Raw genomic sequence first — 576,716 nt, 5'->3', positions numbered from 1 at the left:
TATTCTTCCAGATATGCTGTGATTTCCTTCTCTGGAAGAAAGAAGAAGAGCCAGGAGTGTGCTCAAAGAGTAGGAATTGTCAGGCAGGGTAGATCATTCTTCCTTTTTACTTTGGTGTGTATCATTGATATTAATGCTACTTTTTTGCATTTAACCTTAAATTACAATGAATAAGAAAGAGAGGGACTTTCAATTCTTATTATAAATCAGACCACATAATTTAGATTTAGGAGTCTATCTTTGAATGTTTATTTTTCCTGCAAATATTTTCTATAAAAATAGGAGCTGGAATAAAATCTTGACTGACCAGATATGATTCCTGTTCTCTGGAATGAAGCAGAACACTCCACCTCTCACCTGTGTACTCATGGTAGCTTTGCTCTGCATCCTCCCATTTCTTGTTTCACTTGGGATCTGAAGTGCTGAAGAGGCCTGAGCACATACATGCAACCAGTTAAGAAACAAAACAAAGGAAAGAAAAAAAACAGGCTTGGTGCATAACCCGAGGTGCATCTACGCAATAAGCAGGCACCTGAATCTTCTGGTTCGGGTGACAACAGAAAAAAGAAAACAACTTGTTAAAACATTACCTGAAGCAGAAGTTTTTAACTCTGTGCCAGGCCTGGTACATGCTTGAGCAACTCTTTTCAATTAAGTCATCATCCCAGCGATGCCTCGTGGGTGGTGAGGCTCCGTGCTGTCCCCCACACGCCTTGGTGCTAATTGTGATCTCTGCTGTCCTGGGTGCTCATCCAGAGCCCTGCTCTCCCCAGCCCAGCTCAGCTCCCTCCCGAGAGGCAGCTCCTGAGGAACTGGATGCCCCAGTGACACCAACAGCCAAAGAGTGCTGCTTGCTCAGCTCCCAGATTTCCCAAAGCATCTTTGCAGGTCCCCTCGTGAGGCAGTGCCACCAGAGGTTGTACAAACCAGCAGCTCCCAAGTCAAGAATGGATTTTCCATGCCTTAGATTTCTAAAGTCTAAGACAGAATTTCTCAGCAGCTCCTTGGCTACTAATTCCCCATCTGCTGAAGGCAATGACAATGTAACAGAAAAACAGACAAATTTGTCCTGGAAAACAGGAAGAATTTCTGGCTGAATTAGCTTTTTCCTGCTGCCTCTAGAAACAAATCTCCCTAAAATATCAGCAACAAATCAATTTTACTGCTTTTCAGTAAAGAGCAAGGAAATTACCTTTTCTGATTTCAACCTTCTTCCAGTGTCACAAACCCATCAGGCCAAATAATTTCCTAAGAATTTACCATATGTTCAAATTGGAACCTGAAAATAGGCTTATTTTCTGTTTAGTCTAAATCCAAAGCCTCAGAATGAAGTTTATATTCAAGGTACACGAATCTGGAACTTCTCAAAATGTGAAGGGTTTAAGTCTGTACTTGTAGCTTTGTTTTTTGTTCCATTCCTAATGAAAGATAACTTAAAAAGTAAGGATTACCAATTTATGGGGTAGTAATCTATAAAAAGCTCTGCATCCAAGGTATTAGAAAGCAATATAAATTCTTTTGTAGAAATGTAAACGGTATTTAAATATAAGTAGGTATTATACCCAGTTGGTTAGATGGGGACAGTGAGAGTCTCTGACCAGCTTTCCTGGGAATCAGATAGGTCCCTAAATCATTAACTTAGTGTTAAATCATCTTAGAGATATAAATAAATTGAGAGACTTATTCAAGGATGTCTTGCAGAATGTAAGTAGTTTCTAGATGAATGACTCATAAGATCAAAGTCAAGGAAGACACCCATTTAATTAGGGAGGAAAGTCTTGAGCAAATCTCAAAGACACCTTTGCCAGGCACAGAACCCTTCTCCAGTTTCACCTGACTCTTCTGGAACACAGTCGCCCCAAACTACCCTACCAGAAACAGAATGAGGTTGAAAAGCAGCTAATTTAGGAATCCTCCTACAGATTCCAGAACATTGCAATCACCAATAAATATTCACAGGATTTTCTACAGTGCAAATTACCCAACAGAACAGGTTTGCAATCAGAATCCAGCCTTATGCAAGTCAATTTTTAAAAATTCCAGAATTTTACCAGTTCTGCCCTTCAGCTGGACAGGTGGCCCAGGCTGGCAGAGCAGACCTGAGGTAATTGCATGGTCCCTTTGTCTCACACATGATCTCTGTCCTGCGCAGGGTATTTGCTCCTGACATAATCTGTCATGTTATTAAGGAAAAACTCATCCTTGATGGCTTGTTCAGAGCTCACCAGAAACCACAACATTCTTTTGCTATTCAAAAATAAGCAGCACTTTCTTTTTTCTCCTGACAGTCAATATATTTCAGCTGATACCTGCGGCTGGACAGTTAGACCCACTTTCCAGTGGATTTTCTGAAATTTAAAAAAAAATAAATGTATTCTTAAGTTCAACACTCAAAAATCTTCCCTTTGTATTATTGTGTTTTGCATGAATTAGGAAACCTAAAGTAAGTCAGTAAGGAAAAACTATAATTTGTTATATGAACTAATGTTTCCTCTGTCATAGTTACAAATTTGGTAGGCGTGTCTCCATAAAGGAGTGGAAAAATCACAGTCCATATACTTTACAGCACATCTGATTTTTATCCTAGCTGACTTTATTTCAGATATTTATAATTGCATTTCACAGTCAATGTTACTGTTTGGTTTATTATCGTGGCAATTAAAAACTGAATGTACTCAGTGCTGAATTCTCCATTTATACTTACCCTGCTCATTTCTCTCACTCCCCATTGCAACCCAAGACTTTCTTTTCCTGACCATTCACCCTGCATCCATGCTGGACTGTCCCTAGGGCTCTTCTGGGGCAGAACAACCACACTATGCTAAGTCTTTGCACTGGTTTAGTTCTTTGTATTCTTCCCCAGAATACAGAAGAGACAAGAACACAGCCACTATAATGTGCTGCTCATAATTTTCAGTGGATATCACAAAATTCTTCTGAAAATCTGTTGCAAAAAGTGAAGTTCAAAAATTAACTTCAACTTGTCGAAATCTAGTGCATGAGTGCTTATAAAGTGACTCTCTTCCTTGGATCTGGGCACTTGCAGCACTTTGGAATCTATTAATTTGACAGGAAGATAACATTAATGTAAACTCAACTGTTACTTTCCTGAAATCCAATTAATCTTGTCAAGCAATATACAAAGTTTCATTCCCCTAAAGCTGCAGAAACTAAATAAGGCAAGATGGCTAATATGGCCAAACTTCCAAAACCTTTTCCATGCAGCAGTTAGCTCAAAAACTCTCTCTCAGTAATAAAGGCATGGATGGGAAACAAGATCAGCACTGAGAACTAACCTGAGAAATGTGGTCCAGCAGCAGGGGAGATTTGTTTCTGCTCACTTGGGTGGCATCACAGGACTGCTGTACGTCTCTCCTGCACCCTCACACGTTGGCTCCCGTTTTCTTTCACAAAGGAAATGCATAAGTTACCCTCATCTAAAAATGGATAGCCAGGAAAATCTGTTGCACTGGCTTAAAAATCACATTTACGGTCAGCTCCTCACACTCTTTACTAGAAAAGCAGCTCTGGATTTTTTAGAAAAATCATGCTCTGTATGAGGGAACCTTCAACAGAATTATGGTGTACTCTCAGCTGTCTGGACTGAGCACGTTTTGCTGAGAAACCATCATCACCAGCACCACCAGGAACCAGGAGAATCCCAGCAGTGTGTAAGACAGTGTAACGAAGACAACTGAGACAGGATTTGTAAATAGCCTGTGCCAAGACTGGACACAGATTGCTGTGATCTCTTCCAAACACATTTTCAGTTCTCAACTCTCTTCAACTGTAAAATATGAAGAAATAAAGATGAGTAAGAGCAGCAGAACAAGAGCCAGGCATTTCAGGGAACACAGGAAACAACAAAGGAGTGCAAGTAAAACAGCATCTCAGAAAAAGACACATCAATAAGAGTAATTACATCTTTTCCTTTATTTTTCTGTACTTATCTGATATGATCCCGGGCTTTTCTATGCTTTGTTCAAAACAAAGGTATGACTACCTTGATCATCCACCTTTCAGTTACAGCTTTGTCCCAATTTTGTAACTAAAATCAAGAAGATAGATATAGCATATCTAAAATCAGACATACAAAAGAGATTGCTGCATTGTACTCAGAAGCCCAGCACTGCATGCACACAAAAGACAAAGGAAAAGTAGTTATCTGTTACCCTAATTTAAGGTGTGCAATTAGCAAAGCTGGAATGCAAACACTGTCTCTTCTCAAGTCACTGTGGGTGGATAGATGGATGACATATCTAATAAGAAGCTGAGCATCCAGCCACTAAGATGCTCCTATAAGCTGTATCACAATCCTCTTAAGGATTTAGGGAAATCAGAGGCTCAGCTTTGCCATCTGTGGCTTAATAAATATTTTCTTCGGAGGCTTTGTGCCTTGTTTTAGCAACCAAGAAAATAGTCATACAGTAATTTCTGAGACACGGCATTACCATGAGCTCATTTTGTCTTTTCTCAACAGCCCTTTTTTGCAAATGTATGACCTGTGGTAGCTGTGCTGAATGAAGGAGGTGAAACCCAGCTTTTGGGTTTCATTGCACAATCCAGCAAGGCCATGGGTGTCCAGGCACTCTGAATCCCAATCTGTGGGAGAGAAGAGTTAAAAGATTGTCATAAAAGCAATATTGCCATTTGAGTGTCCAATGGACTTGCAAATCAGCAGAGTCTCACAGAAAGCAAGGAGGTCTCTGAAAAGCAATTCCCATGCTGACCTCTCACGTCCTCAGTTCTGAGGAAGGTGATATATTAGAGATGATTGTATGAAAAATTTGAGGTATCACAGAATCAACAAGGTTGGATTGTCAATTCATCACCACAGTAATCATCCCTAAATCACACCCCCAAGTGCCATATCCATACACTTCTTGAACATTTCCGTAAATGGTGACTCCAACACCTCCATGAGCAACTTATTCCAATGCCTAGCTGCTCTTTCAGATTTGGGGTTTTTTCTAATATCTAAACTGGACTTCCTCTGGTGCAATTTAAGGCCATTTCTTTCCATGGTTTCATCTGAGACACAGCAAAAGAGAATGAGCCCCATCTCACTACAACCTCCTTTCAAGTAGCAATAACAGCAGTGAGGTCTTCCCTAATGGGCAATGACTCAAAGGATCCAAAAAAATCCCTTCCAGATACACTATTTCAACAGATACACTATTTTTCCAGTGCTGCTTAAGCAGCATCAGCAGAAATAGGATAATTCTGCAGTTTTCTAGCTAAGTCAGTGATGGACCCTTATTTGAGGCTACCTCCACACAAAGGAATTCAAATTCTGTCCCCTCTGACTTCACTGCCCATATTCCCAAGATCTGGAGCTTCAGAAGGATCCAAAGCCATTCTGGCTTAGAATAAAGGAAATCTGAACAATTTGGTCAGCTTTTCTAAGAGAAATAAAATCAAGGAAATAAAGATGAATAGCATTTCCCCCTGGAGCTTTAGATGAAGATAAAGAGGGCTTGCATAGGCCAAAGGATGTGAGCATGAAAGGTGCTGGTATTTAAATGGATGTGAGAAGGTTTCCTAGGGAACTCAAAAATCAATAGTTTCCAAAGTTTTTGGAAAAACTTGGAAAAGAGAGAGAGGAATATAAAAGTAAATATATATTAGCAAATGGAAAAAATAGATCATTTTATTCACCCAGTCTTAAAAGCAAAAGACTGAGAGCCAGAAAACCTAATCTCCAGTGTTGACTTTGTACAATGTCCTTGGTGCATGATGTTGGTGAAGTTGCTGCCTCTCTCTGAGCCACAGATCCCCTCACACATGTGTTTCAGATGTCATTGAGGTGAAAGCTCCCTCTTCTTACTCATATTTCATATTTTGAGGGGTTCCAATTTCTGCTGCAGCCTGAAGCTGTTAAGTTATAATATAAAGGCAAAACCAAATAGAAACCATAAAATATTGTTGGTTGGTTTGGTTTGATTCTTCAACAGATTCAAAAGTGATAGTCTTCATAATTGCTGTGTTCAGAGACAGATCTTGGGTTTGTGCACATCATAAATTTTTGCATTTTCATATAATATACTTTTATCAGAACACTATTTTAACTTGAAAACACATTGAGGAGGGAGTTTCAATGTACTGCTCTTAGGACATGCAAATCTTAAAATCCTTATGTGCAATATTTCCAGAAGTGTTTTGTGGATAGAACTACACAGGAATAAAGTGCTGCCCATAGGATATTTCAGAAATCTTTCTTTCCTGAAAAAGCATGTAGTTGATTCCTTTGTACTACCATACACCAAAGAAGGGGGGAAAAGAAACAAATGAAATTCTTCTGAACAATTTGTTTTAGGAGAAGATCTGTCTTTGTCAAATGAATGCACCCCAGTCTATAATTGTCAATTTTAAGGAATGACTGAGAGATGCCACTTATTTAAATTGAAACAAGTACTTTGCTCTGGAAAGCAGACCACAAGTAGGGACAGATTTGCAAATCAGCTGCCAAACCAATGCAGGCAAAAGACAACAGCCTTTCCACTTCACATATCCGAACAGACAACTCTGACAGTTTCTATGTGCAGTTATGTGAACTGCACACGTAATCATGGCAATTGCATGCAGAAATTGGATGCAAACTACACAGTTAATTTGGTTTTTAAAAGAGGCAGTAACCTTGCAACACTACACAGAGGAGTCACGCAGTAATTACAACGTGCTCTTCAAACCTCTTAGAGTAAAAACCAGTGTTTCCATGCAGTTGTGCTAAAATATTTTCCAGCTGTCCATGCGCCTGCACATTGATACAGAGATACTTTATTTTTTTTTTTAATATCACCAGGAGAGATGGATGATTTCAATTGCTTGACAGAATGCTTGTATGATATTTCTTAACGAAGGGTATCAACAGCATCTTGTATTGCTGGTCTAAGGGGTGCAGAGCTCTCACCAGATCCATAAATGCATTAGAGGACACAGCAAAGAGTCAATGGAGTCAGAGCATTTTGCTAGGAAGGCCTCAGCTGAGACTGGGCATTTTGCCTGGGATGGCAAACTGAGGATTAAGGGCTCTACAGGACATGTGAACTCCACTCAAAGGCAAACACAAGCATGATTAAAATTTAGCAAACCATGATGTTTGAGCCCTTGGGCAAAATCCAGTAGACACAGCTGTATTTATAGGCTGATACAAAGGAGAACTGTTAGACCTAACAGCAATTCAGCAACTCAAAGAACAGAGAGGAGCTTGAGACGTCTCTGAGCTCCGAGTCTCGATCTAAGGTGCCACATCATTCTCCCAAGTACTCCCTCCAACAGCTTTGACCTTACAGTTACTCTGTGGGACCCTTTTTCCTATAGATCAATGCATTAGCAATTATAATTAAAGCTACAGGAAGAAACAACATCATTCTTTCAAAGACCAGGTGCCTACATCTCTATTTATGTCATTTTGAGATGCTGGCTGAGAGCTGCACTTCAAGGCCTATGCTGATAATGAGAACAAAAGAAATTTGGAAACAATAATATTAATGGAAAGGAAGGCATTCTCTGGAATGGCTGCAGAGAATCACATACAATGAAACACTCCACCAGTAGCAGAGGCACTGAAATAAGTGGAAATTTGAAGTGTCTCCCAAGCAAATCAGAACTGCTGCTGCCAGTTTTCTGCAGCAGGAAGCCTGTAACTTCTGGGGAAAAGTCTCTGGGGGAAACAAAAACAATGGAGACACGCTAGTTATGAAACCTTCCCCTTAGTTTCTCCAATTGAATCAACTTTATTGCTCTAAGCAAAAGCAAGAAACACACTTGGGAATAGTCATGGACAGTACCTCTGTGACAGCAGATTATGAGCTACCTCTACCCTAAAGAAAAACCATTTTCAAAATAGTCACCTTGTTCTTATTTGATGGGAATAGAGCAACCTCAGTGCTGCTTGTACAAAGAACCAAAGATCTCTTAGTTCCACCCTTCAGATACACTTGCACATCATCTTGCTGCTCAGGTGGTGCAGAGCCATGCTCTTCTTGGGTCATGTGGCTTCACTTCTAAATAGGAAAAGTGCTTTTGGGCTGGTCAAAAAGGATACCAACATCCCCTTTCTGAAAACTTGAAATCCCACTGAAATTTGGTGTTTGAAATTCCATTGAGTAGCATGGGCTGGATAGGAACCCGTCTGATCTCTGTTTCACCTCTACACAGCATCCCTTGATAAACTCAACACTTAAACAGTCAACTGTCGTGAGAAATTAGGTATTTAAGGAAGAAGTATATGAAGCAGTAATTCATTACTTCCAATTAAACAAGAAAGTCTCTGCATTAAACCCTGGTCCATTCTTTTGACTCTCTTTTACACCTGTTCCTCCTACATGTGGGATTTTTCACAACTGAGAACAAGTGCTTGGCAAGCTTGTGCTCTGCCCTGAAGAGTAAATGACCACAAGATAACTGGGAAAAACCACATTCCCAGCAGCCTAAGCAACACATCTGCCTTGCATGTTCTCTCCACAAAGCAATCCTGGCACTTCTCTGACTGAGGAATACTGTTAGGAAAAGGACTGTAATTCTGAAGTGATACTAACACTCTGCAGCATATCAGTGCACTGCAGGGCCTGAGCACAGCTCCAGGTAAAGAGCAGAGTGAAGGAGTCATCCTGGCAGTATCTCTGCCTCCTGCTGAGCCTCAGACAGGAGTAGACATTCACCTGTGCTGGAGTGGCACTGGAAGGCAGCTTTTTCCCTGAGATAGAGAGCTGAGAAACACTGGATTACATGGTTGTCATCACTGCTTATTGGCTTTTGTTCTTTTCACATCGCCAGGCAGCAGCGAGTGGGTGCCACAGTGCCGTGCTTGGATGGCTGAGGAGAAGCTCACTGTTTGTTATTGCAGAAAGGCATTAAAAATAGCAAAAACAAACCAAAAAAAAAAGGGGGTAAAAGAAAAAGAGGTAGAGCAGCTTTCCCGTTGGAGCACCAGAAGCCAGGTGCATACCTACTGCCAATTATGACAAACAAATACTGGAAATATTTTTCACTTAATCAAAGTAATAATATTTAGGAACAGATTCAAATTACCTTTCTGGTACCACCCACAATTCCCTTGGAACTGGTGCTGTGTTCACAGAATAAAACCTTTTTCTACACCAGTAAAAATATGCAAAAGTATCAGTAGCAAAGGTCATGTTCTTGCATTCCTGTTTACATAGATTAGCACATGTGCCAGTAGAAGCTTTAATTCTTGTAATAAGGTTTTTCACAGGGTAAAAAAAATCCAGACAAAAATATGATTGGCAAAATCTACCCTTAATATACTAGGAAAATACCTGTGATATTTGATTATGTGGCATTAACTAACTAGGGCTTATCTTGGTATTATTCTCTACTTGTGGCAGGTGAAAATCTCAGGCTAAAGACTTCACACAAAACCAGAAAAAATTTTTAAGAATACACAACATTCTGCATACTGCAAATACTTTGGGTATTCTAGAGCAGAACTCATATGCTGGCAGAAACAGATTCAGAGGAAACAACAGTATTCATGAAACTACACCAAGTAATAAGAACTAAACTTAACAGTCAGAACCCAAATGGGAAAAAAAAAGGCAAGGTAAGGTTTATGCCTTTATCAAACAGTAACTGTGGGAACTCATGCCTCTTCCACCTGAAACTTTCACCAAAGCTCCTTCCTGTGCCAGGGGAAGAATGGGGATTTTATGTGTATTTGACAGCAGCCTTGGGCAGTGAGAGGTTGATCCAATCATCCAGAGAGATCTGGGGGCCACTAAGTGTGGAGACTTTGCTTTTATCCCTGGTGGAAGCCCTCCTGGATGTGAGGACTCTGTTCCACACTGTGGTCAGTGTAAAATCTGGCTCACAAGTGAGATGTTTTCTTATCTGCACCAGGGCTGCCACACCACCAGCTCAATTCTCCAAGCTCCTGCACTGCCCTAAAGCCCCACTGAGGATTCAAGGATGGCTCTCAGCAGTCCTCACCACTCTAAAAAGATGACACATTGCTCTAACACACATAATTCTAACTGCATCTTGTGCACAAGCACTTTTTCATGCAACATTTACAGGGTCTCATTCTGCATTTGCTTCTTATTTTATTGTATTCATCTGTGTGCTGTTTTTAAAATACTTTTTAAAAGATTCAGAGGCTGACTTCTGTGTAAGGCAAACAGAGCCAAAGAAACTCCCTGTCCAGTTTCAGTGAGAGACAGAAAGCCACAAAAACAAAAACAAACAAACAAACAAACAAAAAAACCCCACAACAAAATCAAACCAATTGCAAGTCCAAACATATCATGACAGACAAGTCAGCTGGTGCACAGTCCTAGCTCTGCCCACTTCAGGAGAGCAGCAGCATTGAGACCAGGTAAGCCACCGTCCCCATTCTGTTGCAACCTATTTTATGGAACCCTGCAACAGCTGATGTTTTTTAAAGTATTGCTTAAATCAAGAGACTGCCTAAGAACCCAAGCTTAGGTGATTTTTGTGTTGACTTTTGCTTAAGCTGGAATTTTTAGTCCACATGGCTGTAAAGAAAAACTAGAAACTGTTAGGGGAATGCTATTATGTAAAAAGAGCCAACTTTTTTTTTTTTTTTTTTTTTGAAATCTCAATATCATTATTCATTATATTCCTGGTCCGTGATTTTTTATTTGTTAGAGGTAAGCAAATACAAATAGAATAATTAACAAAGAAATCTTTTAAAACATGCTCCTAAAGCTCTCTGAAACTTTAATATAACACAGTGTGCTGAAGCTGGCAAAGAATGGCCTCAGTGAAATTGCAATTTCAATACAATTAGGAAGGCTAGAAAGGAGGCAAGGGTGGAACAATAGGATCTCTCCTTCTTCTCAGAATTATTCCATCTTCAGAGTGCTCTGCCTGTGAGCTCTCCTGCAAAGACAATGCTTGTAATAAGCCAAAGCTCCCTGGACAGTAATTGCCTTTTTTTTTTCTTTTTTTGTTTTGTTTTTACCTGCCCCTCATTGACTGCACAGAAACCTGTGCAGTGGAGTACTCCTCAAGGCTTGGGGATCAAAGTGTTAAATACAATTAAAATAGAATATGCAATTCACTACAAGGGGCACACTTAAAACACATTGTAAGAGATTGAAAGATAAACTTGCTCTTTCCCCTGGCTGGTATCTTTTTCACTCACAACACCAAGTTAAATTGGTTGAAAACAGTGCTCCTTTCTCCTCTAAAAATACACAGAGCATAATAAAAAATGTAACTTGCAATCAGCCCCTTGATGTTTTTAAGGTAGTGGCAGGACCTGATACTGCCCAGAGCAGCAATGAGTTTCTGAGTCCCACACATGGGAAGAGAAACTGGAACAAGGGATGCATGGAAAAATCCATCAGCAGAAACCTATGTGGAGACAAAACCTTTTGGTTTTTGACAGATCTCCAGAGGTCCAAACACAGCATGTTAATGTTTATGGTAGAAGTCAGTCAGTCTCCAAGCTTATGTTATTTTGTTTTGCTAAAAGAATATGAGATGTTACAATAATTACTGGTATTTTTACTGAGCAGCTCTTCTTAGGAGCTTCTCTCAAGTGTAGCTGGTTTTAATTTGTGGAATGAGGGTGGGCATAGCTTCACATTTATAAAGCTCTAATTGAGAGCATTTCCCTCACAGAGAACAATAACATGACATTTATTTCTTAGAAGTTTTTAAAGTGGATATTTTTATTTTCATTGGCAAATTTCTGGAGTGGTTGGGGTTTTTTTTTCTTTTTTTCCCCTCCTTTCTAAGTCCTCTGCTTTTCCAGTGTGACTAAATCCAAAATATTTGTACCATTAAGATGACAGATGACACGGCCCAAAGGCAAACACACAGGATCGTCTGTCAGGTGCTTGGCTCTGCTGTGGTTTACTGAGTGCTTTGCCAGCAAGTCTTAGCACCTTTGTGTGCTTCTATTTCCTTACCTGTAAAATTGAGATAATGACACATACCCTCTTTGTTATAAGCTTTGGCATCTCTTCTTATAAAAATGCTACGCAGCACTAAAATACAAATATAAATGCTGAGATAAACCTATCCCACTACATGTGAAGGAGAGTTGGTCGGGGGAGGAATAGCAACCTTTGTCTCAAGGGATCTGGGGTTGGTTTTGGTTTCTAGTCTCTATTCATTTCTTTTTACCTTCCAGAATTGCCTGAAACATCTGCTGAATTGGCACAATGCGAATGGAGAGATTCCACCTCATCCTAATTTTGTCCTGATGCAAAACTGTCAATGCCTGGTGTTTTCAAAGGCAACAATTTTTTTCAGAGTGCCAGGAATAATCTCCTGCTCTTTGACTCAATCTGTAAGCCCACAGGGTTATGTATTTATTTACTTATTTATTTTGATGTCTCCAAACTAGCAATGCATGTTGCTCTACCAGACTGCATGCTGTAAAACAGTGGAAGCAAATAAACTGCAATTGTTAATGTTAATTGGTCTTACTTTACCATGTCATTTCCAATTTTTTTCAAAATGGAGATTAAAAAGAGTTGGAGAAAAAGCTGTGATTTTGTCATAAGCAATCCAGTTAGCGGAGTGAACTGAAGGGATTTGATTGTTCAAGCTCTGCACAACCAACGAACCGCACAAATTCACATTAATCTGTCTGTCCACACCCCCTCAGCCTTGTCTGCACACACTGAGGCTCCTACACTGGAGGCCTCTGGGTGTGCAGACTCACGTGCAGAAGGGCCACACTGCCCTGCACACTTTGTACCTCTCAGCCATGGCACAAACCTCTGAAGGTGTAGAAGCTCAGGGGTCCATCAGCACATAACCCAGCCAGGCCTCAGGTGACCTGCTCAAATGGTGAGCACAATTTTGACTTTTCACTTGTGGTTGATGTGAGGTTTGCTTGTGGAAAACTTCCAATAATAAAACCTAGGAAATACAGTATCTTGCAGATTTGAGAAGCTCCTATGACCTAAAAACCAGCTAAGCTCACCTGCCCTCCAGGACCAAGGCAGAGCTGCATCCCCACAGCACTCACTGAGTGTGGTCCCCAAACTGAATTTAAAAGACCCAAAGGAGAATGTTCCAGCCTAAATAACCTCATTCATTCAAGATGTTTTCATTAATATCCTGCTTCAATTTTCCAGTTGATAGTTTCATTGGTATTATTCTTAACAATCCCTCAATAAAACCTTGTATTGTTTTTTTCTAACACCATGGTGTTTATGCCTCTCACATTCCTACTCACAGTCGTATCCTCGTGCCCTCAGTTTCAGCAGTTCTCAGAAACTGAGCCACTGTCACTTGGGTGCACATAAACACATCCACACATGGACACATCAACTTGGTGATTTTCTCTGAATTCTCACTCAGCCTCATCTGAGGCTCCCAGTCTTGAGGGAGGTTTTCATTCTGATCAAAAATTCCTGTCTCCTGCCCATCCTATTTGAGAGATTGTCGTTGCCAAGTCATTGCACCAGAAATTTTTATTTCATTTTCTGTCATTTAGCACCTCAGATCAGCAAAATGTTCTTCTCAATTTCTCCCTCACAATGATGTTTCCCTCATGTATTGGCTTCTCATTTTCCAAACTGCACAGCACTGGACTGTCTCCTGTCCATATGTCCATCCTCTGTAGCTCTGTTTGGACACACCTGGCCAGCTCCAGGTCCTCTCCATCTCCCAAGAGACTGACACCCAAAGATATTGTTAGCATAGCCTGCTTTTGGGTCATTACCAGTAGCTAAGAATCAATGTAAATCCCCTCTTGGTGCCAACCTCTGCTAAACACCTCTCAAAAACACCACACATTGCTGTTAATAATTATCCTTCAACCAGTTTGCAGTCCTTGCAACACAATGTTTATACCCCCAACCAATGTGTAAACTTGTTTTGCAAGCAAGAATGTCATGAGAAACCACATCAAATGCATTACTAAAACCATCAGTAAATCCAGCAAATTGCCTTTTATCCACTGATTTTGCAATTCTGTTTTCCAAAAGAACTTTGGAAAATCTATTTTCTATTCTTATTTTTGCTACTAAGGCTCATTTTTTCCTTCTTCTGTAGGAAAATTTCCATAGTGTTCCCTTTTTCCATTCCTACATTCCTGCTGAGATATTCCCAAGACCTTTCATTAATTGCTTAGGAAGACAATATTTGCCATAGTTTACCCTGTTTCATGAAAGCTGGTGATGAAGTTGGTGTTTGTTGCAGCTGTGGAGCAGATGTGGGCCCTGATCTCTCAGATTTTTTTTGTTCCCTCTGTGTAACAAAAGTACAAATTTTTAGGGAAATATATATGCCAACAGTTAGTAAATTGTGTCACCTGAAAAGCCTAAATATTTGTCTTTTTAGGAGTATGGGATTTACCTATAGTACCTCAGTGAGCCCAGAACAGGACACCAGCTTCCCTAGATTTGTATAAGGCTTCTGTCACAGATGAAAGTCAGATATCACAAGGGCACCCTGAGTTTTCTAAGTAGCAGGCACCTCAATAATACTGACAGGAGACTGAATTATTCACAGCTGGAACACATTTGGCCCCATATGCAGATCAGGAGGCTGCAAAATCCCCAAATGACAATGTGAGGGCAGAAGCAGAACAATCACAGACTGCCCGCTCATAGCATTCAAGGCCACACATTTTGTCCTATTTGATGGAAAAACAAAACTTGTCAGTACAAGAGAAGAAATGAGGTCTGGAAATAAACAAAAAAAAAATTATATACTTTGTTAGAGAAGATTCAAGCTCCCAAACCCACTAACAGCAAAATTTACTGCACCTTCGAAATATACATAATTCCGTCTAGAAATCAAGTGCAGGGAAATGGAAAAAGAATATGCACAGACGGCACGATCATATGGCCAACATATGGAAATAAAACAGAATAGCTACTGCTTTTTAAGCTCCACAAGAGCGATGAATTGAAGATGAGTGAGAGACCCCTTTCTCACCCTGTTTATTTCACCAAATACCCAAGGCTTCCCCAACCCTCATGGCACAAGTAGCACCTTCCCTGTCCTTCAGATATCTGCCACTTTTAACTCATAAGAAGCCTAAGACTGTTCCATAAGTATTCTATTTTCCTAAGCAAAATCACACAAAGAAGTACCAGATGAAAGGCAACAGAAGTATTGGCATGCAGTTTCCTAAAAAAAACCCCCACAACAAGCTCTCCATCAGCACTGGGCCCATCCTTAGAGCTAGATGGAGAGAGCAGCATGTGAGCATCACTGTGCTCACACACACCCCACGTGTTTATTAATCACACACAAGTAAAAGCCTGCTAAAATCGCAACATATCTGAAGCCCAGGCGAAATGTTTTAATTAAAGGAAACATATTTTCCTCATTAATACAGTGCAAGATATATCAACAACCATGACATACTCCCGTGGCATGTTATTTTCTTCTCTGTGTGCGAACATCTGTACATTTCCCCAGAAGCTGAATTTGACACATGTGATGCAGGAACAGAAATGTCTTTTCAGTGGAAGTCTAAAGCAAACAGATGTGTCAAGCATCTGCCAACAAGTTATGAGGAAGTTACTCCCGCCCTGGGACACAACCACCTATGCTGCTCTCCTTAGAGGAAAGCCCAGGTTTTGTGGAAAATTCAATTCCATACTGTGAGCTGGGGATGGAAGGGAACTTTGGAGATAGCCCAGTCCAACCCCTCTGTTCAAGCAGGGTCAGTTACAGCAGGTTGCTCTGGAGTGTCCAATGCTGTTCTGAGACCCTCCAATGGTGGAGACTCCATGCACACCCTGGGGTAACTCATTACAGTTTTTGAACACCCTCATGTTGGAAAAACTACTCTGTATTTAAACTGCATTTCCTGTATTTCAGCCTTCCCAGCACGGAGAAGAGTGGCTCTGCCTCCTTTACTCTCCACCATCTGATATTGATACAAGCTGGCAAAATATCCCTTCAGCCTTCTTTTCTGCAGTTTGGACAGTCTCAGCTCTCTTTGCCTCTCCCCAAATGTCAGATTCTTCTGCCTCTTAATCCTCTCTGACCCTTCCCTGGACTGGCTGCAGTACCACCAACCCTTTCCTGTACTGGGAGCCAGCCTGGACACAGATCCTGGATGTGTCTCACCAGCACTGAGCAGAGGGTAAGAATCCCTTCTCAGCCTGATGGCCATGCTCCTCATGCAGCCCAGGATGCTGTTGGCCTTTGCTGCAGAGACACAGAGCTGGCTCAGGGTCAGCATGTCACCTGCCCACAGCCCCGTGTCCTTCTGTGAGAATCCATCTTTTAGGTAGCTCTGGTTTATAGGGACATTGTTTCCAAATCTGCATACCTAAGCTCAGGCACATAAATCCATATTGGGCATCAAAATAAAAGCAGGTTTCTATTCCGAGGCACTGCACACCTACAGCTCCCAATGGAGAAAAGTGGAAGTGTTATGATTAAAGCCTTATTTCATGTTTCCAGGTTGCCTGCAGCAAAGCCTTCATCATCAAATTGTGTATAAATGGAGTCTCTGTAAGATGCTACATTTCAACTAAGCTCTAACAAGAACCACTCAAGAGAAAAGTGCATTTCCTTCCAGTTTATTCCTTTGGTTTCAATTGTGATAAGTTACAAACCTATTGTAAGATAGATACCACACAACACAGGGGCACGCAGCTCTAAACTAATTCATCCTAAACCAGTGATCTATATGGAAGGTTAGATAATGCTGCATTATGCATGAGAATATCAGTTTCTTTATGAACAGCCCCCCACTGCCATGTGCTGAGAGGGCTGAATTAGACAGGATGAACATGATAAAGCAAAGGCATTGTATTTAGGATATCTTTTAAAGAGCACTTGCCTGTCCCTGCACTTTCAGTAGGTACCTGCATCCATTCCCTTATTAACCAGCACAGACCTCCATAAGTCCTAAAATCTCATGTTAAAGTGAATAGCAAAGGAGAGGAAAAATAAGATCTTACTGCTAAAGCCAAATTTCTGGCCCCTGGGGTGCCTACTTGCACAAGATAGTTGCAGAATGTAAATGTAGAAAGGAGCACTACAGAAATGCTTATGGATGAGGAAATAATATCATGAATTTTGTTATGTCAAGAGGGACCCTATTTATAAACAGACAAAAAGCTTCTTGGTATGTAAGTGATGGGAGGCAAGACATTGTTCATTGTACAAATGAGTGCAAAATATGATAAAAAGGAACTGTAGGGCTCTCAGGAAGAATAATGCATGTGCCATTATCATTTTGACACTGAGGACAGTAGTGCATCCATCACTACTGACTTGCAGAGAACCTGTTCCTAGCCTTTGTGAATCCTGTGAGAGGTTAAGTACCTGCTATGTTTTTGGGGTAGGTCTTTGCAAGATCCTGGAGCTCCTCAGCAGCAGCATGATCAAAGCCAGGACTTGAGTATAATAAGGCAGATTTGGTGGAGAGGCACAGGAGTCATGATTTGAATGTGCCAGATCTTGGCCTGTGTGTGCCAGAGACAATGGGAGACAATTTCACATTGCCTTGAAAGTAGCAGCAGCTTAAGGAGGGTACAGGCAGCTGTTTGCACTGCTGACACACCGGGCAGAGACTCTGCAGGTGAGATGCCTGTCTTGTGATTTGCAGCATTTTCCCCTTTCTCTCCTTAAATAAATGCAATAGCCAATCTATTCTATATTAATTTTCTTAACATTTCCTTCTGTAGTTAACCCCCATTGGACAGCACCCTGGAAAGGTGAGCATTCAAGCAAAGCTGCCAGCCTGGGGGTTGGATCCCAGGGTGAACAGCTGCACTGATTGCCAGCTTTCAAGACATGACAGAAAGCTGCTAGGCTTGATAGACAATGTCCAATGTGAGTTTAGGCTCCAGAGGCTTAAAAATCCCAACCAGCTGGGAGTAGAATGGTGAGCTGGCTCAGTGCTGCCACAGCATTCACTCAGAACTGGGGCAGTGGTGCTTTTCTGTACCAGCCTGTGCAGCCACACAAAGCTCCAGGAGGTTTAAGGAAAGCTAAGGCCAGTTGTGTTCCATTGATACCAGGTTCAAGATAGATTTTGGTGCCTATTCCTTCCCTCTACCAAGGAGTAGATGCTTTTGGAGGATAAAAACACTTTCAGATGGAGAAAATCTCCAAGAAAATATCAAAGTATCTGCAGGATTATGGTCCCTTCACATCTGCTGTACAATACATACACACATCAGGTTTAACTTTCCCAAGGACATTGATGGGACTTGGAAACCAAATCCCATTCAGAAGGCACACTCCACACATAGTGCTACAGCAGCCACTGCAGACATCTGTAAACAAGGGACAGTGCCTGAGACGCTGACTGTGCAATGCTAAATATATTTGTTGTTCTCTGTCATTGCTTTAATAGGAGCCACTATAAAGACATCCAGTCACTGGCTTTTTCCTGTTGCACTTTCCTAACCTTGTCAATCTTTGAGTTTGGGATTATAGCAGTGAGTAGTTTATCTCCTCTGAAGGAGTGACAAAATGCCGAGGCTCTCAGACCTCTTATCTCATAGACCCTTATCTTTGTTACTTCCAATTGTGCCTGGGGAAAGGATGAGGAGCAGATGAACACCCAGGAATTTAGCACATTATTAGTATTTTGCTTAACCTAGGGGCAAGGAACAAAACAAGTGAGCTGAGTGCTGTGAAGTAGCGCTTAACTTTGTCTCCCGATCTCTGAATCTCGCACATTAAAGGATGGTGCTGCCGTTTGATACCTGCTGCTGCTAAGAGAATGCATAATGATAAAACCACCAGCTAAGCTCTTACATCATTTTACAATCAGGCATCTCAAAAACTGTTTATCTGATCAGCACCAAATTCTGTCAGAGCGTTGACATGTGCATTTCTAAATAATTTCAGTATGTCAACCAGAATAGACACACAGAATCAGAGAGTTAATTATCTTTGACAACTTTGCCAGCTAATTTCCTATTTATATGTACCAAACTAGGGGCCTCTTTTATCCTTCCTTGTCACAAAGAGTTTATCAATCAAATCAAGGCCTAAAATTGGCTGCCAAGGCAGTCTGCCATACCAAAGGGGAGTTTATCTGTTTGAAATCTTTCCGACTACCTAATGACAGCAACATTGACATGAAACATAATAGGCATTGTTTTTATTGTTCCTCCTCTCTCCCTGCCCCCTCCCTTTTCCCACTCACCACTGCCTGTTTGGGCGAAGGTGCAGCTCTGACTGGTCCCTGCCCTGCCCTCCTGCTGTTCCCGATTCCCAAACGTGCCCGTGTGTGGATGCAGCTGTCAGGACCAGGTCTGGGCTGCACACAGCTCACCTCCGGATTGGAGCTGACAGAACCTGCCCGTGTCAACTCCATCCTTGTCTCTGCCAATTCCAGCGCGTTTGGTGGGGAATATGAGCAATGTTAAAAGCCACCCACTCCTGCTGACAGGCATTAGATGGCACAGCTTTGGGTGCATGTTGTCACTACTTTTCCCTGACAGGCAGTTATGTTTTACTTTAATAGCCATATATCTCCTCTCCAGTTCCCTTTAACGGGGTGGAATTTTACAAGGGTACCAAGAGGTTGGCACTTGGTGCATGCTGGTGTTATCCCTCTTCAGGGAACTCCTCCTCACACACACCATATAGAAACATGCTGCATCCCACAGCAAAGGCAACAGGAAAAAAATCCATGGTTCTTGCTGGTACTTTGCTAGGATTTTCTTTCTCATCCTGGCTGGGGAAAGGCCAGGCAGTTGGTAGTTGAGTCCTAATGGTCAGCTGAACCCACACAGGCAAGTTGTGCTGGAGGTGGAAAGATTCTTCACACATGATGCTCCTGATCCATCATGCCACTCTTACTAAATTAAAATATAGAACTCTTCAGAAATGTTAAATTGTTGCTTAGACAGTCACCCCTCCTAGACCAGGCTACACAGGAAAAATGATGAATTATGTGAGAAAAAGATAAAAAATGGTGCTGTTTGTATTCTTGGAAATGGGGCCTCTTTTTCTCACCAATATAGCCATGCCAACCTGAGGTGGAAGATACCTTCATGATGTGTAAAAGTAGACAAAATATCTTCTCCAATGATCTCCATGGCCTCTGAGTATCTCAAGGCTGTTCTCCCCAAAATGAGCCCCAGTGCTAGAATCACATGCTTTTAAAAATCCACTAAACTCTTAAATCTGGAGATATTTTCTGTCTTTAGAAACTGGCTGCCTTACTAATTCCAAACTTTTTATCCCAAAAGCAACTTATTCCATCAGTTTCACAACATGGTGGCACTGTCCAAGCCAGTACCCCTGGCTGGAAGAGGAGCAGCTGAGCTTGTATTCTTTCTTTCTGTAGTTAAAAGTAGGCATCCAAGATATGCACCCTGCCCCTTACAGGATGGGGTCTCACAGAAGGTACAAAGCATCTGCAATGAAATGACTCATTGCAATGAGGTCTTGAAATCAGATTTTATGTTATTTTATTACTTACTATCTAAAAGAAGAGGTGAGAGGGGGGGAAAATGACTGGCAGATTCTTTAATGTCACCCAAAAGCCTCAAGGGCCCAATTAATCAGGAAATATGTTTGGCTTTTGGACTTCAGTTGCCCATTCCCTGGGGCTCCTGCAGTGCAGGGGCTGGACATATGTTCCTTGCTCACGCTCTAAGAAATTATATTTGCATGGGGAGTGATACCTGCTAGTCCAGAATTAAGATGTCAAGACCTTCTCTCATTCAAATGCCAGCACTCTCAGCTGGAATGTGTCTGGAGAGGGCCCACAGCCCAGTGAACAGCTTGGTTCATAACCTTCACCTTCCCACGAGAGTCTGAGGGAAGATCCAGCTGTTTGGGTAACACAGTGGAATAGGAAATTAGAGAGCATGTGTTCTTACACTCTCCTCGGTTCTCACTAAAGTGATTCACCACAAATAACCCAGGTAACCACAAAAAAAGATTTCATGAACCCATGAAACTGGTACCGATTCCTCTCCAGGCCTGCTGAGTCAGTGGAGAAACCTTAACCACATTTAAAATCAAAGGCAAAACTATATCAGGAAGGGTATTTCTTTCTCCCTGGGTATACAAGCCTGGGTTGGCTTTATGCTGCTAAAGCTGTGCTGGTTTCTTTAGAAACAATCAACATCAACTCTAAACTTTATGAATTTTTCTCATCTGCATTGCTTGTCCAGAAGATTTGGAACCTTTCAATGGTGCCAACAAAATCAAGTTATTTTAAGACTATTAAAAGGCTGTCTTTTATTCATAGAAAGTATTCAGGCAGCCTAGAGGAACTTTTTACAACTTATTCTGGGACACACAAATAAACTTTTCATCTGGCAGCTGTTCCAGGGATCCTACACTTCAGAAGGTAAAATAGCAACTGCTGGACTGCTTTGATCTACTGAGCCACCACAGAAAATCCCTGTTCCAAGATCCCAGGGCCTGCAGTATGGCATGGTTTTGGGAAGAGCAGCTCTGGAACAGATCTACACAGAGACAGGTGTACTCAAAAACATTCAGTGTGTTCCAGGAAACTTCCAGCAATGGATCTCACACTCCAGCAGCAGAAAAAATGGCTCATGACACAGCTGGGGAGTGACAGGGTGGGTTAATGTTAATAATGGCTATTATCTTTATTTCCTTGTCCCTGAAAGATGAAAACTCAAGAACATTCCTAAATATGGGGTGAAATGATTGTGTCCAGACCCCAGAGAACAATCCTTGGTGATCAATCCTGCTGTCCTGGTTGCCTGGAGTGCTGTGAAGGACTCCTTAGAATTAGTGAAGGATTGCTAAGGTTTCACCAAACACACAAAAAAAGTCACAGGCAGGAAACACTGAACAGCAAAGTCCTCATCTTTTCACTGCATTAATAAAATCACAGTTGCAATAGTGAAAGGTCTCACATACCCAAGAACCAGCTCCCACCAGGGAACTCTCATAAAAAGGAGGAGAAGCTCTGGCTGCTGCCTCTGCCAGGGCTCCCAGCACACACTGTTGGTGATGCAGATCCTTATCCAGTGGAAGACGGGCAGAGATCAGCAATTCATTTCACATTAGCTGGTATTGAACATCAGTCATTACAACCAGCACAGCCCAGATTTGAGCCAGTGACCTGAGGGTGAAAGGCTGCAGCTTCCCAGGCCAGTGATCATTAGGTTTTGACACAACCAATTATTCAAAAACAGTCACTCAGAGCTCAATTAAAATTTCAGTAACTTAACCTTTTCTTTGCTTCTCCCTTTGTCTCCTGCACATCCTGTCCCCCAGTTTAAATAAACTGAACACTTTGTCACTGCACTATATAATTCTGTATTCAAACTGTCAGGACCTACCGTGGTCACCTCTGTCACTGTCTCTGCCAATCCCAGCGTGCTTGCTCAGGCCTCTGAAGAGTATTAAATGTTCCCCCTGACAGACACTTTGATAACATCACCAAGCACACACATTGAGGCAAATTCCTTCTGACAGCATTCACTCAACAAGCTGAAAACTAAGGAGGGACACGGATTTGTTTTAGTTACTTTGTCTGTGATAGATGTTATAATTAACTCTCTGTCTAATACCAAAAAGCTATTGTTAAGTTTCACTGCCTTTGAAGATTCACATTTGTAGCGGCAAACCTCTCAAATGAACACATTTAGCAATGACTGCATTTTTCAGTGATTTCTTAATGTTGCCAAACAGCAGCACTGAATATTTATAGAGTTCCTGTTAAAAAATTACACATAACATTGCTTGTTTTTGCTTTGATCTAGAATTTATTGCCTATGAAGTAAAAAAAAAAAACCAAAACAACAGACACCCCCCTTTCTCTTGTACACCTCCACTGCCTGTTGGCTGCTTAAGACTCTGTAGAGGCAGACTCCAAATCCAATTAAATTAATGCAACCTCTTGGACAACATGGAATCATTATTGCTGCAACCATTCTAACATTTATCACATCCACACCGTCATCCATCAGAAAGTAAACGCTTAAGTCTCCTACTCTGCGTTCACCATAATGGAGGCAGTATTTCTTTTTTCTCCAGCAAGAGCAAATTATTACAAACAGACTCTACAGCACTGCCCACCAGCAGGGTCTTCACTGCAGTTTAACTTGTGTGCTCATGCCCAAGTAAACATGTCTCAAGCCCTTGGGGAGTGGTGAAGAACCGGGACTGACACCAGTTCCTGGGGATGCCACCAAAGGTGAGGTGCACGGCTGGGTAAATCACCAGCTGCAGGGACTGCTGAAGCCACAAGGACTCACCACAGCAGTAGGAACCTGGCAGGAAGGAAGTGCAAAAAAGCTGCTAATAACAGGGTAGAAGTTTATGTCAAAATAGGTCTCTGTTCAACTTCCATCGATTTCGAGTCCCTTAAACACAACTACCAACGTGTAATTTGCAGTACCACAGATGCCACCTTTGGATTTGGCCCAGGAGGTAAATTTCTGACACCATCATGGGTTTCCCAGTTATGAGAACACACTCTTTTCACTCTCTTTCTGAGACGGTGCTCTGAGGAGAATATCTCTGATGGAAAAAGCTAAAATATCCACTCTTCAAACACTGATACTGCACTTTCTGAATTACTGTTTCTCCCATTTCTCCTTGAAATGTGGATGAAGTAATTAATTTTGGATTTCTACCTGCCAGGAAAATTATAATGAACTAAGAGTGCCCTATGGTTGCCTGCTGCCCCAAGAAGCACACGTGGCTCCAGAGGATGTGCCTGATTCCTCTTTCAATATTCTACACAACCCAGCACAAACAAAGCACCCACCAACCTCAGCACTCCTGGCTCCAGGCTGCTGAATTCACTGGTCCTGGGATGTGACAAAAGCACCTATGCAGCTTCAGTTCTGTGATTTTGAAAACCAAGATAAAAAACAAATTGCAATTGGCATTTTTACTTCCCGCTCCCCGATTTGTCCCTTTCACTACCATTGTGGATCATTCCCACAATGAACTTCACAATACCCTCATCTTCATTAGCTCTGCAGGCTGAGCTGTTTAATGGCTACAGACACAAACAAAGGCACCACCAGTGTGCCTCGGGGCTGTCTGGCATTTTAAACAATCTGACCACAAGCTGGACATGTTTCCTATAGAGCTACTGGAGAGTGGGAGCAGAAAGGATAATTTTTCTGTACCACCGCCACATAATAAGTTATTTAAATTACCTTTCTTCTTTTATCATAATGTTTTTTTTTTAATCTTGAGATTGATTTTACATGAAAATCTGCCACTACCCTATAAGGAGTAAGCAATATAATGGTTTGGTTTAATAATTATTGTAGTTCTCTACACTACCTCAAGCACAGACAACAGCCCTGCTCTGACGAAATATAGCCAAAGATTGATTACAGAGTTGGTATCCTCATGTCCTATGCTCCAGGTAGGTGAGGTATTCTCTTTTTGATTCTAAATGTGGCATTGGAGTTGTGTGTACCTCATTGCCATAGTAAATACTGTGTCCACGTTTCCACTGATAAACATTTCTTTTGGGGTTTATTCTGTAACTTGCTCATAAGAATACACTTGAAGTTTGGTGGAGAAGTTGAAGAGAGCATGATTTTAAAGAATAATAATAATAATAAAATATTTCAGCTCCTTTAAACTACAAGAGTATTAAGAAAACAGAAGTTAAGCAGTTTATGAAGCTTAAATGTTCTGGGGTATTGGTATAATACTTCAAGAAAGTTCTTCTCTCAAAGTACACTTCTGCAAAATGTATAACAAAACCTGCTTAAATTCAAGTTTACCCAGGAGACCAGAATGTCTCCGAATTGCTTGTCTGCTTTATCATGCAAATGTTTTCTTTATCCTATAAACATTCTTATGGATAAATAAAACACTTTAAAATTATATATTATACTTTAAATATATGTGCAATGTTAGAGAGAATAAAGCCTGTGGATTAGAATTTCTGGGCCAGTGTAAAGTGAGGAACTTCATTCAGTCCTATAACATTTGTTCAGATGTACAGTAGCATCTCTAAGATAGGACTTGGAAATTTTTTAAAGATTATGGCTATGATAGACATGTTCACTATATCCTTTCTAGGATGAAAATTATGGGTATGCATTGCATTTAGTCTGACTTTGCTGCATTAAAACTTGGTGTTCTCAACAGGCCTCAGAAACAGCTGGAGCTGTGACCAACAGCTGGCTCTGCTGCCCTGCAGTTTTACTCACAGGGATGTCTCCTGGGCCAGGGAGATTCCTTGCTTGGAGCCCAGGGATCTACAGCCCAGAGATCCAGGAGGGTCAGAATTCAAGGAAATGCTACCCAAAGGTCTGGTTGTGGCATGGAAACCTCCCTTGGCACTTGTTCACTCAGTATTTGGTCATTCCCTGAGGCTCTCACTGCTGGAGGTGCCTGGAAGGAGCTGTTCTGCTGCTGGACCTCCTGCTTTCACCTTTGCACATAAAGAGAGAATTTTATTTTATTTTATTTTTGCTGAAGAGCTATCACTTGCTTTTAAAGTTATCATTGAGTATATTTTTTTATTACCAGATCTCATTTAAACTAGTGAATACAACGGCCAATTTGTGACTTTATTTCTTCCTGCACATCCTTGCCCCCCTGAACCAAACTGCATCAGACTGGGGCGAGTGGGGAGAAGTGTTCCAACATTTGTAACATTATTCATCTTATTGTTTCTTTCCTTTCTAATAGATATCTCAGCTGGGAGATGCTGTGATTCTTGCTAGCTCTGGGACTGTTTTTAATTCTCTCCCTTTTTCAAAGAGATATTAATGCCTGTAATGCTGGCCAGTGTTGCACCCTTCCTCTGGACGTTGGCAGAGCTGCCTCTCAATTCCTAAAGATTATCATTACCTGCTAGATAAGGGGAGGTTTCTTTGTTTCTTATCACTGGCTGGTATAGCGAAAGATTACAAAGGATTTACTGAACAAGCTGGCCATGGGCTGAGAAATTACCTGACATGATGCTCAGGATGCTCAGGATGAATTCAAGAGGAGCCCTCTTAAAGTCTATGATTATTTTGGGTTACATGGTACTATTTGCTCTTACAGTGACAATGTGACCAGCCCAAGATCTGCAGATATTTTGTTCTGCCTTTGACTCGACCTTTCTTGAGAGGAATTAAAAGTCTTGCTGCAGCATTTGTGGGTGATACCACCCAAATGTAAGAAAACCCACTTTGTTCCCTGAGTTTCAAATGGGTGGTAAAGAAGATGCTGCTGCACAGGTTAATGATTGAACTTCCTCAGTCCTGAGCAGCTTTTTAGCACACTCAATTTCAAATTAAAACCATTTGCCACCAATTTCTCTCACTGAATGAAAAGATCAAAGACATCTGCTTGAACTCTTTATATAGATGACATGTGCATTAATTTGTTGTCTTGTCTATTAGCTCTACATTAAAAAAAAAAAAAGACCATGAATCCATAATGAGATTAAATGGTATTTTCCTACTTGGGAAATAGAGCATGTATTACAGAAAAAAAGACAGAACACATTCTATATTTGACCCTTATGTCAAAGGACACCAACCAAACGGAGTGGATCTGTATAATTAATCCCCACTATCATAAGTAGGTTTAAACAAAAGTAAGAGATTTCATAAACGATTGAAAGCATAGCTCTACATTTCCTTTTCCTTGTGATAACACCATTAATTTAAAACAACCTAGATCTCATCAGCTACTCTATAACAATTATTTGTGGAAAATTATATCTTAATTTTGACCACGGAAAGAACTTATTTTAAAAACGGATTTTATTTTAAATGCCAGCACCAACTTCAAGACAATGCACACATACTGATAAACAGGATGAAAATAAGGTGAGGGTTCTCCTTGGGTTCTGTAGCTCTTGAGGAACCAAGAATAAGCTTTATATCGTCGGAATTTGGACAGAGCTTTAGGGAAACAACAGACCAGAGCAAGACTGATGAACCCAAAAGATTGCACTCTCAGCCCCAAGGTACATAACTGCAAAGGCAATTCCTACCCATGGAATAAGGGGCAAAATTGCATCTTTTCTAAGTAATTCTGTTTTATGCCAGTGAGACAAATAGCATCTTGCTTTCTGCCTGCCAAGAAGGATCACTTTACTCACTCCCATTTCTCTATTCTGTTTTGTAGAGTCTGTCCTCATTGAATGTGCTCATTGCTACACAGGTATAATAATTATATAATTATATATCCAGTTAATACTTATGCATCTATAACTATTAGCTGAGTTCATTTTTAGAAGATCTTCATAATACTCAGCTGCTTCCTTTCTGTCCACTCTTCCCATGTGGATCCCTCTGCTCTCTCCTCCAGGTGTCCCAGGAGAGAAACTTCACAACTTAAACATACTCTCTATGCAAAAAATAGAGTAAATTCATACACTACAAACACCTGGCAGTTAACAGCTTAAGTACAGTTCTGGAGATGCAGGATTTTTCACCTCCAAATACAGACTTTTTTCCCTGTCTGCTAACTGCAGCTCTAAAGGCAAAGGGCATGGAAAATAGATTCCAAACTAGCTGGAAAGTCACATACAGCAGATAAGCACCTTGGAGACTGTAAAGCAGCTCAGATACTTATTTATTTGCTTGAAATAGTCCAAGCAGCTTCTCACTAAGGAATTCTTTTAGCTCACTGCAACCCTTGGAACCAAAGTTGTTTATTTTTAATGCTAATAACCAACAGCAATCAACAACACAGCTCACCATCCCAAGTCCAGTATGATCCAAATACAACAATGAAACTGGAGTTTGGGAACATCTCAAATCTCATCCTCAGCTGCTACAAGTCAGAATTGTTCTATTTATTGCAAGAGTGTTGGTTTTTATCACCTGAGAATCTGACTATGTAACCCCATATTCACCAAAGAAATCTAACATTATATCAGGCAACCAGTTAAGCAGCTCTTTGTTTTTCTCTCTGATACCCTGTCTCTTCAATTGCTGGAAGCAATTAAGTGCCCACCACTTGTTTGAACAACCAAACCAAAATAATTACAAATGCATGTTACACTACAACAATTGCATATTAATAAAGGCTTGGGGCCAATTAATCATTACACCATCAATATCTAATTTGCATAAAACTATTCTCTTTAAAGACTCCATGTTTGGGGTGACAGGGTTACCTCATTGATTATGCAAATTCCTCATCAAGCTTTGCAGAAACAGTCAAAAGACATAAAAAGGCTTGTCTATTCCAGCCAGCATCCTACTGCTATCAGGCAAGACAACATTGGGGGGGGAAAGGAGAGGAAGAAGGAGAGAAGCAGCAATGTAGACAAGTTTTAAAAAGCTAGGCTACAGTTCAGGTTTAGGAATATAAAACTGAAAAAAAAAATGAATCCAGAGTGCACCAGCTAAGAAGGCACTGGGGGACTTAATTCTTGTCATCTCACAAACTCCAATTAAACAGCTTAAAACCAATGTTACACTTTTTCATTTTACCTAGAGCTTCCTTACAGGTACATCCTAAAAGGAGATATATGCCTCTTAACCAAAGTCCTAAAGATGAACCCACCAATAATATGATGTATTCCCCTTGAGACTTGGAATATTCATTTGCTCAAAGATTTTCCTGAAAAATACTGGCGTCTTAAGTTAGCAAATTTCTCCTTGAATCTTAGGAAGAATTCTCACAGTAACTGTGGGCGACAATTATAATAGCAATATTTTTCCACTTGCACAACTGGGCTGTGAATTAAACAGGCCACAAGCTCAAACCATTCCTGCCTGGCTCTGCAGCCAAAGGCTGTTGTCCTGTCACCCCAAAGTCCTGGCCATGGCACAGCTCAGTGTCACCAGTCAGCTGCTGGTACAAAGCAAAAGGAGCAAAGGACAGCCTGCATCTGCATCCTGAGCAGAAATAACAGTGTTTCTTGACACCACTTTTGGGGTGATGCAAGGAAATTAAGACTGTTTTTTTTCCCCCAGGCCTGTGCAAAGTGGGAGCACTGTATTTTATCCTTTCAGGAATGTTTTTTCCTTCAGTGACCAGGAACTAATAGTAACTATAAAAGCAGGTCTCCTGAAGGATAATTAAACCCCCTTTTATGGTAAAAGAAAGGCACAGCTTCATCTTTCCTCTGAGTGAGAAAACAACATGAAAACAAAAAAAGAAAAAAAAAGCCTTCAGAAAGCTGAGATTCTCTATGGCTACAGGCTTTTAGGGCTGCAGTGGGGTGGGCAGCAAGATGGAGAACAGCTAGACCAGGTTTTACACTATCCAAAGTACACATACGCACAGAAGAGGCCAAATATTTGGAAATTCAAAATAGAGTAAAAGCAACAAGGCCACCGTGTAGGGAAAGCAGAAGACTTCCCATGGCAAGTACTGCAAAAAAAAAAAACCCAGTGCAGCATATATTATACCTGCAACATACTTCATGCCCTATTCTCCATGGAGGGCTTTTCAACACCAAAATGGGGGACAAGGTGAAGAGAAGGGAGTTTAAAGTGCAAGCTGCACTCTCTGCTCCAAAAAGCACACTATGCTGATTCAAAAAAAACATTTTCAAAAATGCCTGTGGGTAAATTTGAGCTGCCCACAGCTCCCCAGGGGCAGTCAAACTTGCTGTCGAGCCATTTATGTGGATTTCAGTCAAATTCTAATTTTAGTGTTCATTAAACATGGGTAATTCCCAAGCCAATCCCTGCATCACCTACTACACATAATACCTCTACAATATAGGTCATCCTAGCTTAGAAAACATATACAGACATCAAAGTGCAACCATTTCATTATAAGTATTAACTTTATAAATAATTATGAACTTCTTAATTCCTTACAAGATGCTGTATAATCACAAATGGTTTGGGTTTTAAAAAAAACCCTTACAATAGGAAGAGGGTGGGAGGTTATGGTACATAGGAGTGTGTGTATATATATATATATGTATGTATATTTACAAACCACCCACTCACAGGTATTAGAGAAAGAAGAGAGGTCTAAATATGAATCTACTTCAGGCAGAAGGGGAGATGTTTCCTTGAGACATCTCGAAGACAAAGCCTGGATTCTACTGCAATGTAAAGAAAGCCTCTAGCCTGCTGCACTAATGTGAGGTGCCCTCAGCTCCCTCACTCCTCCAAGGCGTTCTCCTGTGCAGAAAGGTCCCAGTCAGCCATGGTGCTGCTGGTTTCAGGTACTTTTGAGCCACTGGGGTCAAAGCAGGGACATGGTAGCAAAGCTGTGAGTACCCTGCACCAAAGCTGACAGCTGATGGAAGCTCTCCAGAGAGGTGTATGAGGTACAGCCACATCCTTCCTTCCCCTTTTCCTTCACCCTCTCCAGCCCTGGGACACTGAGGGTGCAGGGCAAACCTTCCACTCTGTGTCTACACCAGAATGTGGCGTTTCTTTTGTGTGTCACACAGGAAGAACATGGTTTTGCTCACTTTTTTGGATGCTGCAACAGGGGTATAGATACATCTGTGCTCTCAGCAGCTCTCTGGAACTCGCGTGACCAGGCTGAGCCTTGTTACGGCAGAGGGAATTGTTTCACGTCTCCACAGAAATGAAATAGGAAGGAGATACTTCAGCACTGTACTAGATTACACCAGAACTCATAAAATAATTAAAACTAGACAATTATATCAGACCAAAGACATAACACAAAGCAGGGAAGATGTTGTAACAGTGGATGGAGGGACTCTACTGAAATGAACCCTACAAGAGGATACACTTCCCAAAGCACATTGATATATAATCCAATATCAAACACTGTAATTTTATCAAAAGCATGGAAATCCCTGGTGAACTTCAGAGAACTACAAAGATACTGTCTTGGAGCCAGACCAGGGCTGAGCTGGGAAGAGATGGATCTCAGAGCAATCATGAAATTCAGTCCACTTTTTGACAGCTTGCAAGGGGGCCTGACTGGGTCTCACCAAAGGAGGGCTCTTGGTCACAGGAGCCAGGCTGGCCCTGACATAGCCCAGAGTCACTCTGCACTGGGCAGCTGGTCACACACCACTGACTGCTTCAGATGGCCCCAAGAAGCCTCCTCCAAAACAACTCTCCATGAGAATCATTGATTATTTCCTCTGAGCAACATCTGCTATTAATCCAATAGCAGCATTTTAAAAATGCGCCCTTGCCCAACATTAATGTGAGAGAGTGGATTAAATATAGTTTGACTGCTTGCATTTTAACAGCTCCATAGCTAATGTTGTTTATGGGCTGTTGGGTTTCTTTTTATTAATTTATATTGATTTTAAGTGCTCAGAAAAGCAAATCCTGATGGAATGAGCTGGAGCCAGGCACAGCACTGATCAGCAGTAGGCACACATCCCTGCACTGCTGCCAGGGGAGCTCATTTGCAGCAAGCACACACCTGCTCCTCCACTGCCAGGGCCCCTCAATGTGAGCTTGTTTCTCCAGCCAAAGCAGACCTTAGTTTTCCACAAGGTGAGCCAACAGCATCCTAGAGACCAGGCTGGGGTTACCCTGCTTCTCCTGGTCTCAGTCTAACTTAAGAGTGCTTTTAATGCTGCTTGCAAAACTCAACATAGAAACACTCTGGTCTCTATTTCAGGAAAAAAAAAAAAAAAAAAAAAAAAAAAAAACAAAAAACCACCCAACCAATGGCAATCACAAGAATATGGCAGAAATTGAACAAAAATACTAAAGTCCTAAGCAATTCACAAAATCTCTGCACTGAACTGGCCACAAAGTAATAGCAATTTGCACAGGAACTCCAGAGCTGCACAGTTCATGGCCAACTGCTTTCTGTCACCTAGAAACAAACCCAGACCCTCGTTCCATCCTTTCCCTCAACACTTTTGCTCAGCTGGTGACTTATACAATCACACAACTTCGCCATTCCTAAGCAATTCAGGGTAAATGAGGCTAATCACTGCTGCTCAGTACAGCTGACTCTTATCCCTTCTCCAATCTTACTTAGGAAATTGCAGTGGGATTGATTATTTGGGATGGGATTTCAACCCCTCACACTCCTTGCTAGGTCACATGTCGTGGTTTATTTATATCTACCTCAGTCATCCTAAGGACAAGTGGAAATTTGTCAGGGCATTTGGACAGAGTAAGAGTCGAGGCAAATGTAAAGGGCATTTTTAGATTTCTTGCTGCCCTGGACCTTCACTTGCCCTGGATCTGGCTGCTTTTGTGAAGTTATTGGCTAAACCAACCTTGCCACTTATAGTAGCACAAAGAATGTAAACAGAAAGTTGTGATTGATACTAAGAGCATTGCTAATTAGCTCAGAAGGACACAATTAGTAAAGAAGGAGCCAGTGGGTAAAATGGAGGGAGAAGGAAATGCAGCTATTTATAAATCCTAAGTATGCATAAATAAAACAGATAACAAATAAGAGTGGAAAGAGGAAGAGAATTGAAAGCCACAGATAAAAATGAGAAACTAAGAACCATGTAAGAGTGATAAAAGAGGTAAAAGGTTTTAAGGGCACCAGAATTAACAGCAATAAGAATTTATTTTTAGTGTGTTAAAAACATATGGAATCTTAAGAATGAAATGAAAATATGCCAAAAGGCAGATATGTTCACTAACAGTAACAAGCTTTGTTTAAGGCTGCAAGAGGCACAAACATTGGCAAATTGACAAATATTTACAAAATATCACTTGCAAAGTGAAACAAACATCTAAGTTGGGCAAAGTCAAATGTGCTGAAATGTCTCTTCCACACAAGAGGAGGCAGGAAGATTTTAGGCAGCTCTCCTCACACGGGGAATGCCGTGATCTTTTCAGGCTATAAAGCCTGCACAGAAACTCTGCTTCTTTATTAATCTGTGTGGAAGCTCCCACCATCCAAGCCATGTGCTAATGGGAATGCCATCACTGTTGCAAGGTGCACTTGAGCCAATGCTAACAGAACAGGAAAAATAAACACACAGGGAAATCCAGAATATGTTTCTGATCAAGTTGTGTGATTGCACAGAGCTTCTTCTGTCTCCTGGTTTCCCAGTTTGTAAAATGAGGAAATAAGCATCTCTCTCTGGCAAGTTTTTTAAATTAAGGAACACATGAGATGCCCTAGGACTGGCACTTTAAGAGTGTTATGCACAATGCTACACAATATCTAAATCACTTTTCTCAGGGAAGAAGGATTTACCCATCACATAAAAGCACCACACATGTTTCACAGCACTTCAAGGACAAAAAAAAAAAAAAACAGGCAGAAGAAAAAATCCACCAAATCCATTTAGATTTTCCATAAAAATCAGAAGGGTGTATGCCTGGCAGCTCCTGACAGCCAGTGGGCACTGAGAACCTACAGCCCTTTCAAAAGCTCAGCTTAAATATTCCTTGGTTTTGACCCAATAAATTCTGCAAAGAAATGAGTAAATACCTCACTTCAGTTCCTATCATCTCAGCTTCCCTCTCTTCCTGGCAGCCCAATAGTGAATTCATTACATTTCATTAAAATATACATCTGGTTCCTGCTTTTACAAGGCTATGAAAGCTGCAGGTCTTTGCAGACCAAAATCAGCTGTTCTCTGTTTAACAGAGCCCTTCTGGCATAGGGACTCTAGATTTGAGTCAAAGATCCCCCTTACTCAGCTGACAGTCAGCAGGTTCCTGGGGTATGAGCACTAGTTCAGCTAAAGATTGTGGAAGATTAAGCTTGGCTTGATGATGATGGAGTTTGGAGCACTGGTACTAGAAAACTACAACTCCCATAAGACATCCTGGCAGTCAGGGTAGAAGCAGATTACATGTCAAAGGGACCCAAAACTTAATTTGGTTCTAAAACCACAAACTCATGAAGTCCAAGTAGAAACAAGATCCTTCATATGCTTTCCCCAATGGAGAATGAATGCTTTTGTGATGATAATGAATTTTCCTCTTAGAAAATTCCATAAATCATGTTTTCTATTAAAAAAATAAATTTCAGAAAAATCTGTGGCAGAAAGTTCCAACAGTAATTGGATCCCTAGCAGGATGCTCCATGCCCTTGCCTGGTCTGTATTCACTCTCAAACACACATTGCTGGATTGAGTTGCATTGACACTGACAAATATTCCTTTTGGCAGATCCAAAATACATAATTTTGACTTGGGAGAGTCTCTGCTAAGATAGGTTCACAGGCACTTGACATTTCATCCCAAGGCTACAAGGAAGCGTGTGCTTCTTCCTTTCTTCCTCTGAAACCAAACAGCCAGGGCTCTTATCTTGGATGTGGAAATCGAGATTTAATTCCCACCCCCACATGAGCGTCAGTAAAAAACTCTTCTAAGTGACTGCTCACTGCTGGACACTCCCAGGCTATGGTCTGTCAGAATCCCCTTTTTAATATTGATAAAACAACAATACATAGTAGAAAGAGCAAGTGTGCAGTGCCTCAAAAACTGCAGTGCAGTTTGTAACACATGTACAGACCACGCTGAGAAGTGAGGGTGAAACACGACAACACTGGAATCTCACTGTCCTTCACTCCTGTAATGCAAAGTTGAGAAGCTTAGGAAATTATTCTTACCCTGAAAATGTAAAGATTATTATCACCCTTTTAAAAAATAAGCCCTTAACCTTGTTTGTAAAGGCTAAAAAAATCACTACAACCCCACTGTACAGACAGACACACTGCCACCACCAGCAAATTCCAAATCCCAGCTTCTCCTTGGAGTTAGATAAAGGTCGTGCCTTTGCCGCCCTGATTCAAAAGTTTCTGTACCTCAACAGTGGCTATTTTCCACCTCCTGTGACCTTGAGAAACGCTGTTCCCTCCAGACATGCCAATAGTTGTAAAACAGGGAGTGCAGTAGGAAATGGATATGGATAGAGTGAAAGTGATTCTGTTGTCCTTTCACACACCCTCCGTGAGATGTTGAATGTGTTTGAATGTGATCCATCAAGACATTGATCCCTTGGGGAAGTGGAGATGTGTAAGGAAACTTCAAGTGCTTTCTAACCAGATCTACCTCCAGCAGAATGTACTGAGCAGTACAGTAAGAAGATACATACATTATCGATAGTCCCATGTCATGGGACAAGTCACAGCAGAGGTGAGGGGAAATCAGATGTGTTCTGGGGCTCTGGAGGTTATACAGTCACTCAAAACAATTTCTCCTTGAAAAGTCACGAGCAAACTGCTCTGTTGTGGTCTCTTTAGCTACCCTGTGCTAAACTCAGCCGGAAGAAAAGGATAGAACAATGCATTTTAATAAAACATTTTACAGGAAACACTGCAAAGAGGGTATTCTATTTTGAAGCTGCCAAATTCCATAATTAAAACAAAAATGTATGATTAGTTATAAAAATGTTCTGCTTATGTTTAAGACCCAAAGAATTAAATCAAAATCCTTAAAAGCCATCACTAAATGAAGGAAATGCAGGAGCTGGCCCTAGCAGTGAAGTCTGTCACCAACACAGGCTTTATCCAGCTTAAGCCACTTCATTCTTTGATCAGAGAAGAGTGGCTTGTGTGGGTTTATTTTAGAAGGCTGGCAAGTGTCTCAGCAAGGACAGCTGTGTGCTCGGGGCTCATCTCAGGAGTAATCCCACTTCCCCCTTCCCCCTCTTGCCAAAGCCCAGGGCTTGGGGTCACAGAGGTCCTGCCAAGTGCCAGGTCACGTTCTGGCCAGCAGGAGATGTCACAGGTTTTGGGTTTGCTCGCAAGTCCACTGCAAGAGGCAGCATCCAGGCCAAGGAGAGAGTGCTACAATTTCCTCATTTCCTCCAGTCCCAGCTCCCAAGACCAAGAGATGCCTCCTTCAGGCTGTGTGGCCTGTCAAACTGGGAAGAAGCTCGAGAAAGCACCTTCCAAAGGCACTGCCTCTGCCTTGTTCTCACCCTAGAACCCAGGTGCACACGGCTCCTGTGAGCCCAGAGCTGCCAGAGGCACTGCTGCCACACTCCCAGCAAAACCAGCTTGAAAGAGGGAGTTTCTCCCTGGACACCAGGTCAGGCTAAAGCCTCAGCAATCCATTCCACTGGCACAGAACATCTCAGAGCATGGCCTGCATTGGATTAGCCCAAACACTGAGTAGTAAGGTGCAGAATCAGACTTAATTGTCATTAATTGTATTACAGGACCAAGGAGTGAAGCCTTCTAAACCTTGCTTATCCACAGTGATCTGTTCTGTGGACTGAGAGGAATAAAGAGCCCTCAGATCTAACCACAAGAATCAATAGCAAACCCTTTCAGATCCTAATGGTGACAGCTTAGGACATCTCCACCCAGGCAGAAGTGCTTGCAGGATCATGCCTCTGTTTAGCTTTTGTTTTCTAAGGAGGGATTTATTGAACATGAAGCTGAACATCTTACATAGATGCTTTTCATGTTTACTTTCACAAGGTCTGACTTTTTGCAGGGGTTATTGTTGGTGATACAGGTCTTCAGTGATGGCATTTTGGATTTAAGTCAGATCTAAATTTGATTGGCTAATTTATCAGCTCTCTTTCTAAAGAACCTGGGACAAAGGAGCCTCTAACCATAAAAAATGTGACACTGCTCTTTGATTACCAGCTGGGATCTCCAAGCTCTTTTGGCCTACAAAGCGACAGTTTTTCAAAATATACAGCAACTAATATTTCATCTCAGCTGGCAAGGCTCCATAAAATGGTTTGGACCCTACAGTGCACTTAAACCCTTTGATAAACAGACTCTATAGATGGAGCAGATGGTGGTTCAGGAGTTCAAAATGCTCAAGTTTCCAGCTGAACATAAAATAACCTGTAGGCAGAAGCAGAATAACATCTGAACAGGTTGGAACTATGTCTGTGATAGTCTGTTCTACTTGTTAAATGCTGAGGGAGAGCTGGTCTGAAACAGGGATATGGGATTGGTTGGGATCATCTATTTCTATGGGAGAAAACATCCATTCCTCTACAGTCACAGAGCAGCTGCATCATTGAGTAGCCCCTTTTACAAGCCAGCCTGGTTCCATCATGACAGCATTTGGCTGTCATGCTCCCATCACTTCATTTGGAAGGCTGTAGGTAAATCTAATTGCTCCAAGGGACAGACATTTAATCTACCTTTTAAGAGTATTTACAACGACACTGAAGATTTAACCTCTCCTCATTACCTTTCAAAAGGAGATGTCTGCAGGAAGACAGGTCACAGCCATGTGTAAGAAAGCCAAGAGCTGACTGGCTTTTGAGCTGAGATGCAAAGATAGAAAAGAAGCCAAATTCTGCAGGCTGCCAGCGCTGAGTGTGCACGATGTGAGCCACAGCTCCCCACGGAGCCCACAGATCCAAAGCTTCCACGAGGACAAAGTTCAAACACATTTCACGTTGGGGAGAGGTCTGCAAGATTCACCTCAGCCACACTCCTCCAGTGTTTTCCTTTTCCAGGATATAAATGATCCCTTGGAAAACATGACTAGCTGGGCAAAACGGGAGGTGCTGAGCTGGCCATGCCTCTGTGCGAGCCAAATTCCCCTCCTGGGATTCTGCTGCCCCAGAACAAGCTTCTCCTGCAGGAAACTGCCAAGTGTAGCTCCAGGACTGCCAATTTCCAACCAGAAGAGCTGAAAACCTTGCACAGGTCTGGACAATTTGATCCTAAAATCCCTCACTCTTTTGAGTTGTCTCTGTTAAGTCGATGGATCTGCTTACCTGGGAGCATATCAGTTACAGGAAGAAAGAACACCAAAGCTGAATGTAACTTAGTGACAGCGGTTGCAAAGGGGAAGGAAAACAAAGAACTTCTCATATGCCAAATATTAAACCTTCCATTTGCATGCTTTTCTTCCTTACAGAGCTGGATTTTGACTAGCAGTGACAGCAGTTATAGTGCCCAACAGAAAAGCAGGCGTTCTGGCACCACATCACCCTAATATAAAAAATATTAACTCAGGCTTAGTAACTGTACAATTTCCTGGTGTTCTTTTAAAAATTGGGAGAAATAAAAGGATCTGTGTCAAACATGCACATCTAATGAGTCCCATGACCTAATCTGGAAAAGACTCATCAGGATACTGAAAAAAGCCAGACATCAGGCACTACACAGAGATCTGCTCCTTATTGTTGAATTCCAAGGCATACAGTAAGGTACCCCAAAATAATTACCAAACCATTTGTTACTTTTGAAAACAGAAGCTGCCCAGGATATTCTGGTGTCTCTCATACATCTGATATCCTCAATTAATTCAATGAAACCCAGAACGTCAGCATCCAAGTACCAGATCCTCCCTCTGCTGCAGCTCAGGCCATCAGCCTGAGGAATACAGGAGTGAACCTTTGAAAAATTAAAAAAAACAAACCTCTTGTTTCTGTTAGTCCTTCTTTCTCTCCTTGAATTAGCAAATATGAAAGTAAGCTTTTTGTTTTCCTTATTAAAAAAAAAAGGCAGGAAAAATGAATATTTCCAGAAATTAAATAGCAAGTTGTGTTATTTTTAGGGGGTTAGATGACAGGAGGCATCACATTTGAAAGTACTCACTTGATCAAAGAGCCCTAAAAGGATTCAGCAGTACTGAGAACTATATATCAAATAGGATTATGACAGAATTAAGGGACTGAGCCATTTATAACTTAGGGCAGTCTCCCTCTTTGAAGCCTGCCTTGGTAATTGATCCATTTTTCTATAAACCAGAACCATAGCATTGCATTAAAAATCTGTATCTATTCCAGAACTATTAGCTTTCCACAAGATAATCAGGGGAAAAGGTAACATTTGTATGTGACACTAGAATTTTCACTTGAAAAAGGAAATAGTCATGACATCTAAACAGAGAGAACATTTTTCTATCAGCATTACCGTGTCCAACAAATTCTCTTCTGCAGCATGTCAAAGCACCAGTTGTGCATTAAGGAAACATAAATCACAAAAGAAGTGGAAATTATTGTTTTGTGTTAGACAAATTGAAAAGGATATGAGTGCATCAGTGGCACTTATTTTACTTCTTGGGATGCACAAAAAGTGCTGAGAGGAAATCTAAGGCACACACAAATCAGTTCAGATGCTCTTACTCTTGCCTTTGTTTGTGGGAACACTCAGCTCAGGAGAAATCCTGGCCCTGTTGAGGTCAAGAGCAAAACTCCCAAAAACACCAAAAACTAAAAATGGACTACAAGAAGCAACAATTCCTTGTTTGGCATTAAGGTATCCCTATATTCATTAATTTATTAGATGCATTAGTGTAACTGAAGAGGAGGAAAAATTCCAGCTACAGACTCCAAAACCTATCACATTTATTTAAAGCTCTTTGTTCAGTCAAGCCAGGGTTTTATGGACTTAGTGCTGCCATGTGTCTCTATCATCCCACAGCAGGCAGGCCCCACCTTTTCAGATGATGCAGATATAAATAGGACCAACAAGTTGGCATGTCTGAAATTCAGAGAATATTTTCACCACTTAATATAACTGCTGGAAAAAAGTTAATGGGCTGACTTGTGCAGGCACTTTGCCTCATAGTTTGGTGGCTCTGACCTCCCATCATGGCCTGTGACAGGAACCTCATAAACCAAAATTCAGAGTGAGTAACAAAAATCTGCTCCTTTCCCTCTGCATGTGGCTTCATCTTAAGGAGCACCACTGCAACTAAATCCTGCCCAGATGCATGTCTGCTTACATGCACACATAAACAGGGCAGACAGGACTACACAGCTCTTTTACTGATTAATTAATTCACAGCCACCTAAATTTCCACTTTTATCAACACACACCTTGGTATGATTTAGCTCATTTAATAGGGAGTGTCTCACAGCTCTGTTATCCAAAGAGAGCAGAGGCTGTGTTGGAGCAGGAGATTCTCCCCTGCTATTAATAGAAGGTGCACCTGGCAAAATCTTAGCTGCTTCTGCACATGTATTGCATGTGTGCACACAACAAATGGAAAAACCTTTACTGTAAGTGTCCTTGTGAGGTGGCAAGGATGTACATAGATTAATTCATAGGTGAATGGCAACTGCAGATCATCTACAGCTTTAGATCCCACCTTTTCCACACTTAACTGTTGTATGTATACTATTTACTGAGTCAAACTGCTCACCTGCCATCAAAAATTTTAAGGGTTTTATCTGCTGATTTAAGCAGGTGTAGAAACAAGATGTTAGGGGCTGCCCAGTGTGCAGCCAGATTGAGATGGGGAACTTCACAACAGGCAAAAACATGCCTCACTCTCCAGGTTTTCTTCCATAATTAAAAAATTCTGCCTTTGAGGTGAGCAAAAAAATACACATACACATTTTAAATCTATTTAAATACAAGGAATTCTGTGGCTCCTCTGATGGATTACATACACCCATTTAGAAAAACAAACAGGAAATTTTGAATCTGAATAATCCTTCTTTCTAATGTTGGAAAAAATAGCTTTTGCTCAAAAACCATAAAAATTGTAAGCATTCTTAATCTATGTCCAGTTATTATTCACTTAGCTTCCCAGCCAAGTTCATCCTGAAAGTCAGCAAAACCCACTCAACTTCATATTCTTACACTTCAAACTAATGTTTCCCTCCTGCCTACTGCAGAGGTAAACAAACACCATTTGGCCTTGTACTGATTTCTCTGATGAATTTCCCATTTAAGCCCCACTCTGAGGGGTTTAAGGGGGATATATGAGATCCATGGCATTCATGCAGGCCCTTTACACAGGGTTGGATTTCTCCCTTAGCACACACTACCACGCAAAATTATGAAAACAATCCTTTCCTAACCATTCACTTCAGCCCCAATTACCATAGACCCCATCACAGCCAGCTGAGTTACCCCAGCAGATCTAATCTCCACCATGATCAACCCAAACTCTGCATTACATGTTGTCTGTGTTCCTCCCATTTAAAAATATTTACATAAGCTTGGATTTCAGCAACATTTACAGTTACAAAACAGCAATTTCTGTCAGGACAGTTCATCCCAAATCATGGACTGCTGTTCAAAATGTCACTGAAATTGCACAGCCATGGTTAGCTTGTTAATTCTGTGTTCTGCTTGTTTCTCTTAAAATCAAATGAAACTTGACTTGCTTATTTATTTATTTTTGCTAGAAGCCTTTTATAACAACACTGCTTTTATGGGGAATAAACAAGAGTTGGTCTCACTTTTTGTGAACTTCTTACCGCATAGCTTTAGATTGCAAACCCACCATGTAAGCTGAAGTCCCCAAACCCTACACCTGAAAAACTGTGTGGGACAGTTGACAACTCATTCCCACACTAGAGCACATCCAGGGATGCAGGGACACTGCACATGGACATGGTGGCAGGCCTTTCACTCCATTTCTCCAGTGAAAGAAAGGATTTAGGGGGAAATCCCAGCCCCAGAACACAATAAATGAGAGGACTGCCTTCAGCTTCAGTGCACTCAGCTCTAAGTCTCCTGAGTGAGATTAGCCCACATTTAATGGGCCAGCGTTAAGTTTCGAGCACTGGTGTTCAACAGGAGCAGTGTAAAACTGTGAGCTTTCCAGAGAGAGCTGATTCCATGGCAAAACTGATGCAAACTGCAGGGAAATGTTGTTATTACACTACACACAATTACACTATCACCCAGAGACTCCAATTAACAGTATAGTCTCATTGTAGAGTCCTGGCTTCAAAGGGAGTTTGATTTAAATAGACAAGGCAGGTAACTGAAGCCTTAGGATATACACTGTACAACTGAGAAATGAGGCAAAAGTAATTAAGTGACTTGACCAGGATCATACAGGAAATCTTTGGCTGAGCCAGACCCTGACTCCCATTATGCTCAGCCCTTGCCTGCAGCCATAATTACAGCAGCATTCTTCTGCTCTGACCTCAGCCGAGCTGCAAATGCACGCACACGTCAAAGGCATGGCCCCATCCCTTCATCCCTGCTCCACGGCGCTGCCAAGCAAGACAGAGTCCCAAGAAAAGAGAAAAATGGCTTTCAAGTGCATTTCCACACCTGCTGGTGTGTAATCCACCAGGATCTTTGCCTCTCCACCCCAGCAGAGGCACAGCATCCCTCCAGTAACCTCACACAGCTCTGGGTCCCTTCCCCAGCCCGGCCAGGCTTTCAGCAGCCACCAGCTAATCCAGCAGTTTGAGTGTGTTAAAAGCACTGTGTTTCATGTGCTATAGATCCCAGAATACATGATTATTTTTATTTCTTCAAAAATTACATTTCCACAGGAAGTCTACTAAAAATTATTAGTGGTGGTTTGGGCAAATGCAGCCTTGAAAACATTAATTGACACTTGAAGCTGCCAACATTGTAAATTATCAGGATCTGCTGTAATTCCAAGGAAAAAAAAGAAAAGGAATAAAATGGTGAATTTCAATAACTTTACTTCCTTTTTTTCTTTTAAAAATTACTTTAGGATATACCTAATATATTTCTTGCCCCAGTTTCAACTTCTGGTGCTGTCTGTAAGGATGCCAAAAAAGCTTAATTGAAGGATATAAATACTTTTCTCCCTTTTCTCTCTTCCTTTCTGTAACTGCTACCAAAGGAAAAGCTCTCCAATACAGTCTATTGTTAAAATTAAAATGAAACAGTTCATCCTAAACTCTGGGAATACCAGACCATCAGCTACTAGAAACTGCCACAGTTCCACTAGCACTTACTGCAGCTGAGCTCTTCCCCAAAACCTCTGAAAGATACAACAAAACCAGACCTGCCAGCAGAAGGTCAATTGTCATGTGGAGAGCTTGTCTGTACAAACAGCACAGGCACAGTGCCTCTCCTATGAGCTCTTTCCTTTTTCTTACTGATTTTTGTAGTAACAGATAGGGTACAAGTGCCTGGATCAGCAGGTTGACAGAGATCCACCAGCAGATAAGTGGGTTTAGCTTATCTCCTGTTAATCCAGCATTACTTAACTCACAAATTAATTCTGATATAGTTGATTGAAACAGAAGCACATTGTCTTGTGTGGGGATCTCTATGCCTTTTAATGCAGTATTTCCTCCTCTGGTGAGCACCCACTGAAAAATGAAGTCCTGTTACATCACAGGACAGTGTTACAGTCCAGGTAGTGAGGAAAAAAGCTTTGAACACTGTAAAAAAGCAGTGCTGGGTTAACCATGATCATCAATATACCTTTTCTCCACATCTCCACTGACAGAAAACTATGATTAAAACTGTAGATGACATCATCTCCTCCAGGCTGGGGCTGAGCACACACTAATTTGCCCACTTCGGTGGGGAGTAGGGAAACAAAAAGTTTTTGCCAAAGCTTTTCCCACTGAGCTACAACTTCCCATATATCCTTGGTCTCTGGGCTGTGTGAACTTCAGCACCTCACCCATAAACTACCTATGATCCCAGGTGGAAATTCTGTGCACACACTGTCCTGCTCTGGCCTTCTTCCAGGCCCATGGGCATAGTGCACTTACCTGTAACCATAGGAAAACATATACATCAAAAATACACTTATCAAGGACTTACATTAAGAAGACAAGCCACCTAGGAGAAGCATTACATTTTTAAGCAAGTTATTCATTATGAATGAAAGGCAAAGACTGCAGATTAATTATCCCACTGGCTCCTGCACCGCTGCTTAGCGAGATGTGACTCCTGCAGAAAGGCGACACTGCAGCATAATTGTCTTAAAAGCTCTCTGTAGCTTAGTGAGATTTAGCCTGTTAGTGTGATAAATCTGCATCAAGCAGAAGCACACAGGGCACCAGCAGAGCTCAGGTGGTGTGTGCTGCCTCACCACCACCTTTTCTGAGGTGCTGTCACCGTGGCACAGACACAGAGAGATCCGACGGTGATGTTAATTTTGCAAGGTGAAGGCCCTTTGTATGATTGATTATGTTGCTGATTTAACCTTAGCATTCAGACTTAGCATATTTCAGGGCTATCCTTTACTTAAGCTTCTGAAAGCAGGAACTGTATAAAAATGTTCACATTTTCTAAGCAGGCAATTTTTCTAAGATTTATAGTGACATTCCCGTTTGTTTATTGATCTGTTCACAACGAAACGGAAATGAACGCATTGCTTCCCTACACCCGTGGCCAGTGCCAGGTTAACACTTTGACATGCCATCAGGTGAGCTCAAAGCATAAATTCCGTCAAAACTAAAACCAAGATTGCCTCCAAACCTCTTAGATTAACATCACTAGTGGTTCTTTTGCAAGTTATCCTTTTTTTTGAGGCAGATATTTACTACTTTCTGATTCTACTGAGTGTCAGAGGAGAGGCTACGATCTCCTCCCTGAAAACCCAGCCACTTCACTGCTGGGCTGCTGGGTTTGGCTTGAGAAAAGAGTATGACTTTTATTTTGTTTTAGTACACTGCTGCCATTATGAGCGTTTCATAATTGCCACAAACTCCCTGAAATCAGTTGTTTCTACAATTAGTGACTGATTACACACAGCACTAAACATTGCAGGCAACAGTTCATTAACTCCTGGTACCAGACAGCATGAAAGGACTCAGGTTTAATTCAATCAGCTTTGTCCAGAGAACTGCACACACAGCGTGTTGGGGATGGGGGGAGGGGTGTGTATGTGTGTGAGCAGAAATATTCCTGAACTTCAAGAAAGCTCCCAATCCTGACCTGAATTAAATGCACCTGGATTTTGAGGTGGCCTAACCAAACCTTCAGATCTAGACAGCATAAAACACTTCAGATGAATTCTCCAAAATCAGAGAGATTCCCCAGCCTTGGCTGACCTGTGGGTTTCCCTGTAGACCAACTGTGACACCGCTTCACATTCACCTGTAAAAAGACAACTGAGGACTAAGGGTCAAATGATCTCCTACAAGGAATTATTTCACAGCCTGTCTTTTTGAAGAGCATCTATAAATGCACCATAATTAATCCAGGTATTATTTGTCTCCTTTAGGTTATGATCTGGATTCATCACATAATGGCACGTGATTTATAGCACATAACCTCTCTACCAACCTGGGAAGCAGAGGAAAGCTCTGCATCCACACAGCCTTTCAGTTATCGACCTGGGTGTTAGTAGGGCCAAAAAGATAGCGACAGCCGCCAGTAAAAAAAGCAATCAAACAACATCCATTGACAGAACTCACCAGTCCCCATGGACTGGCTGCAACTTCTCAGTTTCAATGTCCAAATATAGTAGGGTAATCACAGGGCTGATGTATCCGCTGTCCAGTCTCCACTTATCAGCACTTTTTTTTTTCCTCTTTTCTTTTTTGCCATGGAGATTAAAGGACTAATTCCAGAGAGGAGTTCAGTGATGGAAATGAAAGCAGGAGTAATAATACAAACAATAGTCAGGAAGGTTTTGTTTTTAAAGAACAGAAAAGAAATGCCTTCTTTAAGCATCCTGAAGTCAGATGAAAAATTCCCATTGACCTCTCAGGAGGTTAAAATCAGGTTCTTAAAGACATTACTCAATGCCCCAGGAAATACTTCAATTCATTTATGATATAATCTCTTCCAAAAGAGAGCTTTAGCAGTAAAAACAGCTTATGTGTTGTCTAGGCAGAACTCAGTTATTCTGGCTGAAAATCAAATGTCATCTTCAAAAGTCCTAAGGAGCCTCTCTCAGGCTGCATTGAGTTACTACAGATGACTCTTTATCCAGAATAAAATCACAGTAACAAGCTTGTTCACCATAAAAGTCAATACAGTCTTCCAAGAGCAAGAATTAGTGTTGATCAGGCTTTAAGACCTTAACATTGTGCACTGTCCAAAAGCGAGCCCTTCCAGGGCCCAAGGCAAATCTTAGACCCACTCATAAGGAAAAAATCAACCCCTTAAGCATGTGGTGTGGATGAAAAGTGTGATGGAAATGTCTTTCCTACAAGGATCTGCATTATGGATCCACGACCTGCGGCTGTTATCTTTCTCCTGGCATGAGCAGCCAGTCCCATTTCATGCCTTACATACCATGGACAGACCTAACAGACCTCAAACTAAATGCTGTAAGCAAAGTAATAAATAGATTTGTCAACTTTTCAGTGAAAGACATTCAAATGAATGAATCCCAAAACATCAAGTAGAGACAAACAAAGGTAGCACTGATAAGGCTGTCCCTTTTGTCTGTGGTACTTCTTCAGTGTGTATGCAGACAGGTTCTTAGACTGCTTTAAACCAGTGCTGTGGGGTACACATAACTAAAGGTCTCATTGTCTCTAAAGTGACTGTAGAGAAAATAAGGAGATGTCATGGACTTCAACGCCTGAGCAAAATCCTTGTGCACAAAATAACTTCTCAGAAAAGAGCTAATGTGATATAGAAGCAGAAGGAGAGGCATTTGGTTCCAAAATAGAGGGGAAGTAAATTAGTTCAGGAACATTAGTTAGAAACTCCAATTAAAAAAACTGCATTTGTTAAGAACTTGGCCTTAGACTTTAATTCTGTGCCTCTGTAGTACTACCTATTTTTCTTTTATTTTTGCAAGCTATCCCTCATGAGTAATAGGCATCCAAAAGAGAGATAAAAGTATGTTGCAGATCGAGAAATTGTATGAGTATTTACTGTATGGAAGCTGCAGAAACACAGACTTATTTTCCAGGCTTTTCACTAATTACAACCTCTTACATAACCACGATTGCCTGCTAGGCCTGGACATATGTTATTATAAAGCTTTCCCCAACTCATCCAAGGCTATAAACCATGGTTAGCAAATAAAACTCTCACTGAAGTTTCATGTTGCCTCCCATGTAAGCAGAGGGTAGACGACCTCATTAAGAATGCACATGACCTCTGGCTGATGTGCTGGAGCTTCCACAGGCTGCAAAGGAAGGTGCAGACACGGCTGAATTTCTGCTTCCGTCCCAATCTTTAAACGTTGGCTACTGCTGCTTTAAATATTTATAGCAGATGCAGGAAGTGTGGCTTGAATATAATGGAAAGAGAGAGATGGTAAGAAACTCATTCTCTCCAACTTTTGTTTCACTTTAATCCCTGGTTGCTGGAAGTCAGGAATTTTGATACGATATGTTAGTGCTAACAGTGGCGGCTGTAGATTTAGTAGGCTCTGGGCCCCTTAGCATAGGGTTAAATGTCAAAAGCAGAGGAGGAAGCTGTCTGCAGTGAATGTGAATTAAGTTTTCCCTTTCTCAGCAAATCAGAAAAAAAAAAATTGCCACCAAAAAAAGCAGAAACTTCTGTAGCACAGCATTGTAATACCTAATGTCTACTTCAGGACATCACAGGAACAGTCATCAGTGCTGAGCTGCTGCATTACCTGTGAAAGAAACCCCTGGTACCATGGGCGCTGCCTTTGTTTCAAGGTGTTCACTCTAAATCTCATCTTGCCTTTCTAAGAGTCCATCATTTATCCCCCTCCCATTCTGGCCTCGTCACATACGACATAAATAAAACATTATTAATTATATTAATCAATGATGATGTATCCTGTTCTTATAATCAATCCCATTCATTACAGCGGAATCTCACGTAATTATGAACGAGTCAAGCTGGTAGTTTAGAGCCAATAACAGTTATTAGCCAATAATGATACTCCCCCCTCCTTACAGAGGGAGCATCTTTATCCAGTGAGCTCAAGGTTCAATGGAAGAGGACCCAGCTGATCTCAGAGATGGAAGTGCAATGCCTGAGCATGAGAAAGGTCCCTCTGACAGTGTAACACTGCTCAGATGGGCAGATGTCACTGCCTGCACTGTCTGGTGTGGGAAACTGAGGCAGGAGAAGTTACCCGACAGAAACATGCTGACATGCGGGCTGGCAATAAAACCAGATCTTTCTTATCCAAAAAGCTTTTTCTAAGAGCAAACATACCCTGACTAGGCTCGACTCCAACAAGGCTGTGTTACATTATGATGACGATGGAGCTGAGGGAACAGTAAAAAGGGGGATTTTTATGACTTTTAAAAAAGAGGGAAGATGTCTTTACCCTAATTTGTCAGTGGATTTGACAGACTCAAGAACAAGTGGGTATTAGTGACACATCCTCAAGACAAGAACTCATAGTGCCAAGCTAATTTATCCCTGACTTTCTGGATCCAGGAGAAAGGGTATTTATCTCTGTGAGTTTTGGCAGACTGAAGCCCTGAGAGATGCCCATTATGAAAGGCCAGGAGGACCTCAGGGAAAACACTCCCTCTCCGTGGGCGCTGGAGAAGGCCCCATGACAGTATCTGCTGCTGAATTCTCCCAGATGTTGAAGATGGAGCTCAGACTTGATTGCACAGCTCACTCGTGCCTTCTGTTTTACAAGGATAAAAGGGGACTCACAGGAAGATCTGCAATTACAAGACCAAACTGTGCTTTGGGTTATGACAGAGTGAAGGTGGTTATTGGGCAGAAAAGATTCAAAATTCACCTGTCTGGTTTTCCATTTGATTTCTTTTTCTAGGCCAGAAAGAATTTTCTCACAAAACAAGCATTGGAAAATTACAGAATCAAAAGAAATATTTCTAATCAAGCCATCCTGCAAGCACTGGAGTTTACAGTGATTACCTTCTACCCTCTCCTGGGTCTCAAATGTGAGCTCCTGAAGGGATTCTCCTCTGTCTGGTGAGAGCCGAATGTACCCACACATCATTTTCCACAAAAGTTGAAAGCAATGAACCTTGAAACCCCTGTTATCTGTCACATTTTGTCAAATAGGCCCCAACACAGAAGTCACTGGGGAAGGGATACAACAGACATATGCAGACTAAAAGGAGTGATAAACAAGCCTTTAGGAAAACAAGATAAAAAGGAAACCAGAAAAATTATGAAAGTGTATAGCTGATAAAAGAAAAAGTCTGCATTCTGAAAATTCAAAGTTTCACAGTGCCTAGAATTATTAGACTGAAAAATTCCAGTCTTATTTTATAGCACCAAGTTTTCTAAGTTTGAATAAAGGAAAATTTTCTGAAACCCTAGTTTTGCTCAGACCCTCTCCAGTTGGTGATTTTTCTGTCAAAAAAAAAAAAAAAAGCTGTGTCATTATGCAATGACAAGAAAATAAGCACATGAGGTTATAACTTCTCTTTGTTCTGCAAGAGAAATTTCCAGAGAAGATGGAGCTGCTGGTTATTTCCATCCTCTAATTAAGACACGTAGCAATCCTGTTTGGCCTGACATACTCTCAAAAGGAGTACAGGCATGTAGTATGTTAGAGATAGCAACTGGAACAGCTTCTCTAAAAGCCTCCAAAATTATACCAAAAAGAACACTTTGATCCCTTCTGACCTACCAGTGAGTTCCCACATTAGCAAGAAAAGCCTGACTCTAAAACCACCTGGAGATCTTGGGTCACCTGGAGCCCTTGGCTCCTCTCAGTCTGGCTCTGGCTACAAGACACAGAAATCATCCAGCATAAGATGAGTTCACTTGTTTTCACCTTTTGGCCATTTTGCTGCATGCAACTGCTTGTACCAAGCCCAGGGAAGCTGGAACTTCACACAACTGGGTCACAAAGCTTCCACCTGAACTCAAAGCAGAGCTCCAGGGGTCAGGACTAAGATTGAAAAGGCTGATAATGTAAAAGTACAGAGAACATTCCTGCAACTGCTTAATGGTGTGAATAACCTCAGTAACACAGGGAAATCCTCTGTGTAGCATAAGAAGCTGCAGTTGAGTCCCTGCCTGGCATTTGCAACTCTTGGGCAGCATCTTGCATTGTTAATTTTAACTATACTTCTGCAAAGTGATACACATTGCTGTTCTAGGCCATTTACCATTTCATGGTCAATCTGAGCTATTTGGGACTCCTGCTCCGAGAGGTTTCTCATGGATTTCAAGGAGAGAACAGATCATACACAGGGTGCAGTGATGAGGCCTTGAAATGGCAAAACCAGCCAAGAGCTCCAGTGCAACAGCTGAAATTGCCTCTATCTGCACTTGTCAGGGGCTGAGGGAGACCTACATGAGACCCACATCCCCCCAGGCTGCTTCTGGGTTGATGGTGAAGGTAAGACACAACCAAAACCTGCTGGGAATGGGCACAGATGGGACAAGGCATTGCACATGTGTGTGCTCCTGTAACACACGATCCTGCCCAAAGAAGTGCTGCTGGAAAGGAATTTGTCTCCCTTCTCTTCTCACATTAAATAATCTATATTAATTACCAGGGAGACACCATGCACAGCTCCAGCCATAGGAAGGTGCTCCACACACTGCAGAGTCTGACTTTCTGAAAATACTTGTGACAGATGTGCCCTGCCAAAGAGCAAGGCCCTTAGACCCTGACCAGGTACCAAAACAAAAACAATGAGCTTAGTTACAAACAGAACCACAGAGGAAAACAGCAGTAATAGAGTTAAGCTGGAGATTCTTAAACTTCCATTTTTATTTTCCTTGGGGTTTGGATAAAGGAAAGCAGTAAGCCCAAGTTTACTGCAGTTCAAAAACCTGCAGTCCTGTGAGCAGGTGAGCACTGACATTTTCTTCCAGGTGACAATGTATCCAAGTACTTATGTGGTCAATAAAAAATTTCTATATTTTAGGACCTGGCCCAAATTCTCATCCTTACATCAGTCAGCATAATTAATATAACTTGTGTTCTTGTCTGTACAGCAGAGTTTTCTCTAAGTCTTTGTGTATAACCCCAGCACAACAGATGCAAGGTCCTTTGTAGAACCTTTGCCAACAGGGAACAGTTTTGTTTATCTCCTCACCTCAGTGATTGTCCCACATTTTTTATTCTCTCCCTAAATTTCCCTCTGCACTAGTTTCTGCTTTAACCTTTGGCACTGCATTAGTTCTTGGCAGATTCACTTTTCAGAATGAAACAAACAAAGAGAAAATAATTTACTTGGGGGACAACAGAAAATAGTTGGTCCTTTTATAAAACTTCTTCTGGTGCAGGAGTTTCGGGGTGAGGCTTTTGTTCAGTTTGGTTTTAATACTAACCAAAGCTACTTCAGGAAGTTAGTTTCACCTTGAAAATGTAAAAAACCCCTATGTTTCTACACAATAACTATTTCATTTAAAAAAAAATCTCTAAGCAGAGAGATTGCTACACCAACCCTCCACCCCCCATATAAAAGTATATAATAAAGTTTTCTCTTTGGGAGAAACACAGTTTTGGAATAAAATTTTATAAAGGTCTTCACTGTGCCCCTAACCCAAAGGACTCAAATGTTATAAGACCCTTATACAACCAGAGTAAACCACCACGACTGGCAAGAGCAGCACTAAAAGCTGGAAAAACAAGTTTGGACAGTACTAAGCCTAAAACCCCCATTACACAAGGTACAGACAGCAACTCAGAAGCTACAGGAGCAGCACTCTACTGCTCTGGGAGCTGCAGCAAGAAAAGGGTTCTGACGAGGAAGATTCTGGTTAATCATCTTACCTGAGCACACATCCAGAGGAAAATAACAACTTTAAGGAGAGTTTGATAGGTGCCCTTCCACAGGGCATTTTACAGAGATTAGCAGAGATAACTCTTCCTGCCCTTCCCTGTGAGCAGGGCAGGAAAAGGCCCTGGAGATTAGGGCACAGTGTTTTTTAACTGATAAGCTTTGCTTTGGTGGACTATAAAACAAACCTCTTGGAAAATACCTAGAAATCTTAACTTCTAGGTCACTTGGGTACACAGACTCAGAGGTGGAAAAAATAATTAAGGAAGGAAATGTGGGAATGAAAGAACTCTACACTTACTACCATGATCATTCAATCTTCTGTTCTTTGAGCATTTGAGGTTGGCAATATTGCTTCCCTGATGGGCAGATCTGCTCATTAATATATGTGATACATCTGCTTCTCCATGTTGTACAGAGCAAGCAAAATCAATTCTGATTGTAAGTTTGAGCTTGCAGTGTAATAGAGACTATATCTGACAGTAGACTGAGCCCTATTTCCCCATTTCATAAAAAACATATGCTGTGAGATGATTAAGATGTGCTCCCCTCTTTCATTCCTACCTGCTGAAGTTTCATGTGGGAACAGGGAGTTTTTCAACTCAAAATTCCGCACCTGATATCCTGGCTTTGCTCTGCAACTGGCACTTATAAATTATCACTGATCTGAGCAGTGTGCAGGTACCTCTGCCTCACTCAGGACACTGACCTGGTGCTGTGGTGTGTCACCCTGCACTGACCCCTGCTCCATGGAGTGCTGATGCTGGGTCACAGCCACCAGCATCTCACAGGGCAAACACTTCACAACACAGCAGCTCTCTTCCTAGCTGGTAAATTAATGTTCCAGTTACTCCAGTGTCCAGCAAAGTATGAGATGACACTTGTGCAGATGCCTTGGCTGCTCAGACACCTCAAGTCTGCTGCTGTAACCATTGAACTGGATGGCATTCACAGGGACAAAAAAAGAGAAGAACATCTTTAGTAATACTGCTGCATCAGTTATCTGGTGCTTGTAAACCTGCCTCCCCGACCTCTTGACAACAAGGGAAATCAGACATTTCCACAGCAGTGGAAGAACTTCTGCAATTCTGTTTTATGCAGAACTCCACTTCAGGCCCTAAGGACCTGCTTTTTCATTTTATGGCTGGCCTTTTCTCTTCACCCTGACCTGCCTCTGTATTCCCAAGTTGCTCAGCCTTTATCTCCATGTAAAGAGGGCAAAAGCCTGCTATTCCATGTGCTATTCTGACAGGGAATTCCTGTCACAGGAACACTCCAGCACCGCTACAACCTGACAATGAGATCTCCCTGAAAAGTTATTTCTGAGCACTCACTCCATATTTAAATGCACTAAGTGGTGTGTTAGCTGCAGGAGAGAGAGAAAAGGAATAAAGGTTAATAATTACATTTTTAAGATCCTGCAGCCTACAGGTTATCATCTGTGTATTAGAGGTTGCAAAATCTTTTAGGAGTCAGTTGCTGTTACTCAGATAAAAGCCTGAACACATGTATGTAAAGCCACAAGATCAAACACATCACACACTGCTCCTGGCATGTCAAAACCAAAATAAAGCCCCTAGAACTTACAGACCACACATATACAAGGATTTGAGTGAACCTCTTCATGCCTAACATTTTAAAAGCAAAAGCACCTTAAAAAGATCCCTGCAATTTTTGCATGGAAATTTAGTTTACCTGTTTATTTACCTACACAACCATCTTTCTGCTGTTTGGAATGTTGTTCTACACTACCAGTGTTCATAGATTTAAAGCTTTTTAAAATTTCACAAATTAAATACTTATCTGGGAAGGAAACTTAATTTAAATAATACTTTACAAAAGGATGTGGAGTAACAGTCAGGCACTGATTTTCTCTTCCACTTCAACAGGGTGTTGTGTGCTGTGCTTTTTTGCCTCTGGTTCTTACTGTTGCTGCAGTGCCACAATTGCTTCCAGAGCTGCTCTACATTTGCAACACAGCCCAAACCTAAGGCAAAACCAGCACCAACCCTTCTGCTCACTCCAGCAGGCTCTGGATCATGGAGGCTTATGCAGAATCCATCTCCTGACTATGGGATCAAGCTGGGACACCATAAATCTTCACAAGCCTGCACTGGATTCACACCTGTGCTCATTTAATGCTGCAGCTTCTGATGGTGAATCCCAAACAAAGCACCAGGCTCCACAGTCAGCACCTCAGGATCTGGTAAAATCGTCAAGACCTGGTGTCATAAGTCATTCTTTTTACACAAACAGAATCCTAAACACCAGCTGATTGTTAAAAGGCCACTTACCAAGGTTTATTAAGTACATACAACATAAATCCATTTGGCATGTAATTAATTCAAAATTACATGAGCACTAAATGTGCAATTAACTCTACGAGGAATGTTTAGGCCTTTAACTGGCATTTACAAAGGAAGCTACAAGTTTATTAGCTAGCAATTTATTGCTAAAATACTGGCAATTCCTGAGTATGTTGATTGAAATCTAACTTACTATCACTATATCATTATAGGGCAATTAAGGGTCTAAACAACACTTCCAAGTAAATTAAGAAACAATACAAGTTTCATGCATTAATAAGAATGCTGTTAACCACACAACCAACAGGTCTTTTATCAAAGCCCATCAAGTGTGCTTTTCCTCAGCTGTGGAACCTGTCAGCCATACCCCAGCACTTTACCAACTTGTTTCCAACCTCCAAGGGGATATTAGGAATCTGCTGGCAAAATCCCACCACTGTTGCCAGACAAGTATTCCACAGGACACTGCACAGCAGATTTTAGCCAAACAGCCACTATTTAAGGCCTCTTTTGTCAGAACTACAGCACGAATAAAGCTCAGCTCAGATGCTGAAAAATAGCAGAGCAAACCAGAGGAAGGGTGTCACCAATCCCTTTGTCTGGGAAGTTTTCCTCTTGGGCCCAGACTAGCAAAGCTTGTTTGCAGCAGGGCAGAGGACAGGGACACATGCACTGCCCAGTCTGATTTTCAGGCCTTGAGCCTGGTGGTGAGACACATCTTATGTATCAGACACATTTTAGGTATCAGCACTTCACTATGACATGGCACAGAAGTGCCCTCGGAGCCTGAACAACAGAGAAGTCTTTGGGGTTTTGTTTAAGAATCATCAACAACAAAACTCCAGCTCAAAAGGCAAACACTAGTTTACAAATCAGCTAAATCTGGCAAAAATTTGGACTCAGGCCCAAGCTTTGTGGCCTGGAGTTCTTTTTATGATGAACTAAATACTGAATCTGAGAATCCACAAATTTCTTGAAAATATGTACTTAATATGAACTTGGAGTCTAACCCCATAGTCCAAGTCTATTACTCAAGTCTATATACTCTCCTGGCTGGACATCCAGTTTATGATTACTCTTTTATCTCTGGAAAGCATAATCTGTCCATAGCAATGTCAACAGACAGCCATCTGCAGCACATATTTTTCTTCCACTTATAACCTCCACCCTGTGATTCTCCTCATGCAAACTCATAAGCAGCTCCCACGTGCCAGGACCTGGAGCCCTGCACCCATTCCCTGCTGCAGTCACTGCACATCCTGGGTCTCACACTGAGAAGGAAATTCCAGCCAAATGTACAGATGACAACAGAGAAAGCTGCTCCATTGTCTGGGCTGAGCAATGTTTTGCCATCTAAGATTTCAGCAGCACTGGGCTTCTCACTCTTTGGTTTGTTCTTTCCCCATCATGAAATTCCGTGTTATCAGTGAAAATTAATGCCTCTGCATTTTGTGGTGGAGCAAAAGGTTAGGAGGTGCCACAGAAAAAGGGAAGAGACAAACTGTTCAAGATTATCTTTTAGAGCTGGGGGTCAGGATCTTTTGGAGGATTGAGACATTAAAAAAAATCAAATAAAGAGGAAAAAAACCTACTCCAACTGATAAATAAGACAAGTCATATGTCCCTAAAATACAGCCAAATTCCTTGGCACTCTCCTTTCCCTCACCGAGATCCCTCCAGCCAGAAGAGGCAACATCTCTCTCCCTGCCCTGCAGTGAACCAAACAGCTTCAGGTGCCAGGGCTGAAACAGCCAGACTTAGTAATTTCACATCCAATCTCCCCTCCCACAGAAAACCATTATTAAATCCAACACTTAGGAAAATCTAGGCAAAAGAAGGAAACATGTTTATTGATTTTTATTAATCTCTTCTTAATTTCAGTATTCTGGGGAAGGTTTATTTGTTTTTTAAGGAGCTTCATTTTTTGCCATGCTCAGGGAATGTAGAGTTAAATGTAACTTATAGAATTCCAGGGCTCCAGCAACTGTTAGTGTTTCTCTTTAGAAAAATCTGAATGCAAATGTTACAGGTGACATTACTTTGAAGTTCTATTCTTAGCTTTCCAGTAGATGTTTAATGACATCAGAAAACATTATCCAAGGCAATACAATTAAGCCTTCTCTAAAATCCCTGAACAAAAGATGTCCAGTCCCAGCACACATCCCAGGATACTGGAGCTGTCAGGTCCCTGTGCTCACCCTCACATTGGTGGGGGCAGCTCAGAGCAGGCTCAGATTTTCACTTGTTTAAAGCTGACACCATCAGCTGTCACACTTCTGGTTGCTGGGTTCACACACAGATTCGTCCCTCTGCATTTTTACAGTAACAAACTCACAGTTACCAGGTTAATTTAATAACCAGACACTTCAGGTAATGGGAGCTAGCAGAGAGAAGCTGTGCTGGTACTCTCAGAATAGCAGGATTGTAGCCCTTCTGATGGCTCAAACCACAGACTGCTGTTCCTGGGACTCTGGTATGAAGATTATGAAGCAGACCAATGGAAGACACAAACTGTGGTACTCTCCTAGAAATTTCTAGTCCCAGCTTAAACCATCTTGCTTATGTTGAATTTTCATCATAAAATTACATTAAAGAACATTGGATTAATCTTGGGGTGCTGCAGTTCTTTACTCAGGGTCTGTATCAGGCTTTGATACAGAAAATACACCAGGACAAATAGCCTCTGCTGAGCTTTTGCTTTACATATTATTACTGCTAATTTACATGCAATCTTCATTCAGTCCTGGCCAGGCCCTATTTTCTCAATCTCCACCTGTTCCTGTGTCACAGGGCATTTGTCTCTGGGCTGGATTGATGGAACAGTGGGGGGAAAGTTGACGGGGTGCTTCCATGGAGATTCCTAAACCCCAGTAGATGCTGAAGAGGGGTTTATATGCACAAATATATTCACAAACAACAGCAAGAGAGCAGGATTTACTGGTGCCTGCCACCAAGTCCTGAGTTATGATGAGGACTGTGTCAGTTGAGCTATTTTCAATGTTCTTTTGTTTAGGGTTGATTAGAAGTGCAGTCTGAGCTCTGCAGCTCCCACTGGCAGCCTGATAAATACAGGCACAGCAGCTTTGTTGATTGTTCTCCTCTCCATTCCCTTTTACTCCCTCTCCTTAAAAATGCATTTCCAAAACTGCTCCATTCATTCTATAGTCAGGCCACCAAAGGAAATCAGAATTTACTGGAAGGCCTTTAGATTTCAGAAGGCTATTTAGGGGAAGTAAGAGGAAAATGAAAAATCCCTTGGGAAAATCTCATCTGAAAAAAACACCATAGTGCATTCAGAGAAAAAAAAATCAAATACAAACATTAGGCATGAATATACCAACATGCCACTAAATAAAAATAATCCTTAGAGCTTACACAGAGCTTTCTGACTCCACAAAGCAAACATTAACCAATTAGTTAAAGCTAAAACATAAGGCTAAGGTCAGTTATGCACTAAGCTGCTGCACTGTAAATCTGAACTAAGGCCAGAGCCTTAAATCATCATGCTTTGGATTTCCAGCAGCATGGCTGACAGCACACCCTGGCCTCTGACTGAACACAAAAGATGTTCTAAACTTTCAAAATCCACTTTCTGTGCACATGGACATGCTGTGTCCCACTAGAACCTGACTACTTGGCTACTACACACATTCCTTCACCAGACATTTCTATATCCAGGACATGTTTCCCACTGCCCCTTTTCTACTAAATTTTATAGTGATTAATACTTCTGGAAGTTGATCACACTCACACAAATTCTGAAGTAAATGCTGATGCTTTCAGAGCATCTACTGCATCACCCTTGTGCCCCCCTCAGCAGCTCTTTAGAGGAAGCAATTTCTTTGAAGCTCAAAGCTTAGCAGAGCCAGTAAAAGAAAAAATCTCCAAAGCAGCTTCCAAGTTCTCCAGCTCTAAAACAAACACGCTTCTATCTCTTTAAATCTGCTTCCTCATAACCACAAACATGTATGTTTTTCATAAAGCTCTGGAAATTGTACTGGGCCCAAGGGAAGGTACCAAGTGGAAACCCTGATATCTTGAGATTAGAACTCTACTAGTCCTGAGGTACAATGTGCTGTTTGTAACAATTATAATAATACACCTGTACTACCATTGTCAGTGTGGAGTAGCCACATGGGGTCTCATTAGTATTGTATTAGGACTGCATGGGGAAACGGATAATGGCCCATAATGAAAAATGCCAAATTTTCTATATAATAAAAATGAACTTGATTAATGAAAATCACTTTCAGGGAAAGAGTTACAGCGTTGTTAGAAATAAAAAATGATGTATTAATCCGACACTCTTACAGATGGTCCCAACCTCCTGACAACTGCTATTCATTTGAGATGCTATTAGCATGCATAATTATGCTAATTAAGTTGTAATTAAGCACCAATTCTTCAGAGGGCTTTTTTTGTCTATCATTTAATACAACTCAGCTTCAAAGAGTGCTTAAAGCTTTACACTGTGTTTCATGAGAAAGGGGTTCCCAAGTTTCTTAGCAAAGATTCAGCAGCTGAGCTATGGAACAGGGCCTGTAATCTTTGTTTTGGTTAAAGGGAAAACAGCAAATTGAAGCAGGGTCTGCCAATTGTTGATAAAATAATTAACATTTTCTGCTAAAATAGCACAGTTCAGACTAGGACAATTATGAAAAGGAGAAAAATGGTATAATTATCAATGGAGCCAACGCCAGTGGACTATTATGGCTGCTACCCCCTAATTTGAAAAAAATAATTCATTGAAAAGTAGATTCCCGTAAATAATAATAATGGTCCTGATTCAGATACTCTTACACATAGTGTGTACAGTCCCTCATTCCAAGACTACTCCTGCAGGCCTAATTTAAATAACAGGGCAAATTGCATCAGCTCAATTTAAATTGATCTGAAAATCAATTTAATTAAACCAGGGCCGATCTCAGTGTGAACACTCCGGCTTCATTTTAACTTACACCTGTTTCCAATTGATCAAGGATTTGATCCAGTAGAGGAGTTTGGATAAAGCCACTCTTATTCCAGGATTTCCACTATTTTAATGTACCTTTCCCGTTTGAATAAGGTTAAATCAGATGTAAAAATAACAATCTTTTTTGACAGCTCATTACTAATACTATTATTCACACATTTGTGAAAATGAGAGAGTTGTCTTAAAAGCCAGCAGAAACCCAAGCCCCTGTTTGCCAGTGCTGGCAAATCCCTCCCTCCTTTCTGGAACAGGATTGGGTAGTACTGTGAAAGCCATATTCTCATAATTCCACATCTCCCTCTTTCTAGCACAGTAGATCTATACTCCTATTTGGGCAAAACTCTACTGTCACATTAAGCCAAAGAAATATTTTTATTTTTAACTGATTCAGCCATTTTCTTGTCTTAGGAGCAGAGCTGAAATGGCAAATAGCTACTTTATATTTTTTTAGGGAAAAAAAAAGTCTCATGATAAAAATATTAAACTATGTACTGTACGTGCAAATTGACATTGTGAGTATCCAGGCTTGGCCAGTTTCCTGGGACCCAAACATTTGGCTCTAATTCTCATTTAAACAGCCTACAGGACCAAATAATTTTTCTTTCCTTTTACTTCAGACCCCATCCCAAACATTAAATGCCTTCCCAATAAAACCTAAAGCAATGTAGTATTATTTGTCTCACATGGAATACTAAGCAACAAATATAAAAGCATATAAATATTTTTTAAAAAGTAAATGGGAAACATGCACTGTAAAATCAAAAGTCTCTGCACTAATCTTTGGATAAACACAAATGGTTGCTGTTAAGAAAATGGCCCAGAGGGGATTATCTAAAATACTGTTACACTGCTGACAACTTGGCTGTCTCTTTTTTATTATTTTATTGTATTCTTATTTAGAGCTCTATTCTATCATCTGCTGCAATTTCAGATTGGTCTTTACTTCTCAGTTAATTCAAGTTTTCAAACCCTGGCAGGGTCAACTGGCTCAGATTTCAAATAAAGGTGTAAAAATTTAAAAGGGTGCTTTTTAAACTGGGATGTTTTTAACATTTGGGGTCTTCAGGAATAAAGAAGCAAGTTGGAGGCTGAGGGTTTGACTCTTTGAAAACAAACAATGACATTTTAAAAGCAAGCTGCACTGCTTTGAGCACAACTGATAAACTCCACTCAGCCAGATGCCAACCAGAAATCCTTTGAACAATGTCTGGAGCCAGATGATCAGATTCCTGCATCAACCAGTTCAGAATTAAAATGTGCATGATTTCCACATGCATTTTGCCCTTCCCACACATGCAGTTTTTGTTGGGTCATGCATAGGCTGAATTTCATTTCATTTCACAGCCTCGTGTGTGAATGTCCAACATCAGACCTGGGCACTTAAAAGCATTTATGGCTACAGGGAAAGCCATGGAAACATCAGAATATGGGCACGTTGGGCAGTTCAGCCCAATTATTCCCTATTTTGCTAAAGAAAACACAACTTCAAAAATTCCCACTGATTCATGCTATACTAAATGCAAGGATGAGCTGAGTGAAGCAATTAAGTCTGCAACCCTGTTCTCAGTATCTTCCAAATATTTCTCACTGTAAGGCCCAATTAAAATTTACAGCATGCTTACAAATGCCATCCCTCCAGTGGGAAATCCAGCACCAGAATCCTTCAAAGTCTTTATCCTGCTGGGAAAAAAAGTCTCAGACTCTGTCCCAAAATGTTTTGTTCATTTGTTCCCCATATAGAGCTTTTCATGGATTTGCACTGCTGGCAGCTTGTCTGCACCTCAAGAAACGTGTGTTATTTACAGCAATGGCTTCAGTAAATAACTGACATCACCTACAAAAAAAGACATCCAATACAAGATTTATGCCCAAACGGAATAGAATATATAATATAGCACAGAATGCTTGAAAGCTTTTAATTCAAAATACTTTCTGCATTTGTTTTCAGTCTGCTGTGTGTCAGCTATATTGAAAACTCCCCAAACTACAAGAAGCTAGTTCAAAGACAACAAATGCAGATTTTTCTTTCAATACAGATTGTATTAAAGGACTTGTGTGTTCTCTGAATGTCAACCAACCATTGAGTATTGGCAAAAAGCAATTTCTTTAATAGCAAGGTTAATTGAAATACCATTGAAAGCTGATTTCTATTGTACAATCGAAATTAGTGGCTTTACCTGAAAAATCCAATTGGCATTGAAAAAGGTTGCTAGATGATCATAAAATGATGAGAAGAATGGTAACTGAATGAATAAAGTCATGGACAGGGACACAGAACATATAAGCAGTTCCATCATTACATGACTTTCCTTCTCAAAAGCTCTTTTCAACTCATTAAACATTTTGGAATTTTAAAAATGCTAGAAGACCAGAAAAAATTTTGATTCCCAAGCACTGGGAAAGAAGATCTCTGAAATTCAGCAATTTAAGTGAAGAAAATGCAGTGGACTCATGGCTGCACGTAAAGGCTGCCTTGTCTTTTCCTTCATGGTAAGTAGTGTTTTTCTTGTTGTTGGAATGAATCAAATATTATCTATACACCCCTTTACACTATAATAATAGTTTCCAAAAGCAAGATCTAAAACAAAAGTACAAATTTGGAGCTTGTAATGAAGCCTGAAACAGATAGTTTTCCTCCAAAAGTTTGCTTATATATATAAAAACACAGACTCTAACAAGCACCTGATCCAAATCCCAAAGTCAATGGCAGCCTTTCCATTGCCCTCACTGGGATTTAGAGCAGATCCATAGAATCCATTTGCTCCTGGTTTAGGCAAGAACAGAAAAGACTCTTGATCCACTGTAGAACTCTTATCCTCGGACTCGATCAAAAAATTAAGTAGCATACAAAAAAACCCTCTACACCAAAATTCATGTCCAAGTCTAATTCATATCTCAAAAAGAAGGAAAAATGGGATTCTATGTAATCCATTTACCCATCTTCAATACAAGAATCTTCTATTGACTGCACTGATAAAAACCAAAACCACAATTCAATTGGCTTCCTTTGAAAAACGAACAGAAAACAACCCAGAGGCTGCTTCCTTCCTTCCCCACAGTGCAAGAAAAACAGTGAGAAATGATCTTTTGTTCTGTAGCAAACTCTAAAAGCATCACAGCCCATATTGTGACACTTCCACATCAGACCCCAGGAACAGCAAACTCCTGGGAAGGATGAGAGTTGAGAGTGAAATTCTGTAACTACTCCTTCCACTGAAATTTGCCCCATGTCAAAAACATGGTGAGATTAAAAGTGATTCAATGTTAGAAACAAAGGAGTGGGATGCTTTTCAGTGATTTATTTGGGGGTACCCTGACTCCTGCAGAAGACACATGGCCTGTTTTTCAGGAATAAATGCTGCTGTCCCTAATGTCAAATCTATCTCGGGAGTGGCATTTGGCTCTTTCTTATGGGAGAGAATTTTTTCCAGTAATGCACTGAGTTTATCATGAAACACAGAACAGGGACATTAATATTCACTTTGAGAAAAACACCAGCTCTGATGATGTTTTTCTTTTTATTCCTACCACTGTTCAATAAGATTAACTCTCATCCACTGAAAAGTTTGTTCACAGTTAAACCAGAACAAATTTTACTCAGCAGAGCAATATGCCCTGAATACAAATAAAGCCCTTACACTTTTTTGATTAATGTTATTTCATTCTCCCAGGATACTGGGGAGTATCACATACTCAACTGGGAAAGTCCCATACAGAATGGAACACATGGTTACTGTAAAATTAAGAAATGTACATACTGGGGAAAAAGTCTGATACTGATACAACTTCAGTCATCAGGATCCCTGAGAACCATAGGAAATTATCACCATTTCTTTCATCAAATTTTAATGGTTTTAACCTATAAAAAGATAAATATTGATTTTTGCAAAATAAAATAACATCTTGGTGGTTCTTTTCTCTTAAAGGATGTTCACTTACACAAGTGCTTTATTTTGTAATTAAATCCTGGTGGTAAAGCACATTGTGATCCTCAGAGAAGGATTCCCACATAAATTCAACAAACTAAGTATTTGGTTTCCTTTTTTTTAGATCACCCAAAACATTATAATCCTTAGCAATACAAAGCCATAGCAGCTCTGCTAAGTTTCCAAGCAGACAGACATCTAGATTCTTATTTATTCAGTTATATTTGCACACCACACAGGAAAAAGAAACCACATTAAACACTACTAAGGGATCTTGACAAAGAAAAGGAGTCAATTGAGTGAGCCACACAGAAAGCTCCTAACCATGCCTTCCACTTGACCTAGAATTAAGAGAACTGCCTAGTTTAAGAGTAAAGTTTCCTTGCTGCAAAAATAGAAAAAGGGGGGGAAAAAAGGAAAAAAAGTTTATGCTTCTTTTCTTAGTCACTCCTTCAAGGAAAATCCTGAAGCCAGAATAAAGTTTGCACTGGGTTTTAGTTACAGTTAATGTATAAGCCAACAATGTTTACTCAATATTATATAGGCTTTGCAACACACCACGGCAGTAAATTAGCTTGATATATTAGCTCTGTGCTGAGAAAATGAGACTGTCCCTGAGATCTGTAAAGCACTGCAAGTATTTCCCCCATGGTACAAAGATGAGTTCAGGTCACAGCAATAAAATCTAGGCCAACGTGCTGTGCAGCACACAGAAGAAAAACAAGCTCCAGGATCCTTGCTGCCCTCACGTACACATGTGGAAAACATCCACCGACCACCACGCTGGCAACACTTGCCAACTCCAAGGACAGGATTTTTTCCTTCTGTTCACCCCCATGCCCATCTCAAAACAGTTCTCCATGGAGAAAAACAGCTGTACCCTTTCTGTTCTTTCCTCTTCCTCCTGATCTCCCCAAAAGATAGTTTTCTACTGAAAGGAAAAAAAAATAAATCAGTCTTTGATGGGAAAGAAGGATTAAGTACATTAAGTTCATTTCAAGCATATTTTCTTTTGTTGGCTGTGTCTTTTCACCTGAAGTTGCTTAGAACAGTCTTGTTCTACTCATCATCAATTACTCCAGACACATCTTGCTTAAAGGTAAACAACAAAAGGAGGCTGAGGGATCAGGATCTTCACATCATGGCACGTGCCCTATGAACCCAACTGTAACACGGGGATACCCTCTGGAAGTGATAAAGACACTCAGCTTTTTCCAGGTCCTGTTCTTCTGCAGACCCATTTGCAAAATCAGAAAGTGACATTTCCTCCATGCACAAGAACACCAAGAAGCTCAAAAGAGAGGTAAAGTGGTCTGAATTACTGAGTAGACAATATTCTGTAACAGCCAAGTTCTCTTAGAAAAGCTACAATTTGAAGGATGTCCCTATTTGCCAACAAAGACCCTTGTGCTACCTTCCTTTTCCATGCTCATAGTTTGCCATTTAGGTGTGAAGTGATGAACGAAGAAACAGCTCCCAGTTCATTTAAAATCTAAGACCTTGAACAGCCACTTCTCCCTAAAGTTTAACCAGAAGAAAGAAAACATTATAACCAACTCAAACACCAGTCATGCGATGTCCACAATTGTACAGCAATAACAGAACAAACAAAAAGAGATACCTGGAAGGACATACAAGCACTACCAAGAGGTAAACTACATATTTTGCCAGACTGACATCTTTTCCATAGGTAGAATATCTCAGACTCTACGCCAACTAAGTACAGAATAAAACTATTTGACTGCTGGCTTGAGAATTTTTAATTGCTCCTCCAAATCAGATGGCATAAATCTGCAGTAGAACACGGGGTAGGTGAATCCTACACTTGACAGCTGATGAGTGTTTTATTGCATTCTGAAGTGCTGTATTTATTATCTCACAAGCCTGGTGTCCTGAGGGGGAAAAGTGTGAGCTATACTGGTATTTAAGAGTACCACTGAAGCACACAGCCTTTGCAGTGACGCTGCTCCCTTCAGCAGGGGCACACAACATTTTGATTGCATCAACGTTAGCAGGGTTGTAATAGCTCCCATTTGACTACAGAACTCAAAACCTTTGTCTGTTTAACAAACAAATGTTCCTGGATTCTTCAAATTTCATGTAGCATGAACCTAGTAAATGCCAGCAGAGTATTATCCAGGTACAGAAATGTCACTGAAGCTTGGTAAGTGATTTAAACAGGTGATGAACCACTTAGGTCAAAAGGACCTACCCATTTGGTCATACTTTAAATCATGGGGTTTTTTACATCTCGTTTAAAGTTACTCAGTTTGCACTTCCTGCTCCACATTCTTTATTCATTTATTCAAAAATAAATAGTGTGATTTGTTGGAAAGCAGATGCTGAAGTGTGAATATTGGAGCCGGTTTAGTGCAGATATTTTTTAAACTGTGAAAACAAACCCTGACTTTTTCTAGTAAGAAAACTCAAGTGTGGAGCTGAAAATAGAAATAATGTAAAACAAAACTTGTTTATGTTTTTTAAAATTTTCTAGCAAGAAAGTATTTATGAAAAATGTCTTCACTGTGGAAAAAAAATATTGCGACCAAATAACAGTAAGACATAGTTAGCACAAGTTGGTTATGCTGTCCTGTACTGAAGTCAGGATTCATTAATTGTTTTTCCACTATCCACATCTGGTACAGCCACAATAGGAATTCCAGGAGTCACATGGAGGTTTTGGAAATAGCAGAGGGTTGTAACAAACAGTACAAGACCAGGATTTTCCTGGGTGCAGCTTTGGTTCCCACTGGAGTCCATGGGTGGTAGGGACACTCCCGCTCCCTTTGGATGAATAGCTCTGAAACAGAAGCCAAGACGACTCTGACTCAGATATATCTGAGTATTGGATACATGTGCATCTTGTTAATGATAGCAAATAAGTCTTGGTGGCTCAAGCTAAAACCATGTGTCGTCAGGATTTACCAGCATATGAAACAGTTTCATCTTGCACTATAACTTGGAACACCATTCTTTTCATAGACTGACCCTGAGCACCACTCTCGTTTGGGTACTATTTGTACACCTGTCCCAGTAAAAATTTATTGCCTAGTCATTATTTTAAACCATCAGCACAGCTCAGTAAGAGGGTTAAAATCCATTAGCACAATATAAATATACCAGTGCTAACAGCCTCCTATCTTTTCCATCAGTAGAGAAGATATCAGATCTACTGTTAAAGGCAAATTGGGGTTATTGAGGGAAATTAAGCTCCTGCCCTGAAACAGGACTTAAATACCAAAGGAAATAAATTTAGAGCTCAAGGAGGAGACAGAAAGGGGCGACTAGAACATGAGCTAAACATCCCAGAAATGGTCACCTGAAACGGCACTGGTGTTGTATTTTTTTTTCTGGCAAGGCTTACCATGACAGCACTAAGTCAGTAGGTGCCAAATGCTCTCCCTTAAAACTCATGCATGGAAAGCTGCTATTTCCTTGGGTGTTACAAGCTGATCCCAACCAAGTCTGTCTCACAAATCAAAGGGTCAAGCAGAGGTAAGTAGTTACCTTTTTATTGCAGTTCTAGGATATTTAGTATTTTAGTTGATCACCATGTTGTAGGGTCCACAGAACTTACTTCTGCAAATAAATTAATCTGTTTTCTCAGTTTACTAAACTTCATTTCTTCAAAAATATATGGAAAAAAGATAGTTTTGTACAGAGTTGGTATGAGAGAGGAGCAAGTCTTCTCAAATACTGCAGTTGCCATTCACTTTTGAAATTAATACACATGGAGTGAGAACAGGAAATTGCCAGTTGTATTTTCACATGTATTATTTTTGTATGAAAATGAGCCACAAACTGACTCTGCTTTAAAGGGCACCGTGTACCCACACAGGACATTGGTATGACACATTCTGCCTTCACACTTAAATTATTCCAGTAACCTTTTTGCATAGGCAAATGCACAGACTGACCTCCTCAGTGATATGTATAGAGAAAACCAGGTCAAATTCTGCACTTCTTGCAATTAATGACAAAATTGCAGAAGACATCAATGACTGTCCAACAGCCCTTGTTTTGCTTATTACAGGATTCATCGCTATAGAATCAACAACAACAAAAAAAAGTCCTGCTGCCATTGAAATTGATGCAATTGGAAAACATTCAATATTCAATATACTCCAGACATGCTGGCCCTTCCCACAGTACCACTCTCCTCCCACTCTTTTTTTTTTTCTTCACATAGAGAAATCCACACAACTCCAACAGCATCATTAGAGATGTCTCAACATCTACTTAGGAACAAAGGGATCTCTATTCATTAAATATCAGGATACATAAGTACATTTATTGTTTGGTTTTCCCTGAGCTGTGAGCATCCATAGGAAAATCTTTTCTTTAACTTGTCTGCCAGTGGGTGAGTTGGACACTCCCAGGTTATACTCCAGATCTTGTGCTCTGCTCTCTACAATCACGGTGAAACCTCACCAAGAGCCCAGCTCCAGAAGAGAAAACCTGATCACCCCTTTCACATCTTTCATTTGCAGCAGCCATGGCGAGTGTGAAGTCAAGGGATGCAGACTCCAACTCCCAGCCCAGGGCAGGTCTGGAGGACAGAAGAAAGATGATGTGCATCTCCATTAATTGCAGCATAGCTCTATGTACTTATATCACATTTATATTGCACTGGTATCCACCTGAAGTATTTTAGAGATGTGTAATTGGAAATAGGTTTCCCATTTGCTTAATAGTCTTTTCTGTTCTATAGTTACTTTGAAGTGTTCATAAAAGCTGAGATTTACAGAATATTAATATTATTACATAATCACATAATCAGTCCCTGATTCTACATTTTTCCTTTCCTATATAAAGAACAGTGATAATTTATCAAATTACTGTTTCTTCCATGTTTACAACTAATTTTAAATATAACATCCAGGGCAAGATTCACTTTTTTTAACCTATTTTTGTCTGCTTTATGTACTTTTTTCAATATGTATTTTAAGTCATGCTACCAAAGAGTATATTTGAGAAGGCAGACACTGCAAGGGCAGAGGCCACTTAAAAAAATGACATTAAGTTTAACATCTTTTTGAGGAGACCTGCTTAATTAAAAATGGCCTTAGTTCCATGAGGTTGCATAAAATAACATTTCAATGGAGTACTTGTGGAAACTTTCCCTGACTGTGACAGTGCTGCCAAAATCTAATTAGAGACTCATCTAGTCATATATATCAATGTTATTGTCTGTCAGGCAGCCACAATGTATCATGGTTAAGTGGATTTTTAACTGTCTAAATCAGTCTGTCTAAACAACATAAAATGGGAAACAAATCAAAAGACCAGTTAAAATCATGGAAATGACAGGTATTTATTATAAAATGCCATTTGTTGTATTAATGGGTTTAATGGCAGGGAGATGGAGCCAGGTGTGTCAGAGCAGTGATTTTCTGCACAAGGAGATGATGTTGCTGCTCATGTGAGAGACAACACTCTCAGCCTTTACAGCTAAGGGCACTCAATAGGCTTTGCTGTGTCTCACCAACACCCCAGAGTGGTTTGAAGGGGCAGGATTTGTCACAGAACTGGGCCTTCAAAGTGATACAACACATGGCCTTAGAAATCACCATGGATGCACAGTGCCAGCCAGCCTGCTCCTCAGCCACAGAAAAAGCCAATTTTTTCCCTGCAAAAATCCATGTCCCAGGCCTCTTCAAGCACCACAAATCACACCCTGTGAATGGCACAGCTAGGCCAGGAAGGGGCAAGAACAGTGCTTTTATTTTAAACTTAGTCTTGATTTTCCAATCTTTAATTTTTAACTCATATTTCCTTTTTAAAGTTAAGCTTTAATCACCCCCTGAGCTGTTCAAAATGTAATCATGTTGTTCTGTGGCCTTGAAGTCACCTCTAAGGGCGACTCTCCAGCACTTCCACCACAGCAGCAGAGATGAAGCTGCTGAGGAGCTGACAGAATGAACTCCTAAGCTGCTCCTTGGCTCCACAGATACAAGAGTGACCAGCATCACCTCCCAGAAGAGGCTGCTGCCTTTGGAGAGTGAGCAGAGGAGCCCAGGCCAGCACAGGTTCTTTCCAGAAGGCACTGCCTGGCACTGCTCTTCTCCCCCACCCCTCCAAAATGCTGGGCTTTGTTGTTTGTTTTGTTGGGTCTTTTTCTCCCTCTCAATTCAGCATTTATTTCTCCACTATCTTTGTGCTTTTTTATTTGTTCATTTTGTTCATCCTTGAGGTTGAGGACCACTTCTACTGCTTGAAGAGTGCTAAGGACAAAGCAGATTTACAAAATCACAGAAAATGCTGAGTTGGAAGGGACACACAAGGTCATTGAGTCCTGGTCCTGCACAGACACCCCAATCCCACCCTGTCCCTGGGAGTGCTGTCCACACTCCTGGAGCTCAGGCACCCTTGGGACCCTGACCATTTCCTGGGGAGCCTGTTCAGTGCCCCAGCACTCACTGGGGGAAGAATCTTTATCTAACATCCAACCAAAACCTCCTCTGACACAACTTCAGACCATTCCCTCAGCCCTGTCCTACAGAGCAGAGATCAGGGCCTGCCCTTCCTTTTCCCTTCAGCAAGGAAGGTGTAACTGTGATGAGTCTCCCCTCAGTCTTAATTCAGTCTTTAATTTATGCCTGTAACACCCTGCAGCAGCACATTATGATTTTATGGTAATTTTCCACCACATGTATGTTGTTGGCAGAACTATTTTTTTTTCCTCTCTTTATAAATAAGAATTAGAAATTAAGAGTTTCGGTATTGAAAGCTTTTTAATAATGGGATTCTTATATATCCACAAGTGAGACAGGCATTCACTGACCATTGCTACTCTAAGGGATGATTTATCTTCAATATAGATCAACAAATGCCATTGACTTAGAAGTAAAAAAGAACCATCTGCAGGAGAAAACCATGCTCAACCTGCCACCAGACTCTGAAGCTGCCACTCACTGACACTGTGTTTCACTCAAACAGTCACAGCAAGGAAGGATTTTGGTTCCTGAAACTGAAAACTAAGTGGTTCTCATGGCTGGAAAGCTTGTATTTTAAAGGAACATTCATTCTTATTCAATGACATGTCATGAATTTTGCATGAGGCACAGCACTTGGTGTCAGAAATTATATCAGCTCCAGTGAGGGGGACAATGATACATATGTTTGTACAAAACACATAATATGTTTTATTTAAAGTATGCCATAAATATTTTTGCCCTGAAGCAGGGTTTAAAATGAGCTCCGTAAGGTGCCATAAGAAAATGTATGTTCAGAAAGTAGAAAGAGGTGCATCTATTCCTAAATGTCTAACTTCATCTGAAAAAAAATGCTGGATATTCCCTGATAAAGCTGCCACTCCATTCCGAGATGGCTGATGCCAACAGTAAAACACGCAAGGCCGCACTCCCTGTCATGGCTCACAATTTATGCACCAAACCTTTCCTCTCTCAAGAACCTGAAAACAGCAGAACACCGCGAGAAGCAGCAAATCACAGCACTGATTGCAGCTGCTTGGCATTCTCTACTATCCAGCACGAGATAAATAAAATCATGAGCCTGGTCTCCAAGCAAAGAGGATCTTGAAAGCAGCAGGGGTGACCACGTTGGCAGTGCCACCCCCTGCCCACACAGGTAAGCCCTCGGTAGGCTGATGATGCTCTCCAGTGTCTCCACAGGATGGCTCCTGGCAGGAATGCACCTCCCGTGTCACACTGCCTTGGAGCACCTACTGCAGCTGGATTTATGTCCCGAGTCAGGCAGATAATGCAGAATGTGGATCCTGAAACTGCTCTCAGTCACAGGGCACAGAATGTGGGGACAGCTTGTGTCTGTACTGCAGGTTTGTTCAGCAGAAATTATTGAAAAGAGTAGCTCAGCCACTGAGGCATCACATCTACTGAGGGCACTCAGCTGTCTCTGGGTGGCTCAGTGTTTGAGCAAGGAGACTGAGCTGCTTTCCTCAGCTCCAGGGTGGGATCTGGATTTGTAGGGATGTACACACTCAGATACACACATACAATGAGCAAAGCAGGAAACAAAGCCAAAATAGCTCAAGGCTGGAGTTGCACTCCATTTAGCACTAAGTCACTCTCAATAAATCAGAATTGTCTGTCTCCTTTCTCAAAAAACAGTTTTACATTACTCCACCATCCTGTTCCAGCAACCAATCCTGCTGCAGCAAACTGCAAAAGGCAGACCAGAAAGAGCCCAGGCTAAAAAATTAATGTTAACACTGAAAGTGCAAAAGCAAAACACCTCCACAATAGGATGTGGCAGGGATAATATTTGGGAAATATTGTTGTGTTCACAGTTGTAAATGAGGCCAGACTTAGCACTGTGGCCACCCAGCTCTTTTTAGGTGTCCATTTGCCAACACATTGATCCAAGCTTCACAAACTGAGTAAAATCAACCAGAGCCACAGGCCTCATGCTGCTGATCTCTCCCACATCTGTCACTGAGGGAGGTCCACGTGTCACTTAAGATTTCAAGCTACCAAAACAGGACCAGAAATCAGTGATGGATTCTGAAAGGCTGTGTATGGGCTTCCATTTTCCATTAACAAAAATGTTTAGAAATGCTCTCACATCCTACCTGTTTCCAGCCAATATGTGTTTGGCTGAGCAATAATTATCTGGTTAGGCATTAGAAATAGCAGCATTTTGTTCATGGTGATTTAGGATTGACAAATGCTATCACCAGGAATGAAAATTATTGCTGGTAGATGGAAGGTGAACCTGAGGCTGTCCTGACACAAGATCACAAGAAGTCACTGATGTCAGAAGAAGCTGCAACTTGCATAAAGGAAAATTACAAATTTACAAATTAAAGAAAAAAAAAACTTTTAAAAATGCAGCAAATGGCTGACAAGTTCCAGAGTTCCTTATCAATCAAAATAGAACTATATACAAAAAAAAGAGGGAAAGAATTCAGAGTCCCATGCTCAACCTTGCCTACAGAGAAAATCATATGACAGGTATGACAGGTCTGCCCAATTTGATAGAAGGAGAATTCCATTTTTAAAACACAGGAGATGGTAGAAGGAAGGAACACACCCCATTGTGACACGCAGCATTCCCATTGATTCTGAACCATCCTCCCTTGAATCAATGGCAGTTGTCCCACTGACCTCCATGGAGGTTGGACTGGACCCACGGGGGAATCAATCCCACAGGTAGTAAAACAAATGAAGGCCATGGATTTCCTCATGAGCTAGTCACCAATAGAATTAAGCCAGTCAAATAGAATCAGATAATGATTTAAAATTCAAAATAAAGTTGTCTTTCTCTCTTGCCTGCACTTGTCCACCTCAGATATATAGACATTCAGGATCTGAGCCAGCCTCATTCCGTGCAAGAAATCTAAATACTCCAATCCCTGAATTTTGTGTTAGCTAACCTAACAACATTTGGTCTAGGTGGAGACTAACTGAATAAAATAAATATTCACAACGTTGGGAATTGGAGCTCAGACAGGTCTTTAAAAAATCCAACTTGTATTTGTATTTTTGATGTGCAACCTAATTAGACCAGAGCATCTTTAATTAAGTGTGTCAGCCCCAGTGGAAGCCACAGAGTTCAACACTAATAAACCTGATAAGGTTTTTATTTTTCCGACTTAGTTTATTTAATGCCTCATCCATGTTAAGCCAATCTGTAACATATGGGCAGTTCTCCCACTATGGATTTATCGTTTGGGTGTTTCTTTTTGTGAATTAATGCAATCAAACTCCTGCCAGTGTTAATTATTTTTCTTCGAGAGCAAATCCCAGAATTGAAAAAACACACACACACACACCTGTTATTATATTGCAGTGTTATAGCACTGCAACTGAAAAATAATTTCAAAAATGCTGGGAAAACCCAGAATGTTTCTGGGATTGTATAAAAGAGATTTGGAAAACATTCAGGAGTGTTTATATTTCTGGCCTTGTAAGACAAGTGGTAGAGGTGTTACAAAACCCAACTCAGTATCCACACAGAAAGGAACAATTATTTCACTCTTTAAACATCTCTCCCTTCGCTTCACTTTACTTCAAAGAAGAGAGTGGGAGGAAGCTAGCTAGTTGTTTCGAGTTTTAAAGAAATGTGGCAAATCACTTATGTTCTAGAACACTAAACCCAAAACCTTCTTTCTTTTCAAAAGATGTGCTTTAGCTCAACCACAAGAAAAGAACTTTAAAAGGAATATCACAAGTGAAATTGTACAGTTTATGTTACACTTCAGACTAGGCAGTCCTTGCTGCCTTTAAATCTCTGAAAGGATCTTCCAGCCAGACACCCCTGGGCAACATCATGGTGGGTTTGGATACTCACCTGGAGCCAGCAGCTCTTGGAAATCTCAGACTCTCCCTCTCCTGTCTCAGCCGTATGATTGGGAACATTAAGTGCTAAATCTGAAACATGATTTCACTGTTTGGATTTCAACAAAGCAACTGATCATTTTCATGGCTCATTTGTGAAGATTAATTGGTTAATATCTACACAATGTTTTGGAGGTGGAAAGTACTAAACCATAGTTCTCAGTCCTGATAATCCTCAATTGCAGTTTCATCCTCTCAGCTCTGGCCTCTCCATCACTATTTTAAATCTCTGCTGTTTCATACCTCCTCCCCTTGCAGGCCAGTTAATTCCATCATACATAACAAAGGAAACATCCCTTTATAAGGGCAGATGAACTAATAGGACTTTTAATTTCTAATTTTTGGCATTCCTTGATTACTAGAGCCACAGAACACTGACTGCAGAATTGCTGCTTTTGTTCTCCAGGCACATTACTGCTGCTGCTTGGGAGACACAGAGGTGTTCATTGCAATCCTTGCAAAATTTTACTGACTCCTACATCTCATTTGGCTCCAGTATTTTGTGTCCAAATAATGCCAACTCAATATTTCCATATTGCCAGCACTAGGCAGGTGCTGCTCTGCATGGAAAGCCACTCCTGAACTTGCTTTGAGACTTTTATAGTCTTACTCAAATTTCTTCTGAATGCTCTGTTCTCCTGTGAGAGCTGCAGAAAGTCAAAAATCAGATCACCTTATTTTTTCATCATCACTGCAGGTTTTGCTGAGGAAATTCTATACCTTCCTTGCTTGCCACTTGTGTATCCATGACTTCCACCATTTTCATCCCAGATGGCCCTCATATGTGGTTAAATTCATCTGTACATCCTGTTTAGTCATAGAAGTCTGGAATAAAATTTTAATTCCTTGTAGCAATAACCTTGTTCTCACAGGGGTTGGTACAGCATCCCCTACACCCTTCTAGGGCTGTAAAACAATCTTTATCTTATAAATGTCTGTGGCAAAGCCTACAAGTCCATGATCTGCCTGGACATAAAGTTTAACCAAATCACATAGGATTTTATTTCCATTCTCGACCTTCTCAAGAATCTACCAAACAGGTAGTATTGACCCATAGCATGGCAGCAATTTATTTAGGTTTGCTGCTGGTAATGACCATTCTCTATTTCCCCTTTTACACTTTGACAGCCTGTAAATAAAGCAAAAAATAAAAAAAGTCTACATAAACCCAGGTCTGTCCACTGATATTTATAAACCCCAGAGCAACCTCCAAAACTGACTTCCATCATTGCTGAGAGAAGCACAGCATCCTGGTACTTAATTTATTACTTTTTTACTATTTCAATTGCTGTTTATCAGAACACTTTACTTTCTTTACTTAAACTGAAGAGATTCCCAAGGGGAAAAAAAGTCTTGTTTTCAGGCACAGGACTTTTCTAGGTGCACACACTGCTGCCGTGAGCAAGAGCTGTAGAAACTTCCCATCTCCTCTGAAATTTGGATTCTCAACAAGGAGAGGCTTCGGCTCACAAGGGTTATTTGCTGATACTGTTTTAACAGCAGGGATATTACCACACCTCTTATTATTTATCTCAGGGATTCTAAAGCAAAGCAGCTGAAAAAATAACTACAAATACAAGGTTAGAAAAACAGAACAAGGAGAGCAAAACCACTGTCTTAAACTGTGGTTTAACTGTTTCCATGACCTTTGCAATCTCCTGCTTCGTACACGTCAAAGATACTGGGAAAACAGAAGTTATTTTATTTTGCTCTGCCACTTTTACCCATAAAATGAGAAGGTTATTTTACAAATAGAAGAGGTGTTGATTAGCTACACAATGGCAGTAAAAGCTGGTACATATTCCTTTATGCATTTATAAAGTCTGGGTCAATTTCAGATTTAGGTATTATAAACACTTTTATAAACTTTTTCTTAAAACCAGTATGATACAGGATACAAAGTTCACTGAAGGACAGCAAGGGCTACAGAACCTGACTTCACACATTTGAAGTGTTCCTTTAGAGCTCCTGAAAAGCAGTGAATCAAACACACTTTAGAATCTGCCCCTCTTGAACCATGTAAGAGATCTTTCAGGAATCCAACTACAAATCACCCAGACAATCATCTGGGCAAGTGTTTTTTTAAAACTTTCTTGTATGTCTGACCTGCCCCCTCTCTCAGCCTTCCCCAGACACAAAGGTAAGTCTGAAACCCACTAAAACACAAGGTAGTAGAGTCTTCTCTGTAGGTGAGTTTAACGAACACTGGGAGCCAGAAATCTCTGAAAAATCAAGTAATCAAAGTTACCACATTTCAGAAAATAACTTGTGATTGAAGCAGAGATACAGGGGGAACAAAATAAGAAAAAAAGAGGGAAAAGCCCTGCAAACCCTCATGTAGTAGCTCGCTAACACAAAGCCAATATAACAACAAACAAAAGAAGAATCCATTTGGAAAAACTGGTCCAGTGGGGAAATACCCCACAGGGAGAGGGCTTATAAAACTGCCTGATAAAGGCACAGGCTTCTCTCCTCAGGACTTGAGAACAATTTATTCTGCATGAAGTTGTTCCTTTTAGACATTCTATTTATTAAAATACTCCATCAAATTAAGACTTTTCTAACAACAAAGCACAGAAAGTCAATACTGATGTTACTAAAAAAAACAGGAAGTGAGATGGAACACAGCAAGCACATTCACTTCCCCAATGACTCCCATAACTGCTGGGCGAATTTTGCCAGGATGATTCTTAAAGCTTTAGCTCCAAGACTCCCACTACAATTGAGAATTCCAGCTTTTCTCTGCCAGTGAAATATGCTCCTGCCTTGAGTGGTTCAAGATGAAACCTCATAAATATTGAAGTATAGCAAAATTCTCCAAACAACAAAAATATTGGTTTAAATCCAGGTTTATAATGTTATTGGTGAATCAACTAAAGCTTTTATAGTTTAAGCCACCACTTGCTCTTCTGATATTCCTCCCTCCACTTGAAATCCTTGCAGTAACAGAAAGGAAGGAGGGCACACGAGCTTTTGCAAGTATTATAGAGTCCCTAGATGTGCTATTTCAGCTTGCTGAGAAGAAACACAACTGGCCTCATGCAGGGACCTCACAAAGTCATGTGTGCAAGGAAAAAAAGCTGAAATAAACACAGCCCCAAACTGTTCACAACTGCAGAGAGCAAAGCAGGGAAGCCTGTCAAACCCCACAGCACATCTTGATCTATCTGAGGAAACAGCACAAGTCCAGGTGAAAATACAAAACCACTCAATCTCATAATTTTCCTGTCAACAGGGGTCCAGACAGCTCTTGAACAGCATGTTGGGCTTCCTCCTAAGGCCTTGCTGCCCAATATGCTTCTGAGCACTGGAATATTTTTGTGGTGTTCTCAAATCAAAGGTTGCCATTCACCATATGGGCTGAGCCAGCAGAGTCCCTCGAAGGCTGAAAAAAGGCCTGGTTTATGTGGCATGGAAATAAGTGTCTCTGAGAACTGAGGTCTCCTGGGCTCCATCAGACCCTGTCTCCTGCTGGATCTCAGGGTAGGAGAGTCTGAGATTTCATTTCTTGACACCCCACCACAGTTTGAGGCAGAAAAAGCTTCCCTCTACCTACATTACACTTTGATAGCTTTACATCCATTAATCAGAGCAGGATATGGCTACCCAGACTATTTATTTGTCTAAGAGTTATTTGTTTGCCAGCACACACACATCCACAGCACCACCCTTTTTCACCACGTGGCCATGTGTTTAGGCTTCCTGCATTTTCACCCTGACAGCCCATAGCTCACCAGTTAAGGACCACATTAGTTTGAAGACACCATTCATCTAACATTAGTGCTTCCATTAGTGTGGACAGTTCAAACTGGGCAAAATGCACATCTCATGCATAATTTAATGGACTTCATAGAGTGAGTCAAAAATTCTGGTACAACAGCAAAAAAACTCAGGCTATTTCTTCAGAGACTCATCACTGGGAGATACCAAAACCAAGGCAATTGCTCCATGAGATTCACGTTTGTGTCTGCACACAGCAGCACCAAGTGCGTTGGTCTAAGATGCTCCACCAATATCCTGTTTCTGAATCAAAAAGCCACCCCCTCCTCTCTCATCAAAATTTCCTACTTTTCCTTCAGAAAGTCCTCATTATCCAAGTTTCTCCAGAGCTGCTTTTTTTGGATTCCAATGGTTTGTGTCTAGTCAATATAGAATAAAAAATTCTTCAGGGAAGAGTATTTTACTTTATGATACATTTTTGCTTGTTTATTAAAAAAAAACAACAAACAATCTAAACTCCCACACACTATCATAAACCACAAAAATAAATACATCAAGAACTGAATCCCATGCAGACTTTTCCTCCCACATGAGAAGCATGACAGGCAACCGACAAACCTGAGCAGGGACAGCATTTATTATTTAACCAGAATCAGCATCTCTGTTGATTTTACCCCTAAAATGATTACATTTAACAGCCTGGCAGAGCAGGACTGCACTAAGACAAACAGAGCACTCCTTAGTGGGGACAGGCTGAGCCATATCCCTCAGACCTGCAGTGTCACAGGCTCTGCCTTGACACACAGGGCAGGCTGGGAGCCACCATGGGAAGAGCTGCTGGGATCAGGATCCTCACCTGTTCTGCCCTGCAGTGTGATCTTACAAAACTCTCAAGTTCCCATTGTGTTCCTCCCTGCAAAGCTTTGCCTGCACCTCTCTGGAGGTGGCACCCAAAGTGACAAGCTCCAGGCACTGCTGGGACATCAGTGTCACCAGAACTACAGCTGCCTCCAGTCCCTCCTTGGACTGGCCTGATTGCTTCTTCTGCTTCCTTGCCTTTCACAATTCTATCAGGGCTCCTCATGCACTAAGGAAGTTATTAGGAAATTGTTTCTAAAAAGCTCGAGTATCCTTAGCTATAACAGGACAGTAATTTCTGACCTTTATCTGAGATGATTCACACACTGCGGCCCAATTCTTGCGTTACTTTCCTAAATTAGCCATTTGGAAAGGTGGGCTGGTCACCATTCGATCCCTCTCACTGCTACCGGAAAATCAGCCAAATATAGCAGGAGGAAGTCACTGATAGACTGTGACACAAAGGTGTAATTTCACAAATTGACATTGACTTACCCCATTTATCATACCCACTTTTCCCCTTCAAAAACAGTCCTATAAATCTCCTTGTGCTGCTTGTCTGAAGCTGCACTGAATTAATATGACCACATCCTTTTCACCTCATCCCTTTCCACTCTGCTCTGGTCTCTGGCCTGATCGTCAACCAAAATCTCACCTATGGGACTGAATTCTCCTTTTAAACCTCATAATGGAAGAGTTTTCAAGCTGTAATGATCAGTTTACAGTCCAAGTCTCAATGTGATTTTAGTATAGAAACCTCCCCCTGCATGGTCCCCATAGGTGCCTGAATAATATCACACTTTCCCCTTCTGCTTTTGTGCTCTCTGATATCCCTCCTCTCTCTAAGCAGAGCACTCACCTCAGTATCACAATTTTCTCTGGGTTAACAAGAGACAACTGGATTTTCCTTTTTTGAAAGGTACTTTTAGACCCTTAGGAAAAAGCTTTAGGTGAGATCTGAGTGTTAGAGAAAGACCTGCTGCATAAATTTTAAAATCAAATAAACATGAGTTGTCATCTCTTAAAAAAAAAAAAAAAAATCAAGACAGTTCAATTTCCGAGTCTAAGCTCCAAGACAGGACAAAGAAATGACTGAATACCTGACAGCATGAAAAAGAAAAGTATAGTGTTTTCAATAGTGAAAGTATTAGGAGAATGAGAGATGATAGCAGAGCATGTCACAGGCTAAAGGAGGTCAAGAGAGAAAAGAAACAGCTGTGATCTATAATCAAATTATAGAAGCTGGGATGCTGGATGGATAATGTATAAGTACATGTAATATACTGTGCACATTCAGAGCCCATAGATTTTTTTTCCTTATTTAAATCACTTTACAATAAAGCAATATTCTTCTCACCCATCCATGGAGAAGGTTCATAAGGCTAATGTGAGTGATCAGTTATGAGACCACTGGCCTTAAGTTTAAATGAGTGTGACTTAGATAATGATTTCTTTCCAGCTTCAAAGTCAAGACTCTTCAAAACAGCCAGCAGAAACAGGACAATAGATCTGTTTTGAAGACTGAAAACAAGAATCACTGTTCATGCACTTTTTTTGCAGTCTCCCAGCTGCCAGACCCATTCATATGAACAACGTTTGAAGTAAACTACCAGCCCCAGATCAAGTGCACTGAATGTCAAAAGTGACTGGCTGAGGCAGACAAGTAACGCTTGGTGCCTGAACCCCAGAGTCACAGCAGGGTTTAAAAGAGATGAACTGGGATGGTGGTGGATGAAAAAAACATGAGCTTTCCTTCCTGAAGCCATCAAATGTCTCTGGAACCCTTGGAATCAATATTTCTTCATGTGTGTGTGCAGATGGACAAGTGAAACCCATCCTCAGCAAATGAAAGTCCTTGTAGGAAAGATGTATGATGTCCTCTTCTGGGCTAGCCAGGTCTTGGTACCCCTGCAGTTAATTTACAAGAACTCCAAGAGCTCTACAGGATATTTTTGTGGATTAAGTAAGTCAAAATTAATACAGGACCATAGAAATTGATCCAAAAGAAGTGCAGTTTGGGAGGAAAGTACCCTGAATTTATTAGCCAATGGTCAAGGAAGCTTTTTTACACGTTTACAATCACTTCCTGGGACACTGAAGAGCAAGGCCAAGAATTTCCTGATATAGGGCAAAACTTAAATTTCAACCTGTGTACTTCCAAGAGAAATGAGGCTACTCTGAAGTGTCAGGTCCTGTGCCCTGGATAGGAATCCTGCCCAAGTATGTCAGACATTAGAACAAGAAATTACAAGCACTTTGTCTTCTAGTGACTTATTATGCTCCATGAAAGCAGTGAAACACTCATGTTCTCTGTCCCAGACACTCTAGTTCAGCATGTTTTATTGAAATGCTACAGTGTTTTCTTTCTGTGATTTATGACCTTACATATTCCCACATGCACTGAAAGACACTCAAAGCACACAGGCAGTCTCCTGGTTAATAAAAACCAGAACCCATTTCAGTCAATGTGTTACCTGAGCCATCTCCAGCTGAGGAATAACAGCAAGATCAAGGGAAGAGCCAAAAGGTGACCCCTGTAACCTGAAGGTTAGGTGACCATCTCACCATCTCATCTTCTCAGAGCTCACCAAAACCTTGCAACAGGCTGCCACTGCTGAGACTCAATTAGAATTAAAAATTTTAGAAGTATCACTGAAGCTTTGATTTAAGCTCATCTTACAATCCAAGGTTAGACCATTAAACATTAAATCAATGAATAACATTTCCGTGTGTAGCTCACAAGTGCAAAACCAAATATCAACGAAAAAAATAAATAGCATGAACTAGTGGGAGATTGTCTATATTTAAAAAAAAAAATATGAGTTACAAGAGCAAAATAATAATACCTTAATTTCTATTATCTCTAAGGATTACTAAAGGCTCAGAATACTTTTTTAACCAAAATAAAAATCTACCCAAAAAATGCATTCTATGAATAGTACTCTTATTTTTACAATTGCAAATAAAAAAAAGAACATGAGGGATAAAGAAATAAGAGAAGTCATTAAAACAGAAGTGTAAGGCCTCTTTTTCTTTCAGAATTGTGTTATTTCAGATTATTTACAGTGTCTTCCCTGATAGAGAACATTGTTGTAGAGGACCACAACATGGTACAACTCTGAGCTTAAGGTTAACAAGTGTCTTCTAGTGAAAAGATCCTTAAAAAACAAAGAGAGACTTAGCTACTTACTCACTTTGCTAATAAGTAAAATGAGTTGCCATGAGATTATTATTGAGGATATTGTAGAAGGGTTTTTCTAAGTTTGTGTCATGGAATATTTAAAGAAAATGAGATGTTTCCAAGGAAATGCTCCTGGGCCTGTTCTGAACAAAGCCCACACCAAAATGAGCTCATACTCAACACTGCCCTGCCCTGGGCACAACCTCCTGAGTTAATCATCTCCACCAGAGAAAGGGGCCCTGCAAATGCACCACTGTGGGCTGAGAGAAGAGCACAGAGGGACACAGGCCATGCCCAAGGCCCAAAACACACCCCACCAGATCCTACCAGGGAATTACAGTAAAGGAATTCCTGCCAGAGGCTCTTGCTGTTGCCTTTGTTTGTGGTTGAAGTTTTTTGGTTATTTTTTTATCCTTGCCCCCCTCCCTCCTTTCTGATAAACATCCAGACACAGCAACCACCTCATCTAATTGCCCAGGCATTTCTATTGCTTCATCCCTGCATGATCTCAGCACCTTCAACTCAAACTTCATTCTCACAGCTCCCAAATTGCAAAGGAGTATCATGATGCTACCCCACAGCTGAGAAACACAGACTAAAGAGTTGAATTATTTGCCTGTGGCCAAAGATCACAGCTGTGAAAGAGCTGATAATTCAACACTGGACCACAGGGACATGCCTCACTATCACCGTCAGTTTCTCCTGGGTAAGTCAGCAAGGTGCTGAGCATCTTCTGAGACTCAGTGAGAGGGAAGGCTTTCAAGATGGACTCCAAATGCATGAAACTCAGAAAACAAACATTTCTTTAGTTCATTTTTAGATAAGAAAAAGGTATTTCCACTTTTCCATGAGACTATAATTAGCTGAAACTTTGTATGTAACACAGAAGACTCTTACCTATGATTTCCTTCAGTCATACACATGCCATTTCATACACATTCAATGAAAGAAACTTCAATGAGCCTGGGTTGCTTTTCTGACTTTAAATTAAAAAAACAGACATGGACATATACAAATTTCATCTTACTGCATACAGGTTTATGTTCCGAAATCAAGGCATCCAGAGGACTGATGGTGAAAGCCAAAAATGAAGATTGTTTAGGATTTAAAACTCTTCTAGCAGCTCAGGACCATGGGGCACTTTTCAAAGCTAATGTTACACAAATTTTCTATTTAAGTTCAGCTCACAGCCCTTCTACTGAAGTCAAACAAGGAGGAGATGTGACAGGGATGTGACTTGAGAGCACCTATCTGAGGAGGGGTGCACAGACTGGATCACATCCCCACTGGCTGCTCACTGCTCCCGACTTAGGAACAACACCCAGAATGAAACAAAAACCAAGAGCTAGGAAATATCTTGTTTGAGGACCATCCTGCTCATCTCCCAGTGGCTTCACTGAAGATTTAAAATACCTTCCCTAGGATGTTCAGAGGGCAGAACTCCCAAAGATTTCTCTGGCTGTGTTGCTACTCCCACATGGAGCACAAGCACACGACATGGACACACTTCAGCACTGTCCTACACACTGAGGATCACCCATATTTTATTCTCCCTGCACAAACCTGACCAAACCATTTTGATTCAGTGGTAGACACAGACGCTCTCCATTACACCAGTTTCAGAAGGTAGCGAATTCAGGGGTGTCAGCACAATTGCAGCTGTTTAACACTGGTGTACAGAATAACACAAGAAGCCTTATAAAGTCCACATTGCATTGCAGGGTCACTTCTCCACAAACATTATCACATATTATATTATAGTTAACTTTCAGTTTGTTGGGTTTTTTTGTTTTTTGGGTTTGTTTTTTTTTTGTTTTTTGTTTTTTGTTTTTTTTTTTACAGTAAGTCACACAGAGAAAATAATATTTCATTTATGGATACCCTAAAAGGGTGAATTTCTTCCCTGGTTCCCAGAATTTGTACCAGTCACACAGCAGATCTACACGATAGATAAATTTGGCCTCTCTTGCTTGACAGTGAGGTAAATTGCACCAACTATAGTAAGTTGCACAGTTTGTCCTAATCTATGTTTTATTCCTTCACATACACCTCAATTTGAGGGGAAGAGAAATAGATATCAGATGTGACAAGTGTATGTTTTTTTCCCCTGATATCTGACTGTTCATTTTGCCTTGGAAGGGCTGGAGCACCTTTCAAAAGTTTTAGCCCTCTGTTTCTGAGGAACTTATCCTTGTGGCATGTCTGTCAGTTTTCACAGTGCTCAAGCAAGTCTTTGCAATTTTCACATAATGGCAGTTGTTGACAGGTTGTTAGGGCTGACAGTGAATATGTTTGAAAAACTGTCAAGCTGGTGAAAAAAAAATTAGAGGAGAGAGAAGGAGCCTCCTTACATTTGTAACAGCATGTTAAACTGTAAATGCAGTCTCAAAATGCATAGGCCTACTTCCAGTCATGTTACTTGCTCTACAATGACAGCATATGTGAATATATGATCCTTAAAAATTAATGTCAGATTGTCATTTTATAGGTCATGGTCACATTACTACAAAACTGTTTACCTTTAGACAATTGATTTTACCTTTAATGCTCAATAATGGCTGTTTCAAGCAAAGAAATTGCTAGAAATAAGGTGCCAATGCTAGTGGCTTTTAATTAGCTTTATAGTGCTTTTGCCAGAGGTATTGCTGGCCTGAGAGCCCCCGGCAATGTGCAGAACCTGGCTCCTGTCCAAGGCCTTTTGCAGCACTGTACAGAGGGCTATGGAAGGTCTCCCAAAGCCCCCCAGAGAGGTGAGTGACCAGCAGCACCTGTGGCTGAGGCTCAGCCTTGAACCCTCTTCCACAGCCACCAGTGTCAGCTCCGTGGAGTCTCTGTGCCTAAAATTGTGAGAGCCCTCAGAAATGAACCTCTGTGGGTGGATCTTTATTTACACTGCCCACCAGTGAACTCCAAAATGGTCCCTTGAGAAAAGCAGGCTAAGTAGAGAAGCACCATGAATCTGACATCATAGAAATGACTTTGCCTCATTATTTTAAGACAGATTGAGCTCATTTTGGTGATGCTGAAATACATGGTTAGTAACTGATATTAATGAGGAATCTCTTCTTAGATGTCAGACAGCCTGATTCTTCTTTGATAAAGAAGTTATATAATTCAACTTATTTCTGGGAAGAATGAACTTACCTATCTCTCCTTTACATAAGGGATATCTTAAAATAATTTTAGTTCAGATTTTAAATACTTTTTCTTACAGACTTTTTATAGCTCTGCTTTGCTTATCATGTCAAGGGTAACAATATGAGTCCTGAGCACCTACAGTGTGAGACAGGCCTGCTTTGTCTAATATTGGAAGAGACTAAAATAACTGAGAAGAATAAAGGGCAAGGTAGCATAATCACAGCCATGAAATTATTATAATTATGATAGAGTACTATGGACTGTTTTCACAGCAACAAAACTGGTCTAAAAAAAGAGTTTGATACGGTTAACTATCAAGAGTTGCATAGAGGCAGCATTGCAGTAGACAGCAGCTGAGTTACATGACCAGCAGAAAAATAAAGTTGTTAAAAATAGGCAAAAGAGCTGTACTGGATAAACCCATGAAGAAAGATGGCAAAGGTGATACAGAAGGATTCATGGATGATCTCTCTCCCAGGGCTACCTGCAGCATCAAGGATATGTTGGGCCTTGAAAATATACTAAAAAACAAAAGGATAATATAATATTGAAGATAACCAAAACAGAATGGTAAGGAGGAAGACTAAAAATGAATCAGGCAAGAAAGTCTAGATAACATGATTAGAAAACACCAGACTCTGTAGTACAGTGAGGAAGGAGACTCCATGAGGTTCAGTTAGATTGATATCTAGACTGAACACAAACCTTGATGTGTCACAGAAGCTTCTTCCAGCTCCTGCTGAAGTCAAGAGAAGAACTCCCATTTATTTGAAGAGAAGCAGGATTAGGTCCTAATCCTTCTGCCTCACTATCCAGTAAAGTGAGGATAATAATTGTATTGACAGGTAATTCTGTCTCACAGGAGTATTCTGAGGATTACGTAGCGTCTGCACTGTGCTGTGAAATGCTAAGTGCTAAATATGATTATACAGGGATTTCCATCCAAAGATCTCAAAGCACTTTCCAAACATTAATAATTGAAGCTTTATAATACCCTTAGGACTGCACATGTAAAGAAGGCAAACAAGATTCAGGGCTCAGCAAAGCGGACAAGGATTATTAGACTTATTTTATAGTGGATAAACTACACCACAGTGAGATTAAGTGACTTGCCCAAAGTAACAGAACAAATCAGTGACACTTCAGAAAACAAGCACAGAAGGTCAGACTCCTTCACACTTTGCTCAGAAAAGATGAACATGGGGTGAGAGGGTCAATCAGCTTTTGGAAGGACTTGGAAGGATCAGACCATTGAAGAGATGTGGAACACCTGGAGAAGACTAAGGAGAGCACAAGAAAAACAAACAAGGTTTGTTTATTTTTAGGTAAGTGAGCAAGAACCAGTAGAAGAAAATACAATGCCTTAAAGCAGCAAAAAGTAGAGCCTACTGGCAGGAGGCACAGCCTCTGCTAAGAACATCAATTCTTTGGCTTACAGATTTAACAAAGACGACAGAGAACATGTGTCAGAACTCAGATTAATTTCCCAGGGGAAGAACAAATACAGAAGGAAATTGAAATCATGTTAGAACAAGAAATCAAGAAATCAGAATGACTGAAGACTGGTTGGATGAATGGTACACACTCCTCTCAAGTTCTAGAACAAAAGGCAAAGTATTGACAAAATTCTTCAAAATAATTTTGGTATCAGAGTATTACACAACCTCATCTAACACAGAAATGGACTTGAATCTCAGGGTGGTAAGCAGAGGTAGAAGAAATCACAGCAGTCTTGGCAGATAAGAACAAACATAAATGTAAACAAAGACGGTTTCTGAGAACATTCAAGAACTCAGTTTTGGTGCATGATGACAAAAGAAAGATCTTGTCTAGCAATCACGACTGAATATTAAAAAAAAAATCCTACTCTGGAAGAGTACTTGGGCTTTGAACAAGGCCAACAAACCATCTTAAAAAGTAGTGATATTCCATGACATTAAAAGTGATCTTCATCTGCCAGCCAGCAAGACTTTGGAGCAGGGGATAGTGCTGCAATATTCAGATAAGGAATTGCAGCCGGTGCTCAAAGTGAAATTTGGTTGTCAGAATCAGTATTTGGAGATGAAATAATTTCCCTCACCATGCATGGTTTTACAAATTTCTCAAGAGCTTCTGAGCAAGAGGGAGCATTGGACACTTTTGGAGGGAGCAGTAAGTGGAGCCCACTGTCAGTGGTTACTTAACAGTATTAATCTCATTTCAGTGCAACATTGAAAAGGATGTTTTCATTGCCTTGGTGCAACACAGAAAATGTGTTTTGCACACTGGGAATTAATACAAATCCAAGATCTCTCTCTTTAGTTACTAGAAAGGTTGAAAGGAAATACCACAGATCTATACAAGCACAGATTGTGTATATAAATAAAATGAAAATTAAGAAAAATACATTACAGTAAACTCAGGGGGAGAACAGAAGTGTTACACAGTTATGTGTCTACACAGTGGCCTATAAAATCACAGAAAAAAGTTTTAAGTACTTGCTGAAAAAGCAATACTGAACTAAAATTGATATACATAAAAGTGAGACTCCAGAAGTATTCTTGCCATCACTTTGGTTTTAGATTCTGGTAAAAGAAAAAGGCATTTCCTTGCTTATTTTATTGCAGGAAAGAAGCCTTTAAATAAATACAGGAGACCAGCCCCTGTAAAAATGTAAAGCATTGTCTTTAAATCCAGTTTCTCTTCTGTACCAGCTTCTCAGCTTTACTTTTGTTAAATCAATTTCTTCTGTGACATGCCATGCAATGCTGGGCACTTAGCTTGAAAAGATAACATCTAATAATTACTTATAGTGTGCTATGAATATGCATGGTTCATACTGACCAAAAGGATAAACTTCAGAGAAGTATTTTCACCTCTTTACTGGAATTAAATTAAATCTCAGCAATAGGATTTGATACAGACCTGAACCTCATGACCAGCTTTGTTACAAATACACTATAAATATTTTTAGTTAAAAGTGAACTGAAATAAAGAATTTAGTTTAAAAACCTTGCAGTGGTATTGGGAAAGTCCTAGAGATCTGTAGCAAACACTTGAAACTGCTCTAAAAACAGTCTCAAGACGTCTGAAGAGCTCAATCAATTTGCCTTTAGGTCAGTGTGAGTGTTTTTGTTTATTTTCAAGGAATCATTGTGAAAAACACAGATAGAAAGGAAGTTTATAAACAAAAAGATGAAATCTCCTTTTAATGCTGATTTCCCAAGTTTCTACACTTCCAACTGAGTTAATTAAGGTTTTGCCACTGACTTCATTAGCAAGAGGATCAATATTTTCAAATATAAAATGATAAACTATAACTCAAGGGTTTTTTTCCTAAATAATACTTAACATCTCCAGCATTCAAAAATTTTTCTGGACACAGTCTGTTGATGAGGGCTGTGACCTCTTTGAGGTACAAAGACTGTTCAGACTCTAAACAGGCTGCTCTAAAGTAGGTTTTGATAAAACCCAACTCCCTGTATGTGAAGAAATGTACCAAATATTACATCTTCAGTCTTTTATTTTATTAACATATTAGATTTGCCAGATTAAAAAATTTTGCTAGCATCACAAGCAGGGAATTTTACCCATTATTATCCCTTCTTACAACCAATGCAAACAGCATAGAGTATTCTTTTTGTATAAGCACAGTGAACAGAACAACCAAAGGAGAATAAATAACAACAGTCCCTGATTTGTACTGGATTTCTGTCCTTGGGACTGGATTACAAAGGATTTGGCTTCAGAATTTTAAAGCTACAGGCTTTCTGTATTTTCCACAATAATTTGGAAAACAAGTCTGTTCACATTGAACAAAGTTTAATTGCTACCAGCAAAAAACTAGAATGTCTGACCTGGGATAACTCCTGCTATTTAGAGAAAATGAAACAAAATGATTCAGTTAAATGCAAATATTTGTACTACTAAATGAGTAACAACAACAGGGTGTTCACCTTCCTAATATATTTTTTCCTTGATATTTCTGCTGTACATGTAATGTTTGACTTCACTAACTTGTTTATGTCTCAAGAAGATGCACAAACATTGTGTTTCACACACAGATTCCTAGTTCTGATAACCTAAGACAGTAACATTAAGACAGTTTCTAAAAATTATATAAAATAAGCAGCTTTTTGCCTTTCTAAAATAAGCAAATTTTTTTGCTTTTCATTGCCATTAACAAGGAACCTGCGATCTAATAAATGTCACAATCAGTTTCATTTAATTAAAATAATAAATATTGTACAGTAATGCAGATTGACATTTATATCTTCATTTACGTGAGGTTGGATTTATGGTCAATGCTTTATTTGATGGAGGCCACAAATAATGGCCATTAAAGTGCCACACGATGGACACAAGATCACATTAATGAAATTAGACAAGGCAAGGCATTGATATATGGAGCCCTCCTGCTAGAAAATAAAGTCATGTCCAAAGCAGATGTTTTCCTTGGCTGCAGTTTAGGTTTGCTGAATTTTTAGTGGGCAGTTTAACTTCATCTACACAAAGGTGGAAAGAAAGAGAACTCCTGTGAAAATTGTATAACAACTAACACAGCACGTGAGCTCTGCTTCCCTTGTCTAACACATTCATGCAAGAATGATTGTTAAGTGTAAAGAATTGTTTAATAGAATACTGATTATTACATTTCAGCTAAGCAGCCTGGTACAAAGTTTTTTGCACTTATTGGTGCAATAAACACCTCATCTCTCCCTTTTGCGAACTAAAAACACATCCAGGGAGATAAGTACAGAAACATTCAGGTTCTTGACCCTTTTTCTTTATTAAAATACTATCAAGAGTTTTGAAATATTGGTGTAAGCTTACTATAGAGCAAGCAGAAGGGATAAGAGGGAAAAACATTTCCACAAAGGAGGATTCTCCTCTTACCTCTCCAGCTGCACCATCACCAATTTTTCTAGCCCATCCTGGATGCACTGGGAGCATTCCTTTGCTTCTCACTCCAGAGTTTTCCATGAAAGATAGTACTGCAGTATCTATCCTCACAGTGCTTGCTTAAAAAAATCAGGCTAGTCCATAGCTCTGCTGCAGTGAATAAATAATCTCAACTAGCAGAACATTGTGAAAAATGAAACAAACTTGCCTCGTGGGCAAATTATCTAACTGGATGCTGTGTGTGAAGTTCAGATAAACATTCAGTTACATGGAACAGCATCTCAAAGTTTGATATTTATCTTTGTGGATTTATTTTCACCTCAGGATCTTCATGTGCCATGCTAATATGATGCCAAACAGGTTCAAGAGAAAAAAAAAAAAAAAAACAACAAAACAACAAGTAAATAATTTTGGGAGGCAACACAGACAATAAAACGTGCCAAAACAATGAAAGTCATTATAATTTTTTTGCTTCTGAACTAGACAAATAGCTTTTTAAAGCTCTGCCTTCCAAAGAATGGCTCAGCTTGGTCATTTATGCTAAACTAGGCATTACAAGCCTAAGGGTCTGGTCTAAATAACAATACCTTCATTAATCAATTTATAACAGCTGAGATCCTATTTCTGGCTCTAGAGAGGAATGCAATATAGCCGGCTGAAATTTGGCCTCACATTCCTCAGGCTCAGGTGAAATGACACTGCAAATAATTTAGACATCTCTGGACAATTTATTCAATAAATTGTCCAGCTTCTTGATCTATTTATCGCAAGGGATGGCGCTGATTTAACTAACAACTTTACCTGCCTTATTCCAGAATAATTTCTGCATTCTGCTTCAAATTCTCCCTTGAACAAAATTAATTTCCTTATACAGATAAATCCATGCTTATGTTTCTTGAGAAACCAGGCACAGATAAATCTGAGGCCTTAGGCACTTTCACTTGCACACCACAAGAATCATGCAGTGATGAAATACTGTTGGCTCAACCTGTGACTTTGAGCCATTGTCAGATGCCATCCCAGGGCTGAAGAGGATGCAATCTCATTCCAAAATCCTGCTGGGTGGGTTAAACATACAGACAAAGGTGTGCTCCTTGTCCAGCACAATTTGCTGTACCTTTCAGAGCCACAGGACTCACAGAGGGGTGCACACCTGGGCAACACAGGCTTTATTCAGATCAAACCCCTGTGCAGTACCCACTTCTCTGACAGCAAATTCAGCAGCTTTTCCCTGTTACCAGAACTTTCTAAGGCTGTTCTCAGCCTCCACACAGTGAGGCTGAATTGAACAATTCCTGTTCACATGCATTTCTGCATTATGCAAAGGCACTAAAATCCCAGAATTGCAGAAAATGCACAAAAGCTGCATAGGCATGAGACACACAATTTAAAGCAAAGGTGAAACTGGAAAACCAAAATCACACAGATCTTAATGACTGAAGGAATGAATGGTTTTGGTCAGCTCCCTAGGTAAGCTCAGGTGGGCTCTCTCCTGCTTCTGTCACTTCACAGGTAACCTTCACTAAACAAGTTTCATTTGGCACACAAAACCCATATCTCGTTTCAACAGTGAGCAATGTGTAATCACCATGTACAGTAGTCATCTCAATATACTCATTTTCTGCATACATATAATTCTGATTAAATTAAGAAACCAGCATATCAGCTTCAGTAAGAAGTGCCCCAGACACCTGCAATTGCTGCTCTTTTGTTTGTACACATTTCTCACATGACATCCTGCTAAGCCAACCCTTCAAGAAAGGGCTTCACAACACTTTATCAGCTCTTGCAGATGAGTCATTAAAAATCGAAGGTTTGTTGTCAGAAAGACAGGCATCACTCATTCCTTTATAGACAGTAACTTCTGGGGGTGGGGGGGAAATCAACACCCTGTCTGCCTTAGGTTTCTGTACGTGTGACCTCAGTCAAATATGGATACACAAAACCAAATTACAGTCTTGCTGAAATCAAAAGAAGTTTTGCCATTGTAGTGCCGAGTTTACCAAATTTCAACTCAGTCATGTTACAACTCAGGCTACCAAAAACACAAGATGCCGTTAAACAAACCCAATTGCCTTTACAAGCTACACTGCTGCTCATTTCCTCTTTTACCATGTGAAAGTTAGGGCAGCATTCCTCCTGTCTGGCTGCTCAGCATGAATAATAGATACGTCATTTTTTAACTGTCAACAAAGTATCTCTAAGAGGTGCACTCCATCCTTTTAAATATCTACAGCAAACTGTTTATTTGGCGTTACACACAGCTCACATTTTCCAACCAGCAAAGAAATTACTAAAAAAGACCTACATGTTAAACCACAGAAACAATTTTAATCACACCTTATTATCCTTATGTAATATTTAATTATCTCCTCTCCTACTCCCTTGCTTCAGTGACAATTTGCTCAATGATGTGTCAAGGAGATGGAAAAAAAGCCAAAACAAATGAGGTCAAATCTTTGCAATAATACACTGGTGTTTATTTACTGAGGGCCAAAGCCTCCGTGGCTGCAAATGGTGCAACTCCTGTGCAGGCAGCTGAGCTCTGCTGATTTACACCAGCTGGGGACTGAAACACAACTGCTGAGAAAGAGATTACACTGCTGCAATCTTCAATGTAAACCAGGCAATATTTCAGACACAAAAAGCAAAGACCTTAAAGGAGAGCTGAGACTGTACTGATAGGGTGACAAACACTCCCCTAGACAGCAGAGGACAACTTCTCCAGTGGTGTAAATGGCCACACTTCCCCTGGAGCTCAGCTCAGGACCACCCACTGCTTGTGTGGCTGTGGTCTCCAATACCTCCTTTGGAACAATTAGTCCCATCTTCCCTCTAATAATCCCTTTTGGCAGTGCCTCTTCCCTGCTCTTGTCCTCGGCAGGTCAGACGCTCTGGCAGCCTCACCCCTCACTGCCATTCCCTCTCCAGTGCCACACGCTCCAGTGACCAACCCTCTCAGCTCTGCCAAGGACCATTCATTCCTGTGGCCCTGCTCTAAATCAGGCCTGTGAAAGGACACCCTTCAGAAATACAGCATTATCACTGTTGCAGACTTAGAGCCCAACTGCATGAAAAGCTGAGGAGGAAAGGCCAAGTGGGCAGTGGGAACAGGAGTCACACATGGTGGTGGGAAAGGAGCCTCTGAAATCAGATCAGCCAGAACAACATTATTTAAGTGTCAACAGTAATTCACCTTATTTCTTTGGGTTACGGCTGGCTATCAGGGCCTCAAACTTTTGAGATTACAATCCAAGAGCTACCTGATATTTAGAGGGTAATACTTCCTTCACAGATCAGGATTAGGCATAGCAGCCACTTTCAACATTGAAAGCTTTACTGCCTATACACAGATATGTAAGCAATCAGTAGGTACTTAGAGCACAACGATTTGACATTGGCCCCAAAGTGGTTGGTGGCAGAGCTGGGCTAAAAACACCCCAGTTCCTACCTAGATGACAGCAAACATACCAAAAAAAGTATCCCAGCTCCCTGTGCAATGGGCAGCACTTACCCCTCATGCACTGCAAAGAATTCACCTCTGTGTGTGCTCAGGATGCCACATCACACTCCTGGTTTGGAAGGATCTTTTGATTTCCCTCCAGTATTACTGCCAACAGTAACAATGGTGGCAGGGAACATGGGGATTTGGGAGAGGAGTTGCATGCATTTGTTCTGAGCAAGGGAAGAAGTCCCTATGGGGAAAAAAAAAAAAAAAAGCCACCCACTTCCCACACATTAGAGTTTTCATTATTGATAGCACCTCAAGGGCTGAAAAACTGATGGGAGACATTGGGGAAAATTAGGACAGGTTGAAAAAAAATGAAGGAATAGACAGCCCCAAGAGTGAGGATACCATTACCGTAAGTTGACAGACCATTAAAAAAAGGTCAGTACCTACTTTAAATATATGAACAAATTAACAGAATACACCATGTTCAGCTACATGTTCAGAAGCACTAATGAGAATAGCTTGCAGTTCAGTTTACTTAGCTCTTTAAATAAACATGGGCTATTGGAAATGTTATACAACAACGCCAGCACCATAAGTGTAGCTCCAACTCCTGTCATTCCTGCAGATGAGTTACAAATCTACAAGAACTTGTCTGCTCCATGCTTGCAGCCACCACTACACTTAAATTAGTAACTACATAGGCCTCTTCCAAGGCATATCAGAGACCAGCTGTGCAAGGACCTGTCACCTTCTTGTCAGTGAAAGTTTTCTGTCCAAAGAACTTTCGTCATCCCCCATTCCTCAAGTAGCTGGATGTCACTTGAAGAGACAGCTGAAGTCACTTGCAATGAATGGTCTCAAATCAGAGCTCACTGCCCTTGTCACAGAAAGTCTCACCCCGCAGCTAAAACTGTCACTGATCATGTTTAGATATGTACACTGAGGTATCAGATTAGAAAAGAGTATGCACGAGATGGGAGTTTAAAAGAGGCCAAGTTGCAAGGAAAATCTTAATAGGGAGAATCGAAGGCTTGAAGAGTTAGCCCTTTTCCAAACCAAATTTATATTTCCCATCAAATCCAATAAAAAATATCTTGCTTCTAAAAACGGCATGTGTCCAACCAACATATTCAAGAAGGAGCTAAAACTTTAAGTGGTACTTTGGCCAGAGAGCATGCAGATTGCTGAGATATTATGGCATCTCTGCAGCAAGTTACTTCATTAATAGGAAAATACCCAAAAGGCATATCTTGGCTTCAAGATTAATGCTCAAAATGGTAGACACATGTGCTATACTTAATAAAAATATATAAAAAAATGTATTAAATTTGTATATTCTTAAAAATAAAAAAAAAAATTCCACAACTTAAATATTATCATATTTGCTGTTTGTTTCTGACCCTCTTGCTTATATCAGCAATAGGAGCTTTGCCTCCTGGTTATGGCAAGAGATGCAGCAATCCAGGCTCCACAGTTGTTCTCCCAGCTCAGGTACTGACTTTTGGGTGACTTCCTTAGATTCTCACTAACTTCTAGGAAATCCAGTTTATCCACTGGCAAACCCAGTTGCCTGGCCTTGCCAAGGAGCACTTGAGGACACATTTCTAAGGCTGACCTCTACACTAAAAATAGCCAAGTACAAGTTGGGTTGCAGCTGTTAGTAGAAAGACAAAGGACATGGAAACATCCAGAAGATGGTCATGATGTTCTACATAATTTCATTTCACACTTATAAGATCTTGTCACACCGGTACATCACAGGAGCTGGATCCTGGGGAATGCTCTTAGAATTTCCCAGGTTACCCTGCAACCTCTGGTGCAATCTAGGCCAGCCCAGAGGCTCCAGAAAATGGGTTTCTCTGCTGTGCTTCTCCTCAGAAGGCAAATTTTAGTGGGAGAGTTGGATAAGGGCATGGGGATTGAAGACATTCACAGCAGAATGCATGAGTGCTTTTTCCTCTCTACGAAGACACCTCCAAAAAAGCTGGAGATGGAGCAGAGACCCTTGACAAATCTCAAAGTCTGCTGCTGCCTGGAATTGAGAAGATGTACCTGATCTTTCACTTCTGCCTGTCCAGTTCTCTTCCAAGGCTTTAAAGTTCCTAAATAAAGTATTTAGGCTCATCTCTGTCCTAGAAGTTGATTTAGCCAGTATCTTGTTCTCCTTATATAACGGAAAATAATCTTCAGTCAGAAGCATCATAAGCTTCTTTCCTTTTACCCACTCATTGTTGGCATGAAAGCAAGATCATTTGTTCCAACTATGTATTTACAACAAGCATTTGCTTTGGTTTTGCTTGAAAACACAGCAAGAGAAATTTTACTCCAAATTTCATATGTCAAAATTCCCTCCCATAAATAAAGCTTGACAGAGTGAAGGGTATCTATTCCAACCTTTTTTTTTTTTTAAAGTATATTTATTTTATTCTTGCCTGAAAACACAGCAGAGAAAATTTATTTAAAAGTGAATATGAAGGAGTCTCTAAACCAGAACAGACACACCATTTCAGCCCAGGTAATTTTATTCCTCACCCTCCATACTCCCAGGAATCACAAGCAGGTAGAAAAGTATAGCCCAAACTGACACTGCAACCAAATTTTACAGATTTTGCTACAGAGAAGTCCCTGAAATATCCCTGCACACTAATGACCACCAGGAGCTACCACAGTCCACTTTGCTCTGAAGAAGTCCTGGGGAGATATTGCGACATAAATGGCATTTGTGTTGTGATCCAGCAGTAGGGTGCAATCACTGCATTGTGTTTGTGTTGTGAGTTCAGACTATTATTGTATCACTCCACTCAATCAAATCCCATGCAAGACAAAATACCTAAAATAAGTCAATTTTATATTAAATATTAAATCTTCCTCATCCAGAATATCTAAAAACCCGTCCAGAGTATTGAGCCAAACAGGAGCTTCTGGATCCTCAGCCCTTTTAAAAATTAGGCCACTGCTTTAGAAATCTAAACATAGGCTAAAGGATCTAACTGTAGGCTCCTATTTTTGAAAGTTCTTGGTCTTTAATTTTCATAGCATGGTAAACAAAGCATCTTTTTTCTTCCCTGCTAGAAAATACTCAGGGTTCAGAAGTTTATTGGAAACATAGCTGACATCCAAATCAACACAGATTGCAAAAACAACAGGGCTGACAAGACAGAACACTTTCAAAACATCACACTGATCATTAGAACAGCAGAGCAAAACATTAATATCATAAGCTTTTGCAGTCAAGGACTCTGCTCTAGCTGAGTATAGCTCTTTAAGCAAGGGAAACCTGGGAAAATAGACTTTGAAGATAAATAGATGGATTTGCTTTCCAGCAAACAAATACAGGATCAACAAAATTGAACATGATGACTATTCCATAGGCAACAGTGATGCTGCCATGCAGATTTTCAAAAATGTCACTATAGCAAATAAGCCTCTGTTTTGCTCTTGGGAGCAACAGAAAGTGAGAATGTAGAGTAGATATTAAAGGACATTTTGGCAAAAAATAATAGACAAAAAATAAAGAAACTCTCCCCATCATTAAGTCCAACTTTCAGTTGACAGTCAGACCGGGGGGCAGGGGATGAAGGGGGGGGGTGTAGCTTCAACAATATATTTTTTAAAACATCTTCCAACAGAGAAAATATTTTAGCACTGTGGAAGAGAGAAACAAAGCCTCAAAAATAGTAATTCACTTCTAATAGAGGAAAGTCCTATTTACAAAAGATGTTTAAGGAGTAAATCCAGTGTTGTTGCCCCTAAACTCAAACCTTTACTGGATGAAAGCCTCATTTGTCTGATCCAGAATGAAATAAATCATAGCCTTTTACTGATGAGACTGGAGATACGTGGTGAGGGTTTTCTGGACACTGGAGGATTTTTCTTTGGTAGTTCCACACGTGAAATAACTCCCTACAAATATGAACTCCATACATTTTAGTGACACAAACCTTACACAAACATACTTACTAATGATCTCGACAGGAGCTACGTGCACAGAGAATCAATAGTGTTGACACTGAATTACTGGTGTGCAGATGTACCACTTTGATACATGAATACAAGAAAATGTGTCAGCTTGATCTTCCAACTTGATAACTCCTACTGGAGGTGCTGGGCCCTCTACTATTTATATTATTTCCTTATTGCATTCTGTTTTGGAGCAATGACTTTGACCTGGCAAACACCTTTTTCTTGCCAAAGTATGTGTATTTACAACAGGAAAACTAAAGAGCATCATTCCCCTATTGTCTATACAAGAAAGCTTATAAAGCAGTAAAACATATCTTTATTATCATGTCACAGATTGAGTTCTTATAGTTAAATATCTATGTTTGTTGGTATTTCCATTATAACCCCAACCATAAAAGTGTGTTTTGAGTGAGATTTACAAGTTAAAGGCTCTGATTTTCCTCACTTGAAGTGATATAAATTAGGAGTTAGTGCTCACATGACATGCACAGGGAGAGATTCAAGGATCTGGGGAAAGCAAAAAAAAAAACCACAACAAAAAAGGAACAAAGACTGCTTTGCACACATGATGCTCAATTTGCAGGCATCCACATTTGTAAGAGCAAGCCCATTTCAGCCCCATTCAGCTCACTTCTGTTGCAAACACCTCTGCATGGTCTGTGCATCATCTTTTGCATAAAAATGAATACACTGTGCTAACACAGTCTTACCTGTATCTAAAAAAAAGTGTAATAATATTGGTATGAGTGAGACTGTCATTTTGTTGAACAGCTCAGCTTAGAACATTGTGTTTTCAATGAAAGGCAAATCTGATCCAGTGAAACAAACCTGGGACTATAAAGACAGGAATTTCCAGATCTTCATCCCACTGCTGCCAGTGATTTGATGAGTCACTTTATGAGAGTTCACTTACCATTTAGATTATCACACACTCACCAATTTTTACCTGGGGATCTTGCTTTTCATATTGGGGGTGTTGTGAAGATTCAATAACATTTCCACGTGTTTAGCATTAGAGAAGTGCTAAGCGGTCATAGCGTCTGATTTAATGCTCCCTTTTCGGGGAGCTGGGATAGAGTTACAATTTTCATGCTAAGCTTACCTCATATTGCTTGACTTGGTAGAGGAAAGGTCTCTCTCTAGATACATATCACACAACACATATTCCAAAACCAGAACCAGGGACTTTCAGGCCAAAAAACCCAAAAACTTGAGCCACGACACACATTCGGATGAACTTAAAAACAAAACCCACCCCACGCACAAGTGTTCCACTCCTGCCTTATTAAAATTCATTCATTTTTCCTGCTTTTTTTTTCATTTTTGCTGCCTTAGTTTTTCTGTCCATCTCCATCCTTCAGCAGACTCACTGGCTCACCGAGGTCACTCTGCTGTGTGTGACATCACACGTCACAATCCCCATGGTAACCCCCATGTTGTCACAAACAGTGTCAGAGGAGGAGGGGGAATAGTTAGAAAAGAGCATTTACACACAAATATCTTGGCATTCAAATAGGCTGGGAAAGAAAATGCACAGAAAAAGCCCATGACAGCTTAATGAGGTTTTGGTAACACGCTGTAGTTTTCCAACTGTGTTCAAGTGTGATCTTGGTTCTTAAGATCTGATTTTCCTTACTTTTATGGACTTAAAAGAACTACATCCATTTTGCTCAGCACAGCAATCTGAAAGTTCCCATGTCTGATTTTATTATTTAATGTGTAGGAAGAATTGCATTTCAACGCCTGCCGAAGAAACTGCCTTTTATAAAGACAGTCTACAGAGATATGTTTGGAATTTTAAATCCTGGTGTTTTGCTTTTTCTTTAATCTTTTATTAATGGTTTGTGTTCCCTTTACTCCAAACTGAGCATTAGGTTCCTGGGGAAAAGCACCAATCAAATGTGTAGAGTAACTGGAATGTATTTGAAAATAAAGGAGGGTTAGCTGATCAAAATCAGTATTTCTGAGATTTAGGCCTGTGATGGACATCATGTATTGAACAAAAATAAAGTCAGAAAAAGGAGAATCATTTTGACAGCAGCAAGTCTGGAGGTAAAGAGAAACTGGCACCCATTTTCCTTTAATTCTGATTGATCAGTCTCAAGAGGTTACACCAGAACCAAATTCAAATACCATTTACTTTTTTTTTTGTGACAAAGCTGGGGAGAAATTAATTCTGCTGCCTGATCTGACCACAGCCCCAACTGAGATCCCCGTGCAGCTCACTCCTGCAAAGGGCTTGTGTGATTTGAGTTGTGAGAGATGATGGCCATGATTTGCTTATTTCAACTCAGCCTATGTGAAAAAGAAAACCAAAACTTTTTCTGGCAACACCAACAGCTAAACCTTGACTTTTTATCCTTACTCTGGAAACCTAAACAATTCTCACTGGGTTATAACTGCATGTCCAATGATTCTAGGAAAAAGGATGTTAAAGCAGAACTGTGTGGCAGAAAAAGGCCACTGTGACACAGGCACCTCCCCTCCCTCAAGGACAAACACAGCCCTGGCTGATCACACCTCACAGCACCAGGGTCCTCACCACACAAATTGGTAGCAACTAAATCTACCCTACAGGGATGTTTAGTAGGGTTTCCTAGAACTGTATATATTCACCTACTATTACCAGTATCCTTCCTTCTCCACAGATATTATTATTATTCTTCAACTACTTTATAGCACTTAATAGCAGGTTTTATCACTGTTAAGGAATCCTGGATTAAAAATTATCTACAAGGGTCCTTCTAACCTGGCCAGTGACAGGGCTCATTGTGTCCTGATTATAGAGTCACTTGTTTTAAATAACGTTTGCCAAATATTAACTTGTTTCTTTTGCTCAGGAGGTGTGTGAATACCACAATGTACTGCACGTGCAAGCCTTAATTGTCCAGGAGAAAGAAAATAAAAACTATGGCCTTTCTGTGATAGTCAATATTTGAATATTTGGTTTTTAATCAAAACATGGATTGCAAGTTCAGTATTCACTGCCTACCACATCTTATTTATGGATCTTCTCTTAAAATCCATGTATGTTTTAAAGTAACATATTCTACAGCCAAGTATCAGCTTGATCCACACAGAATTGAGAGCTCCTAAACAGCAATATATAAAATGGTTTTAAAACATTTTAAATGAAGCAATGGAAGTGTTTCACACACAATTTAAAACCAGAGTTTAAAAACAAGAGTGTGCTGCTCAGATAATTGAACTTCTCCCAGTCACCACACATATAACACTGCCAGCTTCTCAGACACAAGGGACCAGCTGAAAAAAACTATGATCATCAGATAAAATCTAAAATAGAACGTAAAGTTAAAACTATGGGGATAAAATTATGTCTCCTATTATCCTAGCTGACCTCTTGTTTTAACTCTTTCACTCAAAATACCAAGTGTCAAAAGCAGCACTGAAGCAGTAATTCAATATTAATATTCAAATGAAATATTCTCTGTTACATGCAACCAAAAAATGAGTGATTAAACATGACAATGCAAATACTAACAAAACTCTAAAACTCTGACAAACATACAACAGGCAAAAATGGAGCATGTTGCTACAGAAATGGCCTCTAGTCATCTCAGTAAAATTCTACAGGAACCATTTGCAGCTTGAAAATAGACTCCTCAAACAATCAAAGTGCATTTCTAAAAAAATATTATTAAAAGCAGATATGCTCATAATTTTTTTTCATTTGGTAGCAGGATCAGCTCTGCAAGTCTTCTGCCACAGAAATCAGCTCATTTTTCAGTGGTTTAAAAACGATGCACACCAAGTGCTGCAATCCCACCCAGAACATGAAACACGATACAGGACGCACCAGAAGCACAGTGAGCTCCAGCTATTCTATTTCATTTCCATATTTCTATTTCATTTCCACTGGTGAGTCACCTGCTCCCTCCTGAGCCTCCCTTCACTGCACAGGTGCTGCTGGTTTGCCTTTGAATCTCCACTGAACTCAAACTTCTCACTAGGGTTTGGTCCCAAGGTCTGGACTTTGTCTACTTGTGTCCATCTCAGAGTGCCACACAACCTTTTTCTGCTGAATGTGTAAAAAGCCTCCAAACATTTCCTTTCAGATCCCCAATCAGAGAACAGACATCAGTTTAATGTGATATTAAACATCCCAAAAGCAGATTTTAAAGCAAAGTCTGCACCAAGTATTGTATTGACTACCAGGGTGCTTCCAAGGCCCTGATGAACCCTTCAGTGGGGTACATCACATTTAAGGCAAATTATTTTGCTGCTGGGATACCGATTTTATTCTGTGTTTGCCTGCATTGCACTGCACAGGAAAACCCAAACACTGCAGACCCAGAGCTCTGAAATTACAGTTTCTATCCTCACAGGTGCAGAAAGCACTTCCAGGGGAAATGCATCTGTCCCTTGGGCAAAAAAAGAGGATTCTCAGGAACCAAGACACAAGACAACACAAGTCAGCTGGTCAGGGGGAGCAGGTTAGAGGGTCAAGGGAGGAACTCTGACCCCCACAGAGTTTTCTATCAAAATAATGATTTTTTTTTTTTAAACTTTCAGTACAATTTTTAGTGACACAGCTGAACAGACAATGAGAGTAGTTTATGCAAGAATAGGTGCTCTTATTTCACCTGTTTTCTTTTTATCCTTCATTTTCGGTCAACCACCTGGAACTCTCCCCTCTTTATCCCAGATGAAAACCCATAATATAATTCTGCGATTTGAAGATCACTGATTGAGCAATTCATTTTAAAATTTGACTGAAATTTTTCACACCCAGATGTTGGGACAGGTTGGAATGAGTGCCATTCCCCTTGTCCTCAGAGGATGATCATGTCACATGCAGGCTCAGACTTGTATTATTTAAGAACATTAACTGGAAATATCATCTACTAATAGGTGAACCTCTCCTCTTAAAAACCCATTGCATGCATGAACTTTCCAAAACTGATAGCATTTGTATGAACATTCCAGCAAAACAAAAACAAAGCAATCTCACACAGTTTTATACTACTTCATTTGAAAACAAACCTGAATACTCACTGTAACTTTCTGCAGTATTTCTCCATTGTTTTATTTCCAGAAATTAACTGAGAACTCCTTGTATGAAGCTCTCCCTTAGGACTGCTTTTAAAAACACCTTCTCCTGTGAAGTGTCACATTGTGTGGTACAATTTCTTTTTCCAGCTGAGAGGGTGAATAAAATGAGGCCTTCCAAAACATGTAGGCAAACTGACCCCAATATGTGATTGGAAACAGTCAAAGAAAGCCACATGCAGGGGAAACAATATATGGTATTCTGGAGTAGTATTTTAGTTCACTCTAAGAACCTGACAGGGGTTATCAGTAATCTCATCCTCACCTGAAAAAAAGGAACCTTTGGTGAAAAGAGTTGCCCAAGAGCACATGTCACCAGCTAATTTTACCTCCTCAATCCATCACCTGTGCTCTATCCACCTGCCAACAAAACTTTGTGCAATAAGAGATACTCCTCATCCCACTTAAACAACAAAATCACGTCATGCCTGACATTTCTGAAAAGCACTGCAGTTGAACAGTAACTTCTGCTATTGCAAAAGACAGAACATTTTCAGATTGCCCCCTGACTTATTGCTTTAATCACCTGTGATATTTCTGCAATTCCAGGCAGCTTATCTGCAGTACATGGGACACAAACCTCTGCCCCTTTATTGTCCCACTTGGCTGAAGATTAGGGATGGGCTTCCCCCTTCCTCTTTGCTTGCTTAAACCAATACTGCTCCTTACAATTCTCTAATTCTGCTGCGTATTGAGCAGTCCTTGAGTGACCTATGCCAAACAAGAGCAGTCCTTTCTATGAATTCACAGTTGTAATTACAAAGCAAACACTACCATCTGCTGGCCTGTTTAAAAAGCCTGTTCCATTAAAAAAGAAAAGCCAATATAGTGTTTCTTCTGGCCTAAAACCTTACAGAACTCCAGCTTATTTTCCTAGAACTGAAGAAACCTCAAATACCTGAACTGAAAAAGCATGATCTTCTGTGTTTTCCTCTTTCCCTTCTGCCCCCATCGACAAGAACTCAATTAAATCCTGTCCTGAAATACTGGGATAGCCCTCACCTTGCACAAGTTCACTCTGTAGAGTTTTACTCACACAATGGAATGAGTTACAAAGGTGGGAGAAGGTGCCTGATGTGACAAGTTCTCATCCCTCTAGATCACTATTAAAGCAGGGCTCTGAGGCACAGGGGCTGTTTCTCTTCGACAGCTGGGGCTGAGCTGGAACACTATTCCCAAATCCTCCCAAATCACTCAGGATTTCAGGCTGCACACTCCACTCTGAACTTTGCTGGTGGTCTCTACTGTGGTTAGAAAATAAACCCCAAAATAAACATATTTAATACAAGTGTCATTTCCTACAAGGGTATATGATCCAGTTTGTCCGGGTTCAGTCCTGTTGCCTCATTCACACTATGTATCTCCAGTTGGGGGCTGAGAAATCTGACAAACTTCTTCCACCTCAAAAAGCAACCTTTGCTGCACAGAGTTTTGCAATTTACTTCCAACTAAAGACTTTATTCTTTCAAGTATACAATGTATGTAAAAGTCAACACCACCTGTCAGTACCCAGGGAACAGCTTTACAAAGAAAATCTCCTTATATAATATAAAACCCAATTGTTTCTCTTCTTTAAGCCATTAACTATTTTCATACCCTTTACATCAGCTGGGAACTATATATCACAGACAAAGACAATCTCATTTGTTTTAATGGCTAAGTAAATTCAAAATGGAAATGACTAAGTAATTTGTTCTTGTGCTTTTTAAATTTTGTTTTCTTCTCTCCCCATCCCCCTCACCATCATCCCCCAGTCCCTCCAGAAAAAAAAAAGAAAAATAATTTTAGTCAAGGGCTAGAATTCTGGCAAACTATCTTATCTCCACTGAATTAAACATAAATCAGGCTTAAGCAAATCAAAGATTTGGCTTCAAAATTCCTTTAACTTCCTAGTACTAGGTTAAGATACTTTTTTTATTGGCATTATTCATTATAAGCCTTTCAAGTTGATCTTTCAAACAGTAATATCTTCCATAATGGGCAACAGATAAAAGAACATGTAATGGACAAATAATTGTAGTGGTTGCTGTTAAAGCAATAGTTGTTTCAGGTGCTGTGCAAGCAGATACTGGTCAGTCCCTGATGGATGTTCCACTTTGCCATTTAACTGGGGCACACGAATTGGCAGGTCATTATCAGTCATCTGCCATTCCCACACTTGAGTTAATCCTAATCTGCATTCAGCAGTGGGTGACTCCAATTGGATTATCATTTGTTTTCAGCACTTCTACATCCCCAAGTGCTTTAGAAGACAATCCAAGCTGTAATAAAACAGATGCATTTTATATTTCATTATCTAAAGTTTCAAAAATTTTGGACACTGATTCAGTTTTGTTAGGCTGTGTTTCCTTTTGCTTCTCAAGGTCTCAGGCATGATTGCCAATACATGCAAGCATGTGGAACAGCAGATACTTCATGCTTTCATTATTTTCAGGCTGCTTGGCACACCTTTAATTTAGGTGCACAGCATTTCAATCCTGCAGAAAAGTGCATGCAGAACATGCCAACAGTAGATTTTAATTCAACAATGACACAAGAGGTATAGGGTATCTGAGAAAACTGCTCTGCTATGATATGAAACACATGTAAGCAGTGGTCCAGGACTCCTCCTGGAAGTCAGACAACTTGAACAGAATATGATGCACTTACAACTTCGCCTGCTCTGAGCCTGTTACCATGAGCTGCACCATTCCATGCCACTGGGAATATGGTGCTGCAGGGAATACAGTGTTTCATACAACATGGACCTAAGCACACCAGTTCATCTGATTCATAGCCTAACAACAATTATGTACAGCTTGGTACAATCTAAAAAAACAAAACAAAACCAAACCTGAATTAGGCTTTAATCCAGTCAGTATAAATTCATGCAGAACTAAGCAGCATTCATTGGAGCCTAACACAACTTGCAGTTCTTAACATATTGCTGTGCAGCCACAAACACCGTTCACTCTGCAAACAGGAAGGTACAACAAACATTTGTATTGCTTTCTAATAAAAATCAGACTATTTCACTGGTGTTCATATACTTTAACAGAGAGAAATCCAGGCCCAAAAGCCAAAGCTAGGAAAACAAAGTGTTAAATGACAGACAGAATGACCAGGATACAACTGTATCACCCCGAAATACAAGATGGACATTACTTAGACTTGTCGAGGAAATCTATCAAAGATGAGTTTTTGAACAGATGTACAACAGAGAGAACAGATAACTGCTGGCATGTTTAACCAGAGCCATGTGGTAAAAACCTAACAGCACGGACACACTGCGAAAAAGAGGGGTCATTTCTGAGCTGCAAAATGGATTTATTTTGATTAAGAAATACAAGAAGGTAATACAGAGAGCACTGACCAGAGTTGCAGATCATACAGCAATAGAAAAGGAACTCATAAGCCCCCTAGGGACATAAGGCAACCCACCCACACACAGCTTATATTTCAAGTCTTCGTTTTAAGGCCATGACTTGACCTCTGTTCAGAGACATATTAAGGTCTTGGCACAGTATCAGATGCCTAGAATAGTGAAGTATCGTAAACAGATTTAGTGTATGGAATTTTACACTGGCCAAAATTAATTGGCTAAGAGGTCAAATTACAGCCGTTAATATTTTGCAGTAGGAGCCAAAGCCCTTCGATTGCCCTGCAGTCTATTAACTGTTTCCTTTGGTGATTTTTATGTCTCTAGTTACTTTGGGAAAAAGTCACAATTTTGAAGTTTTCCAAAAGTGACAGCAAGTATTAAAATGTAGTTCAGCTTTGTGCAAATCCTGCCTTCAGCCAGCTGCAGAAGTCACTGATAAAGTCAGGGCCTGAAAGAAAGTGCAAGGAAGGGAGGTCTGGGGCTTACAACAACCTGAAATCCCAGAGACTCTAAGTTAAAGCTGTTCTTGCAGCACCAACAGATTCTAACATGAATTTAGGTAAATCATTCAGGTACTACCAGCACACTCTGCTGATACTAAGGGCCAGCATCAAAGCTCTTACAAGACCAACTATAAAATCAAAAATCAGTGTCTGTGGCCATCCAGTGTGGACCTGAATGGTGTGATCTGTTTCCAGACAGGTCAGTCTCTGCTGTGGTCCACTCCCAGTTCAAACCTACCCACCCTTGGTACCCCTTCTCTCCTGCCTGCAAATACATACCAAGGTGGATGGAACAGCTGCCTGCTGACCAATTCCTCTGGCAGCTGAACCCCTCCCTACACATCTGGGACACAGCTCAGCACCACTCTGGAGTAACCAGAGCCACATCTACATGGTTGGCTTTAGTGGTCCCAAGGCTGAAGAGGGATGGAGGACTGACTTCATGGCTAACCTCAATTTCCATGTAAAAGGATGAGGAAATGCTTTCTGGCTCCACTGAAGCCAATGGCAGCAGTCCCATCCTCAGGATTTTTGCTTACAGTAATACAGCTGTATCACCAGCTCACTTCCCTCAGAATTTATGTACTATTGCTAGAGGTGGGGTATATTTGAGCCAAATTCCAAAATTTAGGCTTGAATGTACTGTCAATTGCGGATTTTTATTATCAGTGACCCCCTACCTAAACTTTGTGCCCGTATTTCATACCTGAGTAATGAATTGTTGGAGCCACTTCAGCAATTGCATCTGTGCTTGGATTAAGCCCATAAAGTCAGAGTACTCAGGCTTATAGATTTGAAAGTCTGTGTATTCAATCAAATCTTAATTATTTCTAAATTCTGATTTGACTAATATGCTGCTTTAGAGCCATCAAGTTTCATGAAATTTACCCAGGAAACTGACCTCAAAGCCAGGATGACTCAGCTGAGCAGCACACCTTCTGATGTGGCCAAAGAGCTCCTCCAGGATGAGATATCAAAATGACTGGGACATGAACAAATACAAGTCTTTACATCAGCACCTCAGAGTTCTGTTGTGGTCTCTTAGAGGGGAGTGGGCATCTATCTATTCTTGCCCACATCTTTCCTCTCTAAGGATTTTTGAGGGAAAAAAAAAAAATCAAAAAATAGTCCAATTCCCAAAAGCCATTCAATAAAACTCCTTCCCTACCAGCTTAGCTGACATGAAGATGTTGTACCATAGCCATACCCACAGTCTTTTCTGATGGCGCTTATTACAGAAGTCCTATTTCACAGGACAGACAACTACCAATTTTTACTCAAAATACATCAAAAGATTTTGAGCCACATGCAGGATTCCAAAGAAGCTGGAAATACATCTAAATATTAACCTAGTCCTGAAGTTTAGCTGTCTTCACTCCTTTTCCTGGGTGCTGAGGAAAGCACAGAGTATTTGCAATGCCAGACCCTTGACCTCTCTTCCATAATGGCATCACTATCTACAGCTAAGCAGGGCTATACTAAAAAATAAACGAAGAAAATCCCATCCCAAACCTAATTCTTGCTCTCTTTATTAGTGGGAAGGACAACAGCAGCATTTTTGCTGTGGAAGGGAGGCTGCCTGGCTCCACCAGCTCCCAGGCAATGAGCAGATTGCGTCAGTGCACCCCTCCCCTCCAGTTCAGCATTGCCTAACCTCCTTTCTGCCTCCCAGTTGGCATCACACAATCATCACCTCACAATTATAGAACCACCATGTGGTAGCCATAGCATCACTTGCGTGGAAAGTGTAATTGGGAAAGTGTCACTCTATTGCTGCTTGACTTGGAAGTGAGAACAGACACATCCTTTGTGAAAGAAAAGACAAGACAGTCTTCTTCTACTTCTCAATTCATCTTTTCCTCCTACATATTCAGGTTTTTTTCTACCATAAGCCAGGCAGAAAGACTGCAAGATGACCAAGGATATAACCAAAACTTAATGAATAAATAAAGCCCTAAAAAGGGTGCCTGAAATGAGGTGTTTCTTGAGCAGATCTTTCCAGTCTGAAGGGTACTGGTATCATCTTACCTATCTATTCCAAATTCAAGGGCCCAGTTCCCTTATGCAGGTTCATACTTTGCTTAGTCAATTCTTGACTAAGTTAAAGCAACTATCACAATGAACATAACCTTGAATTGCTTATAGGGCCTACCCTTGCTTTGCCAGTCATTAGTGATTTTGACTTCTTTAAAAACATGACTCCATCGATTTGATAGTGCTCTGCAGAAAGACTTAGGTGGAGATGCTTCAAGGTTTTTTGTTTCAGTTCTCAATATTGAAGAGATTGAGTGCTAGGAATGTTAGATCCTAAATCAAGAACTGAAGTCAAATCCTTTTGTTTTAAACCTTTTACAAATCTTAATACCTCATCATGGAAAATACTGTATTGACAGACTAGTCCAGGTCGCTGCCACACTCAGATCAAAGATGAATGCAAACTCACAACAAGAAAAACAACTTCTCAGTACTAGAGAATTTGACTTCTCTTTTGCCCTTCCCATTAATACACATAAAAAAATTCTTCTCCCATAGGCAATGATGCACCCAGCCCTTACTTCCCAAGGCCAGAAGGTGGAGTTGTAATGTCAAGGGCCATTACAGAACATCGAGAAGTCACACATTGCACTGAGCCCTAGCTGCTCTCTACTAGAAAAATATATAACAATTTGGTAATTATCAAAAGAGAAGCCACTGCCCTGTATTGATGCTTTGTGCATGCTCATCTACAGGCACCACTGTACAACTGCATAAGAGCCAAAACCAGAGGGAGCATTTAAAGCCAGAAAGGAACCTAAAAAAGGGCAAGCAAAACCCACAAATAACTACAAGTACATTCAGTTTTTCCCCTATCTTTTATTTTTTTTCTAACCCAGAGCACTTTCATAACATCTGCAAGGGACTGTTTAAGTTAGTCATTCACTTCTAAATTCATATTAACAACGTGCAAAGGGAATGTTGCTATATTTCACGTAGACCACTGGATAACCATGTATATACATATATCTGTTGAAACACACAGCCAAGTAAGTCAGCCAGAAAACTATGCACTCAATGGAAAATCTGAAACAAAATCATCCTGTGATTACATCTCAACAGTGCCCCTTTAAGCCAAAACAAACATTTAGCACCAGTCCATCAGTAGTTAGCAGGATATATTTAAGCTGACTCCCATATATTGGCAGCAGTGGGATTGGGGGTGGGATGTTAAATATGCCAACCCTTCCCAAGCTGATTTCCTATCCTGGACAAATGAAAATGAAAGCACATAACGTTCCTGAGAAGCCCAGAGCCCTGAGCTCACAAATGAAAGCTGAGTGCTCAGGTCAGGCTTGGCAGGGAAGGAAGTCCCTGACATTCAGGGAGCTGCTGCTGCAGCACCAGGTCAGTGGCGTTAACACAGGCACTGCTCTGCTGCACATCCTTGCCTCTGGAATAAAAAATACTTCAAAAAACACCACACAAACACAGCACCACGACCCCAAAATCCAAACTACCTAGAAGTTCTTAAGGAGTGCTCCAAGTCCTTAGATTTAGCTCTTACAAGGCTGAGGTAAGGACTGAGAGTTAAAGACCCCAAGTCACTCAACTGTCAGATCATTTATCCAGATGGATGAAGACACACAGTAAAAACTCACCAGTGTTATTACAATGGTCATTTTAAACCAAATCAGTTCTGGAAATCTCTTTTCTAATTTTTGAAAACCCAAATGAACAGAATTGAAGGAACAGTATTTTTTGAAGAAGAAACAGGTTTTTTGGGCTGGCTCAGATAACACCTTCAAAGCTCACTGTAACTGCAGTTTTGAGCACAGCCTGACCTTCCAGTAACACAGCAAAGCTTCAGCATTCCACGAGTTGACAATCTGAGAAAAATCTTACAGGAAGTCAATGAAAACTTTTTCAGAAATACTTATTTTGACACAGAAAATTTATATCTCTGCACCAAGTGTTCTGTACTGTGTACCTGGCCTAAAGCTTGTGGAGCACTTTGGAAATGCTAGAGTCAGAATTTTTACAGCAGGGTGATACATTTACTGCCCTGCTGGGAAAAATCAAAGCATACTGCCAGTCAATTTGAAATTTTAGTCACAGTTCCAGTAAGGAGTGCCACCGCGAGAGTTTTGGGATTGGGAAGCTGAAGTGAGAAGAGCTGGAATTGGAGACTTAAGGAAAGTGTGGCATTTGCTTTTGAAAACCTGAACTGAAAAAGAATGGATGAGAAGATGAGCCTGAGCACTCTAAAGATCAAATAGCACAACCAGAGCCAACATATACAAATAGAAATTATAATAGATAATAAAATCATCAGGAAAAACATGGTAACATGGCTGGCAAAGAAAAAACTTACTAATGAAAGGCATCTAAAAAGTAAAACATAATTCCTTTTAAGATAACTCATACTCATGAATCCCAGAAATCTGAACATGGGTAGCTTTATTCAGAATTACACTGGATTCTTTGAGAGTTCTGCTGAACTGGAGCTTGTGAAAAAAAGTATAATAAAATGAATCCTTCAAGAAAATATAAGTTCAAGGAAGAAAGGTAATGCACCAAATGAAGTTACTTGAGAAATCAGACAAGTCTAACAAGGTCATGAATACAGGAATGTAGAGGCGGAAGAGAGATATAAGAACCTCAAGCACTACAAAGGACAGAATTATATGTGCTGAATGAGCAGGGGGGAAGAAGAAGCCACTGCAGCTACAGGAACAAGAAAGTGGGGAGGAAACAATAACACAAAACAGTGTTTCAACTTGGGGGAGAGCAGGGGGAAGACCTTACAGAGGGGAAGGCAGGAGGAGTATGAAAAAGAAATTAAAAGTTTACTGGTTTGTAATGACTTCAATACATAACTTGGAGAAGATGTAGCTCTACAACCAGTTAAATGTTCCTTATAAATACAGTCTTCATTCACCAAATTCTTCTTTCATTAAAAGACATTTAACATATTCTGGGTTGTAATTATATTCAAAGCACTGCAATTCACCGATTACTATATTTAATAAATGTCACAAAATATTTTAAAATAGAGGGTAGCATAAAAATAAATGTCAGAAATGGAGAGGGGTTGATTTTTTTTTTTAAAGTTCTTTTTGAAGTGATCTATCTTTGCCCAAGTTTTATCAAATGTTTAAGTGTTTAATCAAAATATCTATTGTCATATCTTCCAATTATTATTTTACAGAGAAAACTATGATAAAAATCAACTAGATCAGCACACTAGCAAACTGTTTCTTATTAGGGTATTTCCTACACTTAAAATAGCTATTATAATAGACATCACAGAACATTAATTACCTCAGGCATTAAATCTCTATTATTCTCTGATGGAAATAATTGTAAATTATAAAAATACATTTGAGATTCATTTTGAAATGTGTGGGAGGCAGACTGTCTTTGTCTTTAAAAGAAAAATACCTAAGATACGTCTGTTGTATTGGCTTAGCCACCCACATTGCTTCCAATATTTAGCCTGTCTACATGACTTAATTTCTCTTTTTTCTTTGGGTTTTTTCCTCTCTTCCTGATGATCTAAAGAACTGGCATGCTGAAAAAGACGCTGAAAGTAATTTTGAGGCCCTGTACAGGGCATCACATTGAATTAATCTGTTTGCAACAAATCCACCACTCAAGTTTATCAGCACAGTTGGAAGCGCTTCCCAATCCCAGATTTTTACTGGGACAGAATTATGTTTGCAAGATAACAGAATTGTTTCAGTCCAAGGCTTCTTCAAACTGACCTCATGCAAAGCACATACAGAGAACAAAACACAGAGCACTTGAAAAGAAAACAACATTTGCTTCTAAGAAACCCTACAGCAAATGAAGCAGGTGCAGAGACTACTGTCTGAGAGAAAGACAAAAGAATCTGTTAATATTTAACTCCTAAACAAATGCCAAGATTACTGTGGAAAGGCTCACAATTCATACTGCATTGAATCAAGCAGCTGGGGAAATATTTAAAAGCCTGTAAGGTAATATAGTCATTAGGGTTATTTAAATTCCCTTGAAGGAATTTAGCAAAATACTCAAACTGCTTCAAACAAAACACACAAACACCCTCACTGACAGAGCATAATGGGATGGACAGGAATGTTACATGGTGGGTAAAGGACCTTTAAAGCTGAAGCCTGCTAAGGACAAGTTTGACAACCTGGATGACAGCTCTGAAGGGAGAGTATATCCAAAGAAGGCTGAGTATATCCACATGAGGTTTAGATTCCTATCACCCTTCTGAAGAGCAGCAAGCACTCAGGTTGTGAACAAATCTGTCCAAGGATGCTCTGAGCTATAACCCAGTTTCACATGAACAGCAACTGATCTTTATAAGGTGTGAGGGGCAGCAGACACTGTCTGCCAGGGGCAGAGCTACTGAGTCACAAGGATGTGAGACCTGTCTTACTATTCTGCTGAGATATCTATCAACACCAGCCCATGCTACCTCTCTTTTAATCAGTGACAGATCTGGACATAATCTGCATAACCTGAACAGAACTTTCCATCTGTTGTGCTGTTTAACAGGTTTCAAATAGGAAATCACTAATGTTTTGACTTCATCTGATATTCAGTGCCCCACACAACAACAGAAAGAATTGATCATTCTAGAAGCTGCAGATTTTCACCACTAAAAACCTAAATAAATTGGTAGTGCATCTCATTAATAGTCTAGAAGAAAGTATAATTGTTTTATTAAAACTGTTGGGGCAGTATAAAACTAATGAGGATTTTTATCCCCTAAATTAGAAAAGAGATCAAAGTAGCAGTCTAACATAGCCCAGTTTCCATGCTTCTGTGTGCTCTGGTTTGAATGCAGCCTCCTCTGTTCCTGCTCACACTGCCTTCCTCCCCTACCCCAGCACCTCAGGCTCCAGCACGTCCTGGATCTTTCTCCACTGCAACACCCTCAGCTCCCATTCCCAGCTTGTCTCCACCACAATATCTGCTCCACAAGTTTAGTCTAGTTTTGGTGGATCTTCCAGATGGAGTGGAACTGGCTGGGACTAGACCAGACCTATTTGTGCAGACTGGCCAAACAGCACTTCTTCTTGGCTGCCAGGCAAACCAAACACCAGAGCATCCTTTCAGCTACTGCAGCCCTGCCAGATGCATCAGGGGACTACAGCTCCCAACCTGCTGCCAGCAGCAGCCCAGGCTTGATGGAAAAACTCAACATGCTCAAAACCTGTTGCACTTTTCATCAGGGAGCCCTGTTGATAAACAGAAAGAGAAATTCATAGGAATGCTTGCTGTAATCATTGCTACCTCAAGAAACCAACATGAATTCAACAAAAGTCATTTAGCACCTATTCTGACAGTCTGAAATTCCTTTGTCTAATGATGATAAAACTTCATCAAGAGTTACAGCACTTATTCTCCATGTACATGTAACAAACATTTAAAATCTGAGTATTTATTGGTCAGAGATACTCTAAATGCCACAAATCACAGGAGGAACTTCCTAAAAGTGAGTTCAACTGGAAATATTTGCCACTAATTTTTTTGAACACTTAATGTTATATTTAAAAGAGTAAGGAAAGAATCATGATTAAGAGCTTCACACCAGTAGCATGAAGCTGCTGCCTTTTTGGTCAACTAAAACCAGGTGGTCAGAAGAAGTGGGACACAGGAGGCAGAGCAGTGGATTTAGTAGTGCCAACTAGAAGCAACACAGTTGTATGTAATATTAGGAAAGTGGAATTTACACCAACCCCTTTGTAGGAATCATTAGCCACTGATGTATTGGCTCCAGCAAGAGGCAGCTCCCAGGGCTTAACAGCTCCCAGGTAACACTGGCCACAAGAGCTCTCAAACAGAATGAGATGCCCTGTGCCTTTCTCTTGTGTCCTTACTTTACCATTCCTATACCAATAGACAACCCTTGAGTTAAAGATCATGTACTGTGCTGTTGTATAAAGTGTTAAATGAACAGAAACGTACTAATCTCTTGAGTAAGAACGTTTATGGTCTTGAGACACTTTTGTACAAGTTTTCACCTGGATGGGAGATCCTTGCCAGTGACATGGAGGTTACACAACATCTGCTCTGACAAGTTTTACTTTCACTAACAAGACTTGTCCCCAGGACTCAACAAGGACAGCAAATCAGTCAAGCTGCCTATATATTTTTGTAGAGAGCCTATACAAAAAGTTAATCATAAATCGTGGTGAAATACTTATATATGTAAAGATGGAAGCTCCAAAAAAGGCTCTACAAAATTAGATGTTAGTACTTTAATGATCTGTCTTTAAATAATACATCATCTTTTGAACAAGCTAATACTTTATAGATGAGAATCTTTAAACCAAGTGTAATTGAGCTACAGTGTTTCCATAGTGGTGGCCCCTCATCCTGAATCTCTTTTAACACTCATTGATTTCTGTCAGACACTCATTGGAAGAATTAATTTATTTATGAACTTGTCATTACAAGTCATTGATTAAGATGTCCTGCCTTAAAGATTTAATTATGCCCTCAGATAAAAGATTTGCTAATTATTGTCTTTTATCTAATTGAAGTTTTGTATTACAAATAAAGTTCAAAGGTTTAAGACAGTTGCCCTTTCAAACATTTGGGCAAAGATGAGAATTTAATCATAGGGCAGACCATGTTCTCACCAACAACATCAGGCATACTCCAGGAGCCATTCTGGTAACAGAATTGATGACTATTCAATGTGCAGACATCCAAGAAAATCTTTTAACCTCTTTTTGTCTTTCACATGTTTTCACAGCATGGCTCTTTGTTTTGGATCCATCAGGTAATTTGACAGTCTGGTCCAGAGTGAAATAACTTAAAGACTGGGAACTTCCACACTTCTTTTTCTTCCAATTTTACTTACTCTTTCATACTGACAATGGGAACAGTTCCTAAGAATTGGGGTTTTCAGGTCCTCAAAAAAGACAGCAATAATCTCACTTAAATGTTTTTCTTATAGGAGGACTACTGCAGGAAAACATCAAGGTTTAGATATCAATATAATTAAAATTCAGACAAAAAAATTACATCTCGAGTTTCCTCTGTGTCATTAAACAAACTCACGAGCTTGGTAAATTTCAAAGTAGCACAAATCAAGAAGCAGAAACATCCACAGAAGAGGAAAAGCTAATTCAGAAACAACTTCACTTTCAAGCCCCTAGAAAGCACAGAAATTCATGGGAAGCACAAACCTGAAGAACAAATCTGTCCTCCCTGTGTTCATAATTGTCCAGGTTTGCACACAGCTGCAAGCACATGGTTCTAGAGGGCTGGCCCACGGGAAGACCTTGTCCCCAGCAGCATTTACAGGGGCAGGGAGCCTCAGGCTCAGCAGACACTGGCACCACACAGACAGGAAGGTTTTGTGGCACTCTGACACTGACCCCAACAGATACATGAGTGCTCTGAAGCCATAAGCTGCTTCAAGTAGGTACTTGGTCACAGTAAATGTACATGAGGCTACTACCTAATCAAGCTGCTTGACATTTCTACATATAATTAAAACAAATATAATCAATTACTCAATCCATCTATATACAAATGAGCTATAAGATTTGAAAGTCTCCTTGATTTATGATATAATTAATAATAATAGAATATTTAATATTTCAGTGAGATGGACCAGCTCTGCAGGACTGCAAGTTTACTGTGTTCTACTTAGTGAATTACCTCCTAAATATCTGAGCTACAAGATCAAGACAGAGATTTTTTTTCTTTTTAAAGTACTTGGCCCACAGACTATTGGATGCTGGATTATCCAGATACAGCAACTTACTGGGTGAGACCACTATTAGTGAGTGGAGAATTTGTCCTATGTGTTACAAACCATTTCATGTCTGCAGCAGCGGAACCAAAGAGCTTACAAGAGCCCCAAGCCTAAACACTCTCACAGAGTTCATTTTCCTCTTTCTGCAAGGTTTTCTGTTTATCAGTAACCTCACACTGCTCCTGGCATTCAGTGCCATGCACAGGGATGTTTCTGGTGCACTGCTCACACTAGAATTGCCAATTCCTGTTAATACTACTCAGTAAATGTTTCTAAAGTACAGTTTGTTTGGTTTTTTTCCCTTACACTTGTAGAATTATAGAAGTGTACCTGCCTACAATTTTTCAAAATCATTTCCAGAGGAAATGCATTCCTGCAAAAGCCATGAACTGCTGCTTTGCACCTAAGCTTTCCCAGATTGAAAGCACAGTTTAATATCATCAGTGTGATGGGACTAAATGGAATTCCAAAAGTGAGGATGGTCACAGTCCAAATCTTAGCTTTGATCTCCTGCCCTTGGACACATTTCCAGGCCCATCAACTCACATCATCTTCAGCAGGAATTCAGTGAACTTTGCACTTCACTGACACCTTAACCAAACAAAGTTTTTATAAAAAAGGCAGAAGAAGCAGCATGGGTAGGCACACATTTCTTCAATTTTCACAGCTACAACTTACGCAAGTCTCAAGAGCATTTAATCAAACACCTTTCCAAAGTCATTTTATCACTCTAGGAAAAAAAAAAAAAAAAGTGGTACAAATAAACCTGTTCTAACTATTTAACAAGCTCAGATTTTTCCATCTCAGCTCAATTTTCACCCAAGGGAAGGAAATGGCAAGACTACACCAGAGGACCAAGCAGTTCAGGCACCCAGCTCCTTTCACTGCCTGGCGTGTGCAATTCCTTTGTGCAGAACTTGGCCAGGGCTCAGCACTGCATCCTAAAGAGGAAACCTGCAGGAATTTTGCCACAGAGAAACACCACCTCATACAATCTTTAAACTTGTGCCTAGATAATTTCCAACAGACAGAAAAATTTCATTTTCTCAGCAATGTCTTCCTCAAAAGCTGACTGAGGGACTCACTGCCTTTGAAGCTGGAAGTGTAAAACCAAAACTCTGAGTTTTAAATAAAATTCTTATACCTATATGGAACACACATGTTCTCAGTATGCTCCAGAGCATTATCCAAGAGGAATTTCACACCACAAGATGCTCCAGAGCACTGTGCATAATCAAGAACACCAGTAAAATTGGATTTATGCATTGGCCATTCCCTTAGTTCTTCATTTATGAGCAACCACATAAAAAAAATTGAGGATATAAAAGCAAGTTTTCATCCCCTACATTAAATTATGATTCACCATTATTTTTTAAAAAATTAAACAGTGGTTTATCAGAAGAGATATGTAAAAGGATTTGCTAAGACCTGAAAAGAATCCATGGCAATTTACTGTAAGACATTTGTCTTTGCACAAAGAGACATTCGTGATTTGTATATGTTCCTCTAGAAACACACCAAACTGAGTGAGGCCAACACAGTAATTTCTGTTCAAATAATATTTCAAATTTAAAAATTATTCAGTTCACTGCAGTACTTTTTTTTGGTCTCCAAAACCCACATTACAACAAAGTTTCCCCACTGGCAGCACTCACTAATATTGCTGATCCCAGAGCAGGGTAATTCAGAGACCTTACCAACACAAACTTCAGAGTTTCTGAACAGCTAAACATATAAACAATATCAAAAATTACCTGTAGCTTATCAGAGAACAGTACTAATAAAAAAACATTTTATGAGAAAGCAAAACTAACCAGAATTTGAACAGCTCAAAACTGCCTAGGAAAAAAAAAATCATACAAAAAGAAGCAATTCCAACCAATGCAATTTTTTCTTTAGATATTGACCTTGCTGAGTGACTGGTGCAGCTCACCAGAAGCAAATGCATTATTGCTCAGGCACCTTTGTGAAATGTCTCACTCCCACTGAAGTGAGCACAAAATCTGCTTCTATTGTATCAGAATCCACATTCAAATATTCTCACATTTCATATTCTAAAAGTTTCTGCCCAGCTACACTTTTCTCTGTTGAAACTCAAAAATTGGAAAGGACGCACAGCTAAGTATGCCTTTAAAAGTTTTCTGACCTCAATGCTTTTATGTTACTTTACAGAGTCATTTTATAATTTCTGAAGAGAATGCAAGTTAAGGATGAGGACCCTGCATGACAGATCCTGCTCTCAGAATAGAAAGTGGAAAAGGAAAGTGAAGTGTCCTCATATGGGAGAGAAGCTTGCATCTTGTCAGATTTTTATGTGCTTTATTTATTTTCATAAGTAAGCTGTAGTATCTGGTATTATTTATAGGCATTTCTATAGAGCTCATAATCACAGTATCTGAGTGCCTCTCGCTATTTACGATATGCCATTTATCTCTAGAGGGTAGAACTCTCCTCCTTTCTGCTTTCAAGATGTCTTTTCATAGAGATAAGATGCAGGTGATTAATGCCTTCTGCACTTGGCATCTTGTGACATGGCTGTTTGGGGAAATGCAAGTCTTTAATCACACTCTAAAGCACAGGATTTGGGCTCAGCTCAATCTTTTTTGGACTGTACCTTTTCTCCAAATATAGAGTCAATTTCAAAAAAAAAAGTAGGAAGAGAACAGGAAATTCCACTGGAAAATCAGCAAGTGCACTTTTTCTCTCCTGAGAAACTACACATGACAAAGTATCTTCCTTAAAGAAATACAAGCCTCAACGATGTCTCTTGTGTTTGGTAGATTCTTCTCCAGTGGGACTTCATTTTAAACATGACAGAGTTTTCCAGTATCCCAGGGAACTTTTTTGTTCAGCCTGAGAAGGTCAGAATGTTTCCTGAGAGGCTGAGAGGTGAAAAAAATGAGGGATCTTTCATGTGACTGATACTAAGCAGTATTTTTCCTAACTGCCATGAGCTCACACATCCAGTGAGAGATACCTTGACAATGAACTCAGCATCTTCAGCCCCTCTGAAGAAAGGGCTGAGATTTGTCTTTTTACACAAAACATCCAGAAAAATCAAATCAGCTGATAAACAGCAACTCTTTGATGATAACAACACTTCAAAAGTACATTTAGGAGAAAGAATAAGCAAACACCAATAAACCAGAGTGGTTATTAAGAGGACAAGATTACTCATAGCTCAGGACTGCTCTGTCAAAGAGCATGGGTTTCAACTTCTGAAAAAATGAAAGATTTTTAGCAGAATAAATAAAAGTATAAACATTATTTTGGTCATTAAGTAAAAGTTTTCTAATCCTAATTCACACCCTTAAGGATATAAAAGGTCTTTAGTAGACCCCATTACCAAAGACAAGAGAAAAATCAAAGAAAACCATCAATAAGGGTAACTTAGATTTTAAGCTCTTCAGCTTTCCTTGATTATGTATCATCAGTGTCTGACACACTGACCCTAAAGAGAACTGAAATACAAAACCAGCCATTTCCTCAACTGAAAATCTTCTATGAACTTTCCCTTCAGCATTTAAGTGAATTTGTATGAACTTTGCTGGCACACAAATATTTCCATGATTGAGATTTCTGAAGGAAGGGCAACTGCCAAAGGACAAAATTCATGAGTACATAAATTAATTCTAAAGATATCTCTAAAGAGCTCCAAAAGACACACTATGAACAGGCAGTTTCAGAAGCTTAGCACATCTTCAGGAAGCATCATCAGAACTATATTCTGAGTGAGGTGGTGTCAGCTGAGACAGATATCTTATAGAAATAACGTGTGACTCATTTACTAGATGCCAGATACTTCCACATTTTCTAGTCTGCTAAAAACAGGAGCATGATTCTGTTACATGATAGATACAGAAATGCTGGTTATAAAAGAGCTCAAATCTCAGATATCTGTTAGCACAAGGCAGTTATATTAACAAGGCAGTTAATCCTTCCCATGTCAAAACAGCCCTTTTTACAAATTATTTCCATAATGAAGATTGTGGGGTCCTTTGGCAATCAGTTCAAGGGTTAGGGTTATTTATGCTTCTGGCTCTAGAAAATCCTCAGGAATACCACTAAATTTGAACATATCATTAATGCAAAATACTGAAATCACACTAGTATGGAGTTGGGAAAATTGACAGTAGAATCAGCTCAGTATTCCTCATTTGGAATTTGTTTCCTCAGCAGAGAAAACCATCTGGGTAAAGAACAAGGCAAAGACAAAAGACACTGAAAGATGCAGGATAATTTCTAAATAACCATAACTGATTTAAGTAGTGAATACAGCCTAATTTCAGAAGAATACACATGACTCCATCCCCATTTAGTTCAGAGAAAATGTGTGAAACAAGAAAAGTACAGCAGGCAGCAAAACTAACTCAGGTTTTAGACAAGATGAAGGTGAGTATTTGGTGAATTGGCCTTTGTAGCTCATAAAAGGATGAGTGAAAGAAAGGAGAAGCAGGATTCAGTCTCCAATAAAGACTGGAAAGGGAAGTGCTGGACTCATGTCGGGAACTTTTTCTCAGTTGCTGTTTTGCCACCGGCTGAAGCCAGGGAGAGCATTTCCTAAACTGCGCTGGCTCACAATGAGAGGCTGAAGTCAGCAATAATGTAAGCAGCATAAATCAGATCACAAAGCAAAAGAACACACACAGGGCCTGATCTCCCTGTTTATCCCAGCACACAGCAGGAGGGAATGCAGGGAAACCAAAGCAGAGCTGAGCACAGAAGTTCTGAGAGAAGAATTAGACATCCAAGCTTGGGCTACTTGGCTTTGGAGGATGCTTTGTGGGGGGGTGGGGGTATGCCTTAAAAGAACAAAATTACAGGCATCCAGTTTAAGTATCCCAGCAAAGAGTGAGGTGCTGTGGGCTCATCTGATGTAAATCAGACACAGATGCCAGCTGGGCACTGCTTCCTTCCCATGGCACAGATCCCCAGAAGAATTCTGCCAGATCCAGCACTGGAGCCTGCATTTTTGTGATGCTGAGCCCAGAGGAAGCAGCAGCAGTGGTGTTTTCATGCAAGACAACACAAGCTAAGCCATCAAGTGAAAGCTTTCTAGACAATGCATTGTAACCCAAGAAGCCTTGCTGGAGTGTTTATGGAAAGCACCAGAAATAAGACAATGACAGCAATTTTTGTTGCCCTCTTGCAGATATGCTGCTAAAATAAGATGGACTTGGCCTGAGCTAATGCCTTTTCCTGTGAAAGCTCCTTGTCACAGACAGAATGGCAGTTCTTGGTGGAATTCCTGCTATGCAACACCAGTCACAACTCAGGAATACTTTTACATGATGCTTGCAAGCACTAATTTTTTTTTTTTATATCTTGATAGTGAGGTGGAACAAAGAGGGGGTAGGTGGCCAGTACAGAGGATGGTACATTTTATTACTGTATATTACAATGTTTTGAGATGCTTTATGGTTATCTTACTAAGATTCTCATTATCATCACATTCACATGCTCTATAGGCCAAAAAAACCACTTCAATTTGATAATAAAAGACATATTAATTGGATAAAAATTCTCAAAAACTCATGTAACGTTGCTATAGAGCATCCAAGGACTGGAAAAAAATAATAGTGGGAAAAGTGCAAATGCTTTGTTTAGTCATGTTCTCCACTTCAAATAATCCCCTGACAACAATACACTCTACCACACATTTAAAGCATGCTAAGAACACCAACTGGTGCTCTTGAACAATCCTGTAGACTGGAGAATGAATTCTCTGCTGAGAACACATGAAACATCCTTCAATTAGTGCATCATCATGGACAGTTTAAGTACCACTTGAGCAGTGAAAGATATGTACACTGAATAATGCCAGACTGACTCAACAACAGGTTGAGTGTACTCATGGTGTACTTCTCAAATACCTAAAAAAAAATTTAAAAAATAAATAAATTTTTAAAAAATTTAAAAAAAAAACAAACCAACCATGGCATCTGAAGCTGAGATACCTGAGACACTCAGTAGCATAGATGCAGTTCCAAGAATACTATAGAAACAAATGATAAAACATCACCCTGACAGCAATATTTGAGTTTCTTTCATAAACTTATTTCCAGACATTTCACCAAAGCTTGGCTCAAATGCACGTACACAATTATCTGTTTTAGCACAGGCACAATTATAAAGTGTCAAACACCTCAGTCTTGGTAAACACTTTAAGTAAGAAAAAAAGCAAAAGATAGATATGTTTATTTACTCAGTCCTAGAAACAAGTTAAATTCAGGAAATTCTTTGCTAACTGACAGGATAAAATATGGTTTATCCTTGAATGATGTCAACATTTTTATCATTCCATCTTTTGGCTATCCAGTATTATATTCTGATCTCAAGGGACCCATATCTGAGATTAAGTCTTTTTATGTGTTTTCTCTCAGTGTCTAACCAGTCTTCCCAAGGTAATATAGATTAAACCTGAGAAGCATTAACTACACAGTAAAACTTTATTTTATGTACAACCATGTAAATGAGCCATGTCTACTCTCTTCCAGAACTGGTATCTCTGAATATATTTTAAAATTATATCTGAATTAAGGAAAGTTCTCATAACCAGGTGAGAGGAAAATATACTACCTTCTTATTATAAAATTTTAAATTATTATTATTATGTATCTGATATACCAGATTATCAAAAAACAACACAGCTGCACATTACAGCTGCTGAACACTCAGATACTGTGGATTCACATATGCACATTTATGGGGCACCATCCTACACCAGCTGCAGGTAGCTCCATGCTAGGTATAAAAAAGAACTCTGATGGACAGGAGGAATCCTGTCTCTTTTAATGAATTTTCTAAGCCTAAATTCATGCTCATTTTGGAGAGGAACTCATGGCAGCATGGGCCAGTTTCCAAATCCACATCAGGAAATACACACCATTACTAAGATCTGTTGCTGTATGGGTTACTGGAGGTCACAGATTAACCTTTATCCTTTATCAATGAACAAGATACCATTAACTTCAGCAGGATTCCAGCATTGCTAAATGTTACTTTAAAGATCATAAAATTTATCATGGCCAGAAATACTTTTTTTGACATGTGTCATGGTTTTAAAGTCTTCTGATAGAGCAAACACAGCTCACTACTAAAAACTGACGTTCATTAACAGAAGCTTTCTCTTCCATAGCCTCTCACCATCTTTTATCCATTGCATGTTAACCTGATAATCCTAAGTATCTGTCAAAGTCTGGCCCAGAGGAAAGAGTCTGGCAGTTAAAAGAATTAAGGTTCTTAGAATTGTCTAGAAATAGACTTTTCATTAAAGGAAAAAAAAAATCCATATTTTAAAAGTTAATTTTCATCTTTTTTAACTGGTGCAATTTGCAGCTAATCCATTGGAAATTATAACTAGCTCTACAAGTTGAAACACCAAAAAGCTGTATTCTGCCAAGCTACTGGCCTATTAATCCAGTATAATCCACAGACTTAAAATAACATCTTCAGAAGGATTGTGGCTATATCCATCTGTTCAAACACTGAATATTTTATTATGTCTTACAGAAACACCAACGCATTATAGAAATGTCATCTAGAGATGCTTTAAATCTTTTTATATCTGACTAGCTAAAGACGTCTTGTTCCAGAATAATGGAGTTAACAGGTAAATGAACACCCTACTTCCATTCCATAGGCCACTGGAAGTCAGTATTTCAGAGAGGATAAAAGAAACACTGGCAAGTTCCAAAAGAGCACAAAACCTACAATCCACCCTTCTCACCAGGAACATCAGCAGTATGTGGCTGCAAACCATGAGTTAAATAACACAGGTGTGACCCAGCCTGTCACAGGGGCAGTGCTTGCAGGGAGGTTTCCTTAAACCACCCCCTGAACAGCCCTAGGAGTTAATGAGATCCCTAACAATGAGATCCTGATAACACTATTGCAACATGAAAAGCAGATACTGCACACTCTGTTGGGTAAACCTCTGGTTCCTTATGCACATTTGCAAATTAAAGATTTGTAACAGTCTACCAAACATATCAGAGGATTAATTCCTTCTCCATGGACTTCTACCCTTCCTTGTTACACCAGACAAAGCCAACAGGGAACATGCTTAAAACCAAGATAAATATAGCAAATCAAAGCCAAAACAACCTATCAGAAAAGAATTTTATATCTTCAATTAATTTAAGAAAATGGCCAAAGCTACTTATCCCAAGGAAACAACTCTCAGTCTCTAGCAGAGTCATACATCATCACTTTCAAAGGTGCACGTCTGGACCCAAGGAAACACTTTTTAAGGTGAGAGACTTTTTGGAATCTGAGTAGAGCCTGATACTAATGAAACCTCATTCCTAGAGGAGCTATCACAAACATGGGCATTAAATTCCATCCAAAGAACAGAGAAATCTAATGTACTTGCATATTAGATAGTTCTTTTTATTATACCTCAGCTTTCATTGTAAGATCAATGAAAGGCAGAACCAAATCATTTATACCCCAATAGCAAAAAAGAGTGTACTAAAACAGGCATCAGTATAACTGCAATGTAGCCAAACAAACTCAAGGGTAAAAGAGGTCAGTTCCCAAAGATTTACACCCATGTTATCAACCATTTGCTGTCAGAAACTAGAAAAATTTGAGCGTAACGGCAATGCAAAATGCTTTTTTTTTAAATAAATGCTACTAAAACCACAGAAATCAGTAGAAAATTATAACTAGTTTAAACCAAGCTGTAGAGTTTTATGGTAAGGATATAATTTTCTGCTAAATTTTATAGATGTACCCAGAAATAAAACACCAGGCCTCTATTGAGTTTTATAGGGCTTTTCTGTAAGAATTACAAACAGTGGTATTCAAACAATACTTGTGGATCAGCCTGCCAGCAGCCCCATAAGCTAAAACTGCATTGCATAAACCAGGCACTGAATAATCTGGGATAATGAACAAATTCATAAAGAATCAGTGGCTGTTTGTCAGTAATCTGTGAACAGACAGAGTGGTAAATTCACTGAATAAATAAATAAAGAAAAACAACCCTCTTGGCTGGGAATAGTTCACCCAGCTTTACTGCTTTGCCTTTAAGGGGCTGCCTAAAGGGCTTATAACTCCACAGCATTCCTGCCAGGTAATTTGTGCAGCATTTTTTAGCAACGGTTAAATTAAAAAGCCCTTATGGGAAAACTCAATGAACTTAATAGAGATGAAATCAATATGGTTCTGTAGAAATTACTCCAAAACCTTTAGCTAGATCCTCTCCCCCCATCCCAGCCCCTTTACAGAGCACACTGTGGTCAGGACAGCAGAGAATCCTAAAGGGGTTGATTCCAACCACAGGGAATATCATGAGGGAAAGCACATCTGAGCCCCTGTCACAGCTTGGTGTGCACCTGGAAGGAGAGGACAGCATCAGACTGAGGGGTCAGGATGTGGATGCAGCTTGGCTGGGAACCAAATCATGCCAAGAGCCTCTCCAGTAGCTTAGTACATGGGAAGCCTAAATGCTTGAAGCTTAAATGCTTTTCAACTTCCCATTTGGGACAGTGTCCTTTCTCTGCAAGTAGAATTAATATGGGAATTCAATTTCAGCTCAGGGAGCACAGCCCATCTCATATTCTCACAGAAAACCTGGCCTTCCTGGCTAAATTTGGTAAAATACTGCCTTTTGCCACTTCCTTATGCTAATACCTCCTTCATTTAATAGGTAGCTAAATATGGAAAAGTCAAAGGTATGGAAAATAGGACAAAGCCTGCTTTTCATTCACAGGTGAATAAACATATCCTGAAAATCCCAAGTGAGGCTTAAACAATGAAAGTAACCACAGGGTTACATCATTGATGGAGCTTCATGAACACAGAGAGAGATCCTAATAAAACTCCCTTTGGGGATAAAAACCTCGCAATAAAGATGTCTGTGGTGGCAAGAATAACATTTTAGTTATATTTCACCTTATTTTGATCTTAGCTCAAATTAAAGAATACAGAACAAACCCACCATCACCCCCTACGTTCAGTTTCCACAGGCCTAAAAGAAGTCACACAGTAAATCCAACAGATGGAACAATGAACTACATCCAAGAACTCAAAATTTGAACTATAATTATGCTTTTCTCTCTTCCTGGGATACCATATGAAAACACACATTAAAGTCTGCAAGGTACACTGGTTAGCAGGGGAAGTACAGCAGAACCATAGACACAGGAGTGGCAGATAAGATCAGAAGTCTCCACCTGTAAATTTGTATTCAACAGGTAAATGAACACCCTACTTCAAGGGAAAGTATGTGATTTTTGTGCAATAACTTTTACACTTTCTCCCTATTAGCTTCTAAAGCTTCATTTTAGTATCCAAGTTCACCTAAATGGGTGACCAATGGAATAAAATGTAACTGAAATCAACATGCTCTTAGCTGTTTGGATTTTGTAGCTTTGTTTAGTACTGAACACGGTCGTTAAAGTGCAGTTACCACAATAATAAATGTAGATACCATTAATTACAATACTAGATTTAAAATGCAACTTGAATCTCTCCAGTGGTTTTTAAGGGGGTGTAATACCACAGTCAATTGAAATTTAATCAAAACTAGCAGTTTAATTTAGTCTACATTTACAGCTAAAAAACCTCCAAACTTTACAGCCATTCTATAACTCTATTCTATACTCATTTTAGGTACAGGTGAAATAGGACTATTTCCTCTGATAAATAACTTTATTTGTATTTTTGCCAATCCATGCTTAAATGTCAGCTTAGCTTAGAGTGGAAAAATGCACACATTTCCCTTTTCTTAAGGGATGTACGTGCATTTTTCCACTTAGGGGTGAAAGAACTGAACAAATAAATCCCACTGATAATTACAGCATGTAATCTTATCTGAGGTTCAATCTCTTGCACTTAAAAAATCTCCCTCGTGACATATAAAAGGGTAGACAGATACAATGGAAGATTTCTGGAGTCTATTCTGCTGTCCTACATCGCTGAAGCCAACAGCAACAGGACTGGTCTCAGAAAATTGCCTTAAGCCCCTGAGCATAAAGCTTTGACTTTTAAAGGACTCCATGAAGACTGACTCGTCCTTCTGCCCTTTTGAAATTCCCAGCCTGCATATCCCTGTTTGTGAGAAGGATTATTTTTACTTTTGTACAGCACTCACACTTGGAGGCCCCAGCAGAGATCAGGGCCCTGTTGCAGCAGACACTGAGCAAGCACATGGAAGGTCTGAGCTCTGGAAAAGAGACAGGAGAGAGTGGGAGGGGAGGCAGAGGCACAAGGAAGTGATTTGCTCGAGATCACAGAACACATCATTAGGGGCCAAGACCTTCTGGTTCTTCATGAGGTTAAGGAACCAAAGATCCCAACACACGGTGAACTCCTAGCCCAGAAAAATCATACTTTCCTTTTCAAGTTTATATGGCAAAGAGCCCCTCACCTGTCTGTAAAAACACAATGTACTGAGTATTTTCAGACACCAGACACTGGTCTAGAATAATCACAATTCTGAACCACCATGCAAGTGCTCATATTCCATCCAGCCCTCAAACTGAAGGCAGATTTCAGGATTACGTACTGACCAAAGTATTTCTGCATGCATACCCACTAATTAGCAAATTAGCCCACCTTTGCCTCACCTTCACCACATAATACCCAGTTCTCTTCAGGCACTATGAATATTTACACTAATTTGCTATTTTCCTGGAAGGGACACTTGCACCAGCTCTCAAAACGCAGATGTTCCCAATAAAATTATAGTTTTGCTATTGATTTGAATTGGAAGAGAATTGAGACAATGCAAAGAAAGGAGCCTGGGATTTCAGCCTCACAGGTACTGTACAATTTGACTGCCCCAAATGACTTTTCTCAGTACCTCTTTTGCCAAAGAAAGCACAAAACGTGTTTCAAGGGAGAAGTATCCATTGGGTAGCGCCAAATAAATGCTTTGCTCTGAAATTTGACCATGAAAACACCCAAACCAGTGACAGCAGATGTACTTAATAATCTGCTGTGTAAATTATTATAGCTTCTCCTAAGAGATTTTGAAGTTCCAAAGGTTGGAGAAGCGGAAAAATCTCTATCAGACTGGCTTCAATCTGTGGCCTTGGTTGGCTTTCTGTAAAGGACCATTCAGGCTCAGTTGGGATTTCAAAAGCTGCACAAGCAAGTCCAGACTTCCTTCAAAGTTATTTTCTTTACCAGAATGGTCAACTAACTGATATTTCTGAATAATTTAGAACTTTAACTCTTATGCACACTTCCCAGAAAATCTGGCATGTGGTTAAAATTAAGATATTTGTGCCTTGCTACGGTGCTCATTTTAGCAGACGACTAGACCAGAAATAGATCTACATCTCTGTGGCACAATTGGCTGATTAAATGCAAAGTAAAAGGTGCTCGTAGCCAATGAGGAAGATTAATCAAGTGTGTCAGTCATTCATTAACAGGCACCCAAAGGGCTTCTGTTCTACTGCTACATTAAAGCACTTTCCCAAATGCAAGAACCACATCATGACTCAGTTCTCTCCCAGAAATTCTAAGATTTCCGTAAAAACGTCCAGGGCGTGTTTTTTCTCAGAACCATGTATCCACCTTCATCATGTTATCAGTCAGGGAGTCAAGTGCACAGAAGACATGAGAGGTGTGGTGCAGCTGTGTCACAGAAAATTTACCAGGGCTGTGTGTAATTCAGGGTGAAAGACATAAAGAAATTCACTTTAAAATTACACATGAGGAGAAAAACTTTGAGCAGTAGGGCAGAGTGTGTATATGTGCACATGGAGGGATCATGACTGGGAACTGACCTGGGGGCCCAACTACAACTTCTCCTGCTTCCTTACATTTCTCAGGCATGGAATTTAGACCCACCTTCTCATGGCTCCACATGATGTCAATATGGCTTCACCAGTACGTGCTATTTAAACATCACCTCTAATGCATCAATGCCACCAACTATCCCCCTGCTCAGGAAAATCCTGTCATGACAGGGATTGCTGCATCACCAGAAGCACAGGGAGAAAACCCCTCACAGGATGACTCACTCAAGGTGCAGCACCAAACATTTTAAATAATCTGAGCTGCACAGATTTCAGCTGGCACTGAGGGCAGCCAGCTCAGCATGGCCAGGATCACTGCCTGAGATGGTGTTTGGGTATCACCTGGCAGCCTTTGAAGCCAATTCCCATCACTCTCTCACTCAGAACTACAACCAGTGAAGTCAGCACAGCCAAAGCATTGTAGGACTGACAGCTGAAAAGAAAACAAAGTTCCCTAGATTAAGACCTAGGAGAAGATCAGAATAAACATTAGAAAAGGAGCTCACCAACAGAGAGTGAAAAGCTGACTTCCTAAATAAAGTCACATCCCTCTGACAAAACTAAAGACCAAACCTATACCTGATTTTTAAAAATTTCTATTTTTAAAAAACTAGACTGGTCTTGACTAACAGCTACATTCTACTTGCCTGAATTGCATCCCACTTGCACGAAAACTCCCCTTATGTCCAGTGAGCTTAGTCTGGCATCAACAGTAAAATTTTATTGAAATTTAGATATGAAAGAAAGATCCTCTCAGGTTTCCTTCCAAAATTTGTTTGGTAATCATCACTAGCATTATTTTTAAAAGGATTTTCAGTCTGGAGCCTAAGCTGTTATTATATTGATATGAGAATCTCCAAGCAGAGTTTATTCAGTATAAACCCTTGGGCCACACAAGCTGAAGGGGCTCACAATCACTTGTCAGAGAGGAGGAAGAAGACACTATGACAAATGCTGTCAAACACCACACTCATAACACAGCAGAGATCACTTCTTTGATCAAGAGAATCACAGCCTGAAAACCTGTAAATACCAGCACTCTGCACTATCACTTAGAAATTGTGATAACAGTTTAACACTGAATTGCTACTGAACTGCTTTCTTATAATAGCTGCTGCACGTAAGGAAGCTGGCAACAGTTTTGAATTTTCATTCATGTGCAATTTCAGGAGATGAGATGAGAAAACTTCTCTTAAAAATACTTAAATATTTATTAGGTCAAAGTAAACAGCAGCAAAAAGAGAGATTTGAAAAAGCCACACAAAATACAAGTGCAACATAAGTTTAAAACAACCACTGGGAAGATGAGAAACCTGCCTCAAATAAAGAGAGTTGGATGTTGTCTTAAATCCAGGAAAGATATTATGATGTTACAATAAAGGGAAGGACATCACCTTCTGATGCTTCAGTTTCCTATTTCACTTCTTCCCCTGAGCTCAAGGGGTATCAGGATATACAAACTTGCCTGTGATCTACTCAGCCACTCCATAACCAGCACGTTGGGAAACACCAAATTATAAAGGTCATGAGATCTGCCCAAAAGAACAAAATTCTGCCTACTCAGTAAGCCCTTGTGAAAACTTAATTCAAGAAATTGAGAAATTAACATAAAATGCCCTAGGAAAAGGAGAGGGAAAGGATTAGATGAAAAGTGCCTTCAACATTTGGCAGCAGCTCCTACCCTCACCTCATGGATCAGTGCTATTGATGATGCACTTGAATGAGAAGACAGAATCCCACCAAACATGACTGATGAGCAATGCACTCTGTGTTTGGAGAGCATGCACCCGTGTTTATGTGTTGGTTACCTGGAAACCATGTGCCAGTGGCTGTATTTCAATACCCACCTTGAACCTCACAGAGACATTTCCACCACATGAAAGATCATGTACAGTATTTCACTCTGGCTTCTGGTTCCACTCTTATGATGTCAAAGTCACATATTGACCTTGGCTGGAGAGCTTGCCTGTTCCAAGAGCACTACAGAAATTCATCACAGGAAGCTGCTTTGATGCCACTGGAGTGTCCCTTAGAACCACCACTCTGCTAAGAGTTTGCTAAGCTTTCAGTTGTAGAAAGAGTCAACTGAAAATAGCATTTTGCTGGTCACTGAGAGGGAGTTAAACAAGGTGACTGAAGTATTTCAAGGTTCATTAAGTTACAGGGACACGCACTGGAAGATCATAACTGGTGAGGCTGTAACACTGGATTATAGAACAATTCCCTCAAGTGCAAATCCTGCCTCTTTCCAAAGAGTTTTACAATGGCCACAAACCACCTCTCAATATTTCCTGGTTTCTTACTGCATTTATTTCTGGTTTTGGACACAGATAGACAAACTTGAGATGCAGACAAAGTTAAAAACAGTATAATACTAACAACAGCAAAAGAACAAGCCTCTGCTTGCACTAACTCCAATTATTATAATAACCACAAACCCCTCACAATTTTCACACTGGACTGAAAGTTTACAGCAACTCAAGTTCTGGCAGACAAGCAGTGGATGTGAATCTCAAAACAAGTGTCTCTACGCAGAGCTCCTCTTCCCTTGGCTTTCAGAAAACCTGATCTGGGAGTTATTGATTACAGAATTTCCCTGCCACACTCAAGGTACATCATTTATGGAGTGTCATGTGTAAGGAGAGAGGTTGTCCAAAGAGATTACTGATGCAAAATAAATTCTACAACTGCATTCACTTTTTTTTTTTTTTTTTTTAATACAGGGAATGTTATTTGCTTGGAAAAACTGTGAATGCAAACTAAAAGTTATTCTACCTGATACTCTCTTTTAACTACTTTCCTCATCATTGTTCTGTGAGCGATGGTCCCAGAAACTCTCACAATTAACTTTGCAAACTTTCTTTTTACTCCAAAAACTCCAAATAACAAAATTGCTCCAAGCAGTCTTACCCTAGAGGTGGTATTGGTAGTGATGAAGAAATCTCATGATATCTAATTATGCATGTACATTTGCTGTGGCATTTTCAGACTTATTTTTGACTGACTCTTTGTGATATTTTGGAACTCGTGCTTCTGGCCAAACTAAGGTAAAGAAATAAAAAAAGATAATATTTTGCATCATCAAAGTACCTTTACATTTTTCGGACAGTAGATTAATTCCTTTCTCAAAGATGACAGAGAACATTAAAGTAACGAGAAATACAGTTCTCATCCAAAAAATGCCAGTAATAAGTATCCATATCCCTTGTAGTGCAGGCTTTTAATGACTACATATAAAGACACAAATTGCCAAGAGTCCAGCTGCATCAGTCCTTGTTCCCAAGGTGACAACTACAGCCAGCCAGGACAGTCTAATACTGTTCTTCACATTTGGACACCACAGAAAGGGAAAAAAGGCCATTCTTAAGCTCCTCAACCCCACCTTCTGTGATAATCTATAGCATCCCAAAGTTAGTCACTACACTACAGATACACAAGGTATTAAAGCAAGCATTTTTACTTTATTTGGTGGTTGGCAGGGAACTGTCTGAGTTCTGGTTATCTATGTTGAACTTTTGAAAGTGCTTATGCACACTTATCCCCAGAAGAGGTCACAGAAACCTGTGGTTTTGTCTTTGGTCCTTACAAGCTGAAATGACTCAGCAGTGTAAAAAGTACATTGGCAAACTTTACAGATCCTATGGTAGAGCACACTTATTTCAGATTTTTTTCCACTGGCCCACTTTGCAGCCATTCTGTCTCCAGCACTGCAGGAGATTGTTGTGACCTAAGGGCAGGACCCACCACTTCATTTTTCTGAATCTCCTGTCCCTCAGTCCAGCCTGCCCAGATCCCTCTGCAGAGCCTTCCTGCCCCCCAGCAGATCAGCACTCCCACCCAGCTTGGTGTCCTTCTGCAAACTGCCTGAGGGTGTTGATTCTTCTGTCCACGTGACTGACACAGACATTAAACCGAACTGGCCCCAATTCACCATCCCTCTCGGGGCCTGACCATGCAGCCAGCAAAGAGTGCACCTGTCCAAGCCATGGACGTCCAGTTTCTCATGAGAATGCTGAGGAATTATATCAAAGGCTTTCCTAAAGTCCAGACAGACACATCCACAGCCTTTCCCTCACCTCCTAAACAGGTGACCCTGTCACAGAAGGGGGTCAGCTGGCAAGCAGGACATGGCCTCAGCATGTGCTGGCTGGGCCTGATCCCCTGGGTGTCCTGTACCTGCTGTGTGATGGTTCTTGGCATGAGCTGCTCCATGAGCTTCCCCAGCACTGCAGGCAGCTCAACAGGCCAGTAGTTTCCTGAATCCTCCTTCCTGCTCATCCTTGTAGGTGGGTATCACATTTGCCATCCTCCAGTCACTTGGGAGCTCCCAGGATTGCTCATAAATGATTGAGAGTGACTCAGTGAGTTCTTCCATCATCTTCCTCAGTATCCCCAGGGAGAATCCCATCCAGCCCCACAGACCTGTGTGTACCTACATGCTGCAGGAGGTCAGTGACCGTTTCACTTTGAATTATGGGGCTTACATTCTGCTCCCCAAGACTGGGGTCCTGGAGAACAACTGGTGTTACCAGTAAAGACTGAGGCAAAGAAGGCAATAAGTACTTCAGCCTTTTCCTTATCCTTTATCACTGTGTTTTCCCCCTCATCCAATACAGGAAAGCGATTCTCCTTTTGTTGCTGACGTATTTAAACTTTTTTTACTGCCTTTGCAGCAGTTGCCAGGTTAATTTCTAGCTGGTCTGTGGCCACTTCTTTTGGAGAGAAAGACAGGTGTACTTTAAAGAGGGCAAATATCACCAAATAGATCTAAGACAGGAAGTACAAAACTGAACTTTAGCTGCTGTCACTTCAGTATCACTACTGCAGCATCTAAAAGAAACTATAGCTGACCTTTGTACAGGCTGCTGCTACCCAAAATCAATCTGGCCAGTAAGTAAATTCTCTATGAAGAATATTACAGATATTTTAATAGTGTCAAATGAAGAGAACACCAGTGTTTCATCTCATAAAACAGAAGTACAAATAGCACCTTAAATATTTAATTTGGAATTTTCTGACTGGTTTTTTCCAGACTTGCGAAGAATCTAAAATGCAGGGTGCCAAGGAGGCAAGATGCAGTTATCCAAGTTAAATTAAATTTTAAAATACAGTCCTGTGGTTCAGTTTATTCCTTTATTATTGCCTGATAACACCTTTTACAGACAGATGTCTTACAAAGATGGTCAAGTCCTCTCTTGTCCTTACAAAGGACACAGTCTATACCCATGAGCTAAATAAAAGGCTCAGTGTAACTGAGGCTGGAGAGTTGGTGCCTTTACCAGATTATGCTCTGTTCCCACACTTTGGTGCCCACTGTTTCCATACAAGTTGATCACAAACACAGCCCTTGCTGTCAGCAGCAAGTCCTAATCTCAATATGATTCAGGCATCAGCAGAGTCACTCTAAACTCTCCCTGCTTCACTGGGTGTTTCCTGTCAAAGCAGGACAGCAGAACTTCAGCACACATGACCCAGCAGCCTCCCCTGGATGCACAGCTCTTGGTGCCCTACACTCACAGCAGACCACACAAAGCTACATATTAGGCCATCAAAAGCTCAGGAATACAATTGCTGACATGTCTGCTCTCACTAAACTTCACCCACCAGAACAACCAGAGCAGCAGGGGAGTGGCTGCTTCAGAGGTGATAAGGCAGAAGGGTTGGAGCAGATTCACACACCAGTTTAAAGCCTCTGAGTGGATGGTATAAAAACCCAGGCAATAATGTGCTCACAATTCAGATTTTGCAAGAATAGCCAGCAGAACATAAAAAAATAAGTTTTGATGAAGCTCTGCATAAGATTTGTGCAATTACCAAACAGAGTGAGTGCCTCCACAGCTTCTGCCTAACAAATGAACCAACATCGTTATCAATTTGCACTTGATACAAGAAAGTGATTTTCATGTACTTACATCTGCTCTCAGAAGGAAAAGAATATGGTTTGTGAAGTTGCCATTAGCATGGAAAAGCAGAAACATCTGCTGGGAGCTTTAAGAGGCTCATTGGGGTCACTCACTCAGCACCACAGGGCACAGCTGGTCACCCCTGCCTTTGGCAGCACTCAAGGGGTGGCTTCAAGAAAGGAGGGGGCAACTTGACCACACAACAGCAACAGTCCTTGCAAGTTTCTGTATTTGTAAAAAAACCCCAAAACCTATATTTATCTAGCTGAGGATAAGTAACCTACCTATGCTGATTCCTCCCTTTATTAACCTACAAACTGTACCACTGCTCAAATCATTAATCCTTTGGTACAGCACCTGACTGAAGTGGGATTTTTACAAGCAAGAGACAAAACTAATATTGAGTCACCTCCGTGTGCTGGGGCTGTGGCACCATCTAGAGGATTCGAGCTGGAAATTCCTTGCACCATGGGCAAAAGAATTGGAAACTGCACTCAAAACTCGTGGGGGAAAAAAGCCACCAAAAAAAATATTTATGATATTTGGATGCCTGGAGATAACAGAAGAGAATAACAAAACCTCATCAACAGTCAGAGATATTTCCCAATCTCCTCCACTCCATGTCATATGCTTGCTACAAGATGTTTTTCAGGTGAAGAAAGGCAAGTGCTTCCCTAGAGTTTTGTTTATAACCTAACAAGAATAATTTTATTCTGTTTTCCTTTATTTTCACTTTCTTTATCTTAGTACAACTAAAGTCGAATTTCAAACAGGGAAAGGAAAGGGGTTTTTTAAAAAATAACGGTGATAATGGTTTTTATTATATTTCATAAAAGGATGTGCTGATAGCTGATTGCTCACTGCAGAACTATCAAAAGAGAAGAAAATGGACAGGCACAGCCCTGGAGTCCCTGGACACCCCAAACATCACTTGGAGTACTTTCAGCTTGTCACAATCTCCCCACATAACTTAATTTTGCTACAGAAACGAACACTTTTGCTCCTATAGCAAAAGGGATAGCAAAGTTCAATCCCTGTTGCTTCTATAAAACTCTGAATTAGTTTCTCAGATGCTGAAAGACTGGGAATTGAGAATATTCACAGTGTGACTACTCCACAGAGTTTGTGGACAAAAAATCCAAACTGTATTTTCCGTTCATTGCTGAATACGTGACTGACCAGCAGCTTGATTTACAGTGACAGCTCTGCATTAAAAATTCAAACTTTTGTACACCTGAATACAATTTGTATCTGTCAGTATTGTGTCAAAACAATCATGTAATACCAAATAATCATTTTTATTAGATATTTATAAGGACTGTGGGCTAAGAATGGATTCTAAGCTTTCAGCTACTATGCCACGCTATCTGCTTCTACCCAATTTCCTTAGAGACTGTTGGGATAGAAATAAAGACATAGAGGAAAAAAACTGAAAGACCAGCTGTCTGGTCATCAGCAGCATTACAGCAGGTCATGGGTGAGTTCATTCCACTTCACAGGCCAACAAAACTGAAAACTTCTGGAGATGCCCTGCAGCATTGGCATAGGAGCTCATGTAATAGCTGGCAGACTTTTACAGTTAGTTGTAATCAAGATTATTCCTTACCAAAAGCAAAGTTCTTCCTGAATTAAATTGATCTGTGATATTTCATAATGGCTGGCAGCAAATAAAGATTGTTTACAGCACTTCAGTGTAACTCAAGTCCTTCAGTGCACCCCTCAGTGTGCTTCACTCCCTGCCCCTTCCTCATTACACAGGTTCAAGCAGCAAGGAACAAAAGCAAGTTTCATGCACTTACCAGCAAAATCCTCTTCCTAGTTTCCATGTAGAGAATTGCATCTTCTAGCAAAGCTTGAGGGGGGAAAAAAAAAAAGAAAACAAGATAATAGTTTTGAGTATTTTCGGTCTTTCAGTTGACTGGTTTTTCCTCAGTCTTAACTATAAATGCAGAAATTAGTCTAAACAACACTCAAATGCAGGCACCTGAAGTTTAAGCTTCTCACTTTTTACTTTTCCAGCAAATGCATGAACTTAATTGCACATCTAAGCCTTTGCAAGATTCCAGACCAAGACTAAGAGGGATGTCTCTTTCTCAAGCATTATCACTTTTTTCCTAATACTGGCTTCAGTACTTTATATTGAAAGAGTAACTACATTGCCTGGAATCTGAATCCTCAGCTCATTTTGAAGTAACCAAGAAAGTATTTTAATTTCTTAAGTGTCTAGCTGTGATACAAAGCCTATCTGCACGTCCGTAAAAGTCTGTGTGTTTCAGTCTTTCATACTGAGCATAAATAATGCTTCCAAGAATAATCCTGCATCATGCTAGCTGTCATTTTGGCTCCAGTTCAGTATTTTCTGCAAAGCTGAGCTGATATTTTTATTGGTTTTAAAAAGACATATAGGCATCTTGCATCTATGAGGGAAAGCAGTGATCTTGAAAGAAGCCTTGAAAATTAAGAAATAGCAACAGTGCAGCAAAGTAAATAGAAAAATTTGTCCTTTTCTTTTTTCTAAATCCCTGGCACTGTCGGTCCAATCACTGAGGACAGGATCACCACTATCCCTTACAGTATGTGCTGACTTTAATTGGACTGTAATAGCAAGTCACTAACACCAACAGTAAGATCAGGTTTATATTGTATAATCTATAAGTTTTCATTTAAGAGCATCTACAGGCTGTATTAAAACAAAATTGCCCAGCAGATGTTCCAGGCAGATTCAATAATCACACACCAGTGCTTCCAATTGCTCAAAAAAAAAAATGGAAAACTGTAAGTAAAGTTACCCCATCTCCAAAAATTCACACCTTCAGACTTCTCCCTGTAACTGAGCTGCACAGGTGAAGCAATGCGCTGGCTAAGCTGGGCACATGTGCAACAACTCACACATGCCAGTGTCAGCTCTAAGGATGGGCTCTTGATTGCCTTCCACAGCATGGCATGGGATGCTGGATTAACTCCAAAAATAGTAGCTTTTGAAATAAAGATACTGTTTTTCCTGATCATTTCTCCCTTTCCTCATAAACCAGATTTTCAATTTTAATTTTTCAATTTTCAACTGCACAGTTATCTGAACACAGCAACTTCAACACATGATTTATGCTGGCCCCTGCCAGTCTGAAGCTTAATAAATGCCTGAAATAATATTGTTGCAATAGATAAGGCAATCCCACACACTGAAGTTATTTTCTCTCCAACATAGGGCCAGCAACTGCATTAAATTATGTGCTGATACACAGCTGTGGTTTCAAATACAATTGTGTCCTGAAAGAGATGCAGATACGCAACTAGCTTGCTAACGTATTCTTAAAATGTCTACCTAAAAAAAAAAAAAAAAAAAAAGGCACTGGTGGCTTCCCAAATTTGCCAACTCAAAAGCAGAGCAATTAAAAGCCACCTCAAGGATAAAAACCCAAGAAGCTTCATATACAACTTCAATAAAACTAATCACCTTCTCTTAAAAAGACAAATAATGGTCTTTTGAACACATCAGTGCTATTTATTGAGAATGGCAAAAGAGTTCTTCATGTTTTGCACACAAAATTTGTTCCCTTACTGTTTTGGTGAAAGGAAACAGAAACACGTGGGTAACTTATTTACACCATCGCATTATAAATGTGATCTACACCAACAGAAAAAGTCTAGATTTCTTCTGAAGATGATTTACACGATGATCACAGTCCAGCAAGACTGGAAAGCTGCTGCTGCTGCTGCTGCAAGCTGTGCTCTGCACACCCACACAGCACGTAACACCTGGGGCAAACACAGAGAGCAGGAGACACTTGTGTGCTGGGAAAAGACAAAGGCTTATTTCTAACAACAGTATCTCAACTGGTATCTTTGGGATTTAGTCAATATCAGCCTCAGCTTTACATAAACTACCTGGAAAACCCCTCTGCTAGGACAGCTAAGGCAGCTGGGGTTGGTCTTACCTCACCTCAGAGGTCCTCAGCAGAGCCCAGCCACAGACTGTCCCCAGCCAAAACCACACCAAGGGCCCTGGGTGCCTCAAGGGCACTAATTAATAACCTAATCCAACCCAACCCAACCCAGCCCACTCAGTCCAGCCCAGCCCACCCCACTCAGCTCAGCCCAGCCCACCCCACTCAGTCCAGCCCACCCAGTCCAGCCCCACCTGGGCTGCCCCTGTCTCCGGGCTCTGTTGGGCCCCACTAACCCTCAGGATCTGTCCTGACTGCTCCTGGCCATAAGTTGTTGGTCCCAGGGTGTCACTTGTGCTGCTCCACAGCAAGGACAAAGCAGCAGCAGCCAGGACATGGCAGTGGAGATGGGTCCACCCAAGAATGGGACAGGGAATGGGGTTATGGGGGCAGAAGGCAGAGCCCTGGGGCTGGTCTTGAGCATGACAACCCTGAAGCCTCCTCACAGGGCCACGGGGCATCCTCACAGGACACTGTGGTGTCCTCTTGTGATGTCCTTGCCTCACAAAACCCCATGGAGGGATTGTTACACCGGTTGTTATGAGCACCAGGGGTAAAACATCCTGTGCCCTCTCCAAGGATCCCCCATAGTAACTCGAGCACAACGCTACACAGTGTGATCTCCTGACACATCCACCCACTACCATCCATGAAGGTGCTGTGAATTTCAACACCTGTGTCATCTGAAGACACAAACATTTGGTTTGTGGCCATTTCTTGGAGCTCTCCATATGATGAAATTTTTCATTCAAAGTTAATGGAAAGCAGGAACACAGGAAAGCAGAGCCTTGACTGAAGTATTCACTGAAGAAATAAGTAAAAGTATCATAATATTCATGTAGTTTAAGGAGTTCCATACTGTTACCTATCCCCTTGGCTTAACTAATCTGTTTACCTCAGAACCAGATCTTGAATATCTCATTATAGAGAGGGAAAATGTGTGGCACTGAGCCATGCTTTTACAGGCACTCTTTGTCCAAAATTCTTCGTATACACAAAAACAATCACTAGCAATTCACTCCCACCTCTTCCTCTGAAAACTTATGATAGAACAAAAACACCAGACAATAATATCTACTAAATAGTGTTGATCTTCTACTGTGGGAGCTATTCCCTGGCCCTGCTAAATATTCACAACTTATTTAAATTGTGCCATGGTATGTTGTTGCTGTAGGAGAAAGACCATGTTTCCATCAGCCCAGCTTTTGCATTGATCCCATTGATTGTCAGCCAAAAGTGAAACTGGTCACAGAATCAGATTTTAGAAGTCAGGTTTCACAGGTTAATCTCTTTAAATCTTTCATTTACAAAAGAGGCAGCTTTGTACAATTCACATTGCCCATAATTTAGTTCACCTCCTTCACTTTTACAAACCCCAAAAAATCTGTTGCACCACCAGCAGTTTAGCAATGGGAGGCAAAAACACCAAGAAGGAAACCTAAATGTTATTTAGTCTTGGTAAATTGTGAACAAATTTCGTGTGCAAAATTTGCCTGGACACTTTAAGTAAAATGTCCCTTTGTTCACAGAATAGATGATGCAGATCAAGAGGGAAGTGTGTACCCTGGCAAATGGAAACTGAAAAGCTGCTTTGTGCCTGCACTTGCTCATGTCAAGATATGGCTGTTCAGTAAGCTGAAATGCAGTCTGGTTTCAGAATGAGAACAGTTTCAGCCATTTCTGTATTCTGTTGCAGTAAATAGAATGTCTTGATCCAATGAACACTTGGAATAAGCTGCAGATGAGAAGTGAACAAAATCCACTTAGATAATACAAATGATCTTTTTTGAGTTTGCAGACTGATGCATTTCTCAAGGTAAAATCAACACTGTAATTTAACAGACAAAATAACCCTATTTTCCTATGTTCTGTTACTTGGAACTGTTTCCATCTTGGCACAATATTGGTCATGTGTGCCTTCCCACTCAGGTGTAGAGCTGCAGTCCATCTTTACCTGGGGTTGTGCTATTTTACTGAGGCAAAACTCAGGTGCAGCTCTGCAGAGATAAGACAATAATGTGCTGCTTACAAAGGATGAATTCTCTCTGTCTCAATTTTCATTCACAAAGTAGGAAATACATTCCATTTTTTTCACATTAGACTGTTCACAGCAAGGTATCAGGTGACCCCATGTCCTGTCTAAACTTCATTATTCCCAAAACTGTAGAACATGTGGCCCAAGTGAAGCCAATGGACAAAACTAGTGCAGGAATTTTGGGTTTAGTTGATCATTTAGAAATGTTTCAACACCAGATGCCAGACGTGAATACAAGACAGTCTGTAGTTGTGAGGTTGCATTCAAGGTACCAAGGAGTTGTATTCCACAAACAAAACCTCAAAGTGTGTAGTCAAAAGTTTTTTTTAGATCTCAAAATATACATAAGTAGAACCAGTCAAGCTAATTACTTCAAGCCTTTCTGTAGAAAATTTCATTTCATTTCTGTGTGAAACCTTTCAAAGAAGTGTACAGTTTTAGTCACAGTAAAAATAGTCCAACCAGTGGTGCAGAAGTGAAGTTTCTTACGCTGGGTAGGTTCCCTGAATAGATGAGACCCTCTGTTCTACACTAACAATAACAGCTGCCTTTTACTAAGATTTTTTTGTAATAGTGTAGGTGTAATACTGTGCAGGTGAACAAGCAAATGAAAGATTCCTAATACAAACATTGCCTGTTATTTGATTTAATGCTCAAAGTAGATTTGTTCATTGAAACACTCTGCTCAGTGTAACTTGTTTATTCAGAAAATTCCATAAATTGCTGCTGCCCCTCACAGTTGAGAAAGATCACAACACAGCATTTCTAATGAAGGATTTATTTGCCTTTCTCTAATTTGGGTGGCAAATGCAAAGAGAATTTGTCCTAAAGTAAGCATAACTCAGCTTTAATCTAAGGATGTCACTAGTGTCAACTCATTTTCATGTAATTATTAGACCTTGGAGGATCATTTAACATTCACCATTTTTATTGAAAGTGCTATATTTGTTGAAGCAATCATTTAGACACAAGGTCATATAAACTTGACACTAATTCACCGCTGTTTTTAAGTGACTCACTGTTTAATGCTGTGATTATATAGATATTCTTATGCTAATGCAGTGCTTGGGAACACCTGTTTGTTTCCATAAAACATCAGTTTCAATCTCAGTGTAATAAACATAAGACACAAAGGATCTAGTGGGTCATTCTGTGCACTTCCCTACACTACACAATGCAGAATTATTTTTCAAGTGATGACATAGATTTTACATAATTCAAATAATTAGGGAAGTTATTGAATAGTCTAATATCTCAGGTGGTCTTTTATTTCTTTTACTCCTTTGCCTCTAATTCTTTACCTGGCACTCCCTATTTTTACATGGTTCTCTTTTCATAATCAGACTCTTCAATTTAAGTAGTATTATTCTGGTTTTGTATTCCTGTCCTGTCCATGTGGAAGACACAATACAAATGTATGCAAAGAGAAAATTGCCTTGCCAGCTTGTAATCTATTGTCTTTGTTACTAGGTCAAATAAATTTTTTATTAGTGAAACAAGCTTATTAATGCTAAACAGTTTTACACTTATAGGATCACTGTGAAGCCTGGTTTTAGTTTCACCCAGTAGCCTATTAATATAAAAAGATGATTAGACAAATCATTGATAAACAATGATTCATTAAATCATCATTAATTAATCTTGACTTATGTGGTCATATTTTAATAGCTAGGATCAATACACTGTGTACCACCAATTGTCAATATTTGGCCACTGATTGGAAGGGATTGTTCCAAGAGTGGTTTTCCTTGCCAAGTGCAAACACACCACGTCTGCCCTTTGATTGCTCTTGGTATTTCCCTGGGAATGTGTAATTTCTATCCCTGCATGTGCCAAATCCTACAGTGAGAGTGTGGGTTAGATTCTTGCAGCCAGGCTACAAACCCACCATTTTTCAAATGGTGAAGCTGAACTGGTTAAGTACTGCAGAATGGAATTTCACAGGATTTAAGAGCCTGATTAGGATCTTAGGGTTAGCGATTAGGATCTTTCAGAAGTTTCATTAAGTCATTCAATGTTTAATTTCCACTGATTCATATAAATTATACTTTAAAACACACAGATACCTGAAATCAACACAACTCCTTTCTGCTACAAAACAGGAAAAAACATAGCATTGATTTCCCACTTAGGATCTGCTGTATATGAAGAATATTGAGCTTAACTGAATGAGTATTAGAAAATTATTTGTTTGCAAGTATTTCAATAAGTACAACCCTTGATAAGTCTACAACAGCTTAGTATTCAGATGTTCTTCATCAGCTCCCCATGAAAGCAAGGAGCACAGCAAAAGGCATTGATCCTCAAAATTATCTAACCTGTTTTAGATCAAAGAAACACAAAATTATGGTTACTCCAGTCAATATTTCTGTTAGAACAACAGCAGAATTGTATGTCCTTTAGAATTACTTTTATTCTTCAGAAACACAACTACCACAGAAAATGCATTTTGAAAATAAGTATATGAAAATATAACCATATATTCACCACATGTCTGGATTTTAACAATAGAGAGTTTAGAGTATTCAAGCTTGGAGACAAACAAACAAGTCTAGATCTGAATAATGCTCTGGTTTCCATGGGTTCTCACAAAGGAAAACTGGACAAATATACATCTCAAGTAGCGAAATGAGCAAATCCATTTTAGCTCTAAAGAGATGTAAAAAACCTTTTTTTTTTTTTTTACTATCATTATTTTTCTTTGGTGTGCTCTCATGGTTTCCTCATCCTGGGTGGGATCTGGGTCACAGATGTGCACTATTATCACTGCATGGTAACTGTAATTACTTTCCTTAAAACAACCTGGTTCTCATTCCTGTAAAATACAAACAAATGTTAAATTTTCAGTTGTGTCTCTAAAACAGACAACAAGGGTGGGGGATGAACCATGGTGAAGCTGTGACCATTACAAGGTGAATCAAGCAAAGTGGAAGTCACTGGCTTGGGCTGAGAGCCCAAAGTCTGCACCAGCAGACTGGGATACCAGTGGTATGCACAGAAGGCAAACAGAAGAGAAAGGAAGCTCTGGGGATCTCATCACCTCCCAAAGTCCTGATCCCAGAGCTGAGGTGCTGCAGTAGGTGTGTGGCACCTCCCCTCCCTGGAATTATCTGTCATGTTGCTATGAAACCAGTGTGTGTGACAGAAGTCTGGTATTGTCCTTAAATATTAACATTAGTCATCAGCTGAAATGAAGGTTAATTTTTTGGTTTAGTTTTTTATTTTGGAGTATAAACCTAATGCATTTTTTAAATCATGTTTTTTGCTCATTCATTTCAACAGATGCACTTGAATCTCATTTTGCATTTGCCCTTCACTTATTTTTAGAGGTGACTTTTTGACTAGCAACGATTAAAGCACACTGACCTGAATATAAGTGGTGTAAAATGTGAAGCCTTTTTGCTAAAGGGAGATCAGTTGTTCAAAGGCTCAATTGTATTTTACTTACTAGAAGGTGGCAAATGAACCACCTGTGATTTATATTAAGTGGCTTTTGGATAAAAATGACAATACAGGAGTGCAGCTTCTTAACTCTCCAAAGCAGATATGACCCTTCTAAATTCATTGGATACTTTCATAAAATGTTTCATTTAAAATAGATAATGTGAAATAGCTTCCAACTGAATTGTTTCCAAAACTTCCCCAGGCTTTTAGAATTAGTAGGCGAAATCTGGCATGCTTAGAATTTATTCATAGTAGAAGTCTATTCAAATCTTTCCTGCTTTTTTAGTGTCTAAATGGGGTTCTCCATTTTGAATAAACTAGTTAGTGAACTGAAAGAAGTTCTCTGCACCTGCAGAAGTGGCTGCAGATGTCAAAAGTTTTTTATTGTATCAAGTGCTGGCTTCCAGGTGCTTCTCTTGTGATTTTTTTTTCATCTGCTTTGAATATCATTATAGATTCTTAAAAGCAAATCAGCTACTTACTAAAAGAGTTTAAATATAGTATAGTTAGGCTTTATACAGATTTTTTATCTGTAATCTCAGGTTTTATACAAAGTGCTTACATTTTCTAACTGTTTGAGATATACATATTTATATATACTTGTAGATATATGGATTGATACAAATGCCATTGTTTTTGTTTTATAAACAAATAAAAAGTTTGAGAGGATTAGATGAGTAAAGATTATTGATCAGGAAGTAAGATAAAATATTTTAAGTAAACATTTCAATACATTTTTCCAGCTAAGACATAGTTCCTGTTTGTCAGAACATGTGATTAGTCCTCCTAGATAATTTCTTTAGAGACAATGATGATTCTACTTGTTGAGCCAATATTTCCTGTTGATATCTAACATCAAAACAACACTAAGTAATTTTACATAAAGTGTAACTGTCATGACTGAAATGTTTCTAATGTAGAGCTCCCAGCTGTGGTAGCATCAGTTTGTGTTAGAGAAAATCCTAATGCATATATCCAAATATTTTTTTATCTTGATATTCAGAAAAGCAGTAGAAAAGCACAATGCTTATATTTCTCTTTAATGGATATTCAAGCTATTCTTGAATTAAATAATCCCCTTTAAAATTCTTACATTTGTTTGAGGAAAAATCAAAGCTCCTGGGAAGCTGTAGACCATGTGTATACACACATCTCTAAATGTGTCCCAATGAACCACAGCAACCACGATTACACAAAACAAAGGACACAAATGACATTCATGGCAGTAATGATGGACTGGATACTGAGCTTTGCATCTGAGGATGGGGAGAAACAGTGTCAAAGAGCAGAGCTGGAGCTGACCCTGTGCTTGAAAAAAACATCCAGTCATATCTGTCCTACAAATCACCTCAGGTTATGTAGATTATATATAAATTTTATCAATTACTTTAAAGCTTCAGATTGCCTTCAGTTCTTTGCAAGAAGGGTTTTTTTATCATGTATAGGAAGGAAGAACACCAAATATGTGAGGTGGCTATGAGGATGAAAGGAAAAATGAATCTGTTGAATACTGCTCAGGGAACTTTGCTGCACATCATATGAATTGTGGCTGGGGTTATGAAACTGATAAATCACTGAAAGTCTCGGTGGAGACGGAGTCAGCAATTTCCTATTAGGACCATGTTATGTATCACTCAAAACTTACACAATGGGGAGTATCAAAGCCTGGTGGTATTTTTTTTTTAAATCTGAGTGTTTGCTCTGGTTTAGGAGAGCAGTTTGGAAAAGCTGCATTTCACTGGACAGTCTGGGAGAGTTGGTCCTGCTCCTGGGAGCTGCAAGTTCCTGAGCATTGAGATCTCAAAGGTTGGCAGACAAATCCCAGTGCGGGCAGTGGGGACCACAGAGGATTCAGCACCACTGCAGAGTGAGAGGAACCCAAGGCCACAGAGGCCCAGTGTGATGGAAACTCAGCCCAGCAATCCAGTTGGGCTGGACTAGCCAGAATTTTAAGGATATGTAAATCAACAGGACACTACGAGTGGCACTTACTGCAGGCACAGCTCTACTAGAAGAATTTCCTTACCACTGGAGGGAGTTTTAATTGTGCACTGGAAAATAACCATTTTGAGTTGCTTCCAATGAAGAAATATACTGGCATGAGGCAACATTTTTAAAAAATAAGATTTATTTGTTATCTTCTATGCTTCTATTATGATAATTTAAAAAATTCAACCTGCATTATGATGCATTCATTTATTCTACTAATATCCTGGCACATCAAACGCCTACCAATTCAAAGCCCAGATTTTTCATTCCAGCACATATCCAAAACTGCTGCTGAATTCCAGCTATTATTAATGTGTATTTGAACCAAATGGTTTTGTTTCTGTGGTTTATTTCTAGCAGCATTCAATTCAGTGGAGGTTTCACTGTGTAGGTTCAGAAAACTGGCAGAATTACAGTCCCTGTTACACTTTTCTGTTGTCAAAAATAATATTGCTGTTGCAATTTCCAGAATCACTGAAAAATGTCCTTCAGCCCCAAGAACACAGTAGTGCCTTGCAAAGAGAAAAGCTTGGTATCTGGCAATGTCCTTTCATTTTTGTCTGTCTGATACATGTGTTTGTTCCCTTCACAGACTTTAATCCAATATTTATTAAGCATCTGATGATTGCTGTAGCTTGATAAAGCCCTCAAAAAGACTCTTTTAGCCAGATCATTAAAATTAAACACATGTTAAATCAATCTTACTGAAAAGTAGTCTTTATGTAGAAAAATGGCCTTAAGCAGATGCGTGTAGCTCTCCAAGGGTCAAACACTGCTCACAAATGAGTTTCTTTCCCCGTTCCTATGAGAGGTGTAGATGCAGATAAGAGGGCAAAGTTTGACCCCTTTATAATGATGTGTGTGGCAACAAAGGCTCTGCAAACACATGGGCTCAGCTGTGCTGCTGCCAGCTCCTCTTGCAGGGCCAGCTCTGGTTTCCTTGAAAGCACTGCAGCATTATACAATTTTGGCAACATCTTCACTAGGGAGCAGAAATTGAAATACTCCATTTCATTCCCTGGTAATTTGTTCCTATTCTCTGTTAGCAAAATCAAGCTGAACACGTGTAAACTTCTCATTTAGGTCTTTCAGTGGGAAATGGAAGTAACAATAGTCGAGTCTCCAATAGTCCCAGTGGAAACCCTTACTCAGCACATTGATCTGAACAAAGGTGACCCCCTGAAAAGGAATGGGATTGTCCAGACAAAATACAGGGAAATAAATGTGTAAGTTATTTGAACCCCATTAAAGTGTTACACCAAGTCATTTAAACTGTCATTCCTGTGAAGCAGCAGAGACTTTAATAGCTCACAATTAACTGGGGGACGTTGAGGAAAAAGTAGCATGAAAGAGATTATTTTTATAGATGAACATTTTATCAAGGGAATGTTGAGAATGTCAGGAATGGCTGTTGTTCATTGAACAGCAGTACCTGGGTTGAGCTGGAACATGTCAGTAAGGCAACCTGCCAAAGAATAAATAATGTCACTGTCATGCATTTAGGGTTCTCAAAAAAAAAACAAAAAACAAAAAACAAAAAACAAAAAAACAAAAAACAAACAAAAAAAAAAAAAAAACAAACAAAAAAAAACCCCAGAAAGTTCATGGAGAGCTTTAGAAATAAAGCATCTTGGATTTTCCTTAACATATTTTCATATTTTCAAAATGCACAGTCCCTCATGGGACAACAGCTAATTCAGTCAAGGCAGTTGTTCTTCCTTGTTGTATTTTCCTCATCTGTCAGTTAAGTATTTTTAAATATTTCAATTAATGCACACATTCACTGCACTTGGTCTTCTATGAAGTTGTTTGGGTTTTTAGACATACAGTCATCATTTAATCCACTTTACACAATGCATATGGAAGTATTAAATGGTGTCTTTTCCAGATATACTTTCAAGATTTATGTAGATCTGTAGTCTTAAGTTTGTACATCATTTGACTGAAGTAACAATGGAATACAATAAGAGTGATTCACAAACTCTGCAAGTGATAAAGCATTGGTCAGATAATGAACTGCTAATTATTTTTCACTTGAGCAGATGTGTAGGAATTTATATTTTGTCTCTACATTTGTATTTTTTCAGGTCTGGCAAGGGCATTCTTGTGACAGAATCCTTAGAAGAGAATGTAATGGTGAGAAAGGTGGTATTAAAATATTAAGTCAAAATGGACTCGGGTGGACTGTAGTCATTAAGGATGTTCACAGTTCATCTAGGAAGAATTTAGATGTTAAATGTGAAATTCTCCCACTGCCAATGAATGAATCATCCATCAGTCTATGTACTTTGTCATATATTAATTGTACTTGCCAACACAATTTCAGTGAGAAGTTCCTCAGGTTTACTAATGACACAAGGTTTTGTAGACAGCAGACCTGTATGATGGGCATATATTGCTGTGTATCTGTATATAAAGCAGATTACTGTTAACTTCCTGAGAGATTTGTTGGATATCACTGGTTTCTCTGAAGAAAATTCCTGATGGTAAGTCTTAATAATAATGAACTCAAAAAGGGCAGATTGATAAAATATCAAAAACTACTGAAAATGCAGTTAGGAATTAATCTTATTTTTAAGAGACATTCAGTTAATAAACAGTGGCAGCAGCATTTTCAAAACTAGAGGGTTTCTCTAGGTAGAACAATCAACCCCACCTCCACTATCTCAACTCAGCAGGACTCAAGTTCTAGGGTGGACCCACTGAAAAAGCCACAATTTTCCTGAATAGACTCATGTCATCCTTTTAATTATGTTTTTGTTTTTAAGTTACAATCTAGAGATTATCTAAGAAGATAATTCCCCTATTGATTTTTTTTTTTTCAGTTCTCTGGCAGCTAAATTAGAACAGCCAGGAGAATTCCAAGTTTGTGTTCTTTTTGCCTGGCACCTGAACAAATTAAATCTCTCAGTTTGGAGAAAAATTAGATCATAACAACAAGCTTCGCTGCAGGACTTCACAGTATCCATGGGAGAAAGGAAGACTGATGCTTGGAGAGAAAGCCTAGCATGTCCTAAGTTAATTAAGCATAACAGCAGAGATACATCATGTATTTGTTCAGATCACAGCACTGATTTGAAACTCTCTAAATTTCAGGACATGCATCTTTGGGGAAACAGTGGGACTAGAAACAGACCCCTATAAAATTGCAGCAATTTTATAGCAGGGAAGTAAAGACCACAGGGAGATCAGATGGTTCCTTGAGCTTTGCAGACAATTTGAGAGAAAAAAAGGTTAATTCTCCTTCAGGGTGCAACCGAGCAGAAAATCGGCCAGTCCAAACACACTCAATTTTGCCATCTCTGCAAATTATCCTTAAATAATAAAGAAAGCAGTCCAAATTTATTTCTGAAGAGTTTTCGCAGTTACATTGACCAGGATACACTATTTTTAAGAGCAACACTGATTAAAGTCAAAATTCTCCAAAGTGGATGAATAACAAGAGGGGGTGTGTTGATTGTACTTGCCCACGTCCTGCTTCAGACAGCTGCAACTCTCAGCTCTGCAGCTTGCTTTGGGTGCAGCTGTTATAAGGAATATTCTCCTTCTTCTCTAAAATTGTATGCCTGCCTTTGACCTGAGCACCCTTCTCATTGCCCTGCAATCATCTGCACCATTGATTTCAGTGAAATTGTTTCCATCTAAAGCAATTAAAATAATGCAGGAAAGATATATCACCTTGAGTCTAAGCCAACTGGTTCAGGAAGAACATCCTGACATCCCTCCCCTGTCTTGTTTTAAAAGATACTGTGCAAAACAACAATTGCACTGGGCCACTTGGGGAAGATGGGCCCTCAGCATGAGTTACCAGCTGGCAATAAGTTTACAAAGGATTGTTCAAAGGCTGTGACTGCAAGCAGCAAAGTAGGTAAGCAGAGGTCCAGGCTAAGACACTTTACTGTAATATAATTCATATTTTTTTAATGGCACTTTGCATTTTCAAAGCACTGTAGGAATAAGGGGAAGAATGTTGTACTGAAGCATCTCAGATACCACAGAAAGAGAAGCAAAGGTTCAGCTTTCTTTGGTATATATATATATATATATATACACAAATGTCACAACTCAATCAATGAAGATGAGTGCAAAGAAGGGCAAGGGATGTATCCATTAGCATCACTGAAACTATGGAAAGTGATTTTTCAAACACAGAAGGAAAACTCTAGAGTGCAGTAAATTATTCCTTCCTGCCCTTGGCCCTTGTCCCAGGGGGAGCATGTATTTGTTGGACAAACCCATCTGTTTGTCAAACCTGTTGCTAATTTTGTCCAAGGCTACCTCAGATTCTTGTCCCAAGCACTGTGTCTGCTTCTTCCACATTAAACCACAGTTCCTACCGTGCAACTCTTCCTGCTGAACTAAGTACTTAAACATATTCTTCTGCTAAAATAGGCTGGAAACCTCATGGCCACCCCCTAATGAGGATTTCTGAGCTTTAAGTGGCTTGATGTATCTCACTGCCTGGTTCAGGCTAAACCCCAGAGTAGTAAAGTCAAATAGAGATAATAAATAATAATAAAAATACATTTAAATTAGTAATAAAGCTGTACCAGTTCTGTAAGGAAGTTTTACTTTCAGGTGAGAAAAGCTGTGAGTTTCCTTCTAATATGCCAAAGAGTGACTTATAAGTGAGAATGCCCATCAGTAGAATTATTTTTCTCCATAAAAAATCCCACGGCTGTAAGTCCACAGCTCAGTATTGGCCAACTTCATGGTTGCCAGCACATGTGTCATAACTTGGAGAAGAAACTGGAAAAGCTTTTATCTCCAAGCAAGTGAAAGAATGGAGATAGATGGAAAAAGGGATATTGCTGCTGGTTAAGCAAAGATCTTGTTTTATTTTAGTTTGTTAAAGTGAGTTTAAGCTAAACAATAATCCAGATTTTAAAAAAAGAGTCCAACTTTTTTTCCGATTTCCACTATCTTTACAATTTCAAATTTTTGTTAAATTGTAGACTATTCTAAGGGGCTTTTCCCAGTGTGGCATTCCAGGAGCATTCCCAATATCTTGCCATAGTCCATCTCACAAGACAAACTCATCCTTGGCCTTAGGGGCTGACAGTCTGCAAGGCCAGTTTTCTTCCTTCTACTAAATGAAATTTTTCTGCATTCATACAAGATTTACTTTCCCCCTGTGTGTTCCATTTTGGAAGAATTTCAGAAATAAAAGAAAGTCTCATGGTTCAGCAAACCACAAAACAGGAGAAGTTATAGTCAGGAAAATTTACTACCTACAAAATATGAGTGCATTTTTTTCAATCAGTTTTAGTCCTGTCCTTGAGGAAACAGAGCAACTACAGAAAATTTCTACTTATTTACCTGACTGCAATCCATTAATGAGAGCTTTGTAACTCTCCCTTGCCTACCTGCAATATGAGTTTCCCTGATTTGCTGCAGAGGTGTCCATGCTGATGCACTAATACAAGAAATTCCTGCTTAGCTGTAGGTTCATTTCACAGATAGGATATGAAAAAGGCTGTGGGTTTTAGAAAGGGCAGCTGTGAAGCCACTGGACTGCTGAAAACACTAAGCACTGCTGATATAACAATTATTTGTGAAATTTCATACATTGCATCCTCAGTGAAGTCAGCTCTAGGTAGCTAATGGATAGATTTCTCTTTGCAAAATGGGGATGTTTTACCAGGTTTTTGCGTACTTCCCACCCACAGTGTCAGCACATTTTACCTTCTGCTTTGGGTTAGAACATCAGAAAGCACATTTTAAAGACACCAGATCTTGTTTTCAGCAACTTCTAGTCAAGCTTTTCACCCATTTTTCCTCCCCTGCTGATGTTCTGTAAGATAAGGCATGAATTTTTTCCTATTGTCACAGTTTTATTACTCAGAAATTTATTTTTAAATGTTCCACTGATCACCATTTCCTGCTGAAGGAGGTAATGTTTACTTGCACCATTTGCATTCAAAACACGCAGAGCTACAAGGGGAGAGGAATTTATTCACACACCTCATTACTTCCACCAGATTCCATGTTAGAAATTGCTCTGATTTGTGGTTCTTAGATTGAAAGTATCAAACCCCCCCAAAAAAATTCATAAGACCCTTGTGTGTGGAAGTAGCTTCCAGGAATTTCCAGAGAAAGCAGAGGAAAAAAGACATCCATACTTAGGACCTCCATTTTACAGTGTCTTTTTTGACTTCTGTAGATCTACTAAAGACAATATTTACTCAGTGCCTGTCGATCAGATAAGCACAGGGAATAATGGACATACAAATATTAAATGTGCATACTGCAAAAAATATCCTTACGTGAAAATTTGGCAACTGTTTGAATAAACATTAGCATATTCAAATCAGGGCATTTGTGAGTAAGCTTGCAATCTTCAGCTTCTGTTTCACAAATAACAACAAAAGTGGATGTTTTCTTACAGCAGAGGAAGGCATTTCAAATAATATTAAGAAATTAAAAGTCGTATTTCCTAAACAAACACATCAGCTCAGACAAATTCTGGTCTTTCCTTCACCCAGCATCCTTTAATACTTATAAGTATTAATGTTTCTCCAGGAGATAAAGGAATCTAGAAGGTGCTTCATAATTTCATCTCTACTCAGACACCCTTATTGACAGACGTTTCTAATATAGATAAGAAAGATGGAGCGGATATTAAAGTGAAACATCTCCCATCTCTTCTTTGTTATTCCAGCAGAGATTTACCTCGAGCACTTTCTCTGTGCTGGGGAGCTGGTGTCAGTTATTGCAGGTGCCACCGTGGTCTGCCCAGGAGGAAGAGGCATCAGTGAGTTAACCCTCCCAATCTTATATATTGCTTGTTATAATAAAAGAATGAGGGTTGAGAGTGTCAGTGGAAGGGAGAATATGAGAAAAGCAAAAAAAAAAAATCAGAATTATTGCTTAATAAGTAAATGAAGGAAAATTAAAAATGTCTAAATTATGCATTTTCATTCATATATTGAGTGATATTTGCTGTCAGATATACAATGCTTATAAACAATATATTGCAGGCAAAGGTGGAATTTCTTAGTTTTCAGCAGTTTTCTACTGTGGCACCATACCATTTTTTGATGGAAACAGAAACCCCAGTGTAACACATGTAAACGTGTGAGCAAAAGCTTGCATTTCCTTTGAATTTTCCATGTACTTAGCTCAAGAATCCCCAGCTGAAGCCAGGCTGGTTTGCTCTCTGCTCTGGCCATTAGATGGCAGGCAGCTGAACAGCCTTCGCTGTGCTCCGTGTCCTTCAGATCAGGAAATCAGCAGGAAAATGCTGCTGCTCTCTAAATGAGCAGCATTGCCATCCACTGTGACATACACAGCATCCCAAAAGCCTTCAAAGTTCCTTTCCTTCTGACTCCTAAACACCACATTGCAGCAACCCAAACCCTGCAATAAAACCATAAATCTGCCATTCCTTCCTCTATCCCTGACAGACAGTTGCACTCAAATTTAAGCAAAAAGCATCATCTCACCCTGCATTCCCCACCATTTGTGCACTCAGGATTAATCTCTGCAATGAAGTAATTGGTCTCATCTGAGCTATGGCTGATTTCCCCATGGCAAGATTTCTTAACAGCACAGAAAATGCCTGACGTTGCTCTCCTGGTAAAGAGCTGTTTAAGCAAGGGAGTACAGCTGCATGCTCAGAGCCTTCTCTGTGGATCAGCACTGTGATATTTGCAAGGGCATTTATCTACCTGTGCCAAACAGAGCTTGTTTTTCATAAAACACTGATATCATCTATGCACAACTGCTGACATCAGGAGCACATTTGTAATGCACAGAAACAGATCTGTGCACGGAAACATGTCTTACAAATGCAATCCATTCCTGTTCTTCAGACATCCCCATATGAAAATCCATTTCGTGGTGTAATTGCATTGTTAATCTTCAAAGAATGCCAAACCATTAATGGAAAAATGCTCCCCTCTGCCGCATTAAAACCAGGAAATTTCCAACTGGTGTAATTTGAATGAGGTGTGACTGGTGGTGACTTTCTCAGTGGTGACAGAGCTGTGAACATGTGCATCAACTGCACAGAAGACTTTCTCCAAAATGAGCTGTGGAAATAGTTTCATATAGATTTTGATTACTTATACCTTCTCTCCTATATAAATGTCCCAATCAAAAAAAAAAAACCTCATCTTGCAGAGTCTTTCACCAACTTTTGGAAATCCTGCATCCATGGAAGCTGCTGTAAAACAATCAGGTGAAGTTTTCATGGCTTCTTCTGCAGCCCAGCTTCATGATGTGTTTGAATAATGTCAGCATGAGGCACGGAGAAGTGTAAGTTAAGAGGAATCTTTATCTGTGGGACATTTGAGAGTTCAGATAATACAAACACACATGCACCCGCACACACTGCATGGATTATATTCCTTCAGGACAGCACTGAAAGCAAAGCCAGCTTTTGAAAATCCAGACAGAGTAAAACATCTACAGAAACAAATTTACAATAGAGGTAGGAGGCATTATAAATGTCATAGTGATTTACAGATCTACAAAAGTTATTATCAACAGACATCAACATAATCTGTTAGTCATTCATAAGCTGTATCCTATCCAACAATAAACTTCCAAAAGATTTTCTTAAAAAGTCCAGGACCCTTTGCGATCATCCTAAATTCAGAGAAAGAAATGAATGTTTATGTGCTGTTACCTGAAGCATGGAGGGGCGTACTTCAAGTAACATAAAAGGCATAAAAACTGACTCTAAAATTGTATGAGGAAAAGCCACATATAATACTTTGCAAAATACTCTTTCTCCAGTTACGCTTTTGAATTGTGACTTCTCAGAATTCTCTTATTCAAAAAGGTGTGGGTTGGTTCCCTGTGCCCAGTGCTCTGCAAAGGCAGCCCTTCCCCACAAAGTCCCTGTATGGGTGATAAATTGGAGAGGGCCTGAGTGTTAAGAAGTGAGAAGTGGATAGATCCTGTATTGCCCTCTCAAGAACTGGAAAACTCATTTCATATTCCAGCACCCACAGCACCAGCTGACTGTCAGCTGGTTTGCAAGGGTCATTCACCCGTGTGCCTTGCTTGGACACCACACCAGCTCCATCCTCGAGCACAGCTCAAGAGACACTGTCCCTGATTCAACACCTCAAGAGTCTGGATTTGAAATTGACCCAGACCTCATCCCTCCCTCAGCACAGAACCACATGTCAGATGCACCTTACCCCCTCACACACCCACTCAGTCAGTGAGCTGGGGATTCTGCTGTCTGCTGCAGAAACAATTACTTCTGCATATTAAACTCAAGGGCTGTGCACTACATTATCTTGATCAGAAATTAATACTTGGCAAGCTGGGATTTGAACACGTGCCCAAGAAGCAGAGACTGCAGCTGCTAGTGCCTAGTCCTGTCTACAGGATATATTGGGGCCTGTCTGCAGTTCAAAGCTTCTTGCACCACGCTCTACAAACAGAGCACAAGGAACACCATGGCCAGCCTTGGCACACACCCCTGTCAGCCTCTGGGTGCAGACTTCCATGTGCTGCCATTATGGAATTAAATGTGGAGTTTGCTTATAAATTCTCCTGGTGGGTAATGAATAACACTACTTTATTTCATTAATGTTAGGAGATTAGGAGGGTTTTTTTATGGCTTGTATTCCACATGCTCTGGAAATAATTTTAACAAATACTACATAAGACTATGTGTGTTTGCTGCACAATAGATATCATCTACTTATGCTATCCTTCAATATACAGAGGGATAAATATGAATCCCACATGTGGGAAATTGTTAATATTGCAGCACACAAGAAATCTTTGTGAATATTCTCGTAATATATTATTCATTACACAAAGTGCTTGAAGACTGAGAGTTCCCATGACTACGGTATAAATCCAGTTTACTCATAGCATAAACTATGAGTTCAAAAACATGTCCCACATAAGTTACCACAGAAAATTGCAACAATACAGGTTATTGTTCAGTGCAGAATGACTAAACATGAGCAGTACATATTGTAGATGTGATCATCTACAAATATCACACTGTGCTTGGGTCTTATCTCCTTGGCACTCCCGTATCCCAGATTTCCAGTCCTCCCTCTTGCACCAAGTTACCTCTACCTCACTAGACTCTTAGTCCTACCCTTGGTTCCTTGAACTGTACACCAAGACTATCTTTTAATACCTCATTATTTAGCAGCTCTAGACATTTTAACTTAGTTAAACACACACTGCACATGTTGCTGAATTGCCCTTACTAATGCCAGATCAGTGCTCTACTGTTCAGAAGACACCTGTAATATGAGCCATTAAAGCCCAAGTTTTTGAATCTGTTCTAGCATTTTTCTCTGAGATTTTGAAAACCTGACCAGATTTTAAACTTGAAATTTTATAGGCAAAACCATTCCTGGTTTAATTGTGCATCTTCAGTTTAGCCCTGTTGGATGTGTTAAAACTCTTCTACATCATCATTACACGTGTGTTTGGGTTCCCACTCCTGTTACAAAACTTTGTACATACTGCCCTTTACAGTGGCACAAATGATCTCAGCAGGATATTAATGTATAATTATCTTCACATAGTCACTCTCTGCCTAGGAGAACACACATTGGCCTGTCACTGTAAGTAATTGCTCTAAATTATTTTTCCATGATGTTTTACACATTCAGTGAAATAATGCAAAGACCTCATGATGGATAAATTCAGTTAAAACCTTTTAAAAGCCATTATTCTTAGTTCTAGACTACAAATTACTGATTTAACAATGATTTGATAATGGAGTGGAGGAGTTCTTATAACTCCACAAAGAAAAATACGCACTTCAGTGCTGGCCATGTTTTTCTGAATTATTACATCTGCAATCACTGTTCTAAAGTAAATGTTCACAACTTCTCTTTCTACATCATCCAGTCTGGATGTATTTCCCTTCCTATGTTTATGGTTTCCTCAATTATTTGCTGGGTTGTCCATTTCTACCATTTTAGCTTGACTGATCACTCTCATTATTACATTTTTTTTTTCTTGCTGCAGTACTTTGGTGCATTTCGTTCAGATATCCCTTTCTGGCTTTGAGTATCTACTTTGCCTATTTCCAGCTCTAGCCATATAGCAGAGTATGAGAAAAGGGAAAATGAAGGTAAAAAAATCTCCACACAGGAGACACACTGTAAGTATAGAACAGGTAATTGTCAGCACATCAACTAAATCCTTTTCAACAAATTTGTTTATCAGAAAACTCAAAAATAAAGCCATTAATATCCACTAAGAATATAATTCTAGCACACAGTTCATCCCATGAGGAAAAGTCACTGCCTTTGACCAGGGTTATCTTCAGAAACAATGTCCAGCCTTCTGCTTCTGCAGAAGGTTCCCCTGAAGGTGGAGCCATCCATGTGGTCACAGAGGTTGCACAGAGGACGTCACTAAGCAAAGCCAGGTGTGAGGAGGGTGGTTGACCACACTTCAAAAACTGTGGGCAGACACTGTGCTTCAAATAGAACTGCTGTGACTCCCTCCTTGCCCACAAATGTCCAAGCCACCAAGGGCAAGTTGTGGCTTGCTGATATCTACTCATTAAACTCAGACAATATTTGGTCTCTGACTTCATTGGGAGTTTCCTCAAGACTTAATGGCTTGAAAACAAGGCTTTTAAGCATCTGCTTTTTCCTTAAATTAAAATTTAAAAAGCATCTGAGACATCCAAGAAATTTTATTTTGAACTGCTTTTAAAAATGAAAAGGAAGTTAGAGGAATATTAATTAGCATTAGAGATGAGGACTTGCAAGGCAATAGCAGCTTTGTATGGCTTGAAACTGCTTTGTAAACCCATTACAAATGAGGTTTCTGACACAAATAGCAGAAAGCTTAAACTTACTGCTCCTTTGCAGCAAACAAAGGAGGACATAAGCAATGCATTTTGCTTGGTTAATTGATATTATTCAGATAACTGTTTCCATGACCACCAGCTGTACACTTCTGCCTGACTTCTGTTTCTGCCAGCCTTCTAAGTACTAAAATAATCTCACTTCTGAGCAGGTAGAACCCACCCAAAATTCCCTTCATAAATTGTTACAGCTTTAAAAAAGACTGTGCAGGTTTGTTGTCATACCAATCTGTATGCCTTTGGATCATCTCAATTACTAATAGCACCCATTATGACTTTTAAACTCGACAGATGTCAGCTTAGCATCATATTTAGAAGATAATCATGTGTAACTTATGCTGTAACTAAGTAAATTGCAGTAAACAAGCAGCAAAAGTCACTGCCAGTAAACAGAGCAGACAACTCTGAAACAAGGTCTGTGGTTTCCAAACTAACTGCCTTTCATTTTAATCTTTCATAAGTAGCACAGAATAGACCTTTGTTAGTGTGTCTCATACTTACTGTTATGGATCATTAATTATAGTTCTGAGAAAAATATATAATTTTTAATAGAATTGGCTGAATAATTCATAGTAGTTACATTTGTCTGCAAGTGTCATTGGCAAGTAGATCATGATCATCTTAGCAGTGTTCATTATTTAAAACGATTTCCCAAATACCTCCTATAGATAGTTCTTGATCTGTAGTTACTTGGAAGCTGTTAGTGGCAAATATTTAAAATTTATAAGCTGGGCATTAACAGTTTGATATCTGGTCAGGAATACACATCTAATTCTTTGCTTGTGTATGCAATTACCACGCTTGCAAAATCACTCAGACATTGTCGTGTGAGCATGGATCTGAACAAATCAGAGTTAGGGCCATGAGCCTGCAGCTCTGACCAGGAAATTTGTCCATCAGGCACAAGCCATGCGGTTCCCTCCTGTGTCAGGATTCTTCTGCTCCATGGATATACAAAAAAAAAGCATCTTCCTGCCTGGAAAAGTGTCACAGAGGAGAGACAGATGGCCAGAATAATATGGAAGCAGCATCACGATCCTCTGCATCCAGAGACAATTGATTTGGGAAACTCAATTTCAGAGATCAGAAAAGAAGGTGAACTGAGATGACGGAATTTTGTCTCCTCAAGCATAAGGCAGAAAATGAAGTGACTGAATTGGAGACAAACTGTCAGCAGAAATGCCAGTACAAAATCCCTGAGAAAGAGATTTAGCCAGCTTGGCAAAAACAGGTGTGTTCCAGATGTGGATCTTTCAAAAACTCTTTGCTTATGCAGACAACATCCAAATATTGCAAGAGTTTTAAGCATTTGATGAGCCAGAATCTCGTCACAGATGCTCCTCTATAAACCCATCTTCCACCACTGCTCTGAATTTACTACAGCACAACAAAGAAGATTAGAATATTTCTGAATAGAGAGAGCTCCATGAGGATCTGTAGGAAACCAGAATTTTTCAGAGGTGCTTCTCAGAATTACTACAATTAAAACATAGGTCAGGCTTTAACGTGTATTTGAATGCAAACCATACATTCTGCTCCAGTTCAGTACAAGGACTGTTGCCACTGCAGCATTAGGAAGAAAGGTCCCTGTTACTTTAATTCCCTGAAGCCAAGGTCTCAGAGGTCTCATTTGAGCCATAAGTGCAGCACTGAACAAGTAACACATAGAAACAATTTCTTAATGTCCACTATTTCTCTTGACTAGATAGAAGACAGAACAGAAAGTGGCAACAGGAGCAAAAGGACTGTGGAAAGGAAACAATGAAAGAAATAGAATCCCAAGGCAAAAAACAGGTCAAATTATCTTGGCACAGCTCTGACTGCAAACTATTGTATCACACATAGGCCATGGACTTCAGTGGGATGGGCCAAAAACTGCTGTCACTGATGTCTTCTACTAGATGGAGCAGCAAGCATCTTGATGTGAGCCACGAACAATTCTGGTGTTGTTAAGGTTGAAAGAAGCATCCACAGTACATTAAGTCAGGAATTGACACCTTTTGTAACACAAGATCCAAACCAGCATTTTACATCTATTAACAAGACCTTAGATTAAATTTAGGATGAGACCCACAAGGAAAAATACTGAAAATACAGATATTTTCTTGATGTTTTATTAGGTACAGAATACTAAATGGGCTGTCATCCATGTAACTGCTCGGGCACCATTTGCCAGATGTTGTTTGCGTGTCCACAGCAATGTAGTCATATTACAATGAATGAAACTGTTTATTTTTGGTGGCTGTCAGCTACAGCACAGCCTCCACTGAGCATCCTGGCCTGGTGCAGGCTTCCAGCAAGACACAGTTCAGAGATATGAACTGCAAATTTCACTTCTTCATTGACCTACAGTACAAGTCATTACTGGCTTAATATTGCTCAGACATTCATTAAAGCTTGAAGAAGGCAGAATTTCATCTGTTTGATTCCTGCTGCTTAAGAGAGTTCAGGGAGAATATTTACAGTTGGTGGGTCGTGACCACTTACTTTTGGAGGAAAACCACAGATCTTTTCTGCAGTAAACAGTGTGTTGTCCTGATAAGAATTTGCACTGGGTCAAAATAGAGATATTCTGCTTGAGTCAGTCAGTGGCTAGGTTTTACTGTGGTCTTTGGGAGGGGCTACTTCTTTTACCCGCCGCCTCATTTTATGTATTACATTTTGACAACTACTGGCTCTGTAGCATCCCTTTTTGTTGTCCACCCCATTAACTGATGGTCTATTAAAACCAATTAGGTAAGAAAACTCTGTTTGGTGGCAAGATAATACCAGTCATTAATTATGTTTTCTTTTAGTAAGTAAAATAGGAAACATCTCATTCTTTGATATTAATAAATGGATGCATGTTTAAATGGATTCTGTTTTGTCCATCCATGGTTTCTGGGGCATGTTAGAGAGATGCCTCAACACTTCCTGATGTGATACATGGCTGCAGATTCAAATTTGTCAGAAGCTTAAGGGAGTTCTCATCAGGGATTAGCCCAGACACCATCTGCAACAATTATAAATCATCTCAATAGAAAAAGGCTGGAAAGTGCATTTAGGAGAATGCAAAGCAAATCAGACTGGGCAAATGCATCCAGAACCAACTCTCATCTCCATATCCACTGTGGCTGCTCAGTGCCTTCAGCTCTGCCAACCTGGACCTGCTGCTGCTCTCTCTTTGCCAGACAGGCATTAAGTATTGATTTTTAGAGTACATCTTAAGAAATGTATGTGCTGTTCCGTGTCCAGCCGCTGTGACTGCACACAAGTAATTAGCTGCATAACAGAGCTAATGTGTATCTGCTGTGGTTTGTATGCACCAATGGCATCATCCAGGGGTTCTGCATGCTGACCCCCCTTCAGCTCACAGCTCTGGCACAGAACGGACCTCCTGTTTTTGGTCTCTTGCAGGGAAAGAACAGAAACAGAAGGAAAAGGGTGCAAACTCTCCTATGAACATATGGGAAAGAAACAGAAAGGTCTTCTATTGAACTCAGTAGAGTTATGATGATTTATATCCCCTGCAGATGAGGTCCTTAATCTACAAAAGCAGATTGCCAAAGGGAGTCTGGGGCAGCTGGAGCAAATACAGCAGTGTGACACCCACTCTGCACCAGTCTGGCCTCGTGCATCATTTGCAAAAGCAGCAGCAACAGCTCCATTGTCACCCCAGTGCTGATCATGGCAGTTGCTGATGTATGAAGCAGAACACAAGTTCATTATCAGATTCCAGTCTAAGTTTGCCTGACTGGCAGTTAGAGGAAACCTTATCTTGGTGTGTAAACTCAAATAATATGGTAAGGAAGAGAGATGAGGAAAGGCAAACATGGAGCACAAAGATCTCAGCTGTGGGTTTGTCTCCTTACACACAGAGCCCCTGCAACCTGCTCCTTGCACACAGCTTCAACTCCATGGTTAAAGCCAGTATATGGAAAGGATACTACAAAAAGCAACTGTTCTGATGATGTATAGGTCTCTGGCTAACTGATCTTGAGCATGGAGGGTCTTATCTTCAAGTGATTTGTTCATGGCATTATCTTTGCAGAGCAGTGAGAAGTATGAAATACCTGTCATGATAGCACACAAATATCCCAGACTGTCCCCCTATAAGGAATGACTGAAAATAAGTAACTGTGGGTAAAGAAAATTCATGGCTCAAGAAAAAAAAATTAATAAGGCACTTATATAGCTGAGGAATGATTGTGGATCCTTTCAGGTATGCAAACCCCACCTAAAGGCCAGAGGCTCCCATGTGTTTAGCTATAGATTGAGGTTATTGCTCCATGAGCACTAATGACTTCACAGATGAGAATACAAAGGATCCCTTGTACCAGAAGAAAGACCTGGCAGCCCAGCCCAGCAGGCAAATAATGCTTTCTAACCATTCTTATGCCTTTCCCTGGTAAGACCATTTGTCCCTAAAATTTAGCATTTTTTTTTCCTTTCTCGATTAAATTCCAATACTGTCCCTCCAACATGGTATGGTTTAAGAACTTTAACACTTAGGGAAAGTGAGACACAAATCTCAACTTCCACAGGCAAAGGAGGTACCCAAACACAAGCTCCAGCAGCCTGACTATGGCTCAGTCATTAGGCTGCCATGAGAGAAGAAGGGTTTGTGTTGGGTTGCCTGGTCACCCTTGCCAAGTTTTAAACAAAACAGCATTTTTCAGTGTATTTTGGGACAAAGCTGATCAAATCAGAGGGATACATTGTCACTGAGAAAGTCATCCAGATCAGGCCCATACAAGACAAGGATGAAGAACACCTCATGGCAGGTGAGGACCAGATGCTCAGTCTCAACCACACACTTCAATATCTTGGATGACCCAAGACTTTGGCTGGCATGTAGGAAGCATTTCTGTATCTTGCAGAGAACTGTGACCAGAAAAAGAAGCTAGCTTGAGAGCTAAGAGAGGTAATTTCAGACTTACAGAGTTAATTCCAGCAGAGCAGGTGACTACCCAGGATGACAATTTTAGCCTGAACCACACCTGGCTGGAAGAGCTAACAGTGGGATCAGCTCATTAATTCATCCTTTCCTTCAGCATTTCAAAGGAGGTAGGGTGTATTTGCACACACCTGCCATCCCAAGCCAAACTCTGCACCTTCTTCTGTTACCCCAGGAGCAGTGAAACCCTCCAGGGCCATTCGGCACCCACCAGGGAGCAATCCTATCCGAGCTGCTGGAAGGGGAATGTAACAAAAACCTGTCCCCTGCCAGCCTGCAGCACAAAGGGCTCCTCCAACGCTGCCTGAGCCCACAGCCCTGCTCCCACCAATAATCCCCTCCTCCATCATTTAATAAGCCTCAAAGCAGCGAGGTCTGCCCTCCCCCATGCCACGACTCCCCGTTCCCCAGACAGGCGGTGACAGCCGCAAAGAAGAAATACTCCCTGGTGCATTGTTAAAGGCCTGACTCCCCAAGCCAAAGACAGGCTCAGTTAACATTAAAGCCTCTTCCCTTGTGAGCAACCTGAGCTGAGATTAAGGAATGAGCCCACACTGTCAACCTTAACCCTGATATGAGACTGGTAACTAGGGCAACAGCATCTCACAAGTAAACCCTGCCATGCTATTTTGTCTTCTGACACTGCAACACAAAATATGATAGGTAAGTGGATGGATAAATAAAAACTGAACATCACCCACTCTTCTGGCTCATATTTTAGTCTTGGAGTTTACTAAGAGCTAGGAATGGTTATTTATTAATGCTGATATTAATGCCAAAACATAATCTTGTTCACTCTCTGTGCGTGGTGCACACCAGATGATGGTGTGTTCTCCCTTCTCGCTTGGACTCCAGCATAATTATTTACAGAAGGTAGCACAAAATGATCTTCCCAATATTAGACTCAAGCTGCTTGTCTGGTTTAGCTTGATCTTTATTTATAGACAGTGAGTCTGGGAGCTTTTTGTATGCAGAGCAGGACATAGTGACCTACTCTGCCTCACTTATATAATAGTTTCAAAGCAGACTTAGTGTAAATTGACCCTAATCTGATCTTGAATTGTAACACATGATAATTCCAAAAATAAATCAGCATTTATCTCACACTTTGCAACTCATTTATTTCAGAATTGGAAATAACCAAAGGCAGATAAATCTAAGTGTTATTTATTAATACCTTCAACCTTTTTTTAAAGTCCCTCATTAACTCTGACCATTACAACAACCAAGATGTTATTATACCACACAGCTGGGGAGAACTCTGTAATACACTTGGCTCAGCTTTAGAATGTGTTTCCAAATGCAAATACTATATTCACAGAAAGCAAACTTAAAATCAAAATTTTCATGTGGTTTTGGAAAGCATACCCTTAAAATCCACCCAGACAAATTTGCAAGAAGACAGAAACCTTGGCATACCTTCAAGCACACAAGTACAATTCTTTCCCCATCGTTATTTGTGCAAATTTACAACCCCATCTCCATAAGCACTTGAGTGTGCAAGAGCTTTCCATGGGCATCTTGATTTTACATTTCAATTGTACTCATGGAAGACAACACAAAACGCGGACCTGAACCTAAATCAGTATTTGCAGATATTTTTACAGCATTTGCTTAACATGCTGAAGAATGGTACCCTGTATGAAAACACAACTTTGAGCAATAATTTCTTGCCAAAAAACTGATCTAAAATGGTCTTAGTATCACTGGAAAGCAGGTCCATCACATTCTTCCTTTATATCAGTATTAACTAATTAATCAGCCAAACTGATTATGCATGCCATTCAAATCTGGCCTTTGTAAAATGCCATAGCTTGGGTTCAAAGTGATTTCTCACATGGTAATAGTTCTATTAATTTACAGTAATTATTTGCATGGCAAAAAAGGCTCCAGTGCTGCAGACTGGTGTGAGCAGCTCGCTCTTGGCTGGCAGTGCTGGCTGCAGCCCTGCCCAGATCAGATTGTGCAGAGGGTAAATCATTGACATTCATCCTTCCTATCAGGGAGCAGCACACAGATGGGTTTGGCAGTGAGTGTGCACACTTCCCAGTGCAGCTATTAAGGTCCATACTGCTAGTCCTTGCATTATGCAGGTTATAAAGCTTTTATGGGTGATCAGAAGCCACCTTCTGAGATACCTGTCCATTCCTCTATATATTAAGGTATCCATTCTCTATTTGTAGAGCAGAATAGAGCCTCCTGCTCACTTACAGAATTTAGAATATTTCACATTACTGTGCATGGAAAGGGCAACAACTTTTCATATTGCTGCTATTGTTCCTGAAAAACTAATTGTTTATTGTAAACTATGTTTGTCCAACATATTTTGCAAATGAGGATTTGCCTATTTTTCATTTATGCATCAGCTGCTTGATTCTTATAAAAATTCCCAATCCAGGCCCTCAGAACAGGGACACAATGTTCATTTTTTGTGCAGATCTGTATGAACTAATAACAAAATCCTGCACCATTTGGAAGGGTATTCTCCTTCAGACTTCCTGGCAGCTTAGTTCTGGGCAAAAATACCTCTCTGGACCCTGGCAGTATGTAATCACATGGAGATACAGCATCTGATCCCGCTGAGTTACTCAGAGACCTCTGAAGCAAAATTCCTGATAGGCCTTCCAAAGCATTACCTAACTTGCATTTTTTCTGATACAGACTCAGAACAGAGTTTGTCTGCTTAAATAAGGTTTCAATGACATTTGGGGGAACACAAGATTTTACTTTCACCATGCTGGTTGTCACCATTCCCTTTGAGTGCCCCATAGCTGTCTCTCTTTCCCAGTGTAGGAGGAGGAGGAGATCTCAGCGAGGGCAGCTGTAGGTAAGAGGATGATGCCTTCTCCCAAGGGAGGTCTCAGCCATGCTGCACCAGCTTTGTCTCTGCAGCTGCTCCCCGTCCTCTCATACAACCCTAAAGCCATGCACCAAATCCTACTTGATGCTCCAGGCAGCAGATATGGGATATTTAACACCCTTTATCTCCTGTTTGGCCTCCCCACACCACACAAAAGCTCTGTCATTGTGATGATGGTCTTACCTTGACATCTGAAACAGGAGGAAGAAACTCAGGGTGAGGATAAATCCTTGCTGCATTCCTGTTTGTACATGTACAATCCAAGAGAGCAATTATAGAAGAGAGGCTCCAGGCCAAAACTTGAAAACAAAATTAAGTCTTATTCCATCGCTTGCAGTTTCCATTAATGTGTTTTAATAGGCACCAGTATTTCATTTTTCCTTCAGAAATAATCCTTCTGAAGACACTTGTGTTTGCAAGTAGGCAATATTTTTGGCACACTAAATGTGCTGTGGAGGAAAGACTTGATTGTCTGCTGCTTTATCTAGAAGTGAATAAGGAGCAGTAGGAATGGCTTGTACTAACTCCAGAAGAGATTGGATTACTTACATTTGGCATAATGGAAATAAAAGTGGAAATGGTGCATATTTCTTTCGAGATATTAAAAATTAAATCTTCCTTTCACTGAAGTGCCTTTACTCTGAATAAATATTTTTGTTCTTCACCCATAATACAGAATACCTAATTGAATATGTACTAATGAGCTTAAAATAGTTCAACTTGATATTGATTTTTCTTGTTATTTATTATCATCATCTAGCATTTTTAATTAAGAATTGAAGAAACTGAAAGAAAAAATATAATTAATCCTAAAATATACAGCAAAGAGATTTTTCAAATTACCCAAGAAGACAAAGATAAAACAAATGCCAAAGGCAAAGAAACTCAAAAAAAATCCTCCATTTTACTTGTATCTTGACAACATCTTTGTTTTCAGAATGGTTATGGAGCAATTGTTACTCAAAGGCAGGTGGTGAGAACACGTCAACACTCACAGAAGTAAGCAAGAGCAAATTAGTGTTGAGGAATTTACCAAGAAAACACAGAAATGAGAAACCCACACAAACAAATGGTAGTAGACTTCAAATTCCACCAAAATAAATTTAGTGATCACAAGCTGCAGAACTGTACAGATGCAGGAATAAAGTTTTCCAGAGACACAATTACTGAAGGTGTCTGGAATGGCACCTTTTAAAGGTCAGGCTTTAAGGCTATCTAAAACTGGACCCCTACTGAGTACTTACAAGTCTATCTGAAATAAATTTTCTGGTACAGATTACTGAGAAGTTCCTACTGACTCCTCAGCTCCACGATAAAGTTAAGGCTCTGAGATTAGTAACACGCCAAGAACATCTGCACCCAACTCAAATTGCCTGATATTATGACTCTCACATATTGTGGTCTCCCAAAGAAGAGTTCTTGACTTAAAATACACTTTTCAAAACCAAAATTCAGGAGGGAAAAGTTCTCTCTTCTCTCTTTTCAGACTATAAGGTTCAAAGGCATGCCTTAGCCACTATCCATCTGAAGTCAAGGAATCAGCACTTCTGAGGACACCAGATGGGCCTTAAAACACCAGGCATTCCAAAACTTTTCTCTAATGACACCATCTGGGTGGTTTCTTTATAGATGCCCACATATCACTGGCAACTCAGTGACATAAATGCTTTGCATATAATATTTTCTCTAGCCTTGCTAACAATGTCTGGATTATAAATATATGCGGGACACAGTCTACAGCCCTTCTCATGGTTTTTCATGCCACCTTGCTAAGAATACACACCTTCATTAGGAGTTTCTCTCTTAATCACCCAGAATTTTCTAACCATGGCACACTGGCTTTCAAAGCACACCCATGTCTCAGTGACAAGAAACCTCTCCCCACTATCCAGATGAGAAATACCAAATGGATGCCCTGAAGATCCAACAAGAAGGACCCTGGGCAGCCTCCCGTCCACACAGCTCCAGTGATTGCTGAAAGCCCAGCTGAGGAGCAGCAACATATTTGCAAACAACTATGCTTCCCTCCAGTCTGCCTTTGGCATGTGTTTTTCCCCTGCAGGGCTTCATGTGGGAAGCAATTCAGCTCCTCTGAGTAGATTTCAAATGTCATTTTCAAGAGAGAAAAATAATTTGTGTTGTACATTTTCTCAAGCTTCATAAGCATTATTAGCTCAGTATAACATCAGTCATCCCCTTACAGTCCAGCAGTGCCATAATCTCTGCTTTACTATGCAAACACTATCACTCATGCTTAGACTTTAACTAACTCTTTTCTCAATGCACTCAACCTGTTAGAAATCTTGCTTGACAGCTCTTTGATATCTACACAGTATATTTTCAAGCCCTCAGCAACAAAACAGAAGCATATACAATCTCTCATGATGTTGAACCTTATCCAATTGAAGGGTTGAGTTTAGACTTCAATTATTTATGAACTATTAGTTTCCTGAACTAATCAAATAATTCCACCTAAACAGTAAAATAGCTTTTATCATGGAAGACAGTGCAATACTTTATAATTCTGCTTGACAATCTGCTGCCATAGGCAGGGAGAAATTGTTGTGCATGTGCCATTCTGATTTAAAATTGATAATGGACATTCAGGAGATAAACATTAATCTTCCAGACATGTTACACCACACAGAAAACAAGCAGTGACAAAAATATTTAGACAAAAGAAATTTCTGGCTGTCTCCAAACCAGTCTAAGGCAAATGCAATAAAGGGCCATTGTTCTAAGAGAATAGTTTCTGTATGGGGAGCTGTTCTAGCTGTTGTTGAAATAAACTATTGTGTAGTGCTTAGTGTAATCCCCTAAGAAAATTTAGACATATATTTACTTGGAGGACAATGTAACTTTTCTCATAAGTACAGCACTGCCATGTACACAAATCACAAATCACCCACAATGAATCACAAACCAAACCCCTCAGAATCATGAGACAAACTCAGAAATGTTGTGGGTACCTCTCTTTGGCCTTGCCCTCATTCTCCTCTTGCCATTCACACTGCTTGGGTATCTCACAGGAATTTCTGTTTCCTCATCTTCAGATGGACTTTGATCTCATGCTCACCTGCTTGGGCTGCTGTGTGCTGTAACATCTCCACCTTCCTCTCCTTCACCTTGACTACAAAGCACAGGCTACATTTAGATTCCCAATTCACACTCAGCTTCTCCAGATATTAAACATGATCTGGTTACAGCACCTGGACATAACCCTTGGGAATAATTGATGGTATCTTGGTCTTGTTCATTTAATAGTAAGTTTTTGATATGAATTAGTGCATTACCAAAAAGATAAGTCTAGTTTTATTATGTTTTTTGTACTAACACTGGTCATATTTAAAAGCTTTTTTATCCAGCTATAGATCTGTTTTCTGAAATAAAAGCTATGATTTTTAAGTAAAGGATGGGCTTCCACAAATATTCATCACTCATGATAAAAGTGTGAAGGCTAGCAGTACTGTAAAGCCAAACACAGAAAAATCTGGTCTAACTCTAACAACACACAAAAATGGTTTTCAGATTAAGCCATCGATTTTTTTATTTATTCTCAACTCCGAGTTTTTCAAGGTTCCTTATCTGTTAGTTCACAGAAGTGTTACCCTGAACACTTACAATTCAGAGTGTCACCAGTCTCTGGCAAGAATTTTTTCATAGTAAGATATTTATGCAACCCATTTATCCTGATAAAAAAACTATTTTCATAGACAGATAATCTCAAATATTTGCCTTGATGAAGCATTAACTACTTCTTATGGTATGAATAAGTATGGGTAATTATGCCCTCACTTTCAAATATATGCAGGTGGCTTTGCACAAAACCCTATATTTTCTTTCTGGAGCATTTTATAGTGAATAAAAAATATATTCACAAGATTAGATTTAAAAACCACTACAATCTGTTGAAAAGAGTCCATCAGGATCATAGGATTCTGGAAGCTACTGCACATTTCATCCAGGAAACTTGTCTTTTGACATATTTTATCATATCTCAACCTCAGTCTGACCTGCACAGGCCTAAGCATCCATATGCTCAGTTCCTCATCCCACCTGTGCTTAGATGCCTTCCTAAGGCAGAGGAAGATAAAAGATCTCTGTGAGTCAAGCCCTGGTGGATTTAGGAATGGCAGTTTAAATGAACAGTGTTTCTAGTCTGTGCCTCATCCTTCTGCCAGAGGTTAATGTCAGCCTAATGGGATGTAGTTATGCTTGAGCTGGCACAGTTTATTGCTCAGGGGGTACTTGAACCACAGTGGGTGACACACAGGTACCTGCAGAGGCAGGAGGGGGACAATGGGAGTGACAGCTTTTGAAACCACTGCACTTAATCCAGCAGAGCTTTAAATTGCTGCTCTACCCACCTCTGAAGTTGGTCATGCAATTCCAGTCCATGCTGGTAAATCCACCAAACTTAATTTGGTAATGTAACGTAGCACTAGCTTTTTACTTGTATGTAATCTAATTACATTTCAAAGTACTGCATTTTTCTTTACTTGCAGGATTTTTTAGCTCTGAGTTATTCTTTTGTATTATTAAACTTTAACCAAATCCAAATGTCATTCCGAAGAACCACTGTACTCAGCATACACGAGAAGTTCTTTAGATTTATTTAATGTCAGAATTATTGGGCAGGACTATGAAGTTATTCCATTAAGAAAAAATACATCTTGGAAAAGTGAACATCTAGAAATGAATGTAAAGCCTAAATGCAAGGATTTGGGTTACATGTTGGCATTCTGCTTCATAGTAAGAATCTATTTATACACACTCTGCTTCGTTCACCAGGGGAATTGGAAACACATTTGCAAATTAAAGTCTGATTCAGAACAGTCTCTTGCTCGAGTAAAAAAACAAAAACAACAACAATGACACAGAGCCAGAGTAAAATATCTTAATTTGTATCTACAGGGAACATGTTTTTCCTTTCGCTTATACCTTTAGAATTTACCACATCAAACCTCTGCTCAGGGGTGACTCATTTTAGATGCAGTCATTGGTTATTCTCATCTATCTGGTGTCACACATGGCAGGTCACCTCCTCCAACTGCTGCTGCCCTCCTGCTCCATGAGTATGGAACACAGCCCTGCTGCAGTCCCCGGTCAGTGCCAGAGATTATGGAGTCATGGAATAGCTCAAATTGGAAGGGACTCATAAGGATCAAGACTGAGACCTTCAGCACCAAACCCGTACATTTTCATCAGCATAATCTTAAGGTCTGTAGGAAATGCAGCTCCTCAAAGCATAAAATCAATGAGAGGTTTGCTACCAAAGGGATGCAGCCAAGCTGGATTCACATTAAGCAAATCTACCCTGTCCTAATTGTGTGTAGAGACCAGAACACCGTCCTGAGAGGTTTCTGTCATCTGGTGGCAGCCAGAGACAACCTGCACTGCCATCACACCAAAGGACCTTCCCAGCTCCATCTGCTCTTCCAGTCGAGCTCAGGTAGATGGACACAAACAGCCACCTGTGGGCAACACCAGCTCAACTCCCACAAATCACTTGTATGCCACTTGAAATAGTGACCAAGTTCTATCATTGCTGTAGGAGACATTCACTCTGGTGGGTGACAAACCCTCCTCACAGCAGGATGTGGGAGTGATGCTGCTTGAGATCACCTCATTCCCTGCATCTTCGTGTGCTTTCCTTGCCCATGTTACCATATAGAATCATTAAGGCTGGGACAGACCTCCAAGATCATCCAGTCCAACCTTTAAATGAAGGTTGTCCTACTGAAAATATGGGCCTATGCATGCAACAGGGAAGGAAACCTAGATATTTTTTTGTTACATGGTGTTATATTAAATCTCAGAATAAAAATCAATGTGAAAAATAATTTCTCACTTTAAAGGAACATGGAAATATTTCCCCTAAAGTGCTGCTGACTGACTTTAAACCATAGCTGATCCTGATCAACAAGAGATGTGTATTTGTGAGTGCAGCAGGATTGGCAATGTTAGGAACACATAAACCAGGTTTTATCCATGAGGACCATGCAAGACAGCAGCATTGGCATAACCATGGATGGACCATTTTGTGTGTCCAGCTAAACAAACTCAAAATGAGCTTCAGGCAGACACATCCCTTTTTTATGTCCCCACACATAAACCCACTGACCTTACTGAGTATGTAGGACTGACAGACAGCTCGTGGCAGTCAGGGCCTGCAGGTCAGAGCCAGGCTCAGGCTGGGTTTGGAATCATGTGCAGACACACAGGGAGGCCTGCCTCTGCCCAAACCCAAAGACCAAAAGAAAAGTGTTTGCCTCAGACAAGGTTTTAAACAGGAATGATCACATTTTGGACCAAGAAACCCACAATACATAGCCAAAGGGCAAGTAGAAATGCTGGGAATCCAAGGGAAGGGTTCAGAATCCTGGGTGCAACAAGCTGGATTTGCAGGAGGGATCAAATACAGGCAGCAAAGCCCGGGCAGGCTGGTCAGAGGAGGAATCAGAAGCAAAACAGGGACTCACAGCTGCAGCCAAGGGACACATTGAACTGCCAAGAACACCTGGAGGTATTTCCAGTCTGACTGAGGAGTGGGGAAATCACCAAGAGCCCCACAAGCTGCTGCTCAGCTGGGCAAGCTGGCTGGGCTCTGTGCCCCCAGAACCCTGCTGATGCCCACAGCAGAGCCTGGCTGCTCTGGGATTGCACAGATGGGCTGCAGAGGGGTTCCAGCCATTTTGGGGAACACCAGCCCCAGAATAAATATGTCTCTGTAAGATCATGAAGGAAACACTTCACTGAATCAACAACACGAGGCATTTTTGTCCTCATGGTGGTTCCTGCTCCTTTTTTCATTTGCTGTTATTTTCTTTCTGAATTACACAAGAGCCACTCTTTCTAGTAATTTTTCTATTGCTTGGAGTCTTCAAGGGAAGATCTGCTACTGCCCTGAAAAATTTATCCTTAGGAAAAGAAATAACAAATATGTCAAGTGAACCTGCCTGTCTTTCTAATGCTTTTATCATTATCCTCCTTCAGATATGGACCTACCTTTTATAAAGGTGATATCATATACACTAGAACTAATAGTAAATAATCTGAGTTTAATTTGGAGATGTGCTTATCAGCCAAGAAGATTGACTATTGCCCACACTATTGATTAGAGAAAACACATCAATGCACATCGACCCTACATTGCTACTGGAACCCCTTAAAATTAATGGCTTTTAATTACTCAATGCAGCAGTGACAGAACTGACAATTGCTTATTGTAATATTGATTCCAAAGATCACTTGAGTGACACTTTTTGAATTTATGGAGCACTAAACTTTGCCTTTCAAAGAGCAGATGCACCTTTTGATCACTAATAGAGTTTGTTTGGTTTTAAATCTCCATCAATAATGGGGTGAATTTCCCTGTTTCGAGTACTGATTTGTACTCATCTCCAAAAAAAATCTCTCTAGGAGCTACACCTAATGGCTGACAACATATTTGTCTACAAAATGGGTCAACTGTCAAAGTCTAAAGTGTTGAGCAACTTCCTTAACAGGCTGATAATTGCTTATTAATTGTAAAAGATTTGCACAGCATTAAGAGGGTCTATAAAATCCAGTACAAAATATGTGTTCCTAACACTGCCAATTCTGCTGCACTCACAAACACACATATCTCTTGTTGATGACAAAAATCATAGTAGCCTATAACATTTTACTAGGCACTGAAATGAGAGGATTTCATGGGTATTAACTACAATTGAAGCCTCCAAGAATTTACATTTCTGTTCTCACTATCTTTTGCATATTTTCTTCAAAGTGTGAAAAAAGGTGTAAGTAAATGGACCAAAGCATATGTCTTCTTCTTCGTCTGTTAATTTATACAGATCTTTGCATTTTTATGCTCTCAGATTGTTTTTACATGTTATTTTTGTACCATGTCATATAAAAAACATGAACATGTCAGTGAAAGGCAGAGCTGATCTAATGAAATTATGTTGTTGAGTAACTCTTGCAGATATTGTAGAGAGATGACTACATAACCATGGCTATAGGTGCATGTACACATAAAAACTCACAGTCCCATACACATTCCTATTGCACAGACATGGAAACACTAACATGTTTCTGACTTTACTGACTCATTTGTTTAGTCCATTCCAGCTTTACAGAATAACATGAACAGCTGCCTTATTCTTTAATGCTCCAAAGGTTGCTAAACTGGAATTAAACTTCATCTAAAGCTCCACACTCACAACCAATATACACAGGGGTTTGGATTCATGTGATTCTGAGCTTGATATGTCATCAAGATAACTGACCCATGCCTGCATGTGTCTCATTAAGGCTGCCCAGATATGTCATTTCCAATTTTTCATGTTGACCCTCCCATCTTCCTTTCTTAGCTAAAGTGTTCAGTCATCTCCCTCCTGCCAAAAAAATTCTAAGCATACAGCTGATCCTGAGCTCTTCTCTTGACCCTTTGTAATGCTTAAAGTAGTAGATGCTAAGAAATGCTTCAGCACCACAAGAACATTAACGATTCTTTCATAACCTCCTTTAGTGTTTTGCACTAAATGTTCAATACTTTTAGATTCAATTAATGCATAATGTATTTTTTTTAAGTTTTAGCTTTAATGTTTTTCAGATTTTGTACTGCCTTAGTGTGCAACTCTGAACTTCATATAAAGTGTTAGTAAGTTCTCTTCGCAGCTTAGTCAGACAAAACAATCATTTTCCAGCCTGAGAACCAAAGACACTGTTGCAACTTTGGGCCCAAAAAGTATAAAAAAGAGAGAATTGATGAGAACAAACTGGGAGGATGGGACTTCATAACCTGAAGGTGTAATTGGACAATTGACCCCAATATGGAAATGGACCAAAACTTATAAAAGTGTGAAAACTCGTGACCTGTCATCCATCTTGGGCGGAGTCATTGCCAGGCTCTTGTCCTGCCCAAGGTGTATCCTTTGAAGGCCTTTTAATAAATCCCTATTTTATTCCTTTAACTCTGGCTAGCCTCTGTTCCACGTAGCCTCTTTAGGCTTAATGTGTGCATTTGTAAATATATCTTTGAAAAATGTTCAACAACTGTTGTGTATTCTCTAATGAGTTGCAGGATTAACACTAAATGAACATTAAATCAGCAGCTCCTGTGTGTGACCTTGAGCTCGGCACAGCCAGGTCCATAAACTCCCTCTGTGTTCTTGCCCAGCTTGGAGGAGACTGAGGGGATGCAAAGGACTCAAATATTCCTTATGGACCCACTGCTGCTTGCTGTGTTTTGCAGAGAAAGGGACATTTCCAGCGTGTGTCTGCAAGGGGGAATGTGCAGCTTAACCAACCACACCAGTCAGTCCTGAGCATGGGGCAGGAGGAGCAACCTCTCACTGCTGTGTGGGGACAAGGATAGAGGGGGAGTGTCAATACTTAAATGTGGATTTGCAGTGGGACTCTACTCAGTATGGCAGGAAGAGATGAGAAGGGTGATGAGCATGTGAGCCCTGCACCTCCATACACAGAGTGCAGCACACGCCTGTGCCTGACTGGCTGCTGCTGCTCCTGCAAATGTTGTGATTTGGAAGCTCCTTCTGAGGTCTTCTCTGATAAATGACATTTCACTTTAACACTATATTACCAGTAAACTACAGTTCTCATGTCAAACTGTTGTCGTTTGTCCTTGCAATGTCTGCAGCCTAAGAACAGTATTGCAGATTACGATAATCATCTTTTAAATTAATCAGGTGTAGCCTACTAGGGCTGGTTCTTAAGAAGCCTTATGGAAAGGGGATGTCTTTCCATGTGATCGTAACCCCGTATAATGTCCAGCACAGGAAGACTCTGCAGGAAAGGATTAAGGGTGTGAGTGGCTCAGTGAATCACCTCTGGAAAGACCCTGAGCTGGTGCCACCACTCACACTGTTCAGTGTCACAGGTCCTCACTGCAGAGAACAGCTCATTCCTGCATTCCTGACATGAAGCAGCTGAGGTGCATTTTCCTACCTCTATTTCTGCAGTAGCAGAGCAGTCCCATACCAAACACCTGATCCAGTTTGGTTGAAGAGCACTGGCTAAGATGCTGCAAGGAGTGGATGTGCAAGTGCCACTGCTCTCAAAGGGACTGCACACAAATTTGCCTCCTAAGCAGAGGGTCAAGAGCCCTACAAGGCTAACACAAGACTGCTCAGCATCTTTCACTGCTGTGACTCCAGCTGAAGTTCAGATAAAAGGCAAAACATTTCCTTTCACTCTAGTCCTCATGTGTTGCCAGAGAAGTGTGCTTGGGAAATAAAAACCTTCTGGCCGCCTGAGAGAGAATTCCCCCAGTTCAGTCAGTGCATACCACACTTTTGCTGTAATATGCATGGGATCTCCTACAAACTTCAGAGTAGGAGGCAAAGGGTAGGAGGAAAAGCTACTGCTCCAAATCATGCTGCTGAGGCAGTTCATTGTGCTGCTTTATTCAGGAACAGTCATCGCCCCAGTATCTGAGCGCCTAATTATTGTTCTTGAAAATTAAAGCAAGTGCTAACAACATGAGATTTTTCTGCCAGTTCAAACTTGAGCTGCAGGGCACTCAATGCCTTTATCAGAAACAACTGTAAGTATAGTTTCACATCACATATGGGCCCAGAAGGGCTACTTTATAGATATCTAAAGAAAACTGAAGGCTTTGGTGGAGATACTTTTAACTCAGAGAGCACGAAGAGCTCCTTCCCTGCCAGAAAATGCCTCTTCTACAGATAATCAACAGTTTCCTCTATCCATATTCAGGAGAGGGGTTTGTTTTAGAAGATACATGGCTGTCAAAAGATGCAGCCTACAACCCCCACTGCTCCTGCAAGGATGCAGTTTTGTGAATCAACATTCAGGGATGTGGGTAATGCCTCCACAGTGCCTCCACAGTGCTCTGCCTGCAGCAGCTTGGAGCTCAGTGCCAGCTCATTAGGTACTTGGTGAAAAGTGGCTCCATACCTGGAGTGCTGGGATAGGAGTAACTAGTTAGCATTAATTTAGGTATTTTCCATTACACTCCAGTACAGGCTTATCCACAATGTGATTTAAGCAGAGCAGGTCTGAGCTATGATACTCAGCAGATGTAAACTTTTACCTGCCAAAACTGACACCTGTGCCTTTTTCCACTCTTCAGCTACAGCCTTTAATGCTACTTCCCAACTAGAATTCTTTGGATGGCACAGAAATTTATGGTATAGGAAAATTTCTAGCCTGGGAGGAGAGAGGTAAAGGAATATGTATCATTGAGAAGTACTATATTATTATTTTACTTACAACTTCCATGATTCCTGTTGAGTTTCCTTCTTTTGTATGCACTCAGATGTATTTCTGGTTAAAAGAGTAGTATGAAAAAAGGCCATTTTTAGCCTTGCAGCTGTAATTCCTGACATACCACTTACATTTTTAGGAACACAGCTTCATAACTCTTTCTATATGCCTTGATATTTATCATCTGACATATAGACCTCTGCCTTAATAGTTGGTCCTGTAGGAAATGGCAGACACTATTTTCCCCTTAATGTTTTCTTATGCTAATTGCAAGTGATATGGAGCTACAGGATGAAATCTCTCAGCAAAAGCCTGTGTGATAAAGCCAAGTATTCCTTCTGGTAAATACAAAGCCAGGTACTAATCTGTAACAAAGTCAGCTGTATGTAGCACAGAGCTGCATACTGCATTCCCAGAAATTCCTTAGAGGAGAAGATGCTGAAGAAAATCATCAACAAAAAATTCTCAGACGTGATTCTCATTGACAACAAAAACACCTTTAAACTTACAATACTGTAAGAGAATACTGAGTAGGATATAAACATAATATAGTATTCTATTCTTCCAAGGCCCCATCGCTGTCTGCACTGGTATAAAGGTACTTGGGCAGTCAAATCTGTTTCCTTATAACATTATGTCATGTTATATTTCATTTCAAAATGATGTTTAAACATAACATAACTGATTTGCCCTGAACTTTTAATTTGCTGCCTATTGTCCTTGTCCTCCAACAGCGACAATGAAAAAATGCTGTCAGCATCCCACTCCTGGGTTCAATATAATCCTGTTAGGAAAGTCGAGAAGTCAATTACAGTCTGACCCACAATATGCATTTGCCTGAGAGTTGACTTCTCTTGCCTTCGTGTATGAATAGGGATCAGCCTCATGGGTGCTGGAGGAGGAATGTGAACTCATCGGCATCTCCTGCCCGCATGGGTTTATTTCAATGATAAAAATAAATTTCTTTTTGAGCTATGACCAAGTCAATCCACAGTTAGGATTACATTCTCAGCTGGTGTGTATCCCTGTAGTGGCAGGGATCATCCCAGCCCAGTCTCCCACTGTGTCAGCTCTCAAAGACTCTCCAGCCATTGCTCTGTTTGTGGTGTCTGGAGGACCTTCACAGAGTGCCAGAAAGAAAATGAAAAAGCTTGGGAAAGCACCTATCCTTCTAATAAATGATCCCTTTTCACGGCAAATTCCACAAAGGCTTGTTTATCTTTATAGTCTGTCATCCCAGAATGACACTTCTCCTGGCTGCTTGTGTCAGTCTGCCAAATGCTCTACATTTCATGAATGAAACCCCCATTTGTACACAGGCCACCATCCCACTGATGGCTTTTAGAAGGAACAAAGCATCTTTCTGAAAACAATTTTTAACACCCCACGCTTTTCTACAGTAAATCAGATTAACAGGACCAAGTACCTTTGTTTTTTGATAAGCAGTATTTCATCAAGATGCTATACATAAATACAAGTAGTTGTAAATGGAAATTCCAGTATTTACATATATTTTAAAATTACTTTGGGGAGGGGGTGTCAGCATGTTCTTTTTCAAGCTAGCACTATTTCCCAGTCTCACCTTCTGCCCTGATAATCTCACAGCCAAGTCTCATGCATAGAGATGATGTGAGGAGTTTCTTCAGCAGTAGCAGGGAGAACCCCAGTGCTACCTACACATACTCACCAACTGAAGAATCAAGTGCCTGACAAAACTAGTGGGGAGTCCAGTGCCTCATCCTACAGGAATATGAGAATTTGTAATTCCTCACAAATTATCCCACCTCTCCCCTTCTCCAGAGGTCACTCCGCTGCATCCGCACCAGCCGAAGCAAGTAGTGACTTTCTAGGTACTAAGTGCCAAAATTAGTAACTTGCTATACTGGTTTTAACCAAAGTGAGAATAAATAAGTTATGTTTTAGGCACTCTCACTAGCACAACTGGAGAGAGCTTCTCAGGAACATTTTTGGGCTATCAAAACTAATTAATCTCCATTAAAATTGGTGCAGGGCACTGAAATCGGTACTTCCAACCTTACAAACAGAACAACTAAATCTTCAACAGCACTGAACAAGTAATTCTCTCTTTTGTGTTTCAGTGAAAACACAGCCCACAGTGACAGCCTGACAATGGGGATTTTGTCCTGACCCTTTCAGAGGCCATTTCCCCTAATCCAGGCTGGGCTGTTGAATAAAACCCCCCTGAACATCAGCAGCACCTCCGGTGAGACACGAGCCTTCCTGGCAGGTCTTGTTCAACTCTCCCTGACACAAAGGTACTTTTACTACACACAGAAACTCTCCATCACACTCATTCTGGTTTCTTACTGCTTCAGATGCCACAGCAATGTTAAGCAATATTAATGGTGTTTATGCAACCTCTACTGCAATTCAGTTCCACGGGACATCACGTGTCATTTGATCCTGTAATTTTGCAGCCTCTCCAGACTTAATCTGACCTTAAATGGTTTAACACAACTGACTCAAAACCAAACCAAAATATTGAACTTGAGGTTGAATGTGTGGTTGAAGGATCTTTTTTTTTTCCCCTAAATTGAGGCTAGAATTAAACCAGAGATATTCAGTTATAAGGTCACCCTGAATGAAAGAACCAAGATGGAGATTTTCTTCTTTCAGTCTGATCTATCAAATGGAGATGGAAACATTCTTGAAATGCTTTGGCTTTGGCACTGCATATGATCTGTCCTCAGATGAGCCTGCATGCATAATTGAAATGATAGCAGCAATTCTGCTACTGAGGCTCTTATGATACTTACCTTCATGATGGTCTGCAGTAACAGGAGTGACAGCATGAATTTGGTATACAGAACTATGCAGACTGAGTTACATACCTGTAAACTACCATCATATGGGAATGTTTACTCACTGATATTTGCTATTGAAAACATTGGTATTTTTGGAGTAATTTAATCAACCCCCTACACTCCTGGATGTTAAATGAAGAAGTGTGTCATGGACTTTCTCCTTGCATCTCTATCTGGACAACACTGTACAGACACAGCAAAAGTTCCATCAGCTTTGGTAATATCAATACATCACCTTTGACTCACATACAGAGTGTGATGTTCATTAAAGTTCATTCCAATTTATTAAAAGGGTATCTAAATAGAAGAATGTGGAGTTGACTTCAACCAGGCCTGAACCAGACACTACAATTTCTGAATTACTTTATTACCCACAGTCAACTAAATCAATAATATCTGGATCAAAACCATCTCTCTTTCAGCCTCATAATTACAGAATGAGATTCTTCATTGTATTGTTGTTGTGGATTAAATTGATTCCACATACTTTTAAAGAATGGTATTTTCAAGGGCCCCATCTGTTCCGTTTTCCTTGTCACGTTCTCCTGTCAGCTAAATTGTCAACCTTTAACTCCTTACTTGAGCATCTTCTGAAAATGTGGAATCATCAATTCCAGTGCAAAACCAAGGTGGATGTTGCCCATTGTAACTTAAATGGCCACGACTCATCAGTAGCACAACAATATCACGAGGAGATTTTGGTAAAAGAAGAGGTCAGATGAAAAAGTAACACAACTCTTGTGACTCATAATCTAATATATTTGTTTTTATTAAAAAAAAATTTAAAACCCTCTGAAAGAAAAGAAAAAAAAAACAAGAAAGAAGAGAAAAATGATAACTGCACATGTTGATGATGCCCCAGGATATTTTAACTTGCTTGCCAAGATATGCTTGGGTTTGTGAAGCTATTGTGCTTATTCTTGTTGTTCAATAAAAAATAATTAGTTGCCATGGTAACTGCCACATCATGTCATGCTTATGTTGTTTCTGGGATAAAGGGCACCTTCTTCAAAAAAGTCATCACTTTGTGGTAAAACGTCTTTGCTTTTTGTCATATCCATGAGAAACAGTTTCTCTCTATTTTAAACTCTCTGTGTGGAGATGACACCATATGGTCAGATAATTTTATTTTCCCTTTCAGTAGTGGAATAAGCCATTTTTATCTTCATTAAGGAATTAAGCAACGGTTGTGAGAATAGTGGATGTAAAAAATAATTCTATATTTTTTGGATATTACAGGTCCAGCTTTTTAATGCAAGCAAAACAATAAAATAATTGCCCTGATGCATACTTGGCAAGCCATGTCATAGAATAAGGTGGATAATGATTGAATTTGCATTGGATGATATGTAAGAGGAAGTATCAGGTTCTGAAGGAAGCAGACACAGGTTGTGCACAGATTTATGGCTGCTCCAGAACGTGCAAAACCTTCATCAGCAGTGCAGGTGAAAATGAGCAAGAAGAGCTGTGAGACCTGACCCTGGCTGGTCCATGCCAGGACAGACTGATGCCTTCCAAGCTCATCTAATATTTTGTAAATCCACCCTGAGGGTCAGTGGCTTGGAGTAAAGCAGATCATATCTCAGCTTTCCCAGGAGTCACCACATTCCTTAACACTTTTTCTTCCTATGAAGTCAATGGCATTCATTTAAGAATAGCAGAGCCAAAAAAGTCCATTTCTAGAAGCCTACCACTTTGCATGACTACCCCACCAACCCACTTTTCCTGTACTTGTTATCTTAAGCAGATTGTTAGTAAGGTTTTGACTTTACTTTTCATAATGACTTGTAAAAAGCCTTCCTAATAAATAATTAAAAAATTAGTTACTTCAAAGACATTAAGATCTAATCCAAATTTGGACACTATTATCAAAAAATAGGGTAATACTTGTGGATTATTTTAGCATTCAAAGCCCAGAATTCAGAATGAGGGATCTGTGTGTACCACCTCAGCACAAGGATGGTTTGTGCATCCAAGTTTAGGGTGTTCAGTAACCCCGATATTGACAGACAAATAGAGGAGTTGGATGCCATCATGTCTAAGTGGTTCTGGTCACCTTTCAAATTGCTCATATAATGTGAGCTCACACAGAATGAGCTTAACAAACTCTATTTTTGCCATTTTACTTGTAAAAGCCTATAAAAAGAAAGGTTTTCTTATTCTCTAAAAGAAAATCTGGTATTCTTTGAATAACTCACCAAATTTTACAAACAGGTGAACTTACATCAGTTCTGCCTAAAAATGATCCTCCGGCCATTACAGATAAGGACAGGAGAGAGAAAACTGGGAAAATTCTTACTCAGGTAGAACACAATCAATAGCACATGTCTTTCTGAGCTTGTAATGAATTAATGTGTCTGACACATCAACAGTTATTTGACTTGAGGTACAGTGAAACACACCTTACCTCAGTGCAACCTTCATTCCACCATTGTGCTCCACATCCCCATTTCTAGAAGTGACAAGTACAGAGCCACTAAATACAACGAATATCAAAGTCTTCAGCACCTGGGAGATGAACATAAGCCACAAGCTTATTTGCATGCATACAAAAAGCTACATTAAAATAATGCTAGTTCTGTTCTATTTCAGACTTTCCAAATGTCACATTTACAGCTGCACATGCAATCTTGATTTGTCTCCCTTGTGCATCCAGCCTGTGTGTTGTGGCAGGCAGACTGTCAGGGAAAAAATGTGACCATGTAGTCCAAGATCATAATACCTACATGCATGGAAATGCATAATCACCATAATTCTGAAATTCTCCAAACTTCTGTGTGGATTCTCTACCATCTCACATGTATTAATTATGATACTGAATTTTTAAACACTCAGACTAAAGAAAAACATTGTGGTGCATACAACTTCTACCATGCTCTCTCTGTTGTGACTCAATACCAGAAGAAGAATTGATTTCTTGCTGCTCAAAGCAGGTTCCCATCAGGGAACAAAGCAAAATAGGCAGCATTTCACAAGAGGAGAAACCTATAACCTCCAAAGGATTGCACTGCACTCTTAGCTCCATGTGCTGGGCTCATACAGTGCCCCAAAAGTGGCGTTACAAAGCCACAAGACCAGCTCTAAGAGGAGGGTGGGATGCAAGGTGGGGAGATGGTGCCACCTTGGTGTCCCCAAAGATCCTCAGGACACTGCTCTGAGCCTGCTCCTGCTCTGCTGGCAGCGTGTGCTGGGCTCTGCAGAGTTCAGGGAGGGCAGCAGACTGGATTTCCCCAAGGATCTCCTGGGAGGGAAGGGAAATGATGATTTTTAACATCTCACAGCTGGTTAAGCGGAAAAGGAATGGCACTGACCATTAATGGCCAGTTTGTACCCTTGGAGCCTTGGTTTTGTTTTGTTCTTGGGTTGGATTTCCTTGCTAAGTGTATAAAAGATTGCTGTAATCTGTGAGGATGATAATGCTTCCCAAAGAAACAATCAGGCTTTTTATACTGGATAATATCTGGCAACCTGAGTGTAAGAGCTTAGTTTCACTTCTTTGAAATTGCAGATGGTTTAATATTGATACACAAAGTAAGACCTGCATATTTCTGGGATCTTTTTCTTGCAGCAAGAGACTTGATAAAAATTCTATCAAAGAAAAGAAACAATATCTAAAAAGGAAAAAAATGTTGCTGTTACTATAATTTGAGGGGAGTATTTTCACAAATGTTACTTTTTTTCTATTAAAATGTATTAACAGAATTTGCACCTTTTTTTTGCTCAGATGGTTAAATATTTAATTAAATTTAAGTATATTAAGATTTTGTTCATGCTTTTGAGAAAGCTTGGAAATTATTAATAAGCAATGACTCCAAAAAACAAAACAAAAAAATCTAAAATAAAAAAACAGAGCTGTTCCAAACACCTTGGAATGAAAATAATCTGGAAGCTATAAGAATATTTCCATGTGTCTGCACTTTTTCAGTCATCAGACTTAAGTGGTTTTTTTAATAGCCCTACATTGAATTTCTTTTAAAACTCCATCTTAAGTCTTCTTTATAAACAGATGAGATTCAGTTATACCATGACTTTGTAATCCATATTTTGAAGCCATTTGCCATTAATTGCATTCCATAAAGTTAAGCAAACAAAGCCTGTATTTTCCTTTCCATGCTGCATGCTCACTGCGTCACACGGAGCTGCACAGGGTTTGCAGCCTTGCAGGATGCCACTCCCTTTTCCCAACCAGAAAACATGAGTCAGACTATTTAGCAAGAAGCAAGAGTTTGCAGGAGAAGCATTTTTTTGGTAGCATGTTGTAAACTGGCAGGCAGGAGGGGGCAGAGTTCCAGTCTGGATTGTATTTATAGATTCATTTAAAGGGTATGACTAATGGTCAGCATAAATTTCAGATGAAGTCCAAAGTAAAAGTGAAACCTTATTGTTTCATAGAAGAAAAAAAAAAAAAAGTATATATAAATTATCCAGAGCAGCAGAGCAGAGTTTAGAGCTTGTCACAAAGCTATGATCCAAGCCCAGAGCTCAGAATTATAGACAGAAGCCAGTGGCTGCCTCTGCAGTGTCCTCAGAAGCAGAGTAAGGACACACATGCCCCATGGCAAGCTCTGTTTATGTCTACATTTTAAAGGCTCATATCTGCTTTGAAACTTATCCTTAACCTAATTAAATTCTTTATGGGTTTGCCTGCTCATGCTGCCCCTATACAGAGGTAACCATGCAGTTTCTCCTGAAGGGGGGCAGGGGACCTGCCCCAGCCTCCTGGACACAGAGTGATGGGGCAGAAGTGTAGGGGCAACTACAGAATAAACCAAGAGATGTGATGGAATATTAAATTTTTTTCTTGACAGGGGAATAATAAAAAAAACCTAGTATATATGATCTTATATAAAGCATCAATAATAACACTGGCAGAGAGGGGGGACATCTGTGCAAAGCAAACCCAGCACAGCACAGACACGCCCTGTGCTGCACTGAGAGTTAGGTTTTTGATTGGCTTTTTTTAGGGTTTTTTCCAGGTTTCTTTCCATTAAATAGATCTCAATAGCAAGAAGTGCTGCAGCACAGGATGCTGGGCTGTTAGGACAGCCCTTACCCAGCACTCAGAGAGATTCTGCAGCCCACACTGAGACCTTTGCTGTTCCAGCTCCAGCCTAGGCAGACCCACCTGGCTGAACAACAGCTCAGCTCTGGGGACCTGTCAGTGTGGCAGTGTTGGCATAGTCCCATCAAAACTGAGACAAAACTTACATCCCTCTTAGTTAACTGATTTATTAGTGGGAAAAGACAGCCTTGCAGCAATAGCTTGCAAACTAGAATTCCTAATTTCTGATTTCTGATGGTGTTCTAGATTCCCCCATCAGGTAAAATGGCCAGGCCACCCATAAGGTACCTTATCATTCCTGTCAGCACTGGGGCTACCCCTTACCCCTCAGTGAGGGGCTGAGCAGGCTGCACCACAAAACCCCTGATTTCCAATGCAATCCCCTGCCAGCACAGCCCCAGGGATGATGTGCAGTAAGCAGCACTCCTGAGCAATGGGCTCGTGCAGGGCTCATCTGGTGGGGTTGTTCTGACACTGCCCATGGCTGAGTCACCACCATTATGTCTTTACTGGGGTACCACAAGAGCCACGGGGAAGGCAAAGAAGGTGGCAGTCAAAAATATGCTTCTTTCCCTTTTGGCTGGAAAGCAAACAATTTTTTACTTCTCCTTTCATTTTTCAAATTACATTCATCTAGTCCTTGTGCTGTCTTATTAAATCATATATGAATAAATGTTGCCTAAGAATTAAACAGTTCTCTGAGAGACCCAATTGAGCCGTTAGCCATGGTACAATGTTTTGAGATAATTTAGTGGTGGGCACAAACAATGAAAATCATATGGAAACTGTCAAAAATTAAAATAATTTCTAGCCCAAAGCTGTATTTATAGAACAATGCTTAAGTCTCAAAAAGTGAGATCAGATTACTGGTTCAGTGCAGTAAAAGAAAGCAATAACAAAAGCCTTACTTACAAAAGAGTGATGAAAAAGATTAATACAAACCTGAAATCAGTAATCTGAAAGACTACTCTATCATACTGTGTCTGAAAAACATTGGGGAAATATTGACTCATTCAGTATTTGAAAACATCACGCCTTTCATTACACACATACCCAAAGAAAGGTCTTTTGGTTTCAGCTCAGCAATGACAGCGTTATCACTGTAAATTACCTCAGCACTGTCTGAAAAACAAGAGAATGCAACAAGTTCTATTCTCCACTGATGCTTTGAAAAGGAAAGGAACAGATTTCCACAGGCACTGTAGGTCAGCATGGCTTAAACACAAAAATGCTTGAGTAAATGCTGAATTAAGTTCCTGATTCTGCCTAGTTGCTTCAAAAATCTGAAAATAAGTTTACTGTCCAAAATACTAACTGTCATTACACTATTTTAACTCCACAATCCAGTTGTTATTTATGAAGTAGAGGCTACATTACACTTAACATGTTAGCATCCAATTAGGATTCAGGTTCTGTTTATTCACATTAGCAATATCCTTATCAAAAACAGACAGATGGGAGAAGATTTAGTAGCTATTCTTTTCATATAAATTCACAGAAAAAGTCAGACAAGTATTTCCTTACAAAAAAATAATGAAGGTTTGCTAAACTGTTCAATGGTTGAAACTAATTGAGTTTAATCACCAAGCAAATTAAATACTAAGAAGATACATTTTCCATTTACTTCATCAATTTCTGTGCAAGGAGGAATAAATATTTCCCACATGGTCAAAATCTGAAGAGAGAATGAACTGAAAGCCAGATTTTCAGACTTAGCTGAACCTTGTGGTCTCCACTGGAGAGAGACGTTTGCTTTCCAGCCACCTTCCTCTCACATTTGCTGCTGCTGCAGAGCAGAGCTGTAGGTGAGAGCTGGAGCAGGGCTTGGCCACAAGCACACCCTGGCACAGAACAGCCTGGGTGAGCATGGATTCACAGCATCCTGGAGGAGAAGGGCTTGGGGTGTTGGTTGATGAGAAGCTGAAGGTGACCCAGCCCTGTGCACGGGCAGCCCAGAAATCCAACTGTGCCCTGGGCTCCTTCAAAACCATGTGGGCAGTAGGGGAGGGAGGGGGTTCTGCCCCTCTGCTCTGCTCTGGTGAGACCCAGCTGCAGTGATCACCCAGCTCTGGAGCAGGAGGACATGGACCTGTTGGAGTGAGGCCAGGGAAGGCCATGAAGGCAATCAGAGGGTTTGACCACTTCTCCTGTGAAGATATGCTGAGTGTTGGGTTTGTTCAGCCTGGAGAAGGGAAGGTTCTGGGGAGACCTTACAGCCCCTTCCAGCGCCTAAAGAGGATCCAACAATTGTTCTCAATTAAACACTGCTCACAACTGCTGCACTCCATCCTCCACCCAGAGATTACAATTCAGAGGTTAACAGTTTTATGGGTTCAAGAACCAAGAAGGGTTTGCATGGGAATCACTTCCCCTCTCCTAAAATCAATTCCAAATAAGAAGGCAGGGAGTAACACTCTGCTGACATGGTGGAGTGTGTGAGAGAGCTGCAGCCACAGACACCGAGCAGCTCAGCAGGCTGTGGTTAGACACAAGGCACACTCAGCTGCTGCTGTGCCAGCCTGCAGCTGGTGCTGTGCCAGGTAACATGCTCTGACCTCCTTTGTGCTGCTTCTGAGGTCACCAGATCCTGCGAGGGAGCTGAAAGTGATGATGCATCACTTCACAGCAGAAGTCCTCAGGTGACTCCACTCTCTAAACCACGGTGCCACCGAGGCACGAGAGGAAGATTCCAGGCAGTGTCAAAAGCTTGGAGAGGCTCAGCCTCAGGAGTGGAAGTACAGAGTTAGGGAAGGTTAAAACTTAAGTAGCATGGAAAGCTTTTAACTCACAGCAAAAATGACATAATTTTCCCTCTGTCTCTTCATGGGTTGGCCACACAGGCGTGTCCCATGCAGAACTGCAGAGTGAACTGCATGGCCCCAGTGGTGCTGCAGAACTCCTGGGTATGCACAGCCTTTGGTCTGCTCTCCCCCTTCCTTATCCACCATGTGGGACTAACACAAGGCTGGCTCACCACCACCAGCCATTCACTGCTGATAAGTGTCTTACAGGCAGTGTTCATTGCTTTGGTTCCCTGGCAGAGCCCTCAGGACACCACTGTCATCTTTAAAACCCATTTAGATTGCAGCCAAAGTGCTTGGGCACAAGGAGGTTTCCTTGGGCATTCTGAGCTGGTCCTCTGTAAGGCGGGACTTCCCTGGGAGGGCATGGCTGGTGCAGGAAAACACATTGTTCCTATACTCTGGAAAATGGCTGGGGCCATTTTTTCTTAGCAAGTTTTTTTTTTTTTTTGTTTTGTTTTTTTTTTTTTTTCAAAGCCATTTATATCCCAAAAATTTAAAAGGAAAAAAAAAATGGTGCACATCTCTTCTCCCTAGCCAAGTGTTTGCAGAGTGCCTCCCCAGCTTGTTCTGTACACTCAGCTTCTGTCTGCCTGTTTTGTTTTGGCTGCCCTAATTTACATAGTACTTCCTCTCCCTGTGTAGACTTCAAGGTTACACTGGGGTCAAGCTGTATCTTTTGCAAATCAGGATGTAAACAAGTCTGGATAACTCATGTGATATGGCTCTGCCCACCCCTTTCTGTTTGGGGTTTTTTTTAGATTTATATTAGCATCAGAAATTATCCTTTTGAAGATCCAATTTCATACTTTCCAGCATCCAGTAAATTGGCTACATAGCAGGGAAATGCCAAGTGCTCTGAAATAGCCAGAGCAAAGGACACTATAAGAAGCCCAGCACACCAAAAACTCACCCAAAGAGCAATATCCTGTCAACTGGAATTTGCTCCTGTAGTAAAAAGAGCTTGAATTTTATGTTCCAACAGAAAAAGCTCCATAAAGCACCTTTGCACACCAAAATAAAAACGATAAAAGCAAAACAGTTTGATTAGGGATGGAATAGGCTTAGAATAATTCAGGCTGGTGAATCCTTGCCAGCTCCACTCCTCCACACATTCCTGCCTGCATTCTGATCTCATTATGCGCCGGGCGAGAGCGAGCTGCACTGGAACAGTTCTCACCCATCTGCATCCTCGTCTTCCTTCTCCAACTGAAGGAGGAGGTGTATTTATAACCCCTCTGAGACAGTGGGGTTCAGAGAGTGAAGGTGGTGCTGGGCAGGACAGAGGCACGGGACAGTTGGTACAGATGATGCTCATGTGTATTTTCATGCCCATCCCGTTTTATAAAGCCAAGGCTTTGCTTCAGATGGTGACATGAGCTGCCCTAATGCCTCGCTGTTCCCAAATTAAGGCCAAAGCTTGTGCTCAAACATCAGGTTTTTCTCCCACAAGTATTGAGAGTAGCGGGATGTATCAAGCAAGGTCCCCTAAGGATCTGTCCTGAATCCAGGTTGATTCAGTGTTCTCACAAATGACTCAGCTCATAGAAAGGACCGTTCAGAAGGTGCAGATGCTGGGGAAGTTTGTGACTGTTTTGAAAGACTATCCTAGAATTCAGAATAGTCTTGATGTATTGAATAAAGACCCTTATATCAAGTCAAGACATTCAACAAAAGCAAGTGTGAAGTAGTAGGAAAAGAAAAAGTCAAAAGAACAAATGCAAAATAAGAAATAACTGGTTAAATAAGAGTACTGCAAAATGAGTGCTGGGAGTCATGGAGGACCCCAGGTGGAACATGACTCAACACTGACACACTGCAACAAAAAGAGCAAAGCTCATCCAATGATGTATTAATACCACCGATCTGTGTCAGACCTCAAAAGCAATTATTCCCTTTCATTAAGCATTAGTGAAACTTCTCTTGTGGTAAAATTTGGAACATCGTATTTTAACCAAAATGCAGACAAATTTTAGAGGAAAATATCCTCCTATAGGGCAAGGCTGAATTCTTCACTATTTGCTCAGTCTGGAAAAGAGGAGACTCAGGAGAATATGATACCATCTTCCAGCATAGTAAACAAGAATATGAGACCAATAACACAGGAATTCATTTAATTCAGAGGGAGCAATATACAAGCTATATATTAGGAAAACTTTTCTAAGAATAGTTAAGAGCTGCAGAAGGATATCTGCAGGGTATCTTTGTGTGTGCTTAATTACCCCTGCCTCTCAGCATGGCTGATGATCCCGGGCTGGCTGCACTGTGCCTGGCTGATCGTCCAATGTCAAACCCGGCTGTTCTGAGCTCATTGTGTTCTCTCTGCTCCCTGCAAGGTTTTTGCAGCCTACTCTGCATTCTGATGGCATCGAGCTCCCTGCAGGACTGCATCTCTGTGAGTCAGGGCTCCACTACAACAAGTGTGGTTGCTCTGAGATTTCCTGTCTCAGCTGCTCGCGCCAGAACGGCCCCGGCAAGCTCTGCTCAGCACAGACTCCTGCCAAGGACACAGAGACACAAAGGGGAGCTGAGCAGCACATCAGCTCAGCCTGCAAGGAAAACGTGTGGGGCCTGCTTCCAAATCCCAGGTGGGAAGCTCACCCTGCTTCAGGAAGAGCCAAGGGCACCAGGCAGGTGCCCACCAGCGTCTTCTCAGGGAAGTGTATCTCCCAAATCCCTCTCAGCACTAAGGCTTACTGGCAACCCTTGTCTCAGAGACATCCCAGGTTATTACCAAAAAGAACAGCAATTCTTAAGCTGCTTATGACGGTAAAAGCATTTTTCCTTGTCTGTGGACAGCATTCATCCCCTTTCTGTTCCTGCACTCAGGCTCTGCCCATAACCTCTACCCACTTTAGCTGGTCCAGAAACTCTCTGGGTCTGTTCTTCCCAAGTTCTCCCACAGCCAGCATCAGGCAGCCTTGCTGGAATATCCAACATGTAGCATCGTTTTTGGAATAAAGCACCATGGGCAAGCTGAAGATCACACCCAAAATGAAAAGCTTCACAGCAGAGGTATCACCATACCTTCTGACTGGGAGCCTGACAGTCATTCCCTTACAGGTTACTGCCAAGTTTTCAGGTCATTTTGGGATGTGACAGGTCTTGAGAGAAGCCCAAAGGACCTCAGTAGTTCTGTAGAGGAATAAAAATAAACCCCTCTTTGTCTCAGAGCTGGAATGCAACCCAATGTGTACATATGGAAAAAAATAATTGGAATAGACAAAGCCATGGGCAATTGGGCAGATGATGTGCCTGAGAACTTTGAACATCTGTTGTGTGGTAAATATACAGCCATCAGCTCTTTTTCATAATCTATGAACAAATTTTTTAAAAAAAAGAACAGAATGGTAGCTTTTATCTGTATGAAACTGTCTACCATGGAAGTCCAGGAATTAACACAGCACTGTAAAATGCCATCTTGACAGATCAGCTCATTTGAAGACCACTGTTAACACAGTGCATTTCCCCCAAAACAACTTGGAAAAATGGTGTTAATGGGATCAAATCCCCTCTTTCCCTTTGTCACCTCCCCCATGTCTAACACACCACTTCTCCACCCCGTGGGCCCCCTTTCTGATGGATCTGTTTCTTGCACTGATCAGATTCAGCCTCAGATGTGCAGGTGTTGCCAGGTCACTCCACTCACTGGAGCTTTGAACAAGTGAATTCAGGTTTTCTCTTCTCATGCCTTTACTTTCCCTGGTGCCTATAAAGACAAGTGCTCAGCTGCTTTGTGTGTTGAAGATTGTTTTGGGGTTTCCTTGCACCCTCCACCAGCATCCTCTGTCATCCCCCTCTCCACTACGTAGAGGACAGGCTTACTGAAAGGACAACCTTTTTATTCCGTGTATTTATAATGCCTAGCACAGCCCAGCCTCCTTCAAAACCAAGGTTTGTGGGTCTTGCAGTAATAAAAATAAATAAAGGCATCACCATTAATTCACCTTCTCTTTCTATGCATGAAATTGTGACAGGCAGGAAGAACCCGGGTTAGGCATACATTTTGTGCTATTTCACTGAAAGGAACAGAGCAGCAGCAGATGTAATTGGGCATGTTCAAAGCTAGAAAAGACCCAGAAAACAGTTTCACCAAAACTCCAAACACACCCTGCTACAAAGACAGCAAATTACCATCGCTGAAACAACACTTTTATATTGTTAAAACAAGGTAAGCACACTTCATTAAATCCAGTTTAGTGGCATTCTGTCGACCACAGAGATATTTATTACCATTAAATTGCTGCTTTTCATGAATAGATTCTTGGCCAATGGCTAAAGCAAAGCACTGTAGAAGATGAGGAGCCGGCAGAGAGCTCAGCTGATAAGAGAATGGGTTAAAGAGAAACTCCTCTTATTTGTTTGGCAATCACCTTGTGAGAATATTTTCTGTCTGTGCTATTTTTGGTTCCCAGTGAGATCTTCTTACAAGAATATGGAATTAGAATTTGAATACAGGCATAGTAAGAGCACTTTGCATGTGTGTCCACACACCCCTCCTCCCCCCACACCTCCATCAGGGAGCTCCAATGCTGAGCAAGGTCAAATTATATCAACAAGGCATTACAGGAAAATCTTTTACATTCCCAGATTGGCTGGAGAAATTAAAACTCGTCTCCCAGGATTTTAAAATCACAAATGTTGTTTATTTTAAGGATCACTTTAGCATTATATTTATGACTTACTAATCACCTTGGCTTGAAAATCTGTGTCAAATGAGGAATCTATTACATCTACAAGATTTGCACAGGATGGCCAGATTCTGTTGCCACATGGTCTGACAGAAAGAAAAGCCTTCCTTTTCTGCACAGAGAATTTGAAATTATAGACATGTCCCTGCAATTATGGACTGAGTTACTTAACCTTTCTGACACTGATGTTCTCCCACAGGTCTCTTTTGGGCAAGAGCAACTCCCAGTGCATGCTTGTTGTGGGAAGAGATTTACAGGAGTGACTGAAGGAATTAGTGACTTTTGGGGCAGCACACACTTTCCAGGTGTGGTTTTAGTTTTGCGTGCATGTTTGGCCCCAGTTTTCATAGCACCCAGGAGAACTTCAGCACAGCAGAGGGGCAGCCCAGGATGGATAGCGTGCAGCACCCCCAAACCAGACCTCCATGGGGAACCCTTGTGGTGCTGAGCTCTGAGCAGAAGGGACCAGAGCCAAGGTGTGACAGTACAAGCAGGGCATGGGCAATCTGAGGCAGTGCAGCCCAGTTTTCTAACTGGACTGGTCACCAGTATGGTGCTGGTGTCACACAGAATCCATGTGCAGCAGCTGACCTGGGCAGGATGGGAGCCTGTAATTCATTCAATACTTTAAAAAGGCACTTCACTGACTCAGTTTTGTCTTCCAATGATGTAAGTTTTAAAAATTAACCTCCCAGGGGAACCAGAGGATACACTTGAAAGTCTACTCATGTAAAGAGCTAAAAAGGGTTGTTTGTTCTATTCCTGTTGGAAGTGATACCACAGCTGAAAAATGTAATGTGCTTCTTCATCTTCATGGTATTGAAAATACAAGGTATTGATTGTACTTTTAGCAGAAGTAAACCCACCACAATCAAATAAAACCTTGAAATTTGGGAAATAACTGGGCTGTGAGCTTTGTTGCTTGAGAAGTCACTAAATCATCATGTCTGTCCAGTCCACATCCATATAAGACGATGTAGAACATTGCTGGTACAGGATCATAAACCAAATACTGATGAACAAAGACGTTATATTTACTGACTTATCTAATGGAGTTTTAAAATGTGCCCTTAATTTGTCAATGAACATTCATATAATAACATAAACATTAAATGCACTGTGTTGATTAAGCATAATTGTAAAATTATTGCTTTAGGTTTTCAAATCTCTTTCCAGATGTTAAGGAATTAATCCTGGTGTCAGTCAGGGAGGGTTATGAATGCTGGCACAGCACAGTAAACAGAAGCAGGAGGACTAAGCACCTTACCTAAGCTTTTTGCAGGCTGCATCTGCACTTTGTAGAGCAGGAGAGTCCTGACAGTCAGACCACTCAGATCAGAGACCTGGTTGATTTAGCTGGATTAGCCTGAAACTCTTTTTCAGCTGTGGGTTTCCACAGATGTCAAGGTAAGGAAGGGAGAGATGCTCATGCCCTGGTGTTGTCCCACCATGGTGAGCCTGGTCATTGTCCTGGCTCCTCAAGCTCAGACATCACCAAATGAGGATGAAAGAAAGGTAGGACTAGAATTCATGACTCTCAGTTCCCGCCGTTATTTGCACTTTACAAGAATTCCTCAAATAACATAAGCTTAAAAATTCATGGAAATTAATGAGAAATATTAAATATCACAGACAAAAGAAATGGTAGGTATAGGGAACCAATCTATTTTTCTGTGATTCTCTCTGATGTCTAAAACTCACTGATCCATCTATAATTTCATCATGACTTTCCTTCCAGTGTCTTACACCTGACTTTACCTAATTCCTAGCATATATCAATGGAAAGTTGTTGTTGCCTAATTGAAATCAAAGGACAAAGGCATTATGCCAAACAATTAGCAAACACATTGAGACAGTTCAACAAAACATACCTGAGTTTTTGAGGGCTACAATAATAGCAGTTCTTACCACCTAAGAGCTCTCAATTGCATTTCATAGCTCGGAGGTGTAAGAACTTTTGGATCGTGAGGTGTTCTCATGGCAGTGAGGTTCAGCATTGCACGAAAACTCATACAAACCCAAATCCTCAAACCCCAGCCTTTCAAAACCAGGGAGCAACCAGTAAAAACAGCCCCTGAAGCTTCCTGTCCCAGTGGCCTACATGGCTTTTCAGCTGGCAAATGTGGGTAGCCAAGAAACATTTAGCAATAGGCAATGTCAGCAGAGAAATCTTAGTGGGGAGGATAGGAGGACCTCTACCCCAGAAACACAAATTGAGAAGAATGACAGATATAAAATTTTCACCCACTTGGGTGCTCCTGGGAGAAGTGGAACCTGTTGCATTAAGTGAATTTTAAAATCCCCAAATCCCTGTAGGGAAGAAGTTCAGTGTAATAACCGCACTTGGCGCTCTGGGCTGGCTTTACCCAAGGACTCTTAGTCCATCCTATGGTGCCTGTTTTACTCCATTCTCAAAGCAGATCACAAGAGCTCATAAAAGGCAGGACGCTGTGGGATGAGAGTGCCACAGAGCGAGGCAGGTTAGTGAACTTCATGTTCATGTGCCACTGTACTGTGCTGTAATTCCCCCCAAGGGTTCCAGGAAAAAGTACAAGAAAGTCCCAGTAACACTTCACCCAGCAGTACAGTAGTTTCTACAAGAACTCATTTAGGTATTTTTAAAGGCTCTGATTTGTCTCACTATTTTACTTGCTCTATTAAACTGAGGTCAACTTAATTTCCTTAGGACCTAAATAAATAAATGGATTTCTAGACATCTTTCCAGTATCCTTTCACAAATACCCTTCTCGAAGGAGATGAAGAAAAAAAGAAATAAAGTGATTGCAAAAAGAAATCTTCAGAATGGTGTAAAACAATTGTCACAGTTTTGAAACAAAAGTTTTAGCATCTTTCTCCTCAGAATTAACAAGGTGCTTGCTTTAAGTTACAACTAGTCATAAAAAAGACATTTTGGAGAAAAGTCACATTACTGGAGGTTTCTGCAAGAAGCTGCTAAGAATAAAACTGTATTCATTTCCATTAAAGGACATGAGGCTCTCGGGGGCACAGGAATAATATTTGCTTTGTATAGCACAGATCAGCTTTTGTGAAAACACTGGCTGAAATGATAAAACTGATGCAGATCGACACAACATATTTTTTTACTCCCATTTCTCAAGAGGTAGCAGCACCTCCTCCCACTGTAGGCAGCAGGAGTTGTAGATGTGAAGTGCATCAAAAATGATGTTCTCTCAAAAATTAATGATAGCTAGTAAAAAACAAAACCCAAAGATCATGAATTGAATCTCCAGATCCAATCATTTCCAAACAGCATAAGGTTAACCCTTGCACAGATATGTAGATATGCAGATTTCTCTGGTCTGCAGGCTGAGTACAAAATTACTCCCCTTTGAATGAAATTAGGGGAGCTCTGTGGTTAGCCTAATTTGCACCCTCTGCAAATAATCTCTAGGGGCTAAAAGGAAGTGAAAGGGATGAAAAATGGGTATCCCTGCATTTCTCATAGGCAAAGCCCTTTTCCTTTATTTTCTTATTTCCCTGACAGAAGAGAAAATGCTGATAAGACTAGCAAAATTACTTCTGTGGCCACATCTCCCATGCAGATAAGGAGACCCTCCCTGGACCAACACCACCTGCTTTAGACATTAATGTACCTCAGAGAGTAGACACAGAGTGGCCTCGATAGATGAGCAAAATCTACTTCAGATCTCACAGGAGAGGGGAGGCACAGGAGTCAGTTTTGAAAATCAGCTCTCTTTATCCCAGTCCTGCCGTGCCTGCACATCCAAAAGCCATATCAAACCCAGAAGGCTTTTTGTCTTCTCTAGAGCCAATCTCTAAGGCCACGGATTCTGCTGGTTTTGCTTCAGCTTGGATATGTAGTGTCAACACAACAGCAGCTCGGGCTGCACGCAGATTGGTGCAGAAAGTAGGTCAACATGAGACAAGCTGTTCTCAGAGTAGCATTTCTCTCTCCTCTCCCTTCCCTCTTTGTAAATGAAGAGTGCTAAACTAGATGCTTTGAAAAGCACATAGGCGTTCACCCTGCCAAACGGGAGTAGAGGCATTTTGCTGAATGTGTCACCCTTCTAGACGATTATTTATTATGCAATTTAGAACAATGTGCCATGTTTGTAATAGGCTTCATAGGAGACGCCACTTGCTAGTACCAAAATTCAAATTAATTACTAAAAAGTCAGTATGGGTATCAGAAAACAAGGGGAGTATGTAAGCAAGACTAAAATAGTTATAAATATTAAATGAATATTCATGAAAAATGTAAATTTTACACCATTCATGTTTTTGTATTGCAGAAAGTGAGTTTCACAGTTGTATGTCAAAGGAACAGTCAGGACCTGTGTTTTAACTCAGAACACACTGTATTCAGTGGAAAGGTCTTAGATGTTCATCAAACAAAAACCCTGTAACAATCCCGTGGAATTCTGTGGCCCTGCCCCAGCTGCAGCACTGCTCAGGACACAGAGCTGCAATATGCAGAGACACATTCCCATTTCTCTGATTTACCCTTTACAAATACCTATACAATTATGCTCAAGTGATAAATACAAAGCAAGGAGGAGTGCCCATGGATGGATTAGTCACTAAACAGTCAAAATGAGCAAACTAATCCAATGTATGATTTATCTCCTGTTCACACTCTGAAATATAGTGGGAACATTTAGAGAGTAGATTGGTGACTCCTTAAATTTCTCCAGATAGTTCAGCTATCTCCTTGTATTTGTCCTAAGACTCCCATCCTTGGAAAACAGACCAAATCACTGTAGATTTATTCATGTCAATACCAGGCATTACCTTGAAAGGGCACTCTCTCAAATCATATCTATGATAAAGCGCCAAGGGCAAGACTTGTACTACCAAAAATCTGCCTTACTTTCCCAGTTCAAGCAATATCATTAATTTGAAGAGGAGTATTCATGAGCTAAGAAAGCCAGATTTGGAACTGGATCTCATTCAAGTTCCCTGGAAATCAATGGAGACTCTCTGAATGATTGTAAAATAAGGGTTGGGCTTGTGCCTATGTTAAGTATTGGATATGCATTTTCCATGGTACATATTTTTCCTATATATAATGCAATTTTTTTCTCTTAATTTTATTTTTCCTCCACTTGGAGTAATACTTGTTGTTAATGAGCATTAAATCCATTTTGGTTTTATCCTACCTTTTTAGTCTCTGCAGAAGTACTTTGGAGATTTTCCCCTTAACTGCTACCCAGTGCTCAAGGGAAACGCAGCCATACTTTGTTGCACCTTTGGACACAAGCTCCATGTCAGGCAAACATTTATTCAGGAGAACAAAGCCTTTTACTCATTTGTGCTAAATCATCACAGCTATTGGACCCCTCATTCCTGTTAGGGCCAATGACAAATCCTCCACTGTCAGTCAGGTCAGTGGAGCCAGCCATGGATGCAGAAGATGTGGGAATAGCAGAGAAAGTACTTTTTCATTTAAGACTTCTGGTGCAAAGACCTGTGGGGAAAAGTGCAAGTAAATATGATTTTATCTTCAGGGTAGCAATTTATTTATTTGCAGTGCCATTGTGCTTGTAGGGTTCAATCATAGACTAGGACCCAGTAATGCCAGGTCTTGTACAAATAGATCAAAAAGTGAAGGCCAGCCCTAAAGAACAGTCATTTCTTTTATATATTTAGTTTACACACACAAGCAGAAAGAAACACATAATAATTTATCATCGTGCTATCTGTGTAGACAAGAGTTCAAGCAAACAAGGAGAGTTGACTAATGCAGCAATAATATTTCCAAAGAAATTTCAGAGTAGCAATTAAAAAGAGGAGTTTTTACAACAATGAGGAATATGCTTTAGCCAGATGTAGTTTCTAAGTGTCTCATTTAATTGCCGTTACATTACTGAAATTACTGCCTTGAAGTTCCAGCCAAGATCAAGCCCAGCTTCTGGTAAATAGGCATGGTGCCTTACGTGCATCACCAAGTAGGACACAGGCTCCACCCTGAGGGGCTGGAGCAGGTCCAGAGAAGGCCAACAGAGCTGGGGAAGGGTCTGGAACACCAGGAGTAGCTGAGGGAGCTGGGAAAGGGGCTCAGCCTGGAGAAAAGGAGGCTCAGGGGAATCTTCCTGCTCCCCATAACTCCCTGACAGGAGGAGGGAGCCAGGCTGGGGTCGGGCTCTGCTCCCAGGGACAGGATGAGAGGAGATGGCCTCAAATTTCAACAGGGAAGGCTTAGACTGGATATTGGAGAAAATTGCTTCCCCAAAAGAGTTGTGAAGCACTGGATCAGGCTGCCCAGGGAAGTGGTTGAGTCACCATCCCTGGAGGTATTTAAGAGATGGGGATGTGGCACTGGGGGACATGGTTTAGTGGTGGGCTTGACAGTGCTGGGTTACAGGTGGGCCTTGATGATCTTGAAGGTCATTTTCAAACTAAACAATTCTATGAGTCTATGAAATGGTTACATGAGTACAAAATTACTCCCCCACTTCAGCAGTGACTTTCCTGAGTAATTCCCCCATCTGATGAGATTTAGGCAACTCCTGCAGGAAGGAAACAGAGAAAAGTCATACAAAGTGAGCTGGCTGTACCTAGGTCCCTGGAGCTCAGAAATGTTGGAAGTTTGAGTATCAGTTATATTCTTTGTTTTACTGCAGTCAGTGTCAATTGAACTTTACAGTCAACTTACACATATTTTTTCTTTGCTCTGTCTCTGCCTTATTTTTGGCAATTGTGTTTGTGTCTTCTATGATTTGTTTAATATCAGAGGAGGGGAAAGAGAGGAAGAGAGATACTCGATCTGATGTGGGAACACATTCTCCTTTGTATCAAAGAGCCATCTGCTAATTTACAAAATACAAACAAAGTTACTGGATGTGCAAGAACCCCTGTTGGGAAGCCAGGCACAAACAGTGCCTGTACCATGTCAAGGAGTGCTGTGTTTATTCTGGAATGCACAGCACACTGAGTTTCTTTTATCTTGAGGTATTTTCCCTCCTTCTCCTCATTTTATTGATCTAAGTTCAGCATACTGAATAAACTCTAGCAAAATAATAAATACAGAATATTTATAGGATGCTCTTCCTACTGTAAAAAAGACTTTTCTAGACAGAAACAGAAATCATATGGAGCAGCAAGTATTCCACAGGCTGGTGCAGGAAAAGCTGACAGCCCTGCCTCCTCCAACCTGAGTGTTTTGAAGCCCCAATCTCCATGGACTCTCTGTTTTCTGAGCAGTTTCATGGCACAAGAGCCAAGTTTGTCCCACAGCTCTTTTCATCCTCTCTCCCCGCCTCCTCTGTGCTCCATGCAGGGCAAAGCACAATGCAACATTCAGGAAATATCTCAACCTTGTCCTTTTTCAGTCATTCTGCAAGTAAGACATAGAGGGTAAAAAAAAAGACAAAAAGAGAAACCAGAGATGCCTCCCATGCTCCTAATCTGCAGTGAGCAGAGAGAGGTGCAGCCCTTCCTGTGGTCAGCCAGCTCACTGTGGTCTCACCACAGGCTGGGAGAACAAATGTCACCCTCCAGAAGAGGGACAAAAGAGATCATCCAAAGGGAATTTATATAAAGTGATTAAGTTAGCAGTAGTGTAGGCTTAGTGTTCAGACCTTCTTCTTAATTCCAGCTGGTACTGAGGTTTTGAAACAGCCAGAAATATTTAGGTACCTGCAGACTGACCTGCAAACCAGTTTCCTAAAAACTGGAAGTCTGTGTGGGAAAGATAAGGCTGTGGACAAAACACAAGCAACACAATACTCAGCAAGCAAGCTACTGAATGACCCATTTCTTATAAGCTGGACTAAAATGCACTTTAAAATGGAAGTTTTTGGAGTCTGTGTTTTCATACAAATTTAGCATTTGAGTATCTTCCCACACTGACAGGCCTGAAAGGTAGAGCAAAGACAGCAGGAAGAATAAACTAAACACATCTTTCTCTTCCTCCTGCCTCAGCTCAGGTGAGAAGAGAAAAAAGACATTCAAAGAAGTTAGAATGCTCAGGGGAGTGTGTGTAGTCAGAGGAGTGTGGCACACAGGGCCAGCCTGCCCTGCTGTGCAGCACAGCACAGCTGTCAGACACCACCCCACATCAAAGCTGCTTCCCCGTTCCTGAACCCAAACCCACTCCCCGAGGGACAGGAGGGGTTCCTGAGCCTGACAGATCTGGGAGAAGGATTCAAGGTGCTGGCTGCCTGTCTCTGGTGCTGGTGTGGAGGTGTGCTGTACCTCAAAACTCAGGCTCTCCGTGCAGTTGTTGATAAGGGTCATTTGCACAGGGACATGTCCCCATCAAGAGGCAGCCTGAGGTCACCAGGCTTGCTGTCCAGTGCCTACATGGACAGTCCTTGTCCATAACAACCTCCAGGCATCAACCCCAAGGCTATGAAATGTGACACAAAGCCCTGGAAAACAGAATATCAACTCCAATATGATCAATCCTGTGGTTTTGAAATATAAATTTTAATTTAATTTTGCAGCTAAAGTCTGGTGTACTGCTGGACCAGGAAGCCAATCCAACGTGCTGTAAAATAACAAAAAACAGGAGACTGCCCAATGTCTCAGAAAGGCAGGTCTTAAATTAAGAAACCTTTTAAATATTGCACTAGTCCCTGATACCAGTAGTCAGTCCAACTGTGTAGGTATGTGTATACTTATATACAACAGCTCAAAGAATGCAGGTAGTGTAGTTTCCAAGAAGGGTTAAAAAAATAATTTTAGATAAAGCCCTGCTACCAAGTTTATTTTCTGTTTTTCATGAGGAACACTCCATATTCAAGAAATCCTCCAGTATTCCAGGGTGTCCTGTACCCTGCAGTAATTCCTCTCTTTCCAGGAGAGTTACCACAAGCTTGATGTAAAGCTCATCTGGCACAGAGCCCTTGCAGGTGCCATTATTGAAAGTGTGAGCTTGGAACTGGAGAACACTGGAGAACACTCTTACAGACCTGAATGGGAAAGTATTAAATATTAATTAATTTTAACCAACGTCACTTCTTTACTTTTTTCCATCATTCCTGCACATAGATTGTGTCATTGGTCACTCAGAAGCATTCAATATTTTCTATTTTATATTACAATGCAGAACCTAATCCCTCAGATATCCAGACTATCATGTAACATCTTTCTCCTTGTGAAGGGACTACACAGAATATTTGAGGCTGGAGCTGCTTTAAATAGTTTCCATTGCTCTGTGTACACAGCGTATGGTTTTTCCTTCTTGTCCTCCAGCACTTTTCCATTGCAGCCTTCAAACATCACACGGTGCCTTATGCACCTATCAGCTCTCCTATAGTGCGGGGTAAATTTTAGTTTCACTCATGTTGGCATAATCTCACTAAAGCCAGAAGGATTGCCTGGGTTTATCTGAGATCAGAAGACAGCCTCAAGTTGGGCTGAGCTACTTAAATGTTTGGAAGGAGCAATTATGTTCTGCAGGGAAAGACAAGGGTTTCAGAATTTAGACTGACATGGGAGTTAATATTCCCTGCACAATGACATGCTGGCTACTGTTGCTACTTGGCCTTGGGAGATATTTTTGCTGAGAATGTAATTTTTTTTTTTGCATTGGAGAATGCCAAATTACTGATCATTTAGAGTTTTCAATAAATAAAGTCAACAGTGCATCTGATATCATTAGCAGTAAAGAGAGTGTTCTTTATGGATAGTAGCAATGTATTACAGCAGAATATCCAGATGCTACCAGTGATGATAGATTAAATAGATTAGAAAGAGGAAAGAAATAAAATTCAACTCAAGCTTTTAGTGCAGCAGCAATGAACTAAAATTCTTATTCTCTTCTTGTCCCAAACGACTTGGCATTGCTTGGGCTCTCAAACAACTGTCATATTTCACACCAGAAATGTTGCATTCCTGTTTAAGTTTGTGTTTTAAATTCAGTTTTGTAAAGCATTGTGGGATTTTCCAGACTGAAAGGCATCATATATAAATTTAAAATATTATTATTATTTCAGCATTATTTATGGCTACCATCTGTTTCTAACTCTGTTACTGTCTCTTCTTTTTAATGTTCTCATCGTCTTGCTTATTACTTGCTAAATTGGTCAGAATTCAGCTCAAGCTATCTATGAGTTATATGTTCACCTCAATGAGTGCCTGCCAAGAATGATGTTTATGGCATATCTTGCATTGATTTTAGAATTTCTGAAAGTAATAAAGCAGTGAATGAGGTTCCTTTCTTATCACAAATTAAAATCTGTCATATTAATAGAGTAATATAATCCTGTCATCGCTTCCATTTGTTTCTTTCATCAGACTGAGAGGAAAGAGAGGTTAACTTCACATTCATTTAGGCTGTTTGTTTAGAAGACCTAGAGGAAGCTGCTGGTTTATTTTTAAAATCTCCAGGAATAATCATTCCAAACCTGATTCTCCTACTTTGTGTAAAACAACCTCACTCTGCTGCCAGTAGCCACACTGCTGGCACCCATGAGGCTCCTGGGGCTGGGCACTGCTCTTTGCAGCACAAGGACATGAGCCAGCTCTTCGTCACCCACAGGGACAATGCAAAGATGGGCATGGGAAGAGCCTGTGCCCACTGCCTTCTGTGGCAGGGTGGGATACACTCCACATCTGCCTGGATACAGCATCTGGGGTGTGGTCAGATCCCGCCATGTGCACATCCCACCTCTGCTCTCCCACAGCACTCCCCACAGCTGAGCTTGGTGGGGTTGGAATTACAGCTGAGCCTGGTTAATGTGTGCAAAGCACAGAGTATTTCCTTCATTCCTGGGAGGGTAACACTGGCACACCACCACAGTTCTGCCTACAGCTACTATTTACTCCATATTTACTCTTTTAGAAGCTGTCCAAAGCATAAACCTTCACATGAGCTGTTGCCATGTCAGCTTTCACAAGCTTCATGCAAACAATAATGAACAATTCAGGGGAAAAGTCTTGGAACAGGATATGTGAGGTTTTATGAGAAATGATGTAGCAGAATCACTGAATAAACTATTACCCTCACCAGCAACCATTGCCACACTGCAGCTGCCTGCAATTTTTATTTTCTTGGGTTTAACTTCATAACTCTACTTTCCTTTTTCTTCTTGCTTCCTCTTGGCTGACATATAGCTGCTGAAATGATCCTCTAGCCAGGAATGCTGGATGAGCAGCTGCCTTTGGATTGGTGCCAGCACTACACTGGAAACTGGAAAGGAGCACAGGCTGGCTTTGCCCCTGTGTCTCCTTCCAGACAGATAAAAACCACCGAGTTCCTCACTGGAGATGCTGATCTGGGAGCCCAAGCTTTGTTTGCATCACCCCTGGGGACACCTCAGCATTTTCAGAGGCTGAGGATGCCAAACTGAGCTTTCTATTTCTCTGGCTGGGTTTGGAGAACGCCAGGCAGAGATCTGTGAGGCATCAATTATAATCCTGACTGCATCTCTCAAAATAAATGTTTTGTGCATTTTTTGTAGCAGATCATCCAATAATAGCACATAGCTCCAGCAACTAATGGAGCACAAGTCTGCTTCCAATGTGTCAGATAATAATTGTGCTGTAACACCACAGTGCATACATGAATAAATACAATTCCAAATTCAATGAGATATTTTCCTTCTGCTGCTCCTCCTGCTGCAAATGAATACACCAGCAATTAATTACTGTGCTCAGCAACTCCCTGCAGCAATTGTGTAATAGAATCATTTTCAGTCCCTTGTCTCGTAACCTTTGAGATAAGTTTCATGGGTCTGGAATGGCAAGCATAAAAATATATGGGTTTGTTCATTTAGTGTTTGTAAATGTTACAGCTCTCAGATACCAGCCATAACTTTCTCCAAGTCCTACTCCACCGGTTATAAATCCTGTAGTACATTTGAATATTAGGATCATTTGAGCTCACAACTGAAAGTAAGGAATCTTCCTCAATCAGAGATATTTGCATGTTACTTTTTATGGTAAAACTTATATTTATATATATTACTAATATTTGAGAAATTGATATTGCATCTTACTAGCTGCCAACAATTTAAGTGGTTAAGACTACACCAGTGTATTCCAGCCTCATAAAGTCACTGCAAATGCTGCCACTGATTTCAGTGTCGCCAGGACAGTCACTATTGTCTATCACTGAAAAAAATAAAGAATTTAAACTAATATCCTGTCATCACACCTCTGCTCTTTTAAACAATTATTTTTAGGATGCACAACTGAAAGTTGCTGAGTCCTTCAGACATTGTGAAAGGACTTCCACATTGAGAAACCCACAAAGCTATTTCCTGATCCTATTTTGCAAGCGTTTAAAGTCCAGTGAGGTCACGTGCCTGGAGCTGACAGCACAGCACAGGATGAACACTGAGCAGACACTCTCTAGGTGATGAAATGCAATGCAACCCTGCAAGTGTCTTGATGACAGTATTATCTATGTTGCACAGATGGCTCAGAAAAAGCCAACTTTCTCTGGTTCTCCTGGGCAAATATGAGTCCAAGAGGGGAAAGCATAAGAATTGGGAAAAATAGGTAGGGGGAGCAATTTTTGGAGAAATCTAAGCTTTCTGAATGTGAAATTAGTCCACAGATCCTTGGGGAAATGACTTTCCAGGCTGAATGAGCAGCAAGAGCAGAACTGACAAAGCTGAAAAATAAACCTGAATCTTGCAGGCCAGGTTTCAGCCAGGAATAGTACCACATAGGCAACATACCAAGAAAAATTAATAAGAAAAAAAGAAACCTGAGCTTTCCACCTGGAAACACAGCATGGCCCTGTGCTTAGAGAAATGGACTGGGACTCAATTCTGTTTCTGCTACTCCTGGGCTGTACAACCAGAGCTGTCTTCAATGTCATCCTTCAAGAAAGCAACTCTCTCCTAGATGTGTAGTGCCCAGAATATGAAGGCTTTGCAAACAAACTATCAAAAAATAATTAATTCTAAAAGTCCCTAAGGTGCCCCTTAAGCCAAGACATCAAGAGTAGCATTACTAGGAGTTAAAACTAGTAATAAAGCATTTCTAAGACTCAAATGCTAACAAAAAATATAGTAAAATATAAAATTATAATAATTTATGAAAATAAAATTAGTAAATATGTTTCCTAAGTTCTGCCTAGCTTTGCACCTCACATCTCTGCTCAATGAATATACATGCAGCACTGATTAATTTATTAAAGATGAGCTCAAGACTATACAGGACACATACTGAACTCTGGTGTTCCTTCACCAAGGAAGTCTTTTATTGGGTTATTTCAATGTGCTAGGTATCCCAAAAAAAACGAGAGAAAAACTGAATTTGTCTCCTACTGAAGAGTCTTTGGCTTAATAATTTCTAACATAAACACTGACAATGAATTGGGGTTAGATCCAACCATATCCTTAAACTGCGTGCACAGTGACTGGAGATACTTCTGGACCTGGGATTTGCTTCTGCTGGCTGAGGGACGGACACAGTCCCTCCACACCACTGGGCAGATTTCCTGACCCACTGCAATGCACCTCTAGCTGGCATCTCACAATTTCACAGGGGGATTTCTCCTATGGTCTTCATCTCTGTAGGTGCCTGCAGTGGCTGATATCTCCCTTTGAGGCAGGTGGGATTATCAGTCTTGACTCCACATTCTGAAGGGTTTAGCCATATTTGGCATATTCTGCTGAGAACAAGAGCCATCCCACACACACCAGTGACTGGGCAGAGCAGGGCTGACCAGCAGCACATGCTACTGAGTGACTTTACTGCTGGTGTCTGGAGAACACCCACCATGGAAGGTGCAGTCCTTTATCTCTGCAGTTATTCACTAATCTTGATTTATAACCTTTCCAGAGAGGCCTTATCACCCACTCTCCATGCACAGGGCTCCCCAGGGCAGCCACTCCCCAGAGCAACTCTGATAAAGTCCTGGTTATTGTTTATCTCCAGCCTTTCTCCAAACCACCAGACTGCAGCAGACTGGAGCTATGCTGCCAATCCAAAATACAGAGAGGTTCAAAACTTGTTTCCAGCTGTCATCTGTCTAATCAAATCATCTCTCCACTTTAAAAAACCTGGCATATAACTGCTGCTCTCCTCTTTGTACCTAAATCCTCAAACTCACATTTTTATTGTAGAGATTCAGTCAATGGAGTCAGGCAGATTAAAAAAAATGAAAGAAAGAAAAAAGAAAGAAGTTTTTTGCACATCACATCAAAAAGCAACTGTTCGGTGACACTTGGTTTGTGAAAGATTTCCTTCAATGTTAGTGCATTACTAACCACTTTTCCATGCTGCCTGAGCCTCTGGAAACAATTGAAACCTGAGAAAACACATGGGATATGTCCTCATTTTCTATTATATTTTCTTAATAGGATGGCAGGTGAGTCAGAGTTGAGACTTCATGTGTGCAGGAAGTCTGTGGATCCAACTTTACTCATCTACAAATAACAGTAAGGCAGAGTATCAGGAAGGAAATAAATGTAGGGCTGATTATCAAGAAATCTCATATTTCTGTACATCTCCATGCAACCTTAATTGCTTCATTTCAGTCTGCTCGTCCATATAGATGGTAACAGATCACAGAAACATTGTAGGGATTAATTATTTAATGTCCTTACTTTGCCTTTGAAAATGTAAAGCTCTCCATGCCCACCAGTCAGGAGGGTGTCCAAAGGAATTTACAGAAGTACTTAAGCAGGTTAAATGCCTACATCCCACTGACTCTCAAAGACTTCCCATAAACCTGACACTATAAATCGAGTAGCAATAAAGGAAAATGCTGTCCCCCCATCTCTGTACTGGCCAGGAGCTGGAAGAGCTATGTTGTAATGACTACAGCTTAGTCACAGGCAGCCTCTTTGCTCCTGGCTGACACACTGATCTGAACTTGGGTACCTGTCTGGTTCAATGTCTTCCAGGCCTCAAACCAACCCCTAAAATCAACAGGAAGCTCAAACCCTTCAGGTGCTGCTGTGCAGGCAGGGTTTGTTACCTGAGTGAGAAAACTGCTGAAGCCAGTGCTGGACACCACAAAATGGACACACAGAATGACAATGACATGGTGCAGAGGGACAACCTGCCAGGTGTTCTGCTGGAGCTGCCACAAGTTTAAATCTTGGATTACTCTGTTCCTCTGAAATAACTGGCATGTACAGATGCCAACATGCAGGACTCCTCCCAAACCAGAGCCAGCAATTAACTGGCCACAGAGCTCTCCCGACTGCATAAAGCTGCTGTTGCAACAGGTTCAATTCTTCTATTAGATTCTAATTAAAACATTGTTTCTGAGCTGCTTTCACCAGCAGTTCAGAGACCCTGTAAGGAGCGTTCAGAGATAACAAAACTAGGCAAGTTCTTCCAGTCAGTACTGCTGATTTGCTCTGGCCTAAAATGACCAAAGGTGTGTGTGAAGACTGAACAGACCCAGCTACAACCAAATGCCCCGAGTACAAATCCAGGTGAAGGTCAGCTGCCCATAGGTATCCACTCTTTCTTGGGTAGGTTTTGTAGTTCTGCCTTGAACTGTCCATAATGTGGCAATTTTGGGCCACCTGCACACAAGTGACCTGGTGACACATGTCTAACATAAGCCTTACCCCTGGATGGAACAGAGGATGGACCCTACCAGCAGCTAGGAGTTGAAAACCTGGTTTTGTCATCAGAGATGCAAAGTGAAGGATAAAAAGAGAAGGCTTAAATTACTTTGAAATGAACAAGAGAAATTGTCTAGTGCAGAATGCAGAAACTGCTTTGCTCTCTGGTAGGCTCTGCATCTTACCAGGAGCAGAAAATGGTAGAGCTCAGGGTTTTTTCCCTTGATAATTACATGTATCCATGTGGAACTTGAATTTTGCAAGTCTTCAAGCCCAAATTGTCTTAGGAGCTGTCTGTTTAAAAGAACACATTTCTCTTTGCACATTTCGGTCAGCACTGCAATCAAGGGAGCCACATATGCTGGATCTTATTCAACTTAATAGATAGAAATTTGGCAGTCGAGTGTTCTCCATATGGGGATTTCAGCTGTACAAAAGCTTCTGCCTTTGCTATAAAATAGACTGGGGAGTGTTCCTTTCCAGAGGAAGCTGCCTCTTCATCTAGATGGTTGAGGAGAACTGGATTCAAAAGAGATCTGGCTCTGAACGTGGAATTAAGCACAAGTTAAAAAAAACAAACACCCAACATGCTGGTTTTCAAAGGGTGTTTGGGATGTTCCCCTGAAATTCTGAGGAGTTATGACCCATTTTTTCTTGACTGTGTTTTTAGTTTAAGTTTTATCATGAGCACCCAGGGAAATAGATTGCCACATCCATCAACTATACCTGGTAATGAATAAATGTGTCTTTCCAGTCAATGAAGGAACTGTGAAGGTTCAGTGTATTGTTGGAAGACTCAACAACCTAACAAAAACCCAACAAGTTACTTCATCAAACAAAATTATACTGGGACAAATGTACAAAAATATTTTCTCAATATGGTGCAGGTATAATGCCTCCATTGTACACCCTTCTTTCCCATCAAAACCAAGAAGTTTAGCCTGAAATAATTAATTTCTGTAGGCAAAGCCTAACATTTCCATATTTGCCAAAGGGAAATCAAAGAACAATTGTAAGGACAGGGAAAAAACCTCACAATGAGATTGCTGGGAATAATTCCAATAGCATGAAATTAATGTAAATCACAAATAGCTCCTGTGAAGCTAAAGTAAGAATCTGTGAGAAACCAGAATCAAGTCCAATAAGTTAAGTATGAATCAGTGAGAAAAGAAAAACAAAAGCATTACCACAACAGAGAGATTTAATAACGTAGTAAATTAATATTAACACTGAATGATCACTAAAGGAATAAATACTTCCCTAGTAATATTCAAGTCATATGGTAGTAGTTTCTTACAGGAATGGTATAAATCATAATGATTATCTTGTCTCAGCAAATCCTGTGGAAGCTACACAATCCAAATGGATCCTGCTATAGCTTTCAGAAGATGCCTCTTTCTGAGCTGGGTTATCTAAAATAATGGATGGCATCCTGATGGTTATCAGCCAAAGCAGACACATAGAAACCTACCCAGACTCTTTTAACCCTCCTGCTCCATCACTCTAAATGTGTGCAAGTCTCTTTTATTAAATGGTTGTTTTGTGGCAGCTTCTCAAGGAAGAATAGCCAGGGGCACAGCGTGGCTTGCACAAAGCAAGCAATTACAATTATTTCTCTGCTGCTTTTACATAATTGATATTATTAATGTTTTTAGGCTCAAAATTAATAAAAGCCACATGCAACTCATTGGAGGATTTGTTCTTCACAATTTGGGCTCATTAAAAGAATGAAAAATTACACTTAACTAGTGTAGTTAATATTACACTATTATTAACTACACTTAACTAGTGTAGTTAATAATAAGAAAATATTACACTTAACTAGTTTATTTCAGACACTGGTTCACTCTTTGAAGGTGTTTGTGTCTTTCCAGCATGGGTTGGGATGAATTAAAATGTATAGGATATTCTGAGGTGGTTCCTGTGTTTTCTCAGGAGCCCTGCTTTGGTGAGGCATTGGCTTTTGTTGTCTAAATGGGCTCAGATATGTCATTCTTATTACCAAGGCTTATTTAATTCATTTACTAGGTCATTGCTTGGGATAATATATGCAAATTGTACATATTAAGAGTGATATGAATTACATCAAGCATTGCCATTTATGTTGAAAATTCATCAAATGTTAATGTAAAATCTATAAATAGAAAGAATAAAATAATAATAAAACATGAGTGTGCTGGAAGCATAAAAATGAAGACCCTTAACTGCCCATTTATTAAGCAAATAAGGATGGTACATCCTCAGCCAGGGAAAAAACAGGCACCAGAAAATGACTGTGTGCCGCACTGACACTGATAACCATTTAAATCAGGCCCCCAGGATTCTGACAGGCTATGTGCTGGTGAATGAGGAAATGAAAATTCCTGTCATAAAGGAATTCCAACAACTGTGCTGGTTAGAAAGTGGTAGGAGAGATTCAAAAAATAAGCCCACGGATTTAGTCTTTATGACAAAGCTAATCGCAGATTGCTTGGGCACTCCACCAAACAGTTGGGGAAAACTATAAACCCAAGAGCAGTGTTTTATATCATTTTGAGCCTGTATTTCATAATTCTGTGATTCAAATGTTCGTGTTTGCAGGTACAGCCAGGGATGTTACTGGCTAGTCATAAAGTGCTCTGAATCTATAACAAATCATTTTTCTCATTTTGTAAGAACAAATAGTGACTTATCATTCTAGTATCTGGTGAAGAAACATTCACAGAATCTCATATATCCCACATAATTTGGCATAACTGGTAGACTTTTCTAAAACAGAATAACTGAATAATAATGAAGGCCATTAATGATTAGGAACATTACAGAGTGAAAAATTAGCAATATATTTTCCTGTACTCATTGTCTGCTTATAAGAACAGAATTTCTGTATTTATTAGTCAGGGAGAGGATATCAGGGTAAGTTATTTGAATTTTCACTTTTACAAAAAAGTTCTCATTGTGTAGCCTGAATTGTTACACTTCAAAAATACAGCCAACACCTCCCTTTTTTCCTAGTGATTCATATACTGTTCCCCATCTCAATAGTTTTAAATCAAGTTCTCCTTTTCCCATACATTGATAACCATTAACATCATCCATACACTCTTTCAGCAATCAGCCATTGGTTCTGCATGTTAATTTTGTTGTTATGGCTGCTGTTTTAAATGAAGCCATTTTTAGTTTTCTTTAAAATTCCAGATGCCATTCATTTATTTTATCAGCCTCTAACAGAAAACATACCTAGAGCCTTCTCAATCCATATTGCTGGCCTTTATAAATCTCAATAATAAAACAGGGAAGCGATGCTTAACATCTGCTCATCCTTGTAACAGAGAGGGGGAAAAGGCCCCACTCCTCCAATGGAAATTGTGCAGATTTCCCAGACAGCCTCGTGTAGTTCTGTGCTCTGTGTTGCCCAAGTAGAATAATAAATCACTGACACTTAATTCCCCCAACAAGTTTATATGAGCACAGTCTTCTCAAATATGATCTGCTCTTCCTGGTTTGCATTTGCCCACTTTGAAATGTACATTTGTGTCACCAAAGAAGGCCAAATCCTGCAGTGCTGGTTTATTCCTAATAAATAGCACTTCTAAAAAGTCTAACTTGGATCCAGGTTAGTGATATTACCTGGATAAGATAATTAAACAGAAAGCAGGTAGCATCCTCCTTTTCAGACTTATAGGGTACGTGCCCAAGTCACAACTGCAACGTGTTATACAAAATATATTTTGTATATTTATAGGTCAAGAAAGACCACATTCCTTTGGTTAGGTTGATTACATTTGGCAGGTACAATAGGAAAGAGAACCAATTTTACTGATGCTTGGACAAACCCTAAAGCACAGAACAAAAATTCTATTCCTGAACTTAAATGTGACAGGATATATGATTGTGCTTTATATGGAAATTCCATTTTTAAATACTTCATAAAGAGGAAAAATTATTAATATGCCCATTAAAACATTAATAAAGTGTTACAAACTGATATTTCTTAATAGACTGCTAATAAGGGTGGTTTCTACTGCCTCTTCCCATAGACTTTGCTTTCTTCCCTACAATTCCTATTGCTGCTGCTCAGTTTATTAACCCCATGTAAACAAAACATTAAAGCAAAATGTTACCAGATGTTTCAAAGAATCTATGAAAACCGTCCCTTAGGTTCTTTAGGCTTGAGTCATTAATCTATAAATTCTTTGGTTTCTTTTCTATTTAAACATTATAGGATTTTTCCAAAAGGATTTGGTACTCTCAAAGGTAAAATCTTGCTCGCCTATTAATGCATGAAATCTCACTAAACTCACTGAAACTACTCGTGTGAAAAGACATCCTCAAGTTCATTATGGAAAGATTAGCCATTTGGGCTTAAGGAAACTGTACACAAAGTGCCACGGTGGAGAGAAGTCGTTTCAGTCTTTCTCATCTACATGCAAAGCAAATTCTTCCACCATTTGCTTCCAATTTGATAACTGAGCAAAAGCATAATAATAAATAACTCAAAAGAGGGAAAAAAAAAAGTAATTTACTTTAATAAACCACAGCTTAGCCTACGGGCACCCAAGGATCTATTTCTTGTGTCAGCCTGCAGGGAAGGGAGGAGCTGCTGTGGGGACCTCCATCCCCTCCTCTCACTCCAGGCACTGCCTGGCCACTTTCTCCAGCTGTGGATGCCTGGATGGTGCACAGCAGCTCAAGAACTGGAGGAGAATTTAATCAAAGGCAAAAGAAAAGCCCAAAATAAAACAGAAGCCTACACATCCCAATATAGATATTCTTAAAGAGGCCCAACACAGTTCTGTTTCCCAAGGAGGAAAACCCAGACCAAGACCCCAGAGCCTCTCCTCCAGGCTGCCTAGAGGAAGAACTGTGCTTCCCAGAAAGGTGGCTGGAATGGTTGGGAACTGCCGAGCCTTCCACAAAGAAACTAAAAAAATGAAAAAGCTGCTTCCTGTTGGCAGCCTCCCAGCAGAAGATACTGGCAGTCATGTTCCCTTCCTGTCCCCTCCTCTCCCTTCCCTGCAGGCTCAGGAAACTGCGGCTCCAGGCTGCACCAGGAGACTCTCCCTGTTCCCATGGCCAGGAATCTGCAAGGATTTTGGCATGGCTGTGTTAACCCTTAGAGCAGAGCTCTGCATCTTATAGTCCAAGCAAAAAACCTTTTCTAAAACCCTGACCACAAATTAAAATGATGACTAACTCCTTGGGGGTGTGAAACAACACCCCACCTGATTTATTTAATCTCTAGGTGCCACATCACACCAGGATCACCTCAGGCTCAGCAGAGCAGCCCTTGGTGTCACATCCAGCTGCTGGGTGGGTGTGCTATTAAATGCCAAAAACATTTAGTATGTGGCACAGGGTGAACCTGGGGAACCTGGCTGTGGGTGCCATTTCTGAGCTGACCTGCACAGGAAAGCTGCTGTGGTGCCACAGCAAGGAGACAGCAGGGACTGGGGGCTGTAAAGGACACAGAGCAGGAGGCAAGGTTCACACATCCCTCTGGAGTCCTCAACTGGAGACAACTGCCCAAGAAACGAGCACTGCAAAAGAGAAGGTGCACAGGATGAAAAAGCAAATCGCTCAGAAAAAAACCCCAAAAAAGCAGTTACCATATGGAGAAAGTGTCATCACAATTACCAGGCAAGACAGCAAGAGGCTGGCACAGGCAGCTCTAGGGAAAGCACTCTAAAAACTGGTAATTTAATAAAAAATTGTTTCCTCTTTATACGTTAGTGGGGACTTTAGCATTTTATGGTAAAAGTAGGGTGGAGAAATTTTGGCAAAATTGGAGAAAAAAAGGGTTAAAAAGATATATTAACTTATCTTTAAAATTAATGAATTTTTTCCTTAAAATATCTCTCCAATAACCTCATATCTTTTCTGAAATCCAAATATTTACTGTATTTATTAGTATCTAGTCACAGTCCCACCAAAACTGATGGAAATTTTGTCAGGCTTTGTCTTCATTGATGGAGAGCTTCTCGCAGAATATTCTTACTTTTTTCCTAAGAAAGGTTTGAGCCCCAGTCTAGGACACACCTGAACACCCACATATAAATATTTATGATCTACCTAATTATGGGGAGGTTTAAATTTTGATTTGGAGGACAAGTACAACAAAAACCCTGAAAAAAGAGGAAATAGCTTGTTATTGCCTATTAAATTAATTCACTATTACTCATCTCATACTAGGTAATTAAGTAAACTTTGAAAAGTTTATAAGACAGATCATTTGCTGCTCCATCCATCTGAGCAGGGGAGAGGTTTTATGAACATGAAATATTTTTTTTTTCCTTAAAACCAGAATTGTACCACTGTCCATATTCCCACTAAGAAAAGGAAAATTCATTGTAAGGTTAAGAAATCAGTGACTTGCTTTGTGGAACAGAATCTGGCCATCTAAAGTGTCTCTGACCCTGTGGCAGAGTTTCAGCTCACACTTTAAAATCAGAAGCCCTCCTGAGCTGGTGGCAGCAGTGCTATTATCCATTACAAGGCTGCAGCAATGAAACCACGTGAATCTGGCACAGGGCCCGGAGCTGAGCGAGGCTGTTGCAGACTGGGCTGACACTGATATATTCTCTGCTTTCCTCACAAGTGTTCTAAGTTTTCGTGGCTGCAGCAGAGCCCCCACAATGCTGTGCTCTGCTCTGGAAAAAGCTGATTCTCAGCAATGTGGGGTGGTGCACCAGGAGCTGAGCATGTCCTCCAAGGAGCAGAAAGAACCTAGGATCACTTTTTATCACTGATTTGATGATTATTGGCCAATTGATTATTGGCTACACAGATCAAGAGGAGCCTCAGGACACACCAGTTTTCTATGCACTTATAATAACGTAAGTTCAGGGGATGGACAGCAATTTGCATTTAGAATATACAAAAGCACAGTTGAATAATGCATCATGATGCTTTTTATCATAGTTTTTCTTTAAAAAAAGAGAGACGTAGGAAAGCAATTATAAGCTATTTTGATGGGCTCATAATCATCGTTTTCCATAGAAACTTCAGAGCCTGTCAATGGAATATACAGAAATATCTGAAATGCTAATTGTCACTACATAATTGCTACAAGGCAGAAACGTGTTAACTAGGAACTATCTGGGCACTCAAGCAACCACATCTTCGAAAATAAGGCAGAGAAGGCACTTCATTCCCCTTCTGCAAACCTAATCAAGTACTGTGCAAAGAAAAACATGACACCAGAGTCAGATGAACACAGCAGCTCTGTAGGCACACACTGCAGAACAGAATTTATCTAGACAATGGTACAATGTTTTAGGGAAGAAATAATTTCACATTCATTAAAAAACAGCCCTGCTCAAATGGATGGGGTGACAAATGATCTGTCTTAAAAAATTTTTAAAGTAGTTTTAAGGACTGGGATTTTTTTCTTCCAAGCAAAATCAAAGGCTGAGAAGATGCAGCTACTGTTTCCAGATCTACATAGGGACATAATAAGAAGAAATTCTTAAGCAAAAAGACACTGTTAGCATTAATCATGAAAACGTTGCAGAAATCTGAAGAACTTTTCCAATCTTCAGAGAAATTCTGAAACAAATTTCTAATAGGAGTAATGGAAAAAGAAAAAATCTAGCTGGATTTTGAATAGATATTCTATGTTTCTATGGAGCTTTAGCAGTGAAGAGAAGCACAAATAAAGCATTGTTCTTGTAAACAAAAATACTTGCTAATTTGTCAAAATGAACATCAATTTGGTATTGGTAACTTTTACACAGGAAAAAAAATACTTCTAAAATTTACAGCAATTTGAAAAACTAAAAAATAAAACTACTAGGAGACACAACTTCCCTTGAGCTTCACAGTTATTTCTCTACATTGGACAAAAGTTACTCCCACAGCAAATGTTTCCAGTTTCATTTCTTTCAAATACAAAAGCTCTCAGTTTAAATATGACCATCACATAGATTTGAAAATAAATGGTAATAAAAAAATACCATCCTTTCTTTTATTCAACTATCTAAGAATATAAATTACTACTAAAAAGGAAAATTTGCAGCTAACCTGAGCTGGTGCGTCCAGGTCAGCTAATCACATCACACTTACATGACTGACACATGTTCAAAGCAATAGATTACCCAGGAAAATGCAATACTTGTTATTTATGGTTCTAAATGTTGTTTAAAGAGAACACTTCTCAAGAAAAATGAAATTTTGTTATGATATCACCCTACACTTCTATCCACAGAAAACTGTAGAGTCTTAATTTAATTAGAAATTATCAACTTCCTGCACAATTGTGAGTCTGTCTTGCAATGTCATTGCAAAAAATCTTTGCTATTTTGCATGTTATTTGTAGTCATTCTTGAAATTTCTGTAATTAGTTATAGAGTGTCCAAATGTCAGTGTGTTCCATCTGATATTTGTCTCCTGGGGCTGGATTTCCCAGCTGCGTTGCTCATCCAGTTGGCAGCCAGGCTGAGTAAATTGAGGGATTCCATTAGTGTGGCAGCAAAATATAAAGAACAAAGAATGGTTCAGTCATTGATTTTCCATTACATTTCCATCAGATTGAAATAGTACACTTGGCTACTACCACCAAAGAAACCTTGTTTTATTCTGGGTAACTCCTATTTAGATTGATTTGCCCTAAAATAGAATTTTTATAATTGCCCTTTCCTGTTCTAAGTGTGCCTTTAGGGAAGAATTCCCAACATGGGAGGAGGAACACCCACCATACCTTTATGAAAAGTTGCAATTGAAGAGTTCAAAATCCCCACCGGAAAGGGACATAGGAACCAAACTCCCACAAATGTGCTGAATTCCCAAGGAATGGGCACCTGCCTTGTTTTGAAATCGATGCTCAATTAAAATACTAACAATGAACCAAAATCAACTACTATATTTCAAATATAGCCATTGGTAGGAGACCATTCCACAACTCAGAATAAGTAGAAATATCTTTATTATTTTGTTTTGTTCCATTTATTTTTGGTAGTTTCTGTGCTCTTATCTGGCAATACTGGCCAGGAGTATCAGACATTCATACTCCCTAATTTTGGTAGCACTGGATAACTAGAAAACTGAACACACTGCCACTGACAAGGAATCCAGTTTCATCACCAAAACCGAGTGAAACACATGAAACAGACAAACTGCAGGAAGAGAGAAAATGAAATTCAGTTCTTTCAGTTTTAGTATCCTAAGGCACAGATTCCAAAATACAATATGTCACCAGCTGCATGCAACAGCCACAGCAGAAACTAACCTCTGCTTGCTCCCTGCTCCCTGGAGGGCAGTGACCAGTAACAGATGCACAAAAAAGACTCTAAGAGCATTCCCCCAGCAATTTGCACAGCTCCTGGCAGTCTGCAGTCTGGGGACTTCCTGAGCTGGAGGTTACATCAGCATCTTCCTGTTTAGTAGCCCTCAATGGACCTTTCTTTCATGAATTGTCTAATCATTTTTTAAGCCTATATATATTTTGGCATACGAAACATCCTGTAGCAATGGATCCCATGACTTAATTGTGTGTTGTGTAAAATGAGTACTTCCTTTAGTTTGCTCTCAATCTGCAGCACAACCAGATTTTCTGGCGTCTTGGGGGTGCTGTGCTCAGAGAAATGAACATTTCCACCACTGCCTGGCCACTTAAAACGTGAGTCCCAAGATTTCTGAACACCCTCTTTCCATGCTGAAGAGCCTTAAGACTGTTAGTGTCTCTTCCATGGCCATTCATAGTTGACCATTCCAAACATCCTCTCTGCCTTTCCTAATTCTATATTGATTTTTTGGAGATAGGACTGCATATCTGGACAGGATGGATCGATGGGCTGGGTCCAAACAGATGAGGTTCAACCAGGTGAAGTGCCAGGTACTACCCTTGGGTCACAAAACCCCTGAGCAGCTCTCAAGGCTTGGGGAAGAGTGGCTGGAAAGTGCCCACTGGGAAAGGACCTGGGGGTGCTGGTTGGCAGTGGCTGAACATGAGACAGCTGTGCCCAGGTGGGCCAGAGGGGCAATGGCACCTGGCTTGGACCAAAAATAGTATGGCCAGCAGGACCAGGGCAGTGATTGTCCCTCTGTGCTGGCACTGGTGAGGCCTCAAGTGCTGTGTCTGTTCTGGGCCCCTCCATTCAGGAGGGACATTGGGGGACTGCAGTGGGTCCAGAGAAAGGAACAGAGATGGGGAGAGGGCTGCAGCATGAGCCTGATCAGGAGTGGATGAGGGATGAGGGGGGCTCAACTTGGAGAAAAGAAGGCTCAGGAAGGACCTTCTGGCACTCCACAAATCACTGAGAGGAGAGTGGAGCCAGGTGGGGGTCGGGCTCTGCTCCCAGGGAACAAGGAACAGGATAAGAAGAAAAAACTTCAAGCTGTGCAAGGAGAGATTCAGACTGGACATCAGGAAGAATTTCTTCACTGAAAGGGTTGTCAAGCTTTGGGATGGGTACTGGTGGAGTCACCAATCTCAGAAGTATCCAAGGAATGACTGGACATGGCACTCAGTGCTATGGTTTAGCTGACAAACTGGTGTTGGTCAAAGATTGGACTCAATGATCTCGGAGGTCTTCTCCAACCTCAATGACTCTGTTCTACAACCATAGTCAGTATGTAAATGTGCCATGGAGTACCCTGGCATACAGCAATTTTTATAGCATTTCCCATTTCCTTGCTAACTATTCCAAATAATGTCTTAGCCCTTTTCACTGCACCAAACTGTTGAGGTGCATTTTCAGAGAACTACTCATGTCCAAATGCATCTCTCAGCTTTAATTTTGGCTAAAATCTTCAAAACTAATTTAACACCAGAAAACCTGATCAACTCTCTGTTCCTGATCAATTATTTTGTTCAGCTATGAATGTATTAAATAGAGAAGATTCCTCACCCAGATGTCTGGAAGAAAGCACTAGCTCTCCTTCTAATGAAAAATGAGAAAATTTATTTCATCTCTGTTCTATCTGCTTCTCATTTTGATTTATTGTAGTATCTCCCCTACCAGCAGCTGAACACAAGGCAGGTCTTCAGCCTTGGCACCACAAAAGAAAAGCAAACTTTCCTCCAGAGTAAAGACCAGTGCAAATAACTCTTTCAGCTTTTTGCTATGTCATTCTTCATGCATGTGTATTTTACACACAGCTTCTCTGGCAGAATCTCTTCTCTGGAGAAAAGGGGTTTTTTCTTCAACAATTTTATGCCTTTAGCAAGTTGTTCCTCAAAATCTTCTTAGGTCTGCCCATGGTTTTATATTTATATATGGTCTGGTTTTATATTTAACCAGTCAAGGTTATGCTCTTTTTCCACCTCCCATTTTCAGCCAGATGCTTTTTCATTTATAAAAGCCTCCTTTTGCTCTACTATTTAACTTTGCTGCTCCTTCTTGATAGTGGTATATATTTACTCAAAGCCTCTAAAATAGCATAACAGCCCTAAGAAATATTTACAAGCACTACCACTAACTCAGTTTATAATACAGTTATATATATATATATACATTACTTTGAAACATGCTTTTTAATGCAATGAAAGTATAAACAAGACATTCTGTTGCTTGTACTAGAAAAATAGCATTGTTATTAATTTGGGAGGGGTTTTAACATTGACATTGAAACACTTGCAACTACCTAACACGAGGATTAGAGACCTGAGGCATATATCACACGGAATGGAAACTCACATCCAGCATATTTATTCCCTGAGACTCCGCAAATGAAAAAAAGGTGCCTTCCCTCATCTTCTTTGGTGAATTATTGATTAGCTCTGCCTTAGAAGTGCCCATTTCTCTCCACTGATTGCAGGGAGAGTTTGGATAATGAGCTCTAACATTGACACCTATGTTGTAGGTATTTAAAACTGGCCAACATAAATCCTGCCAAGAGGAAGCTCAGTTTGACTCTTTACTACCCACTCTGTGCTGGCCAGGAAGATGACACGGTGTGGGAGAGGTGGCATTCTGTCACTACTGTTAGAAGATACTTCTGTGCCTGGAGTGATGGTGTGTATCTTTCCACAGATTTAAAAAACACAGCACCCAGATTTAAGTCAGTTGGCTGCTGGACAGCCACCTGAAAAAAAGGCCTGGTGTTGCAGCAAGCCCAGAACAATGTTTCAACAATAGATGGATTTTCAGACTGTAAGGAAGAAACACAGTGGAGATTATTTATTTTAGAATTGTAGAGCCTTGACTCCTTGATCCTCATGATTTTCAGATATACAGCCAGGGCAGAAGACTTAATTTACTCCAACTGATGTGGAATTTATATTTCCACCTGTGCCCACAGCATTTATTCTCACCATTATGTTGGGAAGTGGCCCTTGGTCATTTGCAGCTTCTTAGCTAAGCAATGTAAAGCTACAGTCAGCAGGTTCTCTTCCAGTTTCTTCCAGCTGTAACTCTAACTGGAGCTGCTTTTGGCACTGACCTTTTCCATTACCTGCAAACAAGGTCAGCATTTTTTGTGGGTTTTTTACATTACTCTCCTACAGATCAATGTGCCTGTGGTTTTGCCCCCTAATGTCTGTCATGTTGGCAACAACTGTGCTCTTGGAGCCCAAGAATGGAAGTCTTGCAACTGGTGAAATTGAGGAATATATCCTTTTTTTAATGGCCACTTTCCAAATACATTTCAAAGACAGAAAGACAGGTCTCCTCAGGCTTCTACCATCAGGGACTTTGAGCACCTATGGAGAGTAATAGAAGCTGAAGGTTGCTATAGAAATTGCTGTATTAACTACTGCCCCATGGATTGCATCCTCTGTTGGATCCCAATTCTCCTCAAATTGAAAGCAGTGGCTGAATTGTAGCATTATTTATTTGTGGGGAAGGGTAAGATTCACAGAAAACCCTGGACAAGCTTGTAAATAATTTCTCTGAGATAAATGAAATATGTAATTTGTCCTTAATGATCTCTCTCTGTCAGCACAGAATGACAGCAAAATAAAGCACTTTGCAGTGTATCAGTGGAAGTGAAGAAATTTTCTTGTCACCCTCAAAAGAATACAACAGAACAAAATACACAAAATACAACAGAACTGCTACTGGTGCTAGCAGGTTCCAGCTGTCTTTGAAAGTTTCTCATGATCTGGAAGGCTTAGGAGACACATGTATCTGCAGGATTGGAGACATTTAACTTCTGTAAGTATCTGAATCCTTTTACCTCTGCAGTTCAACTCTCATTTTTCGTCTAAATGATTCCATGGAAACATCATCATTTGTGTCTTGTGCATTTGCTTATTGTTCTGCTTTTCCAGCAGACCCAGTCCAGAGTCTTTCAATCATACATGTTTTCTCTCAAATATGATGTTCTCTCTTCTGCATATGCCCACTACAACATTAAAGCCCAGCATCCAGTGCCTGCAGTTCCTGCTCTTCTCTCACAGCATCACTCACATCAAACACAGGCAGCAACGCAGGAGGCACAGGCACACAAAACAGGGCAAGAGAGGGAAGAAGAAGACCTTAGAAGTCTATAAAATGCCTGATAGTAGTGCCATTAAATAATACTGTGATATTAATTGCAACAGTTTAATGCGTTTGAAAAATAATTTGAGCACAAAGCTTAGTGCAAATTCTGCTTCAGACTGGGTTTTGTGTATGCATGACTTTGAAATATTTAATATTTAGCAAGCTTTTATTGCAATTACAATGGAGACAGTAAGTCAGTATTTGCATCTTGAACAGATCAAATCCAAATTCCTGATATGAACATTTTCCACACAATTTCAGATAATTTCAGGATCTCTGTCCCATTCCTTAGACACACTGGTATCACACAGCCTTCCCTAAAGTGGTCCATGAATTTCCTGTCATTATCATTTGCTAATATCATCTGGACAAGGTCAACCCACCCCAATATTTTACCACGTGGGGCCTATTATTGGTGATCTTCTCTCCAAGCAAGCAGGCTAAACTCAGAAGTTGGATGAAGTCCAAATCTTTCCAGTTTTAAAATAAACTTTTCTGTTTTGCCATGTCATTCAATAAAGTGTTCCCAAAACAATGGTTTTGTAAGTTATAAACAAATTAGGCATTTAAATAATTAAGTTTGAATGGAGGAATAGAGAATATGTGAACGGGTCATGTCTTAAATCAATCAAACTAAGATTAGTCCTTAATTTTAGTGCTCAGAGAAACTCCCAGCTTCTAAACAAGATCAAAGTCCAGTTATGCTAAATGATCTGAAGGGTCTCTGCCCTTTACAATTTACAGTTCTGTAGCTGGCAGAAGTATAAGGATAAACCAACTAAAATCTTACACATTGCCTGCCCTTGTAGCGTAATTTATTAGCAAGTTTTTCTCTTCTTATTTTCCCATCCTCCTTTTTGATCCAATTGAGAAAGCTGGGCATTGACGGGGTGGCCATGGGGTTGAAGAATATCCCTGGATGCTCTTTTTATCCCTACAGAGCAGCCAGGCACTTCCACGGGACTTTGTCCAGTGTCAAAGAAGCCGCAGGGCTATTTAGACATTTTCTGTGTAATAAGCCATTAGTTTGGAGTTTTTATTGCAGAAAGAAGCCTCCCCCAAAAACCTCATCTGCCCATCCCATCAAACTGCCTGCTCTTAAAACCTGGGAGACTGGCACTGCCAAGCCACAGCCAAAACATTCCAGGCAGAAATAATGGCAGCAAAGATTAGATGACATTAGTATTTTATGAACTACAACAGGAGTTTGTGATGTAGCATTTCTTAACCACGGCCTGTGATTGTATCATCAATGGAATCAGAACCTTTTCTGTTTGCAAATAAAGAAAATTTGCCCCAGTGGAACAATCTACATAAATTTTTATGTATAACAGAAGAACCACATAAAGGACCTAAATTGGCCTTACACAACCTAAGGTGCTGTGCTGGCAGTTTGCACAGAGCATCACTGCAGGGCAAATTTCAGCTGTGGTATGTATTTGCCTATCTTGCATCTAAGGATCTGGGCAAAGCATCCTGCACACAAATATGTACCTCAGGAAAGAGAAGAGGGAGAAAAGCACTAGTTCCTCTTAATGAGTGTAGCAGTCATTTGGGAAAACCCCCAAGGACTCTGCTCTGAAAATTATTGGGCAAACGTGTCTGAGAATGTGCATTTCAAGAGTGACATTAGAACTGCATCCATCAAAAGGAACTGGTTTCCTGTTTCTATTTTTCTTGCCTTTCATTTCTCAGATGTGTAAGCTAGATAATGAAAAGCCATTCCAGACCATTTTAGGCATTGCTATGATGAGGTAAGGCTGTTATCTATTTGAAAGATAATCATTTTTCATTGTCTCCTGGTATAAACTTTTTTCTTTCCCCTCGCATCCACCTGACATAAAAATCTTAACATTCTACAAAGAGCATTCCCATTCTCCAAATGGAATTCAGCTGGGATTGGTGACTATAGCTATGCTTTTCCTTGAAAAGTTAGAGTGTGCAGATTTTAAGTTATTTTCCTGTGGTTTCATATTTTTGTTCTTTTTTGCACCTGCGGAGTCCAAACTAAAAACAACAACCTCATCTCATCATAAATTTCTTAATTCTCTAGGCCACCCTCTAACCAGTCTTTTTAACCAACACATCTTTCAGAATGCTGACTAAAACTCAGCAAACCAGCCCACTGATACTGGGTCTTGCAAATAAATCTCAGTAACAGTCAACAGGCAACTGAACCAATTTCATTTTGTGAGATGTAAAAACTCCTCATTCTGGAATATCAAGAACCATTATGTAAGCTAAATTCACACTCATTTCACAGCACCAACATTCCTGATGAAGTTTCTTATATACAAAACAACTTGACTGCTAATTTTAATGAAAAATCCAACCACCACTGTAATGTATTAGTAAAGAAACACCCTCTTCTCTGAGGAATGACAACTCACCTCATCCCTCAAACTACTCCCATGTGAATTTCTCAAACTGTTTTCAGAGCTGAATTGTATTTTCGAGCTCTAAAATTTACATAGACTCATTTTTCAGGGAAAATGTATTTGTGGATTAATGAGACTAAGGCTGGCTGCATCAGGCTTTGAGTGAAATAGATATGCCATGTGCAATCTAATATTTCTCATACCAGAATGAGGCCACTGGATTTAACATCATGCAGCATTATGGAGAAAACAGCTTTTGTCAAATCAGCAGTTTTTAACTGATCTCAAAAGATTGGGGTTTTTGCAGTTAATATAATCGTTGATAGAAGAACAAAGATGAAACTTATTAAAAATAGAAACCTGTGTAAATATTTCTAAAACCCAAATTTAAATTGGGCAGATCGCCAGTTCTCATTGACTGCAATGGGAAAGATAAATTATTTTCTTGGGAATATGCCATTTATTAAGTGGCCCAGTTCTGGGATTCTCTTTGGACTTCTGAAGTGTCTTACATCCTTTCACAGTCTAAGGTCAGAGTTCTGATCAGCTCCTAACACAGTTAATAAAATCTCACCCAGTGAGTCTTACATCAAACCTAAAATCCCCATCAGTGTTCCAGGGAATCGCTCGAGCACAGCCCAGCAAACAGATGTGGATCTGCAACATGAACAGCCATGAAGGTTTTCAAGCCCTCACTTCAAGGCATGGTCCTCATGAGCTGTTGTGTGGCTACACAGCAGCTCTGCCCTTCCCTTTCCATATTCAACATTACAAAACGCTCCTCAGCCCAAGTCTGAGGCTTTCAGCTGACCATCATGCAGTGTAGATTGCCTGGAAACAGTGTGACACAGCAATGAGCTACAGAGCTGTCCCTTAGCAAGTGCAAAATTAATAAATATTATACTTGGCAGGATTTTTAGTTAATTCTCACTGGCCTCAGCTCTGCCTCAGGACTGGCACAGATCTTTGCACCTGCATCCAGTCAACTTACAGCAGTGCAGATCTGGCACAACACGGTTTTGCTAAGTATTGCTAAATTACACAACATGCATTTATTTGAATCCATTTGTCATTACACAAACAGCCGCCTTTTGGAACAGCCCTTGCAGCATGACTCCGCCATCTCACAGATTTTCTCAGGACAAAAAAGTAAAAATAATACATCTTCTGTAGCTTTTGCACAGGGATCTGCTTTGGCATGGCACTTCCTTCCCCTGTCCCTGCCAAATGTCAGACAAGTTTGGAGAGAGAACATTTCATTCTTTGCCATAAAAACAAAGCAACACAGAAATAAAGGAGCAGTAAAGGGAGAAGCCTGGTATCTTCCCACCTGGAGCACACTGTGATGTGGAGCAGTTGGCTGCAGCACAGCCTCCTAAATGTGGGACAGCTTTCCCAGCACAAATGTGTAACCCTAAAGAGACTTGTACAAGGAGTAAGCCATGGTGGTTTTATTATTATTTATTTTCTATTTTACTAAGATGCTTTGCTCTTTTTGAGTTCACATGGTGACACCTGAAAAAAAAAAAAAAAAAAACAAAAAAACAACCTTAGAAACAACCACTGAGTTTATATTTCCTGTTCTTTTCAAAGACACTGATGTAAAGAACAGCATCCCTCTGGCCTGCAGGCACCTCTCCAGCCAGCAATTACAATTGAAAAGAATTACAGCTGCAATCTAGCTGAAGAAATTGTCTTATCTGCTCCATGAATGCACCCTTGGGAGAATTCTTAAATGCTATTTTATATCCCAGGAGAAGAGTAACATAGAGACAATGATGAAGAAGGCATCTGTTTCAGATGTGTGTACTTCTAACCACCAACATGGGCCGTGTGATCCATGCCAGTGGATAGTATGACTGTGTTGCTCATTAAAATTTTATCATAGGTTGCTCCATATCTTATTCACTGTGTGGAAGCTCAAATGAGACCCAAACACAGCCAGTCCTGAACCTCCGAATAGGTGTTTAAAAATGGTGGAAGGATAGGCCATAAAATTTCTCCCATTTATGAAAAAAGAAGAAAGTTTTTAAATTTATTTGAGTGCTGCCAGCTATGTCTTCCTGTATGGAAGTAGCACAGGTAGTATTTCACCAATATGGACTCTCCCAATGACAAGTAAGACAGGAGATACATTCTGAAAATAAGTTTCAAAGAAATCGATCTTGAAAATCTTCAAGAGAATTTTTCACTAACAACTCTCTTTGCAAAATACATCTCTATTTTTGTAAAGCAAGGTACAACAGAGCCAGTCTGGAAGGAATGAAAATTTTCAGGCTTCTCTCTGGAGTGGCACAGGTTCAACAAAGTCTTCTGATAGAGTTATCTTCCAGCATCTCTTCCCTGCTGCTTGGTTCTTGCTCCTTGTGCTTGTACATAAGCATAAGGCACCCAAGAGCTCCTCATCCTTAAAGAAATTACCCCAATCATAATTCAGCCACACCTGAGTTATCAACTTGAAATAATTTCAAAATTAGCATTCTTGAGTTAGTCCAACCAACTTTAATAAATCTTAAGGCAGTTTTAGCTGGCTTAACCTCAAAGTCAGAAAGAAAACTGAGAGAAACAGTTTCAATACATGTTTTCTCTGAGAGGCTCTAAAAAACCAGAGTGAGGTCCCAAGGTATTTGCTCATATCCAGTGAGTCAGTGGTTAGTCAGCCAAAACACAATAAAGCAAGGTGGCACTTTCTGTTTCATTTGTCATAGACTTGGGCATAAAGATGGAAGTAATTTGTTCTTCAAACAACCCCACCGATGTAAGCAGAGAGACCGGTTTTACACACATCATCTTCCAAAACACAAGGTTCTAAATCATGTCTCATCCCAGCCCCCAAAAGGCTTGGAGAAACAAGAGCACTCTCATTACATACCCACCTCCAATCCCACACGTCTACTCAGTGGTGCTAATGATCTTCAAAGGCGTGGATTGTGAATAAGTCTAGACATGCCAGAAAAGCAGTCCTGGGAAGCTGAGTGCTAAGAGTTGGCAAGAACTGATTAAATGAATAAACTGTTCTGAGGCGCAGAGCACCTGCATCATTCATGCCTTCAGTTGATGATATTAGTGTTCACACTTCTTCAAAATCAGTTGTGTACACACACAAAAAAAATCTATTATTATTATTATTATTATTATTATTATTTTATTATATCTCAACTGAAAATAGTCCATTTTCACTGGTTTTGAGAGACAGTCAAAGTACACATTTCTACAAACAATACAATAAGTCAAAACTGAGAAGATTTATTGCAAACCAGGCCTGGCCTAGGGCCTCTCAGAAGGTACTGGCCCCTCTGTCACCCACCTAAGGCACAGGCTGAGAAGAAAACAGACCTGTGTCTGTTCTGTGCCACAAAAAACATAGCAGAGATGCCCTCTCTGACATCAGCTCCTGCTGAGCCCTGTTGCAGAGACTGAACCCCAAAAGTTCTATGAGTTTGATGTTGTGCCCAAGCTAATTAATGAGCCTGTGTGCAGAGCTTATTTGTTAGTCTACTTTCAGTCCTGTGCTCACTCAGCTTTTCAGTTCACTTTCATACACAGCATCCACATGAACTCTGCTGTTGTGGGCACCTCTTCCAGTACATCCCACTTCTCACACATGTCTGTGTCTGTCCCACATGACACCCCACAGGAACCGGTGCAAAAGCAATGGAATGCTCTTTTTGATCATATATAATACAGGGCTTTTACATTCACTATTTACTAAACAAATGTTATGTATACAAGGAGCAGAGCTCTGTATCTCTGACGAATGAGAAGTATTTTCTAAAAATTATGCCTCTGTGTTTTAAAACAGAAAGTATAATTCCCTGTTGCTTTCTGCTACTGTTCTTGTTTTAATGTACATCCCCTGCCTGAATTTTCATTTAAATATTTCTGGGAAAATGATGACATAAATTCAACTTGATATTAACATTGCCATTTTTGTTACAAATAACCAAAGACTATTGGTTTGAGCCACTGGGCTACAATTCAGAATATATCAGACTATTTTCAAACTCCACAACATATTTCTTGTATGACCAAGAAGAATCCACAATCTCTTTGTGCCTGTCTTTCCATCCATAAAATAATGAAATAATGTTCCCTTGTCCTCTCTGTGTTGCCTTTTTTTTTTTTTGAGGGATGATACAGCACCTATTTTAACAGGTCTCAGGTACTGTAAGTAGAGTTTCTCTAGTGAGTAAGAACCACACAAAACACAAATAAAATTCTTCCCAATGGCCTTTAGTAGATATTTTTCAGTATCGTATTGTGAAAAAAATATAAAGCCAGCCAGTGCATTAGGTTTTCTTAAAGTAAATTGACAACCCTGCAAATCACTCATTAAAATGACATGCTGTTATTTTTGAATAACCATCCAAAATTACATTATTAAAAAACTCTGCATTGCAAATACTTGTCATGACTGAATTCATTGTCCAGCTCCACAAAGACAGCAGATAAGGCACAGCAGATAAGAAAACTGAAACTGTGGATAGAATATTGATTTTGAAACACAGGAAGAAACAAGACAAAATGTGATATAGTATCTTAGCAAGAAAGCAGACACACAGGTATCTCTACATCTTCCAACAAAAGAGAGTGAAAGTTTGTTTGTATGGATTCATTTAGTCTTCCCAATATCCTGTTCAGAAGTGTTTCCTAAGGGCTACATGTTACCATACCTAAGCTCTTACACTGGGCATATGACAGACAGTCCTTGAGGCGACAGCCATTTGTGTACATGCAAAGAAATGAAATGAACTATTATTATTATTATTATTATTATTATTATTATTATTATTATTATTATATCTGCACTTAGTCCATTTTCAATGGTTTTGAAAGACAAACAGTCAAATTTCACACTTCTACAAACAATATAAATCATTCACGTGAAACCTCTTCAATTTACAGTGACAACTTACAGGGATGCTGCTTTTAACTTACTTAGGATTTTTACCAAATCGTTGAAGCCCAACTGTCTTGCTTTTCTCCCAAACAGAAAGATTTTAAAAATAACCCAGCTATGTCGCCAGCTAAAACAGTCTTCAGACTGAACTAGTTCAAATGGTATGATACTTCCACTTAACTTAGCTCTCATTCTATTTTTATCTAAACCACTTCATACAATATTCAAAACATGAAAATATGATCAAATTAGAAAGTTAAGCGTACCATGTGGGAAGCCTGAAAACATGGGTTACATTACCAGGTGAAGTTTATTTCTGTCTTCTTTCCTATTCAGTCATTTTGGCTGTCTTCTGCTGTGCTGCATTCTGCAAATGATACAGTCACTAACCAAGAGACATGGAGGATAAGAAGCAATAATGGCAAGTGAGTACAAGAATGATAATTAGTGTCACTATTACCAAATTAATTAAGTATACAGTTGAGCAGAGGGATCTAATCAGAATATATAGCTCCACCAGATTTAAGCCAGTTGCAATGTTAGACTGATCTTACTATGATTTTTTCTAGATCTTTTGTTTTGAAACATTTGCCTTTTCAGTGCGCTTGTGTTGTAACACAAAGCTGTAAACTCATTAGGATCGCTTTCCTTTTGTCTTCTTTGCTCAACACAACAATACTAACTCAGGGCCCATCATAGACTTGTAAGTATAGAAATCCTGACTCTTGTTTTTACTCCTCTCAGCCTCTCTCATTTCTCACCCCTGTAAACAGAGTTCTGCTGGCCAGGGTGAACTTGAATCCAAAAGATCTACCAGATTTTCCCCATTGCTTCTTTATTTCGTCAGCATCTCTGCAGTTCTATTCATGTCTTCTTCAGCTTTGCTTTTGTCTGCCTGCCCCACTTCTCCACACCTCCTAAGAGAAGCAGCACATCCGCTCCACTCTGCTTTTTGTCAACAACCAAAAGCAGCAGGTAAAGCTTTTTATCCCCAAGCTTTCTGTTAAGAGCAGGTTGGGAAAAAAGGATGCTTTCTGTAGCTGACCTTGCAAAGTCCGCAGACAAAACCCAAAGAAAGAGGTCAGCATGAAGGACAGAACTGGAGGACATTTGTAGGGGAAACGGGAGGAAGGGTTTAGGGGAAAAGCCTTCCTGACCCACAGAGAAAGAGTGGAGTGTGGTTGAGGATGTGCAGGTTACAAGAGTGACTCTACAACAGGCGGAAGGGCACAGCCAAGGAAAGCACTTGGATAGAATTAATAGGACAGAACTATCCCAAAGTCTAGTGGTTATGCACATGTCATATAATGCCACAGGAAAAGGGCCAATTCGGACTCTGAAAAGCAGCATGATTCAGGTCAGCACATGTAAGAGATGAGCCCAGCTGAAGCACCCCAGGAACACCTCTCAAATTATCTCAAAACATTATCGATATGTCTCTGACACACATGAAGGAGCTGCAGAAATCTGAAACTTCAAAGAAAAGAACAAGGACTCAGTGTCTTTTCAGAAGAATAGATGATTGTTTTCTAACATTCAACTCAAGATTTTTAATCTCTGAATCTGGCAATACTAAGAATTGCCAGCATTTGTAATACCAAGAATTGCAATTTGTAATACCAAGAATTGCCGTACTCTTTTAACCTAGTATCAAGTACCTCTACTTGGTATTTCCCCAGCCTTGTAGTTTCTGCTTTCCTTCTTCTCTACTGCACTTTGCTCATTGCATCAATATTGGCATTTTGAAGCCCAGCTGGGGAACTCTGATCCTCTGCTGTGTCCCTGAATGATCACTCACTTACAGGAAGAGGTGAAGCATTTTTGTCCCTTAAGAAATCGCAGCCAATGGGGGAGAAGAGAGAATTTCCCTCATTATTCAACTAGACCAAATTGAAAACCTCAGAGTGGGACTGTCCCATTATCATAGAATTTTAAGGAGCACCAGACCTGAAATGAGGCTGCTATGAGAAGGAAAGATGAGAAGCTATAACCAGAAGCAAACAGGCCTTTCAGCTGGCAGTGGGAAGCACAGAAAGAGTGACTGACACACAGAATCCAGAGCCTGCTGAAATCAGAGGCTGTCCAAGCACTGTCAGCTTTGGACTCAGCACACCCAGACATTTTTGCCAAAGTGAATAATGCTGCACTGTTTTAGAAAATCATGAAAAACAAGTAGACATTGCAGATTGTGAGAGATGAAGAAAAGATAATGGCAATTAACCACACAGAAGAGATCAGCTTCTGTGGACAAAACAGAAACTGGATTGGCAGCAGCTTGCTCAGAAATGTGCTACAGATGTACTTCAGCATCAGGCTACTGAGATTCTGTCACCAATGGCTTTTTGGAAATAAAACAAATCAATAACCAAGAAATTACACTCCACATCAGGTTTAGGGGAACTCCTCTCCCTGTGTGGAGGAGGAATACACAATCATCTCATGCTGGTTTGGGATTTCTAAACACAGAATGAAATGCCACTCATATCATAATGCTCACAGCGTGGAATTACTGTTTAGTGTCATTTCAGAGCACATGACAACGGTATTAACAAGACAGCCATTACAACTGGCTAAGCTCCATTTGAAGTCTTTCTTTTTAACTGCCTAACAGTGGCATGTTATTTCATATTAATTAGCAGCATTAAGCAAATGACAGTGCATGGAACAGGTTCAGGGTAGGTGGGGGTCTGAAAATAAACAGCTTCATATGCAACCAGCAATCATTACTTACACAAGATCGGCCCCTAAACCATAATAACATACCAAATTTTCAGAAAAAAAAAAGTGGAGATGTAATTGTCACTTATGGATAAATGTGTTTTGGTTTTAGAAGAGCTTGAATGACTGCAAGGGATTATGTCAAACCACGTTGCAGCTGTAATATTTAAAAAGCTCTAGCTGCAATGTTCTAGATTATAAACTACATGTGATTTCATTTTTATCATTCTGAATGGATTATGATTGAAATGAGTATGTAAAGTAATTGCCCATGTAGGCAATGCACCACCCTCCTCCGCCCCTGAGGCTCTTGTAAACAAAACAAGGTAACTCAAGGGAATATTCAGGGAATAATGTTAGTAAATGAAAAATACACCCTTTTGTCAGTGTCTGTAATTTTTCTGTATTCTTTTGCAGCCAAAGCTGCAGAATCTTTCATTAGAAGAACAGTCAGTGTCTGCAGCTATGGGTTGTGGAAACTAATTATTATGTTTCTCCAATAAAAACTTTTGTTCTAAAGAAAGTCATTCAATTGCCACCTATTTTGTACCGATTTACTCTCATCATCATTTTTAGAAAAATCTGCCATGCCAAGTGAATGCACATATATATTCATGAAATCCACCTGCTCTCTTTACTTCACAATAGGACTGATTTGGCGTGTGGTTTCTGTTGTTTTCGAAGGTGTCACCATGCTTCATACATTTCATGATAAACACCTTCAAAAACCCTGACTTTCTGTTTGCTTTGTTTGAGGAGGAAGAGGGGAGAGGGCTCAGTGCTCAGATGAGAGCCAGGCACCAGGCTGATTGACAGTGTAATAAAATATCCCAATCTTTCTCTGTAATCTCACACAACATAATGTAAGTTGGCATTGCTTCAGTGAAATGAAAGCTGTGACTCTTGACACGGCACTCACTGCTGCAGCATGCAGACAGAGTGCCCTGTCTCTGCGAGGTCAAGGCCTCACCAGGTTTGCTAAAATATGGTTTATATAGGTACAAATATTAATATTGTAATGCAAATATTTACTAACAACATCAGAGGAAAAAATCAGAGGGCACAGAGAATGCTCAGTCATTAGGCTACAGCCTGATTACTCAGCACCACTGGTGAGTGTGAGGCAAGGCAGAGGGGTCTGGTACCTCTGGGGTGGGAAAGCATCTCTGAGGTGTTTGTGGCCATGTGGACACAGGGTGTGACTCCCCCAGGAGAGGGGTGAGCTTCAACAGCAGTAACCTGTAAAGAGATGGCAGCAAGCTCTTCAGCAGGAGCCCAGGTTGCCCTTCTGAGTGATTGCCCCTGTTCTTGAGCCCCTTTGGTTCAGCTTTCAGTGCTCTTCCCCACCACCCAACTCAAACCCTGCCAGGAGTTCACAGTTGTGTTCCAGCTTTTCCATCTTCTCCACATCAGCAAAGCCAAGGAGAGGCACTTGGTACCATGATTTTCCCCTGCTGTCAGAAAGCAAATGGGGCATCTGGAATGTCAGAGGTGGAGGTCAAAAAGGAAACATAAATGGGAGTTGGATCATGGGCATTTTGTTAAGAGATGGTCTAAAATTTAAACAGGACCTGAAAAGCTCTGGCCAAGCTGATGCAGCTCCAATTTCCTCGGTAAAAGAATAGATGCATTAGGTCCTTCAAACTTCATAATTTGTAAAGAATAACCTTTTCCCACTTGCCTTTTTCTGTATCAATCATGGGAGTCCTAGATACGACTAAAGCACTGGCAGCTTCATTAGAGATACCAGAATTGCCCACACACACTGCAAACCAAGAAGATATTCCAGTCTCCACAAGGTTTTCTAATTCGTCTACAAGTTACTCATCTGTAAGTCTAAGCAGACCATACATGAATTATATGTTCATTTCTGGTAAAGCAAACAACAAAAATATAAAATTAATTCAATAGCTAAAACACATCTTTTGAAGTAAAGTGGTTGTTGTATCCATTTGTTACTTGCTGTAATATGGGTTTGTTTCCACAGCTCATGGTTGCTTTGATGCCACAGTTTAACATATCAATTTGATCCTATCTCAATTTATGCCATCCCACATGTGTATAGTGATTAATAAAAAAGCCTTGAGACAGAACAAGTATGAACAAGCTAGCAAAGCACATGGAATGATTTATGGCTACATGAGAAAATCATGATTTACATGATATAAGAGACATTTTCTCAGACTCAGAAAGGAAAGGGCAACTAAGATTTTCCTGGTACTTTTCATTTTCTAATTTCTAAGACTCTTCTTTTGAGAGCTTGTCCACTTTTACAGCTATATCAGTTAGTTTAACTGACAATCATAACTCTCCCCATGAGACTTCCTGCTAGATAAAATACAACCCAAACCATGGAAAACAGAAATTACTGTTTTCTACCAGTGCTAAAAATAGCAAAACTAAGGCCAGCTATAGACACCAATGAAATGCATGCAATCTGGCTATCAAAAGTCATGTCAAGGACATCTGCCCAAATTACATTTAAACCATACCAATTCTGGCAGATTTTCGAAAAACTCCTTCCAAGAACCTGAAATATCCCATTAATATAATTAATGTGATATGCATTCCTTTTTTTTTTTTTTTTTTTTTTTTTCAAATTGTGGCTTCAAAGAGAGGACATGGATGCTGTGGGGAGAAATTAGATCAAGTCCATGCTCAAATTTTCTGTACAAGAGCAGACAGGTCACAACCCAGACTGACAGCCATCCTTCCATGAATTCAAGCATGTTTTCAACCAGTCGCTAAATCTCTCCAGGCTTCAGTTGTGTCTCCATGGAAGGTGCATGCAAGAAATTCCTACCATACACATCAGGATCGTGTAGGAATCAGACTTGTAGAAAACATCTTTCAGGACAACCTTGGCTGAACATCAGGCCATGTTTTCACAAGCTCCTGAACAAAAAGTGGAAAACAACACATATTTTTAGGTCATTTGTATTAATAGCAGTTTAATCTGGTACTGGTAAGACTTAGAATGCTTTTATTGGTTTCTTCCCCATATGCTGTGGCAATGTCCATCCAAATCCCAAATAAAAGCACAGTTCCACTTCTTTGTTTTGGCTTTACTGCCACAGACAATGTTCTCCATGTCAAGTGCCTTATGCTGCAAGACAAACACTGCTGCTCTGACACTGCACACCACGGAAAAGCAGTGGTGTAAGGCAGCCCAAGGAGGCAGAGGCACTGATCCAGTGCTCTGTAAAATTAAGAGTGCAATGGAGTGAGAAATCTCCTGCTTGGGAAATTGTCTTGTGAGTCGCTTGGGTAAAACAACCAGTTATATACAGCACAAAGTGGAAGCTGCCTATTTTTTGTGTAAAATTATCCCTTTTCATGATTTTTAACACTGACTTCTAAGAGTTCACTATTTTTGAATTTTTTTGCCTAGCAATAGGCTTAATTTTTGTCCACAATGTTCCCTGCTGTGCTCGGTTTGGATGCTGCATGAGTGCTGATTTATCTCTTAATAAGTCTCTATATCAGTGTTTCTCACCAATAAATTTCAATGCTAGGGGCTGCCACAAGAGACAATAGGAGTGAGGTGAGGGAGAATGTGAAGCGTGTCCACTTTAGTAAGAATTCAAATTAAAGAAAATCTTTCTCTCTTACATCCTCACATACCTTCATCCTTCAAACTGCAACCACTTTCAAAATCTACACCAGTAAATAACCAGATTGTATACTCTATAGCTAATTTTTTAAAAAAATTAAAAAATAAGAATAAAAGTAAAGGGGAGGCAGAAAACACATTCTCTTCACTCAGTCCTGTGGAAAGCCTGAGCAGGCTGCTCTCTGCTGAAGCTGTTGCTGAGGGGCAGTAACACATCTGTCTACTTTCAACACTTTTGCAGCCCCCCACACCACAGCATCCAAGTATCTGCCATGCTCACAGTGTGCCAGTGATGCAGGAACATCCTGCTCGCTCCATTTTCCAGAGGGAAACAAAAGAGGAAGTGATTTGTTCAAAGTCACATGGGAAATCTGTGAGAAATGAGGAATTAAACCCAAAGCTCTTCAATCTTACTTCATCTCTGACTGCACTCGTGTACAGCACAGAGCTAAGGCCATATAGGTTAAAAGCACATTGCCTTACACCACCTCTGGTTTTAATGAAAAGTGCTTTAGCAACGTTATTTCCTACGAGCTTTAACAAAATTACACCGGACTTATCTAGTTCCCTAATAATCTAATAAGAGGAATATTATTAATTACCAATGCCATAAATTTTATGTCATTTACAAGAGTAAACTGAGCACTGAAAATTATGTGGGGTTTCAGCTGCATCATAATGACAAACTTCAACTTTGATTTGCCTTTCAACCAAAGAAGAAAACCAAGTCCAAATGTAACTGAGATGTGAGTTTAAACATCCTTGGAATGCCACTAACACATGCCAGCATTTCTGCTTTGACTGCAACAGCTCTGTAAGGGAAGATGCCTGCCTTCTGTTGCCAACAATGTTGTCTGAATACTAAAAATGCAGAACTAGAAGATGGCCTGATACAGCCCATTCTTGTGACATTCACATTTCATCCAGATAATACTGCTCCTTCCATTGATGTGGGAGCTTCTAACAGAGATGGCAAGGAAAGGTACATAATATCAGCTGCAGAGGTGAGTCAGATAACTGCCATTTCAGTCCTACAAAGGACTGCCTTGAACATGAATGTAGGAAGCACAAAAGCAGCACATCACAGGCTCCGCTTCCATACGCTGGGTGAGGCTGGGCTACAAGGCCAGCAACAGCATCACTTGATTGTGAAACTGAAATCTCAAAGACTTGCTCAGTTTGTTTTAAAGGCCTTCTTTATCTTCCACGTACTTTCTGTTGAGAGTGTATATGAAATTTTAGAGCTAAGTTGGAGACAAAGGGATAGATCATAGGAATTGCAGTCATTTACAACTGCAAATATAAATCTGGTTGTCCTGATTCTTGTGTCATCAGCTGAAACTCAGGCAGAGGAGTGGGTCTGACCCTAACACTGTCAGATTTCCAGCAGCCTCAGTGTCTGGTACTTCTGGATCTGCCAACTGACTCCATCCCTAGTGTTCCCAGGACAGAGATCTTACAGGGATACCTCACCAGGGATACCTCCCTCTAGAAAGTGAGAATGATAAAGCAATAAATACAAAAGTTTCTCTCCAATTCAGCTGTGGAAATAGAACCCAATAACAACAGGCTGAGGCAGCTACTCCTGAATGCCTCATACCCACAGACAAGGGCTTATGCAAGAAAATATTTCTTCTTGGAGATAACACCATCAGTGGAAGTAAGGGCTCTTGGAAAAAAGTCTCTTCAATAAAAGTTTCACTCATTGGCACACTAAATAAAATTACTATATTTAAAAGTATTAAAAAACATGCCAATATTTTAGGGTATGCTTGTGTGCATGTGCAAAATCTTGCTGTGATTTTTTAGCATAGGGTTCTCCCTATTTAAAGTTTTATTAAGTTTTGCTGCAGTTCTTAAAACGTTTGCTCAGAGCTGCTCTAATTGTGTCTGGTTGGACTGCCCCAGGCCAGCCACCTTGAAAAGTTTCACAGCCATAAATTCAACACAGCTCTGATGACAGCCAAGGAAGTTTGGCAGGTAGCCTCCTGCCCATCTCCAGCAGTATAGCAGGGAAATTCTGGGGTTGCCAGGATCCTCCCTCCTCAAGGGCTGCTCCAGCATCTCCAGAGCAGGTGAGTGACTCCCTCTGACAGCAGCAGAGAAGATGGAACACAACCAGAAAGATGGAACCTGGCATACAAAAGTAACCAGATCCAGTGGTGATTCAAGCTTGTCCTCGAGAACCAAGGAGCTCGCTCCATCATTTGATAATCTAAAATATATCACAAAAATTCTCAGAATTTTCAGTAGAAAACAAGGTCAATAAATCTATCTGAGAAAATTGTGCAAATATTTAAGGGCAACCATAAATTATAATGCCCATAGAACAAAGACATTTCCCAAATTTTATCTGCCCATGGTCTTTTACTTAGTTGAGAATTTTTTAATATCTATCTACACATGAAAATGTGCTTTACACTGAAAGCAAAATCAAAGTAAACACTTGGTGCATAATAGGCCATCAGTAAACTTTTAAAAAGCCTTGATGAAAGCAGTTTTATCAAGTTATTTAAGAAAAAAATTATAGTCTTTGAAAAACAAGGAACAGATATCCCTATAGTACAAGTTAAAATTAACCACAAGGGCATCACAGTTAATAAAGAGAAGTTATTATTCATTGATATTGATTAAATACAAAATGTATCTATTACAGCTCTATTAGGCAGGCTGTGACCACCATAAACACACTGTTATCTGCTAAATATAAACATTATTAGAAGAGTTTCCTACAAACAGTCCTACGGGTAAATTTAATTTTCCTTCAATTATCTTAGGCATGAAGTTGAGAGTTCAGAGAGGTTTTCAATAGAAAACACTGTTTTAAATTCTCCAGCAGTTCCACATAGATATTCATTTTGAAACTGCAATTTTCACTGTCCTTACCTTTAAATAAGTTTATCTTTTCATGACTAAGAGGCTTTTCATGAAGGTTTTTGTTGATTTAGAGCTCTATTTCTAAGGGTATTTTTAAAAGTAAAAGTGTTTTTCAGGTTTTTTATTGTCCTATATTTAGGAAAACTGTATTTGTAGTAGTACATTTACATACTCCTACTATTAACACTACTGTTTTAAACACACCTTCCCAACTGCCATGTAGTTAAGCATAACAATAAGTGTTAATTTAAGGTCACATTAAGGTCACATTAAGAAATAATGGATGTGTCTGTGTATGTTTGCTTTTGAAAAGGCGTGTTGTTTGTTTCTCCATTTTTCAAGTGTGATTACTCTATGCTCATGATGTCAAAGGCAGGTCAGAGAGGTATCCAGAGCTCACCAACCAGCCAGCTCTCCACTCTTCAGAGTGTACAAAAATGAGCTTTACAGCTCCCACCATGGTGATCCTGCTGGACATGGCATTCCTGAATAACTCAGACTTGCAGGTTCTTGCAGTATCACCTATTCCAAAAAATCAAACTGATTTATTCCAGGAAATCAGACTGGGTTTCAATCTGCCCTTACCATAAATGGCTATTTTGCCATATAGGTGTACAAAATAGCTGATATGTGTATATAATTCAGACAAAAGAGTCACACAGCCTACACACACATTCACACACCCTAAACACACATTTACACACACACACACACATCACAGCAGCTGCAGAGAGGCTCCAGGGCTGAGCTCCAGCTGGGTTTGTGCCTGCAGCACCCATGGCTGGCTCTCTGAGGGATGATTTTGGTGGGATGTTGGCCCCCAACCAAATGAGCAGAGATTTATCAATGTGTCACTGTTCTCCCCCTCTGAGCTGATCTGTATTTGGAAAGCAACCAAGCCAAGGGACCTGGTGGCACCTGGATGTGGACCAAGAGTGGCCAGGTTCAAGGGCTCAGAGAGGAGGAACATCAGCATGGTGGGAGAGCTGGAAAAAAGCCTTGATATGGCACCAAAGTGGAGAATGCTAAAATGTTCTTGGGAATGGCTGCTCAGGCTGCCACACAGTCACAAAGAGAGCTCCAGCTGTCCGAGGAAGGAATTCATCAAGGGTTTTCTGGCAAAAAGAGGAGCATAAGAAAGAACCAATTGTTCAAACTGAAGCCACACAAAGTCAGATTAGAAATAGGCACATGTTATTAGCAGTGAGTTTAATTAATCATGGGAGAAACTTACTCATCTTGTGGTGGATTTCCCAACACTGGGTAATTTAAAAACCAACATGCATCATTTTTCTGAAGCATATGGTCTTGTTCCAACAATAAGCAAAGTTAGTGGATACGAAGAAAATAGAAGAGAGTTGCATGACCTGTCTTATGCAGGAGGCTAAATTTGCTGATCCAAGCAGCCATTCCTAATTTAAACTTTGTGGGAAAAGGGATGGTTTCACAATGTGCAATTAATCAACATCTATTTACTGAATTGACATGAAACATTTCTATACAAGATACCATAAAATAACATTACTGAATTAGGCTCATTGTTTTCCATAAAGGAAGTTTCATTTTACTGAAAGGTATTGGTATTTTCTTTATGAAACTCAAAGGAACTGCAGAAAGATCATAAAACAAGGAAATTTTCTCCATCAAGTAAGGACAATACAAGACATTAAAAAAAAAAAAAAAAACCAAAAAAAAACCCCTAGATTATTTCCTTTAGGAGGTTATATTTTGCCAGAGAAAAATATGAATGAATAATGGAGCAATTCTTGATTAAACCCAGTAGTATAAAAAGCAGCAGAATGAGCAACATAATATATGCAGGACCAGAGCATCTGTATGCCATCTTGTAATAAATATGGCACGAATAAAACATTAAACTGGCAATGGAACTGGGTGAGGAAGTGTGAAAGACAATCAGGGATGGATTTTTTTTGAGAGTTATAGTGTGTATAAAACATCAGCTCTGCTGGAGGACAGAAGAGATTCAGACTGAAATTATGTGCAGGCGGAAATTACTGAAGGCAGGAAAGGCTGCAGCCTAAGTGCTTAAAACATATGAGAGATGAGATGTTACTGAGCAGATAAAGCAAAAGGGGTGGGAGAAAGGCACTACAAGACATCTGAGAGGGTGACACCATTGTTTGCTGCACGGGTTGGTGACATATGAAAGGAGGCAGCAGGGTATCAGTACATTACTATGCTCTAATTTTCAGTATGTCTGTTTGGTCTGAAAGAGAAATAAAATAGCTTTTGAACAATTAAAAATTTCTCATTATATCAGTCCAATGGTGCTGTCCATGGGAAGGTAATTTGATGGATGTTTTACTGACACTCAGCCCTCCTGACTCTGCCCTGCCACAGGAACATCCCTGCTGGTTTCACGTGGCTCCCACACAACACCAAGCAAAATCTGACAAATCTGGTCCCCAGTTTTGGTGAGCTGGACTCAGCCAATAACCACAGCTGTGGAGGGAGAGCACAGGAGATGCACCCAAAGGTGTCCTGCTGTAACTCTCTCTGCAATGTGGGAAATAACACTTCCATTCACGAGCTTAGCTATCTGCCCAGAGAAGCATTGCTTCATGGAGAAAGATGAAGTATTTTACCTCTTCCCTGGCAGAAGGGAAAGAATCTGGATTCAATCCTGTGCTGGAGGAGCATTTGTACTGGGACAGACTGTACAGTTAGAGCCTGGTCCTATCCAATGGCAAAAGAAATTGGGTTTTCATTAAAAGAAATAAAATATATATACTTGTTAAATTTTTAGGTTCTTATTAAATACACTCCACTTGTCTGAACAATAAAATTCAGTAAGTTACCACTAGCCATGTTATCTGAACAGTTTAATTTTATGCCACAAGAAACACTTGCATCTGCTGATTAAGATCTGTGATTTACACTTTGCAACCCATGAAAAAAGTTACCTGGAGCTAGAAGAAAGGCAGAAAATTTCTTTTTGTGAAATATTAATATAAATTAATTCAGTGGTAGTAGTAATTGTTACTGAGTTCATTCTTCAAAATTCCAATTTCAATTCACCATCTTGGTGTTTTATTACTGCCTTTTCACAGTGCTTGTGCAATGAATTACAGCAAAATCTCTGCAGGACAAAGATGTGTTGCGTGAATTATCCTTGTTGTAAAAATCCAAAGTGCTCTGTTTACAAAACTGTACCTGATGTTTCCATGTGTTATCGAGAAGCCAAGCAAATCTGTGCTGCAATCTGAAATAAGATTTCCTGGTTCAATGTAAACTTGAGTCACGACCAGTAAACACCACAGTTTTGGATAATGGAAAGACCAAAGGAAATTATGGAGCACTTAGAGGGTTTTCAGTGGGTGGCACATGGCAGTGACTCCTTCAGGCAGCAACAGGCTTGTCCTTGGCACTCGCTCCTCATCCATCCCTGCCCTTCTCCCAGCATCCCTGGCACACACAGGGGCAGTACAGGACAGGGTGGATGCAGGAGGTGACTCAACAACCCGTGGATACCAAACCCAGCACCACAGGGCCCAGGGCCAGGAGCAGGGATCAGATTTGGCTGAGCAGCAGCTTCTGCCCCACTAATGAGTCCCAGCTGAACATGCTGGGGAAGGGGTGACCACCTCCACATTGAAGTCATCTCCATCTGTGTTGAGTTTGGTGTTGTGTCTGTGAAAGTCCCCAGCCACAGCTTTTGCTCCCTCCGCCTCATCAGGGCTGGTGGTTTCTTTTATCAGTTCTGTCACTGACTCATTGTCTGACTGTGGGAAATTAATTTAGTTTTGTCTGCACTTCAGTTTTCTCCATTGCAAAATAGCAATAAACTGCTTTATATACATGTGTATGCCAAACACTGCTCACACTCTTATCACTCAAAGAAGTCTTTTTAACATGTTTTGTATGTTGAGGTCCTAATGTCAGCATTTTGCAACACAATATTTTAAACTTCTTGGCACACATTTCCATACACTGATAAGTTGCCCAATAGCAGCGGTCTAACCCATCAAAAGCATCACCAAGTTTTAAGCCAAAAGAAAGGTGATTTAAACATTAGTTTAAATACAAAAGTGACTGGGAGGTGAGGCATATTCAGATCTAACTGATTAGAGATGTAAGATTTTTATTAAATATAACATCATGCTATGTAGGCATCTCCGGGCACTCTGAAGACAGAGCACCACATTTAATCTTTCAGCTTTGTATATATAGCAACTTTATGAAAAATATTCAGAGAGAGAATCATGCCTACCACTGGCTATTTCTTTCTTTTTGAAAAGTAATTAACCCCTTTTTCAGGCTAAATATTTTCTTCATGGGTGATGCTGTTTTCCAACCGGTACAAGAGGTTAGAGAACAGTTGCTGCAGTAAACTCTCACTTTTTCTTAAGATAGGAGAATAATTTAGAGGCAGAGTTTCTAAATTAATTGGTCTAATCACAGTTTCTCAATTTTTATTTCACATTTCTTGTATGTCAGATATGAGGCTGATTAATCTGTGTTACATATGCATTGGTAGAAAGAAACTTGAAAAGTGATTCAAAAAATTCTAGACATTCCTTGACAGTGTAAATTTCAAGTGAATTAGAAACAGGTTTTGAGAAGTCAATAATTAAAGATCCTAAGAAAGCCAGATAGCCAGGCAAACACTCAGATAATACTTGCCTAATCTATTTTATTTATTTGGGTATTTATATGGCAGTGATTAACCCTGCCATCATTAATCTTGAATGAGCATGGAAATGTTTAATTTTCATTATTTTGCTTTCAGTGTTTGCTCTTGCTTCTGCAAACATCTCAAGACATTTAGTATCTTGTAAATGCTTTGGAAAATAACTTGTTGCTAATGACTCGGACAGATTTTTTCAGTTTGTCTCCATTAATGACCATGAAGAGTGCAACTAAAAAACAAGGGCAGCTTTCCAATTGTTGCTGGATCTAAAGCACCTTCCACCTGAAGTGACGTTTGGAGAGCTCATCACACCCAGCCATTCCTGAGCACACACTGCAACCCCACAAGTGCTCTGTGAAATTCAGCCAGCCCAGCTGAACAGGTTGTGTCTCACGCGGAACCACCAGGGCGCTTTGTCAGCTTGAACAACCTTTGAGCCTTCCATGACAGCTGATTTCCACTGCCCTTTGGTTTCAGCCCAGTATTTTTTCCTGATGAGTATGACTTCAGGTATTATTAACCTTGCTGTCTGAAGTAGATGTCTTGTACAGTATTTCCTCACTAGACTTGATGAATGTCCCACTGAAGCCAATGGAGAAATTCCCATTGACTCTGTACTGGATGGAGGCCAGGAAAACTGCTCTGTGCTGTTATTTTTGGTTACTATCCATGTTGCTTCACCTTTTATAAACTGCATATTATTCATTCACCCAGGAACTTCAACTACAGAATTCAGCCACACAAACAACTCCAGGCATCCAAGAAACTCAAAGACAAGAACCGAAACCCTGACTTTTCACAGGAACTTGTACAAGACACTAAACTGTTTTAGATAAAATAAAATAAAACACAGATGCAGCAAACCTTCAGTTCTGCAGTTTTCATGAGAGTCAGGTGTTGACATGTGTATCTCTAATTGCACTGGGACTCACCACTCTACAGATGTGGTAATAAAAAAAAATTCTGTTACATAAGGAATGCAACTTGTAGAAATACTTTCTCATGGGACAAATACAAGTTTTTCTTCATAAAGGAGAAGCTGGGATCTACATATGCACAGAGGAAGTGGAAACCAGAAAGAAAGAAATGAGGAAGAGCAAAGCTGCAGTAGGCAAACTGGAAGTGATGAATAGACAAATTTGAGAGACAATGTAGGGACTGAATGTGAACAAGTAAATGTACCTGTGATGCCTCAGGTTTTAGCTTTTAAATGTCTCAGATTCTGTGCTGCTTTAGTGTGTAGTTTTGAGCTTCATATTAGGGGATGGTGAGCTCTCTGCACAGAGCAGGGAGACAAAACAATTCCTTCTCCAGCTGGGGACCAAGGACAAATGATCCAAATTTCAGCCCCAAGAGCACAAACAATGTGGGCTGAAGAGAGAAAAAGAAGAAGGATGGGACTTCATCATCTAAAGCTATAACTGGACAATTAACAACAATATACAAATGGACCAGAACTTATAAAAGTGAGACCCCATGAGCGCTCGTGCATTTTGGGACCATTTTGGTTCATCTTGGGTGCAACCCTGGCTGGGCTCTTATGCTGCCCAAGCCGTATCCATTGAAGCCTTCTAATAAATCCCTACTTTATTCTTTAGCTCTGTCCAGCCTCTGTTCTAGGTCAGCCTTCACAAGGCATCACCTGTAAGAATAAATTATGTATTATTCCATTTGACACTTATCCAAAAGTCCTTTCTCCTTCCCTTCCCTACAGGACTAGGGAAGATTGGCTTTGTGAAGCCAATCTTGTTATTCTGTGCAGGTTTGGGAGTAGTTCAGTTGTTGTATCTTCCTGGTAGAGCTCACTCACAGCTGTGTCTGGGTCCCAGCTGCATTGGATCCAGGCACATTCCACAGACCTGCCAGCTCTCCCAGCATGGATTCTTGCCTGTTGCTTACAGCAGAAGAGCCTCTGCTGCTCTCAGCAGTGGCTGAATACATTTCTCCAAATGCTGGATGTGTGGGTATCCCCAGCAAATGTCCATTTCCCAGGAATGCTGAATCACACCTGCAGAGGAGCTGCTGCATCAGCTGCATTGCCTGCACACTGCCGAGGCTGTGTGCAGATGTGCAGCAGGGCTGCCCCAGCTGGGACATGTCACATTCGCTCTGCAAGGACCCATCAGCTGTGCAGCAGCAGCTCTGAACAGGATGCTTCTGGACCTGCCAGGGTTGACAGGTACAGCAGAGCTCTGCTTGGCCCAAGGGGGCTCCAGCACTGCTTTTGCCTTGGCCTTTCTGAAGCATGTGATTCTCCTCCCCTGTATATACCTTGATCCCTGGTTCACAAACTCTCCTTTCCTTTGCTTTGGTCTTTCTAGGCAAGCTGGTCCTGCAGCTAAAAACATTCCTCGTACCAACACAGCAAAGCTCTCAGTGTCTGCTCCCTTTCTCAGAGATTATTTACATTTCTCTACCTAGCAGGAATCTGTGGTGCCCGACCAAGTCTTAACACACAGTCTTGTAATCCAGTTTCCAGAGGAATCACTACCTTCCAAATAGCTGAGGGCAAACCTGGAAGCTGTATTTATTTAACCAATGGCTGTCCATTGCTCAGACTGGAATAGGTTCTAATGTTTACTGACCCTCCAATATAATATCACTGTGAAATACACAGCCTGTGGATAATCCCACATCCATGGGGGAAAATGTCATCAGACAGGAGCTTCATAACACCAGACAGATCTCACAGGTAAATACAATCTGAACATACCACGTTATCATTACATAAAAAACTAAATGTCACATTGTCATTACTACATTACAACTCTTTCTGGCATGGGAACTGATCTTGTTCCACTTAAGCCAACTTGAGTTTTCCTACTGAATTCAATGAGGGGGAAGCAAAAACATGCAGAGGAAACACAATGAAAAAAGGAAGAGGAAGACCATTTACCTTTGAACACACAATAAACTCAGTTTTTCCTTTCTTCAAGTGTATTTGTTCAGGATGGATATGCAGAAAACCTGTATGACCTCAATGAACTTCCAGATTCTCTGGGCACTAGAAGGATCCTCCTGTTGACCACCTGGAACATCCTGCTGCTCTGTGGGAGTTTGCAGGAGTTCTGTTCCAGCCTTCTTGTGCTACCCTCGAGACTCATCTGTCTCTGACACGAGCAACAAGGGAGATAGAGCAGCTGGGGAATCAATAGGGACAAGCTGAAAGTTATTTACAGATGTTAGCTGAGAAAGTAGGAAACCCACAGAGCAGGGCAGTGTGTGTGCCTCTGTCTCAGAGGGAGTGTTCTCCTGTAATTAGTACCCAAAAGGCTTTATACTGATTTTTAGCTTTTGCTGTGAGCAACAGCACCTAATGCCAGCAACTGGTGTCCAGATATTCTAATATTCCTGACTTGGAGATTCTAGACTCTCAAACAAAATGAAAGGGAAAAGAACTGTGGCACAGTTCCAATTATCTGCAGACACAAAATCTGCAGCATTTTCTGTATGTCAGTTTGCCACAGCACCACAACAATGGTTCAGAGGAACACAGGATGTTTATGAACCTTGTCTAAGAGCAACTGAGTTACATCAGCCTTAACAGTGTCTTCAGTAAGCTCAACTAAATCTGAAATCTATTTTTACATTTACTGATGATTCTGACCACATCTCTCCTTGCTTCACCCACTGCACAGACTCCAGCCGGTCTGTGATCATTTAACCTCTCAGAAATAAACAAGCAGAACTGAATCATAATTATACCAACCATTATTACCACCATTCCATCCTGGATGTCAGGTTTGGGAGTATGACACATCAATACTGCCCACAGATGTCTATTTGTTTCTAATCTTATAATTTAAATTGATCACTTGAGTAAAATTACACAAGAACATATTGTACTTGAAGGATGAAAAAAACTGAGCAAATCTACTATATCCTGAACAAATTGCCTATCAATTAGATTTGTAACATCACACTTCTCACTACAGCCTGTAATTTAATTCACACTTTGGAAAAGCAGTCCCTGCTACCCAGTCCACAAAATCTAGTGTAATCATAGAAAATAATTAACTCAAAAAATAATGAATCCTTACTCCAGACAGATTGAAACAGTGCAGCCTTTAAATTTATCCCCCAAATATTTGGTGTTATATTCCAACTGCAGTTTGTTCATATAGGCCGTAAATCTACATTAGCTTCATTGTGACCAATGTGAACAATTTTGACTAAAGGAGACAGTAAAAATATGAATGTGAAAACATGTCAGAAAAACAAATCTGAACCTATTTCCACAGAAATAGGCCTCAATTTTAGGATAGGTGTTCAACGCAGAAAATAAAAATGGAGTGTGCCCCTGGCACCCACCTTTCCTTTGTACAGGCCGTTGCATAAATCCATGCAAGGTTTCTGCACCAGCATTTTCAAATCATTCAAAAATTTTATTTTGTTAAGTGTTGTGTTTCCAATACTGGCCTTAATTAGCCTTGTAATGCCTTCACAGCAGGCTCTTGCTCTCAGACTTCTATTAAGACCATAATTAATTCTACAGTTCTAAATGCTCCATAGCCATAATTTATTTATGGGTCTAACATTTTCCTCACATCTGAAATTAGATTTGCAGCTCTTTTGTTTTTCCTAAATCTTCCCTTGATCCTTCTCTGGGATCTACATTTTGCACTTTTATCTCCCTGACATCTTCAGAAAAGGCCTCTGGTGCAGAACTTTTCTAGCCGAGTGAGTTGTGATAGTGTCACCCAGACTAAAGGTCTGTACTAGTTATTTTCTCTGAAAGGCTGACTCACTGCTATCGTTTGCCTTTCCCTGTTTTAACTTGTCTTGAACAACACATTAATATTTCTGTTCTCACCAGATAACATTCATTTTCATCAGTCTTTTCTAAAAATTAGAAAAGCATGTCAGAAATGCACACTAAGCCTTCTTGAACTTTCAAAGCAATGGAATATCAGGACCTCAGTATTTTCAAAAAACAGTAAATAATCACTGTAGTGTAATAGATTAGTTTATTTACTTTAGCCACTACTTAAGCTAATTATGTTAGGTGGTTTAGGACTTTGTACTCACAAAAAGCCAACATCTCCCAATCAAGCTGCCCAGCCAGCACATCCACACATCCTGACACAGCTCAAAGGCACTGCTGCAGCCCTCACTGCTAACCAGGATTCTCACAGGGAGATAATCCCCTCAGATAATCTACCAACAGAATGAGCCTTAACTGTTTCTTTTTTAAGATTAGGAGTGCGTATGTCTGCTCGGACTCACTTGTTTTGCAAACAGTTCTACACACACAAGCATGGGAAGCATCTATTTTCCAGACATTAATTTCTGCAGCCCCTGTTTACAAGGAAAGACAGGGTGGTCCAAGGGAGAGCAGAACAGTCCATGAGTGAACAGACTACTTTGTCTCTTCAGCTGTGTCCCTGGCATGCTGTGTGGAGCAGCACATTTAGCTTTCCCTTGGTCATTTGTGCATGGCACAGCCACAGCTGGAGACTCCGAGACCTGTCCTTACCTTATTATCTGTGTAAACTGGTTTAGTCCATCTAGGAAATGCTGCTTGTATCCTGCATTTCCCTGACAGGCTCACTAATGCTGATCCATTACTCTGTGGTCTCTGCAGTTGATACTGGAAAGCTAAAACTGCCCCCACTGAAGAGAAAGAGCAAGAAACATTATGACTTTTTTTTTCTTTTTTCCCAATAATAGGTATTATGCAACTCCACCAGAAGCTTTTCCTTGGAAATCTCTCTGTTGTGTCCTCACATGCTTTCTCTGTCTCAGCCAGAATTCTGCCTTTCCTAAACATTACCTACCCAGGAACTCATACAAGCACAGCTTCTTCTGTTTCAGGGGTGGAGAAGAGAGCTCTGGAATGTCAGTGCCTGGCTGTCAGAATACCTCTCATCCTCACCCTCTACTGAAGAAATGATCCTCTGTGTCTTTACACATTATGTCAGGGCACAACTGACAATATGATGGGAATTAGGTATGTAGTGTAACAAGAGTTATGTTTGCTGATCATGTGTTAAGAAAACAGGAAAGTCACTTGGTTCAGTTTCAAGTGTGTAGGCAAACCAAGAACTCTACTCCTGTCAAGCAACCATACCATGAGCAGTCTGCCACGCTAGGGAAACCAGGCAATGCCACAATGATCCAGAGTCTCCTTTCCAGATTTGTGTCACATTTATTCTCTCAGCTCAGAAACACATTCGGTTCACAGAAAAAAAAAAGAAAAGGAGTGGCTTTAAATTACTCATTTATACCTCATCCATACTGTGCTGCTCTGCAATGCTTTTTCCTAAAAGCAGCCACTCCATTCAACTCAGAGCCTGTTTTAGAGTCCTGCCAGGGCTATTTCCCCCATTGAGAGCAGAGTTCCTGGAGTGTATCTGCATGTTAAATCCAAGCAGACATTTCCATGATGAGGGAACCACAGTGAAGGAGTGGAATAGCAGGTGGGTGTCAAAGAAAACCAAGGAGCTCTCTGAAATGTTCACTGGGACAGGAGATGAGCTGACTGCTCCTCAGCTACAAGACCCCACTCATGACACAGTGGTAAGAAAAGTAAACAAGAGTGTCAGAGGGAAAGGAACATGGTACTGGTACCCCAAATTAAATTACATTATTGGCAATTCCACTAAGTGAATTGGATCAAGAAATCAACCTGATTAGGGCACAGGAGCCCCTGAGGAATCAGGGATAGGGCTGAGTTAGTGAGCAAGGCAGCAAAAAAGAAAGCAGGCAGAGCAGAGAGAGTTTCTAGCTACCTGCGTGTAGAACATCAGTGTTCAGTGAAAACACTGAGTCCTGCTGAATCACTTGTGATGAGGGAGGTGAAAGTCCATGCTACATATTCCAAAAGGAAATAAAAAAGAAATAAATAATTTTTAAAAAAGAACCAGAATACAGGTAAATATTGGCTTCAGATAAGTATGTCTATGAATAGTTTTGTAGAGGGGAGCATATCTAGAGATAAAAATGCCCTTGTGTTCAGCCTTGGTTTAGGAAATCTTAGGCAAGCACACTGTGATTTTTAGATACTTATCAGGTCTGTACCTGAATGTCCTGCCAGAATTTCCCAAGCAAATCTCTCTGTAACCCCAGCACTTGAAACATGTGAGTTCCTACAGAATAAAAAGGGAAACAGAATAAATCTTTCAATTTTATTCACTGATTTCAGCCTTACACAGTTCTTTAAACACCTGTGATTGAAACTCCTCACAATCACTTAAATTCAAGATGCAAGAAAATGATACTTCTGATTAGAAAAGCAAATAGAAATACATTTAAAATAATTAGCTGTGAAAACGTGTATTAACTATCATTATTCTTTACATGGGATAAATCTGTGCCACCTGAGAACTGGTGTATCCATCCATTCAAAATGCATCATTTATCCAAGGCAGGAATGTCAAAAATAATCTCTCCACATATTCAGCTACACAGACTTTTACATAAATCACTGAAGATATCACCCTAAGGGAACTGAGGATGAGTTGCCAATTTCATTCTGTAGGCTTGCAACAAAATGAATTTTGTCAAATCACAAGACCAAGGGCTGTTTGGAAAAGGCACAGTATTTTGCTGTACTCTTCTCTTCTCACTTGTGCCAGTAGAGATTTCCAGAGCACACGAGTTAGATAAATAGTTGCACCTGAATCCAGCACTAATGCCAAAGCCTGTTGAATAAAACCAACCCGTGACAACTAAATTAAGGAATTTTGCTGTCCACAGAGTGACAGATCCATTGACTGAATCAGGAACCAGATTATCAGTGCAATGCTGTGCTATTCAACCAAAGCAAAGAGGTTTTATTGCAGGCACTACAAGAAAAGCCAAACCATTCCAGCTCTCCAATTTTAAAGGAAAGATTCTTAGGATGCTGAGTAAGACATTAGTGCCAGAAAAAGCAGCCCAGGGGAAACTCCCCCTGCCAAAGAACAGAGCTGGGGAATTCACCACAGAGCATCGGGGAGTGAGGAACGAGCACTCAGCAAAGGCTCCCAAACAAATGCCATTGAACTTCCCAACAAATCTGCTCTGACTGCATTGCAACCTTCTGTGATTACCATCCATGAATATTGTATCAAATGAAGATTGCTCACTGGAACACTGAATTTTAAAGGAATGTTGCACAGTAGCTGAGGAAAGTGAACTATGAATTTTTAATTTAAGTATTCACATCAGAAACAAGCCTCTAAAAGTTTTGGGTCTTCCAATCAAATAGATATTTGGTGTGACCTCTGAAAGCAAGTAATAGAGTTTTAATTTCAAATGCCAAATAAGAACAGTGACTCCTGACAAGCCACAGAGCAAGAATTAATAAGACATGACTTGTATTTTTCCTGACACTAAAATATTTGAATTTTAATGGCATGGTATTTTTCAATCTTATTTTTTTAGTTTTTAGCAGAAAAAAAATACAAAAAGAATTCAAATTCTATAGTCTACTGTCAGCCACATGTAGTAATTTATGCAACTGCAACCCACTCTAACTCCCACTTATACCAAAAGAAGTTGATCCAGCTGATTCAAGCCAGTGACTTAAGAGGAGGGGGATCCAACTGATACCATTCCTGGAGAAATAACAGAACTGCAGCTCCCTGGCTAAACCAAATAACAGGGAATTTTTTCCTTCTATTGAGGCACAAAGGGTGTCCAAACTTCACCAGGCCTTAAAGAAGCTGAGATCTAAACCTACATGACAGCAAGCGTATCAGTCTCTCCCCATTTGGAACTTTGCAAGATATTTTTGCAACATAAAATTATTGGGTATCATACACAAGAAAATATATATATTAACCAAAAAAGCCACATTTTAGGTTACACCACACAGAAGTTTCAGCTGAAAAGAAATTCAATCAAATGTGCTAACCATCTAAATTTCAGGAGCTATTACAAAAGCATCAATGAGGCACTGAAGACAGTCATTATTAATTAAGGAAATAATTAAGAGAACAAGTGCACAGAACTTTATGATAATCCCATACATTGTCTAATTGATACAAGAACATGTTATAAGCTTGATACCACTCTTGTTAATAATTTGTCATGCACAGCCAAAAGCAGTAACTTCCTGTATGGCTCATTGGAAATGCTCTCTCCAAAGTCGAGCTGAGAGGACAAAGAACAGGAGGAGAAGACAGAGAAGAGAAAAAATACACAGAGATGTTATTGCAGAGGTTCTGCTGAGCTGGAAAGGCTCCATGACACCCCAGAGAAGTGACTCCTGTGCCCCAGTGAGGCAGAACAGCACATTTTAAATAAAGTGTGGGGCAAAGGTAAATTTCTGTTTGCTTTTGGCAGCTGTGCTTCCAAAATAACTCTCTGCAGGAAAGAGCACTGTGGCAAGGGCAGAAGGGAGGATTAACAGCTCTGACCAGACAGAGCTGGAGCCAGAAATCTGTAGAAACCCAATGGGGTATTAAAAAATAAAAATTAAAAATATATTAAAAAAAAAAAAAGACAAAAAAACACTATGACAAAATGTCTGGAGTATCTAGGCCAGAATGAGGGGGGAAATGAATTATTCATATGGAATCCTCATAAGCTCAGCCCATTCTTCAAATTTGGGCTTCTAAGGGCACCAGTGAGTTAGACAGCAGCTTTTACATGTTTTAGTGATTAAAAAATTAGATGGATTGCCAGTGGCTGGACAGGTATGAACCAGTCTGTAAACATCAAGACAGAGTCCTTGTGAAAATCTCATCTTCTACTAGACTTCAAGATTATTCAACATGCCAAGACATATGTCTTAGGCTTCCAGATTAAAGCTTTCATGACCTTTGCTAAATATCATCTTTCTTTCTCCTCTTTTGTTCATGTGGTGACCCATGAAAACATCAGACCTTTCTTTCCTAAACAGCAAGTGCATAATACCTGCTTTCCATTGTCACACGTCTTCTGTCAGTGTCACTCTTAAATAAATAAATTAATAATCTTTCTCTTACTCAGTCTCCTACAATAAATACCCTGAAAAATGTTTGCTAAGAGCTACAATAGTCAGAGTCATTTCATGCTAATATTTCATGCTCTGATTATCTCTTTTTCCAATGCATTACCTTCCCCAAAAAACCTGTTCAACAATACTATATACACTTCGTTTATGTCTTCTGACTGTTTTGTGCTTATTCATGATACTGTTCTTTATTTCTTTGGTTGATGACACTGTCATCTGTCACCTCATCTGCCATTTACATCTCATTAATATCAATTGTGCCCTCAGGGATCAGTTTTGTCATCAGAAAATGGCACAGAGGGTCTGCAAATGGAAGAAATACCAAGCATCAGTGCCAAAAATAGCAGCGAGGCATCTCATCTCTCTTTCCCAGACCCCACAGATGCTCCTGTGTATAATCACAGCACGTTTGACATCATTCTGGTCACTAAGGTATAAGGAAGCTGTATTTAATAATTACACTGGTTTTATTGGAAAATTATCTAAATAGCAGAACAGCAAGCTGTCTGCTGACTGAAACCCACAACTTCCCAGTGCCCACAACCTTGAAACACAGAAACAGAAATGGCTAAAGACAAGGCTGGATCATTCAGAGTGAAACAGAAGCACTAGGATGCAACCACTGAGGCTACTCTCCAGGTCTTCACTTCCCAAGAAAAGCCAAGTAGGTTGTGATGTAGATAAATTCTCTCAGGCCAGTGAGGGTAGGCAGAAAACCCATTTCTCTGAATACCCAACACACTCTTTCCATGTTTACAAACCATGAAAAGTCTCTACATTGTGATACAGAGATGCTCTTTGGAAAGAAACCGAAATGTATCCTTCCAATCACACCACTACAGCAGTGCTGCCAGTCCCACCCACTGGAGAAGGTGTGAGACAGGCTGCCAGTTCAGCTTCTGTCTCATGACAGACACCTGATGGGTTGAATGCTGCAAGTTTTCCTGCAGAAGAACCTTGTGAGCTTTCCTGCAGTTGAGAGCTTTGGGATTTGTCCACCTGTATGGCTTTGGAAGATGCAGGTTCAAGAAAATGCTGTGAAACTTGGCTAAAGCCTTGCAGCCTGCTGGGCTGTCACACTCAAATGCTCTTGAGTGTGTTCTGCTGTGCTGCAGGAGGTCCAGCAGCATGTCCAGCTCCTTCTTTCTGCTCATTTCTATTGCTGAAACACAGACACAATTTGAAAAAATCATTCCCCAATAGATGTCCCTAATGTGGCACTGGGAGGCCCTGTGAAAATCATAGCTGTAACAGCAAAATTTTATGTTCTATCAATGCTACAGTAATGTCACTCTCATTTCACACTGGACAGTGCAGCCACATAATAAACCAACTTTTAAACTATGGACATGCTTGGCTCATTTGCTTGCAATTATATTTAGAGAAAATATCTCATACTGTTGGCTGCTCAGTCACTTGCCTCTGCGCCTTATTAGCCCGAGCCCTGGGAGAATCCTCCACTGAGCCCCAAAAAAATGCTGAGCAGCAGTCTGCACAGACATCTGCCTAACTGCAGAAAAATGAACTTGCATCCTATTTTATTGCAAATAATGCCTACCAGATTTTCCAAGAGGTATGTATTTCATACCCCCTCCACTACTTACCTCCAGCCCCAAAACCTTTATCCTAATTTCACTTGCCAGTGTCTGATGTCTTTATAGATCACATTAGCATCTAGCCTGCCTCATCTTTTCCACTCCAGTGGCCCTAGATCTCATTGTACTGCAGTTTATCCACGAGGCCCACACCTTCCATGCTGCAGCATCATGATGACCACTCATCCAGATAATCCTGGTCAGTCCTGTCACAGCTTTGACAACAGACGACTGTACCTGTCACATTAGATAAGCCATCCCATTTGCTTCACATTAAACAGCAGGGCAATACATAGATATCATCTGTCACACGAGAAGCCTTGGTGAAAAGACAGCTCTATCACACACAGCATCCATGGAAAGCAGAAAAAGCCCAGCAGCTGGAAGAGCTGTGTTTTAATATTTCAAAGATTCCCCCCTTGAATAAAAATTAATTACAAGAAAGAATCTCACATACACACTCACCTAAAGACAGTCACTTTTCTGAGAGGTGGCCTATTGTTGCCCTTGACCCTGACCAGCCATCTTCTTTCCATCAGAAATGCTCTTAATACGATAAGTTCAAAAAAAGTGAGGAATCAGACACAAATCTTCAACCAGGAGACAGACTCTGCTCCTTGCACTGGCTTGAAAAGAAAATGCAATGATAAGGGTTTGAAAGTGTGTAAGCAGTCAGGGGAAAGATGCACTTGAAACACTTGCTAAAATATGAGCAGGTTAAATCTCTCTTTATTGAGCTTTGTAGGAAATATACTGTATGAAAGTCACACCACTTATGATGTTTTATCCAAACAGACTGATGTGAATGTAAATTGTCATCAAGCTTCAGCTTTTCATTACCTGAGCAGAGAGGATCCTATTACCCTGGGCTCTGGAAACACAGGAGCTCTTCCAGCAAAAGTCAGTGCAGCAAATGCCTGATAGAAAGGGGCAAAGGCGACCAGGTGGGGTGATGGACACCTGACCAAACCATGAGCATCTGTACAGCAGTAACAATTCAGTAACAATTCAATGTAACTTCACTGATTTAACTTTGTTTTGATATCTGAAAACTGATTTATGGCATTATATATATTGATTATTATCAAATTCCAAATGAGGTGTTAAAATCTTTCCTTGTATGCAAGCAGAAGTGAATTTGGAAAACTATTCAACACTTAGGGAACTTTATAAACTCACCTCCTCTACAGTGTAATCTGTTCTTGTGAAAGGTCAGATAAGGGAAGTTTACAGTCAATTAGAAAAGACAGTGATTATTAAGGTCTGATGGCACTGTCCTCTTGGTGAAAATGTAGAAATCAAGTTCTTTTTTAGCAGGCAAAGCCTGTCTCAATATTACCATGCACTTTTCTAAAACTCTCCTGGGTGAGCTTGGGTTGCAGTGTCCAGCTGACACCACTCCAGCTCTCACACCAGGGCTGCAGGATCAGGTCAGGATCTCAGATTTTATGCCTGGACACCATTCATAAAAAAGAGCAACACCCAAAATCAATTTCCATGACTGGTGGAAGAGAAGTTGGAATATCTCAGAATTTGCTGTCTTCTCTCTCTCTACCCCAATCACAAAAAAATATAGACTTTTTGTCCAAAAAAATTAAAACTGTCAAGCTATTTCATTAATTTTCTATATTTTGATAATTTTCATAGCAGCTCTTTTATTTTATGAGAAATTTAACATTTTCACTTCATAAAAAATTCAATTTAACATCTAGAAAAGTGTTTTATATAAAATTTTCAAGAAACACTTTCAAGGTTGAGTTTATATTCCCTTGTTAATGAGGATAAAAACAACAAAAAGTGCTAAGAGAACAACAGCCTAAATTTAAGACAAAAGTGGAATCTTCAACAGAGGTTGAATCCCAAACCAAACATGAATTTCTCACTGAAGTGATGCTCTACATTATCACATCTGAAACTCTTTTCCATTCATCTACACGGATTATTAGCAATCATATATTTGACTGGAGTGTGTACATACACAAAGCCACTTAGCTTTTAACCCAAGCAATATTATCATCTCAGCAGGAAGCTGTAAGGGCAGAAACAGTCAAGATCCTGCAGCATCCATATATTATAACAGCAAGACTAATACAAGAATCTTAATAGAATTTTCTGCCTACTGCTAACGGATTTGCCCATTAACTCTGGGAACACAGGGAGCCTCACAGGTACAAGGCAACATTTTCAAAACCCTCAAAGCGGTTTAAGAATTCCCACAGGACTTGGGCTGAGTCACCAGGGAGTGTTAAAAATGGCACACAACAAAACTTTAGCCCAGGAGCTTGTTTCCCACACAAAGGTCTCACCAAAGGCAGAGACAGGCAGGAGCCCATCTCTGGGAAGGTGACTCTCAGAAGGGAAGACTGACATGAATTGGGAGATGCTTTTCCTGGAGCTCACTCCAGGTGGGAGCAGAGGCAGTTGGGGCATGCAGCTCCTTGGCTGCTGCAGTTTTTGCTGCAGTGGCCACAGTGCTGGAGGGTTTTCCATGCAAGGTCAGCCCCTGTTGGTGCTGCTTCAGCAGAGCCCTGAAACAGGGCTGGGGCTGTGGCCATGCAGACTCAAAACCCAAGCACACACCCCGTGCCTCTGAATGTGCTAAAGCCCAGCCAGACAATAATAACTGCGATCAGGCAGAAAACTACACCTAGATGGTGGAATTCACAGGGAAAAATGAATGTCTGAGCAAGTGTTGGGTTTTGCTTTGACTTGATATTTTGCTAAACCTTAACAGATTAGTGTCCCCTTCTGTGGGTTGGGGATGCTCTGGGATCCATCTGTGATGGTAGTTACTACCTGCTCTACAGGAGAACTGTCAGATTTAATCAGTTTATACCTAAATTTTCTAGAGATGGAAATTCAATGTCAGGCCAAAGTACTACTGTTGCTTAAGTACTGCAGAGCAGGTGCAGCATTTCAAATCTCAGGTGATTAGAAAACAGGCACTACATAAAGCATAATACAAACATTTAATGTTTGGGGCAGCTGCTGCTATGTTGCTGTAATTGTTTTCTTTCATTATTTAAATTCAGCACTAACAAAAAGTTAGGTCATACTGGAAATTACTGTTTACTATTTTATGAAGTTCACACATTTTTCTCTTTTTTTCACCCTTGTTTATGTACTTGGAGTAATTGATGCTTTTTTAAAAGGATCGATTCATTTTTAAACATGAATCATACAATAATCTTACAGGGGAAAAGAGGAATTAGTCATAAAAAAACAATTGTGTATTTAAGCAGAGAAGAATGTGTAAGACAAGATGGGGGGGAGGGAGGGAGGCTGAGACAGACACAAAGCTGCCATAGCTATTTTAATCAGCAAAAATAATACTGTCATGGTAAAAAAAATAAAAGGAAAGAAAAAAAAAGCTGAACCAGCTTCATAGCCAGCAGAGGGAGCCAGGAAAAGCTCTTCATATCCACAGTTAGGGAATAAAGACAAATTAAAACAGATGCATCTTTTCTAACACTTTCTCCCATCTTCCTCTTTCTGGGGAAAGTCTCACACTCCTGGATTCCTAATCCAGATTATCCATTTCCAGTCCTGTGGAGGCATATTATATTTCAACTCACTTTCTATCAGAGACCAACAGGATTTATCCAATTTGTAGAGAAAACAGAGATTTCTGCATGGACCTGGATGACTTGCCTGCTGTGGATTTTGATCCTGATATCAGGGACACCAGTTCTCCTGCAGTATTCTGCAGAGCTGAGCCACAGAAAAGATGCATGCACTGATCCATGGCTCGTGCTTCTCCCAAAATACCTCTCCATAGGCAACTATCCCTGAACTGAGAAACTGATACCACACCTGAGCAGAGAAATGACTAATGCTGGATTAGCCACGGGCTCAGACATTGCTGTTATTCATCAAATTGGACAGCAGATGATTTGAAGCCTTATTCAGCCAGCAACAGAAATGACTGAAGAACTTACTGGATAGATTAATAATATCACATAAATCAACTTTATTTCTAGCTGAACAGACTGGACCACTCTGAGTTGTAGAAAAACCCAGGTGCACTTCTTTTGTTACAAGTTGTCTTATTTACACAGCTCTGAATTTCTCACCCAGGGCTGGGAAAATGTTCCTTTACAAGAAAATCCAGAAAACTTCCTTTGGGAGAGGGGGGGTCCCTCCTTTGCATCAGTTCAGCATTTCTTGGGGGCTTATTTCGGGCCCTGCTCTTCAGCTACAGAATCACAGCAGCAACTATTTGAGTAACCCAGAGTCTGAATGGTCTGATCTTTCAAAGAGGTGCAGCAGCATTTCACTCTGGGCAAATTGTTCATAATTAATTTTTTTCCCCCATAAGAAAAACAGTTGTTCCAGTACATGATAACTTTAATGTAGAGTATCTCCACTAGCTCCAGTTTCACTACTGCTGTATCTTGGCTGTTCAAAGACAGAAGGTTTTGCAGGAATCAAGTTGCAGGCATTCTTCAAGCCAAGTTTTCCAAGGTTTCTGAATACAGATTTTTGTCTAATACTAAAAGAAAGATATATTCATATTCACAACCCTTCAGGTGTACAAAAAGCATTTGAAGCAAGCCATAACATTCAGCACAGCATCACTTCACTTATCCCGCTTGAAGGACTTGGATCAACATTAGGCATTAACAATGTATCAGCTGTAGTGAGCCAGGAGCCAGGATATTTTTTGAAACTTATTTTGTAAACAATTCTGGAGTGCAAGGAAATGTCAGTCTATTCATGAACAGGATGTTAACAGAAAAATTTAAAATATGATTAATAAAACCCAGCTCTTCTTCAATATTCTTCTGTGCCCTTTGGACTGCCAGTACAAAAAGTAAAACCAGGCATTTTAAAAGTCTGTAAGTTGGTTATGAGTGCACTTAGGACACAAATGATTTACTGAAGCTTACGTCATGTACTATTATTTTCCACTCTGACACAGAATCATGGTTGTTCAGCCCATAACAGTGATATGCAAACATCTTCAGCCTCAAGCATTTGCTCTGTGACAAGGAATACAGAGCACATTATGTTCCCAACTCTCAGAGCAAGGATAGGGCAGTATTCTACTGGTGGAACAGAAAAGAAAGGAAGAAAATGATTCCACATAGCCTGTATTTATGTAGAGTCTTCTGCAATGGTATAAATATTGTGTGTTTGGCTGCATGCTTTAGATTGCAAATGCTGTTTGATCTACTAGACTTACCCTGAACACAAACATATTTCCCTTGCTGTTGCATATTATTATTTCTCTTTGGGCTTTTTCCTGAATATTACTTAAAAGTCTTGTCAGAAGGCTTAACAATGCTGTAAGTATGATGATAAAACTCAGTCATAAGCAAATAGCAAACAGGTCCTAACTTCTTCTTTTTACTAATGAAGTGATTATAATAGTCCTGGTGTTTTTCCTCTTTGCAAAGAGTATCCATGCTTCTAAGAGATACTGATATGTGTGCCTTACCAATGTCCTTTATCTTAAAAATAGCATTAGTTACACACAATATAGCAGTTGCTTTGGTAACTGATTTTTCCCCTTTTAAAGGCTGAATAAATAATTGTGTAATACCCATTTAAATTATCAGTGTATGTGATTGCATTGGTCTGAAGCAACTTTTATACCATAATTTTTTCTGTGGTGCCATGAATATGCATAAATGTTGACGTATGGCATGATTACTAAGTAAATATCTGTGTCAGCATGGCCTGTTGTGATTAAAGGAAAGTATTTGGACAATGATGATTTTGAATTGAAACTGCAAAATTAACAAGTGTTGTGGAAAGCAAAACTTCAACTAGTTTCACTCTACTGGTAATCTCCATTTTAATGAGAGTCCCAAGTGTGCAGGAGTTTGGGAATTAAACCCTTACATCATGTGTGTTTTGAGACCGTCTCAGTAGCAGAATTCAAGCTTGCTGTTTTGGGATTCTGGGCAAAGCAACAAAAAGAGATAAATTTCTTAAACTGCACAAATGATTCATGCCTGGACTGAAGTCCACGTCCCTGGAAGATCCTCATCTTTTAGAGCAGGCACAGCTCCCAGCAGAGCAATCCTGTCCCAGGAAGGCAGGGAAACTCCCTCCAGGATTAACACCCTGGGCAAATCAGGGAGCAGCTAATTAAGGGTCAGGTAACTCCAAGGGACTCCACTGCCAAAGTCCAGCTGACCTCAGTGAGAGCAAGGAAGGAAGACACTGTATGTCTCCTGGCCAAATGAACCACATGACTCAAAGCAGCACCACTTCCACTGAGAAAGCTCTTGTGACTAATGTAGGAATGCATTTATTTTACATAGTTAAACATGGACATAGTTAAAAAAAAGATAAATCATAGCACTATGTTATATCATTTCTCCCCGTAGAATGAGTGCAAATATACTTGATCTCAACTATTATAACATCTTTCTAGCGACTTACTTAAAATAAAATACTATTTTATTACCGAGAGCATTAAAATGTCATGTTTATATAGCAGAGATTTAATTAAAATTCAGATTATAATAATAATTTAACACCGAAGCATAGAGTTAAATTTCTTTTGCTGAATTCAAAAGAGTACATTAGCAGAGACAGATGTGTCAGTAAAACACCACACTATCACACTGGGGAATTAGGTGCAGATTGGAGCAGGTGACCACATTTTTGAATCTGCTGTTGAATGCCCAAGTACATCATCCACACCCAGTCAAAGATTTCTGGCAGTACCAGAGAATGAATAAATAAGGGTAAATATTTCCTAAGAGTGAGTCCTTACAAAGATGGACCAACAGATCAAATGTGTCTCAGACATGCACTACCAAAGTCAACCCAAAACTTCCTACTGATTTTGGCATTAGACATTTAATAAAATAAGTTGCTTTGGAAAAGCAGCAGCCCTGCCTCAAACTCTCTAGGAATGCAAGGATGGTGGGTTAAGCAGCAGCTCCAGTCTTGAAAGTCTCAGAGGTCCTTCAAGGGTGACAATGTAGTAAAAAAATCCCATTAAACAGGCACAGCATCAAATATATAGAGGTTTATTACAATACACTGTTTTACCAAAGCAATTTGTAGGTTGGACACAAGGAGTACTTGATACAGCTGACGGAAGTGACTTTGTGCATCACCTCCAAAAAATGTTAATCCTTCTGCACTGTCTAATACTAAGAATTTAGTTTTTCCTCAGACTCTGAAAGAGATTGTCCCATTGCCACCTGAAAGGGCAGTACCTCAAAATTAGAAGTATCCTGGTTTACTGTATCCAGGTACATGATCAGGTATCCTCAAACGTCATCCTGAGAGTGGCTACTGTAGAGGAAATAAGCAAATGGGTTTTCAAGTTGTTTAATTTTCTCCTTAAAGGTCAATTCCTACACCTTGGCCTGCTCAGGAACTTAGAATTTTATTCACTGTCATCAATTATTTCCCTGCGTGTGACAGTGCAGAGATCTATAACATCCTTGTTTGATTGGTTCCACGCTCCCAGCCCCCATAAAGGTTTTGATGTTTTCAAACAGCCATTTCACATAATCTGATGCCCAGTGGGACCTTTGTTCATTTAATGCTTGTTCCATGGGATTGTCATACCTGCTCTGCTCCTGTTTCAGACATCCCAACCTAATTCAAAACACACAGTGCCACTAACCTGCTCTGATGCCTCACATTAACCAGAAGTTCCACCAAGTGAAGCACTTCCCTTTTATCACTATAGGCAGTGAGTTTCATGTGATCTTATTTTCAACAGCAAATTACTTCCTGTTGTGAGTTCAACTGTTTGAAACACTCTGCAAAGGATCCTACGCTGCAGGAAATAGTCCTGTTCTATTTAAATATTTGCTAGTTATACAAATTACTTCCTTTTCAAATTGCTTTGCACTTTTTTTTTTAGTTTTTAAATTGTTATGTTTCATTATCAAACTGCTGTCAAGTACAGGGTAGCTTGTTTGGTTTGGTTTTTTTTCAGAATACTATTAGTTTTAAGTTATTTCTGTAAATACTACATGGGTTTTTTACATCCATTTCAACTCCCACAGAAGTATTTTGAAAAGAACTGCAGCATCAGAAAAAGTAACACTGGGATATTTAAAGTTTAAAGGGTAAAGTTTAAGTGACAACTAAACAGTGATTTTTCCATTCTGATGAAGACAGACCATGTAATGTCAACCCTTAAAAAATCAAAAGAGCCAAAAAAAGCTAAACATTTACTTTCTCCTTTTTTTCAAAGCCAAAACATACAACGATTTTATTTCCAAATGGGAAAAAAAAAAAAGTAGTCTTGAGTTAAATTAATTGCATTAAACAAGTGCTTGGAATACTTGATGAAATGTTTTGGAGGCAAATGCAGAGTGACACGAGCCTAATGAACTACCAACAGCTCTGGTTTGACCCCAGTGGCACCACTTCCAGGTTGTTTCGAAAGGTCACAGTAAAAATAACCATGCATTTTTAGGATTAGCCCTGATACCTGCTTGCTCAGTGGACCAGCAGGCATCAAGCAACGACAAAAGCAGTTTTATGAAAGTTGAGTAGTTAGGGCTTAGCTCCGGGGTTGACATCAGGGTCTAATTTTAGGCGCTGGGTCAGGCGCTGGCTCTGCCCTTCCTCGGGAGCACCGGCCCCAGGGAGCCAGGGAGAGGAGGCTCCCCTGGAACAGGCTCCTCTGCACCTGGCACCTGCTCAGAAAGGGAGGCACAGCCACATCTGATTTCAATGTTGACATTTCTAACATAAAAAAATTCTCAAAAGGGAAAAAAAAGGAACTAGGAGAGTGCAATGATCACTCTGCATGACTTTAATCTTCACCTATTCAAAGCCCCAAAAGCAGATTTTGCCAACAAACAGATTTCAAGAAATGCAATTAAATGTGTGAAATAAACTATTTCTAGGGTTGCTGGATTTTTGACACCATTTACTTGATCATCTCATTGACAAATTAGGGAAAAGTCCACAAAGAATTTTCATCCGCAAAAATGAAATCGTCAGAGGGGCTGTGAGCTCAGACTTCAAGGCTGCTTTCTAAAAGCACCAAAGACCTGCATTATTTGTAAACTTACAGGAAATTTGTCTGCTGTGCAATACAATTGTGAAACAGCTAAATTGTGTAGGAGGAGGACGGCATGTTGTAAGTGGTGGATGGCTCTGAAAATTAATACCAAAACCTACACTTAAGAATGCAGGAAACTCTTTAAGTTTCTCGTGCTGAAATGGAAATACCAAATTGTAGCTTATCTAGGAGCTGGTGCCCAAAATGCTTTTGCTAATAGTGTCAATGCATTCCTACTTCTATTTTTTATTGGCTATGCTTCAAAATTTTTGTCTACTCCTGCTAGATAATCTTTTAACTTCTTCTCCATTTGCCACATTTTAATCTCACAGGGCAACAGAGACAGAAGTCTAGTTAAACCAACATTCTACAAAAAGTTGGTAATTATAGGTAAGAAGTACTGTGAAGTTTGGGGATCTTTTTTGTAGGCATCACCAACCTTTCCCAAGATTATTTGTTCATTATTTTTTGCATCCAGGGACTTTTACAGTGATATTAAATGTTGCTTTTTGTACAGTTACAAATTACAATTTAAACTCTTTCTACAGATCAAAGTTTTTATTAAGACAAAAGTATGTAATTATATCTGAGGAAGAAAATGTAATGAATTTATAAAATCCATGTTGTCTGATGAGTGAGCCCTAATTCTGACTGTGCTGATAACTCCAGTCTGAAGGAACAGGAAGGGTTACCGAACACAGAGGATATTGCAGTATGAAAGGAACACAGTATCTTCATTCAACAAAGCAAGGAGCAAGAGGGTTCTGAAATTAGGCAGAAGGTGGAGTGCTTACAGTCTTCCTTTTAATTAAGGTGATCATTTTATATGACTGTATTGAAAACAAAAGAAGGTGCCTGATCATTGCTGGGAAAACACTGCTTGAAGGTCAAATTCCACTGCAGCTGCATAGAAGTCACCTGCATTTCATATAAAGGGCAGAACTGGCCCTGTGCTAGGAAAAGAAAATATCTCTAACCTGATTTCTCATCAGCTTTTGGATACTTACTGCATGATTATACTGAAGTTATTCTATAAATTTATAAATCTGAGGAGCCCAGCCTTTGAAGAGCCTTCCAGAACTCATCTACAACCATGAAAGAAGGCAGGTATTCAGAAATCTTAGAAAGCTTTGCCCATCAAGACATTTTCTGGCAAGTAAAATTATTTCATTATTTTAAAGGTTGATGAAGTCAAAGCATAACAAAAGACATAAGTTACCTCAAATACACATTTTTCTTGATATGTTTAGTGCAAGGTATTAGTCCTGAATCAGTCAGCTGAACACTCTCATTGTGCTGCCAAGTGTTGTAGGTTAATGTTTAGATCAGTGAACAGCCACTCCTTCAGATGGAGTCATCTCCTTCTGTTGACACTAGGCCAAAAGGAACTCTGATATTTTTCTCTCATAAAGGATATTACAGTAAGCTTTGTGTCCTTCCCTTTCCAAATACATGTTAAAAATGCAGTCAGAAATTGTAAAGCATGTTGTTTAACTGAGAAACTGAGAGCGTGACGCAGTTGGAAGATTAACATTAATGGTGCTGTCCCCAAAATAAGTCCCAGAAAGTTTAGGTGAATTCTTAAACACTATAACCAAGAATTTAATAACTAATAGGAACAATGGCTCTTTAGTTCTGTGAGCTGCTAGGTGTCTGACTGAGGAATATTTTGAAAACCATCCAACCTTGCTGTTTACAAGAAACTACAAACAAAAGATTCTCCAAAAACATGACGTTGCCTCATTTTACTGGGAGGAAAAATTACAAGAGGGGATTGCCCTGCTCTAGTGCAGCCTCACCTCAAACCCTGTGTGCAGCTTTGGGAAACACATATGAGAAAGATACAAAGCCACAAAAGAGTGTCCAGAGGAGAAACATGAGAATGGTGAAGGTCTGGAGTGGAAAGGAGTGGCTGAGGGCACTTGGACAACACTCTCAGGCTCATGGTGGGATTGTTGCCCTGTGCAGGACCTGGAGTTGGACTCGATTTTTGTGGGTCCCAACTTCCAACTCAGTATATCCCATAATTCTATGACTCAGAGTTGACTGAACATCAATATTGTTACCAGATAATATAACAGAATTTAGCATTCAATCTCATTTTTCCAGAAAGCTGCTGAAGTGAAATATTTAGAAAAACATCTGCATCACTAATACAAACAGCAGAAATCAGTCTTTTTACCATACTTTTGGACATCAGTTTTCATGTACAGAATACAAAGTTCACCTCTAGGGCTTTGTCTCATGCTTCCTTGCTTATGCTATGCACACTTTCAGGTCAATATCCCTGCTCCTTCCCTGCTCCCAGACCCCATAAGTCAGCCACAAACAGCTGGATCCTCTCTTAGCCCTGAGCTGCACTGGGGATGTGGGGCTGTGGGGCAGGAGGGTGGCCATGGCAGTGCACCAAGCAGGGCACCACACATCCCAGCAGAGGCTCCTGGTGCAGCACCCAGCAGGGCCAGGGGTGGTGATGATGGGATTAAAGTGCTGCTGTCACACCACCCAGCAGTGTCACACCCTGGGATCCACAACTGCTACATGGTCTGACATGTGAATTGATTCCAGCAGGGACACTCCATTCTGGCTCCTTAGCAGATCTGGGATTCATGCCAAGTTTTCAGTAAATCATAATTAGGAGCTCAGATGGCAGGGATTGGTATGATGAACAGATCCAAGCAGGGAACGTGGTTCCAATCCCCTTTTTTTTTTCACCATAGAACTAGAAGAATGACCACCCAGCACTGAGAAATCTCAATTTAGCAATGCTTATTGCTGAGTTTAACAGAGTGAATTGCATGTAATAATCTTCCACTCTCAGAGCAATCCGTCTCCTGAAAAATTCTACTTCATCATTGTGGACTAGCTCAAGAAGAAATTATTTTAACCTTGGCATGAGAATTCTGGATAAGATATTCAGTACTCACAACTGGACAAAGAAAAAGGTTGGAGGAGACATATTGTTCTGAACTCTTTTTCCTTTTTTATAGCTTTCCAGTTGTATTGGAGACTAAGAACACAGTAAGGAAACTATTGGTCAGAAACAGATCCCCTCCTCACCAGAGCTCAAGTTGCTGCAGGAGGCAGAGCAGATATTAGTCAGGACAGGGCTCCTGGGCTGAGGGCCAGCTTTGCAGCCCCAGCAGGGAATGCTCCTACAGCAAAGGATTTCTGTCCCAGCCAGCTGTGGCCAAACCCCGTGTCCTTTGTATAATGGAACACACAGACCAGGATGTCAGAATCCATTCCAAGGATTTTTCCAGATAACAGTTAACAAGGATACTCATTTTTACATAATTTATAAAAGCTGATGACTTTTATATGAAGGCTTTGGGCTTTGCTGGAGAATAAGTATGAAAGAGTCTACTTTACTTCCTCCACTGAGGTTACTTCTCCAGCTCCAAGCAGCAGGACAGCAGCAGAGTCAAGATAAAAGAGTAGGTCATGAACAATTAAATATTAATTTCTACCATGTTTTTAGAAATACCAATAATATTATTCTCAGTATGTGTGAGAATTTGAGTATTTCACCATTTTTCCTGAATGTTTTACTTACAATAACTTGTTTGTGATATTTTAAATAATTTAAATTTATTTTCACCTTGTATAATTAATAGATTATCATTATAAGATCTTATTTTTCTCATGCTGCATATTTTTCCTCACAAAGTTAGACTAATATTAAAAATAATTTCAGATTGGCTGCATCTTTTGAGGGAGTGAACATTTTTTCCTTAGTAACTTTTTAAAGGGATTCCATGTTTGGAGCATTCTACTAGAATTAAAGTACTCTGTATTCTACCACTGACATAAATGGGGAGATTAAACTAAAAACAATATATTTGGCAAATGCCATCCCCTACATTTGGTTTTGAGCAGGGACCTCATTTTTTTATCAGATATAAATAGACGTCATATCTTTCAGGATCACATTCCTTCTTAGTCAGCACTTTAATAGTAAAATACTTGACCACTGCAACATTTTTCTACTGGAGTAGTTAATGGAAACCTCGGTATAGCTCCTATTATGTATTCAAAGTATTTGCCAATTTCCTCTCAGCATGTGAAAACCCTTATTTGTGAGCAATGTGCTTCATACATGGGACTATCCCGAGGAAGGCAATTACTGCACAAACCGTGCTTACAGCGTAACGTCCTCCAAAGCACAAAACATCAGAATGACTTTTATTGACACCAGAGCCTGCAAAGGAAGAGCCACCCTTTAAACCAGCTGTACCCAAGGCTGACCTTTCCTAAGGTAACTCAATCACATTCCATTTGGCAGCACAGTGATTTTATCAAAACACCTTCTGTTTTCGTAATTCACTTCATCTTTTTTTGCTGAATCTGCTGCATGTTAAATTTTTAATTCAGGTGCAGCTTCTCTTTCAGGAAATACAGAATATTGAATCATTTGAACTTTAAGATACAGAAGTAAAGAAACAGATTTACACACATCAGTGATGCCTCCATAAGTTTTATGGACATCTACTTTCCTTTAAAGTGCCTAACAGATGGCTCACAAGTTTCCAGAAACAATCACAAAAGTCAAGCTTATAGGTCAAACCATCTTCTCTGAATATTAACAATAGAAATGGCTGTAATTTAAAAACCAAAAAACCACAGCCCTACTGAAGTACTTCAATATAAAAATGAAATGAGCAAAAAATACTCTAATATCTCCTCAGAATTCAAACTGTTCACAGGAAAGAGTGAAAAAATCCAAAAATCTAAGCAAGGAAAAGAAAAATGTGATTAGGGATATACAAAACGAAGTTCATGAACAGTTGTTCAAAGACCTTTCAAAATAGGGATGTGGAATGAAATGGGAAATAAAATTAATGGCCTAGAATGCAACATAATCATCTTGCAAACTAAAAACATGACAGCAAAACTCATCTCGTATGAGCAATGATGAAGCTAAAAAAATAATTGTATTTATAACTCCTGCATCACCAAAAGCACACCAGAAATCAGACCCCAAAAACAACAATAACCATTCCCAACAAACACTGAAAGCAAGATTTTAGAAGCCTTCAAACCTCAAAATGACTCCTCACACTTTAAATGCATCTTGTGTGATCAAACTCCTTAATTCCAGATCCAGTTCATCAGGAACTGTGCTAATAAGCAAAGAACATTGGACTTACGTTTTCCACCTCAGGAATCTTCAGCTGGGCTGAACTTCCAGCTGTGGAGTCACAGAGTGGTGCCAGCCTTTGGACAAACACAGTGGGCTCTGTGTGCAAATACCCTCCTGCAAGGCAGGCTGGAGTGTCTGGCTGGTATCAGTGAGAGTGTCCCATTTCCTCAGGCAATGGTGAGGGCTTTTTATGTAATTATGAAGATGCTTTCAGAGCAAAACACCCACATGATTTTAGCAGAGGCTTTGCTGGCCCTCTAAGCCTACGCAGGTGAAGCTGACAAAACGTTGTTGTATTTCAGTGATGACTTATGTCCATTCATTTTTGTGTCATTTTGGTTTTCTTGGCATCTGACTGGATTCTTCCTAAGGCAGTGGAAGGGGAGAAGAAAATTCGTTTTTGTAGATTTTTGCCCCCAGTGCTAATGTTGAAATGGTAGGGCAGCAATTTGTGAGTTTGGGTGATGGCTGTGCAGTGAAGGTAATATCTAAATTTGGATCTTGTGCTGGGGAGGGAAGTTTGCTCCAATGGATACAGATATTTCTTATGGACAGAGTTCTTCCCTCCCCTCTCATCACTGATCTCATAACTAAGATGCCCTCGCACTTTCTCTGCTTTTATATTTTTTAATATTTTGAAGTCTTTGCTGCTCCAGGGGAAGATCAACTCTTCTCATATGTGTAGAAGGAACATCACTGTTGTTTTTGTGAATGTTCAAGCAGCAGGTCAGGCCAAGGAACTGCTCAGGGCAGCAGAGACTGGAATCAGTTACCCACTGAGTTCCATGTTGTACCTCTAAAAGCATGACACAGTCATGAATCACTTTTCCTTTATACCAGTATGGAATATGACTGGAAAATACACCTATAAACTATACAAGTTCATGTACTATAAGGAAAGATGCAATTTCTTACCTTTTGTTTATTAATTTATAGGAATTACCCCTAAATTCCCAGTAATGAAACTTAACAGAAAACTGAGATTTTACCACTGAGATTTTTTTATTTCTGAGGTCAGAGGAAGTTTTCCACACCCAGACAGGTGATTCATCCCAAGCAATAGAAAGATTTTTGCTTTGCTTTCTTACTCATGTCTTTAGCCCTGCTGGTATCCCAATGTACAATAGGTGCTCAGCCAGGGAGAAGGGATTTTTCACTGCATGGGAAGGAGGAGGAATCCCACCAAGGAGTGGAATGCTGTGTCTTCAGAACCAAACTCCAGTGCTCTGATGCCACCTGCATTGCCCCATACGAATGTTCTTTCACCTTTCTTTGGAGCCAACCCTTTCTAAGGAAGTACCTCTCTCACAGCTCAGCTCCTTCTCTTTTTTCCAATGAAATCTTCTTACTCCTCAAATAATTCCTGAATTAATTGTCCCAAGGATGGGCTGTGGGTAATGAAATCTCCCCACAAACTGGGAAAGAGCTCAAGCAGAAGTGATAAGCATCAAATTCTTTTCTGAGGCTCAGCTGAAGCCAGAGGTTAGTTCCACGTTTCAAGCCGGCCACAAGGTGTGGCCCCATTCTAAAAGAGGTGGCAATGCCTGGAATGTAAAAATAACTGACACAGACTCTGCTCTACCTGGGGTTTTTCCATTACAGATCTGATATCTTAATGATAGGTTGGACTTGAATAGTCCTGCATGGAAACATTCTTTTGGAAATTAAAAAATCATAGTCTTCAGATTCTTTGAGAGTTTTTTCCCCTCAAAAATCCTATATAATTTTCTAGGAAGCTGTGTCACTGCTATCAAATTTTACAAGCTACTGCAAAAGTGTATCTGAGGTATCACTTACTGTTTAGTTCCAGGGGTAATCTCCAAAGTTTTGGTGGGACTTTATTAAATTCTTGTAGAATCCTACTATACTTGCTCCTATTAAATTTCCTATTGTTTTTCCACAGGGGTTTGCACAGCCTGTTAAAGCAAAAGCCTGGAGTCAGTATAATCTAATTTGGACATTCTGATGAATGAATTTAAAGGGGAAAATTGAGTCATCATTAATTTGCAACACATTGCCAGACTTAACAGTAAATACTATCACCATAGTTTTGGAAATATCTATCACGAAGCTTATGCTTCAAGTCTTTTACAAACTGGTTTACTACCACAAACAAACAATCTCAATAATTTCATGCTGATATAGACAGCTGGATCCTAAACCCTTATCCTTGAAAATATAAATTTAAAAGTCAAAATAACTTAGCTTCTGCCTTCAAATATTCTTACAGAAAAGAAAAACAAGCAAACAGAAAATGGTTTACTGTTATCTAATTAGAAAGCAGAGGTTTTCGTTTGAAACAAACACATTTTATGACTATCCAGGATGAACAAATTGGAGCAGAGAGCTAATAATTTATACCAGCATTGCTCCATGCATCAAGGATCTTTTATGCTCCTGGGAGGGCATTACAAAAATTAGAGTAATGTAGCAGAAAGAATGAGTTTGATCTTCCGTTACAGCATTATTCTATCACTCTTGCTTTGCATTTCTGGCAACTTCACAAGGAACATCTCAAAGACTGAGAGAAGTGTGCCTGCTGGTCAGAATTCACTGGGCTTATCTTGGACTGTGAGACTTCTAAAAAATATGTAGCAGATGAGAAAAGTGGTATTTCCTCTGTGCTTGCTCCCTTTCATGCAGAAAGCTGTATATTTGATGAGAGTATTTAAAATCTTCTCCAGCCCCTTTGATCATGTTGTTAATTTTGTTTAATTGGCTCCATCCCTGCCTCAAGAGCAGGGAATTTATAGGATTCTCTTTACTGGCATATGAGCATCATAAGGGGACTATGACCCAATGAGTTTCAAATGGCAGTTGGAAAGATACTGTGAAAATACTGTGGCAAGCAGCAAGAAATTATGAAAGTGAACTCAGGATGCACATTTTGAACTAATTCAGTACTTTAGAAGGAAAAAATCATATACATTCATTATTACTGATAATAATAGTAAAGTAAGTAGATAAAGCCTAAGTTATAGGCATTATGCATAATCTGCTTTGCAGTGATCACAGAAGGCAGCCACCTTCAGAATAATAACCCAGAAATGGCCTCACAGGCAGTATAAATTACAGGGATTTGAGGCTGAATACACACACACACATATATAATATATATATACACAAATACACACACACACACATATATATATATTCAAGATTTCCAATAAACATTTAAATGAAAATAAGATGAAAGTAACTACTGATTTATAGTCCTGTTCTTCAGATGTCAGGATCACAGTTTCCAAAGGTGGTAAGAAATTAAACCAAGAAGGGGTCTGCAATGTAATTCTCAGGGCAGGCCATACCCCCATATCTCCAGATACAATTAAGACCCTCTGCAGAATTGTACCATTAAAATGGAACTGCAGTGTTTTGTAGGAGATGCTGCAATGAAACTTCCCTGCAAAGTCTCACCCTTCACAACACAAAATTAAGAAAGACTTTAAGAAACCTTTTATTGAAATCATCAGAAAGTCTTTCAGTGACCCTTGGTTTTCATTATTAACTTGTAACACAGCTGAAAATAAACATCTTTACTGCAAAACAACAAGAAAGGGCAAATAAGGAGGTTCTGTTACTGAAAAATACATTTCAGTATGAAAGTTCACTGGCTGAGTAAGCACTTCACAGTACTTATCTTAATATTTTTTTTTACATATATATTATAAAACCAACTTCTCCCGTTAATCATACAAAAGTGCATATATGAAAATTTTGTACTTCATGCACTTTCTCTATTCAGGGTACATTTTGTGAACAAACCTCCATGACACAAACACTAGTAACTCATTAGCATGACAACAGTATGTTAACAAAATCAGTGGCATAATAAAACAACAATAGCTTAAGCAATGCCAACATTTTGTCACCCATGTATCTTCCACGAAAAAGAATACTAATATCAATGCCACTGATAAAAGCGTGACTTCATTCTTCTGTCACACAGAAAATATCACTACCACATAATTAATGCCATAAACTCACAGGCTGTACACGTGTGTGCTTTTATCCCCTTGGAAGGAAATTATTCCACTGGTTTTCATCATATGCAAGTCAGTTTTGCTTTTCAATCCTAAAAGAAAAACGTTGTTTAAGAATTCATTAAGCACTGTATTTTCAATCCACACTCCTGTGCACAAAAGGAAGGGCATTCACAGGAAGGGAAGGATTGCTCCTGCAGTGGAGGCACCCTTGCCCATGCTTGGTTTGCCACCATTCTGTGAGGGACTGAATCCTCACCAGCACTTGATCTGGTTAATAAACTGCTTCTGCTTACCAAGGCTCTAAAAAACATCTTCCAGCACTTGTTGCATTAGGTTCTAACTCAGCTAAAAGTACAAATATTTACTGCAAAGAAAGAAGGAATTGTAAATGCAGTGAAGGTACAAATGATATTGAGCCCCTCGAGATCCGAGCCGGCTTTCAGGACAGAATGAACAAGTTTTGTCCCTGACTATCCACCTGCTGCAGGCAAAATGGGGCTGATTTCTGTTATTGATCAGCCCACACATCGCAGTAGCTGGTTCCAGCACATCCAGTGACGCAATCTGACCAGAAAGGTGAGAAAGGAGGTGAGTCACTACCCTGAGATGAGACACACACGGGCACTGATGCAACAGCAGGAGGGTGTCAGTTTTTAAATTAACAGCCCTCAGTCCTAGGTGCTTTGTTAAGAAGACCCAAAGTTAAGATCCTCTCACTCAGAAGAGTGGGGCCTCATCTGAACCCACTTTTTAGTGATGTTTCTTCCTTCCCTCAAAAGTTACTTGGGCAGGGATCAAGTGGGGCCCACTGAAAGCCACCTGCAGTACCAGAACTCTGAAACGAGGGAAGGAAATCCCTCCTGATGTCTGTGAAATCATAGGGATTTGATATTTGTCCCTGTTACTTCTGACTAGAGGGTCATGCATTTAAAACCTCTGGCCTTACACTAAAGCAGATGTGTGTATTAAGATCTCTTCTGCAATTAATTATCAATTCTAGAGCAAAATTTTGTTTCCTGAACAGAACAGCCCCATAATTCATTGTTTTTCACTTGCAAACAGCTGCTATTTGCATGTGAGTGGAGTCCTCCTTCTTAAAACAAAGGAGAGAAGGAAAAAAAGTGTGCAGTATTGTTCCTTATGATCACCAGCTCCAGCCCTCATTGCTGGGCATGAAGTGTCATAAAAGAGACCTTGCAAAGCTGAGCTGTTCTTTGTGTTCTTCTGCACAGCTAAGACCATGCATCAAAAGAAAGTCTTCTGCTGCAATGTCTTTTCCATACAGAAGAGAATATGTGAAACTTAAAACTCTATGATGAATGTGAAAAATCTTCAAGAGCACAGAAGAATTAAATGCAAGCTGCTGCAGCCTCTGAACTCCGCAGCACAGCTCTGTTCTAACAGCATGAAAGGAAGAGGTGGAGTAGACAAATGATGGTAAATTGAATGAAGTAGGAGGTTAAAAGGGAAGAAAAAAGGTAGTATGTCTTCTGGAACTGAAATTGCAGGAAAACACCAGAAAGTTGGAAACTGAAAAAAGAAGTGGAATGAAACCTTTATACGCTGGGTGAATCACTGTTTGGCTAGAAACCAGGAAATAATTGCTGGAACAGGCAAACAGTGAAAAGCCATTATAAGACCCTCAGCAGGAAACAAGCAAGATGGCTCGGGAGAAGCTGCTGGGCTGGCTCTGGACAATCCCATTGGTGATGCAGGTTAACAGAAAACAGGGAAAACAGGACTTAGGGAACAGACTCCTGCTCACAGTGAGATGTAATACTACAATGGTCTGATCTGACAAGCTACAGGAAACACCGACCCTAAGAATCACAAATTAACTTGGTAAGAACTAATTTGCCTAAGTCAAAAGGTGACATTAAAATCTCTAAAATGGAAGCAAAATATTTCTTTCTTCTACCCTTCTATAGACTGGATGGCTACATCTGGTTTTAAAATGAGTATTTTTTTGTTTCCTACTTAAAAAAAAAAAGTTTTCCACAAAGTGTTGGCTTTTCCTGATAAAATGCTGATTCATTAAAATAGAAAAAAAAATCATTGCGAAATACACAGAGGGCTTTAAACTGTATTAAGGTTCTAGAACAGACATGTAGTTTGAGTCTTGCACTTCCATGGCAGGAAAACTGAAACGTAACTCTGAAAAGACAATAGCAAAATGAGACACCCTGGAAGCAATTCCAAATTCAAAACTTGAGATTCTAAACCAAAATCTTTTGATTGAAAAATTTTGTGGTTTCCCTGTTTATATTTTTTTTTAACAAAACAAAATCAAAAATTATTTCCATTAGCTTTAAAGGCAAACTTTCAGAATTATTATCTCTAAACAGAGATATTTACTTAGCTTGATAAGTGCAAGAACAGTTGAGTAGGACATGTCTTTGGGAAAGAGCAGGAGGATCAGATTGTACTAACTGGGTTTAGGCAAAAAAATGTTCTTCTGTCCTACAAGATTATTAAGAAGCTGAAGACATTACTGCACTATATTTATCAAAGTACAAGGCATAAACATTGCCAAAATCTCCTCCTGTGAGGTCAGATACCAAGTCACCAGCAGGAGGATGACAAGAGGAGCTACCGCAGAGTGAACGAGGCTGTGGCTCCTGCCCCATCCCAGAACAGACTCGAGTGAACTCTTGCTGTGAAGAGACTGAGTGACCAGGGGCGTATCTTCATTAATTGACCACTGGGCAATTAATGAAAATATTCAGTCCTCACTCTTGGCAAGTCTGACTTCTGGGTGGTCATTAAATATTACAATATTAATCCTTTGTAGCAGCCATGAAGACACACTCAAGTGAAGGAGATTTTAGCCCTCAGCCATTAACATAATTAGCTTTTATTCTGTTTTTTTCAGGCCAACTCAGAGCATTAAATGCACGTACAATTTTCCTATTTCTTATAGAGGACACAAATGGGAGCTAATTGAAACATCTCAGAAAACATGTATCTTTTGGAGGAAATATACATTTCTTGTGCCTACTGATGTCTTTGTAATTTCACCCTCTTAAGAGATAATACTGTCTTATTTTCCCCTCTAAATTAAAGGTACCCTCATTAACTCAATAAAATAATAGTGGTAAAAGGGAACAAGTATCAGGCCCATTATACTCTTGCATTACATAAAACCAGTGTTCTTCAATAGAACTTTCCAAAGTGACTGGTCTCTAGAAATTAGACCTCTAAGGAGAAAAAATATTTACACAGGATTTCAAGATTTTAAAATTTAACTTCATTCTAAATTAAAAACCAAAGCTTATAAAAGCTGTGCATACTATCACACAAAGACAGCAAAGAACAACTCTAGCAGGGAATGGTATTTCCCCCAGAATACTTTTCCAGATTACTAAGCAAAATATTGTGTCTCTTAAGTAATAGCTGTTGATTTATTTTTCTTTTATAAACTTTTCTAATTGCTTTTAAATTCATGAAAACTTTTGCTTTCCGCAGAATCCTGTGGCAGAGAGCTCCACAGGTGAATCCCATGGCTCTAGAGGAGCACCTTCTTTTGCTGTTCTGAACCTGCTGGATGCAGGTTCATTTCCTGCCCCACATTTTGCTGGGAGACACTGTGAGCAATTTCCTCCTCCCTTTTTCCATGCAACTCTGATTTCATGGATATCTATCATATCCTTCATTTACAGGCTAAGAAGTCCCACTCTTCATTCATTATCCAAGAGGATGCAGCATCACTCCTTTGATTTGGAATGCTGTTTCCACAATTTTCCATCTTCTGGAATTCTACTGCATTTCCTTTGAGGCACAGAACCAAAAATTTATCTACAGTGTTATGGATTAAACAGCATAACATGCAGCAACTTTATAATGCTTTCTGGTTTGTTTCTATTTTTCCTGATTTTTGTCAATATCCAATATTTTTTTGGGTATTAAACTGACACACTGAACTGAGTGACACTCAACTGAGTGATGCCCTGCCCCTGCTTTGAGCAGGGGGGTTGCAGTATAATTTCTCTAGATGTCTCTTCCAATTTCAATAACTCAGTGAGTCTGGGATTCAAGCTTAGGGGATGGCAGATGAAAGATTTCTATTTTGCCACTGTCCAAAACCCTGGAATCACTCCTGTCTGTCCCAGAGTTATGCACAGCCTCAGCAACCCCCATTGGAGAAAAATGAACACAAACTGGATCAAGCACAGAAAATCATTACTAAGATGAATGGGAAAGGCAGAGCTTATCTTCCACAAGAAAACTAAATGAACTTAGGCTCAGCCTAGCAGAATGAAGCCTGCAAAGGTTTGTGATTGATGTCTGAAGTACATTAGAGAGCTAAATACATTGAATGGCTATTTTTGCTATATGACAGCATTGAATTAACAACAAATTGTCCAGGAATATGAACAATTCTTGGAAAAACCCAAGCTAGAAAATAGGAGAAATATTCTGTGAAGGTTTTAAATAACATTTTCATCAGCCAGTGATTCTGGCAGTACCAAAATCAAAAGCTTATTATATTTAATATTGAGTTTACTAAGTTTTGACATTTTTGTGAGCTCTTTCTTTCTTGAAACTAAATGATGGGAGAGACAATGTAATTTTACAATGTGCTTTAGCTTTCATGAAATTTCAGACTGTAATGGAATATGACACTTGAAATTTCTCTATCCACATCTATCTCAAGTGCAATATATGCAGTTTGAATCTATGAGCTATAGCAACAAGTCTGAAAGAGGCTTTCCACAAATTCTGGATAAAAGTCTTAACAATATAATAAGGAAAACTTCAAAAGTCTCAGAACAGCCTATATTAAAAAAAAAAATACAAGCCCAGAGAAATACAGGTCTTGGAGAAGGTGATTAATGACTTAGAAATTATAGCTGCTCTGTCTAAGAAGATGTCACAAATGTTTACAGAGCTAAAGCAGCAATGGTTCTATCACCTCAAATAAAGGCCCTTATTAATGACTGGAAACAACAAATTCCTTGAACATTAGGTCAGAGGATTCAAGACAACAGCCTATATTCTGCCTATTAAAACAGGAGAAGAAAGTACAATCAAAGTAATCAAACTGAACAGGCTTCTACGCTTGCTTTTTAAAACCTCATGTTCCCTGACCTCCCAGTGCATGAAGCATTTTAAGCTACACAAAGGTGGGAACCCATTGGCCTCAGCCCTGGAGAGCTGTTCAGCTGCTGCTGTGTCAGAGGACCCAGCATGTCAGATTTTATTTGAGCTGCAAAAGTCAATCCGGTAGTTAGGAAGTGCAGAGCATGAGACATTATACACCTCATAAACTCTTCTAGTCAGAGCATTCCACACAAAAGACTTTGAGTCACTGACTTTTTCAGGACTAGTTAAGTACATAAAGCATGTCCAGTGCATTGCTGCTACAACAAAAGGTCTGTCACACCATGAAGAGGGTTTGTGCTTACTCATGAACAGCTTGGGTAAGACCTCCCCCTATCCCAGGCTGCATCCACCCCGACACACATGCATCATATTTTGGGGAGCACCACATGCAGGAAAAGATCAACTCAGCTGAGATATCTGTTTGTTTCCCAAAGAAAAAGCAACAGAGCTTTTCTAACTCTTTAATTTTAAACAGGGGGGGGAAAAAAAAGTTATTCCAGTTTTTAGACAAATATCAGCATCTCTGAGGATCATTTTACTCCTCCTTTGATGGAGCAGCATTATCACATTATCTCTGGAGTGAACACAAGTCTCCCTACAACTCACATTTTAATTCTCATTTTAATCATTCTCTCTTACCAAGCCTTGACCTCACTAAGGGAATGGCACATACATCACTGGCCTCAGGAGAGTCAGTTCAAGACACTTTTTTGTACATAAATTATTTCTGAATATGTATGTAAGACACACAAAAGTGAGCAACACTTAAATCTTTAATTACTATTATTGCAGATTACACGAATATCCCTCTTATTAAAGTGGTGAACTTCTGACAGGATTTAAACAAACTACTCTTGTGTGGTGGAACAGATCACATCTGGAACAGCCAGTCCAATCAATCTCCATCCTGCTGTGCAGCAATAGTGATGGCAGTTGCCTTGCAAACCTTCTTTGGAGAGCTCCTGGGGAGCAGAGCAGGGGTGAACAGGTTCAAGGTAAGCTCAGTTGTCAGTGTTTGCTTGTGGATCTTTTTAAATGTTTTAATTTAATTGCTTAACTGATTTTGTCTTTTGGACACCTGAGCTGATTTACCAGTATAATTAACTCATTTAGGCTTTAATATTCTGATCAAAAATTTAATTTGAATGTGAATACATTTATTTGCCCAAGTATATTCCTTTTTCTACTTAATTCTCCTGTCATGTTTTGAAATTTACTGCTTGAAGAGCACACTTAAATATTTCAGCCAAAAGGTCTGGCTGAATCCCATCTCATTTGATGGGAAGTCTTTGAAAGATTTGGCTGGAAGTGGATGGGCTCCTAATCGTTCCCTGAAGGAACACCAGGTCTAAGGGACAGTTGAGTGGCCATCATTGCACTTTTTTGACAAATATTTACCTAAGTGACAATATTAGGGTCAACACACCCTGAACATCAAATAACTTTCTACAAACTAATAAAAGTTAAAGAAAACTTCCTTGGAGTTTCCTGGAACTGTGGATAGAGCAGAGCTGAAGGCTTTAGCTCCTCTTCACTATGCTGCCATTTGAACCATCCATTTTCTTTACCTCAAAGATTTACGATGACCAGAAATGGTTCAAAGACCACAGAAATAACACACACAGAATCCTCAGTAACACATATGTAATAATGTGAACATGATGGATCTTCATTAACTCAGATTCTACACTTTTAATATTCTGTGGCCCAGATTTACTGACATCTTGCAGCCATTCCCTGGTTATTCTGGTACTTGCCTGTATGGAACTGCTAAGAGAAATTGTATATTAGCCTTGTCTCTGTAACTTAGAGTAACTTCCCACTATGCATAAATGGAATCATCTGGGACTGCATCATCCTAATACTAAAATAAATGTGGAACAAATACCACCATCTAGATGTAGCTACATTTGGCTCTATCAATATGTGCCATATTCTACTTAAAATAAATAGCTCTTCAATTTTCATGAACAACGTTCATAAAATTCTGGTCTCAGATGAAACAAGCTTATTCTAAAGTTACCAGTTATGGAATATTACTTTACAAATTTAGATTTTCAGCTTTTCTGTAACTTCCCAAGTTGACTTAACCATTAATGCATTAAATGTGTTGATGGTCACAAAACTCATCAAAACCAACCTTAGTTAGAGATTACCACCATACTAACACCAAATTTTCATTTTCCTTCAAGTGATCAGAAGTCACAAGACTATAGCTGATGCTGCATCTATCCTCTATTTCCCCATCATCATTTGCGTTTATGCCATGAGTCATATCCCACAAGGTCAAATGTTAAACACAACAGAGGATCCATTCTATATAATGCAGCCCTCTGTAACATAATTTAGACTTACTCTGATGCAATATTGTAAATTACTTTTGGTTTATATGTTCCAATAGTAAAATTCATGTAGCTTATAATAGGTTTTGATATTATTATTCTTATGTTACTATAATATTGAACACATTAAAACGCAACAGGATGTAAAGACTCCAGCTTGTACCACTTCAGTGGAATTAAGATCTTTGTAACCAAGAGGCAGATCAAACCCAAACATAAATTTTACTATCTACATAGTTTAGAAACATAAGACAGGAGCAAGTTCAGTAGGGCAAATAGTGTAAAGTAAATTTAGTACTGAAATATATTTTCCATATAACAGGCTGACAAGTTTTTGAAGGTTTGCAAAAGGCATTTTATGACCCATTAGGAATCAAATGCAATATTTGTGGCACAAGTGCATATACTGTAACATTTATTGAGTCTATTTATCTGAGATAAAACACATAGGATACAAAATGTGAAAGCCATTACCATGTTTTGTTCCCATTTATTTACCTGGCCAGGATACACTATTGAATTTCCCAACTCGTTTATGACGCAGTCATGGGAATATGGCAATTGCATAAATAAAAGTCAAAATGCAAAGCTGTAACCATTGAAAAAAGTACAATTGCCTTTTATAGCAGTTCTTAATCTGCTCTTTACTCACCACACAAATATAGCACATTACCCATTTATTGATCTTTGATGTCATCATGTGACCTTTAAAATGAAAATGCGTGGACTTAAACAAAACTCTGTTGTGTAACAGATTAATGCAGTTGGCCTTTGTTGTGGCACCGGGCAAGTGTTCGTGATGCTGGATGCCAAATATCATAATCATGGACAGACCAATAGGAGAGAGAGGTACCATGGATCAGCATCATTGGTTTAGCCTGGTGATGAGAAGTAACTTTAAATAAAAAATACTTGGGTATATCTAAAATAAATCATGTCTTTGTTGGAAACAGTGATTAAAATACACGAAATTAGTAATGAAATTAGTTTCCAACTTCCAACTAGGCCACATCCAGGCTGCAGACACAAAATACCTTCTACCATGAACACATCTCAAGATAGACGTGCTGGAACCTCAAGACACAAGGATTAAAAAACACCCAAATACCTGGGTCCTTGCAGTTTTTAGTGAATGCACTGAACTTACAGACAACATTCTGCCTGCACTGACAAAAGAAGTACTAACTATGGAGTCATATACCTTCATTTCTTCTGCCTTTTTTTGCCTTTTTTTTTTGTACTAGTCATACTCAAATACCTGTAATCAGATAAACTGCTGAGTCATTCAGCATGCACTGCTGACTCATGGCTGCTTCAGTTTAGTTGTGTGAAGAAAAGCCTGAGAGAAATTATTTAGTAAAGTAGCTGCAGCAGAATTAGAATTTCCTATCATCCTGGTTCTACTCACATAAAAATACTTATTACATTTAAGTGCATAACTACCTTCTTGCCTACCTGAAAGCTCAATATGAGCTTTGCTTGCTGACGGAAAAAAAAAAGGAAAGATATTCATTACGTTCTCAAACAAAAGGCTTCCAAACAGAAAAAGTGACATAAATCTCACCATTTTAGAAAATACAAAGTTCTGTACCAGTAAGCAAACAATGCCTACCATGATTTTGGTCTTAGAATTTCCCATCATTTGGCATGGTAAGTGATCTGGAGCTCTTCCTGAGCTCCCAGCACTTATTCCAGAGGCTTCCCCCGCCTTTATGCTCTCTGTGAACAACTGCAGTTGACGTTCTACATCTTACTTGATATTTCCACAACAGAAGTAATGGGACATATGCTTTCCAGCTACAACAAGAACAATGTGTGGAGAGATGAGATTCTCAGACGAGGCAGTGCCAAATCCTGCTCTGCTGCCATGATGTGGCCCCAGTGATTTCAAGATGTGGCTTTAGGGATAAAAGAAAATGGAAATGCAGCTACATCACAGGCCAGCTTTAGAATGAAGAGGCAGAATACATAGGAGTATGAGCAATATTATGAGTAACATATAATTATATTTTAAAGCAGAACTATGAATCAAAATAGTCATTAATGGAACCCTGAATTTATTAATTTTGGTAAAGAGGTAAGCCACTAAACTGCCTTCGAAGTGGTGTTAATAGAAAGGTCAGTCAGTCATTACCAGCATAAAGCATCATCCTGCACTTTGGAGAATTTGAATGCTTTGTAATGGATGTTAAAAGAAAAGCTGGAGTTTTTTCAGTGCATTTTAGCTGAAAATTGGAATATTCTTCACATAGAAACATACCAGGAAAAAAAATGATAACCTTTTCACAGCAGGAAATGTCAGTGCTAAACTACAGAACAACAGAAATATTACATTTCTATCGGGGTTTTTTTGAAATGCGACTGTGTAATCGTTGACTAATGGTGAGGGAGAGACGCTCAGCAAATATTACAAGTGCTTTTTACCCTATTTATTGCAGATGTAAGTGATTCAAAATTCCCACAGACAAACTCCACCTGTGGAAACCCAAACAGTATAGAGCAAGGGCAGCTGGGAAGCCATATTTTTTATTTCATGGCAAGTTTTAATCAGCAACAAAAATATTTCATTAAATTTGGGAAAGGGGTCTGTATAAAACATGTTCTTGATTATCAGAATTGAGAACATTTGCATGTTTTCAGATTTTAAGTAAAAAAATAGATGTCCCAACAAAAGTTCTTCTTCCATGTCCAAAATGGTATTTAATTGAAAAGCCACTTTCTTTCCAGGAAAAAAAAAAGTTTTGCTGAAAAATGTCCTACTTGCAACTACTAGTTTTAATGCTCAGCCTAAGAGCCTGGAAACCATTGACACTGATAAATTTGATTGCAGTAGCAGAGCAATGCTGCAAACTTCCTGCAATCCCCACCTCCCTTCAGGGACCCAGAAATAGCTGCCGAAGTCCCACCGTGGGTTTAGCTGATTCATGAGAAATACAATTAGGCCAGGAAAAAAATGCACTGATTAGTCATTTCCCAGATAGGTTTTTGCAGGTGAGAGCTGCAATCTTGGAGAGGCTTTTGGGTCATAAGAAACTCAGCCAAACTGGAGAGGCAATACCAACTGCCCTCATTAACTGACTCTTAATCCACAAGTATAAAGTAATTTGTGTTCTGTTTTTAGGGATTAATCTAGGCCAGAGCAAGAGTTTCTAGTAAGCCTAATGCACAAGAAAATCCCAAATGCTGAAGGAAAAGCTTACAAACAAGAACATGGTTTGATACACATCTTATCACCCCCCAGTTTATTTGGTCCTACTCCAGAGTGCTACAGCATTTCCAATCAGTAACAAGATAGCTGTGTTGATAAAGGAAGTCAGAGTAATGGGCATGGAGAATTTAGTTACTGAAACAGTGCTCCAGACCTGGTAAATGTAGCAAAATTTCTCTGGTAAATATAGGAAGTGTTTTACCAACAAATTAATGAAGAACATTTCTTAAAACTTCTTGTGCAGTCTCCACAATGCTTGTGTAGGTCAGACCTGGGATTGCTACAGACCAGTCTCAGGCCACAATTAATCCAGAGCAGCACAGTAATTTTCCCTTGACAAGGATTATACCAATTTTCCCTTGACAGGATTATACCAATCATTCCCTCTACAACTGATGAAAATGGAGCTTCTTCTTCCTCCTCCTGTAGGTTAAGGGGGAAGGATTTAGAAAGTTTTTTAAAAACCCTGTTATTGGCCATTATTGCTATTGGCCAGTCCAAGATTTATAATGTCTAAAACCCTGTATTTTAAAAGATTCTTGCAACCATTTTGACAGGCTACCATGGTTGCCACAGGTTTTTGAAACTCAGAAGGCAGAATGCCCTTAAGCATAAAAAGTGCCTTTTCTTCATCCCATTGAATTGTACTCAAGCTGAGCCCAGTTACAAATTGTTTAAAATTGACATTTTCTTCTTATACTTGAATTGCTCAGGAAAATTTAGGAACATAGGACTGGAAGGGATCTCCTGAGTCATCAGATGCAGTCTGTAGGCACCATGTTATATAATTCTTTTCATAAAAGTATTGAGCTCCACCTTAAAAGCTGCTGTTCTTTTTCTGAACCCACTACTTCATTTTCAGGCTGTTCCAGAACCTCATAAAAATAAAAACCTGATTTCCAGTCAGTTTAGACCCATTTATTTCCATAAGCAAATACTGCCCTTTAGCTCAGTAGTTCTTTTCCTTGTCTCATTTTTATTCCTTCAGGTATTCATATTGTCTCTGGTTTTCCCCTCCAATGCTGAACAAGCCAAGTCTTTTTCAGTCCCTTATCCCAAAACAGGTCTTTCACTCTCCTAATGAGCTTCAGGAGCACAGCAAAAATAAACTGTCCATGGGCATCCTGAAGGGCCTGGTCTGCAGGGCTAACCTAGAGCTGCCACACTGCTCTTCCCCAGCCCAAACCATTAAGCATTCATCAATAATTTCAGTTAAGAAATGGATTAAGCAAAACTCCTCCAGTGCATAAATTTTTGGAGCTCAGCACCAGCAGGGAACAAAAGGAAGACAGCACTGGTGCAAGCTTGGGTTTTTTATTTCTCAGGTTCTTTTGGAATTGATAATTCTGGAAGTATGTGATCTAAGGACAAAACCAGAAAACGCCAAGAAGGGTTTTTTAAGTGTTGTATAAAAAGCCACTGAAATCAGTCTGAATTTTCTAGAAGCTCTCAAAAGGTTTTTAACCAATAGGGGTAGGTTTTAAACATTTAGTGACTGCCAAGACTACAGAAGCAATGGGACATAGGTCCTTGCAACAGCATAGTACACAAAGGCTGGTGTAATTATGTTGCCTGTGGACTTCTTGGTGGATATAATAAACATAGTTCTGGGAAAAGAAGTGAGGAAATACCACATCAAAAATGGGAAAGAAAAAACCAGAGATTATATAATCACATTTGGTGAGTCAATGTTGATTTTGATGAAGAAAAAAAATAAAGACATGGAAAATTAGCTTGAGTATTAGAAAAAGCTCATGATTTCCTAGAGCCTGGAAACTGTAAAACAATGAAAGTCTTAAAGTTGGTAGCAAAAATCACTGGATGAACAGAGTAGTGTTGATCTGACAGAAAGCATTTTTTGATCTTCTATTTCTTGGGGTTTGAGATGGTCGTTCTTTGTTGGGTTTCGTTAGCTTTTTTTGTATTCTACCCAATACATTTCTTTCTAAATTCCACCCTGAGTGTCTCTCTGTATAGGAATTTCAGGGTGATGGATCAGAATGGCACCACATCTATTTCTCATACAGTGAATACACCTGATGCCAGAGAGCAGGGAGAGGAGCCCCACCACTGTTCCACCATTCCTTTTGCATAACTCCAGGGCTGAGAAGCTCTGGAGAAGGGCAGTGAGAGCAAGGGAATCATTTGCCAGCCTAAAAGATGAACACTCATCAACAGCATTTGTGAATGACTTAGTATTCAGAGTGCACTTGGGACACTCTTGTGCATCCATCACAGACACACACAAAGAAAGACACATAAACCAGAAAATTAATCCTTTATATATTGTTTTAACCAGCACAATGTGTCAGCCTGACTTTACAAAACACATTCTGAAGAAGCCACAGCAGGACAACAGCAATACATTTTAGCAAGCAAGAGACTTGTGGCTTCAATATTACATTCCAAAGTCCAGCCTAGCTGAAGGATAAGGTTATGACTTCAACAGATCACCACTTTTCTGCCCTCGTTGGATAGCTCTGAAATCTGCAGCAATGCAAATTAATCTCTTTAAAAGAATAGGGAAAGAGCTGTATGTACTGAAAAGAGGTGAGAATACATTGCAATAGTCTTTAAGGCCATCAGGCATAGCTTTCAAGATCGACCACAGGCCAAAGGAGCAGTTGATATCATAACTGATTATTAATTCGATTCAGAAGTCCTCCTGAGTCAGTTTTATCTGTTATTGCTCAATTTTGCTGTAGATCCCAACAGCAACTACTCAGTGGCTCCTGCTACAGTAGTCTCTGTCCTCTTGTAAGAAATACTTTCTGTAACTTCACATATTCTCTGTCCATATATGAAATTTCCTCCATGTCTGCCTTCACTCATGAGAAAGAAATATTATTCCATTTGAAGGAAAATAGCTCAATTTGAAATTAATCTTCTACTTTTGAAATTATTCCTCCTCATTACACATCTGTGGAAATAAATTTTCCAGCTGTCAAGAGCAAGTACTGCTTTTTAGGGTGCCACCTTCCAACTCATTTAACATCAGTAGAGTGTTCCCAGTGTTCTGTTAAAGCCTGCTATGAGCAAGTTACCTCTATCCTATTAATCATGTGAAAGTAGAGGCAAGGTTTGCTCTGTAAGCAATTTTACTACCCAACAAAGGTGATAGTTAACAGCCATAAAGTCTGAAGTGTACTCATGGATTTCTTGGGAGCAGACAGCTGATAGACACAACCTTTGGGCTAAGCACACCTCTTCTGCAGATGACAGGGACATTCTGGGTTTACACCCACCAGCATTAGTCTTTTGAGACCAATAGAAAAAGTTGCTGGTTTTGTGACATGAATAACAGTTTACCTCGACTTGAAACTCAAGATTCCAAACATATTTCATAGACATATTTTCCTTTTCTAGTTGGGAGCAGAGTACTGTTTTTATGAGCCTTCCTCCACTTCAGCTGCTTTTTCTGTCTTTCAGTTGCTCTGACAGAGCCAGCAAGGAGGCAGCTACTGAGCAGGACTGGCTGCACCAGAAGGAGCCAAAGGCATTTCCTGCCTCTGCTGCTGTCACCACCATGTGACAGCAGAGCCACTGAAGCAATCTCATGAGTTAAGCAGAGTCCACGGCCCAGCTTGTCCACGACCTGTGAGAAGTCCATGACAGCAGCCAGCACAACACACACACGTGGCCATGGTGAGACACCACGGGTGGGTGAGGCAGAGTTCAGACAGGCAGTGAGGGAGGGAATGAGACTTGTGCACGGGAGAGGAGCTGCTCCTGGGCATGGCAGGGCGGTACCAGTGGGGCTGTAAATACAGCTCTCAGTTCAAGCACTGTCTCTGCTGCTCTGGGCAGCCAAGGAAACATCCCCTGTAACAGTACCGGACCCTCCAAGAAACTCTGGTTCAGGCTGCAGCTCCTGCTCCACAAACAGCACCGGACTGTGAAGGCAGAGAGTGGCCAGGCACATCAGCCAATCTACCCCTTTCTGAATGTCAAGTGTTGGCAGGTACACCCAAGAATCATCAAGCAGCCATCAATGACCATGTCCCTGGGTTGCAGTGCCTTGTACAGCTAATATTCTGGAAAAGTTCAGGGTCAGACTCTGAAACAGCCTGAAACCAAAATAATAAAGGCAAAATATGTGATCTGCATCACACAGATGTAGAAAACACTGTCCTCCTAGCAATGCCATGCCCAAATTCAGGTGTGCTTTACTAACCTTTGTTTGTTTGACTACACATTTGAGTAGAGCACCAGCATCCCCACAATAACTGGCAGACCATGATCACCTCACAGGTTCTCTTGCTTCCTGCCTTCCTTCAGCTGAAGCCACCCTGGTACTTGCACAGTGAAGAAAGAGCAATGCAGAGAGCAGGAGCTCCAGAACAGGATACATTCTGCTACCACCCTGGTTTAATTACTATTTGCTGTTCAAGGCTGCACAGATTACCTCCACCCACACAAGGTAATTTGAACAGTTTTATTTCGTCTAACTATGTACTGACACGATGTTAACAGTTGCAATTTCAAGGAGTAAAATCCTTAGAACTGAAGTTACAGATCAAGGAGAAAAATCTCAGATCTCTCCCTCTGGTTTCATAAAATTACAAAATAGCTGAGCATGGAAAGGACCTCTGGGGGTCATCCAGTCCACCTTCTTTTTCAAGGGGTTAATTTCAAAGTTAGATAAGGCAGTCCAAGGCCTTTCCCAGCTGACTCTTGAAAGCCTCTGAAGATGAAGAACCCACAAACTCTCTAGGCATCTGTTCCAGCACCTAATCTCTCTCATTATGATTATTTTTTTCCTTCTGTCCAGTCATATTTTCCCCATTTACAACTTGTGATCATTGCACCACATCCTTTTGCTATACACTACTCAGAAAAATCTGGCACATCCTCCCTATTACCACCCCTTAGGACCACTATCAGATCCACCTTAGCTTTCTCTTCCCTGCACTAAACAAACCTCAGCTCCTTCTTCTGTGAGGTTCTCAGTCACTCCAGCCACTTTAATGACCCAAGTGCTCCCACAGCACAGCCCTCACACACTGTCCTGCTCTGCACCAACAAGGCTGGGAGGGTTGAAAACTATCCCTACCCAGGACAGTGACATCAGGTGTGAGGTCCCAGTCTCCATATCAATTTGAAGTTCACAGTGAAGACAGGTGTTCGCCTGAGACCTCTGCATTTTCTGCCACATCAGAACCCAAATTCAGTTCAGGGGTCAACAAGGTAGAGAATACGTGTCAGAGATTTCTGCATTAAAGAGCAAAAATTATTAAAAACACCAATAAGGAATTGAGTAGCTGTTTTCATGGGGATACTTATTGACACATGCTCTGAAACTGTGTTATTAAAACTAGAACAGAAGATTATATGTTTCATTACCCAGAATTAGAATGAGAATGGACTGGTTTGTGCACAAAAGCGAGTGTAACTCAGAGGCTGTTCAAGATAACAAAAAACAAACCAAGACTGTCATCTGATGATATCAGCACCAATATGCTGCACTGTCTTGAATGAAAAATTATCTCTATCACATACACTAAGTTGCACAAACTCACAAATAAACAAAACTCAGGTCTCATTTCCATACAGTGCATTTAGACAGGCTGATTTGGTTTGGTTAACTGGTTAACAACAGAGGGAACACACAGCAATACAAGTTAGTGAGAAGTACAACTACAACTGACCAGAATGCCAGGCTGAAACAAAGTCCCAACTTCTGCTTTCAGGGGACTCTGAAAAGTAAGTCACATACTGCCAAGAGAGCAGATGAAGAAGCAAAATTAATGGTCTGTTATAGAACTAGAATAACACTGAGTAAGACAAAGTGTGAGAGGTGAGTTGGGAGTAATCCTTGGTTCCTACCAACATTATCTCCAGCTAAAGAGTCCAGGTGGGAATTTCAGGGAGCGTGAATTGCTGTTTCTATGTTGACATCACTACTTAAATTCACTGAAAGTTGAGATTTCAGGTTTTGGTTTTTAATACACTCCCAGCCTGCTCTGTTCTGACAAGACCACCAGGAAATTTGGGGTTGAGTGTAAAGGTACAGACCTGACTCTCATATTTCCTCAGGTTTTAGGTTATCTGATTTTTCAAGAATTACTCTCAATTCACACTGATAAATTAATTCATCTTTCTAATTAAAACTAGGCCTTTTTTCATTGAGTTCTCTCACTCTAAGACAGGCCATCCTCGTTTAACAAAGACTGTAATGGAGGCTGTGGATCAGCTCATGCCTCCCACAAGTGGGCTGGCTGCCATCTCATCTGTACTGACACACTGGTACAGGCACTACAGAAAAGTTAAATGGTTTGTTATTTGGAAATCAGCATTGCAAATGGATTTACAATTTTTAAAAATTTTTAAAAACTAAAAAGCATTAAATTCTTGACAATTCTGAAGTTGACAATATTTAATGTCTAAAAATAAAAAGACAATATAAAAACTTAGAATAATGTCTAAGAACAAGATATTATCATTTTCCAAGTTCTTTATGAAAAATGGTATGAGTAACACTTTGGAAGGGTACTTTTCCTGCAAATAAATGTAATGTAAATACTAAGTCCCATAAGACCAAGTTTATAGCCCTCTCCCTAAAAAGCAGTCCTAATGATTAGCATAGCTAAGTATGTACTGGAATGCAGAGCCTGTTGCATATTCATTCACAGTAGGTATAATTCTCTTCTTAAAGACACTACCAAACCACCAGCAGCCCTTGTATGTAAATGGAGACTTCCACTAGCTTGTATTTAAAGGCATCTATAATAAAAAATAATTAACATGTGTGATATATTTACACATTTTTAAGTGCACACTGTATGTTAAGGCACCATTAAACATGTATTATTTTAAAACATAAAACATCTTAGCAAAATAAATTTAAAAAGAAAAATATTCCTTTAAAATTTAGTACCCACACTTCTAAAAAAATAAAAAATCTCCTGTGCATATATAAATCTTTCAAAAAGTGTGCCATTAGGAACTCCAGCTAACTTGGCACAGAACGAATTTCTGAATGACCAGCGACAAAAGGAATGCTGCTTCTCCTGGACTACATTCAGTTTCTCCCATTTTGCCAAGATAAAAAGCTCTTATTTTAGCTTTCCAGGCAAAGAGTAGCTAATCCTTGACCAGCTCATAATAATATTTTAGGCTGTACTATGATATGCAACATATATTCATTTTCCTGAGTAAAATCTAACATAATGTACAAAGGCCCAAGAATCCTATCAGCACAAAAAGAAGTCTCTCCTTAAAGAATGTCATCAGAAACAATGCCACAGAAATGCCAATTAACTGATGGAGAAAGGGCCTCAGAGTTGGGGTACCAATTTCATCCCTGACTATGCAACCATACTTAAAACCCAACTGGAGACAGTCATGAGCAAATGCACTCTAGATGACCCAGGGCTGAGCTGCAGAGTTGGAGTAGACAAGCAACAGAGATTGTCTCCAGCCACCACTATTCTAGATTTTCTTATAATTCTTAAAAATGTATTTTTAAGTGTGTATTTAACTCAGTGTATCATGGAGTTTTTGCCTGTAAGCCCAGAAAACCAGACTTGAAGGTACCTTGTGGCTTCAGCCTCTCCATCCTCACAAATAATGACATTATGGAATCCTTTTCATGGGTGGATCCAGCTCCACACTTTTTCTCATTAGTAAGGAATAACTCTTTTCATTTTCTGAAATGTTATGTGTCCTTGCATAGTTTCAGAGTTATTATTAAATCATGCAGTGATTTTCCTTTTCTTGGGCAACCCTTATGAGCTGCCTGCTATGCACAGAGGGTTTGTGAGAGGCAAATACAGAGGTGCAAGCTGAGTCCATGATTAAAAGCTACAAAACATAGTATTGCTTATCATATACCATTTATACACCTAGATCCTAACACCCTGCATATTTGTAGGCTGGGTATCATTAGTTCACTGCAATTTTTATAGAGCAAAGATTCAGGGAGAAAAATCAGCTTAAAAAATTAGCTTACTAATGTGCTGTAATACACTGTGATCACTCTGAATATCACATGCACTCTATGTGTAAACCACACTGAACATGTCAGATGTCTTCCCTTAAGAGAATCACTCAGATTAGTCTGTTCCTATTGTCTTGCTATTTGTGGATTCTTTATAACAGTTCTAATACATCTTGCGCAGATGTAATAAATAAATAATATTAATAAAACTAATAAATAAATAATATAAATAAAACTAATAAAACATATCCCAACCTCCTTTCATTTCAAGTTTCAAATCCCATATTCTACTACAAGATTCTTAGGTGTTCACACGTTGGTATTTGCTGCTTAACAGAAGAAGCCACTGGAGCTCCACTTCACACTTCAGTTTCAACCCACATAAAAAATAAGGCCATAACCCAAAACCTCTAATACTGGACTCTTTCCTGTTGTTCAGGAATATAGGAAAACAATGTGTTCCATTTGCTCTTGTTAGATGTACCTCATGATTTCCAAAATCAGCTCCAGTTTTGAAGGTTCTATGCACACAAGAGCTCCCAAATGAGACTGACTTCTACATACATGATCTACACTTTGTCTTTTTTTTTCACCTTAGTTGGAAAGTCAGCAAACTGTCCAACAGGAATGTTTTGCCACCTTCTTATTATCTCTGACAACATGTCAAGTGGCAAAAAAGGCATTTGCAAACAAGAGGGAGAAGAATGTGCAAAGATTCTATTTTTGGTGCTATATTGGGAGGTACTCAATGTGTTCACAGAAAGACAAAGTTATCGTCATTTTATCCTGGGTCTAAGTTTTTTTCCCCTTCCCCAGTTAAGGCAAAACAGTATTGGCCATACTAAAGAGAACTGAATAGACTCATAAAGTTGAAAGAAGTAAAGTCACTTTTCAGAACAGCAGCCATTAAAATGTACTGTCAACCCTAGAAAAGTTCTGTTCCACGGTGTAAGATGTACTGCAACAAAAAAGCATTACTTTGTTTTCCATATATTACTGTTTGTTTCATTATATTGTGGTATTTCAGCTTCTATTTCAAATGTTTCCTCTTGATGACAAGTAATTACATGTTATAAGCTCCAAAGAAGGGTTTGGAGGAAGACATTAATTTAGCATCAGAATCAAATGATCACAACTACTTGTTTGCTTCCAAAGACAGCATGGCACAAAGCAAAGTACATTGGGTTTTTCTCAAGCCTAGTTCTTGTCACAAAATAATGCAAATCAATTATTAAAAGAACTATCCTGCTTTCTTAATTTTCTCACGTTCATCAAATTTCTAATTTTTAGATGCTCTCTGTATGCCAAGGACACCCTCCTCTTGTTTTGCAGTTCCTTTTTTGACTTCACATCTTGGATAATTTTTGTGATAAGCTTCCTGTGGTATCCTAGTTCTTCCTTAGACCCACCAGGTGAGCATGGAGCCACCACAATCCCAAGCCTTGGGGAATCCCTGATCCTGCCCATCTCCCATCCAGGCCAGTGGTGCCGTAAGGGATTCTCCTTTTCCTGCAGTAGCTGCTCACCATTTCCTGTCATCTGCTACTCTGTGAACCTAGACACTTTTTTCCTTTTCACTCACTGACTTTTTCCATGTTCTGATCATCCTCCCTTCTTAGGCTGGCGATAGACATCTTGCTACCTTGTTCCCTGCTTTTGCTTCAGTTACTGCTGCTAAAATATTCCTTTGCCTCCCCCATTTTTTCACACAACCAAGGCTTTGCACAGCCTTCTCCTTGCATTCGCCTTTGGTTCCTTATTCTTCACTCATGCCTTGTTTTCCCCCATTCTCTCATATAATTTTCATACCTTAGCACAGGAATTCTCTCAATTTCTCCATTTATTAATTATTATTGCCCATCATTCTTGTTCCTCTTCAAGAGCCAACGCAGCCCCTCATGGCAATTTTTCATACAAGGTGTTTGAAAATACTCATCTGCACCCCTTGAGGGAACTGTGTCAGTGGCTGTACAGTTCCCACATGTTTGTATAGCCCTGGACCGATTGACTAAGTGATCAATAACAAATCAATAGCCCAGCTATGACAGCAGTATTTTTGCTTTCTGGAATTAGAATACTTGTGCTTTTAAGTCTATTCAGACTGAGAGATAATTCCTTCAAATAAAGTAGTGGAAACCAGAGCATCCATCAAATCCAAAGAAGTGTTCAAATGTGATGTATCTTGCTTGGAATGCCTCCCTTGCCTGCATTTCTCTCTTGGGATGGGAAATAGGAGAAGGCAGCAAAACAATAAGAGTAATGAATAATCACATACTTAGCAAAACCATTAAATTTAGAGCTTGAAATTTGTACAACAATCTGGATTTTGCTGCAATTTCATTTCATAGATATTACTATTGAAAGGCAAATAAAATTGGAAAATATGTATTCCCAGAAAATCTATTATCAGAAACCCTAAAATATTACCATAAATTTAAGCATTTCTATTTTTTACACAAGACTCAGAGGAACACTGCATGCCCTGTCTAGTTACAATAAAGACCTGCTGGGCAAATGAAGGTCACTTGAATTTTTTAAAACTTAAAACTTTGTCTTCTGTTCACTCACAGGGAAATACACCAAAACCATAACCAACTTTTCCTGGGTTTGACAATTGCAAAAATTCTCTTTATGCTCCTCACTATTGACTCACAAACCACCACATCCCAAGGGACTGTGCCCTCTGAAACGAGGAGTGAGTAATCAGGAAAAAGATGTTTCCCCTCTTCAAAGCATTCATCCTTTCAAAACTTCCAAGCTACCATTTGTTTGGGTTGTAAATCTCACAGCAACAATATTGACAATGTTATTGTAAACACTGTACAATGCAAACGAAATTGTCAAAAATGTAGACCAGGTCATGGAGACTTCTTCCAACATGGCACAGGGTGAGTTGGTCTCATTTCATCTGTCTGGGAACAGCAAAGCCCAGAAAGAACAGTTTGATTATTAGACCTGTCTCAAAATAAAAGTCTTATACTCTTATACTCTTCTACAGCTTGGAAAGGGACTTTTTTTAATTCATTCAAGAGACCTTTGGAAAGTGTTGATACCATGAAGGAAGCCAACAGTTTCAGAAAATGAATATTTTAGTATGCATCTGAAAAATTACTCACCAGCTCTGACTGCCATTTTGTTTACTGCTGTGGAAAGCTGCAAAATGTAGTTGTAATAAAGCAGACATTGAAGAGATGTGTTAAAACACCTACTTATTGATAGATATATTCTTATATTCAACTCAATGAGCTGATTTGCTACTGTAAACAATAAATGTTACTTTACAATAAAACAAAATAATTGATTTATCAAGAAGAAACCGTGGGGTGTGATTATTAAATAATGCACTGCTTGGGAATTAAGAATTATTTGCTACATTAATTACTACACATGGGTAGTTTGCAGTATTTCTTTATCTTTTCAACATTTTACTCTTCAAATACCAAATCCCAACAATCCAAATATTGCTGGCAAATTGGAAAGCAAAGGACAACTCTCCAGTTACCACAGTCAGGTAAAAAAAATGTCTTGTCCTTGGGAGTCCAACATCACCTCTGTAGACCATAAACGTCTTTGAGCTCCAAATTACCATTAGATAGTTTTTATTGAACTCTCAGTCAATACTAAACTGGTTAGCTGGCAAGTTCATAATCACCAGAGGTAATATTCACAGTTCAGGACATGGGGTCAAGCAAGAGCTGGATGTGCATGTGTTTTTCCTACTTTCACGATAAAAAGTGACAATGCTCAAAATACCCAATATTGATATTTTAAAAAGGAATTCTCTCAGCCAGAAGATCTTAGGCTTCACATCACTTGAACCACAGTAGGATTTTTGGTCATAAATAAAATTTTGGAAATAATTCAGTGCTCAATACCAGCGACTTTTATTAACGATTATCACATTCAATAACCCTCTCCAACCTGTGCTCTGAGCAGTGCCAATTCTCACATTCACATGGAAAATCAAGAAGGGAAAATGACAAACACAAGAAGATGAACAAACGCCACAACCGTGGCAAAGCCAGACCATACAACCACCACTGATCCCAGGTTACAGGGAATGGCTGCCACAGGTCTGCTGTGAGGTGAGAACAGTGACTCTGAAACTCAGTAACAACTAGAGCTGGCTGGCTACAGAGCCAAGGTGTGAAGAGCTGGTCAGAGAACACCCTCATGGTGCTCCTTCCTACCAATAAATAAAACATCGAGAGGACACTCAACACTTTACCTGGAGAAGCACATCCTCCACAGCCCGAAGCCGCAGGAACATGATGTGGTGCTCATCAGCCTCCACAGGGAGCAGTCCTTACCTTTTCAGTGGTCCCAGCATCTCACTCAGGGTTCTTTGCCACACCCCAGCTCCTGTGTCCTCCGGAGTCCATCACTGCTGCAAAGTGTGGCCTCCCATCACCACAAGCTTATTCTTCTTCACAGAATCACCGTTTGACAGTGTCACGCATGGTGGAAGAGACCCTAGTGGGTCATCTGCTCCAACCAGCCTGCTCTAGGGTCATGCTAGAGCATGTGGCACAGGATTGTGTCCGGACCGCTCTTGAATGTGTCCGGGCTCGGGTCACTCAGGCCCGGATTCCTGTGAGAGAAGCTCCTCAGGTGATGCCCAGCGAAGGCCGCTGGTCAAGCAAGGCGCTGCCCAGCTCACTCGGCCTCACCTTCACATGTTCCCCATCTCTCAGGTAAGCATGGCGGGGATGCCAGTGGCCATAAGGCGGCATTTTTCCTCCAAGAAATGACATTGGAGGCTCTAAAGTGGTGATGACTGATGGCTGCGTGTCGCTGCACACCCCCCAGTCACTTCAAAATTCCGGCCACCGCCTTCACGTGAAGGGCAGGTGGCGGGAGGCCGCTGGCCTTCATACCCCCGAGTGGGCTGGCGAACCCACAGAACGGCTGGGGGACAGCGGGAGAGGCATTGCCGTGCCCGGCGGGGAGCGGGGGCGAGAGGTGTCCCCGAGCCCCGCCGCGCTGCCCGGGCCCACGCTCCTCGGGCGCTGCCGCCCGCTCGGCTCCCTCGGCGATGGCCATGGGCGGCCACGCGGCGCCGGGGGGCGGAAGGTGCCAGCAGGGCCGCCCGAGGCCCCGCGCCCGCCTCTCCCCGTGGTGACCTTGGGCGGGCGGCGCGGCCCTCCCCGCCGAGCGCCCGCTCCGGCACCCACCCCTCCCGCCCGCCCGCCCGCCCGCTCGCTCCTCTATTTCTTTTTTTTTTTTTTTTTTAATTATTATTTTTTATTTATTTATTTTGGCCGCGGAAAGAGTTTGAGGCGGGGGGGGGGGGGGCGGAGGGAGGAGGAGGAGGAGGAGGGAGAGGAGGCCGCCGTCAGAGCGGCCCGGGGACTTTCCCGGAGGGAGGGCGCGGGGGGGACCCGTCCCGGTCCCGGTCCCCGCCCGGCGCGGGAGGCGGCGGCGGCGGGCGGGGTGTGAGGGGAGGGCGGGGGGCGCCGGCCCCGCCGCCGCGGGGGAGACGCGGCTCCCGGCGCTGTGCGCCCGAGCTGCTGCTGCTGCTGGTTACGCCAGCCCCGCCGCCTGCCTCTCCGCTCTCCTCGCCTCTGATTCTGCGCACAGCCAGCCCCAAAGCCTGTCATTCTGCAAAACACAGTTTACTCAACAGAGAGAGCGAGTGGGGGAGCGGGAGAGGTGGAGAGAGGGAGACGGCGCGGAGGAGCCCAGTCCCGCACCCCAGCATGGCTTCGGGGGACCTTTACGAGGTACCGGGGGCCGCGGGGCGGGCGGGCGGCGGGGGGGCGCCGGCCGGGGCGCCGCCGAGGGCAGCGGGGGCGCGTTCGGAGCCGCTCCGCCGAGCCCTCGTAGTTGCCGAAGAGCGGAGGAAATCGCCGAGGGAAGGGCTGGGGTGGGGGGAAAAGGGCTGGCGTGTGTGCCCGGGGGGGGGCAGGGAGGGATGGAGCGGCTCCCCTCCCTTCCCGCTGCCTCTCTCTTTCTCTTTCTCTCTCTACTTTCCATCGGGCTTGATCTTAGCAGGCCTTGCAAGAGGGAAGGAGGAAGGAGTGAAGGAGAGCGAGAGTTAGCGGTAGGATGGGGAGGCGATCGCGGTGTGATGAGCCCGGAGAGTGGAGAAAGTCCAGGTAAAGTCATAGGCGCTCTGGACGTGCTGAATGTGCAGATTAGTGCGAAAAAATGCGCCTTAGCGCTGCCGGGAGGCGCAGGGATGGAGGCGGCTCTGCGCCCGCTGTGCAAAGTGCAGGAGCTGGCGCCAGGTTGCTTCACCTCCTGCCCGGGGTGCTGCGGGGGCGGCGGGGGCGGCGGCCGGGCCGGGCCCCGGCTCCCCGCGGGCCGCAAAGTTTGGCGGGGGCCCCGCTCCGGGCGGCCCGGGGTGCGAGGTGGGGCGGGCGGCGGCCCCCGGCCCCGCAGCCCGGCGTGCGCTGCCCCCCGGCCGCGACAGCGGCGGGGCAGCATCGGGGACGGCCGCCGGGTCGGGGGCAGGCGGGGAAAAAGGAGCCGGCGGGCGAGACCCAGGCGAATTTTGACCTCCGGCACCCAGTTCCAATGCCCCAAATGAGAACGAGTCTAGGCACTCTTGCCACGCCAGAGAAGAAGAAGGGAGAGAGCTGAAATGAAAAATAAGACAGGCTGGACATGGGTGTTTGAAATATGCACTTCCAGTAAGCGGAACCGGGATGGAAGTGTTAAAAACACCAAACATGACTGGATGTCCTACACTTCGTGGTCTGGAGCACCTCCTCAGGATCCACATTTCCTGGTGAAATGGCCGTTTGCATTGAGGTTCTCTGGAGTGCACAGTTTAAGAGCTAGGACAGAAAACATCACCTTCCAGTTGTAGCTGTGTGCCAGTGATAGGTGCTGCTCAACCATCAGGGTGTGCTTGGGTGTAGAATTGCTGCTGTGGTTGGTTGGACATGGTTGGACTTACTCTCCGTTTGATGATCTTGATGATCAGCTGTAGGGACTCAAGTGCAAGAAGTGCAGGATCTGACAGGTTTCACGTAGACAGTTTTCACTTTGTCATTGTCTTTCAAAGCCTTTAGCAGAGGTCACAGCTAAGGGATAACATTGCTCTGTTAGGGTGGTATTTTACTGTGACACACACCTCCTCTGAAGTGAGCAGCACTTAAACTCTACGTGGTGTTAAATTATCGGAAGTACATGATGATCTGGATAGTGTCATTGGCCTCCTCACCCCCCCTCCATTTTGCAGTATCTGTCATTTAATTTGTAATTTTAAGGATATTGTGTGTCAGCTGTATTGCTGTTGTGACTCCAGAACAGCCAGTGGGAGTTCCGTGAAGAACAACTTTGACCCAAAAAAGTTAGCAATACAATTTTAGGATTAGTAGCTTCTGGGCTGCATAGAAGACCTTTGCCTGGTGTGGTTTGCGTTTTCTTTAGACATTTAGATTAGTTCTAGAAAGAAGTAAAGCTAGTATGTCTTAGGCTAATGGTAGCCATGCTGGTTTACCTCTGACTCATCGTTAAAAAATCCTGCTGTTTTATGATCTTTGTGTTGTAAGATGATGACATTTGGTAGCTGGAAGTGGGCAGTGTCACCGTGTGACATCCAAGCGAGGTTGCTGAAGTGCTCACCTGGTGTGTTGTGTGAGGGAGCAGACCAACAGCCCAGTTTGCAAGCAGTCTCTTCGCAGGCATCTGCATGGAGGAATGAATTTTTGGTACTGTGCTTCAAAGCCTCTGAATCACTTCCTTTCTTTGTTACTCCACTCGAAATACTTTTGCTTATCATTGTACAATATGGAAGAATTGTCTCCACCAGAACAGGTAGGTGGAAGAAGTGTGGCTGTTCCTTTCTTGTTGTGTGAGGTGTTTGGAAAATTACCTCAACTGGTCATAGTGTAAAATCTTCATCTGCATGTGGCAAAAATGTGTGCAGGGCTTCAGTTATCAATCCATTTGCATTTTGCATTTTGCATCTTCACTGGGAAGTTTTCCATGACAGAGGTCAGAAGAAATGTCTAGAAAGCTGAAGAGTTTGTATGTCTAATAGGTAGCAACTGTGTGGATGGTAGTGGCTCATGTAAAAGATTACTCAGTTTTGCCTCCCTGCTTTTTCCCCTTTCCAAAAAGCAGCTGCACCCAGGGGATTTATTAGAAAGAAGCTCTTAGAGCTTGGATGTCCCACACCAGTTTGCAAGTGAGATGAAGTGCTCTGTGCCCTCAGAGGAGTCCAAGTTCTTGAACAAGTAAAATGTTATGTGGATCACAAGATAACCATTAAATAATTTCAGGATTTTACCTTGAAATAATTTGGGACTGTGGGTGTAAATAAACAATTTGGATCTTGTAGTGACATTCCAAAGGTATAGGGCACTCCTGATTCCCCTTTCACTCATTAGTAATATCCAAATCCTTAAAGAATTCCTACTGAACTTCATCAACAAAGACCAATAATTCGCTCTGCAATTTGGAGAATGTAATACTGGCTGAAAAATTATTTTTAAAGTCAATCACGACATAGAAGCCCTGATAAAGCACATGGAAAAAGTGCAGTGTGCATATTGCCTGTATGAACTCATCATACTTTGGTGGTGCCCAAGAAACTTTTACAAATTTTGAAGTTTTATACATAGATGTGCATATTATCCTGTCAGTTCATTCATTTCCTACTGTCATGTCATTTTAAAAGGCTTTTCAACCTTCTAAACTTAAAGATAAATTCAATTACTGCCTTTATATTGAAGCAAAATAAGATCACAGACAAAATAACCTCAGTGTTTGGTTAGGTAGATGCCTTTTTCCAGTTAGAAATGGCTTTTAATCATCTGTAATTCCTCCTATTACATTTAGGTTAGGAGTGTGAAACAGGCACCGATTTATTCTAGAAGCAAAAGAACACCAATTTATTCTAGAAGCAAAAGAACACCCGTTAGGAGTTCTGTGTTTCCTGGTGGTCAGTTCTAGACCTGTGTGGTAGAACCAAGACACTTTACAGCTAATTATTCCATTATATGGTAAAATGTAGGTGTTAGTTTTGATGGTTTTAAGTACGTTTTTTTCCCTTTACCAGTAAAGAATATTGTGTATGTTTTAGTGTAATTCTCAGGCTATATGAAATTCTGGTTTGGCTTTGCTTGACTTTCATGTGCTTATGATTTCAAGCTTTTATGAGTGGGTGAAAGTGTCATGGAATATTCCTTTTTTTTTTCCCCGTGCTTTTCCTCTTAAGAGGTAACCTGTTAAATATTAAAGACCCATGGTGCATGTTTCTGTAGAAATAATAATCTGAAAATAAAGGATTGGCAAAAAGGGTCTTCAGAGTAGTCTTCAGTAAGGCTGCCCTGGTTTGCTTTGTGTTTTTCAATACTCTGTTGGATACATTGACAGGAAACACTCGTTCATTTCGGCAACAGACAGAAAGGGAAATGTACTTACTTTTAAATCCCAACTTTGTTGATTTCACATTAAAGTTTACAGTAACTTGAAGTAACATTTTTAATTTTTCATGTACAATTTCATGTACATTACCTGAACCTAGACAGTTATCTCACAGACTCTGGTATTTTAAGTCTATGAGATGGCTGTAGAGGGGAAAAAAATTCCATATGAACTGTGCTCCTAACTTTTTTTTCTGAGCCCAGAGCATCCTTTTTACTGCAATAAAAACCTCCTTTACTGATGAATATGTGAACCAGTTATCAGTGTTACAGAGATGCTCTTTAAACACATCTTGATGCTTTTTTAAATTTAATATTTTGGTGGGGGTGGTATGCAATGAACACCATTAGACTTTCAGGGGTGATGAAGCTGAAATCTAAAGTGGTATTTTACCTTTGTGTCAGATTGTATTACACCTCTGATAAGTGATCTAAAGATTACACCCAGTTCTCTGAAGGGGACTTAACATGTACACATTTCTGGATCACAATAACAAAACCAGTCTTTAAAACTCAATAGTTATTGCATTAAAGGCAAGAATGACATTTTTAAAAATAGCATTTTCTCACTGAAATGATGCAATGCCCATGGCTAGGAGCATGTCCACCACAGTGACACATTTCAATTCAATCTTAGTCTGTTTAATCAGCAGTGTAAGAATGAGCTGCAGTTTATTTCAGCTCACATGATCCACTAGAAAGATAACATACTTCCAGATAATTGCAACATTTCCCATTTATACCTGCACTCAGGTACCAGCAAAGTCAAAACTTGAAGATAATAATGGCACTGTTTGGGCTGCTGAATCCCTGTGACATGTGGAGACATGCAGATGGGAGAGAACAGGGTTGAACTTTTGGATGCACGGTTTGGCTTGAGATGCAGGGTTTAGAAAATAATCTTTGCTTTACAAGGAAATGCAAGGTTTTGGGCATTGTGCTTTCCATCTTGCATCTCTTTCAATGGAGTAACTTTTTAGCAGAGATACATGCTTAAACCTGCTTATTGAACTGAAAAGCAGAAATCTATTTTTTAATTATTTCACATGTATATTTTCTAAGACAGAGGTGACTTGGAAGGAGATGGTGTATTTTAGTAAAGGTTATTATTTCTCAAATCAGCCTCTGTATTGATACAACTGCTCTGTGGTGAAGGAATAGGACTGACTTCACAAGCAGAAAACAGTGGCTTGATACAGGATTTGGGGAACACAGAACAGTTAAGCACTACTCCTTCTGTGCACTGGCAAACTGTGGATGCAATGCTGATTTCAGTAATACTGAGCTGGCACTCACAAGCTCTAAGATTTGGTTGTCTGTAAGTAACACCTTTTCCATTTTTTTAGTGGAAAAGCTTTACTAACAACTATTTTGGGCAGTCAGCTATTTATCAATACATTATCACTGATCTGTTGTCAAAATCAGTGTTTAGAAGACAACTGTCCTCAAAATCAAGTAACCTCAGAGCAGTATTAACTTCAGTAGGTAGAAATCCAGAAATTTTGTTGCCTGATGAAAGTTTTCAGGACTCTGTTCCAAATGTGGTGTGATTTGCAGTGCAGACTGCATTCCTCAGTCCTAAACTGGGCAATCATCTGAGGTATAGATTGAAGTATAAAGATGGTAACAAAGAGTTAAGCAGAGGTCCCCTCTGCCCACGTCATGGGACTTCTCTAAATTAAAGTTACCAAGCAAGGTTCAAAAGCAGACCTGGATAACTGGCAATATTCATTGTCTTAATAAGAAATTCCAGTTCAGAGCTGCATATGGAACATTGCAGTGCCCATGACTGTCTTGTTTACCTACATCATCACTGTAACCACAAGCCCAACTTCCTCATTACACTGTAAACTGCTGAGAATATTTTGGGACACCCAAAGCCAATTAATTTCTTGTTACAATCTTGATAAAGTGTTTTATCTGGCTGAAGTGTAGCTTGCTTCAAGGTATAAGTCTTAAGTGTGCTGCTGCTTGGGAGGGACACTGAAATACACCCTTGTCACTCTTAAAAACCTGAACATATGAAGTGAAGGTGCCACCAAAGCCACTGAACTGAACAGGCTTCCTTCCCTTCAGTGTCCAGGTTCAGTGCCCATGACTATCCAAAGATTAAAATTGCATCATTTTTTGTAATACCTCCTGAATGACAAATACACTGCTTTATTTTGGGCTGGTCTTTGATTGAATATTAAAATCCAGCAATAAACTCATTGCTTAGTAATTGCTTCTGGAAGTTAAAATATTTTGAGAGAGACAGCTCAAATAATGGCAAAATTTAAATGTGGTGTAATATTGAAGGAAATGGGCTAATTATTTTTTTTAATCAATGGAGTGATTGTGATGGCCAGCAATGTTGTAAATAGCATTTCTTTGTCCATTCATTTGACTTCTAGCATTAGTACAGTTTCTTGGCTTTGTACATTTTCATCAGTGCAATCCCTTTTTGTTGTTCCTTCTTATCCATATATTTTTCAGATCATTTTTGCAGCACATTTTATGGCACTGGCATCCTGATACTGGCAAAAAAATATTAAATAGTTAACTGTTTCTTGTATTCAAACTGTTAGAACAATATAATTAAAGTCAAATGTTTATAATGTACATTCATGCAAATGCAAATATTTTGGTTTTGACAAAAGGAAATTCATCCTTTCTGCCTCTTGAATTTCAATGCCACACTCTTTGTTTACTACTAAAACTTTACATTGGTAATATTGTAACACTAAAAGGAAATACACTTGAGTCTGTTTTCTTCTATTACACAGAGCAAATGTAGATTACAATACTATTTCAATACTACCTCATTATGAGTCCTGATATGAAATATTGCTGCAAATCTATTAGATCTCTAAGGACTTTCACAAGAAATTGATATGATTGACCTGTGTAGAAAAGAAGGATTCTTCTCATGCCTCTCTAAAAAGAGGAATTAGGCTGACTCTTGCAAAATGGTAAAGGGTAGTATGAGCAGGAGACTACAACACAACACTAAAATAAAACCATTTAAAACATCTGTCAGAAAGATACTTCTGTCTGAAAATGGCAATTCCCCTACTTGAGCTTTCCTAGATGTCTCATAGAATACCCACAAAATTTGCACCCCATTCCTTCAGAGGAGCAAATCAGAAGCAATGAGGATATTTTCTTCCTTCAGGTTCTTCAGTGAATTTATTTAGATTTTGTTGGGGTTTGGTGAAATCATCTTATATTAATCACTTATATGTGCTCATACCAAATGGATTAAGAAGGAATATAAGGGAGTACGCAGCGCTGAGTCTGAGCACCATTGCATACAGATTAGTATCACCTGTCAAAAGAAATAGAATTAGCAGATACATGTGAACATGTCTTGGTTTGGACAAGAGTTAACATTTTATAGGCCATCTCACAGATCTTAGGGTCAATATTTAGAGAAGAATGGTGTAAAGGGCTGGTGTAAAGGGTTTTTCAAAAAACTTTTTTGTAAGATCCCATAGGAGCAGCTGGTAACAAAACCAAACTGTGGTTCAGAAGGTTAGGTCATCTCTTAGACCACCTGGTTTACAGAGAGGTGTCCTTGAATAGAGGTTTCAGACACTGGTAATGGGACCTGTGTTGTAAAACAGAGCCATCAATTACTTGAAAATAATCACGTTTACTCCTGATAATTTATAGATTATTATTATTATTGTAATTGTCAAGACAAAAGTTGGCAGTGAAGAGCTGAATGACAGCAACTGAAATTCAATGCTTACAAATGCAAGCTAATGATCAAAGGAAAAATAATCCTGACTATACATGCATAAAAATGAGCCCTGAAGAACATGTTACTATTCTGGAGAAATCTTGGAGTCATCGTGGAAGGTTTCTGGGCATGTCCATGTTAGTATTTTAACTTGGATCACGTGCATGCTTTTGAAGTGAATCTCCCTGTGATCCCTCTGCTTGCATCACAGCACTGTCGTGGAGAGCTGCACTCCCTTCCAATGAAACCAAAGCAGAAAATGTGTTTCGGCTCCTAATGGGTGTCCCGTCCATGGGACCAGACTTCTGGCAAACAGAAGTTTGTATGTTATTAAAAAAGCAATTGAGAATAAAAGAGAAGATGTTCATCCTTGTGTCCCTGGGGAACATGGTGCTTCTACCTCTGCAGTAGAGCAGTAGTGCCAGGAGACACAGAACTGGAAGTGATGCAGAGAAGGACCATCAGGGTGTTGCAGGGGATGGAGTGGCTGTCACTGAAATGACACCTTATGAAAATTTTCGGGCTGGGTAAAGTGATTGAATGGTGTAGAAAAGACAGATGGGGGATGTTCAGTTAAGTCAGAGATGAATGCTATTTCTCATTGTGCAAGAAAAAATATGCGGCAAAGGAAATAATTAGGTAAGTGATGGAGACAAGGGAAATACTTTAAAGTATTTAAATCTTGGAACTCTTTGCCATGGGATGTTGTGAAAATCGGAATTGTGAAAGGTTTCAAAGAATGGTAAAACAGGTTCTTGGCAGATTGATCCCTTTATACTTTTCAGCACAAACCAATCTTTAAACTGCTTATCATGAGAAACTGTGAGGGCAGAGCAAGGGCAGCACTTATTCCATAGATGCTGTTTCCTAAGCATCCAATACTAATTTCTGTTTGAATATACAACACGTTGAGCTAAGTGGACCTTTAGTCTGACCTCGTATGGCAGTTCTTAGTTTTGTACTTACTACAGTCATTAAACAAACATAGTTATTGACTAAGGTGTTGATATGGTCTGCAGAGATCACAAACACACAAGCCTTACAAGCTGAATCCCAGTATTGTAATCCCTAACCCTTGTGAATTAATATCTTTGCAAAGCAAAAGACAAAACTGAATAGTGGGTTTGGTTTCTGCTTTAGAGCCCTCACAGTCTAGATTTAGAATCACAGAATCATTAAGTTTGGAAAAGTGTTCTGAGACCATTGAGTCCAACCATTAACCCAGCAGCACCATCTTCACCTCTAAGTTGTGACCCCAAGTACCTTTTGAACACCTCCAAGGATGCTGATTCCTCCACTGCCCAGGGCAGCCTATTCCAGACTTCTAACAAGTTGCAGTGTGTGGTACAAGACAACAAAAGAGTAGAAGAAGAAAGGAGGTAATAAAGTAATATTGAATCAAACTTTTGTAATAAAAATGAAGTTTTGGCTCCTTGTGTAGCTCTGCTTAATAACTGGACCTAAGGGGTTAAAGATAAACTAGAAAACATTCCAGTAAATGCATGGCATGAGGCAAATGATTGAGTCAATGTTACTGGAAAGTTACATTAATGGAATAATATGTTTCTGATGAACAAAACAAGGTTTCTCCTATGAGAAAAGCATTTCAGCATCTAAAAGGGTTTATCCACAGCTTTCCCACATTTATGGTTTTGGATCAGATTCATAGACTTCCTTAATACTGTACAGAATTGTCAGGCTGCCTTACCTGAATATACATCAAAAAGCCACTAACTTTTAATTAACTTTCAACAAACCCATCAAGTGGCTATTCTGTTTCTGGGGGTTTGGTTTTTTCCAGAAATGGTGATTATTAATATACTGACATATAAACAGTCTCATTTCTAACTGACCAGCCTGACCTGTCAAATTCTTTCACACATATACAATGAACTTTTCTGTGACATCACTTGGCAGTCACTGCAACAAAGGAAAGAGCGTTGCTCATGTATCTTATTATTCTTAGTAATGTGAGAGATCTTAAAATAAAGTGTGACATTGCATAATTTTTTTGCAGACTACTTTGTAACATTTGTTTGACTCTGCTAATGGACTTGCCTTTAAATGTTACACAGTTGGAATTTGCTCTCATATTTTTCATTTTTTGGGGAAGGGACAATTTTGCATAATATGAAATTACATTAATGCACCTAATGAATTTGTCTTCCAGAAATCTTTTGTGATAAGGTTCAGGTATTTTAGCATAGGAAATCTGACAGGAAAGGTGCTGGAGAAATGCTGGGTTCACATGGAAGGAAAAGGCACAGTAATGCTTACAGGGCTTGTAAATGGGTTCTGAGAGAAACTGCAAAGATGTTGATCACAAAGTGTTTTGGTGATTAATGTAAGGGAGGAATAGCAGACTGCAGTGCAAATGGGAATGCATGAATTTAGGATGACACAGCACGGGAAGACCTTCGTTGATGGGAAGTGACTGAATTTATCTCTACATAAGCAGGGGAAGTAGGAAACTTGGGTTCAGCAATGGTGCAACATAGCAAAGTTTCAAATGAAATAGGAATGTGACTCATATTGAAAGCTATACAGGGAGGAGGAGGGAAATTTTAGATCCCAAATTAAATACCAGGAATTAGAGGGAAAACTGCATTTATGTTCAAAAATGACTTCACATGATTCCAGGAGAAATAACCTGAAAGTTCTTGAAGAAATGATAAATACTGGCTGAGGAGGGGCAAGAACTTTGTGATTTGTCTGCAGTAACTGGAAGCAAGAGTCTGTAATAGAGTCCAGGGGCATAAACTCAAGCTTTCCACAATCTGAAAATTGGGAAAGTTGAGAAAAAACTTGTGTCCAGTAAATATTAGCACTGGTTCATCATTTTGTACTGTGCTGACAAGTCAGAACCAATGTACTGTACTACAACAGTCAGAAAAGGACATGGTGGAGATGATGAAGAACTTGACAGTGTTCTATTCGTGTGGTCACTATTACAGACCTTATGCTACTGTTTGCTGCAGATTAATACATCACTGCAGTATGCTGTGTTTGTACAGTCAGCAAAATGCATGGTATGAAACAGTGATAAAAGTGACAGGAAACTGAAAGAAGCAATAAAAATAAAAAAGAAATTATTTCTGGGCGTGTGTTTTTGTGTGTGGGTTTTAGGGTATTTTGTTTCTTTCATTTTTTACAGTGGAAGTGCAAAATGACCACTTCTCTGTCTTTGTGTATAAAACCAGTGTGAAATAGGTAATTAAATAGACAGGCAGTTCAGGTAGCAAAATTCAATAAGACTGAATTTTCCTCTAACTTAACTTTATGGTTTGTTAATATCTTATGTGCAGTAGAAGCCCTAATCATCTGTGCACTGATGGTACACAGAAGGTGTAACAGAAACACCAGAAAAAGTTGTGGTTGATAATCTGTTTTAACATATACCAATGAAATAGCTTCTCTTCCACCCTACACACAAAGAAACTCTCGGATTTCTCAAGAAAAGGAAAAGGATGAGACCCTTGGCCAGCTTTTATGGCCTTCCCAGTGCTGCATTTTATTTGCCCCTTGGTGTCAAGAATGGTGATCATCAATTAACCGTGGGAAATGTGGGTCTCTCAGAGGAAAATATTTGAGTATCAATGTGCTGAGCAACACCTTCAGAGCCCATCCATGATTTGGATCAGCTCCTTCCTCTACTTTTTGCTGGTTTCGGGCCTTCTGCAGCATTCTGTACACAACAGTGATGTGTTAGTGCTGATGTGTTAGTGCTTTTAGGGAAGCTGAAGTGTAAATACACCATCAGAATACACAGTGAGCAGGCTGCCTGTGTGGCCTGGTGGAACTCAGGAGCATCAGAGAGCTGTGCTCCTCCCCTGTCCTCACTCAGCATTTGGAGGCCATTGGAAGGAGACTTTTCACCAGCAGTAAATGACTTGCATTGCCTTTCCTGTGCATTGCATCAGGTGATGGGTTAAAGCAGGAATGCCAAGGTGGCCTTGTCATCTCTCCCTGCTGACTAAGGCTTGTGTGGCATTTATCAAATGGATCAAGATAATAAAAATTACAAACTCCAAGGAAGACACCCCTTTTTTTTTTCATTGTACACATCCCAAGCTTTGCATTATTATTCTCATCAATCTTTTGTTACACTGAGAACGTGCTTTCGTTGAGGAGCAGCATGGCTCAACATGTGGACTACCAGTTGTAGTTGATAATCTCCTATGAGCTGCCTCTTGCTGCCTCAGGAAGCATTAAGAAATTGCCAGAATTGATGGAATACTGTTCTTTCTCCCAGCTGAATAGCATCTCCCCAGCTTTGTCGTGGGCACCACGAAGGATGACAGATCTTTTTCCTGCACTGTCTGACCATGCTCTGCTTTGGCTTTCTGACAGGACATCACGTTCAGTATTTCTAGTGAGTTCCTCTCAGGTATTGCAGCGGCACAGGGTGACCACTTACTGACAAGCTGCTGTGGGCTGTGATTCAAATTGTTCTGCAACTGTGCTGCTGTTAGTTTTTGTGCTTCATCCACTCATGTCAAACACCACTGACAACCTGCTCTGTTTAGAAGAAAGGCAGGTCTCCTTTTAACATGAACTAAACCTTCTATTTGTACCATGAATGATGCAATTTCCTCCCCTGCTATTAACTGCTACTCTTGTAGCCTATTTAGTTTACAGAGAAAAAAAGGTCTTGCTTACTGATCAATAAGAGATGTAGTTTACATATAGTTTTTATTTTGGATATGCAGTTTGCATTGCTAGTATATCTTAGCTTACACAACCCTTGATTTTCTACAGTCCATTTGAAAATATGTGCCCAAAAGACAGTTGACAAACCAAGGACAATATTTTTTAAAGTTTTTTTTATCCCCAAACTACAAGGCAGAATTCCTTTAGTTAACTGAAATAAATTCTGCTTTAATGTAACACTTTTCTAAGATGTCCAGATTCCCTTATTAATTCTAGGATTTTGTGAGCTCAGAACAGCTTTAACATAACTTTTCCTAAACATCTTTCTTACTTCATATCCATCTGCTGTTGCTCCTGTTACCACCAAAAGGCAGCCATTCCACGATAACAAGCATCTTAAAAGTTGCAGTGTAATGGCAGTTGATCTTTCCAAGTGCTGGGTTAGACACTGAGGATGTTGTTTAGTACTGAGAAATCACCAAGGTATGTTTTGGATGTACATTTAAATACATACACTTTCTCAGGCATTGAGGGGATATCTGGGGATTGCCTACAGATATTTAGCAGTTGATATATCACTTATTCAAGATTTAGAAAGTACTTGAGAAGTAAGCCTCAGGGTTAGCAGAGGAGCTGTGTGATAAGCCTTAGATCTCACAGAAGAACTGATAGCAAGACCTACCTTTTCATTCCCCCTCTGATTATACAGTAGTGCAGTACAGCTTTGCAGAGACAGATACAGCCTAACTGAGGGAGGCAGAGGATGAACCACGGCTGGTTTACAGCAGTTTTGAGGCTTTTTTTCCTTTTGAAGTGACTAGTCTGTGGCTTCATTTCTGAGAAGGTTACTTGAACCTGTGACTCAAACAGAGACATCTCTGAACGGGGTAAACCAGTGGCTGCAGCACTTGTGGGACAGAAACTGCTGAGTGCTCAGAGCACGTTCCCCTCTGCAAACATGGTGGCAGCTGCTTTCGATCTGTGGCTTCTCACTGCTATTGTGTGAGGGAATCACACTCTGAGTTTCAAGAGCCACAACAGAGAGTAAGTAAAGCTGTGGCTCATCTAGGACTGGCTGTTATTTTAATGAGCTTAATAAATCCTATATAGGACTGAAAGTTTCTTTGGAGTTCTCAGTCCTGCAAAGCAGTGCTCTCAGTCTGACCTTTGAGCCTTGTACACTGCAGAGCTTGGAAAAACTGCACCAGTTCTACCCTGCACCAATTTCAGCAACATCAGCAACCCCAGTGGAAGTAGCTCACCCACTCTAGCAGCTGTTCTCAGCATCAAGTTGATCAGACATTGTGCTGCAAAGGGCTTCCACTGCCACAGCTCGCCATGGTCACAGGCACTCACTGAAGTCCAGGAGGTTCACACTCACGTAGAAACAAAATTATTTGCTTTGTGAAAGAAGTACAGAAGATAAGGAGTTGGAATTTTTTTAACCAAACTCATCACATGATTAAAGCTGCAATGTTCGTGAATGTTAATATTGTTCTTGTAAAGCATGAATGGCAAGGATTCATTCCATATACAGTATGGACACTGACCTTCAAAGGGAAAAATTCATTGCAGCAGCATTTATCTCACTTTTGGCAAAGCAGGGTGATGAACTAATATAATTTTTTTTTTAAAGTACTATCATAGTTGTTTTCTGGCTACGTTACAATTTCATTAATGGATGTGTATTGTAAGTTATCTATCTTTGGACAGTCTACTTTGGAACAGTCAAACTAAAAATATTGCTTTTATAAAATTATTTCAGTGTGGTTTAATACCAAATGGTAGCTATACCAAGAAAATTAAAAGCCCTAGGGCTAAATATTTTTATAAAAGTCACTTAAAAACAGAACTTCAACCAAGTTGACCTTGGTTGTTACAGTACTGGAGAGCTTGGGTTTTGCACAGCTATAAGTACAACACTGTTTGAATTACTTATCATAATCTGCCAGTGGTGTAAGGTTGTGACTTCTACTAATAAAAAATCTTCAGCCTTTGATTGAGATGATTAGGGAAATATCCAACATGCCATTGAAAATGTTTTCAGGTATCTTCCAGGAAAAGGATGGCATCCTAGAACACAACAGGATTGCTGCATCTTTCCTTATGGTAGATCTGTGCTGCTCATTTTGGTGTGAGTGTAGCACAGACAAGCAGTAAATCTCCCATGTGGCACATGGACAAGGCAGTCACAAAAGTGCTGCAAGGACAGGAAAGTGTTGCTGATGTCCCCCCTCTGTCTCCCTCACACTTGGCTGCGCTGGACCAGGGAGCTCACATGCCACTAATGGAAACACTCACTGAATTTACCCCGTGGAGTTCCCTGATGATGCAGATCTGGGTTATTTCAGTGGAAATTGATTCACTAGTCATGAATTTCATTTGAGAAAATCGTGTAATTTTTGGTTCACTGTCTGCTCTAAAGTGACAGCAGCTCTTTTACATACCCCAACAGGCTCAGCAAACTATTTAGTCAGTTTGAGATTGAGAAGAAAATGCTGTTACGTCTTCATTTCCCAAATGCAGCTGATGGTGAATCACTTGTGCCCAGTGAATGGTCTGTCAGGTCAGCAAAACCAACCCCTTTCTTATTTTTGGGCACATATATCCACAAGACATTTATTCTTTGGATAAAAAACGTGAATGTACTTTATACTATGGTAAAAAATGCATGAGACACTAACTCAAATTATTTAACTCCCTACAATGTTTCGTGTGTCTGCTTTCAGAACACTTCTAGAGTGTTCTGTTTCAATTTGTTTAATTAGTATTTTGAATTCATGGCATACAATTTTTAATAACCCTAACACTGAAAAAAAAAATGTTCAGGTAAGTTGTTAATTTTTTATAGATGTACATCTTTCATAGACAACTTAGGTAGTATTATGACTCTAAATTAGTCCAAATACATATGTAGGACTTGAACTTTTTGCAAACGAACAAGGCTCTTGTTTTTCTGTTTCCAGCAGGGTAGATCTATGCAGATGTAAAGCAGTTTGTAGACAGATGTGGGTAATTATATAGTTGTTTGCAGTGATCCAGCACAGCACAGTGAAAACGTCTCTTTGGCCACGTGACTGAGCACATGGGTACGGATTTAAGACAATAAGTAATAAACTTCTTCTACCAAAAATAAAACTGGGGCACAGAACTGAGCACATCTTCCTTGAATTCAATTTTTCCATTTTTGTTAGTCAAAATTGTGCCATTTTAAGAGGTGCAATGTTTTTCTGAGGAATAAAACTAAGAAAGAAGTTACTGATATTGATCTGGTGAATGCAGTTATTATAGTTACACACTTCATAAAAGTGCTCTCTCCCAATAATGTACAAAATAACATGAATTTGAACTTTAAACACAAGTGATGAACCCTAACATCTAGGATGAAGTTTCAGAATATGACTCTAAAGCAGCTACAAAAGTTTAGACAGAGCCATCACATTAGCTCCCAAATTTTACAAAATGTAAAGAAACACTGAGACCATCTGTTCAGTAAGTTGCAAAGCACTTTGCAGGATTTAATGTTTGGAAAATTAAATTAACTAAGAGATGTAAAAAGTGCCAGTGGCTGGAAGTTTACCCTTCAAAATCAGAGTTAAGACACACTTTTTAACATTAAGGTTATAGCATTCTATTTATGAGATTGGATTCACTACCAGCAATGGTGTACTTTGTGTGAATCTCTTCAAATTAAGACATGATGACTTTGCAATAATGTGGTTTAAGTAAATCAGAATTTGGGACCTCATGCAGAACATGGATGAAGACATCCCTGTGCAACCCAGGATGGGTTCAGTGGGTATAAGTGTCCCTTGTGGTGTTCAAATCTGTAACTGTGAGCCTGCAAGTAAAGTCCTGACACACAAATAAGCAAATCTGGGCCCTCATACTGAAAAGAAACATGGTTTCCTCTTAACAGAGTGGCTCTGGGACTTCTTTGGTGCCCTGGTATGCAAAACTTGTTCTAGATCTTTATTTGAGTTTTAATCTGTGTTTCTCTGGGTTTTTAATGTTATCAGGACACTATATCCCCAAAGGTTTATAGCCACAGAATAAACATTTGTCAAAAAGGAAAATTTTGGTGACATTGAAAAATATTGTGATATCATATGTCATTTACTACAGCAGGTCACTATTATTTTAATAGTTTTGTGTTTTCATTGTAGATTATGGTATACACTGAACACCTAAAATGCTAGAAACCTCAAGCTTGTATATGCAGAGTCTGTCTCACCATTATTTTTACAACATTTAATGAACAGGATATTATTAGCTTTTTATGTTAAACAGTAGTTAAAAATCTATAGTTTGAAGAAAGGCATGGTGACCAACTGTTGGAGAATGAGTTCTAGTGTGTGAATAAACTATAAAGTGCAGATCACTGTAATGGAGCAGAAACTTCCAGTATTTTGTGCTGTTTCAAATAACAAGTGATTTCAGACTCTAATTCTTTGGAATTACACACTTTTTCATTGTACACACAGTATATTTAGATTATCACTGGATGCCCTTCATTGAACAATGCCCACAGTTACTTACATAATTAGATTTAATGTTGCTGACTTAGGAGTCTGTGACTAGATGGGCACGAGAAAGGGAAAGAACCTTGTCTTCGGGATGGTTTATTATCCCATATAATTTTGGGGATTTTAGATTTGTTTATGTCCAGAGTGGCAGCTGTCCCTGCCCCAGCTCTGGGGCTGTCTGTCACAATGTTTGGGACCCAAGGTGGGGTTTCCAGAGGGAGTTGGGGGTCAGGGTGGGAGGAAGCCCTTTCAGCACGTTCTCTTCTACTGGACATACGCAGCCGGTATCTCTGACCAGGGATCCTGCACTTTCTGTGGGTTTGTCCTGCTTCTTTTTGGTTTGGGCTTTTTTTGGTTGGTTGGTTGGGTGGGGTTTGGGGGTTTTTCTGGGTTTTTTTGGGTTTTTTTCTTGATTTGGTTTGGCTTTTTTTTTTGTTTGGTTGGTTTTCTTTGTTTTGGTTTTGGTTTTGGGTTTTTTTTTGCTTTGGCACTGTCACTGAGCTCGCCAGCTTGGTTTCTTTTGCTGCTCTGCCATTGGGAAGCCCAGAGCCAGTGCATGCCCGCCAGGACCAGGAACACCCTCATTTAGCGCCAGTGAGCAATCCCAGGGACTCTCTCTGCCGTGTTTGGGACCCGGGCTGCTGCTGCCCAGTCCCTGCTGTGCTGCTCCAGGCTTTGTGCTACACTGGCGCTGTCTGGGAGGTGCCGTGGTCCAGCTACAGCTGCAGAGCTTCTGCTGCCTCTTGCTTGCTGCCCCAGGTGAGCCCGCCCTGCCGTTCCAGCTTGCTGTTCCTGATGTTTCCTGCTCCTTTCGCTCTCCAGAGGGGGCACGGGGATCGCTGTCCCGGTGGGTTTGTACAGGAAGCTCCTTCTCCATCCCACGCCATTCCCGTGAGGAAACAGGCGGCCGGGCTCGCACCACAGCGCCCCCTGCAGCCCCGGGGGAATCATCGCCCCCTGCCCGGCCGGGAGCCAGCAGCGCCCCTGCTGGCCGCGCCCGGAACTGCGCCCAGGGGAAAGCGCGTGTGGCCCGGGGAGGCTGCAGCTGGGTTTCTGGGGGGAAACTTACACAATTCAATATTTATTCGATTTTGGGTTTTTTAAATAAACATGGTTTTTTCACTTTCATGCCCTGGTATGCATTTCTCTCATTGACAGAAGAAAAGGGAGCTATTGAAGCCCTTTTCTCCTTAAAGAAACACTCATTACAGGGCATTTTCTCCTGAAATTTCTCTCGAAACCGAGACAAATCAAAATCAAAAAATGCAGATTGTGGGGTGAAGAGAACCTGAAAAATATCTTTGTTCCTTAAAGATCTAATTTTTTTAAGCCTATTTTTAAAAAATGAGATGAAATAGATTTTTTTTTGTTGAAGATAAATTGCACTTCTGACCCTTACAAAAAAATTGAAGTGGCTTATTGATTAACTTGGACAGGACTGTCCATTTTGATACGTATAGTATTACAAAAGGTTTAAAAAATGAGAAGGTATGTCACCAAACAACTGAAAGTAGAAAGATTTCAGATATTCAGATTATCTTGTATAAAAAATTTGTATTCTGTGGCCATCAGATGAATTTATTAAACACCTCACAGTGCTCATCTGAGTAAGGAACATTTCCAGCAAAGTGTAGGAGCTGTACAGGTGATTCAGACACTTTTTTCTTACTGTCACCTTCGGAAGACTCTTTCCAGCCATTTAGAGAGAAACTGGAGACTATTCCATCTGCTTTTCCCCAGTGTAATCTAACCAGTATTTATCCTTACACGTGTCATAAAATATCTGTGATTCCCTCTAGAAGTAATTCACAGGTGCAAACTTGCCTTTTAAAACCTGCACTATTTATGATTGTTGCATTAATGGAATCAGCAAGGCAAGAGCTGTAAAGATCCTGGAGCATACGGTGCTGCCCATGTGACATTCAGCAGCCAAGGGCAAGGTCTTTTCCAGAATAACACCGAATTTTTGCACAGCAAAACTAACATTTCTGTCTTTGGGGCACACTGGGCAATCATTAGCACTTTTCTGACAGACACTCTGTACAAGATTTTGTGATTAACATATTGTGACCATTTCATTTCAAGAACAAGTCAAACGCTGTGGCACGCTACATATTAAAGGAAAGTATTAAAGGAAAGTGCTCACTGCTTTAAGCTCCACCTGTAATAATGCTGCTAAATAACAGTAATGATCATTAGTATCCATGTAGTAGGATAGGTTTACATGGTGCTTTGTAACTATGAAAATAACATTTTGGAGTGGTAATTGGGGAAATATATACTCTCTAGGGAAATCATCTGATTATCTAAAAACAAACTTGTTTAAATCCTTCTTGCATGACCACAAAAGTTTCTTGTTTCCTTGGAATTAAAAAATTAAACATGTGCACGGCATCTTGAAATCTTCAAAACACAAAATACTTTCTTACTATCTAGAAGGCAGAATCTACTTATTCCAGATAGCTTACATTATTTTTAGGGCTAATTCTGTAATTAGCCCTAAAAATATTCCCAAAGGGCGAGGTTTATGTTCCTTCATTGGACTACAGCAATAAGCACATGTAATATATTATAAGCATAATAAAAGCAAAACTTTTCGCAGTATTTATCAGTATTTCTGCTGAGGTACTGAGAATAAAGTACCTCTCCATCTTGGGTCTTATTATTTATTTCTGTGATATTCTTTTAATGTATGCCTTTGTACACTACTGCTCTTTGGAGAGAAACAACAGTTGAAGTGTGATCAGAAATCCCATATGTTATTCCAGAGCCGTATCATCCAGATGTAGTCTTTTTCCTATGTATTCATCTTGTGAATTTCTTACCCCTCCCAAGCATGCCAGGAACCTTTTGGTCTTATCAGGCCATTATATTGCATATTCTGCTCCCAAATTGTGACATGAAAGCAGCGAGCACCAGTACACAATGCACATGTACAGCACAAGTTCATATTGGGATTTTTCCCTTTTTCACTACACTTCAAAACAGATTTGCTTCCCCAAAATTTTTGTTTTGTACACTGCTCCACACACTAATTTCAATGCACCTTTCCCATTTCCCACACTGGGTCTGAAATTACTTCACAGAGAGGGTGTTTTTTTTGGATGAGGCACATAAAAGCAAAGAGAACAGTTGAGATGGTGACAAGGAGTAGAAACACAAACTCTGACCTTGAAGCCCCATCTAAGCATCCTATCCTGCAGAACACTCTATTACAACTTCAGCACAAACCTCCAGGACAGGTACAGGACACACAAGTGTATTTTGATTAGCATAATTCCTCTTAGCTTTGTGCTAAAGGTTTGGCAACTTAGTCCTCTTATCCCTTTGATTCCATCATATTGAACAAAGAGCAAATACACAGCTGTTGCCATGGAGCATGTTATATGTTCACACCCCAGCTTAGCACATTCCTTCTTCTCCTTACTCCATGAATACCCAATGTTCATCTAAACACTGAAAAGACACTGAGGAATGACTTCCCAATGTATCTCAGTACTAAAAAATATCCATTTAGTGACTAAGAAAATCTTTTTGACCTCATGAGCAGTTGACCTAGGTCTTCAAACCCATCTTTTTGTCCATCTCAAAGAGTGGATGGCTCTTGCTGTATGACTGAAGTCAAACAAATCCTAATGGTACCAGGTCAAAGAAAGTTAGAAGTTCAAAGGTGCTTGTAGGAAGCTCCCTTCCAGCTGCCTGGTGTATCTAAACTCAGATTAATTGAGTCAATTCACATACACACACTTCCACAGATTGCACAGAACTCAGTTTTTCAAATGGAGATGCTTTTCTAAGTGAAAAAGAATTAATAAAGAATTAGTAAGTTATTAATAAATATTTTAGGCAAAATGTATTACAGAATCATATAATAATGCAGGTTGGAAGGGACTTTTGGAGATCATCTGATCCAACCCCTTGCTTAAGGCAGCACTGACTTAATTAGGTTGCTCAGAGCCTTGCTCAGTCAAGTTCTAAATATCTCTAAGAGTGGATATTCCACAGCCTCTCAAGACATCTGTCCTGATATTTGACCACATGTATGGTTTGTGCTAGGTATGACAGTGAGGACAGCAGAAGATTATTACTGACTCATTAGAATCAGATTAATTAGCTATCCAATTCATAAAAGTCCTAGAAGTTAAAAGTCCTTTTTGTAAGCTCATAAACCATTTGCAAGTGGGATCTTAGTATTAAAAGTGACTCAGAGGTTTGTTATACTAAAGTGGGAATTTAAGCATCCATTCATGAAGTATCTGGAAAACAGTTTGGGTGTTGGAGCACCAATGTGCATTGGTCTCTGAACTAACCCTCAGTTAATAACAAGCAGACAGCTGCAGTCTTCCCCGGCTCCAGTTTGTGACTGGCATAGTGCCACAGAAAGAACATACACTAACCCAGTCCCAGTGAGACAAATATCGGGAATCAATCTTAGAAAAACCTACACTTATAAAAATATAATTCTGTAATTGCCCTATTCTACGGAGGGACATGGAACAAAGCCCTTTGCCACATTGCTGCAAATGCATCCAGGAGCAGCTGAGATATTCACACAGCCGCCAAGTTAGGAATCTGACTAACAAATAGATGGAAAATTTCCTCAGTAATATATTCACTGTTTACATATTCAATAGTGCTTCGAGCAGAGACATTTCTAAATGGTTCCTGAGCTTCATCAGAGTTCCAGTCTCACCCTGATGCTTGATGGGTCTGCACCATCTCTGAGCAGAAACAGAAGGTAGCTGCAGCACGGAGATGTGCACATGCCTCCACAGGAACCCTTGGAGTGATCTGGCAGGCATTTGGAGATGGGTGGCAAGATCTGTACCTGGCCACCTGAGAAACCCCAGTGTTGTTCCTTAGGACCTCCCTGAAAGGAGTAATGGATTCCAATCTAGAGCAACCCCTGTGACTGGAAGTAGTGCCTGGCTGGAAGTACTGCCAACACTTGGCTGAAACCTTATCATCAGGAATCATGAGGACCTGAAAGAACTCAGGACTCATCAGTTAACAAGTCCTTGGCTTGAGTGAATTACCAGGGCTGACAGAGGACTCGCTGAGATCAAGGAACTGTGTCCATCTGTTGCCAGAGGCAGCTTTAAAGAGATGTAGGGCCTGGGGACAGCAGGAGGGTAACCTGTGGTTGTCTCCTGTGATGGCAGCTCCTGGGGACTCTGCATGGCCAGAGGAGTTTCAGGGCAGCGTGTGGCCAGAGCGTGCCATGCAGTGTGGTGTGGTCAGCCTGACTCACTGCAGACACTGGGACAAACCCAGATGTGTCAGTGCCTTTCACCCACCCTGGGAGCAAACAGCCTCCTCAGAGCCCAAAGCACACTTTGTTAAATCAATGGATATGCTTGCACACCCTGCGTCTCTGTGTTTACAGCACTGTCCCATATTTTAAATGCAGATTTCTCATTAGCTGCACTCTCAGATGATTTAAGATGCATCTGTCTGATGAACATTGACAGCTTTCATAACTGCCTTTGCTGCTGTCCCTAAGATAGTTTGTTCCTTCCAAGCACCAGTAGGAAGTTGGTTTTACACTGGGCAGAATTCAAATCTCAAACACAAATTAAATCTGCAGTGAAAACCAATACAATAATTGAGGCCAAAACTTGGCCTACTGACCCTACTCATCTGAATACTATTTCTATGGGGATAATGATGTATTATTCTTCCTTTTTGACAATTACTTCTTCACAGATAATTTTTAAAATTTTCTGTGCCATTTTTCTGTGATGTTGCTCTGGTATCCTGGATACTTAGTTGTAATATTCTGTGCTCCTGTCACGCCATTATAGTTGCCTAAAGCATGTTTCTTTATTCCTTTTTCTGCTCTACCTTTCTTTTTGGCTCTTTCCTGTATTCTGCCACCACATTAACTTCATTTGTGTAACCACAAAAATGAAGAATTCTACTGAATTCTGAAAGAAACCTTTGTGTTTCATGAGTTTTCTTCCCTTATTATCCCACTACTTTCCAAACTGCTTCTTCAGCTTTTCACTCAAAGGATCACCCCTCGGCCTTCTGTATTGTACAAAGTCATCTATTTTTAGCCCTTTCCCTTTAAAACCTATCCCTGCATGGTATTATTCACAAATTTGACTGTTACTACTTTTTCTATATGGATGTTCCAAACCAGCTGCCCCTTATTCCAGTCTGGATAGAAAGTATGAAGTGGATATATGATTTATCCTTCTCATATCACCTTATCCCAGTCCAGTCACTCATATAACATGGACAAGGTTCTGCATTTTCTTCTCCCATCTGTGTCAGTGATGGGGAGGGATTACTGTCCTCTTTCACATTCAGACCCAAGGATTATTTTTGATTTGCTCTGTCAGGTATGTGTTACTGGTGTCCTGGTTCTGGCCAGGACAGGGTTAATTTTTTGTGGTAGCCAGAAGGGGCATGGCCAGGACCCTGAAGTTTTTCTGTATCCCCTCACACAATTGCCAGGGACAGGGAAAGGGACTCTTCCAGGGAGAGGGGGTTTCATCCAGTCAAGAAAATGTGGTAGAGGGAGCTGTCTGGTATTGTTTACTTACAGGGAGCTTTTCTGTGTGAATTATTTATTTTCTTACACCTCTTGTTGTTGTTACTGTTAATTTTTATCTCACTGCTGTTTCCAGTAAATTGTTCGTATCTCAACCCATGGTCTTCACCTTTTGTGTCTCCAGTTGGAGGGGGAGGGAGAGCTGAGGGTGGTTTTAGTGGGAGTACTAAATTGGAGAATATAATTTCTAAGCCATGACAATAATTTAAAAAATAGTTACATCTCCCTGTGTGCAAGAGCTACAAAATGCATACTGCCACTGGAGAGTCTTTACACAAAAACCGCTGTTTCATATCCTAGATCTAGAGTAACTACATCTCATTGTCCATTTGTCTTGTTTTCCAGCCCAGAGCCTTCATTTTTACCAAACTGTCATTTCAATCCTTGAAAATCTCTGCAAAACTATTGTATTACCTCACCTTAGATATCGCTGTACAATCCACTTTGAGCCCTTTAATACAGGACAAACCAGTGTCCCCTTGTAGCCCCCTCTTGTCCCTCATCTCCCCTTTGCCATGTCACCTATGCAAGTCTCCCTGTTCAGTTGGTAAATCCTCTCTGAACATCTGAAATCCCAAATCCTCAGCACCTATAGACACATGTAGTGAAGCAGGGCTTCCCAAAACCAAGGCTTTCACATCTCTGTGCTTTTACCACTTTGCTGTAAAAGGGCTAAGAAAATATTTTTCTACCTACCCCACAAGAACATGTGGGTTTTTTATGACAGTCGTACCAGTAGCATTTGGAAAGCAATGACTCACTGAGTGGCAGTACAGTAAATAGTTCAAATATTTGTTTATGCTGTATTATAGCTAAACCTTTGTGTTTTTTTAATGTGGAATCTTCACTTCTGACTAAGCTTTGAGATGGATGTAAAAGTGTTGAACTGAAGTCCTGGCCTTGAGTTGAATCTGAATGAAGCCCATATGGTGAAGAAAAATACTGTGTAAACTGTACAAAAAACACCAAAAAAAGCCATAACTGAACAAGTTAGAGAAGAAAAAACTGCCAATGAATATAAAAGAAAACAGCATTAATCTTTTTCTAATGATTTCAGGTAAAATTTTCATGTAAATTAATAATTGCTTCCTGCATTTCTGGAGTTGCTTTAATGCTGAAGAGCTCCTTTAGTGATAGTCGTATTTTTTATTTTTTAAGTATTACTTAACACATTTCAAAATCTGTTTGGAAACATGAGTATTTTTAACAAATTCCAAACAGTTCTACTGAGAGAACAGTGATCTGTTCATATAAACATTGGTTTGCTTAGAAGTCTCTTCAAGTCATGCTCCTGTTCCTATAAACTTGCTTTAAAATAAAAAAAAAAAAAACCACACTAAAATCTTCATGGTTTACATCCCAGGGATTCCTACTTAAGATTTTACTTGCACGTAAGTAAATAGGGAATAACTGTGCTGACTTGTACTGTAAAGGCAGAATCAGAACCATACTAGGTTGTGCTGAGCCCTTCTTTGCTGATAAACACACATTTCCCACTCTCAGATAGTAGAAAACTGGAGAATCCCATTGAATTTGGCAGAAATGAGTTGTGCCAGCAAGTTTCTTGTGGGTGTGTTCAAAACTGACCACTTCTTAGCGTAAAGAACACCAAGAATTTGGTTTGTCCTGCTTCTTGCTTTCTTGTCAACAATTATCACTGAAATACAATAACAAACTGATTTATTGTGCAAAACAAAACAGATTTGATAAATAAAATGTGCCACTGTGCTTTAAAATAAACAGAAACCCCCATGTTTTTTGGTTTCCAAAATGTTGTATGTGATGATAATGCCTGTAAGTCAAAAGGATTTAAGCTTTTATGGAGGAACAGATCCAAAGAGGTCTCCCCCATATTGCATAACAGTTTTTGATGACATGGATGCACTCTTGGATTGCAAAGGAAAAACTCCTGTTTTTCCTCTGTATAAGGAATATTCTCAAGATTACCTTAACCTGCTGCTATAAAAGATCTTGACTTTTTCATGCACTTCTTTTGCAACTTTGAAAACATGCTTGCTTTCCAAATGAAAGCCTAAACCATTTTTTAACAAAATTAATGCATTTAGGAAGGAACAGCTGTTTGCTGTGCAGCCTATGAGCAATAGGCCTGGACAGAAATATGTTCTGTATCACAAACATGTCCAATATGAAAGGTTTGTATGATGTAATTGCCTGCAATGACAGGGACTATACTGGTTGACCAAAAAGTCTCTGATTCCTGTGTGATCTGTCAAGTTTCCTGTTCTAGGGATGGTATTAGTTTGTACAAAAACACCTTCCCTCGTACAACACTGTTGTGTATATTCTTATTCCTCTTTGCTCCAAAAGCCACAATGGTTGTGGCACTTCCCCCACAGGTACAGCTTATACACATATGCTTCAATAGCCTAAGAAAAGAAAGTGATGGAGATTACATTCTTAAATTTATAGCGGGAGATTGAAATGGCTTTAACAGACTGAGAGATTTGAGCGCTCTTAAGTTCTGACCAGGAAATATCTTTTGGAAACAAAACATGAGAGGACAGGGTTATGAAAATGGGTCCTGTTGGTAGAGTGAGCAGCAGGGACAGATGGGACCAAGGGGGAACCAGGGCCCCAGTGTGGGAGTGGAGATTCAGCACTAGGACATGTTTGAAGAGAGTCAGAAAAGAACAGAGACAATACCAGAATTTCAGTTTCAGTGAGACTGAATTTCACAGAAAGATGAGACTTCCCAGAAAGCTGGTGTAAGGTCACTGAAGATATGAGTGTTCATGGAAGCTGTCTTTGGTTCAGGCCCTCAGATTGGATCTCTGCTGCTAATGAAGGGAAACTCCCTCTGCCAGAAGGCTCCTTACACAAATGTTGCTCAGGGAAATACTGAACATTTGCAAAGTGTACTTCTGCAACAAAGTGTTGGGTCCAGAAAAGAGGGATGTGAAAACACCACATTGAGCAGTAACTTCTAACAGCTGCACCACTGCTGTAAATACAACTGATGGCATTGCACTCCTGGTTTTCCATCTAAACCCCAACCATGGAATCTCACAGCAGGACACCTCTGCAGTGTTATTGTCTCTCAGGAAGGGAACATCACAGATGCAGGACAGGGAGCAGCAGGAGATCTCACAGCATTTATTTGTTCTGTTGTGAGTCTTTCCATGTCTGTGTGGAAGGACACATATACCCAATGCAGTGGTTTCCATACCAGTGGTTTCCATACCAGGCTGATAGGCTTTTCCAAGTGAAAATGCAGAAGTTCCAGGAGTCCCTTACTAAGCTTTAAGATCTCTTCTGATTTTAAGAAAATTGGAAAACAGAAAATAAAAAACCCATATGCTTAAAAAGAAAAAGAAAAAAAAAAAAAGAAAGAAAAAAGAAACTGAATAAAAAGCATTGTCTTTTGAGATTAATGGGGTGTTCACTGATTTTCCTGGGAAGATGTCATTTGATGTTTTGCCTAAGAGTAATTCTGATGAAGAATGGCTTCCCTTTTGTTTTTAAGAATATCTAGTCCTTTCACTTTCATTGTGACCTTCCAGGTAACAACACAAATTTAGTACTGAAGTGGTTTCATAGCTGGACCTGCTCCATGGGTCAGATTCTGAAGAGTCCCAGCAGCCATTCCACTGTTATTTTTCTAACATGAATACTGGCTGCTTCAGAAGATATGTTGCCATATTTTTGTACATCTGGAACAAATGCTCCAATTACCAGATTTTGTGAAATCAAATACAAATACAAGAAAAACAAAAATAAGTTACAAAGTCAAGAAGGCAAAAGATTTACTGCTAATGAGGTAGAGTATTTCTCAAAGCAAAGGTAACAAAAAGGGGGAAGGTAGGGCAATACTGCATTTTTAAAAGACAAACATGTTGAATCAGATGGCCTTTATCTCTCTCAGAAATCTTACTGCCTTTCCTTCTTTGGCATTTTCTTCAAATACCCTTCCAACACCCTCAGGCACAACATGGGACAAAGACCTCCAATGAAAAAAAACCCACATAAACCAGTACAAGTCCTGTAATCATAGTAATGAAAGGCAGTTTTTCTGGTGTCTGTCATGCAGTTGCTGTGATGCTCTGAAGAGTTCACTAACAGAGACCATCTGAACACCAGTGATTACAGTTTAAATTGCTTACATGGAAGTGCATGGCAAGAGGAGATGACATGTATTTATTTTGGAAATCACCAAGTAGATATGCAACCTTCCAAATGTTTCTAGAAGTTTACTGATCTCCCAGAAGGTGTTTTCTGGGAGCACAAGGATTTTTATTTATGCTCTTCAGAGCTGTGAACTATGATGAGTATGCTGTGCTTTGCCTTTATATTTACAGCTGTAGAAAGAATTCCATAGGAATTATCATTTTTTAACTAAGCCTAGATTTAATTTTTTTATAAGCAAACAATAACATTTTGTGGTTAAATGATTTTGACACAGAATTTTCTGTGAAGGAAGGGTGGTAGGGTTGTTGTACTCTGCATATTTAAGCAAAACACTTAAGTTTATGAAGCTCTAGATAGTTGTGCTTTAATCCACTAATGTATTCTTTTATTTCACATGAAGTATAGAATGCAGATATATTTTAAAGGCTTTTTATTTATGACTTTCATCCTAGTTTGTGCAGCTGTGTATAGAGCTAGGTTTAAGGCTACTTGGAAGCTAAAAAGTGTGTTGCAAATGCATTTGCACAGATGCCATGTTCTTATTCTACTTGCTCTCTTTAAAAGTATTTATATGGTAACATATCAGAACCTCAGTTCATCCAGAATTAGCCAGCGGGGGCAGGGAGAGAGAGTCCAGGGAAGTGTTAGTACATGACATTTCTAGCAATCTTTTGACTGTGGTACCTCTACAAGGTTTGTTTGTAGTCATTGCACTTTTATTAAATTTAACTCCTTAGTTTTCCAAAGCAAATATAGTGAAATCATGGATTTGGCAACTGTAACTACCAGGGTCACTTTTGGGAACATGTTACTCAGTTCTGATTAAAGATGGAACTGAGGGGGGAAATGGAAAATCAGACACTGAAGCCCTAGATATTTCCTGCATATTCTCAGAAACATGCATTGCTTATTCTAGGGGAGGATTTAAAGTATTATTTCTATTAATCACTCGCTGTCACAGAATTATTTCTCATTAAGAAAACTGATATGATTTGTGCAACCTTAAGTAAATACAGAAAGATTATTATTTCACATAGTACCTGTTAAAACAAATATACATCATTAAAGAAACAAAGTAGTGATGTTTGTTGTTACTGTGGACTGTGGATAGAGAAAATGAGACAGACAGTAGCAGGTGTGGCTAAAACCCTGATATTTATGCCTCCCCTGAAGCACTTCCCAGTGGCACCTAAAGGGGATAAATATTACTGAAGAACTTAAAGCCCTGTGATAGAAAAGGGACCATGTTGAGAGGTCAAGTATATTTGATGCTACCCTCAGATGCATTTAGTGAACAATGAGGCATTAATGAGGACAGGAAAATATCTACTCAGACTTTTAATGCATCATTAGTCAAGCCACTGGGTATTATGGTTGAACTAAAAAAAATCAAGGAAAACAAACTAATTTTGGATTATACCACTTTTTTTTTCATTTTCTCCCCAACAAAATAATAACTGAAAAGAGGGTTGATCAGAAACAAAACATTTTGTCTTCAGTTTATTTAGTCTTTATTTTAGTTAGTTAAATTTGAACACTGACAGTTTTGTTCTGAAAATGCTGTAATGAAATGCTTACCCAAATATATTTGCTTTCTGAAGGTTTTTTCAGAAACTATTTATTAAATTTGACCCAATTTCATGACTACTTTTATTCTCCCTTCTCCCTGTTTAAGTGGTTAATCACATCCTCCATTGCCATTATTTTATTTCCCAGGAACAAAGACTACTCATATTTTCTCCTTTTATCCTCCTAATTGAAATGCAGGATGCCTCATCACCAAAATACTTGAGTGTGTTCCATATTAAACAACACCCTCCACAAAACCTCTTCACATGGAGCAATAATGTGAAAATAAGAAATCTGTGTAGTTAAAGATATGTGCACAAGTGAAAAAAGGTGAGGGTGGAGAGATGGTTTTTGTATGTGATCCCAAAAAAGTATTTGTCCATTCTTTCTGAGGTTCTTCCTTCAGTGAGCAAGTTGGGGAACAAAGCTGGTGCAATCCCTCAAAAAAAAAACACAAGTAACTCTCAAATAGCACCAAACTGACTCAGAGTTTGTGTTCCAAGTGCAAAGTCCTGAATTAACAGGGAGGAGAATGCATGTACATTGTTTATCTGGTACAGACAGAGAAGCAGTAACCCAGACTCTCCAGTACTGATAGCTGTGGTCTACCAAGTTTAGCAGCAATTTAATTTTTTCCCCAGGACATACATGTATGTGTTTTGCTGCTTGCTATAGCAAGCTGCAGTAATTAAGGTAACAAATCCATAGGCAGCCCACACAGAGTTCCGTGGTTCAATGTACAGTTTTTCTGGCTAGTCCCTGATAGGAAGATGAAAGTATTTTAAAGCCAAGGCTAATTTGGACAGCTGCTCTCTATAAAGTCAACAAGATCATAATAAGTCTACTATTAGTTTGACAATTGAAAGCCACACAGCCCACATGAGGGAAAAAAATGTTCATTCATTTTGTGAAGGCTTTTCCCTCTTTTCAGACAAATTATCTCAAACTTGCCCAGGCTGAGCTTCAGTTAATTGTTTTGCCTCTCTGAGCAACCCTGAAGGGGACTGTGCTAAATTCAGAGTAAAGAGGATGCCTTGCTTTGCTTCTGAGGTGGTTCTGTGTAGATATTTGATAAGCCAGAGCACAGGAAGGAGCTGTTTGAGATGCTGCAGTGGAAGCCCTGGAGATGGAGGAAGGTGTCCACTATGACTCAGAGACAGATATCTTAGCACAGTTCCCATGTAAATGAACTGAGATAGAAGTATAATGTTTAGTTGCTAATTACATTTAGACTCCTTTGGGGAACCCACCAAGATTTCTATGAACATACAGTTCCAGCCAGTGAACAGACAGAATTAATCCATTGGTTTGCTTTAACAAGGGACCTAAAATGAACAATTACTTACACTGCTGTGATTGCCCTTCTTCAAGGTTAAATTCTCCTTACAGATTCCACTGTTGTTCTTCACATGAGATGATTTTTCATTGAGGAGCAGTGAAAGCTGTTACATGATCTATCCACTTATTTATTCTTCTAAATTAACAATACTGCTTTGGGTTAATGATAATGACTTTTTTTCATTAGTGGGATCTTTATCCTTCATAAACCACATATTTAAAAACAAAAATTAAAAATTAAACAATGAAAAAACAAAACCTGCGAGAGTCTTTGAAATTTTCTTTATCATAACTGATCCTCCAGCATTGACTTTTCATGACAGATATATGTAACAAAAACCTGTTTGTTCTAAAAACCCTCCCTACATTCCTCACATTACCAAGTATTATTCCAATACTTAATTCCTACTGCCATTACAACATTTTTCCCAATGACTTGATCTGAATTTCACTTGGTGCAGTTTAATCCCAACTTGCTGCCACTGGTGTGTTTGGATTTTCCTCTGCATTCTCCCTCTAGCTGAGGCTTGACCAGCATCCAGGTTCCACAGTACAGTGATGCTCTTAATTCACATTTAGGGTGCAATCCAATACCGTCCATTAGCCCTTGGTGTAGAAATGTTCCTTACAATGACATTCTCCAGCACGGGCTGATAAAATTCATTCCTTCAATGTAAGAATCCTGCCTTAATGCCCTTTGCTATTTTATTTTGTAGTTGGTGCATTCAAAATTTTTGTGTATTTATTCAAATATTGAATTCCTAAAAATACAAATTTGTGTAAGTTGGAAGCAGCAAAGTGGATGTACACTACTGCAAACAAGATCTTTGCTGTAAAATACTGCAATTTGGTGTCATCAGTTCTCTGTTCAAGATAGTTTCAACACAAAAAAGACTGGAGCAGCTTCTAGGGACAAAATACATATGTGGATTCAGGAGAATGATCAGTAACAAACAAAGCAGCAAAAACCACTTTGTTGGACTGAAATGAGGTCGCTGAGGAATGTAAAGCATCAGTCTCATTTTGCAACCAGATTTCAAAGAAATTTTGTATTCATTAATGATCTCTGTCTTTTTTCTTCACATTGGAGCTATTGCAAGTGCCCAGATTAGATTTGAGGATATGTTTATTTCTCTTTCAAAGTTTTCAGAAGGGGCAGTGGCCTTGCTGTCAAAATACCACTGGGGCTCTGCATTTCACTCCTGTACTGCCAAGTCTGTTCATGGGAACTCTTTCTAATACAGTTTTGGTTTTTCCTTTTAGGTAGAGAGGATTGTAGACAAAAGGAAGAACAAGAAGGGCAAATGGGAATATCTCATTAGGTGGAAAGGCTATGGGAGCAATGAAGACACCTGGGAACCTGAACACCACCTACTCCATTGTGAGGAATTTATTGATGAGTTCAACAGACTACACGTTACCAGAGAGAAGCGACCCAGGCACGGGAAACAGGGCAGCGCACCGAAATTACTGCGGGAAAGCCGAGGGTCGTCTGTGGAGAAAATATCACACAGACCTTCTGAATCTGGGAAGTCTAAAGGATCAACACACAAAAGGAAGAGAATTAATCCATCTCATCAAAAACAGAAACGATATGCAGCAAAGCCAGGATCTGCAAATGACAGGGCTGCTAAAACTGTGACTTACCGAACTACTCCCAGCGGTTTACAGATTATGCCACTGAAAAAGCCACATAATGGTCTGCAGAATGGAGATGGCAGCCATGACAAAGATTCTAGACATTTTGGGAATGGCTCACAGCAGCAAAACGTGGATTTAAATGATCACGAAGGAGAACAAAACTTGCCCAGCGTGTTGGAAGTCAGTAACAATTCCCCTGTTGTGAATGGAATTGGTATGTGATTTAAACAACTCCTCTGTGCGGGAGGGGGTGTTAATTGCAGCAACTGCAAACAGGGCCCACTCGTGGAAAAACTGTTGTCACACAAGTGATATGGTGAGAAGCACACAAACAAGTTCCACACTTTCCCTACATATTATACACTTTTTTTTATCAGTTGGCTTCTCTCTTTCCCTTTCCCACGGAGTGATGCGAAGCAGTGTGGGCTCTGTCACGAGATTTGCAGTGTAAATCCCTATGGGAAGTGAGGACAGGGCATGGAGTAGGAATGACAACTGAGATATGTATAATGCTGCAACTTTGGGTTTGTGTATCACCACGTAACAAATCACTACTCAGTTAGGTGTGCTCAAACCCAGTGGTCTAGAGAAACCAGAATTATTTTAGAATTAATACCTCTCTTGCTAAAGTGCCCTGGAAAGTGTGGCTGAATAAGCTTCAAGTCCTCAGCATTAATGCTTGTCATAGTCAGGAGCACTCAGAACAGCCAGGCCCTTGTGTCTGACAGTGACTGGACACAAAAAAGTCTTAAGACAGACTTTAGAGGAAGGTACAAACAGTCTTGAAGTGAACAAGAAGATATAGGGGAAATTTCTCTCTAATCCTCATACTTACTGACTGGCTTAGTTCTCAAAGAATAAGGTTTATATTCTCTATAAAAACTATTCAACGTAATGGAAATTAAATAGCTTCTCATTATCTATATGTGTCCAATCTTTATGCTTTGTTTGTTTGTTTTTAATCCTACCAAATTTACAGCCTCAAGGGTGTTTTGTGACAGTAATTTCCAGGAGCTAACAATAAGATGCACATTTTATTTAATCAGGATTTGGGATTTGGGATTTTGTTGGAGGGGAGTTGACCTTTACTTACATTGAATAGCCTCTGTGAAGGGATGAAGTGGAGGATGCCCTGTCAGTCAGTAGGCAGCCCCAGCCTTTTCAGCCTTCCTACCTCCTGGAAGGCTTTACTGATTCCTGAGAGTTTTGAGTATCTTCTTGTGCCATTGGTGTGGGAGGTGGTTTTAATACCTTTTAAAAACAGCAGGAGCTGTTCCAAATGATTTCCCACTGCTTACTGATACAGTGATGATAGAACCTTTGGAGAATTATTTTTTCTGCTCTTACACACTGCATAAAGGTTTTCATTGAGTGATCCGCAGTTGCTCTTGGGGTTTTTTTCCTTCCTTGTTACAGTTAATTTAGAACACAGCTTTATGTATGATCCCTTTCACTATGCATTTAATCTGCTTTACTGTTGCCAATTCACCTTTTTATTTTGATTCAGTGAAGCTCTTCAAAATCTTTCCTAGTTTTCACTCTACTTATTTTGTATTGCCTTCAAGTTTTCCTCTCATATTTCTCTTCCCAGCTCATTAATACATACATTAAATAAACTAATCCTCCTTCAGGTCCTTGGGACAGCCAACTTGACATGATGAAAAGTAACCATTTGTTCCAATTATTTATTTTTATTAGCTACTTTCTATAGCCCATGATAGTACTCATTTCCTTAACAGCTTCTGGTGAATTGCCCTGCCAAAAACTTTTCAGAAGTCAACATAAATTATATCACCCTGCTTTCCATTTTCCATCCTACTGGCAACCTGGCAAATGCTCCTTGATTTGGGAAGGAGAACTGACCTTGCCCAGTCTTACTGGTTATATATGATAGCTACTGGAATCTTTCAAACTAGGCATCAGATATGCTATTAAAAACACCCAAACTAGAAAAGTGCATGGTCAGATTTAAATGCATAAGTACTGCTGATGATGCCAATGAAATTTGAAGTTAAATCACTTAAAAGTGTATTTTGGCTTTTGCATTTTGAGGAGTTTGAGCTTATGTAAGAATGCTTAAAAGTTTCCTGCTTCTTTAAGACAATTTGCATATCTAATTACAGATGTGTATAAAGTTTTGGTGGCTTTTTACTCTTTCTAATTAAGTTTTTTTCTAATAATTTATTTTATGTTATTAGTGGAGAAGTTGTGATACAAAATGTATCTTTGAAATGCATTAATTCCCATATTTTAGAATGTTTTGTTTAATGAAGAACTGAAGGGTCACAAAGAACTGTGAGGTCAAATGAGCCTCTCCTCTGTCCCCACAAGAGCTAAGGAATGGCCTCCATCACCCCTGATTGAATAATCTCTGGCAGAGAGCTCTCATTCAGTGGAAAGCTGCTTTGCCTGAGCAGCCAGGTGTTCTCTCCTGGCCCAAGATCTGATCTCTGCAGCTCCTTTCAAGCAGCTCTTTATGACAGCTTTTGTGTTCTCCAAATTCATCACTTGTGTTCTGTATTTTGTTCCCCTTGCATTCTGTAGGCAAAAGGAAGAGATCTTTAAATCTCTGTCTGGTTCTTTTCTGAAAAGCCCATACTCAGCAGCTCTGCCAAGGTCAGAAATCCCTCGAGTCCTGCTGTGGGATATCCAGCACATGCAGAGTGGAGAAGACCACAAAGAGGAGAGATGAGACTGCCTGAGTAATAGCAGACAGAAATTGGTGAAGAAGGGTCAAAATCAAATCACTGTGTTTTTTCTTAATATTGCCCTGAAAGCTTGAGAGAAGCCACATTTCCTGATACCGGGTCTGAAACATCAAGTGGAAGTAACTTGCACTTCTCTTCACCAAGTCCAACAATTTCCTGAACTCCCTCAGTATTCACACTCACACAGAGGATGCCAGTGTGATTCTGCCCTGTGTCCCATTATTATCATAGAAACCCACACCAAAACCAGGCTGAAATTTTACAAATTACAAATGAAGAAAGTTTCAGAGAAAAATGCCCAATTTGTTGAATAACTGAAATTTCGTTCCAAACATCTTGGGTTTCAAAACTTTCTCCAAATCTGAGCCAAGGTCCTACGGCTGTGTCCCTAGGGAGCAGGAGCAGTGTGGCAGCCTGCTTGGCAGGACTCCCACGTTTAGCTTGGAGGCAGCCAGCTATGCCAGAGGTTTCAGGCAGTCTGCCACTGAGTCTGGAAGTTGAAAGCCTGGCGTGCTCCATCAGCGCTCGCAGGGCTCCCAGGCACTAGATGTGGAACAAAGAGAGAGCCTGGAGGACCTGGTTTGGCTCCCAGAAGCTGTGGCTCCTGGGCAGCCCTGTTCAGAATCCAAGGGAGCAGACATTTGTGTCAGCTTTGAGATTGCCTGTATGGAACCCAAATTAATGTCAGATTCATTTCACAGCTAAGTGTAAGACTGCACAGAAAATATGTATAGAAAATTAAGGTTTGTCATGAGATGAAGCCTAGATTTGGAAAAGTTAAAATTTCCCTTCAATTTGAAAACTTGGCTGTAGTCCCAGCTCTGCTACCATTGTGGGCTTATGCTTGAAGGTCTCCAAACCCCACCAACCTCAACCAGTATTGTTTCATATTATAATAATGTTTAACCACCAGTGCATTGAACCAAGCAATATAGACAGTAATATTTAAACTAAAAGTAATCAAATAATAGCTATTTTGTTTGTCTGTCCATGCCAGTTCTGTTCAAACAAATAACAGCTATTTGAAAACCAGCTTTTGATGACTCCTTAAATGAATGTCCACCAGTCTCTTTGGTTTAGTGTACAAATCCACTTGGGTACAAGTGTTTCTTCTTCAGCCTGTAGACAAACTCCCATCAGGAAGCTCTTTACCCCAGAAGGATGAGTGTGTACCTACAGGTGTGTGCACAAAATGTCGCAGTGGAGGCCTGGGACCTTGTGGAAGTGGGGACAGATCTTTAATACGAAAAACTGTCTTCTACTTTCTACATGTCCTGCCATAAGGAGAGCAGAATCATCTATACTGACAGTTATTTAAGGGTCTGCAGATTGGAAAATATTGAAAAATTCTGTGAACAGCATCCATTGATGCTCCCAGGAGCTAACAATACTGGTCTTTCTGATGATATTTGTTGTCTTCTGTTATCACATTTCTGTTTCTCTCCAGATATTGTAATTGAGAGTTATTGTTTTGTCAAGTTTCTTGACAGCATCAAAAAACATCCCCTTTTAATTCTCTCCTTCCTTTTCTACATTGCTCTTTCTCTGTACCATCTGCTGAAGAATTTCTGCCTGTCATGTATCACTAACCACTGTTTTTCTCCATTACAAAAATCTTTGTAGTCTCAGGGTGCTCTTGATTTAAATACTCCTGTGACTAAGTCACTGCTTCCTCTTGATTTTTTAGCTTATTCTGTTTTATTTCTTCTGAAAGAATACTGGCAGTAAAAGACAAGCAAACATGCTTGCTCTCTCAGTTTGGATAAAAAACTCATTGCTTTTAGATATCTTACAGATGCTCCCTTAGCTGGAGAAGTCTGAAATTATTAGTAAATTATCAACAGAACACAGCTTTTACGTATGTACAGTATTAACCATTACCCACAAGAAAGACAGAAAAGAGGCAGTTAAAGGCTGTTGGGAAGACTGAGGAATGCCAAGCTGCTTTACCAGGGAGAGTGAGGGAGCATGGCTTATTTCACCTAGAAAAATTAAAGCCGCAGCTCCATCATCCTTTCCATTCAGCATAAATGCATACTGCTAATAAAAGCAGCAGCCCAGCTCTCCTTCCCATGACATCCTGATTGTTATTCCCATCCCTCCCTCTGCACCAGTTTTAATACTTTTGAGGCTACAAGGTGAACAGCATCTGTTTGAAAATTAACCAGTTTTGCAGGGTGAGTTTTCAGCCAGAGCAGATCACCAGGCCAATTCGTGGTGTGGCTGCTCTTACCAGTAGTGGGGTTGCTGTGGAGGATGGTGGCACAGGGACTGCACCAGTAAACTGGCTCTGATGAAACACTCAGAAAATACAGATCTGAAAATAACAGGAGCTTGAGGTGTCCTCCAGCAGTGGGCAGAAGCAGAGGAAGCAGATGTGGAGTTCCAGGTCCCCCAAAGCACTGAGGTTCAGTGAGATCTTTCCTCACATTCTCCCACTCTTTGTCTGCCTCAGCCTTTTAGAATATCAATTTCTAATGTGTTTTCTGCAGTGCCTGGTAGAACGGAATCCCAGTCTCAGACCCTTTGGCAGTGGTGCAGTACTGTAGAAGATGCAGGGATGGGCAGCTAAAATGAAGAGGATTACAGGAATATAAAAGGCTGGGAGAGGGGGTGGCTGAGGGGCAACACGATCAAAGTTTACAAAATCATCAAGGCCTCAAATATACTAAATGCAGAACTGTTGCTCCTGAAATCCTTTGATAGCAGAACTGGAGACCACTCACTGAAACTGGTGGAACATCAGATAAAAGCACAGATGAAAGAAAATTCTTCTCTGTGTAGTGGCTACCCAACTTCTCAAGAGGAAGCTGTGGAGACAGACAGCATCAACAGGCTCAGAAGGGGATTAGAGAAATCCATGAAAAGGTCCACAAGCAAACACTGAAGGATGCAGGAGAGATGAGCCCTCTCATATTTCTATACAACACTTAGGGATGATACTATGGGAAAGGACTGCAGAAAGCAACCAAGCTTGCATTTTCTCCTTAAATAGCATCCTTTACTGCCCTCTTTTACTGCCATTCTTGGAGAAGGATTATGCATGCAGCAGTGGTCTGGGAACATCTTAGGTTCCCTTAAAAAATATTGAAGCTTCTTATACAAATGTTGGCTTAGGTATTCCACAAGTTCTACTTCTGATTAAACACAAAGTAATAATTAGATTAAAGTCCCAGTAAAGAGCATTTTCTCTTATTCTGTTTTCTTTTTGTACTTAGACTGAGCATCAAATACTCACTATTAAGCCAGAAAACCACACTTAGATGTATTTAAGGTTCCTTAGTTAATTGGTGACATCCTTAATTTGTTTCACATGCAGTATAAATTGCTTTGAGTTTTTGAATGTCTCTTTTTGCCTGTCACAGTCATTTTTCACCTTGACATACTCAGGTGCTGCTCCCCTTGTGTGCACTGAGCAGGTGCTGGCTATTGACCCTCCTGCAGGGACAATCCCAGTGGCTCCAGAGCAGACTTTCAGGAGCTTCACCACCTCCACACAGCAGACGTGCTAAATTGGCCTGGTTCCACATCAGTGCTGTCTTTAGAGTGTGCTGATCATTTTCTCCAGTTTATCGGATTAAACAGGATTACAGGGATGCACTGGAGACACGGAAACAAGCAGCTACTCACTATATATTGTTCTGTTAATGATCCACTTTTGGAAATGGCACTTTTTCATTTATGTTTCTCTCATATTGAATTTAGATATTTCCTCTGATTAAAACTCTTTCAGTTGGCATCCAGACAGTTAAAATACAGTGATAAGATCTATAGTTTCTTACATCATACATTCATTAACAAACTGAATACATAAGAAAGAATAAAACAAACCAAAAAAATTACTGTGAGGCTTTTTGTTGAACTGGATTATCTGAGTGAATTAATCTTCTACTATTCTCTTATCATCTGTATTTAAAATAGATGTAGCATAATCTTCAACACAAGGTAGATAATCACTACAGTTAGTCTGACACACCTTCCATTCAATGGGCATTTGTGCCTCTGATTTTTTTAATTCTTTACACTTTTTTGAGAGTTTGAAATCACCACAATTCAGTAGCTTATTGCTGGTTAAGCACTGAATAAATAGAAATGCAATATTTAATAGCCTCCTCAGTCAAAGGGTTAATTTGTTTCAGTACATTATTCCCAATGACATGGGTGTCCTATTAGTAATTTCACAAGTTGATTTCTGTTGTAAGAATACAAATCAAAAAACAACCTTAGGAAAAAGAAAAGTGCCATGGGAAATTATTCATAGCTTTTAAAGTTCAAGTGCATGGTAATTCCTACACTTGTAGACACTTTTTGTCAAGAAAACAAATTTCCACCTCTTTTGGTTTCAAATTATATTTTTAAAGTGATGATTTAATGGAATTTGGCCATGTTTGTATCGCACCAGGCAAATCCTCTATTCAGTATAAGCCAGGCAATGCTTTAGATGGTATGTCTTAATTCAACAACAAAAAAGAGCTTCCTGATTGACTGAAGAGGCTCCTGCACCAAGGCGGGTCCCTGTGTGTAGAGGTGTGAGTGCCCACATGCACACACCACATGAGTCCCTGTCACACACCGCTGAGCACGGGCTGTGTTTTCACATCCCATCTCCCAACTGCAGTGCACATACAGGATTTCACACACTGTGAACAATTCCACAGGCCACTGCCAACTGTGAGGTGTCAGACAGATCAGTTACCTACGTAAGCATCAGGCTGAAACATAGCTAATCCAAAATGAGGGTAAGTGATTTTGGTTGAGAGGCATCTGTCATGAAGTCACTGTTCAATTCTATTCCAGCAGAGCATTTTTAATTGGTTGGTGGTCACTTAAAATATAAAATTGAAACCTGTATTCTAATATTCATGTCATCTGCCCTTTAAAAATTCCTGGCTATTTGAAACCAGGAGCTGGAACAGGTCAGCTTTGGCAGGAGTAAAGAACAGAGCAAACAAAGGTGTTTTCATTCAGCTCTCTCTTGGCCTTTCTTAAAAATGGTGCATTGTGGGCTGGTATCTATATAAACAAAAACCAGTGACTTTAATCTCTGTCCCTCAACAACCTGTCTCTGCTTTATTTTTAATGGCAGTAGAGTAAAATACCTGTAATTAGAAAAGGATTATTACATACAAACCTTATAAAGCTCCTTCAACACCCCCGCTCGGCACTGTTACCAGTCATCCTCTATTGCCTATTACAGAAACACTGTAATCATCAGCAAAGGAATGGTTTGCAGTTCATACACAGAGCAAGTCGGAATAAACTGTCTTTTAAAACTGACTTGCTATTGCTTTTACTTGTTTTTAAGGAGGAATTATATCTTTCGTCTCACAGTTTTTCCCTAGTGCTGGATACTCTCCAAAATGGCATCAGTTCCTTGAGTCTAGAGGTTGTCTGATCAGAGAACAAAAAGTTCTGCACGTTGGAGTACAGAATAAGAACAATGGCTTGGGGCCACATTTGACTAGCCAGGCACATTTTTTTAATTTATTTTTTCCTGTTATTTTATATTTATTTATTTTCATTGACGCTAATAGAGAATATCACTCCATTTCTTTGATGGTATAGAGGTAATTATACTTCAATTTTTTCCATGTGCAAGGTTCTTCTCTGGCCAATGGAAGCTTGAATCTACACAGCACTGTGAAAAGGAAACTGGATGGAGAGAAAGATTATGTCTTCGATAAGAGACTGAGATACAGCGTGCGACAAAATGAAAGTAACTGTCGCTTCAGGGACATTGTGGTCCGGAAAGAAGATGGTTTCACACACATTTTGCTGTCGAGTCAGACTTCAGAGAACAATGCCCTGACCCCAGAGGTAAGTGTTTAGCCCTAAAAGCCAAAGAAAGCCATCCCAATGGGTGGGTTATCTTGCAAACACTGCACTGGAATTCGATTTTATGTATTTTTTTCCCCAACTGATGAACTTAGAAAAGAAATTTGGAGTACAGACATGTCTAACTTTTTCACACTTGGGATTCCTATCCAAAAGAATGCAATGGAAATTAAATTTTAATTCACATGGCTGAAAAAAATTAAAAGTAACTAAAGGAATGGCAGAATCAGTATTTTCAGCATGGAATTCTGTGAAGCAGCTTTTCACACATTGAAGTTACTGATATTTACTATCCTTAGGAGAAATCTGGTCTCTTTCCTTTTACTAATTTAAATAGTGCTCCAGTTGTATACAGAGAATTTCAGTCTATATCCTGAGACAGCCTTTCTAAATTCTATCTTGATCCCTAATTACTTTTTCTCTGAATCACTGTATTTATTTATGAAATCTTAACCAATTAGGGGCTCTATCCTCAGCTGAATTGCATGAAGTCATACAACATATAAAGGATGAAAATGAATTCCCGTGTTCCAAACATTATACACACAAGGGCAAACTCAGACTTGCAGCTTGTACTACCCCAGCACACCCATGGACCACTGGAAGGGCTGAGGGGCTTTTCCTTCCATTCCCTGTGGCTGCAATGCCCTGTTAAACCATTCCCATGCCAGAAAAAAAAGGGTGTCCCTAAGTGCTTGCATCAGGATGGATGTCCTGGAGAGAAGAGAGCACACCTGAGCCCTGTTCCACCCCTGAGCCCCGTTCCACACGGGCAGTAAAGGCCTGATGGAGGGACAGGGGCTGCCATGGAGCAGGGAGGGAGCACCAGGAGCTGCCCCCAGCACCAGCCTGGCCTGGCTGAGCATCCTGCAGGCAGAGCTCCTCCAAGGGCTGCCCTCACTGGGGGCATCTTGGCTTTTCTGCCCTCTGTGTCCTACACAGCAACTTCAGGAGTGTATGAAATACCAGTTTGAGCACCACCTGAGGGAAGAGTAGATTGTAGCTTTGAGGAATCATTTTATTCAATAAGAAAATTAGTAACTTTCAAGTTAATTACTTACAATGGGTAGGTGTGATGAGTCCCCTTCTCAAATGCACAGGTACACATAGGCAGGAATACACTGAGTGAAATTAAATGGCTAAAACTGATGGTACATAACATTTATCACTCCTAGTTTTTAAATAGCTAATATTTAGAAGGACTATCTTGGTAATTACCACAGAACACCAAACAGGCGCTTTTAACACTAATTTCTTAAAATGCATTAGATTGCATCTAATCCATCACTCCATCTCTGTCTTAATTACCACTAATTGACACTGCAGGTAATTTAAATGAAGGAGCTCAAGGGCCTGAAAAAATATGAAATCATGGACTCTCTGTGTTCAGTCAGAATACAGACATACCTTTACAGTGCTGGCTGTGCTGTTCCACATCAGCAGTGTTCAGATGCTCTAACCAGGGGATTAATTCAGGCTCTTTGGATCTGCCAAACCAATCCATTTCATCCTTTGAAAGTTTTCAATATGCCAGGAAGCCACCTCTGTGGAAGAATAAATGATAAGCATGTAATAGTCCTCTCCCTGCATCACCAGTATAGACTATTTCTAGACCCTTTATTGAAGCTCACTTGAAAACCAGGAAATACATTTTAGAAAACCACTTTACTGACCAGGATGGTCAGGAATTAATCAGGTATTGAGTTCTCCATGTGGAGATTGTCTGTTTAAACCTCATCCAGGCCAAGAGCAATCGCAGGCTCTTGCCTTTGGAAGACTCAAGGCTGTAAACACGAAACAGTTTCTTTGGCCTCAGTCCAGGGTGCTGCCCATGATCATTCACACCACAAAATCCAGCATCTCCAGGACTGGCAATTTCACATTCTTGCTGGCAATTACAGCAAAAACCTCAGGAACTGAAAGGAGGAAGGTGTTGAATGACTTGTCCCTGCAGTTTGTCACTCATTGCCACAGGTGAGGCAAACTGACAAAGCATTTTAGGGATGTTTAGAGCATTTTCAGTTTTTATGCCTTTTATCCCCAGTGAATATGAAATACAAACACACAACTCCTACAAAATTAATAAAGTGTGTTTCATTTTGTGTGAAGAAGTGCTAACTTCAAGCTTTATTAGACATTCAGTAAATTATGTTTGCCAAATAGCAAATGAATCATTTATTCAGACCAGGTTTATTTGATGTGCTTAAATAGTGTCCTGGTTATACTCGGCCATCTATGTTAAAGAAAAAAAAGTTGTGCACTGCAAACCATCATTTTAAACATTTTAACCTAAGCTTATACAAAGTCCCACTCACCCCTCAACATCTCTGCTTCCCTTTGTGCTTTATAGGAATTTTCAGATGAAATTTGATAGTTGTGTTCAACCATTGGCCCCTGGTATTTATGCCGGTTTAATTAAAATAGCAAAGAACTTATTTATTAAAAAAAAAAATTAAAGTCTAGAGAAGTCTGCATGACTCTTCATCCTATGTTATCAGTAACCCCATTTGTGCGGGTGATTTTAGCATGAAATGTGCCAATGCACTTTCCAGCAGCCTTTGCACTGATTGATGTTGGCTCAGTCCTTCTTTAGTAATTGAGTTTTTTCTACAAAAATGTTCAGGGCACTATAGAAATTCTTCCTTATTTTTTACAAGACAGTGTCACGAAACAGCACCTCTTGTTCTTATTTCAGTAGCTTAGGCTTGCTACTTTTGCTTTTTAAATACATTTGTGAAATATTTAATTATTAATTCCATTAGGGCATTTTTTCTTGTGGGACTTCTGCTGCTCCTGAAGTTCTTTCTCGAATGATGCTGCTGCTGTTTTAAGTCAGCACATCTCAAGAATCCAAATTCTGTTTCAGACTAAATAGACCCATCAGCTCTTCTCATTTAACACTATTAACATAGCTAGAAGTTAATATTCCCCTAAATTAAAAGTGAAACATTCTCTAAACAGCCAGTGCTTCCCCCCAAGAGTGACAAAACTACCTCAAGTACCTTCTCATACACGGGAATTAGGTTTCACATTTTAAATGTGAATAACAAGGTTTAAAGTTCTGCCAGGTACATTATGGAGCACTGGTTTGCCTTCACTTTACTTAACCTGGAAATAATAAAAAAGAGGCAGGTACAAGTTTACTGTTCTCTGTAGTTCTCCTCTCTACACAAAAGTAAATTGTGGGCTTGGGCCAGTGCTTGTGGCTGCAGCTTTTGAGGTTCCCAAGTCCTTTAGGTGCCAGACAGAAAGGACTCAGAATCAGTAACACAAAATTTATTTATGTAAAAAAGCACAAGTGGGGAAGAGGTTCTAAGAACAACGGAATGGCTTTAAAATTTGTGTTTACGGTAATATATACAGAATAATTGCCTTTAAGAATATCACAGTGAGTCCTCAGAGATTCAGAAAAGTTAACTTTTATTAACTAGTGCTTCTATTTATGTGAACAAGAGACTTCTGTTCAAGATACTTTGTGTAATTATGGTGATAAATTCCTAGCTCTTTGATTTTCCCAGAATGTAAGCAAGATGGAAAGCAAAGGGCACCAAATACCTTTGGAAATTTCCTACATCCAGCAAAAGGCATTAAAGTAAGCTCTTAGAAGGTTAATGAAGTTTTTAACTGGTTCATGTTTATTTTGCAATATAAGATGTCCTGTTCAAGAACTAACGAGATTATTTACTTGACAGGATTAAAAATATAAGCAGCTTCTGAGAAGGTGATAATTTTATTATATATTTGTGTTTCAATAAAACAGTAAGTGAAACACTGGGTCTGGTCTAAATTTGCAATCCAGTCAACTATCATAACCTAAATAACTGGCCCATACTGTTCTGTAAATACTGCCTCAGAAACTTTCATCAAATGCATTCAAATAGAAATATTGTCCCCACAACTGAAAATTACCTAAAAGGCCATAAAAAGGCTAATTAATAAAAGCATGGATCTGGAGAATATTGCTAAGGAGCTCGGGAAATAGTAGTATTAGATCTGGTCCACTAGAGAAAATAAAATTTAATTGGACAAATGTCATAGTTTTAGCAAGATGGGGAAAGGTTTAAGGGCTATGGAAGAAAGAAAAAGAATATAGAATCTGACAAAGGTTGTATTTGAGAACTGAATTCACTACCACATTAACCAAAAATTTGTCCCTAAAAACAGAGAGCAGTTCTAAACTAAAATTATATTTACTTTACAGTACTACAGTTCAACACACAGTGATGCAACCCTGCAGACAAAACAACTCTTTTATAATTATTTTCCTGTTTGTAGCTTCCCTGTAATCATAGAAATAGCTGGGGAGAAATGCCCATCCCCAGATAACCCACGGGAAAGCCAAGGCTCCAGAGGCAGCAGTGAGCAGCAGCTGCTGTGACCAGGCTGTGACAAAGGGACCTGGGCAATTTCGGACTGCACCAGCAAAGGAACCGTGGCAAAGCTCCTGACCAAGGCAGTGAGCATTGACCTGGCTGGCATTGCTGGATTCCAATGAGCCTCCAAGCACCTTTGGATGATAATGACAAACTTTAGAAAAAACATACTTTTTGGAGTCTGATGATGCTGAAACATAATGGTTTCCTTTTGATACAAACAAGTGGAGCAGGGGAACTAAATTTCCCCTCTTGCTCAAAAAAGAGTAACAAAAGCCTTCTCGGTTTTAACCATATCTGAGAAATTGATTCCTAATAAGAGACTCAATGTCATCCTCTCTAAAACACTGAAAACACAGTGATGGCGGAATATTGGTTTTTCTCACAAGAAAATTCTCTGCTCAAAAATTTGGATGTGTTGTGGATGGCTTCACTCATCCAGATCAGTGAGAGGCAAGATAAAAAAAGAGGCAGGTTTGTAACAGGAATGATGTGTGTGAAGCAGAGCACTGGTAACAGCAAGAGGTGGCAGATAGGCAAATACCACTGGAGGAAGGGGAATGAAAAAGAAACTTGCTGTATGGGTATCATCATGGCATCATACCTAATGCAACGTTCCTCACTGGATAGAAAAATGTATTCCCTAATATTATTTATACATTCACCCTAAGAAAGAGCAGATTGGCAGAGGATCTTTTACAGTGAATTAAGAGAATAACATTGCATTCACATGGAACTAGGAAAACCAAAATACATGGGTTTTTTTTTATTCTAATATCTACTATATTCTAAAGTTTCTATTTTAACACTGATTAAAGGTTTTAGGGGGTTTTCCCCTCTGTTTCCCCATTATAAGTGCAGTGTTGCTGTGTTTCTCCAGCTGAGGGCTGAGACACTCAGAATAAACAGTGCTCCTAAAATTGCTGATGACATTTTTGTACCTGCATAAGAATTTCAAATACACTTCCAAATTCTGCAGCTTTTAATTACTTCACTTCCACCCACTGTCACACACTCAGTATTACAGGCATTCTGAAGTGCTCTTGTGGAAGTGAAGCATCTAAAAGTTCACCACCTGCTCTCTCATGGCCAGTCCCAACAGCCAGTATTACTCATCTTTACACAAACCCGTAGGGAAAGCAGCACAATCCATAAGATTTTTATTAAAAGGCTAACCAGGGGGTGGCATCAACAAAACTTCAGTGTTCAGGGACATTTCTTAAACAAGGCACTTCAGAGATCTAAAGAAGTTTTGGAAACAGAAAGTAGTGAACAGAAATAATCACAGGCTAAAAATCTTGGGTTTCTCTCACGTGGAAACTCTATTTAAATCCCCAGCCACATTTAGCTCTCTCTTACCTAAATTTACACCAACAGCAAATCTTTTGGTGCAAAAGAGGAAAATTTGAGACAGCGGGACCATGTCTATAGGAAATACTTTGACACATGGGTATGATTTAGGATAGGAGGTGTTACACTAGATGAAATCAGGGCCCTTGCAGTGAGGAGCAAATTATTTGCACATTATAGAGGAGAGGGGGGTGAAATGAGTTACAGCTCACAAACCACACCCAACTGTGACCAAACAAGTTACCCATCAGAAGTTTATGAAATAAAATTTCCTTTAAAAAATCATTAGGAAACAATTCTCTGCTCAGGTGAAAGGCCATTTTCCTACAATACCAGCAGCTCAATTTTACACAGATTAGATTTGATTTGTGGTGTAATTAATAGCTTGATCCAGTGGTAAAACAAAGGCAAAATGTCTCTTTCCAAGGGACTTTTATGATTTAACTTTTGTAAACTGTAAAAATGAATAATATATTTGTCATGTTGATGTATATGATGTCCTCTTGTCCTGCTTTGCTCTGGTTGAAGTCATATAAACCAAAGTAGTTGAAGAACTGAAAACTGGGGTTTACAGATTTTGCTTTCAGCTGTTGAGGTTAATAATAGCCTTTTGCTGTGATAAACATGTTCCCAAGGATACAGTGATGTACACAATGAAAATAAAAAAAGTGATATTTGAACTTATTAAATTGCAATCAAATAGCATAAGCTGGGTAGAATTTCCCATACAAAAAAGAACCACCAAGTCCTAAAACCTCTTTGGATTAGTAAAACATCAACAAAGCACTGCCAAATATAAAATATTCTGCAAACTCTCAGTGTTATCATTCTAATGATTCTAATATCATTCTATATTAAAATTATATCTATAATTTATGTAACTATTAATAGTGCCCAAAATTTAAGTCTCTCAAAATCAATAAGGTTTGTAAAAGTAGGGAAATGATGTTGCCACGGCATGCATGTCGAATTGTTTACTTTTCTTTATCCACAGATCATGAAGGAAGTTCGGAGAGCATTGTGCAATGCATCAGCTGATGACAGTAAACTCTTACTTCTCAGCGCAGTGGGAAGTGTATTCTGTAGTGGCCTAGATTACTCATATTTAATTGGCAGGTTATCCAATGACAGAAGAAAGGAAAGCACTAGGATTGCAGAAGCTATAAGGTGACCCAAGCTTACCTATGATCTCTAAATTATGAAATGCAGTGTGTGATGATAAAGATATTAATCAGGTCCAAAAATGTTGTATATTTAAATGTTGATTGCATTCTAATTATAGTCCTGCAAATTTGTTTAGTAAAAAGAAACTTGGACCTTTCCGTATTAGAAAAGAAAGCACATTTATTCCAGTGCAAATATCCATAGGGATTTATTTTATTCTAATTCTCTGTATTTAATATTTCAAATCATTCCTTCAAATTCAAATACAACTTTGTTGTTGTTTTTCCAAATTCAGTATTGCTTCATGTTCTAAAATGGTTCCTGAAAGGCAGATCTTTTACTTGTTTTAATGTTCATAATTTTAATTAATTTCAGTCCAAATGGGAATCCATGGCTTACTCATATTCTGTTGAAATAGCAGTCTGCCACTGTATTTCAGAACCTTACTAGAAGGGTCTCCACTCTTCTTAAATTTAAATTACTTAATATATATGTAAATGTAATTTTATTTTTGTAACTAAAATGCAACTTTCCTTATATATATATATATATCTCACCTTAATAGAATTCCAGGGTTTATGACATGCAGTCTGCAAATCAATCTGCACAACACATCACCAAATGTTCTATTATCCACTAGGCAGATTTTCCAATATAAATCAATATTATTCCACTAAAGCCAATGGTAATTCACCAGTCTGTACCAGGAGACAATTTGGTCCCTCTTCCCCCCCATTTCCTACAAATAAATATTCTTCTGAGATCTTTAAAACTTCATGCAACTATTCTATGAAGGAATATTAAAGAATTTTTTTACAAGATATCTCTACTTGGGATTTATTAGTATCACGTAAGATCAGGTTTAGGTATTACACAAAGTATATTAACCACCAATTATCTTGGTTACAACTACTGCAGATCAGTTTGGATTCCAGGTTAAAAACTTTTGAAATTCTCAAAGTAACAATTATTTTGGAAGACTTTAAAAGATACTTCTTAAATACAGTAAGTTACAAGCTGTTTATACGACCCTAAATATGCTCAAATATCATGGAGTGATATTTTTTAAAAGAGAAACCATTTGAAGGACACAGCCTAAGTTTATTTTTTAAATGTGAGGGGTTTTTAAAAAAGTGGAGCCAAAAAAAAAAAAAAGTGAGGGTAGAAAATCACTATTCTTATTTGAAAACACAGGCACACTCACCGCCCACCAAAAGATACAAATTTAATATTATTCTTGTAAAAACTGTGCCATTAAATGCTGTTATATAAGTTTACATTTATTTGCACGCATCTAAGATACAGGTGTACTTATCAATCCAACATTCAAATAAGTATAAGCCAGACTGTGATACTCAGTTTTTCCACCCTTGGACTCACAGAACACTCTTGAAATACTGGTACAATGTACTGCTTGTACCTTGTCAAGAATGTCGGCTTCAGGCCCACTGAAAAGAGATTTTTATTGTACTTCTGGAAACAATACCCTACGTTTTCCATTTAGCACTCTCTGTGCTTTCTGTGAACAAAGGACTCAGCTCATGGAAAATAAACTGTAATAAGAGAAGAAAAAATGTCCATTGCTTTTTTCAGTGGTTTGGATGTCCTAAAATACATCCATGGATCTCTGCCTCCACTACTTTACATCAAGTTAGACTTGTATCAAAGTGAAATTGAAATCTTGGTTACCATGTGTTTCCACTCTCCAAAGAGTGGCTCTCCTGTACCAGTCACAAGCTGCAGCTGAAGTTCCAATCCCTGTCAAGTCTCCTGTCCCATGAATGGTTCAGTCACCGGTGTCGTGCCCTCAGCCACTGGGCTTGGCAATGAATGGATGTGCAGCACTGCAGCTCCTCTGCAGGCACTGGTCACAGATCCATCCCAGATCCATCCCAGACCCACCAGTGTGAGCTGCCACCATCCACACGCCGTCCTGGAGCAGGGAAAGGGCAGACAGGCTGCACTGTGTGGCTGCAGAGCCCTGGGATTGACACGCTCCTGGAAGGCATTCCCAGCACTGGGCTCACACCACCAGCTGGGCAGCTCTGTGGGACCTGAGCCACAACATTCTGGGTGTGCACAGAAGAAAGCAGACAAGGACAAACGTACTTGCTCAGCTTCTTTACAGCCCTGGATGTACCTACAAGCCCTGACCAGCAGCAAGATCCTGAAACAGCGCAGAGGTGTCTGAGCATCCCAGCCTGCATTCCATGGTCAGCCTCCCAGCTATGCTCTAGCAAATCCAGAAGCCTTCTGAAGACACTTTTTCCTATATTTAAGCATCTGGATATACTGTGCAACAACAGCTGTCATGTGAAATGAACCTTTCAAAGACTGCTTTGAATTGAAACAAGGATCCTGTAGCCCAGAAACTCTCTGTGTGAACCCATGGTTTGGAGACAAGGAAACATGCCAGGTTCAGGGTACAGAAACAACCCACTGAAACAATACATCAAACAGGAAACAAAGATAAATGGAGTGCTGGTCACTGCAGCTTCTGGAGACCAAAGGCAGGCATTTGTTCCCCTCATCATCTTCCAATATTGTAGCCTTCCATTCCACCCTAGAGGTAGCATGTTCCATACCCATCCATTTTACCATCCTCTGTGCTCCCCATTCTTCCCTCGCGGCAGAGGCTCGCTGCACCTTCTCAATGTTATGTTCCACTCTCTCCAGGTCCTTCTTTCCTTGCTCACTCATATGAAGACTTCCTTCAACCCTTCCCCTCCATTAATATGTTCTGCTTTGTTCTTCCTCCACATTATGTTTCCTCTCCACATCCCAAATTGCTTTTCCATATTCACTTCCAGTCCCGTTTATCACCATGATTCCTGCTTTTCTCCACAACACTGGTTTTATCTGCCTCCACAGGGTCCTCAGATTTACTGCCACCATTTATCCTTAGTTTGCTTTCTTTTTACCTATCATTCATCACATCCCTATTCACAACTGCAGTCCTGTCTGAAAGACTTACGTAACTACTGAGGTTCTCAAAATTCTGGAATTAATGAGGTGCAATGATCCACAGTCACTACTCAGTCATAAACAACCAAAGAAATAATGAGATAAGGGAACAGCATTGTATCTGCAATGAAAACGAATCACAACTCTCCTTAACCCTACTCTCCTCTAGACAGAAATGGTCTTGTACAGAACAAAAACCATGTTCCTTATTTCACTCTCTTTGTCTTGGCAGTGATCTCCTGGTTTACTACTGTGAACAGAGCTGCATCAATTCTCTATTTTCCCATGGTCCTCCTTACTAGAGGACTTCAAAACCAGAATGTATTAATTAAAAATTTAATGCTGGGTCATCTCAGTCTCTGTCCTCATTTGAAACACAGCCAGTGCCCCTGCACTTCAGCCCAGCTGCCACATGTGCTCTCTAACCTGCAAGGCCCACCTGTGCTCAGGTACAGAAGCCTGGATCCTTTTGACCTCAGTGGGAAAGCAGCAACTCATCAAAGGGCATATTTGACAAAATGTTCTTTCCTAAAATCTGTCAGCAAAGATGCACTCTGGATCTAATAAATACCCAGTGCAGTGCAGGGACAGAATCTCCTCTTTTGGTTGGAATTTGATTTATCCATGTCTTTTTTCTAAAGTAACTGAGCATCTCGTTTGCCTCCATATACCTGCTGTGCACTGAGCTGCTGGAGCCCATAATTTGCCCACAATTACACTCTTGCTTTTTCCTAATTGGTGTAAAGGCCATTCCATTCAACAGATGTCTTTCCACAGCTGCTGGTAGGTAACTTATTTAAAAGATCTTCTCATTGCACAGAATTTAACATATTCTAGTTCATTCATCCAGATGAATACGATGACATTTAACTTCCCTGTTATTTCTCATCACATTACTGGGGTAGTCAGGCAAGGGCATCTGCTTTGTAATGGCTTTGCTGAAGATTTTTGCAGTGAAGACTCAACTGAAGATCACTCGTCCTGTTCAAACATTTCTCTGACTCCTCTTTGCACATCTTATTCTTTCTGCTGGTGTTCCATAAACACTGACGATCTCCCAATCCACTGATGGACTTGCAGTAACCTTTGACACAGGATCTTAAGAGAACTTTAAAAAAAAAATAATAATCAGACTATAATATTTCATCAGCAGCCAAACCAGGTCCATCCAAGCCACTGTGGAGCAAACCAAGAAGTGCTGTGTGTACAAACTCGGGAGTTACTGGTCCAGCAGTAAAACTAACCCAACCAAACCTTTCTGCAAAAAGTACAACACTCAGTGCAATCCACTTAATCAGGCCATATACAGCATACACAAAACTATGCAATAGCCCAGGTACTCAGAAAGATTAAATAGCTAAAATAAGCAGACTTTTCCATGTGCAAACTAGAAAGTATCTTGCAGTTCTGACCTCATAAAACTGGGCATTTGTTGTGTTCTTCTGTGGTTCTAAATTGTTCTGAGATTAAGTACTTTAAACTTGGATATTTATGTGTTACTTCTGTATTCAAGATCTTTCTTTTATTTTTTATTTTAGGGATTTTGTAAAAGCTTTTATTCAATTTAAGAAGCCAATTGTGGTTGCTATCAACGGCCCTGCTCTGGGGTTAGGAGCTTCTATTTTACCACTCTGTGATATCGTTTGGGCAAGTGAGAAGGCTTGGTTTCAGACACCATATGCAACAATCCGACTCACTCCAGCTGGCTGCTCATCATACACATTCCCACAAATTCTGGGTGTTGCACTGGTAAGGTTTTCCACCTCACATTGCTGAAGAACCTTTCATAAATTCCTGATCTTCTTTCTCTTTTTAAAAAGTAAACAATTTTCTTAATTGTCTTTAATGGAAATGAAATCTGTGGAACGTTCATCTAATCACTACCAACTTCTTATCATGAATTAACCTTGGATTCAATATACAACACCTGCTGTACACAAGAAAGATTGAAAAGCAAAGATTGTCAACATCATGGTAGAAAAGTGAAGAAATACATTAGCAGAATAACCTTGCAGAGTAGTTGTCTGCATCATGTTAGGAGTGGGGAGTAATACAACCAGATGCAGCTCTGTGCTCTTTAAAGATAATCCACAATGATTCCAGTACGACTGCTTAGCTTTTACCAGTATAATAAATCAGAATTTGCCCCACAGATATTTCCTACTGGGTTCCATGACTCTCCACACAGTATCACTGATAGTTAGTTACTCTTGTAAGATCAGCAATACAGATTCACCATGCATGCCAGCACATTTCTCTTAAATTAAACCCATGGTGTGCTCTGGCCACCTGCACAATCCTTAAATAGCTACTGAAACTCCTTTTAAAGTATTTTGCAGTATGGAAAGATACAGAAGAACATTTGTAATTTAATCGTAAAAATAGCAGGCAAGTATGGGAAAAATTTGAAGGGAATTATAACCCAAGATTACCAGAGTCTTTTGGTTTCACAGGCAAATGAAATGTTGTTCTGTGGGAGAAAGCTGACAGCACAGGAAGCCTGCAGCAGAGGACTGGTGTCACAAGTATTTTGGCCAACAACATTTAGCCAAGAAGTGATGCTACGAGTGAAAGAAATGGCATCCTGCAGTGCAGTGGTAAGAAATCAAACTTCCTCATTAAATTTCACAGAGGTAAGGTGTGCTCCCAAGGCTCGTCACATGTGGAACCTCAGTTTCCACAAGCATTCTTGTGAAAGAAGGCTGACATCAGAAAACCTGGATAGGGATCAGTGCGCTCATGGAGTTTCTCATTTTTCAGGGATCAGGGTTGGGGGGAGTTATTTTCTTTTCACAATATTGGCATTTGTTCAATGAGTTCAATCTCTTTGCCCCAGATTTTGAAAGATTTTAGCACAGGTTTTTTTCATGAAGGTGTAACAGTCTGAAACTCTACAACTGTACTGGGAAACCTGTAAGAAAACAGATTTGCTCTTCACTTTGTCCTGGCCTACAGGACAGGATTTCAGATGAATCTGCCTTCTTTCTGCACCTGCACAGTTCCTGCTGCTGCAGAATGTTCCACACAGCATCCCAGAAGGGTAGGATAGAGCCAGCTAAGCTCTGCTGTGAAGGAGAGGTGAGATCCAGACAAGAGGGATTTGAACACATTCTGGTCACAGTGTATTATAACTTTCCTTTTGTGTACACAAAAGTTGAAAGAAAATCCTCTTCTATCTTCCTAGAGGTTTTTCCCTTCAGGCAGATGTACTTCTATTCTGGGCAGATCCTTGTTTAAAAAACATGCAGTGAAGAAAGTGATACTGGCTGCAATAAAACTGTAGTAATTAAAGTGAAAATTGTTATAGTTTCTTGCTGTATTTCCTATGTCTGAAACTGTCTCAGCATCCCTCAGTTTCATTTAAAAGATCTGCTGTAAAAGGAGGTAGAGACACAAGTGATTTTTAATTAAACAAAGTGTAGATTAGATCTCACAGAAGACATTGAGAATGAAACTCTCTGGAAATGTAGCAGAATTTTATTTGATGATGCTGATATAACATGTATTATTTGAGTTGGGAAAACCTCTGGGCTTTACTGTGAATTCTTCCTTCCCTCACTGCTATTGGCTCTCAATGAAATTTTCTCAAGACCTCTTAGAAAGACCAGTGCTGACTTGTGGACAAAGATAAAGCTTCAAAGACGTGTTCACAAACAGACCACTAAAAATGCATATGGCCCTTGATTTGCTATCAACACCATTTACTCAGGTTAACTTTGCAATAGCAGTGTTGAAACCCACAACACAGAAACTGGGCTTAACATGAAGGTCTTGACAAAGCTGAGTGAAGAGAATGCACCTCCCTTCCCACAGAACTCTGTGTTATTCATATTAAATCTCTTGTCCTCAGAAAATCAGTAATGTAGGAATTATTACTGGCAGACCTTCAATAAACTAAGGTACTTTAGAATCCCTTAATCTTTTAAAAACCTGGCACTGGCCCATCAACCTCAGTTCTTAAAGATGCTGACTATCAGCAAGTGGAGTTGTGGCTAGAAATCAAAAGTCATTTCTGTGCCCAAAAGAGTTATTTAGATTGTCAGAGTCAGAAGTCTAAAAATGCTGGTCACACCATTATCCACAGTAATTTTTTCAGATTCAGAATAAAATACTGAGCCGTATTTTGGCCTTTAGGTATTGGAAGAGTCCAAATGTCTCGTGCGGAGCTTCCTGAAGTCCGGACTTGAAGAGGTGAACGAGAAGGAGTGTCAGATGTTAAAACAGCTGTGGAGTTCTTCCAAAGGACTGGATTCATTATTCAGCTACTTGCAAGACAAAATTTATGAAGTCTGAGATCTTGGCCTAACTTAAAGAGAAATTGCTCCAGTTGTGACCAGAGTCAGACATGACCATGTTTGAGAAGCAGAGGCAATGCATCGGTGAGGAATTTGTGACGTGATCCCAATGCCTGTGGCTGTGTGAGCTACACAGCTGCTTGTAGCCGGTTTGATTTCGTGTAACCAAGACGTGGGCAGGCGTTCCGTGCACGTAACCTGTGCAGAGGCTGCATCTTTCACATTGCTCATCCACATCCAACTCTACATTCCATGTGCTGAGAAGCACCACTGAGGCCCAGCAAGGCTCACCCACCTGTAAGGGTTTATTTTGTCTGTCCTTCTTAACTTATTCTTGCTGTTGCAGCACATCTGGGCTGACACAGAGGGCTCAGTCTAAAATCCGGGTCAGCATGACCTTTGGTAGACCCAAAAACCATACATTAGAAATATGTTAATTATTTTTTTCTAACAGTTTAATTGAAAAATCTGATAATTTATATGTATAATATGTAAAGTTAGTTTACAAAAACTTCTACAATTTTTTCTTTGTTAAAATTTATTTAACTTATTTATTTTGTGTTCATATTCAGCTGTTTATTGATCACAGATCTTATTTTCATATTACCCTTTTGACTGAATTAAACGTATCACATGAGAATGCAAACACATTTTTAGCAGCAAAGTGAGTAGAAAAATAAAAAATATATAGAAAACCCACAGAATATTGTGGGCAGTAAATGAAACAGCCACGTGCATGCTCCTCTATGTGTAAAACTGTACAAAAAATGTATGAAAACAGATTCATTTACCAGGGTTAAGAGAAAAAAAGTGGGTTCTGACACAGTGAGTCCCCCTTAAGTCTCTCTTTACTTTCTGCCTTCTTGAGGAGCACTGAAGGGCTCGCCAACCAGATGCTTTATTTAAGTTTACTATACTCTGTTAGCCGGCTATCAGTAACAGGGTGAGTGGTGCCGTTGCGTGGCATCGTACTGTTTTTCAGGTTTAAACACCCCTTATGGTCTGAAGTCTAAAAGCAAATCCTTTTGAGCCTTAGTCTAGTTGCCTGATTCCTCAGGTGTGAGATAATTTCTGCTCTGGAGGCCTTTGGGTGTGGGCCAGCAGTTTATACAAGGTGCTAGGCATTGAACTCAGTGGAGGCAGAGGTTTTGTTTTGCTTTTCCCAGCTCTCCACATCTGGCCACCCCACCACCTGTTACAAGAACTTATGGCTATCCATAAAAGCAGTCCACAATAAACAAGGAAAATCCAATCTGCCCTTTTGGAATGTGGTCCTAGTACTGTTCAGTGACACTGACTGACTTCTGAACACTGGATCCCGCTCAGTTCCTTCCTGCTATGGGCAGTTGTTGTGGAAAGGACAGGAGCATGCTCTGAGACTTCACCTGCCATCATAGTACGCCCAAATTGAAACCTCTTGAAGCAGAAGCTTTGCACATTTGTTTGCTTTGTAATTTGTGCACTTGCTCTCCATCCTTGAGCTCAGTGACTTATTATGATTTAAACCTCTGCAAATGAGGCCGCTCAGCTTTCTCCCTCAGCATTTCCATAAAGAATTTCAACAAAGCCTTTGTAAAGTTAATGAACAGGTGACTACAGTAAACAGTAGCCTTCAACATATTAATGTAACATTTCTTTTTTCACAAATAATTAGAAGCGCTGTTTTTATGCCCTGATTGTACCACTAAATTTTAAGGAAATCATTACCCTAAATGCAGAAGTTCTCATGGAAATTCTTCATTAAAAAGACAGAATCTGGCTTCTAATTAGCCTGTTTAAAATGGTTTTTTTTAAAAAAAACTTATTTAAACCATTATCTTATTTTAAAATGACTGAAAGAGAACTCTTTCAACAACTATTTGAAGTGATGGATGCACCACTTGTTTTTATAACTACCCTTGCTTTTGTCCACAACCTGCCAGCAGTGCACGGGGTGCGTTGGATCGAGCCCCGGGCCCCCGCTGGGGCAGGTGCACATGGAGTCACCTGGAAAAAGAGGGATCCCCCGAGTGAAAACCACACACACACACACACACACACACACACACAAGTTTGCACGATCAGGCCTCCAGCATACACCTTCAGAAAAATCAAAAAAGGCAATGGAAAGTACCACGATTCCTCAATTTCCTTCATTTCCTTTATTCCCGTCCAGAGAGCCATAAATCCTAGTCATGTGTTAATAAGATTTTAGGAAGTTTATTTCAATACTATGCTTAGTTTTTGTAGATAAATATAGCAAGATTGCTCAGCAATGTGAAGGAATGCGTTCCGAATGAGATTTGCAAACAGAGAAGAATCTTACATTGTTGGATCTTTTAAACTGCACCATTTCATCTGAATTTTCAGATATCTGTATCTTAGCATTTTTTATGACAAAGGAATGGTTGAAATACATTTTCTATAATTATTTTTCCATTAAAGCAAGCGCTAACCATAGTTAACATTTTTAATTATTCATATCTATACAGTTACAATCTAGTTTTCATGGAATCTATTTTCCCTTCAAAAAAGAGTAATAACAATGTTGAAAGCTTCTTTTCCAGTATTTAAATATCAGAATCTGAATTTTCTCTTGTGTTTCTATCCTTACTAGGTATTCAGATATCTAGATGTACTGTACATATTAGTCTGGGTACCTTTACTAATATTCACAGTATTTAAGATGAAAAATGCAATTTGTTGTTTAAGTATGTTATTTTATTCTTGTGTAAATTGTTTTGTACAATCTTTAAAATTCTACAGTTTTGCATTTGTAGATATTAAAGGTAAGCAATTTATTTTGTGTTGTCCTGCATGTATATTTTTGCTGTAGATAAGTGTTGCTTAGTTTACTATTTCAGTACATTTCTGTTTAAATAAATAAGCTTACAAACTTTAATACAGTATATATTTTCAAAATATAAACTTTTATATTTCTGTGGTAGGTTAGGGTATGCGTTTTAGGCAATCTTTTTCACTACTATGAACTGTTCTTTTAATCTATAATATAATGGTTTTGTGCCAATAGTTTTTCATTAGAATAAAATGCTCTTTTAATGCTAGGGATGAACAAACAGTTTTGGTTGGGGTTTGTTTTATGTTTGGTTTTGGGTTTTTTAATTATTTTGCCAGCCTTTACAGTTTTAAATATAATTTATAAATGCATTGCATTTGTGAATAAGCCTTACCATTAGGTACAAGAAATCTTTAAAGCTGCATAATTGCTTATGCAGCACTAAGGACTTCCCCAAATAATTGCTGGAAGAAAGTTAGCAAATCAGAGTACAGGGCCTTAAGTTTTTCTTGTGAAAAGGGTAATACGGGTTGTTTCTTTTGAACAACATAGGTAGACTTGTCAGCATGGGCTTTGTTATATATAAACTGTGCATTTGTGCTCCCAACCATGGTAGTTTAATCTCAGGCTTTGTGTGGCTGGGTCTATAAAAGTCAAATCTGGCTAAAGCCAGCACTCTTTAGGAGACACTAAAGAAGTTTACATAAGAGACTTATAGACAATCTTATCATAGTACATTTGGGTACTCGCTATCCTCGATGTGTTATCTGTGTCTGCCCAATTAACCGTATGTTTTAAGCCATATTAAATCTCTTTACTGCTATTTTAAATACTACACTGAAAGTCATTCACTAGCTTGCTTGCTCACAGACAGATTTCGATTTTTAGTGAATAAAAATGTTATGCCTTCCATAAAAAACAAAGGACCAAAGAATTGCATTATTCTAATCAAGCATTAGTTCCTTTGCCAGTGAACTAGTTTGACATTTGTACCGAAGATCAAACAGTCTCTTTCTGCTTCAAACACTGCATCCTCATCCATGTCAGGTGTAAGGGGGAAAGATGTATCCACTGAGCTATTGGGAAAGGAGTGATGTTCAGCTAGGATGGCATGTCTATTGGTAAGGCTTATTACCAAACCTCTGAGATGAAGCAAAGAACCAAAAATTCACAAGTTATGTCAATGTAAATTTATTTTCAGAACTTGCACAAATAATTAATTGTAGAACTTTGCAAATTAGGCCCTTAAGTTATTTTGTCAGAATGCCATGGAACAGACTAAAACAGTTTCTAATATTTGTAATGATGAGTACATATTATAATATTATAAGGGTACAGGCACCCCTATATCACAGTGTTGTAAATATTTTCTGAAACTGGTACAGTACTGAGGGACTTGTATCTTCTGATATATCAAATATTGACTGTCTAGATCAAATTGTACACAATTTATTTGTTGATGGTCCTGTAACTAGTGTATGGACACATTTCTGGGTGCCTTAGAAGTTGTATTTTTCATGTGTGTTAATATGCAGTATTTATACATTGTGAGAAGCTGCTTTGAATAAAAACATTGAAACTTCATTTCACTGCAGTGATTTTCAGTTTTACAGAATCAGAATGAATGTGATAAGTGGTAGTCATTATATATGATAATACTATTCACAGGCTCCTGCCTTTCCAAAGAGACAGGCACACAGCGGGCTTTTCAAAGAAAATTAATTTTTTTCAAATGGCAAAACCCAGGGCACTAAGAGACACTGCATTAAGAACTCTCAGAAATCAATTATGATCCATTTCAATTACCATTTCTTGATCAAGTCCAAGAAAACCAGCAAGAACTGTCTCACAAAGGCACTTCTAGGACACCATTATCACTCCCACTACTTGATATGTGCACAGCACCTAAAGCATTCCTGCCCAGAACCAGCTGCTCCAGGCAGGATTTCGGCTCCACATGAAGGAATTTGATTTTGAAGTGGTGTTTGCCAGGAGGGCCAAGACTCAGGCCAGCCCCAGCCTGCTGCAGGAGAAGGTGGATCAGCCCGTGGGCCCCCCACAAGGCTCCAGACAACACTCTTGCCAGGGGCTCTTGTGCACCAGGGGATTCTTGGCCCATAACACCCACAAATGCTATTTGCAATCATGCATCTCCTGTGATTAGAAGAGCAACTGTAAATCACTTCTGCCTGGGGCAGAAAAGGAAGGATATTTTTACAGAGAGCCAAGGTTAGCCAGCCCAGCTATATAACAAGGTCTGAAAAAATTACCTACACTTCACTCAAAGGAAACAATTATGTTCTGGCAATTATATTGGTTGGCTTTAAACTGACAGGCGCTGTTAGTAAAAAACCGTGGTCAGCTATTTGGAGTAGAGGATTGAGCAATTTAATCTTGCTTCACTATCAACAAATCCAATTATTTATTACAGTGAGTCTTGTCAGGAATTAATTTACTGTAGCATCCAATGGACTGTGAGCAATGTGCACATGATGAACAGGGTGTGACACCTTTCCTGTCTAACAGTTTTATTGATAAGTTTGGTTTAGTTTTGACACAAATTGTCATCATGTGAATTTAATTTTATTTTTTTTAATTTCATTTTTTAAAAAAGCAAAATTCTTTAAAATTAAAAACTTCATCCAAATATTTGGAGGAGGGGGTTTCAAGCTTTTTCAAATGTCAGTCCTTGTTGCAGCAAATTAATACACAAATTACATGGAAGAGGAATCTGCTAAGTAAATATAAAGAAGTAATTGCATGTATAAAAGAACAGGAAGGTATTAATCCCAATTAAGGTATAAAAACAGGTCAAAGCTCTGCATACACTAAGATGTGCCACTTCTCATTTTGAATAAAGAAACAATATTGCATATGGCAAGAACAAGGAAAGGTTCTGAAAGCAAATGACAGCATGTGAAAAAACCAGAAAGACAATTTTAAACACTGGAGGAGTTCAAAGCAAAACAATTGTCAGAAGTTGGACTAGGGGACAGTTTGGTTGCAAAGGAAAAAGTCAGGTTTCATTCTGGACATATTAACTTCAGGAATTCACCTCTCCTTGGGTGTCTTATTTGTCATGAAACTCCCTCAGAAGTAAAATTTAATCAAACATAACATGACTTCACAACTCCGACTTAACCTCAAAACCAATCTTCAGTCATAGTGTGGAGAGTTTCAGATTACTAAAAAAGCCAGACTAACAACCCCCTCTAGAATTCAAACCATTTAATCTCTGTTAGCACCACTTTGCTTTAATTTATACTCTTTCCTTGGTTTTACAAATTTGCTCACTACAGATATATAATAAAAATAGAACTGTTAAAAACTTGGTTAAATTCCAATTATTAAGCGACTCAGTAATTTTCATCTGGAACAGTTAAGAGTACTATGGGAGAAAGAAGGCAATTTTCATTTTGAGAAAATGAAACATTTTGTATTTAGTAACTTTAAAAATTCTATATTGGACTGTATTACCTTTCCTTATCACTTCATGATACTGGTGTCACTTGAACAAACCCCATGGATCCAAGTCAAGAGCCACCAGCATCAATGGAGATCCTCCTCCTGACTTCACTTGCTTCTAAAGAAACATTTTCAATGTTTTGCTGACTTCTCTGAGTAGAAAGTCATGCCCTGCTGTGTTTTAACCTTTCTCAACTCTTCAGTCACATTTATCAACTTGAATTCTGGATGACTGTTTAACACATCTGTGAAACTGATTTTATACATTGGTCATAAATAGAAATATATTGGTGAACAACAGTGAAGAGAAAAGTGAAAAATGCTCTTTGCAACCAGGAGTCATGTTTGAAACAAGGGCTGTTGAACTGCTGCTGCTTCCTAAGATGAAATAAAAAGCTTCATGTAACATTGGAGTTTCTAGAATGAAAAATTATTTAAACACTAAGCAGCAATCTTGACTCGTTAGAACTGAGTTAATTACTATCATCTAGAAATAAGTTATTCACAGTCATCCAGAAATGTGTTTCTGATGTGTCTGTAAATAAGTACTACACTATCTATTACTCCAAAAAGATCCACAGTTTCCTACTGCTGCCCTTCCAGATGCCTGCTTACTCCATATGCTGCCCACCAGGTTCTGGGGTATTCACTTGCATTAAATGAATACAGGAATTCACATAAAATTCTTCCCATGTCTAATTACTTTAGCCTCTCATTTGTTTATTTTATATGCAGCTGCAGCAACTTTTTCAGGGGCTCAGACTCTGATAAACAACTCCCTTCCATCTACTTTTTGCCCATTACACTCAAAATGAGCAACAACTCCAAACTCCTGATGGCTGAGGGATGCTCCTGCTCCAAAGGGCAGATGAGCACAGCTTTGATGGCTGGCAGCAGCATCCCACTGGCTGGACTGTGGGCTCCAGAGTTTCCCTTTATTTCTGAGAGCAAGCCTCACTGAGATCTGTGGTGCTGCCCTGAGTTTTCGTGTAATGACTTTTCATCACTCCTTTGCATAGGGCTGCTCCCAGAATGAGGTCTGAAGCCATGTAATTTATTAACTATAAAGCAACCCACAAGCTCCTTATGCCCATGGCCAGGGCATCTGACAAAGCCCCAGACATGGTGCTGATAACACCACCCCACCCCCAGCAACCTGCCTTCATCCGACCAGAAAAACAGCAAACTTTCTTCTTCATGTATTTACATGTAGCAGTAAATGGATGCTAATGGATGCCAGTTGGAAAGGAATATCCCAAAGCAGTTAGACCTGGTAGGACTCACCTTCCATATATGGCTGTAACTGGTTAGAACACAAAGACACTGTCTCCTTCTAAATGATGCTTTTTAAATAAATGCTTTTCATCTGAAAATATATTCAAAAATTAAAACTGAGCTTTAAAGGAACAGTCTGCAATGTGGTTGATTTGAAAGGCTAAAACTTTTCCCAACCATTTCAAGTATGAGAAAATCCAACAGCTCTCCATTTGTGATTCAAGCACTTGGTAAACACACTCCACAACTGCACCATGGCTGTGTGCCAGTGAAATGGTGAGTCAGCAGGCAGGGGAGGGAATCAAGGCAGGAGTGAGGCATTTAACCCTCACTCAGAGAACATTCTTCTTACTAACAGAATGAAAGTACGCTATAAAAATGCAAAAATTTATTGCAACTTTTTAACCACTAATACAGGCAACTTCACAGAATTTCTCAAATTCTAAATTAGGACAAACACTTAAGAAAATAGCAAACAGCAAACTAATGAGAAAAAGGTTCATGAACACATACCAGTGCAGCCCAAAAATCCTTACTCTGACCAAAATCCCAGTGATAACCCTGGCAAGAGTGAATGCTGAAGGGTTTCACAAGAGCATTAGAACTGGTAATATTTAATACTTGCACAGATAAAAAAGGAGTACATTTTCCTAATGAAAATACAGTTGAACTCATCTGTCCTATTCCCAAAGGAGTATCTGTGCACACGACTTTGCTTCACAGTATTCTTGTGGAGTGGTTGATGAAATCACAAGATTTCCTAAATAATTTTTAAATTAACCCATTGCAAAAAATTCCCCACTGAAGCATCACTGTGCATGATCACTCTAGGTACTCAATTCAGGATGGAAAAAGAGCATTAAAAAGTGAGGATTTAAAAAATATATATTTGAACGAGTACTCAATGATCCACCTGAAGATTTGAACACTCATTTACAAGGTTGTTAAACACTGCCAAACCTGAATGACAGCATTTTATACCTACTTTCTTACTCACTCCTCACAGGTGTAAATAACCTGGGGAGGAGGGGAAAGGAGAGGGGAGAAAAGACTCCAGTTATTACCTTCAGAGTGTTAGTTAAGGATAATTATAGAGCAGCTGTGAATTTACAGCTTGCCCCCATTAGGGAACAGATACAGTTCCCAGTTATGGCTGAGGACAGCCAGCTCTGCTGCTTGAGCCTACAAATGCCTACACAAAGCAGTTTTCTTACACATCTGGCCCCACAGACCTCCATGGCCTGAGCCATCTCCTCCAGGAACTCAACTCACAGCCAGTATCACCCATTTGCTGTTAGCTTGGCCTGCCCTGATTAAGCCTGGGCTGAGAAATAGCAGAGATAAGAATTAGTTTGTGTAGACACCAAGTATGTCCACAGTGGAAACAGAGAAAGTGTCCCTTCAGAGATCTATGAAAGTCTTTTCTCCCATCTAATGGCCCTCATAAAGTCTAAGTCAAAGTTTAGAAAAAACCATCACCTATGGCATTGAGACAAAGCCTGACAAACCCTGAGGGAGTAGCCAGAAAGACTTTCCCCCATCCTTCAGCTCTTTCTGCCAGATGTTAACAACAGCAGCAGGGGCTGCAGATTGCACAGCCACATCTGAGCCAAAGGAGATAAATTTGAGCTGACTGTGAGCTCAAATGGCTGACCAGAATCTAGGACATTAAAAGATGGCAATGTCCCACAGAAGAACACAGCAGCAGGAAGGAGATTTTCTCTTCAAACACCACATTTCCCTTCATCATCTTACAGACTGGAAATCCAGAACTCTGACCAAAGAATAACTTCATGAGAAACCAATGTCACTCACTGTGAAGGATTCTGCCATGGGTTGCACTTGACCTACAGAAGTGTGAGAAGAGAACCAAGTCCTGCAGAATTTCAGTTTAGAAAGCGAATTACCCATGCATGCTGCTAAATGCCTCCATCTGAGATTTTGGAGCAAATAGAAATTTAAAAGATTGTCAGTGCGCAGTATTAAGCTTGCAGTTTATGGAAAAAAATCAAGACACATCTTTCTTGTATGCAGAAGGCTCTAAGTAATCTTCCATAATTATAACCACACTAATTCCCAGAAATCCTACAGAACTCCAGAACTCTCTAGAGCACTATTTTATATAGCCAGCACTCCTGCATTAAAAATTCTCTTTTTAAAAAATCCATTTACAAATAGGAAATCCTTTAACTTTTCTCCTAAACCCAAACACCCTTTTGGTTTTCTTTTTTCTCCCTGGGAAATTAAAACATCTCCATGTCATTCCATTTTACACCACTTGGAACCTATGGAACACACCAGAAGAGTCAGAGAGCAAAGGAAATTACATATATAGTGACACTACAAGGCTAACACAACTGTTGATTTAGCACCAGAAATATCTGAACACTTTAGAACTTGACAGCTTGTTGTATGAAGGCTCTTCACCCAGATAATGTGAATAATTGTTGAGAATTTTATTTATATAATTATCAATTTTTATGCAGAAAGCATTAACAGATAGTGTTTAAAATAATTTCAGATACTCAGCACTAAATAAGTGGCTCACTTTCAAGAGCCAACCAAGAAAAAACATTCCACAGAATGTCATATATTCCTTCAAAAGGAGAGTTACATTTCATTAGTATGGATGTTTAAGTGGAATGAGTCTCAGTATGGGGACTGTTTTCAGCAATAGTTGGTAATTAAGTAGTAAAGTACTAACAAAATGTTTAGGCAGGTTGCATTTAAATAGCAGTATAATGATATGTAATTACTAAAAAAGAGAGCCAAAACCATTCTGCAGCAGACCACGTTCAGTTTTCATGCACAATGCAAATCCATTTGAAAACAGAAAGGATTCCAATGTCCACTGTACACTGTCCACTGTGCCAGGGCACTGGCAAGCTGTGAAGCTTACACTTTCAGTCACAGAGGAGAAGCTTTTACTTAAAAGGACACTCTAAATTTCTCTCACAGAAGCTACAGAAATTAAAAGAAAATATTCTTCACACATACAGGAACAAATAAGCATGCAGTACAGTGAGGCCAGCAGCTCTTCTGCAGGGTCATGATGAAAAACCACCAGGAAAACAAGGAAGAGCCTGTGAGGAAGGATAATACTGACCTCACCACAGGGGACCTGCCCCACAGGACCTGTCTAAGGGTCAGGCATTCACAATTCAAGAGTAAACCTGGTGGAGAAGGTACCAAAATGTTCTGCTGCAGCTATCTGTGGGGAGATAAGTATAATTCTTCATGGGTAAGCAAAAGATGAAGTAGGCAAAAGGAACTTGGCATAGCCAGAATGAATTTCAACCAAAAGAAAATGCAAATATTTAGAACGTAAAATGTGTCAATGAAGATAAAGGCTCAGTGGAAAAAACACATAAGGGTAAAGCTGAAACGCACAAGACTGCCTCCATAACAGGAATTAAATAAAAATACTGCATAGACAAATGTTTATATTTCAGATATAATTTATACTATTATCTCTAGAAGATAAAAACCAGTAACAACAAGAGCAGGGATATTTTGATTTTCTAGCAACTCCTCTTGTGATGACAGTAGTTGTCAAGTTGTGTATAAATGCAGTAAGTAGCTGACAATCTAGTAGGTCCCAAAATTGCTTGCAGGATCTTTATATTCTTTATAAATCTTTAAATTCCTCCATAATAGCCATTGGTGTCTTTTAGACTAATGACAGGTTGCCATGAACATGAGCCCCTGTTCCAAAAAAGGTCCTGTTTGTTCTTAAATCAAATCTAAGCGTCATTCATATAATTACTACAGTGACAAATGGTTTATAAATATAGATAATAATTGTGAATATTTTCATTTTACTGTCTGTGAAGCTAAAGCTTGGCAGGCTCTTCCAACATAAATTATTTTATTAGTTGCAAACTAACAGAGTACATCTCTGCACCAGTGAACCCCTCTGAATTCCCAAGGCCAGAGGGGCACTTGTGTTTTAGGGAATCCATGGAATGACATGGCAGCAATAGGGCTCCTTCCAAGTCAAATACCAGGCATCTCCTTCTGTGATTTTTTTCAAATTTTGCATCAATGGAAATTATGTACCAAATGCACAGAGCTGCTTTGAGAACCTGTCTTTTGGGTCTGCCCTGGCAAGCTTTCAGTATATTGGCAAAACCTTTGCTCACCTAGAACTGTGACAAAAATCCCTTTTAAAATACCGAAGTGCTGCTTTTATGAGCACTGCCCGAGTCCAGCAGGGCAGTGAGCATGTGCTCAGTAATGCACCTTTCAGACAGTCATATTCTTAACATGTCCGTGTGTTTAAAAACATTCTTTCTTGATCACAAACCCTCCTATCACCTTTTAAAAAACAGGCCGAGATACTGGATTTGCAGGGATTTGGATTATTTTTGCCTTTGTATTACTTGCAGACTATGTACAAAAACACTAAATCATTGGTCTGTTTTATTTAATTAAAACAGCTGACCACAGATTATATGCATGAAAATAACTGCCTTTTTAAAACAGGAGGAAGGTCTTGTTCATTTGACAAGAATGGTTCATTTTTTAGAGATTCAAATCTCACAACTAGAAAAAATAGGTCATCTTCAACTGATATAAAAAGAATTATAACCAAGCAAGTACAAAATGCTGAACCCATGCTTGGGGTGAGGTTCTCAACCTGTAAGTCAACTAATGCTCTAAAATGTTCTCCTTTCTATTCTGCAAGACCTCCCAATTTTCCCTGTGTATAATCTGTGCTTTGAACATTAAGAAAGATGACATTTGTATTAAGGGAGTAAGATATTCAGCGGGTTAATGTTCTACTTTGTGAACAGATTACCAAGAAAGAACTTTCCCTTGTTATAAAAGGCATTTCTGTTCTTTGGATTCAGAAAGCTGATTTCACCATGCAACTGAGTCATCAAGGAAACTGCTGAGCAGCACCAGCCAACAAATAGAGACCAGGTTGCATCTACTGCACCTCTTTTTGCTCAAACCCATTTGTACACAGTCACATCAATCTCTTTAGAACTCCCCTTGTACAGTTTGGTTTCCAGATGTAATAATCCACAAAGTGACACTGCTGAAGCACAACAGGAACTTCATTCCCACCCTCCCAGACAAGTGTCCTGACCCATAAATCCCAATACTGTGTTTGCTCTCACTGATCTACAGAATTAAGAATTATAAAACTGAACAGACAGTGGGCAAATTCACTACTTCCAATGTGGCAACAAGGTGATCAGTAACACCCAAATCCCTTTTCTCTTTTCTTTCCCAGTCTTTGATGTTGGCAGACATGGTATTAAGGGACACACTTGGTGGACTTGGCAATGTCAGGTTTGGTGTTATGGTTAGACTCAAGGGTCTTAAAGGTTTTTTCCAACCTAAATGATTTTATGATTCTATTACAACAGAGATGAGATCCTAAACCCAGATTTGTCTCTGTTGCCAAGATGCTGTGGTAAAGCAGACAAAGATAGTTCCCGTCCAAGGAGGAGGAAAATGCACCATCAGAAACACAGTTATAAATACAGATACATGGAAATTTGATATTGACCTTGCTGCACTAAAATCAGTAAGAGATTTTTCACCAACTTGAAAGGATCAAGCCCACAGATGGGAGATCTGCCAGCTTTGCTCATCAGCCTCTACCCAGCCTTTGTACAGTCTCATTTATTACAATCATCACATGAGAGGGAGGTCTTTAAGATCAATACAAAAGAGAAACAGACACAGTAGGTTTGTATGAAATGTAAAAATGGGGATCAAGAGACAATGAGACAAAAGACAAGGAGGAAATAGCACAGGTTAGCAGGTGATACAAATCATTACAACTCGAAGAGAACCCTGAAACATCTTCATGAATACAGAGCTTGGAAACTAACAGGGTAAAGCACAATGAAGGAAGAGATTGAAAACAGGGATTTACTCCAAGCAAAGAGGATGGTTGAATGCATTTTTATATAAAGGTAATTAGGGGAAATAAAATGTTTCTCTCAAAATCGGGACTTGGAATTACTCCATGGATTTGTTGTCAGCCTGCACAGTGAAAGGCATTGGGTAAGAGGGCTTTTAGTGATTTGAAGGGAAGTAGGAACTAGTCTGAACATGAGGGACAGAGTAATGCACTGACTGATTTACACAGCATTTTGAAGTCTGAAGCAACAATTGTTAAAATAACCACAGAAATTTAAAAATACTGAAAATTGAGTGTTCTCAGAGTGCACAATTACATTAATAAGCAAATGAGCTGTTAGTGGGTATCACATGATTGATTTTTGGGTTCACTACTATGAAGATTTGATTCAAAAAACATAAAGATACTTCCACTGTGACTGACAGCAAGACAAATGAATTAGGGGCTGCCAGCCAAAGAGTCTATTTTATCTCAAGAGAAGGGTTGCTTACTCATCTCTAGTCAATGGCCCCTTTTAAACATACTGGAAGTAATTTTAAAACCCCAAGGAATGATGGAATTTAAATTATTTGTGAGGGTGGAAGGCTGAGAGGTTTTTCTACATGACCAGTTATTTCCCAGAAAAATATCAGATGCTCTATCATCATATTTATGATATTTTCCCCAAATGAAACTCCAGCCAATACAGTTAAACTCAGACTCATCACAGCAGATTGAATTTGCTCTCCCTCTCTTTGCAATATACAATTGTTACAATCTGCTATTTACTTTTCTCATGGTCATATTTCTGAATAAATCAGTACATTCAAATAATTCCAGTGAATCAGTTAATACTTCAAATGAAGTTCAAATTAATTCAAATTAATCAGACAGCTTAGAGAAACAAGTAGGTCAGGGTGGTGAGTTTAGCTCTATGAAACCCAGGTTCAATCCTCTGCTCCAGCATGAGGTGCTCCACACACATGGTGTGACACGTGAATTGCTTTTGGTATGAGTCTGAAAAATATTCAGGCACATTTCACTGAAACCCCCTAAATCAGACAACCAATGAAGAACCCTAGTCCATCAAAAATTCTACAGAGCCATATAATTATTTTGATTGGAAGGGTCCTTAAAGATCCTCTCATTCCAACTCCCTGCCATGGGCAGAGACACCTTCCACTACTGCTCCAAGTCTCATCCAACCTCTCCAGGGACGGCACAGCCACAGCCTCTCTGGGAAACCTGTGCCAGGGCAGGCACAGTAAAGAATTGCTGAGGAAAGAATTTCATCCTATCATATAGTCTAAACCTGCCCTTTCAGTTTGAAACCACTGCCCCTTGTCCTTGTCACTCTCAGCCCACATAAGTCCTTCTGTCTCCTTTTTATAAGTCCCTTATCACACAGACTAACCACTCATCCATCCACAAGATAAATTCAAATTTCCAGCTCCACAGTTAAGCAAATGCAAAATAAAGTGACTAAGAAATTAGTCACTGAACAAGTATATTTGTAAATAAATTATGCATATTACATGAATGGTGTCTAGCATTCTCCACAAATCTCTTCTGGAAATTGCACAACTCTGTAAGCACTGAAATCAGTGATGCAGCCCAGCTGATTTCCACAGGTCAGGATGAGAGACTTGGACCCCCACTGACATCCTAGGCATTTACCTGTGCTGGATCAGCCCCTCAGCAGACAGCAGACAGGTACTCTCTACACAAAATCTACCAAGGATACAAAGAAAGAAACATTTAAAAGAAAATGAAGTCCCAAAGTCCTTTACTATAAAGACAGACACTATTTGTGGATGGGAGAACCTCAGCATTTAGCTCCAGTACAAGGCAGAGAGCTGCAAGGGAGTACATATTTCCATCTGGGCACAACTCCAATTTTATATTAATAAACCTTCTCTTTTTTGTAAACAGAATCAATATCCTGTTTAAAAGTGATTCTCAGAAGAGCAGGAAATTAGAAAATATTAATATTAAATTAATCAAACTTCTCTTCATGAAATATTGTTCATGTTAATGAATAAATTTAATTTTTTTGTTTTTTCAGTGTATGTACACATGTACACTGAAAATGCTACCCTAAACATATGAGCTATGTGTTCATTTTGTTCATATGCAAAGCTACATATTTCCTTCTTATTAATTCTGATTCCATGAACACTGAATGCAATTTCTACTTTCAGGTATTATGAATTATAAAAATTATACCATTTTTCAGGATGAATCATAAAGAATAAGCTTCTTTGTGGTCTTTGGTATTTCTCAGAAATATTGAATGTGCCTCTAAAAGTAGAAGGGGCAGAGGGAAACCATGCAAGAAAGCTGAAATTTCCTAAAACATTTTATTTTTTTTTTTATTACTGGCACACCAAATCCCCATTTCCCTGTTCCTGTCAGGAAATTTCAGAGACTCAAATGTCATCAGTTACATCATTGGAGACACTCTAGTCCATGGCTGGCATTTTTACATAGCTAAGGAATTTCTAATTTCTCTACAGTTTTTCTTTTCCAGAAGGGTAATAGCAGTTCCCAGTTTAGAAGAAATGTATCCAAGATGGAGAAAGGCCACCCTGGGGAAAGAGAAATGAAAGCAGGGACAAGGAAGAAAGCCACAAAAGTAAATGGGGTGAGGTTTGGGGGAACAAAATGTCCAAAAAGATCAGAAATGTGCCTTGGCTTGTGAACCTGATGAATATTAAAAGCACTCAGAAATTATTATTTGGTCTGAATGTGGATAAGAGGCATGGGGATTAGACAGGAAAAGAAAGATTTTGCAATCTTTCTCAAAATCTAAAATCACAAAAAATCTTCCTCAAGATGAAAAAAAATCTGCTGAAAAGAAATTAGTTTGTAAATCAGGCTTACTGTGTAAGTCTAAATTTAACCACAGCATTTATTACCAAGAACACTTTAAAACACATCACCCAGGGAAAGCTGGTTACTTACTTCATCCAGGCTGTCTTTCTAGATCTCAGAAGTTTGCTTCCTTGCTGCATCAAGCTATTTTAACTTTTGAACTGAGGCGTTGCAGGGGCTTTGGTATGACCTATGAAGGAAGTTACACTTGAGCAGAACATGCCTGAAAATATCAAGTGCATAAACCAAACACCATATTGAGAATCACCAGCAAGACTGGTGTTTTATTTACTGAGCTCTTTTCCTTCTGTGTCTGCACATTCACGAACAGGAACGTTCTCTGACGTCTGCTGGAACCCCAGTGTGAGAGTTCACTGGGATGCCTTTGAAGCAGTCAGCAAACATTTTTTAACACACTGAGTGTGTGCCAGATTAGCTGGGAGCTTCCCATGTCCTGCCCTGCAGCAGAGACCACTGCTGACTGCCCCTGAGCGTGGATTCCACAGGCTGGGGAGTGGGACAGAGATGGGACAGTTCCCTGAATTCCTCATGCATCCCAACACACACTTGGTCTTTTATTACAATGTACAGAATTCTTAGGGGAAAGAAAGTAAAGCTATTCACAGTCTTCAACAATTCTACCTTTCCACTAGCACATTTCAACAACTTGCAATCATCCCTCTTCTCTCTGTCATTTTTTAAATGCTCAGGTGCTCATATCCCCAACACTGGAGATAAATGTCCTCAAAACTGGGCACGTGAATCTCTGAGTTCTAGTTTGCAGCTCCTGACTTATGCACACAACTAAAAATGTCTACAAATTAAAACATAATGACCACAGATGCTCAATTGCACATTTAGCACAAGCAAAGGCAATTTATACTAGAAAAGGGTAACTCAAACTGCAGACTCTCCATTGAATATACTGCAAATGAAACCACAGATCATGGCCATGTTCTCTTCTATTGTGCTGTACCTCTCATATGTGTTTTAAAATAAACACCAAATAGGAATTGTTTAATGCACCTTAACCATTCCTCTGGGATGCTCTGTGGACAACTGCAGAAAGTCACAAGTCCCACAATAAACTCAACACATCTGAAATATTAACTTCTGTTAAAATATAATTATTTTCTATTGTTACCTCTGCGAACAATAATTGCCAAAGGATATTTGTATAGAAAAATTCACTCTTCTGTGTCACTGATTAAGGCTTCAATACAGCTCCTCAATCAATGCAATACAATGCCCACAGATACACAGTATTTTTTCCTACAGTTATAACCCACAGTAAAACCTATAAATCAGCAGAGAATTTGCTGTTAAACACTAAAATTCTAGGATGCCTCTTTATTCTTATGCACTGAAGAAAGTAGAGGGATATAAATATAGTCAAAGGTTAAAACAATCTTATTTTATTCACAATTGCAGGGTCAACACAGTAGCACGCTTTACATACGAGACTATGTACAGCACATACCCATACCTACCAGGCAGGAAAAACTGAATTTTTCACATTTGGAACAAAAATCAAACTTGTCTTGCACACTCTAAGCTAAGTGCACCTTTATTGAAGCAGTTAAATGTTCTTGTTCCAGGTACAAGGTATGATCTCCCAAAGCAAGCCTGTCTATTAAAGAGGTTTCATTGCAAAAAGTAGTGAGAGGTTACACAAAGTGACTGTGAGTGCATTTAAGAATGATACTCAACCTGATTATTTGCTTTATTCTTTAAGTAAACAAATCACTACACCTGAAGCCTAATAAAGGCTCCTGCGCAGTCCCATGCCTGGGAATTGCACAGCAGCAGCTCAGTAAGCCACAGCTGAGCCACAGGAACCCTCTGGCCTGGCAGCCCCAGCAAGGGAAAGCCCAGCACAGCAGATCTCCTTTCAGCTCCCAATGCCTTTGCCAGACTTTACACATCCAAGCCAGTCGTCTGCCTAGATGGAGGAGAACAGCAGATAAATAAAGAGAACTAAACCACATTTGGCAGGATAAGATTCTTCAGTGGGAAGGGAAAGCAGAGAACTTGGGAGGTGCTATGTAAGGTGCCAGCAGAACTCGTATTTGGAGAAACATTCCATATATAATGTAGTTCCACATGGCCCTAGGTTATGTAATTTCAAAATATTCTTTTCCACTCTCCCTGGTGCTCAGGACAGAAACATGCAGCTTGGTTTTGGAGGACAAGGCTGCCATGTTATTGTCCAAGGTCATGAGCACATTTGAAATGGCAGGGAGAGGGCAGAGGAAGGCAAGAAAAAAGAAGCAAGTCACATGGTAGGACAGCTGCATATTGCAGAATGGAAGGGGATTTCATCCCTATTTCTAATTTACTTTCTCATAGTTGGAAAATCTTTGGACTCAGATGTCCCACAATTTCAGTGCTTCTGACTGAATACAATGTTTCTGAATACTGACCAACGGCACTGGAAGCTGTTCCCTGATCAGGGAGTGCATGGGCTTGAAAACAGGTAACTTGAGTTCTAGGTGTCACAATTTAGGCCATCAGAATTAGTCATAAACTGTCATTTATTTCCTTTGCTACAGTTTATTACCTGTAAAATGGGCTACACATCTCAGACTGTTTTGAAATAAAAACGATAATCCAAGAACAAACATGTAAAAAGCCTCTGAAGGAATTAATCTACTTGTCTATGTGGTTGAGTGTGAATGTTGTACATAGGTCAACTAAAAAATTAGAAAAAAAACAAAATACCAAGTTCCTGTCCATTTTAATGTACAAGGAGTTCATTCACAAATTTCACTCTTGAAAGGATGACCTTTCCAGCAAATCTGCCAATGTGCTTTCACCATTTTGCATAAAACATTTACAGAAGGGATACCACTCATCATTAAACTCAACTGACATATAAACCTACAATGAGCTGGAAAGCAGCAATCAAACCTTCCATTTTTTGATGGGGGTATGCATATACTGAAATTCCCTTATTTTCTGAGCATGACAAAGGAGGCTGCAGAGTATTTTACATCACAGATCTCCCTCAACATCACTATTTTCTTAACAGAACCTAATTTCTCTATTGCACTCACTCTGCTCTACACGGAGCAAGAAGTACAGACAAATTCTTGCTGTTAGAGAGAAGAAATTAACCATGAAGTATCACTAAAGCCTCCAAAAATAACTTGCTTCTTTTGAACTCTGACTATAACTACTTCAGAAAACACATATGCTCCTGCAGAACCATGTGTTTATTACTGGAAGACCTGGCTTCCTTACTCCAGTCTTTGTATAAGGGTACTATCAGCATCTGCAAGAACAGTTACCACTAGTGCTGAAAAGAAGAGGAAGAAACACAATGTGGAACAGAAAAAGTATGTGCACAGCTTATTATGTTAAAAAACAGCTGTGAATGCATGCATTCATGTGCAAGGATTACTGCAGCAAAGCCTACAACCACAGATAAAATTAAACTGATTTTTTTCAGCCTCCTGAAGATATTCCTCATGTAATATAAGATTTTTACTTTCCTTTTCTGACATGCCCTAAAGCTTCCTGCATTCCAATCCCATGGTTTTCAGCAGTGCTTAGAATGAACCCAAAGCCTCTTGTTCCAGTCCGCTGCATCTTCTCAGACCTACTGGGAAGCACCAACACTCAAACAGACCTGCTGGGGACACTCTGAGCTGTTTGCAGCATTTACAAGACCACAAATGCAGTTCATTGTACATATTTCACTTATTTCATTTTTATGTTTTAATTCAGAAATTGAGAAGTGGGGTAGATGAAAATGACATTGCAGAAGCTGGTTGATTTGGTAACCACAGTCCTTTGTCATAAAATTTTTATACAAGGAAAGCCAAAGCTAAAGAATATAACATTAAAACAAATTCTAAACCCAGTTCTCATTTCTTATTGATCTGTAGGAAACAATATCAGATTTTTACTAGTTTGTATCATCTGCTAAAAACAACACTAATCTATTCAAGCACATCAACACTCAATACCCTTTTATAGGTGTCAGTGAACACAGCAGGAAGCTGAGATCACATCAATTTCTCAAACATAGTTTCTCACTTTTAAAACCAACATGATCCCAGCTAAGAATTTTGTCATTTCACAGTCTGAATGAAGTATGAAGCTCAAAGGCAATACTTGGATTAGCTATTCCTTCTATCAAACTTCTCAAATAATACATTTTCTACTTATATTTTTTAATGTAGATACTTGCAAATAATTTAGATTATCATGGCTGCAAGAAAGATAAATATTCATGGCATCAAATATTGTAAGAAAAATTCTTCAGAACAAGATCCTTAAGTCCTAAATTATATACCATTATCTAGTAAAATGTATGGAGTTGTCATAATTTACATCCATGGAGAATCTTGTTCATTTCATATGTCTACTAAAATATTTTGTCCCTTGGTCATGATACAAACATCAAATTTAGGATGCTTTCATTTTGCAGGTCCTCTAGTGAGCACTACACTACAGAAGGCATTGAATTGTACAAAAAAAAAGCATCCAGATGAAATAGTATCACTAATTTCAAAACATGCAGCTGATTTTTATCACATTTCAATAACGTTTCTAATCTCCTGTCATAAAATATATACCAGCTCTCTGAAAGGCTAAATAACCAACTTCAGCTGCTATGATCTGCACAAAGACTCTGCTTTATTAAAACACATTTGCTTCCATAATTTTTAATACATCAGTTTCTGCTGTACTAGATAATCACTTATCCAAGTTTTAATTTCCAAGCTCTGTGCTTTTGACATTTTACAGTACTTTCAAAACATGAAAATCAAGAACAAAAACATGACAACAAAGAGGGTGGTGAAGATGATCTAAAAAAATATTCTATTTTTTTTAACCTGCCTTAAGTGTGCTTCATATTGTGTACTGAAATCCTGCAATGACAGGAGTGCATATTAATTACTTATCTTAGCATTCTCTTAATAAGAACATTCATAACAGATGCTGGTTCATCTTTTGACATGATCAAGAACTCAAAGTTTAAGAAGCACACTCTATACACCCACAGGAGATGCCACATAAAGGAACATTTTTCATTTATTGCTGTTTAAGGACATTGCTCCTAGTCTTTAAAAACAGAACAGGTTTGCTCTGCAGACACACATGAAAGTGTCCCAGTGCTGCTGGGGACAGCAAAAATCTGTCCCCCAACTGCTGCTCCAGAGCAGAAAGCAGCTGCTTCACTACAGTGAGAGCCAACACTCTCTCATAGCCAAGTTCCCTTCAAAACTTTGGTGGCAGAGATGGAGAAAAGAAATAAGAGTTCACACTTTGTTATAATTTCATTTTTTCTTTTAAAACAATGCCACAGGTTCTTAATCAATGCCTCATTAAGGGCACCAGATTGGCAATACTGTAAAACAAAACTTATGCCATCAGCTCTTCCCTGCTTTACCCTACTACAGATCCTCAGAGGCCTTGATCAAGAGATAAGAAGAGAAGGAAAATGGGGCTGTTAATTCCTGAAGAAATGTCATTCAGATAACGGGAAAAAAAGAAACTAAAGCACAATATATTCTCAACATTTCCTTGCAACCATGCAGAAGGATCTCTGCCAATCCTTTAACTGACAGTATGTTCAAGTGTGTTTTCCTGAGACATTTCATAGCAAGACTTCCTTGGGTTCTGTATTCCAATGAACCAATAGCCTGTACAGGAAAGAATAAGAGAGAATGGGAAATTAGCATGGAGAGCTTCCCACACCAAGTGAGTACCCAAGGGTTTGCAGGCAGCCATCTCTTTCACCAGACCCTTCCTCCAGCCCTGCAGAAAAGAATTTGGGGTGTGAACACCCTCCTTGTGAAGACTGTATTGGTGGAAAAGGTTTATCCCCAGATGTTCATCACCATCAGCTGCAGAGGTTTCTGCCCCTTCAGAGCAGCTCCCAGCTGTCCCCTCTAACCAGAACCAAAACCACTTCAGCCAAAACAAAGTAGATTAGCACAGACCTGCCTCTTAATGCTGTTAGAAAAATGCCAATGAAAGCTGGCAATACATCCCCTGCCCTTCCCCCTCCAATCCACTCATCACCTCCCTCATGCAAGCAACAGCACTTAACTGACCCCTTCAGGCATCACAGGATGCTAAATAGACAAATAATGATTTTTTTTATTGAACTGGAGAAAAAGCAGAAGGGGGAAAGTAAGAAAGCCCTCTTCAGTTGCCAGCTTTGTGTCTTCTGAACTAAAGTAACCAGCAAGCCATGGCTTTATCTTCAGTACACAAATGGGAGAAGGAGGGTTAATTTATTTCACTTAATGAGAAACATAATGTTTCCTCTTTAGCAGATAAAACACAGAATGGGCCAGAAAAGTGTAAACTGAGTATACTGCAAGACAGGTCTAAACTATCCAAGGTCTTCCTCCCCTTTAGAATCACAATATTCTATCCTTTTCATTACAAGAAAATATTTTACTGCTCACCATTTAGAAAGACTATTCAGATTGGTTTACCTTACATTTTTCAAACCTGAAACACAGAATGAATAATTACAAGTGTTCACCCTTTCTATTACTTTAGGGCCCTCTAGGGCAAGCTGTTTAATTCTTGCCTTTAAGGCTAAACACTATCTTCCTTCTTGAGAAGCAGTTCAGAGAATGGCATGGGTTTGATCAAGAAAGATTTGAAATACAGAATAAAAAGAATCCTCTTTTTATTAAAAATAATAAAAATTATGGGCAGATGTTAGGAACCTCTTCCCTTTTTTCTGTCTTTGAGGAAGACAAATCACTAAAAGTTTAGACATATAAAAACTAACAGCAGCATCAATTTTGAAGCAATGTGTATTTCAACAGACAGCACATCAGTCAGTTTGGTTTATAGAACCTGAAAAATGATGTTTTAACCTTTGCTGTTGCTTCTGTCAGAGTAGAAAAGATTTGGATCTCTGCCTTGGAGTACAACAGATAATGCTGTCATATTCAAAATTATACTTATTGCTTATGCAAATAATAACTACAGCATTTGTCCTGCATTTAATTTTATGTCTGAGTTCAAGTGTTTGCTTGGTTAAATAAAAGAAAAAAAAGGAGAGAAAAAACAGTGCAAGTGTGTTCTGCATGTAAGTGCACTTTTTTGACGTGCAGTGTCTAATTTGGGGTGGGGGGGGAACAAAAGGAAGAACTGTTGTGTACTTTAGGGAAGGTAATGCAAAAGCCTTTGCATAATAATATTAACCTAAAAGCTAATTACACCTTAGCTGTGGCAAGTGCATTTCTGCAACACAATGGTAACAAGCTCGGACCAAAACTTTCTGAACTCTTCAGTTTCTCCTGCCCACTGCATAGATAACCCTCACCAGTGGTGTTGGTCATCACTAACATGTTTTAAAGAAACATGTAAAAATCTTGCAGTGACAAATTTAACCCATTCACTAAACAGCCCTGCACAGAGCTCCAGGATGAGCTTTTCTTGCAGAAGGTAAGGCCAGAGCAATCATGTTTGTAACCCATGGCAAAAACACCAGGCTGGACATAATAGTGATGTGAACCAAGGAGAGATGTCTAATCCCTTCCACACTGAAATGGCAGGTGGAGGTGAACCCTCCATACAGCCCATTCCTGTCTCCCTTCACACAGCTGAGGTACAGCTGAGCTGAATTAAAGTAGCAAATAAAGCATTGGGGGCTACTCACAGTGCAAGACAGTCCCTTCCCTCCCTCCATACCTGGAGTCTAAGTTCTTCTCTTTCCAGCATTAATCTTTCCTCCTGAGACATATACCCAGAACAGCTTAACTCTATATCCTAAGTATTCAATTCCAGAAACATCAGCTCATTCTCCTTCCTTGAAAGCTGGCTAGCTAAAATGTTTTAAGTGCCAAAATATTCGTATTAAGCCAGAAGTGCATTATTCAGGCAAGCAATATCAAAAGAGCAAGAACAAGTAGCACTGCAGCAGGATCAATAACATCCAGAGGACACGGGCAGAACAGATCCCTGAGGGTCAGTCTGCTTGAGCTCACTGACAATAACAACGACCAGATACAACAGGTATCTCTGGCAGTTGAGGCACTTCACAAATATAGTATCCTGGAACAATATATTCTTTGGCCCTGATGGAAGTAGCCCCTTTAAACAACAATCTCTCCCTCAAAAAATCACTACCATAGACAGTCTTGAATATTACTGATCTATTCTATGTGTTTGAAAAATGACAATCCTCATCATTTCACACACTTCCCTATTCATCTGCCTGGTCTATATAATTGTAAGCTCTTCAGGGCAGAAGGTAGGGACATTTTAATACTGCAGGGAAGAGTACTAAACCAAATATGGCTTTAAGCACTACTTTATTGTCAAAACAATAAAGGTCTACTTCATCCAAATATTGCCAGCTTTGTCCAAAAAAAAAGCACCATCTAGAATCCTCCCCTTTTCCATTTCTTTGTTCTAAGATAAGTAAGCCTTTCAATGGGTTCATCACTAAAACATATATTTGACTCCAAAAGGACCCCTAATGAGACTTCCTCAAAGATGCTACTCTTTCCTCACTGCGATGACTTTTGGCTGCTGACTCTTCCTTGTTTTGCTGACTCCTCCTAATTTCCTCGTGTGTGTTCATGCTTACGTGCGCGTGTGCGCACTTCCTCCTCCACTCCCGAGTTCTTCAAAGCAAGCACAGTGCTCCACAGAGGCAGAAAGGGAAACAAGGAAGCCAATCTGACTCAGAGTGCCTGTGAAGAGATAACAGTTCAGTGGATCAAATCAGCATCAGCACTCCTGCCAGAGCCCCTTGTGCTGTGGTTCTGCAGAACGAACTGGACCCTTCCCCCGCTGCAAGAAACCCCTCGCTGACCTCAGCTGCCAGATGGAAGTGACAGCCAAGAGTCAGCTCTTCCTTTGTTACCAACATTCATGTATTGATCTGTGTCACCTCAAAGTACAGAACTCCAGAACTCAACCTCAGCTCTCCCACCACAAGCTGGTTTAGGTGCTGGGCAAACAAAACAATGAAGCCTCACAACTGAGACCACCTGCACAACATTGCCTCTTCACTCCTGAGCTGGTATTTTACATTTACCTACCCAGGAGCTGGTATTTTACATTAACCCTGCCCAGGAGCCTTTATACCATGGCTGTGAGTGTCAGTTCAAGCTGAGAGGAGGGAAGATGAGATGATAAGGTGGCACAGCATTTCATTTCTTTAGCTCTTCCAGCCCCCTTATTATTGCTGGAATATAACATTACCTCTTTTTCTGTCCTGGATGATCCTGACCATATATTTTAACACCAAAACTCTCTACATTACTGTCTAAAGAACAGCAACAATAGACACCAGCAGAGAAGAAAGAGCCTGATCTAAATGGTGCAAAGGAGAAAAAGCACTGAGAGCATCTGTATCCTCACTGTGATCTGCTTTTCCTGCTTCTCCAGAATTATGGACTATATTTTTTGTTGGTGTGAACCGACTCAGGCTACATCTGCATACACAGGGTTGACATCACAAGCCTTATGAACACACACGTCTAGTAGGAATTTGCATCCTTCAACACCGTGCCAGCACCACCATCTTCTCAGACACACTTAGCAAGCACTGCCCCAAATGTTTCAACTAAATCTGACATGGTACAAGAAAAAGCTGTAGAAGAGGTCTCTAACTTGACAGAAATAGGTTGCAGGGCTGGAAGATGGGCACCTGTCCACAAACTATTGGAAACCACAGACAGACATCTCTGCCAGATTCAGCTGAAGTCTACACCCACCTCCACCTTCTCACCAATATCCACCAGGACTTTGCCCTCCAGCAAAGGTGGATTAACACCTCTAGGAAGAATTTCCCAGGGAATGTTCACACAGCTTCTACTGCAACACAGAAACCTCTGGCAAAAAATAGTTTCTGAGGTCAGCAAACTGTCCCTGTAGCTCAGAAAAATAAGCTTCATTTTATAGCACAGGAACTTCTGAAGTAGATGAAATGATATAAAGGCAGAAACAGCTGCAGTGTGGATCTAGGAATTACACAGCTGCTTATGTGACCATGGAGAGCATACAAAGAGGCAATGCAAAGTAGAGGTGCAGGTAAGAAACAATCCCACCTCAAGATCTGTCCCTTTGGAAGCAGCAGCCTTTTGGATTTAGTGACATTCCACCTGTACTTTGCACAGGTACAAAGCAAGCAGTGCTGGAGCCACAATTCAGGGCAGAGAACGACACTTTCCTGAAACTGCTTTGCCACAAAAGCATCTCCTGCATCCCAAAACCTGTCTGAAGTACCCAAATCAGCAGTTATTCTTCTGATTGAACAGTTTGAACAAGAAAGGGTACTTTCAGAACAGTTTTAGCTATCGATGTGTGCTAACCACTGGCAGTAAGAAAAATCATAAAAACCTTGAAGGATGACACAGACTTTCCAGGTGTGAAATAACCACTTGTCTCTAAGAGGCAACAATGGCTACAGCAGTGAATGCTGAGAAGCCTCTGTTGTGTTATTTTAATACAATCTTGCTTTTATATTCACACAGAATCCAGCCCCTTTCCTGCACTGGTAATTTTATGCCCTCTAGAATGCAGTACTGTAAGAAACAACATTGTGGTGAGTTCCAGAGAAATGGTGATGACATGATATTGTCGGCACCAGTTTTAATATCCATTGAGCTGGGATACTGAACAGACATGGGGAGCTTCCTCACAGACACACAGAAATAAAAGGCCTCTGTTTGTCCTGTAACAAGATCAGTATATGCATTAAAGGAGATTCAAAGGAAAAGTACACTGTATTTCAAAAAAGCCTATCCAAAAGAAAAATCAGGTATACTGTTTTAAGTATCAGGCAGCCTTCTAAGTTATTAGGCAGCCTGATATGGCAGAGGATGGTGGTGTGTCTGAGTTCCTCTGACTCACATCTTCTGTAATATGTTCCATACAGGCAAGTCACTGTCTTCCAGTGCCACTGTCTTTGACATGAATTCACAGGAATCTGATGACACAGAGAAGCCTGCAGCTGGTTTTGGTGGCAAACTCCCTCCCTGAACATCCACATGCAACGCTCCACGCACGTGCTCCTCAAGCTGTGCACTGTGACCCTGGCCCAAGGAGATTTCATCTGAAAGCAGAGCAGCCATGGAGCATGAGGGGAGACAGGAAATGTGATTCCTGCCAGCATTCAGTACTGCATCAAGTGGAATCACTCACTTCAGCAGCTTATAGTCCACAGGCCTTTCTGTTTTTTTCCTTTTTAAGGCTTGAAAATGAGGTTACTATGGACAGCTCAGGTATCTTGTAGATGCTTCTGTGGGGTTTGCAGTACCAATTAACTTTCCCAAGTAATGAGGTATAATTCCCCCTGAGAATGCCTGCTTCATCTGTGATATACTCCCCACAGAAACGTGGAAATTTCACAGCCAAGGCTCAGATTCATGAGAATTTTTTTTTTCAGTATTCTTTGAGAAGCGACAGGAATAAAAATTTTACATGAGAACAATTCTATTGTTTTCCTCTCTGGGACAAACACTATATAATCATTGAGAAGTGTTTTAACAGTGAGAAAGGTAACAATATTTTATAATCAGTGCCCATATAAAACTATGAGTATTAAAAAGTTCAGCCAATCTGCAGAAAACAAAGAAGATAAATGATTGCTGTGAATTAGTTTAGGGCTGCTCCTACAAGACAGCTCAGTTTCTGTCATATAACAGGTAGTGAAATTCAAAATTTACTCTGGTTTTTATTCACTGCCACTGTAATAAAACACCCCAACAATTTGGCAGCAATATAAATGGTTTCCCATCAACATGAATAGTGTCAGTGTGTGGACCTCTATCTATTTTTACTTGAGCTCAAGTAAATCAGAAGTTAACCACTTCAATGATACAAGTTTAAGAAGGAAGAAATCAGACCTGGACACTGATTCTGCATGGCCCCTGCTAATGAAACCAGCTCTGTCATTGTTTACACCCTCACTGAATCCTCTCACAATCATTTGGATACAACAAACAGCTCTTGCAGATGGCTGACTGCTAAAGAGGAGGGAAAAAAAGAGGTGTATAATGGCCACACTAAAAGGCTTTGATAACAACACATCAACTTCATAAACTTGTGTCCTGCCGTAACACAACTGAACATTCAGCTGACCATAAGAAACAAAGGAGAATGTGGATGACTTCATCAGCCATTAAGTCTGTGCCCTGATCTAACAGCATGATTCAAAATTAAAATCAAGGAAATTTGTCAACAAGCATTTCCTCAGCTCAGAAGAATCCTCAATTGTTGTGGCTTTTCCTCTGCACCCATTTGGGAGTGTCACACAGACAATGAATGGGGAGGACTGGGAGCAGACTGTCCCTGTATTTTACAATTCTGAATCAATAAACCCAGTCACTGAGGCGGAGGCTCAGCCTGTATTTGGTTTAATTTACTCTGGGCACTGGGACAGATCTACCCCAGCACAGTCCAGCAGCTCCATCTCCTCTCGTGCACCGAGACCTGCCAGGCTGTTCAAGTGCAGCAGAGCAGCCTCTGCAGCCCAAGTCACAGCGCTCCTGAGGAGGGAATCCAGAGTGGATTCTGTGGCTGTGGGAAGATGTTCTTCAGCAATGGCAGTTACAGGGAGAACCAAGAACAGATTAGATGAATATTCATTATTCAAAGTAGGATTAAGAAGTAAATGATGGTTTGAGGATGTAAATTATGAGGGAGAATGACACAATCCCATACCATTTAAAGAGTGCCTTCTCAAACTGCCCCCGTACTTTCACACCCACACGATTTCCCTTCCCTTAAATGTTAAAGAGCTGGGGAAGAGGCCTCATGCACAGAAGCTGCATATGGATACCTACCCATTTTTTCATATATTTGTGAAAAAAATCCAAGCTCTGGAATATGCAGGGGAAAAACGGCATACAGAACAAATTACTTCAAGGCGTATTTTACCCCTCTAGCCAGTAAGTATTTCCTACTCATACACGTGGCAAGATATTATTTTTCTGATCTGGAAACTTCTCGTATAAATACCAGGCCAGTTTTGATTACCAGTAAGAGTATTTCATACACAACTTAACTGACTTCACATTTTGCTTTATCAATGAATTCAATAATTTTTCAGCAATTAATCTGTTGAAGTTTTATTTTTAAAAACTTCTGACTTTAATCTGATAAACTGCAACAAAAACTAAGATCTTTATTCTAGTTTCATCCTTGAGAAATCTACTTTTTGGCAGGTGTTCAAAGCAGCAAGTGTTTCTATAAACTGCAAGTGCAAATATGTCTCACAGAATGCACTGAAAACAGAAGATTGAGGAGACAGTGAAGAAAACACAACTGAACAAAGGGGTAACCTGGATTACAGGGGTGATTTGTTTTATACACCAGTATTTTATATATGCCAATATTTGTTTCTGGCCAGAACTCTATTCCTTTGGGGAACTCTGCTGAGTAACAGGGAATTCTCTTTGTACTCCAAATTTTCCAGCTTTTAAGGGTCTCAGTCTCAGAAAATTTAAGAATTTTTTCAAAAAATCAACAGACAAGAGAAGAAAGAAACCAAATTAAAGCCTGGGAAGTAACTCCAAGAGCCCTACACATAGCTGGTAATCCCCACTCCATAGACATGGGTAAAGCAAAGGAATGGAGTTAACCTGCCTAAACTCACAGGACAGTCAGGAACAGAATCCTCATTCTCCCTCCTCACCAGAGCACCAAGCTACAGCTCTTAGAAATGGAAAAAAAAATATTCACAAAAAGCCTACTCCTATAAAGGAAGCATAGGAGAGAACAGTCTCATTGAGGTAAATACTTGTTTGTAGAGATTATTGCTTGTCTCACCAATACCCCAGGGACCAACTTGTCTGCACCCATAATTAGGGCAAGCCCCTCTGTAACTGCATGAGGTCATGTTTTTCTTTTAAGCAGCAGTAAATTACCATGCTTGTTATCACTCCTCTCTCTACACAGATTCTCTCAAAAATTAGATTATCTCTAGGGCATCCTTTGCTATTTTGTCATTTGCAGTATCAGTCTCAGTATAGTAGGGAAAATAGCCAAAAAAATTCAGCATTTAGGGTTTGAGAAACAAAGATATTAATGCATTAAGGGGGAAAAAAGAGTGAAAGAAGATCATCCTGGAACTGCCAATTTTCTGTATCCTTTGAGGATTAGATCCAAGCTTATAATTTCTGTGAGCAATTATCTAAATAGAAATGCTCTAATTGCACTAGGATTGTGTTTTCTCTGGAGTGTTATTTCTTTCAAGTATCCTGCTGTTTATTTATATTCAGCTAAATAAAAGGTGTGTTGAGTTACCCAGTGATTTACACTGCAGTAGGGACATTACCAGTGGTACACAGGAGACTGCTGGGGTAGCACAGAAAGCCCTCTAGGCTGTTCTATCTTACTAGAACTAAGCCCATTCCACTGTCTCTCTTCTAAACTCACAGTTTAATAAAGAAAACAAAGCAATACTTCCTGGATGATTGCCAATGAGCTGCTTTGTTGCCTCTGGAATCACTGCCAGCTCAGGGAAAAATAGGGAGAGAATTAGGTACGATGCACAACTACCCAAGGAAAACAGCTTACCCAGCTCAGTGTCCCACGAGTCTGGAAGTGTGTTAGAGGAGAGCCTGGCACGGAGGCAGAACTCAGCCACACACACTGTGCCCTCAGCAGGGACAGCAGCTGACACTGGCCACTTCCATGGCTGCCCTAATCAATACTAGATCACTGACAGAGGCAACAGCACCAACACAAAGAGAAGGATGAAAGACCCAACAGTCGTTAGAGTTTCATTCCTAGAAAAGGGAGGTTACACAGGTTGGCCTCTACCATTACACACCATGGGCTCCATTGCTCAGGAAAAGTTCTGTCTGTCTGAAAGGTTCATAAACCTGTAAAATGTGCACACACTGGAGGGAATGTAAGAACTCTCCTACACAAGGAATTGTGGTTGTCTAAAAAGGGGTCCTAGTCAGAAGAAAAGCAGTGGGGGGAACCTCACAGTTCACTGCTTTCAGCTTGAAAATCAAAATGGATCACATCACCCTAAAAATCTTCAGTGACAACATCAGGAGTGGGATATAATCCTTAAAGGGTCAGGTAGAGGAAGTTTTCTATTGCACATATTCATATCAAACACTACTTACTACCCTAATTTGTGTTTATTTATGTTTATACACAGTTGTGGAGAAACAAACACAAAAAAAGCAGAAAGGGCCAAAACTAAGTGAGTTTAGCAAATGCAGGAGATTGCAAGAAAATTAGATTTTCAGGGGCACTAAGTATCAGGTCAGGAATAATTCCCTGGAAATGTCACTGCTTTTTCAAAATTCCGGTCAAGAACAGCTGCCTTATGTTAATAGGAAAGAAACAATGAATAGCACATTCCTCCTTTTCTTAATGTGCCATCATTAATAGACAACTCAACAGGAAGAGTAAATGAAGAGGATTTCTATCTGTTTTAATTCTATTTTTGTGTAGAATAAACTAATTTTAACCATTTGCAATCAGGACAACAACTATTAGAACCATGGCTCTGTTCTCACTTACAACCAAAAAAACCCCACGACAAATGGGAGTTTGTATAGAAGCCTAATTTTTGTACCAAATTTTACCATGCAAAACATGCACAGAGCACTTGTTGATGAGCCACAGACATCTGTGAAACAGGTCCCAGGAATAAAACACAAAAATATGTTAACTAGCAACTAAACCCATAACAGCAAATACATTCCAATCCCTGTCAGGGACTGAAAAACATATATTTCAGAAATACACCTACTTAAAGCTAATTTTCTATGCTGCCGTGAACATTACCATCAGTGAAACAATATCTCCTTGCCTGTCCTTTAACAATGAGGAAGATGACTGTGAGTAAAATAAACATGATAATTTCTTGTCCAAAGCTGTCACTCAGACTGATGGAACAAGTCAGATTTTCCAGAGCTGAATTAAAAGAGAGATATACCTGATAATTTTATTGCTTTTCTCTGTTTCTCCACTGAAGTGAGAACCTTCAGAGCCTGGGACATCCAACACCAGAACAGACAAGTCCTACTTACACATATGCAAAACATGAATTAACATCAAAAAAAGGGTCTGCTGAACAGGCCAGATTCAGAACGACTCTTAAGGGGAAACAAATTCTATTTTAACCAACTGAAAGTTTTTCTAGTTAAGTATGTTTCTACCTTTTAAGTCAATAGTTCACTTCAGCCATGTAAGAAATATTCTTGCTTCACAATATCACAGTATTCTCACACAGATAATTTTCTAAGTGCATTTTAATGGCTAAGCCTTTGACACAAGTCTTTCCTTCCTTGTCGTTCAAGTTTACTCCCTTAGAAACATGAGCTCAAGCACACAAAATCTCCATGTGGAAACAGAAATCCACAATATGAATTAAGGGGATTTTTTCCTCCCAAAGGGGAGAAAAAACCCAGGAAACAAAGGAACATGATAAAGAGTCCTGGAGAGCAGAGCATTCAAGAATCCCAGACCAGCCTTCAGCTCCTCCAAGCTTCATTTCAGCTGAAAGGGGAAGAATGTGCCAATGAAGAGCTTGGTGTTTAAACCATCACACAGAGGTTTGGGGATCGACCTTTTGCAAGTCCTGCCTGCTCATCTTTCTTCTTCTTCTGGCTCTAGAGGAGCCAAAAGGTATTCAAAGCCAGAGCTCTCATGGTGTTTTAATGACCTTGGCATTCCCAGTCCTCTGTATGGACCCCCAGATGAAAACCTGGTCCTCTGTATGTGCCCAAAGGTTTATGCACGTCTCTCTTCAAGATGTTTTGCTATTTTTATACAAATATCATGACATGCAGTGGCAGAAAGAAAGTCTTTCTGAAACAAACTCACACTTTGCTTTGTCTTCCACAAAATAAATTTTTTACCACCTAGTTTGCAAAAAGTGATTACACAATTGCTCTTGCCAACTTCCAGCAATCATTCAAATTTCCAGAAAAACAGGTCTATTCAGGACTACCAGATTTAGAGTTGAAAACCTGGAGGATGCAGAGTAAAGCAGTACTTTAAATTAGGTGCTAGCAAACCACAAAATTCTATCAACATTCTTCTTCATTTATTCTTTATAGAATAGCATTGAATAAAAATTAGAAGTTTTCCATGTAGGACAGGAAAAAATTTTTGAGATTCCTCATTTAAAGACAAAATAAGAAGAATAGTTTTCTTTGCAATAATTTGGTAATATTTTTTACTAAACCATTCAAGGACGAGGCAGTATCTCGAAGGTTCTCAGTATCCAAGATACTGAATGAACAACCTCTGGATTCTGAAGGCACAGTTTGTATCTCAAGCTTAAATCCTACTTTATCTCTGCTTCACCATCTCCATCTCAGTGGAAGACAGTTCTATTCTGTTTTCCATGTCATTACTGGGTGCAGTAGCATTGTATTTCTATTTATTACGAGCGCAGTAGCCTCTCATCACACATCCTCTTCTGGCTGCTTCAATCCTGCGTTCTCGAATATATTTTTTGAACTGTGCTCCCAATTTCCTGTGAATAAGACTCTCTCACATGAAGATGTCCCCTACGATAGCCTTCTCTTTCTCATACATATTCAAATATCAAATGGAATCTGTATTTCTCAGGTATCTTAGTAATTTTTTGCATATTAATAAAAAAAAATTAATCAAGATGTTTAAGGCACTGTTGCAGTCATAATTCTCACACATACCAGAAAAAGAGGATCAGCTGCCTTCCTGAAATTCCTGGTGGAATTTCACCTTGAGTTTTATTTGATAATTCTGGTTGATACAACCCAACAGACAGGCCCTGGTCCCTTTTCCCAGGGATGAAACCCAATCTGTTCCATTAATGTCCAAGACAGAGACAGGCTTGAACAGTTGTATCACCATAAGAAATCATTCATCATCTACATTCCTAAATACTCTTTGCTTATGGAGAGTATTTTCAATCCTATTCAGTGCACTGGTGACCTTAAAGAATCAAAGATCCATGGATGTAAACTGTTTTCACACAATTTTTTCACTTCTTTTCAGGACCTTTCCGCTACAGCAGGCAGAGCACAGGTTTGCAAAAGCAACCAGTGGTTTTATGTTCTAGAGCAATTAATTCATTTAATTAAGAGAAAATATTTAAAGCCATCACTGCCTCCATGAACTGTTCTTCTCTAATATAAACGGAGGGAATTACCATGGGGTCTATGAATGACAAGTTTTCCATAGTACTTTTCTCCTGTCTTAAACCAGTCTCTAAGTGAAGATATTTAATTGCATATGTGGATGTAGATGCACTAAGGTGGCACTTCAGGCTCCAGAAACATGGAAAGCACAAGCTTTGAAAGGCTTACCAGTTTAAAAGTAAACTGCTTAAAAGTTTATGAAAACAAATTACAAAAAGTGATACTGAAATTAAATACACACAAATAATTGCAAGGCTACACCAAATGCATGTGCTGTGTAGTACAAAGCCAAGGGGACAGGATCAAATGGGTTTGCATTAAACAAGGGGGCGGGGGGTGGAAAAAATATTTCAGGAAAACAGAACAATAGCATAATTTAGCATATTTGTACTTGGGTCAGATCCAGCTGATTGCTTTGGAAAGGATTCTTCTCAAAGTGAAAGGTGAATGGAGGAAGGGAGTTCAGGAAAGAGGTGGGTGTTTGTCTTTAAAAGAAATTATTTGGAGAATGCAATGAGCAGTGAATGTATTACGTTGCAGTAAACACTCCAAATACCTCAAGAATGCTATAGCAGAGTCTTCATTGCTTTGATTGTTATTAGGTAGAAGGCAAAAAAATGTTACTTTGTGGAAAAAGAACTAGGAGCTCTGCCAGGAATGGTCACATCTAACACACATTATTTATGACTGTATAAAGAGCAAGAATTAGTCACTTAATGAAAAGCTGGAGGATGTCTGTTACAAGACATGAAATGATCATAACTTGTTAAAGGTAAAGAAGGTTAAAAATGGGAACCTCTTCACTCAGGAAGCTGCTGTGAGTCTCCACCTCATGTCTACAGAAATGTAGTTTCAAGCTTCTGCTAGAACAGCTGTCCCAGGCATCACTGCTGACCTTTGGAAATTCAAGACCCAACACTGCCTTCTCCAAATCTCTTACACACCCCCACTGATATCTCTGACATCACAAATTACCCATCTCTCCCTAAAACTTCACTTTGGTACTCTGGGCTTCCTCCTTGCCCTTCTTTTTAGAGCTCCATTCAGTAGTCTACTCTTCCTCCTCCTGCCTTCACACCCTGTGGACATTTTCCAAGGGGATCTTCTCACTCCATCCCTTTTTCACATTGTCTATTTTTACCCTTCTGTTGACCTCATTCACTCATATGGTCTCTCCTCAAGCAGGGACTGACAACCCTCAAATATTCCTCTTTTGCACATCTGTACCCTGCTACCTTTCTCTTGGCTCACAGGTACTGCAATACTAAATATAACAATAGAATTACATATTTTATCCCACCTAACCTCATTCCAACCATCACCCTCCTCTCCAAAAGGAATCTTTTACCCAACTACAGATGAAGGTTTTGAGACAGAGCAGTCATAAGATAGATATTTTTCCTTTATTTATACCTCACTTATTTCCACTTTATATTGTTTATTCTGCATATTAAAGAAGAGAAAAAAGAGCTGTCTGAGAAGGAGGAACACTCTTTGGATTTATATTCAAACAAGAAGATGAAACAGGACAAGAAGAAACAATAGCTTTTTGCTGTTGTTCAGAAGATAACTGAAATTTTGTGAAATGCAGAGCTCTTTGTACCTGGAATCTAATTACATAAAGTGTTCTGTACCTCTGCCACTGAATGCTGTGGGTTACAGGGTTTGTTGCTCAGGGGTTTTAAATTGTGCTTTTATATTATTTTGGCTCTTTGAAAGCAGCTCCCCATTTTCCTAAAGAATGGCTGTTTCCAGCCATCATGCTTTGCTACCTCTGCTACAACAACGTGACCGTGCCTGGCTAAGTACTTGCTCAATCTATTTATTCAGTTTCCAACACAGCTCAGCACCATGTATCATACACATCGTGCAAAAATTTTGCTCAAGCATAATCATGGTTCTTAAAACTCAAACTTTGCCACACAATGACAAGGTCTCCACATTACCAGAATTACTTTCCCTCCTCCTCCGCCCCCATCCAACTTCTCATCAGTCTCCAGCATGACTCAACCCCGTTGAAAAGCTGTAGGTTTACAAGTCATTTCATTTCTTTCAAGTGAGATACATCATATGGAGGAAATAAATAAAATGTTTGCAGAGTCTGGTCCCCAGTGGATAATAGGGTCTATCTGATTTCATAAGCTGCTTCTAACTGGAAATTTTTCTACATTAGTTTTGGTTTAACCAGAGTGAAATCCCCATTTTGAAGCCCACTGTCTGATGGCAGCAGAACCTCACACAGTGGCACATCAACATTTCCTTCTTGTTCTTTGAGCTGACAAACGTGTTTTGGAACTATCCCTGTTCCAATTCCCCCCTTATCTCCGAGACTGCGGGCAGGGTGAAAACTGCCTTCAGACAGATGCATTTTTCCTAAGGTCCTGTGCTGAGAGCCATCTTTTACTTGCCAAAACCCCAGACTTCAGCTACACTCTGAGGTTTTCAACACACTTTTAACCATTTCACTTCCAGATCCTAGGCAGTTTATTGGCTAGCCAGGAGATGTTTGTGTATGTGCTCTTCTCTGTCTCACTCTCACTGGCCTGTGTTAAAATTTACACAAAACAAAACGGGCGGGGGGGAAGGAAGAAAATTACTGTCATGAATCACCCTCAGGAAAATGAAGTTAAAGTATCATGTTTTCATAGTCATGAGAGATTAAAAGCAGAAGCAAACATTTATCTGGATCAAGTGATACACCATTATGATTGCAGCTGCTTCCCTCCACCAAGAGTTTCATGCTGTTAAAATTTTGAGGATGAATTTTGTCAAGTTTTGAGTATCCCCTGCTAGCTGCTACTTGTCCTTATTTCTAGTCAAATTACTTGAACTGATCACTGTCAGCACTGTGCAGAATTAAAAGCCCCATTGGAAAAGCATTCCCAAACTTACAAAAATAATTGCAGAAGAATCAAAAGGGGCAGATGTGAAAAAAGAGCAATGAGGGCTAACAGAGAAGAGCTGGTTCATTGAATTGAAAGGGGCCAGGTAGTAGCTGAAATTTCAGTATTATAAATAGGACATTATGTAGCTGAACTAAAAATAGGAGTTTTATTTTTACTTGATGTTCCTCGCTGCTGGCTGCTGACCTAGAGAAAGGACCCAGAAAGGAGAATTAAACAATTCCCCACAACATGCAAAAACCCAAAACCACTAGTCTGGTGCCAGTGCCTATTTGTAAGAAGAATTTGATTTTTTAAACCAATTTCAAAAGATGCTTAACTGAAAGAATTCCCTAACACTTCTGTGAAAAGAATGTAATAGCAGAGGACAATTTCTGCAGAAAACCAATAGCAATTACAAATTCCTGTCTATATACTCACTTGTAAGAGAAAATGGCTGGTGTATGCACTCTGATTCCTTCACCCACTCTGAAGGTGTACAACTGCTCTGTGCTGGAAGCACTCTCTGCTCAGCAGCAGTAACACATAATCATTCCAGAACTTGGTTTCAAGTCAAGATTGAGCAGCCCAGCACAGGTCTGGAGGAAACTTCTCCATCAGCTCGCCACCTGCCAACTGTCTCAGGGCAGCATCTTGTGTTCTTCCCTTTCCTAAAGGCAAATTTTACACTAAACTGAGAATCCCAATTTGGGTATGGTAAAATGGCAGCTTGTGTGGCCAGCTGCTGAGGTGGTTGTTCATACTTTGTTTCATTTTAAAAAGAGAAAAAAATTAGCACAAGCCTAAACCACCAAATCTGGATTTATGTTTCATGCCCATGCATGAATGCCCATCTAATCTTAGGACAAAAGAGACTTGAAACCATGGTTTTGGTTCTGCTTACAAAGATACGAGGAAGTTGTAAAACAAAATCTGAATCTGAACTCAGGTTCCCAGCTGTTTGAGACCATGGCTTTTGGAGGAGCCTATCACTAGCTCAAATCTAAAGGACTCAATCGACTTGAGGCTTCCCTGGGCTGATTTTGGCTTTATCTGCTAAATACTGGATCTTTGCAATGTACCACAGACCCCAAGGGGCTGTGCTCAAGTATTTATCCATCACCACTTTCGTAGAAAGCTCAAATGAAGATGAAACATGGTGATTTAATTTTGAAGAGTAAGCCATAATTACTTTAAAGATTTTATAGCTTCAACAAAAATAACTTGCATTACTTCTCACTGCTGATCAAAAACTGAAATAAAGGCATTTATTACAATAAATTATTGTAATTATTTAAGAAAAAAAGCTTAGCATCTGTGTAGTCTAGATGCAAATCTACTAGTCAGTCATCCTTTCCCATGGGCTGAAAAATAGCAAAATTCTTATTTGCTGTATTTGTACACTATTCACATCTGTCATTACATCAGTGATCTGATTTGTTTGAGAATGCTAAGACTCAGAACATAATTCTGCACTTAGCTGAAATAATTCTAAAATGCAGGTTAGCACAGAGGCAGATGATAATTCAAAACTTCTTGCTGCTCCTAAATTATTTTAGCTTCTCTCACTGTCAAAGCCAAGTCAAACACACCTAAATTAAAATGCCTATTTGCAATGTCTCAAAAGACAACAGAAAGATTAATGCATTTTGTTTCCACTCTTGATTTTTGGTAATATTTTTTCACTTTTCATATGGTGAATCAAAATCCCCAAGTAAAAGTGAACACCCTCCTTAAGGCTGTACTGTTGTATTACTGCTGGGTTTTGATCCATCAGACAGCTTGAGAGAACAAGAACCACAACCCTTCCAAACTGGAAATGTTGGCTAAATGGGTCACCTCCTTTCTTTCACCACTGCACCAATTTTTATACATGTATGCATAGCTACACATACAGATACAGGTGCACATGCACACACACAGCACTACCCCAAATCTAGTTTTAGATGCTACTAATAATTTTGACAGTCCAACATTTCTGCCTTTACCTCTTCCTCTTCCCATTCCTTAATAGCTCCCTTGCATAAACCAGACATGAATTGTTGGGCACCCTCTGGAGCAGCAGCAAGTGGAAGGAACACAACTAAGGAATGGACACAGCAGAGACCCAGGTTCACCTGACTTCCATCTCTTAAGCATCATTTTTGGTGTAAGGGCACAAGGAAACTTCACCTTAGCAGCACCACAATACACTAGAACTGGCCTGATGATCTGTAACTACATCAAGCCACAAATAAAAGTCCCGATGATTAATGTCCCAAGTTCTTCCTCAGATATTCAATCTATTAAAAGATATATTTTCATGAAAACTAGGTTCCCCTCCTGCTGTGCTGTTCAAAGGGAGAATTCTCACTTCCCTTGCAGGGATCTTCACTTTCTGTTCTCCCATAATACATAGAGCACACAACTTCTGTATGCAGTCTCTCCTAAAACATTTTAAGACGTAATTAACAACAACAGATAAAATTACAACATCTCCAGTGAGTACTGGACACTGGTTTCCACTCAGTGCACCACACCCTGCAATAATCTGCAATTTTCCAACCAGGAGACTGAGATCAACTAAATAATTTTTGCCCCCTTGAACACAGCCCCAAGCACAGAAACAGAAGCCCATGAACACAAGCCCAGCACAAAACAAAATCCAAGGGACAATGTCTAGCTCTTGTTATAACCAGATGATTTAAGAGTCTCCATTTTGAATACCAAGCAGCTCCAGAGGAAAGTGTCAGGTTTCTTGTTGCTGCCCCTCTTCAGCCCTCACCATCTATTCTTGGCCATTCTGCAAACAGAACCAAGAGCGGCACAGCTGCATCACACTGAGGACAAACTGGCTTTCTGAAGAAACTTCTGGTATTTGTATATTCTCCTCACATGAAATAACTCAAATGAGCCTTTTCTACTTTCCTAGTTCAAATAAACTATCTTATCACCAAAAATAAAAAAAAAAAAAAAGCATCTTGACACCCATTATTTACAGTTGTTCCCTTTCTTACAGTGAACAGCCAACAGGTTTTGGACTGTTTGCTGCCACACACCACACACTTGTACATCCACCTAAATGAAGCCACTATGGACCAATTATGAAAGATCTGTTATTCCATTCGGAGTTACTCATCTGGGGATTTGATTTTTGATTTGTTTTCCTCTGAGGTTTTTTTGGAGCACTAGTGGGATGGAGTTTAAATTAAATTGGGACCATCAGCATCCCAAAGACAACTATTCAGTAGCACACATTTAATATTGATTTAATATGATTATGTGGGCTGTTTGTAACCGCAGCTGTCTAACTAATGCCACTTAGACACAAAGTACTTTATATATTCATTACCAGGAATGTTAGAATATGAACCAAACCAAAACACAGCTAAATAAGCCACAAAAATATGTAGCTCTGAAAGCTACAGGAAAGTTAAGAATTAAAAGCTGCAGTTTTCAATTAACAGAGACAGCTGAGGTGGATTGTTTTGTGCGTTGCATGCATGGTCTAAGGTGCCACTGGATAAATAATTACATTACAGAATACCCAGAGCAAGTGACAAACCAACCATTATGCTACACAAAATGAATTGCTAATAATTCATAACTCCATCCATGCCAGTTGTCTTTGAGGACGACCTTTTATTCCTGGCTGCTTCCAGAGCCAGGTGCATCAGGCAGCTCCAATATCCTGCTGAACTTTCAAAAACAGGAGTGCCTGGATTAAGGCACAACATAGCTGCTTCTAAAATATCTCAGCTGTAACTACCAATGCAAGGGGTAGAAGAAAGTGAGGTGTAGTTTCTAATGCTACCAAACACCACAGGGACGGGTTTTTGGTATTGTCAGTGTCAATCCTCACTGTGGTTTGTGGCTACACGTGGGGCAGTGTGCCAGAGCCCTGCTCAGTGCTGGACACAGCAAAGTCCAACCACGTTTGCTAATTTCAACCACGCTGTTCTGAGCACAACATGGACTTCATTTAAATAAATTTAAAAATTGGGTGATAAACAGGAGTAGGATTGTGCAACAGAATTCAGCATCAATGAGCAATCAGCAGCATTTCCAGAGTATGTCAGTGCACGGGGGTCAGGTGTGACAACTTTTGGCCCATGAGGAAAGAGTGTGGATGTCGTTTTACCTGAGGCAGACACTGTGATTGGGCTGCACAGAATCTATGCGCGATGGCACTTCAACAGCATCCAGCACCCGGTTTTTACAGGGGCTGAGGCCATTCCTTAGCACAGTACGGTGCTGGTTGGGCACAGACCAACACCTCAACACCGCAAGGCAGCGGCAAAAGCAGCACCAACATGGCGGCGCGGCCTGAGGGAGCCCCGCCCGCCTCCCGCGGGACGGAGCGGCCGCTGGGCGGCGCTGCCGAGCCCCGCAGCGCGCGGTGCGGGCGGGATGCGGGATGAGGAGAGCGGGATATGCGGGATACACGGGATACACGGGATACACGGGATACACGGGATACACGGGACGGGATGCGGGATGCCGGATCACGGCCGCCGATCCTGGCGACGTTCCCGGCTGCCTGGCGGCGAGCGGAGACGGCACTGCCGCCCGCGGTGATCCCGCAGCGCCAAGCGCTGACGGCTGGCCCCGGGAGGCAGCGCAGGCCGCCTTGTGCAGCTCCGAACCGGCCGCCGCCCCGCACAGGGCACGGTCACGGCCGGTGTCTGTCGGCTGACAGCGAGCAGTTCTGCCAGCCCTCGGGGAAAATACCAAAACATTCCCAGTGTTCTTCCCGGCAGGTTTCCCAGTGGCAGTGCCGGACCGCTGGCATCGCGGCACAGCCGGAGCGCGGTGAGGGCAGCGCGGGCGCAGCCGCCTCACCGGGGCTGGCGGGGAGATCAGATCCACTTCAGCTCGAACAACTCAAGCGTCGGGCTGCTGGCAGCAAAAGTCATGAATAGTTTCCGATCAAAGGTTTTTGTAAAAGTTACATCGCTAATGTCATGCTAACAAAACACGGCCTTTGCTCTCAGCAACCCAATGTTGGGATTGACACGGTTCTATCAGCGTTCCTCTAACTTAGCCACAAGTACCCGTACTCTTCAAGGCATTTGACGCTTTTGCCAAGCTGAAACAAATCCCCAGGTTCTGGAGGGCTGGTGTCTGTACTGGGAATGAGTTCTGTCAAGCCATCAGCAATATCTTTCCAGATAATTATGGTCCCAAAAGATTTTTCTGCTCACTTATATCTTTGAAATGCATCTTGTTTTATCTAAGAATACCAATAAAAGTCTCATTTGTTAAAGCAATAGCTCCACATGAAAGTTCCCAGCCTTTAAAATGTCACCAAATAATTCAGAATAATTTTGAAGCATGATGGTCCACAAGAACCATTTTCAGGCTAAATATATATTTTGTTCCCATTTATGTATTTTTTGGTAGACACCAATTTAAGCAGGTTTGGGGAGCCGGATGGGAATTTACTATTCACTTTCAAGTTTTTTAGTAGACCTCCATGTACTGCAAGGCAGGTTCTGTTGATGAGCAGCATGGTTATCACTGAGCCTAAAATAAACAATCTAATGGGACCTCTAAGATTTGCTGATACTCCATTCTAGTCCGTGTTAATAGAACGCAGTGTGTAACGTAAGCTGTAGCACTAAAATCCATTATGTTGTCCAGGTAAAGAATCTCCTTTGCTTAGGCACTAATGTTAATAATTCATTTTCAACTCAACTGTCAGAATCTAGTATCAGTTTTCCAGTTGTTCAAATGCTTTTAGGTATTCCACAGAAGTGTGTTTTCATTTATATCAGAAAAAAAATTGTAGATGTCATGAATTTTTTGAAAGCATGGACAGTGCCAAATTCAGGAACGTCTGACTGTTGAACACAGTTTATACATGAGGTGTGGAGCTTTAGCAAAGTGTATAACACATTGGAAATATTCATTATGGTAATTTCCAGTAACAGAGGGAATAACTAACTCACAGGACTAGTCCTCTCCCAAATTGTACAGGCAGCTCAACTAAATCAAGGCTTTGCTTCAAGGTCTAGAAACTACACATCATCTGTATCAGCAACAAAGGACATAATTCCTTGAGGATGTTACAAACTGAAGTTTACAGGGAAAGACAAGTGGTACATTCATAATATATTAACAGCACTGCAGATTAACAGGAGACAAACCCTGCTGTATAAAGAAATTAACACCAGAGCAAGAACTCACCCTGCTGTTCTTACACCATGCTGCTGCTATTCAGCAGGATATTTTTCCTTCTACTAAAATATAAATTAAAAAAAAAATAAGGAAAACAGAATGTCATTTAGTTTTCCAGCAAGAGAAAGTACACTACAAACAGTGTTATCAGGTGTTTTTCTGGTAAAACTGGAGGGATTTTGCTGGACAGTTGTAATTCCCTTTGCTCTGTCCTCCTCCTGGTCCATGTATCCTGGACTTTTATGGCACTTCAATATGGAAAATCCTCATCATTATGGCCAGAGCTGCCACTTCCTCTTTCTGTTTTCCTCTTCTTCACTTTCCAACATGAAACACACATGAGCTTCTCACATGCAGTTCAACACAAATTACATGAAATTTCTTTTCTTTCTCAAATACACTCTGTCAGAAAGAACAATGGGCAAAATATTCCTATAAATGACATTGCAATGAACTGTCTTCAAAGTCTATAGAGAAAAGGTTTATTTCACCCAAGCTCACTGTAGGAAACAAGAGAAAAACCCCACGTTTACTCTTTCACCTTTACCCCTTTCTCTGTCAGATAAATCATCAGTATTTTTACACCAGTGTTTTTCAGCTTCAAATTAGCAACATGAACTCTCTGTCAAACAAAAGGAACAAAACCCACAGGAATCAATGGGCACTCTCATATCACACTATTAGTGGGCAATTAGCAAAGAGAAACAGAAGGAAGACCATGATCAGACTTTCACTAAGTAAACAAAGCTGATCTGTAAAATAGATTTATAAATAAATGTAGTTAAAAGTATCAATAGGAATTGTGTGTGCCATTTGGTCTTTCATTCACTAAGCACATTGATCTTTGCAAACATGATTCTGACTAATGAGCTGTGTTAAGTGGCTCTTGGTTTCTTATTTTGTTGCTTTGTGAAAGATTGGGACTCACAGAAGCTGATTAAAGAAACAAAAGCTTCAGTGCTTCTGCACTCCGATATCAACTTCTCAACCTAATCTCTGGAACAATTCTCAATTTATTTATTTACTTAAGGGCTACAAATCCTATTTAAGAGCTTGCCTGAAGTAGGTTGTGTCATCTCATTGGAAGAAGTACCATGGATGCAGAGTTCCCAAACAGGGGAGCTCACTACAAAGTACTCTTTCAAAATACTCTGTAAAGTACCAACAAAGGCTGCACCACTTCCAACCATTCATTAATTCAAACAGTGCATAGTTTACTTGTTCTAAGAAACAAACATTATGTCAAGGTGCAGAAACAATTGCTTCAGCTTTGCTTGGACCTTCCACTGAAAACATGTGTGGTTTAATTTTACCAATTTAATTGGATACATCCAGGTACTGAAAAATAAGTAAAATTATTCTATCTAATTCATCCTTCAAAAGAGCTCACAAAATAACATTTTCTTCCAAAAACAGGGGCATGTACCAGTTTCAAGACTGAGTATCAACAATGGTTCTTACAACAAATCATGTAATTCACTGTAAAATAGGCACCTTTTTTCCAAAAGTTTTCTAGGTAATTTGTATATCATGCTCAACAAAATTTATATTTTAAAAAAGTCTTTTGCTGCTAGGCAGAACAGAGGCATTATTTAAAAGTAAGGCGAATCCAGCAGACACACAGAGAAGCAGCTCCATCAGTGGACAAACCAGTGTATGTTTTGATATCAAATCTTCTGAATTCTGAGACTTGTTCTGGGCTTTCAGCAGTTTGATGGAAAATAAACACCTTTTATAGGCTAACAAGGCAACCTGGTCACACGATACACACTGAATTGCCTGAGGAAGTTACACTTTTCTTCACTTCAGTGTCAGCTTTGCTTCAACCTCAATAGTCATGATGTGACTTTACTTTTGTACCAGAGAAAATGGAAGAACTTCAGCATATATTTCTGGCAGCACTTCTCTTCAAAAATCACTCAGCACACATTGATTGTACTCAACAAAAATCAAGGGGAAGCTTTGTAAATCCCTGGAAATGTTCCATTCTGAATTTCTAAAGCCTCTTGTTTTGGGTATGATGAACAAATTGTCTTACAACAGTCTACACTGTACATATGGTTGGCAGGGAGGATTTGTAATCTTCTCAGCTGAAGACAGTAGCTTCATCCTTTTAGCTCCAATAAAAATACTAGAACTCCAATTGTTCCTTGATAGGAAATTCCCAATCTCAAGCCACATCTGTTTAAAATATCTCTTTCCTAATCCATTTAAGAAGTGTTATCATAACACTACAAAAAGTGATGGAGAAACTAATTTAGTGTTTTGCAATGAGAAAAAACCAAAAAATCTCTACAAAACCCATGATATGAAAGAGAAACTGCTAAACACAAGAAAATAAATGCAGCTCAGTACAAAGTGGGGAACACAGCTGCCCTGAACACATAGTACCTCACACACATCAATTCCTCATTACATAACAATCATAAAAGTGCCAGAGCAAAGACTTGCCACAGTAGTTTTCTTTTAGGGGTCAAAAATTAAGTTAGGTTGTGAGCGATGTATGGTATTTATTTTTCACACTGTTTGCCTTGCTGGGAATGAATATGTATTAGATGCATTTATTTTGTCACCATTTCACAAACCACTGGACATTGGTGATGAAACACAAGTATTCTGTCAGCTTGCAGTGAATATCCCTGTGCAGCTGCAGCTGTCCAGCCACAGCACAGCCCTCACTTCTCTGAGGCTTTGTGAGCATTTATTATCCTCTGCCGCTTCTCCCGGTTTCTGCGCCTGTTTTCTTCATACTGGAAGACAGATAAGGAAATTAATAGATCAGCTGTTATCATTAAACAGAAATGTCAAATTTAAAACTGTAGAAGCATTTTGTACCCAGGAACAGAAACAATACATTTGACTGATGAGTTAGAAATACAGCTCTTGTTAATATCTAGATATAGGTTCATTTTTACTTTGAAATTAACATTTTTATTTTCAAATTAACATTTTTTCCATTAAAATACAGGTTTCTAAGTTTGAGGTTATTAAGCTAAAGAGCATTAGAACATTCTAATAATGAATATTCAGTTAATCTTAAGGAAGAATTTAATTATACAGTGATCTAACATAAGACAGCTACACTTCACACATGAACTAGGGAAAAGAAGTTGCACTGGTGCTATTCTAGAGCACAGGTCAGGCTCTTTTCCTCTTGCAAGATACTGATTAATGTGTATCTGCCTCCTGAAAAATGAATTTGTCATCACAGGCTTGTTCTATTTTTGGTCCTGGTCATTAACTATACGCACAGCTAAAGCAGGATACCAAGATGAAAGGAACAAAGACAAATTTGGGTTGAATGAGGATAAGGCATGTGGGGACTTCTAATGGTTTAAACAAGAACCACAACAGAGGCAGGATTCCAGTGTAAAATGGAATCAAGAAAGCCTTCACAGGTAAGACACAAGTATAAGATCACCATGCTTTCAAGTACACCCCCGCACTAGCAGAAGCTTGAAGAGCCTTTCTTTCATTGCAGACAAAAAGGAAACACTTTCATGGCTCAAATAAATGAAAAATTAAAAAGCAATGCATCATTTGATATGTATTTCATGAGAAGAAAATTAATTTTGGCCTTATGTTAGAGCATATATTTGTTCAATATTTTAAAAATTGGTATCAAAAATAAAACCCAAGTAAGCCACAAATATTCAATTCTCTATATAATGTAATAAACTACTAAAGAAATTGATTTTGCAAAGGATTTGCAGTTTTTAATTCATTATACTGATTGGTCTATAACTGAAATAATGATCCAAAACATTACTTAACATTTACAGAATGCTTAACTTTTTCCCTTGCCAATATTTAATTTTTCAATAACCCATCCATGTTTTTATGTAGAATGAGAACAATGGATCTTTAAAAGCTACATCTGTACCTATTCAATACTGGTGAACAACCTTTCAGGGGCTTCCTAGTAATGGCATATCAATATAAGCACATTTTAAGAAGGCAGACAAATATAATCATCAAGAACTCCTTTAATCTAAAGGCTTCAGTGGAAGAAAAAATAAGAATAATGAAATTATGTGGAAAGAAACTTTTTAGTATGGTGCAATTTATTAGAAAGTACAGTTTAAAGTTAAAAGCTGTATGAAATGTTAATTTATATGTTCTGTCATGCAGGTACAACCACCATAAATATAAAGACCACTCTTCTGAAAATGTGCCTATTAAAACAGTTAATCCTGTCTTCATTCCTTCATATCTGCAGACATTTTCATTTAGGGCAACTCACCAACTCATTAAGTAGTTTCAGTCAGTGTACTGACTTCAGCTTTAAGTGTTACTTATGCAGAGATGACCATTATTGCTTTATATTAAATTCTGTGCAAATACCACAACTAAAAAAAACTAAGAAAAAAGTCAGAAGCAATCTGTGAAGTGTCAGTTCCTATCTGCAATATTTGTTTCATTAAAATGTGTTTGCCTATTTTTGTATATCAAAAAATACAGCACGCCATTTGTTAATGCCAGATTTTACTTGACAAATTTATTTTGAAAAGTTTAGATTTGGTCTCAAGTGCCCACAGCAGAACGTGCTCACGTTTATTGATTCATACTACTTAGTAAAAAGCAACTCTAGTTCTCTCCCATTTTTTACTAAGCATTTAACTCACAATATTTATAATTCATTGCTTACCTCTTTTTTTAAGCACTTCCTCATCTCACGGTCAATATCATTGCAATGGCCAAAAAACTTCAAAACATTGTGCTGATGAGTTAAGGAGAAAAAAATTACAATTCAAAGGTTTCTTCCTCTGAAGCTCTAAATTTATTTACATTTTTTAACAACATATCCTGGTCTTTTCCTTTCCCTTTCTTGTGAAAGGTGGTGTCTGGTAACTTTTTTCCCCAAGCAGGCAGTTTAAGCTACTCCTGAAGCTCACTAGAGCCACCCCTGCCTGGCTGAAAGCTGAAGGCACTCACCATGCACAACCAGACTAAAGGAGGACACCTAAGCTGAAACTATTCTTTAAATGCAGAACATGCATTTTATTGATCTGGAAGTCAGTCTCACAACTCTCACTCACACTAGGTTAAGTAACATACAAAAAATGAATATTCTGAACTCCAGGTTGTGATACAGAGGCAATGTCCTCCCTGCATTAGTTTTCATTATTTCTTTGTGACCTAGAGAGGTAAAGGATTCATTCTCCATGACCCCAGTACATGAAGAATGTGCTGTTGGTCCAGAAGATGCAGGCACTAGGCTTAACTGACTGGAACATTAGAACCAGCATAAAAAAATATCTCTGGCTCTTGAGGTTAAATAAGATGCATTTACCATCTTCATGGGCTTTTAGCAGATATTTGCAGCTACAAAATGAATGGAGACAACTCAGCCAATCTTACAATTAGGGAATTTAAACAAAAAAGACCAAGAATAAAACAGATGCAAATGAAGTCCCTTCCACATTTTAGAGGGAAATTTCTGTGTAGTTCCACGGCTGACCAGCAGCTGGATGGATTCATACAACTGATCCATGAACACTGTTAAGGATTCAAACAATGAACAAGATCTCAGCCAATGGAACACAGCTGAAGTAGGAGTGGGTTAATAAAGTTTATGACAAACACTTTACTACAGCAGTGCTATAATTAGCTTGTTTATACCTCTGTGATTTATAAAGGGCATCAGATGACTGAAGCAGTTGCATGGAACAAGTGGTCACTTTACTGCACACTGATCTTGCTTTTACAACATTTTCATTCCAGATAATACAGATTTAATTTTGTATTCTGCTTGCATAACTGCATGTTAAATTTCAAGGTGAACACTCACATTTCAAGCTAACTCCACTCTGAGCAGTGCATACAGTGGGTTTAATCTATGTTTATTTAGCCAGATTCCTAAAATGTCAACTTCTTGGCTGAGATTGTAAGGGAAACAAAGAACCAGTTTTTCAAAAATAGCTATTACACATATTACAGTGATACAACTGCAAGACAATACACATTTCTTCAAACTGCTACCTATAAAAATTTGTCTATTTATAGAACATTCTTGGCACCAGAGTGGAATTATTAAAAAAAGAAGTGACATCAAATAGGAATCCTATTAACCTCTCCTCACTTGATACAAAACTTGATATACAGGACAGGTTCTAGATTAGGGACAAAGTAAATCAAATTGACTGTTGTGAAAATGGACACCCAATTAAAAAATAATGCTTTTCATCCCTCAGGAATGGCGATTTAAATTGCAGATTAAGGTTCTTAGGACATTTTGGCATTTTAAGAAAACAGCAAGTAATCACCAATAACTCATTAATATCACTGGCTTCAGGTTTCAGTGAGTTCAATTTAAAAGAATATTTCAGTACATTCCCATTGAATTTCAAATGAAAATGTATTGCTCCCTTTCAGCTGGGTGTGAAAAGTCATCCTCACCCTTTCTGTTCTGAAACTGCCAGCACAAACATCCTCTCCCAGCTGAGCACAAGACTGACAAGAGTAATTCCTCTTCATGCAAAGATCAACTTCAAACAAGACCAAGAGAATGTAATTCTGTGCATGACTATTATTGCTGCTCCCAGTGCCTTCCTAAGTCAGACTGACAACAGATTCCTTTGACTCCCTTGCTGCCAAGGAGTTCAAGTGCACCCTTTAGTTCCAGCTCTCAAGGCAGTCTAATAAGCTACATCACACAAGTCCATGATACTTCTATCTTCACATTCATTTAAAACAAAAAACAAACCAAACCACACACAAAAAGCCAGCCAACCATTCACTACTTGCAAGCAATAAATCAATACTGCTGCATTTCTACTCAAAGCACAGAAAGCCTCCCTATGTATGCAGGACAAATCTGAATGTATTTTCTTTCCTAATTGGATTTATTTTCACAATTATGAAAAAATAATTACAACACTTTCACTTTATATTGCTTACATGTTGCCTACTCCCCTAACTGAGGGTCATTTGGCAATCCTTTTGCTACCACAGCAGTTAATGTACATGTAGTCTTCTCACTAAATTCTAGCTACAGAACATTTACCTACATTATAACATTAAAGTTGTTGCAAAGAAAAAATCAACTAAAAAATGAAAGGAAAAAAATGTCTACAATCTCTCAAACTACTTAAAGCATTTTTAGGCAAATTAAGATTTCTGAACTTGGAAGAAAAGTGTAACTCCTACATTTAATTCAACTTTTAAAGCTTGGAGCACAGGAGCTGCACAAGAGCAGTGGAATGGGAAGTACCACCCATGAGATGGCAGCAACAGACTGCAGTGTGCTGATGTTTGAAGATACTGCACTCCAAGTGCCAACAAAACAAAGCACATGTTGCTGAAGAAAACCAGTACAATATACTCCCTGCAAATCAATTTTAGTATTAAAACTCTGCTCCCTTCATTGCTGTAATTTAAAAATCATAACAAAGTGTGGTGTTGAAAATGTTTTTTAAAATGTTTCTTTAGCTATGTTAAAATCTTGCAAAAATGTTGTTATCCATCTTTCAGATAAAATACCTTCTCTCAGATTTTGTGAATTATCAGCCTTGTTTCTCATCCTGCAATGGCTTTTGAAAAGAAAAAGTTACAATTCTGTTCAAAAACAGTAAACCTAACATTTGTATTGTCTTAGAATCCAACTGCATTAGAAAAAAGGATCTACATCACAACTAACCATGGAGGTGAAAATATTGCAGATTGCATGTAGTGGTGTAAATCAAGAGCTTTCACATTCATAGTGAATATTAAAATATATTTTTATCTCAGTAAAAACAATGAAATGAACTTTTTTATGCACTAATACCATAGGATTATCTCTGCAGAACTTCTATTTAGAATACACTGGGAAAATAATTAACAATATTGCAACAATGCTGCAGAAAGCTTTCAATGCAGAGGCCAAATCTTCTACATCTAGAGATGCAGAAGATGTAGACAAAGCAAATTTATAAAAAGGATTTTAAACAAGTGAGATTGCTTCCATAATCTTGAAGCAATGAAGAGCCTGGAGAAGCCTGAAGACAGCTTAGCACTTCACATCCTTGAGTGGGTAGCCATTAAGAAGATGGAATCAAGCAGTAATTCCCAATTAGCTCTCCAAGCACTGCACATCAGGCATGTGGCTGGTGGGATCCCCATCAACACATCTGCTTCCAACCACACTGAAGCATCTGCCCCAGGGACAGCTGGAATATGGAAATGCTGTGAGCATACAGAAAGAGGGCATCTGAAGCTGATTATTGTTTTTGAAGGGTACACAGTACTAAAAGATGCAGAAGTTATTCCAGTTCTTAAAAAAGGTCCCTAAATGTTAAGCTGTAGCACAGAGAATTTTAAGGTATGTTTTATTTCCTAAATAAATTGCTGGCATGATTTTACATACAGTCATCAGACAGCTCTTCAGTGAAAACACACCAGCTATATTTCATGGCTCTTCTGCCTAGAGGAGGGTTTTCTCTCCAAGATCATGTAATATCACCACTAATTTATCTGACACTCATTTCCCCAACCCACCCACTCTTTTCTCTGCTCAACACTTCTTACCTCCTTGTGACACTTCTTGAGCAGACTGATAATTAGGTTACACTCTTCAGTGTGCAGATGAGGAGACAGGTCTGGATGCATCTTTAGTTAGGGATGATTTTAGTAGCACAAGGACAAGAATATGAGAAAATTTCCACCTGCCAAAATTAAAACAGTGTCACTAGCAAGTCTGATTTAACATGTAAGATGTTATCACTGTGTTATTTTAACAATATTTGAGATCAAAATGCAGTTTAATGTGTATAATATATATTACATGGTTACAGTCATTAAACCCAGCACATGTCTGATCTTCCACACAACCCAAGTGTTAACAGTCAAGTAGAAGTTCATAATAATCCTGGCTATCACGGACATAAAAGCACAGCTGAGATTTTAATTTTCAGGGACTCTCTAGCAGCATTAATCTTTCTTGAACTCCAGATTATCTTTTCACCTTCCTACTTCAATTTTCAGTTTTCTTCCTTTAAAAAGTTAAGTGTATGTGATTTTCTTTCTACTTTTTACAAAGATTACAACAGGTAGCACAAAGCTATTCCACTACAGCACTCTGAGAACTGGCATCATTTTTAGCTATCTACAGTTTTTTAAAAATCCTAATCCAGACATTGGTGGTGCTTTAAAAATCGGTACTTAATCACTTCATCAAAACAGTACTGATATTTTTTTTAAATCACTAAGAACTGAAATGTCCCTTCTTGCAGCTCCACGTTGTTGCCTCTTGCTCTTTTTCACTGTGCTCCTTTGAAAAGCAATGGGATTGCTCTCCTGCATGAATCCTCCCCTCCATCACACAGTGGAATCAAGCACTCAGGTTTCCTTCATGTTTTCCCTCTGAAACACTGAAGGGAACATCCCTTCCTGCAGGGTTCTGGGGGGTGGAGCAAGTTCTTTAGCTGAAATTGATTGAAAGCATCATGTGTGGCTGAAGGAAGATGACATCTTTGTTCAGGAAGGGGAGGAGAAAAGTCCAATTCACACCAGGACAAATGGCCTCATCTTGGTAAAATTTTATTTTTATGGCCCATACTACCATTGAATTAGAGAGATGGTCAGAGTTTACTATTGCAAAATCCCAAAATTCAGCTGCAGCGCTGATAGTTGCAATCTCCACTGCTATTCCTAGAATGCTCAAGGAATATATTCAGCTTAAAGAGCCACATATACTCATATATCCAGTACTTCCCATTATGTGTTCAGCTTCACAAGAGTTAGATTCCCACAAGCAAATTTAATTTTAAAAATCCCAACATTTAAAAGCCACTTGAGAACCATGAGAATATGTTCCACATAGTGCTGTAGTGATTTTTTCCAAAAACCTTCCCCCCTACTATCTGGAAGTCTAATATTACACTACACTTACTCTTAGCACAGAAGTTGTTGGAAGCTGTACAAGTTGCTTAAGCATTCTTTCCAACAAATTAACAAATGAACCTTTAGAAATATGACAGCAGGAGCACGACTGTAACAGCAAAGTGATTAAGAACCCTGCTGTGTTATTGCCACCAGTTTTTGATTGCATGCCACACAAAGTCAATATGTTGTAAATTTATCAGTAGAGTTTTTTTGATAGCTCTGGAGTTAGCATTCCCCTGAGAGGGTGACCAGCTCCATGGCTGTGTGATACTTTAACATGTGTGAACCCAGATGATTATTAAAGCTCTTCATCATTCAGCCTCTGCCTCCTAAAACTGTCATCTGAGCTGGCAGTCCCAGGAGAAAGGCAGAGCAGTGTCCTGATGAACTGGGAATGCACATCAGCACAGGCCAGCACGTCAGATGGAGCATTTCAAGGAAAGACTCATTATTTCCAAACTAAGAACAGTAATCACTGCCATGGTTTGCAAAAGGATTCTCAAACCATGGATGAAAGCCACCAATGCCACCACCAGAGGTGATGGTGCACTTTTTTAGTTAGAAGCCTTCTAACAACTCCAAGGGATTTTCCAATGGCCCCTCCAGTAGAACAGATGCTACAAATCAAAGGTGTAAACTGTCACACCAGTTCACAGATCAGTACTCCTGAAATTTTCAAGTAACATTCAATATTGGAATGTTTCAAGTTCTAGCACTCAGTTCTTGTAGGATGTGACGGACTAAGTAACAAAAGATCTTTCTGAGCCTCCCCGGAGGCTTTAAGCACTTCTGAAGTCAGGACAGAGCAGTGTTCCCAGGGCTCAATATTAAACTGATGTTTAGATTAGACACTGGTCTATAAATGAGCAGGGAAGGCTGAAGTCTTTTTGCTGGAGGGGAATGACTGACAAACAAAAGAGTTTCAAGAGAAACAATTTGTGTGAAGAAAGGACATTGGTTTCCTTAGTTCCTTTTTAATAACATTCTAGTGGAAAACAAGAATTGCAAGTTGCCATCTTACCAGAATCTAAGCACAAATTGATAGGATTTTAAATAGGTGGTAGCTCAAAGGGAATTGATACATAAAAGAATACTGGGAAAACAAAACAGAACAAAAAATCACAGGAAAAAATCATGAATAAGCAATATAAATTGCTCGGAGGAAGCTACTAACAGAAATATGGGGTAAAGAATGCCAAGATAAACACACAATTTCTGTACAAGAACTACTGGAAGTGAAGTAAAAGAACAATATTTTAAAAATATAGGAGTTGCTTTACAACTGCAAAATGCTAAGCAAATGTTAATATCTGAAGTGAATATTTGGAAAGAAGTTAACAAATTATCTCTACATAATGGCACTGACATATTTCACTGCTTTGCACAGAAATGTTCTGCTCTTAAATGTGTTTGATATCAGATTCAGGGCAATTTTTTCTTTTTGATAAAAACTACATGACATAGTTATCTCAATAATTTTGTTAAAATACCTTAAAATAAACTTTTCTATAAACTATTAGTCTCTGAACATAGAAGAAATGGATAAAGATAATTAATCTTTAAACTTCCTAAACCAGTTTCTAGATCTATGTTATCCTCCTGGGAAAAAATAATTAAGAAATTGTCTCATTCCAGTATCATATCCTGCCTGGGTTCTCCTTAAGTAGGAAAATATAGGATATTCTAACTGTATTGTTTCCAACATAAACCAGGTTTTTTTTCAAAAGCCTAAAGCTGAAAATTCTCTGATAATGATACTGAACTTCCAATGCTAATATTTCTGTTTAGAAAAATAATGAGATAATTCCTTGTGTAAGCAATCTTGGGAGACTAAGCATCTCAAATTTTCTAAAAGCAATCAACATATAAATTATCAAGATGTGATACTCATCCCTAATCTGAAAATTGATCTATACATGTGTTCAATACATTAAATATTTCTTAGTAATTGCAAAAGTAACCTACATGTACTACAGAATTCAAATAAAACTGCAGACACCAGGAGGCAGACAAAAACCAAAAATTGACCCAAAAAAGCAGGGAAGAACACTGTGGGCATTTCATATTTGACATCAAAATTTAGGATAAAATGTTCATTTCTCTCCACGTGCCAATTTCTCCTCCTGATTTCCTCACACTTCCTGCATGGAGAAACAAAGGGTTCAGCACATTCTCACTTCTTCCCAAAATCAACTATGAGGTCAGCATGTCAGGAATCCAGGGAAGTTCCTTTCTTTTCTCAGAAACTCCCATAAATATGAACTAACCAGTTCCCTGATGCAGAAGGAAAACTGAATTAGATTCCTCCAGTTTTGCTGCTTAGCCCAAAGCTTCATCTTTCCATGCCTGAGGGGCAACAATGAAGGGAAGGTTTAGATCTAGGTAATTGTTTCCATAAGATGCCTTTTCCATATTTAATTAAAACACGTTAGAAGACTATTTTTTAAATCAAGTTTTACTATTTTTCCATTTGAAAAGAATACAATCATTTTTAAAACTTTCTAAGGTTAATGGTAAAAAAAAACCACATGAATTCACACACTGCTCAGAAAAATAACCTCTTAAAGCAAAATGCAAATCCTTGTTTAGCAACCGTGATGAGGAAAAATTACACCTGAGCACCTCCACTGCTAACGTGAAGCTCTTCACCAGAACAGCGAAGTGTGCACAGCGCCAGAGAACACAAAGATTTGCTGCCAACACTCGAAGGACGCCCGCGAGGCGGCAGCAGGAGCGGCCAAACCCAAACCCGCGGCTCCTCCGAAGCCGCTCTGCTCCCCACGTTTAACGTTTCTTTTTGCAGTTAATGTCACTGTCTAACCTGAGTAATACAAAATATTCGGAGTTTCGCATTCTCGGTTACACAGTATTGTTGTGTTTGGAAAAAAAATATTTACAGTCTCAACGACTTTTTGTTTACTCAAATCCGGTTTTCTCTAAGATTGCAGCAATTTTTAGCATAAAAAATTCAGTTCCACACCTAAAAGGCTGGTGTTTGCCTCAAGGTATCATTCGTGCCACTCCAGCAGAACTCCTGCATTCCCAGTGTTCTTTCCACACAAAGATTTTTGACAAAAGTTTTGAATACTCAGAGATCAGTGAAAGGAGAAATCACAGTTGATGCACATCACTTCAAAAGCCAAGGGAACAAAAACTCAGGACTTTGTTTCCACCTTTCAGTAACATCATTATCATCTTCCAGACCAGGATATTCAAGTGTCACTCTATCCTCCTGTCCTTTAGGCTATGATTAAGCACTGAGAATGATCCCAAACTTTCCAGCATCTTCAAGAAATTTTAAAATCCACTTTAATAAACCAAGCTTAGCTAAGTCTTACAAAATTTACTCATGACCTCTTGAATTTCAGTCTCTAAAACTATGCACTGGTTTTTCAACATTACTTATTAGAATGGGGGAAAATAATTTAGAAACATACTATGAATACAAGAAAGGAAACAGAAAAAGGGTCAATTATGTCTACTTTGAGATCTTTTTAATTACACAGAATGTATTTTCTTTCCCTGAACCTAAAGAACAATATTTTTTTCAATACCAATGAGTAAGATTCATATTGCTTTTTCTTTTTACATGACTGCTTTCTGCCAACAATTCAGCCTCCCTCACAGCAGCAGAATGAGCTCACCTGCTTTTAGTACCTGGTGAAACTACATCATACCTGATTTCATATTTAGCAAAACAAATTAAGAAGGTGTTAATCCTATGGAACAGAGCAGGTGGAACACCAACTTGAATACTAATTTCTACAATTTTATTTAAGGTTTCAGTTGGTGATTGAGTAAAGCACTGGAAGATATTTTCACTTCCTGGCAATTATTTGCAGACGTATTCACACAACAAACGTCAGCAGAGTTGTGGCACAAATAGTGGGATATATTGCAGAATATGCAGCTAAGAATTACCAGATCCAGACAGCCTAAAACTAAAGCACTGCCCCGTGGAAGGTCTCTGCCTGTGGCAGTGGGTCGGAACAAGATCATCTTTGAGGTCCCTTCCAACCCAACTCACTCCACAATTACTTAAGGACAAGGTGCTGTCACCAAATTCCTTTTTGCCAGTTGCTCTTGTACTTCAGCTGCATCCACCAGACCAGGCTTCATTCCATCTCCTCTCCATTTTATTGATTTCCCAAGAAGAATTCTATGAATTCTCACTGTAAAACAGCTTTCCCCCTTCAGAGAGAAAGCGAGCAAGTGGACACGTTTCCATGTTGGAAAAGACCGGCTCTGACCCCTCTAGCAAACCGATCCCGCGACGAAAGGCGAGTAGCGCTCGGCAGAAAGCAAACACTGCTCGGCAGCACGGTTCTGCCACGGGGCGAGGGGCTGCGGCAGCTGCTGTTACCCGGTTCAGGCAGGCGGGTGCCACTGAACCAGCTCCGCAGCTCCTCACTGCTCCCGGAGGCCTTAAGGAAGCGACGGGACACGCACAGACACAGGGAAAGCAGCTTACGGCAGCCCCAGCGGAGAGAGCCGCGATCCCCCTCAGACCTGCCCTTCCAGAGCCCTCCGGGCGCTCCGCAGGGCGTTACGCGGTGAGTGGAGGGTCCCAGAAGGCGGACCCGAGCTCGGCTCGGCACGGCCCTCCCCAAAGCCAGGCCAGGCCGGTTGGAACGGAATACAGCAGGAGGGGAGAGCGTTTCGCTATACACCCACTTTTCCCTGAGTTTTCCCCTTTCCCCTCGGCGCTGCCCGAGGCCGCCCCTCACTCACCCCAGCGCGGGGCGGACGCAGAAACTCGGCCGGCCCCGGCCGGAAGCCGCCTCAGAGCGAAGAGCGCGCACGGCGCCGGCGCCGGAGCGGGGCGGGGCTGCAGGCGGGGAGCCCTGTGATTGGATGGCCGGGGCACGGCGCGGGGTCTGATTGGTCGGTTCGAAAGGCGGGCGCGGGAGCGGCGTGTGGCGGCCGGGCCGGGCCAGATCAGATTCAGATCCAGATCCAAATCCAGATTCGGATCCGAATCTGGTCCCGGTCCGGTCGGTCTCTCGGTCGGTCTCTCGGTCGGTCACGGGGTTCTGCGCGCTCGTGCCTGCTCTCCAAGGGCCCCGGACGCTCATCGGACCGGACAGACAGCAACAGCAACAGCCCTGGGCGGCACCCAGCGCCCCATCCGTCTGCTCGCACCAGGCCTCGGTCAGTAAGGGGCACTTCTGAGGGCGTGACGACACTTGGTTTGTTCAGCTTGCAGAACAGGAGACTGAGGGGGGACTCATGGCGGTGTACAGCTTTCTCCTGAGGGGAACTGGAGGGGCAGGCAGTGGTGACTGACGACCAGTGACAGGATCCCAGGGAATGACATGGAGCTGTCTCAGAGGAGGATTTGACTGGATCTAAGGAAAAGATTTTTCATACAGTGGGGAGTGGGCCACTAGAACAGGCTCCTCAGGGCAGTGGTCACAGCACCAAGCCTGACAGAGCCCAAGAAGTGTTTGGATGACACACGCAGGCACCTGGTGGAATTTTCTGCACAGGGCTGGGAGTTGCACCCTGATCCTTCTGGATCCTTTCCAACTCAGGATATTCTGTGGTTCGGTGTCTGTGTAAGTTATTGCGTGTATTTTAACTTACCACTGTCTATGTCTGTAGTAGTGCTGCACTCAGGACTGCCATCAATGTCAGCCAGTTGTGCCGAGGTGCAGCTCTGTACACCTTTGAAGGGAGCAAGTCCCCCGAGCCTGCCTGTGGCTTGGTCTGACTTTCTTTAACCTTTCAGCTTTCCAGGTGGTTCCACCATGGATGAAACTGTGGCTGAATTCATCCGAAGGACTGTGCTGAAAATCCCAAGGCATGAAATCAAGATGATGCTGCAGAAATGGGGCTTTCTCTCTGATGCACAGCTGAAGACTCTAAATTTCCACCAGATAAAGGACAACATCTCTCAAGAAGTTGTTCAACTCTGTGAGGTAAATCCTCTCCTTCAAGAAATGCCATTAACATATAGGATACATGAGAAGCATAATGAAAAAAACCTGAAACATTAATCTTTGGCCTCAAATGGTACTTTGTAGTCTGGAAAATGTAAAGCTGAGCTGGTAACACCATTGGCTTTTTCTGATCTATTGGAGTGTAGAACAGCCCTATACTAAGTATGCAAATATATGTTTTGAGATCTAAGTTATATTTGGTAGACAAAAGCTCGGTATGTTAAACCTTTAAAAAATGGGAGTATTTCCAAATTGGGAAATAAAGGCATTGACTGAAATTACAAAGTCCTGATTTAAAGCTATGTAGTACAGGTAATGATAGCACTAGTTTATATCTTTAAAACTTTTAATTTTTTTTAACTTTACTTGGCTAGAATTACTTCCATTCAGCATGCTGTAAGCAAAAAAAATACTATCTAACTGTGATTTTAGTGTACCAGAAGTCTTTAATATGAATCATAACCCAAATAGTTGCAGTTATTACTGCTGCATCTTGAATTCTATAGCTTTTGGTATGATTACCTTTGAATTTCATGCTCAAAAATTGCTTACCTGGAGTGTGGATCAAACTATAGGAAAGAAACTCTTAAGTTATTCTCATAGGATGGCAAATGCCATATTTTAAAATAGTATTTGTTTCTGAAATACTTGTATCTGTAACAAATTTTGTCATGCAGTTTCTTAAAAATCTTTTCATGCTGTAGAGCATAATTAAGCAATAACCAGTAGGTTAAAACTCCTGACAGTGAAATACCAGTCACTGATGCACTGTCATAAATACCCACTAACTTTATTTCTAATTGCTTGTACATCACTGTAAGGATTACATTCCTCTTGCTGCCTCTGCATTTAAACCTTGCTGAAATAATTTTTGTTATTGATTTCTCAAAACCTGGGACTCAGTGTGGTGCCTTTGAAGAGAGTGTATGTGCTGTGGGCTTCAATGCAATGTCCTTTGAACTACCAATACTGAGATTGTTTTTCACTTGACAAACAGTGTGATCAGGCCTTCTGGACCTGTAGTTCATCATGCACTCCTGTTCTTTCTAGGAAAATTCTGCAGACATAAAGGAAGCAGCAGCTCTAGACATAGTTTGTAAGTAAAAAGTGAATTAAATTTTTTTTTTTTTTTGATGAGTAAGTTGGTAATGCTCTTAATTACATAGTGATGATCCTTTTGGGGTGCAGATGCATTTGAGGTAAGCATATCATATTTTAGATGAATCTTATTGGCCTCTTTTACACAAAGCTCAAGATCAACAAAAGTATATAACTCATAACTCCAATATGAATTCACAACTTGTTTAGACAATAGTTTAAATCTCAAGGTTTTTTCTAACAGTCTGCATGTCTTCCATTGGGCAGTTTAGGTAAAACCCTTCCTTAAACATTGAACCCCAGGGATGCCCTTTATTAGCCACTCACCAAATTAAGAAAGAACTTTACATCTCTTTTAATAAAAAAAACCTTATTTCGCTTTAATGATTGCTATGAGTGATAGTTGAAGAATGTTAATATGTTCTATTGCATTATCAGAAGTCATATTTTTAAAGTAACCTGTCTATAAAAGTATTGTAAAATTCTTTGTTCCTTTAATTCCTGTTTGACAATACATTACGTTATTGAGCAATTCCTGTTTTTCCTAGACAACCACATCTACCAAAACAAAAGAATGTGGAGTGTTTACCAGATGAAAAAAACAGGTAAAATGTCTTTCCTTGCTGTAATCCCACAATTCTCATCAGCTTAGTGCTGTGCTGCCTCATATTCTACATTATAACCACTATCCTACATTTTAATGTAGTCTCATCTGGATTTTTTCTGTAGAGAGATTTTTAACATTTTACTGCAGCCTAGTGTGGATTTTTCAATGGAGATAATCTTTAATGTTTTTTAGAATATTTTCCATTTCCATTGCTTCTCAAGCAATTAGTAATTACTAATTAAATATTAATATTTTCTCTGTATAACAATAATATGGGTCAGCATTAAAATACAGCTTTTTGTATAAGGTTATGCAACTTTCTTTTTTTCTGCTTAATTTTACTTCAGCAAAACTAAAAACATCTCTAAACTACTTGTAAACACAAATCTCATTTCTGGTTGGGTTTTTTTGTCTCATGTAACAGGAGAAGAATTGGAATGTTTTGACATAACAGATTTCAAAAAAAAGTTTAAAAGAAGACTTCGATCAGCCCTGAAAAATGTAAGAATAAATCCATTCTAAATTTGCTTCGTGGCTCTGGTGTCAATATGTTGTTTTCATAACTGTTCCTCACAGTTTGAGTCAAGAATTAAATGGAATTATTCATTTGGGAATGATAGGAACTGCATGTGAAATAGGACAAATGTATTGCATACCTGGTTGAGCAACTCACAATTGTGCTGGAAGGAAATAAAATGCAAGTTTGTGTTAAAATGTGACTGGCTTCAAGAAAGGCAGCATGTTGGTGGTTTTTTGTTAAATCTTTGCCTAGTTTGCAGGAGCCTTTAGTTGCTTTAGCTCAGCAGCTTTATTTGGGCAAGGGAATAAAAAACACCTCTGGCTGCTCACCTGTGTCACTCCATGACACCCAGTGGGTTCCCACTCATAGCAGGAGAGGGCAACAAATCCCAATCACACTCACAGCCACTCAGCTGCAGTTCACATCACTCTCTTATTATAAAGTTTTGCAATATTTTGGGGTTTCTGTTGGTTTGTTTTGTTGTTTTTTTTTAAGTCAACCTACTTGAGTCAAGGTAAAAAAAAGTAAACAAGGAGCAAATCAACACGAATAGAAAAGGGAATGTTTAGATGTTTGATTGTGTATTCTTGAGCAGTGATAAATATTATATTCAGGTCTAAAATCACAAGTTGATCAAAAGTTTAGTTTCTCCAAAAATGGACACATTGGAATTATTGCCACTAGCCCTCCTTCCAAACAGACATCTTTGTGTTGCTTTCCCAAAAGAGAGATCAGTGCTTTTGTAATAAGCTATTTTCTATTTTCAACCTTCAGAAAAAAAATGTATATTGACAGGAAGAAAAGCAATATTAAAGTTTGAAAGGTATTTTTTCTTTTTATCTCAGTTTGTGAGGTTGTTGTTTTTCTGTGGAAATTTTATTTCAATACAATCCTTATGCCACTTAGTAGGTTTTTTTTTCTTATTCAAGCAGTGGAACTAAATTATGTTTGGGTCTTGTGGACAGAGGTGTTAAGAGATAAGAAAATATTTATGGATACCTAAATGTGTTGATAAATCAAAACTTGTCTTTTTCTATAGGTCACCATCACCTTTAAGGAGTATGAGGATAATGCCATCTGGATTAGAGTTGCCTGGGGAACACCATACAAAAAACCAAACCAGTACAAACCCAGCTATGTTGTGTACCATTCACAGACTCCCTATGCCTTCATTTCTGCCTCAATCCTCAAGAGCAACTTGCCTCTGCTCTGTCAGGTACAGATTCAAACTGCTCACACCCTGGCTTCCCCACAGTCATGTAGAGCTATAACTGGGTTAGCTTTTAAGAGGATTGGAAAAGACGCCTCACTTAACATCATTTGCTAAACTCAATATTTGTTTTTCTCCTTAGCTCATGATAAAAATGGGGCAAAACCCAAATCTTTGGATTGGTGCATTGTGAATAAATTCCGTTTATTGGGATTTTTACTGCTCCTGGATTTAATTTCTTAAACAAGTCTTGGGCAGTATTCCATTAAATTGTCTCACAGAAGTGGCAGAATATTAGATCAACACTGTTAACTTCAAGAACTAAGCATAAGAGCTCATCAGGGAATCATTTCTGTTTACTTGTGATGATCTGCTTTGGTAGTATTTTCCCTCTATTTAGAAATTTCCTCAAATTTCTGTAGTAGTAGTAACTCAAATATCTTATGAGTGTGTTTATTTTTCAGCTGATAAGACTATGGAACTTAGCCTGTTAATACTGTGAATGCTTTTAAATATTAACCTTAGCTGTGTAACTATCTCTGCAATGTTTTTTTCAGATGGGAAAATCCTAGTTAAAGGGCAGCTGCTTACCTTGGAACAAAAACATCACAGTGTCTATAAATGCTATGTTTTTTACATATTACAAACACAGCAATGATTAAATCTGATGCTAAAACAATTTCAATTTTTATTTAAAGGCCCTGATTGTTGCTTCCAGTTACCATGACATCCGTGAAATGGAGCTTCGAAGTCATTCTTTAAACTCCCTTAAAGATATTGTGTTTAAAAGATATAGCCAGGTGAGCCACTTCACAAGTAAATCCTAAGATAAGTCTTGCTTTTTGTTTCAGGCCTAGTTCTCACCCCTTAGCAAGGGGGAAAATTCACCTTTTCCAAGAGACCATCAAGTTAAAATAATATTGAACTACTGAGGTCGACAGCCTTTCATGAAGGTAACATTGCAATGGGGATGTAATTATTTGGTATCCCATATACTCTTTATTATTGTAATTCCTGATGGCTAAACTCGGACTACAAATTATATGAACAATTCAGTCCTAAGCTTTTTTTATCATCCTTTCATTAGGCTTCCTAGAGCCATGAGTTGAAGGCTGTTGGAATGGGTGCTTAGTCTGCTCATCCATGCAAAACTTGTAAATAGGGAAATGTTCACAAATATCCTAAGACAGGCATTTTTTCCAAAATTAGGTTGGCTTTCAGACTTCTAGTAATGATCAAAATTTGGAAGATCATTCTTCCAGAATGAGAAATAAAAGGAAATATATTAAAGTTTTTTCAGCTAGATGTTCTAAAAGTAGAACTGAACCAAAATAATTTTTCCTCTCTCTCTCTCCATTTAGAACTTCCAAACTCACACTCCAAAACCTCTGCAAGGAAGGAACGTAGAACCAGAAAATGGTATGTATAATTGAAATGTAAGGCAGTTTAAATGTCATTCCTGCTAGCTTGTGAAATGAGATTGATAAAAGGAAATGTACATATGCTCCATTCCCGTTATGTTTTCCATCCCTGATGCCTTAATAGCGGCTGGCACTGGGAGAGGTCAATGTTTCCTAGGAGTGGCACTGCACATGGAAACCAAATCCACTCAGTGCCCAGTATCTCACATTAGCTTGTGTTTTTCTCTTGGTAAGAACTGCAAATATAAATGGTAGAGACAACGACCTTATCCAAAAAAAGAGTGCAATGAATTCATTAAAACTATTATTTACAAATTTTCATTGGAATAATCTGATCAGCAAAACAGGATTGCACCAGCTGACAACATTGTCTTTCTTTTTCTTTTTCCTACTTTTTTCCCCTGCAGCAGATACAAGGATAGTTGAAGAAAACAGAAGTGAGAAAGAAAGAATCCACAGGCTGAACCAGGAAGTTTTTGGTAGTGGTCCCCAACCAAAACTCGAATTTGCACAATACAGGGTAGGAAAAGCAACCAATTTTATTTGGGGTTTCTAATTTTAATGTAGTGGCAGTTAGATCCAGATTTAAGAAATATTATGGGGTTTTTTAAACTTTAGGGAGGACATTTTAAAATAAATGGGTTACAATTCTCTGATTGAAATTTGGTCAGAGTTTTAGATTGTGTTTCAGTCTTTCAGCCTTGTGAACTCAGCATTTTGAGCTGTTTTTGTAACAAAGGTAGACTTAGACTGGCAGTGTGTTGGAGCATGAGAAGTAAGGGTTATTTTAAGTACATACAAAGCTTATGCTATGTATGACACCATAACTGACTTCTCAATGATGCACAGGTTTTATTGCATGAACAGATAAATTGAAAATTCTAAGAAATACTTCATGTTTTACAGTATTGCTGAACAAGCTGCTTCGTGCTTTCAGCAGAAAACTCTGCCACATGGTGGCACCCTCAGATTTTACTACAACATTCCTCCAGCTGGAATCGTGTTATCACTACAAATTGGAAACAGTCTTATTAAAAGTTTAAATGTAATATGTAATAACATATAAATAAGGTACATTCATTGCTTGTACTCACTGGTTACATTTTGTGTTAACAGCTTGAGACGATGTTTAAAAGTGATCCTAAAATGGATGTTTTGGATAAAAAAGAGCCATTCAGATGTTTGGTCAAGTTTTCTAGTCCACATCTTTTAGAATCACTGAAATCCTTGGCACCAGCAGGTAAGTGTTCCAACTCTGTCAAATGGACTGAAATTCCAGAGTTTTAAATATTTTTGTCATCTTACATTCTGCTTGTATCTCGCATAAGGGAGCATCTTCATAGTTGGTTTAGAAAAAGAAATGTAGAAAAAAAATGTTAAAAATTTATGTCTTAACAATTTATTCTTTGAATTACTGGTTTGTACATGGATACTCAAGCTGTGGCTTTAGTTGTAGTGGTTTCATTTTTTTGTTTCAGTTTTATTAACAGTTATTAAAGGTAAGTTGTAGTTGAGTACAGCTGCAATTATCTGTCTCTCCCTCTCTCCCCAGGTATGGCTGATGCACCACTTTCACCACTCCTTACATGCATACCACATAAAGCTAGGAATTATTTTAAAATTAGAGAGAAAAAAGGTTTATATCCAGAAAGTTTTGTAAGCCCTTAATTTAAAACTGATTCATAGAGAAATATGCAACTCATTTATTACTGGTATTAATCTAAATCATCATAAGGTTTTAAAAAATAAGTTATTATTTCTTAATACCTTACAGGTTTTTTTCCATTTTATGGCTCTGCTTGAATTATTTTCCCACAGCTGTCTTTAACAGAAGTTAGCCTGAACTAATAAAAAAAGCTAGTTGCAAAGTTTAAACAGAGATGATAGTTATTTTAAATTTGAATGTGATGACTGCTCTTAACTGTATCTTAATAGTATTTGTGAAGTTAATAAAGACACAGTAGTAGCTGTAGCTATTCAGTTTGCTATCATAGCTGGAGATGGCTGCAATATTCCAGGTAGCCTTCCATGTTTGGGACAGAACACCTGCCCTGTGTGGGAACAGTCCCTTCCAAACGGGTGGGGCTCCCTGGCTGCAGCTCAGGGATGTTTTTATCAAGTAGATGAATTGCATGCTAAGACTATTTCGGGGCATGGGGGAGAATGGACTTTTGGAATGCAGATGTGAGTACAAAGCTTCCATCCAGCTTCAGGAGGAATCATTGATTCAGCTTCCAAAGTCTTTCTCACCAAGGGCAACAGCCAGTAAGAAATACTTGAAAATCTGCCTGTTGCTGTTAATGTCTTATAAAATTTTGTCTGGGAAGAATACAATGGAAGAGGCAATATTTTCTTTTGAAGTTACATGTTTTAGAATAACTCAGTATTTGATCCTTCTGAAATCCTTACCCACTGCCACTGGATTTTTGCTTGGGAACAAAGATTATGGAATCAAGATGGCAACAGTCACTAATGCAAACAGCTCTGCAATGGAATTCTTTAGAGCTGGTAAACATTGGTAATTGTATAGATATTTCCTGCTTTGTTTTTTGAGATTGATTTGATCTGAATATTCATTTAAAATGTACAAGTTTTTACTTTTAATTCTGTTATCTGGATTTTTTTGTGTGTACTTGGTGTATGTAGAATTCCAATATACTTTCAATATCTCAGTGTACAGAAGCAGCCCTATTTCCAGAGGTTGCATGGGCATGTTTTTGGTTTTAGACTGTAAATAAATGTGTAAATTAAGTCTTCTCATGAAAGTTTGTTTGGCCTGACTTGAAAACATTACTTATCATATACAGATTTTTAGTTTGGTTTTCAGCATCTCTATAACTCACACATGAAAATAGGCTTAGGACTATCTGCTAGTGGTATGGATTTTAGGAATTCCACCTGTGTGACTTAAATGTTGATTTGACAAAGTACTTAACATAATGTTAGGATTGTGGAAGAACTCCAGGTTTGGTGTGATAGACATTAAGAGCTGGCTCTTAACATATTTCACCATACTTCCAGGATTCAGATCCATTAAGATTCCAGCATATATTTCACTCTGTGCAACTTGTTCTTCATAATGCACTCTCCCAAATAACCTAAATGCCTGAGAGGGCAGGGATTTACCATAAAGTTCCCAAGTGCTCTAGAACACTGTGAGTACCTGGCCTACTGCCTCTTGTTTCTGGGAAAGGCAGCCTCCATCCCCTTTTTAGTATCTCTGATTTTCAGAGATGTTTTATCTCTAACTTCCTGCAGGCAGGGATATTCCAGGAACTATGCAGCATTTCCAGGCAAGGAGGTGAGCATTTATTAATTGGTCAGGAAACATCTGCAGCTCTGGGTTCCTTCTTGCTGAGCAGGTGTCCCCATGGAGGAGGTGAGGAGAAGGGGGAATGTGGAGACCAGTCTTGTTTTTCCCATTCCAGTTGGTCTCTTCCAGCAATTTGGAAGTTCAGGGCTGGACTAGATGTGTTTAAAGATCCCTTTCAACCCAAACTATTCTGTGCTGAGCCCAGGCAGCAGAATGCCTGCAGCTGAGGGCACCGGGGCTGCAGGAGGACCACATCCTGGGGCTGCACCTATGGCACAGCTTTACCCAAAAAATGGTGTTCATCTTTTCCCTTAACTTGAGCACAGCTCTAGGATAGCTATAGGACAGCATAGCTGTGTGTTGTGTTGGTGATTCCAATATCAGGAAATCATAGAATATTCTGAGTTGGAAAGGAACCCACAGGGCTCGTCAAGTCCAGCTCCTGGCCGTGCACAGGACACCCAACACTCCCACCCTGTGACTAGGGGTGTTCTCCAGGTGCTCCTGGATCTCTCTCAGGCTGCTGCTGTGACCACTTCCCGGGGACGTCTGTTCTAATGCCCGTGCTGTGCATGAGGAACCTTTTCCTAATACCCAGCCGGAGCTCGGCCATTCCCAAACCAGCAGAGACAGCGGTGCCTGCCTCTCCGCTTCCCGGTGCCACACAATAACCGCAGTCCTGAGCGCTGTGCGGCGGGGGCCGTGCCCGGGATGCACTCGCCATTCCCCCGGCGTGTCCCGGTGCTCCGGGCGCGCCGGGTGCGCGCTCTGTGCCGCGGGAGCGCGCACGGGCCCGCACCGCTCGCAGCCGCCGCCGCGGGGCGCTGGCGGGCGGGGGGCGGGGCCGCGCCACGTGCCTCATGAATATTCAGCAGCGCCGCCGCCGATTGGCCGCCGCCCCCGGAAGCGGAGCGGGGGCCGAGCAGCTGACAGCAACATGGCGGCGGCGGCCGGGCGGCGTGGCGGGGGCTTGGGGCGGCCCCCGGCGCCCGTGAGGGACGTGCCGCCCGCCGGGGAGCTGGTGCGGCCCTCGGTGACAGAGCTGTCCCAAGTGCGGACCAACATCCTGTGCACCGTGCCCGGCTGCGGGAAGGTGCTGCCCAACAGCCCGGCCCTCAACATGCACCTCAGCAAGGCGCACCCGCTCCAGGTACCGCCGTGAGGCCGGGCCGGCCCCGCCGCCCCCGCCCGCTCGGCCCCTCACCGTGGCGGCGTGGCTCTGGCGTGGCGCAGCGCCGTGTTCCGCCCCGGGGCCTGCGGCCGGCTCGGGTCCGGGTCCGGGGGGCGGCTGCGGTGTTGGCTGTGCTGGGGTTTGCTTCGTAGTGAGACTGAGGGGCGGTGTGATTCCCCACCCTGAGGAGAACTGGGGTTCTTCCGAGAGATTCTGAGACAGCTGGGGTTGTTCAGCCTGGAGAGGAGGGCGTTGTGGGGTGACCTGATTGAGGCCTTCTGATACCTGAGGGGAGCTCACAGGAGGGATGGGGACAAGAGCCTGGAGTGGCAGGGCAGGGGGAAACGGGTTCAAATGGAAAGAGAGTAGGTTTAGGTTAGGATTAGGAGGAATTTCTTCAGTGTGAGGATGGGAAGGCCCTGGCACAGGTTGCCCCATCCCTGGAAGCATCCAAGGCCAGGTGGGACAGGGCTTGGAGCAACCTGGGATAGCGGTAGGTTTCCCTGCCCATGGCATGGGGATGGAACAAGATGATGTTCAAGGTCCCCTTCCAACCCAAACCATTCTGTGATTCCAGATGGGAATAATGAAGTGTTTCTCGTTGTCTCTTGTTTAAATTTCCCCTTGTGAAAGGCCAGTGCAGGACCCCATATAAATACAAGTGTGTGTGTGTGAATGGGCTGACCAGTTGTGTTGAGGATTCCTCTAAAATTACTTAGAGAAAATAACCAATTTTGCACATTTTTGTAAACATACCACAGGCAGTTAGGAGTTCTTTGGGACTTAGCTTCTGTTGTTTTACTTGCTTATCACCAATCTTTCTGCAGTAAGACTTTAAAGCCCCACTTGTGAGGTGCTGTGCAAACATGCAGCATTTCCTAACCTTATCAGCTGGCAAACCATCTCCATCCCAACGCCGAGGGCTGTTATGCTGGGGTTTTGTTTGTTTTTTTAAAAATGTCTGAGCTAAAAAAAACCCAGCAAAACAGATGGATGCCATTTTGGAAACAAGCCCTCATTTCCATAATACTCCTGAGCTAAGCATGTGCTGGGGGGGAGGAGAACCACAGTTCAGCAGGCACACATTGAGAGTGGGCCTTTCAGATAGATATCCTTGCTTTTCCCAAAATTGTAATGCCGAGCTTGCAAGGACAAATTGTGTTCCTGGAAAACTTCAAGTGCAGCATTCATAGCTGCGTTCTGAAAGTGCAGCCTCAGTGGGTGAACAATAAACATCCCTGTTCTGTGAAATGGCTACAGAGTCAGTGTGGGTCACACGTGCTCCTTGGTGAGGGACAAAAGGAAATCGTGTCAAGTGTACTTGCTGTCTTGTGTCTCTGGGATGTTTTCATTTCATTTCCTGTACCAACTAACAGCTTTACTGTGTGTTATGTGTTAGATCTCACATGTCCATGTAGGGGGGAGGTACAGCAGGAGTTCCAAGTGTTCTTTCAGGTCAGCAGAGTCGTTTTGGTTGTGATCTGATGCTCCGAGCGTGCAGTGCAGCTGGTGGCTTACATAACTCAGGCTATGATGGGGGAGCAAATGCTGCTTTCTCACCCAGCTTGCTCTTAGCCACCAGTGCCTTGTAGAATTAGAGCACACTCCATACACCTAATTACTGAATCTGGTGATGACTTGGGATAAATGCTGAAACGTGGATGGATGCAAACTTTCAGAAACTTCTTGACTTGTTTCAAGGGCATTGTAATTGAGACTAAAATGTTGTTGAGGCTTAAGAGAGACTAAATATTTTTATACTGGTATTCCCTTTTAAGAGGTAGCTGATTGCTCAAATAAAAATAATTTATTAGATTGCATTTATTAGTGAAATATTCAACTAGTGAAGAGACAACTTGGCAAATGAGGTGGTAAGAAGCTATTGGGAAGGAGAGAACACAGTACACCAAAGGAGAAGGGAGGATGACATGGTGAATTTTCATTAATAAAAGCAGCACCAGTAAGATGTTTTTATACCAAAACCCATGAGGAATTGCAGTGGCAAAGGAAGGACATTTACATAGAAATTGCCCTGTAAAAACAGAGTCAAGTGCAGCAGTATCAGGTTTTAGTCTTGTGAAGTGATAATGGTTTGACCAGCTCTGGTTTGTAACAGAAATAACCTGAGGTGGGAAACCCTTGCAAAATGATTTGGTCATACACGAATGAGCATTTAGGGTAAAGCTGCTGTGAGAAGGGCAGTCCTAAAATATGGCAGAGGGATATTCTATGTTGGTACTATAGGGTAAGAACCTGATTCAAATAAGTTAAAATGAACCAGATGTGTAGAAAATAACTGCTAAGGATGATGAATGGCAAGTGTTTCTGACAAAGGGAAATTAGAAAAATTGGACTTTTTTTGCCTAACAAAGAAGATATGATGTGTTGATACATAATTTTTCTGGCTCCTTGACAGAGGATAAGCTAATTTTAAAAAATGAGAGCAGTGAATATAAACTTGAATTTTTTATTTTAATTCTTTGGTCTTTTGGCTATATCATTTTATGGGATGAAGGGAAACTACGTGTATGTAGTTTAAAATGAAGCTAGAAGAATTAATGTAAAGGAGAGGCTGTAGTCAGTGTGAACTGGAAGGGCAGTACACCCTTGGGGTAGGTTACTCAAATACTGCACTACCACAATGGTTTTTATCATAAGAATAAATGCACTTCTCTCCTTGTCCTATTTAGTAAAGAAATGGCTGAGCATCTGCTGCAAAACCCCCATGTTTTAAATAGTTGACTACAGTCTACTGCAACATCATTTAAAATTAATCCTTTGGAGTAAGCCTTTCTGGGCCAGGGAAGCAAGACGTCACTAAGTTCACCTTGACTAAGTCTGTAGCAAGGACTGTTAATTCCTGCTTTCCCAGTTGTTGTCACTGGCCATGTCAGTGTTCCTTACAGCGCAAGGGTCTGCACTGGGAGAACTTCATTGCACCAATATCTGCCTGTAATTTTGGTGGGTGGATGGTGTAGGAACATGGGACATAAAATCAGATAGGTAAGGAAGGGAGCAGTGAGAATGTCTGAAACAGGACTGGCCAGGTGGGCTTGGAGAAGATGCAGGATTAACCATTTAGAGCCACGAGGACTTGGGATAGGTCAAAGCAAGATTAGTGTCCATATACAATACCTTATATGTGTAGAGTATGTCTCAGCTTGTCACAACTAATGTGTTTTGGTCTCTGCCACTAAAGACTGTGTTCCAGCTGTTTAAAAAGCATTTTATTGGTGTCTATAAAGCTTTTAAATACTTGGTATGATTCTATACCTTAGTATTTCAGTAGTTTTAAATAACCTGACTGAAGTTTACCTGTCAAGTGGCTGAACATGTTTCCCATATTGCCCTGTCAGTTGTTGGGTTGTGATGTTAAATATAACACAATAACTTTTTATTTAGGAATAAGTAACTCTAATTGCCCATTACTCAGCATATTGGTATCATCTGCAGTTGGAGAGGCCAAACATAGCTTTGACTTAAAGGCAGATCTTTTCTCCTGAGGAGTTTGACATGTGATGAAAGTGTTCTGTATGAAGTCAGGGTTAAAAAGTGGAATTGGGGCTGGAACAACTAGATTTCTTTGTGTCATGTTCCTGTTTAGGGCAGTGGCCCTAGGAGAGACTATTGACAACAATAGTCACAGTGATGATTCAGCAGAGATAGAACAGACCTGTTTATGAATGGGCTGTCCACAGGGAAAACTGCTGTACAAGGCACTTAGAAGGTAAAAATGTTACATGAAAACTCCCTTTTTAGAGACTTATTCGAGGTTTTCTTGATGTGGCAGGTGATTGTTTTGGTCAAGAGGCTCTAAACGTTGCTTGAGTCTGATATTAATAAAAATGAACTTGTGGCAATGGCAGCAGGTAGCAGTGTTGAGTGTGTGGAAATACAACTGAATGTTGCTTGAAGGGATTACATTTTACAGATTATCTTAGTTTAAGAGGTGATTTGAGGGAAAACAAAACCATTGAAATATCCCCCTCTCCAGCTTCCTGAGGTGTAAATGAGAGGACTTCAAAAGCAAGGCATGAGTGCTGAGGACAGCATTGTTGGGTTGTGAGTAATTGTGGGTGGGTAAGAGGTGGGGGTGTGAGCAGGGAAGCCCTTTGGGCCCTGGCAGCTGAGGTACTCAGTTTGTTTGCTTCACACGAGGGCTGTTGTGCTTTGTGCATTCTCTGTGTTTGGTGTAACCTGTGTAAACACGACCAGCTGGAGATGTGCCCAAAGAGGTAGTTAGGGAGTGACTGGTGTGAAATTAACCTTCCATTACTGACTGTGCTCACTGTCCTCATGCTAAGGAAAATCAGGTGCAGAGGTCAAACAGAGCATGGTCCCATTTCTTCCCTGAAAAATCATCTTGGGGATGCCATCATGGACTACACTAACTGGCTCTGGGGACAATGTTTGGCCTCCAATTTAGTCTCAGGATGGAAGGAGACTCACAGCTACTCTGAGCATCAGATTTTAAATAGTTCACTTTTAATTCTTTGCTCGGATACAGATGCCTGATGCTTCTACTGAGACCCTTTCAATTAGGGTCTAGAGGTATATGTCTTGTCTGGTTTCCATGCCAGTGTCTTCAGTAGGGAGGGATTCTATGTGGTTGAAGAATCTGGACAATCCCACTAGTATGTCCTTCTTACATGTCCTTCTTTGAGCAAGTTGTGTTGCTTTCTTCTATGTCCTTGTGAGGATCAGTGAGACAACTCACATGGAAAGCCTGGATAGATGGTCACTTAGTGTTTGCAGGGTCAGAATTAGCATACCAGTTGTTTCATAGTTTAAGTGAGATGTGGTTTATGATCTAAATTAGGTGGCAGAGCATACTTGGCATTTTTTATTTTTATTACAAGTAAGCTCTAAACATTGCTAACAGAACTCCAGCATCAAGGAAGTGTTGTGTTTCAGTGACTAATCTTAATGGAGCTTCACATACTGTGCTACTAACAAGTAAAACCACATTGAATCAGCAGTCTAGGGTACTATCTGTATGGAAATTTTTTTTATTCAAATAACAGGAAACATAGGACAGGGAGTGTCTTGGTAAAAGTAAATAGTACAGTACCACTACTCCATAGAGCTTGTTGTAATTGAACCTGGTAATTTTGATGGGATATTTGAAAAGTGGCATCCACACAGGGCAAAAACTCCATTTGAACTTTCAAATCACATAGGAGAGTGCCTCCAGCTAATTGAGATATGTAAACTCAGTGAGCCATAGTTCAAGTGTATTCTGAATATTGTCTTGAATATGCAAACCTGTAGAAATGTCAACTTCTCAACTGGTTCTTTTTCAGGATGGAAAACTTAATGCACCAATAAGGAAGGGTTTGAAAACTTCACAGAAATTCTACTGCTGTCCTATTGAAGGCTGCCCTAGAGGACCAAACAGACCATTTTCCCAATTTTCTCTTGTAAAACAGGTATTCCTGTTTCCTGAAGTATTTTCACACTTATTTAGTCCTATCTCTACTCCAAAGAGTGTGCACTTTTGCATACAGATACAAGCATAACCTCTCAGCACATAGCAGAAGTTAGAGCACTGTATGCAGCGACTCCAAGTGCACTTGTGATTCATGAGTTTGCATGTTTGCATGGTGATATTAGAGGACTTGAACCTTTTGATCAGACAGAGGCCAGTATGTTCTTCTAAACTAGATCAGAGCCCCTCTCCACAAATTAAACAGATGGAGAAAGATTAAAGGAGAGGGGGAAAAAATTATGGTAGCAACTGATGAAGGTTTAAACTGTGGCTGATGCTGTTAACTGCTTTTTTCAAGTGGTCAAGGATTAAGAGCTTTTCTCTGCTTCAATATTAAAATGCATTTGTTTACTAGTTAACCTGTTTAAGAAAACATATAAGACTTGGTTCTGCATTAGAGAGCAAAAAGAGCACTGTGCTGCAGTTGGTTACCTGTGCTGAGCTGGGGTTATCTGTAGGAGCTGAGTGGCTGGCACTTGGTACCATAAATGAAAAGGAAAAATTCTGGTGTTTGCTCTGGTGTTGACCTGTATGACTTGAGATTATTTGCTCAGTTGTAGATCCTCAGGAGTGTGCACATTTTGCAGCATAACCTTACTGTGCTCATTGGGCAAAACTGATCTATAGATTTATTGATGTCCACAGGGAATCTTCAATGGCATTAGAATGGGTAGATGTTTATCTGTGTTTTTAAGATGCATGTAGCATCAGCAGATTTGCAAACTTCAGATTCTCTCTATTGACTTCTTTAAACTTATTTGTAGTAACGCTTTAAAGAATAATTAATGCTACACTTCAGTGCTACTTAGCAACTAAAATTGGCAGATATTTTCTCCCCTAACCATGATTTTATTTTTTTAATCTTCACTGAATGCTAATGTTTACTTTCCCTTGTGTATTCTAGCACTTTATGAAAATGCATGCTGAAAAGAAGCACAAATGTGATAAATGTAGTAACTCCTATGGCACAGAATGGTATTTGAAACGGCATATAGAGGTCTGTGGCAAGACTTTCCAGTGTACTTGTGGGTGCCCTTATGCCAGCAGAACAGCACTGCTGTCTCACATTTACAGAACTGGCCATGAAATTCCTGCAGAACACAGGTAAAAGTGAAGCAGTGAAGTAATGATACATTCATCACCAAGTCCTGTGTGTCTCATGTGCTGCTTTTTTTTGTCTCCTTTCTGTTTATTAAATAGGAAATTAGGATCATGTTGTTTTAGTTGCAAAGCTGTGTGCAGTTTCTTTGTTGCTTTTATGAGTTTCTGTTTTGTTGAAGGCAGTGGTGGTCATCTAATCAGTAAGATCTGGTTTCCCTACACAGAAAACAAAAAGTACTGATGACACTGCAGTGCTTGGCATAAATGGTGGTGGTTTTTGTTGCATCTGCTTTTACAGTTCTGTGAGAGTAGACATGATTTGGAGATATTTGTAGCTGGTAACTGAGGTGTGGAATGAAGTTCAGGTTATTTTCTTGTACAGTCTAGTCATTGTTGCAGTTGTTGGTGGGTGTATTTTTTACCACCTGTGTTTAGATTTAAGTTTCCATATGTCCATATGTTTCATAAAGGGCAATCTACTTTCTGAAGCCTAGCCATCTTTGAGGTTCAGCTGCTGCAAAATTTAAGTTTTGTGTGAAGAATTGCTAATTTTTATTTTCTATTTCCATGAGAGACCATTACCTGTACACATATTTTAAGAGCTCTGTCCCTTCAATGCTCAGTCTGAGTCAGTGTCAAAATAACACATTAAAAGTCTTCAAATCAATGTGCTTAATCTAAGAGGGGAAGACACCATCTAAACTTGCACATCCATTTGGAAATAGGTCTCCATAAGGGGTAGTGTTTATTCTTTTTTAAAATGAGAAATCAAGGAATGACATTTAGCAAAATTGAACTTCATGGAGTCTTTTTATGTTTTAATCTGGATTAATTGTCTTCTCGTATCCAACCTCATCTGTGACTTCAGTTTGTATTTTCAGTGCAGTGGCTCAAAAGAATGGAAGGCAGATGTTATGTGTTGGAAAGAAGTATAAATTATTGATCTCATGTTCACAGGGATCCTCCTAGTAAGAAAAGGAAAATGGAGTCCTCCGTTCATAATCAGCAGTTGGCAGAGAAAGCAAACGAAGCATTCAGCAATACACACAGTACTGCTCCTGGCACTCAGGAACTGGAGTCCTCTGAAGTGAAAGTAGCAGCCTCTCTTGAAGGCTCCTGCAGTTCTAACTTCACAAACCAAATGCAGCCAAAATGTGCACCAAAGATGCTTTTACCCAAGCCCAAGGTGGCTTTGGTTAAACTTCCAGTGATGCAGGTTGCTCACTTGCCTGTGTATGTATCTGCAACAGACTCTTCTGTCAAACCTGCTGTAGTGGCTGTTGATAATCGAGGTTCAGTTGTAAGTACTGTTCATTTATTGCCTCAGTCTATAGGAATCCTGATTCCAGCCCTGGAGGCAGAAACACTTGTATTTAAAGACAGTATGCCTGTTTCAAAAGTGACAACTTCTGGTGATCGCGAGCCAGTAAGTACTGGTGTACAAGTTGAATTGGACAAGGTTACATCAAATAACCCAGGGCAAGAGCTGGGGAATGTTTGTCACAAGAACAAAATTTCTTCAATAAATATACAGACTGACTTATCTTATATCTCACAGAGCTTTGTACCAGCTGCAGCCTGGACTCCCAATTCTTCTGTGTCCTCTTGTTCTCAGACAGATCTGTCATTCAGTTCCCAGGTTTCATTGCCCATCAGTGTACAGACACAGACACTGCTGCCTGCTTCCAAGCTGACTTCATCCATAGCTGCTCAGACTGATGCTTTCAGTCAGGGCTGTTTTCCAACGTGTGGCATTTCCAGAGAGACTCAAACCAGCAGGACACAGGACTGTATTGATGGAAGAGTACAGATGGACCAGGCTGTAATGTGCAGTGACATTTTTGACAATGTTCCTTCATCATATAATGTTTCTACTCACATTGAAATTCCAGAAAACAATTTAATGCCTGCAAATATAGATCAGACCTTGCTGCAAAGAAGTAGTTGCAAGAGCCCGAATCAGGATACAGTTAAGTCTGAATCCCTTATCAGCTTCAATACACAGACTAATATACTTCCACCTCAAAATACAACAGATAATCAAACCCAGACAATGGACCTGCTAAGTGATCTGGAAAACATTTTTTCAGGAAACATGTCTGGCCAGACACTGGATAATCGTGGCCTTTTGTCTGAGACAAGTTCTAATGCTGACACACATCTTCCTTCTGCTCCATCACAGAGCACAGGGATAGACTTCGACATTGAAGAGTTCTTTTCAGCATCCAACATCCAAACTCAGACTGAAGAGAGTGAGCTTGGTACCCTGAACTCTGAGCCAGTTTTGGAGTCACTGGACATTGAAACTCAGACTGATTTCTTATTTTCAGATAGTGCCACTCAATCATATAACTGCCGAGGCAGTTCTAACTTCTTAGGTTTGGAGATGTTTGATACACAGACACAGACAGACTTGAATTTCTTTTTGGACAGTACTACCCATCTGCCTTTAGGAAGTATTCTGAAACAGTCCAGTTTCTCAATGAGCACTGACTCATCTGATACAGAAACCCAGACAGAAGTGTATATGGCTACTAAAAATACACCTGCTCAGAATATTGAAAGCAAAGTCCAGCTCAGTAGTGCTGAGACCCAGACTATGGATAGCTGCTTTGAGAATCTGGGGAGTTTATTCCTTACCAGCAATGAAACACAGACAGCAATGGATGACTTCCTTCTGGCTGACTTAGCCTGGAATACAATGGAGTCCCAGTTCAGTTCAGTAGAAACACAGACCTGTGAAGAGCTGTGCTCCTTGTTCCAGAGCTCTGACAAGCCCAGCCACTGAGTGCTAATATAACTGTTTCTTGTGGTTTGAATTTAATTTATTGGGGTGGGAGAGATGGCTTTACCAATTGATCCACTTTGCATTATTGAATGTACTTGTCACAAGCAGTTGACCTAAGAGACTTTTCATGCTGAAGGTACTCTATTGAATATGTAACTTTACATAAACTATGTGTGTATAAATAGAGGGGAAAGGGGGGGCTGTAACATGTTAATGTACATTTTGAACCTTAAAAAATTATGTGGTGCCTATGTTCTTTCCTCAAACTTCTTTATGAAGCTGTTACTGCTTTCATCTAAGTGGAAGAACTTATAAAGTTGTTCTCTGTATCTCTCTCTCTATTCCTGGCTTACATGCAGGGTTCCAATGTGCTGGACCAAAACCCTGACCTGTTCAGTTGAGATGCTTCCCTGAACTTACGGGGGAGGATTCTATTAGTGTAAGCTACTTCTGTTTACTTTTTTTAGTAGCTTGTATTTTAAATCCGGCATGAACATAATCAGCCGTATTGTCTTCTTTTACTTTATGCCTTCACAGCTCTTTCTCCTGCATAAGCTGACATTTTCCAAATACCTGTCCAACACACTAGACACCTAGAGATTCATGAATTGTTGAAAATATTTATTGTTTTAAAAGTGTGTAGAAAGCAGTATTTTTTTTTTCCCTGAGTGGCACTGATGCTCTTTGAAGGGTAGGAAAAGAACATGGAATTCATAATTGTAGGGAAAATTAGTATGTTGTCCTTTTAGCTAGCATAATAAATGGGACTAACATTTTTAGAGTCTTCAGAAGGGATTTGCTTAAATTATTTCTGTCTTGAAGATGCAAATGTTACAATGTGTGTGCCTCAGAGACTGGAATCATTTGGTTTTGCTGAAATTCTCCTAGCTTTACTGAGATACAAGTTGAGAAATGTTACAGTGGTTTACTACCTTAAGAGAAATCTTTAAAAATGGACAATTAAATTCCTTAAAACACTCACCTTGACTTCTGGTTTTGGACTTCCTGCTTCCAAAAACAGTTGGAATCCATACAGCAGAACTGGGAGATGAGCTCACAGAAGCCCTTCCAGAACAGCTCTATCTTGCTTTTGCACTTTGATCTTCAGCCCTCAGTTCCTGCAGCTTTCACAGTTTCCCTGAGTATAGTCAAACTCACACAAACTGATTTTGCAGAGAAAAAGCATATGACCTGTTGGCACCTTTTTTTTAATGTTTAGGTTGCCCCTCATGCCACTGTTTGCAGTATTTTTCATTTACATTAAGCCAGTTGTGAATGTATGTTGGAATTTGGCCTTAAGTAATTTTTATCTCTTGCTATAATATCTGTGAAATGTAGGCCTCTGGTTTTGTACTGGACAGGTTTTAGTTTCTGTAACCTTAAAGGAAAACTCTGTGTGTCAAATTCCTGGGTCTGTAACAGACTTTACTCCTCCGTTGTTAGAGGAGAGATATTGGCTGCATATTTACTGTGCAGCCCAGCAGCAAATGTATGTCCAAGCCTTAGGTTTTGAGGACTCCCTATGCTTTGTGCTGCATATTCTCAGTTCAAGGATGTGGGAGTTAAGTTACTCATTCATTGCAGCCAGCTTGTTTTTGTTGCAGATGAGCAATACCTTTCTTTTATCCTTTTTTTTTTCTTTTGTCTTTTCCTAATATTTATATTGCTGTGGTGAGTGTCTTTACTGAAATAATCTCTTCAGATTAATCCTGATACTCACATTTTCCTCCTGAGACCCCATCTGTGTTGCCTGGTCGATTTTTCAACATTTCTAGGTATGATTTCAGACACTTCCAGTCTGGCTGAAGAAACTGCAGAACGGAATTTTGCAGTTCCTCAGGAGAAAGTCACTCTGCTGTGGGGAATGTCCCCAGGTTTCACAATGTCTGTTGAGTTCTCATCTGTAGGGTGGGATATATTTAAAAAAGGAAGGCCTCCCTTGTAATTTTGTTTCTTGTGAAGATGACTGACTCATATTTACTTGCCTACTTTGAGAGATAAGATAAAGAACGAAGTTGGGTTAATTTATTCTATTGCAATATCTTTCTAGTAATGTTGCAACTTCACATTTTAAAGTGTTTTTTTTCCTCTGGCTGGAATACCAGAGAATGCTTCTTCATACACTGATTTCTGTGTTTCCCATGTGCAAGTTGTCTGCACTGACATGTGAAAGAGAGGCAGTCACTATAAACCTGGTTTGGGAAAAGGGTATTTTCCACAGCTGTAGAAGATGTTTGTTACCTCTGAATTTAGAAAGTCAGCCTTTACTCTGCAAGAGAAGCAATCCTGGGTGCTGAGGAGCAGAATTACTGAAGGGTTTGAATTGTAGCCATCTGAGAGACCAACAAGGTTTAAAGTACTTTGAAACTGATTTAGAAATTAGAGTGATAATTGCCATGTTATTGTGTAAGCCAAAGCTCTTAGCATCAGGGACTGTCAGGAAAAGACCCAAAAGTTGTATGGATGAAATCTTATAATGTAATCATTACCCAGTTATTGCTCTTTTTAATTAAAAGTCTTTCTGAGCTTTGCGTATTTTATTAGAACATGCAAATCACAATCCTTTCACTCATTCTATTTAAAACAGTTTGGACTTTAATTAGGTGAACACAGTACTACAACATGAAGTCATTTATTGAAAGTGCAGTATTAAGAAATTATTAAATGTCTGCACTGTCTTAGGAAAGACGAAATTCTGACCAAAATTAACTTTTTTCTTCACTATATTGGTTCTCTATGAATTATTCATTTAAAAAACAGGATCATGCATGTCTGGCATATGTCACTCAGTTTGGATTTATGAAGTACTTTTGTGAAAATGTGAAGACTGAAGCCAGACTTCATAGTTTGGTGAATCCCACAGAAAACTTCATGAAACCTGATTTGAAACACTATTGCTGAACATTATGAATTCTTCACATTTAACCAAAAAGGCTCTCTTGAAAAGAGAGCCTCTTGCAAAAGGCTGATTTTCTATTTTTACCTTTGTTATAAAATAAACTTCAGGCACAACCATTTCTGGGTGGAACTAAAATGATACTTATCTCCCTTTTTCTGCAGTTTGTCTCTGATTTGATTTTCAAGGCACTGTATTGTAAGTATTGGTCAGCAGTGGCTTACTATCTCATTCTTTTTTGTATCCTCTATTGCCATTAGAGCTGCTATACAGAAAGTAACATCAGAGTCTCTGTAGCCTCTTAGCAGAATCTTTTATCTGGAAGTGATGCTAATGTTATGTGTACTTACCCTTTGTGTTTCCTGCTTAATTCTGTTAAGCTGTGATTGCTGGATCTTGATCCTGACGCCTGTGTAACACTATTATAAAATTGAATTAGTACTTTTGTAGTTTCATTTGTGCTTTTCTTTAATGTATAGAGTCAAACAAAGAAAACAGCAGATTTGAGACTTGCGTTCTGTGAGAACATAAGCATAAACAAGCTGAAAAATGAAAGGTCTGTCTTGTTACCTTCCATATTTGTTTGTCAGAATGCTGAAAGTTTGTTTGACTGTAGATGTTTCCTCTTCTTACAGCTTTATTTGTGTCTGTTTCTGCTAATACACCTGTAAATACTTTTTGCTGTGGATAGGGAGGGAGTCCTCCCCAAAACTTTGTGTTTGCCTAGAAAAACTGGTAGTTTTAAGTCAGAGTTTGCTAATGCTACATATTCTTAGTTATGTGAAGCTGCTTGAGTTTAGAAAATTCTCAGTTCCAAAGGATATGAAAGCATTAAAAAATGTATATATACTTGCAGCTGTAAATTAAACAGCTGCAAAAGAAACCTTGTGAAACCTCGTTAAGTTTTGAACAACTTGTTCGATGTCTGTAACTTAATGTATGTAACTAACTCCTTAGAAATTTTTATTTCAAGGCACAATACACAGTTGGTTTTTTTTCTGTTGGAAACAAGAGGCTGAATTTCCTTGTTAGTCATATGGACCCCATTTGTGTAGGGGCAAGAGAACAAAGAACGATGTCTGCCTTCCACTGTTCTGAGTCCTTATGCTGCTATGATGTGAATTGATTTTTTTTTTTTGTGAGGCTGGGTAGAAATGTAAGAGTTGGCAGGACTGGGGGCTTAGGGGGCTAGAGGGGGTTTAATAGCCTTTTAAATGTAAGGAAATTTAATAGAACTGATACTGAATCATCATAGGGTGCTCAACTTGCAAAAGAACATGTTCCTGAAATGGCAACTCGGAGGTGAACTAAATGTGCTTGCCTTCATCATTAAGGTTGTACAGCTTCCTTTGCTTTAATATATTTCTGATGTGTGCTGATTTTTTAAATATGATCTTAATGTACCATTTGCTGTTCCAAATACATTCACACCAAACTGTTGATACCATTCTGAGCCTTGCAAGCTTTTTCATTCCTGTTTGGTTTAAAGTGCTGCTATGTCCTGGTAGGATGGGCCTGCAGTAACCAGGCTGCCATTGACAGCAGGAGCACTGTGAGGATACGGCTGTTTAATGGTAGCAAACAAGTGTGTGGTGCAATCGTGCATCTTCTGTTTCTTTTGTTGTTGTTTTTATAAGAGTTGATGTGAATTTAAATATGTGCAAGAAGGACTTGCTGCTTAGAACAGGACTGAATTCTCTTGTTTCAAGTGCCATTGCTGTGCAATGAACAGAACTCCGCGTTCAGCCCCGCGGTCAGGGTGAGGGAATGTTTGTGTTTGTGTTTGTGTGACTCTTCACTGAAAACGTAACCAGACAGCCTGAAATGGTGGAAACGCCTCAAGGACCTGCTGAGTTAAATAACAGAAGTCCCTTTACTTGTGACCGTTTTTCATATGCTGGCTTTACAGTACCTGCAACAGCTATAGAATATAGCTATGGGATATAACAGATGACTTGGGGTGGTGCCAGCTCTACATTTCACAACATCCAGTGCTTTACATGCTTCAAGCACCTGCATGCAGAGCTAGATTGACAGTACCTCTATCTACAGACATTGCCAGTGCATCTGTGATAAAGCTAGGTATGAAATATGGCCATATCTTTACAGCTTAAAGACTTCAACACCTGATTACAATCTCATTTAAGTTTGTAATTATCTGGAATGAATGAGTAATAAATCTCATGGGTGAGTCTTTCCCAAAGCGTGTGTGAGTTAATCTCAGCAAAGCTGAGAAATGTCCTTAAAATATTTTTCTTTTCATTACTGGTTGTTTTGTTTTTTTTTTATTTAGTGGACAAATCTATTTTTCAAAGGATGTTCATGTTTGGTTCTTGCTGTTTAAGCCAGTAAACTTGCAGTGACCAGATAAAATCAAGCATTCATTTCTTAAACCTATTTACAAGTGACAATCCCAAAGAAGGAATGTTGTCCTAGTAACTGTGAAACTTGTAATTACATTATTGCATGCAGAGAAAACCTTGTGCCAAAATACTGTTTCATATTTCCCTCTGTTGGAACTGAAGTGTTACACAAAGCTACTACTACTAAGTTATTCACAAGTATTGAAATGTTTTGTTCACAAATGAAGCACTTATTGGGTCCTGTAAATTATACATATTTTGGAATAAAGTTAACTTCAATCATTTTTTGCCTTCTGTTTTAATGGCTATGACCTCTGCCTGCAGAGGCCTGGGTGGGGGATCCAGTGCCTATTGGCAAGTACCACCCATTGCTCCTGAACATCTTAATTTTAGTTTACAAAATCTCTACCAACTGAAAAGCTTTCAAAACATATCCTACAACGTCAGTTCTTGATCTCTGGAGGTGCAGAAAGGTTCTCTGTCTCAAACCTTTCGTCAGCTCAAAATGTAATCTCTGCCTTGTACATGCAGTGGAATGAGAACCTCTGCAGAGCAGTTTCAGCTCTGTGGCAGATGCCTCACCTCTACAACAGACTCTCAGGACAGAGTTCCTTTCCTTTCTTCCTCAACCTTGCCATCCACCCCTCCTGTAGGGTGATTTAAGGTTTCTAGTGTCATAACAGCCAGTAAAAATTCACCTGAAGTATGGTGATTCTATTCTAATGCCTTATTATTTTGTAATGTATTTTCTTTAGCTAAGAAAATATTTTCTGCTACTGTAAATATTAAAAAAACCCCAAAACCTAGAGTGGCTTGATTTGAGCATGTCTGATACTGTGTCCTGTTTCTTCCTGTACAGCTCCCATGCTTAGTGATGATCCCACCATCTTCTGTTAGTTGGAGGATATAAAATGCTGATTTTTGTTGTTACCTGTAAGTCTTGCTTGTGTGATTCAGAGGAGGTGAATGAGCAGAAGCCTCGTGACTGAAGGTTCATGTGCACTGTTCCCTCAGCTGCAGTCATGAATGAGTGAAGCATTCCCTGGTGGACAGCAGGAGGCTGCTGTGTTCAGCCCCATCAGTCTGAGGTAAGCATTTGCAAACAGCAGCATTCAGGTATTTCCAGAGGGGAAAGGGAGGTATTTACAGAGGGGAAGATGTCATAAATATCTAGAAACTAAATTGCTGTTCCAAGCGTTTAAAATCATGGAACAGATGTGTAAGATCCTTCTGGGAGTAACAGCCCTATTCCCATCACAGGGATGATTCTGCTTTAGATTAGGCTGTTGTTTCAGCCTTTCATCATGCAAAATGGATTTGACTTATAGGCAGAAGTCAGCTACTTTGACAGACTGCACCTCTAGAAACTTTCACAAATGGCAGACAGTCCAAAAGGCAGGAAAAACGTAACTCTTGATTGAGAACAGACTGAGAAGGAAGTGACTTCACAGACAGGGAAGCCCCATGTATTTTCAAACTACTTTCTTGCCTGCTGTTGCTGAGAATTTTGCTGGCAGTGAAATTGTTCCTGACTGGTTTGGGTTTAGTTCCTGAATATCTTTCATTTGAAGAAAGTTCATGCTGGCAAGCTGATTGTTTTCCATCAGAACAATGCAGTCAGAGGCTGATTTTCTTTCTGGCTCCAGGGTTTGACAGTGAATCAGTCCTTTGGATGTTTGGACCTAAAACAATAGGAGAAAAATGTTGATTTAACTTTCAGGTGTTCCATCATTGCATTTTCACATTGTTGTCAACAATTCATGTGTCTTGTTTTGGCACCTTGAATGGAGGAAGCACTTCTGGCTGATCCAGCCTGTAACTTTATTTCCTTTCCTTGAACAGGAATGGTGTTGTTCTTGAGAGAACTTAACACAAAAACAAGAAGCTGCTGTTTCCTCTGCTGGAAGAACCCAGTGTATTCAAAGGCACATAACTTGATTAAGTTTATGATGGTTGAGGTGTTGTGTATTTGTTTCTTTGTTATTTGTTCTAGGTCTTTAGCAGCTTTTCTGGCCTTCTGCTGCAGGTCTTTTAGAATAATCTGTGAGTGTAGTCTATGTTCTTGTATCAGCTTGTAGTAAAACCTCTGTCTAATCTGGCAGATTCAAAAAACACAGCAACACTCTTACCTGGCGTCAAACACTGGAAAACATGAAAAAAAGGTTTATAGTTTTCCCTGCAGCTGTATTTTATGTAGTCCTAAAAAATTGATTACTGAAACAAGTATATATGAATTTCTTTAGCTTGGGGCTATTTGTGAAGGATGCTTGTTTTGTAGAGGTTGCAATTAAAATCTAAATATGGAAAACAGATTAGAAAATATTTCACCATGGGGGAAAGGTACAAAGAAGGGAAGAAAATGGTCTATTAGACCTAACTGTGAGGAAAAAAGTATGCAACAAGCTTATTTTTGGGTCTATAAAGTCATGAACTAGTGCCACTGCGACCATTTGCAGTTGATAGAAAGCCCTGTGGTTATTTTACAGCATGGCATGAAGACTGAGTCACAGGAGATGGGATTTAGGGACATCCCTAAGTGCATTTTTTCAGATGCTTGTGTGAAGAGTTGTGTTAAAAGTTCTAGGAATGAAAGAGTCCCAGACCTGCTTGCTGTTACTTAATCCTTGTTAAGAAAATTCACTTCTAAAAAGTGCAGAATTATTTATATAAGAAAAATAAATGCTCTTTGTCATTTTCTCCAGAAATGTGATGTATATTTTAGGATATTTTTTTTCACTTTCTTATCTGGCCTTTTTTTTTTTTTTTGACTCTCTTCTGAATTCTTAAGCCACTCAAGAGTCAACAGACAGTGAATTCTTAATTAATAAAATTTTGTGTGAGCATAATCCTACTCTAAGGCAGATTCAAAAGGTCATGAACATAGGTAAACTCTTAAAATTTTATTTTCTTGTTAATGCCATGTCTTTGTTTGGATTCCAATACTTAAAAAAAAAAAAAAAAAGAAAGCAACAACAAAATAAAACCAAAACCCTAGAAACCAATACCCAAGCACAAAACACCCTTTCCAAGTGTCACATGTCTTGTTTAGCAGAACTTTCAGCCTGCTGGAATTTACTCACTGATTTGACACCAGATATCCTTGATATAACTCTATGAATCAAAGAGTTTTCACCTTAATAGATAAGGACTGCATAACCTGGTTGGTAAAGATAGTATTTGACACAGAAATCAATACCATTGTGCTTTTATATATCTCAAGCACACTATCTAATTCTAATCTGGCACTTCTTTAGATGTGACTAAGATATTTTCTTGGGGAAATAAATAAAGTCTGAGTTAATCATCAGTGTGGGAAGGTATTTTTAAAGTAGAAGCATGCAGAACAACTGTATCACGCAAGGCTTACAGACTGCCAGTGAAAATACCATTGTCACATTCATGTAGTCACATATTATTAAATTCAGGGGTGATATTCTCATGTAACACCTACATAGTTGATCAGCTTCAGAGGAGCTGCACAAATGAGAGTAGAAGTTGACCTTTACAGTTCATGTACTGAGTCACAACTTCATCTCCAAAGCTGCTGTAACCGTAATGCACTTCGCCTTTACATCCATTTTATCTGCCTGCTAAATATAAACCTGTTCTGGAAAGTTAAAGTGGACATGTGACAGGGGCCACTTTGGATAAGCCCCAGCACTCAGACACTCTGCCCTATTAATGGTTCCATCCTGGTTCTGCCTAATGCTCCCCAGCGCCGGTGTTTGCTTTCTCCTAGATTACCTCGGCTCACACAATCAATAAAAGCAGCAGAAGAAAGCTCCCCGTTCACTTTCTGCTACAGTTCTGTCTCTTTCTGTGCAAATTTTTTAACAAAACAGGACCAAACGTCTCTGTTCATTTAGCTGGAAATTCTCAAGCATCAGATGGATTTTAAATGCTCTTTGGCATGGTAGAAATGTCAGGGGCACTCAGCTCACAAAGGCAAACAGGAGGCTGTCTTTAAAAATTTTGACATCAGCTGGAAGATGCAGAGACAGGTCAACAAAATGTTATTAGGACAATGTTAATTAGGACAAACCTTTATCCTGTGACCGTGCTATTTAAATCTGCAGAGGGAGAGGAATCTGGAGGAATGGAAGCCATGCCTGAGCACCATTTCCTACGGCTGTCAACACTAATTGCAATGTAAGACCTTCTGTTCTTCTTGCCCTGTAATAGAGCAAACCTGCACAGCTCCAGAATTGACAGGATGCTGTCTCCATTAGTGCTGGCACCTTCAAAATTATCTTGTCATAAAAATACTACTTTCCAGCAAAGACATAATAGGTATTTCTTTAAAGGGTGTAGCTGGGGCAGTACTAATGATTTCTGTATCAGCTTGGTTTTGACAGTATTATTTAGAAGAGTCTTGAAAAATGTCCTTACCATAGCACTATAAAAGCAGATTAGGCTTTGAAACTTCAGTGTTCAAAATGTTGTGAACTAAATTAAGATCGAGGGGGTGGTGGATGGCTGCCTACTACTGCATACATTAAACCATAGTTTCTGTGTGTGGTACTGCTTACTTGCCTCTAAGGATTTCAGCATTTGCTGTGTACAAATATTTATAGTAGGCAAACCCAAAATTTCTTTTTAAATTTCCTTTTACAAACAGTGCCTGATTCTTCCCATCTCTAACTCAACCACAGTTTCCACATCACAGAAGGATGCACGAGGCTGGAGGCTATTTGAGGGAATGGTTGCATGGATATTTGTTAAAATTCAGTGCTCAAAACTTAGATTTACTGCATCTGTCTTAAAATTCATCAGAGGGGGCAAACCAGCCCAGTAGTAAGGACACCCTCAGAAGTGAAAGGCGTGGGTGAGAGTTCCCACAGCACACTTGGCAAGTGAGCAAGAGTGAAAAGAAAGCAGCAGCATCCTCAGATTCAGTGAGACTTGCTGGGAATGTTTGGATTGGGAGAAGAAAGTGAGAAATACTATTGTGAGAATTCTGGTGGTGTTTACACAGTGACAGTGCTTGAGACAAGGCTGAGGTGCCCCTGCATCTCATGTTGCTTTGACCTGGCTAGTCCAAGGCTTATTGTGTTGGTTTGGGTTTTTTTCCTTTCTTTTCAGTGTGGTTTCCTGGGTTTAGTTTGTAGGAATCTGTATTTTCAACTGTTACATGAACTACCTTACCTGCAATCACCGGAGAAGAAGTGGGTTGGGGTTTTTGGTTCCATGAAATACCATGATTGTGGAAGGAAAGAGGAGACCTGAGAAACCCAAAAAGCAATGGTATTACACAAGTTTATGATAAGAAGAAGTTGGGCAACTAACATTACCAGAAGAGGGGAAGTGAAATTTTTCAAAGGTACCCCAATTGTGTAAAGCACAGCAGAAGCTAAATTACTCTGAAATTGTGCTCCCAGGCATACCACAAAAGCATCCAGACCTGACTGAATGTGTCATTTGGTTTAAACCAATTTAGCTTATTTGTGCTGATAGTTTTGCAGTGGTTTAAAAATGCAAAGACTTTACATATTGATGTAAAAAATTAAGTTCTCTGTTTGATTTTAAGTGAAATGAACATCAGCAAAACCAAGTGTTAGTTCATTAGAAAATGTTCATTATGACAGAGAGAAATTACAGAAAAATTAATTAGAAAGGGTGTAGCCTTAAAACCTGTTTGATCAATTATTTGAGTCTGTTCTTGTCCCCCTATTAACATGAGTAGACAAAAACCAGACATGAGTTCATGTTGTTTTACTGAAATACTCATTTCTGTGAGGGAGACACAGGAAAGAGACCTAAAAAAATCTTTCCCATGGTATGCATTAAAGGACAAGTGAGACAATTTAAAGATTCTGGGCTAATGAATTCAGATGTACTTATTGATGTTGTTACTATTGGGTTTTTCAAGATCTCTAATCAGGCTGCAAATGTGAGACAGTGGCACAGTTAAACATAATGGTGTCAAATTTAGTACTGATGGGCATCATTTTCTCTACTTATGAATCTGTCATTAAAAAGATTTGGAAACCAGCAGCAATAATCTAGGATTATTTTCATGCTTATTAGTAAAGGAATTAAAGCTGATTGTTCTAATATGAGACAGTGGGTAACTTTTCCCTGTGTTCTGGTGGCTTTTTTTTTTTTTCTCTTAGTCCTTATCAGGTTTACTTGTCCTATTCTTAATCTTATCAGCCGCATTTCCACTGCCTAGACTGTCAAAGGAACACCAAGTGCTGCAGATAAAATGCTAGAGGTGTAAAAAGCTCCTGCTCAGAAGCTAAATCAGAATCACATGTCAACACAGTTCAGGCTCAGGCTCTGGCAGGATGGTAGGATCATTGTTTTTAATGCCATTTACTAATTAAAAACGAGTACCAGATTACGGAAAGTCTGGAATGAAGCGGCTTACTAAAGTGGTGGTTTAGCTCCTTGAACTGGCTACATCAGAGCCTGTCATTATAATGTAATTTATTTGAATATTGCTCAGCAATTTCCAGATGCTCTTCTGACCAGGGGCGGCGCGGTTTGTGTTTCACACAATCATCCCCCGTGTTTCGGCCGGAGCTCCCTTTACCCCCGACGGAGACGCGTGGCAGGACTGCGGCAGGTGTGTTTTATTCGGCAGATGTACGGTAAACGCATTACAGCAGATCAGCTGGATTTCTTCCTTTAAATGTACACTGTGAGATCCAACTTGCAAGCCAGCTGTTTCTTATCGGCCCGTGTAATCTTCCCGAGCCCGGCTTTGCCTCTTCCTCTCGCAGCTATTTCTGTAACGGGATCGGACGAGCGAGAGCACCGCTATGAATTTTAATGCTTCCACTGGGGAATCCCTGCCGCCTCCTCTTTTTGGATGAGATCCTCGAGGAAAGACCCAGAACAGAGCGAGGAGAGGAGGAGGCGGAGGAGGAGGAGGAGAGGGACGGCGGGAGCGGGGGGAGCCGCGGGGTGTAGTTAGGGACCGTGGCGAGGGCGACTCCGAGGCGGGCACCGGGGCGGGTGGGAGCCATGGGGAAGGGAGGATGGCTCGGGGCGTGTGTCGCTGCCTGACCGCGGCGCGTCACCAGCGGCAGCGGCCAGAGCGCCGCGGTCCCGCCGCCGCCCCCGCACTCATGCACCCGCCGGCATCCCCCGGGGCCGGCCGCGACCTGGACAGCGCCGAGGGCGAGAGACAGAGCCCGCGGGCCGGGCGCTAAAAGCGCCTGGCCATCCGCACGCCGCGGTCCGAGAGGAGGAGCCGCCGGCACCGCCGCCGCTCCCGCCGGCACCCCATGGATAAGGCGGGCTCGCTGCACAGCTCGGTGCCCGGGCCGCCGCCCCGGCTCTACCTGCCGCGCAACTTCAGCTGCAGCGCCTGCCTCTATGGCAGCCTGGCCGAGCAGTGCAGGGCGGGCTGCAGCCCCGACGGCGACGCCGCGCCCACGCCCGTGGTGCGGGAAGCGGCGGAAGAGAAGCCGCCGCCGAGCCGCGGCCGGGAGCCCACGCTGCCCGCCGTGCCCCCCAGCCCCACGCAGCGCCGCCGCGCCAAGTCGCTGCCCACGCCCGGCGACCGCAGCCTGCGCCCCGCGCTGCAGCAGAGCCCGTCGCGCCGCAAGACCGTGCGCTTCGCCGACTCGCTGGGGCTGGAGCTCACCTCCGTGCACCTCTTCTGCGAGGCCGACCTGCCGCGGGTGCCGCTGCCCGCGCCGCCGACGCCGCGCCCCGCCGACCTCCTCAAGACCAGGAAGCCGCCGGCGCTGGGCGACCTGGAGCCGGTGCTGTTCGGGCCGCCGCCGCCGCTGCTGGAGCCGCTGTTCCCGCCGCAGCCCGGCGCCAGCCCCGGCTTCGCGGAGCGGGTGCGGCAGCACAAGGTGAGGCTGGAGTGGGTGCGGGCAGAGCCGGCGGCGCTGCGCGGGGCCGTGCGCGTCCTCAACCTGGCCTACGAGAAGGTCGTGTCGGTGCGCTACACGCTCAATGGCTGGGCCAGCTGCGCCGAGGCTGCCGCCACGTACCAGCCGCCCGCGCCGGCCGACGGCATCACCGACCGCTTCGCCTTCCTGCTGCCCCTGGGCAACGCCGCCGCCGCCGCCGAGACCGCGCTGGAGTTCGCCGTCCGCTACCGCGTCGCCGGCGCCGAGTACTGGGACAACAACGAGGGCAAGAACTACCGGCTGCGGGGCCGGCAGCGCGTCCCGCCCGCCGCAGGGCCCCCGCAGGACCCCGACAGCTCTGCCTGGATCCACTTCATCTGACACGGGTGTAAACGGGACCCCTCCCGGGGGATCGGCGCGCCGCCCTCGGCGCCTGCCCCGCCGCCTCCCCGCAGGAGTTCTCCCGAGTTCTGTTTACAGAGGGGTAATTTGTGTTTTCTGTGTCGCTAGCGGGGCCGGGGGGAACCCTGGCTCGCCTCCCAGGCGCTCGCGGGGTGCGGGAGGGAGGCCGGGCGCGGGTTCCCCCTCAGTGTCCCTCAGTGTCCCACCAAAGCAGCGGCTGCCGGCCGGGCTCCGGTGACAAGGGGCCGGGGGTGTGCGGGATTTGCCGGTCAGGACCGGGATCCGCAGGTGAGTGCACATCCTCCCGGCCCCGGAGGTCAGGCTGAGCTGCTGTCACCTCGGCAGGTTACACGGGCATCCCTCCGTCCTGCTGCCTAATCCTGCTCAGGCAAAGCTCGGATCCGCGCTCAGCGCCTCGCTGTTAATTGTCCCGCGGGGTCAAGGGCCTGACAGTGCAGCTAACGGGCAGATTAGTTTTGAACCCAAAAAGACAAAAGTATGGATGCCCCAAGGCGTAGCTGGGTTTGTATGCAGTGAAAGTATTCGATTTAAAGCAAAGATTTTTTTTTTTTAACTTTTGAACCTTGTTTCGGGTATTTAATCATAGTTAGAAAGCAAAAAATAGCATCACGTCCTATTTGAAATGCAACTCGCTGAGAGATTTTTAAAAGAAAGTGTTTTGGTTTAGACTTCATGTGGTATGTTGATGGAAAAGTTTGTCAGGATCTGGTGTTTGTTTCAGTAGGATTGGTCCCACAGAACTGCTTGTGTTCAGGGCAGCAGGAAAGTCGTGGAATTGCACCAAAAGAACGAGAGACGACAAGAGTTGAATCCGTAATTCCAGTCTGCACCATGAGCAACACCTTCATTTTTATTCCTTTTGACAGTTTAATTAAACAGTATCACTGCAGCAGCCTGCTTTCTGAATTTCCTGCTCCAAATTCTTCAGAATAATTTCAGTAAGTGATGGATTTTACAGAACTGGTGAGGTTTAATCAGAGAAATCAAAGAAAGTTCTACCTTGCCATATAAAAGTATATCAATCAAAATTACACAGCATACTGACTTCTGCCTTCAAAGGTATGTTTTAAATTATATTAGCACTAAACAAAGCATTTTCCTTTTTAAACATGCGTTTTCAGGAGTTCAGCTGAATACAGGTTGTGCTGGTGCCAAATCTGGGTGCTAATTTTCCAGGATTGAGACATGAATGTGTTTGCTGGAGTGGGGCCTCTGCAAATATAATTAATGACACTGGCAAAGCCATGTCAGTGTGATTTTCAGGTTGTGAAGGGCTGTAACATCAGGCCTTTAGGTTTTGAATTTTCCGTGGGTTTCAGGAGGAAATGCAATTTTTTAAACTGCATTTTTGTGTTTCTTGAAAGGGTTAAGTGTCCCAGGCAGCTTGAGTAATGTCTGGAGTAATGAGTTCTCACAGAACCTTTTGACTCTGGTGAGAATTGAGAGCAGTTTTGTCTCCTGAGGGTCTGATTCAGTCAGAATAATTAAACTTATAAATTCTGGGGGAAAAAGAGGTCTGGAAACTCAGTGGGAAAAGGACATTTAATTTCATTTCTGTAGATTACGGGTTCTGATTTAATGGAAGTAATAGCAAGGCTGCTTTCTGTAGTATTGGTAGCTTGGTTTTAATTTCCCATTCAGTGTCCTAATCCCTGTGCTTGTAATGAAACTAAATTTAACAGAAATACACTGTCAGCATCTACTGAGTATTTCACATTTTAGGAGATTAAGGTCCCCATCTTGTAATACAGTAATCCTGTAAGTTACTAGAACACATTTATAAAGTTAGAATTGCACAAATAGGGTCTTAAAATGTTCATGATTAAAACATATTAAGAGGTGTATTTGGTAAAGCAAGCCCAAGTGTCTTTTAGTTGAACTTTACTTCTTATAAGAGCCTTAATACTGGAGAGAAGGAAAAGAACTTGTCTCCATTTGAAAGCACTTTGAAATCTGGTAGAAATATAGCAAACCATCATTTATTTATGTGTTGGCCTTTTTAACTGACAGAGAGAACCAACAGCAGCTATGTGGACTAATGAAATTGCTTGGAGAAAAAAGTGGTTTCTATGCATTTTAGATCAACTGATGCTGCAACTTTGCTTATGAAGTTTTAACAGGATTTTCTGCTTATTGTTTCAATGGCTTTAAAAACATGGACAGCACTAAAACCATTTTTAACACTGAGCAATTGTAGATCTCCAAAATAATTTCCCAGTGATTGGCAGTTTTCATTGTTTTTGATTTATGCAGCATATGTAGGTCTCTAAAAATTCTCTAAAAGTCTCTAAAAAAGTTTTAAAATCTCCTTCCAGCACCTGTGGCTTAAACACTTTCAGTCTGGATTACCTAAGTGGATGTACCTGCATCAAGTGCACAAGGAGATTTTTGTATTTCACTTTATTTTTGATCATGACTTAGGTGAACTTACTGTTGTTCTTGGTTGGAATTTTGCAGGCAGAATTGGTCTTTACAATACTGTTCAGATATTACCGTTCTTTTATTTATGGCCACCATTGCCAAACACAAACCTGAATATTCAGTCTTTTGAAGCATCCAGGAGAGTGTTTTGCAAAACTCTCTTGAGCTTTCAAGCGGCTAATCCTGATCTTAACCTAAACTTTGTAACTTTATGGGCTTGATCAGAGAGTATTGATGAGACACGTGCAAGTCCAGTAAAAGACGTGGTCTTGTAGGAGGTTTAGAGACAGCTCCTTTGTAATGCCATTGATGAAGGCTGTGGGAGGAGATGGAGGTGTTTTCACAGAAATTATCAGTAGCATATGCCAAAACTGCACTACTTCAATTACACATTTGCACTTCTGTCACATGAATTTATTTCCAAGAAAGGTTTATTCACATTTCCAAATAAGTGTTCAGTTCAGTGGCTGGGAGTATTTTTCCATTCATGTAGTTTTCAATCCATTAGATTTCAGTCTGGGCCCATCTATTCCATCTAATACTTGCTAGAAGCACTGTGATAAGTGGAGATGAAATAGAAATGTCAAATGATATTTAAATAATACATAAACAATGACTTTGAGGATAAAAACTTGTTGAAGGGGGTCATTTTCAAGTTGCCAGAACACCAGTTATTTTTTTGGGAGCTTGAGCAAAACATATTTTTAAAATTTTATTTCTAAAGGATATTGTCCAAGAAAAAGCTTTCATAAGCAAAGTTAAATATCTGAAAAATTTCAAGGCAATCTGTTTCTAGAAAAATTGATGTTATATGCATGAATGGGGCTCATGCCTCCTCCCTTTGCAAGTGATACCAGGATGGTTTAGGCAAGGCAATAATCCTCTGCTTGTGTACTTGACTTGAAAGTGAATTATTCATTGCTCCTGTCCCTGCAGGTGTAAAAATGAGTCTGTCATTTATGGTGCAAAGTTGTAGCTTTATGAAATGTGCCATGTTGTTTTATGGGCACTATAATGCTCATTTATCCAGCGAGTTGAGTTGTACTCCATGTCTGATGGACATGGATGTTTGCTGCTTCACACTGGAACTGGTTGGGTTTTTGCATGTGATTCTATGCCTTCTGTGGCAATATTTTGGATATTTACCCTAATTATTAGAAATTCTAAAACAAATGACAACTATTAAGTGACTATAAATGGAATTTCAGCTAGCTAAACATATTATTTATTAGCATAAAATCATTAACTGAAGGTGTTGTACTTGCTTTCACTAAATGTACATAATTTCAGGTAAATTAATTTCTTTCTCCTTTCACCATTTGCAAGTAACTTTTTGATGTGAATGTGTGTGCCTCAGTATCTCAGTAAACAACAGAGTAAGTGCACACTCAGTTGTTTCAGCAGATGTGAGGGGCAAATATATCACTTGAATGAACAAATGCCTGTTCATGCATGAGCATCATCCCTTTACAGATATGTGAAATGTTTTTCCATAATGCCAACAGGCAAGCAGCTGCTAATTTTAATGTCAAGTAACCTGCAGAAATGCTCAGAATCTGATTTTTTGAACATATCATATATTCAAATTTTTATGTGCCTTTCAGCATTTCCTAGAAATAAAGCTCACGTGTTCCTTAGCTCTCCCACCACAAGTCCAATAATGAACTTGTCATTAAGATGAAATTTTACAAAAATACAATAATCTTAATTCCTGACACATTTTTAGCTGTGCCAGAAATCATGCATCTATAGCAGTCAGAAGGATTTGATAATATTTTCTCATGTGACAGTGAAAGGTTTGTCAGTCAGAAACATGTCTTCCTGTACACCTCTGCATTTATGTAGTTGAGTAAAAAAGAATCCAATTGTGACTACAGTTAATATAACAGAATATGTTTGTCATATATTTCACCTCTTGCACAGATATTCTAAATATTCTATCTGAAGCCAGAAGTTCTAGTTTTCTATGAAATCTGTTCATGGAGACCTGGCCTTTTCAACTTCTGCTGTTACTTATCTGATGCTGCATAATGCACATTGTTAACATTTTTTGATGGGTTTAATCTGTACACAGGATTTATATAATGAAACAAAAGTGCTCAGTGCAAAGAATACCTGAAGTAAATTACTTTTGCCTTCCAGCTATTCTGCATGGCTTTTTGGCAAACCCCCAGCAATTCTGTTTCTTGTACATACTCCACATGCACGTGCTTGGAGTAAATGGAAGGATTACTTAAAGGAATGGAAATATTTTTGAGCACTGAAATTAAGGATTTCCCAACAAAAATCATTCAAGGCAAGAAGTAAATATAGTCAATATTGCTGTAAAACAAAGCCCACTGGCCTTACGAAGAGCTGATCAGTATTTTGTTTGAAATGGAAGAGAGTGGTGTATTTCAAGATTAAACATATTCAGGGAAACACACCTGTTCAGTGAAGGTTTTCTCAGGTTCAGCTGACAGGAGACAATTGCCCTAAAATAAAGAAGTGAAAGAGTATTTCCTTACATCTGTGTATGGGTTGAATGTAGGTCTTCCATGAGCAAAGTGGATACTGAGCTGTAAAACCATTGGCTATTGCTTGGAGGTTTTCTTTACCCAACTTACAAATATAGTTTTAAGATACCCTCACAGAAAGGATTTTTGAGCCTGAGTTTGCCCATCTCGTGTGAATATCCTCTTCATTAATCACTCTGGCTTTTGCTTGAGGCCTCTGTTGTTGAGGAAAGATTTGATTTTATTTTTATGCTATGTAGGAAGATTATTTTACATTAGATTTTTGAAGGGAAAGGCCAGGGAAATTTTTTCCTTGCAATTCTCATTTTATAGATATTAAACAATAGCATGAAGTATAAAAATTGCTTGAAATTACATATGCACTAGTGATTCCAAAGAATATAGCTAAGAATAATGTCAAGTGTGAGATGTGCTTTTTAAAAAAAACATATGTGCTTTGATCTAGAAAGGCAGGGAGAAAGTCCTAGTCTCCAGTGCAAGCTATTAATGCCAGGGATTTCTTTCTATGCAATTCTATGGTGCACCTGTTTTTATAGGGATTAACTTGATTGGTGTAGTTCATGTACCAGTGTGTTATGTATAGAATACTCTGTTTAAAGTGTCATTAAGGAAACTGTGTGTCTTAAATGGTGTTACAACTTTAGGCTCTTTTTTGTCCAACCTGACTTCACTAAATCATAAGAAACTCCTGTGAATAACAATAACAAGACAATATTTCATAACATTGCATAATCAAGTCTCACACGTTACACTTATCACCTTCTAGGACAAAAGTTGTGTTACTGTTGTGAGTTTTCAAAGTTTTTGTATTTCTGTATATTAAAAAGCCAAATTGTGCTACACTTTTAAACACAAGGAGCTAATAAGTGTGTTTGTAAAGCTGATCAAAAGTAGTCAAACTAAAATTGGCTGGGATTACTCGTGAGTCAAGTTTCTGAACTGTGGTATAAAAAATATCTGTGACCCTCCTGTGCCTCCTTCATGGAGGGGCACCCTGGGTGCAAAACCTGCCAACATCTAGACACGAATCCAGGTTGCACTGCAGGAAAATTGCTGTGGCAGAATTGCTGTTCTTGGAGAGGTTTGAACAAACCCAACTCCTCCCTTGTAGCGTTACACAAACAGAGGTTCTGTCTGTTGAAGAGTGTCTTCTTCAACATACAGGTTTTTATTACTGTTTCTTTGATTTACTGTGACTTCATTCTGAAAAATAATTGTTACTTAACTCTGTACTTGACTAGTAAATTACTTTTAGTTGTAGTGTCTTCTCAATGTTTATATTTCACCAAATAATGTTTGTTTCTAATGTTTGTAAAAGTTAATGTAATATCACCAAAAGTCAAAATCAACGTTTTCTAATAATGCCTTGTAATTTACCTAGCCTTACAGTATTTCAGAAAATTTTCCACCAAAACTGCATCTAGTCACTGCTTGTCACAATTATGAAAAATAGATATTTATAAACCTGTAGCTTCTAGCTGCCATTAAAGATTAATGAGACAAATCATGAGCATGTGGTGACTATAAACTCTTTTTTTTTTAATTTAACCCACAAACCACTATGACTTTTTTGTTGAGAATCTGAAGCAATGATGTTCCAAAACCTCTACAGTGCATGTTGGGATGTACCTGCAAATCTGAGGCAAATATCTGATATTTGGGACATTTCCCAGCCAGCCTGTGCTGAGGGGGTCTCCATGGGGTGTTCTCTGTGGAAGCTGCAGGAGTTCTGCTGAGGGGATGGGATGTAAATGGATGGCTGTTTTATAAAAATGGCTGGTTTTATTGTCTTGTTTCAATAGCACCATTTCAGCCCCAATTTAGCACTCTGTGGTTGAGGAAGGGCTGCCTGAACTGCAGAGCTGAGGCTGTCCCTGTGTCAGCTAAATGATCCCAAGCATTCTTCCAAATATTCTTTCTCTGTTCATTGCCTACTTTAAAATATTTATTTCTTGAATTGTTACAATGTGCTGCTATTCAATCTTTTAGTGTATTCAGGATCTTCTCTTGCAATGCCAAGAACAGTTTTCAGCTTTTCTTTAACTAACACTTTTTAAGCCTTTTTTATAATACAGATAAAAGCCATATAGCCACAAGGAGAAAAAATGTTCTGTGTTTGTTCTCATGTAATTGGTACAACTTATTTTTCTATCTTCTTTCAGAAACATCTGCCTAGCAGTCTCATTAATAATTTTTTTGTGTGTGCATGTGTTTCTTTGAAGGATGCAGTAATTAATATTAGCTCAATATTTCTTTTTTTTTTTTCCAGAGGGAATTTTTCATTATTTAACATCCATCTAATCTTTCTGTTGAAGTAAAAATGAACTCTTAGCCCACATAAATTACAGAATCCAGAACTATTTTCTTAGATTACCATTACATAAATATTAGTTAGAATCACAGAGTGTAATTTAGATTTCTTTTGCTAAGGAATATGCTTCGAATTTAAAACTGCTTTTATATTTGAATGGTCCTGAAGTAATGAGATTACAGTTCTGAGTGAAGATTATAAAGAAGTTCAGTGAAGTTTTACATTGTTCTTGGATTAATTTTTCTTTTGGTTCACCATTCCATGGGTCAGTATGTGACTATGGTAATTCATCTGATGATTAATCAGAATTACAGGTTGTAGATAGTCTTATTAATAACAGGAGTTAAAATAAGTGAAGTATTCAGACAGTTGTACTACTACTAATGATAATAATAATAATCATTGTGGATGAGGATGAACAGCTCCTGCAGGAAAAAGGAGCTGTACAAGGGTGATATTATACCACTTTTATCACTGGCTTTGCCTTGCCAGTTGTGGCACAAGTGAGGACTTCTCAGGACAGCCAGGAGTTGCCAAGAGCACTTAATTCTGTCATTTTCTCTTGATCCAGACCCACAGAGTAAAGAAGGGAGGCAGGTGCTGGCAGAAAGCAGAAGTTCTTGTGTCCTGAGAAGTGCAGACTCATCCTCCTGTCCTGTGGATTGACTTTCATGGGCAGAGAAAGGTACAAGTGCTGTACCTGCATTTAAATGCTTCTACACAAAATACATTCAACAGCATAAATAATTAAACACTATAAACAAATGACAAATAAAACAGCCTAATAGCAAAGGATGTAGGATACTTGTACTGCATTAAAATAGATCAGGTCTGAAGTGACTGGATTGTGCTTTGTCAGGAAGAGAGAGACATCAATATTGTGGGCAAACCCTAAGCAGTCCAGATACCACAGAGTCAATTCTCCTGCCAAGGACTGTTCTTAGACTGCCTCAAACAGTGTGGGGAGGGTGGAGAAAATTACATCAAGGACACTCCTAAGCTGCTCTCACGATTTGTCTGTGCCATCTGCAGCATATCTTGATGGTAGTTTGCAATGGTTGGAGTTGCTCGAGAGTGTTTTAATGTTGCCTTGGTCCTGGTCCCTGGAAATAGAATCCCCAAGGATGCTGTTTTCCATCAGCTCAGTCACATGATGATGGGTACAATGAAACGAGGTTTAATTTCTTTGTTTCATGCAGCGCTGTGAGAAATGCGTTTGTGTGTTTAAAGCATTTTCAATGGTGTCTTCATCTGTTTTGCTGCTCTTGCAGTTGCCCTGGGCGAGTGCGTGGCTCCGGAGCTGCGCTGAGCCCGCAGCCCCGGGCGCTCCCTGCCCCGGCTCCAAGGCTCCAAGTGCCACCGTGTGGTGAATTTGGGCGATAATTCCTATTTTTAATTGCAGTCATTTCAGTCAGAGCACCGTTTGCGACCTGAAGCATTTTTTTTTTCCACAGGTGACCTGTGTTTATTAAATAATTCAGTGCTATTCCCAGGTTTTCTTTCATTTCTCCGGAATATTTAGTGCAGGTGGTGCAGTTCCCTTTCCTCTTTGCTGTGTGAGCTCCCCACAGCACAGCAGAAAAGCCTCGTGTGCCCAGAGGCTGATTGATTGCCTGTTCATTTATTCACTCGGCTGAAGATGGATGTCATGTCCTTCCTGTGTCACTTTGGCAGATTAAAACTCAGTGATGGGAACCTTTTCTATGGGGAGATTTTAGATTCCCAGAGTGAAGGAAAGAGGATCTTTAGCCACAGGCCATCACTTGTCTGCAGACACGAGTTCAGGCAAGCATTGGATACTGAGATTTGCTGCACTTCTAACCAGAGCTGCTTAACAGATTGTCTCACTGCTAATTTAATGACAGTGAAGATGACATTGCCCTTCTTTTATGATATGCCCTTCTTTTACACTGCCCTTGGCGGTTTTTTGACGTATTTTGGTTCTTAGTTTAAAACATTGATTTTTTTTCCTCTCTCTCTAGTAAGAAGTAAAAAATACATTATTTCTATTTATATACATTACAAGCCCAAGGGCCACGGAGAGATGCAGCACCCCATTGGCTGAAAAACAGACAAAATGTAAGGTCTTCAAGCTTTTGGGGACTGACGTCAATAAAAATCTTGGAAAATAAAATATGGACTGAAAAACTGAGTTCCAAGTTTAGCTTCTATTAGTCAGATAGATAACTGGGGAGATAAAGGGGTTGGTACTTGTGGAACACTGAGGAAGTGTTGGCACAAAGAAAGGTGATGATATAATTAACCCCCAGGAGATGCAGAGATGTAATTATTGGTTGTGGGATTATAACTCGCTGTAAACCAAATCTCTCTATATTGAATCTATACTGTATATAAATTACCCTGTAATTGTAAAGTTCTTAAGCTCAAGATCAAGATTTAAGAGGTCACAGATGAAGTGCTTATTTTTGTAAGAAATCACCTCCTTTATTAATTTTCTGTAGGAGCACACATTGGTGAACAAGTTTGATGTTTTTCCCAACAACGTACACAAAGGCATTTAAAATTGTGTTATAGACCAAAGGCAATGCACATCCACTCCATCTTTTGTGTTGATAAACACATTCATTGTGGATTCATGTCAGCAAGTGCTGCATTCATGCTCTTGCAGTCTGCCTGACCTTCCTGCTGCTGCTGAACTTAGTGAGGTCGTGAGGTGCTTGGAGCTCTGCTTGGGTAGCAAACACCAAACAAGGGAGAACACATTGTTATGATGCAATTATGAATTGCATCATAATTCAGGTAGTTGAGTGAATTGTAAAAAGGTATAAAAATATTTGGTCCAATAGACATAATTTATCCTAAACTGCAGAACACCACAGCTCTTGGCATAAACCACATGAAAAAAAAAAAAATTAAGTACTATTGTTCCCTTTTTAAGAGGAATAAGTCACTTTAAAGTTGTATAAAATTTTTAAAGAATTACGGATAGAGATGTTCTTGATCTTCCTCTGTAAGCAACAGAACATCACTTTTCCACCTGTACACCATGAAAGAGAGGTTGAATTTTGTTTCAGGTACTTTTCCCACACAGTTGTTATTTATCCACACTGATGTATGTAAATTGCTAATACAGTTTAAATGGGCAGAGTTTGAGAAGAGACCACGTCTCTCAGATTTTGTTGTTCCCCAGGTCATTACAGAAATTACTATTTTATTGATCAAAATAAAAGAATACAAACATTTTAAGGGAAAATTGTATAAAAATGAGTTACAGCGCTCTGGACTAACCTTTTCGGGCAGATCAACAAGGGTTACATGGAAAAGAATGAAGGGCCTGTTACTCTTTAGCCAAGTGGGAAAAAAGATGGTGAAAGAAACAGTATCAAATAGAAACATTTTCCTGGATTCCTACCTCCACTTACTGTATTTGAAACAAACTTTCCCTTTCCCTTCTGAAGTGCACAAGGGTTAAAGACAAACAGAGGCAGGGAATTTGTAAGAGGCCAGGACCAGCCCCCAGCTCTCTGAGCCCTGAATGTTGTCACAATAAATACTGCATGGAACTGTGAATAATGGATAAGTAGTGAGAGTTTTTAAAACGTTTACATTAGGTTTACAAGAGCCTTCTGTTTATCAGCCACTGCCAAATTAGAACTCCTTTGGAACAGTCAAACTCCCTCTTTCCTCTTACTCATTTTGCAGTTTAACTCCTGTGGAGAAGATGAAACCATCTTGAATACACAGTGGATTCTCTCTTGGCAGGGCTTTGATCTGTGACTTGTGCAGCAAAGGTTTGCTCCTAGGATTTAAACCCAAAAACCACCCAAGCAATTACTTTGACATCCCTTCAGATCATAAAAGAAACATTCTTTTTTATACATTAGAAAGGTTTCTATATTACCAGCAGTGTATTCGTGCACTTTAGAAGGTCAGTGATTCACATCCCTTTAGAAAGAAGGAACTTTCAATGCAATATGAATTTTGCTTTAGTCATCTTACATGAATTAAGCATTCCCCTGCTTCCTCTTAGATCAGCCCAAATCTTTGGGGTTTGTTCCCATTTTGTACTTAGCTGCTAACAACCATTTTAAAATTTTGGGGAAAAGTTTTCAACCAAAACTCTGCTGTACTACTGTGTTTTCCTAAAGTGCAGGTGTGTACAACACCTTCCCATCGGATGTCACATCAACTTTGAGTTCACATTTGTGGATTCCTTAAATATTAAGTCTAATGGAATCAGCTGCTTTCGTTCACTGCTTTGCAAAGGGTAAGTTTTGGGTTCAGTTCTGTGATGTCATTAGAGCAGTTGGCTACTTGATCTTAAACACAGACACACAGAGATACAGGGTATGTCAAATTATTGCTCATCACACAATTTCCCCAAGCACCTGCTCTGCTGAAATCACAATTGCCAGGCAAAAGATGTAATATTCATTCCTTAATTACTTGTGACTTAGGTAGTGTTTACTAGACAAAATACAGCCTGAATTACCCACTGTAGAACCTTGGTAAACAATCACTGCAGGAGCTTTGCACACTAAGAAAGCACAGAAAGGGGAAGGCAGAGCCCCTATCCCTCCTGCCTCACAGGCAGGACTATTTGATTACACAGTAAAAAGAAAAAAAAGAAGGAAAGCAAAGGATTAATAAGTTCTGTAAAGAAATAAAAATCACACAGAGAGGTAGTTGATATGGCTCCTCCTTTTTTGGTATCATCTTTGTAACTCTAAGAAAGAAAATGAGTAGGTTAGGAAGAAACTGCTTTTCAGTGCTTTGTGAGCAATAGGAAAGTATTTCAGGGAAAACTACAGGCCAGGTCATGAGAACAGTCATGTGCCTGTGGCAAAATTAACACATTAAGGCTGTTGTTAATAAATTTGATGTCAATTGAATCTACAGAACTATATATTTCAGCAAGTGAATTTTGTTTTCCAAAATATTATAGATAACATCAGCAGTTACATAAATCAGACAACAGAATAAAAAAACCCTCACAGGTAGACAGATGTGAAACACATTTATCACTGTAATTATTTATAGTCTTGTATATGTCATCTTAAGTGGTGTTTTTCAAGTTGTCCAAACTGCAGAGTCAGTATTTCCTTAATTGATGACAAACTACACTGAGATATTTTATATGAATTTATTTCATTATTCCAGCTCAGTCCTCAATGGATTTTATGTATTTCTCATAGGCATCTTCGGTCATCAGTTCATCAAGTTCAGCAGGGTTTGCCACAGTCATCTTGATAAGCCAACCTGTAGTTAGGAAATTAGAAAGAATTGCTAATATCCTACAAGAATTGCAGAGCCATTTGTAGTAGCAAGAATCCACAGAGTATTCATTATTCAAAGATAAAGATGACATCTTACCATCTTGATAACAGGATTTATTGACAAGGCCTGGATTATCTGCAAGGGCAGCATTAATCTCAGTCACTTCTCCTGAGAGAGGGGAGTAGAGTTCACTAGCAGCTTTCACACTTTCCAAAGCCCCAAACTCATCTGAAACAGAGAATATGACTGAATGTTCCTAAGGGGAAAACACAAAGCACTTCTGTTTGTTCAGTCAGACATTCTGGTGATGACACAACCAGTGATGAAACGGCTTGATCTTGTGCAAGAAAACAGATTGAAGTCACCCACTTTATGACAAGGATCAGCATTAATAAATTTGATGTTTATGCTCTTGAATTCAGTAGCTGGCTACTACAGAAGGGACAGGAATTCCTTACATTTGATTAATCCTTTGCCTGAAGCCCACAGCACGTATGATATTGACTTAGAAGGAACAACACCCAGCTCTTGCTGCAAGAGACTTAAATATGCTTTTTATTTACAATTTAAACCTTTTTATCTGTAATTTTGTTACAAAACCAACAAAGCCACAATTTCAGCAATCCCACTTTTCCTTCAGAAACACTATCAAGTGTTACATTTGCACTCACTGGAAAACACACATTAGTATTCAGAAGCACCACGCTGGAAGCACCCAGCAGCTCTTCCCCTTTTCCTGTTTTGTAGGGAGTTATGGAAATGGTGCCTGGAGCAACGTTAATCCAGAGCAGCTCTCAGCCACAAGCAAACAAGACAGGGGCTGAAGGAACAGGGAGCTGTCACAAGAGTAGATAGGCACCAGGACAAGGGATCTGAGAACAACTTGTTCCGGGAAAGCTTGGAATTAGACTGAGGCCAGAATGGGTAGAAAAGAGAAGAGAAGAACTTAAATGGAAATGAAATTCCTTCAAATAAAGCAAAACTACAAGTTGGTTAATTAAAATCCTACACAGAGAGACCTTTTGTCTAACAGTCAGCATTCAAAGTAATAGATTTGGCCAAAACAGTTTGATGGGGATCTATTCCACAAGAAGGATGGCAGAAGAAAGGCCTTCTACTTTACCACATAAACCCTCATTTCTTTTTTTAAAATTGTCTAAAAATAATGACAATTTTTCTTCATATACTACTGAGACAGCTCTCCACCAAAATACAGGAAAATGTTTTTCTTTCTACCTGTTAATATTCACTTTCTTTAACAGGAAAAGCTGCATAATTGAATGATGAAGAATGTAACAACTTGTACACTACAAACAAGAAAAAACTCTGTGATCATATTTGATACCTCAAAATTACTGTAAAATGAGTCTGTATATTCATAGAAAAATTAGAGCTTGATATAAATTATAAGTTTCACATCATGCAGCTCACAAAGTGCATAACTGGAGAATTACAAATCAACATTTGCAAGTTCAGATCAAAGTATAAATATCTTAAAAACAAAGTATAGATAAAATTATCACAAAAATATTTTAATGCTTTATTTTTGAATCAATATCTTCACAGTTTAAAAAGCGTGTATTTTCTGCTGCTAAGCACAGTCTGATAGTGAGAATTTAAAATTAAAGCTGTCTCTTGTAGAAATACCTGAATCTATTTTGCATCCAAAAGCTTTATAATGGTCTTAAGAACCATAAATATTATTTCAGAAAATTTATCTTTGCGAAGAAAGAGGGGGATGAGTAGAATAATAACTTCACGAGCAACTAGAACTGAAACTTACCATGTTTACTCAGTTTTGTCCCAACTTCTGGAAGACTACAGTAAACAACGTCTCCTAATGCTTCCTTAAAAGAAAAACAAAAGCATCAGAGCATACATTAACAAATCTACATACAGGGGAGAACTGATACAGTGACTACAGAATGCTGCTTGTCCTGAGAAATTCCATTTATTGGTAGCTTGGCCCATTCCTTTTTAAGTTTCACATACAGCCCAGAATTTTTCTGTGACTATTCCAAATCAAGTACTTGCATGAGAACAAAAAAATCTAAGGAATTCCTGTCCTAGAGTAAAAACTATATGCCATGCTGTACATCTGTTCACAACTGTTCTTTAGCCAGAGGGATTTCACCATCTTTGTGTTCAGAGGAAATGTGACCTAAAAATGTACATGATGTCCTCTTCACAGAGCCACGAACTGCTCAGGCTTAGACCTGAACATCAAAGTCTCTCACCAAGGTCAGCTCTCCACAGGTTCAATCTGAAGCCATTACGACCTTATCAGAATGCTGAGGTGGCACAAATATCACAAATAATGCTCATTGTGTCATATATACAATTAAAACAATAAAAACACCCCCAGAAATGTCCAAAGAGCAAGGACAGAGGAGATAGGCATAAATAAACATTGCAGAGGTGGGCAAGGGCAGAGGGATCAATACCTGTGCAAAATTGCTGATTCCTACTGTTCCAATGCCATTTTCCACAGATACCCACTCGTGCTTGTCTGTGAACTTGCGGGCTAAAAGGAAACAAACCTGACATTTCAGAAAGTGACACGTTGCTCGCTTAAACACAGTAACACATTTGCAAGGTTAAACTGTGGGGCTTTTCACTGAGTTTGTTCATTTTTTCTTGGAAAATATTTTAACCAGCACATGCAATTTACAGAGAAGCTCAGACCATGCTCAGTGACAGGGCAGAGGCTCGCTGGGTGTCCTGCTCAGAGTGTTATCAGTCCCTGTGCAACCATCTGGAGACTGATAAAGTGCAGGAGCAGAAAGAGCAGCTCTGCTTCAAACAGAAATACAAATCTAAAGCTTAGATGCGTATTTTACTCATGGTTATACATGTCTGTGACAGCACAGTGGCTTTTCAAACATATTTAGTGTTTGTTTCTGATAACTACTTCTTGTGGCTGGGAAGGCCAGTGTTGGTGTCTCTAGAAACACTTTACAACATCTCATTAAAGTGCAAAGCTGGCACAGTTCTATGCATTATTAAGGCAAATTAATACAGGACAAATTAGTAGGGCAACTCATACAGACAACTGGTACTTAATAGAATTGCTCTCTGTTAATATTGTTACTGTGAGAAGAACACATTAGTTATTCTGTAAAACCTTGTTAAGTCTTTTCACAGCAAGGTTACAATTCTTACATTTCAGAGCTGGAAGATTCAAGACAGCTTTATTAGAGGCAATAGTTTTTATAAAGTCATGGAGAAACTTCAAAAGAAGTAACTGAAGCAAGCAACATTTTTCTTGCTAACATTGTTCCTGGAACTTTTCTTACTCTGAGAATTTTCAGCCTGCCATGTCCATTTTTTCATTTCTAATAATATCCTGTAGATACCTTCCTACTTAAAAAAAAAAAAAATCTTTTATTTTCAACTTGCAGTATCCATCCAGTCAGGCAAGGGATGTTGCAAAATCTGGAAAAGGTAACTTCTGAAACAGCCCCCTGAGGGATAAGTGCCACAATAGTACAGCTACAGCTTCCTTTTGAGTTCAGCTCTCCTCTCAAGCTCATCCTGTGGGCTGAACTCTAAGGCAAACACCAGAGAAACCACTCTTCTGCAAATCCTTGTATGTTTTCTAAAATTGTACGTGAAGGAAAACAGAAGCTCTCACTGTAGACCTGCTAAAATCTTGCCAGACAGCCAATACTTTAAGCTTCTTCAGTTGCAGTGATCTTCTTGTGTCTGAAAAGTTCAAGAGTAGCAAGTCTGAGATAAAACTGTTTGTCTTAGATAGGGCCTGGAATTTTATAGAGCTCAGATAAAAATATGTGTGTTTGCAAGTATAATACACAAACAAACATGAGTAAACTGTAAACCTGAAGTATTTTCCTATGAATTATCAGTGAAAAATGCACAGAATTTCACCTAGCACTGTTTTCTATAACTACAAAAAAATCTCATGACACACTCTAATGAACAGAGTCTTAAATGTCTCAAATCATTTCACGTCAAGATGCTAAACCATGGGAATTCTATTGGAAATGAGCAATGAACTGTAAGAATGGAGAATGACAATTGACAAATCTCAAACTCAAGCTGAACATTAGTGATGTTACACAAGGCACAAGAAGCCAAGCAGCACATTTTTATTCAGGATAATAATAGTGTATGGAATCTGTTTATAAAGCAAAGCTATTAAAAAAAACCAGAATATTTTCACACCACTTTGGAATACAGCAGTGAAATGTCCTGAGCAGTTAGAAGAGCACATAACTTTCTTGCAGGACAAAAGGAAAAAAAAAAAAAAAAACAAAACCACAACAACAAACCAAAAGAAAAAAAAACGTGAAAAATTAAAATTCTGAGCATGCAACAAAAAACACTGCAAATAAAGTAAAGGTCAAATTAAAAACAGTTAATAAGTAATCTCAAAATTTGAACTTTGAGCTTATGTGGTCGGCCCATTAAATAAATCAACCTAAAGGAATATGAGGTGTCAATGCATACGAAATCTCTCTCTGCATTCTTTTACAGAAGAGCAGCTGAATTTACTCTAGCTTCATTCATTTCAACAGGACTTTGGTTTCAGCTTAACTAGCACACTCTGAACTCAGCCCTTCATTTAGTGTAACCTGCCTCTATTCAGTATTTCATATATACCTGAAGAGTGAGATCACACCTCCACAAAGACGCACACAAAACTTTTCCTCTCTGCCTCAGACAAAAGCACTGTTATTCCTTCAAGTGATGTGTACAGAAAAACAATGGATACATTGGCCAGAATAGTGAAAAACAGCTTAGATCTTGACTCAGTTTGCAAGTAATGAACAATAAATAATATTTCTTTCACTTGCAGCAGAAGGCAATTCAACAGGTAGGTTTAAGATAGTCTGGAGAGAAACAGATGAGCTCTTCTTAGTGGTAGTCATTACTTTTACAGCCTATTCTCCTATTCTTGCCTACTTTTTAAACATTTCTATTTGCTAGAGTACCACAGATTCTGTTTTTCAGACTTTTGTGCATAACTTCCATTCAAAGAGAGCTTTGTCAGCAGAAGATGCTTTCAGAATTAACTACACCAAATGCAAAACCACAGCAAGCACTGCTGCACGAGTCCATCCCCTGCAGCTGCACAGGAGCCAGAGCCAAACTCGTGCAGCCCAGAGCGCTCAGGGCCCTGCAAGCCTGCCTGGGTCCGTCTGTGTGCCCGGCTGCGGCTCTGCCTCGGCCACCCACCCACCCCTGCCCCTCCTTGCGCTGCTGGTGCTCCTTGGAGCCAACACCGAGCTGTTCGTGAGCGGCAATCCCGGGAAAAGCGATCCGCTATTCTGGGCAGGCTGGTGCGCTCCCCGCTCGGCCCACTCTACGAACCCTCCTTCTGGGACCAGAGGGGACTGAGCCGCTTTGCTCAAACTGCAGTGTGGAGATGAGGTTAAAACTTTCTGGCCAAGCAACGGAGGTGCAGCTGCTCCCGGGGGAGCGGGGTCGGCAGTGCCAGCAGCGCCCCGGGCAGGTGAGGGGCTTCAGCCATCTTGCGAGGCTCCGCGGGCCCCGCCGACACCGGGGGCTCCGGGCGGCTGCAGCATCGCGCTCCGAGGGGCCGCCGGGACACGGCGGGAGGCAGGGGAGGAGGCAGGGAGACAGGGATAGAGGGACAGAGGACGGCAGGCTCCCGGGGCCGCCAGCGGGACCCGCGCTCCGGCCGCTCCGCGCACCCAGCGGCGGCTGGCGGGGGCTCCCCCGCGGGCAGGGCCGGGACGAGCCCCCCAGCCCACCCTGCCCACCCTCCACAGGCACCACCGGCGCCCCGCAGCACCGGGCCGCTGTCCCGCCCGCCCGCCGCGCACCTCCCTCCCCCGGGCCGCCACTCACCGGCCAGCAGCAGCGAGCTGGTGCCCAGCCTGCGGGCCGCGGGCTCCCGCGGCGGCAGCGAGAGGAGCGGGCAGCGCGGCGCCAGCACCGGCCCGACCCGCCGCAGCGCTCGCCACGCCATCTTTGCCGGGGGCGGGCGGGGGCGGCGCCGGCAGGAGGTGGCGATGGCGGCGGGGCGGAGCCGGCGGTGGCCGAGGGGAGCCGCGGGCCCGGGGGAGCGGCCCGGGCTCGGGGGAGCGGCCCGGGCTCGGCTCCGCGCCCCGCCGGCAGCGGCGCGGCGCCCTGAGGGAGGGCGGCCGCCATGTTCCGTGCGCCGCCGCGGGGCAGACGGGGAGGATTTAGCCCGACAGTGCAACAGCCGCTCGGTGTTTATTGAATAAATACAGGGGCCAAGTCTACAGCAAGTGCACGTGGGACGTTTCGCCTTAGGGTTACCGCTATTTCTTAGCTATTACTCCAGAATAGTGCCGGCAGCACTTCAGGCGTGAACAGCGCGTCGTTCTCCCCGAATCGCGGAACAGGCTGAGCTGGAAGGGACCCTCAAGGATCGAATCCAAGTCCTGGCCCTGCAGAGACACCCCAACAATCCCACATGGGCCTGAGAGCGTTGTCCAAATGCTTCATGAGCTCTCTTGGGCTTGGGGCAGTGCCCATTCCCCGAGAACCCAATGCCCGAACACCCTCTGGGTGAAAGAACCTTCTCCTAGTATCCAACACAAACCTCCCCTGACACAGCCCCAGCCATTCCCTTGGCTAAACCCATTTTCATCAGAAGCTGTATTAACCTAAGTCTATAGCCTAACCTAACTAACCACTGCAGCTGATAGCAAACACGTAAATAATTTGCCCACAAGCGATGTGACTTTGCGGGTGGTCTTCCTTCAGTCACTGACAGGTTGCTCCAGTTGTTCGCCAGTGACCGGCTTCTCTTCCTTCTTGCATTTTACCCCAAAGAAACTGAAGAGTTTCATTAGCATTAGATCAACAATCTCCTCTTCTTCTGAAGCCTGAAATAATAACAAATAATTTACTCAGAGGTGCACACCCAAAGTGGATTCAGCCTGCTGAAGACAGGGTAAGTTGCAAGACAAAATCTCTGCTTGAGGTGAAATAAGCCAAATTTCAGCAGAGCATGAGTGACTGCCAAACGAAACATTGTGCCAATACTTTTATCCAGACAGAAGCCCCGAATGAGTATGGACACTACAGAAATTTTGGCTGTCAAACCCCATGGAAATCTCTCTACAGGAGCCTGGAGTGCACTTCCAGCTCCCACACAGCTTGTGGTGTACACAATGCTACCATTTCAAGATGAAGTAAATGAGAAAAATTAGATTTATATTGTATTCTATCAACCTTATCCTTTGTTTTAATCTCCCTTGACTTTATTTAAAACATAGAGGAATTCTGGGCAGTACTGGAGTGTTAAGATGGATTTCACACCACACTATCAATAGCTTGAATGGGTCAGGCACTCACAGTGAGAGTTTTAAAAGGAGCTGTAAAGCCTCACACACTTCAGTAGCAGTTTTGGCACTGATTTCAATACAGCCCAGCACAAGCCTAAGAGTTTTTTGATGGATGTAGTATGTGAACAGAAGGCTACAAATCAGATCTGAGCAGGGACTCATCTAAACAGGAATGGACAGTGGAAATATGAAAAACCTGAAGTGTACTTTCTGAGCAAATGTTGCCTTCTTAAGAGTTGGACTGAATTTTCATGGCTTTCATCCATGGTTGAATACCTGAGTAAGCACTGAACAAAAAATGTTAAAAGCGTGAGAGCTTAAATGAACAAACCTGGTAATGCTTTTGCTCCTCACTAAAAGCAACCAGAATCACCGAAATGAACAGATTCAGTACCACAAATGTCATAAAAATGATGCAGGATCCAATTAAGAAGGAGCCTAAAATTGGATTGTAGTCCAAGACCTGTATAATGCATAAGGTAAGACATCAAATAAACAAACAAAAAAGCATACATACCTATGTACATACATACATCCAAGCAGTTAAGACCCAATAAGAAGTCTGTCACCTTGAAAATCCTGTGTCTAATCAATTATTACATATGTACTATACACATATATAAATGTTCTACTCTAGTATTGTCCTTTGTTGATATTATATAGTACAAAGACAACAGAATATTTTAGATATATGTGTATGAATATGGGCAGTCTTTGGGGGGTTTTAAGTATTTGCATTTAATTGTAATGGTATGACAGTTTCACATGAAAGTTGACAAGCCTGGAGATCTGTTTATCCACAGAACAGCTGAAACTTCTAATGTCTCAGCTTTCAAAACAGGTGAAATCCCTGTATGCATTTCATTAATTTTACTGTATGCTTTACAAAGAAGCACAGTCAGACTGTCAGAGACACTTGTAAACCAAGGGTTGTGAAAAATCAAAACACTAATTTTTATATAAGCTACAACATAGGAGTATATTTTAATTATTAATATGAGTGGGATGTAGAGGTGAAAATGTGCCAAAATACTGATCTTCAAAGCCACCCATATCCTATTGGATCCATGGTCTAAAAACATCTACCAAGGAGGACTTGACAGTCAGAGATGTCCAAGAATTAATCTACAAATAATTGTTCAAAGGATATTGCAATATTTGAAAGATCTTACTAAAAAAAGTGGTATATAAAGAATAACAAACAAAAAAATTAACATAAAGTTCCCTTGCGGAAGGCCTTGCTTTTCTTGGGAAGACAGAGGGTGTGTTCAGAACAAACACAGGGTTTCTTCACATTTCTATCTATAGCTTTCTAAGGAAATTGCTCAAAACATTTTGTAATCAATTAGTAACAGCTCTAGTTGAAATTTGAGCAGGATTCTTAATGAAAGGTTCATTATGAACTTCCTCTTGGTCAAAAAAGAACACGAAAGAGGTTTCACTTGATGTCCTTGTCTCACTCAGAAAGGGTGACTGCTTTAGGGAGCTGTGGAGCCTGCAAAATTAGATTAATGTTTAACACTAATTGAAAGTCCTATTTGCTGGGTCAAAGCATATTTGATACCTGAGAGGCCAGTTGTACAACTGTAAATTTCTCAAAATTAGATGTGGTACCTCCTCATAGTTGAAGATTCCCAGCTGAAGGCTGACCATGGTCTCTGCCGAATCAAGGAGGGTTTTGTAAGAGTAGAGCTTCCAGCCAAATATCAGGTTTGCCTGCAGAGGACAGAAGCCATGTCTTGTGTCATGATCAGAGCCCTTGCTGCAAAATGTGTTTAACTTGAAGACCTTTTATCATGGATATGAGAATGTCTTATAACTGCTCAGCCTGCCACTATATATGTAAAAATTATAATTATTTCCCACTTACAAACTAACCAAACAATGGCACTTCCTGGATGCTCCACAATTTAAGCTTTATCCAGAAAATCCTTTTTCCAGTACTTTGTTCTTTGTCACATCTATTACACATAAAGAGTCCTTATTTTTCAGCTCAGTGTTTGATTTTTCACTAAATTTCAGTTTGCAAAAGAACAGAGTGGATGTTTTAACTTTTTCACTCTTATGGAAGACTTAGGCTCCAAGTCACTGAACTAAGATATAGATAGGCAGCTTTATTCCATTTCACATGGCAAAGCCATGTTGCTTTTGGCATTCAAAAATAGTTGATTTAACCCAACAATACCTGGGAGCAGACTGCAGTCAAGAGAAAGCACCATGGTACTCACAGCAATGGAATAGGCAAGGAACATGATTGCAATAACAGTGATGAATCCAGAGATATCACCCCATGCCCTCCTTAGGGTTGAAGTGATCATGTTCAGTTTAGGGTTGAGCCTCAGCAGATGCCACAGTTTCACTGTGGAGAGAAGCACCAGGAATGCAATCAGGTAGCCAAGAACTGCATCAGCTCTTGCTGTTTCACTGAAGCTTATGGAGCTGTTAAGGAAAAAACAAAAAGATACATAATATACCACGCACACAGAATCCTTTGAAGTGCATAAATGGGTGTGCTGGAAAAGCCAGTCACCCTGTTCTGGGATTTCAGTAAGACCTGATGAGTTCCTGCCTGAGTGTTCCCACCTGCACTTCCTACTGTGTGCACAAAAAACTCAGTTGTGCATGCCTAAGATTTTTAAGGAGAGGAGGTCGAGGCTGTAACCCAAATTCTGCTCATTATCCTGTGATTCTATAATCTCTTTGCTCTGTGACCATTTTTTAAAAGATGTTATAATTTTCCATTCTGTACTAAATATTCCATTATTGTCCTCTAATCAATGGCTTTTTACAACAAAGAACAAGGCAGATTGTGTGCTTTCTGGTTGGATGTCCTGTAGCAGAAAGGCTTGTTGGTTCACAAGAGGGTGATGCAGACAGGAAGGGAACTTAGTGCTCAAATCTCCTGGATTTCATTAGAGCAGTATCAGAAGAGAATCCTATTGCTGACACAAATCTAAGCCCTGACACATTTACAGGTTTCATGAATATACAGCCATCTAGGATAGCAATATCTAGCACAGACAAGGTGCTATCTGCCAAGAGGAAAAATATTAAGTTCTGTTTTGTCGGGCCAGGGTTTTATGAGTCTTTAAAAGAGAACTTAATACACAAAGAATATAGCTCAGCTATTACCTTTGGAGGCAAATAATGAGCAGGATGGCTTCTGCTGCAGTGTTGGAAACAAAACTGTTTAATAAAAGGAAAAACAATAAACAGAAAATCCGATCCAGGTACAGAGGTCTGCTCCTGGTAAAACACCTTCACAAAAGCCTCGTCGTTCTTTTGTCTTCTCTTTTTCTACCTGATGGCCCAGGCGGGATCTTTTGGCTCTCATCCAATTAGGTGACCCCAAGGTTTTAGTGAAGTCTCTGGGGTCCTATAAGGTAGCTTTTCACCTGATCGTTGGGAGAAACTTCTGGGCCTCCTTCCTTTTTTGGGGAACAAAGGCTAGTTTGTCCCTCTCTCATTGGGGGCATCCCCCTACACTCCTTCAGAAAAATAGATTTATTTCTGCATAAGTAGCAACAACAAAGGATGCACTAAATAGCATTAGTACTTACTCCTCCTTGTGTTCCTGGTAGTAGCTGATGTCCCTGGTCCCAAGGACTGTCCGTTTGACAAACACTGACAGAGCACTCCAGCTGATCAATATAATGGCCATCTCCAGGAGATTCCACTTGCTGTGGAAGTATCTCCATCTCAGACTCTTCAGCAGCTTTCCCTGGGAGGAGTTTTACTGTTTCAGTCCCATGACTCCATACCACACAATGCACCTCAGAAGATTAGGGCAATGCCCTCCATAATAAAGCAGACTGCTCTGCATTAACAAAACTACATCTTGCACTAGTATCTTTATTATCTATCTATTATCTATTCAAACTATTCAAATTTTCTATTATCTATTCAACTATTATCTTTCTCAAAACCAGCATCCAAGCCAAATAAAGTGTTGCCTGCCTATTATTTAGTACTGACACTACCTGATTCAATCTTCCATTGCTGTAGCAGCATCAGTGCTACTGAAATCAAGTAGTCCTAAAGCTTTTGAAAGTGAAATCAACAGCAGGCACAAGGTCATGCTCCCAGGCAGACTTTCCAGTGGGCCTCACCTGTACTATCATGTAGTACACAATGAAGAGGAAATAAATGACTTCTGCTGCAACCACAAAGATGTGGAGGCTGTCGGTGTAGGGGTACAGGCGGACACTTTGCAGCTCTGCACTTGTGAAGAAGGCCCCTGAAAAACAAACAGGGGTCACCTCAGGGCTCCTTCTGCCTTCATTCAAACAACTCAGCTCACCAGTGAGACTTCTGTACTTGCTTTCATGTCAGTGTGAGGTGAAATTCAACCATCAAACTAAGAGTTAGATTTGACTATGTGAGTAACCCTATAAGGGCTTGAAATTTTCCTCAAACAGGAATTTCAGAGAATCAAGGCTTTTAGAGTAGTAGTGCTGACTTGTGTACAAGTAACAATAGTAATCCCAGCACGACTGAGTTTGGATTGGACTGCAAATACAGAAATACAGCAGGAATACTTGGAATTTTTTAAAAAAGCTGAATCTCATTCTAAACCCAAAGTGAGCTCAGTTCGGGCATTTTCCAGTACTTGGACACACCCTAAGGAGGTTGCTGCTCAGACTAAATGTTTTCTGATAGCCTCTAAACCAGAATCTGCTTTCACTCTTCTCTTTGTTGTATCCAGATTATGTGTTACACGATTACATAACTATACATTAGAAGTCATCAGGAACAAAAAAGACAGACTGTTATTTTCATTTTTTGCCTTATATTGTATTGATTAGCTGAAGTGATTAGGAAAGAGATTTTTTCTTGTTCCTGTTGTGTAAATTCTCGAGATCAAGTTTGTGTCATGTTTTCTTCATCAGCAGGTGACCACAGCATAAGCAAACATAAGATATTCCATTATGGTCTATATTACTGTCATGCTGCATTTTTCCTAAAAGGTTTAGAAAATTAGTGTTGATTTTCTCATGATTAGATTTATTAATACACTTGTCTTTCCTGAAGAAAGAAGCAGGAAAACACTGATAGTGTGTAAATCTACCTTGCTGTCTTCTGAAATGTGTAACTCAGGAAAGGCTCTCACCTAAAGCATTGCTTTCAAACATCAGGCTTATAATGCAGAACAGGTTCACGTTGGCATTGTAGACTGTAAATTCAACAAACACTGCTCTTGTGAAGGTGTCAAGCCAGACATTGTTGAAAAGGTACTGGAGAATTCTGCCAAAAGAACGTGTAGCCAGTGATCTAATTCACACAGCAATGAGGCAGTATCACATGGAGGATGCACTGATAATTTACATGAACACAAGTGGTACCTGGAGGCATTTCTAGGGTCAGTTCCCAGGTGAATCACATATCCCCCTCCGCTGTAGACAGCAAGTTTACCCCAGCTGGGGTGTCCTCTCAGCTTGGACTGACTCTGATACTGCCATGCTGAGCTGAAGTCAGAGGAGTTATCAAGGGCTGAGCTATTCCAGTGCTCCCCATAAACTGATGTATCTTCTGTCTGTAGGGAGTATGGAGCGTGGCATTCCTCAACTACATGCTGGAGTCTGGGAGAAATAGGGCAGGTGTCTCCTTTCACTCTTACTTGGCGAATTCGAGCACTACCCACCAGCTTGGAATTGCCATCTGTAATGAATCCTAAACAGGAGATGGAAAAGAGCAGCACTGGCAGTATTACAAAATTAATAATATTTCTTCATTTCATTTATGATTCACTGATGCATTAACATTTTGCCATATATTCTTTTCTCAGAAACACTGTAGGCAAAATAGTAATGAAAATGAAACCCTCATATTGATTTGAACTGAGTTCTTAAATAACATTCACAATAACAGAGCTCTGTGTCACCCCCATCAGTATTTTATACACAGGGAAAGTGAGGCCTGGGAGAGAAAAGTCCAATAGGTGAGTAGCTTTATACAGTGTTCATGTGGCCTGTCATGTCCAAAGAACAACTCTGCTAATATATTTCAATATTTACCCTTAAATGTGAGCTGGAAAATGTGTCATATTTTACTGGATATGGCTGGATAGAAACACGCTAGTACTGCATAATTTACCTTCACATTGACCCAAGTCATGATGCAAACAACTCTCCTGAGGAAAAGCTTTATGGTGCCACCTGTCTGCCATTCTTTTTTTTTTTTTTTTTAATTTGGGAAAGAAAGTTGTGTAAAACTGAGGATATATCTGAATATCTGGAGTAAGTAATATATAATATGAAAAATTTAGCATTGCAATGCAGAACCTTTGGGTTATATTAAATAAGGAAAATATTAAGGGATATTTAATTTGGGGTCAAACTGTGGGGTTTTGTTATCCACTGGTATTCATATTATAAGATTGCTTGCTAGCCTCATACACTCACAGTCCCTTTCTCCACTCAAATATGAAAGTTAAAGATAAGTACTAAAAATAATGTTTCAGAATCTGACAAGCTGAGGAGAAACAATGTGACTCTGCACCTTTATAAGATCCATAAATTTTTTTGAGTAAAGTAGTGTTTGCCCACGTGAAGAAATCCTGGTAACTGTAGACATTGTGGAATCCATCTGTAAAGCTGTCCTCAATGTGTTTGTTTAAATAGTAGGAATTGGGATCTCTCTGCCCATAGGCAACCAGTAACAGCATCCATAAAAACCCCAGATAGGCTGGAAAAAAATCAGAAAGAGACAGCACATGTGAGCTCTGGCTTAACAATGCTGTTCAGCACAGATTGCATGAGTGATTACTGCTGCCAGCAGCCATTAGGCCAAGGAGGTGCTTTGTAGACTCTGAGTGACCAGTGCTAAGGAATGCACCCAAGCTCTTCAGTGTGCTGCAGTTTAAGTGTTTCACATTTGGAATATGACAGCAGTCAAGAAAATAAGTGGGAAAGCTGCATAAGTGTAGTCATGGTAGCTCCAAATAAAATGACTAGTCTAACTTTGTTCCAAGTGAAGTTGAGGTTGGTTTTTTTTTTCCCCCCCATTGATTTTAGAGGAAATAAAACAGGGGCATAAATCATTATCTGTAGATACTATCTGCTTTTAGAAAGATGGCCTCCATCTGCTTTTGTTTTCAGCTTCATGTGCACCTCCTCCTTTTATCCTTTCTGCTTTTCTTTAATCTCTTATGTTTGTGATGTGTTTCTTTACCATAAAATGAAGCTTTAACCACACTTTTAGCTCCAGCTAACATTCCCACCTCCCTGCAGCTCCAGCTGCCAGGGAACAGCCTGTCTCTACTTCATAACGTCTGGCAGAAAGCTGAAGATATGCCAAAACTTTGTCACCCAAGAGAACAATATTTCAATATTTTCACTGATGTAAAATTACTGATGAGTATTACTGAATAAAACAAGATCATCTACATATGGGTAATACCCAGGATTTCTCTGATGAGGGCAAATGCTTTCTGCTCCTTCATGTAGCTGATTTTCATTTTCTCCACATCAGCAGCAGGAGGTGGCCGGTAAATGTTGCTTCCACTGTCCCTTCTGACCCCGAAGAGAGGGTGTGAATCACCTGTGAGGGAGAGCAGGGAACTCTGGAATTAGCCAATTGATATCCATGTCCTGCTTTTTGTTTGTCTGGAGCATCTAAGGAAACATTTTTATCTAATGCTTTCCCTCAGGAATACAGAGGATGTGATTTAAACAATTACTATAGCAATTGTAAGGCAAACAGTGGGGAGGGAAGGAGCTCACAAAAACTGAGTGTTGGGTTTAGGAGCAGGTGTGGTCCAGGTGTCTCTCTCTAGGCTGAGCATCTCAGAGGTGGTGTATTCATAGCCTGAGGCTGAGCACGGAGGAAGCTGTAGATCAGATAACTCTGCTGTGCCCTAGGATTCCTGTCTGCTAGTGAAGGCTTCATTTAGATATGATTATGACTGTAGAAGCCACTGCTCAGTTTAGGCGAATAATACAGATAATTGTGGCTGTGGAAATGTAACCTGAGAACATCCATACAGGGCTTAAAGGATGTGGGAAATTTCTTTGTGAGAGGTTTTAGTTATGTTTGTCAGATAAAGACCTACCAGTCTACATGAAAGGTGAATTTTTTACTGTTCACTTATTTATTTTAACTAAGTTGTGGAATAGTTACAGGTTTTATTGCAAGCCAGTTGAGCTTAGTCACATATTCATTCATAAAGCACTCCAAAAGCTTGGAGAATTCTGCACTTTCTTTAATAATTTTTAACTTTTAGGAAGTTACCTGGTGCAGATAAATGTCCATCAATAGCTGTGTTTTCTTCATCCTCATGTTCCACCTTCTTCAGAACGAGAGCAAAAAAAGCAGCAAATCCCAGCACCTAAAAGGAATCAGTTATAGACTCACCATATTCCCATATTTCATATAAAGAAGCTCAGGCTTTGACCTGGATCCCTTTGGATCCAGGTACTGCAGGAAAACAACTGTGCTTTGGGTTTGTTGAACCCACGCAGCCCATAAACAAGAGAAGAGTGCACAGTGCACAGTGCTGGGGTTTGTCCAGCTAAACTGTGACACATCCTCACTAGTCAGAAACCTCATTAAACACTGACAAAGCAAGAGAGATGAAACTAATAGAGTTAATGTCAGCAAAACCCATCAGAACTCTAAATAATCTCCTGCCTGTTCTTGTTTTAAGGGCAAAGACTTCTCATTTTATATCTTAAATCCTGCAGCTCTTTAGAACATTTTACATTGTCTTCCTGCAATGGCAGCAGGTGAGTTGATCTTGACTGGTGGTTGTATTTCTGAGGCTCTCACCTTTAAGGGCTGTGTGATGAAAAGACTTTCCAAGAAGGAGATGACCATGGAGATGAGCCACTTGATGGAGTTCTCCTTGCCGTAATGGAGTCCGTAGAGCATGGTGAAGAACCCGGACACACCGCTGGTGGCTGCCACAAGGAACCAAGCAATGAACACAAACCACCAGGGCAGCCCTCTGGGAGAACTTTTCTTGTCATCACTGGACAAGTTTGGAATATGGGACCACCTTGAGAGTGAATCAGAAGAGAAAAAAATCAGTCTGTGATGGAACAGGAACCAAAATCGCAGTCATCAGGTTCACTGGGAATAGGCAACATCTTATGATATAAAATCAAAATATTCTTTTAATTAATGAAGTTATATATGGATACAAAAAGTACAGTGAGAAACAATAATGAAGAAGTGTGTAGAGATCAGCTAAAAGCAAAATAAATATGATGGGTTTCTTTACTCCTCAGTTCATGCCTAATTGATCTCCAGTAGAATTACTGACAAAACTATGAGTGCATTAAAGCTGCTGAACACCTCTCTTGCCATCACCATAATGGCCAAGTGATGTAATTAGTGCAATTGTTTTCAATACTTCCAACTTAATTATCATATTTCACAGAACTATTTTTGTCTGCTTATTAATTTTTCTTTATCCATACATTTTAAGAGACTTCTGTGACTTTGGAGCTGGGTGATTATCCCAGCCCTTTACTATCACATGGCATTTATTGTAACTTTCCATTTTGGAGGCAAAAATGACAAACAGCAATGATCTGTCATTATTGCCTTTGTTTGCAGTTCACAGTGCATGGAAATTTCCTTGTAGCTCCTGCAGTGGTATAATAGTAAGAGGTTTTTTTTACAGATGTAATAATAGTTATCTAGCACATGCTAAGCAGTAATTATTTGGGCTCTGTCATCCTGTCCAATTTTGAATTCATGACCTGAATTCACTTATACTTAGAATGAGAACTAGGTTACCCCTCACTGATGGATGCTGATGAGCAGATTTGGTTCTCCAGGAGGTTCTTCATATGCTGAACCTGACAAACAGCTTGTGTGTAACTCTGAGGCATCTGAAATTTATGGGGCCCCAGTAATTCCAGCTCCATCTCTACATGCTGGAGTTGCAGGTACAAGCAGCGATGGTAATCACTGTATTTCAGCTGGTCACAAATTCTCTTCTCTGGAGTTGGACTTCTTGTTTTCTCTGCAGGCAAAGAATCATTTATTTATTTATTTATTTATTGGGAAAATAAATCTATTAAAACACTACTCAGTACAAAGGGTGTTCTCTGGAGCTAAAGATCATGAATGTGATGAAGTAAAGACTAACATATGAAAAGACATGTAAAAGCAGTTTTAGTACTAGAGCTTAATATTTAAATGCTCTTCTGCTGGAATGGCCTGGAACTTTTTCCAGAAGGCAACTGAGTTAAACAGAATTCCTAAAATCTTAATAGACAGGTCAGATCAGATCAACTGTTAATTTGTTCATGGTTTACCTGTGCAATTAGTACCTTGGAAGACTCCCTGGAAAAGCTAAATGTGAGTCTTAATGAAATCAGTGAGATTGTTTACTCATATATTCCTTTTTAATTGAGAGGCAGACTGAAAGGAACAACAGCACAAGGCAAGAAGAAAAAAACCCAACAGGTCGAAGATATTTCTGATGCTGATCCAGCTTCCAAGCCATAGCAAACATTTGATTCTACAGTGCAAGAAACAGAGATTTCACAGTTGTCTTTACTTAGTTGGGTGCTCAGTACTGCAGTGAAAGAACAAGAGGCAATGGGCACATCTTAAAACATGGGAAATTTCTGAACATAAGAAAAATGTAGATATTGGACACTGGAGTAGGTTGCTTGGAGAATTTGTGGAGACTTCATCCTTGGGGACATTCAGCATCTGGGTGATTTGATCTTGGGCAATCCTTCTCCCGCAGACCCTGCTCTGAGCAATGTGGTGGGATCCAGGGATCCCTTCTAACCTCAGCTATTCTGTGATTCTGTAGTTGCCTTTGAGTCAGAATGGAAGAAGGACTTGGGTCATCACATCCAGTGCTATCATCATTTTCATTGCAAGGGTTTCAGCAGTTATTTCACAGTGTGCTATTTACCTTGGACATCCATAGCACCCAATGTGACAATTATAGGGCCATCCTTCTTGCTCTCATCATAAAGCTCTTGCCCAGCTCTGTTCTGTTGACAGATGACGTGCTCAACCAATTGCAGGAGTGTGTTGATATTAGTTGATTTTTCAAGGTCTGGTGCTGAGGTGAGAGATGGAGTCTTCAGGGCTTTAAAGAGTGAGTTGGCGATTCTTCTTATGTCCTAGGAAAGACAGCAGCAACACAGCAGTGACTCTGGCTGCAGTGGCTTAAGCTGATGTGATCTGACAGTACCACTGGCTGGGAGCTGCACCAACTGCTAAAATCTCCAGAACAGATAAGAATAGCACATCCTACAGTGCTGGATGTGACAGGCAGATTTCAGTGAGTTCAGCAAGGCAGCTTTTGTGGTTCAAAAGGGCAGCGTGCCTGCCTGAGGACCTAAGCTGAGAAAGATGTGGTCCATGATACCTTTTATCTTCACTGTGTTGCTTAGTGTGTGCTCTAACTCCTGAACACAGTGATTTGGTCACACACAATAGCTGTGCAAGGGCTGGGATGTAAAAAGGCAGACCTTAATGAAGGATTGTATTTAGGTGGGCACTTTGCACCAGTGGTAATTGGCTTTTCTCTTCAGACAGGCTGAAGGGCATTGGAACAGGGAAATTTGTGGAGCTGGGCAAGCCGGTAGCGTGTGGCAGCAGAGGGCAGTGCAGGACGCACTGGGACTTGCCTTTGTCACAGCCTCTGGAGTGAGAGAGGCAGCCTGGGTGGCCTCTGGGGTGGAAGGCAGGCTTGGGGACACTCGGCCATTCTTCCCCAGCTTCTTCTCTGTGCCCTGTTGGGCTGGCCGGGGTCGTATGTTCCTGAAGATCTGCACGATGAGCAAGTTGATGGGGAACATGAGGAGGGAGCTCTCAAAGCCAATCATCACCTCCTGCCATGTGAACTCGATCTTACCTGTCAAGGTCAAACAGAACAGAGAAGAAAAAATAACACCAGGGAAAACAAACCATCAAGTCTCTTTCTTGTGAAAAAACCCATTTAATCAACTCTTGCTTCCAGATTCTGCTGTCTCTCTATTTGTCTGCCCAAGCAATGGTGAGGATTGTTACCCAAATCCATTTTCTGCTCAGCAGGATCCTTTGGCACACCCCAGAACATGATGCTGGTCAGCATGGTGCAGAGCAGCAGTGAGAAGCAACAGGACACGCGCTGGGCTCGCGTGAAGGAGCTTCGAGGGGAGCGGCTGAAAACCGAGTACCAGATGTGCCCATCCTGGAAACCCTTGGAGGTCTTCATGAAAAACAGATTGCTGGGAAGGAGAAGAGGGAAATCTAATGGATATGTAGAAAGGAGAGGGAAGAACAAAGCCTTAGTCCAGGGTCTCAACCCTTTATGCTTCTAGGCACTATCAGCAGAAGTAATAACCAGGAGAAATGATCAAATATTATGGCTTGATTTGTATGGAATGATCATAGCTACTTATGTCCTTTACTTTTGGACACAGCATAGGGGGAAAGCAAATAGTTCCTATTTAAATTGTTAAGAAAATGACACTTAAGAGAAGATTTTTGGGTTTCTGTAGGTGTGTCAGGCTATCCTTCTTCAGCACCAACATTTTCAGTATGGTACTACTATTAGGGTAATGATTTATGTAACCATCCTCCCTTTCTCCCTTATTCAGAACCCTTTAAGGACAGTGGACATTTTTTACTTGGGCTTTGGTCTGTTTTTTTAATGCTTGTTTTTCCAGACTGACTGCTATCAAGAGAAAAAAAATCCATGAAATAGGAGGTACCTGAACTGCTTCATGTCCTGTTCTGTTGCTACTGGGAACACTTTATCTAGGACACATTCTCCAATATCAATGGCTAGCCAAGAGTTACAGAGGAAGTACCATTTCTGATCCCATGCCAGGTCATGGACTATTACTCGATTCACGTACCTGTTGGAAAAACACACAGGGCACAGTCACACACCACTGAGTGTGTGAAATCCAGAGCTCAACAAGACTGTGGAGGACAAACTCTGGCTTTCAGCTACTTGGGGTGACTAAACTGTAAGGCACAGGACATATCCCACCCTGTACTGGACAAGGGATATGGGAAACACTCCTGGTCTTCCACTTTAGGCAGTGATTTGGCCTATTCAGCTGCAAAAACTAGAATCTAACACTTCTTTTCTTTCCAGAACTGCAGAAAGGATAATTTTCAAGTGCTAGAAAGGGAAAGTCGTTGTCATTATAAAAAGTTTTTTGTGGATTTTTACTTCCCAGCATCTCCAGACCACTTACCAGGATGGACTGTCCCCTGAATTATCATGCCACAATCTAATACTCTGCAGTTCCCCAAGAGGGAAGAAGGTACAGAGGAGAAAAACATCCACTCCTCCACGTTCAAAGACTGGTGTATCAGGATCATTTAGATGGTGGGGCTCACTCTCTCCATCCAGTCCATAGAGGGTGAGAGTCACCTGGAAATAAAAAGGCAAAATGAAGATTTGCACATCTCCATCCTAAGTGTGGTTATTTTTCCTTTCATCAAACCTAAGGGCTTTCTGGCTGAGACAGTGCATTGGAGCTGTCCTGTTCAATAGCCTCAGGTGCTCTATTATTCATCCAGTTCTCTAAACAAATAAACTCCTCCCACACAGTGCACTGATACCTTGGAGGTTGTGGCTGCGCCACGGCGGTGTCCTGTGAAAACTGTCACAAGGTAACGATACTGAGCAAAGGGGTCGTTGTCTTCCAGGACTGTGATTTTCACCTGCAGAGCCACACAACATGGGCAGTGTGTTAGCTGTCCTGTAAGTACAGATTCCTGAAAGCTGTGAGTAGGAATTTGTGATCTTGTGAACAATGTTTACTTACCAGTAAACACAGAGTTACAGGGAAAGGAGTAAGATTGGTTAAAGACTTCCTATTAAAACAGGCTAGACATGGTGGGAATTGACCTGAATACATTGACTTTATTAGCTGGAGACTTACTTTGGCATTATCCTGGATGTCTTTCCTTCGAGCCCAAATAACTACAAGCACATATATCAGAAAAATGCATCCCACAGTTGTCACCACCACAGGATTGTCCACGAATGTACCAAAGAGCTGTGCTGTTTTGCTGACATCTATGGCATTGGGTATGACAAAGAAGGAGCTCCCAAAGAAGGTCAGATGGTTGCAGAGGCACTGTGTGCTGCTAGGATTTGTTTTTGGTCCTACCTGAAACCCAGAAAATATTTCTGATAAAACACTTTCTTCAAAGCATTAGATGACTTACCAAGCAAATGAAAAGACAGTGCTGATATTAGTAAGTTAGTGTAGAGAGCTGCTGCACACCAAATTGTTCAAGTTCCAATAAAGAATATTAATTCTAACACCTAACCAGTAACGGGCATTGCAATATATTATGGCCTTATCAGAATGGTTCAATTTCTTCTTATACAGAAGTTCATCCCAAGAAATGGGAATGAGGTTAGTTCAATATGACTAAACTTCTTAAGTTTCTTAAAACATCTCAGAATGATCTTATTTCATGGTGTCAGTTACTACAGATGGTGGTTATGAGGGCTGGCTTTGAAGTGTGTAACAGACACATTGTTTTGTTTTGCTCTACTTACATGACATCCATAGCTGTTCCAGCCTCCCTGGTGCTCGTCCCAAAATACACAGCGGGATGCAAAGCAAGTGGCATTTATGGTTAGCCCCTCGTAGACTGCTGAATCCATTCCCATATCTTGTAAAACCATGAAATAGTAGGTTCCCTCTCCAAAAATTAGTTCTTCTGAGCTGAGAACCCAGCTGTTCATGTCACCTTGAACATAAATATTTTCGTTTCAATGTATATATAGAAAGGCTAATTCAGAAGCATGCATGTAATAAATGAACCAAAGAAACAGGTGTGAAATCATTTGTAGCAACTCATTGATCAAATCAATCTTTCCTCCTGTTATTGAACACTTTATTCAAGAGATTGGAACTTTGAAGCATGAGGTTTCTTTCCAGCTAGACACTTGAACTCATGGTCAAGGCTCATTCTGCTAGTTCATGAGTCACTAACCATTTCTCTTACCTCCAGAAGTTTTCTTATAGAACAGATGATTTTTCATATCATAGTTGGTTTCATTTGGGTGATAACCATACCCCAAGTAAAGTATTAGTGGAATGTCATGTTCAGATTCCAGGTGGATCACTATAGATGTGTTTTCTGAGGTAACATTTACTTGAAAAGTGCTATAATTGCCCAGATTCAACAGAATCTTATCTTCCTGAGTTGCTGAAAGCCTTGGTAACATGATCTGTTTTTAAGCAAAAAGACATAGGTTTAAATACAGAAAAGCATTTTTCTTAGCATGCAGTCACATGCTAGATTATCTTTTTTCATAACATCAGAAAATCATGGCCAGCAAAAATACCATTTTCAGAGTAATTTTCTTTCTAATGTCAACTAAACTCTGAAAAATTAATTTGAAATCTGTGCAGACTCATCACAAAGCCTAGGGTTAGGGCTAGGGTTAGGGTTAGGGTTAGGGTTAGGGTTAGGGTTAGTGCATTCTGAACTGAGAACTGTGATTATGATTGAGACACTGGCAGCATAAAGTGCATGTATGAATGATTTAGATGTCAGTTTATACATGGGCTAGGAAGCCAAAGAGGTGTTCAATAAATACAGTAGTTGGTTGGTGAAATCAGACTTCACATTCTGCTTTGGGATGACTGTAATCTGGAATCTATTCCCACAACCATTAGCATTCTTACATTCATTTAAAGGAAGAATAAAATGCCTCCTTTTCAAGAACAGACAGAAATATTTGTTAGTTTTTTCACCACACAAACAAATCCCTCCATGACAACTACAGAGAGCATCAGCCCATTATCTAATGTAATGAACATTACCAGAATTTGTGTTCACCTCACAAATGATAACACAAATGACAGTTTGCTAATGGAGAGAGGAAAAAATGGGAAAAGAGGGTGAGAGTTAGGAAATTGTGAATTTACCTCAATGTTCTCTTTGAGGTTGTTGACTGGTATGATCAAACCATCCAGACCAGTTAGACTTAGACCTCCCACTGTTCCACTGATGTCAAAACTGCTGTCACTGGAGAAAAAGGGATTCATGGCAAAGCTCACCATCTGTTAGGAGACATTAACAATCAGACAACTGAGCTATTGTCAATATTTCATTTTATTCACACCCTGAATTGCTGAATAGTGAAAGAATGAGCTCAGACCCAAATAGAAGGTGACCTCCAAGATGCATGCGTCAAGATTTAAATAATACTCTACCTTATCTCTAAGGTGGGTCTATAAACCTTGAAAGTGATTTTCATTTTGAAATGTGTACAACAATCTTTATTGTTTCCATACAGTGTGACACCTTTTTGGCAGAGTTGGAAAAGGTGAAATGAAAAAAAATGTTTGCAGATACTTTAGGGGCTTCCTGAGAGGGTCAAACACACCAGAGAGATCTTCAGAAAATTTATTATGAAAATATGACAATTATATGCCATCTATTGTTCTGAGAGAAAAAACACCATGTCCTAATTCAGATGGGGGCGGTGCTACCATCAGCACATTTGTCTCCTGCAGGATCTGAGTGCCCCACACTCAGGTGTTTCTTGCTGGGATGAAAGAAGGCTGCTGTAGTTTAGTTTGAATGTGCTATTGACTCTGAGCTGTTGCATCCTCCTCAGACCATAAGATGTAAACAAACAGCAAACAGATGTGTAGGTCTTGATTCATTCCATTGCCTGCTCCTGCCGTGAACGTGTGAATCAAGGTGTATGTAAGGGGCTGATGGGATGGGGAATTTAAGAATTCCGTTATCCTTAACTTGCTCTACCAACCTCATGCAATTAGGATAAATGAAGGCTTCTTTGACCAATAATTTCAAATAATTTTCTTGGCATGACAGGAGGAATGACACATGCTCGTGTGTTCCTTGTGAAAGGATAAATGATTATAAAAGCATTAGATCAGGAATGTAAGCTGGACATCAAATAGAGTTAGATAAAAGCTGTTTACTTGCCCTTATATCCACTGTTTCACCATCAACTCCTGAAATACTGAGAGAGGAAGCAGGTGGGAGAGTAAAGCTGGCAGAGCTGGAATTGGAGATGTTAATGGATGTGCTATCCATGTTTTCTGTTTGTAATCTGTCCAGTTAGGGTTGGGCAAGAGCAAAGCAGAATAAAAGAGAAAAACAATAAAAAAAGGAAAAAAAAAACCACCAGAAAAAAACCAAAACATCAATACCACGGACTTCATATCTACAGAGAAAGCTTTCTCTCTTCAAGAATATAACTTATTTGCAAAACTATTTCTAAGTCTGCCAGTAAATGCTTTGTACATGAATCTGCCCCTGATGCAGTACTCCACGTAACGCTACCATAGAATCATCAAAAAAGGGGTGGAATTGGCACATCTGGAGAGGAAGTTTTACCAAGGTGTACCTATTTGAAAGACTTGGTTTCTGTGTGAACATGCTCTTGATTTGAATGCACAGTTTGATGTGGATGAAAACCAGCCTCTAAGGGAACAATTTAGGGATGATTATAGGGGATGGAAAATGCTTGTCAGGCTTCTCAGGATTATATTTGCTTCTGCCAAGCTGCTTACAGTTCCATATAACATGTCATTATTGGCAACTTGGAAAAGAAAAGAAACCCTTAGCTGGTATGACATGAGTTTACTACATAATTTCAAAAGTAAGTGACTACTGCCTCATTCAGGAAATTGTGGCAAATTCTCTGCTGGTTAAAGAACACACAGCATGGGAATTTCTAAGGTAATGCTCCCGGAGTCCAGACTGTTCTTACTATCAGTCACTAACATCAGACTTGTTGCACTACTGAAATTGTCATTATGCTACAGTATTTAGTTAGTTCCAAACATTGTGTTTAAGCACAGTGGAATTAACATTTGTAGCTCTCAGAAGCTTCAGTGAGGACACTGCAGCTTTTACCTGTGTGTGTACATTGTGGCAGAGGGAGAGGTGAGGACTGTTGGCTCATCACCTGGTGCCTTCCCAAACAGAAGGGCACTCTGGAGATTTTCAACTGCACTCAGGAGCTGGTGCGACACTGAACTCTGGAAAAGAATTAGAGGAGGAAACTTACAACAAAGGTACTCAGGATTATCAAGCTGCACATTATTTGTCATTGCTTCCATTTAATTTTGGTGTTTTACTAAACTGACAAACTTGGTTATGAGCTTCCTAATTTCAGAGAAAGCTATTCCATTGCAATTCAGTTTCTGTAATTCTCATTGTGGCAAATAAATGCCTTACAGATTTTACTTCTGTATTGTAGTATTTATAACTTCTATACATTAAAATTACAAGCATTACATCAATCAATATATTAATGTACTGTGTGTATTAATGTAATATTGTGTATTAATGCTCTTAGCTGCACATGTTAGTGTTTTGTTACTTGGAAAAGCAAGACCTAATTTACATATCAACTGTGTATTATTAGTGGGTTATTGTCAAAAAACTTGTCCAGTTGATAATCTTTTTTGTCACATATAGATAGGAAAATAGATATGTTGTGTCTTTCTGAACAGATAATCAGAGCTTTCTGCAAAAGTGTCAGCAGCAACCAGAGCTGCTTCAAGCTGGGAAGTAGTGGTGGCAATCATGAATATTTAATACCTGTGGCTTCCTTGAATTTTGGGGCAAAAGGAGGGGATAGAAGCATATCTGAGAAAAATCGCAATGTGCTTGTCATTGATTAGAGGACAGAGCTGATGCTGTGTTCTCTGTCCTGTTCAGCTTTCAATGTAACAAATCTTAAGAGACCTCTATCATCTTCATTAATATATATTCAATCTAACATGTCTAACTGGGGAGAAGTTTCCTCTGATCTTCAAGTCTATTCAAGGTGTCACAATGAACCTTTCCCAGTGGCAATTTGAAAATACAAGAGACAACAGAGATTTTAAAAACCTCTCAAAGCAAACAAATATTCACACACAGTACAGTACAAACAGGGCGAAATCTAAATTACCTCTGGCACTGAAGTGTTCCCAGCTCTGATTTCTACAGAAGCTTTAAGAACACTACTCACTGCATTAAACAGATAGTTGGCTGCTTCCTTTAACTCCTGACCATCTCTGCTGTGCTCTGTGTTTACAGTGAGCAGGGAGGCACTGACATGTCTCAGAGTGTTGCTGGCTTCCACCTGCAGGAGAAACACAGGGAGCAGTTTATATGTGCTGGCACTACAAATGACAGAAGTGACATTTGTGTCATTTACTGAATATTGCAACAGCAGTAACCTTTTGGGACTATTAGTGGGTAATGCCATTTTTACTAGAACTATTTGTACTGGGGTAATACTTCAAATGCTAATAAAGATGATATACTAGATGGTACACCAAAATGGAATACAGGCATGAAAAATGCAGCCTGCTTCTAGAGATGTCATCCATAAAAAGATGAATAAATCTGAAAGAAGCTTGTCTGTCAAACCCTAGGCAAGGATAGCTTTTAGGTATACAGTAAAGTAGTAAATTAGGTTATAAGTTTCTATCTTAGTGCCAAAGTGCTAAGTGCCAAAGGAGAATGAGTTTTACAATTTTTATTTTGTGCCTGGATGCAGCTTTGGGACTGGAAAAGCATTGGCCAGATTTTAGCCCAGGATAGTGAAGGAGCCAAGAAAATTCACTGCAGGCTTGGACACATCCATCCCCACAGCCTGTGAATGTTGAGCAGCCTTTCTGTAGGGTGAGGGCTGGATTTGAGCTGTGTTCTTGTCTTGCCAAAATTAACCACATCCTGCTGAAATGCTCCCAAGCCATTGTCTGGCTCCAACTCTGTAATACATCAGAAATCAGGATATTTGTATTGCCTGCATATTTGGGAAACTTCCCCCAGTGACAGTTTCTTCTGTCCCACCATATGCTCACCCCATAACCATAAATAGCATCATCTACCAATAATGCCTTGTTCCCAGACAGGATTCAAGAGGTACTGTTGTGAGACCAACCTGCACATTTGTGCCCAGCTCCTCTGGGTGCTGACATGTTCATTGCCTATGTGCATTTTGTGCAGTGCCAGGATCAGGGATGAATGAATGTGGGCAATTCTAGAAAAACCCTCTTGAGAAAAACCCTCAAGAAAACCCTCTTGGGGCAGTTCTTCTTCAGGGTTCTAAAAGGGCTATACAAGAGAAAACATGACATGTTTCTGACTAAAAGTTAAGGATTCTGTCTCAAAAATTTATGATAAATGTAATGGTCATATCCGGGATTGTAGAGATTGCTGGGACAATATCTGAGACTCGAACTTATTCTAAACAGAGTCAAAATACTGCTGGTCAAAATACACATGCTGGTACATTTGAAAAAATGGGTAAGAAGAGATAATTATAAGGCACTGAAACTCTTCCAAGGTCAGTGGGATAATTAGAGTCTCTACTATTAGTGTGAGGAGATATAAGATGAATTGCTTCTTACCTGTGCTGAGACAGACAGCTCTTCACTCCTGTAAGTGATTTCTTTCAATACCTCTGACATCTTCAGAGCAGTCTGCATTGATGTTATGTTAACAACAGAGAGAGTTGTCAGCATCAGCCCTCGGAGCTTGGGATGAAAAGGGATAATTAGGCAAAAGAATAAGATGCTAATTAGGACTGTGAAAGTAGTGCTGTGTATTGACAGCCAGGCTTGCTGTAAGTTATGCAGTAGAGTAAGACTCCACAACAAAGATCATTTGAGCTTATATTAGCTCTACTGACAAGATGCCACTTGCCCTAGTAATTATATAATCACGAGTTTTATGTTACCTCCCAGCACAGAGAATTCATACACTTAACATCCATTAAGAGCAAGGAGAGTTACTTGTGAGAATTTGTACTAATGTATGTGAATTGCTGTGTAAATGCCACTTCCAGAGAAAGCAGAGCCATGTGTGATTGATGTTATTCAAATAATGAATCTTAATTGAAGGATACATTCTCTAGATCTCTTCATCTGAGGCACTCAAAGCACTGTACAAATATCAGCTTATGACTGAAACATCAACTGGTGGCTAAAATGGACTAAAGAAAATTACCTGCCATCTAGTGCTTTTGGGGGAAATTAGATAGGACATTTATCCCTCTGGAGATGCCATTTTATTGATATTTAAATTGCTTGGGAAAATCAGGTTTAGATTAACTAGTTTAAATTAATGAAATAACAATTGAGAATTAACTGTTTTACTGACGAATGATAAAACAAATAATTTATGTAGACAAATAGTGAAAACTAGCTGAGACCTGTGCCAAACACTGAGACAGATGCTAGAAACTTGAAACCTTCATTGATTTCAAGTGGGGATACGTGAGCTTTTTATTACTTAAGGGCTGTCAAAGAATATGAAGAGTCCATTATGTGACATTTTACTGCAAGAAAGCAAGTGTTTTGTTTTTGCTGACCTCTTTTCGTGTGTTTGTCTGTAAAGACAAGTTAAAACTTTCCTCTTGGATCTGCTGATTAAGGACAGATGTCACTGACTTGTACAGCTGGAAGAGACTCATGCTGCTGTTCCCATCTTTTAGGATGGTGTTTGCCTTCTCAGACACCACAGCCTGCAGGTTCAGGTTCCCATCCATCACATCTGCAGGTCCAACCTGGTGAAGGAATCAGATATGCTCTCAACATTGCCAAGGCTGTTACAATTTTCTTTGAACAGCTTCCATGATCATCTTAATGACAGCCTAGATAGAGTGGGACATAAAACTTCATGTTCCCCATTTTAAATGTTTTATTTTTAATGGCCTGATAAGGATCTCCTTACTGTGGTGCTGGGGAAGAAGCAAAAGGCTTTTGGGGCCTACGCAGAATAATTCCAGACTCAGTAAATAGGTGTACACTGCTCAATCAACATCCAAACAATTCTTTTAGATTTTGTTCTAGAAAAAAGGGCAGTGGAAGATCTTTTGACCTTGAGCACACAGAGAATAATCTTGTTAGGTGGAAAAATGGTGATTATGGCACATTTAGAAGGAAGCAGTACATCTAAAACAGGAAGAAACTCCAAAAATCAATTATGGGTTAGTTATCCACTTGAGAGTTCTTCAAAGTAATTAATTCTACTGTGTACCTTCACTGAAGCATTTGTTTGAATTGTATCACCAACGTTGTTGCTAACAATAATTTTCACATGTACAGTAAAATTATTTTCCTCTTCTCCAAGTGGAAGATAAACTGGGAAGAGTTCAGGATCCGGGCTACAATCCAGGAGAGAATCTGAAACAGGACAGAAGGGGTCAGGGAGCAGACACCACAGACACCTCCTGCTCTCTGAGCACAGGGGACTCAAGGCACGTTCACTCGTGAGCAGTGTCCCTGCAGAGCAGGGCGAGTTGTGCCTTGCCTGGGGACTTACCTGGTGTCACATAGAAGCAATATGTGATCCGCCTGCCAGGGCTGGCCTGGCCCGACCCTGCCGAGCCGGGAGCGCTGCAGGACACTCTGAAGGCGGTGAGCACCGAGCCGTGCCCGGGACTCACGGCACAGCCCGGGGCTTCGGGCGGGGGCACGGCGCTCAGCAGGAACCATCGCTCCCCGTAGCCTCGCTGAGTGGCGGCTGGGAGCGGAGGGAGCAGAGCGTCAGGCAGGACCGTGCCGGGCAGGGCCGTGCCGGGCAGGGCCGTGCCGGGCAGGACCGTGCCGGACAGGACCGTGCCGGGCAGGGCCGTGCCGGACAGGACCGTGCCGGGCAGGACCGTGCCGGACAGGACCGTGCCGGGCAGGACCGTGCCGGGCAGGGCCGTGCCGGGCAGGACCGTGCCGGGCAGGACCGTGCCGGGCAGGACCGTGGCGGGCAGGGCCGTGCTGGGCAGGACCGTGGCGGGCAGGGCCGTGCCGGGCAGGGCCGTGCAAGGCAGGACCGTGCCGGGCAGGACCGTGCCAGGCAGGGCCGTGCCGGGCAGGACCGTGGCGGGCAGGGCCGTGCCGGGCAGGGCCGTGCCGGGCAGGACCGTGGCGGGCAGGGCCGTGCCGGGCAGGGCCGTGCCGGGCAGGACCGTGCCCCAGCAGCGCCTGGGTCAGGTCTGCATCGTGCCCACCGAGCAACCGGGCACACGCACGGCAGGCTGGGCTATCGAGGAATGAAATCCTGCTACTGAATCAATCGTAAGGAAAATAACTATTTCCAGTATGTTAATGTCTGCATTATAAAGCAAAGCGGTATTTTTTGAACAAGCATTTAGAAGAACTTTGTTTCAGATGAGCCTTAACAAAGTTATTAACAGCTTGGAGAAAGATAACTGAATTTCTTCTGCTGTGTGACACCCCAGAACAAACTTAAATCCTCATCATTTTAAAGAACTTGCATATAAAATAACGCTTTCAATTTGTGGACTAATTTACCTTCATATTTGTCAGTGAGGCTATGCAGGTGTGACATCAATATGGTGTCATGTCAGCAGAGGTTATGTCAAAGGAGTCTGTAAACCCTAAAAACCCTGTTAGCCCCTACCTGTTACTTTAATCTGAAAAGCTTCTCCCTGTGTCTGCAAGAAGGAGCTGGTCATTCTTAACACAGATGAGTTGCTTTGAAGCAAATTCAAAGAGTTTTGTTGGAAACCAGTCAGGCCACAGGCTAGAGGGAGGGTTGTAGACTGGAAAATCAGACAGAAAACACATGGCAGTAGAGGCTGTTCTTTTTTTACTGTTCTTTCTGTTGTGATTTATCAGGAGCAGGGTGACAGTTTGGTGTCCTTCATTATAACCCCTCCCAATCCAGGCACCCCGTTGTCTCAGTCCTCACTAGTATTTTCTAAGCATCCACTTGACAAAATATCCCTCTGAGGCCATATGGCTTTGTGGATATTTATTTTTGTGCAGTATTTCTGACAAATCTGGTGCTCTCACCTTGTTTTTGAATGTGTTATCTAAATACCAGTTATAATATATGGCCTGGGAGTCCTCTTGTGCAGAGACACTCAAAACAACTTCATCGCTAACATTCACTGGCTTGCAGTTTGCCTCACACCTGTAAGGAAGTAAGATGGGAGTTACACATAGTATGAGATGTCTAGGACAGATTTCATACATATCTTTTGGCATTTGTTCCTGTAGTTTCAATGAGGGTGACACATTGAAATCTCCAACACTAGAAGGATGCAGTGGGGTCAAAAACCCTATGTAGTTTTCAGAAGAATGTGTTTCAGTTTGTAAAAGGAATGTGTTCAGAAACATGGACTGAAAAATGCAGCAAGACTTCTTTGGTCAGTAATTTTTATAATGGTAAGATGTAAACTGATTTTTAACAATAAGTTTTCTTTACTGTGAGGGTGTTGAGGCCCTGGCACAGGTTGCCCAGAGAAGCTGTGGATGCCCCATCCCTGGAAGTGTTCAAGGCCAGGCTGGATGGAGCTCTGAGTAACTTGATCTAGTGGAAGGTGTTCTGCCCATGACAGAGGGGTGGAACAATATGATCTTTAAAGTCCCTTCCAACCCAAACCATTCTGTGATTCTAGGACTCTATGATTCTAAAAGTACAATACTACTTTATTATCATTATTACTGGAAACGGTGGCCTTGCACTATGCTTGTGCAATAATAATATTAACCTGTGAATACCAGGGTTTAAAACCAGACCTGATTTCCAGTTGCAGTTCTTGTTTTTTTGCAGTCACATAGAGACATTGCTCATCCTGCCTCTCTTCACTGCCATGGTTTTGGACAGTAATCCTGACAGTCACTGCTGATTTCGGAGGAGGAAGGCAGGAAGGTGGGATTTGCACCTCACTTTGGTTGATTAGGATTATCTGTTGCTTCACACATTCATTCCAGGCAGGCCAGCAAGCTCCTGCAGAAACATTTCCTTTATAGTTAGGACAGCATCTTATAAAGGACTTTCCTGCCATAAGTTTCAAAGAGCTTTATAGACAAGTTTTTTTTAACACAATTTAAAGAGTTGGTAATCTGGATTAGAGTACAAGCTTTTCCAAAGTCATGTATCAGGTCAGGGATAATTATGGGGATAGAACACAGATGGCCTGAATCCCAATCCTGTTTTCAGCCAGAAATGTGTTTGCATCATTTTTAATGTTAATTATTGCTGTTTTATTGAGACACATGTACTTTGCAAATGCCTGTGTAAATCACTTGGGATTAGTCCTTGGCTATGAGAGTGAAGCTTAGGACAGGTAGATCTTGAAAAACTGAAACCTTTGGGAGAAGACATAATGGAGTACTATGCCATATTATATACATATTTATTTTGGTCCAAAAACTAGAGTAGAGTAGAAGGACATTCTTCATGTACACTGAGTGGCAAACTTTAAAGCCAGAAAATCCTTAAATTAGCTTTTCAACACTGGATCTGACACAACAGTGAGTTTGTCACTCATCAAATACAAGTTGGTGAAAAAGGTTGGGAAATGCACAAACCACAGGTCCAGAGAAAACTGGAATTGTTGTTGCTGTCTGGCCAGCCAAGTGTAACAGTTGTGAAAGGATCCACATGGCGACTCGGTTTAATATATATTTTGTGATCCTAAATAAGAAGTAAATATCAGTTAGAACACAAGCATGTAGAAAAACATGCATATGTTGCTTCTTTTTAACGAAAAAGATCTGTAAGTTTAGGCCTCAAATCACTGGATGCAGATCTGTAGTTTTAATGATCTTTCTCTTAGCAGAGGTAGTGTGGAAGTAGAAGCTATGGGAATAGAAGAAGATGGGATAGAAAAATTGTGTGGCAAAATTCTCCCAAATGCAGAATTGGTTTAGGAGTGCAGCTCCCATTTTCAAAACTAGGTACTTAGGAAATTAATTCCTATTAAACCTTCACATCTGGACCAAGACTTCCAGCCCTTGAGCAACCACTTGTCTTCTGGTGCATTCTTTTTTTATCTTAATTGGATACTTTGCAGCTATAAACAAAGAGGAGAAGGGGTAGCTGAGTTTGTCTGTGTACCAAACTGTGATAAACTTGGGTTTGGATTAGATTTATATTCCTCTGATGCAATATATTTTTACAGGCAATCTGTAAAGCATGATGGCTTCTTGAGAAGCAGTATATCTCCCATAGCAGATGTCTGTCTGCTAGTATTACAGTTAAAAACTAGACTTTTAATATGATAAAACATTCTATCTGGCATTTTTATTATTTAAATTTGGACAGCTGCTAGCAATTGGTGTATCATTAACTTCTTAGTTTGCCAAAAACTGGAAGATTTTTCATTGCAAAATAATTTAAACACTCCAATACAGAAGCAGAAAACACTTGGGAACCATATAAAATATATTAAACTCTACTTGAAGGATCACTTTCCAGAGAGAGGTTTACATTAGTCAAGTAGATGAATTAAAAAGTAATCTAAACACATTTTAACTTCCAAAACTGAATTGTTGTGATAAGTTCATTTTCTTTAATCTTTTTTATGAATTGTAGATGGAATGCCTGTAAACAGATTTGTCTCCAAGACTTGTGGTATAGATTTTGTGTTAAGCCATATGGGGAACAGAACATCTAGTTCATAATTTACTATGCTACAAATACTTCTTTTCCCTGTCTCATACAGCACTTTCACTGGTAAGAAAAATCTCTAAGCAATTTCAAAGAAAGATCCTTAAATAACACTTACATTTTTCTTTCGGGTATTTGTTTTGTAGCTGCCTTCTTCCTTATCAGAATCTGTTTAATGCAAAAAAGACAAAATATTTTAGGGCTACCTGTAAAGCTTTCAGACATCCTCAGTGAATATGACTTAAATCCACAGGATTTCACTTCTGACAGTGTGAAAGATGGGGCTGTAAGAATCAGACTCCAGAGCTGTGACAAACAGCACAGTCAAATAGATAAAATGGTAACAACACAGACTACAAAGAAGATGATCCTGATTCTTCAAACATAATGGTATAAATCAAAATATATTCACAGAAGGTGATGGAGTTTCACTGATGTGCAGAGGAAAATTGATGGAAAGCACTGGAAAACTTTCAGTACAATTAGTGCTAAGGTTATTTTATTGCTGGTATAATCTGCTCTTGTAAATGCAAGGATGAGCCATCTAGAAGCCATTAGTGACAGCAATTTATGAGACGGCTGTGATGCAAATATTTTCTGGTTTCAAAGCTATGTCCCAAGCCATAAACTTCACTCATTATTTCTAGCACAAACAGCAAATGTGCAATGTGTTACATATACAGAGTGATGCTAATTTATGACTACATCAAAGTCAGGGAATCTGCCTTCATTGGGAAGAAGGCTCCACAAAAGTTTTCAGCACTGTTGCTGGAAGGAAAGCAATTACTACATGCAAACTATAAACACTCCATGAAATGCTCTGATTGCAAAAAGACACTTACATGGTGAAAACCAGCACTGTCAGATTAATGTAATTACCTTTTTTATGGGAGCTGTTTGCCAACACAGTGATGAATCCAAGATCCAGACTCATGTTTGAGAAGACATTCATGGCCACCACTTTCACTACAAAAGTACCTAGAGAAGGCAAAGGGCCAGTTAAGAGTAGCCATGGGCCCAGTCCAACAGGTTTGAGGTATAATATCCAATTTGTAAAGGAAACCCCCTTCTTTTCTGTTAAGAGTTTTCAGGGGGGTTTCTGATGGGTGTCCACTGCTGAAAGGCTTTTCCTGGAATGTTTTTCCCCTTTATATCAACTTTTGAATAACTCAACTGCCCTTTTCCTAGCCCTTGTCATGCAATTATTTGTCAGCTGACTATGATATCACACAGGAAACTAGAGGTGTACAAACACTGGAGGCAAATTAATTTAGGCATCTTGAGACAGCAGCTATCTTGTTTGAAAATTTCTGCCTATGGGGAAGGGATGTTCAAATGGGTACAGGGAGAACAAATAAAACTTTAGTATTGAATAATTTAAAAACATGAAATGAAATCATAATTAGCTTCTACTGTTCCCACTTTGGCATGGGGTTGGAATAGCTCACTAGAGGTGAAAACTTTTTTATCTTCTGCCACTGTTAATTAACTCTAAAGCGCAATCTGCCTAATTCTACATTTTAAAGCCTTTGACTATGTAATAATGAAAGAATAATATTACTAAAATGTTTATTCATAATTAACTCCAACAAAAGTTATGTGTTGGAAACGGACATGCAGAAAAACTCCCCTTTTCTTTATCATCTCTACTAAGAACTCCTCAGATTATGAATTACTTCAGTGTAAAATGCAGAGCAGTCTAAACTTGAAACATAATGAACCAACAGGAGGAAAACACTTTGCTATTCAAGAAAATCTCCTCATTTGTACTTCAATCAGATGGTGCCATGAAAAAATAAACCCTATGTCTCTTTACTGTGTCTCTTCCACTGCAAGAATCAGCTGAAGCCTTGCTCTGAGTCTGTGGAGCAGAGCCATTTGTCAGCTCCAATTTTTCAGCTCACTTATACAGGACTGTGCTGTTCATCCTGCTCTGCAGACTAAGTTTGAACAGTCAGAAAAGCTGCCAAATTCAGCTGTGCATTACTGTCCCCTAGGCCAGGATGCTGTGACTCTTTATGTGAGCTGTGATGTCCTGGAAGACAGGAGGTGTCGGTGTGCTGTACCTTCCCAGGGCACGGGAACGCCGTACATCCGCGGCTCCCCACGAGGGCTGTCTGCTCGGTGGCACTGTGTTTGGTTGGATCCAATCACCTCAAACATCAGCTTCTCTGGGGCACCACGGGACACAGAGACATTCACCTCCAAGTCCTCCCCCAGCTGCAGAGTGCGGGAAGCTACTGCAGCCTGAATTCCAGATACTGGCTCAATTAAATGCACAGCAATAGTCCCAGAGATCTCCGGTGCCATCGTGCTCCTGGATGCTCGGATTTCCAGCTGATGCATCCCTGGGCCTATCAGCTCTTGAGAGGCCCTGCTGAGTGTCAGGTTATGGGGGACAAGACCTTCCTTTGCACTGGATTCACTCAGTGTCATGTTATCTGCTAACACACTGTAGGTTACTCCATTGCCTGCAAAAACACAGATGAAAATTTCTCACAGCTTGTGCAATAGGCCAACAAGTTCCAGCTGCTTTGTGCAGCATTCCAGTGTTTATACAGGAGTCACAAGAACACTGCAGCAATGCAGTCATTTTTAATAAAGTCACTTAAGGTGACTTAATGCAAATCTATCGTGTGTTTTCTGCTGGGAATGTTTTAAGGAGACAATTCAAACATACACTACTGATTTTTAATTTTGTTCAGCACATATGTGGCTTCCAGGAACTTGAAGTGAGAAAGAAAAGTACACTGGCAAATGTGTCCAGCTTAGAGTGGAATCCTCTTACTCTAATCAGAGGAGCATTTCCATAAATTCCTAACTTCAAACACAGAAATATTCTGACTGGCATCATGTAGATTTTTATGACTAAAGTTATGCTTGTGCTGTCAGCTTTTTTAGTAGGAAAAAAGGGTTTATGTCTCCTCCAAGGGAACTGAGAGAATAAAAATGCAGGAATACAACAGGGAAAGCATTGACTAAGAATTATAATTTTGCATAATGACAATCCTGCTTCTATCCTAAGTATGGCAATGATATTTATCCTTCCCTTTAAACCATGCAGAGAAATGATCCTCACCTCCACTGAGCTGAACTTGGATCCACAGCTCCTCCCCATAGAGCGTTTGGCAGTGGGAGCTGTTCCCTGTTCCACACTGGCTGTAGCACCCAGTAATGCTGAGCTGGTCCTCCTGATCCTGAACTGTCACCTGCCTCTGTGCCATCACGTGCCACTCGCTGGTGGTGCACTCCACAAAAACAGTAAACTCCCCAGGAGAGGAGTACCTGTATGTGAGGTTGCTGACCAGTCTAGAACAGAAAGAGAACTTGTTGTGGAAGACCTTCACCTTACATGATAACACATCCCCAAATTTCATTCATTCAAATGTCATTCCTACTACTAAGACCACATCTGATCTTTAAATCCAGCAGAAAAATGTTTGATCTATTAAAGACAGGATTTTTATTCAATTAAAATAAAAGAAAAACTACAGGTTTGTTATTAGAAAAACCCCACTTTTTAAACTTAAGGAAATAATATTTGCTTGTAGTTTGGCAATTACTGACATGTCTTCAGTAATTTTGAGTCTTAAGATATGGAATAAATAGTCTTAGAAATAGGAAACACTTGTTATAATAGAAGGAAGATTGTGGTTGGCAGCTTAATATAAAATTTTGTATTGATTTCAGAACAGGTTTTTGCAGAATCCAAATCTCTCGTAGGTATGTTCTATTATTGAGCTATCTAGTTTTTAACATCTCATTTATGAGACTTGGCACATTCAATAAAGTGTAAGCAATGAAATGTGCTGTTTGTCTGAAGAGAAATGAAGGCTGTATCTTACGTTAGAGGGTAGTAAGGATCAATGGTGTGACCATCTCCAGTGCTAATGGTGCAGGAAAGGTTCCCAGAATATGGTGAGAGAAGCCAGATCAAAGTGACTGTGATATTTTCAAAGACAAAACATGTGTCTTTCATAATCAGCTGCAGACCTGCAAAGCAGAATCACAATTCAGTCCCAGTGTTTGTCTACTTTCCTTACAAAATTCAATTTATTTTCAGGCATTGAGAGCCAGCATGCTCCAAACCACAGCTGGTACTGCTGCTAATTTGTGTGCATTAGTGGTGTGACAGGGAGCTGATTCTTTTCCATGACTAGTAATCAAAATTCTTGTTGGAACATAATTTCATCTAAATATGTTTTATGTGTCTGAGTTTCTGGGCTTTGTGTTCTGCCCAGAACCCTCAGTTAGGACAGGGAATCTACATTTTTGTGGCTATTTTCAGTGATCACCACTATTCCAGTTTCTTCCCTGAGGATGGTACAGTGATTTTTAAGATAAATACCAATGGTCTCAGTGTTACAGCACAGAACATGACAGGCCTCCAGTGCAGACATCCCCCTCCCTCTTACCTTCCTTGCAGTGGTATTGAATAGACAAATAGCTTCCCAAAGCTGGACAAGGATCTCCAAAGAAAGTGCCATCTGCTGTCACCTGGCAGGCCTGCAGCCCGTGACACTGGCCTGAAAGGGAGCATTTCAGATCACCAAGTGGCTTTTGCCTTTACTGCCACAACAGCTCAGATGAAAGATGATTGAGAAACAAAAAGGGCAAGGGGATCAGTATCATGTCTCTGATTTCTAGACAAATTTCCACATCACTTTGACTTGAGTGTGTTGCATGTTTTGTGGCATTTCTTAGCATCACTTCACTTTATTGGAACAAAGCTGAATTTGAAAAGGTAGAAAAAAAAAAGAAAGAAAAGAAAGAAAAAGGAAGCTTCTGTATTTTGTTTCATTTTGGCTGGAAGCCCTACGAATCTCCCTGGGGACAGGCCACAGTCACTGTTTAGTATCCAAGCCCTTGGCTCCAGCAGGGTGGGTGCCTGACCCGTGGCAGGCAGCAGCAGGTCCCTCCTGCCCTCATGTCCCCATGGGTGCCAGCCTTTTCACCCCTCTTGCTTTGGAGTTAGGTTTGGTTGGATGTGTTGCCTTCCATCTCTGTAAAACCTTGAGTATCCCACTGAATCTGTCAAGGAATCACTGTGCTCACATATTTTCTTCCTACACTAAGAGGAACCAGCCGCACCCTTGTCAGGCGCACCCCTTGCTCTTCATTTGCTCCTCCCCTCCTGTGAATCTGCCCTTAGCAAAAACCCCTCCTTTAGCTCCTCCTCTCCTTCTCTGAATCTTTGCTCTTCACAGGGCCGTTCCTTTTTCTCCTCCTCTCCTTCTCTAAATCTTTGCTCCTGGCAAATCCCCTCCTTTCCATCCAGCCTCCTGTAGCAGCCTCCTCCCTGTCAGAAGTTCTCTGTGATTCCCTTCATTTTAGGAACAATCCACTTTCCCATTTGCAAACTCTACTGGGAAATAAAAAGGTAAATTATTTGAGGCACAAGGAACTTTGGTACATGCTCTGTGTTTCTGACAAGCAATGCTGTGAGACACCACCTGCTACTTCATCCTTGACGCTGAGCCAGCTGCAGCCTTCATCCCTTTCAAACTGCAGAGTCTCTGACACACAGTAGTGAGGGGTCTTCCGCCCATAGAAGCTCTCTTCAATTTGAATCACTTCTCCTGATCCACACTGTACAGTGGCATTGGAATTATCACAAGCGATGCTCTGGCCAAATTCTAATAGGAGAAAAAAACCCATATATTACCTTTTTGAATTTGTGAAAAATCCTGATACAATTCTACTCCATGTTCATTTTGTTTTGTTTGTATTTCTTCCCTTTTCTCCCTTTAAAGCTAAACATTTAAGAAAATTTAACAAAATTACAAAATAGTCAAAATTAACAGATTTATGTTTTTACTGCCTTAAAATATTGAGGACATTTTCAATAAGCAACAATATTTTAATTATAAAAATAGATAGCATTTTGTGAAAAACTCTTAGCATTTGTTTGACCTGAAATACTGGAAGGTTTAAAGTTGCTCTTTACTTCCGACAGAGAAGTATGGATTGCATAATATTGAGGTAATTGCTTTGGAGAATAGTTTGCATATTAAGTATGGGAGCTGATCCCATTTCTGCTACAGAGACTCCTTTGTTCCTGTGTGATATTTGACTGACTTCATTCAGCAGGACTGCTCAGATGGGTAAGGTCATAGCTCTAAATACATACACCTCATTCTTTGATTAATCTGGGACAGTTAATTATCTTTCAGAATTCTTAGTATCGTGTAGTAATCAGGATCCTTAATACCCTGAAGAGGAGGATGTGAATAACTGCTCTCATATGGGAGTGTTGCAAAAGGATGTTTTTGTTTCAGCTGTTCCAGGTTTAACTACATTGTCCTCCCGGTGTTGTTTGGATCATTCCCCTCAAGTCCCTTGATTAACAGTGCCAGTGTGTGCACACTGCAATAATTGTGTGCTATTGTTATTTAAAGGCTAAAGCTAAGCCTGGCTGTAACTATAGCAACATGATCAGTTTGCAGATTACAGCTCTCTAAATAAGCTTGAAAAATAACTTGCTGGTAAATTCTAGTATGGACCATTATCTCATGCCTTTTTTTTGTTCTCTATGTGCAGGTTTTCACAGTATTTGCTGTCTCAGCAACTTTTACATGGAAAGATGAACAAAACTTGGTCTGTATTTCTAGGTACATATATATTTACTATAATAAACTGCTAACCTACAGAACACCAAATGGTAGAATTGCCTTGATCTGGTCTTGGTTTCCTGGGTAGTGGAATGATGAATGTAGTGTAGGATATTGTTGCTCTTTGAATTTAATGGGCTCTCAGTCAGATCCTATGGTAACAGATGATAGTTTCCTTACAAACAGACAGTTGTCTACTGTGGTTGTAATGGAAAAATAATTTTAGTCTGTTTTTGCAAGAAAAATAAGCTTAAGGGATTGTGCTGTCTGCCAGTTTCCTCTCCCCCAGTCATTTTTAATGTTAGTCATCTTCAGTGAAATTTGATATATAGATATAAACCTCCAACACCCTAAAATGTCATGAAATGCAATATCTAGGGAGAGGAGAAAGAGCTACATCAATGCCATGGGCATGGAATTAAAGTGGCCAGCACATACAGCTGGAGCTCTGGAGCAGCTGCAGGGGAGGGAGCTGAGGCAGTGAAAAGTATTTGCAGAAGTGGGACCTGCTGGGATATGGGAGTGAACTGGGAGTGCTGAGGAGAGAAGGGAGGGGATGTGGAACAGAAAATCAGGATAGCAAACAAAACTTCATTAGCTTTGCTTATTGCAGAACAACTTGTTATTTATGTCAGTAGTAGTAGACTGCTGGACAGGGCAGTAGCAGTTCTAGGGCTTGTGGAAACCTTGGAAACCTTTTTATATTAGTGAGCCCACAGCCAGACTGTCCTTGCAGTGCTTGTGACCCCAGTTCTAGCTGCAGTTTAAAGTATTCTTGTGCAAAGTGGGAAGAACACAAATTCCCCTCATATCCATGTGTTGAAAGGGATGATATTGCCAGCATTCCTTTCCAGAACTGCTTGTTCCAAGTCACAATTTGAGTGACACAATGTCTGTGGATTTTCTGTCTGAGCACAGGAAGTACAGGTTCCTGTCTGCTTCCTTAACCTGGGAAAACCTTGAACTTCACATGGTGGAGGGGTCTCAGAAGAAACAAGAAAAACTTGCTCTCACTTTTGCTCTATCCAGGCTGCAAGGAGTGGTGCCTCTGGAAGCCTGCCTGTATTTTTTCTTCAGTTGCATATGGAAATTATCTGGCACACATTAATGAGTGTTTTTATGGTACAGCCATATAGGTCCTACCTAGCCCAGGTATTATGGTGTTGTGGGAGTTTATTCTTGCAGCCATGCTTTAACATAGCCAGCTTATGTCCACTGAAGATGTGGACAGCTACACATTATATTCACTCTCAGATCTGTTTCTATTTTATCAATCCTCTGCTGGAACCCTGGCCCTTAATGTCTGGTTGCTGAGCACTTACATCTCCTGGTGATTTGTGGGTTCTTCCTTTTTTGGATCAGCACACTGGAAAAAGAGCACCTGCTGGGGTTCTATGACTTTTTGCCTGCTCATATTTAGTAAGATTCATGAAGTTATTTCCCAGCTACCTTGAAAATAACAAGGCAGTTTATGCCCCATTGTGATCACAGCACACTTCACTGTTCCAGCTGTTGTGTAGCTTACCAAACTCGCAAATGAAGTCAAATTCCTGACTGCAATTTTCAGTCACACCCCACTGATACTTGGCATTCTTCAGGATGTACCCACACATGGATGAGAAGCGAGATGGCTGATCCTTGTACCAGTTACTGTAGATTATATTTGAAGTGTCCAGCCAAGTTATTGACCCTGTGAACAGAGAAATTGTGTCAAGACTGTTTATTTTCCAAGTAATACAATTAGAGTCAGAGCCTGCAGAGCAGGACTGTAGCCCTTTTCCTACGAAGCAGAGATGGTTTAGTCTGGGTAAGGATCTTCAATTGCATTTTATATTGAACCTGATGCAATCATGAAAAGAGACACTGCCACTTGTGCTCCCAGCCTCAAGGTTTCACCATTTCCCTTGCATCAGACCTTGCAGCACTTCCTAGTGGGATGAATTGGCTTCCACTGGAGACCTAACCCAGCACATTTGTTTCACTGGGTCAGCAAGCTGTTCTCATTCACCGTGTGTTCACACAACCACAAAATCCAATGGAAAGGGGTGGTAACATGCAACAAGGAAGTGAAGCAGGCAATTAAACATCTTAATAGAAATCTGAAGATGCAGCAACAAAAGAGGCTTTTCAGCAGATATCTACAAAGGGACTTACTGCATTTTCTACCATGTTGAGAAAGCATCATGAGCTGATACAATTTTTAAAATGTGATTTTAAAACCACTTACCATCAGTAGTTTCATTCAGCAAGGAGTTTGAGCTCAGTCCTATCCACCATTCCTGATCCTCAGCAATATGTTTTTGCAAGAACTCTTGAGTTTCCTCATTTTGAATAAAGACAAGATGCCCTCCTCCTCTCTCACACCAGCTCTGGGCCCCTGTGAAGGTTTGCTGGAGTCCAACAAACTCATAGCATGAATGATTGAAAGCTTGCTGGTACTTTGAACAAGGTATTCCTTCATCAGTTGCTTCCTCCACAGCCAAACACACAGCAAGAGAAATCAGAACTGTGACCCAAAGCCACATTCTCAGCTCAGTGCTGTGCATCCCACTGGTCTTGCTTACCAGAACACCACTCTTTTTGATGCCTTCTTCAAAAGCTTGAGACGTCATCCTTGTCATGTCATCAGCATTCTCCTTCCTCTTTGCTGCTTGCCACAGCAGCAGCAATAGAGCATGGAACAGAACACAACTTCTAATATATAATTCTGATTGTTCCTGGGGGTTGTTGTTCTGATGCTAAGTCCCTGCACTGACCCTTGTGAGCTCTATTGTACAACTGTCACATCCCATGTGAGATCAGTTTGAGGAGAAGGCATTAAATCATTGCTTTCCTTGTGAGCAGAGAAGATAAAGTTGATATATGCTACTGTTGGACATGTGGAAGAGTGAGATAAAGCTCCTACATCAAAGGCTTCATTGTGTGAACATTGAAGTTGGGAGGTCTTTACAACAGCAAAGAGATAAAATAGTGAGAATAAAAAAATGAGAAATACAAGGAGTTATGAGATGGGAAAACACACTGCTTCTCTAGATACATTTAACTGGTCTGAATTGCTTTATTTTTAATAATTATTGAGGTGCTTCTTTTAGATGCTAATGCAATATCTATAATTACTGTATCAGATCCATCCTGCCCTCCTGTTTATGCATGTGCAGATTCATCTCAGCTGTTCCAAGAAAGCTTCATTTTGAACTGTTGTTTCTGCTTAGAATTCCACACCCCAAGTGAAATGCACCCATCACCCCTTAAAAGATAAGCTGCTCAACTCTTTGAAGCTGCAGTATTTTTACCTTCTGGGAGGCAGAAGAGAAGGCCATAACTTAAATCAATGATTTAGGAAAGATGAAAATATTGCTTTAATCATCAGAACTACTTGAGAGCCCTATTAGCACATTCCAAAGGCTGATGATGGACTTTGGGAAGCAAGCCCAGCAACGTTTAGGGGCTGAAATCTCTAAATGCATCTCAACTTCCTTATGAAAGATACTCAGGTTTACAAAGCCACCAGCTTAGCAGAAGCACAGTACAAATCAGGATTTTAGCTATTGTGCTTCTCCTGTCCTTGGCATTAACTCCATTGAGTTTGATGCCATTATTATTAATTTATACCACCATAACCCAAAAGTGAAAGAACAGGCACTTATATTTAGACATGGGTCAGCAAGCCAGTTACCAGAGCACAGAGGAATCAGCAGTGTTTGATGGATTCCTGCAGTGCAGAAATGCCTCCTGCACTGCACTGCTGGGCTGAAGGCAGTGCCCATCCCATCTGAGAGTGAACTTCAATCCCAAGGCCTTTCTGGACCTCCTGTTTATGGCTGTCTTGTTCAGCTGGAAAAAGCAGGACTGTTATCAGGGTTTTCAAGATAAAGTTAATTGGAAAGGGTTTAATGGGTAGGAAAATTGTGGGGGATGAGAGGAAAGGAGAAGAAAATACACTTTTCTGGATGTCTTCCTTCTCACCATGGCTGTAAATCAAGAGTTCAGCTATGGAGCCCTTGGAGCAGATCCCACATGAATTTCTGATTATTAATAGGGAGAGCTTATGGAGCAGCTAAGAAGTGAATATTCAGACTGGATTTCCCAGCTCTGAGAAGGCCAATCCATATTCTAATTAGCTAATTGGCCCAGACACCCATCCTCTTCCCAGATTAGACTGTAACTACTTTATCAGCTGCTTCTCTTGGGGTTGTCTGCAAATTAGGAGTCCCTTTCAGGCCCCATACAAATCTTCACAGGCTTCAGTTTGGGAACGCCCAATCCAAGTGTTTTATATTCGAGCTGTTGCAGCAGCCAGAGCTGAGAGCAGCTGCTCTTAAGTTAGTTGGCCCCTGTGTGTTTGCATGATGCTCTTCTCTTCAGGCTCCCTGCTTCTTCCTGGGCCCTGCTGACTTGCCAGGCTTCACAGCAGCTGGCATCCAGCCCTCCCACTTTATCCTCCTAGATAAGAAAACACAGCCTGTTTCTGAAAGCACAGGCGTGATGAAGGAGACTGTACTTAAATGTACTGGCTTGGTGATACAGACATTTCCAGTAGGAGCTCACTTCTATGATGAATGTGTTCTGTAGCATTGTCCAGTTCTTTCTCTGCTGCTGGAAATCTGACTACATGAACATACTAAAAATGCCAGGGCTGAGGGTGCCACAGGCTCTCCCCTGTGAATCTGCTCCAAAGGCATTGAAATTAATGGAAGTCTTGTCTCTGGCTTTGATAGATTTTGAAATAAACCCTGAAAAAGAACAAATAATGTTTGGAAATGTCTACAAATAAAGCCAAGCTCTCCAAGTGAGTCTACTGTTGGCAATTTCTATAGCAATGTGCATTTTTTTCCTAATCTACGGTTGCTATAAGTTACCCTTCAGCTGCCTGCAGCAGATGGAGAGTGGAAGAAAGACAATTTCCCTCTTTGGCAGTTTGTTGACTTTTTATACTTTAGTGCCAGGAAAGCATAGCATTCTGTCAGTTTATTGTTTACCACAAGAATGAGAAAAGCATTTACATGAAAAGAAAATGCTGCTTTTAAAGCATCAGAATTAGTAGCTAGGGTGTCCAGGAAGAGAGAAACTTCTGAAAACCCTTTTCACTTATAAGTGAGAACTCACTTGATGTCAGGTAAACAGTACTTCTTGAACTTACCTTCCTGTGGGAAACATGTCTTTTGCATTCTTCCTCAACAGAAAGACTTTTTTTAAAAAATAGCTTTCTTATGCCAGAAGTCACTGACTTTGGGGTGGTCCTGGTCTGTACCCCAGTGCAGATCACAGATCACAGCTGCATCATGACAGCCTGAGAATGTCCTGTGATTCAAACTGCAGCACTGCAGAATAGCTTGACAATCCATAATAGATACCAGAAAGTGCTAGATTTGAAGAATTAAGGAAGTGAAAAGCTGCCAAAGGGAAGGAATAAATCACACCCCTGTTCATTTTGGCTGTTGTTCATTAGTCTTGAGGATGAGCAAGTGAATTTACTCTCTATAGGAGGATATTACCATCTTTACATTCCTGAATATTACTGAATGTAATATACTGATTTTTATCAGGAATATAAACATCTCTGTGTTTAATTTATTAATTGAATAAACATAAAAATGGAAAACTTATTTCTTTGACTTTGAGGCAGAAAAAAGATTATTTTCAGATATCATGAACTTGAGACAAGATTATGAGTAGTTCATTTTACTGTGTCATGTAAACTTGTGCAGTATGAAGAACATAGTTACTACCCTGATAGGTAGGAAGTATTGAGTCCTGAGCAGACTCTACACCTCCACCTTCCATCTCTTCAGCTGGCTTTAAAAATGCCCATCTGCCAATTAGTTTAAGGTGGATCACAACCCCACTTCCTTCCTTGCTGCTCTCCTGTGCTGCTTATCCTGATGGTGAGACCCAGCTATTGCTGACTGAAAAAGGGTTTGGTCTTGTTGTTGCTTCTACTGTCTAATTTTCCATGAGGCAACACACTGAACTTACCAGTGATCCCTGCCAAGTTGCAATTTTGATGTTATCTTGTTTATAAAATCAGGGAAAACAATTCTTATCTGTACAAGGTGCAAGAATTAAATTAGACGTTCATGCCTGGCATGATGGGGTCAGGATAAAGATAAGCAGGATTACTTCAGGAGCTGTTGGTTTGAACATCATTTCTGTTTATAAGATGTGTATAGTTACTTGGGTAAGTCATCACCTGGATAGGTCCCTGAGGGTCTTCTCAATGGAACTGTCCCCTTGGACGTGTCTGGCAATGCCTTTGGGCTCATGGCTGGCCTTTCCTCACTGCACAGCTGATGCCTCAGTCCCTCCCTCTTTCCCAGCCCTTTCCCCTGTGTTATTGCCTTCAGAGCAGAACTTTGATAGGAAGAAGGGGATGAGTGGGCCCCATAAGAACATTTATTGAGCTGGGGTTATTGATGGACAAACTGAGCCCCAAGTTCACACAGAAAGGAGCAGAACTATCTCAAGAACCTGATGACACCTCATGTGTCCTTGTGATCATATTTGACTAAGTGGCACAATTTAGATCTGCCATTGCCTTAATATCTTAATTAGAGAACTGTTCAAAGTGTTAAAGGTACCCTCTTTGGGTAAAATATTAACTGGTAGGTACAAATGGACTGGACTTTGCCCACCACACACAGAGGTAAAATAAATTGCTTGGATCTGAATTTACAGCCATCATTTACAGCCACTGTCTCTGCAGTCTCTCCAGATTTCCACAAGTGTAAAACTGGCCAGACTTCTAAGGTGTTTCAGTTTCCACCTCTTGTTTGTTTTATTTAATTTGGTCACACATTTTTCTTCTGCTTATTGTGAGCTATTTCAGAGCTTACAGGGCATGAAAACAGAGAGGGAAAAAACTCTATTACAAGTTGTTTTCATTGATAATGTCTCTTATGAGTAGATATCCAACAGCTTACAAAAGAGATCAGCTTCACAATCCCCATAATGAGAGGACTGGAGGCCCAGCAGCCTCTCTGTTCAGGAGCACTGTTTTTGTGCTAAGCCCTCTACACTCAGTTGCCATTTACTAAAACCAGAAAGCAGTCCTTTTGAGTTTTTCTTTATGTTCCCCCAGAGATGTACAGTAGGCTACTAGGTAGGATAGAGCAGCAACATTAATTTCTGTCATTGTACCCATTTGTGACCCCATATCTACACCTTCAGTCATGGAAGTGAGTGCCAACCTTTACGTTGTCATGCTGCCCACTTGAAAACACATGACTGAACTGTATAATTTACATATTAAAACATTTAAATAGGGATGTTGAAAGGTGCAAATAAGATTATAGAAGTCTTACAGCAAGGAAGTTTATGTGGGCACTGTGGTTGTTTATTTGTTTTAATGTCTAGTGTTTCAATACTTGGGCAGGCTCAGTCTGATGGATACTCAGGATGGGTAGGCCAGCAGTTCCATGCTTCAGCACTTGAAGAGTTTTAATATTAAGTTACTTTATGTATTTATTTTAATGAACAATTCAATATTTCTCGTGGTAGGTATTAAAACTATGACTTCTGTTTATCAAAGAAATTATGAAATCCCACAAAAAGCTCCCCTTCCCCAAAATTAAAATCTTATAAAGGAAATTAAAATCTCACAAACCCAGTTATTTTTGTCCAAATAATGAGCAAAACAATATGATAAAGCAGTTTCCACCCAAATAATACCTAGTCAGAACAATATAGGGAAACTATTGTTATTTAAATTTGAACAAACTGCATTAGTAAGTTGTGTTTGCAATTATATCTGGACAGTGCAAGGGACGTGTTTCTAAATAATCTGGTAGCAGTTTTGTGAAATGAGATCATGCCAATAAAAGAGTATTTAACAAAGATAAGAACTTGTGTTTCTAGAAAGTGAGATAGCAATCAGTGTGATTTCAGCAAAAACAACTCCTAAGTTCATATCAGTTTTGCTGTTGGAGTTTTATTTGTTAGTAATAGATAACTGCTGATAGCTGAAAGTTCTTAGCACAGCTTAAAGTCATATATATCAAGTCAATTTGACCTTTGTTAATGGGCTTTAATTAGAACTCAATTTCTATAAGCAAAAGACTGAGATTAAAATAAATTAAGTACAATGAAGATAAGGAATTTTATTGGTCTCTCTGTGATGTCTAAGGCAATAACTTGCTTCTTGCTAAGTGTACCAAAAGTACAAAGGTAGGCACATGTCAGTGACATTACTGTTGCACTAGAAATGCAGTTAACAAGCTCTGCTGCCTTGGACAGCTTTGTTTAGATTATCCACACACAAAATGCAACCTCCAGCCTCCAAAAATGTATTCATGGCCCTTTTAGTCTGGGAAAGAAGCTCAGGGCATGCAGAGACTGGAGGGAAGTGAAAGTGAGAGAGGGCCCAAGAGGAAACAGCTTGTGGCCTTCACCCCACAGCTGTTTAGAGCAGAGAGGAATACAGTGAAGCAAATCTGCACGTGATGGGGAGCTGGTGACTTCAAAAATGTTGTCATGGAGGGTGAATAGAGAGAGGAAACTGGAAAGAAATGTGAGATTTGGTTGGGGGAAGATTTATATTTGAAGGGTTTTGCAACAAGAAGAAACATTGTGAAATAATAAAATTAGAAAAGTCACCTAATCCATATCCTCTACTGCTGATAATTACATTATAATTGTAAATCAATGCTTTGATATTTTGCCATTTCAATATAAAAGGGAAGGAAATCACGCACTTGGCAAGAAAATTAATCTCCACATACTCTACTAAACTGCTTATTTGTCAGTAGTGTGATGAAAACAACAAAAAATTATTTTGCTGGTAAATGAAGTATTTTTTACTGACAAGCAAGAAGAACTAACTTCATAAAGCTTCTTTATTTAAGTCATACAACATATGAGACAAAACTTTCAGTCACAGACACCTAAAATTAGCTAGCAAACATATTTAGGTTGATTTCAGAAGCTGTTGGATATATGCAGCTCCTTGTTCTTTCATTCAGACAACTTGTAACAAGATTTCTAATTATCTCATAATGGGTGAACCTTAACCTACATGAACACTTGGTGGTGTAGGTGAGGAGGCAAAAGAGGTTTGAATTAATCTATTTATTACTTGCTTGCTCCATGGAAATCCTAATATCACTACAGATTAGACATCTCACAGGTCAGATAATTAAAACTGCAGCATTAAGAGTTTAGACATAAATGGATGAGGATACACTGAAACAAACATATTAAAGCAAAACAGAACATTGTGGAGAGATAAGAAGTCCCCATGGCTTAGTGAGAATAGAGTTGGGCAGCTTTGTTTTTTTGCCAGATCCTTTTCATTGCTAACATTGCTGAAAATTCCCTTACTTGGCTTTGTGTATAAAGTGAATCAACATTTGAATGCACACACACACTCTCACATGTGTACAAGTACCCACATGCTTATGTACAGTGGATATGCATGTCTACGTGTTTGTATCTCCATGCATGTGTGGATTTTGATCCCTTCATCTCCTACAGCCTTCTGGCTCAATCCTGCTGTTTATTAGTATTACTAATTCAAACAAAGACCATATATTTTCTCTTCTAATCTGGCTTTTTATTTTGTTATCATCTGCTTCTGTCAGTGCTTTCCAAAAAGAGACCAAGGCACGCTGTCCTGATGATCTCCCAAGTGAAGATCAGCCATCAAACAGACAGGAGGTTTGGAGAAGAGGAACAATGTACAGTAAATGTGTCAGATGAGTCTGTAGCACAAATTTTGTTTTGAATAAAATACCTGTTATAGTTCTAAGAGATCAGTCAGTCTTAAGAAGTGATGTTAAACATTTTGGGAACAATGGTGATTCAGCTGAAAAAATCGGATTTTAGGGTAACCCCATATGAAATTGCATAATATATAATTGTGCAAAGATTTTCTTTATCCTTCATGGTCAATGGAGCCTAAGATTTACTCTGCAATCACATGCTTTATATTGAAATAATTCTCTTTCCAGAGGATTGCAAAATTAACAACATTGAACTCAGTTAAGTACCTTATCTAGAAACAAAAGCATGAAGTTAAAACTCTGCCTTAGTTTTATGGAATCCTGCCATACTTTCATGGGTGGATTTGGGTCACATATGGGAGAATATGGTAGAGTGCAAAGATATTTAGTTCAAAGATGTGCTACTCAGTTGACTCTGGAACAGCTTGTACATAAAGAAATACATCACATGAATTTTCAGTGGTGATAATTTGTTAATTTACAGAACAGCCCAGTTTAAAATTACAGAATGAAAAGGATGATCCTGTGCTCTGAAGAGTTTGTCACTGTCAAAGTGCCAAATCCAGAACAGTGAACACAGATTTCTTTTCCTCTCCCTGCCCGACAGTGGCACAAGCATCCCTAGCAGGGTCTAGCATTTACCTGGAAAGCTGCGGGTGATGTTTCAGCCACTCCATCTGTCCCCTGGGCGTGCCTGCCTCCCTCTGCCACCCTCCTAGGGAGCAAACAGCAGAATCAACACCCTTCTTACTTCCCCTTCGAGCCAGCGAAAGAGTTAATTTTAATACGAATGTGCAAGAATTAGAGTGTATGTTCTAAGGATTAAAGATCAGCTATTATAAATAGTCAATCTATAAGCCACGGGCCAGCAGCTCGAGCTGCACTTTGACCTTATCTTTATATGTAACAGGAAAGAGCCGCTCTGAGCCCAGACTGGGGGGGACACCGGCGCCTGCGGAGCGCAGGCACCGCGCGATCCGGCGGAGATGGACACGCTCTATGGCAGGAATAAGGAAGAGCACCCAGAGCCCATAAAAGCTGAGGTGCAGGGTAAGTGAAAGATCTGTTGTAAAACCAGCCGCTGTTTTGGTGGTTTCCGATCCGTAAAAACTGCGACTCTTCTTCGCCCGAGGCGGCGCTGGAAAGGGAAACTGGGAGAGAGGCGAAAGGGAGTTTTGTTTAAAGGACTGATCTCAGATAATATTTGTGACCCTGCTGGGGGTCTTTTCTCACTCCATGAGCATTTCTGTGTACTTTTCGAAAGTCTGTTTGAACAGGGCTCACTGAAGTTGGTGGTGGGGATTGCATCTCGGCCCCCCCGTCCCCCATGGCTCTGCTCCCACTTTCGTTTCTCCTCTGTAACCCTTCCCTGCCCTCCGCTCTCCCGGGGCTCCTGGGCACGGGCTCGAAAATCTTCACCACCGCCACTCCTAAGCAGCAAAGCACCAGGACAGCGTAAAAAAAGAGGGTTTAGAAGATAACCCAGGAAAAACTGCGGAGTATCCTTCGGCGACACAGTTTAAAGTGGCTCTCTAGGCTAGGGATGACACGAGACCAACCCGTTATTTTTCCCGATTTCTTTTACTTGACAGAAGACGTTTTTCCTATCAGCTACAGGAAAGGTTTGTTGCTGGGAACCCCTACTTAGTAAATCTTGGCTGTATTGTTTGTGATATGTAGTCCAAGAAATGGTAGGAATCTGCCATTCCCAAGTACAAAACTTAAAACTTGCAGGGCTTTGTTGCTGTTCAGTTTCATGACTGAACTGGAAAAGATTTTGTGTCAAGTCAGACAAAGTGTTTGGTTTTAATCCCTTTGAATGATTTCATGCTTTTATGGGTTTATACCTTTCAATTATTTTTTTTCAACATAACAACTTATTATCAAAACATTTGAAGTAATTTGCAAGCAAACAACTTATCAGACCTGATCTGTATTATGCAATAGTTTATTTGAACAAAGACTGCGTATTTCAGAAGGTAACCTTATGCATACAAGACATTCCTTCTTTGATAAAGAAAATAAAAGAGAACCAGGACCCCTTCAAATATTTTGCTAGTCCTGAATTCTGCCAGTATTTTGGCTCCTTGTTTCTCAATATGTACACTGTAAATACCTATCATACTTCTAACATCAGCTGCAATTTAACCAATGCTCTCCTACAGCTGTGTGATTTTCTGAGATTCTGTTGTTACCATAGTTAATAAAAGTCCAAATATCTGGGGATTTCACTGTGTCACTGATGTGTCCTCACCCATAAGGTCCATATTTTTAAAGCTGTATAAGCACTTTTGGATGTTGATTTGGTACCCCATGTGATTTACAGAAATGCTTAATTCCCACTAAGATGAATTATCTGAAAACCTCACTAGTTGACCCTTTGCTTCTTGTTTTTCATACTGAAATTATGTCAGAAATTATGTGGAATTGCACCAGAAATTTCAGAGGCTGAATTAAGTCCACAGTGCTTTAAAAATATCTTTTTCCCCTTCTTACCTTTCCCAGCAAAATTTTCATATATAGAAATATGCTATAGTTATTGCCTTGGAGTTTCTTGTGTTAGAAAGGGAGGTAAGGTTTTGTTTTCCAGGCTCTTTTAGAAAATAACAACAATAATGATGATGATGAAAGTTCTTCCATTGTGTCAATTTTTTATGTACCTCATGTAGTCCAGATATGTAACCCCATGGAGTTATGCCCTAAAGATGGTGCCCCATCTCTGGAATTGCTCAGAGCCAGGTTGGATGGGATTTTGAGCAACCTGGTCTAGTGGACCCGCCCATGGCAGGGGTGGAATGAGTTAATTTTTAAGATCCATAGAAGGGCATTTCTAGCTGTTGTAAAGGGGTTTTAGCAAGAAAGTTTGTCAAAATAATCAATAGGGGGTCACAAACTAAATGATAAGGAGAAATATAAGTTCTGAAGAGCTTTTTATGCAAAGGCAATACCCAGTGCAGAAATTGTGTGGAGAAGCAGTATGTGATCCTAAATGTTCCCTCAGGAGTCATAGGCACAAAGAAGCAAGTGAAGCTTTTTATTTAATATCTGATATGCCTTTGTTCATCTCTTTAAACCTATTGACATTTTTTAATTGCTATTATTCTGTGAGTTAAGTGGTAGGTGATGCATTTATTGCAGGGATTTGATGAGGAACATTTATGATTCCAGTCTCAACAGCACTTATACACTTTCAGTACAATATTCCTATACTTTATTTGTGTACAAAACACTACATCATGACTAGTGTCACAAAAGCACTTCCCAAATGACACTATATTGTGCTGTATTTGAATTGTAATTAATGACATTTTAGTGGAATTAATTTAGCCTGAAGTCTTAGCTGATGTGCTGAAAGTCAATGAAAATCATATAACCTATAAAATATGTTTATTTCTGATAAGCTCAAGCTTTTTCTGGCAAAGTAGAAGGGTATTTAAATGTATCGCTGTAAAATATGAATGCAGGAAGGAAAGGTCCAATTTTATTTACTTTCTGCTAATTAACAAATTACATTCCAGCAGTCTCATTTTGTTATAGTAATCTCTGATAGCAGCAGTCATGCAGAATGTGCCACATTTTTGAGTAGAGGAAATTTTAGTTAACCCAAACTCCAATATAATATATGGTACTGCAAATCTCAACACACCTACAGTCTGTCTGACTAAATGAAGCTTCTGCCTTTAGGAAAACTATCCTGGAACATTCTACTTGCCTAAATGAATGGACACTGGTAAATGCTTTTTGTTTATAGGGCAGCTGCCCACTTGGTTGCAAGGGATGCTGCTCCGCAATGGCCCAGGGATGCACACCATAGGGGAGAGCAAGTACAACCACTGGTTTGATGGCCTGGCTCTGCTGCACAGCTTTACATTTAAAAATGGTAAGTTGTTGCACACTGGATAGAAAGGCACTCAATCACCCACATTTTGGTGCCTCACATTGCTAATTGTGTTCGGAGTTAGGTTGAAGTGCTGTGGGTTTTGTCTGCAGTGGTGTGAGAGGGGGAACTGCTGCAGGGGAGGTCTCTCTGCACTGACTCCTCACTCTTGACAGCAGCAGCTGGAATGTCTCTGCAGGGCTGTTTGCAGGGAGATGTCAGTTGTCCTTCCTTCTGCAGTGCTGAAGTTCAGTGCTGTTGTCACCCAGCACAGCACACACCCAGCCCTGGGCAGGTCACTGCAGGGCAGCCTTTGCATCCACCCGGGCCAAGAAAACCTCTGTGGTTTCCAGGGGATCAGCCACAAGGACTGTGGTGCCCAGAGGCTGTTCTGCTGTGCATGAGCAGCCCAGTTTCAGGGAGGACCAGCACTCCCCTTTTGGGATTTGGTTGCAGCTATAACAGCTGCCAAGAGAGAAACTGGGCCACTGTGTCACTTCACATGTCAAACCTCACTTAGTATATTTGACACCCTACAGACCCTCCTCCTGCTTGTCATCCTTATGAAGGAAAGACAGGCCCTAAACAATTTTTTTTCAGTTACAACATTTTTCACCCATTCAGCTGTAACACAGTGTGAGACAGGATGGTTTACACCTGGATTCTTGTGGCAAAAAATATGTATCTATTAAAAATGGGATTTATTCCTGTTATTCTCTAATACTAATGTTTATTTTTTAGTTTCCATTTCTGTGATTGGAAGCATTTAATGCCATTGCAAGATCTCTAGTCTGTCCAGCTCTACATCCTTAACAAAATAACCTATAAAGAAATAATCAGTGTTTTTTAAACTGCCAATATATCTTACTTACCTAAAGCAAACAGAGCTCAGTTAGTTCAAGTATAGTGGTGATTCATTAAACTGTTGATTCCTTCAAGCAATCTGTTACTCCCATAACTAAATTTTGCCAATACAGGAGATTTTTCACCACCTGTAAATGGGTTGTATAATTAATCATTTTTGCACACATTCCTTTATCTTCTGGAACAGTTTATCCAAATCCCTTCTTTCCCCTCAAAAGTTCCCCAGTATTAGTAGTGGGAGTCAGGAAATCTTGACAAATTGTTACCAATCTCAGCAGCCATAAAGCCTTTAAAAGAGAGAGCTGGGGACATTGTTGGTTTCATTCCAAACTCTTGTTGGCTAAAGGACAGCTGCTTGAAAAAATCTGGCTCTACCTGTGCTAATTTTTTGAAGGACTAAGCATAAAATGTGATTGAGAGCTGTTTGTTCCTCCTCAGGTGAAGTTTACTACAGAAGTAAATATCTCCGAAGTGACACGTACAACTGTAACATAGAAGCAAACAGAATCATGGTGTCTGAGTTTGGGACTATGGCTTATCCAGATCCATGCAAAAACATATTTGCCAAGTAAGCAATGTTTTTCCCAACAAGATTCTTCTATCTGCTTCTTTCTTCAGCACAGATGCCTTTCTGTTTACCTTTGACACATATGTACAAATACAACAGTTGATTTGTAAATTTACAATTGCTAAATATTGAAAAGGCCAAGAGATATGAACTGCCTATGAGTTAGTCTAAGGCAAATATCTTAAATTTATTTTATCACCAATATTTGCTGCTTCATTCAGTAACACAAGTAGATTATATCAAAAACAAACATTTTCTTTCTCCAGTTAGTGAAACATTTTGATACTCTGTAAGGGGAGAAGCAACAAGAAAGAAAAATATTTAGAGATGGGGAAGGTATTAATACAAAGTCTATCCAAAAAAAAAAAAAAAAAAGAAAAAGACGAGCATCAATGGCTACCAAAAAATAGAAAAACATTTTGATTAAAGATGGTTTAACAGAAAGGTGAGGTGTATGCAATCATGTTATCCTTGGTCTTGTAAAATTGGCTGGAGGGATTCACTGATAAATGCAGATAGGTCACCCTTCTCTCCTTGCCACTGAGCTTCCTCTGGTGACCTAGAACCTGATGTTGGTAAGGACACATACACAGACAGTTATTGCAAAAGAGCTGATATGTTGTAAGTTGCTCCCCTGAGATGAGATGAGATTTTCTTCCCTCTTCCAATAGCAATAGAGTAACTCTGGCATTTTAAGTTCAAGAGGGTTATAGCAACTTTTTCTTGGCTTCTAGTGACTGTGATGAAATCATACACTGATAAAGGAAACTGTCAAGCCTATGTGATGTCCAATCTTCTTTGAAATCATAATTGTGATATGGAATAACACTGGTAACAAAAATATTCCATTGCGAGATATGAATCTATTTAATGAAGCTGAAAAACTTACCAGCTTTTAGGTAGGAACTGGTAGGCCAAATTTTCCCAAGACAGAACAGGAGAGTGTGTGATTAGCCCATCCTGATAAACCAGTGCATGTCCTAGAGTTGACAGCAGGAATGGGCCTGGATGCCCATCTGTGTGTCAAAAAGTTACTTGCATGTCCTTAATCCTCACCCAGGCCAAGGGCATTGCAGAAGTCCATCTCTTCTGCTTTCCCACCCTTTGCAGGGAGCTGGGCACAGCAGGGAGAGGCAGCCCCAGGTCTGTGGCACTGCAGGGTCACTTGTGCTCCATGGGGGGGAAAGGCAGCTCTGGCTTCCATGGCTCTAATGAAATTTCCCTCTGGACAGGGCATTCTCCTATTTGTCTCACACCATTCCTGAGTTCACAGACAACTGTCTCATCAACATTATGAAAGCTGGGGATGATTTTTATGCTACTGGTGAGACTAACTTCATCAGGAAAATTAATCCACAGACTCTGGAGACGTTGGAGAAGGTACAAACCACCATCTGTCATTCTGGTTCATTGTCTGCTGATTAATAAATTTCAAGCTGACTCATAAGGATCCTTTAACAAGTTCAGGACATAAAATACTTTTCTTCTACTGTTGCCTTACTTTTGAAATCATGGTAAACTGAAATAGTGAAGATAGCAAAAGATAAAAGATATCTTTTAAGAACTCCCGAGTTAAAATTTAAATCTCATTTAGTTTGGGAAAAGCTGGGCTTTCAGCAATTTCACTTGTATATAATCTAGGAAGGTTGCAGGATTAATAGTACAGTTACATGATTACTTTGGGTGATTGCCATTATTATGTATCTGTAGTTATAAAATTATTTACGCAATTAAAAAATCAGTAGGTCAGTTATATGACTACTTTTCAAGGACCTTATGTAAGATTTTATCTAATTATTAAAATGAGAACTTGAGATATTGAAATATATGCAATGATTTTTTTTTCTAGCTCACACTACAGTTTGAGTCTAATTTCCAAACTTGAGATAAAATAGAAATCTTTCAGCTCCAGCAGATTGCCAGACAGCTCTGTTAAATAAAGTGCTTTCAGGGTGAAATGGGCATTTGTAGAATAACTTGCTTAGCTAATCCTCCCTGATGTTATGTGGCTTCAAGAGAGAGTGGCTCTAATTCAGATTCTGTAACTTGATTTAGCCTTGAATAAGGAGATCATTTGAATACCTACACAAGTGTTTTGGTTTAATTATTTAAATTTCAAAGCCATTTGTAAATGAGGTGCCAATATAAGGCTGCCAGGGCTAAAAATTTGGTGGTTTTGTGCTGTTAGCTGAGATCAATTTTCATTCTCTTCCACATCTCTCAAATCTCTTATTGTATCATTTTCCAGGTTGACTACAACAAATATGTAGCTGTAAATTTGGCAACTTCTCACCCACACTATGACAGTGCTGGAAATGTTCTCAACATGGGCACTTCAATAGTTGATAAAGGGAGGACAAAATACCTTCTATTTAAGATTCCTTCCTCTGTACCAGGTAAAATATATGTGTTATTGGTATTTTCTATAAACTTGTTAGCAATTTCTTTTCTTCAAAGGGCAAGGGTGGTGATACAGCTGTTCTGGTAACCAATGGTGTTCATTTTCTTAATTTCAACTTATTGTGAACTTCATATTAACTGCTTAGCCTGTCTGGGCAAGTGCTGTTACAAAGGCTCTTCTTGAGTACTGTGTAAACAGGGTGTTTCAGTAGGAAGAACCTTACTTTTAGATGAAGATTCTAAAACAATTTTCTTTCTAGGGCAGTACATATAATTTGAAGTTGTAAATTTTAATTTCTTTGTAAATGAAAATTCTCTTCAAATGCTGATACTATGATTATAGTGGAAGCATGATACCAAATAAAACCTCATAGAGAGTTAATTCCTCTCTAACCTGGCCAATACTGGCCCTTGCTGAAATGCTCTCCATTGTTCACAGAGCAAATCCCATGCTCTTTTTCCTTCAAGATCTTTTTTGCTGTGTGTTATTGAAAATCAGCTGCTATTGTGTTGCCTGTCCCTTCTTGAACAATTGAGAGGCCTTCCACAGCTAAAAGACTGGTTTGCAATTTCTAGCTGGGACTCAAATTTTGGGAATATCTCCTTAGAAGTTAAAAAACACAGAGGCATTTGAACCCCTTCTTAAAGCTGCTGGTTTAATTAAACATATTTCTCCTCCTTACTTTCTGAGGACAGTAATCAGAGGAATCAAATCCCAAGACAAGGGGGCTGTGCCTGAATGGATCCAGCAGTGACTTCACTGCATTGCTTCCTGCATGCAAAGTTCCATGTTAATTATACAGGAGTAAACAAACACTTTCTTAACAGGAAAATGCAGATAAAACTGAGAGGAGCCAGTTCTTCCCTGCCTGGGAGAAATCCAAGCACAAGTTTGGCATGGAATTTATTAGGAATATAATTTTAATTTTTATCATTCATCTTCAGAACAAGAAAAGAAGAAATCTTGTTTCAAGCACCTGGAAGTGGTTTGCTCCGTCCCTTCTCGCTCTCTGCTCCACCCCAGCTACTACCACAGCTTTGGAATCACTGAGAACTACATTATCTTCATAGAGCAGCCCTTCAGACTGGATATTCTCAAAATGGCAACTGCTTACATCCGAGGCGTGAGCTGGGCTTCCTGCCTTGCCTTTAATAAGGATGATAAGGTACTTTTCTCACTGCTGAGCAATGGAATCAGGCAGGCCAGTGACTTCTTCCACACTGTTCTGTTTTTCATCTGGTTCATTCATTTCAGTAGTCACTCTTTTTTTTTTCTTTTTTTTTTTTTTTTTCAAACATTGACTTTCATGTTGCACAGTTTTTTTAGAAGCTGTATGTTCTGGAATACTGTCTCCCATATCCAGAAATTTCTCAAACAATATCTGAGGCTGAAGCTCTTGAGAGAGAGGATAGTTTGGCATTGCTAGAAACACTTTGTGCTAGCAGAGACATTCCAATCTGCACTAGCACCTGAGACAGATCCAGTTGCTCCTGGTCCAAACAAAATTCTGTGGTGGGTGAGGTCTGGTCCATGTGCATTGCATGTGCTGGAGAGCCCCACTGGTGGAAAAGCCTGCACTGAACAAGAGAAGAGTCTTTCCCTGTGGAAACTGAGGGGAAAACTGTTTTCTGAGGATCTCATTTCCATGTGCTCTGGGCATCAACACATGGGACTTACTGAGGTACAGGGCACCAGCACCACAGAAACTCTCAACCAAGGCAGATTTACTTAACTTAAAAAGAGAGCAGGGGATTTTCCAGGTTTTTCTGGAAAACTTCAATCCTCAGCCTAGCCAAATAGTGATTTGCGACAGTAAAATGAGCTTAAAGCTGTTCCACACTCATTATACTGCTTTTTTTCTTCAGGTTGGAACCCCTTGTCTGCTAGCAGCAAACCCTGAGTTCTTAACATCCTTCAGTACAAATTCACAGTGATTAGAATGTTGATGGCTACCATTAGAAAACAGTTTTCTAAGTAACTATTTGCTGATTCTAAATGGCTTTAAATAATGTTTTCTCTCTTTCAGACTTGGTTTCACTTTATAGACAGGAGGACTAAAAAAGAAGTGTCCACCAAGTTTTACACTGATGCTATGGTGTTTTTCCACCACATCAATGCTTATGAAGAGGATGGCCACATTATTTTTGATATTATTGCCTATACAGACAATAGCTTGTATGACATGTTTTATTTAAAAAACCTGAGTAAAGACTTTGAAGAGAATGCCAAACTTACCTCCATACCAACCTGCAAAAGATTTGTGGTTCCTCTGCAGCATGACAAGGTAGAAAGAAAATCACTTTTTAACCTGTTTTCTGTTTGGTAATTTAAAATACATCAGTGTGAATAATGGATGTATTATTATTTGCCAGCCCTTATGTGTAAATTTCTGATTCTATGATACCCAAAGCTTGCAGGAGGTTTGGTTTTTGTGTGTCCTGTGGGAAATGGCAGTGGACAGCTGGATGTGGTTCTGTGGATTGGATCCTGGTGCTGACACCATCCTCTCTGGAGAACAGGGCTATGAGGAACATGTCATTTTCTTCCCAATGAAATTATTTGTTAAATGCCATCAAACAGAAGCAGATAGAGCCACTTGGCTGTTAACTGCAAGGGCATGCATGAGGTTTTGCACAATCTGTTTCTTACACTTCACTGGAAACCCACATACAATACATGCATGCTCCCAACTGCTGCAGTGGTTCAATTAAAACTAGAAGATTTCATTTAAGTATGATATATAGAGGAAAAGATTTTATCTTTTAGTTTAATTTAAAGCATCATTTTACATCATTGTTTGCCGGGAAGATTTTATACTGCCCAGCAACTTGGGCAAGTTTCTGCCTGATACCTTTGGAATGGATATTACTTTTTCTTTCTGCATCCTGGAACATTGCTGCTCTGTTCTTTTCTCAGAAACAGCTCTGCAGCAATGACAAAGGATGTATTGGATCACACCAGCTGTTCTGCAATCTTAAGAATTCAGCAGTAGGACATTATAGAGTATATCACACCTATTTTGCACTTGATTTTTAGCAGGTGCAAAAACTGAACCTTGGTGACTTCTAGTGAAAATTCTACACCTTGCTCCTTCAAACCCATCTTCTTCATTAAATTCTCAAATTTATGGTACTTCTGGACCATAGCCATGTGTAGCTAAACATTTCTAAGGACTTGTGATTCAAAATAATTATTCTATGATATAATAAAATACTCTGAGTGCAGCAAGATTTCTAATGAAAACCTCAGAACCTAAAATGCCATAAATTGTTAATATTAATATCAAACCTGATGAAAAATCTAACTTAGAAGCATATTTTTAGAGATCCATGACATTTCCAGCATTTTTCTCTTTTAGGATGCTGTAGTGGATTCTAATTTGGTCACACTTCCCTCTACTGCAACTGCTGTAAAGGAGAAAGATGGAAGCATCTATTGCCAACCAGAAATACTGTGTGAAGGTGAGATAGATCCTTTAAATATCTGATACTACATCAGTTTTGTATTAATACAGGATTCCTGATCTTGCAACTATTAATATGCCTTGCAAATCTACTTATTAAAAGAGTAATTTTAGTTAAATAAGTCTGTTATAAGTAGTACTTCAAGTTTAGCTGCATTTTATAAAGATTGTCTTTGAAAGAGGATTTTTAACCTTTTATCAGGGGATAATAACAGGAATATGTAAATACAAAATTACCTAATATGAAAGTCTTTTCTTGGAAAGGTAGCCTCCAATTCAATCCCAGTTATAAAGAAAGAAAAAAAAAACCCCAAACCAGAAAATCCCTCATAAATTCCAGTCTAATGACTCTAAGAATAAAAAATTGTTGCCTTTTGAACTAACAGCCCTGGCTTACTTATGTTAGCATCCATCTTCAGATTCTTAGAAATTCAGATATTGAAAGTCTATACAACACCACTATTAAGTAGTTCCAAGGTTTTTTACAGGGCAAAACCTCGTGAAGATTGGTGTATCTATATAGAGGTACATTTGAGGTTTTCTCTTGTCTTGTTCCTAAGTATTAAACTTTATTTTATGCAGGGATAGAACTGCCTCGCATCAACTATGACTACAATGGCAAAAAATACAAGTATGTCTTTGCAACACAAGTCCAGTGGAGTCCAGTCCCTACAAAGGTATAATTAACATTTATAAAGTCAGTGTTTTCCCATTGGTGGGCCATTCGTATGCAAAGAAACATGAAATGCCTAAGTTCTCAAGAATAAGTTCATGTTGTACCATTTCCCTCATAAAGTATTCATAAACTCAGGCTTCTTACTCCAGCTTTATGTTCCATGAAAGTCTCTTGAACAGCTACTGAGATCCTCACTCTTCTGCTAAATTGGGCTGAACCTTCTGTGATGTGCCAGGAGCTACAAAGGAGAGAGTAGGAAAAAGAAGTATTATTTACATGTATATATTTAATATTTTTCCCTTTAGAAAGCCTAGCAGAAAAATAAGATATTGCAATACTACCTAATAAAATTTAAATATTAAAACAATATTTAATTTTTATATTTTGCTGGCTAGTTCTGTATTAGAGGTAGCAAATGCTTTGTTTACATGTGCATGATGCCAGGAGAGAGCCTGGAGTACAAACAGATTAACAGGGAAAGTATTTAATTAAGATTTAAAGATTAAATAAAATGAGGATAAATTAAAGATTTAAATGTATGAGTATTATATGGACAAACTCACTCTTTACAATTCCTGTTCTGTGAGTACAAGGCAGCACAAATTGAAGTCACTGTTGGTTCTTGCATATAATTACCACAACTAATTACAAAATAAAGCTGGATTTCTGCATGACGCAAGAAAATTTATTGCAGCACATCTGACAATAACTCAGACAAATCTGCAAGTTCATTATTTACAGCGTAGATAATCTCTGCTTGACTCAAATATAACAAAATATGCTGGTAGGAAGATCTTTTTTCACCTCAGTTGCAGTTTAATGAATGCAAGCACAACAACCTAATCCTTAGGTAAAGTCTGTCAGTGAAAGTGCTGTCAGCTAGAAGAGAGAATGCTTTCTAATTCTTCCTCCAGTAATTTGAATAGTTTCACTTTTGTGTAAACGTATTTTTTGGCTAAAGATCAAAATGGAAAAGAATAGAACTGCATCTCTATGGGCAGAGAAAAGGCCTTGATGGAATTGAACTGAAAATGCCAGGCATCCCCTCTGGCCATTGCTTTGGGCACTCAGTGGGATGAAAACCCACACTCTGTTCCTTCAGTAAACACCAGTGTCTGCCTCACTGGTTTGATCTTTACCCCTCACCAGGAACAGCCTTTCTTCTGGCCCATCTACCCTACTGCACAACAGAAGGCCTTGAGGAATATGGAAGTAGTAATAAAAGGAAAATAACTCACAGGATTAGAAAATGGCAAGTTTAAATCCTGTTTCCTGCTTTACTACAGAATCTCAGCGATTAGAAACAAGTCACTTAAATATTCTGTGTCTTGGACTCTCTGAAGTGAGGGGCATTACTTATAGTGAAGGCTCTCTTGTGGCCTGTTAGCATTTGTGAACTATTAAACACCCATAAATGAAAGGTGCAATTGTAATCTAGTGAAATGAAGTTAAAAGAACATTGTGTGATTATGCAGCCATAAAATGTGACTCCAAAATTTAACATTTTCCAGATGCTTTTTCTTGTGATGATACCTGCCTTAACTCTTAACATTGGTCCCCCCTGCCAGCAGTCTGTTCACGTTGTACCTTTGGAAAAAGCCACTGTCAGGGTCACTGATATTCTTCTTTTCTTGTCACAACCATGTAGATTGCAAAATTTAATACCCAGACAAAGGAAATGCTCCAGTGGGGACAGGATGACTGCTGGCCATCTGAGCCCGTTTTTGTTCCCAGCCCTGATGCAAAAGAAGAGGATGATGGTAAAATAATGGCAACCTTCTGAAAGCTGGGGTTACATGAGTTTTGTATTAAATCTTACAAGATTCAATATTCTTAGTCAAGAAAGTTGGGTTGATGCTTCCACTTTGAGATGGGGTTATCTTTTCTGCTTTGTGAAACTTTTCTATGTTTCTGATTCTTCATTTATATGTCACAGGTGTTGTTCTGACTTGTGTTGTGAAGACTGATCCAAAGGATCCACCCTTCCTACTTGTCTTGGATGCTAAAACATTCACAGAGCTGGGTCGAGCCATAGTAAATGTGGAAATGCATATGGACCTGCATGGAATATTTATACCACAGCAAGACATGAAAACTGAGACTGAGTAAAATCTATTTGTTGTATTGCACAGACTGACATAACCTTCCACTGAATGTGGGATAATATCCTTCAGGAACAGCCTTCTCTTATGATAAGAAATGACTAATTATAACATCCTCAATATCTACATATAATCTCTTAAAAGAGACAGAAATTACTTTATTACAAATTATTGTGTGCACAAATGGTACATCACTATTCCAAAAGGAGAATTTCAGTATGAAGTGCTAATGTTGAATACAGCTTGTGGGACAAGGAATAGGAGAGAAAGGTAACAAGAAATGTTTTATTTGAGTAGAGCAAAGCTTTCTGAGCAAATGAAGGATGTATTCATAGGGTGACACATGGCATGAGTCACACGTGTCTGCAGGTCATGGAACTTCCATGGGCTGCTGCAAGACTCAGCTGACAATGAAAGTTGTCTCTTGCCAGAAAACCTCATGTTAAACTATCTACCATGATACCAATAATTCATGGCAATATATTCTCTTGGTGCTTGATTTCTTAAACTCTACCATAACCAAAGTATTATGCTGAGGTGCTACATTTTTCTTACCCAGAACTTAACCCCTCCCCCAGTTTTTCTAATAATTTCATGGTGTATTTTTAGCTTTTATGTAGACAAAACCAAGTAACTTTATTGAAATAGAGTACATGGTTATGTGTAGCATTCAATTATACTTCAGTGACATTCAATCTTAAGCAGTTTGTATTGAAATTAGTTTTCCTTGGGCAGAATATCTACCATGGCATTTTGTGTAATTAGATGATTACATTGTGTAAAATATAAGAATTGTAGTATTTGCTATTGCCACTATTCTCTGTTGATAGCAATGTGTATGTGAATGAGGGCAGTGTATTCCTAGCAAAACTCACACACACATGTGCAACAAACAGTTTAGGGAAAGAGTGAAAGATCTAATTTAGGCCTCATCTGAAGCCCACAGCAGCTGAAACTAGAAGCTGTTATTGCCATAACTAAGCATTTGCTTTATGTCTGCTTAGGAGCACCCAAGTTCTCACATGTGTTTATCCTTGCCTGTACCAGATGCTTCCTAATAAAGGTGCACAACTCTGACTCACAGTCACAATTAAAATGCACATTTCAACATTATGTTCAAGTGCCAAGCACAGTGTGACTGGTTGTGTTACAGAAATGGCATTTCTCACCACCCCCCCTCACCACCACTGTATTCCTAATTTGAGTTATTGGCTTTTCTCTAAGTGAGAGCATTTTTGCTTTGAATTTTATTTTCTCATTGTAGATATCTTTGTTGTTGGAGGCATCTTAACTGATGGAGAAAACCAGGTGCACATCCATCCATTTCAGGTGTTCATCTGGTCTGTCTGTATCACCACACAGCTCAGGTACCTCTCACTTTGACACACACATCCCCTCAGTGCCTGTGCTGCTCACAGTGTTTCATAGGAAGGAAACAGAATGAAATTGTTGTCATTTATTACCTCCCCAGCACAGGAGAATCTGTGCTTGGTGGCCTGTTTGTGATTACTTAACGTGTTTGTGGCAGAGCAGGAACTGAAGCAACATCATCCACAGCTCCTGTCTGCTCTGTAACAACCAGACCTCTGTTCCTCTGCAGGTCTTTGCACTTTGTTAGGATACAGATATACAGGCTATTTTTAATGTAAAAAAAAAAAAAAACCAAACCCAACACTGTGGTCAGATCTAGTTAAAATATGCAGGTTTGGGCATTCAAATGTTTACATGTTCCATAAAATGGAAATAAACACTTCAGTAAGGTGTGTGCAGAAATAGTCACTTTTAGTGTTTTCAAATCATATTACCATTACTATTTAATAGAACTTTATCTTCTAAAGAAGAAATTTAATTCCCTTTTTGTAAATAATATGGACCCAGTACTGGAAGAGAAGACTGACTTGCAATATTGTCCAAAAACTTCAGCTCTGGGGTTGTTTCTTTTCATATGAAAAATTTTGGATTTAGCAAAGGTCCACAAATACATTTCTAGAATTAAAAGGTGGCAGTGAATCAAAAGTCTAACCATTATTACAGATTTTCTTCGAAGAGTTTGTCTCTAGAATTTCTTCTGTAGTACTCACAGGGTTGTTTTTGGATAATCATAGGTTTGGATACAGGAGTTGCTTGGCTTCTGAGGAGATAATTTTTACTGGTAGAAATGACAGGATAGGGGATACACTCATCATAAAAACAACCTGTAGTCAAAGAAAGCAAATGTGTTATTTACATTCATGTAGAAGTAAATAAATGATAAGAATTTGTCTTGGGTATGATTTTTTAAATGAGATGTGCCCTCTTCCCTTGGTCAGTACTACACAGGATTTGATTTGCATTAAGTTTGTAGTTAACCTGAGGAGAAAAACAGTGAAGTAAATCTGCATTTGCTAATCCCAGTATCCTCCTGCAGCAGAGACAATAGGATAGGAATAAAACCATACAGCTAATCACAAATTTGTTCAAAGGTGTTTTTAGTGGTTGCAATACCAATCTGATGAAACATTTACCCTGAATATGGTAACACACTATCATTTCCAGGCTGACAGAAGCAAGGGGAAATGCAGATATGCTTTGCCAAGTGGCTGCAAGGCTCGTGGGGTTTTTTTGATGTGGTAACATGGCACGTGGTAATGAGTGTCATTTGGTTTGCTTCTGCCACCCTTTGCTGTGAATGAAATCTCAAGGGCCAGAGAGGTTTGATTCTTCTTTTGCACCTATTTAAGTCATGAATTAGCCCAACAAAATTCATGGAATTATTATAATAATGGCTTAACACAAATCTAGATGGAGTGACAGCAAATAAAAAATAGTAAAGATAAGTATCTCCATTAAAAGAAAAATACATAGTTGAGTAAATCAGGCCACGGGTATGCATACATATAATTAATTACCTCAGAGATGCTACAAATGGACCTTGATAGAGTGGTTTGGTTTGTTGTTGTTTTGGTTTGGTGGGGTTTTTTTTTAAACACTTTCATTAAATGGAACAAATAACAAGGTATAGCAATGAATTTGTTCTCTGGAACTGGATATTATCTCTTACACCTTTTCCCATTGCCCCACATAGGCACAGGAGGAAGCAGAAACAGTGTTTACGAGGACGCCTTAAAAACCAGAAATGCAACAATGTTTTCCTCTGTACCAATCTGTGCAGGTGGCAGGGGAACACACCAGTGTCTTTCTTTTCGAATAACCAGGCCACTCAATGACAGCTTTCGCAATAATTTAAACCACTGCTCCCTTGTGTCTGCAATTACCTGAGTATTAATGACAAGCAAAATACATCTTTCCCCTGCAGCCAAGGAGCAGTGTGCTGCCTTCATTACCCTCAAAGAGAGCTGAGAATGTGTCCTTTGGTTCCTCAACCTACACCTGACATCCTGAATAATTACACCCAAGCAAGAAAAAAGTGGCCTTCTAATATTTGTAAATGGGTATGTACAACAAGTGGTGCAGAGCCACTGGTGTTTCTTGCATGTTGCTGTGGGTTTGGCCTTCTGTCCTACATCCTCTGCTCCTAAAACTCTTGCTCAGAGCTGCACAACAAAGCTGCAGCAGTGTGCTCCTGCCTGTGACTCTTCTCCAGGCAGGGAACTTCAGCAAGGGCTCAGCTGCAAAGGCTCCAGCAGGGCTGAGCCCACCCTTCACCCTGGGTGAAGGTTTGGGCTGCTGGGTGATGTGTGAGGATGTCCCAGTCTCCATCTGCACAACAAACCAGCACTGTGTCCAGCTTGGAAAGAACAAGGCAGCCTTGTCAAGGCATTCATTTCCTACAGGGTCTTTTCCAGATAACCTGCTTCATTTTCCAAGAGGTAAAATGATTTGGAGACACCATCAAACCAAATAAATGATAGCATTTTGTTACGTTTCACTGAAATGCAAGTAATAAAAGCATGTGACCCACCACAGCTTTACTAGATGAGACCCTCTGAAAATGTTACATTCCCAGTGAAGGCATGGGCAGCATGACATCCGTTTGGGTGTTCCAGGGGCTGGGAGATGCCAGTGCCTGTCAGCACAGGGAGCACAGTGAGCTGCTGTGCTGGTCCCTCCCAGCAGCACCAGCTGGGTGTCTGTTTTAGAGCAGATCACAGTTTGTGAAACACTTTCACTCAGTGCAAATAGTTTCACTACTTTAATGTTGGATGCTGTTAAGAAAGCAGATGGAATCAAGTAATCTCTTAATGTGCCATTAAGAACAATAATAAATGGCCTAAAATTTACCATGAGAACTGTCCTAAAGATCTTTTTTGCTGGAAAAGGCCACACTTCCAGTGGGCAGCCGTGGAAAGGGACACTGCCACAATGAGTCTTGCTGTATTTAATTCTCATTCTCTTACTTTTCCTTGTGTCTACACCCGTAACATTCACCCCAGCTCATATTAGGGAACAAGTAAGTAAACAAAAGGCCAGTTTTACGGTATCACAGAATCAATTAGACTGGAAAAGACCTCTGGCTCATCGAGTCCAGCCTATGACCAAACACCACCGTGTCACCCAGACCGTGGAGTGCCACTTCCAGTCTTTTCCTTAGACATCTCCACGGATGGTGATTTCACTACCTCCCTGGGCAGCCCGTTCCGATGTCTGACCACCCTTTCTGGGAATAAATTTCTCCTAATGTCCAACCTAAGCCTCCCCTGCCGCAGCTTAGGGCTGTTTCCTCCTGTCCTGTCGCCCGATGCCTGGACAGGAGTCTGATCCCGCCGCGGCTCCCTGCTCCTGCCAGGGAGAGCCACAAGGTCCCCCCTGAGCCTCCTTTTCTCCAGGCTGAGCCCCCCCCAGCTCCGTTCCCTTCTCTGGACCCCCTTTAGCGACATTCCAAAGCCGTGAGGAGACAAAGCCGAGATTTCCGCGGGCCGTGCCCGCCCCGCCCGCGGCGGGCCCGCGGTGCCCGAGGGCCGCCGGGCCGGGCCGCCCCCGCGGGGCGGCGCGGGGAGATGATGCCGGGAGATGATGTCAGCGGCGGGCGGGCGCTCAGCCATGGTGTGAGGGCAGGGACTGAGCCGGCCCGGCCCGGCCCGGCTCGGCGGCGGCAGCAGCACCATGTCGGGCCCGAGCGCCGTGTCGGACCCGCAGCACCCGGCGCGGCTGCTGCGGGCGCTCAGCTCGTTCCGGGAGGAGACGCGGTTCTGCGACGCGCACCTGGTGCTGGAGGGCGAGGAGATCCCGGTGCAGAAGAACATCCTGGCGGCCGCCAGCCCCTACATCAGGTACGGCCGGGCCCGCAGCCCCCGGGCGGCCGCTCGGAGGGGCCGCGCTGCGGGGAGCGGGGCCGGGGTTATGTAAGGAGCGGGATCCGCCGCCTGTGAGGGCCAAGGAGTCGGGATGGCCGGCGGGGGGGTCTGCGGACCCCGGCTGCGCCTCGGCCCGGAGCTGGCCCGAGCGCTCAGGGAGGGTGTGGAGTCTCTCTCCGGAGACATTCAAAGCCCCGCTGGCCGCGTTCCTGTGTCACCTGCTCCAGGTAGGAGCTCCTGTCCTGTGCCTTGGCAGAGGAGCTGGACTGGGTGTTCTCCAGAGCTCCCTTCCAACACAGCTATTCTGTGGTTCTGTGGGAGCAGCTGCTGGGGCACCTCCTTCCCTCCCTCCTTCCCTCCCTCCTTCCCTGCCTCCGGCCGGTTCCGCGGGCCCCTCCGTGGTGTTCTCGGCATCACACCGCTGCTTTTCCAGCTCTCAGAGTCTGTGTCACCCACCAGGGAAAAAAAAATCCCCCAACAACTTCATTGCTGCAGGCGCCTGGTGTGAACAAGTAACCCCTAAAGAGTGAAGTGTGAGGATGGCGAGGGAGGTCCGGCCCAGGGGCAGCATCCCAGGGCGTTGTGAGGGCTGGGCTCTGTGTGTCCCTCGGCCGCACCGAGTCAGCACTTCAGCATCATTTTTTTTTTCTTCCTTAATGTCTTTTAGCTAGACAGGGCTCCAGGTGGTGGTCATGGGTTCTGAAGTATGCCGGCTTCTAAATTAAAAAAATAAAAATACGCATTTGTCACCTCATCGCTTGTGCCCCCACAGCATCTAAGAACATCACTCAGAAATTGCCAGAGGGACAGAGCCTGGCCGTGCCAGGATGGCTGGCAGCTCTTGGCAGGGCTGTCACCAGCATGTGCAGTCAGAACTGTGCCACTGACAGCGAGTGCCGGCGAGGACGAGCTGCATTAGCACAGTCATGGTTTCAGCCTGGCAAACGCTGCTCCTGGGCTGTGTGTGCAGGGAAACCCAGGTCGTGCAAAGTCCTGCTGACACCAGTCTGAACCCCATCACGCTCACTGCTGACAAGTCCAGTGGCAGCAGGTGAAAAGAATATAGAGGTGTTATGGTACATGTCTGCATGTCAGAGTGGGTAAACAAAACATACAAGTGGTTAATTTCAAAGGGTTTTTAAGTCCACTCATTTGCAGGTAATAAAGGCATTTGTTTTGTTTTCATGTGTAAAGTAGGAGCAGACCTTCAGTATCATTTAAACACAGGATTATAAACATAAATCTGTAGCAGACTTTTTCTACTGTTTGGACAGTTTTTCCAGCTGCTGCTTCCTGTGAAGTTGTCATAAAATTTACATTTTTTTGCTAGGTGAGAGTGGGAATTCTTTATGCTACAGTCTGAAAACATGCAACCGTCTGCAGTGTCCTATAATCTGCTTTTAGGCAATACATTATTTTGGGTGACCATTGTAGTACAACTTCAACATCCTCAAGTACAAAAATAAACTAAAAATAAATAGAATATGAGGCTGGTGAATAACTTTTAAATAGCAGTGATCATGCACAGGCTTAAGTAAACAGTTCTCTGCACTGACTGAGCTAGCAGAGCTGAGATATAGCATGAAATAAAATGCACACAGAAGGAAGATCATCAAGAATTTACAAAAAGGACGTGGTGGAGCCTGTGTATTACTAATAATTTTTCGTCACTGCTTGTCTTGAGAAGCATGTTTGGAAGACTGGTGAAAGAAATCAAAGATGTGAAATAGAAATGAGCCATTGATTCATACTCTTCAAAATGCCTGAATGCTTTTTAGGTCATTTGGCATCACATTTTAGATGACCATATGCCTGACATTAGGTTTCAGAAGAGTTGCTGTCGGTGGGAAGAGGTCATGTCCTTGGAAAAACTGCTGTTCTACTGCCACAGCAGGATGAGTTTACAGAAAATGTCAAAATTTTTACAGTGAAAAAAATGCTTAACTAAAAGATACTGTAGGTTATCCTATAGAAAAGAGCCTTTTCACAGAATTTCATCTTTAAGTTTTGCATTTTGTTAATCTCTGAAAAATGTACTGGGGAAACATGGGTTAATTGTGTGTGAGGAATAAGAGCTCCAGACACAACTACATTAGCAACAAAACTTGTAGTCATTAGAGTTGTGGTTTTTTTAAACTCAGAATTGTTCAGGTTCAAATCATGAGATTTGAACTAATGAGAAGGAACTCATTAACTATGTGTGAAAGTAGGTTACATGCATTAATATATAAATATGATTAAGTGTGAGGGGTTTTTTTTATTTTTTTTTTAAGCTTACTCATGTCTTCTCCTCAGGCTTTCAAGATGTAAAGAACCAAAAATACGTGTACCTAGTTCTTGCATGGCACATTAGGAAACACATTTGTATTACCTACCTTTGCAGAGCCTAATTTTTACTTGCTGCCTGTCTCTCTTCTTTTTATCACTCCAGGATCTCTCTCTTAGTCCAGCTGCTCTTCACATTGGGTAGGGTTGGTCAGGTAGGTTGCCAGTGGTGGAGCATTGTGTTTCCAGCCAAGGAAACACAGTGGCTTTTTTTTGGAGTTGAAATCAATCTCCACCTTGTACCTAGTCTGTGCAGCTCCCATTTATTTTGAGTGTTGGTTTTTCAAAGAAAATCAGTTTAGGCCTCTATATAAACAGTTATTGCAGGGGTCACAAGCATTTCCTGCCCCTGTATTTTAAGGGTAGCTGATTCCAAAGCTCTGGTACCACAGTCTCCAAATGCCAATTGATTCAGATTGCTCTCATTTGAAAAGTTCCAATATAAAGCTCAGAAAAATCCATTAAGTACTTTCTGAAGTAAAACTTGGAATAAAAACAATCGTTTATGTGAAACTTGAAGTGAAGCAGTGGAAGTATGAGTTGCTGTGCTGTTTGCAGTGTCTGCCTGTCCCATTATGTGCTGTGGCTGTGGGCAAGTTGGTGGGCGAGTTCAGAAGCTGTAGGGTTTGCATGAATGCCTAGTTTAGGGTGTGAGTAGGAAAATAAGTAGGCATGGACTTTGTGAGGGGGTGGTTGGGTGTGAGCAGTCTGTGTGTGCTGAAGGATTTGTGCAGCCATGGAGAGAGGAGCGTTACCTGTTTTTTAGTTTTGCATGGAAGCTCTTTGGCTGACTGGTTATGAGTAGGACACTTGTAAATTATAGTGGTGTGTTTTCCCACTAGTTATTTGGCAACTGGATTATCCATGCAGCTCAAAGATAGCAGCTTCAGTGGGGAGAGAAAAAAAGGCATGAAGGGTCACAGAAACATTGGAAGTGTTATTGGTGTCGTGGTCCCACCTGATTGTCTGATTCACACAGTGGCTTCTGCAAGTACAGAAAAATAAAAAAGGCCTGTTTAATTTTCAAATTTTCAGTCTTGGGACCAGTAAGAATTTTTATTTTTGTGGTAATTTCATTCTTGAGGTTTTGCCTCAACTGCTTAATGCCAAGTGGTTTGTAGCTCTCTCAGGCCCATGAGGTCTGGAGCGGTTGTGTGAATTCCTACAGAATTCCTTTATGTGTACAGGTTTATCTAATCCCTGTGTGTGCCCCTGGAGCAAATCCTGCCATTTACAAAGCACAGAAGTCTTCCTGCATATCTCTAACATCTTGTGGTATGCTCCTGAGCCTGAGAAAAGGAGGGTTCCTCAGGAAGAAACTGCCACAGGACAAAGTGTGGTTTGGCTCAAGGTGATGCTGCTGTGCATCCCCGAGCAGTTATACTCAAGCCAGGTTAGCTCTTGGTTTTCTCTTCTGTAACAAATCAGCCAGAAACCTGCCCTTTTTTTGGTAGCACTCTTTGTCCTGGCGATTGCCTTAGTGGAGATCCATTGCCCTGGTTTAATTTATTTCATTTGAGAGCTCGGTGTAAATTACAGTGGCATGTGAGGGCTTTTCCCTGAGCTTGTACTAGTAAGTTTGTCCTGAGCTGTGGCATAGATCCACCAACCTTTTATAGGATAGATTTGGTCCAAGCATTCCTGGTATCCTCAGCAGTAGCAGCAGATGTTCCCATCTGAGCAGATCTGTCACTGTCTGGCATGAGTCGTTCCTGGCCAGCTGAAACTTGCAACTCTTTATATTTTGCTCACCTCCTGTCTGCTTGCCTGGATCACAGGGAGCACGTGGGAACTGCCTCAACAAAGAGGATATTTAAGCCCATATTCTCAGACAAATTTAATGTTGTTACGCAGGGATTGTGCTGCTGCATTACAAATTGAATTAAGACATTTTTGTTACCTCAGCAAGTTTTGTCTTTGATTTTCACACATCTGCGTGAGCAGATTACAGATGGCTGTATGTGTTCTATACTGCTCCCCAAGGCTTTCCAAACTCAGTAATGGACCAGTAATCATATTTAAATCTTTTTTCAGAGGAGCATAATATAATTAAACAAGAATGTAAATGTAAGGTTAAGTTCATATTATTTTTATGTACTTATAAATAGCTGTACAGCTTGTAAATGGGTTTTGGTCAGAAATAACCTGACAGCCTTTGCATCCTTGCACTTGTCCTGCTCAACCTTCTGACATCCCTAAAACACTGCAGACCTTGCAAGACCCTGCACAGCCGTGGGCAATGCTGAAATAGATTTCCATGGAGATGTGGGGGGACGTGCCCCCCATCACTGACCTCCTGCCCTTTCCTCTGTGTGCTGGCACTTGGAGCATTTGCAGTTGTCACGAGGGGAGCCTGCTGAGACTCCATCCCTGTGTGAGTGTGTCTGGGAGCATCTGTGAGTGCTGGTGTGGGAGGTGGGCCAGGATGTCCCTCCTGCACCCTGGAGGTGCCACTGGGCACTTCTTGTTATACCTGTTGGACAATGAATATAGAGCAAGGTCAAGTAGGAGCCAACACATGCCAGGAGCTTCTGCTGCTTATTTCCTGGTACCTGTTTGTTTTTTACTTTTATAGAGATCTTTTATAGTGTTTTAAAACTTTAATTTGGGATGAATGTTGAAGTCTGGAGCACAAATGGCAGCTGGAGCTGGGAGCTGTTTGGTTGTCAGAGCGCTGTGCTCCCAAGTTCTGCTTTAGCCAAATCATGCTGTAGTTGTGCCAGGGCTTGTTCCCTCTTCACTGGGTGTGCAGGGTGGTGTTGTGGTAACTGCACTGTCAAGGAGGGCTCTAAAGCCATTGTTGCCTTCCAGGTTTCTTTTGAGAAGTTTGTTTCTGGCAGTCTCCTGGGAGTTTTGGAGGCTGCCCTGGCAGTAGGAAGTCAGGAACAGATCAGGCCAGAATTTGCTTCCAGACTCTTTTTTTTTTTTTTTTTTTTAATTTGACATAGTTTTGTTTTGGTTTTGATTATGTACTACACTTTAAAAAATTAAACTGAAATGCTACCTATTATGTTTTAGTGGTAGCTGAGTTGTAAAGTCTGTGACTTGAAGAGGCAATAAATCAAAATAGTTGCCTTGGCCAGAAACTCTGTGCCTGGCACAACTCAGAAGTGCCTACATGCATGTTATGTTTGGATAAGTAGTTGAGGGGCAACAGTGATAAAGGTATGTTTAAAAGTTTATGGTTTAAAAAGGGATTTAGAAGTTGCTATACCAGGCTTGAATGGGGAGTTGTTAATTATATTCCTGCTCCAACAAGCCCCTAGAGATTGCCTGAAGGGAAGAAGCCATAAGGCTCTTACCCAGCCCAAAATAGTAAAAAAAATACAGTTGGGCTGCTGCTACACGTCAGGCAGAGGGAGAACTGGGAATCGGAGCATCTTGTTTACCCAGGAGAACCAGAGATGAAATTTCTTGTCCTTTCTTTGTACCTGGAGACGCGCAGCTGACGTAAGAGGCGAGCTGGGATGGAAGGTGTGGCAGGATGGGGCTGCTTGGGATGTCTGGGTAATTTATACTCTGTAGCTTGCCTTTACACTTGTATTAATTGTCTTGTTTAGCAAAACTTTTCTTATTAAAAGAGCCTTTTTTATTCTTGGTTTTTTTCCTTGATTTACAATGTGTTTTGTGGCTGGAACAGAGCTGATGTGTCTGGAGCTGATGAGTCAGAAATGCTTCACTTCTGTTTTGGTTTTTTTGGTGGTGCTCTTTTTTAATTCTTTGAACCTGTTTTGTTTGTGTTGGTCTTGTCTGCAGTTACTAAAGGATCTTTTTCTTGGTGTGGACTGGCAAATATGAACAGTAATGAATGGTTTGAAAGGATTGTTTCCTCACTCTGTTCAGACTCTTATTCTGAATATTGTGCAGAAGATTCTCTCTGTGCTGGTACTGAGTACCAATGTAGTGCTACCCATGCACAGGGGAGTCTCCACTCCTGTCTTTGCCTCTCATATTTTGTTTGCCAAGGCTTAACATGTCCAAAAAAACCAAAATAAATCACTGCTTATGCACAGCCCCGAATGTCCTTGTCCCTATCAAGGAAGTATGTCCTTAATACCGTGTGGTTGGTGGCTGGTTTATGTCCTCAGGCATGTTGGTTTACATCCCCTGGACAGTGTGGGCTGCCTGGTGCAGCTCTTGTTTATGGACATGAGGAGTGCTCTGTGTTGGAGACTCCTGTGCTGATGAAATCCATGCTCCTGCTTCCTTTTTCCTCTTGGCTGTGGCATTGCTTTCTGTGAAAGTCTTGCAGATCTGTGTTTTCCAGCTCTGGGCATATCCAGAATTCTGATGCTTCCCTCACTTAGATTCCAAACATCTTCCAGCTGTTCCACAACACTCCTCATGCACTTATAATTTTGACCATTTGACTTCATACTTGCCATCAATTACAAAAATCTTTCTCCAACTCTATTGCTTATTGCTCCCATGTGCTGTAAGGATAAGTGAGGTGTAAAAACCTGGTTAATCCAAGTTTTCCCAGCAGATCTGTTGGTGTTTGTTAAATAATAATATTTACAGCAATAAAATGGTATAAAGTTAAATTAATTAAATAATAATAATACAGGACTATTTGGGTTATTAGACACATGCTGCACAGCATTGCATTTCTTAAATATATATAACAGCAAAATTAGCAGCCTGGGTACTGTATAGCATTGTACATGTTTCTTCTAAAAAAACATTTTAAACAAGTTTAAAAGTGGAGTTCATCTGAAAGAAGACATATTGCAAGTAAGACACTCTTCATTTCTTGGCTTAAAACTCTATTTCAAAAATGTCTTCCCTTTTTTTTCTGAGGAAGTCCTGATTCCAGACTGCTACCTAAAAAGTGTGACACTGCTGGGAATCATCAGTTCAGTGAATGGACTTGAGTGTCAAGTGAAGAAAACCAAACCCAAACCACCTTTCTGAAGCCAGCAGGTGTTTCTGTCACAGGTGAACAGCAGCTGCTGAACCAGGTGTGCTCCACCACATCACAGATGAGCCTGAGCTGTGCTTTGTGCCATGCACAGGGTGCAGAACCACAGCAGCTCATCTGCATTGCTTGTGTTTGACTTGTTTGCAAGCTCAGCTGGTGCAGTTGCTTGGTTGTTTTCTGTGCTGGCTGAAGAAAACCAGAGTGAGATGAAACATCAGGTCCTTGGTGCTGCTGAGAGCTGCCAGGGTCCGTCCTTGGGCACAGTTTGTTGAGTGTGTGTTCTGTCTACTTAGGGCTAACTCACATGTTTAGGCAAGACACTCTGGTTGAGGGTAGATTTCCAATTTAGATTACAATCTAGCTCTGGATGAGCTCAGTGTAATCAGGGTAATTTCAGATTTTCATGGTAAACAAGCTCTTAATTGAGCAAAGCCCATGAGCCCTTTACATTGTCCCCTGTGCTGCTGTTGAAGGAATTGCCTCATTCCTTTTCTTATGGAAAGGATGAAGCCAAATTTTTGCCTGACTTACACTTTTTAATAGTTGAAAAAATTAAGTTATATGTTATAGTTTTCTTTTCTCTTAAAGCAAACAAAGCAAATTCTGCAAGTTTTTGTGCTGAGCTGTTAAATGGACTCCTTCGCCTTGAGATCTGAAGTTGTAGTTAGAGATAATCTTAAGGAGAGAGACATAGGAGAGGCACAGCCAGAATCTTCTGAGAGCTGGCACCCTTTGCAGGGTGTGGTGAAGACTGACTTTTATGTGTGGTGCTAAAGGCCAGGGTGCGACCTCAAAGGAAACCTTCTGATTTGGTTGTAAAATGTCTTTTTGGAGGGTGGCAGTGGGTGGAGTGAATTGCTGCATCATGTTTTTACGTCTGACCTGTTTAATAATGTGATTATTAAGGAGTTTTTGTGCACGTAGAAAGACCAGCCTTTATGGGAGAAAACGTTGCAGGGATAAAGGCAGACAAAAACTTCACCACTGAAATGGTCAGTCCTAACTAGAACTTAATTAGATTTACCATGGAAAGCTTGTACTTGAAAGACTAAAACCTACTTAAGGAAGCCCAGACCAGGAGACTAAATTGACCTTATAGTTGCATCAAAAGCAGATTTTTTGTTTTCTCGTTAATGATGCAAAATCTCCAAGTACTCACTTGTCATTTTTGGGACTGAGTCATCCTTGTGAGCATGTTTTAGGTTTGGTGCATGTCTTTGCTAGAACAATTTGTTGGAGGTCCAACTTCATTTTAAAATGCTGATGCTCTCTGGAGAAGGCCAAAACACTGGTGCAGGTAAAGAATAAATCATCAAACCCCAATTTTATTGTCCTTTGGTTTCAAAGGACAGCTTTGCTACTCAAATATTAAATTTGCTAGTGTGGCAATACTGGCAAAGCATGTGTAGACCAGCCCTTAATGGCTAATCTGGACCAAAATCATTAATTTGGGAAGACAGCTCCTTTCCAAAAGACAAGTGTCTCCCTCCTGTCTGGTTCCTGACACCCTGCAGTGTAAGTAGGTCATGATGTGAGAGCAGGTAAAAGTTTTGTGTTGCAAAGAATCAAACCCAAAGCCTCTGTCTCTTGTTTCCCAGATTTTTTTGATGGCTGTTCACTGTAAATATCAACAACCTGCTTGTGGTGAATGTGGTCTGGAGCAATCTGGTAGGCACAGTCTTTGCAGACAGGTGTTTTCTTTATTTGTTTAGGTTGCAATATACCAGCACTCCAAGGATTAAAGCTTTCCAAGAGTTGTGCTCTTGTTCTCTGCATAACTTATGTGACCATTGCAAAAACACATCAGTTGTCTTTTCTTAGTAGTTTACAGATAAGGCAGAGATTTCAAAGATGAAAATGTTCCCACAAAATTATGTCTGACTCAGGAAAGCAAGTGGTGTTGGTGATGGCCAAGTTCTTAATTTGAATTTTCATTTTGTTTGTTGTTTTGTCTAGTTGAGTATTTAAAAGAGATTATTCCCCTCCTATAAAATTTCAACTGTAAAATGTAAGAAAACCAAGTTTTCAGTCACATGGATTTTTTTTTTCAATCTGCTTCTTATAAATCTTAACTGTCCCACAACAGTGATTTCACAGGTATTGGCTGTAAGGTCAGAAGTATTGGGTGTGCTTTGATTTGTTTTGCTCTTTTAAAATAACAGTAAGTTGGAAGTTCCATCCTAATTTTAACAAGAAATGTGGACAGTCTTAATTTACCTGTTGTTTTGCTTTTTGCTTGTGGTTGTTTTTGGTTTTCTTTCATTATTTGAATCTGTTTTATGTCATTAGTGGTAAATTGTTGTTCCTAGCAGTATCAACATCAGTTCTTGGGCTTGTGTTTTCATTTTAAGGATTCACCTTGCTTGTACTGCTTCCCTATACAGAAGAGGTACTGGAATTTTTATCCTCATTCTGCCTCACGTAGAGCATTTCAGATGACTCATTAGGATTGTATTCCTTAAGTGATGTGGAACAGCAGATTCTAAATTTGTCACACAGACAACATCAAAACACAACATCACCCCATTTGTTCTTATGCCACTGGCTCAAGGTGTTGTGTGTGCCAGCAGTTTTCCTGATGAGGCACAAGATGCTGGGATGGATGTTGAGAGCAGTTTAATATTACTGGAAGCAATTGCAACTTACAATCATGATCCTAATTAAAAAATGGAAATTATTATTTTAAAATGTGTATGGAGTCAAGTTGCTCAAAATTAAATTACTTGAGAAAACAGGATGAAGAAGTTGGCTTGTTTCATTTCCTCCAGCTCTGTCTTGCCTGTGCTCTGCTCCCAACTCATGGGGGTTTTGCTTGGCTGGGAGGGTTATTTCCTTCTAGATCTCGATGTTCTGGTCTTCCATCTGAATTAAGGAAGACTGAAGCAGCCTTTTCAGCTGTGGTTTGGCAGCTTGGAGTGCTTTTAAAGTAATTAGAAATGTTGTCCGCAGTAGGAAGCTGTCACATGCCTGTGTTAGAAGCAGCTGTGCTGCAGCTGGCCCCTCTCTGCACCTTGGGCTGCTGCTTGCCACTTCCAGCTCTCAGCCACACAAATCACAGGCTGCATAAATCACCCTGAGGAGGAGCGTGGCAGAGAGAAGGCAGCCTCCTCCTGGGATGCTGACAGATGAAAGCCTCTGCTTAAGCATAGCTGGTAACTTACTTTCTAAAGTAAAATTTGAGAGAGGACAAGGGTTAAGTATTTCTCCATTGCTGCCCATTGTCTTTCTGAACTGGGAACAAATATGTTTGGGAAATTTCTCGTTCTGTCTCTGGTGTTATGACAGGGATGCCCAGGCCTCAGTTTGCGGGTGAGGTGTGGGTGCAGGTCACAGCTGGTGCTGGGTGATGCAAGAGGAGATGTGGCTCCTTGCCCTCTGCTTGCACACCTCCTACTTTTCTCTCCTCCTTCAGCTTTCTTTCCATTTGGACTCATGATTTTTTTTCCTTAAACTTTTCCAGCCCCAAACCTGATTATAATATGTCCTTGCATCATATTTTTCCTCCTCTCTTCCAACAGCCAGTAGCTGTCCTGCAGTTTTGATGTGACAAGGAATACCTCCAGCTGCCTTTGGGAATTGCTCTCTTGGCATAGTTCAGAAGTAGTTGCACTGAAATAAATAACCTTATATTTTATTGACCAACAAATTAAAATCATGTGACAGAGCATCACTATAGCTTCCCATGACAGATGATAAAACAAAACTTAATCTGAACTAGGAAGCATTTGCATAAGGTGAATGTTTGCCTGGATACAAGTGTCTGTAACTTTGAAGTAATTTGATTTGTTCTCAAGGTTATTTTTCTGCTTTGGCTTTGTGGTTTTGCCTTGCATTAGGGCCTAGGTCATTTCTTTTCAGCTCACAAGCTGTTGATGCCTGAGAAAGTACACAGCATTTAGAGCATCTACCCTGATAAGACCCAAAAACTCTGAACAACACTTTCTTGTTACCAGGAGGCGTCAGTGTAAAGTCCATGCAATAAGGTGATTTAGCTTGGGTGTGTACAGGTGATGCTAAGATGAAAGTTAGTGATAAATAGCATGAGTCCTTTCCCTAATCTCCCCATTAGTGCTGGCATCAACATGCTTATTATATGCCTTGGACCTGTTTTAAGCCCCTCAATGTGTTGGACACCCCAGGCTCTGTGTAGGTACTGCTGTGTATTTGGTCATAACAGCTACTTAGAGGTACCTGACCCTTGTGAGGTCAGGGATCACCCAGCCTTTTTTTTCTGCTGAAGGAAGCCAGACACTGTGAACCTTGATACATTTTATGTTAAATTAAAAGAAAACACAGTTTCATCCTAGGAATGCAGAAGTGCCTTTTGTTGCAAAGCAAGAATCCCAGAACTCAAGTGTAAGTGGAGGTAGTTTGGATAGATTTGAAAATGAGTGTAAAGAAGCCTTTGCTCTGTTAGAAGTGTAAAGGCAGGTTGCCCTGTGTGTATATGCTCTGTAGCTCGTTTGGAGCTTGTAGAAATGGAAAATGCACACTGCACATGGGCAGGGATGGCTCGGGTTGAGGTACACATTGTATGTTCTGCTGGAAATGTGCGTTTGGGGCAGGAGTTTTCAGCTGACAGGCTGTAAATCAGTGCCTGCTCTTGCAGCATGTGCTTTAATGGGAGTCACATAACTTTCCTAATCTCCTTCCAGGTGTTAGGAAATAAACAATTTCCTAACCCACACCACGTTGTTGTTGTTGTTATTTGTATTGTAACTTGTGCCAGGTGCTGTACAGCCAGGGTGAAGCAGCTCCAGCCCTGGTGCATGGGCACTGCTGTCTCTGGGTGTTCTGCAGAGTAGAAAAGGAATGTGAAGACAGGACCACGAGTATGATGAACTAGAGGGCTAAAATTACTGCCCTTATTCACACTTAAAAATAGCTCCTTACAGACTAAGGTTTTGTTTGATGTGAGTTACAGCTTAATTTGTGAGAAACTTAATTTATTCCGATATGAGTAAGTGAGGCAGAATCTGCCCTTAGCTAAGACCTATTTATGTATTTGCTTAGCATGAGTGTGGATAGCAGGAGGCTGGACACTCTCAGCTTAGCAAAGCCACAGCTTTTCACATTAAGCAACTGATTCTATCTGAGGATATATTCAAATGAATGTTAGGAAGTTTTAAATGCTTTTATTTTAGTGTGCTGTGGTAGATGTAGGTCACTATATATACACAGAAGTAGGGAAACAAACTTTCTTGTCTTTATATAATGTATTCTTCATTGACCAAAATATGGAAAAATATGTTAAAAACAGATCTTTTATTAGCTCTTGTGGCTGTTTGCACCAAATTGGTGGATGCTGCTCCCTTTTGAACACTTAAAGTTGTCTCTGCTGGAAGAAGTGTTTGCACTGACAGCTGGTGGAAAGCAAAGTGTCTGCTGTGCTATTATTACTTCCTCACCTTTCCCCCTAGCCTCCACCATGCTATTCACAGGCACATCACAGAGCTCCTGGTATGTTTAAAGAAATGGCTTGTAAGTGAAGTGTCCACTGATGTGGATGAATATTTAAAGCTCTGCTGAGCAGCACATGGGCTGTTCCCTGCAACTGTGAGTGCATGGCTTGGTTACAGCCAGGCACAGCATTAGGCTGATAACATCATAAACTACACAAAATGGTAATGCAATCCAAATGTTTGTGCTGCCAGTAAATATTCTGATCACATCTGCTAGCTCTAATTATTTTTTCCTTAGTAAAAAAAGTTTTTGTTTTGTTTTGCTTTGGATTTTTTTCCACCTTTATCAAAGCAAATTCTTGTGTTTCATCTGTCAGCAGAGCTGCTGTTCTGTTGGAAGGTCTGAGTGAAGTTTTTGAATGCTTGTGATGAATGAGCTGGGATAAAACATACTTGGGCTCTTTGATGGCCTGGGTAGTTTGCAAGGCTGACAGATTTGTTCAGTGTGGAAATGTGATGAGCAGTATCAGAGGCCATACCTACGTGCTAATTCAAGGGACAGTTTTTCCATCACATTGAAAGGTTTTAACATCTTTGTTGCTCAGGAGGTTCATATTCTGAGATCTCAGATTCTTCAGAAACTGACAGCAACCAATGCCCAGATTTTGAACTTTGCTCTTTTCCTTTTCTCTTCTCTTAGAACAAAATTGAATTACAATCCTCCAAAGGATGATGGCTCAACGTACAAGATTGAACTCGAAGGGATATCTGTTGATATCATGAAAGAGATACTAGACTACATCTTCAGTGGGCAGGTATGGTATGATATTAAAAACCACTAAACCTCACTTGGACTATTTGGCAAAATAACTTGAGTTTTAACACTGCTATCCTGAAAGATGTTTAAAACTTTGTGATGAAGCTTCTGCAGAGTGGGACTGTGCATGTGAAGTAGAGGCAGTAGGCTCTGCAGAAGTTGTCTCCTCTTCTTGTGTAGTAGGAGAGGACTTTGAAATTTAGAGTCAAGGTCAAATCCTTGTATTATAATTGGTGGCTACCTTCAGTAACCTGCTTTAAACCAGGCAGTGTTTGTCAGCTGTGACAGAGGACTGCTTTGGTAGCCACAGAGATAGAGACTGAGAATTACAGTACACCAGGCACCTTCCCTCCCTTGTGCCCACCTCTCTGGCCTCTTGTTAGATCTGCCTGCCAGGAGCCTTAGCAGGAATTAAAGTTGGTGTGTCCAGTTTATTTGGAACCACAATAAGATTGGTGAACAAGTTTAGCTTTCAGCAGAAAAAGAAAAGGAAGATTTGGCTTGAAATTCATTCCTGCATGTGTGTTTAAAAAAAAAAATAATTTATTTATTACAGCAAAACTCATTTTAGGTTCCCAGATGAGATGAGCAATTTTATGGTTGGTTACTTCAGGAACTTATCAAAATTTCTGCTCCACACCTTCTGTCAAGCAAATGCCTTTCCAACCCTGCGTTAATTAATTAATGGTTAGAAGTCATATCAGTTTCTCCTGATTCTTACACTGGCATTAATATTCCATTTTTCAGCCACTGAGAATGAGTGTAATGAATGCGGGCATGTCATGGAACAAATGAGTGATAGTAGCTATAACTTCTAAATTAATTCTTGCAGATCAGGCTAAATGAAGAAACTATCCAAGATGTGGTACAGGCAGCTGATCTCCTGCTGCTTACAGACTTAAAAACTCTCTGCTGTGAGTTTTTAGAAGGTTGCATAGCTGCTGAGAACTGTATTGGTATTCGGGACTTTGCACTGCACTATTGTTTGCATCATGTTCACTACCTTGCCTCAGAGTATCTGGAAACTCACTTTCGAGATGTCAGCAGCACAGAGGAATTCTTGGAACTGACTCCTCAAAAACTGAAAGAAGTGCTGTCCATGGAAAAGCTCAATGTTGGAAACGAAAGATACGTCTTTGAAGCGGTGATTAGGTGGATTTCTCATGATTCAGAATCCAGAAAGGTCAGGACATCCAAATGTTTGTATTTTGAATATGTCACAAATTGGAGTGTTCATTCTAATCAGTGGGAACTTGAAATAGATCTGTTTCTTTCAGGACTAATCTTATAGAATTTATTGAATTTTGCCTGAAATGCAGACCACAGCATTGCAGTAAAAGGGTGAAAGCTGTGTGGATGGTATATTATCTGCTACCTTCATTATTTAATAGGCATTAAGAAAAAAAAGCACTATTTTGACATTTGATGATATAATCTTGTTTAGATGATGGGAAAGCAAGTAGCATGTTTATAGAGAAACTTCGAGAACTTGATGCATTTTCTTACTAACACTCTCTTGTATAGTTTATTCCTTGCCAGTATCAAAAACTCTCAAGTATTTGCTCAGCACAGAAGCATCTGCATGTCCGGGTGGCTCCGTGCTGGGGGTGATTTTGTGTCCCTGCTGCCTCCCCAGGTCCACATGAAGGATGTGATGTCGGCAGTGTGGGTGTCGGGGCTGGACGCGGCGTACCTGCGCGAGCAGATGATGAGCGAGCCGCTGGTGCGCGAGATCGTCAAGGAGTGCAACAACATCCCCCTGACACCCCCGCAGCAGGGAGAGGCCATGCTGGCCTCCTTCAAGCCCCGCGGCTACTCCGAGTGCATCGTCACTGTTGGGGGGGAAGAGAGAGTGTAAGTGTGCAGTGGAATGACAGCTGGTCCCGGTGCCAGCACTCGTGGCACTCTGAAAACACGGAGTGCAGAGAATGTGTGCGCCTACTGCTTGTTACTCCATCATCTGAGTTTGTTTTAGGTTGATCAGACACACCAAAAATACCTTTGGGGGTGATTCAGCAATAAATAGTTATTTTGTTTCTGATATTCAACATGTAGTAAACTTTGAGTAGGATTGTTTGTTCAGTAAGTGTTGGCTCAATTTTTTTAAAACTGAATAGACTTAAACACAGAATAATTTCAGATGATCTGAAAAGCATCTCTAACAAAACTTAACAGTAATGAACATGTGCTTTAAACTGTTTTGTTTATAACAGATGTGGTTCCAAAAAAAAAGGTCATTATTGGTGCATCTGAGATAAGGTGAAAATTCCTGTTCCACACAATAATCCCTTTCTTTTCTTGAGTACCCCCTGCAGCAGAAGGGAGGGTTCAGTCCTATTTAAATAAATTAAGCATTTAGATGTTAGCTTTTTATAGAAGCGTAGTAAACCACTCAGATAACATTTTGCATGTCAGTTTGTGATTCACTTTACTCAGACATTACTAATATTCTCTATCAGTTCTTCTTAGCTCGTTCAAAGTGCATAAAAAAGGTTATAGGCAGATACAGTAGGAATGAAGTGAATCAGCTTTTTGTGTCCCCAAGTCTGTACAAACTCAATTTACATGTTTGGTTTGGGGGTCTTCTCCTTACCAGGGAAATGCCACCTGATGAATAGACACGAAAACAAGAGCAAGCCAGCTTGGGACACGAGGTGTTAACAGTGAACTTGTAAAACTCTGTCTTTGTCTTTCTGTTTCTGTCTGTTCCCTCCCCACCCTGTGTTCAGATCACGGAAACCAACCTCAGTGATGCGGTGTATGTGTCCTCTTTACGATCCCAATAGACAGCTCTGGATTGAACTTGCTCCCATGAGTATTCCAAGGATCAATCATGGAGTATTGTCAGCAGGTAAAGGGGAACTTCATCTTTGTAAAGTCAATGTTATGAAAACTTACCAGTGCCTCAAAATCTGAGATACAGCTTATAATAATAATATATTTTCTTCAAGACTGATTGCACTGGGGCTATTTCATGCTTCCCCTTTGTCTGCCCAAAACTGTACTTGATTCTGTGAAAATCCCTGTCATCTGAGTGTCTTAAAATCACTATTCCTGCAACATTTTGTGGGAATCTGCTACATCTGTCTCTCCAGGAGTATTTAATGTTCTAAGTAAATTCTAAGTTGCTGCATCACTGAATATGTTGAAGGGTATCTGCAGGGGCAGACTTGAGTCAGATGTAAGTATGTGCTTTACCTTTTCCAGTCCAGAGTCTGACCTGTGACTGGTCTGGATCTCGTGGTGAATTCCAGAATACAGCTCACCAGTCATGTTGTTTTGCTCAGTGTGCAGGTGTGAGTCCTCTTCTTGAGAGTCCTGTTCTTAAGATCATATTACATTTTGTTTTACAGAAGGATTTTTATTTGTGCTTGGTGGTCAGGATGAAAACAAGGGAACGCTAAGCTCTGGAGAGAAATATGATCCAGACACCAATTCATGGAGTTCCTTACCACCAATGCATGAGGCAAGATCTCTATCTAACTGTTGGGATTTAAGTTTTTACTTTGGCAAAATGTTCCTTTTCTTCTGCAAAATTTTATTCTGAATCTCCAGTCGCTTGCATCTTACACATTCAAAATCATGCTACAGACTGACTTCTGTTTATATCCTGTTGTTCTTGTGGTCTGATGCTGACTGCTGGATCTGGAAAAACTAAACAATTGGTGAAGAGCTAACTGTAAGATGAACTACAAAATTTCAGGAATTTCATAATGAATCAGTCCTGTAGTATACTTAATGTTCTGCGTATACTGGCCTTCTAAAACAAGAGACCTCTCAGATGGACAAAGGGATCGGACTGTGCAGAAAAGATGGACAGAGGACTGGCCAACATACAGAACTTGGCTTGCACAGACATATTTAGGTTTGGTTTGAGTTAATGCTTCCTTCTTCATAATTACATTCCATCAAAAAGTAACAGTTTATTATTTGTAAACATACATCCTTAATACACCTGTGTTTTTATCTTTGTAAATCAGCACAGGGTGTTTATTAAGAACTTGTTTGCCACAGGATTTTCCTCTTTGCAAAATCTACAAAGGCATGTAGATTTGACTACAATTTTAGTTATGATGCATTAAATGCTATGCTTGTGATATGTTTGCTGTGAGACTGAGGGGTAGCTGGGCTCATACATAGAAAATAGAAGAGCTGCCTTTGCACAGAGAATGGGTCCAGGCTTTGCTGCTAGAGAGACCTGAAAGCAACAGCTTCATTGTGGAGACCACCACTATGGGAACTGAAATATGGCCAAGCTCTGTTCTTAGATTTCTCTGTGGTCTCTTTGGCTCCTGCTATTCTGCTTTTTTTTCCCCTTTTGATACCCTTTGTTTTGTTTAGTTGATTAAATTAATTATCTTATGCTTATGGAGTTTAGGACTTCACCATTAGAAAAAAAAAAGACAAAACAAAAGCCAGGGATAATACCAATAGCTCTTTGCAGACAGATACTCTGAAAAATAAGATTGTGTTCATTTATTCACAATGGCAGTTATGTTTTTCAATGTTCACTTTATTGATGTTCCTTAGGCACGACATAATTTTGGTGTGGTAGAGATTGATGGGATTCTGTATATTCTGGGAGGTGAGGATGGTGAAAGGGAGCTGATCTCTATGGAGAGCTATGATATTTATAGCCGGACCTGGACCAAGCAGCCAGACTTGACCATGGTTAGAAAGGTAAAAACTACATCTTATATTATTGTGTTGCTTTTTGTTAAATAGTCAATGCCAATATATGTATGTGTATATATATCTATATGTATCAAAATACGTATTTTAAGCTTTTGCTTCAAGTAGAAGCTGTAGCAAATAGTCTCAAAATGAAATGAGAGTGAGCAGCTTCTTCTCTTTTTATACACCAAATAAAACTGTGGCTGAGCATTTTTATGCCTTGCATTTTTTGACATGGGGTATAGGCAACCCAAATGCCTCTGTGTGTGTATAGACAGCCTTGAGCTCTCAATACTGTGCATTTGTGTGTCATTTCATATATATTTTTCTTTTCTTTTTCTCCACAAGATTGGCTGCTATGCAGCTATGAAGAAGAAAATCTATGCAATGGGTGGAGGCTCCTATGGAAAACTCTTTGAATCTGTGGAGTGTTACGACCCCAGGACTCAGCAGTGGACAGCAATCTGTCCTCTCAAAGAGAGGAGGTGAGGGAAAATGGAAGTGGGGGACTAGATTGCTTTTCCAACCCTCTGATGGGAGGAAAGTGTCCTTTTTGTGATGAATCTGAGAAGATGGCCTATGAATCTCACCAGGTCTTTCTGAGTCGTGGTGGCCTGTAGTTAACATGTGGCTGGGTAAAGACAAGCATCCAAGCAATAAATACAAATGTTGTAGAAACATAGCCCTGATGTTGCAAGCACTAGTTCTCTGATGCAAAATGAAAACTAGAAATTATAGTTCAATTGTAACTTCAGAATATTTTTAGAGAGAAATATTTTTACTGTGCTTTTTTTTTTTGTGTGATCTGAATTAGGTGCTTACAATTCATATCTATGACTCATCTTGTTGGATATTTAAGGCATCTGTGTGTATAAATAAATAAAAGAGTAAAAGATGAAGAAAGTTCAGAGGGGTATGCAAAAGGGTTTTGATACATGGCATTAATATTTTTTCCTTGTTTGGATTTTCAGATTTGGGGCAGTGGCCTGTGGAGTTGCCTCTGAGCTTTATGTATTTGGTGGGGTCAGGAGTCGTGATGACAGCCAAGCCAGTGAGATGGTGACGTGCAAATCAGAATTTTATCATGATGAGTTTAAAAGGTAACTGTCTGCAGCTCTAAACACAGACAATAACTTGCCATCCAGTCATCTGCCTGCTCCCTCACCCCTTGTTCCTGCACTGAATTACAGGAGGTCTGTGCCATGTGTCTGTTGCTCTTTTCACTTTTTGTCACCCAGTCTGGCTGTTAGTGAAGGCCCATCCACCCCACTTTTCCCTCTAACATGCCAAGCCTAAATCCCTGGAGCCACCAGGTGGGTCTTGAGTGCCCTGGACAGGAGAAGCACCTTGGTCACACAGGGAGTTTGTGGCTCTTCCCCTGCACTCTGCAATTTCCCCAAGTGCAGGGCACTGCTGCCCCACCCCTACTTGTGCCCACAGCTCCCTGTTGAGTGCTCATTACAGGTCTTTTCCAACCTAAATGATGCCATGGTTCTATGGAGGAATGTATGTATGTACAGGGATATTCATGATCCAATCCTGTCTTCAAAGATTTGCAGCTTAGGGAATTCCTAAACTAGAGATAAGAAATTTGATGCATTTCTGTTCCAAGCATTTATAGCTGATGGCAACAACATAGGCTTTTGCCATAGGAAACACACTATGGATGTTATACATCCCACAGGCACCTCACCACGCTGCATGGCTCATCTCCTTCTGTTTGTTTTGAATTTGCTTCCAATTACTTCATTTCTTATCTCTTGGTTCTAATAGTAGAATCCAACTTATTATATGTGGTAACCATTTAAAATGTTACCTTACATTGAATTTTTTGTTTAGTCACCTTGTTCTCCAGTCATAACTTACAAGCTTGATTCCTCCAGTGACTTTTTTCTTGCATATAACTGTAAATTGAATTATTCTTCTTTCATAAATTAAATTTTAAAAAGACTTTGTGGTCAGATGTTTCAAGGCTTGCTGACAAGTGAAGGAGATTAGCATGTCTTTATTAGAAGATCAAGACTGATTTATGACAGTGACCTGTATAAAAGGACACAAAAATAGAACAGTAGATGTAAATTCATTATATAATTTTCTTGCAAGATATGGTTGTAAAGAGACTTTAATTTCTGTATGAAGAGGTCTTCTCTGTTGTTCAAAGTGATGTCTAAGCTAGCTATAATCAAATAAAGCTGAAGAAAAACATTCTTTAAATTGGTTAAACGAAGCAGACAGATCAGAGGGGCTGTTGCTGCTGATGCTCCCTTAGTGTTTGCTAGCCTTCTGGAGGCTGGGGAAATGATAGAAATTTATTAATGTTTTGCAAGAGGCCTTTGAAAGGGAAAGAACTGTGGAAAGAAGTGCTCCCCTCTCTCCTACTTGCTATTTTCATCTGATTTACTTGAAATATTTCCAGCCTGATTCTGTTCTTCAGAAGGTTGTAGCTCATGATTCCTCAGCAGTGGCTGCAAACCTGTTTCGCTGGTAGGTGCAGGTTGAGCTTCCATGAAGTGCAGTTTGGGGAGCTGGGAGGGCCCAGCCTGGGAGCTGCAGGTGAGGCCGTGGTGCCACCTGCTGACTGCAGCACCCACACCTGCCATGGCTTTGTGTCTTTGCTTGGTGGCATCCCCCAGGCCTTGCAGGATCCCAGTGGAGCAGAGATAAAACTGCAGCTGCCCCAGTGCTGGCTGTGTGGTGTGAGGGCAGGGGAGGCAGCAGAGCTGGCGGAGCTGATGGAGGAGGCAGGTGGGGAGGGCACATGAGATACCAGACTGTGCTTTTCTGCTCTGCCACTGCCCAGTCTGAGCTTGGAAATGTAACTCAGCATGAACCTGCAGGCAGGACACAGGTTTGGGGTGTTTCTGTGGAGACTGGGGACCAGGGAAGGCTGCTGCCAGGGGATGGTGCTCCCAGGGTTTGGAAGGCCCCAGCTCAGCCCAGGGGTGCTGTAGCCAGAAGAGGGTGCAGTGTCTCTGTGTTGTGTTCCAGCACTCAGCTCCAGGGTCTGTCAGTTATCCCAGGTTTCACTACCCTCAGAGATCTGTGTAGAAGATCAATTCTAGGAGCCTCAAACCAAAATGCACAGTGACTTTTTAAAAAGTTACTTGTCAATGTTGCATACTTTGTAAAGAGCTGTGGGCTTTTCCAGCTGTTTTTATGTAAGTGGAGACCTCCATTATGTTCACTTTCTCTGTGGATGCAGAGAATCTCTGGACTGTGAGCTCAGCTGTGGGATGGTGCTGGTCCTGGGGTACGTGCAGCAGTGCACACCTGTGTCATCTGCACAAATTTCCATGTGTGCCTCAGGCCTCAATGCCAGAGCACAGGCTCGAGCATCATGCCAGGCACCCAGAGCCTGAGTGCCTGAGTTACAGGTTTTACTCCAGAGTGAATGTCTAAGGATGCACTCACATCGGTATATAAACATATTAATTCATGTAAGCTGCCATAATTCTGGCTTGAGTTGGATTAAAGGACTGGGCTTGTTTAATATTGTTTACTTTGACAGTAACTTACTCCAAAATAGCTCACAGAGAAGAGTCTTTAAAAATTGTTATTCTTAACCATGACGCAGACTTTTCAAAGACTGGGGATATGCTGAGATCTTCACACTAGCAAAAAAATAAACATTAAGACTCCTGTTAAGCTGTGCTGTATAAACAAGTAATAGAATAAATGAAGTGAAACAAAATAGTAGCATCAACATGAAATGTGAACAGGGTAATGTAGGAAATAATTCTCATACTTAAAGTGCTGCTGTAACTGAGATTTTTGAATTAACAAATGTTTTGTCAGGCTGTCTTTAGAGTCATGTGCATGAGTGGATTTAAGTGAACCCAAAGAGAGAAAGCCGTATGTCAGACTGCAGGGTTTTTGCAGGATGTAGATTTTTTTCAAAGGCTATAGATTGAGCTTTGTGTGCATTGTATCCTGTTTTTTTAAATATTGATCAAGCTAAAAACAGATTTAATGCATGTGAAAATGGAAGGTGGAAATGTGAAGGTATCCCTCACTCAGTGATCCACAGTTGGTCTACTCCATAAAAAGCAGGAAGTCTCAAATACATCCTCAAGACCTTGATGGGTCAGACTTTCTATCAGAGTTCATAATTTATAATACACTTTTTGCACCATGTAGGTGAGTGGAGAATTGGATGATGTCTGTACACACTCGGGTTTTTTCTTTTCTATGTGGATGGTTGGAAATATTTCATACAGCCCAAACTGACTTCAGGATTCTTTGCAAGATCTGCTGCTGTATGGCCACTGCTGCCTTTCCCTGGTGGTCTGTAAGTGGGGTAGGATTTCTTCCTTCTCATGATTCAAGAAAGAATTATGAAAATTTGCAGGTACTAAGGGGGATAAAAGTGAGAGAGAATTTTCAGAAGCAGTACTTTGATAAAATATCCTTTACAATGTTCTTTTTGCTACTGGAACATCATGGAAATAAGGAAGGGCTTTCAGCAGCATGTAACTAGTGAACTAAATAGACTTGTAACATAGTATATGTAATTAGCAACATTCTTCCAGAGTGCAGGAATTTCATTAAAAGCAAGTGCTTATGCAAATGTAATGAGAACATTGATTGATAGCACTGTCAGATGAGAGAAACATGGATTTTCATTCATTCCTAGATTCCTTTCTCAGCTAGGGTGATCTTGAGGTGACGTGTCTGGAATATGTTGGCTCTGTATCACATCTTTATTTACTTCCCACTTGGAAATAAAGCAGTTACCCCCATCCCACTCAGTAACTACAGCAACGTGGATGGATCATTTTGTTTGTCTCACTTTAAGACTGAAATAAATTAGGATTCCTTCCCTTCTATTTTTAAATTGGGTGGAAGCCTGTTCCAGTTTCAGAGCCATCACTTCTGCCCCTGGTTGCAGCAGGACTTGCCTTCCCCCTGCTCCTCTTGGACTCAGTTTGAGTGGAGCCATCCCAGGGAAGTACGCAAGAGTTCTGTTCCAAGGACTGTTTTCAGATTCCTGAAGATTGTGAATTTTTGGTCATGGTGTTTTTTCCATACTGTTCAAACAGCAGGCACAACCCACATGAAGCTGGAGCTTAGTCAAATTCTGATGAAACGTGACCCCTTGCCCTTCCTGTCTTTGTTCCTTCCTAGTTTTAACTGCTAAAGCTGCTGTGAGTGTTCCTGAAAAGTGCTGCCTGTTTTTTAAAGCACACACGTTGAGAAAGCCTGAGGATGAATTTTCACAAGCAGCTACAGAAACTTTAATACTGTCCTTTGGTGATGCACAGTAGGAAAATTATTGGGTCTCACCTTGTGGGTTTAGGTTTTTTTATTTAAACTCCAAAACCCAGAGTATCGAGTGCAATAGACTCCTGATTTGAGTTTTTTCCCTTCCTTAACCTGGTCCTATAGTTAGAACTTAAAAAAAAATTAATAATGCATTTTTCTGCATTTTTCTGCTACTTACTCAGTTTTCAGGATAGGTCACTTGCTGCTAAAAAGCAATGAAAATACTGTGCCCTTCTCCTACAGTAAGGGAAGGAAGCTAATGAAATATGGTGCAAGTTGTTTTGATCTGTGAGAGTTTCTGAACCAGTGTAGAGAACTTCTCCTTTTCTCTCCTTAGTTCATCTGTCCTCTTCTGTGACAGCTACAAACCATTTCCTTGCTTGGTGCAGAATGTTAATCCTTCAGTGTACAGCACAGACAAAATAATGGACAGCCAATCCTTTCATTTGCCCTTTAAAAATTGATTTCTGTCTCCAAGATAATTGATATGGAGCAGCATCTCCTTCAGTGCCAGAAGAGTGGTTTACTTCTGAATCAGGAGTTCAGATGATGCAGAATTTTCAAAGATCAGCAGTATCTGGGAGGGCATTTTCTAACTTTTTGCTTCGAATTAAACTGGTATGGCCATGAAAAATATGGGATGATTTTTAAAGGTTTCTCAGACCTTCATGTTCTCTGTAAATTATTTAATAAAAGGTGTAGGAGCAGTCCCCTAAAATGGCCTTGATTTGTACCCCATGTCAGGGTCTGTATATGGTAACTGTGACAGCATCTGCAAAGGTGCAGCAGCATTTTGTAGGAATTTATTTCAGAACCACAGAGAGGATGCTTTTAACTCTTGGGACCTCTTTATAAACCAGCATCCCATGTGGATGAGGAGTACATCCCCCCCACTGTTTTCCAAAGGCTTCAACAAGGAAAACTGCTTTTCCCTTGGTGGAAAGATCAGGATGTAGTGTTGAAATGAGCCTGAGCTTACAGTGAACACAGGGGAATTGTAAGATTACTGTAGGAGCTGGCAAGGGATTGAAAAGAGCCTGATATGAGATTGGAAAGGTCTGTGGCAATTCCAGAGAAAGGACATTTCTTTTCCAAATTCCATTACCACTTTGATTTCCAGTCTTCTGTCCCTTGTTTGAAGTTAAGCATTGCCAAGTGCTGCATTCTTCATAGCAGGCAAGGATTTGTTGTCCCTGATAAAGTACTATTAAAGAAGTTGAAGAATTATATGGGGGAGATACTGATTAATAGTAAGGTTCTGCTATAGCAATTTGTTTTTTCCCTTACTGTGGATCATTAAAACTTATATGTGTTTATTTTAAAGACAATTTAAAGACTGTTTTTAAGACAAAGCTGCCTAAAATTTTCACTGTAGGGAAGATTGACTGGCATAGCTGTTGTTGGCTCTCTAACATGCCTGTTCTCTCCCAAAAGGTCACACTGTGTGGCTGCAAGAAGAATTTATTATAGGTAGATTACACAGATGAGTGGAGCAATTCTGAAATTGAGCAACTGCAGGATACAGCAGTACTAGCTGCTTTTTCTGGCTGGGAGAAATCAGGATTATCCCAAACTATAATGTTGCCTTTACATAACAAATTAATATGTACACTCTGCTTTTGAGTCAAAGATTACAGCTGCAAAAAGACTCAGGATTTTTTTTTTTTTTTTAATGTGCTCACTAAAAATCAAATCCTGTTTTTCAATTGTTATTTTTACAGGTGGATTTATCTAAATGACCAGAACCTATGTATCCCAACTAGCTCTTCTTTTGTGTATGGAGCTGTGCCCATCGGAGCCAGCATATACGTGATTGGAGATCTCGATACAGGTCAGAACCAGGACTAAAAACCTCATTATGCTCATTTCCTTCCAGTATTTTGAATACTTGGTACTGGTGAGACTGAACATTTTAAGAGGCTGGGACACTGTTCTGTCACTGTGAATCAGGGGGATTATACTGGACATACAGAAACACACAGGTTGGTTTTGGACCTTCAGTAACAAGTTCAGTGCCATGAGCGTTGGCTTGATTTGGTTGATTAGTTTGAAGACCACAAGAGATCAAGACTAAGAGTGTGTTACTGCTTTTATCTAAGTGTAAGAAGACCTCTTAGTAGCTCCTGTCTTTGCAGTGGGAAACAGGCAATTCTGCATTCTAGGGACATTGTCTAGTGGTTCATATGGATGTGATAGTGACTCTTAGCTCTCAATCCCAACCAAATAGATGTGTGCTATCAAACATATTCAGTTCGCAGTTGCCAGCATCTGGCCACGCTCTGTAAAAGAGATTTGGAAGACTTTTGTGGCCATGTGTACGTATATGAGTGTGTAGCAGGGCTTTCTCCAAAACATAAGCAAACAAAATTCCAAATTTGGTGGGTTTAAGTAGATCAGAAATGTCACAGTAGTTCCTTTTTGACAACAGTTTCAACCACCCATCCAGACACCGATTTGTGTTCCTGTGCCTGCTGTCGTTCACATATTTGCCTTACTAGAGGTTAAACGTGGTTAAGCTGCAGTGAGTTTTAAGCATTTCATCTCTTTTTTTCATTAATTCAGGTACAAACTATGACTATGTTAGGGAGTTTAAGAGGAGCACGGGCACCTGGCAGCGCACCAAGCCGCTGTTCCCCTCGGACCTGCGCCGGACGGGCTGCGCAGCGCTGCGGATCGCCAACTGCAAACTCTTCCGGCTGCAGCTGCAGCAGGGATTGTTCCGCATCCGCGTTCCTTCTCCGTGACCCGTGTGCTGCCAGGGGACCAGACTGGAAGAGTTCTGTGCAGTCCACCATAATCTAGCTCTATTTAAAGGAAAAGCTGAGAAATTACAGCTGAAAATTACACTGTATGCTGTGCTTTGGTATGGTAACTGTTTTTGTTTTAAATGCTTACAAAGCTTGAGTCTCAGTACTTGTTTCGGGAACAAATAACTTAAGTACACATTAAAGAGAAGAGAGGGGGAAAATAAAAGGGGAGATCAAGGAAACACCTTCAGTCGTAACCATTTGGAGTTTAAACTTTGTTATTGAAGGAGGATTTTGTGTGTGAAACTGGTGGGAATCGGTTTCCTTTGGCAAAGCTTATTGAAAAGCAAAAAAAAAAAAAAAAAAAAAAGCTTTCAGGTGCGTTTCCCCTGCGGGGAACTGATACGAATCCATGTGCTATCTGGAACTGGATAGCTGTAATACACAGAAGCTACACGATAACCAACCTCCCTGGTGTGCTGCTGTTGGAGCATGAGGCCACAGGAGGCGTTGGTCGTTGCACCTTTTATTTCTAGTCCTTTCTCAAAAGATAAGGTCTGTGCCTAAAAAAATGGTGGAGGTGTGTACATACGGTTTTTCATTCATTTGCAATGGTTTCATTCTGACAAATATTTTTAATATATATAAAATGGACTAATCTGAAATGGATACACCCCGGAAAATGGATACAGTACACCACAAGAAGTAAACAGTTTTTTCCTACGCTGTCATTCGAGTAGCCTGATGAACTGGTCTGCAGGTGGGTGGTGTGTGCTTCTGGGTGGGCTTTGGTGGCTGTTTTCCTTGAAGTGAAAAGGGAAGACATGTTTGGAACAGTTAGTGATGATTGCTGCTTTTGGTAAGAGCAAAAGGACAAACTAAGTAGATTGTGTTCCTTTTTACTTCAGATTGCTTGCAAGCTAAGAATGGTTTTTAAGAATGAGGATTATAGAAAGGTGTATTTTATGTCTCTTAGAACAAAGGTGAAATATGACAAGGATATATTTATTTTGCAAAAAACATGGGGTTTGGACTAAGAGTTAAGGAAAATGTGTACAGTGACTTTAAATTGGGATCAAAAGTTGGTTTACTAATGATTTCTGTGCTACAGTACAGTCTTGTTTACTGCTGTCTGATTTTGAAAGCTGGGTTTTATGGTGTGGTTATAGTGAAGAACTTAGTATCTTTATTTCTTACTAAGCCTTGTTCACATCAGTAGTGATATTTAATTGACTTTTGTTTGTAGTCAAGATCAGCTGGTAGAACAGTTTTACCTCAATTTTTGATTTCTTTGTTGTTGTGATGGGTGGGACATAACCTGTATTTATTTAAAAGGAATAAAATGGGAGAGATGGAAAATAGAAATAATACCTCCTGCCCTTCAGAAAAAGAGACTTTGTACAACCAGTATTATAACTACATACAAGACTTTCCACTCTGCAACTCTGTGGACCTCAGACAAGCCAAACTCTGCCCTCACTTGTGTTAGTGTAAACCTTCATCATCTTTATTGAAATCGTCTTACATACATTGAAATATGATCCCAAACTAGTTCAAAATATTGGTATTTCACTAAATAGTCCTGGAAGAGCCATTCTGAAACTTAATTCTGCTCAGTCCTTCCATAGCACTGATGTGGGGTTGGAATGACTGATTCCTCAGCAGAGGAGTGTGGGAGGGTGGGGAAAAGGGCAGCAGCCAATCCACTGACCTTTTTTTATTTTTATTTTTATAATGCTGAAGTGCTGCAAAACTTGAACTATATACATCGATTTTCTGACCTATATTAGTTGGCATATTAAAAAGTTTATATATTTATGCATTGCAGTAAACTTGGTGTGTGTATATATATGTCTTTAGATTTTAAATTTATATATAATGCTTTACTACAGAAATGTGAACCACTATTTCCATCCTTGGCTGGCTTGTGAAATAAATCAAGTGCTGTTAGTTTATCTGTTAAACTTCCCTTTTTTGAAAAATCTTACATGGATCAATTTTTTTTTCCTCAGACAAAGTGCCAAGATCCCATATTCAAAAGTGATGAATGTTCCTAAGTATCTGTTTCACTTTGAGCTCAGTTTTCTAAGTGGCTTGGAAAACTTCCGAAAATGTTATTCAGAATATTGCCAGCTGCTATCTCCCGAGTCCCTGTAGCTTCCCAGTACACTTGAGGGCATTCAGCATCCAGAAAACGTAAGTGATAAATGCACATGATAAATCCAAGTAAATACTCTAGCAGTGTTTTGCAGCTCAAGTTACTGAACCAAATGTTTACACTTAGAGTAGGATTAACACTAGGTGTTCTTAATGTGTTTTTTTTAAAAAGAAAACATAAATAAAACAAATCTGCTGTTGATTGGAGCATGTTGCGAATGCACTCAGTGAGATTTGACCAAGAAGTTTAAGCCTCTGTACCTGAACCAGTCACAAACTGAATTTCTGAGCACATTGTATTTGTGTTATTTTCCATGTGGCTGGAGACCAAGTCTCCAGGGATGCTCTCCAGGGGTTTTGGGCACGTGCTCAAGATTTAGGCACTCCTGAGATCTCAAAACTGGCTTCCTTGGCCTTGCCTAGGGATGGGACCATTCCCCATCTGCACTGTCTGTGGGACTGATCCAGGAGCTGTTCTAGCCTCTGTTGTGTGCAGAAGGGAAGGGATGTGTCTTCCTGTGTGTCTGTCTGTCTGTCCAGCTCTGATCTGTGAGTGCATCCCTTGGATTGTGCAATAACCAGGTTCCATTTCCCTCTGAATTTGGAGTGAGGCTCAGAAGCCGAGGCTCCCCTTTCTGCAGGGATTGTACCAGTGGTGGTGTAGGAGTGAAGAGGCAGAGCTCACCTCTGACTTCTCTTTCTCTTTTCCAAGGGGTGGTTGACTTCAGAAAGGGAGGGAGGCTGTGATGGTACCAGAGGTGCTGAGAGCAGGGAGGTCACCAGTTTGCTGAGTGTTGAATGTGCAAACAGCTGGAGATTGAACTGGCTTCACTGGTAAATGCCACCACTCAGCTGTCCCTGCTCTCCTGGCACTGTGTACCCCTGCACATCATGGCTGAGCCCCATGGGAAACAACTCAGGAGTTTTTCTGAGTTGCAGTCTGGGGGTTTTAGGTGGTTTGGCAGTTTAGGAACTTGTTTAAGTTGTCCTTGCTTAGCACAGTGGCCTTAATTCCTCCCAGCTCATGAGTTGGCACTGACATTCAGCCAGGTCCTCCACAGGTGACTGTTTGAATGTGTGTCCTGGCCAGCTGTCCATGCAGGATGAGGGCTGGCTGGGCCAAATTGAGCTTGAGGCACTTGGGCTGGGCCTCTGCATCTGTTTTCCTTTCCCTGGTGAGGAATTGGACCAACCCCAGCTACTGAAATCAGAAAATCACCAAATACAGGGTAAGAATTGTGGAAGATGGAATGAGTGGTGGCTTTTTTCTCCCCTCACTCCATCTCTCCCCACAATGCCCCCAAGAAAAGTTTCTTCCTTTTTTTCATGTGCCACAGATAATTTTGGAAAAACTTTGGAGTTGTCAATTTTAGGGGAAAAGTGGGGAAAAAATATATGCTACTGTAAGCACACAGCAGTGGCCTCTGTGCTTGTTTTACACTTGTAGCCATGTTGCTGCTCTGCACAGCAGAGAGAGATTACAGAAGCAGAGGTGTAAAGTGCTGTTGCTCTCATAAAATAAATCCCTTGAGTTTCTGAGGGAAGCACATGCCTGGCCTGGCTCTGTTCCTTACCTGGCCTTGACAGATGCTCATATTCCTAAAGAGTCAGGGTTGGATTTCAGATCCTCTCGCTTGCTGGTTTTATAACTTGAAGAAGAGGCATCCTGAAGAGTCTTCTGTTTTGTTGTACCACAGCAAGGTCTAGTTGTCCTTAAATATTTTGTCAGCTAATCCTTACATTTTAGTTATTGTGAAAGTGCTGTGTCAGCCCAGCTGCTTCTGATCAAGTGAATTTCTGTAGCTTTGAGGGTTTAAATTGAAGGCAAATTAATACAAAATTACACAAAAGGACAGAGGTGAATCTGAAACCAGAAGCTGAAAATCAGCAAACTGATAGCTGTGGGCAGGCTGTGTCCCTGGTGTTTGCACAGCACGTGCCTGGCACACAGCCTGCCTTCAGGAGCAGAGATCTTGATGAAAATAAGGTTTTTATCAGAGCTACTGAACCGCCTGGCTTATGAACTCCCCCTCCAGAGCACACCAGGCAGCTTGGTTGCTTTGCAATATTTCTGGTGCCTGCATGACTCAGTAAATGCACAAGTACAGGACTGAGGGGTCTGGGGAGGATTTCCCCTGTTTTAACTGCAGTTTCTCTGTTTGTTCCATAAGTGCTGTGCAGGGGCTCTGCTACCATGCATGTGCCATGCAGAGTGGAGGATGCAATAACAAATCCAAGTTGTTACAAGTGCCAAACTTTTGGGTTCTTCTGTGTATAACAATAATTCAACTGTTCTACAAAAATACAGATGTGCTTAAAATTCACTGTGTTCCAAAAAAGAGCAGTGGTTCTTTTTTTCAAATGAATGCTATTGAAAGCAATGTAAATCTGATTTTTTTTTTAAATACTGTTCTGCAGGTTTGTGTTACTCTTCACAGCTGCCTTGAGTATCACTCCATGTGATGCATATGGACACTTTGCTCTTTACTAGAGCACTGGTGCCATGCAAGTACATAATAAAAGGCAGCTGACAACAGGCTTTAGTATTTAAAATTATAACTGTTTAGATTAAGTGCAATTTGTTTGCATTTATCGACCTGCAGAATGAAACTGTGCCTCGGGAAATGTGGCTGTGCCCAGGGACGCAGGCAGACTGAGCATTGTAACTAAGGTGTGGTTTGGTGCCACTCACAGCAATGCTTTCCAAGGAATTATATTTAATTTAGTGTTAAATGGATCCTTTCTGCCTCTAATTTAGCACTGAGGATTTGGGGGTTGTGTGCTCTTTAGCTCTTTGGAGTACTTAAATGGCTACTTCAGGTGGGTGGGAGGGGTGTTAATTGCATCCGTGTTTGTAGAAGCTGCTATTTCCATCTTCCCAAAGGAGTATTTCCTTTTCCCGTTCAGGGCTGAGTACGGGCCCGTGTTTCAGTCGTCACTGCTGCAGCCTTTTGACATTTGCCATTTTCTGATGCTCTTCCTTGTTTTTTCTTGGAGCTGTGTTTCCAGGGCACATGGTCTGTGAGAGAAAAGCACAGGGCTTGGGAAGGTGAGCCAGTAAAAGCTCAAGGCAGTGGGGTTTGGGGGAAACTGCTCATTTTCTGTGGGGGTCACCTCTGTGTGCTCTGAAGTGTATGAATAAGTTTGGTACCTGCTCTCCTTCATCCCTGTGGGTTTTGGTGTGGGTTTTTTTCTTTTTCTTTTTTCTTTTTCCCCTGGGAAATTTCTTGCTGTAGAAAGGATTGTAGCCAGGATTTAAGGTGACACCTCTGACCAGCCATGCCCAGTGTGACACTGCTGCTGTGCTCCCGCAATCAATTCTCTCAAAATTTTGATGAATAAATTACCTAAAAAACATAGACTAAAGCCTTTCAGCTAGATTAACACCTGGTCAAAAGGATCAAGGGTAACAAAAGAATTAAACTGTGAGCCACTACCAATAGACGATTATATTGAAAAATTATCAGTGATACAAAATATGAATAATATTTTTTAAAATTACTTATTCTTGGCAGCTGCTTTTTAGTTATAAAACTATTTGCAATATATAAAGGACTTGTATAGAGTAATATTTGGAGGTGATTTGAAATAATCTATTGAAATGTCTTGAAAAGTGAGCTGGAAGATTGGAGCTTTTCAATGGAAAAAGGCTAAATCTTATGGCCAGCAGTTTTGCAGGGTTTCTGTGAGCAGAGAACACCTGCCAGAGCACTTCAGTCCATGAAGCTGCTCAATGCCACTGCCTACCTGTGCCCTTGAATTTGCATAATGAAATGAGGCAGTTCTGAGCCCTGGTAAAAGCTGACAGGTCTGATTACAATAATAGAAAGAAGAATCCCCTGTGTGTAATTAGTGTTATTTTATTGATAAAACATGTATTAATTTTTTTTTTTAATACTGGGGTCTTTTTAATTACCACCTTAGGCACTTACTTAATTTCTTTAAAATTTGTTTGACTTTCCTCCATTTCTTTTGAGTTAATGCTGAGACAACCTCAGTTTTTGTCGAGGGCAAGTTTCTTTCATCTGTCGTTCTAAACCTGTCAGAGCCTGACCGACCTCCTGCCACTGGCTGTGCACTTGTTTCACAAGTGTCATTGCTGTGCATTCTGTTATTGGGCTGCCAATTTCAGAACAGAAAAAAAAAAAACCCTGTGGAACAAATTTGTACCTGATGAAAGCAAAAGCCATTTTGGAAAGTTTAAATTTCCATCTGCAATAGGTAGCGTGCTACAAAAACCTGATCCTTGGCTGGGCTAGAGGATCTGTTCTGAACAACCTCACATGCAAAAGCTTTGGGTTTAATTAATCTGCTTTATGAATTTACACATGATATCAGGAAAGCGTTATCATCCCTGTCACTTCTTTTTCTGGTTTTATGCCTTAAAAAGCAAAGCCTGCTTATTTATTAGAGTGAATGAAGCAGTGCACAGGGGTATCTGCTGAGGTGATCAAGTTAAACACAGCTGACATTCTGTAAAGCTCTTGCTATAGTTTCTTTCTGAGGGGAAGCCGGGGATTGCCCTCTTAAGAAATACTTTCAAACCCTTTCAGAGCTGGTCTTAAACTAGTCCAAAGGACTCCTGACTCCTTTGGGTTGCTTAGAGAACATGAAGTCTGTTCTACCTTTTGTTTGCTTGGGGAAACACCTGCTAAGTCAATTTTAACCTTTTTTTTTTTTTTTTTTAATCTTGACTTCCAAAACCTGAGTGGTTTGCCTCTTGCAATTGAAACATGTTTGTATTTAAGGGTCTGAGTACTGCATTTTGCAATGCATGGTCCTGCCTTGGTTACATGATGTAAACAGCAAGCTGTGTTCTGGGGGGCTCCTGGAAGCTCCTTTACAGGGCTGAGGGGGAGAAGGTTCAGTACAAGATTCTCTTACACTGCACAAGCCTTGCTGTGAGTGTCAGATGGGGCAGGAGGCTGGGTTTGGTACAGAACTCATGGAATTCCCATCACTGACTGTCCTCACTGTTTGGACCCCCAAAGCCCATCAGGGGCAGGTCCTGGGTGTTCCATGCACGATGTTTCCTCTGGCCTCAGGCGTTTTCTCTTTTGCTGTTATTACAGGATTTTGCTTTCACTCTCCCTCTGAACACAGAGCCTGTGCCCATGGGCCTGGGAGCACAGCTCCTGTGGGTCAGAGGGTGGCCACACCAACTTCTCCCTCTGGCTTTTGCACATCTCTGCACATCCGTGTGTGTGGGGACAGTGCTTAGTACACAATGAAATGACTTTTCATGGAGCTGGTAAAACTGATGCCAGCAGGTCAGAGATCACCTGAACACCTGTAAGCAAAGCTGCAGGTAGAGCAGGTGTAGCCCAGTCCCTCGTGTGTGTCACTGTGGCTGGAAGCCTTGTCCTGGGGGGAAAAGCCCCTATTCCCAGCTACCTCATTTTTAGTTTCTTTGCACTTTGTCAAATATTTTTTATTTTGTTTTGTTTTAAATCACATTTTGTCCTTCAATTAAAAAAAATCTAAAAGCAGACAAGAAGCAGGACAGAATGGTACTATTGCCCAAGGACAGTTTAATTTCATTTTAAATTAATGTTTCTGTACAAAAAGACCAAGGTTGACCTGCAGCTGCTGTAAAAAGTAAATAAAAATCTCTATTACTTGATAGTAACTATTTTACTTGGAAATGAGAGTAGCAATTGAAAGGCTGTCTTGATGATATTTAATTAGGAAGAGATCTGTTTAAAAAATAGAAGTCTCTGCTCTTTTAAGGACAGATCAGATAGTTTTCTCTCTGCCTGTACTCTGCTCTCACTGTTTTGCCTGTGAACTTGATACATTATCTCAATAGAGAGAATCACTGATTTTTCTGTAATGACTAATTAGATATTTTTCTGTGGAGTTCCCCATTTAATCACCTGCAGAGGCAAAGCTGTTCAAATCAATACCTACATTCCATACCTGAACTTATGTCATTTACCATTTCTTTGTGATCTTCAGGTATGTGGGGTTTTGCTTAGATTGAAAAAGTTTTTTAAGAAGTGTCTTTTCTTCTGCTTCTAAAGGTGCTATTTTGACATAGTTTTGAATTCCTTACACTGTGCTTGACTTCTAAAGTACCAATATAAGCTGGTAATCAGCTTGTGTTTGTTCTGTGGAGTTTTTCTTTGAGTATTCAATCTCTATTTTGAAAAGCATCCCTTTTCATAAAGATGGCTTCCAAACTGTCAAAGGCCTTAAGAATACAAAATATAATGGAAAATGCTACCTTCTTCCTTTCTTTGTAAAGGCAAAACCAAGAAATGCTTCATAGAAAACATCTTCCTCTAAAATTTTGAGGAGCAGCTCATACTAACTTTGAATTCAATGTAGCAAACATTTTAGTGGCCATGCACAAATAGTAGGGGTGAAACAAGGAGCTATTCATAACTCTGCAGACTGTACCAATTAGCTGCTAATTCCAGAGCCTTCCATTAACATCATGCTGGCAATTCCATAAATATTAATCTTCCCAGGCTTGGTCCCAGGACGTGGCTGTGTGTCTGGGAGACGCTGACCCATGTGGCTGGCAGATCACTGGGATGTTGGGCCCGGTGTGGGGTTTGTCTCTGACCCCTCCTGCTCAGCCTCCAGGGTTTGGGTGCCACAGGTGCTCAGGAGGAAGGAGGAGGGAGCTCCAAGTGCTGCCATTGCAGTGACATTGGCTTTGGCACTCCAGGGAGAGGCTCTTGTAGACACAAGCCATGGAGGAGAGAGCTGAATTTTAGTCCTGCATAGGAACTTTGTTGTCCTTTTTATGCTGTCTTTATTTTTGTCTGATCCGTATTATCAGGTTGGTTTAAGCCTTTGGTAACTGTTACAGGAAGGTTTTTCTTTCTCTGAAGCACATAAAGTCCTACTCCTGCCCTGTCTGAAGCAGCAGGAAGGATCAAGGGTTGATGTTTGAATTTGTCCCATCTCCACACAGCAGGTTATTTATTGCCTTCTTGTGGGCTCTGCAGTCCCAGTGCTGTAGCATTTCTCAGCTGTGTTACTCTAAGAGCCCTTTAGCTTTTGAAAAGAGTCCAGAGACTGCCTTGTCCTTCTCCTTCACACATTGGGTGCTGCCCTCTGGACCATCCGAGCTCATCCAGGCTGTCACTGCAGAGGAGCCACCGGTTGGTGGCCTCACAGGAGTGTCTGTGTTACCTGCACAGCTGAAAACCAGCTGATAAATGAGAGGGGCCGTGGAGAAGCTCTACTGGGCTAGCAAATTCCTGATCCTCAGTCTAGGGAAGGCTGAGGAGCAGCATCATTCCTTGCCTTGCAGCTGCTCTCTGCTGCACAGGTAAGGATGAGTCCACACTGTCCCTTACGTAAGGGTCAGTATAAAGATTTATGGGCTGTTCAAGGAGATCCACTATTTTGCATTTGTTGTATTTAAATCTGAAACTTCTGGAGCTATGGAACTGTGGGTTCTGGAACTATGTCTGCAGTGTGGAACCACAGTTACTTGTCTAAAGAGCTGCGGAGGTTCTGGCCACCAGTTTTTCTACTGCACTTTTTTCTTTTTTTGATAAATCAGAGACGTGAAACTGCATCCCAGTTTGTATGCCCACTGCTTCGTAACCCAGAGTGGGACCCTGATAAGCTGGAATTGTTTTATTTTACCTTCAGAAGGAAAAACTAAAATTTCATCACATTAGATGTTGTATCTTCAGAGTTTTCCCTCAGTAAACCATATTTATTGAGTCCCATGAATCTTATGAGATTGGGTTAAAGAACATGACTGTATTATAAGAATGATAACTAGTGTACTTAGCCTAACTTTGTACAGTACAAATAGTCTCTTGTATCTTAAGAGAATGAAACAACTATTGAATAATCCAATTGTGATATCTGTATTCCATGAACCAAGTAATAGGAGGGTGTTGGAATGTGATGTCACATTGCTGCCCCTCTCCTAAAGGTTCAATGTTCTGTCAAATCTAAGATCTTGATAATTACCAGGATATTGTCAGAATATATTGCTACCTTTTCTACAAAAGGCACATTGGTGTGGTGAGGTAAAAACACTCACCTGTTCTTTACCATCTGTGGCATGCAGCTGGACAGCAAGAGTTATCCCCATCATCCAGCTGTCATGTTGACTCCTGTATAACAGATGTGGTTACTGTTACAGGCTTTTTATGTATGTACATGTTCTGTGGGTCCTTCTGTGCTTTGTGTGGGAATGGAGTTTTAGCTTTTATGTTTCCACCCCAAAATCGTTAGAAATGAATTGATTAATCACTTGGGGGCAGGGTTTGGAATGCTCTGATTGGAGTATGTTCTGTTTAAAACAGGGAAAAATAAGACATAAATGCTCTTTGACCTCAATCAAACTATGCAATACAGCACACCAGAGAGCTGAATTCCTTGTGATACAGAAGTGCAGCTCCTGTGTCCTTCCAAACCCAGTCCTTGGTCCAAGGTTAGGAGAGCTTGTACTCAATGGCTGCCCAAGAATCTCGTAGCCAGATCAACTCCAGTTCACTGCTTTTGCTCCTGCCCCCTTGCCTGGCCCAGCAGTTTAGCTGAGTCAGGTTATTGGGTGTTTTGGCTTGGAATGATGTGATCTCCATGTGTGTCCCTCCTGTTGTCCCATGGTGTTGTCAGCTGGAGCTTGTCCTGTAACCCCACCGGCCACTTCACCAGGTTTGCACCTCCCTGCCCTCGAGCATGTCAGGTGTTTGGGGCTTGCTGTGCCCCCTGGGTTGGTGTTGTCTTGCTTTCCCTGTGTCAGTCAGTTGTGGATCTGGTGCTTACAGTAAAGAATCCCTGTGATGTCTCCAATCAGTCCAAGTATGTTTTCATTTCTGCTGCTTCTGTGTGAGTTGGATTTTTTTGCTTCTGTGGCAATTCAGTGATAAATGCTGTTGTGGTCAGGACTGCTGGTAAAGGTTCTCTGTTCTCCCACTGCTTCATTTTTCCAATGAAATTTGTTCCTTGTGTTCCTCTTCTTCCCCCTGTTAAAAACGGGTACAGTTTTTCCTGGTTCTGCCTCCTGTGAGGAGCTCTCCTCTCCCACGTGATCCTGAATTCTTCATTCACTGAACCCCCCCCTGGACCTCATACAGTTTCTGCCTCCTAACTCCCTTTACTATTTTGTCTCTCTTTAATTCAGATTGACCTCGATTTCTTTCTCTGATTCCAGACAGGGATTTTGGTGCATAGCCTGGGAGACAAGCAGGAAAGCTCTTTCTGTGTGCATCCATTCCCTCCCCAGCACACGCAGTGTAAGGGGCTCAGCCTGTTCTGTTCCTTCCCCCAGGTTTTTCCTAGTGCTAAGCAGACCACAGGCTGAAGCCATTTCTTATTTCTTTTGGTAACTGAAAATATTAGGAGATTTTCTTCTTCAGAAATAGCCACTGCAGGTAAGCAGCTGGCGTGAGAGAGGGTTGTTATGCTTCCATATTCAGTATTTTTAATTGAGGAGCAAATAATTTATTTTGGGGGAAAATGTAAATTTTTTTGTATTTGTACGTCAAAGTGGCCTTTATAGGAAAAGCACATAAAATATTTAGATTAAAATTGCTTAGTTGTGTAATTTCAGTGGGGATTTTTGTATTGACAGGGTTTCTATGCATTTTTCAAAATATACTTGCTGTTTTGTGTTAGAATTATTGGAAATCTTTTAAAAAACATGTATTACTACATTTTCCATGGTTGATCCCTTTACTATCATTCCTTTTGAATACTAAAAAGATTTTAATTAACCCTGTAAATTATTTTTCCCCACAAATATTTGCATTAAGTCAGTATAATGAGTTATAGCATGGGTATGTAGCTTTAAGGGAATGTGCCTAGTAGTGCAGCTTAATTCTGGAGAGATGTGTTTGCAGAAGGGCGGTACAGCAGCGTTTCAGTTGCACTTAAAACACTAAATTAGGAAATTAAGTTTTTGCTGTACCTCTGTAGGGTCTTATTAAACCATGTCCATCCTGTATTGTTTACACTTGAGCATTATTTAACTATGTATTATTTGTGCAGTTTGCAGTTCTCTGTTCTGTCAGGATTATGTGAACTTTAACAGGTAGGAAAAGTTTTGGAGTGTGTGGTGTCCTCATGGGTTTGAGGTGAGTTTGGGGAGGGAGGAGAGAGGAAAGTTAGATCCATTCGTGTATTTCTCCATTTAATTATGTACACATTTTCACATTAGATGGGACTGAATAACTGAAGTTACAATTGAACTGTGAGTAAAATCAGTGGTTTGGGGGTGGGGGAAATGAAGGGCTTGCAGAACTTCAGGCAAAAACCCTTTAGTTGCACTGTGGTACAACTGCCCTGACTGCCTGTGCAAAGCATAGCCCGAGGGGACACATCAGACCCATCAATTTTTCTGGTTTTACTTTCTCTTCTCGAGGTGTTGCTGCAAGGTTTGCTAAGTAGGACCTTCCCAGGAATGTCTATCAACTGAGACTTGAGTATTTTCATTTTATGTTTGTAGTTTTAATTTTTGTTCTTGTTTCTGTTTCATAGGAGATCCCACATGTTCACAGGTTAGTGTAAGTGCAGGCTTTCAGGTGTAGCACCAAATGAGCGTTTGATGCAACCATGCATTCTGTAATTAAAATGTGCAATTCTAATGGCACTTTGACCCATTGCTGAAACACTGGGTTTTGCAATTGAACAAACTCAAAAATTGAAAACACTCTGTGTCTTCATGAGATGTCTTGAAGGTGAAGCAAAAGGCAGTTACTCCAGTTGTACCCATGATAATTTGATTTGATTTTTTTTAATAGTTGTATGGTCTGTTTTTACAAAAACACTCATTTCTTGGTTCACTTTAGTTGCCATAAATTGCCCAGTGCAGAGTCTGGTCCACCTCCATTTGTTTATTTTCATGGAGTAGTTGCACAAAAACTGGTAACAGCAAAGTAGGAAAGCTCTTTGGTTACTCACCAGTAGCTTCCCTTGCAGAATTGCTTTGTGGCTCACACATGGTATGGAAAGGGACACGGGAATTTTCCTGGATTCAGTAGCACTCGCTTTGTTTACGTGTTCAGTAGAACATTGGGTGACTAAAGGGAGGCTCCCTTTTTAAAGTATTTGACTTGTGCTTTGAGGACTTAGTTGCCACTGTGCAAATTGTGCTGTAATATTGTACCAAGGATCAGTGAAAGTGTTTTATCTTTTTTAATGTCGTTTGTATTTGACCGGGTTTTATAAATGTAAGAAAACAGAGTGTTGTATTTTGATCTGAAATTTGCGTATGGTAAAAGTAACTTTGCTTTATGTATTGGAGGTTTGTTCAGAACTTGAATCATTTTATAGAAGGGTACAGACCAAAATTAATTGTCTTAAAGGTGTTTAATAAATTAACCAAATAAAACATTGATTGTTTGAAAACTTGTTAACTGCACCTTCTGCTTTTTTTTGTTAATTTTAAAAGGAAGAACGTAGTTTTCTCTCAAGGTCTTACAAAATGTGAAAAAAAAAAAAGAAGTAGATTTTATAAATATCATCTCCCATGAGTTATCTGTTTTATTATTAAACATTCCAACATGCCAGAAGTTTAATCAAAGGGGAAAACCCAAAGGAAATAAATGGAGGAGGAAAGGCAATGAGGAAATGAGGGGAGGCGGGATCAGCCCCTCCCTGGCTCTGCCCAGGCAGTAAATGCTTCTTGTTGCTGGGCCGTGGATGTTGTCAATGGCCACTCCAGGAAAATGGGAGTGGGAAGGAGCTTCTGCTCACCTGGAAAAGCTCTCATGGTTGTTTCAAGGTGGCCTTTCTCCCCAGCAGTCACCTTCACTCGTCCCCTTCACAAATACTGCTCTTCCATGTGACCTTTCAAAGAGGAGGAGAAAAATATGTGAAGCATAACTGCTCCCAAGGGCAGGTACAAACAGCTCCTTCCAGGGCTGCTGATATTCCGACCCTTGGCTGTGTCACAGCGTGCAGACGCAACCCCTGCAAGTTCAGAGACCTGCACATTTTTAAGATGCCAAGCAGCTGCAGCTCCAGTTGAGCAATATTCCACCTCTGTGCTGTGCTGCTGCCTGCACTGGGGCACCGGCCCTTGCCTCTGCTGGGGCTGCCTCCCCTGGGCTTGATCTTCAGGAAAATACCCAGAGCTCTTTCTGCCTTTTCCTAAACAAAAGGACTGAGGCAAGGCCAAATGTGAGGTAGGAGTCAAGGAAAAGCTGAGGTTTGGGGCAGCTGGGGCAAGGGGAGTGAAGGGGAAAGGCAGTAGCACGGCTTCAAAGCAGAATGCAGAAACCAGGTGCTGTAAATACATGTTCTAAAAGAGGTGGTGGGAACTAGGACAGAAAAATTAATATTTGTTCCATAAATCCCTTTCCTTACTTAGTTCCACAGCCATACCAAGGTCCAGGACTGCCAGCCAGGTTGTTGCAGGGAGCCTGAGGCCTCCAGTGTAAACACAGACTGATGATAGGGAATCTCGTGTTGATTTACCCTTGTTGCTGGTGTTCCTATGGTTATGGCTGTGTAGATGGGCTCTGCCATATCTCCCCTCTCTTACTGAGTCTTGGAAACAAAGACAGGAGGGTGAACTTGGATTTATCTTTATTCCACAGCCTGGAATCGTAACAGAAAAGGAAGAGGGCTGCAGCCTGGTTTCCTTTACCTCGTATGCACAGTGATACAACTTTTGAAGTTCCCGTTTCTGCCTCTTTTTAACCCCTCAAATTTTTTTCCTTAAGTCTCACAGGAGAAATCCAGAACTGGTTCTTCAAACAGGATTTTCAGCTGAAGCTCTTGATGCCTGGGAGCAAGGCCTCTCAGTGCCTCTTTAACTGCCAGATACTTGCCAAGAAGGCAAAGCATTACGTTTACGCAACCGGACTTGTGACTCTGGTGATTTCTGTTTCACAGGGAGTCACAGCTGTTCACCAGCTTCTACCTCACCCTGAGAGAGGAGTGTCCCATCAGCTTTCTCCTGGCAGGAATATGCTAGGAGAGGCATGCAGCTGGCAAAGGATCCCTGCAGGTTGGAGCTGCTGTAGAGGCATCTGGGTGTGTGAGCAGCCCCAGCTTTGCTGAGCCAGGCTCTTCCCAGGGCTGGTCCTCCTTGGTGAGAGGTGGCATCTGTGTCCTTTGCGTAGCCCAAGTTTTGGAGCCACCTTGTAACAGGCTGAGTTTTCCAGGTGAAAAACAGGCTTCTGGCCTTCAGAATCTCAAATCAAGCAGCCAGACCCTGCTGTTCACCGAGTTCCATTTTATTCAGTTGTCCCCTTGCACAAAGACCACTAGAAACAGTAAAATTAACAGAATTAATTGCTGTGCAGAATTCAATACAACCTGTAACTTTTTGTCTGGAAGCAGCTGTAAAGTCAAAAAGTGCATGTGGAGTCCATGGGGTCTTGGTACAAGTCATTTGAGCTGAATGTTTTTGCCGCTCCACAGATTTCTCTGCTCCAGGTGAAGCCAATGGCAGCAGGATCAGAGCTGTTACTTTTGCTCTTTCCTGAGCGCGTTTGGGCGCGCACATGCCAAGCTCTGTCACGTGTGGCCTCTAAGGAATCATGAACCCCAACACCGTGGGCTGGGCTGAAGGAGTTGGCTAATGGAGAATTTACGGTAAGAGCAAAATGTATTTTTAACCACCAGGATATGCTTATCGTCAGGAAAGGGCAAGCAGCACTCCTATCTCTCCAGGGAAGGGGAAGTGTTGAGCGTGACTTTATTTTTTTCCAACTCCTTTTCAAACTCCGAAAGGTTTTTTTTTTCTTGCTGAGACATGTCGTTGGATTAAATCAGGGAGTTACACAGACATCAATCCTGGGTCACAGGTGAAAAATACTAAATGCCAGGCATGCAGTGTTTTTCCATTGCATGTGATGTACGTTCAGGAAAGACCTTTGGAAAGAGTGCTTTGAAATTAGTCCGTTTTGCGTTTCAAAATACACCAAGAGCCCGGCCAGAAGCTTTTAATTTTTCAGTGTTGAAGAGGAAAGCAGATTCCCCTCCTCGTACCCCACCCTGTGCCTCTGGAGCAAGCAGCACATCAGGTGGATCCTGGGCTGCTGTTTGGCTTGGGGCGCTTTGCTCAGAAGGGGGCTGGATGCCTGTCCCCTTGTTTGTCACCGTGCCTGCCCGGACTCTGCCACCCAGCAGAGCACCCAGGGACGCTCCCGTCCAGGGTTCACCTTACCAGCAGCAGGGCCCTGACAATTCCCATGCCCCATTTTCCACAGCCGGCGCTGCTCTCCCTTTCCATAATCCCGGCTCCAGGAAAGCCTTGGAACGAGACACCCCGATTTGTCTGCAGGACACAGCAACGCTGCCTTTCGGGCCACCTAGACAGGAGGGGCTTGGCTGATCCCGTAAATACCTGCTTGCCTCTTTTAGTCAGCGGTTGGAGTCACAAAGGAAAGAGACGCTTTGAAATGCTAAAAGCTGCCTGACCAAAGAGACGGGCTGAGGGTGTTCCCACCCTGCCTCGTTCCATTCCCATGCGCTGCCCACCCCCTCCAAACCAGTCTCGCCTGTCCTCCCGCTGTGGCCTCATCAGCTGCCGGGCCTCCCTCTCCCCCTTCTCCCGGCTCCCCCTGCCCCTCCTTGGGGAAGGTGTTAGGAGTCCGTAGAGCTCCGGTTTAAAAGCCCAGGCACAGAAACAATGGCGCAGAGCGAGGCGGCCGGGCAGTGGCTGAGCAAGGCCCATCGGGCCCTCCTTCCACCTGGCCCCGGCTTCTCCCTCAGCGCTGGTGACCCGGCAGCACGGGGAGGCGAGGCTGGGCTGTGCTGCTGCTCCCCGCGGAGGGGCTGGCTGGGTTTGTCCCGCACTTCTGCCCTTTTTACACCCTGCCGTGGCTGTGTGGAAGGGTGAATCACGGCAGGCCGGGCAGAGGAGCCGCTCCCCGGGGACTGCGCCCTCAGAGCTTGGGAAGGGCCGATCTGTCGCCATCAGCTGCCCCTGGAGCTGAGGGCAGCGCTCTCCTCTGCCAAGGGCTTCAGTGAGGTGATTCTTTGCCTCTTGCTATCTGTGCTTCAGCAGGTTTCGCTGATTTGCAATTAAATCCCCTTTCATGTTGGTTTTAATTGCCTTCTCGGTTCCCCATACTACAGAGTAATGCTGAAGAATCCATTTTTAGCCTTTCAATTAATCTCCTCCTCGTTTCAGCTGCGTCTGTGCTTTTCTCCTTGCTGTAGTAGTGTGAAATATTCAGGGAGAAATGTGAAATTCCCTCATCTGAAAGTCGTGTACCACATCTTACAGCTTGGCATGAGGCACGGGAATGTTCCTGGCTCTACCTGCTTTGAAGAGCAAACAAAGGAAAGCTGCAAGCACCACAGTGTCTGGTCCTGGCAGATGCTTTGGAGACCAGCCCATTTTCATGGAAATTAGGTTGTTGCTATTAGTTTATTTTTTTCTCCCCGGACCTGAGTGGTTCCTCGATTCCTCGATCACTTTTCCATTTTCATGAAGCAGTTTGTGAATCACATACATGTAAAACGAAGGAGTTAGCAAATGCTGCTTGCCTTTGATGTATGGTAATCCTGCCTTCTCTGTTCTTAACTGCTCCCTGGAATTTTCCATCTTAATATGAATATTTCAATGAAAGATAACAAAGAAACCCCCTCACTACCTTGTACTTATTTAAAGACAACAGGAAGGTTGTGAAAGCTAAAATGAAAACAAACCTGGTTTGCAGTTGAATGGTTGTGTAACCCCCATGTTAAGAAATGAGAGAGCAAAGGGCTGAGGAAGAACATTCAGAGACAAACCCTTCAGGTGTGAGCAGTGCTGAAGGTTAACCAGTCCCTGCTCAGAGAGGTGTGCTGGACTCACTCTTGTAGCAATCTCCTGTGCTGGAAAAGTGGCTTTAAACACAGACATGCTCCATTTGGAGATGTAGCATCAGGATCAAGTGCACCAAAACTCAGTTCAGTGTTTACATATTTTCCTTTACAACTTTTTTCCTTATGCTGAATAGCATTTTGTATCCTTGAGATATTAGAATGGTGGTTGGCATAACCTAAAATCTAACAATTTACCTGCTATTGACTGCTCCAGCTTTCTGGACTCCCTTTTTCTTTTCCTTAATCCGATCCTTGGAGCTGATGTAATTAAAATGGTACCACCCTCAGACCATGGTCTGAGATGACAGATGCTCCTTGGATTTGCTTTTCTTTGTACAAACACATTTTTATAAAGATTAACTTTTTCTTGCCTAAATAGATGTTGGGAATAACTTAGGGGTAGCATAGCTGTTGCCTACTTTATCCTTGAGTTTGAAAAGAAAGGTATGATATTATTACAATTTTTTTCATGTCTGTAGAAGTGAATTTGAATGAGAAGGCTTCTCTGTTTCCACTTTTTCAATCTCATTGGCGGTGTGAGAGAACATCTTCCTACAGGATTTCCCTGGTACATTCAGTTCTCTGGATGTGCTTTGAATTTGTGGTTAAATGGAGAGATGTCCTCTCTTTCTCTATGACTGCATTTAACAATTGGGAAAAGAGTTACTGAGTTGGAGAACACTAGAATGATGCTATTTACTAGAGGAAGCAACCATCATAACACCACAGGCATCTCTATCCCTTTGTTGGTTTCAGAGAAATTGGAAAGGAAGGAATATTCCCCAAAATTTCTTGGGCTGAATCAACACCGTGTTTCCAACATACTATGTCAGTGTCACTCTCAGGGCACACCCTGGATTATGAGCAGCACTAAGATCTCAAAGTAAGGCCCCAATCCAACAAATATTTAGAGCTCTCCTTAGGCTTTTATTTGCAAAGCCTTTGCTCTGACATTGTGAGGCACCTGTGAATGTAGCAGACTGCTAGACAGGAAAGTGTTGCTTGGACCTAGAATGGTGTGTGGTTGAAAGCAGAACAGATTGGGAAATCTGAAAATTCAGAGGACCACGGGAGTGTGTTCTCAGCAGAGCTTCTCACAGAATCTTCCACCACTCCCCCACGGTACCAGTTTATTAAAGAGACCTGAAAAAAAAAAAAATCCCTAGTTCTTGCCAGCCTGGGTGACTCCTATCAGAGCTATGACAGGTTTATTCCATTTGCAAGTCAGAGCAAGTTTCTCCTCTCTTTTGAAGGCACATAATTATCAAGATCATCCTTATTGCTACACCCGTTACCATTGCCTATAATCTTTGGGTATTTGCACTTTCCTGGCACAGTCCTGACTGGCAAAACAAAGCTTGCATGTGTGATAAGTTTAGTGTAAGAGACTCTTCTCATTAGTGCTGGATGCCATGAATCAGAGTGATTAAGTGATTTGTCCAAAGCTCAAAGCAGATTTAGTGCTTCTGCACTGCAGTCCTATTAAATCATAAATGTTATCAAATTCCCAATATTACCTAAAAGTACTAAATCCTAATCTCGTAAATGTGATCTGTTTCTGTTTCTATTGGAGACCTCAAACCTTAACCATTTGTTTCTTCTTTTTTTAAAAAAGAGGTCCTAGTAACTTGAAATTATGGTAGTTTAAATTTTCTTCATGCTGAAAAAGTGTTGTTTGGTATCAGAAAAGCACCTAACATTTTATCTGTTTCCCTCAGTTACTTGTCCTTGCTTTGGGCAGCTGGGGTAACATACCTGGTGTGTGTCAGTGAGTGAGCTGCAGGTGACAGTGCTGGAGAGCTATTGTGAGAAGCTCAGCAGAGGTGAAGACAAATGGTCCAGCAAAAGGATTGAGAATTCATCCCTGGTGGCTCCAGTTCTGGTCCTTGCCCTTTGCACATCTGTGTGGCTGGCAGGTGAGAGAGAGGCAGATCTTTGAATATGAAAGTTGTTCAGGGTGGTCCTCTGAGCTCTTGGCTTCAAAGTCAGGTAGGTCATGCCTTGGAGGAGCTGCTCCTGTCAGGGGAGCACAGAACTGACTGGCCCTCAGTGCTGACCCTTGGTGACCAAAGCTCTCACCCTTCCTGAATGAGGCTGTCAGAGTTCCTGCTGTAGCTCCAGAGGTTTTTTGGGGAGCAGAACCATCTCAATGATGTGTAGACATGGGGGAGGGAGAAAAGGCTGCTCAGGGAGGTGGCTGACACCATCACGATTGGAAGGACTTTGCTTGGAGCTTCTGCTGTCAGCTGACTGTGAGATAAGTGTGATTTTTTGCACCACTCCTGCTCTGAAACTCCCCCATAGCTGCAGGGACAGACGGGTGTCTCCTGTGCCACAGGGCCCAGTGTGATGCAAAGAGCTCTCACCTTTAATGCCTCAGTGCACAGCAGTGCTGCTGCAAGGAGGAAGCATGAACAAGATGAAACTGCTCTTGCATCTTTAGGCCTCCCTGCTCACTTTCTTTGCTTTTCTGGTCACCTTAATCCTCTTCAGAAACTATATTCTCCAGGAAAATGAACTTCCTGTGAATGCCCCTGCACTTCTGAAGGCAAGAGGAATGAGTTCCTTCCCTTTCTAGGAAAGCCTCTTCAGTAGATTCACGTTTCAATTTGCCTTCATGAAGCTGCCTGGTGACAAGTGGCACCATAACCTTCTCTGAGGCTCCCCACCCAAAGTTTTTGCAAATTGTATGTAAACTTACTTTCACCATGAGTGATAACCATGAGATAGGTCATGCTTGAATGCCATTTTGCTCATGGCTGTCCTGGGGCTCACCAGTGCCTAGAGTCCTAGCAGGGGTATGCACCAAACCTGGAAAATCCCCAAGGGGTAGGGAATTTAGGAGCAGTGGTGACTCCTGAAACTTCCTGGGTTCCAGCTTACACTCCCCAAGTCCTGCTGCTGCAGCATCCAGCCCTCCCATGTGGCAGTGGAGTTGTTCTGCCCCATCAGCATCATCGTGACTCTGTCCAGAAAGGAGCTGCCTGCACCCACAGGGAAACAAACCCACAGTAGCCACTCAGTGCAAAAAACTCTGTATGTGGCTGCTGCTAACAGGCAGAAATGGCCTGACTCCCAAAATGGGATGGTGGGCTCCCAAAAATGGGATGGTGGGCTGCCTGGGTGAGCAGTGCAGGACAATCTCATGTGCCCCTTCTCTCTGGTGCTGGCAGGTGGTGCTGGCCAAGCCCAGCCTGCACCCAGAGCTAACACAGCCAGGGCCACAGCTTCCCAGAGGTGCCAAGGTGCTGAAAACACCCATGGACTTGGTCATGCACTATGGACTGAGCTCCCCACTGCTTGCACACGGTGCCAAATCCCACTTCCTCCAGTGCTCTTTCAGTATTAGCAAGTCGGGTCGTGTGTCTGATGGGTCAGGGACAGGGAAGTCTGATCAGGGCCTTTAGCTCTGGGTACATCTGGTGGGGTCTGCTCCCTCTCTGTGGCTCCTCCTGGGTGCTGTTCTTGTCTTTTCTTCCTTCCTTTTTTCCCCTCTTTAAAGGGAGTTGTACCTACAAACAGTAAGCACCCCTGGGACTGCCTCTGTCTTTGCCTTCCCCAAGATCACCACTGTTTGTGTTGCCATGCTGGAGGAGGAGACTGGGGTGTCACCCAGACACGTGACTTTTGGGAATGAAGAGGGTTGGTTGTGATTTATAGTCTGAGCCCCAAATAATAGGACCTGAACCCATGCTTCATTTGCACCTAGTGGCTTACACTGCGAGATCTGTGCAGGCTTACTTTTGTCTTGCTTTTTCATCCCAGCTTTGGTGTAGCTTTCACATCACTGCATGTAATTACACCAGCAAAGAGGGGCTGGAGGGTTTGAAGAGCTGAGGAAGTCTGGCTTTTCCAGTTCCTGTTAAAGAGGCAGTAACTTCTGCAATGAGTGAGAGAACAGGCAATTCTCCAGTCACTGTGCATAGCCAGGGTCTCAGGCCACAGGCAGAAGAAAGAAGCAGCTGTGTCAGCTCCCCAAGTATTTGGGGACCTCTGCTCTGGTGCTACCAAAAAAATCACAGGCATTTCTCATGCACTACCCTGAGAAAACCTGGACTGTTTGCACCACTGTTTTCTGGAATGGGTTTACATGCCATGCATTCAAACTTTAGTTTGCTTTGTCTCAACTTCCCTGTGCAGGCAATCCCTAAGTAACCACGTTGCCCAAAATTACTTGCCCACTTGAATTTGGATAAGTACATGCTTTCCCAGCTGGCTCATTGTTCTGCTGCTAAATATTGCTCAGATACCCTAGCCATGCCAAGCCCGATTTTTATCTGTGGATTCTGCAAGGCAAGCTGTGCAATGCAAATTATTCCAGTGTCTTTGCAGGTCTGTACTGAGGAGGAGATCCCTGGAGCTTGATCCTTCTGTTTCCCAGTGAGTCATTATTGTTATGTAGGTTGTATTGCCACACCACTATGAGATATGAAACGCTGGGGTTTTGCAGGTCACTTGTCTCTTGTAAAGAACACAGAGTCACAAATTCTCTGTGTGTGTCTAGCAGGAAACCAGCATTCCAGTGGTGATCACATTGCTACTTGTATGCAAACCATTCTTCCAAAATCTCACCCAAAATCTATCTCTAGGCCAAGGCGGTGTCCCCTCAAGCCTTCACACTGCTCAGTGCTTGAGGAACTCTGACTGCAGACAGTGACTGTGCAGTGTTAGCACAGCAAAGTCTAAGGACAGGCAGCAGCTTTCTGCAGGCCCTTTTGTCTCTGGGAGCAGTTTAAACCTTTGCTTTCACTTAATAACCCCAACAACCAAGAAAAGGTGGGGGGAATCTTTTGATAATTATATGTTCATTTGATAGAGAGCACATAAATGACTGCTTGAAAATTTTATTAACTCTTGAAGTTACATTCCAGTTGCTCTGGTTAGGTGTCCTTTCTAGATAGAGGAGGCAACTTTATCAGCTGCCTCTGTGTGAGTTTGTGGCTTCCTAACACAGAACAAGGCAAGAATAGGTTAAAAAATCTTCCCCCACATAGTACTCAGCTATCTCTCTGCAGTCAGGCTGGGTGGATTAGCTGCTGTGCCAGGAAAGAATGATGATCCTCCTGCACCCACTCGCCTGTGGGGAGGGCTGACCCAGAAGGGAGCTGTGAGAGGGTGGGGAGTGCTCAGTGAGAGGAGGCACTTCTGCCTTGGGAGCAAATTAGAGCATGTTTGATCACCCGATGGATCTAGGACATCCCCACAAAGCTCAGTTCTGCGTGAGAGGTCTTATGGATTAAATGAATGTCTGGATCCAGATCTCAATGCTTATGGCTGCCTCTTGCTTGCTCTGAGTTTACTCTGAGCTAACACACACTGTCACAGTGACGTCTGGGCCTGTTTTGTCACACGCTTGGGTTTTTGCAAGGAAACCCCTGAGTTTCCTCTGCTTGCCCCTGCCTCATTCAACCTGCCCCACCCACAGCTGCTGCAGTGGGGGATGATGTGGGCACTTGGCCCTGCTAAGGCACAGAGGGATGTGTGTGGTGCCACAGCAGCAGTGACCTGGCAGGACAATGGACACAGGTTTTGAGTTTGCCATGGATGATCCTCTGCATTGAGTGAGGGGTTTTCAGACTGTTCTGGAGGTCTAAACCAGGCCCTTTAAGTGATTTCAGCAGAATGCAGGCCAGGATTTGACTTTAAGTACCTTTCCTTGTATTTAAAACCAGTTTAAAAAACATGCTGGCAATAAACAGAAAAATGTTGCTCACTTTAGCAAATGCAAGAATACAGACTCTTCTATTTTCTCTATTTTTGTGCTTTATTTGACAGTGGTTTTTGACTGACTTCCAGCAAGGCAATAGTCAACCTGACTAGTATTTGTCACCTCCTATGAGCTAAATATAATTTGGATTTTATTTACCTCATAGTATTTCTTTAACAAGATGTGTAACTCACTCTCTGATGTGAGTTTTTCCTGGAAAAAAAGAACTCCCCACATTGCTGTCCTGTAAAATCTTTCTGTCTTCTTGCCACATTTAGATCTATATATATCCCTGGTACACAGAGGACATATCAGCTTGGGAATTGGCACACCAAGGGAAAATAAATGAATTTACAGTAAGGCCTGGTTATTGTTTTTAAAGACCTATTGAAAGGAGAAGGCTGTTCTTAATTTTCTCTCATAATCTCATTTCAAGATGTTTAGCTCATAAAGTTCTGTCAGAACCTGGGGCCTGGACTTTTATCTTTGCTCTCCAGTTGAAAGCCTGGAGGACACTCTGGTTTTTCACTCCTGGCTGTGGTCAGGAGGAGAAGCTGTGGCCAATACTGGACAGGATCCTGTGGGCCACCAATTCCTTGTCCAGAAGTGAAAAGAGCTCTTAATCCTGCCTTGTTTGCTTTGCACACCACACCCCTGCTTATTGCCTACAATCTAAATTACAGAGGCGGCCAAACTTGCTTCCTGTTCCAAACAATAGCCCTGGCTGACACATCCCCTGTAATGCACGGAGCAAAGTGCTGGAATGGCCTGGGTTTGATGGGCTGTGGGCACTGCTGGGCCCTGCAGGAGGGTCACACCTGCACCCCAGACAGGATGGAGACAAAATTAGGGACTGGATTGAAATCTAGGGGCTGCTGTAGTGTGCTGTGGAAAAAAAATTACTTTATGGAAGATAAAGAGGAAAGATGTCTGGAAATATGGGGGAAACTTCCTGAAAAGAACAAGTGTGAACAAGATTATCAGAGGCTTATGAATTTAGTGGGAATTCCTATTATGAATTTAGTAGGAATTTATTTTGCAAGTGTCCAAGTGTCTCAAGGTCTGATTCATGCTTTTCTCTGTAAGAAAGATATTATTTTGTTGCAGATAATATTTTTATTCGGTAGTTTTCATTTGAAGGATCATACGTGGGAATGTAAATTCTAATTTCCTCAGTTTGTTTTACCTTTTCTAGGAAGTGTGTGCAGATATATAGAAAACTTCCCAGGTGTTTCTCAGGAACTGTACTGGATCGCAGCCAGATGCCATGGAGGACATAGGTAACAAACCCAGTATTTTCATGTACAAAAATGTTGTATTCACAGTGTCTGCCTGACAAAGGCCACTCCAAGGTGGCATGGGCACGTTGCTGTCCTTGGAATACCTGGCTACTAATGCTGAAAACTTCTGATTCTGGTATTTCATGACAGTATCTGTGGTCTTAGGTGTGTAACGGCTTCCAAAACAGGAATTACCTTCCTCTTGTTTGACACAGAGTGTCACAGTGCGTGGACAGGGCCACTGCTGCTTCCCTGTGTTTCCCCTGGTGAGGTGCTGCTGGTTCAGTTGTTTACACTGCAGCTGAACTGGGAGAATTGTGAATAGTGCAGAGAAGGGGTGGTGAGTCAGGCCCATGATTAAGTGCAGGAAAACAAGCTGTGTGTGCAAAGTGATCTGGGCACCGGAGCTGGAAAATCCATCCGACCCCTTGTGCTGCTGGTTTGAGGAGACTCGTGTTATGAAAGTGTTCCTGGGCCATTGTTCAGACTTATTTTTCAAGGGATGCTGGCATGTTGGGAAACTTTGCATTTACTTCCATTTTAATGTTCTTTTGTTGTGCATTTTGACTCAGAATAACACCTTTCCCTGTGAGCCAGAATTACAGCTGGAAACAGGGTACCAGGACACCTTAATCTGGTATTGTAGCAATCTGCCTCACTGATAGCAGTTAGAAATCATTTTCCCTATCTCTACCCACAGTTTCTCAGAGAATCCTGGGCATATCTTGTGAAGGTTCTCTCTCCCTGCTTTTATCCTGGCTTTGGGATCAGATGACGTCTGGCTCCATTGCTTTCTGAGCCTTTGGATAATTTAGTCTTTCCATTTCTCTTCCAGCATGATCTATACGATCCTCCCCTGAGACATTTTAGTGTCTGGAATGAACTCCCCCATCTTCTCCAGAGAAGACTGAGGCAGATGATTAACTGTAGCCAAATCTACCCCTGTTTCTCTCTAAATTATCCCTTACTGTCTCCTCCTTCCTTCCCTTGATTTTAACGAACAACCTCATGAAACATCTGACTTCTTGTTTTTTCTAGGGAAAAATGTTAAACAAAACCACATTCAGACACACAGACATACACACACAAGGCAGACAATGAATGCTCAGAGACAACCAGCAGCATGCTCACAGAGGCAGGCTTATATACAGATACAATGACGTAAATCAACACCCAGAAGCATTTATTAAATTACCCAGATATATACACAGAGGGACAGGCAGATGGGTTAAGGCTGCGTTTTTATTGGTGGATAAATGAAAACATCACTTTAATGTCCACAGGAGAGTATTTTGGAAAAGCAGTGGCAGCAGCAGCAGATTTTAAAGGTGATAATATCTCTTTATTCACTCTTGCAGACTAATTGGCTTGTCCTAGGAAAGGTCAACTACTGCTGCATAGCAAGTGTGAACCCATACACATCCATAATCAAAAATCAGTGTGAGAGCAGCATAGCAGTCAATCCCAAAATCATCCCCTGTTTCCAGGCAAGGAGTGGTTCCTGGAACTTGCATCCCTAAACTCCCACTTTTGATTGTTCTGGACAGCCATGACTTCCTTTTCTCTTGCTCAAAGATATGAGAGCAAACTAAACCTGTGTGTACAGTCACAGGACAAATTATTCCCAGAACCCAGTTTCACAGCTCTTAATGTATTAAATGCTCTTTTCCTTGAATGCCCATCATCTTCCAAGTATGGAGCATCAGCTCCCACACCCAATTAAGGAGGCATTTTAGCCATAGATGTAAGTTAACTGAAACAGCTGCATGAATTCAAGTGGACAAATATCTGTCTGTTCAGGCCCACATGCAGGATTTCTCATTAAAAACTACTGCTAAGCGAAGTGTAATTTCCTGAGATGACCTTGAACCATGGGACTCACCTGTATATTCATTATGGTTGCAGTGAGGTGTAAGTTATGTACTATGAGGCCTCTAAACATGACAACTCAGCCCTATCATCCCTGCTTACACCTTCCTACCCACTGTCCCAGTCCTGCTAACTTCACCCAACATTTTCTGTGCTTCTTGTTTCTCTGTTTCATTCAGATAGTGTTTAGGACTGTCATGATCTTTGCTCATGACTGCAGGACAAACAAGAGGCCAAACCCCAGCTGCCTGCACTCACAAACAAGGCCTGGAACACACAGAATGCCTTTATTCTCCTGCTGTTGATAATGATAACCCAACCCTGCCCCACGCTGCCCACGTTGCATCCACTCCCTTTGCTCCCATCACCTGTGTGGCTGTGGTAAACAGATGTAAATTGATATCTGCCTTGGTGCAATTTGCTGCTGGAGTTAACCAATCCACAAGATGTTTTGCAGCAACAGCTGTACCATCCCTAATGCTCTCAAGGTCTTAGTAGAGGCTCAAGAGCTGGGGCTGGATAGCTGGTGCTTTCCTGCAATGTCTCATTCTGCATTTTTATCTTAAAGCTTTCTATAGCATTAGTGAAGAGTTTAATCCAAATGTACTCTTTTCAGTTTATCTTTTTCATGTTCTGAAAAAATAGCCTGGTATACTGGAAGAAATTTATATATCATAGAAAATGCCTCCATTAGGCAGTGTTGTAGTAGCTCAGAAACTGATTTTAATGGTCAGCTGCAGCCTTGGGCACTATTACAGTTACAGGCATAAATTGTTTCTTTTTTAAAATGATTTTTTCTTTGCTTATGATGTGTGATGCATTCCTTCTATGTATATGGTACAGTCTGTCTATTACAGACCACCTATTCTTTTCAGAGAATTCTCTGGATTTGTCGTCTTCTTGCTCTGTTGCATTTCACCTGGGGACTGTCCTAAGCAAATTACTTTATTTTTCTATTTTCTGTTGCCTTTTGGATTCTAAGGCCTTCAAGGATATTGTACTTTCAAGAAATAATCTATGCTCTGCTGATGGGCAGGTAAAAATGACAAGGTATGTAATGACCAAAGTGTTCCTTTAGCTGCATCTGTGAATCTATAACCATGAAAGATAACCACATTAAATTGATGCAGCTCCCTGTCCTTTGTTTGCTTAGACTTCTTAGTCCAGGGTCTGTGTTAGCTGTATTTACAATGTTCTTAGCACAACAAAGCCTCCAGCACTGGATGATGTGCATTATCATCAGATGGGAGTTCACTTTATAGCCCAGCTCATATTAAGGTAAGGAAAGCACTGTGGAAAGGTAGGAGAGTTTCAGCTGCCTTTTGTGCAACATTGTTTTGAAGGGATTGTAACTCAGGAATTTCATTATAAAAGCATTAATTAAGGATGTTTTATCTTCTCTTTCTATGACACCTCTTCACTGGAAAACCTGTGATACTAATCCTGCTGATACTTGGTGCTTTTTTCCCTATTCTGCTTTTTTCCTCCCCTTGGTCTTTAAAAAAATAATCCAAACCTTTCAGCAGTCCATCCACTTCTAATTTCACTTCCCCATTTGTTGCTTCAGTGAGAAAAGATACACTTCCCTAATCTGGGGACTACTTTTTTCTTTCTTAGCTGTTCTTCCTCTGTTTTGGGGAAACTTCACCTTATTGTGACGAGCTCAGAGCTCTGCATCATACCCCATACTTC

General features: G+C 40.4%; 10 protein-coding genes and 2 long non-coding RNA genes across 45 annotated transcripts; 7 read left to right on the top strand and 5 right to left on the bottom strand.

Annotated features, from left to right (window-relative positions):
• Positions 1-128,929: 128,929 nt before the first annotated feature.
• On the top strand, positions 128,930-132,180 carry LOC135279393 (uncharacterized). Of its 7 annotated transcripts, none has more exons than XR_010346644.1 (7): positions 128,930-129,260; positions 129,630-129,680; positions 129,794-130,117; positions 131,158-131,356; positions 131,458-131,518; positions 131,744-131,960; positions 132,103-132,180. It is a non-coding gene; the product is annotated as an uncharacterized LOC135279393 (long non-coding RNA). The 7 variants fall into 7 exon arrangements; XR_010346640.1 differs by having other exon boundaries at positions 129,606-129,680; XR_010346641.1 differs by having other exon boundaries at positions 129,538-129,680.
• Positions 132,181-294,115: 161,935 nt separating this feature from the next.
• Positions 294,116-353,432, top strand: CDYL2 (chromodomain Y like 2). The gene is made up of 7 exons (XM_064387288.1): positions 294,116-294,573; positions 326,006-326,597; positions 334,691-334,908; positions 341,644-341,816; positions 346,316-346,526; positions 347,231-347,374; positions 348,912-353,432. The coding sequence occupies exons 1-7, from the start codon at positions 294,550-294,552 to the stop codon at positions 349,068-349,070; spliced, it is 1,521 nt and encodes a 506-aa protein (XP_064243358.1). The 5' UTR covers positions 294,116-294,549; the 3' UTR covers positions 349,071-353,432.
• LOC135279699 (uncharacterized) lies at positions 299,583-391,501 on the bottom strand. The gene is made up of 5 exons (XM_064387145.1): positions 391,483-391,501; positions 390,420-391,125; positions 365,413-365,512; positions 336,334-336,470; positions 299,583-308,004 (listed from the first exon to the last, which is right to left on the bottom strand). Exons 1-3 carry the CDS (start codon positions 391,499-391,501, stop codon positions 365,467-365,469), a joined length of 771 nt encoding a protein of 256 aa, XP_064243215.1. The 3' UTR covers positions 299,583-308,004; positions 336,334-336,470; positions 365,413-365,466.
• Positions 391,502-392,917: 1,416 nt separating this feature from the next.
• CMC2 (C-X9-C motif containing 2) lies at positions 392,918-407,151 on the bottom strand. Of its 2 annotated transcripts, none has more exons than XM_064386437.1 (4): positions 407,054-407,151; positions 400,967-401,103; positions 397,107-397,178; positions 392,918-395,208 (listed from the first exon to the last, which is right to left on the bottom strand). In XM_064386437.1, exons 2-4 carry the CDS (start codon positions 401,045-401,047, stop codon positions 395,134-395,136), a joined length of 228 nt encoding a protein of 75 aa, XP_064242507.1. In that variant the 5' UTR covers positions 401,048-401,103; positions 407,054-407,151; the 3' UTR covers positions 392,918-395,133. The 2 variants fall into 2 exon arrangements, with proteins under 2 accessions (XP_064242507.1, XP_064242508.1); XM_064386438.1 differs by having other exon boundaries at positions 407,043-407,128.
• Positions 407,152-407,244: 93 nt separating this feature from the next.
• On the top strand, positions 407,245-415,885 carry CENPN (centromere protein N). 2 transcript variants are annotated; one of them, XM_064386880.1, is made up of 11 exons: positions 407,245-407,473; positions 408,054-408,243; positions 409,315-409,360; positions 409,911-409,967; positions 410,394-410,470; positions 411,529-411,705; positions 412,398-412,499; positions 413,061-413,118; positions 413,528-413,640; positions 414,237-414,360; positions 414,673-415,885. In XM_064386880.1, the coding sequence occupies exons 2-11, from the start codon at positions 408,073-408,075 to the stop codon at positions 414,786-414,788; spliced, it is 1,041 nt and encodes a 346-aa protein (XP_064242950.1). In that variant the 5' UTR covers positions 407,245-407,473; positions 408,054-408,072; the 3' UTR covers positions 414,789-415,885. The 2 variants fall into 2 exon arrangements, with proteins under 2 accessions (XP_064242950.1, XP_064242949.1); XM_064386879.1 differs by lacking the exon at positions 407,245-407,473 and adding an exon at positions 407,528-407,880.
• Positions 415,886-417,330: 1,445 nt separating this feature from the next.
• Positions 417,331-434,191, top strand: ATMIN (ATM interactor). Of its 22 annotated transcripts, none has more exons than XR_010346994.1 (7): positions 417,331-417,583; positions 422,908-423,033; positions 423,997-424,196; positions 425,151-428,258; positions 430,042-430,075; positions 433,100-433,173; positions 433,255-434,191. XR_010346994.1 is itself a non-coding variant. In XM_064387307.1 (4 exons), exons 1-4 carry the CDS (start codon positions 417,371-417,373, stop codon positions 426,979-426,981), a joined length of 2,370 nt encoding a protein of 789 aa, XP_064243377.1. In that variant the 5' UTR covers positions 417,331-417,370; the 3' UTR covers positions 426,982-432,522. The 22 variants fall into 22 exon arrangements, 1 of the variants encoding a protein (XP_064243377.1); XR_010346989.1 differs by adding an exon at positions 430,357-430,433 and having other exon boundaries at positions 433,100-434,191; XR_010346979.1 differs by having other exon boundaries at positions 425,151-431,959; positions 433,261-433,328; positions 434,083-434,191.
• A 5,150-nt stretch (positions 434,192-439,341) lies between these two features.
• PPP1R3E (protein phosphatase 1 regulatory subunit 3E) lies at positions 439,342-446,921 on the top strand. The gene has a single exon (XM_064387314.1). The coding sequence runs from the start codon at positions 439,473-439,475 to the stop codon at positions 440,430-440,432; it is 960 nt and encodes a 319-aa protein (XP_064243384.1). The 5' UTR covers positions 439,342-439,472; the 3' UTR covers positions 440,433-446,921.
• A 5,891-nt stretch (positions 446,922-452,812) lies between these two features.
• GCSH (glycine cleavage system protein H) lies at positions 452,813-458,954 on the bottom strand. The gene is made up of 5 exons (XM_064387316.1): positions 458,796-458,954; positions 455,405-455,484; positions 454,744-454,807; positions 453,057-453,188; positions 452,813-452,942 (listed from the first exon to the last, which is right to left on the bottom strand). The coding sequence occupies exons 1-5, from the start codon at positions 458,914-458,916 to the stop codon at positions 452,845-452,847; spliced, it is 495 nt and encodes a 164-aa protein (XP_064243386.1). The 5' UTR covers positions 458,917-458,954; the 3' UTR covers positions 452,813-452,844.
• A 194-nt stretch (positions 458,955-459,148) lies between these two features.
• LOC135279791 (polycystin-1-like protein 2) lies at positions 459,149-497,265 on the bottom strand. Its single transcript, XM_064387317.1, has 43 exons — positions 495,443-497,265; positions 494,741-494,905; positions 492,058-492,240; positions 491,020-491,130; positions 490,450-490,597; positions 489,684-489,913; positions 488,671-489,075; positions 487,484-487,582; positions 486,723-486,772; positions 485,524-485,629; positions 484,729-484,939; positions 484,000-484,120; positions 483,605-483,746; positions 482,510-482,710; positions 482,225-482,370; positions 481,557-481,751; positions 480,595-480,720; positions 479,145-479,318; positions 478,100-478,224; positions 477,164-477,290; positions 476,134-476,268; positions 475,205-475,430; positions 474,753-474,946; positions 474,124-474,354; positions 473,801-473,902; positions 473,431-473,609; positions 472,936-473,082; positions 472,250-472,449; positions 471,868-472,094; positions 471,144-471,357; positions 470,006-470,234; positions 469,031-469,259; positions 468,494-468,590; positions 467,663-467,803; positions 466,763-466,948; positions 465,607-465,934; positions 465,375-465,508; positions 464,374-464,501; positions 463,825-463,985; positions 462,493-462,703; positions 461,879-461,980; positions 460,596-460,727; positions 459,149-459,802 (listed from the first exon to the last, which is right to left on the bottom strand). The coding sequence occupies exons 1-43, from the start codon at positions 495,834-495,836 to the stop codon at positions 459,677-459,679; spliced, it is 7,518 nt and encodes a 2,505-aa protein (XP_064243387.1). The 5' UTR covers positions 495,837-497,265; the 3' UTR covers positions 459,149-459,676.
• A 6,569-nt stretch (positions 497,266-503,834) lies between these two features.
• On the top strand, positions 503,835-519,139 carry BCO1 (beta-carotene oxygenase 1). Its single transcript, XM_064387313.1, has 11 exons — positions 503,835-503,981; positions 506,683-506,811; positions 508,111-508,240; positions 509,473-509,620; positions 510,489-510,636; positions 511,586-511,806; positions 512,668-512,925; positions 514,000-514,102; positions 514,687-514,781; positions 516,429-516,540; positions 516,717-519,139. The coding sequence occupies exons 1-11, from the start codon at positions 503,918-503,920 to the stop codon at positions 516,887-516,889; spliced, it is 1,581 nt and encodes a 526-aa protein (XP_064243383.1). The 5' UTR covers positions 503,835-503,917; the 3' UTR covers positions 516,890-519,139.
• On the bottom strand, positions 512,748-516,722 carry LOC135279792 (uncharacterized). Its single transcript, XR_010346997.1, has 2 exons — positions 516,368-516,722; positions 512,748-515,018 (listed from the first exon to the last, which is right to left on the bottom strand). It is a non-coding gene; the product is annotated as an uncharacterized LOC135279792 (long non-coding RNA).
• Positions 519,140-521,813: 2,674 nt separating the features above from the next.
• On the top strand, positions 521,814-561,757 carry GAN (gigaxonin). Of its 5 annotated transcripts, none has more exons than XM_064387308.1 (11): positions 521,814-522,092; positions 535,465-535,579; positions 536,414-536,764; positions 537,218-537,435; positions 538,311-538,432; positions 538,935-539,047; positions 540,112-540,261; positions 540,604-540,740; positions 541,227-541,355; positions 547,239-547,348; positions 548,080-561,757. In XM_064387308.1, exons 1-11 carry the CDS (start codon positions 521,926-521,928, stop codon positions 548,259-548,261), a joined length of 1,794 nt encoding a protein of 597 aa, XP_064243378.1. In that variant the 5' UTR covers positions 521,814-521,925; the 3' UTR covers positions 548,262-561,757. The 5 variants fall into 5 exon arrangements, with proteins under 5 accessions (XP_064243378.1, XP_064243380.1, XP_064243381.1 ...); XM_064387310.1 differs by lacking the exon at positions 521,814-522,092 and adding an exon at positions 529,475-529,608; XM_064387311.1 differs by lacking the exon at positions 521,814-522,092 and adding an exon at positions 532,476-532,514.
• The last annotated feature ends 14,959 nt before the right edge of the window (positions 561,758-576,716 follow it).

This window comes from Passer domesticus, chromosome 12 (assembly GCF_036417665.1).
Source record: "Passer domesticus isolate bPasDom1 chromosome 12, bPasDom1.hap1, whole genome shotgun sequence".
Taxonomy (NCBI): Eukaryota; Metazoa; Chordata; class Aves; order Passeriformes; family Passeridae; genus Passer; species Passer domesticus.
Note: the sequence above shows the minus strand (reverse complement) of the source record. Positions and strands in the feature narration are given on the sequence as shown.

Excerpts from the sequence above, each read along its gene's own strand:
- CDYL2 (XM_064387288.1), top strand. The coding sequence starts at position 294,550 with ATGGCTTCGGGGGACCTTTACGAG. Across the intron at positions 294,574-326,005 it reads CTTCGGGGGACCTTTACGAG|GTAGAGAGGATTGTAGACAA; the intron begins GTACCGGGGGCC and ends TTTTCCTTTTAG. Across the intron at positions 347,375-348,911 it reads TGGCATCCTGCAGTGCAGTG|GTATTGGAAGAGTCCAAATG; the intron begins GTAAGAAATCAA and ends TTTGGCCTTTAG.
- LOC135279699 (XM_064387145.1), bottom strand. Across the intron at positions 365,513-390,419 it reads AATCACAGTGTCTGCCTCAG|GTCATACCAAAGCCCCTGCA; the intron begins GTAAAACGACAT and ends CTTCCTTCATAG.
- CMC2 (XM_064386437.1), bottom strand. The coding sequence starts at position 401,047 with ATGCATCCAGACCTGTCTCCTCATCTGCACACTGAAGAGTGTAACCTA. Across the intron at positions 397,179-400,966 it reads TCAAGAAGTGTCACAAGGAG|CACAATGTTTTGAAGTTTTT; the intron begins GTAAGAAGTGTT and ends TTAACTCATCAG. Across the intron at positions 395,209-397,106 it reads GGAAGTGCTTAAAAAAAGAG|TATGAAGAAAACAGGCGCAG; the intron begins GTAAGCAATGAA and ends TCTGTCTTCCAG.
- CENPN (XM_064386879.1), top strand. The coding sequence starts at position 407,774 with ATGACACACGCAGGCACCTGGTGGAATTTTCTGCACAGGGCTGGGAGT. Across the intron at positions 409,968-410,393 it reads TTACCAGATGAAAAAAACAG|GAGAAGAATTGGAATGTTTT; the intron begins GTAAAATGTCTT and ends CTCATGTAACAG. Across the intron at positions 410,471-411,528 it reads TTCGATCAGCCCTGAAAAAT|GTCACCATCACCTTTAAGGA; the intron begins GTAAGAATAAAT and ends CTTTTTCTATAG.
- ATMIN (XM_064387307.1), top strand. The coding sequence starts at position 417,371 with ATGGCGGCGGCGGCCGGGCGGCGTGGCGGGGGCTTGGGGCGGCCCCCG. Across the intron at positions 417,584-422,907 it reads GCAAGGCGCACCCGCTCCAG|GATGGAAAACTTAATGCACC; the intron begins GTACCGCCGTGA and ends GTTCTTTTTCAG. Across the intron at positions 424,197-425,150 it reads GAAATTCCTGCAGAACACAG|GGATCCTCCTAGTAAGAAAA; the intron begins GTAAAAGTGAAG and ends TCATGTTCACAG.
- PPP1R3E (XM_064387314.1), top strand. The coding sequence starts at position 439,473 with ATGGATAAGGCGGGCTCGCTGCACAGCTCGGTGCCCGGGCCGCCGCCC.
- GCSH (XM_064387316.1), bottom strand. The coding sequence starts at position 458,916 with ATGGCGTGGCGAGCGCTGCGGCGGGTCGGGCCGGTGCTGGCGCCGCGC. Across the intron at positions 454,808-455,404 it reads GAATCAGCAATTTTGCACAG|GAAGCATTAGGAGACGTTGT; the intron begins GTATTGATCCCT and ends TTTTCTTTTAAG. Across the intron at positions 452,943-453,056 it reads TAAATCCTGTTATCAAGATG|GTTGGCTTATCAAGATGACT; the intron begins GTAAGATGTCAT and ends TCCTAACTACAG.
- LOC135279791 (XM_064387317.1), bottom strand. The coding sequence starts at position 495,836 with ATGACAAGGATGACGTCTCAAGCTTTTGAAGAAGGCATCAAAAAGAGT. Across the intron at positions 473,083-473,430 it reads TCAGGGGACAGTCCATCCTG|GTACGTGAATCGAGTAATAG; the intron begins GTAAGTGGTCTG and ends TTTTTCCAACAG. Across the intron at positions 471,358-471,867 it reads CTCCAGAGGCTGTGACAAAG|GACATAAGAAGAATCGCCAA; the intron begins GCAAGTCCCAGT and ends TGTCTTTCCTAG.
- BCO1 (XM_064387313.1), top strand. The coding sequence starts at position 503,918 with ATGGACACGCTCTATGGCAGGAATAAGGAAGAGCACCCAGAGCCCATA. Across the intron at positions 511,807-512,667 it reads CCTTTAATAAGGATGATAAG|ACTTGGTTTCACTTTATAGA; the intron begins GTACTTTTCTCA and ends TCTCTCTTTCAG. Across the intron at positions 514,782-516,428 it reads GGAGTCCAGTCCCTACAAAG|ATTGCAAAATTTAATACCCA; the intron begins GTATAATTAACA and ends ACAACCATGTAG.
- GAN (XM_064387308.1), top strand. The coding sequence starts at position 521,926 with ATGTCGGGCCCGAGCGCCGTGTCGGACCCGCAGCACCCGGCGCGGCTG. Across the intron at positions 522,093-535,464 it reads GCCGCCAGCCCCTACATCAG|AACAAAATTGAATTACAATC; the intron begins GTACGGCCGGGC and ends CTCTTCTCTTAG. Across the intron at positions 535,580-536,413 it reads ACTACATCTTCAGTGGGCAG|ATCAGGCTAAATGAAGAAAC; the intron begins GTATGGTATGAT and ends TAATTCTTGCAG.